The following is a 529,205-nucleotide window of genomic DNA, read 5'->3' as shown; positions in this document are numbered from 1 at the left end:
ATGTATTTGCAGGTAGTCATAACATTAAGAAAATGTTTTCATATGTGTGTAAACACATACTAACTTTTGACCTTGAGAGCTGAATTCCTTCAAGAAAAATAATGCATAAAATAATGTGTATAAGATTAAATAAAGAACTTTATTTACATACCACATAAAGTACCAAACTGTTGAATGAGTTTTAAGATAACTTTTATTTTTTGTGCATGTGGTTTTAGCTTTTAGAAAGAAATGAGTTATAGAAATAAGTAATAGCAAGAAAATTGATGTATATTTTAATGATACATTATAATTCCCTTTAAATCTTAATAGTAGTTAATTCTCCTTACTGTTGTAACACACATTTGGTTTAACAGATCAGCATAACATGTTCTAATTTAGCTGATCAAGTTGTACTATATTTAAATCATTAACAGTGTATCTTGAATATGTTTAATGAAGTCAGTTTACAACACAAAAAGTTACATAGAACTTTAATCTTAATTTTCTTCATCAATTCAGATGCAATGTATAAGAAGTTTATTTTATTATTGTGAAAAAATTAAATGTAAAGGAAATCACCTTCTTCCATGCAGGTGTATAATCTTGAAAAGGAAAATGCTTCCATGTTGAAGCCAGATTTTCTGTAGTAAAACTTTTAAAACGTTATTTTAAAAGAAATATGTGTATATATATATATATAAATATATATATATATATATATATATATATATATATATATTCTTTGCAGTGATACTGAAGTCTCTGGTCTAGGACCGTACCTTTTATAAGGTGTGAGAGACCATGGCAGTGTCTAAGAATGGAATAAATGATGATGCCTTTGATTTAAAGTGACCCACATAATTAACTGTAGATGCTCTATCCTTTTGAATGCTCCATCTCTCCAATATATTTCTATAATGTGTTGAAAATAAGCTAACATTTGTATGATTTTTATACATCTGCCGAATATACTTAGATGACTTATCTTTGTATCTTGCAAAAGAGTCAGGCACAACTGTAGCAGGCATGTGAAGTCCATGGGAGGTGTGTATCTTTGAACCCTGTCATTATTATTGTAATCTAACTCGAGGAAATGATAATTGGGAGGGTGCTAAGGCCACTGCATTAATTTTGTGTGTTTAGAATCCTTTTGTCAAAAGAAAGCTAATGAATAAATTAATATGTCATTCTGGAACTTAAAAGTTTTAAAATTAGTATAAAACATACATAGGTTGTTAATCCTCGCTAACTTGACTTTGAGCTTAACGCAAACATAAAGATTTTAGAAATCCTTTGTATTGATGTCATTTGCTAGACCTGGTTTTTTAGTTCTTTCTGATTATATTTTTACACACAGACTCAAATTTTAACAGGATAGCCAGTTGAATAAATCTAATAAATCATTTAACTCATTTGATAAAGCTATATTTTAAACATTGTTTTTTTCCCTGATTCACTCTTGATTCTTATAATTCTGGCATATGCATTTGTCACTTGTGAAGTCATTGTAACTATAAGTAAACTTGACTTGGCAACATTAATATGTTTAATAACTCATTACCGAGAAGCATGGCAGTTACATTCTTTGACTTGGGGATGGCATAAAATAAACATTTTCTGAATCTGTGTAATAAAGTTTGGAAGCAGGAAGGGAAAATCTTATTTCGCTTCCTTTTCTATGCTTGTCTGTAGGGACTGGTTCAGGGTTTTTTGCTTTTTTGTTTTAAATGTAAATCGATAGTCTTTTATAAGAAATAGAAGCATTATTGGGTGCCTTTGTTTGTAAACCAAAAAGTAATAAATGAATCCCTATATTTCCATTATAGTATTTATTGTTTTTTTACAATAATTGTCCTGAAAGTTACTCATGAGGTAATGTGGTTAGAATTATAGGAAACAGTTCTCACTTTTTACCTTTCTTAAGGTGTATTTGTTATTTTTTTGTATCCTAATTTTATTGAATTCTAAGTCTCTTACACAGCATTTTAGAGGAAGCACATAGGCAGGATGAATACTTTTTGTTAAAATATTATTTTTATTTATTAGCTGGAATGAGGTGGTTTTTCTGAAAACAGTGCCAGGGTGTCACTTAGGTTCTAGGTACTCTCCTCCCCATTGAATGATATCATACTAATTTATAAATATATTTGTTGTAACTTGTCTGTTGAGTAAGTATAAAGAACCATTCATTAGTAATAGAGTGTAACCATAAAAAAGGAGAGAGCTGATATCAGGCCAGGGTACAGGTGAATATAAATGGCCTTCCGAGTCAAGCTCTTCTAGGCTTGACTCTAAGTCATGACTTGAAACTGTTGGCACTGACTTGTTCTATTTGAGAAAAACTCCCTATTCTTTTGCATGAGCAACTAGAGAAAAAGGAATGTATACTGCATAACTTAATATAGAAATGAGTTAATTAAATCTATAGTCTCTGTGATAAAGAAATATGAAATATTTTCTTATTGAATTAATATTTTTATCTTGAGGTATTTTCTACTCATAGAATGAACATCTTTTTTTTTTTTTTAATGGTGATACTCTTAGCATACATCTTTATCATTAAGATTCCTAAACAAATCATCTTTGTCATTTGAGCATATTTGTTAAATAATTCCTTTGATTTTTCTTTATTAAAACAAATTTGATTAACATTAAGTTTGACATGCTCTTTTACAAGTTGATGGCTATAAACTATATTTATATAGATAAATGTTAAGTGATAAGCATGAGTTTAGTATCTTTATGGTTGGCTAATAAGCCTATAATTGTCTTTTTCTTTCTTTCTCCCTTCCTTTTCCTTCTTCCCTCCCCACTCCCTCTCTCCTTCCTTCCCTTTCTTCCTTCATCACAGATCACATGTATGATCTGTGATGAAGGAATACCTGTATTTTTATACAAGATGAAGAGACAGTGGAGATTTTTCTGAATTCATTAAAAAATAATAAGCATTCCTAATATTCTCTTCAAAATATTTACCTTAAGATTCTCTTCAAAATATTTACCTTAAGATTCTCTCCTAGACATCTGACTTAGTTGTATGTTACAGCTTTATGGGGTTGAATTAGGGATCCTCCAGAGGTGCTTTGGAAGCAGAATTCCTTTATTTTCTGCTGTTATACAGAATATCTAATTCTCTTTCTTCTCTTTCTTTCTTTCTCTCTCACTTTTTCCACATTTATCTGTGAAGAGCTTATCTTCAGTTTTTGAGAGCAAAGTATAACTAGAAAGTTTAGGCTGAAACACGAATTATTAATGCCAATACTTGATGGTCTTTGAACTACAAAGATAATCTCATATGACTCAACCTAGTATTAGAGTGGCTTTCTTTATTTTTTAACAAACACACCTGAACGTAAACATACAGATGAATGCAATTATATTTAAAATAGTCATCCCAGGAGAATGTGTATTTATTTCATTAGTCCTTAATTTTTTGACATCTAATACCTACTTTTCTGTTTTATGTTACATCTTTCACAATTTTCTGTCATTTTCCCCAACTAGGTGGTTTTTCTTGAGAAGAAAACCAGCTTGAACCTTTTGCAGTGTAGAAATAACACTAGTGAACACTTGTTGAGCAAGTGTACAAGGCACAACCCTAGGCACCCATTTTTGCCTAGCAGCCCTTTGAGGAGGGCACCTCTGTTTACCCATGTTTTCATAGGTGTGATAACTAAGGTGTGTGACGTTAGTAATTTATCCACATTACACTGCTAGTGGCAGAGCCAAGGTTTGAACTCAGGTAGTTTAGCATCAAAGCCTGCTACACATGTCCAGTATGCTATACTGTCTTTTATTATAGGAAAACATGTACATGTGTTAGGCACTATGTTTTATCTGTTGCAATTATCTGTTTATCTGTATCACTAAGCACACTGTAAACTTGCCAGTGGTTTGAATTGGAATATGACACACTACCTACCATGTAGGATCATGTGACTTAATTAACATAGGTAGGTAAACATAGTTTTAATTAACATATAAAGAACAAAATACTAAAAGCACAAAGGAGTGATGTACTGCTTAGTATTTTCAGGGAAGAGCTCATACAAATTGTGGTTTTAAGTCTGACTGGAAGAATGCTGGGAAAGGGAAGCATTCCAGGTACAGAGAAGGGCATCTGTAAAGGGAAGTGTGGGGAGCCATGAGTAAATATTTTGGTGCTAGAGTCAAGGATGACTAATGGAAGATGAGGTTGGGGGGACATTTGGGGGCCAATGAGGGCCTCTGTGTTCTCAGAATTCACTATGGAATGTGGAATGGCTATGGTCAAAACCACTTAGAAGGTTCTCCTAGTCAAAGCACACCCAGTTCCTATTAAATATGAATACATTTTGGACTTTCAATGAACTGACCTATTACACTCATTTTCTAAATGAAATCAATTTAAGAGAAAAAAAATTCTACTCAAATAGTGTCACTAAGTGTTAATGGTGCCAGTGGTGAAACAACTTGTCTCTGTGTTTTTCAGTTTTCTGTGATTCTTGAAGTGTGACCCTAAACCAGCAGCGTGAGTGAGCATCTGGCATTAGCTGAGAACTCAGTAGAAATGTGGCTCTCAGGTCCCACCCATACTTAATCAGAAACTGGGGTGGGCCAGCAGCCTCTTCTGACACGCCCTCTAAGTGATTGTGAAGCACGCTAAGGAGAACTGCTGTTGTGGATAGTTAGTCATCGTGAGATACCACCAAGGTCCTAAGGACCTGGGAGAACGTCTTAAAGCTAAAGATCAACACATAAAACATGATACAAAACATGTAGTGATACATAGGAAAAGATCTGACCTCCTGGGAATAAAGTCACAATGTTCAAGAAGTTAGCTTTATGTGATAACTATGGGTTATCTAGCTTTTTGTCCCTTATTCTTTAACTTTTCCCCCGTTTTCTGCAAGGGGCCTAAGTTTGTTATAAACAAAAGCAAAAGTTTTATTTTAAAGTATCTTACAGATAAGGGTGCAAGGACGCTGAGGGGGAAAAAAGCTTTAAAAAAAAAAAAAAAAAAGGTCCATTCATTCTGGACCTAAAAAAGGTCTGTTTTGAAACTCCAGATCTTGAGATGGTGTTTTTGTCTCATGATTAGAGAGCAACAACTTACTATGTTGTGATCGCCCTTGAAATTGTCCAAGTCTTTGTTATGTTTTTGATGAACTTGGTAATTATATTCATCTCTATGCGTACTAGTTTCTTACTTTGTTTTTATGTGGTACCAACCATGAGTGTATGTCCTTTCTGTGCATCCAGGTAACCACAGTCCTCTAACTAGCTTAATTCCCTGTTGTAATTCCCATTACAATGCTCACATTACACATCAGTGAAGTGTGAGTTTATGGAGAGGCAACTCCCACAGAGAATTCTCAACTCTTAGATAGATGGAGAAGGTGTTTCTGTCCTTAAAGGTGAGTTCTAGAGCCTGTGCCATGGGAACCTCTCATAATTACCATAGCATGCAGGTAGTTGAAAGTATTGCTAATTTTAGAATGTTTTACTGGAGAAAATCTGAAATGATTCAGGAGTTTGCCTTAAGGTGTATGAAAACAGAACCTACCCCCATTAGATTGAAAATATCTGTTTACTGTGTTTCCTTCATACGATTGTGAGCTCTCCTATAGGGCATGGCCCGTTTTTTAAGCAACCTGGCACATGGAAGTTACTCAATAAATGTCTCAACTTAACTCAGAACATGAAGTTTGTCTTTCCTTCTATCAGCCCCAGAATTGTTAAGCTTCCTTTTAATATACAAAATTTTGTAATCAAGAAGAACTTGCCAAAAAGAATATGAAAGCTGACACCAGTAACCTCTTTTTTCTCCCCTCACCTAGAGATGCTTACAGAAGATGATACAAATGCCCCAAGTTAGAAGCTTCACAAATGACAAATATTACTTTTACCCAATAAACATTGATTGGCTGCTTGTTATCCACTGATGTAAAGTCATGCTAAACACAATCTTCTGAATTCTTAGTAGATCTTAAAGTACTAGTTCTGATGCCTGTAATACTTCTAGAGTTTTTCTTTATGAAGACATTTATCCAAAGAAATCTATTACAGTTGTCTAGATTGAAGGGCAACTTGACTCCTGGTGTGTGCTGGTTCAAGTGGTGTGTTCTTTAGATAACAGAAACTCCTGATAAGCTTTATGAATCTGCTCAGCTCAGTGGTGCTGAAACCACTGGGAAGGTGGACTGTGCATGTAACATCTGGCAGCACAGCAGAATGGCCTAATGCACATTTTGACCTGACTATATCATCTATCTGCCTTCTTTCCCAGTATACCAGAATGATCTTGTAGGCCTAGGCCAAGTTTTGAACTTTTCCCCTCTGACAAGAGGTAACGAACGGTCAATACACTGTATGGAATGCCTGCCCTGCTGTGACATTCACTTCAGCCCTCAGTTTCCTCATTGTATAATTTCAGTGTTGTTGTAACTTACACCATGTTAGGAGCACCCTCCTATCTCTCGTATTGTCTGGTGCATCTTACCTGCAAGCATATTGTATATATCCATACTCTGCTTAACAGACAATAAAATTCTAGGTCATCACAGAACATAAGAACAGATTCTTCAGGAATTGTCAGTACTAAGGTCCTGGTGTATCCGGACATCCTCCTTATTACTGGGCACATGTATTAGTGTAATCTTAATACAGAAAATTTTTAAAAATAATAAATGCAAGGGGAAAATGTTTTTCCCCAAGAAAAAATTCTCATGTGGAATGTTCTTTGCCCCTGTAGACACACTCTATTCTCCATGCAGTTCTTTGCCACATCAAGCTGACCTTTGTGGATGACACATTTGGGTTCCTTTGCCTTCTGGCTTCCAGTTGGATTGAGCCCATGAGGCACCAGCAAGAGTAAATGACAGGAGAGAAAGCATGGGGCAGTTTGTTCCTCAGCCACTCCCTCTGGGCTGTGGTTTGGCAGTTGTTGCACTTCTTTACCAAATGCTGCTTGGTCCCTCCTACAGCTCCACATTTCTCAGAATTCTAGTCACCACCTCCTCCCCTTGGCTGCAACTTCACTGTCACTCATTGTTGCTTTAACCTTGCTCATACTTTTGGAGGCCCCTCCTTGACCTCTGTAACTTGTCTTAGTGTGCCGTCTCCTGTCTGGCTTGGAAACACAGTCATCTACATTATGCAGTGCTGATCCCTTCTGCTAACACAGTTCAGAACACTAATGTGGTGGAATAACACCTACTGATTGATCCTGAAAAAATGTTTACAACCTTTCTCAATTTTTCAAGTTGGCTACCACTTTGTCAGTACCTGATATGGGCACATCATCATCACATGGAACTCATCCTTGCTCATCCATATAAATCACTATGGAACTGGTTGCTTATTCACAGATTTGGTCAGCCCACCAACATACAGAAGGTAAATTCTTTGCCTGAGGGGGAAAAAAAAATAGTTTCACCCTTTTAACCTAGTCTTGTCTTCCCTTATATATACATCCCATTTCCAACACACACGTGTACACACACACACACCCTCTTCTATTATATGTCAGACAATGGAGTTAAAGTTGTAATACTTCAATACAGAGCCTTTCATCCATTCCTTAAGATGAATTCAACTCTGGAAGAGACTGTTCAGGGCTGTCCAAAAATAGATTTCAGGATCTCTGAAATTTCTCCCTGTTCCCCAAATTTCCCTCCTCTGTCCCATCTGATGGACCCCATCAGCTACCCAGGTAAACTAGAAATGGGAATCATTCTTGGCTCTTCCCTCTCTTTAGACTAATTTTTACACCAATCACCAGATCTTTGCCATTCTATTCCCTTAACATTGGGGGTATATTAACTACCTTCTATCTTCATTGCTACCAGTGTGGTCTTGAGACCACATTTTTCTTACCTGTATCCTGATGACATTTTTTAAACTGATTGCCATGCCTCTGGTCTGGTTCCTCTCCAAAGCATGCTGTCTTCAGCTACTGAATGATCTTTCTAAATCACAATTCTGATACGTTAGTTTTCATACTTCAGACCCTTAAAACCCCTAAGTGACTTCCCATTTATACACTGCCCCTAGGATCAAGTTCACATAACACAATTTCTAAAACTCCTTTCTGGACATTCTCATCACATTTTTTCCTATTCCTCTTTCCCCAACCACTTGCTTGTCACCAAAGTTCTCATCTGTCTTGTCTTGATCATGATGTGCCCCTCTGCAAAATTTTGTCTGTTCTTACCCATCTTTCAGATTTAAGTTTAGGCTTCAACTCTGTATCAAGAGTGCTTTCAATGAAAAATATCCAAAAATAGATTGCTACTAAGCAATAAGGAATTTTTCTCATACAAAATATCTGGAGGTAGGCAGTTGATAGCATTGATTCATTACTTGTCATCATAATCATTACTGTTATTATAATAGTATTAGTCTTCTAACCTATTGTTCCTAAGTGGTCTCAGAGTTCTGATGAAATTCCATTCCACATTCTCGTTCTGATCCAAACCAGGGATCATAAACAGGCTCTAGGTATTATTGCCATTCATTTAATAACTGATACCTGTATTGGAGAAAAAGTTTGAGACCCAAGAGAGGCTTAGCAGAAGAGAATGTGAGGCATGATCATTTATTGATACCTGCCATCTTTTGTCAACCATAAGCATCTCTAAGTGGCCTGGTTAAAAGTTTCACAGAAGTTTCGTAGTTAGCTTGTCAGGATAGAAAAGGAAAAACAATAAGATTATTTGTTTTTTTCTCCTTTAATTTGCAAACAGAGTATTACCCCACTTTAAATGATAAAACCACCTCACTTTTCTAAGATTAAACCCAATTTAGTTCTGGTATAGTGTCTTTTGTATACATTACAGAATTCAGCTTGCTCATATTTATTTCTGCTTAACACTGTTTACTTGGAATTCATGTTATACCACTTAACACATAAGAACCTAACAACAGAATATTTCCATTTACCCCTTCCCATTCTTCATGATAAAGTTGTTAAGCTTTTTTCTTGTTTTGCTTTTCTAAATGTTATAAGCTGTAATAAATTGTTAATGTCTTTGCTTTGAATAGTCAACTGTTTTTCTTCTAATAAAAACAAGACTTTGTATTGTCTTAAAATACTTTTAAGAATAGGTATTTAACATTTCTGGAGTTCTTCATTTCTTCATGTAGATTCGTATTTCCAGCTGGTGCCATTTCCCTTTGAAGTAGCTCAGATAGTAAAGAATCTGCCTGCAGTGTGGGAGACTCGGGTTTGATCCCTGGATCAGGAAGATCCCCTGGAGAAGGAAATGGCAACTCACTCCAGAATTCTTGCCTGGAGAATTCCATGGACAGAGGAGCCTGCTGGGCTACAGTCCACGGGTTGCAAAGAATCAGACACAACCGAGCACACATTAATACACACATTGAAAGCATTAACATATCTTGTAGTGTAGGTCTGCTGGTAATAAATTCTTTAGACTTTGTTTATCTGGAAAGTCTATATTTTATCTTCATTTTATAGGATATTTTCTCTGGAAAAAATTCTAGGTTGACTTTTTTTTTTTAACATTTTTAATATGTCATTCTATGGTCTTTTGATCTCTAGCTTCTCATGAGATGTCAGTGATTATTATCATTGGTCCCTATAGGTAATGTGCCTTTTTTCCTCTGGCTGCCTTATTTTGTTGTAGCAGTTTGGATATGATGGATGTTTAGGTATTGTTGGGTTTTTTTTCCCATGTTTATATTGCTAGTGTTTTATTGAACTTCTTCTGGGTTCTGTGGGTTTATAGGTTTTATCAAATTTAGAATATGTTGGCCATATTCAGAATCATTTCTGTGCCAGTTTTTCTCTTTTCCTCTGAGACCCCAAATATAAATATATTAAGCTGCTTAATATTATCTCATAAATCACCAAGGCTATGTTTAAATTTTCAGTCCTTTTTCTTTCTGTTTTTCAGTTTGGATAGCTTCTATTGACCTGTTCTCAAACATACTGAATTTTTTTTTTTTTTTTGGTATTGTCCAATTTGCTGTTAAGCCCATCCAGTAAAATTTCATTTTAAATATTATAATTTTTAGTTCTAGAATTTTCATTGTGTTCTCTTTTTTCATTATAGTTTCCATTTCTTTGATGAGATTCCTTATATCTGTCTTTTTCTTTAAATCTTGCATATATTTTTTTAAAGATTTTTTTTTTCTTAATGTGGACCATTTTTAAAAGCAGTTATTGAATTTGTCACAGTATTTCTCCTGTTTATATTTTTTTATTTTGGGGGCATGAAGCATGTGGGATTTTATCTCTGCAACCAGGGACCAAACCTACACCTCCTTCATTGGAAGGCACAGTCTTAACCACTGGACCGCCAGGGAAGTCCCTTTTGGATGTATTTATAATAGCTGTTTTAAAGTCCTTGGCTATTAATGCCAGTGTCTGTGTCCTCTCAAAATCTGTTTCTTTGGACTGTTTTGTTTTTGTTATTGCTACTCCTGGTTATGGGTCATATTCCCCTGGTCCTTTCCATGTCTGGTTATTGTTATTGCTTGCGGAACATGTGGGTGAATATTACATTATTGGAGAGTCTGGATTTTGTTTTCTTCCTCAAAGAGTGTTGTTTTTATTCTTTTAGGCAGTTTAATGTATTGACTCATTGGTGTGATCCAACTGGGACTCACTTTTAGGCTTTATTAGGGTGGGACTAGAGTAGCCCTTATTCTAAGGCTAGAGCAGACTTAAACTTCTAAGATGGCCCTTCTGAGCTCTCCACCGAATGCCTGAGGTGTCACTTTATTCTGGCTAGTCAGAACACCAGAACTGTTCAACCTTCAGAATCTTCACTTAGCTTACACAAAACCCCATGGGTAATTCTTTTCTGACAGATCTGTGGTATCTTGCTCTATGTATCTACAGACGAGTACATGGCCAAAGAGCCAAGGGGGTTCTCATAGAGGTTTCAGGAGCTCCTTCTCTGCACAGCTTCCTCCTCTCTGATATCTTAAATTTCCAGGCACCTCAGCAGCTCCAGACTCTGCTTTCTGTTTCCTCCACCTAGCAAGATCACCCTCAATCCTGAGCTCCTCAAGGCTCTGATAGTCCCTCCTAAGAGAGGAGGAGGTGATGGTGGCACTGTTTCTGGCCATCTGATTAGGGAGGTGCCTGATATCCAGGGAGAAATCTGCAGCTCCCTTTCTCCCCCTACATCCATTTGGGCCACCCAACTCCCTGTCTCTGATGTACCCCTTGCTAAATTTCTCTGTAACCACAAGGCTTCCAAATCCAAGAACTCTACCAGGTATCAGTGGGGTGGAAACGGAGGGCTGGAGAGGCTTTAGCCATCATCTAACTCCCCCAAGTCACCTATTGGTATTCCTCAGTAGGGATGACTGTTCTCAAATGTATGAAAAGCTTGAATTACAAGAATTTTAGAAAATACTGATACTTGTGTTTATCTTTAAATTTTTTTTAAATGTGGCAGTTTGGGTTTTGGAGAACAGACTGAAGGTTGGGGTTTTGGGATCAAGCTGTTGGGGTCAAGCTGTTTGTTAGGGATTAATATCTGTGATATTAATAGTCTTGCCTTACTCAATGAAACTATGAGCCATACCGTGTAGGACCACCCAAGACAGATGGGTCATGGTGGAGAGCTCTAACAAAATGTGGTCCACTGGAGAAGACAGAAGGGAATGGCAAGCCACTTCAGTGTTCTTGCCTTGAGAACCCTATGAACAGTATGAAAAGGCAAAAAGATATGACACTGAAAGATGAACTCCTCAGGTTGATGGGTGCCTAATATGTTACTGGAGAAGAGCGGAGAAATAGCTCCAGAAATAATGAAGAGGCTGAGCCAAAGTGAAAACAAGGCCCGGTTGTGGATGTGATTGTTGATGGCAGTCAAGTCTGAATAGAACTGTAGAGGACAATACTGCATTGGAACCTGGAATGTTAGATCCATGAATCAAGGTAAATTGGAAGTGGTCAAACAGGAGCTGGCAAGAATGAACATCACACTTTAAGAATCAGTGAACTAAAATGGACTGGAATGGGCGAATTTAATTCAGATGATCATTATATCTACTACTGTGGGCAAGAGTTCCTTACAACAAATAGAGTAGCTCTCATATTCAATGGGAAAGTCCGAAATGCAGTCCTTGGGTGCAATCTCAAAAACAATAAATGATACCTGTTTGTTTCCAAGGTAAACCATTCAGTATCACAGTAATCCAAGCCTATGCCCCAGCCACTAAGGCCGAAGAAGATGAACGGTTCTATGAAGACCTACAAGACCTTCTAGAACTAACACCCAAAAAAGATGTCCTTTTTATCATAGGGGACTGGATTGCAAAAGTAGGAAGTCAAGAGATACCTGGCGTGACAGACCAGTTTGACCTTGGAGTACATAATGAAGCAGGGCAAAGTTTTGTCAAGAGAGCACACTGGTCATAGCAAACACCCTTTTTCAACAACACAAAAGACAACTTTACACATGGACATCACCAAAATCATCAATCAGACTGATGATGTTCTTTGCAGCCAAAGATGGAGAAACACTATACAGTCAGCAAAAACAAGACCAGGAGCTGACTGTGGTTCAGATCATGAACTCCTTATTGCCAAATTCAGACGTAAATTGAAGAAAGTATGGAAAATTATGACCTAAATCAAATCCCTTAACGATTATACAGTAGAAGTGACAAATAGATTCAAGGGATTAGATCTGATAGAGTGCCTGAAGAACTATGGACGGAGGTTCATGACATTGTATAGGAGGTGGTGATCAAAATCATCCCCAAGAAGAAGAAATGCAAGAGGCAAAATGGTTGTCTGAGGAGACCTTACAAAGAGCTGAGAAAAGAAGAGAAGCAAAAGGCAAAGGAGAAAAGGAAAAATATACCCATCTGAATGCAGAGTTCCAAAGAATAGCAAGGAGAGAGAAGAAAGCCTTCCTCAGCGATCAATGCAAAGCAATAGAGGAAAACAATAGAATGGGAAAGACTAGAGATTTCTTTAAGAAAATCAGAGATACCAAGGGAACATATATGCAAAGATGGGCACAATAAAGGAAAGAAATGGTATGGACGAACAGAAGCAAAATATATTAAAAAGAGGTGGCAAGAATACACAGAAGAACTGTACAAAAAAAATCTTCATGACCCAGATAACCACAATGGTATGATCCCTCACCTAGAGCCAGACATCCTGGAGTGTGAAGTCAAGTGGGCCTTAGGAAGTATCATTATGAACAAAGCTAATTGAGGTGATGGAATTCCAGCTGAGCTTTTTCAGATCCTAAAAGATGATGCTGTGAAAGTGCTGCACTCCATATGCCAGGAAATTTGGAAACCTCAGCAGTGGCCACAGAACTGGAAAAATTCAGTTTTCATTCCAGTTCCAAAGGAAGGCAATGCCAAAGAATGTTCAAACTACCGCACAATTGCACTCATCTCACACACTAGCAAACAAAATTCTCCAAGCAAGGCTTCAACAGTACATGAACTGAGAACTTTCAGATGTTCAGTCTGAATTTAGAAAAGACAGAGGAACCAGAGTTAAAATTGCCAACATCTGTTGGATCATAGAAAAAGCAAGAGAGTTACAGAAAAACATCGTATTCCACTTCTTGACTATGCTAAAGCCTTTGATGTGGATCACAACAAGTTGTGGAAATTCTTAAAGAGATGGGATACCAGACCACCTTACCTGCCTCCTGAAAAATCTTAATGCAGGTCAAGAAGCAACAATTAGAACTGGACATGGAACAATGGTCTGGTTCCAAATTGATAAAGGCATATGTCAAGACTGTATATTGTGACCGTGCTTATTTAACTTATTTGCAGAGTACATCATGCAAAATGCCAGGCTGGATGAAGCACATCCTGGAATCAAGGTTGCAGGGAGAAATATCAGTAACCTCAGATATGCAGATGATACCACCCTTATGCCAGAAAGTGAAGAGGAAATAAAGAACCTCTTTATGCAACTGAAAGAGGAGAGTGAAAAAGCTGGCCTAAAATTAAATGAATGATCATGGCATCTGGTCCTATCACTTCATGGCAAATAGATGGGGAAACAATGGAAACAGTGACAGACTTTATTTTCTTGGGCTCCAAAATCAACTGCAGATGGTGACTGCAGCTACGAAATTAAAAGACGCTTGCTCCATGGAAGAAAAGCTATGACAAACCTAGACAGGGTATTAAAAAACAGAGACATTACTTTATGACACAGGTCCGTATAGTCAGAGTTACGGTTTTTCCAGTAGTTGTGTATGAATGTGAGAGTTGGACCTCAAAGAAAGCTGAGTGCCAAAGAATTGATGCTTTTGAACTGTGGTGTTGGAGAAGGCTCTTGATAATCCTTTGGACAGCAAGGAGATCAAACCAGGCAATCCTAAAGGATATTAGTCCTGAACATTCATTGGAAGGACTGATGCTGAAGCTCAAGCTACAATACTTTGGCTACCTGATGCGAAGAACTAACTCATTAGAAAAGACTCTGATGCTGGGAAAGATTGAAGGCAGAAGGAGAAGGGGATGACAGAGGATGAGATGGTTGGATGGCATCACCGACTCAATGAACATGAGTTTGTGATGGACAGGGAAGCCTGGCATGCTGCATTCCATGGAGTCGCAAAGAGTCAGACATGACTGAGTAACTGAACTCTGAATACCTGTGTAAAGGAGTGGAGGCAGGATTGGCAGAGGTAGAAGTCAAACTGTGTTGGAGGCTGCTATGGGGTCACACAGAGTTGGACATGACTGAAGTGATTTAGCATAGCATAGCATGGCATAGAGCCTCAACCCATGGGCAGGGAGCCCAGGAGTCAGCATTGCCTGTCAGATGTCTCCTATCAAGCCAAAATGGCAGGGCCTAGATACCCTACCTCCCTCAATCACCAGGTAGGGCCCACCCTGGTGAGGGCATGATTTCGGACATGCAGCTCTTCAGCTGAGGCAGCCCTTGCAGGAACTGGCACCAAAGGCTGTCTGCTGACCACACTCCCTGCAGCTGAGTGGTAAGTCCGCCCTCTAAGGAGAATGCGGTGGTAAACTTGTCTACCACACAAGAAAAGTGCCTGCTAAGAAAATGCAACTGTAGGACCAGTCCCCTTGTCAATCTTCCCAGCCTGATTGCTACTCCTTAGCTCCTTCTAAATAGAAAATTCTGGAACTAACTGGACTCATCATTTGAAATACCAGGAAGCAGAACTGCCATGGAGCCCCACTGGGATGAAGTTACAGTAATTGTGGCTATGACACCTTGTCTGTCCTCAAGGAACTTAGAGTCAGTGTGATGTCACAGAGCACGGAAGGCCTCAGTGTGACCCCGGGTGGATGACTGGATCCACAACAGGAGGGCCTCAGCTAGTCAGCCTTTCCCCTACTTCTTGGCCCAGAAGCCAGTGTCAAGCAAGTGGGAGGCACTGAGAAGTCAGCCCATGGGGGAAAGTACCAGCCATGAGGCCATGGCAGGGCTGGGTTGGCAATAGCTGCCAAAAAAAGTCAGGCCTGGGCCTGTGGTGCCTGGGGGAGCATGAGAGAGCTAGGTCCTAGACTGCAGGAGTCCATTTGAGCCAGAGCCCTGAGGTGTCTGGGCACAGAATACATCTGACCTTTGAGTGACTGAAGAAAGTATAGTGGATCCAGAAATGAGAGGTGAGGAAACAGATTGGAGTGAGTGCCGAGGTCCAGCCCCGGCTGATCCAGGGTATTCGAAGGGGAGACGGAGTAGGCGACCTATTTATTTATTTATTCAGAGATATAAAGAATAATAGAATGAGGATAGCTCAGTAGGAAAATTCAGTGGAGAAAAGAAGCTGAGTAGCTTGGTTTACGCGGAAAATCAATATAACCCGTGACACCAGGTTAGCTCTGACCACGGAGGCCGCAGGCGCCCTCTCGAATAGCGGAAGGTGCCCCACCTTAGACACCTTCTCGAGTGGGTCTTAGAAGCCCAGGCAAATAAATGGTCGCAGAGGATATCCACGCTCCAGATGGATACTCAGCTGGAGGTTGAGGGGAAGAATGACATGGGGAGACCAAGCGTTGGTGAGCAAGGCCCATAGCTTTATTTTCAACAGGGGCTTTTATACCCTAAGTTACACATAGAGGATAATAGGGGATGCAAAGTCAGCAGTCTTTGATGCTTATCAAAAACCAGGGTTTCTTTCCTGCAAATTTATCGTATACAAATGGTTTAGGTGATTTACATCATCTTCTGGCCAGAAAGCCTATTAACATTTTATGACTCTTGACAAGGACTTACCAACAAAGACTTATTTTCTTTAAGAGTAATTATTTTAAGGTTTGGCAAGGACTTACCAACAAAGACTTATTTTCTTTAAGAGTAATTATTTTAAGGTTTGGCGCCATCTTTTGAAGATAAAATTACATTCCTATAGGGCGGATGTGTAATGGGTTTACAAAGGAAAGAATTTATTACCTTAAGGGTCTAAAGTTACTAACACCAAGGCCACTACTTATTTTTTGTACATACCAACTATTAATTAATACATATTCAAGGACACAATTCAGGGGATGTGGAAACTTGGCAACAAACATTGGCTCATCAATGAAATCTTTTACTAGTTTTATTCTGACAGTTTCTAACTCTCTGAGAGGCTCTAAGCTATTTGAATATCTTAAGCTTCCTGTGCCTCTTGAGGCTGGGAGACTGTAAACAATCGTATGCATAGCTGTAGGTGTCCGGGTAAACTTGTCAGGCGCATTAGCCATCTGAGGGGTTTGGATTTAAACACTCCTAATTGCCCAGGAACTTTATTAATTGAAGCTGTAAGTTAACTCTTTGACAGAGAGAGCGAGATGGTGGTGGGGGACAGCCCCCAGTAAAGTCAGAGGTGAGAGCACAAGGCAATAAAGTAGGCAGACTCTGGTTTTTTGGGAGTAGATGCTCGAGAATATCTGGGGGCACTCCCGAGGCCCGCCTTTGCGAATGCCGAGCCTCCTTCCTCATGACCTTTGTCACGAGTGGAATGTCTCTCGCCGGCTCCCGGCAAGTGAGCTGAAGGGCACTAACAGCGACTGTGACAGGAGGGAGGGCCACAGAGTCAGACAGTGGAGACAGAAGGTCAAATACCTCCTGGGGTTGAGGGTCCTGTTTCTCACATGGGCTTACTTGGCAGTTCCTTACTCCTTTATGCTTCTGCTGCCTTCTCCCTGACCCAGGGCTGACTTAGGAGGAGCCTGGCTTAAGGGGTTGACTGGAGCCTCGCCCATCAGGATCTTCAAAGAGAAAGTCACAGCGAATGAGAAAGAGAAATACATGAGCAACATGGAATGAGGGTTTAGTTTCACTAAGTTGGTGTACCCCATCTGGAAGTGAATTCAATTTGGCAGGTGTTTTTTAATTGCCTATTTGTATCTGCACTTAGTCCAGAGTTTCAAAGGGAGAATGGCATCATTCTGGGGCCAGCAACAGGATGACTGGGAATATGAGCGAGAGCCATGGGGGACAGGGTGAGCCTGGGGAGCACACCTGAGAACCATGTGAGCACATCGACCACATCACCTCCCCACAGAGCTCTTCGGGGATGTCTACTGGCTTTTAGAAATGGTGGGAACCATTCCCTGTAGCCGAGAAGGAATTCAATGGCTCTGTGTAACCTGCAAGAAGGCCAAAGCCCAGCACCTAGCCTTTACTATTTGGCCCTAATCTCTCTCTCCATGCTTATATCTAACATTGAAGTTTTCCTTCCCCACCCAGACTCTCAGTTTCTCAATGGGGCTGCTGCTGCCATTTCAGGCAGGATGTGTCCTCATAATACAGAACTATCCTGCACCTTTGGGGACATTCAACCTCACTGGCCACCGCTCAGTAAATGCCCATAGCTCCTCCTGCTGCTGCTGCTGCTGCTAACTCGCTTCAGTCATGTCCGACTCTGTGCGACCCCATAGATGGCAGCCCACCAGGCTCCCCCATCCCTGGGATTCTCCAGGCAAGAACACTGAAGTGGGTTGCCATTTCCTTCTCCAATGCATGGAAAGTGAAAAGTGAAAGTGAAGTCGCTCAGTCGTGTCTGCCTCCTAGCGACCCCATGGACTGCAGCCTTCCAGGCTCCTCCGTCCATGGGATTTTCCAGGCAAGAGTACTGGAGTGGGGTGCCATTGCCTTCTCCGAAATGCCCATAGCACCCACCCCTTTACCGATACTTTCCAAATGCCCTCCCCCTTTTCCAAATACACCAGATTCTCTTGCACTTGCTTAGTCCTTTGCCTAGAACGTCCCTCTCAACCCTCCACTTCTCCACCGAAAGAAGCCCCCCTTCGTGAGAACCCAGCTCAAAAGTCACACCTCTTGAAGCTCCTCCCCCCGCCCCCTCCCACGCAGGTCAAGCCACAACTGCAGTCAGCTCCTCCCTCTCTGACCCTGCTGGGACCTCCATTATTGGACGGGTCGTTTAGGGATCGATTTATTTCTTTTGTTAACCAGCAGTTCCTAAAAGCTGGACCACATCTTAGAAGCTTTTTTTGGGTAAATCAAAGTGCCTAGCATCAAGCCCGAGATGCAAAAGGTGCTTGACGCTGGGTGCCTCGGAGGAGAAGCGCAGCGTCTTACCCCGCAGGGCGGGGCTGCTCCCGGGTCCCCGCGGGACAGCAGCGGGGCTTCCACTGCCACCTGGCGGCGACCCAGAGGTCGCTTTGATGCAATGGAAAGAGCGGCTGGGCTCGCGGCCAGCCCGCAGCAGCCTGGGCTCCTGAGGCCTAGTTACCGAGGCGCTCCTGGCATAAGCCAGGATATTACAGCAGCCATCAGGATTATTATCACTGTGGCAACCACTGTTTATGCAGATGTTTACAGCCTGAAGAGCTTTTATTTCATACCTATTTCACGCAAACCATATTGTAACCGTGTGAAGTAGGCAGAGCTTAAATTATTATTTTACAGATGAGTAAAGGGTGATAAATATTAATAACATCAACTACAACTACTAAAATAACATTTCTTCCACCTCCATTCTCTTCCCTTCCCTAATAACTGAACACTGAGTATGTGCCAGGCAACTGTCCAAGAGATTTGCAAACATGTAACAGCCTCTTAAATGGGACTTTTCCTGTCTTGGCGTTTGGGCTAGGCCCTAAAGGCGTGTGTCCAGTGCATTTCATTTTTATTCGTTTATTTTTAATTAAAAAATTTTTGACCGTGCCCTGAGGCATGCGGGATCTTAGTTCCTGACCAGGGATTGAACCGTGCCCCCTACACTGGGAATACGGAGTCTTAATCACTGGACTGCCAGGGAAGTCCCCATGCATTTAAATTAGCACTATTCAATGAATATAAACTGTGTGCTGTGTACCTCACTCAAGACTAGACACGTCATGTATATTTAATTTTCCCTGTAACCCTCAGCTGGATTTCTTCTATTTGCCCCTCCAGATCTGCTCTCCACCCTTCTCTGGTCTGCTCTGTGCCCAGGAGGCTGACTTCTCTGGACTACATCAATGGTCCCCCTGTCCTCTGGTTGGATTTCCAGTTGGGGTTGGCCAGTGGAGACAAGAATGTGAAGTAAAAGAGAAGGATGTGTTGGGTTATTTATTCAGGTCCCTTATTTCAAGATTACTTGAGCTGGCCAGGTCATGTGGCTTTGCAGACAGTCACTCTGCTCCAGGCTTACCCTCTCACCCTCACTCCTTCAGGCTCGGGTGGTTACATCCCCACTGTCCTAGCCCAGGGTACTGTGCTATTCCTTGTGGTCTTCCTATATCTGCTCATCTTTGTGTATAGTCTCTTTATAAGACTCTCTTTTAAAGCCATTGTAATATGAGGACACAATTACCTGCCAAAACCTGGACTGACATAAAATCTGTCTTCAAAGGAAATGAAAATTAGTTGGTTGTGATTGTCTTTAAACCACATTGACTCTTTATGGTCTCTGCTTTTTTTTCTAAGTGCTCACAGATCATTCTGTCTCTCTTTAAATATTTATTTATTTATTTGACTGTGCTGGGTCTTAGTTGCAACATGTGGGATCTAGTTCTCTAACCAGGGATTGAATCCAGGCCCCTTGTCTTGGGAGTGTGGAGTCTTAGCCATTGGGCCACCAGGGAAATCCCCCCACAGACCCTTCTCTTTACACTACTTAATCCTTCCAGACTTGTAGAGAGTTAACATCAAGCTTTGTAGCCTGTAGTTTGGCGTGCATACATGCTAAATCGCTTCAGTAGTGTTTGACTCTGTGCGACCCTATGGACTGCAGCCTGCCAGGCTCCTCTGTCCATGGGATTTTCCAGGCAAGAACACTGGAGTGGATTGCTGTGCCCTCCTCCAGGGGATTTTCCCAACCCAGGGATCAAACCTGTCTAAGTCTACCTGCATGGACAGTCTTCTTTACCACTAGCGCCACCTGGGAAGGGAACTCTTAAAAAAAAAAAACCACTGCATTTGAAAGTCTCAGTTCTTTAATGTTCTTCTCTATGCTATAAAGTGCAGTGGTCCCCAAACTTTTTGGCACCGGAGACTGGTTTCTTGGAAGGCAATTTTTCCACGGACTGGGGCAGGTGAAAGGGATGTTTTTGGAGGTGATTCAAACGCATTACACTTATTCTGCACTTCTATTATTATTATATTAGCTCCACCTGAGATCATGAGTCATTAGATCCCAGAGGATGGGGACCCCTGCTCTAGAAGTTAGACTATTTTGTCTCTTTGCTGTTTCAGTCAGAATAACCAAAATTATGCTGTGGTAACAAACAGCCTCCAACATTTGATGACTTCAAACAAAAACATTTATTTCTCATTCCTGCAACATGTTCATCACAGGTGGGCAGGGGGTTCTGTTCATGACAGACAGGAACCCACAGTAATGGAGTTGCTGTAACACAAATGGTGGCTGGTTATTGTACCAGAGGAAAAGAGAATTCTGAAAGTCTTACAAGGACAATTAAGTGTTTGGCTCAAAAGTGACACTAAACTTGTCACAAGATCCCATCCCTGCACAAAATAATCCTACTGAGTGTCCCAACTCTAAAGTGTCTGTCACTTTTGAAGACGTGTAGCTACTTCAGGTGGAGAAGGCAATGGCACCTCACTCCAGTACTCTTGCCTGGAAAATGCCATGGACGGAGGAGCCTGGAAAGCTGCAGCCCATGGGGTAGCTGAGGGTCAGGCATGACTGAGTGACTTCACTTTCACTTTTCACTTTCATGCATTGGAGAAGGAAATGGCAACCCACTTCAGTGTTCTTGCCTGGAGAATCCCAGGGATGGGGGAGCCTGGTGGGCTGCCATCTATGGGGTCGCACAGAGTTGGACACGACTGAAGTAACTTAGCAGCAGCAGCAGCTACTTGAGGTGTATCTCTTATCTTTCCAACTAGGGTATAAGCTCTCTTGGGACAGAATTATTTTTGCAATGCTTCTTTTCTGCTTATGTCTGGACCCAGGTCATTTTCAGTAATTACTCACTGGAGGGACAGCTTGTCCAACCATGATTTTAAGAGTGAATGACATTTGAAAGCAGAAGATTGTGCTGGGTGTTATGATGTTTAGCCAGACGTTGTTAAGGCTTTGGTGTGGTGTGTGTGTGTGTGTGTGTGTGCATGTATTAATGTCAGTAACAAGTACTAGTTCTCCCAGTAGTAAAATCACAGAAGGAAAAATGCATCTTCTGGATGTATCAGTTCTACTATTAGGTTTGTTTTTAAATAAATGGTTTTCCCTGTTGGCTCAGATGGTAAAAAAAATTTGCCTGCAAAGCAGGAGACCTGGGTTTGATCCTTGGGTTGGGAAGATCCCCTGGGGAAAGGAATGGCTACCTACTCCAGTATTCTTGCCTGGAATTCCATGGACAGAGGAGACTGGTGGGCTATAGTTCATGGGGTCACAAAGAGTTGGACATGACTGAGTGATTAACACATACAACACATACAATTTGGTTTGGAACCAATACAGTGCCTGGCACATATTAGACTAAATATTTGTTGAATGAGTGAATGAGTATCATCATCTTTGCTTATTCACTTAGCCTCATATATCAGCCTTTTCTCATGTTGCCAGGCAACGGAGAACATATGTTTACTTTATACACAGTATGGAATGGAAGAGCTGGACTACAATAACAATATGGTAAAATGATAAGGGTTCTGACCGAAACACAAAAACAACAGAATTTGGGCTAGAGGGGCTTTTATTGTCAAGGGGTGGATGGGGGACCACAGAGGCCATACCTAGTATTTGCTGGCCACTGATAACATTACCCATGTAACCTTAAATCCCCCTGGCTTACCTGCCTGAGAGTGTAAAATACACTGAATTAATGTAGAATCTCACATCTTGATTGTTGTGAGTCCCATCTGCTCACAAAGGAGTTCCACATGGTCCCAAATTACAACCCACCCCTCCCTGCAACCTCCATTTTTCTGCATACCTGTGCTTGGGCTGAGTCCATTCATGTTTTTCTACTCCTTGATGTGAGTTGATGCCTGCAAACCGTGCTGCCCCTGCTAGGGGTGCTGATAATTTAATATATAGTTCTGTCAACTGTCTCCTCTGGCCAAGTCTTTCTAATGTAAATGAAGAAGCATTTTGAAGGGATATAAGTGTCTCCTTCGACTGTGTAGTTTAGGATTAGTTTGTAGATTAGCCAGGACTGCACACAGAACAAAGACAAGTGTGAGAGTGAAATATGGCACCGGGTGGTGAAAGAGTCCTGGAAAGAGTTGACTTACAAATGATGAAAGAAGTAAGAGGAGAGTAGAGTGGAATACAGTTGTAATTGCTCAGAGACCACAGGAAAGAGACCGTAGATTGGAGACAAAGTTTATATGGTGAAAATGAATCCACTGGAGTTATTTAAGTGTTAGAAACATCACAGCCCAGAACAAATAGCTTTTGGCTTAGTCCTTTATCTGCCAGAATGAATGAGAAAAGTGAAGTCTGTCATTGCCTATGTGTGTGCACACATGTGCATGCCTAGGTGCACATGTTTCCTGCCCAGTGATGCAAGACCCCTGAGGGTTTATGTATAAGTATCCCCCAAAGAAGGCTCTTTGCAGGTGGGTACACTCTTGGTTCTCCTGGCTTATGTTCTATTGGATCCATTCAGAAGCAGCGGATTCTGGGCACATTAAAACAAGCTTAGGCACAGAGGTCTTTGCCAAGATTCCTACCTAAGCCTTGGTTCCTTCTGCCCAGTGTTTAGAGCCTCTAGTAGTTTCTTGTTGGTCAGCATCTGTACCTGACTTCTTCCAGTTATAGTACCCAGTTCTCACAGTTTCAGGGAAGAGGCATGTGACTGGCCAATTAGAGTATTATGTCCTATGGTTTTAGTGATTAGCTCAGTAATTGACATATATTTAGACTTCCCTGGTGGTTCAGATGGTAAAGAATCTGCCTGCAATGCAGGAGACTTGGGTTCGATCACTGGTCAGGAAGATACCCGGGGAAGGAAATGGTTACCCACTCCAGTATTCTTGCCTGCAGAATTCCATGGACAGAGGAGCCTGGTGGACTCTAGTCCATAAGGTCGTAAAGTCAGACACGACTGGGCGACTAATACAAAACACACATGTTGAGAAGCCAGGGTGAGTGTTTGTGTTTGTTTGAGATAGCTGCTGGGGGAACATTACATGAATTCTGACAATGAAGTCAATGGAGAGAGGGAAATGCAATGTTGAGAGATGAACAGAAACAGTCCTCATGATATATTTTAGATCCCTGGATCAACCCATACCTGAAGTTAGTTACCCATGCATTTTTTAGTAATAAACAAGTTACCCAACCTCATCATTTTTCTCCTCTTTAGGTGTGTTTGGCTGTGTCTTCTGTCATTTGCAATAAAAAGAATCCTAGCAGTTACTGAGTCTGTCTCCTCCTAGGGATATTAAGTGAGGTGAAGGTCATGGTCATTTATGAACCCAGGTTCTCCCTTCTAGGCTGAGCCTCAGAGAATGTAATTCTCTTTTGGTTTGGGGGTTTTCCCTCTCTTCAGTCCTTGGGATACTTCCTCTCTGGAACAATCCAGCTCTAGGTTCTAGGTGGCTAGGTCCTAGAAAATAATACCCTGTTACTTCTCTCACAAGGCGAAGATCACTTAGGACACAAATGCTTGTCTGTGCTTCCAGAGATAGGAGGGAAATTTACCTTTTCATTTGCCTTCAGCTTGGTGGGGTGGGGCGTAAACTAGAATAAATACCTCAGTCAGTTGCCTGCTAGTTCACTTTATAGGCACAGCTGAGACAGCAGTCCTGGTACTGGAGCGCCTGACCACTGACTCAGGTTCAGCTGTGTCTGGGACACTGTGAGGACAGGACGGCCAAGAAAAACAGCACCTGAGCCAGGCCTTCCTGACTAGAGAGCTCTCGCCAACTGCCCCCGAACTTGTCCCTCCTTTGGGAACTGCTCCCTCTCTAAGTACACGTGGTTTGGCTGGCGCTGACTCAACCCCTGCATCCAGGGGTCAGCCCTTCATCTGACCTGGCCAGTCAGAGGCTTCATTCTCTGGTCATCCCTGGTGGACTAGGGCAAGGCTGGGGAGCACTGCGTCAAGCCACGTCTGTGAGACCCTTTCTGTTTGTTTGCTGCTGCTATTTTGCAAAAATTATCAGGAAAGATATTTCTCTTTCCTCTGGTGGTGTTAGCTAGGAGGATTATGGATCTGAAAAATCCAGGTGCCATCAGTGGAAGAGGGCCTAGAAAAGAACAACACTATCACCAAGGGAAGTAGAAGATGGGTAGAGTGAAGGTGAGAAAGAGAGACAGGGACCAGATTTGAGCACCTGACTCCAGCTGAGCCTGAGGCCATATCTACACCTGGATTTTGGATTAGGTTAGCAAAGCATTATCCTTTTCTTCAGATAGTTTGAGTCTAGATTCCCTCACTAGTAAACAAAGTAAAATTGTCGACTATATACTGTATTGCTAACTACCTGTTAGCACCTCAGACATAATTGAAGCCTCGGAGCCCAGAACTTTGATGGCACCCCCATAGCAGGAGGTGAGGACATCTGCGAATCCAACATTGAGTCTATAGGGAGAGAGCCAGAGGAGGAAGCGGGGCTGACAGGTCCATCCTTTCAGCAGGGGTTATTGTCAGATGTGTGCCAGGGAGGCAGCCCACATTCAGTCTGTTTTGTTGTAACACTTGTGTGTTTGTGAGTGATTTTAACAGAAATTAGTTCAAATATGGTTGATAAATGGAACGATGGCAGTGAAATGCGGAAATTTGTGCTGGTTCATAGGTGATATTTGCAGCCTGTCAGAAGATGATAGCAAAGTTTAGGACCATGGCTGGTGGCAGTAAACTGAGAAGGGAGGTGGGTGTGGTGCATTGTTTTCCCTGCCTCCTGGGCGCCTTCACTAAATCCTCATCTAGGAATTCTTCCCGCTCAGTGCCACTCCCACCCCACCCCCCATCCTGCATTTCCTTACTTCCAAGACTCGGAAGACCACAGCTTCTCTCATACTGCCTGCTATCAAAGCCTGCTATCAAATTGCTTTCTCTCTCTTTTTTTTTTCTTTTTAAGGCAAAGTCTTTTGTTTCCTGCAAAATATTTTATTTATTAGGCACTGAGCATTCTTTTGAAACTGCTGATATTCTAAAATAATGATTGTTACTGCTTTTGTTAGTGCTCTAGTTGCAAAATTGTGTAAGTTTTAAACTGTCTGCCTCAATCCTCTTTTCCCCATAAGTCTTATTATTTTTAGTTTGCAATTTTGCAGAAACTGTCTTTTTTTTTTTCTCTTCTCTCCAAAGAACACATATATCTCATTATTGCAGAAACACTTGTATTTTTTAAAAGAGCAAAATGATAGATAGCTGTGGATGTGCTGACCCTGGACCACATTGCTTCTGTTCTCATTGATTTTCCTTGCTTTTACACAGTGTCATCAAATTTCAACCTGTCTCCTTATCATTTTTTTTTTTTTGAGTCTAGTATTGAAATATAAAGAGAATTGAATCTGATTCCTGGGTCCTTATAGGCTGAACCCAGAAAATTTCCTGAATCCAATATTCAAACTTAGGAAACCTAGCTCATGCTCTGCCTCTCAGCATCCAGGAGGGGCCTTTAAGCAAAACTATATACACTAACGACGCAGCTTAAGCAGATGCTACACCCGGTAAAAGACTCCGGATTCAGGCAGCTGGAAAATTGTGCTACAAAAATAAACGCCCGGTTTCTGCAAATTGGGCACTTCTCATTAGCCTGGGGAAGCTCATTTTCATGGTTAAGTAGTTAAGCTGCTGATTAAAGGCACAAGACCATCTAGGCACCTGCTTATTTTTTCACTTTCTTTTTATTTTAAACTTTGGCCAGGCGATGGCGCTCTTGAATGTAATTTGTCAGAGGACCACTCAGTTGGCGTTCCAAGAACAAATTCAGCAGCTGCAAATACTCTTTCTTAAACTGAGAAAATAACTTGGATTTTCCAAGGTTGTGTGTGTGCTTAGTTACTCAGTCGTGTTCAACTCTTGGCAACACCATGGACTGTATAGTCTAGCAGGCTCCTCTGCCCATGGGATTCTCCAGGCAAGAATACTAGAGTGGGTAACCATTTCCTTCCCCAGGGTATCTTCCTGACCCAGGGGTCAAACCCGTGTCTACTGTGTCTCCGGCATTGGCAGGTGGATTCTTTACCACTAGTGCCACCTGGGAAGGCCAGTGAGTATCATAATTATCTATAACTTGGTAAGCCTGAAAATAGAACTAAGGGACATATAGGGACTTAATGCTGCTTGTGTCTGGCAGTCCAGGATGTTACTGGCCAAGGCATTGTCTCCCATAAACTGTGCCTGGATAAAGTGTCAGTTTGCTGGAACTGCTGTAACAAAGTATCATACCCTGGGTGGCTTAGACAAAGTATCATACCCTGGGTGACTTAGACAACAAAAATGTATTCTTTCACAGTTCTGGAATCTAGAAGTCTGAAAAGGCAGTGTTGACAGGGTTGATTCCTTCAGAGGGTGTGAGAAAGAATCCTGTTTTAGACCTCTTCTTCAATGTTCCCTGGCTTGTAGATGCAACACTCCAATAACTGTCTTCATCTTCACATGGTGCTCTTTTCATGCTGCTGCTGCTAAGTCACTTCAGTCATGTCCGACTCTGTGCGACCCCATAGACGGCAGCCCACCAGGCTCCCCCGTCCCTGGGATTCTCCAAGCAAGAACACTGGAGTGGGTTGCCATTTCCTTCTCCAATGCATGAAAGTGAAAAGTGAAAGTGAAGTCGCTCAGTCGTGTCCGACTCTTAGCAACCCCATGGACTGCAGCCCACCAGGCTCCTCCGTCCATGGGATTTTCCAGGCAAGAGTACTGGAGTGGGGTGCCATTGCTTTCTCCGGCTCTTTTCATGAGGATGCCACTAATGCTGGGTCAAGGGATCTGCTCTACCCCAGTATGACCTCATCTTTTTAAAAAATTATTTATTTTTAACTGGAGGATAATTGCTTCACAATGTTGTGTTGGTTTCTGCCATACATCAACATGAATCAGCCATTGGTATACATATGTTCCCTCCCTTTTGAACTTCCCTTCCACCCCATCCTATCCCTCTAGGTTGTCAGAGAGCCCTGGTTTGTGCTCCCTGTGAGTATGATTTCATCTTAACTAATTACATCTACAATGACTCTATTTCCAAGATTGTTTTCTGAGGTCTTGGGGATAGGATTTCAATGTATCTTTTTGTTAATTGGGGAACATTATTCAACCTATAGTTTCTGCTGTAGTTGGCTTCTGTGGTTCTCCCTGTTCTAAGCTTACCTCTAGCTGATCATTGCCCTGTGAGCAATGTTTACTTGCTTTAGATCAGAATTTCCAAAGTTATTGGCACCATTGACATTTTGGACCAGATAACTCTTTGTTGCTGGGTGGCCGTCCTGAGCCTTGTCACTACATGCTAATAGCACTCTACCCACCCTGAGTTGTGACAATAAAAAATGTCTCCAGGAATTGCCAAATGTTGGGGAACAAATTCATTCCCTTAGAGCAGTGATCCCCAACTTTTTGGCACCAGGGACCAGTTTCCTTAAAGACAGTTTTTCCACAGACAGGGAGTGGGGTAGGAGTAGGGGTGGGGATGGGAGGGAATGGCTCAGGTGGTAATGCCAGCTATGGGGAGTGATGAGGAGCAGCAGGTGAAGTTTCGCTGCCCGCCACTCACTTCCTGCTGTGCAGCCCGGTTCCTAACAGACTGCAGACTATACTGGTCCACAGACTGGGTGGTTGGGGACTGCTGCCTTAGAGCACTGCAGTGTTCTTGCCTGGAGAATCCCAGGGATGGGGGAGCCTGGTGGGCTGCCATCTGTGGGGTCGCACAGAGTCGGACATGACTGAAGTGACTTAGCAGCAGCAGCAGCTGTAGGTATGACGATACCCTGCAATGAGTTCCAGGTGAGCCTTGAGGTCAGGGACTCACCCTGTTCCTCAAGACTGCATCTCTTTGCTCTCATACTGGGTACCCTCTATTTAAGTTTCATTCCCTGAGGGTGACCTCACACCCCTTGCTCTTTATTTTCTGGGGGAGGTATGCCCCTCCCAGGAGCTCCTAGGCCTCACGCACCCTGTGCCCCACAAATGCTGATGTTCTCACGACTGTCTGAACTCGCCTTGCATCTGGAAAGACTGTGGCCAAGCTGAGAGCAGAAGCTGCACCTGATTCACTCTGCATCACCGATCACCCAGCACCGCACTGGCACCCTAGCACTTCTTGCCCAATGCAGGCATTCCCAGCTGATTGCTTCCTTCTGTTTGTTAACCAGAGTGTCTTTTTTTTTTTTTTTAATGTTGATTGAAGTATAATTCACATACCATACGATTCACCCATTTAAGATATGTAATTCAGTGGTTTTTTAGTATATCCACAGAGCTATGCAATCATCACTACAATTAATTTGAGAACATTTTTATCTCCCCCAGAGGAAACACTGTACAATTCTCAGTCACTCTCCATTTCCTCCAACTGTCTCTAACTTTAGCAATCACTATTCTCCTTTCTGTCTTTATGGATTTGCCTCTTATGGATATGGATGTAAATGGAATAATACAATACGTGTAATAAAATTTCATCCTTCTTGTAGCATATATCAGTACTTCCTTTCTTTTTATTGCCAAATAATATTCTATTCTATTTTATCCAATATTTGATGGGCATTTTCACTGTTTTCACCTTTTGGCTACATAAATACTAGCATATGAATAGGAATGTTTATATGTTATGAATATTCACGTACAAGTTTTTGTGTATCCAAAAACTTGATCAGGTGGTAACTCTGTTTAACCTTTTGAGAAATTGTCAAACTGTTTTTCTAAAGCAGCTGCACCATTTTTCAACTAATAGTGTATAAGGGCTCTGTTTTTTCCACATCCTCACCATCACTTGTTATCTGTCATTTTTTAGGTTCTCATTAGTTATTTATTTTATACATGGTACCATATATATGCCAATCCCAATCTCCCAATTTATCCCACTCCTTTTTCCCCCCTTGGTGTTCATATGTTTGTTCTTTATATCTGTGTCTATTTCTCTTTGCATATGGGTTCATCTGTATCATTTTTCTAGATTCCACATATTTGTGTTAATATATGATATTTGTTTTTCTCTTCCTGACTTACTTCATTCTGTATGACAATCCCTAAGTCCATCTGCTGCTGCCAAGTCGCTTCAGTCATGTCCGACTCTGTGCGACCCCATAGATGGCAGCTCACCAGGCTCTCCCGTCCCTGGGATTCTCCAGGCAAGAACACTGGAGTGGGTTGCCATTTCCTTCACCAATGCATGAAAGTGAAAGTAAAGTCGCTCAGTCGTGTCCGACTCTTCAAGACCCCATGGACTGCAGCCCACCAGACTCCTCCATCCATGGGATTCTCCAGGCAAGAGTACTGGAGTGGGGTGCCATTGCCTTCTCCATCTACCTCTCTACAAATGACCCAGTGTCATTCCTTTTTTATAACTGAGCAATATTCCATTGAATATATGTACCACAACTTCTTCATCCATTCCTCTGTTGATGGACATTTATGTTGCTTCCATGTCCTGGCTATTGTAAATAATTCAGTGAACATTGGGGTGCATGTATCTTTTTAAATTATTATTTTCTCTGTGTAAATGCTCAGAAGTGGGGTCACAGGGTCATATGATATTCCATTTTTAGGTTTTTTTTAAAGAACTTCTATAGTCTTCTCCATAGTGGCTATATCAATTTACATTTCCATCAATGTATAAGAGGGTTCCCTTTTTTCCACAGCCTCTCCAGCATTTATTGTTTGTAGATTTTTTTGATGATGGCCCTTCTGACCAGTGTGAGGTTATTGTAGCCATCCTAGTAGGTATGAAGTTGTATTTCATTGCAGTTTTGATTTACACTTTCTTGATGGGTAGTGATGCTGAGCATCATTTCATGTACTTATTCAGCCATTCCCTTTAGTGAGATGTCTATTAAGTTCCTTTGCTCACTTTTTGATTGGGTTATTTGTCTTTTTATCCTTTGATATATCACTTTTAACATTAACTTATTTGAATTCTTTCTATAAAATCATCTATATATTCTAGATATGTTACAGATATATAATTTGCAAAAATATTTTCTCATTCTGTGGATTGTTTTTAACTTTCTTGATGGTGTCCTTTGAAGCACAAAAGTTTTAATTTTGATGAAGTCCAGTTGGTTGCTTTTTTTCTTTTGTTACTTGTGCATTTGGTGTCACCTGCGTATCTTGAACAGCATATGACAATAGCTCTTACCAGAGAATATTGAAATATTATTGCTTTCACTCTTCGGGACTTTGAGCTCCTTGACAGGGCGCAGGGAGAATGGGGAACAATCATGTTTTAGTACATTTGAATCCTTAATAGTTCCAAGTGGTTGTTCTCATTCTGGCAAAATGGTTAAGCACATGGACTCTCCAGCTGGGTGCCTGGATTCAAATCCTCTCTCTACCACTATCACTATGACCTTGAGCAAATGACATAGACTCACCAGGCTTCAGGGACTTCAACTGTAAAATGGGAAAATGGCAACTGATCAGCATTATCCTGAGGATTAACTGAGTAATGCATTTAAGTCAGTTGCTACAGGGCCTTGCACTTAATAAACATGTTAGCTAGGCCATTTTTGTCTCAGTACTTGGCAGAGAGTAGACATCCAGTAAGTACATGTTGAGTCAATGACTGATAAAAAGAGTCGTTTAGGAGAGCAACCCAGTCTCTACATAGAATCACAGTCCTGGTGCCCAGAGGGGAAAAACAGGAACTTCTACTCTCTTGAAGAGAAATGTCTAAACCAGCCCAGACCCACTAGGAGTGGGGGCCCATTTGGCATAAATTCCCCAGGCATTTTTCCCACCTTAAAATCTGTTTTTACACAGCTCACCCTTTGAGGGTCCTGGGGAAAGCATCTTCCTCTGTTCTTGCTTAATTGTCTCCTAAACATACAAAGAAAGTAGATAATTGTTCCAGGAGGAAATACTGCTGGGCTTTGACTCCTAAACTGGCATTACAGAATGTCAGCATTTCTTACAAAGTCCCCAAGCACACGCTTTGCACAAGTGCTCTATCCCTTGGGTCATTATTTTGTGACATTTGTTAAGAAATGTGCTTTCTTTTTCACAGTCAGAAGCGCCTTATCCTAAGTGTTTCTTTCTTTGGTCTTGGTGGGATTGAAGCTGAGTTCACTGGCTGCTGAGCTCAAGTCAGTTTTTAATTAATTGCTGTTCCTGAGTGGAGGCAAATTCCAGTCATGGGGATGCTACCCATGGGAAAGAGTAAACCATTTGAAAATCTAAGATGAGTTAAAGGATCACCACAAGTACAAATATAAGTGAACTTAGTTATTTTACCCAAAAAGTTGATTGAGATTATTTTTTCTTTGACCATGGCAGGCAGCATGCAGGATCTTAGTTCTCTGACCAGGTTATCGAACCTGGGCCCTTAGCAGTAGGAGTGAGGAGTCCTAATTACTGGATCATGTAGGGAATTTCATAGATTACTTTAAATTCAGTTTTTCTTATTCTTTGGGAAGTTCAAAAGTTATTATCCATCATTACCATAATGAGCAAAATAGGATGGCTGTTTATTGTTTGGAACTGAGCTTATTGGGTTCATCACAAGCCAGATCTTTTCAATGAAGCAGGTCCCTTCAGACTTGTGCTGGGAAATGCATTCAGCTTTATTATAGTTGGTGACTGATGTTTGCTCAGTCTTTCTTTGATTTTACCTGAATTGCGTGTGTGTGTGTTTGTAGAACTGGGATGGGGAAGGATGAGAATACAGGTGAGTAGAGGTTAGAGGAGGCTTCAGGCCCTTCACCCATGGGAAGGATGGTGTCCCTCTTGGTGTGTAGAAGGATAGTCCCTGTCCCCACCTCTTCACTCCCCAATACCAATTCTGTGAGCACAAAACATCTCCATTCTCCTCTCAAAGGTCTTCTTAAAACAAGTTGACTGTTCCATCCCTCAACCCCCAAGTCTGCTTCAGTATCAGAGACAGAAAACATGCCGTAATAGAAGAACAAGAACTAGGAGTCAGAAGTCGTGGGTTTAAATTCAGCTCTGCCACTCATCTCTGGGAAGTTGCTTAATTAAACCTGGGTCTCACTGACTTTAACACCAGAGCCCAAAAGAAAGGCTTAGCCTCTTTCATGAGGCGCCTTGAATGATGTGCTAAGATGTTTAGATGCTATTTGTGGGCATATCAACATCCATTGCAATATGAGGGTGAGCCAGGGTTCCCAGGCCACTATGGAGGGGAGCTGAAACTGGCACAAGGACAATAATCACAAATCACCTGCAGTAGCCACGAGAGCCCTCTTGCTACTTGTACACTCACAAGCCCTGTGCTGGTGATGCAGGTGCCTTGCTGCTCAGTATGCCGTGGGAGGGCATGTAGGGTATTGCAGTTTTTATTTCTCTTACATTACAGCTCCTTTGCCTTAGGATTCAGCATGAGTCTGCTAGTAGTAGTGAAAGTTGCTCAGCCGTGTCTGTTTGTGATCCTATGGATTGTAGCCTGCCAAGTTCCTCTGTCCATGGAATTCTCCAGGCAAGAATACTGGAGTTAGCCATTCCCTTCTCCAGGGGATCTTCCCAACCCAGGGATCAAACCCAGGTCTCCCACATTGCAGGCAGATTCTTTACTGACTGAGCCACCAGGGAACCCATAAGTCCTTGGGTTAAAGAGCAGTCTATAGACAGACTCCACACTGGGCTCAGGTCTCTGCTCACCTCCCCCACTGGCTCGCTGTCTCTAAACCAAACTTGTGTTCCTTCCCAGAAGACTCTCGGCCTCCTCATGCAGATGGGTTCTCAGTAGACAGTTCCCTCCAAGGCTAGTCATGTGTAGTTCCTGGGGTAACTACAGCTTGGCCTCAAACCAGGCCTTCGGCTATGTTTGCCTTTTTATGTCCAGGTATGCCTTCTGCAAATAGGTTCACGTCTCACATTGAATGCATTTTCTATCAGATTTATTGTGAAGACCAATTAGATGCTTCAATGTATGAATCTTCTTAAGGTCATTCATTCTCGACAGGGGCAATTATCACCCTAAGGGAAATTAGTTCTTGTTTATATTCTTTGTGTATAAAGCACAGACATATATCTAAGCAGTATATATACTCTATGTATGTATGTGTGTGTGTATATATATACACACAGTATATTGGTGGCATTAAAATTTCACTGGGGATATTAGGGAGAAAGATGTCTACCAGGCTCCTTAGGGGCAATAATAAAAATGGTTGAGAAACTCTCTTAAGATCCTAAGATAAAAGGAATATTTATATAAGTTGTAATACAAATATATTTTCTATGTGATTATCTTTTTGTCCATGCTTATTATTAGAAGATTTCCATGCAACAGAAATACTAGTAAAAACAAAATGAATGTTGAAGACTCCTGTTTCAGCATATGTCTAAAGATGTTAAACATTTCAAAGAAATCTCTTATATAGGCTGTATTTGGAGTACTTCATACATTTGGAATTCTGTGGGCTTTTTTTTTTTTTAATGAAAACATAGAAATTCCCCAAATGGTTTTATTGGCATTGGTTACCATCCTTGAATTTGAAAGGCAAGACTTTACACATCTGTGATCAATTAGTTTTTGATTATTGGTTAATTATACATACATATTTAAAATATATCCAAGAGACAGATATTATGGTTAATACAATAATCAAATTGATGCAATGATTGAAAATATCTTGATCTTTTATTAATCCAGGGCACTCATGGAAGGAATATTTATTATTTTATTTTAATGCACAGGTTACAAAGAGCTTTCAAATAAATTCCATTTGCTAATTGTATAGCTCATTCCACCCTCATGAGTCCTGTAAAGTAAGAATAACCATTAGTTTACCATTTTCATTTTAGAGATAAGGGAGCTGAGACTCAGTCAGCTTAAACAATTGGTTCAAGAGACCTGGCTGCAAAAAATGTGTATTAGTCACCTCAGGCTGCCATAACAACATATCAGAGACTGCGTGGTAAGGGGAAAGATAATTCTCTTTTGAACAACCCTCTTAACTTCTGTGCCTGAGGACTGATTGACTTGGGCTGGCAAAAGACAGATTAACAAGAGAAAAGCAGAAATTTATTCACTAGAGTGTCACATTTACATATGGGAGAACTCAGAGATCAGTAACTCAAAGGATTGGTTAGAATTTAGGCTTAAACAGCATTTTAGCAAAGGAACAATACATTTTTAGAGCTATCACAAGACAAAGGAAAATAGCTTTGAGTCTTTAGGAGCAACAAACTGTGGGAAGGCAAATATATAGGAAAACAGTGGCTTCCCAGGTGACTCAGCGGTGAAGAATCTGCCTGGAATTCAGGAGCCATAGGAGACATGGGTTTGATCCTGGGTAGGGAAGATCCCCTAGAGGAGATAATGGCAACCCACTCCAGTATTCTTGCCTGGAGAATCCCATCAGAGGAGCCTGGCAGGCTACAGTCCATAGCATTGCAAAGACTCAGACATGACTGAAGCAACTTGGCATGCACACAATTGTAGATAAAGGCTAGTTAGTGAAGTTTGTAGATTCCTCTGTTTAAGGGGTTAAAGTTGTCTCCAGGTTGATAAAGGGTTAAAATTGTCTTTGTCCTTCCTGGTAGAATATGGAGAAATTTTATATCCTCAGTTCAGTTCAGTCACTCAGTCGTGTCCGACTCTTTGCGACCCCATGAATCGCAGCACGCCAAGCCTCCCTGTCCATCACCAACTCCCGGAGTTTACCCAAACTCATGACCATCGAGTCATGATGGTGATGCCATCCAGCCATCTCATCCTCCATCATCCCCTTCTCCTCCTGCCTCCAATCCCTCCCAGCACCAGGGTCTTTTCCAATGAGTCAACTCTTCGCATGAGGTGGCTAAAGTACTGGAGTTTCAGCTTTAGCATCAGTCCTTCCAATGAACACCCAGGACTGATCTCTTTTAGGATGGACTGGTTGGGTCTCCTTGCAGTCCAAGGGACTCTCAAGAGTCTTCTCCAACACCACAGTTCAAAAGCATCAATTCTTCGGCGCTCAGCTTTCTTCACAGTCCAACTCTCACATCCATACATGACCACTGGAAAAGCAATAGCCTTGACTAGATGGACCTTTGTTGGCAAAGTAATGTCTCTGCTTTTGAATATGCTATCTAGGTTGGTCATAACTTTCCTTCCAAGGAGTAAGCATCTTTTAATTTCATAGCTGCAATTGCCATCTGCAGTGATTTTGGAGCCCCAAAAAATAAAGTCTGACACTGTTTCCACTGTTTTCCCATGAAGTGATGGGACCAGATGCCATGATCTTAGTTTTCTGAATGTTGAGCTTTAAGCCAACTTTTTCACTCTCCTCTTTCACTTTCATCAAGAGGCTTTTGAGTTCCTCTTCACTTTCTGCCATAAAGGTGGTGTCATCTGCATACCTGAGGTTATTGATATTTCTCCTGGCAATCTTGATTCCAGCTTGTGCTTCTTCCAGCCCAGCGTTTCTCATGATGTGCTCTGCATATAAGTTAAATAAGCAGGGTGACAATATACAACCTTGACGTACTCCTTTTCCTATTTGGAAGCAGTCTGTTGTTCCATGTCCAGTTCTAACTGTTGCTTCCTGACCTGCATTTTACACAAATAGATCTTTTCATTCCTTTAAAAAATAATTTTATTTATTTATTTATTTATTCTTGACTGTGCTGGGTCTTCACTGCTGCATGAGGGCTTTCTCTAGTTGCAGTGAGTGGGGTCTACTCTCTAGTTGCAGTGCACCAGCTTCTTGTTGTGGTGACTTCTTTCGTTGTGGAGCATAAGCTCTAGGGTGCGGGTACTTTGGTAGTTGCGGTTCCCAGGCTCTCTGAGCACAAGCTCACTAGTGGTAGTGCTCCTGCTTAGTTGCTCCAAGGCATGTGGGATCTTCCTGGACCAGGGATTGAACCCATGTCTCCTGCATTGGCAGGCAGATTCTTTACCACTGAGCCATCAGGGAAGCCCCAGATCTTTTCTTGTATCTGCTTATTTTCAATGGCCTTCAGCGCAAAATAATCCTTATGCCTGAGTACAAGACTCCCAGAGTGCTCCATATGCTCATTCCTGTGGTAACAAAGAGTAACATAACTGAACCTTCTTTCTGGGACTCTCTTCTATAATCACCTCTACGTTTTATATCCTGATTTTATTTCAATTGCTGTCACACCATGAAAATCTCCCCCCTCCCTTTTTTTAACAGTATCTTCACAACTTTTAAAACTTAATACTTCCTCAAGTGAATATAAATACATTTAAAATTATTCCTTTTTAATTTATTAATTACATAATATTAAGTTTTACTCATACATAACACTTAAACGAATATCTTCACAAAAACAGATTTTTTAAAATTCTCTTGACTAGCCTCCTTAGGATTAATTTTTGGTGATGGATAACTGGGTCACAGGAGTTGAATATCACTATGACTCTTTCTAGCTATTATTATCTGGTCTTACATGCGTGGCACCAACAAGATCACTCACACCGAGGGCTATGACTTCCCATTTATCTTTTCTAATTAAGTGGACACAAAATACTATTTTAAGTTTCAGTCCAAGTTCTGTATGTCATGGCCAGCACCTTCAAAGTACTTCTTATTAAGGCATGGTCAACTCAGACTTTTTCAGCATCTCTAACTTAACTCAGACTTTTTTCAAGTACCATTATCTAAACTGCCATTTCCAAGTTGTTTTGAATCCCTTTCATCTCAACTTTGGTTCAAGACGTTTCACTACTAGACATGTGACAGCCTGCACCTGGTTCACGGGACTCTTCCCTGTCTCCACCACCTCCTCCCTGTCCTTGTCTACACTGGTGTCTACACAGGTGGCATCTCTCTAGATTGTGCATCGGCTCTGCCATGGGAGCTATGTCTAACTCTACATTTCTTTCCCTAGAGACATGTTTTGACTCTTTGTTCCAAATGCTCTGGATTATTCCAAGAGGGCTGTCAGAGCCTAAAATAGCTTGGAAAAATTTCTTTGGAAATATTTTCAAAAGCCATAGGCATATCCTTTTGCGTCTTTTTATTGGTGGTAAAACCTGGTATTTAGAGGATAGATTTCATTTTAGTTTTTTTGGAAGGAAGCTAATATCATTTACATATTTTTCATATCGGATAGGACCCTGTCAGAAGCCAGAAACCATGCCATCATTTCAGTGGGGAGGATTTAATATGAAGAGAACTGCTTCCCAGATGCAAGACAACTAAGCAGGCAAGAAGGGAAACTGAGGTATCATAAAGGTCACAGCCACAGGAGGCAGCTGCCACCCCTAAGGATGGGGGAAGAAAGGGAAGGTGTTGGGGATTACTAAATCTTAGAAGTTTGCAGAAGGGGCATGCAGATCTGGGACTCAGGTCTTCAGGGAATGGTTATTCTCTAGTGGAACTGGGGCTCTGAACTTGGAGCCCAGAGAAGAGGCTCCTCAGCGCTGGGACTCTGACTTCGGAGCAGGAGCACCGGTGGCTGGTGCTGTCTTTCCGAGCAGATGCAATGAGGTTGGTTCTAACAAATGAAGAAGGGCAGCAAACTAGAACAACCTGCGCTGCTGAGACCAGTGGCTGCTGGGAAGGGAAGAGTGTTGCTGGGGCAACGCTGTACAAACAGGAAGCAAACAAAAGAGAAAGTCTCCATTCTGTCTTCCCACCCTCAAGTTCCCTGTGACATCCCTGATAGGCAGAGCCTAACCAGGAGCCAGCTGACAAAAGAGAAATGTCATTTGCAGAGGTTCAGCCCCAGTATCAGAAAGTAGAGTGAGGAGAAGGGGGAACTGGACCCAAGAAACCATGGCTTAATAACCAGCAACCTACCATATACTCGATAAGTACCTTGAAATATGAGATCTTTGGTTCTTGTGCACCCCTGTGATTGAGAAATTTTTGCATTGTTTCGTGGATGAGAAATGGAGACCCAGAGAGCGTAAATAATATTAGTGGTACTGGAATCAGAACACACATCTCACTTCATGTTTCACTGCATCTGGTGAAATGAAGCTTCCTTCTGGATGACAAGGGAAGGAATTTTCTTATTTCTGAGGGGCGTTGTCATGAGAGAAGGTAAGAAAAAAGAAAGAGCGAGGGAGTTGACATAAGTTTCTGCCATATGTAATAATGATTCTTCCTTGTGACCTGCTCTCCAAATCTTCAGAAAATTCTACCCAACTCATGAAGGCTTCCCAGGTGGCTCAGTGGTAAAGAATCTACCTGCAAGTTCAGGAGATGCAGGAGACGTGGATTCGATCCCTGGGCCAGGAAGATACCCTGGAGTAGGAAATGGCAACCCACTCCAGTATTCTTGCCTGAAGAATCCCAGGGACAGAGGAGTCTGGCGGGCTACAGCCCATGGGGTCGCAAAGAGATGGACAAAACTGAGCGACTGAACACACACATCCAACTCAGGAAACACCTTGAATAAACAGATTTATTGTGGAAATTGTTAAAAGGTCTGAACTTCACACCAGAAAAGACTTGGAGAGGAATAAGAACAGCATCTGGAAATGTAGCCCAAGAGTCAGAGAGGGTCAACTGTTTGGTGGCAGAAATCTTGGGAAGTTTTATGACCTGTCTAGGCTGTGTAATTGGTCTCTATCTTGACTTGGGTGGCTATAGATGATATTTAAATTATATGCATTTTACAGGTGAAAAATTTGAGGTTCAGAAAGGGTTTAGGTAACATAACCAAGATCACATGGTTATTAAGTTGTAAAACTTGTATTTCAATTCAGTTAAATATACTTCCTCTCCAAACTGGAATGCACAGGAGAAGCCACAATAGTACAATTACCTACCATGTATTCAACACAGATTGCATGCCTGGAAAAATGCTAACTGCTTCCTTAGTCTAAGCTTCATAATTTCATAAGGTAGATACTAGTGTTCCTATTTTGTAGATGAAAAACTGAGGCTAATACAGTGTAAATAATATGCACTACTTACGGCCAGCTGTTAAGTCGAACTAGAATTCCCACCTAAGTTCATTGGACTCTCAAATCTTGTGTTTCCAATCAGTCCTTCATAAACTCTAATGTGCCTGAGAATCGCCTGGGGATCCTGGCGATCTGTTAAAAGCAGATTTCTATTCAGTGGATCTGGGATGAGGCTTGACATGCTGTATTTCTAGTAAGCTTCCCAGTGATGCTGGCTCCTGAATCTCACTTTGAGTAGCAAGGCTCCTGTGATGATATTCTTATCCTGCCAAACCCACCTTACCATCTCTAAGTCAGCTCACCACTGAGACCCCAGGAGGACTCTTGGTCAAGCTGTGTTGTGATACGACACTCAGAGCTCATCCTTTTTTCTCTTTCCTCCCTCTGAAAATGTTCATAATAAAATAACCAAACAAATCCATCACCTGACAGGTCATTAAGGAAAACATGATTTTGCCCCCATGTGACTTCATTCAATTAATGAAGCTGTCATTAAAGCTCATGATGATTTCAAGAAAATTAGTTTCAGGTGTTGGGTTGTTTTGGTTTCAGATTCATTCCTATCTTTTTAATGAGGAATATTTGAAATATTATCACCCTTATTCCCCATCAGGGGCTTAAAGCTCAGGATGCTGAAGAAGTCTGACATATTGGGGGTCAGTGGGATGTTTACAGGAAGCAATTAACAACAGCCTTGTTTTTCTCTTTCTATTAACACAAAGGTGCCCATTGAGAATGTTTCCAGAGCCATAGTCCTCCTTGGGAGAAAGAGAAGCAAATGTAGCTTATGAAAAGTGCTGACAACTTCATAAAGGGACTCAGGGGGTGCTAACTAGGGATCTCCCACTCATATTGTCTGCCCATAGAATGGAAAGCCTTAAGGAAGATTAATTTTCCCTCTCTAACATAGAACATTTATTTTGTAAACTCTGGTTAAAAGAAACATTCTATTTCAAGAACTGTATAGTGTGGGTTAATATTTTAAAACAATAACCGACATGTCTTTTCCACTGCAGTCCCACCTCCTTTTATTTCCAAACTTATCTCAAGCTAAACCTCACAGTCCCAGATCTGACTGTTGTAGCAGAAATGCAAAGATAATCAAAATAAAACTTTTTTTTTGCTTAGGAGCTTTAGAGCTGTGTTTGGACTTCAACAATAAGTTTGGGGGGAAATGCTTATTAGAGTAAGTTTGCTTCCCCTTCACACAGGGGAACTAAAAGTGTCTAGGCTGCAGCACTGCAGAAGCAATTCAGGAAGGAGGCGAAGTTCATTGCTGGTGGGGGTGTCAGAGAAGGCCCTTGTTTTGCACCCTAATCCATGGGTTGACTCCCTAGGACTGGAAAGGAAATGACAGAAACTGAGATAATGGTCCTGCTTGGCATTCAGTGTCTTCCCTCCTATGAGAAGCCATTTAGTGTCTTCCTCCCTTTATATGTTTTTTCAGATATCACTTTCTACTCACCGTGTTTTGTGTGTGAGTAGTTTGGTCATTTTTGTTGTATAGTGTATGCTAAGTCGCTCAAATATGTCCAACTCTTTGTGACCCTATGGACCATAGCCCACCAGGCTCCTCTGTCCATGGGATCTCCCAGGCAAGAATTCTGGTGTGCTTTGTCATTTCCTCCTCCAGGGGATCTTCCTGATCGAGGGATCGAACCCACGTGTCCTACATTGGCAGGAGGGTTCTTTACCACTAGTGCCACCTGGGAAGCCCCATTGTTATATAACATGCTCTCAAATGAATATGTCATAATTTGTTTATCCATTCACTTGTTGATGGACCTTTGGGCTGCTTCCAGTTTATGCTATTATGAATAAAGCCTATGTCAATGTTCATGTATTTCTCTATTTTAAATAAACTTTTAAATTTTAGAATAGTTTCAGATATACAGAAAAACTGCACAGGTAATACAGAGAGTTTTAAAATATCACACAAACAGTTTCTCATATTAGGGTCATGCATTAGTCACAGTTAATGAACCAATATTGACACACTGTCACCTAAAACCCATTCTGTATTCAGATTCCCTTCATTTTTGCCCAGTGTCCTTATACTGTGCCAGCATCCCAGCAGAATACCATACTCTGTGACAGTTTCTTGGAGTTGCCTTGTTTTTTTATGAGTTGGACAGTTTTGAGGAGTGCTGGTTGGATATTTTGTGGAATGTACTGGGTTGGGTAAAAAATTCATTTGAGTTTTTCATAGCATCTAATGGAAAAATGGGAACAAAACTTTTGCCCAACCCAATACCTCAGTTGGAATGTGTTTGATGTTTCTCTAGTGATTAGGGTTATGGATTTTGGAGAGGAATAAGAGACGTAAATGCTACTCTCATCACGTCATATCAAATATACATACTGCCAACATATGTTGGATTTTTTTCAATATTTTTAATGCATCTTTTGAAATTTCTCCCATACATTCTATTACTGTTGTGGGTAATATTAATTGATTTTCTTTTTTTAAATTTATTTTTAGTTGGAGGATAATTGCTTTACAATGTTGTGTTGGGTTCTGCCATAGGACAGCATGAATCAGCTTCACTTTTGAGCCTTCCCACCCCCATCCCACCCTTCTAGGTCACCACCAGGCTGGGCTCCCTGTGTTATATAGCAGCTTCCCACTAGCTAGCTATTTTACAACCTTGAATTCTTGGGATAAACTTTACTTAGTCATAATGTTTTATCCTTTTTATGTATTCCTCAGTGTAATTTGCTAAAATTTAGTTGAGGACTTTGTTTCTATATTTATGAATTATATTGTTCTTTTATTTTCTTACAATATCTTTGTTGATTGTGTTAGGAGAGCAATGCTATCCTCATAAAGTGAGTTGAGGAGTGTTCTCTTCTATTTTCTGGAAGAATTTTTTAGATTGATTATTGTATCTTCCTTAAACGTTTGGCAAGCTTCACCGGTTAAGATGTTGGGCTTGGGATCGTCTATGTTAAAAGATTTTTAAGGAAAATCTATTTCCTTAATAGATACATGGCTATTCAAATTTTTTATCTCTTCTTGAGTCAGTTTAAGCATGTTGTTTGCAAATAATTTGTCCATTTCATCTAAGCTGTCAAGTTTATTGCTGTAAATGTGTTCATATTTCCTTATTAAATTTTGAGTGTCTATAGAATATCTCCTGACTTTCATTTTTTTAATATTGGCAATTTGAATTTTCTTTCTCTTTCCATTCTTTCCTACCAGAGATTTATCAATTTTAATAATATTTCAAAGAATTGACTTTGACTTTTTAATTTCTCCTAATGTTTGTCTGTTTTCTATTTCATTTATTTCTACTTCTATCTTTATTTTTATTTCCCTCCTCTTCCTTTGGTTTTACTTTAACTTCTTAGGTGAAATTCTGATTTTTTTACTTGAAGCCTCTTTTCGTTTTCTACTTTAATTTTTAAATTTATAATTTCACACTAAGCACTGTTTTTGTAGCATTCCACAACTGTAATACTTTGGTTACCTAATGCAAAGAACTGACTCTTTGGAAAAGACCCTGATGCTGGGAAAGATTGAAGGAGGGAGGAGGAGGGGACAACAGAGGATGAGATAGTTGGATGGCATCACTGACTCAATGGACATGAGTTTGAGTAAACTCCGGGAGTTGGTGATGGACAAGGAGTCCTGGTGTGCTGCAGTCTATGGGGTTGCAAAGAGTTGGACACAACTGAGCAATGTTGGACACAACGTATTTTAATATGTTGTGTTTTCATCACCTTTCATTTAAAACATTTCCTAGTTTCTCTTGTGGTTTCTTCAGTGACCAATGGATTATTTAGAAGTATGATATTTAATTTCAAAATATTTGGGGGAATTTTCTAGATATTTCACTGTTACTGATTTCTATTCAGTTTTTGTTGTCGGTTGTGGCTAGAGACTATATCTGTAAGCTTTTAATCTTTTGAAATTTATTTTTGGCCTTGCCATGTGGCTTTGCCATTTCTTTTGCAAGAGAGGTAGAATATATATTCCCACTTTTGACTTTCAAGTTCTTATGTGACTTGGCCCATAGAAGGAGATGGAAGAGGTAGCATGCTAACTTCGAGCCTAGCATGCCTAGAGGCCGTGCATATTTCCAATAGCTTTCTGGAGCTTTTGTCAACCCTGCGATAAAAACATGCCAGAGCTACCTTGCTGGCTCAGGAGGATGGTGTGAAACATAAGGAGTAGAGCCTACACTCAATCAGCCAATGTCTAGCCAATGTCCAGATCTGTGATCAAAAATGAATCAGTTCAGTTCAGTTGCTCAGTTGTGTCTGACTCTTTGCGACCCCATGAATTGCAGCATGCCAGGCCTCCCTGTCCATCACCAACTCCTGGAGTTTACCCAAACTCATGTCCATCGAGTCAGTGATGCCATCCAGGCATCTCATCCTCTGTCGTCCGCTTCTCCTCCTTCTCCCAATCCCTCCCAGCATCAGAGTCTTTTCCAATGAGTCAACTCTTCACATGAGGTGGCCAAAGTACTGGAGTTTCAGCTTTAGAATCAGTCCTTCCAAAGAACACCCAGGGCTGATCTCCTTCAGAATGGACTGGTTGGATCTCCTTGCAGTCCAAGGGACTCTCAAGAGTCTTCTCCACCACCACAGTTCAAAAGCATCAATTTTTCGGTGCTCAGCTTTCTTCACAATCCAACTCTCACATCCATACATGACCACTGGAAAAACTATAGCCTTGACTAGACGGACCTTTGTTGGCAAAGTAATGTCTCTGTTTTTGAATATGCTATCTAGGTTGGTCATAACTTTCCTTCCAAGGAGTAAGTGTCTTTTAATTTCATGATTGCAATCACCATCTGCAGTGATTTTAAGCCACTGAGAATTTTGAATGATTTGTTGTACAAGAGCTGATACAGCCACTCTCCATGATTGAGTAGATGCCTAAGGCATAGCCAGCTGATCTGTACACATTTCAGTAGGCACTCCTACTCTTTTGGGTTGAAGCACTACCTGGCCTTTGTCTTCATCCTTCCATTACTTTTCTTCCCTTGGAACAGTGACAGTGGACATCAATTAGGGTGTCAGCCTGATGAATGTGCTCCTGGAGTTGTCCTGACACAATCCCTATGCAAAAAGCTCAGGCTTCCTGGCTACCGCATCTGGACAGAAAGTACACATGTGTTGGGGGAGGGACATAATAATCAGAACCATGGGGCAGAACCTGATCAGTCTCAGTTTGTGGCAAGGATGACCCAGGGCAGTATTGAATAGAGTGTGCATGTAGCCACTTTATATTGGCCCCTAACATTCACTCATAAATTTAGACTCCATTAGCTTCAGGATGTCACTGCCTTCATGTAGTAAAACTTGATAACTTCCAATCTGCCAGGGGTGAGAATTTTGGGCCTGCCTCTGCATTTGGTTATTCCCCCTATATCTGTCCTGGCATTTCCAGGTTAGTAGGGAGGAAGAAGGGAGACAGCAGCACTTTATAATGTTCTATCTAGTCTGAACCTGGAAGTTTCAACTTCTCCATGTCTCTGTTGATGTGTGTGTGTCTGTGTGAATGCAATGTGTAAAGGTTTGTGAATCTATTAGACAAGTATACATACACATTCTCACTGTGTGTCTCAAAAAAAAAATAGATGAATACACATACATATATATGTATGTGCTAGTGTGTGCTAAGTCACTTCAGTCATGTCCGACTCTGAGAACCCATGGACTGTAGTCCTCCAGGCTCCTCTGTCCATGGGCTTCTCCAGACAAGGATACTGGAGGGGGTTGCCATTTCCTTCTCCAGGAATATATATGTGTGCGTGTATATATATACACACACACACACACACACACACATATAGATATCTAAGCACATATGTGCCAAATATATATATCCACTTACATTTATTCATCTGCTATTGTTTTTCTCCTGTGCCAAATCTAGAAGAGGTGGACTGGTTCACTCTTAACTTTGTGGGGCCAGGGAAAGAGGAAAATTGAAGCCTTACTTACTATATAAATAAGTATTGAAAGGCAACAAATCAAGCTAATAAATGGCTAAGCAAAATATGTCCTCTCCTCCTACTTTGACAATTATATTTTCATGATAACCTGGAAGGCCAGGTTTAAATTTAGAACACTTGTATCCCTCAGAATTCTTTTTTTCTTTACCATTGGTGGGTTCATTATTTTGGTTTTTTTTTTAAACTTTTTATTTTGTATTGGGGTATACCCAATTAAGGGCTTCCCTTGTAGCTCAGTCAGTAAAGAGTCTACCTGCGATGCGGGAGACCTGGGTTCAATTCCTGGGTTGGGAAGATCCACTGGAGATGCAGTGATTTTTGTCTCCAGGGGATGAAATGGCAACCCACTTCAGTGTTCTTGCCTGGAGAATCCCATGGACAGAGGAGCCTGGCAGGTTACAGTCTATGGGGTCACGAGAGTCAGACACAACTGAGCGACTAAGCACCCAGCATACCCAATTAACAAACAATGTTGTGATAGTTTCAGAGGAACAGTGAAGGGACTCAGACATGCATATAAAGACTTAGAGAGCAAATTTATGGTTGCCAAGGGGAAGGATGGGGGGTGAAATACCTAGGGAGTTTGGGATGGACATGTACACACTGCTATATTTAAAATGGATAACCAACAAGGACCTACTGTATAGAACATAGAACCCTGCTCAATGTTATGTGGCAGCCTGGATGGGAGGGGAATCTGGGGAGAATGGGTACATGTATATGTATCTCTCAGAGTTCTGTGTCAGAAGTGGTGATATGGGAAAAGCTAGCCCTTGGCCCATGGCCTGCTCCTCTTTTTCCACCTAACTGATAAGCACACTAGCTCATGAATTCAAGCATCACTTATACTTTCTTCAAAGAGCCACCCTTGGTCACACTTTGGGCTTCGGCATGCCCAATTCTTTAGAATTTTTGTAAATATATTCATAAGCATGACTGGTTTATTTTCTTTTGATGCTATTTAATTAGACTTTGGTATTAAGCTTATGTTAGATTTATAAGATGATTTGGGAAACTTTCCACTTATATATTATGGAACAATTTGAATAATTTATGTAGAATATATATTCCTTGATGGTTAGGTAAGTTAAATCTTGTCTATAAAGCAACCAGGGTCTAATATTCTTTATTATTTTTACTTTTTAAAGTGGTGGGTCTATGAAAAATCTTCCTAGTGTTTTGTGTGGTTGTTAATGTATTCAGATAGTCTACCTTTTCTTGAATTAATTTTGGTAATTTATATTGTGCTGGAAAATCATTTCATCTAGAGTTGACAATATATTGACAACATTTTATAAGATATTTTATAATTATTTTTACTGCTTTTCCACAACTATGCTTTTATCTTTTTTTCCTCATTCCTGATATCTGTATTTGTCCTGCATTTTTTCTTAGTCAAACTTCATAGAGTTTTGGGGTTAGCTATAGATTTTTGCTGGCATTTTGTTTGTGATTCAGTATTTTTAGCATTTTATCTTTTATTAGTTCCATCACATTTCTTTTACTTTGTTTTGTTCTAATCTTTTAATTTGAATATTTAGCTCATTATGTTCTAATTTTCAAATGTGAATACCACCAAAAGAGCAGATGTAGGACATAAATAGGAAGTGAAGCCAAGGATCAGGAGAATGGGACATGAGGTGAAGGAGAGAGATTGGGAACCACATGCAGAAGGACTTGGAGTGTTATTACAAGAAGAATAGAATGTGTGAGGTTTGGTTGTCAGGGTGACATGTTAGAAAACATGGCCATCAGGATGCCCTGCCTCTGCAGGCTATGTATCCAAATCCTGTCTCCATTTTGGCCATGAACACTACACGAAGAGCTTGCCAAATACCCAACAGAAATCCAGACCCACAATGTCTACTATGTTTTTAATCCAAGACTTTTAGTTTCATAGCCCAGTAAAATACTAAAAATCAACAGGGACAGATATAGGGTTGCTGATTTTATTTTGTCAAGTATGGATATTAAATATATACACTCACAGCTACTTATTAGCACAACAATTATATCAGAGTTTAACAGGCATAAGTGATAAGATAAAAAAATCACAGAATAACTGTTTTATTCAATTTGCAATGTGGTTTGCAGAATTTTAGCCCTCACATCACAAAGCAGAGTACACAAGGGTGGATTTGAAGCTGAATAACAGAACCTTTCAATATCAATCAAAAGCATTCACTATCACAGTATTCCAAGTCTATGCCCCGACCAGTAATGCTGAAGAAGGTGAAGTTGAGTGGTTCTAAGAAGACCTACAAAACCTTCTGGAACTAACACCCAAAGAAGATGTCCTTTTCATTATAGGGGACTGTGATGCAAAAGAAGGAAGTCAAGAGCTACCTGGAGTAACAGCAAATTTGGCCTTGGAGTACAAATCTAAGCAGGTCAAGGCTAACAGAATTTTGCCAAGAGAACGCACTGGTCATAGCAAACAGCCTCTTCCAACAATACAAGAGAAGACTGGACACATGAACATCACCAGATGGTCAACACTGAAATTAGATTGATTATATTCTTTGCACCAAAGATGGAGAAGCTCTACATAGTGAGCAGAAACAAGACTGGGAGCTGACTGTGGCTCAGATCATGAACTCCTTATTGCCAAATTCAGACTTAAATTGAAAAAAGTAGAATCCCATGGACAGGGAAGCCTGACAGTTTATAGTCTATGGGGTCGCAATAGAATGGGACATGACTGAGTACAAACACACACACACACACACACACACACATCATCATCATCATCAATAAGAAAAAGACAAACAACCCAGTAGAGAGAGAGTTTAACAAGCACCTCACAAGAGCTTATCCCAAATGACCAAAAAAAAGAAAAGAAAAAGTATATAATCCCAGTAGTAATCAGGAAAATACAAAATAGAGGTACAGTTGGATGCCACTATCCACTATCTATCTGTTGTTTGGGAACAGCACTCTGGTTCCAAATCAGGAAAGGAGTACGTCAAAGCTGTATATTGTCACCCTGCTTATTTAACTTTTATGCAAAGTACATCATGAGAAATGCTGGGCTGGAGGAAGCACAAGCTGGAATCAAGATTGCCGGGAGAAATATCAGTAACCTCAGATATGCAGATGACACCACCCTTATGGCAGAAAGTGAAAAAGAACTAAAGAGCCTCTTGATGAAAGTGAAAGAAGAGAGTGAACAAGTTGGGTTAAAACTCAACATTCAGAAAACGAAGATCATGGCATCTGGTCCCATCACTTCATGGCAAATAGATGGTGAAACATTGGAAACAGTGGCTGACTTTATTTTTCTGGGCTCCAAAATCACTGCAGATGGTGACTGCAGCCATGAAATTAAAGATGCTTGCTCCTTGGAAGATAAGTTATGACCAACCAAGACAGCATATTAAAAAGCAGAGACATTACTTTGCCAACAAAGGTCCATCTAGTCAAAGCTGTGATTTTTCCAGTAGTCATGTATGGATGTGAGAGTTGAACTACAAAGAAAGCTGAGCACCAAAGAATTGATGCGTTTTTACTGTGGTGTTGGAGAAGACTCTTGAAGTCTCTTGGACTACAAGGAGATCCAACCAGTCAATCCTAAAAGAAATCAGTCCTGAGTATTCATTGGAAGGACTTATGCTGAAGCTAAAACTGCAATACTTTTGGCCACCTGATGCGAAGAACTCATTTGAAAAGACCCTGATGCTGGAAAAGATTGAAGGCAGGAGGAGAATGGGACGACAGAGGATGAGATGGCTGGATGGCATCACCAACTCGATGGACAGGAATTTGAGTAAATTCCGGGAGTTGGTGATGGACAGGGAGGCCTGGCATGCTGCAGTCTATGGGGTCACAGAGAGTTGGACATGACTGAGCAACTGAACTGAACTGAATCTATCCACCATAATGGCTAAAATTAAAAAGATGGATAATATTAAGTTTTGCCAAAGATGTGGAACAATAAAATTTTTATAAACTGTGTGTGGGAGTAGAAACTGATAAAGCCATTCAGAGAAGCTGTTTGGCATTATCTATTAAATCCAAAGATATGCACACCTTATAGGCCAGTAATTTCCCTTGTATTCATTTCTTAGCTCTGCCATTGATCGAGTTGCAAAAACGAGGCAACTTAAAACCAGAAATGTATTCTCTCACAGTTCTGGAGGCTGGATGTCAGAAATGAAGGTCTTGGCAGGGTCATGCTTTCTCTGGAGCCTCTAGGGGAGGATCCTTCCTTGCTTTTTCCAGGGTCTGGTAGCCCCAGGCATTGCTGAACTTTCAGCAGCAGGACTTCCATTCCTGTCTCCACATTTATGTGGCCATCTTCTCTCTCTCTCTCTCTGTGTCTGTGTTCAACTTTCCCTCTTCTTATAACAACACATGTATTATATTGGATCCAGAGCCCACACTAATACCATTATGCCTCATTTTAACTAACTGTATCTGCAAAGATCTTTTATCCAAATAAGGTCACATTCACAGGTACCAGGGGTTAGCTTTTGACATATTTTGTTGGGCATCATATTCAACCCACAGCAATCAATAGCCAACAGAAATGTGTGTACATGTGTACCTAGACACATGCATAAGAATATACACAACAACGGTATTAAGTCATATTCCCAAGCCAGAATTATCTCTTGTATTATCAAGAAATTATACTGGTAGAGTCATACAATAAAATACATAATATACAATAGTTAAAATAAATAAATTTTAGCTGTATACAACAGCATGTATCTCACAAACACAAAGAGTTGGAAAAGCTAGACACAGAAGAAGATATACAGTGTAAATTCATTCACTAATAGTTTAAAACAACAGGCACAACTATAGTTAACTTTGAGGATACATATGTAGATGGTTAAACCAAAAAGATATTCAAGAAAATAATTATTACCAACGTCAGGACACTGGTTACCTTTGGAGGAAAGGAAGAGATTACAATTGGGAAGGGGCATGGAGAGGGCTCCTGGGTTTTGGCAGTGTTCTCTTTCTTAACCTGGATGCTGGTAACAACCTGTTTACTTTATGTTAAATTATTTAATCGTACAATAGTCCCTCCTATCTCCAGGGGACATAATTTCATCACACTTGTGTATCAGTACATTGTTTGTCTCCATTTTTATCAGTCATTGTATCCCCAGTGGATGATGCCTGAAACTGCAGATAGTACCAAACCCAATATAGACTGTTTTTTCTAGCCATGTATGATAACATCTAATTTATAAATTAGATACAGTAAGAGATTAACAACAATAACTAATGATAAAATGAAACAGTTATAACAATGTACTAAAATAGGGAGTTTGTGATAGACATGTACACAATGTTATATTTATTTTTTTCTTTTTTAAAGCCCCAAACCTTAAACTTTTTATTTTGTATGGGTTCTAGCTAATTAACAGTGTTGTGGTAGTTTCAGGTGAATAGCAAAAGGACTCAGCCATATATATACATGTATCCATTCTCCCTACACTTCTATATTTAAAATGGATAACCAACAAGGACCTGCTGTATGTCACGTAGAACTCTCTCAATGTTATGTGGCAGCCTGGATGGGAGGAGAGTTTGGGCGATAATGGATACATGTATATGTATGGCTAACTTCCTTTGCTGTTCACCTGAAATTATCACAACACTGTTTGTTAATCCAATGCAAAATAAAAAGTTTTTTTAAAAAAGTTATGTGGTTTCTCTCTCTCTTCCTCTTTCTCAAGACATCTTATTGTACTGGACTCACGAGTATATGAGTGATGACATGAGCTGAGGTCCACATGATGAGATGAAGTAAGGAGAATGATATAGAGATTGTGACGTAGTGTTAGGTTACCACTGACTTTCTGATGGTACATTAGAACGAGGATCACCTGTTTTGGGTGATCCTGGATCATCCAGCCAAGATGATGTCTGTGTTCATAGCCAAAGAGTAAACGACACTGATGGTTGGGAATCCCAGGCTGGGTGCCGTAGGAGAGTGAGGCGTGTTATCACACATCTCAGAATGCTTTGCAACTTAAAACTTATGAATTATTTATTTCTGGAAGTTTCCATTTAGTGTTGTCAGACCACAGTTGACTGACTGCAGGTAACTGAAATCATGGAAAGCAAAGTTGAGGATAAGGGAGGACCACTACCCGTATTTAATTTACTTTTCTGTATGCCTGTTTTGGGGCTTCCCTGGTGGCTCAAACGGTAAAGCGTCTGCCTGCAGTGTGGGAGACCCAGGTTCAATCCCTGGGTTGGGAAGATCCCCTGGAGAAGGAAATGGCAACCCACTCCAGTACTCTTGCCTGGAAAATTCCATAGCCTGAGGAGCCTGGTAAGCTTCAGTCCATGGGGTCGCAGAGAGTCGGACACGACTGAGCGACTTCACTTTCATGCCTGTTTTACTTCTCATACATGTGTACATACATACATTTTTTTTTAAAGAAAAAGAAAAGTAAAGTGACTCCAGAAGGTTAGTGGATTTGAGGTTATGTTTACATTACAATGCAATCGAATGAGCCAAACCAAAGCAAGTGTAATTAAGTTTAGTCAAAACAACATACTGTTCTCAATTCTACTTACCAACCTGGACAGGTGTGGCCCTGTCTGCAATACCTCCTGAACACAGTTTTGAAAATGTTTATTTATTCAATAATTTGTTTTTGAGAACCCACAGTGTGCTGGACACTGTGATATACTTTTCCTCTGAATTGTATTTTTATGAGGTTCAGAGGAAATACAGACAATTTTGGTTTGAATAGCCACTAATTTCAAATTTCTGCACAGTGAGAATCTTTCCCTCACACCATCCCTATCTTTGCCCACACTCTAGCTGGGATGATTAAAACTTGCAAAATATATATTAAAAGATGTGTTGTTGTTCTCCAGTCGCTAAGTCATATCCAACTCTTTGTGACCCCATGGACCACAGTATGCTAGGCCCCTCTGTCCTTCACTATCTTTCAAGTTTGCTCAAATTCATGCCCATTAAAAGAGGTACATATTAAAAAATATGACCATCTGAGATCAGGGTGAGAAAGGCTGAGTGAGATCAGGGTGAGATCAGGCTGTTGAAACTCTGTGGCAGCCTGAGTTGAAAAGTTGATGTGCTTGTTCTCTGAATATTTCAGTTTAGATGAAGATTCTAAATCTGATTGCTTGAAAGCTATCCAAAAACCCCAAGTGCCAGCCCAACTGGTCTCTCCCCGCTTTAGGAATGTAGATGTCAGCAAATCTCAATAATGAAAGCTATTAACATAGCACTTGAGACTAAAAAGAAACTTAGGACATTTATTGTTTCTTAAACTTTTATTATCTTCCACACCTATCTGGCAATTCATTGCATATACTGTTGCTGTCTTATTAATTGTATATTTGGGACTAATGTAGCTATAGTATATGCCAAATATAAATTTCCAGGAGTCTGGCTTGCTCAGTTTTAAGTAAATCCATGTTCAGGCAGTGATGTGCCAAGATGCCTATCAACTTGTCATCATAGCCTTTCTCTTTTTTGAGAGGACATGAGCTTCAGAGGTTGGAGATCATATACTCAGTACCTAGACAGTGTTAGATGTGGAATAAAAACTAACTACTTGTCAATCTGCTGACTGAGAAAAGGAATGAGCAAATTCTTGATAAAACTTGTTTTCCTAGAATGAGCAAGGATATTTCAGAATGGCTCCATTTAAGTTGGATCTAACTACCCCACCAGCACCAAAATGCCTAGACTTTTGGTTTTTCATTCACTCTATTTACTAATTTTCATTCAACACCTATGTAGACCTTAGAGATATATAGTACTTTTGATGATGAGAGTTAGGGGAAAACAAAAAAAAGTGGAGGAAGTGCTCAATTGCTGTCATGTCTGACTCTTTGCAACCACATGGACTGTAGCCCACCAGGATCCTCTCTTGATGGAATTTCCTAGGCAAGAATACTGGAGTGGGTTGCCATTTCCTTCTCCAGGGGATCTTCCAAACCCAGGGATCTAACTCATGTTTCCTGGATCTTTCCTGTGTCTCCAGCATTGGCAGGTGGATTCTTTATCACTGAGTCAGGAGGTGAAGGAGTGAGAGGTGAAGTCAGAGGAGGGTAGGAGGTGATGGAGTTTGCCGTGGATCTGTCTGACTAGCCTTTTAGGCAAAGATGTGCTATGGCCCTAATGCAGAGAATCCTGGGAGAATACAAGGAAAAGGAGCCCATTGTAGCCGGAGCAAAGTGAAAAGGGGAGAACAAGAGGTGAGGTCAGACAAGTAACTGCTCCAGACTGTGTAAGGTCTTATAAGCTACTGGCTTTTGTTTTGTTTTGTTTTACCAATAGTGAGGTATGAATCTATTAGATGATTTTGAGCAAAGGATTGACATTGTCGGACTTGATTTTTAATAGGATCACTTTGATGGCTTTATTAAAAATAGACATAAGAATCAAAAGCAGAAGCAGATGCAATCAGAGCTAGGCTATGGGAAATCCTAATCATCAGATATATACAATCATAAACAGAGCATTCAGTTTTCACAGAAGCCAAATCGAAATAGTAGTTTTATCCTTTCAGGAAAATGTTTGATGATAGAGAAGATATGACTATAATTACACCATAGATATTTTCTTCTATTGATGAAAATATGTATTTGGTAATTTATGAATATGCTACTGTAACTGCAATTTGGAAAGATATCTTAGAATGTTTAAATGAAATGAATGAGAAATTATAGACTGCTGCTTTGAAATATTTTTAAAGGCTGTCATTTGTCATCTTTGAGTATATTTTGTAAAGAACAGAAAGAAGATTTAAATAAAAATCAATGGAATGTGAGGCTAAAAAAATAAAGATTAACAATGTAATCAATAGAAATTATTTTAATACTGAGAAATGAATTGTGACAAAATTTCCCAGATTATACTAAAAGTAGTTATTCATTAAGACAAAGAGAAAAATTTAATTCAGTAAATTTGATAATCCACTTAATGAAAAGACATGATTAACTAAATCCACTGTTAATTTGGCAAAAACATCAATGTTAATGAAGATAATATAAAACTCAAAACATACCAACACAGTAAGATATCAACAAAACTAAGTAAAGAGTGTTGTCAATTCAAAAGTATTTATGTTCAAATATGAAAAGAAAAGCTTGAAATGTACTGAAATCTTACAGCTCCTATAGAGGATTTCCCAAATTTTAAAACAAACCTAAGAACTTATACATTACCATTAACAAATGTGAAACTGAAATAAACTTTCCTAAAATATCAATATTAAAACTCTGTTTTTCACCAACCATGTGGAAAGAAAGACCCAACTGTATTTTTCTTTTTCATGTAGAAAATGAAGAGGTGATCAAGTAATATGTACCCTAGAATGGTAGGATAAAGTATTACAATGTAAAGATGTGTCAGGCACTTAATTCATCCGAACATTATATAATGTTTTGGATTTTTTGATGTTCATGGGTTTTGAATTAGCCACCTTATGAGGTCACCCAGCATTGCCCAGGTCTCTCCTTGCAATGGCAGCTGGGAACAAGTCCCTGGGATGTGGTCACTGCCCTGGGAGGGGCATTGAGTGGCTATGGTTTCTGGTTCCAGCTTGTTCCAGGACACAGCCCTGCAGCAGCTTCTAGAAGAATTCATATTCTGCTTCCCAGACCCCTTAAGGCCTCATTCCTAAAGTAACAGATTGAAGGGACCTTACAGCATGTTTAGTCTATTTCCCTATCTGATGCAGAGGCCCTATAGAAAATGACATTCTATTAATACTTCAAAGTGACAGGACATTTACCACCCCAGTGGCGCCCTATTCCATTTTGGTCCTTTTCAATGAATAGAATGTTCAGGCTCGTTGAACTGAAATTCCCTTAGCTTCTTTAGCAATATTTCTGCCAAGATATTGTAATTAGTTTAATAAGATCGGTGGCTGCCAGTTATGGGCCATGGGATGTCTCTCTGGTGACCAGAATTCTCTCGTATGCGATTCTCTCTCCTATGTCGTATTGTCTTTCGTATGGAAACAGTTGTGGCTTTCCTGGTGGCTCAGTGGTAAAAAAAATTTGTCTGCAATGCAGGAGACCCGGGTTCAATCCCTGGCTTGGAAAGATCCCCTGGAGAAGGAAATGGCAAGACACTCCAGTATTCTTGCCTGGAGAATTCCGTGGATGAGGAGCCTGGCAGGCTACAGTGCATGGGAATGCAAAGAGTCAGACATGACTGAGCAGCTAACATACACACACATGGAAACAGTTGATTCAACCCTGGTGCAGTCTTACTAATTAATTTTTTTCTATATGCATTATGTATAAATGTCCTTCTATTACATTATTCATTCATTCTTTCTTAGATCCAATCCAATAAAGCATTATAAAAATTTTAGAATACCTACTATGTGTGGGGCTTAGGGGTTTTAGTTACATTGATAAAAAGGAGTCAGATAATGTACCACTCTATAGGACTTTATTGGCTAGAAGGAGATAGAGCCAGGGAAACAGCCTACAATTCCAAAGCAAGTCAAGCACTGCATTATGGGAGTTATGAGAGTTCATTATAGTTTATAGATGGGCCACCTTATCTCATTTGAATAATAATACCAGAAATCAAGTTACTCTATTTTTTAGGTACCTGCCAGACCTTTGATAAATTTGGGTGGGTTTCATGTTTTTATTAGTTATTCATTTACAGACCATCCCCAGAGGTGGAACAGATGGGTAGGGCAAACCCAGTGTTCAGCAGTCATGGAGGGGATTAGTGACTGGTGGGAGTGGAGGGATAGGAAGGTGAGCCTTGGCCTTGGGTACATTTTATGGTTGTCAAATTTCAGACTCACTGGTCTTTCCCAGGGGGGAAATAGTTACTTCTCAGAGTGAAGTAACTCAGACATAAGTTCCTCTGCTGATAAAACAGAAACAATGCTTATTGATCATTGATTATTCGATGGAAGAGCAAATTCAGAAACATTAAACACAAATATTTCCAAAAAAATATACATAAGAATTAATCAGTTTCCCTCTTTTGTGTGTATTTGTGCACAGATCCAGTAATCCTTGGTGAAAATAGAAGCAATCAGGAAGAAGATGTGTTCTTAGGACACTGATATATTAAGACAAAAGTGATTACTAAGTAGATTTCCCAGATGTCAAACCACATAAGAGACTCATTTCACTCATTTCTAGCCTCAGGCCACTTTCATAATTTTTACATTTTCTTTAATTTAATGAAATGTGCCCTGATTAAAAAAACAAGATCTCTGTAATTATGCTCTTCAGTTCAGTTCAGTCACTCAGTTGTGTCTGACTCTTTATGACCCCATGGATTGCAGCACACTAGGCTTCCCTGTCTATCACCAACTCCCGGAGCTTGCTCAAACTCATGTCCATCGAGTTGGTTTTGCCATCCAACCATCTCATCCTCTGTCGTCCCATTCTCCTCCTGCCTTTAATCTTTCCCAGCATCAGGGTCTTTTCCAATGAGTCAGTTCTTCGCATCATCAGGTGACCAAAGTATTGGAGTTTCAGCTTCAGCATCAGTCCTTCCAGTGAATATTCAGGACTGATTTCTTTTAGGATTGACTAGTTTGATCTCCTTGCAGTCCAAGGGACTCTCAAGAGTCTTCTCCAACACCACAGTTCAAAAGCATCAATTCTTTGGTGCTCAGCTTTCTTTTTTGTCAACTCTCACATCCGTACATGACTACTGGAAAAACCATAGCTTTGACTAGATGGACCTTTGTTGCCAAAGTAATGTCTCTGCTTTTTAATATTCTGTCTAGGTTGGTCGTAGCTTTTCTTCCAAGGAGCAAGTGTTTTTTAATTTCATGGCTACAGTCACCATCTGCAGTGATTTTGGAGCCCAAGAAAATAACAGTCTGTCACTGTTTCCATTGTTTCCCCATCTACTTGCAATGAAGTGATGGGACCAGATGCCATGATCTTCATTTTCTGAATGTGTAGCTTTAAGCCAACTTTTTCACTGTCCTCTTCTACTTTCATTAAGAGGCTCTTTAGTTCTTCTTCACTTTCTGCCATAAGGGTGATGTCATCTGCATATCTGAGGTTATTGATATTTCTCTATGGCTGAAGGAAGATGAGGTAACTAAACATAGGCATTTCCCATGTGGAAGGATGTGGACTAGGCTTTAATCCCAATTCTTCACTGTCTTGTCTGTGATCCAGCAAGTTCCTGCTGTATTACATGAATGGGGATGAAAAGAGGACTCATGTCATGGTGTGAGTATCAGCTAACCATTCATTCACTTAGCAAATATTTACTGAGCATCTACTCTGAGGTTCCAAACCCTCAGAACTGTTCTAGGTTCTTGGTATACATCAGTGAAGAAGACACAGAAAGATTCCTGCTTTTGTGAAATGTACATGGTGTAAGGGGGTGATGGCAAACAATAAGCATAATTAATAAATTATATAGAAGATAATAAGTGCCAGAAAAAATGAAAATGCAACAGGGCTAAAGGATGTGGGAGTGCAGCATGAGGCTGTTCAGGCATAGGTAGCCTTCCGGAGGAAACCATAATAAAGGCTCTTGCACACAGTTCCCCTTCCCCCTGCCCCCCGTCTCCTGACCAAAATGGGTATTTCCCTGTGTGGTCCCTGCGTGGCATGGCATGCTCTTTCTCTTGGGAACTGACAGAGTATTTTTTCAGTGGCAATTGAAACTGATCTTTTGACCTTGTTATACCTCAACTTTTCTGTTAATACTGCATTTTAAACCAGGGGCAGGATCCATGGAACTTCCCACCTTCAAGGGACCATGTGGATACAGACAAGGGGTATATCAACTGTGACCGAATCATCCTTTTTTCAGTGTTCTGGACTATGTAAGACACTAAGGGAAAGTAGGGGACAGAGACTAGCTAGTGGAGGTGGAGTCAGATTTAATATAATTTTAAGAAAATATTAAGAAAAGATAACATGATGCTTCTTTACCTGAGTGCATGGATTACAAATTCATGTCTGCTATATATAAATGTTGGGTTATTTTGAACAATCTGTGATAATCTTTTTTTTTAATATGTGATAATCTTGATAAGCAGTTATTACTATTCATTTGTTGGTTTTAATTTTCAAAGTAATTTGCAAAGATTTATTTTTAAAAATCTCCAGCCCCTACCATCTCCCCCAGTTGACCTCATGACACATTTAAACACTGAGATGTGTGAAAGCATTTGGTAACAATTTATGTTACACAGATGGTGCATGCCGCACCTCATCTACAAAATTTGCCAAGTATTTTGAGTCTTATTATTTCAAAAATATTGTGCAATTATTTTTGTAAATGTAATCATGAATTCACTTCATTGGGCATTTTAATTTGACCCTTCTGCCAACCTCATTCCATAGTTCATCAGGCACTCTATCTATCAGATCTAGGCCCTTAAATCTATTTCTCATTTCCACTGTATAATCATAAGGGATTTGATTTAGGTCATACCTGAATGGTCTAGTAGTTTTCCCTACTTTCTTCAATTTAAGTCTGAATTTGGCAATAAGGAGTTCATGGTCTGAGCCACAGTCAGCTCCCGGTCTTGTTTTTGCTGACTGCATAGAGCTTCTCCATCTTTGGCTGCAAAGAATATAATCAATCTGATTTCAGTGTTGACCATCTGGTGATGTCCATGTATAGAGTCTTCTCTTGTGTTGTTGGAAGAGGGTGTTTGTTATGACCAGTGCATTTTCTTGGCAAAACTCTATTAGTCTTTGCCCTGCTTCATTCCGTATTCCAAGGCCAAATTTGCCTGTTACTCCAGGTGTTTCTTGACTTCCTACTTTTGCATTCCAGTCCCCTATAATGAAAAGGACATCTTTTTTGGGTGTTAGTTCTAAAAGGTCTTGTAGATCTTTATAGAACTGTTCAACTTCAGCTTCTTCAGTGTTACTGGTTGGGGCATAGACTTGGATTACTGTGATATTGAATGGTTTGCCTTGGAAATGAACAGAGATCATTCTGTCATTTTTGAGACTGCATCCAAGCACTGCATTTCGGACTCTTTTGTTGACCATGAGGGCTACTCCATTTCTTCTGAGGGATTCCTGCCTGCAGTAGTAGATATAATGGTCATCTGAGTTAAATTCACCCATTCCAGTCCATTTCAGTTCGAGGATTCCTAGAATGTCGACATTCACTCTTGCCATCTCTTGTTTGACCACTTCCCATTTGCCTTGATTCATGGACCTGACATTCCAGGTTCCTATACAATATTGCTCTTTACAGCATTGGACCTTGCTTCTATCACCAGTCACATCCACAGCTGGGTATTGTTTTTGCTTTGGCTCCATCCCTTCATTCTTTCTGGAGTTATTTCTTCACTGATCTCCAGTAGCATATTGGGCACCTACTGACCTGGGGAGTTTCTCTTTCAGTATCCTATCATTTTGCCTTTTCATGCTTACTCCTTGGAAGGAAAGTTATGACCAACCTAGATAGCATATTCAAAAGCAGAGACATTACTTTGCCAACAAAGGTTTGTCTAGTCAAGGCTATGGTTTTTCCTGTGGTCATGTATGGATGTGAGAGTTGGACTGTGAAGAAGGCTGAGCGCCAAAGAATTGATGCTTTTGAACTGTGGTGTTGGAGAAGACTCTTGAGAGTCCCTTGGACTTCAAGGAGATCCAACCAGTCCTTTCTGAAGGAGATCAGCCCTGGGATTTCTTTGGAAGGAATGATGCTAAAGCTGAAACTCCAGTACTTTGGCCACCTCATGCAAAGAGTTGACTCATTGGAAAAGACTCTGATGCTGGGAGGGATTGGGGGCAGGAGGAGAAGGGGACGACAGAGGATGAGATGGCTGGATGGCATCAGTGACTCCATGGACGTGAGTGTGAGTGAACTCCAGGAGTTGGTGATGGACAGGGAGGCCTGGCGTGCTACGATTCATGGGGTTGCAAAGAGTCGGACACGACTGAGCGACTGATCTGATCTGATCTGATCTGCCGACCTACTGATTTTCCTCAAATCTGAATCTTAACCATCTCTGTCTAGTAGGTGAAAGGCTTTCATTTGTTTATTTGGATCTATCTATTTCTTCCTAGATAGGAAAGTGATTCTCCCTCTTAGAAGCTGCTTTCAACAAGCTTTGCCCAAGACAGATATTCCCAGAAACATTTTCCCCTTTGTAGTTAACCCTGTGTGTGGAAGGCTGATGGTAGTCAGTCTTCCTTACAGTGTCTGTCTCATGCCCTTTCTCTATCTGATGGCTTATCATCAATCTGTCCCATCATTGTCCTCAATAAATGATTGTACATTCTTCATCACTGATGAAATGGAAGCTGACTGAGATGCGAGAGTTCCCTCACTCACACTCACATTCCAAATTCTCTGTATCTCTGTGTTAAATTCTTTCATATTGTTAGAAATGTCAGAGGAAAGTGTTGTAGGAAGGTATTCTTCTCCTAAGCTAAATCATTCCTTTTGGCTTCTTGAGAAAAGGGACTCCTATATTTGTCATCTCTCTTGCACCCATCCATCTAGTTAGTTTATTGGCTAAAATGAATTATTGAGCATCTGCTAAATCAGAAATGCTTAAGATACTGACCTTGTCATTAAGAACTTGAAAAGATTAACCATTGGCAAAACAACAATTATAAAAGTGCATACAAAAATACCTAGATACAGAGGTAATGATGACTTGATGTGATACAGGCTAGTGTTTCAGTTTTCTATTGCTACAATTCAGTTCAGTTCAGTCACTCATTCGAGTCCAATTCTTTGCGACCCCATGGACTGTAGCACACCAGGCTTCCCTGTCCATCACCAACACCCAGAGCTTGCTCAAACTCATGTCCATTGAGTTGGTGATGCCATCCCACTATCTCATCCTCTGTCATCCCCTGCTCCTCTTGCCTTCAATCTTTCCCAGCATCAGGGTCTTTTCCAATGAGTTAGTTCTTCGCATCAGGTGGCCAGAGTATTGGAGTTTCAGCTTCAGCATCAGTCCTTCCAATGACTATTCAGGACTGATTTCTTTTAGGATTGACTAGTTTGATCTCCTTGCAATCCAAGGAACTCTCAAGGGTCTTTTCCAATACCGCAGTTCAAAAGCATCAATTCTTCGGCACTCAGCTTTCTTTATGGTCCAACTCTCACATCCATATATGAATACTGGAAAAACTATAGCTTTGGCTAGATGGACCTTTGTCGGTTAAGTAATGTCTCTGCTTTTTAATATGCTGTCTAGGTTTGTCACAGCTTTTCTTCCAAGGAGCAAGTGTCTTTTCATTTCATGGCTGCAGTCACCATCTGCAATGTTTTTGGAGCCCAAGAAAATGAAGTCTGTCACTGTTTCCATCGCTTTCCCATCTATTTGTCATGAAAGAGATGGGACTGGATGCCATGATCTTAGTTTTTTGAATGTTGAGTTTTAAGCCAGCTTTTTCACTCTCCTCTTTCACTTTCATGAAGAGACTCCTTAGTTCTTCTTTGCTTTCTGCCATAAGGGTGGTGTTGTCTGTGTATCTGAAGTTATTGATATTTCTCCCGGCAATCTTGATTCCAGCTTGTGCTTCACCCAGTCTGGCATTTTGCATGATGTACTCTGCATATAAGGTAAATAAGCAGCTTGTGCTTCACCCAGTCTGGCATTTTGCATGATGTACTCTGCATATAAGGCAAATAAGCAGGGTGACAATATACAGCCTTGACGCACTCCTTTCCCAATTTGGAACCAGTCTGTTGTTCCATGTCTGATTCCAACTGTTGCTTCTTGACCTGCTTACAGATTTCTCAGGAGGCAGGTAAGGTGGTCTGGTATTCCCATCTCTTTAAGAATTTTCCACAGTTCTATTAGTACAAGCCACCCCAAAATTTAATGGCCTAAGACAATAATATATGATTTCTCATGATTCTATAATCTAAGCTTGGCTTACCTGGAAAACTGTCCTGCTTTTTGTGTTGTCTGCTAGGGCAGAAAGTCCATGATAGCTTCTTCATTAGCATGTCTACTTATTCATCTGGGTTGACTGAGTGCTAGTCAGATATCTCTCACCCTCCACACCGCATCTCTGTCTGGCTTGTTTGGACTTCCTCATAGCATGGCTCTCTCAGGGTAGTCAGCCTTTTTTTAGCAGATAACTTCTAAGAGGGAGGACAAGAAAGCTGCTAGTTCTCATAAGACCTGGGTTTGAAAGCCCTAGAATGTCACTTTCACTGTATTCTATTATCAAAACAGGCCATATGTTCAGATCACATTCAGTGAGAGAAGACAAAGTTCATTTCTTAATGAGTGAAGTGCCTTGTGTATGTACATGGAGGGAAGACATTTACAGCAGCCATCTTTGGAGATTCCCAAGGAGGAAAGCATTGTAAATAAGTGAATGGATTGACCAAGGAAAAATTGTCTAAGTGTAAACCCACTTATTCTTTTGATTCCTATGAATTAGGACTTCCTATCTCCACCAACTCCTACCACTCCCCACCCCACTGCCCCTAGAATCAAGCATGACTCACATCTATATAAAGATAAGCCCTGGAGATTAGCATTTGAAATGTGATAAAGAGTCTATCATCCCTTCTTTTGATTAGCTTGATCCACAATTTTTCTCTCCCATGTTCCTGGCATTTCTTTCTTCCCCCTTGTGATATACCGTTGTTGTTGTTGTTCAGTTGCTAAGTTGTGTCTGACTCTTTGTGACCCCATGGACTTCAGCACACCAGGCTTCCCTGTCCTTCACTTTCTCTTGGAGTTTGCTCAAACTTATGTCCATTGAGTCAATGATAGCATCCAACCACCTCATCCTCTGTTCCCTTCTCCTGCCTTCAGTCTTTCCCAGCATCAGGGTCTTTTCCAATGAGTCATCTCTTTGCATCAGGTGGCCAAAGTATTGGAGTTTCACCTTCAACATCAGTCCTTCCAATGAATATCAGGGTTGACTTCCTTTAGGATTGACTAGTTTGATCTCCTTACTGTCTAAGGGACTCTCAAGAGTTTTTTCCAGCACAACAGTTCAAAAGCATTGATTCTTTGGCAATCAGCCTTCTTTATGGTCCAACTCTCACATCCATACATGACTACTGGAAAAAACAAAGCCTGGACTATATGGACCTTTGTGAGCAAAGTAATGTCTCTGCTTTTTAAAACACTGTCTTAGGACTTCCCTGGTGGCTCAGAGGATAAAAGCATCTGCCTACAATGCAGGAGACTTGGGTTCAATCCCTGGGTCGGGAAGATCCTCTGGAGAAGGAAATGGCAACCCACTCCAGAACTCTTGCCTGAAAAATCCCATGGAGGAGATGCCTGGTAGGCTACAGTCCATGGGGTTGCAAAGAGTCGGACACGACTGAGCAACTTTAGGTTTGTCATAGCTTTTCTTCCAAGGAGCAAATGTCTTTTGATATACCCTAGTCAATACCAGTGGAGAAGGCAATGGCACCCCAGTCCAGTACTCTTTCCTGGAAAATCCCATGGATGGAGGAGCCTGGAAGGCTGCAGTCCATGGGTTCGCTGAGGGTCGGACACAACTGAGCGACTTCACTTTCACTTTTCACTTTCATGCATTGGAGTAGGAAATGGCAACCCACTCCAGTGTTCTTGCCTGGAGAATCCCAGTGATGGGGGGAGCCTGGTGGGCTGCCGTCTGTCGGGCCGCACAGAGTCGAACACGACTGAAGTGACTTAGCAGTCAATACCAGACTTGTCAATAGCCTAGAGACGAGGTATGTTTCATTGACAGGAAAATAATGGTGAGAGAAGTGTTCCTGTGGGCTCAGGGAGAATGATGAAAACGTGGCCTCTTTTGGTCCCACCTGAAGAGGAAATGAGAGAATACAGGGCATATATACAGGAACCCAGTTTATATGAGGGACAACAAAATGGTGTTGTTGAAGGAGCCAGGCTGCAAGTTGGGCGGGAAGTGATGTGGTCATGGCTGGTGAGGTCTGCCAGGTCTCTGGGGCCAGGAATTCCCTGCTGCCTTTGTTGACATGTGGACTCTGGAAACCTGGCTGTGTCTGTTCCTATGGGACTAGCAGTTCATTTCTGTAGCCTCAAAAATTCTGGAAATCATGTTATTCTAGGTAGTTTGCATTTGGGGAGTTCTTTACTGTTCTCTCTCTGAATTTAGTGACCTTTCCTTGGCATGTCCATCTTTCTCAGCTGTGCTAAATGAAGCTATGGATACCAATTTAAGCCCATAGTTGGGCCAGAACCATAAAGCTGGTACTTCACCCCTCTGCCCAACTCTCACAGTCTATATGGTGGCAGTGGCAGGAAAAGCCAGGGGAGTGCTTTCAAATGGGAGATCAGAGACTTTGGTGGGGGCTCTTTGGCCAACTACCTTTACTTGCCAGAGTCTCCTCCTCCTCCCCACAAAATACGAGGTTCTGTGTTTTATTTCTTTGTAAGAGACTGTTGCTAAAGTCCAGGTAGAGATGGAGGGTCTGAATTAAGCTAGTGTGTGGGAGAAGTAGCCAGGCATCTCTGCTCATGCCTACTCTCCATCACACACACACACACACACACACACACTTCTACCTAGCCAATGCAGCTCAGTTTCTGCTTTGTGTGCACAGCAGCTTGTTTCCCATCCTGTTGGATCTCTGTGCTTTTTTTTTTACAGTACAACTCTGCCTTCTTTCATTATCACCATCTACAACAGTCACTCAGGTGAGATGAGGCCATGTCTGGGAACATGCTACCACTTCAGAATCCAAATGCCAGCCTATCTAGTCCTAAAGATGAATAGGATGAGTTTGTTGCCTTTCATGAAACAGAGGTTAACTTAGAAATGAACAATATGAACTCTGAGCCCCACAGGACCCCTCCCTGTCAGGGGGTCCGCTCAGGGCAGGACATCACATAGCTCTTGGAATAAAGGTTTTTCAGAGATGAGACAAGATCAAGCTGACTCTCCATATCTAGGGAGTCCAAATGTTTTTCATTTTTGTGTTTGTTTTTTCCCCAGACGTGTTTTGGAAACTAAACATTTCTGAGAAATTTTGATATCAATCCCAGGGGGAAAATGGGAGGAAAAAGGAATCACCAAAATCTTAAGAGGTTGAAATTACCATCATGCCTATTTTACAGAGGCACTGGGTGATGCAGACACTGGTCCATGTCGATACAGCCAACAGAGGCAGAGATTCGAATCCCAAGCTCTTTGGTGATGGACGGCCTCCCTTCCCTGATTGGAAAGATGAACTACCAGGAGCTTCAGGCCGGGACTTTCTGCTGCTCTGTGCCAGGATGCTTTCTCAGGCCTGGTCCAGCTCCCCACTTTCTCCTCTTTCTCTGACAGCAAACCTCAAAGTCCTGGCCGCATTTCCCTCTTCAGGAGCTTCCATCACTGCCTCCTCCTGGTCTTCTCTTCCCAGTCTCAGATGCACAGTGGGCTGCAGTGTATCCAGTTCCCTGCTTCCTCCCTGCTCTTAAAGACAAACATTTGCACCTTTTGTGTTCAAAGTAATTTCAGGCAAGTTCAACAGGGAGGCAGAGTGGGAGTGGCAGAAATAAGAAATCTGTAACATTTTTGCCATCCTGGTCTCTAGTCCAGAGTCCCTGTCTCCCTCATGATATGGGTAAGGAAAGCTTTGGTGAGTTTTTGTTGTTGTTATCATTCAGTTGCTAAGTCATGCCCGTCTCTTTGCAGCCCCATGGACTGCAGCACCCCAGGCTCTCCTGTTCTTCACTGAGTCCCAGAGTTTTCTCAAATGGTGGCCTTTAAACATCCATTTTTATTTCAGAAAGTGGAGCTCCCTCACATCCCTCTCTTTCTACTGTCCCCCCAGTTTAAGGATGAATGTGATGCTTCTTGCTTTTAGGAAATGTCTACCCAATTAAAAGACTACAGCCAGGCTGGGCATTGGACATTTCTTGCCTCACCTGGGCAATTTGCCTCTCTGGAGCCTTCTAAACTGTGAATCACTCAATTTCCTGGCTTCTGACATTTCCAACTTGTCCTCCTGGGGACGCTGTCTCATTATGTCTTGGCTCTAATCCTTTGAGGGCAGGAAGACCCTGGCTAAGTGAATGGGGAGCTACCCCTGATTATTAGGACACTGTTCTCAGAAGCAACTCAGGACACTGAAGACTGAAGAACTAGGGCCCATCACTCACCAAGAGACCACACATTTTCTCCAAATTTAAAGTATTCAATTTCTTATTGCCTAAGAAAAATCTCATAAGGGAATCTGAGCCACGAACAAAGAGGGGGGCAACTGTAGATTTATGTTCCTTTTTCGTTCTTTTTCTTTTTTCAGTTGAAAGATAATACAATTAGGTTGGTATAGAATAGGTGATTGTCTCACCAGGTGATTCTTAGGGGAAAGCAGAGATGGTGCAACTTGAAAATAATCTAGTATCAGCCGCAGCTGTGGAGAGGGAGGGACAGTCGGCATTCTCAGTGGGCAGTGAAAGTCGATTATTCGTTACCACCAAAGATTTGACAGTACACTGAACACACGACATTATATTTATGCTACATAAAATAATGTGATACAATTTTTATGACCCAATTTAATCCAGCAGAGGGTATCCGTTTAATAAAGACAAGGACACTAGAATTAAAATTATCTATAGATCTACATAACAAAAGGCTTGTAAAAAGGAGCATGCTAATTTGACAGGAAATAGATAGCATTGTCATAAAGTTTGGAAAATGGAGAGAAAGTGCCTCACTCTGAATTTGTGTGAGTTCAGCTGACAGGTGCTGAGATTTGTAAGAGGAAACAAGGGAGAAGCACACAGCCGTCTTTTCTGAATTCCTGGGCCAAGCACACATTCTGTTCATGTATTCATTCCTCTGACAGCAAAACGGAGTATCTGCCGTGCAAAACTTTACCGTTTTAACAACTATCCAACAAACAAGCAAACTTTCCCACAAGCGTGTAAGATTGTTCAAAGTTGAATTTCACTCTGTGTGGGTACCTGGCTTACCTTCTGGATATCCATGGCAACTGGCTGGAAATGGCTAATATAAATATAGAAAAATCAGCACTAGCTGCTCTCCAGACCCGTGGAGAGCTGTGTGCTCAGAGCTCCGTGTGATTTCACTGAAAAAGAAAAATAAGTGTGACGTGTGGGTGGATTTCAATTTTATGTCCACCCGTCAAGTGTTTATGAAACTTCCCTTGAGAATCCCTGGTCCCTGCCCTCAAAGGACTCACAGCCCATTGGGGATGTAAGTTACTCTGATGTGTGGGCTTTTTTTTAAAATCGGAGTATAGTTGATTTACAATGTTGTGTTAGTTTCAGGTGTACAATGAAGTGAATTAGTTAATACATATATCCACTCTATTTTAGGTTCTTTCCCTAGGTCATTACAGAGTAGAGTGGACTTGCCTGTGCAAGTCCTGGGTCCTTATTATGTTATCTATTTTGTATATAGTAGTTTGTATTTGTCAATCCCAATCTCTCAATTTATCCCTCCCCACCCCTTATCCCCTGGTAACTTATGGTTTTTTACATCTGTGACTATATTTCTGTTTTGTGTGGGCTTTCTCTTAAGAGTTTGAAGTTGAGAATAAATCCTCAAGTTTTTCCTTACCCATGTTCTTGGTTCAACTTTGTTTTGGAGTCAGCTTCTCAAGTCTCTCTCTATTTTATCCACCAGTCAACTCCCTTGAACTTGAGTCAACTCCCTAAGCCAACTCACCTTTCCTTCCGGCCAAAGCCCCACTAAGGATTAATCCACGCTGTGGCTTCCTTTACTGCTTAGGTTTAGAGAGGTGGGGATTTGAGGATATCAAGCATCCAACCCCTGTCAGCCAATGGTCAAGTCCTGAGCTCTTTTCCCTCAAGGATAACATCAATCTCTGCCCCTCAGGACTCCAGGACTCCCCTGAGATGCTTCAGGGAATACTGCAGAAAGGGAGGAGAAAGAAGAGAGGCTTGCTCAGGCCCTCTCCCCTGCTACAATCAGGGTAGTTCCACTTGCATCTCTTTTATGTTTCAACTCTACATAAACACTATCAAATTCGTATGAGCCTCATCAAGGATGGAGACTGAGAAGCAACTATTGGATTTGACCTTTAGGGAATCCTTAGTGGTTTGTGTCGTTAATTTTATGGATCAACTTGACTGGGCTACAAAGTGCCTGGATATTCAGTTAAATGTTATTCTGGATGTATCTGTAAGGGTGTTTCTGGATGAAATTAGCTCCTGAATTGGTAGACCTAGTAAAGCTAATTGCCCTCCCAATGTGGGTGGGCGTCACCCAGCCTGTTGAAAGCCGGAATAGAAGGAAGAAAAGATGAGGAGGGAGGAGCTCAGTGTCTGCTTGTGTGTTAAGCTGGATCGTCAGTCTTCTACTGCCCCAGGATGGGGACTTTCTCCCCCGCCCCCCTGGTTCCCAGGCCTCAGACTGGAGCTGCATACCTGGCTTTCCAGGTCTCCAACTTGAAGAATTGATGCTTTAGAACTGTGGTGCTGGAGAACACTTTTGAGAGTCCCTTGGACAGCAAGAGGATCAAACCAGTCAATCCTAAAGGAAATCAACCTCGAATATTCATTGGAAGGACTGATGCGGAAGCTGAAACTCCAATACTTTGGCCACCTGATATGGAGAGCCAACTCATTGGAAAAGACCCTGATGCTGAGAAAGATTGAGGGCAGGAGGAGAAGGGGGTGACAGAGGATGAGATGGTTGGATGGCATCACCAACTCAATGGACATGAGTTTGAGCAAACTCTGGGAGATAGTGAAGGACAGGGAAGCCTGGTGTAGTGCAGTCCATGGGGTCACAAAGAGTCGGACACAACTGAGTGATTGAACAGCACAACTTGCAGATCATGGGAACTCAGCCTCCAAAATCATGTTGTGAGTCAAGTCCTTGTAACAAATTTCTTTCTATCCATGTATAGCCTGTTGATTTTATTGCCTTGGAGAAGTTGATTAATCAGAGGAGTGGTAGGGACAGAAGCCAGGCTGAAATGAGTTGCTGGGAGGTGAGCAAGTGAATGTGGTAAATATGAGTACATTTTTTCTATAATGAATGTAAGGATGTAACTTGAGTAGGGATGGAGGTACAAGATTTAGGGAGCACTTCCTTTGAAAATTCATGAGCTTGAGAACAGAGAGGAAGCTGCCAGCAAGTTGGGAAGGGGTCACCGAAAGTATGTGTAGGGAGGGCAACTGGGGGCACATGGTGAATGGGTGGGAAAGGAGCTAAGAGAACTAACTGCCTGGTTGTGTGAATTCAGATGAGTTACTTGCCCTCTTGAAGCTCTGTGCTTTTGTTTATAAACTGGACATCACAAGCCTTATTGGCTTGTGAAGATTAAAGGAGACAGAGTGTGTGAAAGCAGGTTCATAGGGTCTGGCACACAGCAGGTAGTCCCTCCTTCCTTCTCTTCTTTTCCCTCAGCTTCCTGACATCACTGTCCACCATCTCCTGGTTTCTATATTTCTGTCTGCATCTGTGATTGGCATTGGCAGGTCAGGGTTGAAACCATGGCTGTACTGTGTACTGACTTTAGGTGAATTAACCAACCTACCCAAGCCTCGGTATTGACATCTATAAACTGGGGACACTATTTCTACTTTAGGGTTATGTGAAGGTTAAACGAGTCAATATATATGAAGCCCCTAATGAAGCGCCTCACTTACACAAGAGACGGTCAAGGAAGAAAATAGCTTAAGTGACTCAGCAGACTGAAAGCTTTACTCAGCTGACATGCATCAGTGAACTCCTGAGACCAGGTGACTCAGAGTTGAAGAAGGATTGTTAGTTTTATGGGGTGGAGAGAAGAGCGGTATGTGCCCTTGTGGTTTGGCTCACGTAGTCATTTTCATCACTAACGGCTGTGAAACTTGTGCTTGGAACTGTGCCTCTTGTTCAGGATCACTGATGCCACCCTGGAACAGATCTTTCGAGAAAGTTTTTTTTAAAAAAAAAAAAACAACACTGCAGCTTCTCTATTAGTCAAGGACTGGGGAGGAGGAGGTAGCAGGGATACAGAGGAAAGAGGGAAAAAGAGGGAAAGACGACAAGGGTCAAGGCAAGGAGAGCTGGGGAGCTTCTATCATGTCTGTCTTCATTCTCTTTATAATATTAAGTAAATGTGCTGAATGAATGAATATATAAATGCATGTCTGGCCTAAGTACTATCTTAATATATTCTACTGAGATAGTTAACCAAATGAAAATTATCTAAATGTAAAACAAGACTATATATATATATACACACTTATCTATATTTAAATATATATATTTGAATTTAAATATTCATATTTGTTAAATATTTAATTTTTCAGGTTTCCTCAAGTTCTCTATCCTACAGAATCATCTTTTCTTTAAATATTAAACCAAAATGATTCAAGATTCTCTCCTTGGTTATTTCAGGAATTACGGCCTTTCATGAGGTTTCTCTCAAGAAATATTTTTGAGATTTCCTCAAGAACCTTTGTCTGATCTCTGGTCACCCTCTGCCCTGGTACTAGAAGCAGTCCCCTGGGTCACTGACTCTTGTAAGAACAAGATGAGTCTCTAAGTTCGTAGAGAGACACCAAGTGGCTTCAACTGGAATAAGTGTGTGTGATGTGAAGGTGGAAGCCAGGCAGATTCATCCTACACCCGTGTTTGATATCTTCTCAACTCTGGACTTTTAAACTTTAATTTCTTCTCACTCTCATCTCACCTGAGCAATTTATCTAGGTCCACTTGCTATAGGACTAATCCAAGCATGTTATTTTGGCTAAACTCTCCATGACTCCTATTCCCAACACAAATAGAAACTTCTCACCCTGCATTCAAAGCCTAACCTCTACTCTTTCTTGCAAGTTTATCTGGATCAACAAGTTTAACTAGATAACAAGTTTCACATGTTTTCATCACTTATTTTGTCCTTTGCTGCCATCATGTCTTTGATTTGGCTGTTTCCTTATTCTTGAAGGCCTTTCCCATTTTCACTCCTGGAAAAGTCAGCTTGGTGCAGTAGGGAAAGACATTTCTGGGATTTGGCTTTGGTTCTATCCTCAAATAGTTGTGGATTGAAGTCTCACTTTACCCATTAGTTAAATGGGGATAGCAATATCTATTTGGTAGGGCTGTTGGGGGGATTAGCTATAAAGTTGCATGCTTGTGTCTGGCATGTAGTTGATGATCAAAACTGTTGCTATCTCATTCTTCAAATCCATCTCAGTTGACATTTTCTTCAGGCATCCTCAACCTCTACAGATACTTACTGGTATCTTACTTAGCTCTCTATGGCGTTTGTGTTTTCTGCATCTTATTGAATGTCCATGCACTTGCTCCATCTCCCTCTTTAGGTTTTAAGCTCTTAAGGACAAACCTGGAGTTGTCTTTATCTTAGCCTCTGCAGAAAGTGCCATGCAACTGGAGCAGTGACTTGCAGCTGTGCTCAAAGTATTTAATAAACATTTGTTGAATTTAGTTGAAATGCGTGAAACAACCCAATCCCATTATTATTCTGAGAAATGTCAGTCTTAAGAGCCACAGTCATGCCAGGCCATAATGCATTATTCATGCAAAATTACCCTCAGTGCCCTGGTTTCTTGGTCCACCATCAGAGTAGGCAGGACAGTGCTGTGGGCTGGGAAAATTTACATTTCAGAAGATCTGACCTCTCTCCCCATCAGCACGTACAGTGAGGTTAACATGGCATTGCCAATTACCGAACCAAAGTTCTTGTAGTTCTCTCTCACAGAAGTTCTGGCAGGAATACTGGGCTTTCCATGCAAGTCCAGCTCAAATTTATTAATTTTTTTCTTTTCAGATTTTTAGTATTTCAAAAAAAGCAAAACTCAAGTACTAAGTGCAGACCCAGAGGAGAGAAATTGTTTAGTGAAAGAATTTCATTTGGCATTAGAAGAAAATATTTGGGGAGAGGAGGTACGGAAAATCTGGACATGGAAGTGGCTGGATCCTCCATGAGAAGCTGCATGCAGCATCTCCCTTTCTTTTCATTTCCTAACTTGCTAAAAAGTTTGAGGTTTTATGCTGTCCCAGAGTGGATAAGCCTATGATATGTATGTGGCTGATTTCATATACTCTGACAGCTCCATCACAGTTCTGACAGCTAAAAATCCATCTTCTGCCTCTTATCATACTGAGATGTTGATGTTATGTTGGTGTGTTTTTGAAGTATCCTGAAGCCATGCTTAGAGAACTCAGGATTTGCTGTCGTTTTAGAATTTAAAGCATACTTATTTTGAATTGATTTACTTACAAAATGACATCTTTCTGGAAGGAATGAACAATCAAGTAGAGATCATTTCGAGCTGAATTATACAAAAATCCACAGTCTCTTTCTTCATGCATATTATTCTTGCCAATTCCCTCCCTAGCCAAGCCATGGTATCTTTGTAGACGCTGTTCCCTCTGCTTAGAATGCTCCCCACCCGTGTCCTTATGTGGGACCAGGTCATCTTCAGCTAGCATCAAATGCCATCCTTTTCAACTCCAGGGAGAGTGAATTGCTCCCTCTTTCTCCCTCTTTTTGTTCCCATACATATCTCTCTAGTGTTGCCTTTTTTGTTGTTGTTGTTAACTGCTGTAGTCATTTGTATGACTTTTTCCAGTTTCTCTTTGTTTTCTATGACCTGCATAAAAAGTAAAATACAATCCTCAAGTCAATCTCAAGGAATTGGCAGTAGTGAAAAGAAACAGAGCAGCTTAGAATTCTGCTCTACAATGGTAACAATCATGGAAAACTGTTAAAAGATAAAATGGCGACTCTAGGAGATGATAATGGTAAAACACGAGGCAGAGATGATCCAAATACACACAGTCCCCAAAACAGCGTGTACAAAGAGATGGTGAGGATGTTTCCTGTTTCTCACCACTGAATGCTGTAAATAAGAAACAGATGTTTACTGTGAAGTCACTCCTTTATTATTTACTCTTGGTTGTATTAGAAATCACCTTTCCCCACTTAGGTTATTTTTCCTAACTTTCCAAATGGTGTTCAAAATAGTAGTTATATTTTATATGGAATAACTGGGTTCACTGTTCATTATTTATGCATTTTTATAGCAAACGTTTCTCCACTTAACACATTATTCTAGAGGGTCTTATCTAACTCTCTGATAATTTCAACAGAATAACTATTTGAGTTGTATAATTTCTGAAAATTTTTCAGGTCCTATGTCTTTCATGAAAAAATAGTAAATTGAATGGACATATCCATCTTATATCAATCTTTTTCTTTAAAAATTCTGAAAACAATTCATTGTCTTCAGACATTTTAAGTTGAGGTAGAGGAATGTGAAAGTATCTTAATATGGGTTCACTGGAAATTTTTATAGGTAGTATATCTTGAAGAGATAAATGCAAAGCTGAGAGATGGTAGATAGATATTGTAGATAAAATATCTATATTCCCTCAACCCTGTTCCCATCCACCTAGTTCCCACCCGCATCTCACCACAAGTAAGATGATTTCTGTATCTAGTCAATAGATAGAACCACTGAAAGAGGTTTCTTATGCACAAACAAAAAACATAAATATATATTCTTATCCCTCCCCACACACTTTACAAAAAAAATAGAAAAGGAGAGGAAATACTTATTTTACTTTGGTTGGAATGAAAGCAGGCAGTAGAAGACATGAAAAGAGGTATATTAACTCTCAGATTGAGCTGATAACTAGTGAAAAAGCATGAAGGAAGAAAATCCTCAAAGGATAGAGCTCCTTATTCACCAAAAAAGAAATTCTGAAGTTATGCTGGAATAGATAGATATAAATTGATGGTTATAGCACATGGGATATTTGTGGAAGGTCTGAAGTTAATGATGAGTAATGTTAAAACAGAGTATTTACCTTCTAAATCATACTAGAATAAAAAAAGAAACTAATGTTGCTCCTACATCAAAAATTCATAATAGAAAAGAGCCCTCAAGGAAAATTAATGTTTAAAAGCATAAACTAGGATGACAGACCTAGTATTGCAACGATCATCCTGCTATACACTTTGAAATAGTGGCTTGATAAATTGTAGTTTATTAGCCCTTGCAAGGTGGTGAAGATAAAGGAAATAATCTTTGTAAGTACTGAAGGGTGATCTCAGAAAAAGCATTTAAAACATGAAGTTAAGTGAAAAGCTGATATGTGCCTTGGGATTGCAGCTATGAAATAAATGTGGACAGGTGGAAGGCCATGTAGCAGGGTAGAGTGTTGAAATTACGGGATTTATTTTTGCTTCTCTTAATTCGTATTTCCTTATGTTCTGTATCTTTTCCTTTACCAAATTAAAAATGACAGTATCGATGATTATAATCTATGAAACCACCTTAAATTATATTTTTAGAAGGTTAAAAATCTCTTCCCACTGCCCGCCATTCTAATCCTCTTGAGAGATTATCAACATTAACAACATGTTTTATTATCTTTCTGTATTTCTTTTATGCTTAACACAAACACACATAGTTAAAACTTTTTGGTTGGTGCTGGTGTTTGCAATTTGCAAATTGTGTTTCTCATTTAACAATACATCATGGAAAGTGAGGGATAGCTCTATTTCAATTTTTTTATTTTTGGAGTGTGGTTGATTTACAGTGTTTTAAGTATGTAGCAATATCCCTAATTCCTCACCTAATTCTTCCCAGATTTTTGCTTCTCTAAGCCATGATAAGATAAATATCATGTACATGTATTCTTATGTACTAGAGCTTTTATTCTGTTAGATAAATTTTCCCAAGTAAGATTTGTGGACAGTTGGTTGTATTGTCTATTAAGACATTATTGACTGAAGACATATTAATGCTACTGGTATTAGTTTCTGCAAAAATCCTTTGGTCAATAATGTCTTTAAAAAGAAAGAACTTGGAGGAAAAAGGGAGTTTTTTTTATAAATTCATGCATATTTACTTTGGCCGTAGCTCTTTGAGATGATCATTTTTTCCCTTAGTCGTTCACTCTGTGCTTCTTTATTCACAGCCTCATGTACACATGAGGTATAAAAAGCTGCACATATTTACTGAACATATAGTTCAGTAAATTTTGACATATGTATATACATAGAAAAGCATCAACCTAATTAAGATAAAAAACATACTCATTGCCTCCAGTAGTTTCTGCATGCCTGTTGGTTATCCATATCTGCCTCCCATCTCCCAGGGAACCACTAATTTAAAGAAGGAAAAGCAAGCCAGTGCTGGGTAGGGGTTTCCAGATCCTGACCCTCCCCTCGCAGGCCCCGCCCCTTTCACTCTCCTAGGTTGGTCTTCTAGGATCAGGGGTCAGAGACACCAGGGTGCAAATCCTCACTTCTGCTGCTTTACTGTGTGGCTGGTATGAGTCACCTTTGCCTTTTATTAAATGTGTTAGGGACTATTCCAGGCACTGGGAATGCTGCAGTGAAGAAAACCTACAAAAAGTCTGCTCACTTGGGCTTACTCTAGTGTGGGAGAATGATCACATCACCGGTCTATTGGATCTGGACCTACCTCCCTCCCTCCAGTTGCTACTATATCTCTCTCGTACCCTTTAATAAATTTTTTGTTGAAGTATGGTTGCTTTACAGTGCTGTGTCAGTTTTTGTTGAACAGCAAAGTGAATCAGCCATACATATACGTGTATCCCCTTTTTTTGGATTTCCTTCCTAAATAGGTCCCCACAGAGCACTAAGTAGAGTTTCATGTCCTTTACAGTAGGTTCTCACTAGTTATCTATTTCATACATGATAGTGTCCTTATGAGATGGTCATTTTTGTAGGATCATTTTTCTAGGTTCTTTTTTGGTCCATTCTGAATTAAATTTTAGGTCAGATAATGGAGGACACAGATTTTGAGAGAGAAAAGAAGGGTAATAGAAGGAGTAACAGAAGAGGTGATTAGGGCCAAAGAAGAAGAGAATTTAAAGAAGAGAATTGCTCCACAGAGTTAGATGCTGGGGACAGGCAGAGGACAGGCGTTTCTTCTATTGATGGGGCGGGGAGGCTGTGCATGAAATGTCTTATGTATCTCTCCTGGGCACAAGGTGGGATGGTACTTCTTCCATTCCCTTGATGTTAGGAAGGTCCCTGTGACTTGTTCTTGAGTGAAATGAATGCAGAAGTGACATGTGTTGCTATGAGAAGACTTTAAGAGCTGGTGTTCAGTTTTCCATGTCTCTTTCTCCCTATCAGAGTGACAGGTGACCTTCCAGCTATGGAGATTCCATAAACCAGAGCCCCTGAGTGAGGATGGCATATGGCAGAGTGCCCCACCCCCTTACCTCCCAACCACCGTGGGATATACACATGTAGGATGAATGGGATATAAACCTTATTATTAGACGCCATTAATATTTCATGGTTGTTTGTTTCTTTAGCATAACTCAGCACATCCTGACTGATACAATCACCTAGAAAAGAGGTTCAGTTGAGAAATCCTGAACTCTGATGTCAAGGTGGTTAAAAAGTAATTAGATTGTAGCTCAGGAGGTTAAAGAGTAGGGTGTGTAGTGAGGAAGTATAAGTAGCAAGTGTTAAATTTCTTTCAAGGTTGCTTAGGGGCTATCAGAACCCGGTTCTGCCAATTTGTTAAAAAATGCTCTTTGGGGAAATCCAGGAATAATTCTAGAACACATTAAAAATAAACTTAGAAACATTAACTGCATAAATAATGACAAAACCAAGGCATATACTGTAGAACTCTTTATATATAGAATAAGATTCTACCAGCTTTTTGTGCATCTCGGCGTGTACTGAAGATATAAGAATATCACACAATTCCTCTGTGTTCTAGGAAATATTTTATTTCTCCAGATGAAATATGTTTTCTTTTAGTGGTTAATGAGAATTATGTCAACAACTCTACAAAACCAATGTGCCCTGTTTTTTTCTTGTTTAAGTTGCCAGGGAGTTAAAAGATTATCTTTTGCTTGGATGGCTTCGTACAACTCACTTCCCTTAGGGCCTAGCTTGTGGAGTAGAGCATGAGGCATGGGGTCATGTGGGAAGATCTGGGGGATGTAGACCACCCAGGGTGGCTGAAAGCAGCAAAGGCTCTGCTCCTGATTGTTGGCCAAGACAACTTGGAATATTCTATAACTTGCAAAGACCCACCAGACACACTATGGGAGCAACAGAATGGAGGAAAGGTGTGCATGTATATGTGTGTATTGTTTGCATTTTACTGCAGATGCCCCTTAAACCAGTAGTCACATAACTAGTAAGGTCCAGCAACATCTTGAGAATCATTCAGTTATAGTGGGACAGTCTGAAGAAAGAAAACAATGCTGATAAGGACCTACTTCCAAGCAGATAAAACCAGGACTGTCTAGTTTTCAAGATCAGAATTCTTGAAACTGCAAATCAAATGCTCTTAGAGGCCTGTGAAATTAATTTAGAGCATCTCAAGTTTTTAAAAAATAAAATGGAATAGAAAATGTTAAGCATGCATCCCATGCAGTAAAGGTAAGGGTTCTTTTTTCTTTCTAAATGAAACTTCTGTTGAAGTGTATATGTGTGTGTGTGTGTTTATCCTGGGTTGTAATTAAGAATGCATTTCTTACTGGGATTCTGGTCAAAACCATTTGAAAGCCACTGGTCTAGAGATATACAGAACCTAAATCTATTCCATGAGGAAAGGGGCAGGCCAGAAACACTGAGAGACTAAAATTTAGTGATACCAAAAGACAGGTGAAGACTGGACATTAGGAAGCTGACACCCATGTTAGTACCACTGACTAATGAGGGATCTGGGCCTTACCAAGCGTGCAAAGAAGAGGAGCGCTTTCAATGAGTGTGCAGCTTTGGCCTGGCTGAACATAGTTTGTTAGAGTCAATAAGTGTTTAAATTGGCATACCATGTCAGTAGCGATTTGTATTAAATCTCTCTCCTTGATCTTGGATCAATTTCCTCCTGCATAATAAGCCAGAGGGATAACCTGAGAGAGAGACTGAAGGTCAAAGAAAAGGAGTGGTGCTGAGCAGAGGGCCCTGGGGTGGGGCCAGAGCAATGTGTACAGGGGTGCAGGGGAGGGAAAGTCCGAAGCCCAGAGCATCAGGACCAGTTCAGGGCTGGGGCTTCAGAGCAAAGACCTTGGAGGTATTGAACACCTGATTTTAGGTGGCTCTCTTGCCCAGTGTGAGGGCAAACCTGAGAGGTTCGAGTTTGCATGATGGACCAAATATCCTTCCTTTAATTACGTGGTTATTTTTGGTGGTGTTATTTTATTTTAGGATGCTAAGGCCTTTGAATCTTTCATTAAAAGTTATTTCAATTCTTTTGCTAAACCAGCAGCCTGAGAATGATAAATAACTAAATGGAGATTGGTAAGACTGTAGCTCATTTATTTTATGTCTTAGCCTCTTGTTTCTACTACCCTATTGAGAGTTTATAGGCTGTAGCTCTTTCCCTATCGATGAAGTTTTAGAGAGCAGCCAACATACCCAAAGTAATGCCTGTTCTTGGGACTCACAGACACTTTAAGCTGCCACCAAAGTTTTCTCTTAAAACATTACCTTCTGTCTTTTCAATTTTATTGCAGCATAATTTTCCAACCTCTGAAGACTGTTCCAACCACGGAACCAGACTTACCACTGAATTGAGATTTTTTTACCCCCTTTTTTTCAACACTCTGGCTTTGCCTGGCATGCTGCAAAGATCTTATAGTCATCCAGTCTAAAACTGTAATTCTGACCACGCACAGTGTCACCACAGGGAAATTGGTATCAAAGAATTCTGTTTAGGTTATTGTTCACGATAGAGGGTACAATATGTGCTTGTTAGAATATTTATCTTTCTTTGTTGTTAGGAAGATTGTAAAAACAAAAAGAACCTCCATTTAGGATAGTAGCATATTTTATTTAACTGAACACTGTTTAATAAATGGGAACACATGTAAGGCAAAATACAATCTAGAGCAGTATTTGTTTTTTAAAAAATTGAATATAAATCTTTACTAAAAAAATTAACCTTTGTCACAATGCTAATTGCATTTGGCTAGTACCTTACTCATTTGCTTCTATTTATCTCACTTTTGTTTATTTACACCTTGCAGAGAAAATTGGTCTGTAAAGACTTACCCTTTGGCCCATTACTGCCTCTAACAATCACTTCAGGAGCTGGTCTGCATCCTGATCATTTGACCTTGTGTGTTCTTAGCTCTAATTAATTCTAAAAGTCAAATTTTTCTTGCTCTACTCAGTAACTAATTTCTTAAAGGAGTCAGGCTCTCAATTGCCTTATGAACATTTAAAACCTATAGGAGAAATCAAAACTAAATAAATTTAAAAACCCAAACATTTTTTTTCACAAGCTTCAGTACTGCTTTTCCATTTTTACAACCATTCAAATATATATTTTTATAAAAACACACAAAACATCTACAGAAAAGACCCAAATGCTCCTCCTTATCTATTTTTGTCCCTACCTACTCCCTGCAAAGAGCCAACAAAAATTTTCTTAAAGGGAATTTGGTTTGCGTTGAGAAACAGCAGAAGTGAACTTTAAAGATAACATGGTTTACGTGTGTGCTGGGATTTCTAATCACCCCTTCTTTGGCTGGCTTGAAAAATTAAGAGTGCCGTGTCCTATGTGTAACCAGATATGCATGGCTCCTCATTGCTTTGAACAGTTCCAGATCCTTAGTAATTTGAGTTTATCTCAAAAATTACTGAACTGCACGGCAAGAAATTAAACTAAAAATTACGTCCATCCATCACCTTTTATGAGCCATGAAAAACTACATGGGGAATAAATCTTTGCAAGCAAGACAGTTTCTGTTATAAGTGGTTCTTCTCACTTCAGATGTATTAATATTCAAAACCATAACCTGCCACATGCTCAGCTTTGTGTGAGAAGGAGAACAAATCAATCCCCTCCTTCTGTTTACCTTGTTGATTAACAATGTTCTTGTCTGTGCCTGGGGTATGGAAAGTGTTGCTGCTTCTCCCTTAAAGGGCAGGTGCTCAGGAAACCCCCCACAAAGAGGAAGGGAATCAGTACTTATTATGAGCCTGTTAAGGCGACACCATGTGCTGTGCTGTGCTTAGTCGCTCAGTCATGCCTGACTCTTTGCAACCCCATGGACTGTAGTCTGCCAGTCTCTTCTGTCCATGGGAATTACCCTAGCCTCCCAATAATTCCAAGATGATTTTGTTATCCCCACTTTCCAGGGGAAGAAAATAAAGCTTAGTGAGCCTGTGGAACTTGGGCCAGCTTGAGCCACTTACCCAGGAGGTAAGTAAGCCAGGTCTGAACTCACCTCAGTGGAACTCCGAGCATTTCTTGGAATTCCCTCATGATGCTGCTCAAGAGAGGCATCAAAGGAAGTCAAAAAATGATGCCTCAAGCAACTGGAGCCCTTCGAGTACCTACAGAATGGAGGATGGAGGATTCTGCCTGTCACTAGTTTAAAGTCAGCTCCTTCACTCTGCCCACAGTTTGCCCAGAAATCGCAGTGAGTTCTTGACTCTCTGTGTGATTGTCTGAGTTGTGAGTGGGAAGGTCATGAGTGACTCATGCCCTGTCCCCCTACACAGCCCCGCGCCCCGCTCCCCGCCCCTCCCCTCCCCCCCCTGCCGCCAGGAAGGTATGGGAAGCTTCCACCTCCACAAGTTCTAAAGCAGCTCATTCCTGCCTGGATGGCATCATTGATCCCTAGGTGACTGCCTGATCCACCCTCTGCCACCTCTGAAGGGTTATCAAAGTCTGAATAAATGTCTTTCAAGCAGAAACCCATTCTCTCTTCCCTTTGTAGAAAGCCAAGGTGTCATCTCCTTGGTTGGCGACCTAACACAGGGCACTGTGGTCTTGCAGCTCTTCCTGGCTCTCTGCTTAAACCCTGAGCACTGGCTAAGTCTTATGGGAAGAAACCAGGGAGAGTACCTCCCCTAAGCTGTCCCAAGTTCAAGGCTATTTAAGCAGCTGCCCCAGTGGATATTTCATGGCAGAGAAAAATCTTGAGCCTTTTCCACAATCAAGATGCCCTCTTGGTAAACAACCAACTGTTTTTCTGGCCCATTTCAGAGGGGCTAGCATGCCCAGTTATCCACTCCCTTCATAGTCCAGCAGGTCCCCACCATGGGATACCCTGTGACAGCTTCTGGACAAAGTGTAATATTGTGAATAACACGTTTCTCTCTCTCCCCAGTCCAGCATCCCCTGTTGTTCATTCTATAAGTTACATCATCGAGGTCCTCAGCCCCTTATGTGTCCATTGCACCCAACTTGCCAATCAGCTTCCCTGCCTCGCCCATCAGCAGCTAAACCTTGGTGGAGAAAATTCACACAACTAGGCCAAATAGTACTACAATTCAGTCATATTTCAAGCTTTAGCAGAGCTATTCAACATAGCTTACCAATAAACCATCACCTGGGTGATCCCCCTTCATGTTCACACACTCAGGGACAGACCTGAAATTCTTCCACTGTCCCTGGGATCAGCCATCACTCCTACCCCTCCCCCACCCACTCCAAGTCTTGCAACACACTTCTAAGTGAATAATTCTGAGCTGCTTGAAGGTAGGGATCACATCTCATTTGCATTTGTGGAAATAATACATTGAATAAGTAACTGAAATGAGAAAACAGACTAAAACTGTTTAACCTGGGATCCCACAAACTCATTCCTCTCTCACATGAATCCTAATCAAGGAGAAGGCAGAGGTACAGGGAGACTAATTTAAATTGAGCCCTGGACCGTTTTCTAAGCCCCATGGTCAGCACTTTCACATACATGATTTCATGTAATTCTTGCCCAAGCCTGTGAAGTAGATACCACGATTTCCATTTTGCATGGATAGAAAAGCAAGTGGTCCATATGCATCTAATCCCACAGCTCATGCATTTTCCATGCTTTTATCTAACTTCCCACCTGCCCTTCCATCTTTATCTCTTCAAATTCTCTAATAGCCAAAGGAGTTTATGAACAGTTGGTACTGGCAGAAATGTGTTAGGAAAAGGCAGCATTTGGGTTGAACTCTGCAGATAGCAAGGGGGGAGGTATCCCAAACTTTGAAACTCTCTGATGATACTTAGAAAAGGAGGCAGGAAGGGCCTGGGTCTGTGTATTAGTTCGAATGCATTTGATTTTGACTGTAAGTGGTAGACACCCAGCTTAAAATAATGAAAAAAATAAAAATAAAATTGTTGTGTCAAATACCTAGGAAATCTGAGCATATTAGTGGCTTGTTTAGATACAAAGCTCAAACAGTGTCATCAGCTCCTTGCTCTGTCCAAGTTTAGTGACCCTGAGTGTTAGCTGATCATAACACAAGGTGATCTCTTGGCTACCCTATCCTCCTGATAACACTTTGTCCCCCTCATTCCATCTCTAGGCTACCCTATCCTCCTGATAACACTTTATCCTCCTCATTCCAACCCCAAACTCCCATTGTTACCAAAAGGTGTAAAGTCTGGCTGTTTACCGCCCCAAAGCTAATAAATAGGCCAGCATGGTGGAAAGAAAAATTTGTTTCCTTTCAGATGCCAGCAACTGGCAAGGAGAGCAGACATCTGTCCAAAGGCTGACTCCCGACCCACTGGCAACCAGTGGGGCAAGAACTTTTATAGACAGAAGGAGGGGGCTACATGCAGAAATGGCACAGTCTTCTCTGACAGTCATCTTCAAATTGGTCACTGGTGGTCTGACCAATGTCATTTTGGTTGTTTTAGGTATAATTAATCTTCAGTCCAGGGTTGTTTTGTTTCCATTTCTTTGAGGCCAGTTCTCAGAACTTATGTCATGGCAGCTACAGTCTGGTCATCATGTAGTTTACTTCTCTGCCGCATGGGCCTTTCAGTATCTATTAATACAGCTCACAGGATATAGCCCAGAATATTGTCTATAACCTTTGAGAAAGAACTAAAGGTCTTTGAAAACACTGAATGGCTGCATTATTATTATTTGGTCTCCTTTGACTGTTTTCCTTTGTTTTTATATGTTCTCACTTCTCCGGTTAAACTTATTCTCTGACTAAAGTTTCCCACAGGCAAAAGGCAGGCAGAGGGCGTGGGAGGTGGGTGGCAAGGACCATTGGGTCCTGCTCGGTTTCACCATCTGTTGAGCTCCTTGAGAGCAAAGTCAGCTGCATTTGCAGGGCTTGGCCCAGTGAAAAACTCACTGAAAAGGTGAAGGAATACAACCTGCTGTTCCTCTTCAAGTCCAGACTGGCCAAGTTCACTTTTGGGAGTGTGGGGAGTGGGGAATGCAGACAGTCAGTACAGACCTAGGATGAAGTTTCTCTGTGTATCTTTCTGCTTTGGTTTTGATTCTAGCACTGCTTGCCTTTGTTCTCTAGTGATTTTTGACAGACCTTTTCTCTCCTTTACTCCCAGTCAAGAGTTGGGGGATTCCATATATAAGTGATATTGTCCAATATTTGTTTTTATCTGTCTGACTCACTTCACTCAGTAGGACAATCTCTAGGTCCATCTAGGTTGCTGCAAATAGCATTCTTTGGTTCTTTTTTCTAATGAATGAGTAATATTAGATAATTAATAAGGACCTACTGTATGGTACAGAACTCTACTCCATACTCTTTAGAGACCTATATGGGAAAGGACTCTAAAAAAGAGTGTATATGTATATATGTATAACTGATTGACTTTGGTGTATAGCAGAAACTAACACAATATTGTAAGTCAACTATACTCTAATAAAAATTTTAAAAAAGAGTTGGGTGGGGGAGGGGGAAATGGGCAGGGATTGCTAATGGATGCAGTGCTTCATTCAGAGAAGAAAGTGCTCTAAAGTTAGACTGTGGTGATGACTGTGCAACTCTGAATGTACTAAAAAGCAGTAAATTGTGTACTTTAAATGGATGAATTGCATGGAATGTGAATTATGTGTCAAGAAAGTGTTTTTTTCTAAAAAGAATTAGAATAAGAAAATCCAGAAAAGGGTAATATTATAACATAGAATAAACAGAAAGTCCAGTGTATATTGCCTCTCCCTACATTTATCCTAACTGTAGTTACTATGTTACTATGACAGAATATCTGTACAGTTACCATATATTGCAGAGAGACACCCCCCCCCACCACCCAGGATGCATTGCGCTGGTACAAACCAAGGGGATCTATGACAACTTTCTCCATTCCATTGGAAAGATGAGAAGGAAGCTGTTTTCCATATGTTCCCAGGCAATGTGAATTAATTAAGCTGCCACCACTGCCACTGCTTTTCCTAAGAGATTCAGAGAGGTGAGATTAAGAGGTGGGACTAAGGATGGCACCAGAATGCCGTGGGACACAAGATACCACAGGCATTTCTGGAGAAGCTTGAGGACCATATCTTGAGAAAGGAGGCCAGGAGATCAAACATATCTGCCTTGCATCTGGCTGCTTAAATACAGATGACGCACCGTCTACCACACTTTAGCTGGCAAGTCACATGCACTTGTTCTAAGCAACTGTCCTAAACCACAGCCAGATACTCAAACCTGGCATTCTCACATTTGTTTTCAGACCTCAGGGCCACAGTTTTTGGCTTCTTGCTTCTTTAGTTTACATGGTTTGGATTCCCCTTTGGCTCATGAGGACTTGGTTTCCCAGTGAGAACTTGGACCCATTTTTTCTTTGGATTATGGTGTCTTCTCCAACGAGAGATAAGAAAGCCTTCCTCAGTGATCAATGCAAAGAAATAGAGGAAAACAATAGAATGGGAAAGACTAGAGATCTCTTCAAGAAAATTAGAGATACCAAGGGAACATTTCATGCAAAGATGGGCTCAATAAAGGACAGAAATGGTATGGACCTAATAGAAGCAGAAGATATTAAGAAGAGGTGACAGGAATACACAGAAGAACTGTACAAAAAAGATCTTCACGACCCAGTTATTCACGATGGTGTGATCACTCTCCTAGAGCCAGACATCCTAGAATGTGAAATCAAGTGGGCCTTAGGAAGCATCACTACAAACAAAGCTAGTGGAGGTGATGGAATTCCAGTTGAGCTATTGAAAATCCTAAAAGATGATGCTGTGAAAGTGCTGCACTCAATATGCCAGCAAATTTGGAAAACTCAGCAGTGGCCACAGGACTGGAAAAGGTCAGTTTTCATTACAATCCCAAAGAAAGGCAATGCCAAAGAATGCTCAAACTACCACACAATTGCACTCATCTCACACGCTAGTAAAGTAATGCTCAAAATTCTCCAAGCAATTCGTGAACCGTGAACTTCCAGATGTTCAAGCTGGTTTTAGAAAAGGCAGAGGAACCAGAGATCAAATTGCCAACAATCCACTGGATTGCTGAAAAAGCAAGAGAGTTCCAGAAAAACATCTACTTCTGCTTTATTGACTATGCCAAAGCCTTTGACTGTGTGGATCACAATAAACTGTGGAAAATTCTGAAAGAGATGGAAATACCAGACCACCTGACCTGCCTCTTGAGAAACGTGTATGCAGGTCAGGAAGCAACAGTTAGAACTGGACATGGAACAACAGACTAGTTCCAAATAAGAAAAGGGGTACATCAAAGCTGTATATTGTCACCCTGCTTATTTAATTTATATGCAGAGTACATCATGAGAAATGCTGGGCTGGAAGAAGCACAAGCTGGAATCAAGATTGCCGGGAGAAATATCAATAACCAATATCAATATGCAGATGACACCACCCTTATGGCAGAAAGTGAAGAAGAACTAAAGAGCCTCTTGATGAAAGTTAAAGAGGAGAGTGAAAAAAATTGGCTTAAAGCTCAACATTCAGAAAACTAAGATCATGGCATCTGGTCCCATCACTTCATGGGAAATAGATGGGGAAACAGTGGAAACAGTGGCTGACTTTATTTTTCTGGGCTCCAAAATCACTGCAGATTGTGATTGCAGCCATGAAATTAAAAGATGCTTACTCCTTGGAAGGAAAGTTATGACCAACCTAGACAGCATATTAGAAAGCAGAGACATTACTTTGCCAACAAAGGTCTGTCTACTCAAGGCTATGGTTTTTCCAGTGGTCATGTATGGATGTGAGAGTTGGACTCGAAAGAAAGGTGAGCGCCGAAGAATTGATGCTTTTTTACTGTGGTGTTGGAGAAGACTCTTGAGAGTCTCTTGGACAGCAAGGAGATCCAACCAGTCCATCCTAAAGGAGATTAGTGCTGAGTGTTCATTGGAAGGACTGATGTTGAAGCTGAAACTCCAATACTTTGGCCACCTGATGTGAAGAGCTGACTCATTTGAAAAGACCCTGATGCTGGGAAAGATTGAGGGCAGGAGGACAAGGGGACAACAGAGGATGAGATGGTTGGATGGCATCACTGACTCAATGGACATAAGTTTGGGTAAACTCCGGGAGTTGGTGATGTCTAGGACTGAAGGGATGGAGACCTGGTATGCTGTGGTTCATGGGGTTGCATAGAGTCGGACACGACTGAGAGACTGAACTGATACTGTCTCCTCTAAAACCACTTTGGTGCTGGAGAAGACTCTTGAGAGTTCCTTGGACTAAAAGGAGATTGAACCAGTCAGTCCTAAAAGAAATTCAACCCTGAATATTCATTGGAAAGACTGATGATGAAGCTCTAATATTTAGACCACATGATGCCAAGAGCTGACTCATTGGAAAAGACCCTGATGCTGGGAAAGATTGAGGCAGGAGGAGAAAGACATGACAGAGGATGAGATGGTTGGATGCCATCACTGACTCAATGCACATGAGTTTGAGCAAGCTCCAGGAAGTAGTGAAGGACAGGGAAGCCTGGTGTGTTGCAGTCCATGGAGTTGCAAAGAATCAGACACAACTGAGTGACTGAACAACAACAACTAAAGCCTCATCTAGGAAAAGGGAAACCATCCTAGTAAGCCCAGCTTTAAAATAGAAATTCTTGATTTCCAGAAAACTCTTCAATCCTAGACAAACCAAGTAGTCAGTCACTAGTTAGGAGATTCTCAGAAAACCCAGATGGCCAGGCTATGCCCCCACCCCCACGTGCAGCTGAGGAAATCTGCATAATCCACTGATGCGGCATCCCACCCCAAGACAAGAGGCAACACTAGCTTATGTCACGGGGTGGTTTTGAGACTTCAGTGAGACAGAACATGCCATGTACTTCCTGCCATGTAGTAAGTTGTCAGTACATATTTACCATGGCATTATTCCTTTAGTACTATTATTAATATTTAGACATGCATGCTAGAAATGGACTCCCCAGGTGGTCCTAGTGCTAAAGAACCTGCTGGCCAGTGCAGGAGACATCAGAGAGGCAGGTTCAACCCCTGGGTTGGGAAAATCCCCTGGAGGAGGGCATGGCAACTCACTCCAGTATTCTTGCCTGGAGAATCCTCATGGACAGAGGAGCCTGGCAGGCTACAGTCCATAGGGTGGCACAGAGTCAGACACGACTGAAGCGATTTAGCATACATGCATCCTAGAAGAGGCAAACTGGTATAAACCTGAAGGAGAGTTTAGGAAATGGTGCTGAAGAATCAATGAAAACTAACATTCCACTAGAAAAAATGAACAAAATCAGAACTTGGAAGCTCTGGTGATGCCCACTTTCTATAGCAGTAACCAAACTGAGATAGATTATTCGCTGTGAATTAAACATTGTTAACATACCTTTTGGAAAGAGCACCTATATCATATTTAAGATCTTCCTTAGGAGTGCTAGAGAAAGGGGACTGATGCCAACCCAGTACTGTTTCATGAAGTAAACCACCTGAAGACATGAAGAATGCACTATTTAAATTTTGCCATTGGCAACTAACATCTCTTGAACACCAGCTGATTCAGAATCTCTGAGGGTGAATCCCAGAAACCCACTCCATTAACATGTTCCTCAGATGATTCTTAGATGCACTGAAGTTTGAGAAGCCCACCCTAGACCTTGACTCCTGGGGATGGGCATGCCCCCTCTTTCCACACCAGACAAAGACCTATGTCTAACAGGTGCTTCCAGAGTGTACTTTTTTCAAATCATCGTTTTGTTCCTTCTTTTTTTTTTTTTTTAAGATTTTTAAATGTGGGCCATTTTAAAAGTTTTTATTGAATTTGTTACAATGTTGCTTCTGTTTTTTGTTTGTTTGTTTGATTCGGTTTTGGTTTCATGGCCTCAAGGCATGTGGGATCTTAGCTCCCAGAGCAGGGGTCGAACCTGCACCCCCTGCCTTGGAAGGCAGTGTCTTAACCACTGGACCACCAGGGAAGTCCCCATCTGTTTGTTTCTGGTGTTAGCCTGCAAAGTGTTCTTTCTCTGGGGTGAGACACCAACACATGTTCTAGTCACTGAGGCCTTTATTCAAACTAGTTTTTCACTGTGGTGGTGATGATTAGGGCTGAAAAAGCTTTGAAAATGAACAAATTTCACAAGGAAAGGAACAAATTAAATTTTTGCAGGAAAGAGGCTTCGATTAGATGGAAATAGTATTTTAAAAATGATCACCTGGTGTGCTAAGGAAGGTTTACTTGCACCTCTCAAATTAATGCCATCTGGTTACCCATGGTGACACAAATACCCCTCCCAAGGAACACCAGGCACCCGGATGAGGACAAGTAATCTAATTCTCCATGACACTTCCATCTCCATTTTAATATGGAAAATCTCGATGAAATGGATTCTGCAAGAACAGATTTTCATATTGAAAGCCATGTCAGAATAAATTAGCATGAAGAAGGAGCAGGAAAACACTAGATTGGATTATTCAGAACAATTTGATTATCCACCGATTGGCAAATTTGTTTCTTATGCATTGAGTAGGTGTTAGCAACTCTAAGCATTGTTCTTTCTGCCAGTGAAAAAGATGAATTATCAGTCTTGTCTGGGTAGTTAATTTGAACACTTTGCCTGCTATTTCCATGTCATTTGGTTATTTTGCCTTTGGGATCAGTTGTGATTGTAGCAGAGCAGTTGTTGGAAGGAGGATCTATATAATATTTGTTGGTTCAGCTCAGCCTCAAAACCACCACACCTGAGCCTACACCAAGCAGAAATCTACCTGGAGAATACTATCAAAGGAGAGGGAAGGGATCCCTCAAAAGGGATTCAGATTGGCATAGTTGGGCGGCTGTAGGCAAGACCTGCTCCTTTTGTGGGTGAACCAGGGGGATGGCCCCAGAGACCTGAACTGCTGGGGTCTTGGGGAGAGAATGAGGCGTGATGGGGATTGCTCACAAGCTGACGTCAGGGTGGCTCCATCTTAGATAAGAACAGGGATCCATAGCCTTCCCCCCAAAGCAACATGTGCTGGTCTCTGCTCCTTTTCTCCCCCTCCCCGCTAACTTCCATGCCACCCTCAGGCTGCCCTCATCAGATTCAGGTTTATCTACTATTTCTCCAGTGCTTACTCTATCCCAGGCTCAGTGTTAGTCTTCTTTACTGTCATTATTATTCACTTTATGGTCTTTGTTTTACGACTTTCAGTCTTTGTACCCAAATTGCTAGCTAGAGGGCAGAGACTGTGTCTTGTTCATCCAGCTGTGCTCTGAGAGCTTGACACTTGGCAGGTGCATAATCAATTGGCAATGAATGGATAAATTAGTGGGCAGTAACCCTGTGGCGTTGGTCTTCTTGTTCCCATTTATAGATGAAGGGACTGAAACTCAGGGTTTAAATGATGTGCCTGTGGGTCTCACAGCTGAGGTGTGGACTGCAGAGCCTAGCACAGTGTTGTCTTTTGGCTGAGTACTGTGACGGGTGGGTTGAGGACCTAGACTTCATGTCCTCTTCTGTATTACATGTACATGGATCTTGTTACTCTCTTCCAGGGGGCACTGCTCAGGGAAATACCTAGTTTCCTCTATCCTTCACCCAAAAGTTCAGCTTAGCCCCATCCATACCTGACTGATGGCTTTTCTCAAATGACAGGACCGGGTCTTTTCATTGCCCAGTTAACTCTTCTCTTCTGATGTCCTTTCTGGTCTGAAGGCTTTGCTGGGTCTGGTTGAACATGGCTCACCTTGTATTATTGCCTTGGGCCACCCTTCGCACCCCACCCCTGCCCCCAGCACCTGCTCCCCCAGAGGATCTGAGCTCCAGGCACTGGGCTTCCAGCATCTGCAGTGTGCCAGGGGGGCTTCTGCCCTGGTCTCTGAAGGAGTAGATCTCCAAGGGTCTCTAATTTGGATTTCCTGTCTGCCCAAAACTGTGTTTAGAGACCCACGATGGGTATATAAAGCTAGAAGTGGGAGTAGCATGGAAAGCAATGCTGGACAACCTATAGGACCATATCATGAAAAATTCTGTGTACTGTGTAATGTTATTCTACTGTCTCAGAAGGCAACTAATTCATTGGGTATCACCCCAAAATCTCCTAACTCACAATCTATGTGATGGGATAAAACTTCTCCAAATAGAATTGGTCTCTATGGCAACTAATCAATCATAGGAACTTCTTCCCAGAGTCTAGACAGAGGAGTGAAATTCTTCTTTATAGAGTCTTCCAGGCAGCCACTACCAATCTGTTGGCTTGGCACATGAGGTAAAATCTATTTGCCATCCTGACCCTAGGCTTGTCTGCCATTTCTGTAAGTAGAGAGAGGAAGATCCTGTCACCCAGGTAGCCCCAATCAACTCCCCCGACCCTCCTTCCTTGCTCTGGGTATCTCTATACAAATAATCTTCCAAGGTTAATCATGCATTCACCCTCTCCCATTTCCCAGTCTTTCCCCAGAGAACAAACCCTCTCCCACATAAGAACAATAGCATCTGTGGCTTTCTCAGAGGTCCTTGTTGTTGTTATTTGCTCAGTCGTGTCCAACTCTTTGCAACCCCATGGACTGTGGCCCACCTGTCCATGGGATTTCCCAGGCAAGAATACTGGAGTGGGTTGTCATTCCCTTTTCCTGGGCCATGGTAATCTCCTGGGCTTGAGTTGGGTTTTCCAGCTAAGCTGTCTCAGACTTTCACTTATCAAGGGTCTAATTTTGTCCCTTCCATCAATATCAAATGGTAGAGCCCATTTGCCAAAGAGGGATAAGGCAGCATGAAGTCAGTGGGCATAGTGTGGCCATTAACCAGCACACACAGTGCTTCATTAAATGAGAGCTTCTGATTCTGCCCAGAAATTCCATCTGTGTGCCCTGGTAGTTCTGATTCCTTTATTAGGAGACAGGAGTGAGGGCTCAGGGTTTGGAGCTTCTCCCAGGGTGACTTGGAGGCCAACAGCTGGAGCTTTAACAGCTCCAAAAGGTGACGTGGGGACCCATGGCTGCCTCTTTCTGAGGCCCTGGGCTGCAGGCTCTGTTAAAAATCAGAGCAAATGCAGACGGTTGTCACCCATGAACAGAGGGCTGATGTGTGAGGAATTGTAAAGTGGAGTTTATTCAGCCCCAATTAAATCCCATTTTATAAATTCCACCCGACTCCTCCACAGGAGAAAGCTCATTAAATCTTTTCATACCAAGCCAACCTAGGTGGCAGTGCCGGGATGTGTTGGCAGGGCTCAGCTCTCGAGGAAGGCTGTCAGAGCCGAGTTCTGTGGTTTCTTAGAAATGGCCACAGGGTTTATGTGGGATAAATAAGTACCTGAAAGACAAGGTTATTTCTAAGCAGATATCAAAAAATAAAATGACGGGCATGAAATGGGAAACACAACCTTTGAAGAGAAGCACTCGTGCAACCCAGGGGCTCATAAATCAAGAGCAAAGATTCTTTTTTCATTGTCTTGGCTTCTTTAGTAAAGGCCGATTCTCTCCAGTCAGGTATACCCAGTGAGCATTATGGGCTTTATCATGGCTTGTGATTAAAGCAATTTTAAAAGGAGCATCACAGACAAAGCCTCCGGAGTTGGCTTTGAGCTACCGAATGGGTCACCTAAGGATTAGTTCATTATTCACTCAACACCTGGCCAGGAACTGGGGATCATTTAAATATCCTAATGTTAGGATGTCCTCTCCTCCAGTCACCTTTTCCTCTCCTACATACTCAGGAAGTGCAGTGTAAGGGGCACTGAACCAAATTCTCACTCCTTACTCCTGACAGTGGAGTCAGTCTCCAATGCACTCCCAGTACCATCCTGTTTTTCCACCTCTGTAAGCAGGGCTATCCTGCAAGGCCCCCTTGCACCCCCAAACCAAGCAGCCAGCTCCCGCCCCTCCTTCTCAGGCCTGGCTGGACTTCCATCAGCCCTCCAGAACCAGAGAGACCTCCCATGCACAAGGCTTCCTCAGACTCAAGTCTGTCTATTTGCGGTACATCGTAAAGGGGCAGAAGGAGGGAGAATCAAAAGGGAAGGAAATAGCATCCCCACGTCCTCACTCTGAACCTGAGGCTTGTCTAGGACAGGCTCCAGGGGTCACAGAGGAAGAGCACAGGGGCTGGAGGGGGTGTAGGATAGAAAAGCATGGACTACCTGCTCTCTCCCTCCCTCCCTTTCTTCCTTTTCCCTTTACCTCCTTCTGCTTACTTTTAAAAGTCTAATTAGGTGAGAGGAAAATAAATGAAAGAGCTGAGGCTTCCACCCCATTTCAGAAGCCAACTTTGCTTTGATTAGTCATTCAGTTCCCATAGATTTACTATTGGCGAAAGGACACATTAATTACGAAGAAAGGAAATAGAAAAGCTGTCTTTTCTGCCACGTTTCCTTTTGGAAGCAACAAGGCCCCGTGTGGAGCTCTGGGAGAGTTAAATGAGAACAGAGTGTAGCAGGCTTTCATCCTTATGCAGATGTAAAGAACAGGGGGATGAAAAGTATATCTCTTAGAAGAACGCTGAACACCCGTCTTCTCTACTTTTGTTTGTGGTCCTCAAACAGGAGATCTGGGGTTCTCTCGGATTTCCCAGAGCCCTTCCAGCCCAGGTCCTTGAATACAAAGTATTCTATATTCAAGTCAACAGAACTTGAGACAATAAGACTCAGTCTGAGGCAAAGTCTTGGATGGTTGGAAGTCAAGAACTTGCCCACTTGAAGCAAGCAGGGTCAAGGCTTGCCAGGCCAATGTCAGAAGGAAACTCTCCAAGCAAAAGAATGAAAGTCAGGGAGCTGTTGGAAAGGGAGTGGATGGTGGTGGGCACTGGAGGCCTGCAGGGCAAGTTCTTACAGTGCCTATGAAGGTCCAGCTGGGGAGCAAAGTGAGGCCAGAGGAAGGGCGTGAGACTATAGGGAGTGGCGAAGACTGTCAAACTGGAAGCTCAGTGCCTCTGCCTGAAGGACCTCAACTCTCCTCAGGTCCAGTAGATTGTGACCGTGAAGGAATATTAACCCAGTATCACCAGATCTCCCCATTTTTTAAAAATAGCATGGAATCTTGATTTCAAATTCCCAGGTTAAAAATCCTGGGCAAGTCAACAAAATACAGGTGGGTTTGGGTAACAAGACAGCACTCTATGACCTGTAAAAAAAAATGTCAAAGCAAAATGAGAGAAGCATGCACAAAGCTGAAGACAGCACAGAGGGGAAAAGTTAGGGCTCCAGGAAGAGGTAAAGCTGTGGGGGGAAGGCCCAGATTTAGGGGAGGCAGTCAGAGCATGGCCACCACCTCTTTCAACACAACCTTTCTGTACTGTCCTGGGGGCTTTACACTGCTAGCCCCCTCTCTGCTTCTAAAGGACAAAGGAGCAGCCTGGGTACCAGCATGAAGGCAAGGTAGTTACAACAACCTAAGAACCTCTATGGGATTTGCACTCCTAGACTCTTCATATTTCTTCGTGCCTGCCCTTCTTTCCCTGGCTCCAGGCACACGGGCCCCTTTGTGTTCCTTGAATGTACCAGGCACACTCCTGTAAGGCCTCACACTGGCTCTTCCTTCTGCTTAGAACACTCTTCCCCCAGATACCCACAAAGCCAGCTCCCTGCTCCTTCAAGTCTCTGCTCCATGACATCTTTTGATCTGCTTAAAATTTCAACCTGCAACTGTACCTGGCTGGCTTTCCCAGTCCCTGTTTTCTTTTTCCAAATCACTTGTCACCTTCAAAATACGTGTGTTAGTTGCTCATTCGTGTCCGACTCTTTATAATTTCATGGACTATAGCCCACCAGGCTCCTCTGTCCGTGGAGTTCTCCAGGCAAGAATACTGGAGTGGGTCAACATTCCCTTCTCCAGGGAATCTTCTTGACCCAGGGTTCAAACCTGGGTCTCCCACATGGCAGGCAGATTCTTTACCATCTGAGCCACCAGGGAAGCCCTCAAAATACTATGCAATTTATTTCATTATTTGTTGTCTGTCTCATGTAACTAAAAGGAAAGCTCCTCCAAGGGTGAAAATTCTCGTTTGTTTTGTTCAGTGATGTATTGCTGGAACAATGTTTTCACATGAGGGTGTTCAAAAAACACTTTCTGAAAGAAAGTATGAATTCCCATTTCTTCCTTCTGCCCTGTGGCTCTATAGCTGTGATTCCGAGGAGCTTCTTTCTCCCTTGTATATTTCATCCCTCCTCAGTCTTTCCCAGAACTTAATCCCAGCCAGCAAATGTTAATTGAGCCATCATGCTCTGCCAAGTCTCAGACTGAGATGTGAAGCTTTCAAAGGATGCCGTGGGGACCTCCCTAGTGGTCCAGTGGTTAAAACTACACATTTCCAATGCAGGGAATGTGGGCTTGATCCCTGGTCAGGAAGCTTAAGATCCCACATGCTGCACAGCACAGCCAAAAAAGAAAAAAAAAAAAAAAAGAAATGAAAAGGATGCCATGGATATTTAGGGAATAGCAGTAGGGAGGGTAGAAGTAAATCAATGGGAATAGTGCTGTGAACTTAATTTTGTGGAGTATTTTAAACTAGAGAATAGTATAAAAACTAGTATTATAGGACACTGACTTATGCCTTTATGACAATATGCCCATTTATATTTTGATGCTTTCCATGAATTTGTAATCAAAGTATGCAAATTAAATATTTCAAAGACCGTTCTTTGCTCTTTCTCTCCTTCTTCTGACTTGAGAACTTTTCCAGCAATGTAGACCTCTGACCCCAGGCTGGTAATAGTTTCTTGGACTTGAACTGTAAGGCATGTACTTTATCTTATATTCTGATTGTCAACATAATTTCCCACTTAGAAGTTTTATGGAAACAGGGAAGCAAGTGATGTGAACAAAGCACAACTTCTAAGTTACCTGGATGATGTTAGCTTTTCTAAAATGAAATAAACTCTTAGATATGCAATTATCAGCACCTCCTCCTTTTGCCAAAGTTATCAGACATTCTCACATCTGCTTCAAAACCCTAAAGGTCTTTTTACCCCCCACAACTGATTTGATTATTCAACAAGCACCCTCAGGCCTATTCAATGGAATGTGTGAGTTTGCCTTTCTGTAGTTTCCTAGGTGGTTTTTCCTACATGACGGGAATGAAAAATTAAGCTCTCGTGTCGAATTGGGATGCTTCTGGAAGTAGAAAGAACCTCTGACTTTTTAATCTTTCCAACTCCCCATATAAAAGGAAATGGTTATTCCCTTGACTTCTGAAGCAGAGTGAAGCATGTTCCCTCACAAGAGATATTTTAAATGTTCTAAATGTGACTTGAACCAGTGTGAGAATAGTACTTCTCAGGAACAACTTGAGCTCCTTCACTGGCACCTTTAAAAAAGTTTCTTTTTATAAATTCAGACTCATGTTGTATATAGCCTTTTAACCAAAAAACTTAAATATTTGGAAATAAATTAGTTTTTGTTTTTCAGACACAATAGGCAAATATTTGCTGAGTATCTCATTATACAGACATTCTATCAGGAGCTGAAGATGCAGAATGAAGACGATAGAGCTCTTTTCAAAACACACATTCAGTTCATAAGTCAGGTACCACAGATTCAAATACAATGCACATTTCTGTATACACTGTATATATAAAATAAACAGTTGCATTATAAATACAAAGAAAATCATGTGTATCTAGATGAAAGCACAAGTCTTAAGAACAGTCTAATTAAAAACAATTAAAACAAAATTTTATATAAACAAAGAACTTCTGAGAAAAACATCTGAAGCAAACCATATTTTTGCTTCTTTGTGGGAAAATATGAAGAATTTTTAACCCTAGACTCTACAGAGAGACATTTGAAAGCAGGATATAGAAAGTAAATTTAAACAAAAATGGGGCTTATAAGTAATGTGGAGAAGCTCAGCCTAGTTATAATTAACACAGAAATTGTCATTTTCCCTCCTCAATCCAATACTGAAGGCAATAGCTACTACAAGGGGAAATCACATGTATAGTAGGTCATTTTATGTATTCACATGGTAAACATAGATGAGTTAAATAGCCGAGTGTTAGTTGCTCAGTCGTGTCTGACTCTGCGACCCTAAGAACTGCAGCTCGCCAGGCTCCTCTCTCTATGGAATTCTCCAGGCTAGAACACTGAAGTGGGTAGCCATTCCCTTCTCCAGGGAATCTTCCCAACCCAGGGAAATAGCCAAGAGATACCTCAAAAGCTAGAAGTAAAATGTAGTTGGTGGCAACTTTATTCTTTGAAGACTGAAATGTGTGCAACTGCAGAGAGACAAAGGGAGAAGTAGACTGATTTTAATACAAGAGTGTGGTAGGGTCATGTGAATAGGTGTGGTCAGTGTGGGGTCAGTGAATATAACAGAAGGTGGGAATGCCAAAGGGGATCCGGATCTAAATCAGATAATATCAGATTTCCTAAATTTTAAGACACCTTCAGTTATAACCTACCATTAATTTAGAAATAGCTCAGGAAAAATAAACATTACTTTACAGAATGCAATTTACTCATCTTTATCTGTATAATTATACAGTACTTTCTTTTTTAAAGAAATATAATCAAATCTTAAGTCTAAGATTTTCCCAAACAATGAATTCAGGTTTTTTTCTGAGTTATTTTTGGGAAATAATAGCAATGCTTACCATTGCATGTATGCTGATTTTTCACAAATAACACTTTTGACTTCTTTGGTGTCTCTATTACCTTTAGGATTGGCAATATAATTTTGAGTCATATAAAAGAAAACCTCATCTGCATTTCCTGTTTAGCTACTATAGCCTACCCCTACCCTCACCACTGAATTATTAGATATTAAACTGGTATTGTTGAGTAAAAGTGAAAGTGTTAGTTCCTCAGTGGTGTCTGATTCTTTGTGATCCTGTGGACTGTAGCCTGCCAGGTTCTTCTGTCCAGGGAATTCTCCAGGCAAGAATACTGGAGTGGGTTGTGTTTCCTTCTTCAGGGAATCTTCCCAATCCAGGGCCTGAACCCGGGTCTCCCACATTTTTACCGTCTGAGCCACCAGGGAAGTAGAGGGACTTAAACCAGGTACACCAAAGGTTTTTTTTTTTCCTGGTACCCAAGATGTATAGCATAAATCAACACCTTGATGGTTGGGTATGTATGTGTGTGTGAAAGTCACTCAGTTGTGTCTGACTCTTTGCAACCCCATGGACTATGCAGTCCATGGAATTCTCCAGGCCAGAATACTGGAGTGGGTAGCTGTTCCCTTCACCAGGGGATCTTGCCAACACAGGGATCGAACCCAGGTCTCCCACATTGCAGGCAGATTCTTTACCAACTGAGCTATCACATGGCGGGTAGTAACTGAAAAACTCTTTTCTGTGTGTGTATGTGATATGCCACCAAGAAATATTTCACATATGCATTTCTTTTTATTTAATATAAAGTAAGATCTTAAACGGAGAAGGCAGTGGCACCCCACTCCAGTACTCTTGCCTGGAAAATCCCATGGATGGAGGAGCCTGGTAGGCTGCAGTCCATGGGGTCGCTAAGAGTCGGGCACGACTGAGCGACTTCGCTTTCACTTTTCACTTTCCTGCATTGGAGAAGGAAATGGCAACCCACTCCATTGTTCTTGCCTTGAGAATCCCAGGGAAGGGGGAGCCTGGTGGACTGCCGTCTATGGGGTCGCACAGAGTCAGACACGACTGGAGCAACTTAGCAGTAGCAAGATCTTAAAACTTAATTTCTATGGGCCCTGTGTTCTTTCTTCTAGAGTAGAAGGGAACTATTGTATAGCTATGATGTGCCAGGCATTGGGCTGGCAGCTTCTAACCACCAATTTCATTTATTTTTCACAATGACTCTGAAAGGTGTTATTATACTCTTTCTGTAATTGGAAAAATGGAAAGTCGAGAAGTTCTATAATTTGGCTGAAGTTATATAGACAGTAAGAGTTCAAACATAGATATGACTGGTTTTCAAGTCTCTGAAGTCAAATTAGTCTTCCATTACGCTTGCCTTCCTCTGCAGTCAAATGAAAAGTGGGTCCTGGGAACTCATAAAACCGTGTCATTGACAACCTTCTGTACTCTGCTGTCCAGTCTACCCAGTCTGTCTTGATCAATTCACTGCATCTGTTGTCCTGACACTGGAACCATCTGACCCTATGCCTCTTTCCTACATCTTTCTTTGACCCTAGAGGTGGATATCCAGACATTAATGCCCTTGAGATCTTTATCCATTGCTCCCTTCCCCCAATCACCTACTATTTCTTTTTTTTTTTTTTTATAACTGTATACATTTTTTAAAATCCTTTCTACAGCACTTATATTCTATCTTGCATTATATAATTACCTTATTTTCTCCCCAGAGTTTATTAGGAGACCATGAGACCAGCATTCTATGAGATCAGTACCCATGGTTTTGTAGACCAGTTAAAGAGGGTCTGTCTGATGTACCCACAGCACACTTAGTCTTTCTTCCCAGACACAGCAACATTCAAGTCCCATGAGCAACTAACTGGCGGCCTGGTCCACCCACACCTCCTGCCCGAGCTGCAGTGAGCTGCCCCCCACCACTGCAGCCACTATTCAGAAGAACCATGGCCACGCAAGAGGACTTTTAGGAAATCCTCTGGTGTAACAGAAAACAGTGAAGATATACTCTACATATACACTGCGTTTATAGACGTAACTTATAGTTGTAACTATGTTTTGTAACCCTGAGTTGGTGCTCAACCCTGCCTCCCTGAACATCTTGGTTCTAGAATTACCTGAAGGGAAAGAGCAATGATCTTTTCTACCCTAACTTATGCTAATCAAAGGAAAGCAGTAATATGCCTCAAACCAAAATAGAATGCAAAAAATGACTCCTTAGATAAGGAAATGCTTCTGTCAGAAATGGCTTTCAGCCAAACAAATTAAAGGGAGTGGAGGAAGACTTAAAAGCCTCTGTGAGGTAGGTTGGTTTAGCCAGCATGAAGTCAGCTTAAAATCCCAACATTTTCCACATTTCCCTCTCAAGTATTACAGCCTCTGCCCTTCAAGGTAAAATGTCAAAGCTATGTCTTTGCTTTTCACCTTCCCTCTTTGATATATATTGACCCCTCTCTTATCGCTTCTACAACCCACTACTCAGTCCTGACACTCCAATATGTCAAAGCCAAGTTTATCACCAAAGAATCATACAATTACCACTGATACCATGACCCATGTTTGTAGCTGTTTCTTGGGAAGTTTTGAGGCCAAAAAGAATGGATACGCTGGATCACCTCAAAGCCTAGGAACATCGTCAAATGCATGGATCGGCAGTAAATAAGCCTGTTTAAATTAGTCTTAATACCTACATGACCAGATTTATTTTGACAGGATCTCACCCTCTACCACAGCCAACCAGCTTTTGTTGCTCTTGCTTTAGCAAAGAGAATTAGCCTTCTTTAGAACACAATTTAGGAAACATTAATGTCCCCTTCTGGTTCATAGCTACAGCCCTTCTCACATTCCCAATTTTTCTGGCAAGACTTACTCAGGAGATCTCACCCCAGTCTCCTCCCCTAAAGAGTTCTATTTTAAGAAATACAGTTTGACAATAAAAATACAGGACAGGAACTCGAACAGTCCCTGCCAGTGCAGTCATCTCATTAGGCCTCAGTAGTGCCTCAGACGGTGGCACTCTAAAACTCTCATATAAAATTAAAGCCAAAACTAGTTTAGGTAAGAGTAGGTGGCTTTTTGTTTTGTGTGACAGTTCCTTATGGAACTCAAATAGTTGTTGTCTGAGAAGCTACCTCATCAGCAAACTTTGGTCTTTTGGAGATGTTATATGATATTCAGAATAATTTACATCAGAGCGAAATGTCTTATTTGAAGAACCCTGAGTGGCTTCTTCCTTCAAAATATGTCATCCTGTCTAACCCTATCAAAGGAATCTGAGCACAGCTCTATCCAGAGCCTGTAGAAGAGGTGAAATTTTAAATTTTCATTATTCAGTCAGTTAGTTAGTGGGTAAACATTTATGGAGCACCTATTTTGTGCCAGATTCCATTCCTAATGCTGGAAATAACAGGTGAACAAAGACAGAAAAGATCCATGAGTGCTTGACTCCTATGCTCCAGCAGAAAGGAGCAGTAAGTAAATGAAAGCATCTCAGAGTAATGAACACTCCGGGAGGAAATAAAGCAGGGTCACGGGAAGACGGCTTTCAGTTACAGGAGAAGAGAGGTCTCTCTGAGGAAGTGATATTAAACTGAAATCAGAATGAGCTGATGGAGAAGGCCTGTGGTAAGGGAAGACGACTGCACAGAAGGGGCACCAATTGCAAAAGGCCTGAGGTGGGAGCAAGCTTGGGTTTTCCAGGTACAGAAAGAATGTTTGTGTGCCTGTATGTGTAACAAGGGAGGGAGATCTTGGGTATGCATTTAGAGGGGTGCTCAGGGACCAGACCAGGTAGGGTCCTGAAGGCTAAGACAAGGCACTACATGTATGTCAGGATAATGCAAAACCATCAGAGGGCTGCATCATCTGAGTGGAGTGATATCACCTAAATTATACATCACCAGTATGCAGCATGCTGCAGTCCATGGGGTCACAAAGAGTCGGACATGACTGAGTGACTGAACTGAACTGACTCTGTACCAGAACTGAAAGAGCTCTTTTATTTTTATCATTATTATTATTTTTTTTATCATTGGCTGCACTGGGTCTTCGTTGCTGCAAATGGGCTTTCTCTAGTTGTGGCGGGTGAGGGCTACTCTCCTGGTGCGGTGCATGGGCTTCTCACTGCAGTGGCTTCTCTTGTTGCAGAGCACAGACTCCAGGCAGGTAGACTTGAGTAATTGTGGTGCGGGATGGTCCACAAGGCTTAGTTGCTCCACGGAATGTGGAATTTTCCCTGATCAGGGATCAAACTCATGTCCTCTTCATTGGCAGGTGGAATCTTAACCACAAAGGAAGTCCTCATTTAGGTCTTATCATCACCAGTAGCTACACCTCCTCTTAAAATCTCAATTCCATGTCTCTCATGACCTTCTGCCAACCTTCTTGGAACACACTATAATAATTCTTCTTCATTTAGACCTTCAGTCTATAGAGTCTACCATTTTGTACTCTTAAGTATGCTTTCAGGTCTTATCTCCCCTCTACCCCCCTTAAAGTCCATCATTATCATTGGCCCCTTTGAGTTTAGATTATGTTTCAGGCAAGTGCTAAGTGCTGGGTATAAATCAGGGAAGAACAGACAACTTGGTTCTGCTCTCCCAGAATTTATAGTCTAGTGGGGAAATAGATATTAAATACATGAAGAAACATACAGATGCATGATTAAACTGTTTGAGAAGAGCTTGGAAAGGAAAGTATAGTGGGTGATGACTTTGCATACCAGGATCATCTAATCCAGTCTCTGGAGACAGGGAAGGCTTTCCTGAAGAATATTAAAAAGAAATTTTTTTAAAGGGGGAAAGTATTTCTGTACTTTAAATGTTAATTTTTAATTATATAAAAAATCCACTCAACTCTTAGCAAGAAAAAGCATCTACAGTTGCCTTTTAATGGATCCTAGTACTTCCAATCTTTCCCCACACCTTTCTGGGCATATCACCCTTCCTAGGCATCTCCTTGGAGAAGGCAAGGGCACCCCACCCCACTGTTGTCTGGAAAATCCCATGGATGGAGGAGCCTGGTAGGCTGCAGTTCATGGGGTCGCTAAGAGTCGGACACGACTGAGCGACTTCACTTTCACTTTTCACTTTCATGCATTGGAGAAGGAAATGGCAACCCACTCCAGTGTTCTTGCCTGGAGAATCCCAGGGACGGGGGAGCCTGGTGGGGTGCCATCTCTGGGGTCGCACAGAGTTGGACACGACTGAAGCGACTTAGCAGCAGCAGCAGGAGGCATCTCCTTGGTGTCCACATTTTCTTTCTCTCCTCTTGCTTTAGAATGCTTCTGGAGAGGTCAGTAAAAATGATCAAAACAGATCATAAGTCCTCTGGAAACCCTGGAAGTGACTGTAACCTTTAGTGCCATGTGCAGTGCTCAGGTACAACGTCCCATGTTTGCTAATTAAAAATCAACACTTTAGATGTTGAAATTTTAAGTGGTATATTGGCTCCCTGGCTCTCCTAACAAGGCTCTCTGGAACCTGTCTTATTTATCCTTCACCAGTAGGTGGCGCAAGTCTTCCCCAGAATCCGGGAACATGGCCCTCTGCAAGGGTTATCTTCATTTGGACCTTCCAGCTATACTCTGACAGCTTAAAGTCTCAGTCACTGGGCAAGGTTAATGCCCTTTCTCCTGGGCAGGACCATCTGTTGCATTTATTACAAAATGCTGTGCTCCTCTTCCATGCCTATGAAGCCCATCATACTTTTCCAGGGAAGAAATCGTCCCTGTGTAGCTGGTTGAAACAAACTACAAGTGGTTTCTACTACTGAGGGCTCTAAGGAAAGAATCTCCTGAGCCTTACAAGCTTCCCACTCATTGGCCAGTGTCCTCCATATTTCGCCTTGTCTTCCTCTGGGCACCTGACTCTTCTGGAGACGGGAGCAAATGACCAGAAGATATAGTCAGGCTACTGGAAGAGCAAGAGGAATGTATTTGCTCTCATAGACATCAGAGCTTGAAGAATAATGATTTTTGAACAGGTTACTATACATGCTTGAACAAGGTGCTTTGGAAGGCATTTAGGAGGCAAAAAGGAGGAAAATGGAGAAAGGGTGGGAAGGGATAGATGAGAGAGAGAAAGAGAGAGCAAGCAGTGAACAGTACAGGGAGCGAGGAACCCAGAGAACTACCATTAATTTTAGACACTGGGAGTCCAAGGAGCCTGGAGCAATCTCAGATAGCTCTTTCACCATTTAAAGAGTCTTTCCTCTCTTTTTTCAAGTCTTATAGCCTTTAATTTTTGACATAAGCTTTCATAGCATCCCTCTTGTGATGGTTGTGGGTGATGAATCAAATGGGAAGAAGTCCATGTCAGACAGATCTATTGGAAGGATCCTGTACTTATCAAGGTGAGAGGTGAGCTAAGACAAAAGCTATGTGGATTGAGAAGGGAGGAAGAGGGATTAAATATATCTTGAGAAAGTAGAACTGGAAGGATTTGTAAATCACCCATATCTGAAGGAAAATGAAAGAAGGGCAGTTCATGTCAAGATCTAGCTTTTTGGCTTGGTCTATGAAGTGCATTTTTACTGGTGGGAAAAGAGGTGGATGAAGGTGGACAGTTGTCAGCCCTGGGAGGGGTTGGGAGGGGAGGGAAGGGGGAGACCCTGACAGCCATCCAGATACATGTGGAAAGGGGGCTAGGGCAGGAATGGCAGAGAAGGGTGGGCATTCTGACAACACTTCACAATTGAACTTTGCGGCAGGTACTACTCATCAGTTGTCCCACTCTTTCCCACAGAGCTTGCAGCCAGCATCAGAACAATTTGTAATATAAAGGCTCCTAGAAGTCATTATTAGTTAATTAAACTTAGTTCTGAAGATGAAAGTTGTTTGCTTCCTCCTACATCCCCAGAGGTTTAGGAGCCCAGCTTGTGGGTAAGAAAGCAGCACCACCCTGCTCACTGCATATTTAGCAAACTCACTGCCACCCAGGCCAGCTTTCTCACTCCCGCCTCCGATTCTGCCTTTTCTCAACAACTCTGAGGGCTCCGGGCAACAAGTGTCAGCAGGCAGGATCTAAAGGTGAGCATTTCATCACCCTGGCCTGGGTTCTCTCCAGTTGATTTATAGTGTTTCAGGTGTACAGCAAAATGATTTGGTTATACAAATACACATTTATTCTTTTTCAGATTCTTTTCCATTATAAGTTATTACAATATACCGAATATGTCAATAGTTCTCTGTGCTAAACAGTAGGCCCTTATTGCTTACCTATTTTAAATGCAGTAGTGTGTATCTGTTAATCCAACCTTCTAATTTGTCCCTCCTCACTTTCTCCTTTGAGAAAGTTTGCTTTCTCCGCCTGTGGGTCTATTTTTCTGTTTTGTATATAAGTTCCTTTATATCTTTTTTTTTTTAGATTCCATAAGTAAGTGATATCATATGTTTGTGTTTTCCTGTCCATAGTCTTCATATAAGTCATGCTGCTGTTTCTAACCAAAGTAAACTATGTCCCTTTACCCCTTAACTCCCACCTTACAGAACAGCATGGACAGCAGCCCTGGCCCATCCGGAAGCCTAGAGCCCGAATCTTGGGGGGCTGAGGCACAAGTGTGCCCACTGGGGAGACAATAGCCGTTCTGCCAGCAGGCGGCCTGTCCTCCTGCTCCGAGGACAGCTTGCAGACAGGCTTCCCCTCCCACAATTGCTGGCTGTTTCCCATGTTCCGTAAGAGAAGGGGCACACATTCCAGACAAGGGGACTATTTATTTTCCCACCAGAGGTGACACGTGGCATCTGGAGGTCAAGCCAGGCCAAGGCTGTGTTTGCTGGGCTAAGCCTTGCCTTTTCCCAGAGGCCTGGGTTGTTCTGACAGCCATCCCAGCTGTGTCTTCTGGGCTGGGAATGTTTCCTCAACTGCTCTAAACAAACACCCATACTGGCTACTCAGTCTCCCGGATTTGTTTATCCACCAAAGTCAAGGAATGAGCACCCGGTCCAGAGGGTAGGCTCCAAATGGCTCTGCCACAAACAGGACCCCCCAGGCTGCACTTTTGCCATGCAATCTGAGCAAGAAAAGCAGAATTTAGACCATAAAAAGGCCTTCAAACCACAATTTGACCCCTTCCAAAGAAACTCTGCATGGCTGTGTGCCTCCTTGCCTTTGCCAATGGTGTGAAAATTCTTCAGTAGCCTTTCAAATAATCAGATTTTTTTGAGAAGCAATAATGATAATGATAATGCATTTTATTTGAGACACACTCAACATTTTATGAGACACTTAAATATTATTTCATGAGATTCTCAGTACAACCTGGAGAGATCAGGCTGAATAATACCACGTGTGTATAGCATGCCTTGGGGCAGGCACAGTGCTGGGTCAGAGTGCAAGGGAGACATGAAAGTGAGTGAGAGTCTTGACCTGTGGGGACCCACTGTTGGGAATGTGTATCGGGATGGGACTTTTGAGTTTTTCCTCACTTAAGGGCCTCTCAGGTTTTAGCTGCTCTTTGGGGAAAAATTTATGCAAGGGAGTAGAGGACACCCTCACACAAACATTGTTCCTATCCCAAATCCACCAGTCCCAGGTTGTAGCCAGATCTGAATCGGCTGCCTCAAAGGCCACCTACATCTCGATGTGCTTACTGCTGCTGCTGCTGCTGCTGCTGCTGCTGCATCGCTTCAGTCGTGTCCAACTCTGTGCGACCCCAGAGACGGCAGCCCACCAGGCTCTGCCGTCCCTGGGATTCTCCTGGCAAGAACACTGGAGTGGGTTGCCATTTCCTTCTCCAGTGCATGAAAGTGAAAAGTGAAAGTGAAGTCGCTCAGTCGTGTCTGACTCTTAGCGACCCCATGGACTGCAGCCCACCAGACTTCTCCATCCATGGGATTTTCCAGGCAAGAGTACTGGAGTGGGGTGCTATTGCCTCCTCCGCAATGTGCTTACAGTCTTATGCAAAGACACCAGCCAGGTTCGTCTTGAATGATCATTCTGTCGGGAATCTTGGCTCTTTACTAGCTGTATTTGGTCAAGGTGCTCAAGTAAGTGGGCAAGCGAATGCGAGTTTCTTCATCATTAAAATGAACTTACCATTTCTGTTTACTTGCTGGTAGCGAGCATCAAATGAATTAGCATTCACAAAGTGCTTTGAATTGAACTTGTCATGCATGTAATACATGATTAATACCTGCTAGCTGTTGTTATTTCAGTGACTACCTGGATGGTGAATTGGATGAAAATAAGGTTAGAAGCAGCAATACTAGTTTAGACATTAATGAAAAAATCCAGAGAAGAGTTAGGGGAGCCTAGCTAAAGCCTTTTCTTCTTTCATGCTTTTCTCCCTTCTCCCACCCTCCCTCCTACTCACGCTTATTCCTTCCTTCTTTCTCTGTTTTAATGGGATGAGTGTGACCAGGAGATGGGAAGAGTGATGGCAGGTTAGGTGGCCTTTGGTTGGACCTAGGGCAGGGTGAGATCCAAAGCTTTGGGAAAAAACAAAGGACCCATCCAAGCCCACAGCCATAAGGGAATGTCCACAAGTCAAATACTGGAAACCAAACACACAATCCATGTGCAAGGGTGAGGCAGGATTGGAATCAGAAGGCTGAATATAGAGACTAGTGAATACATTTGGAGAATAGAGTCATGGTTACAGCAGGGTGGGAACACTCAGGTCAAAAGGAATTGCCACTAATAGGCCTGGGAGGTTTGGGTGGCTACACTGGATGATTGTAAAAGGTCAGAGGAAAAGGCTACTCCATGTTCAAGGTCAGGAGAGGAGGCAGTGAGGAGATACCCCTCGTCCAAGGTAAGGAGCAGCGGCTGTGCTTTGCTGGAGCAGCTGTGAAGAGATACCCCATGTCCAAGGTAAGAGAAACCCAAGTAAGACAGTAGGTGTTGCGAGAGGGCATCAGAGGGCAGACACACTGAAACCATAATCAGAGAAAACTAGTCAATCTAATCATATGGACCACAGCCTTGTCTAACTAAATGAAACCAAGCCATGCCTGTGGGGCCACCCAAGAAGGGCAGGCATGGTGGAGAGGTCTGACATAATGTGGTCCACTGGAGAAGGGAATGGCAAGCCACTTCAGTATTCTTGCCTTGAGAACCCCATGAACAGTATGAAAAGGCAAAATGATAGGATACTGATAGAGGAACTCCCCAGGTCGGTAGGTCCCCAATATGTTACTGGAGATGAGTGGAGAAATAACTCCAGAAAGAATGAAGGGATGGAGCCAAAGCAAAAACGATACCCAGTTATGGATGTGACTGGTGATAGAAGCAAGGTCCAATGCTGTAAAGAGCAAAATTGCATAGGAACCTGGAATGTTAGGTCCATAAATCAAGGCAAATTGGAAGCGGTCAAACAGGCGATGGCAAGAGTAAACGTCGACATTCTAGGAATCAGCGAACTACAATGGACTGGAATGGGTGAATTTAACTCAGATGACCGTAATATCTACTACCACGGGCAGGAATCCCTTAGAAGAAATGGAGTAGCCATCATGGTCAACAAAAGAGTCCAAAATGCAGTACTTGGATGCAATCTCAAAAACAACAGAATGATCTCTGTTTGTTTCCAAGGCAAACCATTCAATATCACAGTAATCCAAGTCTATGCCCCAACCAGTAATGCTGAAGAAGCTGAAGTTGAATGGTTCTATGAAGACCTACAAGACCTTTTAGAACTAACACCCCAAAAAGATGTCCTTTTCATTGTAGGGGACTGGAATGCAAAAGTAGGAAGTCAAGAAACACCTGGAGTAACAGGCAAATTTGGCCTTGGAGTACGGAATGAAGCAGGGCAAAGGCTAATAGAGTTTGGCCAAGAGAATGCACTGGTCATAGCAAACACCCTCTTCCAACAACACAAGAGAAGACTCTACACATGGACATCACCAGATAGTTGACAATGAAATCAGATTGATTATATTCCTTGAAGCCAAGATGGAGAAGCTCTATACAGTCAGCAAAAACAAGACCAGGAGCTGACTGTGGCTCAGATCATGAACTCCTTATTGCCAAATTCAGACTTAAATTGAAGAAAGTAGGGAAAACCACCAGACCATTCAGGTATCAGATCAGACCAGATCAGTCACTCGGTCATGTCCAACTCTTTGCGACCCCATGAATCGCAGGATGCCAGGCCTCCCCGTTCATCACCAACTCCCGGAGTTCACTGAGACTCACGTCCATCGAGTCAGTGATGCCATCCAGCCATCTCATCCTCTGTCGTCCCCTTCTCCTCCTGCTCCCAATCCCTCCCAGCATCAGAGTCTTTTCCAATGACTCAACTCTTTGCACGAGGTGGCCAAAGTACTGGAGTTTCAGCTTTAGCATCATTCCTTCCAAAGAAATCCCAGGACTGAGCTCCTTCAGAATGGACTGGTTGGATCTCCTTGCAGTCCAAGGGACTCTCAAGAGTCTTCTCCACCACCACAGTTCAAAAGCATCAATTCTTCGGTGCTCAGCCTTCTTCACAGTCCAACTCTCACATCCATACATGACCACAGGAAAAACCATAGCCTTGACTAGACGAACCTTTGTTGGCAAAGTAATGTCTCTGCTTTTAAATATGCTGTCTAGGTTCGTCATAACTTTCCTTCCAAGGAGTAAGCGTCTTTTAATTTCATGGCTGCAGTCACCATCTGCAGTGATTTTGGAGCCCAAAAATATAAAGTCTGACACTGTTTCCACTGTTTCCCCATCTATTTGCCATGAAGTGATGGGACCAGATGCCATGATCTTCGTTTTCTGAATGTTGAGCTTTAAGCCAACTTTTTCACTCTCCACTTTCACTTTCATCAAGAGGCTTTTTAGTTCCTCTTCACTTTCTGCCATAAGGGTGGTGTCATCTGCATATCTGAGGTTATTGATATTTCTCCCAGCAATCTTGATTCCAGCTTGTGTTTCTTCCAGTCCAGCATTTCTCATGATGTACTCTGCATATAAGTTAAATAAGCAGGGTGACAATATATATCCTTGACATACTCCTTTTCCTATTTGGAACCAGTCTGTTGTTCCATGTCCAGTTCTAACTGTTGCTTCCTGACCTGCATACAAATTTCTCAAGAGGCAGATCAGGTGGTCTGGTATTCCCATCTCTTTCAGAATTTTCCACAGTTTATTGTGATCCACACAGTCAAAGGCTTTGGCATAGTCAATAAAGCAGAAATAGATGTTTTTCTGGAACTCTCTTGCTTTTTCCATGATCCAGCGGATGTTGGCAAATTGATCTCTGGTTTCTCTGCCTTTTCTAAAACCAGCTTGAACATCAGGAAGTTCAGGTATGACCTAAATCAAATCCCTTATGATTTTACAGTGGAAGTGAGAAATAGATTTAAGGGACTAGATCTGATAGATAGAGTGCCTGATGAACTATGGACTGAGGTTCATGACATTGTACAGGAGACAGGGATCAAGACCATCCCCATGGAAACGAAATGCAAAAAAGCAAAATGGCTGTCTGAGGAGGCCTTACAAATAGCTGTGAAAAGAAGAGAAGCAAAAAGCAAAGGAGAAAAGGAAAGATATACGCATCTGAATGCAGAGTTCCAAAGAATAACAAGAAGAGATAAGAAAGCCATCCTCAGCAATCAATGCAAAGAAATTGAGGAAAACAACAGAATGGGAAAGACTAGAGATCTCTTCAAGAAAATTAGAGATACCAAGGGAACATTTCATGCAAAGATGGGCTCGATAAAGGACAGAAATGGTATGGACCTAACAGAAGCAGAAGATATTGAGAAGAGGTGGCAAGAATACACAGAAGAACTGTACAAAAAAGATCTTCACGACCCAGATAACCACGATGGTGTGATCACTGACCTAGAGCCAGACATCCTGAAATGTGAAGTCAAGTGGGCCTTAGAAAGCATAACTATGAACAAAGCTAGTGGAGGTGATGGAATTCCAGTTGAGCTATTTCAAATCCTGAAAGATGATGCTGTGAAAGTGCTGCACTCAATATGCCAGCAAATTTGGAAAACTCAGCAGTGGCCACAGGATTGGAAAAGGCCAGTTTTCATTTCAACCCCAAAGAAAGGCAATGCCAAAGAATGTTCAAACTACCACACAATTGCACTCATCTCACATGCTAGTAAATTAATGCTCAAAATTCTCCAAGCTAGGCTTCAGCAATATGTGAACCGTGAACTTCCAGATGTTCAAGCTGGTTTTAGAAAAGGCAGAGGAACCAGAGATCAAATTGCCAACATCCGCTGGATCATGGAAAAAGCAAGAGAGTTCCAGAAAAACATCTATTTCTGCTTTATTGACTATGCCAAAGCCTTTGACTGTGTGGATCACAAGAAACTGTGGAAAATTCTGAAAGAGATGGGAATACCAGACCACCTGACCTGCCTCTTGAGAAACCTATATGCAGGTCAGGAGGCAACAGTTAGAACTGGACATGGAACAACAGACTGGTTCCAAATAGGAAAAGGAGTACGTCAAGGCTGTATATTGTCACCCTGTTTATTTAACTTATATGCAGAGTACATCATGAGAAATGCTGGGCTGGAAGAAGCACATGCTGGAATCAAGATTGCTGGGAGAAATATCAATAACCTCAGATATGCAGATGACACCACCCTTATGGCAGAAAGTGAAGAGGAACTAAAAAGCCTCTTGATGAAAGTGAAAGTGGAGAGTGAAAAAGTTGGCTTAAAGCTCAACATTCAGAAAACGAAGATCATGGCATCTGGTCCCATCACTTCATGGCAAATAGATGGGGAAACAGTGGAAACAGTGTCAGACTTTATATTTTTGGGCTCCAAAATCACTGCAGATGGTGACTGCAGCCATGAAATTAAAAGACGCTTACTCCTTGGAAGGAAAGTTATGACGAACCTAGACAGCATATTTAAAAGCAGAGACATTACTTTGCCAACAAAGGTTCGTCTAGTCAAGGCTATGGTTTTTCCTGTGGTCATGTATGGATGTGAGAGTTGGACTGTGAAGAAGGCTGAGCACCGAAGAATTGATGCTTTTGAACTGTGGTGGTGGAGAAGACTCTTGAGAGTCCCTTGGACTGCAAGGAGATCCAACCAGTCCATTCTGAAGGAGCTCAGTCCTGGGATTTCTTTGGAAGGAATGATGCTAAAGCTGAAACTCCAGTACTTTGGCCACCTCGTGCAAAGAGTTGAGTCATTGGAAAAGACTCTGATGCTGGGAGGGATTGGGAGCAGGAGGAGAAGGGGACGACAGAGGATGAGATGGCTGGATGGCATCACTGACTCGATGGACGTGAGTCTCAGTGAACTCCGGGAGTTGGTGATGAACGGGGAGGCCTGGCATCCTGCGATTCATGGGGTTGCAAAGAGTTGGACATGACTGAGCGACTGAACTGAACTGAACTGAACTGAAAAGGTCAGGGACAGGTAGAGACTTGTATCAATCACACCACCCCCAGCCCCATCACTACCAATAGCCACCATCTATTTAGCACTTACTGTGATGATAGTGTGGTAACCACTTTACGTGCATTTCTTGTACAGCATTCAGTGCGGACTCTCATTCTCTTCATTTTGAAATCTGAGATTCAGAAAGGTGAGCTTCTTGCCCAAGATCACAGAGCTGGATGTGGTTCAGTAGACTCAGACCCAGGACTATTTGTCTATAGAGCCCATACTCTGTACTCTGCTGTTGCCCTTTGCTCAGAAATATCACCTGAATGTCCTTTGTGCCCATCTCTGGGTAAGGCATTTTGAAAGTGACACAGATGAACTTGATTTGGTCCCTGCTCTTCCAGCTATGAGTGCAGCAGTGGAGGCAGATATAAAATTGAAGAGCAATTTGTTAAGGGTCAAAATACATTTCAGTTATTTTAAATTTAAATAACAAATTTGTCAAGGATCATAATACATTTTCTGGTAGAAAGTGATCAGTGTTTTCCATAAGTGACACCAGAAATATGAAAGAAACTTGATCTAACAGATTCTGAATTAAGGGAGGGGACCAAAAGAGGCAGCTGGCTAACAAGGCTTTGTGTAAGAGAGACTGGAGAGAAGAAAGATAAGCAACTGGCCAGACGCACCTGGCCCAGATGAAAGGCAACCCAGGAGAGTAGGGGCTTTGTAAACAGAGAGAATGGCTGGGGAACTTACTTGGTGGTCCCATGGTTGAGACTTTGCCTTCTAATGCAGGGGGTGCAGGTTTGATCCTTGGTTGGGGAACTAAGGATTCTGCATGCCTCCTGGCCAAAAAGCCAAAACATAAAGCAGAAGCAATATTGTAACAAATTCAATAAAGACTTTAAAAATAGTTCACATAAAAAAAAATTACAAGCATATAAGCAAAGAGAATGGCTGCTCTCTAGCTCTGGGCTTGAACAAGTTTCTTAACTTCTATAAAGGTGGGGATGAGGAGGATTTGAGATAAGAGCCTAATACAGTGCCTGAGTGCCTGATGTTGTAGCAAATGTGAATAAATAATGATCTGATGCGGGAAGAAGAGCGGCAGGAAGAGAGGAAGATGATGGAGAAAAGAAGGCAAAAAGAAGGTCGGCTTCTCAGCAGCCCCTGGAAGGCACAGCTTCCACCTTAGAGACAGCTACGCCATCCACTGTGGTGGAGCTGGCTGGCTCTCTGGTTTCCATCCATGCATAGCTGTAGGGTCAGGTAATAGCACTGTGAGGTCTCAGCAACACACAGTAAAGCTCCCTGGTTCTCCCATGTTGGAATGTTAACTCGTATATTTAAATATGGGGCTTCCCTGGCAACTCAGCTGATAAAGAATCTGCCTGTAATGCATCCAGAAGATCCCCTGGAGAAGCAAATGGCAACCCACTCCAGTATTCTTGCCTGGAGCATTCCATGAACAGAGGAATCTGGTGGGCTATAGTCCATGGGGTTGCAAAGAGTTGGACACGACTGAGCGACTAACACTTGTGTGAAACTGTAAGAGACTTGCTCTTTTAAGGAAAGGGAACTACCCTAGAAGTTAGAAAATGTCTGTGTGTGTGTGTGTGTGTGTGTGTGTGTGTGTGTGTAGCGGGATATCGAGTACAAGAGCTTGGCTCCTGACCTGATAAACATTTATGGAGTGCCAGTGGCATGTGCCCAACTCTTGGAGGGAAGCCTGAGACCTAAGCAGAGTAAAGACAGTGTATCAGGCCCCGTGACAACAGGTCCTGGAGGAGCAGGCGTAGGAAGGAGTGTTCAGAGGAAAATGAGGAGGCAGATGAGCTGTTTAGGAAGTATGATTTGCAGGTGGAAGTGGCAGACTGGGGCTGGGGCATTTGGATACCTAGGTTTCCACTAGCAGTCATTCTGCCAGGAACTGGGCTTTGTCAATGGGCCTGAGAGTTCCAGGGATACAGAACACAGGCAGAGTTCACTGGGGGTTCCATCATCTGGAGGGTGGCAAAGTAAAATCCATGTTTGCTCAACCCCAAGAACGGATGCAGAGAAGCTGGTTGAACTTTCTCACTACATCCCTCTCCAACCCTCCTACCCGTCACCTCAAGCACATTCATCCCTCTTTGGACCCTATTTATCCCACTTTCTTAATCCAGCCACAGAGCATCACAGGGCTTGCTCAGTTCTCTGGAGGGGTTGCTAGGAATCTGCTTTCTTCTCTATTTTGCCTGAGGCCTGTGTTGGTCACTGCCAATAACTCCTGTAGCCACAGACACCTAATTTTTAAAAATCTCCTTCGGGCTTAAATCTAGTGCTCTTGGCTTCAATTCTTCTTCTTCTGGCCAGTAATTTAATGCAGATGTTAGGTAGCTGGGTGTCCCCAGTCCTCTAAGCTGCTGAACCATCTTCATCCTTTAATGGGTGCAAATGACCCCAGCCTCATCCCATTTATGAAGAGAAACACAGCATCCGGCTTCTCTCTCCAGGTTCCTACCTATTTGGGATTGTTGATCTCTACTCCGTAGCTTACGTCCTCTGACATCTCTTTTCTCCATTTCATGCGTCACCCCAATTTTCTCCATTTCTCTCCAGGTTACTATCAACACATGACCTTTTACAGGGTAGGCTTTCCTGGACGGTTTGGGGGTGCCAGGCAGATTTGAGCACCCCACATTAGAGATCACAGCCTCCAATCATGTCTTACTTGTCAGCATCTAGATCACCCAGGTCTCTGTCTTGGGAAATCTCCTGCTGGCCAATTTCTTTCCAGGTCTTGCTCTCATCTTCTTTGCTCTCAGTCTTGAGAACCTTCTCCTCCCCTCCCATACTGCCAGGTCCCTGCCCAAACCACAAATTTCCTACTAATTTATCACTGAGAACACTTAGGCTATTCACTGTCTACCCACAAACCTTGGACTCCCTCTGTACATCCCTTTGCACATTCCAGATTCATTAAGGGGCTCTGCTGAATTTTGCCATCTTTTCATGAACCTCATCCAAAGATATCCAAAGAAGCTCTGAAATAAGCTTTCCTTTTAACATGCCAGATTCATTAGAAAGAGCTCTCTCCTTTGTCAGAGGAACTCCTCCCGCCCCCACACCCTCTTCACTCCCCAGGGTGGGTTGGACGACTTCTGTTTGTTTTTCCTCCTCCATCTGCTTCCCTTCTTCCCTCTCCCTACCTGAGCTGGATCCTCGACTCCACTTAACCCTGGGCTGACCATTAGGCTGCCTAGATTTGATTTCACTGTCTCGCCTGACTGTCCTTGATCACACACACTGCAGCCCAGGCCAGGAACACACTCCAGCAGGGCTCTGTCACACACTTGTTCTCTGGAGGGGGTTGGAGACACTTCTTTGGAAGGTTCCAGGCAACAAGGCCGTTTGTTCAGCAAAGGACAAATGTCGTCATGTTCCTGGGGGCTAGAGACAAGGAACCTGGGGCCACACATTAAAGTTAAAATGTCTGCATCGAGGGGACATGGCAGGGGACAGGAAATCCATACAATGGAGGATAGAATCTAGGCAACTCATGGCTTAGGGACTGGCTGCCTGAAGGTGACGTTAATGGGAACACAAGCAAAGCAGATTTGAGGAGGAAAGTGCCCTTGCAGGCATATTAAGGCTGATGGGCCAACGGAGAAACCAAGGGTGAAAGGCCTTAAGGCAGGCAGCTAGGAAAACAGGTCTGCAGCCCTTGGAGAAAAACGGGGAAAAAAGGAAGGCACGGGAGAGTCAAGGGCAAGAAAGTACTATTATCCCCAGAAAAACCGCCTGCTGGATGGCTCTGGTCTTCCTAAGCTCCTGGGGGACCAGTCCAGCCTCAAGATCCAAGATTTCTGCCTATGAAGGGCCCTGCCGCACCCCCTGAACCACAGCCCAGCAGCCCGTGCACTTAGCCGGCGCAGGCAGGCAGATAATGCGCTTGTGTTCAAGGACAATCAGACCCAGCAAAGCGTGAAATCAGTTTTTTCCAACTAACTCATTCTGGGAGGGAAGAACAGTTTCTATCTTGAGAGTGAGGAGTAACCTGTCATTCCCTGAAGCAATTTACCTGTTTCAGTGGAAGCAGACATTCTTTTAAAGATCAAGGGGCATCCACGCCAAACTAGGATCTGCCCACACACCAGGAAAGGCCACTTTCCTCGGAACCAACCCTGGAAGCCACTAGCCACTCTTCTCTGCCTCTAGTCCAAGGGCTTGGAATGCTTGTGGCCATGTCAGAGAAGTAGATGTTACACATCAGCAGCCCAGGACCACTGGGGAACCAAGAAATAGGGTTCATTCATTTGCTGATTTCATTTTACATTTATTAAGCACTTTCTATTGGCCCTGGGTCCGATTGATTTATTAAAGAGACAGAAAAATAGAGGATATTGTTGGGTATGTAGACTCCGGAGTCAGGCCTCTTGGTTGAAGTCTGGTTCCATCATTTACAAGCTGTTGACCTTGATAAACTTGCTTTCCTTCTTTGTGCCCCAATTGTCTTATTTGTAAGATGGGAATATAAAGATTATACCTACTTCCTGAGATTATTGTGAAGACTGAGTGTTCTGATATATGCAAAAGCTCTTTCAGCATCATCCTGGCACACTGCAATGCTCCCTAAATGTTAGTCTGAATGTTGTGTGGTCCCTCCGAATTTGTATGCTGAAAACATAATGCCCAAGGGGATGAGAGATGGGGCCTTTGGGAAGTGATTAGGTCATAAGGGCAGAATGGGAGTAGTGCCCTTGTAAAAGAGCCCCCAGAAAGCTCTCTTTTGCGCCTTCTGCCATGTGAAGTCGCAGCAAAAGACCAGCCACCTGTGGGGAAGCCTGCCCTTACCAGACACTGAGCCTGTCAGCACCTTGATCTGGGACTTCTCAGCCTTCAGAACTATGAGAAATAAATGTTTGTTGGTATAAGACATCCAGTTTATGATAGTTTTGCTATAGCAACCTAAATGGACTGACAGCATAGAGAAGCAAAACTATTTCATTAATGTGATGCCTGCATTGTTGGGGGAATGACGCACTCGATCCCAGGAGAGCACTGAAGAAGGGTCTGGAAGATCTTGTGGACAGGACGGTGGCTGTACTGAGTCTTGAAGAATGATCAGGGAAGTGGACCCTGGAATGTGGCTAATCGCTGCTGGAGCCAAGGTTCCTACAAGGAAGAGGCAGGTAATAAGAGAGGAAAGGTTGACAGAGACAGACCAAAGGGGCGTGTCATCATGACATGATGACTATCATGCCAAGACATCTGGTCTTAGGTAACACACTGTTAAGATGACTCTGGAATCATTTCTGGGGAGTAAAATGTCACACCATTATTCATTTGCCTTGGAAATGAATGTTCTCTCATCAGGAAGGTAGAATTACAGTTTGTTTATTTTTAACAAAATTGATTTTTTTCAAACCTCCCATCTCTTTGCCAATAGACTCTTGTGGCACTGATGCTCTTCATAAGCCAGGGCCTGTGCTAGCTGGAGTGTGATAATTATTTTTCCTCATGGACTGTCTAAAGCATTGGTCTGTGAGGCAGAAGTTCAGGTTCAAATTAAATAGCATTTGTTCTTATTTAGGTCCACCTGTTCTGAATATTTACAAAGTTGGGGGGAAAAAAGTGAACAAGAGGACAATCTGTGATGGCATTAGGTTGGGGGACAGATCCTCTGATAACGGAGGTGCACATCTGCAGATGCACCCCTCCCAGGAGTCTTTCCAGGCCTAGAGGTGTCTCGAAGGAACATTTCCAAGTGTTCTTATCAGGATCCTTCCCATTTTCACCTGCAGTGATCTTCCCTTTTTGCCCACGGGGCATGTTCCAAAAACAACATCATCTGGGGACTTCCCAGGTAGTCCATTAATAAGGAATCCACCTTGCAATGCAGGAAACACCGGTTTGATCCCTAGTCAGGGAAATAAGATCCCACATGTCCCGGAACAACTAAGCCCTTGTAAAGCAACTACTGACCTCACGTGCCACACCTAGGGAGTCTGCACACTATAATGAAAGATCCCGCATGCCGCAACTAAGACCCAAGGCAGCCAAATAAATAAGGTAAATAAATATTTTGAAAAAGCAACGTCATATGGAGCATCCCATGCAGCACCTTAGACACTACTAGGCCTTAGTAACAAAAGACCTGAGCCTGGTAACCCTGAGTCCTGTGTCTGCTTTCATGAAACAAGCAGCGTGACGCTGTTCATCTCACAGGGGCTGAGAGCGTTAGGTGAGGTCGTGCGTGAAGGCTCTGAGAACAGTTGTCACCGCTCAGTGTGGACAACTGGTATTGTTGTTCACTCTGACCCCCGCCTCTGCATCTGCCACTCCCTTCAAGTGTACCCACAGAGCTGCACTTACAGAATTCACATTCGCACAGAAAAATAGCACAGCACCGGGGTGTACTCCACGTTAGGAACACAGGGCCATGCTGCCTATTGTAGTCAAAAGCTCAGATTTGGGACTGAAGCCGACCTTGAGCAGTGTGGAGGGGGACGGTGCCTCCTGCAGGTTCTGGTGAAGATTAAACAAAGCGATGCACGTCAAGTGGTTTTCTCGGACATCGGCCAATGAATGGCAGGGCTTAGCATGGTGGGAGAGGTATTTGAGTGGGGAGTCCAGTGGTGTCAAGAGCTAATCAAGAAGTGGCAGGGTTGAGCTTAAGAGAAGGCTGATGACACAGCCCAGGGAGAGAAAAAGAGGGACATGTACAGTATAGAAATGCAGAGAAGATGGGAGGCAAGGAGAGAGTGAAGGAAAGAGACAGACGGGCCTGAACAAAGGGTTGGTAGCTGTCCTATAACATGGGGGCAGTGGCAAGATGGACGGGGCAGTCACTGCCAACAAGGTGTGTCAGTTCCTGGGCTCTGGTTTCCTTATGGGTGAAGTGGTAGAGAAGCACGGTAGGGCGAGAGACCTGGGTGCAACGCTTTATGAAGCAGGTTTCAGAACCTGATGGTTTCAGACAACATGGGCTCATGTCCAGGTGCCGTATCTGGCATACAGGAGGCCATATCGTATCATATCCTTCACGCTGGGTCACTTGTGAGAATAAAAGGGGAGCTGCTGCTGCTGCTGCTGCTGCTAAGTCGCTTCAGTCTTGTCCAACTCTGTGCGACCCCATAGACGGCAGCCCACCAGACTCCCCCATCCCTGGGATTCTCCAGGCAAGAACACTGGAGTGGGTTGCCATTTCCTTCTCCAATGCATGAAAGTAAAAAGTGAAAGTGAAGTCACTCAGTTGTGTCCAACTCTTTGTGACCCCATGGACTGCAGCCTACCAGGCTCCTCCATCCATGGGATTTTCCAGGCAGGAGTACTGGAGTGGGGTGCCATTGCCTTCTCCAGAAAGGGGAGCTACCACCTGTTATTTAATTACCGCAGGATGCAGGGCAAATCAGGATTCTCCAGGACAGGTTGCTTTGTGTGGTCCACACACAAGACAATGTCCAAATTTTCTCCTATCCCTAAGGACTCATTAATGGGAATCACATAGTTAGAAAAGGTATTATACTTATCTAATTCCTTTTTCTTCTGCAAAAAAAAAAAAAAAAAAAGTGAGTTTGGAGAGATAAATGCCTGATACCTATCAACAGAATGTGTTGATTGATAGCCAGGATGTAGAGTTGCCAGAAAAAATATAGGAAGTTCAGTTAAATTTGGTTTTCAGATAAGCAACAAATAATTTTTAGTGGAAATATGTACTGTAAAAATTATTTGTTTGTAGAAATTCAAACTTAGCTGGGAATCCTGTATTGTTATTTGATAAATATGACAATCCTACCAAGATGGAACATGTACTTGTATGGATTTTAACTATTAAATAAAAAACTATATGGTGAATATTTTCTATCTATCAGGAAATGTGCTGGATGCCAGGGTGGCAGCCCAAGGGAACAAGACACAGTTTCTGCTACCAGCTCAGCAGCCAGGGAGGGAGCTGGGGGAAAGGAATTAAGTTCACGTTTATTACTTTTAGGACTTGGGCACTGTCATCAGTGTTTCCTATATTATCTTCATAAATCTGCACAATCAGCATTCTTCCAATTTCACAGACGAGAGGATTAAGACCTAAAGAAAAGTCATATGCCCAAGTTTTCAGAGTTTGTAAAGTGATGCTGCTGCTAAGTTGCCTCAGTCATGTCCGACTCTGTGCGACCCCATAGACGGCAGCCCACCAGGCTCCCCCGTCCCTGGGACTCTCCAGGCAAGAACACTGGAGTGGGTTGCCATTTCCTTCTCCAATGCATGAAAGTGAAAAGTGAAAAGGAAGTCGCTCAGTCGTGTCTGACTCTGAGCGACGCCATGGACTGCAGCCTACCAAGCTCCTCCATCCATGAGATTTTCCAGGCAAGAGTACTGGAGTGGGGATTCAAGGTTAAAATCCAGGACTGTCTGACTTCAGAGACACATTCTTTCCAATGAAAGTACATTTTCCATAAGCACATTTAAAAAACTGCAACATCAAAAGGCTGTGAGAAGACTTAGAGAACAAACTTATGGTTGCCTAGGGGAAGGAAGTAGGGAAGGGATAGTTAGGGAGTTTGGGATGGACATGTACACACTGCTATATTTAAAATGGATAACCAACAAGATCCTACTGTACAGCACAGGGAACTCTGCTCAGTGTTATGTGGCAGCCTGGATGGGAGGGGAGTTTGGGGGAGAATGGATACATGTGTATGTTTGGCTGAGTCCCTTCGCTGCTTACCTGAAACTATCACAGCATTGTTAATCAGCTAAATCCAAATACAAAATAAAAGTTTAAAAACATTTTTTAATTAAAAAAAAAAGGCTGTGAGAGCACACAGGAGAGAGAGCTGAGCTCACTGTGTAACGTGCTAAGTTGTTCTCACCAACTTCCTTTAGTTGCAGGTCAAATTACTTCATCATAAAAGGAGGCAGTTACTAACCGCCATCCTCTCTCCTTGGAAACCCAGGAACCGCGACTGTGAATGGAAAATTGTGGGCAGTTGAGGCTCCTCTATGGTGCTGTCTCCATCTCTCCTGGAGTCTTGTGGCCTCTCTCTTAGCATCTCCCCTTCTCACTTCTGGCTGCCTTCCTTTAGTCAGGATTCTGTTTCATCAGAACTCTTTCTGGCCTATGCACAGTCAGGATGGTTCCTTAGCACCCAAATCTGCTTCCAGGCTTTCAGTCTCAATTCTCACTAGCAGATGCTTCAGTATTTCAGTTTCTATTTAATTTTTTGATTTATTATTTTTGGCTGCACTGGGTCCGTGTTGCAGAGGACTTTCTCTAGCTGCAGTGAGCAGGGCTACTCTCTGGTGGTGGTGCTTGAATTTCTCATTGTGGTATCTTCTCTTGTTGCAGAGCTTGGGCTCTAGAACATGTAGTTATGGCCCACAGGCCTAGTTGCTCTCCAGCATGTGGAATCTTCCCAGACCAGGGATTGAACCCACGTTCCCTGCATTGGCAGGCAGATTCTTAACCACTGGACCATCAGGGAGGTCTTCTATTTAATTTTTTTAAAATAGCTTTATTGAGGTATAATTCACATGCCAAAGAGTCACCCATTTCCTAATTTAAATTTTGCAACAGATTGTAGGAGAGCTTATGAGCGGGTCTCCCTTGGTTGAGTACTCAGCCTGATAACATGTACCCACCCCGTCCCAACAGCTGTGACTAGAGGACAGGTCATATGACTGGCCTTTGAGTGGGTGCTAAAGGTTGAGCAGTTTCACTTAGGATTGTGGACCTGTATCCTATACTCTTATGTCTAGCATAAGAGGATTTTAAGAGGAAAAGACACCTTGAAGGATGACAGGTTAAAAGCCAAAAAAAAAAAAAAAAAAAAAGGAAGAAAGATATTCTAGCTAAGAAACACCATGTGCAAAAGCAGAGGTACACAAAACAGGAATGAGCAGGGGAGAATGAGTGGTTTGGACAGCCTGGGGCACAAGGTCCTGGATGGAAATGCAGGTGCTGTAAGCTGAATGTAGACTTCCAGGTTTCTAGTTTGGCTGCTTGGGTGGGTACACAAAGGAAGTACAATGAGACTGCATCTGTGAACAATATAAGTTTGGGTGTGAAAGAGGGATGCAGTTGGTTTGGGCATGCTGGGTTTGGGGGACCTACAGAGCACCTATAGTGATCTTTACCCCAAACATATTAATCTAGGCTTTAGAAGTCCTTCATACTGAGCTGTAAGACAGTGCAGTAGGAAAACAAAGCTGTTCCTCCTAAGATACATGCTCAAGTCATATTCTGAGGGTGGGCCATACGGAATTCTACATTGTTGATTCAGCCCCAGTTCAACCATCTGTGTACCTTATGAGGAAGTAGAGAGCAGCAGAAATCTGACATGCTTTATGTGAAATTGCTGCTTAGCCAGCATGTTTAGATATTAAACATTGAAAAGAAAAACTAAGACCTGCCATAAATTCTCATTACACACATTATTGCCTTAATAGTACAAATATAGATAGGCCCCTAAAGAATTTTCTGATTTGTTGTCAGTATTTAATTTTAACTTTTGATTTATTGATTTTTTTCTTTTTTTCATGTGTGCTTATGGTAAGCATTTTAGAAAACGGAGAATTTTTTTGAAATGAAGAAAAGTCATCATAAATCCCATCACCCAAAGAGAAACCATTTTTAGCAGTTTTAAGTATGTGCTTCAAGTTTTCTTTCTTTGTTAAAATTAAATCTTAATTTCTAAGGAATGCATACAGATAGTTACACATCAAATGGTACAGAAAAGTTTAGGATAAAAAGCAACTTGGCTCCATCTCAACCTCTTCATACTGTGCCACTTCCCAGAAAGAACGTATTTTGGTGGATTCTGCTTCCTGTGTTGGTTACCTCCATGACTCATGTTCTGTGATGTCCAGCATGTGTGTTTGTGTGTGCGCACGCACATGTGCTCAGTCATGTCTGACTTTGCAACCCTGTGGACTATAGCCTGCCAGGCTCCTCTGTCCATGGGGTTTTCTGGCAAGAATACTGGAGTGGGTTGCCATTTCCTTCTCCAGGGAATCTTCCTGACCCAGGAATTGAACCCAAGTCTCGCGTCTCCTGAATTGGCAGGCGGGTTCTTTACCACTAGTGCCAAAGCTGTCCAGTATGCTGACTACTAATCACATATAACTCCTTTAATTAAAATTAATTAAAACTACATAAATATAAAAATTTAGGTTCTTAATTTTACTAGCTGTTTTCAAATACTCAGTAGTCACAGGTACTCATGCTGGACAGAGCAGAAATAGAACATTTCCATTTTCATAGAAACTTGTACTGGACAGTGCTGCTAAAGACAAAAGTACACTTTTACCTTCGTCTCTTGACTTGTCAGTTTTCACTTCAGTTCAGTTGCTCAGTTGTGTCCGACTCTTTGCGACCCCATGAACTACAGCATGCCAGGCCTCCCTGTCCATCAATGGCAGTTGCCTTAATTGTGTTTCTACTTAGATATATTTTTAATAAACTTTTAGAAAAATTAAAGTATGACATATATACAGAAAACATATCTGTCATAAACATAAATCTTAATGAGTTATCACAGAATGAATAATCCAGGTAAGTGCCCCCCAGAGCAATAAATAGAATATTACAAGGAACCCAAACTCCCTCTCATGCACACCCCAATTACTGACTACTCTCTCAATATCCCAACTTTTATGGCCATGAGTTGGTTTAGCCTGTTTTTAATCTTTAGTATCTGGCTTCTTTTATTCAAATTATGAATGTGGAAATCATTGTGTGAAACAGAATTCATTCATTGGAATAGTATTGTTGTGTAGTTTGCATTGTATGAATATTCTACAGTTTCTTTATTCTAATATTTAGGGACATTTGAGTTGTTTCCACTTTGAGGCTATTATGAATAATGTAACTGTGAACACCCTTGTGAGTATCTTTCTGACGTGCATGCATAAGCATCTCTCTTAGGTGGAAACCTAGGAGTGGAATTTCTGGGTCATAGGTATGAATATGCTCAACTTTATTAGATCTTTCTAAGGGGTTTGTACCATTTATTGCTCAGCAGAGTTTGAGAGTATCAGCAGTTATTCCAGATCACCAGTTAGGGATGAACTCTTGATGTTCTACATCATTATCTTTTAAATTTGCATTTCCCTGATGGATAATAAAGTTTAACATCTTTTCATTTTATTAAAAATTTTTTTCTCTTAATCTTTTGTCAGTGCCACATGGCATGTGGGATTTTAGTTCCCTGACCAGGGATCAAACCTGAGGCCCCTGCACTGGGGACATAGTGTCTTAACCAATGGACCACTGGAAAACATCTTTTTAGATATTGATTGACTATTTGGATATTCTCTTTTTGTCAAGTGCCTGTGTCTCTTGCCTATTTTACTGCTGGGTTGATTTTCTTTCTATTTTTAAGAAAATTGATTTGTAGTTATTTTTTAATAGTTTATGAATATAAACTCCCTTTCACTTACATGTAGCTTTCCAACACCTTTTGATGAAGGAAAAGTTCATGATTTTAATATAGCCCTGTATACTAGTCTTTTTTCATTTCCTTTATGGTTAATGCTTTTTGTGTCTTATCTAAGAAAACTTTTTCTACCATAAGGTCATGAATATATTCTCCTATATTATTTTCTGGAAGCTTTATCATTTGATTTTTCACATTCATGTCTATAATTGAGATGGAATTTATATATTATGTGAGGTAAGAATCAAATTTCAGTTTTTCAATAGGAGAGCCAAGTGGATGTATATAATTTATTTCAAAAAAACTATCCTTTCCCATTGCATCTCAGTCCCAGCTTTGTCACAATGACAGGAACACACACAGCTCTATTTCTGAATTCTCTGACAAGAGATAGATAAGCTCAGACCAGCTGCCTCTTTTTGTAAATGAAGTTCTGTTGCAATGTAGCCATAACCCGTGTACTGGCTACTTTCAGGCTACAACAGCAGGTTTGGGTTGTTGCGAGAGGTCATGTGACTTGCAAAGTCTAAATAGTTTTTACTATCTTGTGCTTTCACAGAAAGTATATGACCTCTGTTCTGTTTTTTATTTTTTGTATTTATTTATTTAAAATTTATTTATTTTAATCACATTTGACATATATATCCTTTTACTACATTTTCTTCTTGTTCCACTTTAAATAATTAAAACACTTCAGGAGTTTTGTTCTGCAAATGACTTACTAAGTAATAGTTTTTGAAATGAACATTGCTGTAGAAAAAATTATATTTGATTTTCTGAAATATGTGCATTTTTGATATTTACCATCAGGAGTAGAAACGAAATCTAAATATTCTTAAAATTTGAGATTTGTTTTTCAGGTTTACCTTTAGCATAATTTCTCAAAAGTGTGTTTTTATAACATACATCCCTACTTGGTTAAAATCAGAACAATTATTTTATCACATTTATGTTTGAATGATCAAACTAAACTTATGCTTGAATGATCAAAAAACTTATGTTCTGTTTTAAAAAAAAACAATTCTTTCATCAATTCTATGCCACCTTAAGAACAGTGGCTTTACCATAAGTCTTCATTTTTGGTAGTGTGAACCTTCCAATTTTGTTCTTCAAGATTGTCTTGTCTGTTCTTGAGAACTGGTTGCTGTTGTTCACTCAGTCGTGTCCAATTCTTTGCAACCCCAAGGCTGGCAGCATGCCAGGCTTCCCTGTCCTTCGCCATCACCCGGTGATGCCATCCAGCCATCTCATCCTCTGTCATTCCTTCTCCTCCTGCCTTCAATCTTTCCCAGCATCAGGGTCTTTTCTAATGAGTCTTCTCTTTGTGTATTGGAGCTTCAGCTTCGGCTTCAGCATCAGTCCTTTCCATGAGTATTCAGGACTGATTTCCTTTAGGATTTACTGGTTTGATCTCCTTGCAGTCCAGGAGACTCCCAAGAGTTTTCTTCAACACCACAGTTCAAGAGCATCAAGTTCTTCAGTGCTCAGCCTTCTTTGTGCTCTAACTCTCACATCCATACATGACTAGTCATAGGTTTGACTAAACAGACCTTTGTTGGCAAAGTAATGTCTGTTTTTTAATACGCTGCTAGGTCATAGCTTTTCTTCCAGGAGCAAGCGTCTTTTAATTTCATGGCTGCAGTCACCATCTGCAGTGATTTTGGAGCCTAAGAAAATAAAGTCTGTCACTGTTTCCATCGTTTCCCCAGCTTTTTAACTCTCTTATTTCACCTTCATCAAGAGGCTCTTTAGTTCCTCTTCACTTTCTGCCATAAGGGTGGTGTCATCTGCATATCTGTGGTTATTGATATGTCCCCCAACAGTCTTGATTCCTGCTTGTGCTTCATCCAGCCCAGTATTTTGCATGATGTACTCTGCATATAAGTTAAATAAGCAGGGTGACAATAAACAGCTATGACATACTCCTTTCCTAATTTGGAACAAGTCCATTGTTCCATGTCCAGTTCTAACTGTTGCTTCTTGACCTGCATGCAGGTTTCTCAGGAGGCAGGTAAGGTGGGCTGGTATTCCCATGTCTTTAAGAATTTTTCACAGTTTGTTGTGATCCACACAGTCAAAGGCTTTACTGTAGTCAGTGAAGCAGAAGTAGATGTTTTTCTGGAATTCTCTTGCTTTCTCTATGATCAGCGAATGTTGGCAATTTGATCTCTGGTTCTGCTGCCTTTTCTAAATCCAGCTTGAACATCAGGAAGTTCTCAGTTTACATACTCTTGAAGTCTAGCTTGAAGAATTTTGAGCATTACTTTGGTAGTGTCTGAAATGAATGCAATTGTGTGGTGGTTTGAACATTCTTTGGCATTGCCTTCCTTTGGGATTGGAATGAAAACTGACCTTTTCCAGTCCTGTGGCCACTGCTGAGTTTTCCAAATTTGCTGGCGTAGTGAGTGCAACACTTTCACAGCATCATCTTTTACAATTTGAAATAGCTCAACTGGAATTCCATCACCTCCACTAGCTTTGTTCATAGTGATGCTTCCTAAGGCCCACTTAACTTTGCACTCTAAGATGTCTGGCTCTAGGTGAGTGATCACACCATCGTGGTCATCTGGGTCATGAAGATCTTTTTTGTATAGTTCTAGTTCTTCTATGTATTCTTGCCACCTCTTCTTAATATCTTCTGCTTTTGTTAGGTCCATACTATTCCTGTCCTTTATTGTGCCCATCTTTGCATGAAATGTTCCCTTGGTATCTCGAATTTTCTTGAAGAGATCTCTAGTCTTTCCCATTCTATTGTTTTCCTCTATTTCTTTGCACTGATTACTTAGGAAGGCTTTCTTATCTCTCCTTGCTAGTCTTTGTAACTCTGCATTTAGATGGATATATCTTTCCTTTTCTCTTTTGCCTTTCACTTATCTTCTTTTCTCAGTTATTTTTAAGGCCTCCTCAGAGAACCATTTTTTCTTCTTACATTTCTTCTTCTTGGGGATGGTTTTGATCACCACCTCCTGTACAATGTTATGAACCTCCATCTATAGTTCTTCCTAGGAGAAGAAATGGCAACCCACTCCAGTGTTCTTGCCTGGAGAATCCCAGGGACAGAGGAGCTTGGTGGGCTGCCGTCTATGGGGTTGCACAGAGTTGGACATGACTGAAGCGACTTAGCAGCAGCAGCAGCAGCTATAGTTCTTCAGGCATTCTGTCTATCAGATCTAATCCCTTTAATCTATTTGTCACTTCCACTGTATAATCATAAGGGATTTGATTTAGGTCATATCTGAATGGTTTAGAGTTTTTCCCTACTTTCATTTTAATTCTGAATTTGTCAATAATGTGTTTATGATCTGAGCCACAGTCAGCTCCTGGTCTTATTTTTGTTGACTGTATAGAACTTCTCTATGTTTGGCTGCAGAGAATAAAATCAATCTGATTTCGGTATTGACCATCTGGTGATGTCCATGTGTAGAGTCGTCTCTTTTCTGGTTGGAAGAGGGTGTTTGCTATGACTAACATGTTCTCTTGGCAAGACTTGGCCCTGCTTCATTTTGTATTCCAAGGCCAAACTTGCCTGTTACTCCAGGCATCTCTTGATTTGCTACTTTTTCATTCCAGTCCCCTATGATGAAAAAGACATCTTTTTTTAGTGTTAGTTCTATAAGGTCTTGTAGGTCTTCATAGAACAGTTCAACTTCAGCTTTTTGGCATTAGTGGTTGGGGTGTAGACTTGGATTACTGTGATACTGAATGATTTTCCTAGAAATGAACAGAAACCATTCTGTCATTTTTGAGATTGTATCCAAGTACTGCACTTCAGACTCTTTTGTTGACTATGAGGGCTACTCCATTTGTTCTAAATGGAGGGCTACTCCATCTGTACAAATGGAGGGCCACTCCATTTGTACTATGGATTCTTGCCAATCAGATCAGATCAGATCAGTCGCTCAGTTGTGTCCGACTCTTTGCGACCCCATGAATTGCAGCACGCCAGGCCTCCCTGTCCATCACCAACTCCCGGAGTTCACTCAGACTCATGTCCATCGAGTCAGTGATGCCATCCAGCCATCTCATCCTCCATTGTCCCCTTCTCCTCCTGCCCTCAATCCCTCCCAGCATCAGAGTCTTTTCCAATGAGTCAACTCTTCGCATGAGGTGGCCAAAGTACTGGAGTTTCAGCTTTAGCATCATTTCTTCCAAAGAAATCCCAGGGCTGATCTCCTTCAGAATGGACTGGTTGGATCTCCTTGCAGTCCAAGGGACTCTCAAGAGTCTTCTCCAACACCACAGTTCAAAAGCATCAATTCCTTGCCCATAGTAGTAGATATAATGGTCATCTGAATTAAATTCACCCATTCTGGTGCATTTTAGTGGGCTGATTCCTTAAATGTCGATGTTTACTCTTGCCATCTCCTGTTTGACCAGTTCCAATTTACCTTGATTCATGGATCTAACGTTCCAGTGTCCTATGCAATATTATTCTTTACAGCATCAGACTTTACTTTCACCACCAGACACACCCACAACTGGGTATTGTTTCCACTTTGGCTCACCCTGTTCATTCCTTCTGGAGCTATTTCTCCACCCTTCTCCAGTAGCATATTAGGTAACTACCGATCTGGGGAGTTCTTTTCAGTGTCATATCTTTTTACCTTTTGATACTGTTCAGGGGTTCTCAAGGCAAGAACTGCTGAAGTGGTATTCTTGTGCCTTGGTATTCTCATATAAATTCTATTCAGATATATTTTTATTATTAAAATGTTCTCATACAAATTACATAGAAAGTTCTGTAATTTGTTTTCCAAATTGCTATATAGTGGAAACTTTGCCATGATATTAAATGTTCTTCCGCAACATAATTTTTAATGATTTCATCATATTTAATTATATAGACAAACTACCATTTATTTAACCAAATGCATTGCTTGGCTATATGTTTTTCTTATTTTCCTTTCATTAAATTATAAATTGCTTCTTTAGCTTTTTTTTTACTTCTTTTACTAAGTAATTCCACTTACAGGAATTGAACCAAAGTAAATTATCTTAAATGAAAAAAAAATTGCATGAAGATGTTGAACATAGCATTATTTATCATGAAAAATTGGAAATGACCAATTTACTGACACTTGGTAAATGGCTAATTATGATATGTCCACTTATCAGAATATTATGCAAGTGTTTAAAATAAGGATGTTTAAAATGCTCAAGGAGACAGAAGACTATGTTTTATGAAATAGGCTATATATGTATGTATACTCTTTAATTGGTAATATGAAACTATAGCTGTAGGAAAAAGTTTAGAAAGATATACACCAAGTTAAAGTTATCAATACCAGGGAGTAGCATTTGCTAGGAAAGGGAGGGAGTAAGTACTAAATTCTTTTAGTACTTGCTAAGTACTTTTGCTTGAATATTTGATAGAATTTATGTTATAGAAAAAATTTTGAAAATCATTTTTCAAAATAGATTGTGTGATGCATTGAATATAAAATGCAATGCCCTAAGGAAAAAATAAGCCTTCTGTAAAAAGCAACACTAAAGAATTGTTTAGTTATAAGCAAGTGCATGAACAGAGTCTAGTATTTAAAAGGAGACTGAGACCTCTCAGCTTGGTCAATGAATATAGCACAGGAGCATGAAACCCAGTTAAACCAGAATTAAACTGGACACCCTAATCACTAGCTCCTAGTGGACACAGACTGGAGACTGGGGGGCCTTAGAGGCTGATGGATACACCCAGAGTCATGTGCATGTGGTTCTCATTTAGAGTGTGGGCTCAAGGAGATCCTGGAAGAGACTGAATGTGACAATGGAAAATGCATTCCATGGGGCTTGTGAGTATCTTGTGGGACCATAAAAATAGGCCAGAATAAGGTGGACTGGGTGGGATTTTTCTCCGAAGAGGTAAATATCCATGTCAGTTCAGTTCAGTTCAGTCACTCAGTTGTGTCCGACTCTTTGCGACCCCATGAATCGCAGCACGCCAGGCCTCCCTGTCCATCACCAACTCCCGGAGTCCACCCGAACCTATGTCCATTGAGTCGGTGATGCCATCCAACCATCTCATCCTCTGTCATCCCCTTCTCCACCTGCCTTCAATCTTTCCCAGCATCACAGTCTTTTCATGAGTCAACTCTTCGCATGAGGTGCCAAAGTATTGGAGTTTCAGCTTCAACATCAGTCCTTCCAAAAACACCCAGAACTGATCTCCTTTAGGATGGACTGGTTGGATCTCCTTGCAATCCAAGGGACTCTCAAGAGTCTTCTCCAACACCACTGTAAAAAAGCATCAATTATTCGGCACTCAGCTTTCTTTGTAGTCCAACTCTCACATCCATACATGACCACTGGGAAAACCAAAGCCTTGACTAGACAGAACTTTGTTGGCAAAGTAATATCTCTGCTTTTTAATACGCTGCCTAGGTTGGTCATAACTTTCCTTCCAAGGAGTAAGCGTCTTTTAATTTCATTGCTGCAATTGCCATCTGCAGTGATTTTGGAGCCCAGAATCTGCAGTGATTTTGGAGCCCAGAAAAATAAAGTCAGCCACTGTTTCCACTGTTTCCCCATCTATTTGCCATGCATGAAGTGATGGGACCAGATGCCATGATCTTCGTTTTCTGAATGTTGAGCTTTAAGCCAATTTTTTCACTCTCCTCTTTCACTTTCATCAAGAGGCTCTTTAGTTCTTCTTCACTTTCTGCCATAAGGATGGTGTCATCTGCATATCTGAGGTTATTGATGTTTCTCCCAGCAACCTTGGTTCCAGCTTGTGCTTCTTCCAGCCCACGATTTCTCATGATGTACTCTGCATATAAGTTAAATAAGCAGGGTGACAATATATATCCTTGACATACTCCTTTTCCTATTTGGAAACAGTCTGTTCTTCCATGTCCAGTTCTAACTGTTGTTCCTGACCTGCATACAGATTTCTCAAGAGGCAGGTCAGGTGGTCTGGTATTCCCATCTCTTTCAGAATTTTCCACAGTTTATTGTGATCCACACAGTCAAAGGCTTTGGCATAGTCAATAAAGCAGAAATAGATGTTTTTTCCTGGAACTCTTTTGCTGTTTCCATGATCCAGTGGATGTTGGCAATTTGATCTCTGGTTCCTCTGCCTTTTCTAAAACCAGCTTGAACATCTGGAAGTTCACGGTTCACGTATTGCTTAAGCCTGGCTTGGAGAATTTTGAGCATTACTTTGCTAGCGTGTGAGATGAGTGCAATTGTGTGGTAGTTTGAGCATTCTTTGGCATTGCCTTTCTTTGGGATTGGAATGAAAACTGGCCTTTTCTAGTCCTATGGCCACTGCTGAGTTTTCCAAATTTTCCAAATTTCCAAGTTTTCCAAATTTGCACTCCATATTGAGTGCAGCACTTTCACAGCATTATCTTTCAGGATTTGAAATAGCTCAACTAGAATTCCATCACCTCCACTAGCTTTGGTCATAGTGATGCTTTCTAAGGCCCACTTGACTTCACATTCCAGGATGTCTGGCTCTAGGTCAGGGATCACACCATCGTGGTTATCTGGGTTGTGAAGATCTTTTTTGTACAGTTCTGTGTATTCTTGCCACCTCTTCTTAATATCTTCTGCTTCTGTTAGGTTCCTACAATCTCTGTCCTTTATTGAGCCCATCTTTGCATGAAATGTTCCCTTGGTATCTCTGATTTTCTTGAAGAGCTCTCTAGTTTTTCCCATTCTATTGTTTTCCTCTATTTCTTTGCATTGATCACTGAGGAAGGCTTTCTTATCTCTCCTTGCTATTCTTTGGAACTCTGCATTCAAATGGGTATATCTTTCCTTTACTCCTTTACTTTTCACTTCCCTTCTTTTCACAGCTATTTGTAAGGCCTCCTCAGATAGCCATTTTGCTTTTTTGCATTTCTTTTTCTTGGGGATGGTCTTGATTCCTGTCTCTTGTACAATGTCATGAACCTTCATCCATAGTTCATCAGGACTCTGTCTATCAGATCTAATCCCTTAAATCTATTTCTCGCTTCCACTGTATAGTCATAAGGGATTTGATTTAGGTCATACCTGAATGGTCTAGTGGTTTTCTCCACTTTCTTCAATTTCAGTCTGAATTTGGTAATAAGGAGTTCGTGATCCGAGCCACAATCAGCTCCCGGTCTTGTTTTTGCTGACTGTATAGAGCTTCTCCATCTTTGGCTTCAAGGAATATAATCAATCTGATTTCACTGTCGACCATCTGTGATGTCCATGTGTAGAGTCTTTTCTTGTGTTGTTGGAAGAGGGTGTTTGCTATGACCAGTGGGTTCTCTTGGCACAACTTTATTAGCCTTTGCCCTGATTCATTTCATACTCCAAGGTCAAATTTGCCTGTTACTCCAGGTGTTTCTTGACTTCCTACTTTTGCCTTCCAGTCCCCTATAATGAAAAGGACATCTTTTTTGGGTGTTAATTCTAGAAGGTCTTGTAGGTCTTATAGCCAATTATTTTTTATTTACCTAGACAGTATATTGAAAACCAGAGACATTACTTTGCTAACAATAGTCCATCTAGTCAAAGCTATGGTTTTTCCAGTAGTCATGTATGGATGTGAGAGTTGGGCCATAAAGAAAGCTGAGCGCCGAAGAACTGATGCTTTTGAACTGTGGTGTTGGAGAAGACTCTTGAGAGTCCCTTGGACAGCAAAGAGATCAAACCAGTCAATCCTAAAGGAAATCAGTCCTGAATATTCATTGGAAGGACTGATGCTGAAGCTGAAACTCCAATTCGTTGGTTCCCTAATGCAAAGAGCGCACTCATTAGAAAAGACCCTAATTCTGAGAAAGATTGAAAGCAGGAGGAGGAGATGACAGAGGATGAGATGGTTGGTTGGTATCACCAACTCGACAGACATGAGTTTGAGCAAGCTCCAGGAGTTGGTGATGGACAGGGAAGCTTTGTGTGCTGCAGTCCATGGGGTTGCAAAGAGTTGGACACAAGTGAGCAATTGAACTGATCTGAGCCAGTTATTTTGGAAAATGTTCATGAAATGGTCTTTTGACTATGAACAGAAGAACCTCTCCTTTCCCTCCCACAACTGAACCAGCCAGGTACAGGCAAGCCTAGATATGAGGGAAGTCTGCAGAAATTCTTGTGGTGGATGTGACCAATCTCTGGCCATCAAGAGGCTGGTAGGGTGGACCAGTGTTCATTGCAGCACTGTTTACTGTGACCAAGACTCGAAAGCAACCTGTCCAAAGCAAGTGTCCATTGACAGAAGAATAGATAAAGAAGATATGGTACATATATAGAATGGAGTATTACTCAAGCATTAAAATGAATGAAATAATGCCATTTGTAGCAACCTGGATGGACCTAGAGATTGTCATATTGAGTGAAGTAAATCAGACAGAGAAGGAGAAATATTTTATGACATCCCTTATATGTGGAATCTAAAAAGAAATACAAATGAACTTACAAAACAGACACTCACAGACTTAGAGAACAAACTTACGGTTGATGAGGGGAAGGATGGGAGAAAGGGATAGTTAGGGAGTTGGGGACGGACATGTATACACTGCTATGTTTAAAATGGATAGCTAACAAGGATTTAGTGTATAGGACAAGGAACTCGGCTCAGTGTTATGCCCAGCCTGAAAGGGAGTGGGGTTTGAGGAAGAATGGATACGTGTATATGTATGGCTGAGTCCCTTTGCTCTTCACCTAAAACTGACATAACATTATTTGTTATGTTAGGCTATACCCTAATATGAAATAAAAAGTTTTTCTAAAAAGAGGCAGGAGGGTTGGAGCAGCAACATGGTCTAGTTAGTGGCAGCAGCAGCAGCAGTCATAGAACAGAGGGGCTGATGCTGAAGCAGCTGACATTCTCATCTGGAGGCTGTGTCTGCAAAACCAGACCTCTGACCTCAGAGGGTTCACGTCTAGGATCAATACTTCCCCGCACCCTTGGGTGCTAGGCTCGCATCATTCCATCTAATTTGAATTGTGCTGCCCCGCAGAGTAATGGTAGGTAAGGGTTTCACTCATCAATAACAAGCCACAGAGCCTACAAAATGACTCCATTAGCCCTGGCAAGTGGCCAGCTCTTCTCTTCCCTCTTTGCCAGAAAATTAATGAGACCATTTATTGGAAGGTAGACAACCAACCACTGCATTTGGTAGTGTTGTAGGTCAAACTGCTCACATTCTGCTACACTTATGCTTCCATCAGGAAGAAGCAGAGAAGAAAGACCCTGGTCATGTGCCAGGTATTCTTTCCAAATGTTATTTCTCTTAATCATCACAACTGCTTTCTCTCCCCCTGAGAGCAAGTATTATTATTAGTTCCTTTTCACAGAGAAGGAAACTGAGATACAAAATGAAAATTGACCGAATTACACAGGCGAGCGAAGTGGCAGAGTGGGGATTTGAGCCAATTTATCCAACTTCACAGTTTCTCTCTTGTCTTTCTCTTCATGATAACATCCTCCCTCCTTGTTTATTGTTGGACTTAAAGCACTTAAAGGAATGTCTGGCAAATAGCAAGAGTTCTATAAATATTAGCGACTCCTCTTGGGATTTTGCTGAGGTCAGGGCTGGTCAGGATGATTCCTGAGCCTGAATTGCAGTAATTCAACTTTGTTGGAGGAAAATATAGAAGCCTAGAAGATGTCAGTGGGTGAAGGAAATTTCTATGCCTATGGATGAAATCCTTAATCTGAAAGTGTAGCATCCTGTCAGATCCATTTATTTAAGATAAAAGATTGAGATCCAACTTTACTAAAACAGAATGTGTATGGTGGATTAAGTGCTTTAAAAATGCAAAGCAGGTTCTAGAACTTATTGAACTCTTTTCTTAATTAAGCAAATCTTTTATCCAACAAAGGACAGGAATGTTCTTCAGTTTCAGATGATCTCAGTGATTTCTATTATTGGTGGCTCAGGAAGCAAGAGGGATTGGTTCTTGGCAGGCAGGTGGATTCCTCTGAGGTTCTGGAAAGGGCAGAAACAGCAGCGGGGAGCAAGTCTGAAACTGGGCAGGACATGACAAGTCTGCCCGAGAGCCATCTCAAGATGGGCCACTTGTTGAAACAAAGAGTAGGGTAGGGCAGCGAGGGTCTCTGGTGAGTGAATGCCCCTCCCCTCACTCCTAGATTCTCTCTCCTTTAGAGGGGCTCCCACTTGGCTCACGCTGTTGCCACTGTCTAATCTTCTGGGGTTGCCACCACCAGCTTTCAAGATGGGCCTTGCAGAAATGGAAATATCTTTTAAGACAATCTGAATCCCTCCAAAAACTTTACTAAGTAATAAGAACAAAAAGGAAAGATTATAGAAAGTGCATGCAGCATAAAGATAGACTTAGAAAATGCTGTTTTACAGTTGTTGCTTTTATTCTAACTTCCATGGCTTCTGGCACTGAAGGTTTGCTTACATGTCTTCCCTCCTGCGCATGTGCTGGGCTGTTTCCACCACACCCAAGCCTGCCTCTCGGACATCCTTGAGCCTCCAGGGAAAATAACTTATGACCTACTTCTCCACCAGCACTCCCTTTATTCTTGTTTCTGAGTGCTTGGTCTTGCTCTCTTCTCAGCTGATGAGCAAGCCTCTGGTGGGTGATGCAAATACAAAGAAACACTCTACAGGATGAGTACCCTATTTCCTACTTACAAAGGTAAATTTTATCCATTTAGAGTCCAAAGGAATAACATCTCAAACACTAAACAATACCCTCTCTATCAGATACACTGTAGCAGAAATATAATTTTTTACATAGAAGCATTATAATCATAGTAAGGATTTTTTTTCCTGATTCAACTCCTGGTGGTGCATAATCACACTCTCATTTCCTATGAAGCATCTTCTAATAATAAGGCCCCATTGCTAATGGGTTTTTCTTTTTAACATTATAGAGTGTCAAGCTTTAGCCAGGCAGTGATGGGTCCTTTATTTGTGATTTATTTTTTTTATTTCTGCATTACTCAGAAGATACAGGTCTTCTGGAATTTTGTTCAAGAATTCCAAATTGTCATCAATGCAAATTGCAAAAGCAAGTATCACAGACACAGCTTGAGCACGGTGTATGTTTGTACTGTTAGTGTGTTTTTATGTGCACCATAAGCAGATAGCAAAGGGCCAGTCATTAAAGGTGATGAGAGAGCATCCCCGTCTGTGTCATGCAGGATAGATGTCTGCTGGAAGGAAAAGAGCCCTGGCTTCTGTGAAACAGCAGCATACAGTGACAGTAGAAGATAGTCTGTGATTAAAATACAGCTGGAGCAGGTGTAAACAAAGATGACTGGGATAAAAATGAATTACAAAGAAATTAAAAATGTAGGAGTAGAGGACTGACAAGCAGAAGCAGCAGCACTGCAGAAAATCAGATCAGTGATGTGGAGAGCAAATTTCAGAGGGTCTCCCAGGATTCGGAGGGAAAAGAATGAAGAGATGAAAACAATAAAGGATGATATGATGGCCATGAAAAGTGGAAAAATGAGATCCAATCTAAGAATAATAAAAATTCTTGATTAAGAAAACAATTAAAATAGAAACAATAATCAATGACACATTGAAGAAAACTTTCCTGAGCTAAAAAACATATAGGTCTTTATACATTTTATAACATATTATTTTGAATAATTTTAGATTTATAGAAAAGTTGTAAACACAGAGTTCCCATATACCCTTTAACCAGTTCTCCCTAATACAGAAGGTGTTAAACCTTCTGTACCCGTGATACCTTTGCCAAAACTAAGAAATTAGCATTGGCACATGAAAGTTAACTAAACTACAGACTGTGCAGTTTTCACCAGGTTTTTCACTGGTATTCTTTTACTGTTCCAAGAGTCAATCCAGGATACCACACTGCATTTAGCCTTTATATTTCTATAAAAATCGAATTGCTGTGAGAGACCAAAATATTTGAGCTTTTCAAAAGAGGTCACTTCATACTTCACGCAGTCTCCTTCCTGACCTCCCCCACTTCTGATTTTTCAGTTCCTTCTGGCTTTTCTCCATGTCCCTGATGCACACTATGACCTTAGATCTTCTATCAGTAATGACTTTATTCTCCATTCGCACTGAACTGCCTCGGGGGCCCCATGTCAAGTCGCTCTCCATCCCTTGCTCTAGCCCCAGCACCCTCTCACCCACGGCCCCTCCTCAGGAGCACTGTCGCCTCAGCCTCCCCTGAATTTCTCTGCTACTATGTATTCTAGCTGGAAAGACAATTTAGGTCTGGAGAAGGCAAAGAAAAAATGAAAAACCAAAACCATTTCTATTTGTACATAACTCCTTCTTCCCGTTGATAAATGTTAGACCCTTTGAAAATACCATTATTTCTTTTTCACAGAAGGAAAAAACTCTCCATGGCTGGGTTTGTGGGGCTGCTTCTCTCCTGGGTATTGTCCTGTGAGTTCACCAGAGGACATTCCAGAGGCTTGGGAAACGCCCACCCATGCTAACAAACTCTCTAAGAAGTGGGAGTAAAATCAGAACACCGATTCACTAATTTATATGAGCAATGCTCATGATGGACGAACCCATCATTGTGTGGACCTGACTGGCCAGCTCCATATGAGCCAAATTACTGGATGACTGCTTGTGAGCATGGGAACAGGACAAGGTAGCTATGGAATTTAGAATTTTAATGGCATCAGGGCCTAAAAAACTGATGCTCCTATTTCCCCAGGGAGGACAGCCCCGTCCAGTGGCTTAGGCGTTACCTGGTCAAGCTAGGGACTGTTTCCTCTGGGCACCGTTTGGAGAGCACCTCTCTTTGTGCTTAAACAGCTGCTTTCTTTAAATGTGACCATACTTTCCTTAAATTCTTATCTGGATCCAGGAGTTATACTGGCTCATTAAGCTGATGCTTGTTGTCGTTGTTCAGTCACTAAGTTACATCTGACTCTTTGCAACCCCAAGATCTGCAGCACGCCAGGGTTCCCTGTCCTTCACCATTTCCTGGAGTCTCCTCAAACTCATGTCCATTGAGTTGGTGATGCTATCCAACCATCTCATCCTCTTTCATCCCCTTCTTTTCTTGCCTTCAGTCTTTCCCAACATCAGTCTTTTCTAATGAGTCGGCTCTTCAAATCAGGTGGCAAAAGTATTGGAGCTTCAACATCAGTCCTTCCAGTATAAGCTGATGATGGTTCTAATCAGTTGTACAAGAATCTGAATTTTAACCCTCAAAGGCTCACTTCCAAGTTCTTGTGTATGTACCTATGTGTGTGTGTATGTATGTGTGTGTGAGTGCATACATGTCTGTTACTGTCATCATATGTTCTCTGTGTTCCCTTGAATGCCACTCTCCCTCCCCAGCAAAGTGGGGAGGACCATAAATAGAACAGCAGGAACCTCCACGTGCCAGGCCCGCGTCAGGAAGGAGATAGAGCAACACCTGAACAGTCCCAGTCCCTGCCCTCGTGGAGCTTGTGGACTGGTAGGGATACTGCCATTAATAAAATAACCACACGTATGACAGAAACTTCAGTGAACTGTGAAGGACAAGGGCAGGCAGGCATGGGCCACCTAAGGGCAGAGACTTGCTGTAGCTATGGAGGCCAGGTAGGGTTTTCTTGAGAGATTCACACTGGAGCTGGTGTTTAAAGCTTGAGCAGAAGTTAACTAGAGGAATGGGGGAGACAGAGGGCTCGTTGTCTTCCAGACCCAGTCTTCATCCTCCTCCTTCCTGCTTTGTGCCCCTAGGGGCTGACCACCTGGGAGTCTACCACTTTTCCCCCACACCCTGCCTCCTGTCCCACTCTCAGGGAAGCCCTAGCTCCTCAGGGAATCAAAGGGAGAGAGGAGCATGAGGTCAGGCTTCAGGGCTCCCAGACCCTGTCTTCATCCCTGTGGCATTGCCTCGGGGATGGGGGACGGGTTGGGTCCTGTGTTCCCTCTCCAGCAGTGCTGCCCTTTGACCCTCAAGAGAGGCCCCTGCCATGGACACCATGCTTTAGTGTTCCGGTCCTCCTCCAGCTGCCCCACTGCCCAGGGTCCGTGAGGCCCTGCCCCTCTATTTTGTGTGCTGGCATCTCATCATTCCTCTAGAGTGTGGACCACACCAGCAGCGTTCTGAGCCTGAGGCTCAGTGCTTGGCTAGAGGCTGTGTGGTGCATGTGTGTGGGTCACAGGCACAGCATGGCCGGGAAGGCTGGGGTGTCCACTGTATACATGAGGTCACCCATGGTTATAGGCAGTGGCAAGGATGAGGAGAGAAGAGGGTGGGCTATGGGGGGCTCAGGCCCAGATGTTCCCCTTCTGCCATGTTGTCCCTGCACAGAACTCTGGGTGGTGGGGAGCTTCTAAATTCAAACCCCAGTCTCCCAGGTTGCTCTAAAGGTTTATTTGCCAAAGTCAACAGAATATATTTCATTTAGCAGTTTTTTAGTTTGAGTTATGACTTTCAAATATTTAGACATGTGGTTTGGGAGGCCTCCAAGTGTTCTTATCATGCTCCCACAAATGTGTGGGGTGAACTGCTTCCAGGAACCCCTCCCTCCTTCATTGTTGGTCTCTTTGGGCCTAAGGGTAGGGTGCCCTAGGCACAAATCCCCTGTACTTCCCCTGCATCCACACCTTTGAAAAGGCCCCCTGCAAGTAGACCCTCCTTGAATTATACTATTTTGAGTTGGCCATCTGTCTCCTGTTGGGACCCTGATTGGTTCAGCAGGTGTTACAGGCAGAAGCAACAGCATGCAAAACACACACACACATATTAGCTCAACAGCCACAATAACCCTTAGCCCTCCCGCCTCCTTTAGCATTCTCTCTCCACCTTGCTTCCTACAACTAACGGCTTGCAGGAAAAAATGAAAGATATAAGCAGAAGTGGGTATGTGTGTGTGTGTGCGTGTACATGGGGAGAGGGATGGCATATTTCAGATGGTACCATCCTCTCACGTGGTACTTTCTCCCCCAGCCTTGCAATAAGCATGGGTGCTCCAAGGCCCTTGTTGGAGATCCTGCCTGGCATGAGCTAACCCCTGGTATCTTCTGATGCTTCCCAGGCCAGTTCCCATTGCCAGAGCAGGCAGAAGGCAGTGCCAGCCCTCAATCTCTGAAGCTCCTCCCTGCAGGACAATTGGATTCTGGCCCTTCTTGCCCCTCTCCCCAGGGTGCTACTTCCCCAGTTTTGCTCATTTGGCCTCCCTCACTTCCCAAGTTCCCTAGGAAATATGCAAATATCCTTCCCCCTACGCAAGTACTGGAAGCCAGCTCAGATGTAACTGGGATGCTAGACAAGCCCCACTGGTGGTGTAATCAAAACACAATTTTCTTTTTTGTCTCCCACACCATTTTGCAATTTATTTAGTGGGAATAAATCTCCCTCTGCCTGGGATGAAATCTAGAGCAAGCACACAATTACTCTGCTCACTCTCAGATAATAGTTATTCCTAGGTCACTTTAAATTGCAAACACAGTCTAATTTAGTAGTTAGAATGTTCAGTCCCAAACTCTAATGGTAATTTAACTTGGTGTCTTCTCCTTCTCTTCCCCCTAGCTGGGGCTAACTTTAGGGTGGGAGACTGTAACCGGAAAGAGGATGGTGGTGTGGCTGCGTCCCTGCTTCTCTGCCCAGGGCTTCTCGCTATCCACTCTCCTCAGGTGGAGGGAGGTGAAGTTGGTGGAAAAGTCTTACTTAAAGTGTATGGTCTTTGATATCAGGCTCTTTGGGCCTGGTAATGTTTGAACTAACCTATTCCCTTCTGGAGAGAAGCTCAGCATGGCTCAAATGGCAAAGAATCTGCCTGCAATGCAAGAGATACAGGAGATGCAGGTTTGATCCCTGAGTCAGGAAGATCCCATGGAGAAGGAAATGGCAACTCACTTCAGTATTCTTGCCTGGAAAATCCCATGGATAGAGAAGCCTGGCAGGCTACCATCCATGGGGTTGCAAAGAGTCGGACACGACTGAGACTGCAAACTGATTCCCTTCTGGGGTGTTCTCTCAGGCTTTCTGGGGTTTGCTGTTAGACTCCTCTTGTTCAAATTTATCTTCCCCCCAAGGGACATGTATCCTTTTTTCTGGGTGGTAAACTCCAGTTTACCACTGGAGGGCAAGTGGAGGGTAAACTTGTTTAGGATGTTAGGACCCTGGGCTACTCTTCTTGAGTTTAGCCTACATGTGTCCTGTGGGAAAATACTTATCCTTGCCAGAAAATCTCTGCTGCCACTGCTGCATCGCTTTAGTCGTGTCCAACTCTGTATGACCCCATAGATAGCAGCCCACCAGGCTTCCCATCCCTGGGATTCTCCAGGCAAGAACACTGGAGTGGGTTGCCATTTGCTTCTCCAATGCATGAAAGTGAAGTTGCTCAGTTGTGTCCGACTCTAGTGACCCCATGGACTGCAGCCTACCAGGCTCCTCCGTCCATGGGATTCTCTAGGCAAAAGTACTGGAGTGGATCTCTAGAAGGGCAATCAATCTGTGCTAAAGGCAGCAACCTCTCCTGGGTCCACCAGGAAAGCAGGAGGTCAGCCTCCTGGTCTTCCCAGCCTCTAGATCTTCAAGGTACTGCAAGCATGCATGTAAGATTATCCCTGGAAACTTGGTTCAGTTCTCATGTGTCCATCTTTTTCTTTGACTGTTAGAAAATTCAGAAGTAAATTGGCAGCTTCCCTTTATAATCAGGTGCAGTTCTGCAGCCCAAACATCGTGCTTTAATTTTTCTGCTGAATCATGAATCATGAGTGTTGCAGACCAGTTTTCCTGGGGAAGCGCACTCTGAGATGGAGATCTCTGTTCAGGAAATGTATTGGGATGTCCTCTTGTTAGTAAGACCTGTGGGGACTGGGGTGAGTTGGGGGAAGAAGCAGGACTGTCATATCAGAGGGGAAACTGCAATACAATCACACAAAACGAGTCAGCCAGTTCTTGGAGGGCCCTGTGTCTCAGATGGTGTTTCAGAGTTGTCTTGAATTGGAGTGAGGGGCTGGGCCTTTGTCCTCCCGCTTGCACTGATCATTGGATGGATGGCTTAACGTCTGTGAGGCATATGTGAGATCTGGGTAGCGCACTTCAGCATCTACCGCAGTGAGAAACACACCTTCTGGCAAGGCACTTACACCTCAGATTCACACCCTGAGCTTGAATGCTAGCTGAATGACTTTTTTTTTTTAACTAGCCCTGTAATTTCCTCATCTACACAATAGATATTGATTTTATCTACCTCATAAGTGTTTTGCAAGGATTCACTGAGTAATCCATGTAAAGGATAGCAGACTGTTAGCACTCAATAAATGTGAGCTATTAATATTATGTAGTCCCTATATTTTCTGGTCTAAACTTTAAATTCATTATTTATGTGGCTGTATTATATATAATGTTTCGGTGTCTTCAAAACCTCTGTGCATTGGTGGGGGGTGGGGGTTGATTCTCAGTCCTGGATCTGATCATCAGTCAACACAAAATGAAGATTAGCCCAGGTACTCAACAGTTATAACCCTACTTCCTTTGAGGCCTATCATGTGGGGACTGTGCTGGGACGTGGGGTGGGGCAGAGTCTGAAGGAGGAGAAGAAATAAGACAAAGCTGACATAGACTGTTTGACGAACAACATTAAGATACTTACAAATCCTGCCTCCAAAATGTGGTTTCTGAACAAGGCCAAAGATATTATATTATCTATCATAAGGAGATTTTCCATTTCCCATGTAGAACCCTGCCAGGCAGTTAAATGACACAGAAAACATGATGACAGCTTGCTATGCTCCCGACCCCATTATGCAGCCGGTGCATGAAATATGTCTCCTTTGAAAATAAACAGTTATTCATCAAGTTGTCTCTTGCTAGCATGCTGTAATTATCTTCCCAAAGTTATGAATGAAATGATAGGTTCCCGACAAAAAGAGCATGATATAAAGATGGGTTTCAGCGGCATTAGTTTGTTTCCAAGGGAAGGCTGGGCCTGCCTCCCCCTGGGCTTCTTTTGCTACTGAACACATGTCTCAAGGTGGCCAACTTCATGCTGTGAATGGACGAGGGAGGGACCCCTGGGGGAGCATCAGAGCTTTCAGGTACCCAACAGGAATCATGGCCACATTTTTATGTTGGTCCGCTTCAAGGCTGAATGAGTCCAACATTATGTCCCCAGCTTTCTGGAGGCTGAAAGGGGCCCAAGGAATATGAGGCCAGATGGGAGACCGAAACTGATCCAAGGATGCGGGCATTGTCCACAGAGTTGGCTGGATGCATTTGTGAGGGGCCTGGGCATGAACCGTGAGTGCAGGAGTGGTGGCTGCCTGGCCTTGTAATATGTTACTGAAAACCAGATACTCCTTCCTTTGGTCTATGTGATTACTCCTTGTTCATGGCTATAGAAGCAAAACCTATCAGCCATATTCAGTAATTTATCCTTAGAATGTATTAGTGTCCGAGAGTTTGATCTAACACAGAAGCACCCCTCACTCATAGCAGGTGAGAAAACCTCCTTATTCCCTGAGACATGAAGCCACTAAGCTCAACACTCGGAGTCTCCCATCTGTGAGGCCACAGCGTGCCTGTGCTCATCCTTTCTTCTCAGACCCCTGGCGCAGAGGAAGGGGTGTCCTTACTCTTGTCCAGGGAAAATGCATTTCATCTGGCTCTTTTCTTTTGACTTGTATCTTTTATCTCCTTAGCACTCTTGCCTCATCAAGTATTCCATCACTGTGCAAATAAAATGCTTTGCATAGTGCCTGACACATAAGAATTTAACTCATGTTGGGCATGACTACTGTTTCCATCACCAAGAAGACGCCAGTCAACTTTTCACATGGGGGTCAGTCCGTGTCTTCCACTTAGAACAGTGTGTTCACTGAGTAAATGCTATTCTGGTGTTAGCTATTGTTATCCTCCCCCTCCTCCTTCTTAACCTCATCATCATTATTATTTTTATTATCACTATTATTATCCACCAGGGTAAAATTTCTACAAAGAGTTCTTTAAGGTGACTGACTACTAGAGTGACATACATTGGATGAGTGAGTTAGATCTAATTATGAAGTATTTAAAGCAAAAAGCAAAGTCACTTCAGAAGCCATTGTAAGCTCTGATGATAGATAATTTCTGAGGTAAGTTATCTATTTTATATATACACACTACTGTATACAAAACAGATAACTAATAAGGACCTACTGTATGGCAGAGGGAACTCTATTCAGTGCTCTATGGTGACCTATATGGGAATAGAATCTAAAAAGAGTATACATATGTATATGTATAATGAATTCACTTTGCTGTACAGCAGAAACTAACACATTATTGTAAATCAACTATACTCTAATAAAAATTAACTGAAAAAAATAAAAATAAACCCCTGAAGCTGTATATCTTAGACTCTATATTCATAGTTTCTCTTTTCAGTCTAATGGCTCCTGCCCCCACTGTTCAACCAAACTGCCGAAGATCACAAATGCCTCCCACTTTTAGGAGCTTTTAGGATTCTTCTCCCACTCCTCTGACTTTCCCTTTGCTGTTTCCCTTCTGGCCCTTCCTCTTCTATCCAGGTTTCAAATTTCAGTTCTTTCTCCAATAGGCTGGCCAGATTTAGCAAGTAAATATTTTACCTGGCAACTCTAGTAAGCTCTCTTCTTGCCCGTCTATGTTCTCCCTAGGAAAGCTTTTCCTTGGCTTCCCTATTCTTCTGCAGACATGTCTCCAGGTCTTGATCACCAGCTCCGCTTCCTGAGACCCCAGCTGAGAGGTCCAGTCACCTCCTAGTTGTTCCAGACACCTCAAGCTACATATACAGTCTGCCACCTCAAAACATGCTCTTTCCCCAGTGTTCCAACCCTGGGGTACAGTTTCCTTTAAAGGAAGGAATACAGAGCTCCTCTCTCCTTTTTCCAAGCTCTTCCTTGCTTCTCCCAGAGAGGAGAAATTGATATGCATGGGTTAGATTTTAAAATCTAATCAGGCCCTATTTATTTGGGAGACATCACTATAACTCAAGAACAGGGACTGGTGAACTTTTTCTATAAAGGGCCAGATAATAATTAAGTTAGGTTTTGTGGGCTATGATCCTCTCTGTTGAAGCTAAAAATAATCATTGACAATAGGTAATCGAATGGGCATGGCTGTGTTCCAATAACATTTTATGTACAGACATTAAAGTTCAAATTTTATATAATTTTCACTTGCCATGAAATATTATTCTTCTTTTATTTTTTTACAGTCATTAAAGAATATAAAAATCATTCTTAGCTTGTGAGTCATATGAAAACAAGCAATGGGCCCTATTTGAACCACACTTTGCCAACCTCTACTTAAAAAGGTATGGGTGGAACGTTCTCTATTGTTTTGCTTTCTCTGTAGGGCAAAACTTGTTTGCTGACCCAAGGCTTTCTCCACCTAAGCAGATCTGACTATTCGTCTCTTATCTGTTTCTTCCTTCTACACGTCTAAAGTGGTAAGGGCCAGCAACCAGCCTAGCTATCTTGTACTCAGTCTCTTTCTGGCTTCTTTCCACCATGTAATCAAAGCAGCAAGAGTTGAAACCTGAGTCTGGGCTTTGAGGGAGGAAGGAGCAGGAAAACTGGGCAGAATCCTTTACCTGCTCTATTTTGTTATTTCATTTGTTCTGTGTGTGTTTGTGTGTGTGTGTGTGTGTCTTCTCTCTTGGTAACTTTAAAATAGGTGGCTATGGTTTGAAAAAGGATTGTGGTAGACCCTGGTTTTCTGGCTAAATACTAAATAATAGTACCCCAATTCCCAGTACTATTTCTAACAAATAATATCATCCTTCCAGGATGCCAGCTCAAAAATATAAATCATCTTTGACTGTTTCCTGACCTGTTATCTCCATACCCAACCAATCTCAAACTGCTGTAGGCTCTGTTGCTATATTGTGTCTTAATGTTGAGCCCCTCCTACCCTCTACTCTTGATGCTTTTGTAACATGCCTTTGAATGGGCGTGAGATAATGTTTAAAACTGCAGTGGGAGTAGGGTAAAATTTTATGGTGATTATATGATATCAGAATTAACCAGAGATTTAAATTTGTGTAGAGCAATGGGAAATAAAAAATGATTATGGAGGGATTTCCCTGGCAATCCAATGGTTAAGACTTTGCCTTCCAATGCAGGGGGTGTGGGTTCAATTCCCTGGTCAGGGACTTAAGATTCCACATGCCTTGCAGACAAAAAAAGCAAAACGTAAAACAGTAGCAGTATTGTAACAAACTCAATAAAGACTTTTAAAAAATATTGCATATAAAAAAATTTTTTTTTAAGTGATTATGGAGGAAAACCAGGTGGTGGCTATGAGCAGACACGTAACAGTGGCCATGGCTTCAGAAGGAGAGGCTGGCCCCACAGAGGGACCGAGGGGCCGTATTGTTTGGAATGCTGTACATTCTCGGAATATATTCAGTCAGTGCAGTTCAGTCACTCAGTTGTGTCTGACTCTTTGTGACCCCATGAATCGCAGCACGCCAGGCCTCCCTGTCCATCACCAACTCCTGGAGTTCACTCAGACTCACGTCCATTGAGTCAGTGATGCCATCCAGCCATCTCATCCTCTGTCGTCCCCTTCTCCTCCTGCCCCCAATCCCTCCCAGCATCAGAGTCTTTTCCAATGAGTCAACTCTTCGCATGAGGTGGCCAAAGTACTGGAGTTTCAGCTTTAGCATCATTCCTTCCAATGAACACCCAGGACTGGTCTCCTTTAGGATGGACTGGTTGGATCTCCTTGCAGTCCAAGGAACTCGCAAGAGTCTATATTAGAAACTGTCAAAGAAATTAATAACACAGCCATCTGTTGGAAAAAGTGGCAGTTCTGAAGAGAGCAGTGGAGAGGCTCGTGGGATCAGAAGAGTGCTCTTTTCCTCCCTTTTCTTTTCTCAGACTTTGGATTTATGAATATACTCACCCCTCCCCATCCCATTTAGGCAGACTTGTTAGCCTTGATTAGAAGAATTAATATCTACGGTATTTTTTCTATGTTAATTAACTTTCTCTCTATGACCCTGCATTTAAAATATCTACAAAGAACATGGAGGACACAACCCTATTTCTTAAATATGGCAAATACCCCTGGAGAAAGAAATGGCAGCCCACTCCAGTGTTCTTGCCTGGAGAATCCCATGGACAGAGGAGCCTAGCAGGCTACAGTCCATAGGGTCACAAAGAGTCAGACACGACTGAAGCGACTTAGCACGGCACACGTGGCAAACATGTTCCCAGATCTGTTGGGAGCAGAAGCACCACTCCAGACAAACTTCCCTTGAGGAGGGGGCCTTGAAGATTTGTGGAGAGACGTGCTCACCTGTGTACACTGCCATCCCGTCTCTAGTCTGGCTGTCCAGTCTCTGCCTACGCCCAAACCCTCCTCAGCAGAGTCATCTTTTTAAAAGGACACATCTGAGCAAGCGAGTCTCCTCAGAAACTCTCAGTGGTCGAGTTCCCCTGCTGCCAACAGATAAAGCAAACTCCTGAACACGGTGTTGGAGCTCTTCCTTTGAGCTGCCTTCCACAAGCTTCCAGCCCCACCTCTGACTGTGCCCTGTCTGGCCGCCCTGACGGTTCAGGCACTGAACCTCCGTGATACAGACTGTTCATTCGATTTCTCTACACTGAACAAATCACATACTCTTTTGTACCTGTGCTATTGCACAGCTCCCTTTATTTGAAATGTTCTCGTTCCTAGTCTCTGCCTATTAAAAGCCAACTCAACTTTCAAGGTCAAATCCTGTCTTCCCCATGAAAGTTTCCCACAAGCTCTCAGTCTGTTTCCCACAGCACATTGCCATTCCTTTGTTAAACATTTGTTCATTCTGACTTTTGTTATGTTTTAGTTTGATCACACATTTGTTCATTCCAGAAATATTTACAAATGACCTCCTGTGTGTCAGGCACTGTCAGGCACAGGAGATAAACTGGGAGCAAGATTGAAATCTAGCCACTCTTCCTGACTGCACGGGGTGATGGGGCCCACCAGTCCTGGCTCCCTACGAGCATCATCAGGTGAACTGAGATGTTCCTGGGCAGCATGAATTAGAGAAGAAAAGCAGTCCGATTTCCTGGCTCACATGGGTTTTACTGAATGGGGTGTACAAACCTGATGGGAAAACTGAATTGCTTAGGGCAATAGAGGGAATTTTCAGTGCCTTGACAAAAGAAGACTTCTCAGAAAGTAGTTCTTCCTCTAAAGAGAAGAGGCTACACACACAAAAAAATTAAAATATCCAAGAAAAAACTGGCTTATATGTTGCTATATTGTATGGAAGGAAATGAAATCATTCATGGGAAGTAGTCAGCACCATGCTTAAAACATACTAAGAATCAGTACCATTTAGTTGTTATTATTCGGAGAAGGCAATGGCACCCCACTCCAGTACTCTTGCCTGGAAAATCCCATGTACAGGAGGAGCCTGGTGGGCTGTAGTCCATGGGGTCGCTAAGAGTCCGAGACGACTGAGTGACTTCACTTTCACTTTTCACTTTCATGCATTGGAGAAGGAAATGGCAACCCACTCCAGTGTTCTTGCCTGGAGAATCCCAGGGACGGGGGAGCCTGGTGGGCTGCCGTCTATGGGGTCACACAGAGTCGGACACGACTGAAGCGACTACGCAGCAGCAGCAGCAGCAGTTGTTGTTATTATTTTGCCCCTTCCTTTGGGTCTCCATGAGATCTTCATTAACATTTTTTGTCAATCCTTTGGAGCTGGTCTATTTTGGGGGAAGGGAAGATAGGAGTTGGGGGCAAACTACCAAGTCTGGCCTTGTGGTGGGCTTAAGGGGCAAACCAAAGGCTGTTCAAAGAGAAGCGGTCACGTTTGAGCATCATATATACCATCTGTTGAGTGCTTCCCTTGTGCCAGGAACTGAGCTAAGAGCTTGATGTACATTATTTTATTTAATCCTCATAACACCCTATGATTTAAATGCTATTATCATCCCACATTTTATAGATGAGGAAGCTGAAACACCAAGAACACAAATAATTTGCTCAAAATTATAGTTAATAAGTGGGTGGAGCTGGTGCTTAAATCCTAAATTTCCGAAGCTCACGCACCCTACCATTTTTCTCCTACAGTCCCTCCACTAACCATAACCTCTCTGAGGGTGGGAAAAGATAGTCTTGAAGGAGGTATGGCCTGGGACACTCTCCTCGTTTTATAAACAAGAGAAGTGACAGTATGGAAAGTCAAGTAACAGAGTGAGTATCTTTTGAAATCACAGCTTCAGTCCCTGCCTTCTGACCCCTATCTTCTGACTCAGGTGCTCTTTCCATTATAGGAGGTTGATTTTAGGTGCAAACATAAAATTCCCATGTTATGCATGATTGCTATCTTCACTCTTGGGTTGATAGGAACACTAAGCCCCAGCCAGGATTAGAGTCTTCTTTGATTTATGGTCTTATTCTTATTCTTTCCTGGGTTGTTCAAAGGTCAGTTGAGCTAATGGATGAGGGCTGCTTTGCCGTCTACGTTCAATTTAAAATGCATGATGCCTGTCAGACTTATTTTTAAAAGGGAGCTCTCATTGAGGTAAGGATGCTATTTTAGAGATGATTCTATGATTGGTTTTAGAGAATAGATCAGATACAATTCAGAAAGATAGTGTTGAAATTCATGACATGTGAAGAAAAAGGGACCTAAATTCTCAAATGAACTCCTGATAAGAACAGAAAGAATTGCTGAAATATTTCACCAAAGTCTTTTGAGGCCATTAAGAAAGTGCCCAGTCAGGGCTGAAAAGTGCCTTAATGGTTATTTCTTTATGGCAATTGAATTATAGCAGCAATCTCCGCCTAACTTGAATCACATTGAAGCAGCTTATTTTAAAAATTAGATACAAGTGTTCTGGTTTAAAAGGTGGTTGGCTAGTAACCCTTGACATAACCTCTTCCAACCTCCCAATAAAAGTCCATGAAACAGAGAAAATGTCAAAAATGCATTTAAACAACTGCAGACTAGGACTGACAAACTGCTGCTGGAATCTGGAACTAATTAACACTAACTTCAATGCCAATGAAATTGGCTTGAGAATATCGATCCTGTCCTACCCTGCTCTGTTATTAGAAACAGAGCAAGCCTGCTAGACTGGAAACAATAATAATAATAGTATTTAACATTGTTGAAAGATAAACTGAGACATATTAAAAATTTAAGAGTTTCTTTGAGCAAAAGTTGATTGGAATGGGGCAATGCCAAACCAGAAGTGGTTAGTAATCCACTGACAGGAGCCAGGGGCAAGAACTTTATAGAGAAGATGCAAAACCAAACAGGGAAACTGGTTGGTTGGCCATAGCTTCAGCAGTTGTATTGTTTGGGAAAGACTCTTTCACTTTTGTGATTGATTATTTTTCTTATCCTTGAGGAACTGATTCTGACATAGGTTTTGGTTTTCTTTTGAAGGCTAACAAGGCATTAGAGCCAAGTCAGGCTAATGGCCTCCTTGTTTGATTACTTGAATGACACTTATTGAATGCTGACCTTGTGAAAGGTACTGTCCAAGCATTTCACATGAAATTAAATCATTTAACCCTGTCAACAGCTCTGTGAAGTAGGAAATATTATTTCTTCCATTCTGCAGATGAGGAAACTGAGGCATAGAGAGACTATGATTACAAACATAAGAAGAAATTGATAGTTGCATAATTTGGGGGTGACTTCTGCAGGAGACTTGGGTTCGTTCCCTGGGTTGGGAACATCCCCTGGAGGAGGGCATGGCAACCCACTCCAGTATTCTTGCCTGGAGAATCCCATGAACAGAGGAGCCTGGTGGGCTACAGTCTATGGGGTTGCAGAGTCAGACACAACCGTGCAACTAATACTTTTTCTGCAGACAAATTAGGACCAAAAATACTCTCACAAAATTGGGGTTATGCAGGAGTGGGAGGGAGGCTCAAGAGGGAGGGGATACATGCATAGTTATAGCTGATTCATGTTGTCGTAAAGCAGAAACCAACACAATATTGTAAAACAATTATTTTCCAATTAAAAATTCAAAAACTGAGATTATAGAGAATTTGAATACATACATATTATAATATATACTATAAACAAAAATCTACCATTTAATAAAATGTTTGAGAAAAATTTAAACCACAAAGAAAAGTTCAATACATCTCAAAAAATAGAAATTCTAATAATAACTACCTTCTCTGCCTAAAATGCAATAAATCTAGAAATCAAGAAAAAAAGTTTAAAGATAAAGCTCTCAACCTTATGGAAGTGAAACTCACTCTTCTAAACAAACAAACAAGCAAAAACTGTCATTAAGAAAGGAAATCAATGGTACAATTACAGGCTATTTAGAAAACTGCAATGAGAGCTCATTAAATCAAAACCCATGGTGTGCTGTCAAAGCTATCCTCATAGGAAAATTCATAGCATAAAAGGAATCGTTGTTTAACAACAACAACATAAAATAAATAAACCTTCTTCTTTGGCTCAACTTAGAAAACAGCAAGATAAATGATAAAGACTCAGAAACAAACATCATGATGTTGATATATGTAGTGGAGACAGTAGGGTGATTTTTCCCAACTTTATTTTCTCTTGCCTTCTTCTGTAGAAGCTAGGGAGTGAATTAAGTAACTTCTTAGGACTCTTTGTAGGTAGAAGAGGCCATGAAAAATCTTATCACTGAGGTTATCAGTGGAAGACAGTTGAGGGAGCTTCTTGGAGCGCTCTTGCTTTAATGATACAAAGGGGTACTGACAGGGCTGATTCAATGCTTTCTCTTTTCCCTTTCCCTGACCACATTTTCTGCCTTGAATGTATCTCTGATGTCTGACATAATAGTCATCTTGTAACCAGGAAGTCACAAACACAAGGAGGGAAGTCAATGGCTAGGGACAGTGAATTGAAAAAACAGAGTGAGTCTGGATGCCTGACAGTACTGTTGAGTAGCTAAATAATGCTAGCAACCATCTACCTCTGAGCTCATTGTTATGTTAGAAAAATCAGTGCCTATTTGTTGAAGTTACTGTTAGTTGCATTTTCTGATGCAGGCAGCTAAATACATATTTCTAAAGATATAAAAATCAAAGAACAGATTCTGAAAATAGAAATAAAACCTCTGGCAAATTTAATTTTTAAAAAGAATTTTTTAAGCAAATAAATAAAAATAATAGTCCAATGTATCATAAATACAGAAAGAATGTCCTGCTAATAAAATTGACAACCTCAGAATGAATCTTTTGGTTAGAAAAAATAAATGAAAAATAATTATTGTGCATTCAGGTTTTTAAATTTCCATCTAATTATTGTATTAGGCATTGGTTAGGAAGAAGTACTCTGGGTATTTTAGAGAGAACATGATTTAGGACAGGGGATGTATGCTTGAAAAACTATGGGGTAACACACACATACAAACACACACACCTCTTTGGAAGAAGCAGAGAAGCAAAAGCCAGGGAAGATGACTGGCAGCACTCGGGTTCTGGATAGCTTTCAGGAAATCCACAATTGCAGAAACCAATCCCTGCCAATGGTCACAGTTGCATGGAGCACATCAAGATGTCTGACACTGACCTATGAGTGTATGAGGGTATGGGTCCCACTTCACTTCCCCTTCCCAGTCTCACATGATTGTCTCTTGTGGTCCAGCTAACCCAGAAGTATGCACAGAAGGGAATTCTGGAAACAGTCCTAGCTAAACTAAGCTGATACAGTACAAATCCACCACAGAGTTGCAAAAGGAAGCTCAGTTCAGTTCAGTCACTCAGTTGTGTCCAACTCTTTGTGACCCCACGGACTGCAGCACACCAGGCCTCCCTGTCCATCACTGACTCCCGGAGCTTGCTCAAACTCACGTCCATTGAGTCGGTGATGCCATCCAACCATCTCATCCTCTGTCATCCCCTTCTCTTCCTGCCTTCAATCTTTCCCAGCATCAGGGTCTTTTCCAATGAGTCAGTTCTTAGCATCAGGTGGCCAAAGTATTGGAGTTTCAGCTTCAGCATCAGTCCTTCCAATGAATACTCAGGACTGATTTCCTTTAGGATGGACTGGTTGGATCTTCTTGCTGTCTAGGTTGACTCTCAAGAGTCTTCTCCAACACCACAGTTCAAAAGCATCAATTTTTTGGTGCTCAGCTTTCTTTAAGTCCAACTCTCATATGCATATGTGACTACTGGAAAAACCAAAGCTTTGACTAGATGGACCTTTGTTGGCAAAGTAATATCTCTGCTTTTTAATAAGCTGTCTATGTTGGTCATAGCTTTTCTTCCAAGGACTAAGCATCTTTTAATTTCATGGCTGCAGTCACCATCTGCAGTGATTTTGGAGCCCAGAAAAATAGTCTGTCACTGTTTCCACTGTTTCCCCATCTATTTGCCATGAAGTAATGGGACAAGATGCCATGATCTTTGTTTTCTGAATGTTGAGTTTTAAGCCAACTTTTTCACTCTCCTCTTTCACTTTCATCAAGTCCCTCTTTCATTCTAGTTCTTGTTCGCTTTCTGCCGTAAGGGTGGCCACTGCTGCTGCTAAGTCGCTTCAATCATGTCCGACTCTGTGCAACCCCATAGACGACAGCCCACCAGGCTCCCCCATCCCTGGGATTCTCCAGGCAAGAACACTGGAGTGGGCTGCCATTTCCTTCTCCAATGCATGAAAGTGAAAAGTGAAAGTGAAGTCACTCAGTCATATCTGACTCCTAGCGACCTCATGGACTGCAGCCTACCAGGCTCCTCCGTCCATTGCCTTCTCCCCCATAAGGGTGGTGTCTTCTGCCTATCTGAGGGTATTGATATTTCTCTCAGCAATCTTGATTCCAGCTTGTGCAAAAGGAAAAATATATATAATTGCAAAATGAAGTACTAAGAGAATTATTTGCCATAACTATACCAGCTTTATTCCAGGAAGCAAAGATAGATTCACACTGGAAAAATGTATTAATGTAATGGCATCAGTTCAACAATCTCAGTAAGAAAAACTCTATGATAGACTGAATAGACAACAAAAATTAGTTCAGATGAACTCCACAGTCATGCTTGATTAAAAAAAATCCATCCTCATAGAAATCTAGGAATAGGAAGATACTCTTTAATCTATAGTATCTCATATTGACAGCCTGTATCATCCTTAATGTTGAAATCAGAAACATTCTCATTAAAACCAGGAAGAAGCAGAAATGCTGGATATCTATATTATTATGTGGCACTATTGAAGAAATTTTATCTGGTGCTATAAGACATCAGATGGAAATAAAAGGTAAAATTATTGGAAAGGAAGAGTCAAAATTACTGTTATTTGCAGACAATAAGATTATATATCTTTAAAAAATGCAGAGAAATTAACTGAAAGCTCTTAACATTAATTCATAAGTAAAATGGTAGCATACAAGAAAAATATGCAAATCCAGTAGCTTTCCTCTGTGCTAGCAATACTCCTACAAAATATAGGGGGTGGGGGGCTCAGAGTTAAACAACAATAGAAATGAAAAAACATTAACTCCCATGACACTGGCATTTTTGATGAATACAGATCATTTCTTGTGTTGAATGCCTCCTAGTTTTGGTTTATCTGATGTTTTTTCATGATTTGGTTTAGGTTATACGTTTTGATTTTATTTTCTTGAGCTCTGAAATCACTGTGGATGGTGACTGCAGCCATGAAATTAGAAGACATTTGCTCCTTGGAAGGAAAGCTATGATAAACTTAGACAGTGTATTAAAAAGCAAAGATATTACTTTGCCAACAAAGGTCCAGATAGTCAAAGCTATGGTTTTTCCAGTAGTCATGTAAGGATGTGAGAGTTGGACCATAAAGAAGGCTGAACCCTGAAGAATTGATACCTTCAAATTGTGGTGCAGAAGAAGACTTTTGATAGTCCCTTGGGCAACAAGGAGATCAAAACAGTCAATCCAAAGGAAACCAACCCTGAATATTTGGAAGGACTGATGCTGAAGCGCCAATACTTTGGTCACCTGATGTGACGAGCCAACTCATTGGAAAAGACCCTGATGCAGGGAGAGATGGAGGGCAGGACAAGAAGGGGATGACAGAGGATGAGATAGTTGAATGGCATCACTGGCTCGATGGACATGAGTTTGAGCAAATTCCAGAAATTAGCGAAGGACAGGAAAGCCTGACGTGCTGCAGTTCATGGGGTCACAAAGAATTGGACACGACTTAATGACTGAACAGCAATGCATTTTGGGCGGGAATATCTCAGAAATGACGTGTCCTTTTTCTTGCATCCTCTTGTGAGGACCATGATGCCAGTTGTACCATAATTTTTTAAAAATATATTTACTTATAGATAAGTAAATATATTACTGGGTCTGCACTGGGTCTTAGTTTCAGCATGTGAGATCTTTTTAGCTGTAACATGTGCGATCTAGTTCCATGATCAGGGGTCAAATCTGGGTCCCTGTATTGGGAGCTCAGAGTCTTAGCCACTGGACCACCAGGAAAGTCCTTGTCCCATCATTGATGAAGCTAAGTTGTATCTCTGTTAATGTGGTATCTGCAAGTTTCCTCTTCTGTAAAGTTGTTATTTTTCTTTTATAGTTATTAAGCATCTTGTGGGAATTTATTTTGAGGTCATCCAAATATCCTATTTCTCATCAACTTTTCACCCACTGTCAACTATTTTATATGATAATGCTGACAAGGATGTGGTGAGATGTATGTTTATACACAGTGCCAGTACAAGTATAAATAGATCACAGTCTCTGAAAAGCAATTGAGTGATCCTTATGAGGAATTTTTAAAACTGTCATAATCTTTGATCTAATAATCCAACTTCTAGGAATCTATTCTAGGAAGGATGAAAACCAGAAGTGTGGTCAAAGAAGCAGTGCTTTGATGTCAGAAATATTTATAAAAGTGAAAATTTGGTAACAAGATAAATGTGGAAACATAAATGGATGGATAAATAAATTAGCTCTATTATAAAGAAATAATATACCATCAATTATAGTATTCTTTGGAGACTAATGGAAAAAAAGTCACTAAATAATATTGTTTGAAGATTGAATTTTAAACTGCATGTACAGTGTATGGGCTTCCCAGATGGCAAAAGTGGTAAAGAACCTGCCTGCCAACGCAGGAGACATAAGAGATTTGGGTTCGATCCCTGGGTCAGGAAGATCCCCTGGAGGAGGGCATGGCAACCCACTCCAGTATTCTTGCCTGGAGAATCCCGTGGACAGAGGAACCTGGTGTGCTATATATAGGTCATAGGGTCGCCAAGAGTCAGACATGGCTGAGCGACTGAGCACGCGCAGTGTATACTTACAGGATAGCAATCTTTCAGGAAAAAAATACACTAATATTTTAATTGAATTTTTCCAAAGGTAGTTTTGTAGGTAATTTTTATTGCTTCTTTTATATTTTTCTGCATTTCCCCCAGTGTCCTATAGTAATATATTTATGCATCCTTTTTATAACTGAAAACATTTTAATAAAAAACACTGTGCACAAATTAATTTTCCTACATACTTTTCTTGTATAAATTTGTGATCCATAAGTTACCTCCTCTGGAGTCAGCAACAAAGAAACAATGGAACAGCTGACAAAGCAGGTAAAATCACTTTGATTATCATCAAAATGTGACCTGTAATACTCTATGATTATATCCATCTTGTCAGACCATTTTATTTATTAAGAGAATATTTTATAATTTATAATAAACTTTCATATACATTATCTTATGTATTAATTGCTGAGCTATTTTAGGTCCTTTTATTTATTTATTTACTTTTAACTTTTTATTTTGTATTGGGATATAGCCAATTAACAATGTTGTGAAAGTTTCAAGTGAACTGCAAAGGGACTCGGTCATACATATATATGTGTCCATTCTCACCCCCCAATCCCCCCTCATCCAGGCTGCCACATACACTGATGGAACACAATAGGTTTCTTTATGTCATTTTAATCTGACTGTGGAGAAAACCTTAACAATTTCACTGAAAACTGAAGTCAGCTTTTTCAACCTCTCTTTCCTTGCTGTAAGCACCCTGTGCTAGAAAGGGCTGAGGCCTGAGACTCCAAAGGCTAGGGTCTGATTGCCTTTCTGCTCCCTATCAGCAGTGTGCAGTCACAGCCTGTGAGTACTTCATTTTCCTGGTCTTCAAAACAAAGGATTCCTAAGGTTTCGTTGATCTGTGTTAGGCTGTGATTCTGAGATGATATGTCAGTCCCTCCGTGTCCCATATGCTGCAATATCAGTAAACATCAGTGCCCTTGCAGTGTGTCTGTGAACATCACCCCACACATGTACCTTTGTAAGCTCACATTAGAAGAGGACTGCATTTTATTTTGCCTTGATTATCATAAGCACTGGGCAAAACTGCCTTTTCATTTCATTTCTCTGGAAACATCGACCTCTCTCTTGCATGGCCCAGTTCTTCCATGTTGACTCCCTTCTCACTCTAAACCTCTTGAAAGACTTTTAGCCACACAGAAGCTGAAGGAACTTTATACATAAATGCACAGCTATTAGGCATTATGCAAGGGGGTGAGCCATGGTACTCCAAGCTCAATAAACAATGTCTCAAATAAACACTTCCCAGCCAGTTGGGGAAAATAAGGGGCAAGGGAAGTTCATGCTCCCAGTTCCTCAAGGAGACCATGCCTTGAGCAACTATTTACAAGAATAGACTTTTCAGTTGACCCTTACAATAAACCCTGTTCCTCCCAGTAAGAGCTGTAGCACTTTTACAAAAATAAGCTCCTTATACAACATAGTTTAATTCCTGAGTTTCTTCATCTGAGGCCTGTTTTAGATAAGGCCTTCTAGCTTTGCCAAGGTTTTATGGCTTCCAGTAGTCTTTGTGAAACCAAGATTTGAGAACTGAATATTTATTGAGGGCCAACCCACAGTATGGCTAAAGCCATTTATAGCAATTAACCCACAACAATCTTGTGAGCTATCTTATCTTCATGTCACCAAATGAGAAAAGTGTCTCAAGATTGAATTAATCACCCTAGGTCATAGAGCTAGAAAGATTTGCCTGACAGAATCTGATCTTTCTACTGCACCATGATTATCCAGATCTGGGGAATTCTGGATGAGGTTTTATCCATCTTCATTATGTTGCTACAAGATCATTTATTCATTCAGCAAACATTGACTGAGTGCCCCCTTTTGTGTTGATATCTTTGTTCTGGCTGCCATAAAATAATATCACAAATCTAATGCCTTATAAACAACAGAAATTTATTTGTCACAGTTTTGGAGGCTAGAAGTCTGAGCTCAGGGTGCCAGCATAGTCAGATCTGGTGCGGGTGCCCTTCTAGGTGGCAGACTGCCAACATAGTCACATGGCAAAGAACAGAGAAAGCAAGCTCTCTTCTGACTCTTACAAGGGCACTGATCCCATTTGTGAGGACTCCACCAATATGACCTCATTTCATCTTAATTAGAGTTTGGAAAACTCAGCAGTGGCCACAGGACTGGAAAAAGTCAGTTTTCATTCCAATCCCAAAGAAAGGCATTGTCAAAGAATGTTCAAACTACCACACAATTGCACTCATCTCACATGCTAGCAAAGTAATGCTCAAAATTCTCCAAGCCAGAGTATGTGAACATGAAATTCCATATTTTCAAGCTGGATTTAGAAAAGGCAAAGGAACCAGAGATCAAATTGCCAACATCTGTTGGATCATCAAAAAAGCAAGAGAATACCAGAAAAACACTTACTTCTGCTTTGTTGACTACACCAAAATCTTTGACTGTGTGGATCACAAGAAACTGTGGAAAATTCTTAAAGAGATGGGAATGCCAGACCACCTTACCTGCCTCCTGACAAATTTGTATGCAAGTCAAGAAGCAACAGTTGGAACCGGACATGGAACAACAGACTGGTTCCAAATTGGGAAAGGAGAACATCAAGGCTGTATACTGTCACCCTGCTTATTTAACTTCTATGCAGAGTACACCATGCAAAATGCTGGGCTGGATGAAGCACAAGTTGGAATCAAGATTGCTGGAAGAAATATCAATAACCTCAGATACGCAGATGACACCACCCTTATGGCAGAAAGTGAAGAAGAATTGAAGAGCCTCTTGATGAAAGTGAAAGAAGAGAGTGAAAAAGTTGGCTTAAAACTCAGCATTCAGAAACTAAGATCATGGCATCTGGTCCCATCACTTCATGGCAAATAGATGGGGAAAAAATGGAAAGAGTGAAAGACTTTATTGTTTTGGGCTCCAAAATCACTGCAGATGGTGACTACAGCCATGAAATTAAAAGATACTTGTGCTCCTTGGCAGAAAAACTATGACCAACCTCAGTTCAGTTCAGTTCATTTCAGTCGCTCAATCGTGTCCAACTCTTTGCGACCCCATGAATCGCAGCACAACAGGCCTCCCTGTCCATCACCAACTCCCAGAGTTCACTCAGACTCACATCCATCGAGTTGGTGATGCCATCCAGCCATCTCACCCTCTGTTGTCCCCTTCTCCTCCTGCCCCCAATCCCTCCCAGCATCAGAGTCTTTTCCAATGAGTCAATTCTTTGCATGAGGTGGCCAAAGTACTGGAGTTTCAGCTTGAGCATCATTCCTTCCAAAGAAATCCCAGGGCTGATCTCCTTTAGAATGGACTGGTTGGATCTCCCTGCAGTCCAAGGGACTCTCAAGAGTCTTCTCCAACACCACAGTTCAAAAGCATCAATTCTTTGGTGCTCAGCTTTCTTCACAGTCCAACTCTCACATCCATACATGAGCACTGGAAAAACCATAGCCTTGACTAGATGGACCTTTGTTGGCAAAGGAATGTCTCTGCTTTTTAATATGCTGAAGGGGTTGGTCATAACTTTTCTTCCAAGGAGTAAGCATCTTTTAATTTCATGGCTGCAGTCACCATCTGCAGTGATTTTGGAGCCCAGAAAAATAAAGTCTGACACTGTTTTCACTGTTTCCCCATCTATCTGCCATGAAGTGATGGGACCATATGCCATGATCTTAGTTTTCTGAATGTTGAGCTTTAAGCCAACTTTTTCACTCTCTACTTTCACTTTCATCAAGAGGCTTTTTAGTTCCTCGTCATTTTCTGCCATAACAGTGGTGTCATCTGCATACCTGAGGTTATTGATATTTCTCCTGGCAATCTTGATTCCAGCTTGTGCTTCTTCCAGCTCAGCGTTTCTCATAATGTACTCTGCATATAAGTTAAATAAGCAGGGTGACAATATACAGCCTTGACGTACTCCTTTTCCTACTTGGAACCAGTCTGTTGTTCCATGTCCAGTTCTAACTGTTGCTTCCTGACCTGCATATAGGTTTCTCAAGAGGCAGGTCAAGTGGTCTGGTATTCCCATCTCTTTAAGAATTTTCCACAGTTTATTGTGATCCACACAGTCAAAGGCTTTGGCATAGTCAATAAAGCAGAAATAGATGTTTTTCTGGAACTGTCTTGCTTTTTTGATGATCCAGCGGATGTTGGCAATTTGATCTCTGGTTCCTCTGCCTTTTCTAAAACCAACCTAGACACCATTAAAAAGCAAAGACATTATTTTCTGACAAAGGTCCATCTAGTCATAGCTGTGATTTTTCCAGTAGTCATGTATGGATGTGAGAGTTGGACTATAAAGAAAGCTGAGTGCTGAAGAATTGATGTTTTTGAACTGTGGTATTGGAGAAGACTCCTGAGAGTCCCTTGGACTGCAAAGAGATCAAACCAGTCAATCCTAAAGGAAATCAGTCCTGAATATTCATTGGAAGGACTGATGCTGAAGTTGAAACTCCAATACTTTGGCCACCTGATTTGAAGAACTGACTCATTTGGAAAGACCCTGATGCTGTAAAAGATTGAAGGCGGGAGGAGAAGGGGACAACAGAGCATCAGATGGTTGGATGGCATCACCAACTCGATGGACATGAGTTTGAGCAAGCTCTGGGAGTTGGTGATGAACAGGGAAGCCTGGTGTGCTGCAGTCCATGGGGTTGAAAAGAGCGACTGAAATAAATGAAAGAATCCTAGTTACCTCCCAAAGATCTTTCCTTCTAAAAACATTGCAGTGGTAGGGGTGGATTAGAGCTCAACATATGAACTTGGAGGGGATGGATATAGACATTTAGTCCATAATAGTTAGGAACATACTAAGCTCTGCTTGCATGCTAAGTCACTTCAGTTGTGTCTAACTTTGTGACCCTGTGGACTGTAGCCTGCCAGGTTCCTCTGTCCATGGGATTCTCCAGGCAAGAATACTTGAGTGGGTTGCCATGCCCTTCTCCAGGGAATCTTCCCAACCCAGGGATTGAATCCGAGTCTCTTGTGTCTCCTGCTTTGGCACATGGGTTCTTTACCACTAGTGCCACCTGGGAAGCCCGTACCAGGCTCTGGGAATTTATTATTGAACAAAAAAGAAAAAATTGCTCCATCTATTGGACCTTACCTTCCAATGGTAAGATATATAATAAGCAGAATAAGTAGCTTAATAACAACTCCCAGTCTTGACCCTGTTGCAAAGTCTGAGTACAAAGACCTGGAGGTAAAAGAAATGATGTGTGTGGGGGGAACTAAAAGATGCTCGGTATGGCTGGAATGGGATGTAAGGGAGGTGGATAAAGAACAGACTGTGGAGTGACCAGAGAAAAAATGGATCATAAGGAGATTAGACTAGAGGAGAAAATGAAAGTGGTTAAAGGAGAGAAGGTGAGTGTTTTAGAGGCAGAACTCTGGCTGCCATGAAGACTGAACAAAAAGGCAAGACTGAGGGTGGGAGGCCCAGCCAGAATCTGTTGCAGGAACTTGGGAGAGAGAGATGGGCAGCCTTAACCAAGGCAGTGTGAAAAAATGGAGGAAAGTAAGTGGGGTGGGGTCCAGTTAGGTTTGGAAATAAACAGAGGGCTAGGGTGGGAAGGGAACTGGGATGCCCAGCTCCCTTTCTGGCCTGGGCACCTGGGTAGATGGCAGGGCACTTACCAATATGGAGGTTCAGGAAGGGAAACTGGTTTGCAAAAGCCAAAAGTGAGTTTAGTTTTTGTGTATTGTGTTCAAGGTAACAGCTGTGTGGATCTGAAAGTCATGCATGAAATCAGAAATATATTTAGAACACATACACACACACACACACACACCCCCAGGGCTAGTGTAGAGCATGCAGAGTGAAGGGCCCTGAACCCTAAGGAACTCTGCATTTGTCCACATGCACTATTTAGTTTACGTATTTAACAACCCTGGGAATTGGGTTTTATCTTGTCAGTTTTCTCCAGAATCCATTGATTAGACAACCAGAGGCATTTCCCAGCTCTCACCTTGTGATCCTATGTCAAGTCTGCTTACATGTGAGTTGCACACTTATTCCATGAGGAGCACCTGTTGTACAAAACATGTGAGAAAGTCTGAATGCTGCCATGAAGTCTTTTTTTTTTTTTTTTTAACTGCTAGATCATGCAATATCTTAAACACGGGTTGAAATGAAAAACTCCCCATTTTTAAGACTTCTGAGGCAAAGATATTTGGGCTGCTGCTGCAGCTCAGATTGAGAACCAGGAAAGTTATCAACATGGTAAAAGTCAAGCTATGAAACCACAGAGATCAGCTAGTACATGGAGGTTTTAATACATGAAAATGGTCTTTTGATCAATTAAGGCGACAAAAAGTAACACATCCAGTGTTCCTTCCAGTAAAGTAATTAATTTGTCAGGAGAAAAGGTGGTCAGACAAAGAATCATTCCACAAAGAGAAATCACAAAATGTTATTTTGTTATTACTTTTTAGCTTTCTTGTAGGAGTACACAGGAGGAAAGGGAAAATATTTCTATAGACTCTTAAGAGAACCTTTCCATGTGGGCTGATCCCAAATACATAAAACAAAATAGAGGCTTTTGAAACGAACTTTTAAAAATAACGGGTAAGTGGTTTTTTTCCTCTTGAAAAATTGTTATACTCTGTGATTTTAAAATACCTTAAATCCCCAAACAGAAATCCACTGAAATGCAGTAATTTCATTGTAGGGTACACTGAAAATAATATTTAACCCAGTGACTGTGCATCAAAGTCGGAAAGATTATATGCTACAGTGGCACGTGGAGCCTGTTCTGTGGTCTGCATAACTGCCTGCTGCAGAGCACCTTAGGAGAAAGCTTCATGCTTTCCATGCCATTGTATAATTATTCGTATTCAGCTTAGCCAATGAGATATGACTCTTAACATTTATATAAAGGAGAAAAGAAAGTCATTTTCTAAGTTTGTTTCCACAGCAACAACATTCCATATTTTCTTCTGTGTCTAAACATGAGCAAGCTTCAACTAGAGGGAATGTAATAGGTAAGAATCCTTGTATTCTATTTCTAGTTAATCACTAAATTTTGTTGTCACTAAGTTGTGTCCAACTCTTTCACAGTCCTATGGGCTGTAACCCTCCAGGTTCCTCTGTCCATGGGATTTTTCAGGTGAGAATATTGGTGTGGGTTGCCATTTCCTTCTCCAGGGGATCTTCCTGACCCAGGAAATGAACCCCCATCTCCTACATTGGCAGACAGATTCTTTACCACTGAGCCACCAGAAATCCTAAAGGGATGTTACCTATACACTTAAATTATGCATAATAGCCTGTAGCTCTGGGAGGCCTGCCTCACAGGTAATGAACATTAAGTTAAAATAAACTTGTTAAGCTCACAAGAATCTTCCTGACCAGGCCCACCTGTGAATGATTGCAGGCAAGAAGAAATTAACACATCCCTTTCCGGAGTCTGGCCGGAACCAGAACTTTAGCCCCTCCTCTTTCAGTGTAAAAGAAGCCTGATTCCTAACTCCGGAAACGTGGTTCTTTGGGACACTAGAGCGTCATCTTCTGGGTCTGCTGGCTTTCCAAATCAAGTTGCAATTCCTTGTCCCAACAACTCATCTCTTGATTTATTGGTCCATTGTGCAGTGACCAGTATCAGATCAGACCAGTATAAGCTTGGACTCAGTAAAAAATTTTGGTAGAGCCAGCCAGGAGACTAACTGCTCGTGGACAGCCAACCCTGGTTAGGGAATTCTCCAGTAAGGCCCTACCAGCTGCTGGGACCACTTGTCTTGAGGATCTGCCCTTCAGAATTTCCTAAAGCAGCATTGGCTGCCCCAGTACAAGGCAATTGGAATAAGGGATCAGCATTTGGTAGTTGACGGGCTCAATGCAGTGGGGTAAGTCACTCCAGTGTGTACAACTGGAAAGTGTGTTTTCTCTCCGGGGCTTTTTCTCTGGAATAAGCTAATTTGTTTTGCATTGTGAACTGGTTTGTTTGTTTCTTTGGATGCTAGCATTTATTTGAATAATTTGTTTTGTCTTTAAAAATTGAAGGAAGTTTCAACTATCCCTAAAATCCTTGAGCCACAATTTAGTTAAGTGTTCTGATTACAGCTATGAACCCATAACTAAGGAGAAGATAAAGGGTCTGTGGCCACAGTACCTGTTCAGATCTCCACTAGGGGGCTAGTCAGGTTTATCCTGGGACTCTGCGCGCCATGTTGCCACCCATGCTGTGTTAATTACATTGATTGTGTTCTCCGGTGTCGTTGGTATATTTAAAATCCCAAAACCACACTTGAGGGTTTATTTAGGGTTTTCTGTTTGTTCTTTGAGTTTTTTGGTCCATTTTGCCTTGGTGCCTTTTCACCATTTACAGCCAAATCAGTTTTGTGATATTTAAAGCCTTTACTGATGTTAAATGGAGGAACAAGAGGAAAAAACCACCTGTTTGCTCTTGTCTGAGAGTTGGGCATTCCCAGGGAGAAGCGAAAGGCCCCACTTGGTTCCACCAAAAGCACCAGCCCAGAATCCAGTCCTGTTGGTTGATGCTGAAGCAAAATGATTAGAGAAAATCAGTTGCTATTTATGGTTTCACAATAAAATCCTGAGGGATGGCGGCCTTTGAGTGGCTCTATACAATCCTGCAATTAGACTTAATCTGTGAAAAAGTAGGGAAGAATGCCAAAATCCTCTGTGTGCAAGCATTTGTGCTATTATTATACATCAGGGAAGTGAGAAAAGGAAGGGAATGGGCAAGGGAGTTTGTTGCCTTAAACCTTAACTTCTTCAGCTGAGCTAGCTGTCCCTCTGCTCTGCTATACCAGTATATCCACCACTCTGACCTCTTGCCATTCCTATCCAGCCCCAGTTCCTGACACGGGGGCTCAGGAAGGAAAGAAAATACAGCAATGAAATCTTAAAAACCAGGATTGGAGTGTGAAGACATGCCAAAGGGAGTTCATTATAGGGACCAGTTAGACAATCCAGTGTCAGTCCCTGGAACACGGGGACCAGCCTGGAGTGTCCAAGAGCTGTCAGGGCACCTGATCTGGACCATAAGCCACTCCTGGGGCAGGGCCATTTCTCTTATGTGGCTATCTCATAGGGGGCCTAAAGGCACATGGCCAGCCTGCTAGGTTTCTCAGACTTGTTTAATTGGAAAGATGGTGACCCTTCTTATAGGGAGGAGTCTCTCCAAAAGCTTAATAGAAGTGGTGCTCCCTACCACCCTTCATGGGCAGGCATACACATTCTTCTCAATATAATGCTTACAAGAGATGAAAGGAGAATGGTCATTGATAAGACCAGGGAAGAAACATGCCAGCTCCACCTAACAGACCCAAATGGTGCACCTGAAGCCCACTTGGCATTACCCACATCTGAACCAAATTGGGACCTCAAGTAAGATGCCTTAATTGCATTCCCACAAGTGCATCTTGGTAAGGCTTTGAAAAGGGGAGCCAAAGCAAAAGAGTTTGAATAAAATTCAAGAAATTCAGCAAAAACCAAATGAGTATCCGTTTGAACTTTTGGAAAAGATTTATCAGGCCTACAGGCATCATACTGATGCAGATTCTGCAGTCCCTGAGGATACTAGGATGGTAATTTGACCTTTTGGGGGCAAAGCATCTCAGATATCAAAAGAAATTTGCAAAAATTAGATGGTGCATTTGCAATGAACCCTTCTCAATGGGGGGGGGGGGCAGGTTGGCAACTGTATTATGCCATTTTATACAAGGGACTTGAGCATCTCTGAATTTTGGTATCTGCAGGGGGTCCTGGAACCAATGCCCCCCATGGATACAGAGGTGGACTGTATGTACTATAATATAGGTACATTTGGATTTATAAGAGGGATCAAGTAATGCCTGGATGAATTCATGAACATTTGATCTAGATCTTAAATAACTGATGGAATTTTGCCAAAAGAGAGAGAACAATTAAAGCAAAGAGAATTATATATGTAAAAACATACAAATGGAGATATGAGAACAATGCCATTGGGGTGGCTGGAAGAGGGGCAGGGCAGAGGGGGTGGGGATCATAATACGAGGCTAGGAGAACACTGGTGAGGGAGGTGATTATTGGGGAAGGACCGTACTGCCTAACTCAAGGGTGAGGATTTACTTTTGTAGATAATGAGGATCCACCAAGCCTAAAGCAGAGGCACGATCAGATCTATGTTACTAGAATATTCCTCTGAGCTGCCAAGATAACAATGAGAATAATTGGAAGAGCTGAGGGAACAGAGGAAGAGAGATGAAGCTAGGATCTCAGAATGTATCTGAAGAGTTGAGAATTTACCAAGATCTTAAGACATACAGGCTTTGGCTCCTAATTAGATTACTCCGCAAATGTTAATTCACTTTCTTTTGTCTCTTCTCCCTACCCCCCTCAATCTTGTTTAAGCCAGAGTCAGCAGTTGAGTTGGAGCTAATCATTGACCAGGATTTTGCAGGTGAGGAATTCAGGTGATACAAGAAATATGATGAGCCCTAAGGTTCGTCTAGAAGGTTAGAACTAGAAGGTTCTAATATTAGTAAGTGGCAAGATTAGAATTTGAACCCAGGCATTCAGACTCCATAAGCTGGATGTGTCACCTCTAACTGCAAGGGAAATTTGTTGTAAGGATTAAATGAGAGGATATATGTCTCATGCTGAGATGATGATTTAAGTATCCCTTTGATTCCTTATTCCTCTTCCGGTATCTGTCCTCCTGGTCTGTGACCTTAACCTGGTAACGTCCCATTTTCAAAGTCTCACATGGGGCCGGGCAGTTCTGTTTTTATCCTCAATCTAAGGCTAGAATTGGTCTATACAGTCTTTAGATTTTCTGATCCCAGACCTCAGGAAATATGCCTCCCATCGGTGTTTTATGAAATACATGAATCTCCATAATAGCCATTCCTACTCTTTCCCCTTTAAGTAAGTCCCCAAGGTGGGGTGCCACAGGGCTCCTCTTGACCAGAGATCTTGCTGATTACAGAGGCATTGATCAACCTTGCTGAGATACCAGTCTGCTTAAAACTGTCTCACTCAAAGACTGGAGCCAGTTGGCCCAGAAGGGTTCAGTCCATCAGCTGGCCAGTGACCAGCTCAATTCTCTTCTTCCCTCTCACTTGATCTTAAGAGACTCAGACTGAGATGCTGGAACTTGGAGGTCAGGTGGCGTGGTGTTTGGGGCTCTGTTTATGAGACCGTCCGAGTTGGACTATGCAGGCAAGAGTTGAGGGGCTGTATAGCCCTTAACTTTGGGTCCTGACCTTCATTTACACTGACCCTCTGGCTATACTTTTTGCCCATGGAATCTGAGAGGGATACCCTATCTGCTTCCAATAAGTTCTCCTTTGGTTTTGTGTAATGTTGGATAGGTTTCAGTTTCTTACAATCACATATTCCTTCACTGCTGTATAACCATGGTTGGTGTTCTTCTGTATGAGTGTTATGTATGCTCAACTAAAAACCCTATCAGAGCCAGATTTTTTTAAAATGAATTTTCTCCCATTCTGAGGGGTGTCATTTCACCTTGTTTATAGTTTCAATTGCTATACAAACGCTTTTAAGTTTAATTAGGTCTCATTTGTTTTTTAGTTTTTATTCCCATTACTCTAGGAGGTGGGTCATAGAGGATCTTGCTGTGATTTATTTCATAGAGTATTCTGCTTAAGTTTTCCTCTAAGAGTTTTATAGTTTCTGGTCTTACATTTAGGTATTTAACTGTGATAACCTAGAGTGGTAGGATATGCTAGGGGGGAGGTTCAAGAGGGAGGGGACATATGTATACCTATGGCTGATTCATATTGATGTATGGCAGAAACCAGCACAATATTGCAAAACAATTATCTTTTGATTAAAAATAAATAAATTAAAAAAGATGTAAGGGGGTGTGATTCAAACTCATGCTAAATCTCAGCACTAAAAGTGAATTTCTCTGCTCATAGCCTGTAACGATGTAAAACAGGCTGTTTCTGTTGCCCCCCCCCCCCCCTCTTTTCTTAACCTCTGGATGGTTCATGCCAAAGATCTCTACAAAGCATTTCTCCACTTCCAGCTAGCTTAAAATATTTGGCCAGCCTTAGTCTAACCATTTTGAGAAGTAATTATAATGACTGATTTTTATAAGTCCTAAGAATAATGGTACTGGAGAACATGCATGTAGAGGCCAATTAATTTTAGGGCTCAGATACTGAGTCTGTAACTGTCATTAGCATACCTGTCATTAGCGTGCGCACACGCATGCACACCGGGATTTTACCATACAAAAGACAGCATCTGACTTTTGAAAAATGTCCTATTTAATTTTGACAGTGAGCTATGCCAGGTGGTCAATCTGAATGACCATTAATCAGGGCAGTGGGGTGTCCAAAAAGTCAGGAATCATTAGGAAAGTATTGTCTTTGGAAGGTTTTGCAGTTTTCCAAGTCTATTTTTATCTGAAGAGACTCATGAGGCTCCAAAGTGACATATGTGTCCCATTTACTCCACCAGAGCCAGGGTGGCCTGGCACAGATGCACTGATGAGGGATGAACTAAAAGCAGCTACAGGTGGCTGCGTCATGAGGGATCAAGGGCAGGCTGCAGCAACGGGCCAACACAAGGACGTCATCTCACCAAGGGCTGCGTTTGAGGTGCTATGCTATGCTAAGTCACTTCAGTCGTGTCCGACTCTGTGTGACCCCATAGACGGCAGCCTACCAGGCTCCCCTGTCCCTGGGATTCTCCAGGCAAGAACACTGGAGTGGGTTGCCATTTCCTTCTCCAATGCATGAAAGTGAAAAGTGAAAGTGAAGTCGCTCAGTCGTGTCCGACTCTTAGCGACCCCATGGACTACAGCCTACCAGGCTCCTCCGTCCATGGGATTTTCCAGGCAAGAGTACTGGAGTGGGGTGCCATTGCCTTCTCCGGCGTTTGAGGTAGGGGTACTCAAATTAGGTGAAAGCCCTAAGAATTGCCTGGTCTCTGGAGCAGCGTCAGCAAGGGACAGCTTCGTGCTGGGCAGGCTGACCAGATGCTGGAAAGGTACAAGGCTTGGCAGTGAGGTGTGTTTGCATCCTCTACAAGCAAATGCTTTCTATCAGAGAAAAAAACCCAGTTTTAAAGGGACACAGCTTAGCTAGTCACCCTTAGATATCTGAACATTGCTATTAAACTGTAAAGCTGTCATAAAAGGAAGCAAGAAGATTAATATACAATATTCTTTAGCACTTTAATTTTGTAGAATTCAAAATATAAGAAAACGAATGTCCTGGCCTCTTGCCAAAGCAGATATAAATAAGTAGTTATTGAGGCTCTAATTTCCTGAGAATTTTAATAAAGAGAAATATTTATAGTTTGAAATTACTTCCAAAATTATGCAGCAAAGAATAGATAGTTTATGACTTTGGAGAACAACAACAAAAAAATCCTTGCAAATACTTGATGTTGGCAGATCAATTAAGTGGTAATACATGCTACATTATAATTTTAATCACCATGAAATTAAAATATGGTAATGAGTGTTAACATGACTTTATCCTTTCAAACTATGATTTAATTTATGGAACATTTCTTGACTACTTCTTATTTCCTTGGTTATTTTTCTTACTTGTGCTGTTTTAGATTATACACTTTCCAGTGCATATTATTCAAGACAGTCACCAATTAAATGAGTTCTTCATCCTTTATCAATTAAGGATCTTGTAGGCTATTCTTGCTCATTTTAATCTAGTTCTTTCTGCCTTACTGCATAAAATATAAGCAGAATTAGAATAACTTTTTTCCAAAAGATCTCATTTTGGTTTTCACATTTTTTATATTTTCTCTAGTAACACAAAGGCAACACAAGTGTCAGCTTGCCATTCTCAAGCTCAGCCTTCCTCTAATGTATTTGGGGAAAGGGGAGGAGCTTGTTCTTGGCCTCTTTGTGACAGCTATTTAGACCTGGTGCACATTTCCTGCCTCTCCCATCTCTGGTTCTCTGGTCCTTTCTCACCTTCATGCCACCTTCCCATCCTGGCATCAGTGGATGAATCATGTTGCAAAGACTGCCTTTCTTTTTACTGCTCAAACCCCTAATTCCTAAGACCTCACTTTCAAAGCTCCATGTTGGGATGTCCAAAAGTTATCTCAATAAAGGAGAGGAAAATGTTTACTAGTATACCAAAAATGACTCAGATGATCTATGGGAAAAGAACAAAAAGTTAAACTATTCCCAAAGGATCCCATTATGTCTCCCCAAGGTACCAGTTTACTCCCTTCCTCTTGAGGTCAGCACTCCTCCCACTGCCCATGGAAACTGTACATCATCCACAGTGCAGGAAGCCTTACTCTCTGTCCATAGCTGTTGGTCTAATTCTACAGCCCATTTGTTTCATGAAATCAGGCCATGTCAGGGTCACAATGATCCCATTTCCCAAATGCATTTGTAAAAAAAAGTCAGACTTATTCACCCAAAAATATCATGAAGATGGTGGGTTGGGTTGGGAGTTGGGTGCTGAAGCAAGACAGCATTGAGTAGGTTTCTGTACTGAAACCAACCCAACTTCCTGTTCCTATGTTAAACAACTCTCGGATCAGGCACACTTTCCTGTGCCTATGATCAACCATCCCGAGACCAAGCAAGCATAAGTTAGTTGGCTGCTCCACAAAATACCAACTCCTGCAAGGTGAAGCTGTGAATCAGCAGTTAAATCATTAAAACTAAGAGTGTGCTCAAATCTCACTTCAAAATCCCCACCTCACTGCAGGCACCAATTTAAAGCGCTTGTGCCATGAACTCTATGCAATCCTAACTAGTTCCTTGACCTGTGAGACTGACTTTTAACATCACCCTGCCCAGGTCTTTATTACATGCTTCGATGGTGTTCTGTCAGCTATAGGATAAAGTACAAACTTTTACTTAAAAAGCAGTCCTTGTTTATCTGTCCAGTTTCATCCCCTTCACTCTCAACATTTTACTTCATTCCAGAACCCTGAAGAATTTGTAACCACTCCCAATATGCACCAAGTAGTCTCACATCCCTCAGTCTTCACCCATTATTCTCATTGCTTTAAATACACTGCACCTCTCCCCCTCATAAGTTCTCCTCCATTTTCATCAGTCCGAGGACACCCTTCAGGAAACTTTCCATGAACCTCAGGCTGCGATGTGTACATCCTCTTTCCCCAGAGTTCCTTGTGCTCTTACAACAGTGCACACGGGCGTGGTCCATCGGTACATCCTTCTCTCAGCAGAACCCCGTAAGCACCAACGCTGTAACTGAGCTCTGAAGCGCCCTGCAGCTGACAGCTCCAGTTACACAGGAACAAACAGTTGGTGTGTGTGAACTGGACAGGAGTTGATCTGCCATCATAGTTGTGGTGAATATTTTTCTGTTTACAGTTTGCCTTTCATGTAGGTTTTGTGAGTTTTGATATAGACTAGTTTTTAATTTTTATGGAGTCAAATCTATTGATCTTTGTGTGATTTCCTCTATTGATTTTGAGCTTAAAAAGTGACAGACTGGTTTTTAAGAGACTGTTCACGACTTGGCTGAGAAATTCTGCAATCTCACGCTCCTCACTGAGAATAGGAAATGGAGAGACAGGAAAACAAAGGAGACACCTAACCCATTTCTTCTCAGGAATTCATGGCTCTTTTTCCTCTCAGTGAGGGATGGTATCTGGGTCAAAGGCACATGTTATATCTTGTATCTTGGCTTCTATAATTTTCATCAGTGTGTGAAGACAGCTATTTTCAAGCTAAGCAATTTCATTTGTTTTTAGGTCCCCAAAGACAGTCTACACCTAAATGATTTCAGGGGAAAGGAAAGCAACATTTGCTGTTTCACTCTTTTCTTACTTTATTTTCTAAATAAGTATAATACACCACAGCAATTTACTCAGCAGGTTGTGCTCGCTGGGATCTGAGGTTTGTTCTTGGCTTTTCTTAATCTGAAATGCCAGCCCGTCCTCCAAGGGCCAGATAAAATGTTGTAACTTTGGTAAGTCCCTTCTCTGAGCTCCTTACCCTTCTACATCCCTCTCCTTCCTTGTAGGTATGCACTTGTGTGTGACTCTGCCAAAAACGTAAGCAGTACAAGGGCACGGCCGATGTTTCATCCTTTCCTTTATTCATTTGCTGTTCAATATGAACACAGCAAATTCTCTGACGATCACAAAAGAAACAGTAGTGAGCAAGCCAGACACCCACTCTGCCTTCAGGGAACTTGCCTTCTAGCTGGGAAAACACATCTGCTTATAAACTTGGAAAATGTTACAAAGGAAAAGTGTAAGAGAGAAGTGAATATATAACAGAGGAGTGAGTCAAGGGGAAGTAAAAAAGAGCTTGTTTGAGAAGTGATGTTTTAAGCTGGCCCCTGACAAGTGGAGCAGGTGACGCAGAGGAAGGGGAGGGCAGGGCGTGTGGGCCAGGAGAATAACATGGGTGAGTCCTGGAGGCATATCTCACCTTGAGGCTAGCTAAGGACACCGCCTTGCACCCAGAAGTTACCAATACCCATGTATTAAGTAAGGAAAATGGTAACACATAGGAAAAAAAAAAAATGATATTGCACACAATATTTCTTTCCAATGTTCTCACATGTTCAGCTTTTCAGAGTAGAAGCATCAAGAGTAAAATTAAGGACTGTTTATTGGATAGACAGAATAAATTATTATAAACATGGCTCTAGAGTCCAACAGGGTTTAAATCTCAGCTCTATCATTTATGCTAGGTGCACAATCCAGGACAGGCTACTTCTCTCTGTCTGGCTTTATCTGGAAAATATAATTTAATAATAGTCATAATAAAGGTAATAATAGTACTGGTCTCATTAGGGTAGCTGAATGGATTAAATGAACTGAAACTTGTGAGTAGCTGAGGACACTCAACAAAAGTCAATACTCCTTATTTAGTGAAAGCAACATTTCATCTGTAAATCTCAATACTACTACCTGAATAAATATTTATTTGAGTTTGAATTAACAGTAACAAAAGTTCTCAGGAAAAGGGAAAATGTAATTTTTCTTTTTTGCCTTCTGCCTAAGGCTTCTCCCTTATGAGTATATCTATATAGAGCATCACTGGTGAAAAGTAGAGCAAAGAACAAGATCTCCAAGTGATAAAATTACATTTCAGTCTCAGTTGTAATTACAGACCTTCCTAGTGACGCTCATGAATTCCAAACATCATTTCTCCTCTGTTTATGCTTTTACATACCTATAGGTTTGCAATCCTGTTGGCAATTTTCTACAACTTTTTAAACTGGGACAGCTTAATTAGAATCCTGACTTCTCTCTTCTCCATCAGCAATTTGCTCAAGTTTTGAAAAACATCATTAAAACAAAGGATGCAGTGAGTATGCCAGACCACTGGGTTTTTGTTTGTTTCTCAGACAAAATCGTGGAGGGAAGTGGCTTGCAAATGATTAATAGACTTGATATTTAGACTTTCTACCCTTGATTTCTGGCTTTGGAGCTTGCATTTAATTTGGGAAGATCAGGCTGCAGCTTCATTTGACACCTTGTACTTCTGCATTGGTTTGGCCAGGTTACCAGTTTTTCATCCTGCCCAACAGAGCTGTACAGGAGACAAAATTAAAAAGAAGCATCTGAGGGGCAGCTGGACCAGAATATAAAAATAATTGTTAATTTTTCCCATTTCACCTTAAATAATGACAGGCATTTGGTCTTTTCTTATCCCCTTGGTCTTCCTTGTGTTAGTCACTCAGTCATGTCCAACTCTTTACAACCCTACAGATTGTAGCCCTCCAGGTTCTTATGTCCATGAAATTCTCCAGGCCAGAATACTGGAGTGGGTAGCCATTCCCCTCTCCAGGGGATCTTCCTAACCCAGGTCTCCTGCATTGCAGGCAGATTCTTTACCATCTGAGCCACCAGAGAAGTCTTCCTTGGTGAGGATATACATCGTGCAGGTATATTGTATATTGTGGGGTATGTGTATATGGTGCAGGCTGAGGCTGCCTGAATCCACGCATGGGCAGAACAGGAAACTTAGTTAAGACTGAGGAACTCAGTGGTGTTGAGTTTCTGATGTGGAGACATCAATTGATTGATTTTTCTTTGGTAACAGCTTTATCTATTGAAATAGAATTCACATACAATTCACCCATTTAAAGTGTAGTATTCAATAGTTTTTCATATATTCACAGAGTTGTGACACCATCACCACCGTCGGTTTTAGAACATTTTAATTTCACCCCCTCCAAAGAAACCCCGTACCCTTCAGTTACACTCTCACCCAAACCCTCATCCTCCTAGTCCCAAGTAATGGTTAATCTAGTTTCTGTCTCTGTAGATTTGCCTTTCCTAGACATGTCACATAAATGGGAGTTTATAAGATGTGGTCTGTAATGATTGGTTCTTTGATTCAGCATAATGTTTTCAAGGTGCATGCATGTTGTAGCACTTAAGGGCCCGTCATTCCTGTTTCTGCCTGAGTTTGATATTCCATTGTATGGCTGTACCACATTTTGTTTATCCATTCAATCTTTGATATGAACAGTTGGGTTATTTTCCCCTTTCCAACCGTCGTAACACTGCTATATACAATCACATACAAGTTTTTGTGTGGACATGTGCTTTCATTTCTCTTGAGTACATACCTAGGAGTATAATTGTTGGGTCAAACTTTCTTGCTGTTTTAACTCAGAGATCTTATACCAAATTAAACTAAATGACAGCATTTTATAATAATAAGACAGTCATAAAAACAATGCTTAATTATAGCCCTTTTCTATAACGCTTAATCTCTTAAAAATTTATTCCAGTAATATTGAATCCAGTTCTATTATGTACTTGGCACTATGCTTTAGATTCAAAGAGGACTGAGATTAAGCCCTTAACTTGGAGGGACTTACTGTTTATAAAAATAACTAACAGGTATTGAATCCTTATTCTGTGCCAAAAAGTAAAAGTGTTAGTCCTTCAGTTGTGTCAGATTCTTTGTGACCCCATGGACTGTAGCCTACCAGGATTCTCTGTCCATGAAATTCTCCAGACAAGAATACTGGAGTGGGTTGCCATTCACTTCTCCAGGGGATCTTCCTGAGCCAGGGATCAAACCCACGTCTCCTGCATTGCAGGCAGATTCTTTACCAGCTGAGACACCGGGGAAGCCCCTGTGCCAAGGATGGTGCTAAATATTTTATGTATATTAAACCCTCGACTATTACTACTACAATATGAGGTAGATATTATTATCATCACCATTTTATAGAGGATTTAATTAAGCTGCTCAAGGCCATGCAGGTGGTAAGTGGCAGAGCTGGGTGGTCCTGATCACCATATCACGCTCCTAGGCTGCTTCTCTCGGAGAAGGCAATGGCACCCCACTCCATTACTCTTGCCTGGACAATCCCATGGACAGATGAGCCTGGTAGGCTGCAGTCCATGGGGTCACTAAGAGTCAGACACGACTGAGCAACTTCACTTTCACTTTCCTTTCATGCATTGGAGAAGGAAATGGCAACCCGCTCCAGTGTTCTTGCCTGGAGAATCCCAGGGACGAGGGAGCCTGGTGGGCTGCCATCTATGGGTTCGTACAGAGTTGGACACGACTGAAGTGACTTAGCAGCAGCAGCAGCAGGCTGCTTCTCTAACATCAATATCATGCAAGAGTTGAGTGTGTCATCTGAAGGTAGACATCCTGGGTTTGAATGCTGCCTCCCCAACTGTGACTTGGACAAAAAGAATCACACTTTTTAAACCTCAGATGCCTAATCTGCAAAGGGGCTAATCCAAGTGCTTACATCATAGCATTAAATGAAACAAACATACATCAGGTACTTGACTTGTAGTTCAGTTCAGTTGCTCAGTTGTGTCCAACTCCTTGAAACCTCATGGACTGCAGCATGCCAGGCTTCCCTGATCATCACCAACTCCTGGAGCTTGCTCAAACTCATGTCCATTGAGTCAGTGATGGTCTTTCAACCATCTCATCCTCTGTTGCCCCCTTCTCCTCCTGCCTTCAATCTTTCCCAGTATCAGGGTCTTTTCCAATGAGTCAGTTGTTGGCATCAAGTGGCCAAAGTATTGGAGCTTCAGCTTCAGTCCTTCCAATGAAATTCAAGACCGATTTCCTTTAGAACTGAGCAGCTGGCTCTCCTTGAAGTCTAAGGGACTCTCAAGAGGTCTTCTCCAACATCACAATTCAAAAGCATCATTTCTTCAGCACTCAGCTTTCTTTATTGTCCAACTCTTACACCCATACATGACTACCAGAAAAACCATAGCTTTGACTATACATACCTTGGTTGGCAAAGTAATGTCTCTGCTTTTTAATATGTTATCTAGTTTGGTCATAGCTTTTCTTCCAAGGAGCAAGCATCTTTTAGTTTTATGGCTGCAGTAACCATCTACAGTGATTTTGGAGCCCAAGAAAATAAAGTCTGTCCCTGTTTCCATTGTTTCCCCATCTGTTTGCCATGAAGTGATGGGATCAGATGCCATGATCTTCATTTTTTGAATGTTGAGTTTTAAGCCAGCTTTTTCACTCTCCTCTTTCACTTTCATCAAGAGGCTCTTTAGTTCTTGCTTTCTGCCATGAAGTTGGTGTCATCTGCATATCTGAGGTTATTGATATGTCTCCCAGCAGTCTTGATTCCAGCTTGTGCTTCATCCAGCCTGGCATTTTGCATGATGTACTCTGCATATAAGTTAAATAAACAGAGTGAAAATGTACAGTCTTGATGTACTTCTTTCCCAGTTTGGAACCAGTCTGTTGTACCATGTCTGGTTCTAACTCTTGCTTCTTGACTTGCATATAGGTTTCTCAGGAGGCAGGTAAGGTGGTCTGGTGTTCCCATCTCTTAAAGAATTTCCCACAGTTTGTTGTGATCCACACAGTTGAAGGCTTTGGCGTAGTCAATGAAGCAGAAGTAGATGTCTCTCTGAAATTCTCTTGCTTTTTCTATGATCCAACAGATATTGGCAATTTGATCTCTGGTTCCTCTGCCTTTTCTAAATCCAGCTCGAACATCTGAAAGTTCATGGTTCATGTTCTGTTGAAGCCTTGCTTGGAGAATTTTGAGTATTAATTTGCTAGCATGTGAGATGAGTGCAATTGTGTGCTAGTTTGAACATTCTTTGGCATTACCTTTCTTTAGGATTGGGATGAAAATTCCAGTCCTGGACTTTTTTCAGTCCTGTGGCCACTGCTGGTTTCCAAATTTGCTGGCATATTGAGTACAGCACTTTCATGGCATCATCTTTTAGGATTTGAAATAGCTCAGCTGGAATTCCATCACCTTCACTAGCTTTTTTTGTAGTAATGCTTTCTAAGACCCAGTTGACTTTGCACTCCAGGATGTCTGGCTTGAAGTGAGTTATCACATGATGGTGTTTATCTGGGAAATGAGGTCTTTTTTTTTGTATAGTTCTGTGTATTCTTGCCACCTCTTCTTAGTATCTTCTGCTTCTGTTAGGTCCAAACCCTTTCTGTCCTTTATTGTGCCCATCTTTGCATGAAATGTTCCCTTGGTATCTCTCATTTTCTTGAAGAGATCTCTAGTCTTTCCCATGATATTGTTTTCCTCTATTTCATTGCATCGATCACTTAGGATGGCTTTCCTATTTCTCCTTGCTATTGTTTAGAACTGTGCATTCAGATGGATATATCTTTCCTCTTCTCTTTTGCCTTTTATTTCTCTTCTTTCCTCAGCTATTTGTAAGCCCTCCTCATAAGTTATTGTATTATCCTTAATAAACTCTGTAAGCAAACCATTACAAGGGCATGTGATATATAAAGGCTGCCAACTGTTGCAATTTGAAACAGTCAGGCTAAACTGCAGAGAGCTAAGCTTGTTTGCCTCCTTTTATGTGAATTCTATCTATTGATATTAACAACCAAAGTCTTAAAAGCTGGCCTTTGCTTATGTCTTCTCCCTCCATCTCCAGAGCTGCTGGGAAGCCTAATGCAGCACAGTGATTTATATTCTTTAAGTGTCTCTTGTCTCATCAAGAAAGGGGCCCATCTAGGCTGATATTGGGGTGAGTTTGGAACCTGACACCCAGGAGATAGGGGTAGCAACAAAGGAACCAACCCAGGCATCCATAGAGGTATTAGCCTAGGAAGATCCATGCCTCTGCAGGTTCCTGCAAGAAGCGGAGAAGGCAATAACATTATGCAAGAGAAGAGCTCATAGAAATGTGTGATGCATTTCAACATAATTGTGTTCTGTCCTCCATAACTTGGGAGTTGCTGGTGCATTAGGGTCAGCTTGACATGGGATTGGGGAGGCTAGGGTGCAGTGTGACTTGTCACACTAAGTACACTTGTCTCCCACGGCAACGGGTTACTGGGCAGCAAGAGACAACAGGGCTGGGAAAAGCATTCAGGGGAATGGTCAACAGGGAGACTTTCTCTGCATATTTATCTGGCCCCAGATTTGGCTGATGGTTTCTGAATGTGTTAAGTGGTCATCAGCATTCCCTGCTGTTCTTGGGGATGCGGTTGCTCCGGAGGGAAGAAGAATCAAAATTGGCTTCTCTGTACTTGTTGCAGGAAAGTCAGACATTCAGGGAACCCAGCCACAGAGAAGGCAAAGTCCAAAATGAGAAACCCACATACAAACACACCACAGTGATTTTCTGGATGGTCCCTCACACTCAAATAGTCAATGCTTCATAAATATTGATTCCCTTCTGTCTCTGAAGAACTGCTCTTAGAGATCTATCTGCATCATAACTTTTTGCTTACCTCGGTCTCTGTTCACCAGCTTGTGGATTTTAGCTGGTAGGATGGGGGGGGTGGAGGACAGGGACTATGCATCATTCTCTTAGAATTCCCAGGGACTAGTACAGAATCCAGACCACAGTACGTGTTGGAAAAAATTAACCAAATAAAATTTTAGGGATATTTATAACCTTCTGGCTAGAATTCTATTTAATTTAATTATCACATCAAACCTGCATGGTTGGTTTTATTATTTCTATTTTAACAGATGAGGAAACTGAGGTTCAGAAAGGTTAAACAACCTGCCCAAGGTCATATGGTTGGTGGAAATGGAATTGAATTTCAAGTTAGACATCTGACGAGTAATTAAGACTCACATAAAAATCAGCCAACCTATTATCACATTAAGACACCAGCTAGGATGGCTGAAAGAAAACGCCTGAAGCTTCCAGGAAGTTCATATCATCAAAGAGCTTGTATTAATTGTCTTCAGGCTCATGGCACTGAGTGAAGTGCTAGAAAGGTAATCCAGGCAGATGGTATGGGTCTCCAGGGGATTTTTTAAAATAAAAACCTATAAGTAAAATATAATTATGTATAAGACAACTAGCACCACAGTGAACTTGAACCAATCTGAATTTGGACCAGGTGAATGAGAGCCACCCAAGAACAAGGACTAGGTGTTTTTAATCACTGTCATTCGAGTGGCCTACACACACAGGGCACGAAGCTGGCACCCCAATAAGTGCTGCTGAGATAGATTTCATTTTAAGTGTAAAGGCTATGTAGCCATTAAGTCTGAGATATAAAATGTCAATCAATAGGATTAGAGTCAGTTGAATGCATCCTTCCTAGTTGGCTTCCCTAGTACTTGTAGGATGTTCACTTCACTGGGCTTGAGATGAAAGCTGTTGAAAAATCCTCTTAACTGGCACATCCTTGGGGTTGGCATTGTAACCCTGGCCACAGGCACTAGCCCAAGCGCCAGCAAGGTGAATGAGAATGCCCCACAGCGTTAAGGCCGTCTCTTCTCCTCTACCATGGAAGTGGGCTGGGGACACGCAGAAAGCACCAGGCAGGCGAGCAGAAGATAGGATAGAGGCAGAAGCTGTTAGCAGAGCCAGAGTGAGGGGGCACCTCAGTCTGCAGGGCAGCAGTGAGGGGGTGAGGCTGAGCCCTAGAACATGGGGCTACAACTGGGCCAGGTGTTGCTGCAGGTGGAACGGTTGTGGGTGCAAGCTGGGAGCAGAGTGTGCAGAAAGGGAGTGCGGGACCCAGGCTGTGTGGAGAAGGACTGGTATGGAAGCGGGATGGTAGGCTAGGAAGACTGTGCACATTCAACAAGATAGACCGTGTGCTTGGGGGTGGGCACTGCGCTAGGGACTATGGGAGAGGACTATGGGAATAGAGACAAGAGAAGATTCCAGGGGTTCATGATCTAGAGAGGAAGACAGACATAGCCAACAGTGATTCTATGTGACAAGTGGGAAAACCAAAGATGGAATATTGCAATAGTAAGAATTACAATAATTTTTAAAAGTGCTTATGAAGGAGGTTACCGAAAATATGTGGAGACAGTGGAAGAGTTTGAGGTTCAAATTCTAACTCTTGTCACTTGTAAGGTATGTGACCTAGCACAAGTCATGTAGTTCTATTTAAGCTTTGGTTAGCGCATCTGTTGAGTTGGCAATAAGGTTTACTTGGTTTTCCAGTAGGCTAGTACTTAAAAACCTGAACACACTTTTTGGCCAACCCAATACAAAGTGGATATAACACCTACTTCACAATGTTTCATAATTATTAAAATAAGATACACGCAGGTTTTTAAACACACTGTCTGGCACAACAACACTTTCTGAATATTAGTTGCAATTCCAACTACTACAACTTCAACTCATACTTGCCAGGCACTGTGCTGAGGGCTCTTGCCTATGCTACTTAATTTTTACATACATTCTGCTAGCCAGTTATTTTTATTCTAACTTAATAAATGAGAAAATGGAATCTTTAAGTGTTTAGATAGTAAGTATTTAGCAGATTCAAGACTCATTTCCAGGTGTGTCCAGTTTCAAATACTCCACTCGTTGTCTTGCTGCTTTATTATTATATCTTAGGCACCTGTGCAAACTGCCTAGGTTAGTGCTTGGATAATAATTATATTAATAGCAAAACAAATGTATTTAAAAATTATATATTTATATGTATAGCAATTATGTATTTATAATAATTATTATAGTAATTGTTAGGCTGAGGTATTTTTTTATTGTTAACTGAGGTACTTTTCATACATTAATTTATTTAATCTTTATAATCTTATGAATCAAGAACTATTATCTATTTTATGGGTAAAATTTAAGTGATTTGCCCAAGGTCACATACGTATAAAGTGGTAGAGTTGCAGTTGAAATGGGAAACGGGGGGGAGTGACTCCAGATTCTGTGTGTTTCGTCCTACTCCAACTTTAGTCTAAGGAGCTTTCTCTTTCTCCAATCTTTCCTTTATCCTTTCTTACCCTTCTTCTCTTCTCGCTGGTGTCTCAAGGGAACTTCTCTCCCCCATTTTCATAATCAGGTTAGAGAGTCTCTCAAAAAGGAACACAAATCTGGGAAAATAGCATTTAGCCTCACTAATAAGCAAAGAAATGCAAATTAAAATGAGAATGGTATTAACTCAGGCAAAATTGTTTAAAAGAAGAATATCCAAGTCTATAGGGAAGCAGGTCCCATTTCCTGTGACAATGTAAGCTGGCACAGCCCTTTGGCAGGAAATTTGCACTAAACAGTAAGAGTCACAAAAGGGCAATTCCACTTAGCAGTCACTTATTCATTTAGCACACAGCAATAGAGCTGCCTGGGAATTCATCATGATGCCATGATGGAAATGACTTTCTTCTCTTGGGAGTTCTGCTTAAGAAGGGGTTGTAGGCTACTCTTTACTCTCCTCCCAGCCATCTGCCAGTTTGCCATCTCTCCCCTGGGGCTGGCTCAACTTCAGGGTTGCACTCAACACCCCGGGCACTAGGATGCTGTGTCTACAGAGGGGATCCGGGTGGGGCGGGGGCTCATTTGTCCACCAAGGATGCTACTTAAAGTAGAAAGTTGTCCCATCCTGATGTGGACAGCCAGCATGGAGAAACTGTCGGCCTTCCAGTAGACCACTCGGCTCTCTAAAGAGTGTCAGCCTAGCTTTGTCACCTGTCATGGCTTCTTGCTGACCAGCCATCCCATCACTCCTGCCTCAAAGGATACTGCTGTCTCTCTTACATCCTCAGTCTATTACTTCTGGAAGGAGGGGCCAACCATTTTGTTCCAAAGACTCTTTCTTCATCATCCCAGGCACAAGCTCAAGTCCCTTCTCAGCAGCCTGGAAGTCCTGAGCAAATAAATCTGTGGTCATGACCTTTCCCTGTAGTCTCTGTAGAGCTGGTCAGCTCCATTCTTGATGCCCTGCAGGTCTTGGGCAGCACGCTTTTAAACCTGAGTGCTGTTAGCTCTGACTGCAGCGGGGGCAGGGGACAGTGAAGGAGAGCGGGGGCAGAGGCAGGAAGCATTCTCCTGCCCCCTGCATTGCCTGCTATTGATTTTCTCCTGCTCTCGCTCTTCCACTGCCCCGTAAAGAAGCCAAAGCAGTAAAGCTGTCAGGGCATTTTCTAAAAGATGTGCTGAATGGAAATGTCGTTAGTACTTCTTTAACAAAGAGGGACAGGCTGGCCATTGCTGAGGGCTGTGAGTGGAGGATGGGTTTGGAGAGACATCGCATGGGCAAGGGTGTGGCTGTTGATGGTCCTAGAGATGAGGGGGACATTGGAGCCCCGGAGGGTTAATTATCTCCCCCACTAAGAAGCACAACTCACAGAGGGGATGCTGTGCTACTTCCATTTCCCAGGGCTGAACTCAGACGTCAGGGAGTCTCACACATTGATGCATGACAACGCAACCATACATCAGAGTTTCCATCCCTCCTTGGTTTGCATACCCAGCCCAGAAAAGAGAGACAGCTCAGAGACCTGGAGGTATTTATAACTTACGGAATCTGTGCACCGTGAGAACACTGTCATCTACCTACGTTGGTTGCAAGATGTTGGAAAGATGTTTTGTTTGCTCTGACAATCTCAGATCAAGGTCTGTCTCTGCCATTGACTGGCTCTGTGGCTTCAGTCAAGGTACATGAGCATTCTGAGCTCTACATTCCTTGTCCTTCAAAACAAGGATACTAATACCTACTTGTGGGGCTATTATAATATAATGTGCTGCGTGCTAAGTAGCTTCAGTTGTGTCTGACTCTTTGTGACCCCATGGAATGTAGCCTGCCAGGCTCCTCTGTCCATGTGGATTCTCCAGGCAAGAATACTAGAGTAGGTTACCATTTCTTCCTCCAGGGGATCTTCCCAACCCAGGGATGGAACCTGAGTTTCTTAGGTCTCCTGCATTGGCCTAAAGAGATGCATTAGCAGGAGGGTTCTGCATTGACAGGAGGGTTCTCTGCAACTAGCACCACCTGGGAAGCCCATGATAAAATAATAGTTGAATCCTGTAAAAGAATCTGGTCTAATGCCTTGAACATACGTACTCAGTAAATGCTTCCTTTGTCTCTTTTTTTATAGTTTTTATTGGAGTATAGTTGCTTAACAATGTTGTGTTAGTTTCTGCTGTGCAGCAAAGTGAATCAGCTCTATGTATTCTTATATCCCCTCTTTTTTTTTTTTTAAATTTTCTTCCCATTTAGGTGACCACAGAGCATTGAATAGAGTTCCCTGTGTTAGAGTAGGTTCTCATTAGTTATCTGTTTTATATACAGTAGTCTATACCTTTGCCTCTTCTTCAGTCATTCGCCAGAGTAATTAACCCAATCTTGACATGGCCCTTGATGTTTTAACATAAGGCCCTTTGGGTCTTATGGGCCAAAGAAGGACCATACAGACCAAAATAAAACTCCATTCCCTCAATTCCAGTACCTTCTTCCGAGTAAAGAAAGCTAGTGCTCAGGAGTAATGGAGAATTCTGGGCTTGAACAGTAGATGAGGGACAGGTGAGAAAGCCAGGCCAAGCTTACCTCTGACTAAAAAGAGTCCCTGAGTGTGGAAGCTAGGAGGGAAAGGATAAGTGCGTGAACATGATGGATCTCTGAAGAAGGGGCTTTTGTTTATCCTTCAGTCAGACTGAGCTCAGGGTAGGGTATATGCTCCAGAAAACTGGAGGAAATGAAGATGGAACCCCCCGCACCGTCTTGTTTCCTGGCTGGAACCCAAAAGATCTCAGAAAGGAAACAGCTGTCTAGTATGTTGGAGAGGGCCTCAAACAGTCGCCACCTGACTCCCACAGCCCAGTGGGAGTGGCAGTGGTGGAATAATTACGTGAGCCACAAAGGGACAGAAGAGTAGCTGCTGGTGGCCAGACCGCAAGGTGGCTGCATGGATCTTTCATTGAAGAGCCAGAACAGCCCACAAATGCCATCATGGAGAGGTGACAACCTGGAGCAGATAATGCCTCCCCAACTCTGGAACTTGGGTGGAACTTTCAGGAAGTGGGGAAGGGAGGCAACTAAAGATTAAATTTAAATTTCCATCATCCAGGAAGAAGGGGTGGGGGAGGTTCTACAAAGTGATGCTGAGTTCAGCCAAACTGTTTTGTAACTGAGGTTTACATCTGTCGAACAACTAGTGTACTTCTGGGAGATTTGGTGAGAAGCAGAGGATGTCCAGGAAGAAGGGCACTGGCAGAGCGTGACAGGAATGGCTCCAGGGAACTAGGCTTCTCCCACCCCCGCTGACTCCCTGTGACTTCCTCACATCTACAGACCTTAGCAACTGTGAGGAAAACTGAAGCTTGGGCTTGCACATTGGTGCTTGCCTTCTCTCTCGCTGCTTTTGGAACCCATCTACCAAACAAAGCCCAGGCTAGCCTTCTGGAGGCTAGCCCAGTCAACAGCCAGCACCAACATGAGGGAAGCCCTCTCAGACCATCCCATTTACAGAACGTTGCCACCACAGGAATGCAGCTGCATGGAGTGACCCCCAGGCAAAACCAACATGGAACCACCCACCTGCGCCTAGCCTAATTCACTGACCCATAGAATCATGGGTAATTAAAATGGTGGACTGCTGTATTATGTGGTGGTTTGTTAATACAGCAAGCCACTTTTATATCTTTTGATATAAAAGATCACTAACATAGGGGCACACCAGGAAAATATCTCAATGAGTTGTGTGATACTGAGCCCCAATCAGGAAACCTCGATACAAATGAATTTGCCAAGAAACCTATATAACTTCATATTTTGAACCTAGAAACTTATGTTTCATTTGATTTCCTACCCTGACCCTGTGAAGTGAGGCTTATTATAGGTGAGATAATTCAAGCCCAAAGAATTGCATCAAAAGCTCCTGGTTTTCCATTGAGTACAATTTTTGTTGTAAGAATGTGCCCCCAAATCATAGTAAAAGCAGCAGCACTCTGTTGCATTTACCACAAGGGTCGAATCACACACTTTGATGGGACCCAGCATGCATAATCATTATGTCCCCTTTCCTTTCTTGTTAGAACATTCGAAGACCCAGTCCCAAACCTGCAGCCTACCTACCAAAGGCCCCTCCTCTTTCCAAATCAAACACAAGAGTCAGAGGGAAGAAAGGGAGGGAGAGAGCCTTTGTAACACCCGTGGGTGAGAGCAGAAAATCACCATGGTGCTCAGCGGCCTTGTCAGGGACAAAAGCATTCAGCTCCCCTCTGTTTGGACAGCTGAGGCTGGGCCCCTTCTCTCTCTCCAGCACATTTGCCAGGAGAGACCCAGGCTGAATCCTAATCCCAGGCAGTCAGAGGGGGCCTCTCAGGGAAGATTTTCAACAGCAAATAGGTGAACATTCTCTAATGGCTGAAAACTGTCTTCCAGGAAAACTTCAGAAAAATTTTGGTTCTATTTTTCCATCACTCCTGGTTTGCACCCCCTCCGCCCCCCCCAATCAGACAGAGAAAGCAGAATGATGTAAAAGCTGAGTATGTGCTAAGGAGGGAGGAGGAAGAAACATCTCTAAAGAAATAGTTTAAGTCACAGAGTTTCAGATGGGGAGATTCTCCTGGATCTTGGAAGACATTAAAAAGACAGATTTCTGGCAAGGGAGATTGCTTCTCCAGAGGGGTTCTGACCCAGCCTTTTGGCCCCTGGAAGAGGCTGTAGGCTATAAGGAAGCAGAGGGCAGGGGTCAGCACGTGTAGCTCTCTGTAGCTGTGCTGAAAATGCTGCATCTCCTGCCCCACCCTAAACTCACAGAAGAGATTTCAAGCGCAGAATGATATGGAGAATTCTAGCTCTCTGACTTATGGGGGGATCACCTTGGGTGTCATCGATAAAATACACACGGAAATTCATGCCTTGCCATGGAGTTGTGAGAATGACATAGAATTAACTGTGTAAGTGTCTGGTGTGGCTTCTGTATATCTTAGCTGCTCCCACATTGGCATTCACAGTAGGTGATCAGTGAACATCAGTTCTTCCTAATCTTTCCACCTGTGTAGTTAACTGAACTGGTGAATGGCAGTCAGGTTACAATTTTTATTTTGTCCAAAAAGGCAGGAACTCTTTATTTTGTTTATAGAAGGGAGGAACTCCTTGCTTTGCTTCTTTAAAGAAAAAAGTCTTTCCAAAGACTGCTGGGGTCCTCTGCTAAAGTAGAAAAATCCAGTCCATCCCTCTGGTGTGGACTCAGCTCATTGCCTACCTGACATCCATTTCTCCCCGTTTCTCTGCCTCCTTTTTACTCTCTCCTGCCTTATAGAGCCTATCTTCATACAGATTTTCTGCTCCTCCATGGCCATAGGTTTTAAGAAAAGTAGCTCCCACCCCAGCTCCAAGAGAAGAATCTGTTCTAAACCAGAGTTTCTCAACGACAACACTATTGGTATTTTGTTTTAATTGGAGGATAAATTGCTTTCTGAGGTTGTGTTGGTTTCTGCCATCCCAACAACATGCATCCGTCATCCATAAATCTCCTCTCTCTCGAGTCTCCCTCCACCCCTCTAGGATATCATAGAGCACTGGGTCCCCTGTGTTATGGAGCAGCTTCCCATTAGCTCTCTTATTTTACACATGGTGGTGTGCATACTAATATGTCAGTGCTACGCTCTCAATACATCCCACCCTCTCCTTCTCTGTCTGTGTCTACAAGTCTGTTCTCTACATCTGTGTCACTAATGATATTTTAAATTGGATACTTTTTTCTTGTGGTAGAGGCTGACTTATGCATTGTAGGATGGTTTAGCAGCATCCCTGGCTTCTACTTACTAGATGCCAGCAACCCTCTCCCCACTCATGACAATCATATATGTCTTAAAACATTGCCAATGTCCCCTGGTGGGCAGGGGAAGGAGGCACAAAATTACTCACAGAACTAGGGGTCTAAGTTGATCAGAGAGGTCCCATTACCCCTGCCAGTGTTTAATTTAGACACTGGTATGTGATACGTTTCTGGTTGATAGAACGGAGAGGAAGTTTGCTGAGGCTTCTGAAAAAGGTTTTTTTGCTCACTCTTAAAAGAGACTCATGGAATAGATAACTTCTCATTCTGCTGGGTGTTTTGGGATCTGGTTATAATGACCAGAATGGTAGTGGCCATCTTGCAATCATGAAAAACTAGCCTGAAACCAAAGACTACTCACCAAAAAAATAGACTTTTGAATTTGAGTCCTTGATGATGGCAGTGAACTTCTGGGTTAAACAAACCTGGAGTTCACTTCCTGTTATGAGAGATCATTCATTTGCTCATTCAACACATTTCCTGGATGCCTACTATGTATGCAACTGCTATTGTCCTAGGAACTGGGGCCACGGCAGTGAACAAGATGGACAGATTTCCTGCACTTAGGAAACTTGCATTCTAGTGAACTCCAGTGTTCTTGCCTGGAGAATCCCAGGGATGAGGGAGCCTGGTGGGCTGCCGTCTGTGGGGTCACACAGAGTCGGACACGACTGAAGTGACTTAGCAGCAGCAGCAGTGAACTTAGTGCTTAAACTGATTTGAGATTCTTTATCACTTGTTTCCAAAGGCAACCAAATTAATACATCTACTAGATGCTAAAACTCAGCATTATTTCAGCCTTCAATGATATGCAGGAGGTTTTTTGTTCTTCTGTCTGATTCCTATCTCCTTCTCTACACAGACCATTCCAAACCTTCTACAGTTTCCTCAGACCTCTGACCACCAATGGCATCAACATGGCTATTGAGCTCCTAACTTCCTGTTGTGCCCCATAATGCCTTGTGCAAACCAATTTTGTTCCATGTGTTCCACAAAGTTGGATTGTCTGTTGATTTATCTTTGGAGGCTCTGAATGCAGAAGAGTAGCTGGCTGGACTTAAGAGAAGGAGTCAAAGTTCTGAGCAATGCAGAGAAGCCTCAAGGAGAGACCCTCTGATATAATGTAAACTGAAGTCCTGACAGCTTTCTACTTTCGTTTTCCAGTTCCCTTGACTTCTTGCTACAGCTTAATAGAAGGAAACCCTTTTCTTGAACCAGCCTTAAAACTATCTCTGTTTCAGGGATCAGCAAACTATGATCTGAGAGTCAAATCCAATCTTCTGCTTCAGAAGCTAAGAATGGTTTTGGCATCCTTAAATGGTTGAAAAAAGTCAAAAGAAGAGCTGTTTCATGTGCTATGAAAATTACATGAAATTCAAGTTTCAGTGTCCAACAAAGCTTTATTGGGACACAACCACACTCACTAGCTTATTTGTTGTCTATTGCTGCTTTCATGCTAATGATGGCAGAGTTGAGTTGTGATGGAGACCATACAACCAAAGCTGGAAATACTCGTTACCTGAAAAAGTTCGTCATTCCCTGCTCTATTTCACACAACAAAAAGAGACCTGCTTAATACATGTATTTTCTGAAATTAGAGATTATGAGGACCTGTAATATACAGAATGCTAGTAAGTCATTTTAGTGTATTTCTGATTGGGTTTGAGGGAACCATCCTCTGCTCCTAGAAAACTAGTTAGAAGGCAAAAGCAGAGAAGGAATTTGGATTCAGCCTGGCAGAGAGATGGCTCACCTAGGAAATAATAAATTCAGGCAATTACTTCTGTTGTCAATTGTTTTCCAAATACATCCTGCTACGGCTCCCCAGTGTTTCTGAATGGTGAATGTGACTACACAAACGTGGTCGAGAGGTGCAGTCAGTCCACTCTGTACACACAGCACAAACAAAACCCCAAGCCGCGCCTGCGCTCGGAATGACTGAGAACTCCCTGTTGTATTTCCATGGTTGATTGAATTCATTAGTTTGTTCATATCTTAGATGCTTTCATTCCATCTGCAAACATATATTGGGAATTGTGTAAGAACGTTTGGAGACCAAACTGAGCAGAGACATGCAAGAAATGTCAAGATTAACAAAACAGACTTTTTCTTCTTTCTAGAAGGATAATGAGGACAGGGCTCAGTGTTTGTGGCCGAAGGAGGAGTGGGGAGGCAAGTGGACGACAGAGAGAAAATGGAGCTTGGCTTTCGTCTCTGTCTATGAGTATGCTGTTTGGGCTGGAGAGGGTGAAACCAATATTGGCATAGGAGATCTGAAGTCCAAAAAATGTATTGGAAAACAACTGCTCCGAATGAGGCCAGGGTTCCTGGACCAAATAAATTACGTACCTGGGCATGAAGACAAGTTGCCAACAAAATCACTGGCATGTTGATGGTGGAATTGTGCGGAATTCAGTGGTGCTGGAAATCAGAAAATTGTCAGAGAGCATCTTGATTCTGCATCTTGGAAGAAGATGGAATCTTCAAGCTCTCGAGTGGTGGTGTGCATTTGGTCAGAATCCCAAGATAGACAAATGTGCTTCCTAGTGATACATCTGTTAGAATCAAAACCCTTAAAGGCTAGCTTAACCAATTTAGAAACCTAGTTTTCTCATTCCATGAGCAGTCCTGAGGCAGGCATCAGCTTAGCTGCTCAAGGATATCAGTACTTACTCTCTGAGATTCACTTGGCCTTTCCCTCACTGTCCCCTCATGGTCCCAAGACGGCTGTTCCATGACTAGCGTAAGTTTCTGTGTACCAGGCAGAAAGAAGGGGAAGATGAGCAAGTCGATGCTGCCATCTCTTCCAGCCCAACCCTTTAAGGGGCTTTCCCTCAAAGCTCTACCCAGCAATTTGCACCTATATCTCATGGGTCTCAATGTGTCAGATGGCCCACTAGTATCTGAAACAAGTGGAGAATGTAGTTTTTTTTAGTTGGGTACATTACTCCCTTCCTCTCAAAAGACCAGGGATTGGTCAATAGAGAGAAGGGTACTGGTTACAGTAGTAGTTTCTCCAACAAGGATTTTCTAAGAAACAAGTTTAAACATGAAAAAAAAAAAGTTGATTCCTAGGTACTACCATGAGTGTGCAAAGAAATTTCCAAGCATATAACTTTTCTCTAATGAGTTTGTTAGTAAGCTGATAGAAAAAGGAAAGATGAGACATGTAGCAAATGCGTTCATCATCAGCAAGGCATTTAATGAAGTCACTTGTAATGTCCTTATAGATAATAAGGAGAAATATGGATGGTGTGACAGCAGAGTAGGGTAGATTTACAACCAGTTGAAAGACTCAAAAGACTACTAATGAATAGTTCATGTCAGCTCTCTAAGCAATAGCTTGTAGGATTGTGTTGTATTATTCCAATTAGTATCAGACTTATTAATACTAACAGTATTTATAACTGACAGAAGATTCAGTCCTTGTCCCAGTCATGCTTCACATTAATTTCTGGGATGAGGATCTAGCAGACATATACATAGTCTACAGACTTGATGATGTAAATCTGGATGATAGAGTAAGAATCCAAAATTATACATGTGGGCTGGAATGGTGGACTAAATAAGGTGGTTGTTGTTTAGTCACTAAGTCATGTCCAACTCTCTTGCGACCTTATGGACTATAGCCTGCCAGGTTCCTCTGTCCATGGGATTTCCCAGGGAAGAATGCTGGAGTGGGTTGCCATTTCCTCCTCCAGGGGATCTTCCTGACTCAGGGATCGAACCCAGGTCTTCTGTGTCAGCAGGCAGATTCTTTATCACTGAGCCACCTGGGAAGATACAGAGCCACCAGGGAAGCCCCTAAATAATCTTAGCTATCATTTATTAAATATCTTCTGCCTGCCAAATAGGACACTAAATGTTTTCCATAGATACTCTCACCCTGTGAAGAGTTCTGCAAAGTAGGTCTTCTTATCCTTTTCATTTTACAGATGAAAAAAACCAAGACTCCAAGAAGTTGAGTCACTTGCCTAATGCCACAGAGCTGGAAGTGAAAGAATTAGTCTTATCCTGGCATACTTACCTTCAAAACCTACTGTATTTTCCCTGTGTAACTCTGTTTTTCTATGCAAGTAAATGTAAACAGAACTGTATTTCAGGACCAAGCACGAGATAGGTAAGAAATAGGATGGGGGGGAAGCAAGTAAGAAAGGATTTGGAGATTTTATTTGGCAGAAAGGTGTATGTGGATGTTTTTAACTTACTTGGAAATGCATTAAACAAATAAAAAGCACTGATGGACTGGTAGGGTGATAGATGGGATTCCGTGGTGGCTCAGGTGGTAAAGAATCTGCCTGCAATGCAGGAGATCCCGGTTCAGTTCCTGGGTTGGGAAGATCCCCTGGAGAAGGGAACAGCTACCCACTCCAGTATTCTGGCCTAGAGAATTCCATGGACTGTATAGATGGATTTGTGCTAAAGCAAGTGTAGTAAAATGTTCAGTGTGGAATCTAGTCGTGGATATATGGATGTTAATTGTAAAATTCTTTCAACATTTTTGTATGTTTGAAAATTTTCCTAATGAAATGAAGGGGGAAGTCTATGTAAATTAATAGCATGATGTGGGCACATTTAGATGGGGAGGATAGATTCCCTTCTTGGATAGCACAGCCAGACCTTAAATTCTGTATTTTGTTTGAGTGCCAGCCTTTCTGTGTTTGTGACAAGCTGTAATATGCTCCTGAGAAAAAGAAGAGGGGGATTATGGGGTTCAGAAACCGTGTCTAACCTGGAAAAGAGAAGAAAAGAGTACAACATGGTAATTCTCAGAATATGCTTTAAAAACTATGTATTAGTTATCTATTGATTTGTAACAAACTAAATCAAAACTCAGTGGCTTAAAACAACATGTATTATTTTATGGTTTCTCTAGGTTGGAATTCAGAAGTGGCTCTATCTTGGGATCTCTAATGAGGTTACAAGCAGAATGTCAGTAGGGGCTGTAGTCATCTGAAAGCTTGACTGGGGTTGGAAGATTCACTTCCAAGACAGCTCATTCACAGAGCAGAAGGTTTCTGTTCCTGTTTTGTACGTCTCTCCATAGGATCACATGAGTGCCTTCATGCAGTGGCAACTAACATCACCCAGAATGATCTATCAAGAGAGCAAGGACAAGTCCTTTCAGGACCTCATCTCTGAAACCACACTCCATAAGTTCTGTATTAGTCTAGTCATTAGGAGTGAGTCTTCTCACCATGGACAGAGACGGGTGGGCTACAGTCCATGGGATCACAAAGAGTCAGACACGACTGTCAGACTGTCACTTCTAACACTTAGAAGTGAGTCACAGGGTCCAGCTCACCCTTAAAGGGAGGGAAATTAAACCCTCCCCTGTGAAGAAAGAAGTATCAAAAAATGTGTGGACATATTTAAAAATCACCATAGTCTGCTTCTTGGAAGAGACTTAAGCTTGTTCTATAAGAATCCTAGGGAAGTATTTCTTATTTAAATAGAAAGAAAATTTTCCTAATAGAGTTGTCTAAAAGAATGGGAAGGAGTTTTTCTTCACTTGAGAGATCCAAAAAGAATCTGAGCAGTTAACTGGAGCTGTGACATTCATTCTTTTATTCATCAAGTATCCCTAGAACATTTACTTAGAGTCGCATTATGTGGAAGAACTGTTGATACAATAGTGGGCAGAACAGGTGGGCTGCCTGCAGTCATGAAGTTTACACCATCCTAAGAGAATGAACAATTGGAGAAGGAAATGGCAACCCACTCCAGTGTTCTTGCCTGGAGAATCCAAGGGACAGTGGAGCCTGGTGGGCTGCCATCTATGGGGTCGCACAGAGTCAGACACAACTGAAGTGACTTAGCAAAGAGAATGAACAAGCACATCAAATAATTACAGTTTGTGATGAGTGTTATGAAGGCAAAAAATAACTAGGCTACTGTAATCTCAACTAAGGTTGTAGGGAGATAATTGACTTACAGAGTTCATAAAAGAAAGAAATGCTTGAACAAGATCATCCTATAGATTCCTTCCAATTATGATGGTGGCCACTCATCCATTCCTTCATCTATTTTTCTTTATTCATTCAACAGACACTGAGTGTATACTCTGTTCGGGGCACCGGGCAAGGTAAAAGCGGTACAAGGTAAACAGTGGTGCCTTTTAAGGACCTTGGGGTCTTGTGAGAGATAAGATGCGTATACAGATAGTGGTCCCGTGGGATAAAGCGCTGCAAGCTTTATGCACACAGAGCTTGCTGCACACAGGAGCAATAACCCTGCCTGGGGTGTTGGTGAAGCCTTCTCAGAGATGCCATTTGAGCTGTGTTTTTCAGGACAAGGAAGAGGACTGACAATTAGCATAAGAACATTTCTAAAAGGTCAGCATCCCACATACCAGGACTTATTAAGAAGAATGAAGGAATAGAGACAAAACTGAAATGTAAGTTTAATGAGTTAATGGAGCTTGATGAATGAGTGCACTCTGTATTCTGGCTCTCATATCACTGCATTAAATGCACTGGGTTGACAAAGAAAATCCATTTCACATTTGAATCTTCTCAAGAGAAACTCCAACACTGCAGGCTCAGCGCAGCTCTGCTCCTCTCACAGCAACTTCCCTCGTGGCTCCCTGCTACAGACCTTCTGCCCCAGGCCAGATAGCCCCCTCACCACTGTGCCACTGCTCCGAGCTCCTATAGTCAGTGCTACTCAGGGTGCCTTTCTCCCTCATCCCTCTAAATCCAACCCCCTCCATCAAGTCTCACTGTTTGCCCACGGATTTCTCCCCCTGTGCAAGGAACACAGAGATCATTTGTCTTAATTGGCCCTGAAATGTGTCTTGCAGATCTTTGTGGGCTCTCAAATAGATTGTGACCGTGGATGAGCCAATCACCTAACTTCTCTATGCCTCAGTTTACTCATCTGCAAAATGGAGGTAATAAATTCACCCAGATTGTTACAAGGATTACATGAGTCCATACATGTGGAGCATTTAGATCACCACTGCCTGGCTCATTGTAAGCACGTTACGACGGTCCACTGTGATTATTACAGGACAGGTGTGCCCTCCTGTCCTTCAGGGATCTGAGAAAGGGCTGAAATTTGTCAATGTCACCACGGTCTGATGAATAAATAAAATGTGTTCTATTCTTACTCCCTCTTACTGCTCAGACCAACAGACATGGTTCCAATTTTCTAAGAGAAATAATTTGGAGCTGAATTATGTTCTGGGGACTTTTTTCCTAGGTCCTAGCTCTTTGTGCTCTGCATACAAAGTAACAGTTGGATGCAGCTTATTTAGAACCACAACCCCATCCATAAACCTGACACTTCAGCAAATATATTTTCCAGATTGGGAGAGGTGCAAAACTTGGGCCACGGCTAATTGGAAGACAAAGAAAGCCTTTTTTTTTTTTTTTTCATTTGTAGCACATGGAAACTTCATTATGGTGGGAGGAGGAGGGGAGCATCTTTCTTCTGCCCTGTTTTGGTTACTCCTATGTATTCCCTTATGCATTACATACCCTTTCTGGCCACTTCTGTCATCTTCTCTCATGCTCTGTTGTCTTTTACTGTGTCTTCTCCTTCTTCCTTCTCCTTCTCTCTTGTCTTCCTCATGTCTACAGGCTATAAGGATGTGAATCCATTTTATCCTCTACTTTTTTCTCTCAATGACTTTCTCCAGTCTAGTCTTACATGTGAGCAGAGGAGCTGCCAATCTGCAAGCCCTGGAAACTCCCCAAGACCACAGGTACCTGCTAGGTTATAGAGTCTAGAATCCACTTCCTTGGTTCATCCTAGGACACCATTGTGAATATCCACACATGTCATTTGATGAGCCTCATAGAGGACACAAGAAGATTATTCTTTCCATTAGCATGCTAGCAAGGGTATCAAATTGATCTGTTGGTTTGGAAATCAGAGCACAAAACAGAGAGAGAGCAACACAGGACAGCTAAGTTTTGAGAATCTTTCACATGGAACTGTGGACACAGAACCCTAACAACACCCAGGCCCCCAGCTCCCATCAGTCATCTGGGCTGGAGACCTATTGCCTCTGATAGTCTGCTGGACATCCCCCACTGAAAGGCCTCTTGTTATTGTTGTTCAGTCACTAAGTCATGTCCCACTCTGAGACTCCATGGACTGCAGGATGCCAGGCTTCCCTGTCTGCCGGGGTCCAGCCCCGGCTGATCCAGGGTATTCGAAGGAGAGACGGCATAGGTGAGGGTCAGGAAACAACTGCTTAATTACACGTTAATTAAGGATACAAAGAGTAATAGAATGAGGATAGCTCAGTAGGAAAATTCAGTGGAGAAAAGAGGCTGAGGAGCTTGGTTTACGCGGGAGACCAATAAAACTTCAAGACAAGAAGTTTGCACCACTTACGTAGGCCGCAGGCATCCTTCCGTTCTCCCGAAGGAGAGGAGACACTGAGGCCTCCCCGGTCGGATCTTAGAAGCCCAGGCATAATTAGCAAGCATGGTGGGTTCCACGCTCCAGATGGAGACTCAGCCAGAATTTGGGAGAGAGAGTGACATGGGGAGACCAAGTTTTGGTGAACAAGGCCCGCACTTTATTTTCCAAAGTAGTTTTTATACCTTAAGTTATGCATAGAGGATAATGGGGGAAGGGGTGGAGTCATGCAAGGACAGCAGTTCCTGGTTCTAATCTAAGCCAGGCTTTCAAACTTATCATATGCAAAAGTTCAGGTGATTGACATCATCTTCTGGCCCGGAGGCCTGTTAACATTTTAAGAAACTTATTTTTCTCTAAAGGTGATTATTCCAAAGTCAGGCACCAGCCTCCAAAAAAGCATTGGACAAAGCTGCATTTTACATTTCTATACACCCATTATATCAATCAATACACTGCCAAGGACACAGTAGGTAAGGAGTATGGAGACTTAGCAGCAAACATTGGCCCAACAAGTGAAAAACCCTTCACCAATACAATTTCTAATCAATCTTTTAACTACTCAAAGGAATCTGTGTTTAGGCAGTTTAGAACATCTCCTGCCTCTCACAGTTGGGAGGCTCTGAACAATCACATGTGGCCGGAAAAACCTATTCAGGCAGGCTAGAGGATTTCCAAAGGAGTTTTTAGGTTGAAACACTGTCACACCCAGGAATTATTAACTGGGGCTGTAAGCTAACTCTTTTTTCAGAGAGAGGTAGTGGGGGACAGCCCCCCGTAAAGTCAGAGGTGTAGGTGAAAGCACAAAGCAGAAAGTAGGCATACTCTGGTTTGGGGGGTAGATGCTCGAGAATTTCCAGGGGGACTCCTGAGGCTCCATCCTGCCTTTGCGTATGCCGAGCCTCCTTCCTCATGACCTTTGTCACGGGCGGAGTTCCTCACGCTGGCTCCCGGCAGTGATAGAATTCCAGTTGAGCAATTACAGATCCTCACTCAATATGCAATATGCCGGCTCCCGGCACCTGTCCTTCACTCTCTCCTGGAGTTTGCTCAGACTTGTGTCCATCGAGTCGGTGATGCCATCCAGCCATCTCATCCTCTGCCGTCCCTTTCTCCTCCTTCTCTCCATCTTTCCCAGCATCAGAGTCTTTTCCAGTGAGTCGGCTCTTCGCATCAGGTGGCAAAGTATTAGAGCTTCAGCTTTAGCATCAGTCCTTCCAATGAATATTCAGGGTTGTTTCCTTTAGGATGTACTGGTTTGCTCTCCTTGGTGTCCAAGGGACTCTCAAGAGTCTTCCCCAGCACCACAGTTTGAAAACATCAATTCTTTGGTGCTCAGCCTTCTTTATGGTCCAACTCTCATATCCATACGTGACTACTGGAAAAATCATTGCTTTGACTAGATGGACCTTTGTCAACAGAGTGATGTCTCTGCTTTTTAATACGCTGTCTAGGTTTGTCATATCTTTTCTTCCAAGGAGCAAGCATCTTTTAATTTCATGGCTGCAGTCACTGTCTGCAGTGATTGGGAGCCCAAGAAAATAGTCTGTCACTATTTCCACATTGTACCCATCTGTTTGCCATGAAGTGATGGGACTGGACATTAATTTTTTGAATGTTGAGTTTCAAGTCAGTTTTTTTTTTTTTTGAGTTTATATCAATCATCTCATACCATCCACTATCCCTACCAGCCCATGGTTTCCCTTCTTGAATTCATTATCTCAGGAAATTATACTACCACTGACATCCGTCACATGGCCCGTGTGAGAGCCCTCATAGTCATCCCTGACTCCCTTCTCCCCTCTGCACATCACCATGTACCTAGTCCTGTTCACCCTACCTCCTCAACAACACTTCGTGTCATTCCTTCCTGTCCAGCTTTAGCCATGGCCCTCCTCTGGACTGATGCCATACGTCCCTGCCCCCAAACTCTCACCAACCATCCATCTTTATCTGGTGCCACTGAAAAGGTCATTCTGTCACCCCAAGGACACAGCCTGCCTTTTCACACCTCTCTGTCTTTGTACTAGCTGTTCCCTCTGCTAAAATGCCTATTCCCCTTGTCCAACTGGCAAGTCCTTATCTATCTTTCAAGGAGGTGTTGAGTGGCTTTTCAAATGTTACCTTTTCCTGGGCTCTCACCCCAAGCAGAATTAGTCACTCTGCTCCGTGCTTTCAATAATACTATCTGGTTTTTCATCTTAGAAATATCTGCTTTATCTGTCTCTGCAGCTTTTTGAAGGCAGGAATTTTGTGTTGTCTCTGTATCGCTTTCCTCCCAGTTAATCAATAAATGTTTGTTGAATGAAAAGGTTGAATTTCATAAAAATTCATTAAACACATAGTTCATGCAGACACATTATTCTAAACACAGTGGAAGGATGTTGGACTCATTATTCAGTGACTTTCTCAAAGAGCAAACAATCTAGTCTACCACAGACCCAAGGAGGTGACCTTATGAGTGCCTGACTGACTACTGCTGCACGTTCAGCTTACTGTCACCAGGTGGCAGTAGTGTGCCGCGGTCATGTGGTCCAAATTCTGGTTTCAGAACTTCGAAAAGGTGGCTGCACTTGGTCCGGGTTGCTAGATTTATAGCAAGCAAGCCACAGGGGAAATGTGGTCTGTGTCCACGTTCTGGACATGACTGAATTTGCAAGAGTTTGTTCTTGGGAGCTGCCCACACCTGTACCTGGCATAGATGGTACTGCATTCATACATGATACCCTCTCTAATTAGAAAGCCAAAGCAGGGAGACTGAGACATCTCCAGACTGGGACCAGGTCTACATCTTAGAAGAGCCCCCCCCACTGCCCCACCCCATACACACACATACTGTGTGCTTCTCTTTAACTTCTTCCAGTGATGAACTTCCATTCAGCTGTACAATGACAGGGACCTTACTGATGGCTTTTGTCTACTTCAGTTCACACAAAGGCTATGATGAGGAGGTCCTATGTGACCTCTGTTGGAACAGTTTCAAAAAGACTTGTGAGCTGTTGCCAAAGTTCTCTGCAAGGAAAAATGAATGGAAACAGAGAGCAGAGACAGCAAGGAAGAACAACTCTTTTGAAAGTCTGGTTCTGGGGCATACTGAGAGAATAGCTGGAGAGGGCAAGGAGGGCAGTGAAAGGTCCAGTGTCATGCCCAGTGCCACCTCAACCCGGCCCTCTGCTCCTACCCCCATCCCAGATCGGGGAGATTCACCCAGGTCTGCAAGCTGAGAATGCGGACAGAAAGGGAAACTGAACTATGGGCAAGCCAGACAGGGGATCATAACCAGATAAGTGTTCAGCAGAAGGCAGGAGAGAATGAAGACAGGAACACAAGCAGGGGGTGAGTCTTGGAAGAATGGAAGAGTGAAATCCCTTCTTTTAAGGCAAGAAGTGCACTTGGGTTTCACCAGAGTTTGGTTTGATGATAGAGGAGACAGCAGTTTGAGGACATTCATGCCTAATATCCTTTCTTTGAGGGTGGAATAAGAGACTAGGTTATCCCTCAAAGAGTGAGAATAGCAAGGGTGATACAACAGGCCTAAAACAGCAAGGACTAGAAGGAAGAGAGAAAGCACTATGAAGGATAGGAAAGGAAATTAAGAACTTTGGTTGAGAGTAGAATTCATGAGTTTGTAGAACAGCAATTGGAAGAGTTACCATGTTTTTTTGCAGCAGAATTCAGAAGTCGGGGATAGTTCCATTGTTCTTAGTTGATCTTGAAAAATAAAAAAGGCGGCCTAATGAAGTGTGTTGGTGAGGATATGGTGAAAATGGTTAAGCATGATGTCCAAATTGGATGGGGAAGGAACTGCCAACAAGATGGGCTGGGAAAATCAGAACTGATTAAGCAATTGGAGGTCTCAGTGACGGAGGGGTCAAGCAAGGGAGTGATGCAATGGGACCGCTGAGAGTGGAATGAAGGAGGACCATTGGGAGCCACTATTTCCAAGGCTGAGGATATTTCTGCAGGGGAGGGCTGCTGATATGGAAGGACCCCAGCTCTCTTGAATAGAGGGGGTTAGAGGGGTAGCTAAGTATCATTAAAGACTTTCCAGTTTCTAAAAACGATAGCATGGGTGAGGATGGGCTGGAAGCCAGTGAGCCACTTGCAGAGTTCTTTGTGGCTGCAGGAAGTGACCTGAGACTGTAGCTGACGGAGGTGGGATGACGGAGGATGAAGGAGTGTAAACTCAATATTGTGAGCTTTCAAATGAGAGGGACTTTTGAAGGCTCTTCTAGGATGCTGGTCTGGATGAAGCAGTGAAAAATAGGTAAGGTAAAACTGAATGGAGACCAAAGAACTGGAGAGATCAGGTGACTGGAATAACTCATACCTTGGGTGGAATTGTAGGATGGAGCCAGTGAACTTCAAAATTCCAAAGGTAGCATAATTATATACAATTTGACTAATGCTTGGAACATAACAGGTGCTGGATAAATCTCTCTTCAGTTTGTATGTTTTGCTTTTAGAATTTTAAAAAGTTGTATTTTTATATTCACTGTCCATAACTTGGACTCAGAACCTACTGGCTTCCTGTGGACAGCTTCTGGACTTTTCTTCATGGCAGATCACAGATAGGTTGTTCAGTACAATTCTGCTTTCTTTGTTCATTGTCCATTTACTTTCTTTTTCTAAAAACACCTTTCCATAAAATTTCTGAGTATACCTCTATGAGTTATAGGAACAAAGACATAACATTTCTGGATTCTTGTTCTATATTAATAACAATACTAATTTTTTGTGTGAATCACTTTCAAGTTTATAAATTGTTATCTCAGTTACTTGTTTGTTTCTCAAAACCCCAGGCAGTAGGCAGGGTAGCTATTACTTTTTCCCAGTTTGTACATAAGCAATTTAGACAGGAACCGTGAGCTTCCAAGACCACTCAACTTCACAGCCAGAACGTGGGAAAGCCAGAAGGAAGCCTTGCACCTCAAGTCTGAATTATAAGCTGCGGTTCCCTAAACAGCAGTTTAAATTTGTTCAAAGTGCAGATTCAATAGGTCTGGGATGGGGTTTTGGAATTTGCATTTGAGAGCAAACATTTGATGCTTGTGTTTCAATGACCATACTCAGAAAAACAATAATCTAGAAACTTCTTTTTCCCTTCTTAGAAAAAAAGAGAGGCTGATCTCACCTCTTACCAATCAAAGGAGGTTTTTCTCTTTTTTTTCTCTCTTAGAGAAGTGGAGCCCCCAGCTCTTCTCTTCTGTGACCTACCCACACACACTGATAAAGTTAATTATCTGCCCTGGCTAAATGACTTTCCCTAGCAACACCCTAGCAACTAACATCAGCTCTGCCTTAGGCTACAAAACTGGAAAGAGATTTCTTGAAGTCCAGTGTATTTTACAACAGAACGAAACATCTGAACAGGAAATTAAACAGAAAGTAAACTGGATTCATTGCTAGGAGATGAGACATAGACATACAAGACAGTTTACAACAATCTACTGAACACAATAGTCAAAATAAGAAACTTTCTTCTCACAAGTTATACTGAAGTCTGGAGGAGAGACTGCAAGACTTCATTCCATGGAGGAGAAGAGAATTTCAATGGGCAGAAGAAGGGAAGACATCCTAGGTGATGGGAAAGCTATAAACAAAGTTTGCCAATTCTGAAAAAAAAAACAAAAACAAAGTTTGCCAATTCTGAAAGTGGGGAGTACAGGGGATCCAGCTGGGGAGCACTGACAGCTCAGTCTGGAATCTATGACCAGATCATGGAGGGCTTTGAAGTTCACTTGAAGAACCTGGACTGCATCAGAGGGTCCTGGGAGGCTGTTATTCACAGAACAAATACTTATGGAGCCAGGCACCATGATGTGCATGGAGGACACAGTGGTGAGCCCCAGAGACAGGCCCAGCCCTCATGGATACTGTAATCTAGTGATGGAGACAGACAGTGAACAAACACCAAATGTAAAAGTCAAACATAAAAGTGACCATATGATTATAACTCAACACTTCCCTGGTGGCTGGTAAAGAATCTGCCTGCAATGTGGGAGACCTAGGTTCGATCCCTGGGTTGGGAAGATCCCCTGGAGAAGGAAAGATAATTATAAATCTTGAGAATATTAAGAGGAAGATATCAAGTTCCAGGAGAGCATATAAAGAGGGGCAGGACCTATTCACGGAAATCTGGAAGGACTTCTCTGGGGAAGCAGTTTTGCGCTGAGATCTGAAGGATGCGTAGAAGTTGGTTGGGGGAGGATGGTGGGTGGGGGAGACAAAAGCACTGGATTCTAGGCAGAGAGAACCACACAGACAAAAGTTCATAAAACTGAAAAGCCATGGTGGCCAGGGATCATGAGAGAAGGGGCGCATGGCCCTGAGAGGCAGATCAAGCAGGGCCTCAGAGGCCACATTAAAGATTCTTTGTTTTGAGAGCCCCGAAAAGCCAGTGGAAAAGGATTTTAACTGAGGGATTGACATTCTAGTCTGCATTTTAAAAAGGGTCACTCAGACTTCAGTTCAGAAGATGCACTGGAGGAGAGAAAGAGTAGACATGGGCAGCCCAGTTAGGAGGCTGAGAGATGATGACAGCTCGGACTGGTGTGGTGCCAGAGGAGATGGCCAAAAATGGGCACATCTTAGAGGGAACTGGAAACTAGTGACTTGCTGATGGACTCATTCTGTGGAGAGAGCACGGTGGTCTGACCGGACAGTAGAGCCGGGTTAGAGAAGTTTAACTTCAGTAGAGGAACTGCAGCTCCATGGGCTGCTTGGAGCCTGCTGCAGTACCCCCAGTGCTGGGGTCACCACTGCGTAGAGGAAAGAACCCTATTTTGTTGTTGGTGAGGCCTGTTTTGAATCCTGGTTCTTTTCTTCCTTATTAGCTTTGGTACCCAGACAGTAAGGGGCTTCCCTGATAGCTCAGTTGGTAAAGAATCTGCCTGCAATGCTGGAGGCCCCGGTTCAATTCCTGGGTTAGGAAGATCTGCTGGTGAATGGATAGGCTACCCACTCCAGTATTCTTGGGCTTCCCTGTGGCTCAGCTGGTAAAGAATCCACCTGCAATGCAGGAGACCTGGGTTCGATCCCTGGGTTGGGAAGATTCCCTGGAGAATGGAATGGCTACCCACTCCAACAGTCCATGGGGTCGAGAAGAGTTGGACACAACTGAGCGACTTTCACTTTCACCCAGACAGTAAATTCTGTAGGAAAATAGGGGCTTCCTTGGTGGCTCAGCGGTAAAGAATCTACCTGCCAATACAGGGGAAGCAGATTCAATCCCTGGGTCAGGAAGATCCCCTGGAGCAGGCAATGGCAACCCACTCCAGTATGTTTGCCAGGGAAATCCCATGGACAGAGGAGTCTGGTAGCTACAGTCCAAGGGGTTGCAAAAGAGTAAGACACCACCTAGCGACTAAACAACAACAATCTGAAAAATAGCAGAGGGGATGGGGCCTCCTACCTCAAGCGGTTTTCCTGTCAATGTTGAATGAGAAGTTAAACTATTCTCTCCTTCCCTGCTCCATTTCCGCCCACCTCCCTGTAGATTTGAATATGCTGATTTAGATGAAAAGGCTTTCAAGAACACATAATTGAGCTCTGGGATGTAAAATAAGCTCCATGAAGACAGGAGCCACATTTTCTTTATTTTGGTAGTTTGCTATCCTCTGAGATAAGATCAGCTACACTCTCCTGAACAACTTAGTTTGTAGTGTGTATCTCACCATTGTAATTGGAAAAGATTCCTGTAACTATGTATTTAAAATATCTGCCTCTCCCCTAGATTGTAAAATCCACAAAGGCAAGTAATTTGTCATGTGTCCCGTAGAGAGCACGTGGAGCACATTGGACATGGATAAATGAATGAATTTTTGTTCCCTCTGGAATCCACTACTCAGCACAGAGTTGGCCCCGAATCTGAACTCAAGGACAGCTTGCTGGGTGCACGGGACTGTGCAACGTGGAGTCTACATGAAACCTGAGCCAGTCCAGCCACGATGGAGATAATTCACTCAGGACACAGAAGTGAATTTGAATGGCAACTCCGTAAAGGAAGGCTGCTAGCTGGAGCAGGTGCTGCTAAGGGTCAAGGAGAGTCAGGCTGAGGAAAGAGCATAATTGGCTTCTGCCAAGGGGCACTGCCAGAGGACCTCTGAGAGAAGGTGCCCTCTTAATCGTGGCAGGGAGACCCCAGCACGTGGATTGGGGGCAGGCGAGGAGGAATGGAGGCCTCCAATGCAGATGGCTCCTCTGGGCTGTTTGTGATGTCAAAGAGAAAAACTTGACCTGGAAAGCAAAGAAGATTGCTTTTTAAATGTAGGCTCTTGAGGTGTGTTGACAGCCCAGGAGAAGGAGAGGGTGCTTAACCAAAGCTTCTGAGAGTGCTTAGGATGCTTGAGCACACTGAGGGCAGGCAGAGGCATTACCAGCATCCCCAGGACAGACCTGATCTCCATTCGTGTGATACCCAGGGCCAGGCCCAACTGTTGAGCCTGGGGGTGGAGGTCAGGCCCAGTATTTTGTATGCCTCATTTCTTTTAACTCTCAGTTCAGTTCAGTTCAGTCGCTCAGTCATATTTGACTCTGCGACCCCATGGACTGCAGCATGCCAGGCTTCCCTGTCCATCACCAACTCCCAGAGCTTGCTCAAACTCATGTCCATTGAGTCGGTGATGCCATCCAACCATCTCATCCTCTGTTGTCCCCTTCTCCTCCTGTCTTGGGACTGGATGCCATGATCTTTGTTTTCTGAATGATAAGAATGTTAAATGTCATTTAACTCTAGCACCCTCTAGAAAAAGGCTATATTAGCCCACAGGTGTACATGCACCCTTTCTGAGCAGGAATCTGAAGCTTGGAGAGATTAAATAACTTGCTCAAGTCTCACAGTGGGTGAGTGGCAGGACTAATTTTTTGTTTGTTTGCTTTTTAATAGGAAGATGATTGCTTTACAACATTGTATTGGTTTCTGCCATACATCAACATGAATCAGCCATAGGTATATATATGTCCCCTCCCTCTTGAACCTCCTTCCCACCTCCCACCCCATTCCATTCCTCTAGGCTGTCACAGCACCAGGTTGAACTCCCTGTGTAATACAGCAGACTCCCACTGGCTGTCTATTTTACATATGGTAATGTATAGGTTTCAGCGTTACTCTCTCAATTCATCCCACTCTCTCCTTCCCCCAATGTGTCCACAAGTCTGCTGTCTATGTCTGCGTTTCCATTGCTGTCCTGAAAATAGGTTCATCAGTACCATCTTTCTAGATTCCTTATGTATTTGTTAATATATTTGTTTTCTCCATCTGACTTACTTCACTCTGTATAATAGGCTCTAGGACTAATGTTTGATTCAGGTCTGTGCCCAAGGAAACACTGGAGGAGATTCTTGCACCTGGCTTTCTCTGTCTGGCTTTGGGGTTGGTGCCTGAGGCTCTGGCCAGTGAGCACTCAGGCTCAGCTCCTCTCCAAACATCTGTCACTGGGGACTGGGAACCTAAACTAAAGTCTAAGCCAAGAAAACACAAGCTTTTCTTTGAAACTTTCAAAATCTCTCTCCAGGCTCTATGAGGACTTCCCTGGGCTATAGGCATTTTTGTCTTTGTGGGCTTCTTCCTTCATAAAACAACAGTAAACATTATATTTTATGACTGTGTAAATCGAAATATAAATAAATTAGTACTATATAGTAAAATATTTTATTAGATCTAAATATTTTTTTTTTCTTTTGATTTTAAAGAGACCATTTTCAGGAATCGCCAAAAGTATTACAAGCCATAGCACTGTACCTACAGGGGCCAATGGATGAATCATTCTTGCTCCTTTCCATCCATCAGTCTGACCTGTTCCAACACGCTATGAGAAGGGCAATAAAGTCAGATAGCCATGGCATCTGACCCTGACTTAACTGGTCAAAAGCCTCAGTTTGCTCCTCTGTAAAATGAATGAAAGTAATGTCACATTTATTCTAGGCAATGAGAGTGGAGAAGGTGAGCAGATGTAAGTAAACCTCCCAGAATATGGCCATGCACAGAGGTGAATGATAGTCGCTAGTTGGGGCTGACCCTTTGCAACCCCAAGGACTGTAGTCTGCCAGGCTCCTCTGTCAGTGGAATTCTCCCAGCAAGAATATAGCAGTGGATTGCCATTTCCTTTTACAGGAGATCTTCCCAATCCAGGGGTTGAACACAGGTCTCCTGCGTTGCAGGCAGATTCTTTACCATCTGAGCCACCAGGGAAGCCTACTATTAAGAGACATTTCTTGACTTAAAGACAGGTCAACTTAAAAAGTATCAGCAGATACAGGCTTGACTTTATCTTATAAGCTATAGACAGTACATTAGAATATGGCACAGAGTAGGTGTGCAACAAAAGTTAGTTCTCAGTCTATCCCTCCTTGGAGCACCCGCCTCCATAGGGTCCGCGGGTTGGGGTGGCAGCCTCGTGGTGGCACAGAGCCCGCAGTGTCCCTGGACCCTATGATTTCCTCGCCAGACCCTGGGAATTCAGCGTCGCAAAATAAACACCACCGCGCCGCTAATCGCCAGCTCAGAAACAAAACAGCGCTGCGCTGGGGATCTGGGCAAAATCAGCCCTCCCTCCTCCTCCTCCTTCGCCGCCGCCCTCCCTTCCTCGCGCTGCTCGGCTTGCTCGGCTCTGCTCAGCGCAGCGCAGCTCGGCAGCCGCCAAGCCCAGGCAGCACGGTCTCCCGGTCGCCAGCACCGGCTCGGAGCTCCGCTCCCCGCCTGGGCTCTGCCAGGTCTCGTTTCCGCGGGGACCCCTTCGGGCAGGAGTCGTGCGGCGAGAGCCAGCGGCCAGGGCACAAAGTTGGGGGCCCGCGAGGATGAGGCTGTCCCCGGTGCTCCTGAGGCTGAGCCGGGGTTCAGTGCTGCTGGCCCTGGCGCTGCCCCTGGCGGTGGCGCTGGCCTTCTCCGACGAGACCCTGGACAAAGTGCCCAAGTCAGAGGGCTACTGCAGCCGCATCCTGCGCGTCCAGGGCACGCGGCGTGAGGGCTACACCGAGTTCAGCCTCCGCGTGGAGGGCGACCCCGACTTCTATAAGCCGGGAACCAGCTACCGCGGTAAGTGGCCCACCGTGGTGTTGGGGGCGCGGGACCTGGCCCCCGGAGGGCGCCGACCGCGCAGTGCCGGAGGAGGGCGCACGGTTCCCAGGCGCACCGTGCCAGCGCAGCCCGCCGAGGGCCCTTCTGTCCTGGATGCCCTATCCTTTTAGCTCCGAGCCAGTGTCCGGCGCCGTCGCGGGGCCGCTGCCAGGAGATGCAGCCCCCAAGTCCGAAGCGCGGTTCCCGGGTGTGGGTCGGAGCTGAGCGACACGTCACTCTGGCCTGGCTTCTATTCCGGCCGGTTCCAGGAGAGCGGTGGAGACTCGCCTTTCTCCAGATCCGTCTCTGGGGTCGAGGGGACCCTGGCTTCTTTTAGTCGGGTCCTAGGCTGGGTGGTGATTCCAGTTTTCCCCACTCCCATCCCTGAAGAAGTGGAAACCAGCTTTTCACATACTGGCCCCCAGCGGGACGGTCATTCCAGCTTCCCTGGACGGATCCCTACAAGAGAAAGGACTTGGGCTTCTCCCCTAACTGGTCCTAGGGCGAGGGGAGGAGAGGAGAAGAGCCCAAAGCTTTTCGGAAGGTTGCCTGGAAAGAACTCCAAATTATTCTTTGACGGTCCCAGGCGAGGGAGAAGACCCTGGATTTCTAGGACAGGCTCCCAGTGGACTAGGAGCTCTAGGTAGTTTCGAACAGGGGAGGGGAATCCAATCAAGACGGAAAGGGAAGCCCAGATTCTTGAGGCCTGCTCCCTGGAGGCCAGAGCTGCTCCCGCAACCCCGAGTCTCAGTACCCACAGAAAAGCGGTCTCTATGCTCCTCAGCTGACAGCCGGCTTTCGAGAGCGCAGAGAGGGGAGGTCCAAAGCAAGTGAGCGCCTCCCGGGCCTGACAGGCAGCTCGACCAGCACAGACCTGAAGACCCCTGACGCCATGCCCAGAGCCCAGAGCCCCTTTCTTAAGCCGGGTCAGGTCCCCATCCATCTCTTCCCTGCCGTTCTCCAGTCAGGAGCCAGGACACCAGGCAGGGAAGGAAGCCTGCCTAGCCTCACGGGGGCTCCGCGGGCGGGGAGTGACAGGGCACGTGTCCCTTCACCCCGGGCCCTTCGTAGGTCAATTCTGGGGCTAAGCAAGGAAGAGAGGGGCTTTGGGGCACTCGTGGGGCAAACGGGCCCACAGCCACCGCCCTTCCATCCCCACTTTCCCGTTCCTAAGCGTCGCGAGAGGAAGCTATGGGGGCGACATTGGATAAAGTTCGGGGTAGTGCCAGCTGGAGCCCGGGTCACACAGGCGACCAGAACCAGGGACCACCTTTCCCAGAATGCTTCTCCCATTTTCCTGGGTTTGTGTTCCCGATTCTCTCCGCCTGGAGCTACTCAGAGCGTAGTCCGCTTGTGGACGCGCTCTATGCCTGGCGGGTAGCCCTTGCAAGCCCGCACGGCTAGGCGGGGTGGGGGTTACCCTGCGCGGAAGGGTGGGGGTGGGGTGGAGAACACCGAGCCCGGCCCCCAGGGAGGGTTGGCCTCCAGCCGGGTTGGCCCGGCTGCCCAGCAAGCCGAACCTACATGCGGTCGCAGCCTCTTCCCCCCAGCTGGGAAACAGCCAGTCCTCTCCGTGGACTGGAGGGAAGTGGGCGTAACCCCACTGGCCTCTTCAGCCCTCCCCCAAACCGAGGACCTGAGTTCCCTGAGAAAACTGCCTCAGCTCCACGTGGCAGCGAAAGAGGTGGCTCCACAGTCAGTCCCGGGTTTAGTAGCTGTGTGACCTTGTGCAAGTCCTTTCATTTCTCGGATCCTGTTTCCCAGTTATTGAAAACAGATGTTTGTCCAGCTACCCTGGGCGGTCTTAGGGAGTAAATAAGCGCATAAAGATGAGCGTGCCTGAGCTACAGTGGGTTCCCAGTATATATTAGTTTGAGTTGTCTATGAGGCCCAAATGGTTTAATAATGGAGGGATGTGCACGGTCAGGTTCATTTTGTTTCTGCCACGTGTGTGTGTGTTTAAAAGTAGGTTTTTTCTGCACTCCTTCAAGCCAGTCTACCAGTGGATGCCAGTTACCTGGTGCTCATGAAATAATTGAATGAGTGAGTGCATGAATGATTTCTCCATATTAGGAGGCTTGCTTAAGACTATTACTAGTTTAGGATCAGGAGAATTTCTTTTGGGGATAATCCAGGCTAGCCTGCAGCCCAAGAGTCCTACTGGGTCTCTATTCCCACATGAATCTTCCCAGTTTGGCTGAGCACTGGCAGTGAGGGATCCCAGCACTGAGATAGAGATGCATCTGGGATTCACATGAACAGAGGGGTTCCATGACGGCCTAAGTATCCATGGACAGCAGGTGAAAACTGGGACTAGACTTTCACCTTATAGGTTATGCCAGCCTACAATGTTAGTCTTCAACTGTGATGCCTGACTCAGGCTGTTGGTGGGCAATCATCTTACCTCTTTTCTGGTGGCTGAGAGATCTTGCAAGAAAGATCTTGCAGGAACCAGGCTAATACCTTCTGAGTCAATACTTCGGATTAGCAAACCTGATTCCACCACTCAAAGTTAGGAAGAAAAGGGCACTGGCCTGGTTTGTGACATTTTCTGTTGGCTTATACTTTCTTAGAATAGTTACGTTAGAAGTAAATCTAATACATTCTGCTCCGGGTATTGACTTAGGGCTGTGGAAATTAACATTCCCCTGGTGTTCTGTTTGCCTTTTTATTTTTTACTGAATTAGGGCCCCTCACAATCTTTGGAATCAATGGCCTGTTTTCCTGCCTCAAACCTTTGTCCTCGGGATTCTAGTTTATCCCCACAGAGCTTCCACTCTCCATGCCCCCACTCCCACCCTCCCATCTCAGCATATCCTTTAGATTTTCTAGACTGGAGTAAAATGGTCACTATTGAAAAAAAAAATTTGAAACATGGGGTTTCTTCTCAACAGTCAGGATCCAACTGAGATGATGATTCAGCCTTTTCCCAAGTTGTTAGCACTATATTGACTGCCTCCTCTCTCCCACATCTCTACCCTCCCTCCCTCTTCCCCTCAATACCACTCCCTCTGCAATAATTGTGCTTTAGAAAGCTCTGAAAGGCTTGCTCTGTTTCTGACCATGGCCTCCTTTGAAAAAGAGATTACAGTGATTAAAAATAACAAGTTGAGGATCCTCAAGGGGCTTCCCTTATAGGAGGACAATTTGCAGGACCAGTCATTCCCAGATCACAATTTCAAGCCAAATAGAAGAAAATCAGCTGAAATGTTCAAGAATTGATTGAAAATAAGAGACTCTCTTGTCTGTCCAAAGGTCTGTTTATTAGGAAAATAAAGCCAGACCCTGGCTAATGAGAGTGGCTTTTCCTAGATGCTCTTTAAAGGGGAATTTCAAGGAACTTGATGGGGAAAGAATGTCCAGGCGAGATTTCAAAAGCTTGTCCAGCTTCAAGCATAATTAAGGGATTTATTCTAAATGGGGAGGTTTGGAGACCTCCAAAGCTGCTTTGCCTTCTCTTTCTTTCTCTCACTCTGGGGCACACACTGCCATAAGAATGTGTGTCCCAGAGTGTCCCATCTCCACCTGGTAGAAAGAACACAGGCTTTGATGTTGGCTGGGTCTGTTTCCACTCTGGCTCAGTCACACATCCACTGTGTGACCACAGACAGGCCACTTTACCTTTCTGAGCCACAGTTTCTCCACCTGTAAAATGAGACAGCTTTTCCCCCCGTCCTAGTGTAGCTGTGAGAATTAGAAATAATCCATGTCAAAAGAAACTGTCATACAGTAGGATATATTATATATATATATATACACACACACACACACACACACACACACACACACACACACACATATATAATGCTGTGAGATCATTATTTATTTTGGAAATAGAAAAATACTTGGCAGCTAACACTGGATGAGACATTGTGTTAAGTGCTTCCTACTCATCTCACATATTCCTTCCTGTACTTTGGAGCAATTTACTATTTTTATTTTACAGATGAGGACACTAAGCCTCAATAATCAGTGGAGTAAGGATACAAACTAAGGGATGTCTAACTGCTAAATCTGTACTCTTAACTAGTTTTCTATACTGACTCAATAAAACGAATTAGTGGAATGAATTCACCCAGCTACCCTCAGTCTTCTGGGTGGTGTGTCTTTGTTGAAGGAAAACGGCAACAACAAATCAAGATAATAACTGACATATCTTGGGACACTAAGTCTGAAGTGATGGGTCCTTATTTACATTTGCTTTTTTTCTTCTTGTAGATTTCAGTATTGCATTTGCCCATAAGCCAAAGGATTAATTTAGAAACATGAAGAAACTTGCCAGACTTTGGCCAATTCCTTTTGTTTGTGGGGACAGAAACAAATTGAAAAGAGAAAAACCTTAATTTGACTCTTGTTTTATTTTTACATGCAGATATTATATTACCATGTCGGTAAAATTATATGTTTGAAAAGTATATACATAGAATATGAAAAACTTAAGCTGGATGAGATCTTTTAAATAAACTTTGCATGTAGTGGTTTTTTTAGAATTAAGCACTGCTGATGATATTGTAATTATTTATAAGTGACTCTCATTTCCTTTTTTCTTTTTATTATATAACTTTAATTTTTAACTTTTGCTCTCTTTTTATAAGTATTTAGTTCAAATCAATAATGAAAATTAAAAAGATGTATACATATATAAATGCTTAATGGTTGTGGGGCTTGTTCCTTTGAGTTTGATGATACACAAAAGTCAGAGCATACAAAAAATGAAAACATACAAATTGAAATTTTTAAAGGTTTAAAACTTGAGTACTTACCTATACAAGTTAAGTTGTCCCTCTCCAGCTGTCTGACTGAACTGGAACAAGAGATTATAATTGTTGATATGTTCACAAACATGCTGTTTGCTTATTATACATAGAATGACAGATGTAGATCAATACCAATTTCTGTAGAGGAAAAAACTTTAGCCATCTTGTATTAATCAGGATACAGGCTAAGTTCATTACAAAAAGACCAGAAAATACAATATTTTAAATGAGAAGTGATGCTGGGAAAGATTGAGGGCAGGAGGAGAAGGGGATGACAGAGGATGAGATGGTTGGATGGCATCACTGACTCGATGGACGTGGGTTTGGGTGGACTTTGGGAGTTGGTGATGGACAGGGAGGCCTGGCATGCTGCGGTTCATGGGGTCTCAAAGAGTCGGACACGACTGAGTGACTGAAATGAAATGGAAAGTCCACGATGATGGGCAGTTTGCTCCACGTGTCCACCCAGGAACCCAGGTTCCTTCTGTCTTGTTGCTCTGCCTCTTCTAGTACTCTGCAGCCCAGAAGTAGCCACAAGTCACAATACCTGAAACATGGCTAGTCCACATTAAGCTGTGCTATACACGTAAGACACACACTGGTTGTTGAATAATTAGTATTAGAAAAATAATAAACTTCTCGTTAACAATATTTTGTATTGATAACATGTTGAAATGATAATTGTTGTTGTTTAGTTGCTAAGTCATGTCCAACTCAACCGCATGGACTGTAGGCCACCTGACTCCTTTGTTCATGGGATTTTCTGGGCAAGAACACTGGAGTGGGTTGCCATTTCCTTCTCCAGGGAATCTTCCTGACCCAGGGATTGAACCTGCATCTCCTGCTTGGCAGGCAGAATCTTTGTTCCACTGAGCCACCAGGGAAGCCCCAATAGTTGTATATGCAAGCTAAATAAAATATAGTTAAAATTAATTTTACTTGTTTTTCATTTGTTTCTGCTGCTGCTGCTGCTAAGTCGCTTCAGTCGTGTCCGACTCTGTGCGACCCCATAGACGGCAGCCCACTAGGCTCCCCCGTCCGTGGGATTCTCTAGGCAAGAACACTGGAGTGGATTGCCATTCCCTTCTCCAATGCATGAAAGTGAAAAGTGAAAGTGAAGTCACTCAGTCGTGCCTGACCCCTAGTGACCCCATGGACTGCAGCCCACCAGGCTCCTCCATCCATGCAATTTTCCAGGCAAGAGTACTGGAGTGGGGTACCATTGCCTTCTCCGTCATTTGTTTCTACTGGACACTTATTAACAAGTAAAATGAATTTCCCCTGGAAAAATAATGTCTCACATTCTCTTACTCAGTGACAGGTCATCTAGGTGACTTGTCTGTTTCTCAATGGCGTGTGAATCAGTAGAGGGAAGGAGTGTTGGTGTGTGTGTGTTTGCATGTGATGTGCTGATAGGGTTCATACCAAGAAGAAAAAAGGGGCCAATATGTCAGAGTAGCTTGTCTGTCTCACCCTCTTCCTCAGTAAAGGAGGAAGCAGCAAGGAAAGAAAGGAAGAGAAGGAAGTTGGTAAAGCAAGAAAATGCAAGAGAGGGAGAGGAAAAAAGAGAAGAGGGGGAAGAAGAAGAAATAGAGGAAGGGGAAAGGAGGAAAGAAAAACTTCACTGGGATATACATTTTTTTTAAATTTTATTTTATTTTTAAACTTGACATAATTGTATTAGTTTTGCCAAATATCAAAATGAATCCGCCACAGGTATACATGTGTTCCCCATCCTGAACCCTCCTCCCTCCTCCCTCCCCATACCATCCCTCTGGGTTGTCCCAGTGCACCAGCCCCAAGCATCCAGTATCGTGCATCGAACCTGGACTGGTATGAAAAAGAACGAATTTACATTTTTTTAGAGTTTAAAAGTCTTAATGAAGAATATCATTTTCATCCTCTTAATGGATAATTTCCCTCAAATCAGACCCCATTCATCTGGTATTGTTTTATTAAGATTAATTTTAAAATAAGTGCTCTTAATTTGCTATGGAATTTACTAAATTTTCTGATGTCAAAGTTTTTTAATTGATATAGTTGATTTACAATGTTGTTTCAGGTGTACAACATAATGAGTCTATATATACATATATTCTACATATATTCTATATATACATACATGTGTTTTTTTCAAGAGAAGAGTCCTATCTTACTTGAGGGTTAGATTCAAGAGTCATTATGGAAAGTAAAAATCACATAAGTGAAAATTACTCCTTATAAATCCTTTGCAGTTGTACATAAACGATCACATGGATACTAGATTCAAACTAGCCTTATTTATGTGCCCCTGCAGATAGTTTTGTTAGTGGGGAATAGAAACATACTGATATTTCTCAGGAAGTCCAACATCTACTTTTCCCTCCAACATTGGAAGAGACCAGTGTTTCCTCGGTTGAATACTGTACAAAACCATTGGTTTGCTCGTCCTTAGACACTGACATGACAAGTATGAAATACTCACCATCTGATGAACTGAGAGAACCAAGAGCCCCAGCTCATGCTCACTCAGGCACGTGAATACATGTATGTGCATGAGTGAGCATGAAGTGGCAAGTAGCCCAAATGATCTCAAGTATTATTTCCTCTCTCTGGTTGTAATCTGATGGTGTGCAATTGTGTCTGATTCCAGTCACATGCACTTCTCTGGAGCACCTGTGTCAGCTCACCGTGTCACCTAAAGCTTTCTCTGTGGCTGGCTAGCTCTTGCTGATTTAAAGTTTCCCATTTTTACGGGGTGTCTTAGCAGGGTTGGAGTTGAGGCTAGGATAGGAAGAGTAAGCAGTTAGGTAACACCCCAAGAAGGCCTTTTTGAGCTCTACATAGACAAGGCTTCTAACTTTCAGAGTACCCAAAACTGCCATGAAAAGTTCAGGGAAACTTTAAACAGGGGCCTGCTCACATCCACTGATTTCCTGGGGTCCAGGAGACCCATAGGAAATAACCTGGATCCTGTCTACTGTTGTAGTTCCGATATTTGAAAACACAGACCAGGTGGCGGGGGGAAGGACAGGGAAGGCCCACAAAACACTGTGTGGGGGCATGGGGGTGTGGGAGGATGGGCGGATGCAGCAGTGGGAAGACCTGAATTCTCGGCACTACAGGAAGCTCTTCTGAGGCTCCTCCTCTTCTGCTCTTCTTTCTTTTCCCCCTCTCCTTCTCTCTCTCCATTTTCTTTTCCTCCTCTTCTTTCTCCACCTCCTCCTCACAGCAGCAACCCTGCCCTTTGAATTTCCCAAATACACCAAGCTCATTCCCATCCCAGGGCCTTTGTATATGCTCTTCTCTATGCCTAGAATGTCCTCCCCCTGATCTTTCTATGGCTCACTCTGTCTTTTATGTCTCAGCTCAGATGTCATCTCTTTAAAGAGGCTTCTCTGACCACCAATTTATGGTCCCCATTACTTTTGCCTGGTTTTATTTTCTTCATAGCCCTGAACCACTCTCTGAAATGATCTTGTTTATCACCTGCTTCCTCAAGCTAGAATACAAGCTTTATGAGAGCAAAGACTTGTCCTTTCTTATTGGCTACTTTATCGCCAGCACCCAGAACATTCTGTGGCACTCACAGGCACTAAATCATTATTTATAGAAAAATGAAAGTATTGTTAAAATCCCAAGAACCCTTCTAAGAGAGAGATGTGAAATCTCCCTCTAAGAGCTGGATAGAAGGAAGGGACAGCATTTTTCCCTCTGCCAGACAGAGGTGAGGCCAAGGGATGGGGACAGATGGCAAGGACCTCCAGGCAGTGGCAGCAGAGAGAGAGGATGCTCAGTGCCCTGGGGGTATTGGCTGGAGCCTGAGGGCCGGCAGATGGTCTGGGTCCAGGGTGGAGGCTGTTGGAAGGGAAGGACTGGCAGTCCTGTGCACGGTGGAAAGCGGGATTGTTGATGGCTCAGAGGTGAGGAGCACACAGACAGCAGGCAAGAGAGCAAAGGGGAGCAGCTGCCGGCCTCAGATGCTGACTCTGACTGCCTGGAGAAGAGGGCACAGGGGACTGTTGAGCCCTCAAACCTAGACACCAGTTATTAAAGTGACTTTCCCTGAAATCAGCACTTTGTGGAGTCATTTGTGTGGTTTCTAAACCTAGCTATGCATCAGAATCACTTGAAAAGCTAAATACACACACACACACACACACACACACACACACACATATATATATATATATATATATAATCTTCACTGGCCCCACCCTAACGAAAGGTTGGATTCCAGAAATCTATATCCTTTCTATCTTTTTTTAAAGCAAGATGATGAGACACAAAGAGAAGGTGGCGACTTCCCTGTGATTGTGCTTCCCCATCCCCATGTCTCCAAGCCCTACCCCCAGCCTCCTAGTCCCTCACACTTTAGCACCAGGTCACTTCACTGCCCTGTGCTGTTACTGTCAACACAGTGGCCAGTGGCATGTCCTCAAAACCGACGACACAGTGGTGGCGTTGCCCTGCCTTGGCTGTGAAGTGGTGGGAGGGAAGAGCTGTGAGCTTCCTCGAGGCGACCACTCACAGATGAGCGGTGCCTGAGCCAGGATGGACTGCATTGTATTGTACATCTTGGCAACCAGAGACTGCCTCACGTGTAACTTCTACTCATCGCTTGGCGCCTGTCTTTTGGAGTCCAGCAACGTAAGGTCTCCCCTTGGCCATATGGCAGACCTCGAGGTGTTTGTGGAGAAACAGCTGTCATAAGTTCTGATTAAATTGCTTGTTTCTTCAGCCATTCTTTGTAGGACCCTGTTTCTTATGCCCTGCACCTTAGACTCCAGGTGTGCTCTGATAGGGAGGGAACATGGTGGAAGGATTGTCTCCCCTGTTCTGGACACTGTGTTTGTGCTAAGCTTGCCAGGTCTCGTGTTCGCTGTTTTGGCAGCTGTGTCATACTCTGGAATCCCACGGAGCTTGCAGCCAGCAAAAAATTCCTGAGATTTGATGGGAAGGCTGGCTGCCCTCCTTTCCCTGTACTAGTGCAGCTAGTCCTTGAATATCAGCTTGGCATGATTCCCCATTAGACTTAATCCAGCATGTTTGAGCCCATCCTGCTAGCTGTCAACCATTCATGAATCTGGATTCTGTCATTGAGTGACCTATTCACATAATCTAATTTTGGATCATCCACAATTTTGACAAGCAAGCCTTAGAAGTCTTTATCTAAGAAATTGGTAAGCAAGATGAGCAGGTCAGGGCTTAGGACAGAGCATTCTGACCTGCCTTAAAATCTTTCTCTAAAAAGCTGACATCCAATTAAAATAGCTTGAAAGTCAACCAATTTTCTGTTACCTCAATGGCATTTAAATATTAACTGTCACCCTGCTGGTCAACCACCTCAGTTTAGTTACAGATACTGTTTCTTTAGCTTGTTAATGAATCTTACAGTCTAGGTCGAATTATTTTCTTTCTTTGCTCCCAAATTAGTTCAGAGTCTTTCCACTGCAAGTAACAGGAACAAAGTCTAACTAAAGCAAAAATAGAATTATTGAGCCCTATATTTGGAAAGTCCAGGGGTGGATCTGGCTTCAGGTTTAAATGGATCTAGGGACTTAAACAAAGTTCTCTCTCTTTCTCTTTTTCTCTCCGTTTTCCTTTCCTGTCCATTGTTCCCAGTCCCTTTTTTTTTGCCTTCTCTCTCCTTCCATCCTTTATCTCTTGGCTGCATTTTTGTGTGTTGACACAGTTTTTCTTACTGCAGATAAACTTTCTCTAGGGAATGCCAGGGAAGGTAACTGTTAGCAACCTTCAGCGAAAAGTCTTTCAATCAGTTCTCTAAGTGAAAGAAAAGTGCTTTTCCCTTTAATTCCAAACTGAAAAATTCCAGGGAAGGGTTCTGATAGGTCACATACCCAGGGGAATGGGAAACATTACAATATAGAGGTAAATTGCTTCTGTGTTACTTCTGTGACTTGATATTTCAGGAGGGAGAAGGGGGACAGTGGCAGCCCCAAAGATTACATGGTCAGAGGAAAGGGAGATGCGGGTGTCTTTGACAGCATGTGTTCCTTAGAATTTCCTTCCCTAGTCCGAATCTCCAGCTGCATTCTCTTGGCTGATATATCTCTGATTCCTCAGGCACATCCTTCCCATCCATTCCTCTTCCCATCTACATATTGGTCAGCTCAGGACCCATTCACCTGCCTCCCAGCTATTCCACAGTGAGGGAGCATATGGGGGAAAGAATGAACTTCTGTTGAGTTGTTGCAATGTACTTTGTATACCTTATCTCCTTTAGTCTTTATGACAAATGCATGAAATGATAGTGATGATCCCTCTTTTAGACAGAGGAAACTCATTTATCTTTAAATATATTTTATTAGCAAAATGTATAAATACTTAATATTATAAACATTCATTAATTAGTTGTCATAATAACAATATAAATACTATTAGTGCCATTTTACAGGAGATTGTCAGCTGAGATAATGAGAAGTTAAATTATCAGCCCAAGGTAACACATAGAAAGCAGAGGGCATGGCAACCCACTACAGTGTTCTTGCCTGGAGAATTCTCATGGACAGAGGAGCCTGGTGAGCTACAATCCATGGGGTCGCAAAGAGTCAGATACAACTAAGTGACTAAGCACAGCACAGCAACATATAGAAAACAGGAATTTTAACCCTGATCTGTTAGCTACATCCATTATACATCCATACCTACAGCCCTTAAAACCTTAAATGTGCATGATCTTTAGTTTTGAATGGGAGGGAGTTCATCTCTCCCAGGGAATGTTGGGAGCATTCATTGAGGAAGATCACCCAAGAGAACAGAATAAGCCAACCCCACCCCATGACTTGCTTACCCTTGCTCACCCAGGATTTGTAATCCTGCCATCGTATTTGCCAACCTGTCAGCAGCATCTTCTCCTGCCTACTCCGGGCTAGGTGGGCTGAACTGCCAGTTTCTAAGTGAGGCATGTGAGTCACAGCTGTCCAGAGCTCCGCAAGTTGTGCAGAATCAGGACGGGCCCACTATAGCTAATGCAATACTCCAGCAGTCCTTACAGCCAACCCCACATTACAAGTTAAGGCGGCAGCTCAAGTTCATTGTTGCTGATATGTGGGGCATGAAGACTGGGCATCTCAGTAACACAGAGCAGGTGGATGGCAGTGGCTGGCCTTGCAATGGAACTGGAATCTGGTTCAAGATCTTCTCATTGACGTTGGGACTGGAAGGGTCGGAAGCCCAGAGGTAGGGTGGGGAGAGTGGCCTAGACAAGATCCAGTAATGACAATGGGCATAGCAGATGCACTGAAGTTTATATTAGAGGGTTGACAAACCAACATTTGAAAGGCCAGAAGGTTCTTTGGGAGTTAGGTGGGACTGGAGTTTTCATATACTTAGGAGGGGAGAACTCCACCTTAGGTGGAGATCTGAGGCCAGGCCCCAGTGTGCAACATCACATATAAACAAGTACTCATCTAAACAAGGCAGCCAGAGAGGCCCTTGCCACTGAGCTGGTTTTTAGGGAAAGGTTGTAATCCATCTTCCAGCCTGGTTTTCCTAAAACATAAATTAATATGACATTCCCCAACTCAAACCCTCCATTGTGTTCTTGTCACTTCCAGAGTGGTATCCACACTTGTTAGCAAGACTTTAAAGATGTTTCAAAGATGCTTCTCCTCTTCCTCCCCAGCCTCTTATAATATCTTCCCTCCCAGCTCGCAACAAACAAAATACAGAATTACTTCTGGTTTCAAAGCCAAAGCTGGCCCACAATACCTTTCCCTCTCTCTGAGATGCTGTTGTTCCTCTTGTCCACTGGACAAACTCATATACATCATTTAGTTTGTAGCTCAAATGGCCTTCCTCCATGGTGCTGCTACTGCTAAGTCGCTTCAGTCGTGTCCGACTCTGTGTGACCCCATGACTCGCCTTTAACTCCCCCCATAGACTCAGATGTTCCCTCCTCTGGGATCCCAAAGCACTTCATTCATACATCCATAACACCCATCATATAAAAATACCTGCCAATGCAGCCTTTTCTCCCAGCTCTTAGACTGTGTGCTCCTAGAAGGCAGAGGCTAGGTCTTTTCTTGGTGTGTCTCTAGAGACATAGTTCAAGACAAAATGGGTCTGTGTTCTCAGAAAGTTTACAAGTTACTAGAGGAGACCAGCATTTAACAAAGAACTCACAAATATTTAATTGAGATTGGGTGAGAAGTATTCAAGGGGGGAAAAAAGTGTGTTGAAAGGCTATATTGTGTGGGGTTAGGAGGGGCTGAGTGGCCATAATGAGGCTCACTCTCTAGGGTGTGAGGAGCTGCAAAAAGACTCAGTTAATTATAAAGACTTATCCAAACCTGTGCAGAACCTGACCTGTGACTATCAGCCCCAAAGACAATGATCTCCACCTCAGTCCTCTCAGTGGTCCTCCATTGTCACCTACTAGTTTTTCTCTGGAGACTCAGCCTCTGGAGATTGACCCTGAGGACCAGCTTTTTAAAACTCATTGTTGGTTAATCAGCTTGCTGAGTGTCATGATCTTTATGATCATCATCATCATTTTGATCATCATCTTCATTCCCAACATCACCAAGATCACCCTCATCATCCTTTACAATTTTGAATCCTTTATATATCTGCCAGGCACTGTGGTAAATGTTTATTTAGTCATCTTTACATTCCTAAAGAAAGGTAATATCGTTAACCCCATTTTTAAAAAATGAGTATCCGGGAGGTTAAATAAGATCATATACTTATTAAGTGGTAGCTCTGGGACTCTAATCTGAAATCTTTGCTTTTAACCAGTTCCCTGTATATGCTCACAGAGTGGCTCCAAATGGACTTTAAAATTTTTTTTATTTTAATCCTTCATAAGCTTTTTTCTTTAATTTCCTGGGTCTCTTAATGACCTCTCTTGGGAAGCACTTGGGAGGAGTCATTAGAAGATGCTATTATTTATTGCCAAGCAGTTGTCTTCAGTCAATACTGCGACTCAGAACACACTGTGCATTTGTTCCTTTGAGGAGTCATATAATGGGGCTCACTAGAGGGACGGGGATCTCCTCTCTTCCTTCAAATTACAGTGTGTAACACAGTCATCACCACGGATAATTATGGCTTGAAACACCAACTTCAGCCTCCAGAGCCTCCATCTTCTGGATTGTATTCAATAAGGTAAAGTAAAACCTTAGTTTTCTAGAACCTACAGGAATGCATCATTCTGGAAAGCTGTTTATGGGTAGCCCTTTAAGTGCTCTGCACAAATATACAAAAAGATCCATACTTACCATTCAGAAACATTGTTTAATAATATTCTTGTCAAAACAAAATTTTAATACAGAAAAGTTCACAAATCTTGCATCTTGGTGAATTATCACTTGTTGAATACACTTATGCAGCTGGCACCCAGATCAAGAACTAGAAGGACCTGCACTTCAGAAGCACTCCTGTGTCCCCGCCCTAGATCAGCCCTGCCTCCCCTTCCCACATTTGAACGCACTGGCCTGACCTCTAGGATCATAGATTATTACTTTTCTTGGTTTGGGACTTCATATAAATGTCATTGTACTTTATGTATTCTTTTGTGTCTGTCTACTTTCGCTTAAGATTGTGAGATAATCTCTGTTGTTGTAGGTAGTAGTAATTTGTTTATTTTTAACTGAAAGGTTCTACTACAAATGATGCTACTGTGACTATCTGGTAGGTGTCATTTGGTGCACACATGTCTGCATTTCTGTTGATTTAGGAGAGGCAGTCCTGGGTCATAGGGAATGTATAAGCTCAGCTTCAGTAAATACTGCTCAAGTATTTCTTCTCCAACACCACAGTTCAAAAGTTTTCCAGGGAAGATTGCTCATTTTCAGTTCATCAACTGAGTGTGAGAGTTCCAGTTAAGAACATTCGATAATGTTAATCTTTTGAAGGTTATTCAGTCTGGTGGACATGCAGTGGTACTTTACTGTGAATTTAATTTGTATTTCCCCATTGACAAATGAGGTTGAGTGCCTTTTCATATGTTTATTGGCCATTTGGGCACCTTCTTTTGTGAACTTTCTGGAGAAGGAAATGGCAACCCATTCCAGTATTCTTGTCTGGAGAATTCCATGAACAGAAGAGTCTGGTGGGCTCCAGTCTATGCAGTCGTAAAGAGTTGGACATGACTGAGTGACTAACACTTTTTGTGAAGTACTAGTTCATGTGAATTGCTTATTTTCTTACTTTGGGCTGTCTATCTTTTTCTTATTGATCTTTGAGAGTTCTTTATATATTTTGGATAAAAGTTTCTGGTTAAATGTATTGCCAATACCTCCTTTCACACCATAACTTATATTTTCTTATCAAAATTTTGTTTATCAACAGACATTGTTATCATTCCATTTACACATCTTCTTTATCATCAGTGTTTTTAAATGTTCTATTAAAAAAAAAAAACTTTCCCATGCCAAGATCATTCATGTTTCATCTTATGCTACTTTCTAAAACCTTATTGTTTCACTTTTCACATTTAGCTCTACAATCTATGTGAAATTTTGAGTATGATGTGAGGTAAAGACCAAGATCCACCTTTTTTTGTATCTTTTAAAAGTTGTGTTAGTTGCTCCCTCATGTCTGACTGTTTCCTAATTGTCACTGAATATATCTTCTTTCCCCCACTGCTCTGCAGTACACCCTTAATCATAAATCAAGTTTATATGTATTTGTGTAACTTTATCTGGACCTCAAACTATTCAATCGGCCTATTTTTATTTCCTTGCTATAGTACATAGGCTTAATTTCTATAGCTACATTGTCTCAATAGCTGGTAGTATAAGTCATCCAACTTCGCCTTTCTTTCTCCAGGTTGCCTTATATATTCTTGGCCCTCTGCACATATAAATTTTAGAATCAGCTTGTCAATATCACAAAATCATGCTGTGATTTTAATGTAAGTTGCCCTAAATTTATAAATCAATTTGAGAAGAATTGACATCTTTACAACACTGAATCTACCAGTCTATGAATATGATTCAGTAAATACAATTACATACCAACTCTGCTATCCACTGTGCTGGGCTAAGATGTGATTCTTACCTTTGAAGGACTTACAAATAGGTAAACAAATACTTGCACACAAAATATTTAATGTGATCATTTCATCGCTGATAATAATAAGAGCTAATATTTATTGTATCTGTTATCTGCCAACAATGGTTTTAAGGACTTTCATGCATTACTTATGCTTCACATTGATATGTTGAGGTAAATACTGTTATTAGGCCCACTGTATCAGCCAGTTCAGTAGCTCAGTTATATCTGACTCTTTGCGAACCCATGAACTGCAGCACACCAGGCTTCCCTGTCCATCACCAACTCCCGGAGCCTGCTCAAACTCATGTCCATTGAGTCAATGATGCCATCTAATCATCTCATCCTCTGTTATCCCCTTATCCTCCTGCCTTCAATCTTTCCCAGCATCAGGGTCTTTTCCAATGAGTCAGTTCTTCGCATCCGGTGGCCAAAGTATTGAAGCTTCAGCATCAGTCCTTCCAATGAATATTCAGGACTGATTTCCTTTAGGATTGACTGGTTGGATCTCCTTGCAGTCCAAGGGACTCTCAAGAATATTCTCCAACACCACAGTTCAAAAGCATCAATTCTTTAGCGCTCAGCTTTCTTTATGGTCCAACTCTCACATCCATATATGACAACTGGAAAAACCATAGTTTTGACTCTTGGACCTTTGTCAGTAAAGTAATGTCTCTGCTTTTTAATATGCTGTCTAGGTTGGTTATAGCTTTTCTTCCAAGGAACAAGTGTTTTTTAATTTCATGGCTTCAGTCACCATCTGCAGTGATTTTGGAGCCCAGAGAAATGAAGTCTGTCACTGTTTCCACTGTTTCCCCATCTATTTGCCATGAAGTGATGGGACCAGATGCCATGATCTTAGCTTTCTTAGCTTACTCCTTTCCCAATTGGAATTTTAACAAGATCCAAGGGAAAAGAGCACCCAGGTCTTGATGGGGCAGTCAAAGGAAACATTACAGAAAAGATGAAAATTTAGCTGATTTCTAAAGAAGTTTTCCAGGAATGGAGGAGGTGGAACATTCCAGGTGTATGAATAGCCAAGTGGGAAAAAAAAATACTGTAGGATGAAATGATGGCTTTTCAGGAAACTGCCAGTGAGAGAGTCCCAGGACTGAAATGTGGTGTAGCAGGGAATGGAAATATGGTTGGTGGAGCTTCCCAGAGAGACAGAGTCTGTGGGCCCATCAGTCTATGGAGTTTGAGCTGCAGCCTGAAGTCACTGACTGTGCGGCAGAGACTGCGTGTCTAGCTTAGGTTGGGTTCCTCAGAAGCAGGTATTATTCATTTCTTAGGGTTCCCATGTATAGTACCATAAACCCGTGGCTTAAAACAACAGAAATATATTTGCTCACAGTTCTCAAGGCGAAAAGTCTGAACTCAAGGTGCTGTCAGAGCTGTTTCCTTTTGGAGGCTCCAGGGAGTTTCTTCGTGCCTCTCCTAGCCTCTGGCGGCCATCCTTGCCATTTACTGGCTTGGGGGCGCCTCACTCCCATCTCTGCTTCTGTCATCACTTGTCATTCTTCCCTGTGTGTCTCTGTGTCTCTTTGTCTAAGGACATTGGCCATAGGCACTTGGACCAATGCACTTGGACTTATGGTCACCTTAATCCAGTATTATGATCTCATCTTAACTAATTACATCTGCAAAGACCCTATTTCCAAAAAAGGTCACATTTCCAGGAACCTGGGGTTAGGGTTTTAACATACATTTTAGAAGGACACAATTTAACCCAGAACAAACCCTCAGGGGATGATTGGGGTGCAAGTGACTCTTAAAGGAAGTACTCCCAGGGGAAGCCAATAAGGGGTTAGGGACGTGGGACAGGAGAGGAAGAAACCTCACCTGGCCGTGACCCCAGGTGAGCTCTGATCCTGCAGGGCCATTTAGAGATGTCAGGTCCTCAGAATCGTCACCTGGTGCAAGGGAGCTGGGCCTTTCGTGTTAGGCAGAGAGACTCCAGTGACCTGAGGCTGGTCCTTCAGGAATGAGCCATGGGTGCCAGCCTCTGGAAGCAAAGGCTTATCAGTGCCAGGGCCACGTACCAGGGCCTTTGTACTATGGCACAAAGGAATTTGAGGTGATCTGGGCACAGTCCCTTTACTGTCTGCCTCTTACTCTCTGTTCCCCTTCCTCCAGAAGTGTGTAGGTTGGCTTTGAAGGCCCTCCACCCCAACCTAGATAACCTCAGACTGCTGTGGGGCTATCTGTCTATCCCTCAGAGATCTCAGTTCTTTCTCTTGACATTAAAGTCATCAATTTCTGTGTGTCATTGCTTAGCACCCCACATTTTTTGCTCTTCTCTACTTCATTATGTCTTTTTTTTTTCCCTCAACCTTTCTTCCTTACTTTCTATCTGACCTTTTATAGACATTAGTAGCCAATCTTTGTGGTTATTCAGAAACCTAGGTTCCTCCCATCTTGTGGCTCCAATCCTTCTCCTGGGGTATCAGGGTCCTCTGCTGGATTCCCCTGCATGCAGCAGGCAGAGTTGGGAAAGGAAGGATGGAGAATCATGTAGAAAATTTGGAGGGGCCAGGCAGGAAGTGGCATTCATCCTGTCTGTCCATGTTTTCCGCCAGCAGGACTGGGACCCAAGCAGGACAAACTGCAAGGGAGGCTGGGAATATGTTCCAGCTAAGTGCCCACAAGAAATAGATGTGTTTTGCCACATCCTCAGTTTTCATTCCAATCCCAAAGAAAGGCAATGCCAAAGAATGTTCAAACTACCACACAATTGCACTCATCTCACACACTAGTAAAGTAATTCTCTAAATTCTCCAAGCCAGGCTTCAACAATACATGAACTGTGACTTCCAGATGTTCAAACTGGATTTAGAAAGGGCAGAGGAACCAGAGATCAAATTGCCAACATCTGTTGGATCATTGAAAAAGCAAGAGAGTTCCAGAAAAACATCTACTTCTGCTTTATTGACTATGCCAAAGCCTTTGACTGTGTGTGGATTGCTACAAACTGTGGCAAATTCTTAAAGAGATGGGAATACCAGACCACCTGACCTGCCTTTTGAGAAATCTGTATGCAGTTCAGGAAGCAACAGTTAGAACTGGACATGGAACAACAGATTGGAAAGGAGTACGTCAAGACTGTATATTGTCACCCTGCTTATTTAACTTATATGCAGAGTACATCCGGAGAAGGCAATGGCACCCCACTCCAGTACTCTTGCCTGGAAAATCCCATGGACGGAGGAGCCTGGAAGGCTGCAGTCCATGGGGTCGCTAAGAGTCGGACTCAACTGAGCGACTTCACTTTCACTTTTTACTTTCATGCACTGGAGAAGGAAATGGCAACCCACTCCAGTGTTCTTGCCTGAAGAATCCCAGGGATAGGGGAGCCTGGTGGGCTGCTGTCTATGGGGTTGCACAGAGTCGGACACAACTGAAGCGATGCAGAAGCAGCAGCAGCAGCAGAAGCAGAGTACATCATAAGAAATGCTGGGCTGGATGAAGCACAAGCTGGAATCAAGATTGCCAGGAGAAATATCAATAACCTCAGATATGCAGATGATATCACCCTTATGGCAGAAAGCAAAAAAAACTAAAGAGCCTCTTGATGAAAGTGAAAGAGGAGAGTGAAAAAGTTGGCTTAAAGCTCAACATTCAGAAAGCTAAGATCGTGGCATCTGGTCCCATCACTTCATGGCAAATAGATGGGGAAACAGTGACAGACTTCATTTCTTTGTGCTTCAAAATCACTGCAAATGGTGACTAAAGCCATGAAATTAAAAGACGCTTGCTCCTTGGAAGAAAAGCTATGACCAACCTAGACAGCATATTAAAAAACAGAGACATTACTTTGCTGACAAAGGTCCACATAGTCAAAGCTATGTTTTTTCCAATAGTTATGTATGGATGTGAGAGTTGGACTATCAAGAAAGCTGAGCTCCAAAGAATTTTGAACTGTGGTATTAACTTTTGCTTTTGAACTGTGGTGTTGGAGAAGACTCTTGAGAGAACCTTGGACTGCAAGGGGATCCAACCAGTCCATCCTAAAGGAGATCAGTCCTGAATATTCATTGGAAGGAATGATGCTGAAGCTGAAACTCCAATATTTTGGCCACCTGATGCGAAGAACTGACTCATTGGAAAAGACCCTGATGCTGGGAAAGATTGAAGGTGGGAGGAGAAGGGGACGACAGAATATGAGGTAGTTGGATGGCATCACTGACTCGATGGACATGATTTTGAGTATACTCTAGGAGTTGGTGATGGACAGCGAGGCCTGGTGTGCTGCAGTTCATGGGGTCGCAAAGAGTCAGACAGGACTGAGTGACTAAACTGAACTGATAAGGAGTTTATGCTGCAAGCACCTGAGTCTCTCTCGGGCCAATCTATGGAAGTATATAACATTAGATAACTGTCAAGACGAGTTGCTGACCATGTACTATTTTTATCGAATTGTCATTACTAAGAGCGTTCATCTCAGGCTTGGTTGATTCAACAATTCCCAAGTGAGATCACAGTTCAGGTGTTTCAGCAGGTTCTGAAATGTGAGAGGGGGCTGGGTGGCGAGGGTGAAAGTTCATCACTCTACAAAATGAGCCTTTCCCGCCATCACCTGCCCTTGCAGCCCACAGGTCTGGGATGCTGATGAGGGCTCACATTGATCCATTTGACAAATGGAAGACAGCTGATTCTTGTGCTTATCATCTGCTTTCTTCTTATCTTGCAGTGACGCTTTCAGCTGCCCCTCCCTCCTATTTCAGAGGATTCACCTTAATCGCCCTCAAAGAGAACAGAGAGGGTGATAAAGAGGAAGACCATGCTGGGACCTTCCAGGTAAGAACGCTTCTGGGCTTACCCAGGGTCCTCCATCGCTGTAGTAGGTAGAGGCCAGCTGCAAGGTGAGTGTGCTGTGGAGGCTGATGGAAAGGAGTGGGACAGGTATCTGAGCAGGCTTCTTGTGCAATTCCCTTGACCATTGGCCAGGTGGGCCAGGGCCATGGAAAGACCCATAATAGGGTGCGCAGCAGACGCCTCAAGTCTCCCTTAAGGCCATGGGGCTTGGCCTCCAGGCAGGGCTCTTCTGGGGCTCATGGTGCCTTGGGCAGCAGACAGTCCAGTGTGCTGAGAACTTCCAGAACCCTGGCGAGGATCCGGCTGTTTTTCCTGTGCAGCCGCTTCTTGACTGGCAATTCTCAAGTGTAAACGGAACAAGAGCTTAGGATGACCAGACTGGAGGGAGTTCAAAGCACAGGAGAAGGACTATTAAGGGAACGAAGAGATTGATTTATGAGGGAAGATTAAAAGAATTAAACATGCTTTGCTTGGCTAAATGAACAAGGCCGAGTTGAAGAGGTGGTAATGGTCTTTAAATGTCAGTCCTCACAGAGCAGCCTCCTCCAGAGGAGGCCTCATTTGACTTTGTACAAAAGGGCGCAGCAAGACGAAAGTGGGTCAGGAGAAGAAAGGGAATCTCAAAGGCAAGGGCCCTGACAGTGAGTCATATTTCACCGTGCAACATTCTTCCAAGGGAAGTGGCGGGAACATCACCCCCTTTTCAGAGGCTTAGAAAGAGGCCAACGAGTTGTCAGAACACGTCCCAGAAGGACTGGGGCCATCCTAGGAGGAGGCCTGGCCAAATCTGCTGTAACCATTTCTCATCTCAAATTTCCAATTGTTCTGGGATCCATTTTTATCTGGCATTTGCAAACTCAGAGGGGAAAAAAAAACAACAACTGAGGAAGAATACTTACACCCATAGCTGGCTGCTGGGGATTCTGGTACAATTTGTGGGTTCCATGGAGCACCCAAAATATCTTCCTTGTCCAAAGATATCTTTAACCCGTTATGGGCAGGTTGTAATTTTGAATCCTGTGATTTAAAAAAAAAAGACAATGTCCGGTGTTGAGGAATCTGGGCTTGTGGCTGAGTGGGACCATTAATTCCATGCTCATTGTAATGTCCTTCTGTAGATATAGATGGCAGGAACTGTTTTGGAATGTATCTGAAGGAATTACTCAGATACAGTCTGTATTTGTTGGGTACTTACCATATGCCAGGCAGTTGGTTAAGTGCTTTACCTTATCTCAGTTTATCTTACTTTACCTTATCTTAGTTTAATTCTCACAGCAACCAAGTAGATCCAAACTATTATACCTATTTCATAGATCAGGAAATTGAAATTTGAGAAATTAAATCCCTTGCCTAAATGGCTAGTAAGTAGTAAGGTCAGGCTTCTCTATCACATGTCTGATTCCAGTGACTAAATGTCTTCCCTATAGTCCTGGACATGCTCCTGGCATAGGTGTGTTTGGACAGTGCATCAGCAAGGTTGTCATTATAGAGAAAGGAAGATTCATGCAAGCATTCAGCCCATAAGAGCATTAAGATGTATCCCCCTTGTTCTTGGAGGTGTGAATGATTTATCAGATTGGGGCAGCTGAGAGATCTAGGCACCTGAGTGTCAGGAGGGATCAAGTTCTAAGAAGGGAAAAGGAGGGGGGTGGTGGTGGGAGATGGGAAACGTGATCTTAATATTTACTCAAACAAAATTTATCTGCTTTAAAATGAAGCTTAGAAATATATTCCCCAAAAGAGTTGAAAGCAGGGACTTGAACAGCTATGTGTACACTCATGTTCATAGCAGCAATATTAATGACAGCCAAAAGGCAGAAACAATCTAAATATCCATTGGTGGATGAATGGGTAAATAAAATGTGGTGTATACATACAGTGAAATATTATTCACCTTTAAAAAAGGACATTCTGACATATGCTATAATATGGATGACCCTTGACATTATGCTAAATGAAATAAGTAGGCACAAAATGACAGATACTGTCTGATGTCACTTATATGAGCTTCATCATCAAGTTTATAGAAACAGAAAGTAGAATGGTGGTTGCCAGGAGATGTGAGAGAAAGGGAAATAGGGAATTATTGATGAAAATGTGTGGAGTTTCAATTAGGGAAGATGAAAAACGTTCTGGAGATAGATGGTGTTGATGCTAGTATAACATATGAATGTACTTAATGCCATGAACTGTATACTTAAAGATGGTCAAAATGGTAAATTTTGTGTGCATTCTGATACACATACACACACTAAATAATGCCAGAGTTAGGCCAGTGGGGACATGGTTTCTTTCTTTGATGTTGTTTTAATTCAGCAAATTGACAGTCTTCTCCAACTCACTGTTGTTTCTGCTTGGCTTAATCTTGGTCCTGGAAACCAGTTGGTGAATGCAGGGCCCTGCTTACATTGGGCAGTAAGTAAATGTCTGTTGAATGAATAAAGGAACAAATTATTCTTTCTACTAGTGCCCATAACTCATTCCAATTGGGGATTGTTTCAGAACTCTCTCTCTATGTATTCATCTTTCCTTCTTCTCTTAGAGCTTCTGATATCCTTTCTTTATATCACAGTGGTTCTCAGAGTGTGGTCTTTGGACCACCAGCATCAGCATCATCTGGGAACTTGTTAGAAATAAAAAAAAGTCTCAAGCCCCACTCAGACTTTCTGAATTAGAAGCTCTGAGGGTAGGGCCCCACAGCTTGTGTTTCAGCAAGCCTTCAGGGTGAATCCAGTGCAAACTTGAGTTTGAGAACTAATGTTGAAATGAGACGAGGATTCAACCTGTCCAGCAAGAACTCCATCATCACATCAACAAATCTGTTGTTTGAGCCTTAACAACATCAAAGTTGGAAACATATAGGAAAAACGCCTCACATAAAATAATAATGCTTGCGTGCCAGATACTGTTCTAAGTGGTTTACATGTTTTAACTGATTTAATCCTCAGAGTAACACCACAAGATAAGCATTATTATCCTGTTTTTCACAGATGAGGAAATTGTGGCGACAGAGGGATTCCAGTAACTTTCTTAAGACCATTCAGCTCTAAGCAATAAAGCTGGAATTCAAACCTTGGTAAATGAGAGTCATAACAACTTTTTAATGGCAGTAGGCTCTATGTCAAGAGCTTTATATTCCTTATCCTACTTAGCTCTCATAGCAACCCTGTGAAGTCAGGATTGTTGTACCCATTTTCTAGATGATGAAAGGGACTCCAAGGGACTAAGCAAATTGACCAAAGGAATATAACATCTTAAGGGGGTGGGGAAGGGATCCTGTTTTAGAGGTTTTCTCTCATTCATCTCCCCACCCCTACCCTGCGCTTGTGCATTAAACGCACGTTCACTTGGGTGCCCAGTATCTTGGAGGTTAAAGAGGGAGAAATCATAGCTCATCATCAAGTCCGATCTTGCCTCTCCTGCTTCAGACGTTGTGGTCTCTGTACTTGCCCCCTTCCACTCTAGCATGAAAGTATTTTCTCTCTGTATCAAAGCTGTCATCTTAAAAGTCATTCATTTATTCATCAGCATTTATTGAGTGTCTCCTCTGTGCCAGGCACTAAGGTAGGCACTGGAGATACAGCAGTGAGAAAAACAGACATCATCCTGCCCTAATGGAGCTTATAGCATCCTCCTTGTCACTGTGCTTTATATCAACAGGCATGACAGGAAGTCAGCAAGTCATCAGTGGGAACATGAGTAGATGATCAGAAACTACAAATGCTGATATAATTATATATATACACATAGCAATTAACAAATATTTAGAAGTACTTGTTAACACCCTCACTCCAAATATGACAGCTTTAAGGACTTAATATCAATGATGAAATCCTAATATCCTTAAAATCTGGTGGAAATTACATTCTTAGTTCTAAAAGTGACTCTAAGAGGTGGTGATTTTGCTTCTCAATGAGAGCCCTTACTCAGAGCACAGATTCACGAGGTACAAAAGAAACTTTAAAGCAAACATTAATGCCCCTTTTGACTTAGCAGGGAGAGAATGGGGCTGTTGGGAGAGGAAGACTAAGGGTTACAGCGCCCCCACCGCCACGCCGGAGGCCGAGGAGAAGGGGGCGGGGCTGCTCCTCTGCTTCCAGCGGCGGCTGGTCCAGCGTGGCAGTTTTGGCACCGCCGAGGGTATCTGTCCCTGGCTGCCAGAAGGGAGAGACATGGGAACCTTTTTGATGAGCTAGCTGGGTGTACTCACGGTTAATTGAAAGTGACAAGGAATGCGGCAGCTGGACTGCCTGTACAGAAGTCAAACCCCAATCCTTTAAAATCGTATTGCTCAAAGCAAGTTGCTTCCTGGAATGTTCATGGCCCAGCCAACTGCCCAGCACTTTCTCCCTCCTCCTTCAGGGCTCTCTGCTCAGACGGCCCTTTCCCGGGAGGGAGAGGGGGGTGCGCCATCACTCTCTTTGAAACTTCACTCCCCCTTCTATCCCTGGCTGAATCCCCTATCCCTCTCCACTCCACTGCCTTGCTTGCCACCTGATGTACCATCTATTTTACTTGTTGACTTGAGTATCACCTGCCCCCTCCCACTAAGCTGCAAGCCCCAGTAGGCAGGGATTTTTGCCTGTCTTGTTTGCTACTGTACCCCAGCACCTCATCCTGAGCCCCTCACAGATTGGGCACTTCAACTAGACAGAATTTTAAGTGCTATATTTTTACTAGAATTCAAGCTGCTAATTTGTAATGCCATTGCTTTAGTTTAAAGTCCTGTAAGAAGGCAATGGCACCCCACTCTAGTACTTGTGCCTAGAAAATCCCATGGAGGGAGGAGCCTGATAGGCTGCAGTCCATGGGGTCGCTTGAGTCGGACACGACTGAGCAACTTCACTTTCACTTTTCACTTTCATGCATTGGAGAAGGAAATGGCAACCCACTCCCGTGTTCTTGCCTGGAGAATCCCAGGGACCGGGGATCCTGGTGGGCTCCTGTCTATGGGGTCGCACAGAGTCGGACACGACTGAAGCGACTTAGCAGCAACAGCAGCAGCAGCAGGCATCAACTAGTTGATGGAATAGGCTGCCAGCCGAAGGAAGAAAGCCTCATTTTTAAAAAGGAATGTTTGCCCCAAATTCTTTATCAACACCATACAAACAAGTATTTTCTGATAACTAATTATGTCATATTCTTAATCACCTGTGTATAAAATGTTTTCATCATCTCTTTATTAACAATAAATATTTATTAGTGCCTGATGAGTTCTGAGCCAAGTAAGAAGCTCAATGAGTATTCAACACACTTTTCTGAAAATAAAATGCTATTGCAAGCCTGTTTTTAGGAATTCTGTCTTAGTTTATAAGAAAATGTCCTCTTGTTACACTCAGGAGGACACAATTACTACACAATTACTAAGCTTAATTGTGACCCTTAAAAGATTAGAATTTTTAAATCACTATTCACTGCTATAAATAATGGAGAAAAATTATTTTCCTGAATAAAACTTTTTTTCCTTATTTGATATTGGTTTACTAGAAGAGATTCCCAGAAGTGCAAAGAATATGGACATCTTTATGTTTTTGATGTATATTTCAAAGGTGATTTCTGCCTCTCAGCCTCACCCAAATTTTCACTCAACATTCTCTTCAACAACCTGAATTTGAACATTGCATCAGAGTAGCCATAGCCACTGATGTGAAGAGAAACATCAGGATTGGGCATGACAGTATTTGGGCAGGTCAAACTGAGAGACTAAATCTAGCAAGATGAAAAGCTAATGGAGGAACACAGCAAGTTACCTACTTAGATCCAAATAACCTATTGTAGCTGTATGAGAAGAGTGATTTGGGTTTATGATAGCACATTAAACAAACAACATATGTATCTTAGGGTTTTTAGTTGCCCATAAGTTCAGAATGAGTCATTCATGAGATAGGATCTCAGGCTATTATCACAGGAGCATGAACAGGGGAGTTAGATTGTTTTACGGGATTCTTAATCTGTCCTCAGAGAGCCCACAATATTCTTTCTTTTCCTGTAGAGTACACCTTTCTGGTGAATGAATATTACCATATAAAATGTGCAATGCTTTTCTTCATTTGTTTATTCAAATATTTCCATAGCATGCATAGCACTCTACTTTTCCTTCACAGTGGTTATTACAGCTTATGTATTTGTAAGATAATTTGTTTAATATTGCTCTGTCCCACCAAATTGTAGGGATGACCATATCTATTTTGTTCACTAGTGTATTTCTTTTACTAGCACTGTGCCTGGCACATGGTGGACGTTCAATAAATATTAGGTGAGATGAGCTAATAAAAGCATTGATTACCAGCTATGTAAACAGCAACTTACTAGGCCCTGAGCATATTGAGATGAATAATTAAGGCCTAGTACATAGTGTTAGTTAGGAGGTCAGGATCTCCAGTAGAACTTCTCAACCTTGGTAGGCTAGGTACACTGTTAGAGCACAAACAGTGAGAGCCTAGATATTTATTTCCTTGGATATAGGGGTGATCTCTGGAGAAGGCAATGGCACCCCACTCCAGTACTCTTGCCTGAAAAATCCCATGGATGGAGGAGCCTGGTAGGCTGCAGTCCTTGGTGTTGCTAAGAGTCGGGGACTTGGAACTGAGTGACTTCATTTTCACTTTTCACTTTCATGCATTGGAGAAGGAAATGGTGACCCACTCCAGTATTCTTGCCTGGAGAGTCCCAGGGACAGAGGAGCCTAGTGGGCTGCTGTCTATGGGGTCGCACAGAGTTGGACACGACTGAAGTGACTTAGCAGTAGCAGGGGTGATCTCATCTGTCTACTCTAGGGAAATGCTATCATTTCTTCCCTGTAACATAAAGAGACTTGTACAGAAAGAACTATATTGCACGTACTATTATAATTGCTGCGTGTGTGCAAATAAGAAAGCAATCATTTGTAGGAAGCAAGGAGTGAGTGCTAATTTGGGAGAAGAGAAAGGATATTTATAGAGATGGAAACTTTTTTTAATTGAAATACAGTTGATTTATTATGTGTTAGTTTCAGGTGTACAGCAGCGTGATTCAGGTATATATATTCTTTTTCAGATTCTTCTCCATTGTAGGTTATTACAAGATATCAAATATAGTTCCCTGTGCTATAGCTATATTTTATATATAGTAGTGTGTATCTATTAATCCCAAACTCCTAGCTTATCCCTCCCCCTTTTTTCCTTTGGTAACCAGAAGGTTTTTTCTATGTCTATTAGTCTGTTTCTGTTTTGTAAATAAGTTCATTTGCATCATTTATTTTGATTCCACATGTAAGTGACATCATATTGATATTTGTCTTTGTCTGAGTTACCTAACTTAGGATGGTAATCTCTAGGTAATCTCTAGGCCCATCCATTGCTGCAAATGCCATTATTTCATTTTTTTTTATGGCTGAATAATATTCATGTGTCTGTGTGTGCATACCACATCTTCCTTTTTTCTTCATTCATCTGTTGATGGACACTTAGGTTGCTTCCATGTCATGGCTATTATAAATAGTGCTGCTATGAATATTGAGGTGCATTTTTTTTTTAAATTAGAGTTTCCATCCTTTTCAGATATATGCCCAGGAGTGGGATTGCAGGATCATATGTTAACTCAATCTTTAGTTTTTTAGGGAACCTCCCTACTGTTCTCCATAGTGACTGCACCAATTTACTTTCCCACCAATAGTGTAGAATTGTTCTCTTTTCCCCACATCCTCTCCAGGATTTGTTATTTGTAGACGTTTTGATGATGGCCATTCTGACTGGTGCGAGGTGATACCTCATTGCAGTTTTGATTTGCATTTCTCTAATAATTAGTGATGCTGAGCATCTTTTCATGTGCCTCTTGGCCATGTCTGTGTCTTCTGTCTTCTTGAGACAGTAACTTTTGAGTTGTCTCTTTGGGTGGTTGAAATTTGCAGGTGGACAAGGGGTGAATGTAAGGGGTTTGTGTGAAAACCACTCTACTTTTTCCTCTATTTTTTTTTGAAGTTTAGACCATGTTTCATGTTTATTACTTTCCAACACTAAATTTTGTTTTAGAAAATTCATATGAAGAAACAATAAGTGCTAGACATTTGTTACATTTAAAATACTTAATTTTTGGTTGTAGTGAACAATATTTCATTCCTGCCCTCAACTAGTTTAAAGTAGAAAAGCACCTAACCAAATGTAGAACTCAGTACATACTTAGAACTTATAATTTAGTATAAGGGAATTAGAGACAATATACAACATAAATACTTATGTGTTAGGTAAAAAGTGTAATGGGGAAAACTATTGGAATGGATAGATTCCATTTAAAATGGTGGCTCGGGTGAGATACTAAGAAGAAGTGCATTTGGGTAAAGACCTAATTGTTGACAGAGCACTCTTTCCTCTGTTTTAAAACTTGCTCTAGTCGTTCCCTGTAGCTACTTTGACAAGTGTATAGAGCCCAGTGAAGGCACAGTAAATGTTTTTTCAAATGAATGAATGAATGAACCAGAGGATGGACGACATGGTATACTGGCCCCTTCCCTTCAGGAACTCACTGGGTGTAAGATGCCTCTGTGAGCTGTGATCCTAAAAAAAAAACATCAAAAGGACATATTTAAAAAACAGTGTCATGACCTCTTCTTCAACACTTGGTTTTTCTTTTTTCAATTCTATTTAAAATCATTTGTAAAAAAGATGAGAAGCAGTGTGGCATGTGAGTGCCTGGGCCAGATATTGGTCCTCAGGCTGCCATAGCCCTGGTCCCTGATCCCTGATACCAGAAAGGACAAAAGGTAATTTCCTTCTAAATGGGCAAGTCCTGAGTCTGGGAACCTGACCAGATGCCTGATCAGAACTTGAACATCATTCCTTTCAACAGAGCACACCCTTGTTTTGTGATGGAAAATATAGAAATGATAAATACAGAGCATGCTGCTGCCGCCGCTAAGTCGCTTCAGTCGTGTCCGACTCTGTGCGACCCCACAGATGGCAGGCCACCAGGCTCCCCTGTCCCTGGGATTCTCCAGGCAAGAACACTGGAGTGGGTTGCCATTTCCTTCTCCAATGCATGAAAGTGAAAACTGAGAGTGAAGTCGCTCAGTCATGCCCGACTCTTAGCGACCCCATGGACTGCAGCCTTCCAGGCTCCTCCGTCCATGGGATTTTCCAGGCAAGGGTACTGGAGTGGGGTGCCATTGCCTTCTCCAAATACAGAGCATAAAGAAGCTAAATAAGATAAAATAAGTCATTTATAAAATAAAGATAAACTATTTTATCTTATTTATATGATAAAATAGGTCATTTTATAATCTAGAGATAACCATTATTAGCATTTGGGTATATTTCCTTCCAGATTTTAAGTGTGCACACACACCCATATATGTATCAGCTCTTCTCTTTCTACAGGTGGCCATTTAGAATTTCACAGTATCAGAGGTGGGCACACAGTTTATTAATGACAGTAAGAAGCATCGCTATTTTTAGGCTCATCTTCCTCCTCCAAAAGGACCGCATATCTCATTATTCTTCCAATTCTAGCTTCGCTTTTCTATTTAGAATGTACAGTGGGTGTCTGCAAAGATCATGAGTTTGGAAGTTTGCAGACCCGGGCTCAAATTCTGCCTCTACCAGCTTTGTAAAGAAGTCAACTTAATTTCCCTGAACCTTAGTTCTTCTTAGGGCTTCCCCTGTGGCTCAGATGATGAAGAATCTGCCTGTAATGCAGGGAACCTGGATTCGATCCCTGGGTTGGGAAGATCCCCTGGAGAAAGGAATGGCAACCCACTCTAGTATTCTTGCCTGGAGAAGTCCATGAACAGAGGTGCCCAGTGAACTACAGTCCATGGGGTCACAAAGCGTCAGATACGACCAGGTGACTAGCACTTTCACTTTTTTCGCTTAGTTCCTCTGTCTTTAAAATAGGCCTGATAAAGATTGTTTTGAGTATCAGATGAGGTGAATTATGTGTAAAATGCCCAACACAGTGCCTGGACTTAATCAGTGTCTCTTCCTTCTGAGCCTGCGGCCTAGAGCCCTTTCTATGTTTCTGTGTCTAGTGAATCACAGACTATCCCGCTGTAGATGTGGCAGACGTCTCATCCTAGGTATAACTCACCAGCTGTCTGTGAGCCTCTACCAAATAAGGGGAGAGACAGCCTTCTTTAATTCTGTCTTCACTGTGATATGATTGACTATAATGGAAAATGGAAAATTTCAGTGGGCACGTAATACTCAGTAAATAAAAGCAAAATTCTGTTCCATGTGGCTGCTAGCAGTTTGGCTGGACTCAATTACTGGCCTAGTGACCTCCTCCCACACAACAGCTTCACTGAAAAGGGGGTTCAAACTGTACCTTGACAAATGCTCTACACCTCCGGGAATGAGCAGATGGAAAAACCACGACTGTCACCTCCGGGTACTAACAGGTCTGGTGCTTCATTTACTTCCATTCTCTCCCTCCAGGCTGTAAGTTTCATAAGAACAGGGACTGTCTGTTTCACAACTGCATCACCAGTGTTGGGTGCAGCGTCTGCCACACAGCCGGTGCCCAGTAAATATTTGTCACAAAAATAAGTAACTGTATTAATTTCCTGTCAGTCCCAGACCCATCCCCTGAGGTAGGCACTATTATCATCCCCATGTTACAGGCAAGGGAACACTGAGCGAATTAGAAATGTGACAAAAGGCACGGAGCCAGTAGATGGCTATGAGCAAGGATCAAAACACCTGTGGTTCGTGCCATTTTCTCTATTCAGCATCTCTTGTAGCTCCAGGGCAGAAGTGTATGAGAGACAGACATACGTTGACTACTTGGTTCCCTAAAATCCCTTCTGGGTCATTCCAGGGATCACACCAGGTTTATTGGCTCACAGATCCTCAACCTCCAGGTTTCAGCCCTGCACATGCCATTGCCTCTGTTTCCTGATACTCATGTCTTACTTCCATCCCATCTAGATTCTGTGTCCCCTACCCCATCTCTGAGCTCTCGGATACTTGGTATATCTCCCTTTAAAAAAAAAAAAAAGTGTAATTTTTTTTATAATGTTGTGTTAGTTTCTACTGTACAACATGAATCAGCCATATGTATACATACATACCCTCCCTCCTGAAGCTCCCATCACCCCCCCAGTCCCACCCCTCTAGGTCATCACAGCACTGAGCTGAGCTTCCTGTGCTGCACAGCAGGTTCCCACCAGCTAGCTGCTTTACACACAGTGATGCATACTTGTCAACGCTACTCCCTCAGTTCGCCTCGCCCTCTCCTTCCCCCGCTGTGTCTGCATGTCTGCGTCTCTATTCCTGCCCTGCAAGTATTCTCCAGGCGAACTTCCCGACCCAGGGATCGAACCTGGGTCTCCCGCATTGCAGGCAGACGCTTTACCGTCTGAGCCACAAGGGAAGCCTCTATGTATATACACATTAACATACAATATTTGTTTTTTTTTAACTCTAGTTCTTTTCACTCTTTATAGCCCTTATGTGTTAAATCCCTGTTCCCCTGCAAGATTCTGCAAAGAGGCTGGAAGCTGGGCTGCAGCTATCTCTGTATTCCCACGGCCTCACCAAGGCTTGGCACACTGGCCAGCTGATAAATGTTTTCCAAATTGATGGATGACTGCTGCTAGAATTTCTGGCCCCACCTCTTGTTTGCTGGCATTAGTTGGTCTCATGCTTTCTTGCATGGGAACTAGCATTGTTTCCACATCTATTTTTCTGAAGCTCTGGAAATCATTTGCAAATACATGACAGAATTGTTTCGCAGACAATAGGTAATGTTTATCGCCCCAAAGCACTTTTATCATGTATGTATTAAGTAGCTTAAAAATGTCAGTAAGTCACTGTGTGGCCTTGCAATCCTCTCATCTTTTTGAATGAGAATGATGTCTCTTCATTGCAGATCTAACTACTTTATAGAATAGATCTTAATTCTGGTTTTACAAACCTGTAAAACCATGTTTGCTTTTCAAAATGGTTACATCCAAAGAGCAGATGGATCATAATTTATTTATACAATAGCCTACTGTAGCATGCTTAGGTAAATTTTTAAAACATTATTAATAATTTTTATGAAGAAAACCTTTTCATTTACTTATTTGCAACAAATATTCACTAAGCCTATTATGTTCAAGGCATTTTCTGGGCCGTGCGAATACAGCTGTGACATAACAGACAAAACTCCCTCCTCTTATGGACATTGTGTTTCTAGGTTTCCCGTCATTTCCTTGGGATAGAGTCCCAAGTTTCTGTATCAGATAGATTTTTGGCTCTCGATATATATTAGAATATCACTTTTTATCACAGCTGATCATGTGGGAACTTGAAGAGAAGCCTAGCTCAGAGCTTCCTTTTAGAGAGAATATGTTACCTTCGCCAAGTTACTTTGTCTGGTTTTTCCCCTTGAACACAAAACAGTCCCTCCAGTTGACTCCCAGCTGATACCTAATGTCCCCTAGTCCCTCCTTCATTTGGAGGAGGCCATGGTGTTGACAAAACCCCCATCTGTATCCCATGTGGTCTCTATACCCCAACTTGCACATCCCCTTCTTGTGCAATTCTGTGCATGTGCTCACACGTGCACTCAGTCATATCCAACTCTTTGTGACTCCATGGACTGTAGCCCGCCAGGCTCCTCTGTCCATGGAATTTTCCGGAATTCTGGAAATACTGGAGTGGGTTGCCATTCCCTTCTCCAAGGGATCTTCCCAACCCAGTGTTCAAACCCACATCTCTTGCCTCTCCTGCGTTAGCAGGCGGATTCTTTACCACTGTGCCACCTGGGAAGCCCTCTTGTGCAATTACCTTCTTATGATCAAGGCCAAGACCTTAGAGTTTTGTCTTGATAAATTGATTATTCAACATGTTCCATCTCTTCAGTATTTCAAGATCCTTCAAATTTGGCATCTTTTATCCAATGTGGTTCATCACTGTCTCTGCAGATTAAATGAGTCTGTACTCTCAGGTAAGCCAACCATGCACACTTGAGGGGCTGTGTATTTCGTCTTCCCTCCTGCCCAGGATACTCTTCCCCCAGGTAGCCATTCCTACCACCTCGCTTCTTTCAGTTTCCTGCTGAAAGGTCCTTTTGGTCAGAGTCCAGTTCCAACCATATTTTATTAAAACAATACTCTCATCACTCTTAATCCCATTTACCCAGTTTGGTTTTCTTCTTTTGACTAATCACCACATGACATGGTTGGTATGGGCTTGCTGGTGTGTTAGCCAGTTTCCCTACTGCAACGTCAAATTCACAAGAGTAGGAACGTTGCTTTGTTCAGCATGTGTCTGTTCGCCTCTATCACAGTGTCTGGCATGTAGAAGGCAATGAATACTGTCCATTTCCTAAGTGTGCTTTTTTGTGAGGGGCTGCCCTGGGTCTTTGCTGCTGTGTGCAGGCTTTCTCTAGTTGCAGTAAGCAGGGGTACTCTCTAGTTCTGGTGTGTGGGCTTCTCATTGTGGTGGCTTCTCTTGTTGCAGAGCACAGGCTCTGGCACTCCCAGGCTTCAATAGCTGTGGCGCATGGGCTTAGTTGCCCCGCAGCGTGTGGAATCTTCCAGGACCAGGGATTGAACCCATGTCGTCTGCATTGGTAGGTAGATTCTTAACCACTGGACCGCTAGGGAAGCCCAGGTGTGCCTTTTAGAATTCAGCTCTAAAGCCATTTGCTCTTTTTGACAATGAAATGACACTGACTCCATGTAAGGACAAGTTTTCTGGCCCCCACTCAATTCTTTTCCTTCCTAAAGTCAGCTTCAAAGACGTTCCGGGCTTATTCACGTGCACTCGTATGAAGATTCATGCTCATGCCCATCTCCTGGCCTTTTTCCTAAGCAACCTGTACTTGTGCAACTGTCTTTCTGGATCCTAAAAGAGGACTTTGTCTGAATCCCAGTTTAATTTTATCATTTTACTGGCAACATAACCACTCCATCTCTCACTGAACCGCGTAAGCTTGGGTCACTTAATTTACCCTTGACTGTTAGTTTGGAATAATACTAATTCAAAGACTTACAATAATTACATAAGGATTTCCAGTTTCTGCTGTGACATGTGAAGAGCTTAGAAGTCACTGCTCCTGTACTCACATACACACACACAAAAACTGAAAACAACTCTAATTAGATCCATCAGTGATTTGAGGCCACAAAGCAAACTGCCCTTCCTCACCAGCAAACTGGAGAGATGAGAAACACTGAGAATCACAGCTTAATGGGAACAGAATCTGCTGGAGACCGTAACTGATCAGAATACTCACACAGTAACCTATGAGTAGCTACAGGCTGAACGCTGGGTGTGGATAAACCTAGTAGACTCCGAGGAGCTCAGTGCTGGGGGGCACCACACATGCGTGAGTTTTACCTCCAGGAGTCTCACCAGGTTCTCACAGTGAAGATCAGAAAAATCCTCTCCAGTTTCATGCAGAGGGAGGGGGGAAGTAACCATTTCATAAAATATCCAGAGCATTCGTCTTAACAAAGATCTTTCTTCTGAGCCTTACCTGACCTGAGGGAAGGGCAGTTAGCCAACTCCAGCCCCTCTAGCCTTCTTGTCTCACATAAAGGGAATTAAAAAAAGGTCAAGAAACTCTTCTAAAGATCACATCCCAGAGACTGTGGTTGAATACAAAACCTGAGATTTAATCATAAGATTCTAGACTACTTCCCCTTCCCAACCCTTTACCATCAACACCAACAGGACTTTGGTGTAATAACAGTGGATTATAACCAAGAGAGGGCCAAGGCACAAACTCTATTTAAGGAATTTCTAGAAAAAACCAAAGATAATAGGGGAGACAAAAATCAAGTCACTGGAGGAGATTGAAGCCTCTGACATCCACACCACAGCAAACATTAAGCACACAGCCTAACTCATATGTGGCCAGATAAACATAAATCCTCACCACTAAAGGCCTATTTGCCTCAGTTCTTATTACCCTATGGATCATGTCTGGCTTTCAACGAAAAAATTACAAGGCATGCTAAAAGCCAAGAAAAAAAAAAAACACAGCCTGAAGAGACAAAAACAAGCATTAGAGCCAGACTTGGATATGACAGATTTTGAAATTACCAGACTAGATTTAAAATAACTATGATTAATGTGCCAAGGACTCTAATAAAAAGTGGGCAACATGCAAGAATAAATGGTAATATAAGCAAAGAGTTCGAAATTCTAAGAAAGAATCCAAAGGAAATGCTAGAAATAAAAAACATTGTAACAGATATGAATAATGCCTTTGATGAGCTCACCAGCAGATTGGACATGGCCAAGGAAAGCATCAGTGAGCTTGAAGATTTCTCAGTAGAGACTTGCACACTAAAATGTAAAGAGAAACTGAAAGAATGAAAAATCAGAACAGAATATCTAATTACTGTGGGACAATGCTCAAAGGTGTAACATACATATGATAGTAATACCAGACAAAGAGAAAGAAGCAGAAGAAACATTGGAAGATCAGATGAAATAATAAAAAAGACATCAAAGTTAGTAGCTGGCTCATACTGAATGATCAATAAATGATAGGCACCTGCAGCTACCCCGTCATCATTGTCATCGTATAATCCATTGATAGATCAAAATACCAGAGGAGAAAGGAACAGTTTGGATCAAAGGCAACTTTTTGAAGAGGACATAGTTTAATCAGGGATAGGAGGGATATTTCTTCATTTGAAACAGGACAAAGGCAAGAGAAACTGGTGAAAATACAGAACAGTTTGAGTATGAACAAGAAATGAAAGTAAGAGTTCACACAGGATGCTGTCCATATAATTGACTTTAACAGAAATATTGCGAAAATGAAATGATGTACAATGGTGGTTTTCAAATTGTAGTGAACATAAGAATTTCCCAGGTTCTTGTTTATAATGCATCTCTCTGGGGCCCCACCGGAGAATCTGCTTCTATGCGTCTAAGTGAATGAGGAGTTGGAGCAGAGGACCTAAGTAAATTTGAAAGAGGTATTCCACAGACCACCTTTTAATAAATATATAAGCATATTGATTGCAGCCTGGCCTGAAATGTGCTCAACAGATGTTTAGTAGGCAGAGGCAAGCTCACCTGCAAAGGGGCCAAGACAAGATTGAGGACTGAGAAGATTACCTCGCAACAGGGAGACCCCATTTAGAAAGCACACATTTCTAGGAAGAACGTTCAGACTAGATTTGTAACTCTCTCCATCAACTCTTGAGAGTCTGGTTACAGGATTCAGTGAACAGATGGTGTGATCTCCCCAAGGGTGCCAACCCTAGGGTTACAATGGAAGGTGGGAACAGGCACCCAGCCATGAGGAGAGGCAACCAGGGTACCACTGAAAAGCCTGCTCAAGGCCCAGGCTGGGGAGGCGGCAGTGCCTCCAGCAACTCCACGCCCCATAACTCTCCCAACACTTCCTCATTTCTCTGCCCCCTCTTTGGAACCAACGATCTCAAGAGAGTTGTGCCTACACATGTTTTCCCCATGTCTTCACTGTCCATTCACTTCTCAGCCTCCACCAGGACACATTTAGCTATATTAAGCCACCATAATGGCTCTTGCCAGTCCTTCAGTGATCTCCACTTGTCAGTAGACGCTTCTCCTCCATCACTTCCTTACACATCCTTCTCCATCGGACAGGGCTCACCACTCATTTCCTAAAGCACTCTCCTTTCATCTCTTTCTGGTTTTATGTCTTTTCCTTTCTGACTGTGGTTGTGCCTTTATTTGCTTCTCCCTTCTATCTGACCTCTGGATCTCTGATTCTCAAACTTGGCGCTATTGACATTGGGGTCAGATAATTCCTTGTTTTGGACAGCTGTGCTGTGCACTGAAGAGCATTTAGCAGCATCCCTGGCTTTTAGCCACCAGAGGCCTGTGGCAACCCCTCCCAAAACAAACTGTAACAATCAAAAATGTTACCAGACATTCTCAAATGTTCCCTGTGTATGTGTGTGTGTGTGTGTGTTAGTAGCTCAGTTATGTCCGACTCTTTGTGACCTCATGGACTGTAGCACACCAGACTCCTCTGTTCATGGAATTCTCCAGGCAAGCATATTGGAATGGGTAGCCATTCCCTTCTCCAAGGGGTCTTCCTGGCCCAGGGACTGAACCCAGGTCTCCTGCACTGCAGGCAGATTCTTTATGGTCTGAGCCACCAGGGAAGCCCTAGGGGATAAAATCACCCTTTATGAGACTCACTGCCCAGATGTTGCACAGTTCATACTCAGTCCTATGACCCTTTTTGTCCATTCTCTACACCCAGACTCATCTATTGCCATGGCTCTAAGTGCCATCTCATGATAATGATGCTCATGTATGCTTCATTTAAACATCTGTTGTTCACATCCATGTTCTAAACCTTAGGCTACAGATAGCAGATAAATTCAGACTATGGCTTTTTAAATTAACATGGATTTCAATCCCTGTTCTACTCTTGCTACCTGTGTGATTTTAGCCCTCTAAGCTTCCATTTCTTTGTCTGAAATAATGAAGAGCTCAAACCTGTAAAGGCAATCAGAGTCCTTGGTGCATAGTCCATTCTTTAGCCTTAGTTATCATAACTTTCATAGTCATTACCACTGCACCTTGAGATTATGGACAGTGGGCTTCTGAAGTGCAAAGGAAGGTCCTGTTGGCCTTGTTAAGTAATACAGTGTTGAGAGTTCAGTTCTAGAGCCTAAGAGACCCAAGTTTGAATCCTGATACCACATCTCCACTCTGTGGCCCCTCTAAACCTGTTTTTCTCCTCCTTGTAAAATGAAAGAATAATAGTACCTACTTCATTGGGTAAGTCAAATAAGGTAATTCTAGGGAAAGGTTGTAACATGATGTCTAATACATGGGGACTTAATATTAGCAGTTATTAGCAATTATTATTGGGGCCTTCCCTGGTGGCTTAGTCAGTAAAGAATCTACCTGCAATGCAGGAGACCTGGGTTTGATCCCTGGCTCGGGAAGATCCCCTGGAGAATGAATGGCAACCCACTCCAGTATTCTTGCCTGGGGAATTCCATGGACAGAGGAGCCTGGCAGGCTACAGTCCATGGGGTCTCAAAGAGTTGGACATGACTGAGTGACTGATAGACACACACACACACACACACACACAGCAATTATTATTAGGTTAGCATAGGAGAAGCTAATCTTTAAATGAATCTCAGAGCCTGAGGAAAGGATGGCCCAGGCAGAGGGGAGAGCATGATCAAAGGATTGGAGGCATGGAAAAGAGTGCTGTGATCTGGGAATGGCAAGGAATTCCGGGATGCTGGAGCATAGGGTGGGGCACGAGATGAAAATGATGAAAGGCAGAATCAAAATCCCCTTCCATTCCAGTTTAGGATTACAGACCTATCCTTGTACCAAACATGAACAGAAATATGTCTGTTGGCAAGGAAGAAGGATACTGAAGTTTTAGACCAGGGAATCAAATCTTAGTTAAATTTGCATTGCAAACTCTTGTCAATCTAGAAGAGTTTGGAGAAGGTAAAATCAGGTATAGGAAAGCTGGTTAGGAGATTGTGGCTAGAACCCCAGTGAGAGATTGAGGCCCACCCATCAAGAGATGAATGTCACAGACATTATAGAGAAGGGTGGCCAGGGTTCTTGACCACTTGAATTCAGGAACAAATGAAGGGCTGAATAGGATTCTGAGGCTTTATGCTTGGCCCCAGGTGGTAGATGGCCAGTGTGTTGAGCCCTTCACTCTCCATCTAATGCCCTCTCCTCGCTTCTCTCTCTTGTTACTGAACCGAACTTGCATCTGCTCACCTGATATACAGCAGTCAATCTAATTTCACTGGGTATTGAGATACCAGGGTAGTATTGAGATAACAGGGTGATGTTTCAGGAATCTTAATCATCAATCTGTGGTTCCAACCAATCTGGGGTCTATGTACTGATGGTCAACATCTTCTACCTGGGTCTTAGTTTCTGCAAAACAACTCAAAGATACGTATCAGATTGTTATGTATGTTCTTGAAGGAGGAACTGGAAGTCCTATGATTCTGCTTTATTGCTGAACTATAGTTTTTTTTTTATATACATTTTTAAGTTGAACTATAGTTGATTAGAGAAGACTCTATACATGGACATCACCAAATGGTCAACACTGAAATCAGATTGATTATACTCTTTGCAGCCAAAGATGGAGAAGCTCTATACAGTCAGCAAAAACAAGACCATGAGCTGACTGTGGCTCAGACCATGAACTCCTTATTGCCAAATTCAGACTTAAATTGAAGAAAGTAGGGAAAACCACTAGACCATTCAGGTATGACCTAAATCAAATCCCTTATGATTATACAGTGGAAGTGAGAAATAGATTTAAGGGCCTAGATCTGATAGATAGAGTGCCTGATGAACTATGGAATAAGGTTCGTGACATTGTACAGGAGACAGGGATCAAGACCATCCCCATGGAAAAGAAATGCAAAAAAGCAAAATGGCTGTCTGGGGAGGCCTTACAAATAGCTGTGAAAAGAAGAGAAGCGAAAAGCAAAGGAGAAAAGGAAAGATATAAGCATCTGAATGCAGAGTTCCAAAGACTAGCAAGAAGAGATAAAAAAGCCTTCCTCAGCAATCAATGCAAAGAAATAGAGGAAAACAGCAGAATGGGAAAGACTAGGGATCTCTTCAAGAAAATCAGAGATACCAAGGGAACATTTCATGCAAAGATGGGCTCGATAAAGGACAGAAATGGTATGGACCTAACAGAAGCAGAAGATATTGAGAAGAGATGGCAAGAATACACAGAAGAACTGTACAAAAAAGATCTTCATGACCCAGATAACCACAATGGTGTGATCACTCACCTAGAGCCAGACATCCTGGAATGTGAAGTCAAGTGGGCCTTAGAAAGCATCACTATGAACAAAGCTAGTGGAGGTGATGGAATTCCAGTGGAGCTATTTCAAATCCTGAAAGATGATGCTGTGAAAGTGCTGCACTCAATATGCCAGCAAATTTGGAAAACTCAGCAGTGGCCACAGGACTGGAAAAGGCCAGTTTTCATTCCAATCCCAAAGAAAGGCAATGCCAAAGAATACTCAAACTACCGCACAATTGCACTCATCTCACACACTAGTAAAGTAATGCTCAAATTCTCCAAGCCAGGCTTCAGCAATATGTGAACCGTGAACTTCCTGATGTTCAAGCTGGTTTTAGAAAAGGCAGAGGAACCAGAGATCAACTTGCCAACATCCGCTGGATCATGGAAAAAGCAAGAGAGTTCCAGAAAAACATCTATTTCTGCTTTATTGACTATGCCAAAGCCTTTGACTGTGTGGATCACAAGAAACTGTGGAAAATTCTGAAAGAGATGGGAATATCAGACCACCTGATTTTCCTCTTGAGAAATTTGTATGCAGGTCAGGAAGCAACAGTTAGAACTGGACATGGAACAACAGACTGGTTCCAAATAGGAAAAGGAGTACGTCAAGGCTGTATATTGTCACCCTGTTTATTTAACTTCTGTGCAGAGTACATCATGAGAAACGCTGGACTGGGAGAAACACAAGCTGGAATCAAGATTGCTGGGAGAAATATCAATAACCTCAGATATGCAGATGACACTACCTTTATGGCAGAAAGTGAAGAGGAACTCAAAAGCCTCTTGATGAAAGTGAAAGTGGAGAGTGAAAAAGTGGGCTTAAAGCTCAACATTCAGAAAACGAAGATCATGGCATCCGGTCCCATCACTTCATGGGAAATAGATGGGGAAACAGTGGAAACAGTGTCAGACTTTATTTTTCTGGGCTCCAAAATCACTACAGATGGTGACTGCAGCCATGAAATTAAAAGACGCTTACTTCTTGGAAGGAAATTATGACCAACCTAGATAGCATATTGAAAAGCAGAGACATTACTTTGCCAATAAAGGTTCATCTAGTCAAGGCTATGGTTTTTCCAGTGGTCATGTATGGATGTGAGAGTTGGACTGTGAAGAAGGCTGAGAGCCGAAGAATTGATGCTTTTGAACTGTGGTGTTGGAGAAGACTCTTGAGAGTCCCTTGGACTGCAAGGAGATCCAACCAGTCCATTCTGAAGGAGATCAGCCTTGGGATTTCTTTGGAAGGAATGATGCTAAAGCTGAAACTCCAGTACTTTGGCCACCTCATGCGAAGAGTTAACTCATTGGAAAAGACTCTGATGCTGGGAGGGATTGGGGGCAAGAGGAGAAGGGGACGACAGAGGATGAGATGGCTGGATGGCATCACTGACTCAATGGACGTGAGTCTCAGTGAACTCCAGGATTTGGTGATGGACAGGGAGGCCTGGCGTGCTGTGATTCATGGGGTCGCAAAGAGTCGGACACGACTGAGCGACTGATCTGATCTGATCTGATAGTTGATTTTACCATGTTAGATTAGTTTCAGGTGTACAGCAAAGTGATTCAAATATATATACACATAATGGAAAAGAATCTAAAAAAAATATACGTATATATTCTCATGTATCTTTATGCCTATATATATTTGTATATATTCCTTTCGAGATTCTTTTCTGTTATATACTATTACAAAATATTGAATATAGTTCTCTGTGCTATAAAGTACTCCTTGTTGTTTATCTATTATACATATATTAATGTGCCAAGTTGCTTCAGTTGTGTCTGATTCTTTGTGACCCCATGGACTGTAGCCTGCCAGGTTCCTCTGTCCATGGAATTTTCCAAGCAAGAATAGTGGTTGGGTTGCCATGCCCTCCTCCAGGGGATATTCCTGGCTCAGGTATTGAAGCCATGTCTTTTATGTCTCCTGCATTGGCAGGCAGGTTCTTTACCACTAGCACCCCCTGGGTGTGTATGTTAATCCCAAACTCCTAATTTATCCTTCTCCCTGCTTCCCCTTTGGGTAACTATAGTTTTTCGGTTTCTTTTTTAAAACCTATTTTTGTGAGTCTGTTTCTGTTTAATAAGTTCATTTGTACCTTTTTTTTTTAGATTCCACATATAAGTAAAATGATATGATACTTGTCTTTTTCTGGCTTATTTCGCTTAGTATGATAATCTCTAGGTCCATCCGTGTTGCTGTGAATGACATTTCATTCTTTTTATGACTGAGTAACAGTCCATTGTATATATGTACCGCATCTTCTTTATCCATTCCTCTATCAATGGACATTTAGGTTGCTTCCATGTCCTGGTTACTGTAAACAGTGTTACAATGAACATTTGGGTGCCTGTATCTTCTTGGATTATGGTTTTCTCTGCTCAGGAATGGGATTTCTGGATCATATCATGCAGTAGTTATATTTTTAGTTTTTTAAGGAGCTTCCAGATGGTTCTCCATAGTGGCTGTACCAATTCACATTCCCACTAACAATGTAGAAGTGTTCCTTTTGCTCCACACTCTCTCCAGCGTTTATAATTTGTAGATTTTTGATGCTGAGCATCTTTTCATGTGCCTATTGGCCATCTGTATGTCTTTTTTGGATAAATGTCTGTTTAGGTCTTCTGCTTATTTTTTAATTGGGCTGTTCAGTTTTTTGACTTTGAACTGTATGAGTTGTTTGTATATTTTGAAAATTAAGCCCTTATGGGTTGCATTGTTTGTAAATATTTTCTTCCATTTTATAGGTTGTCTTTCATTTTGTTTATGGTTTCTGTTGCTGTGCAGAAGCTTTTGAGTTTAATTAGGTCCCATTTGTTTCCTTTTGCTTTCATTTCCATTACTCTAGGAGATGGGTCCAAAAAAATATTGCTGTGATTTATGTCAAAGAGTGTTCTGCCTATGTTTGCTCTAGGAGTTTTATAGTATCCAGTCTTACATTTAGGCCTTTAATCCATTTTGACTTTATTTTTGTATATGGTGTTAGAAAATGTTCTAATTTTATTCTTTTACATAGAGCTGTCCAGTTTTTCCTGTACCACTTATTGAAAAGACTGTTTTTTCTTCATTGTATTCAATATGTTCTTGCCTCCTTTGTTACAAATTAACTGATCATAAGTGCACAGGTTTATTTCCATACTTTCTGTCCTATTTCATTGATCTCTGTGTCTGTTTTTGTGCCAGTACCCTACTGTTTTAATTACCGTAGCTTTGTATTATACTGTGAAGTCAGGATGTGTGATTCCTTCAGCTCTATTCTTCCTTCTCAAGATTGTTTTGGCTATTTGATGTCTTTTGTGTTCCCATACAAATTTTAAAATAATTTGTTCTAGTTCTGAGGAAAAATGACATTGATAATTTGATAGGGATTGCATTGAATGTATAGATTGCCTTGGGTAGTATGGTCATTTTAACAATATTGATTTGTCTAACTAATCCAAGAACATAGTATATCTTGCCATCTATTTGTGTTGTCTTCAGTTTCTTCCATCAGTGTCTTACAGTTTTTGGAATACAGGTCTTTTGCCTCCTTGGGTAGGTTTATCCCTATGTATTTTATTCTTTTTGATGTGATGGTGAATGGGACTGACTCCTCAATTTAGCTTTCTGATATTTTATTGTTAGTGTATAAAAATGCAGTGGATTTCTGCATATTGATTTTTTATCTTGCAATGTTACCAAGTCTGTTGGTAAGCTCTAGTAGTTTTCTGGTGGTATCTTTAAGATTTTCTGTGTGTAGTGTCAGGAGAAGGCAATGGCACCCCACTCCAGTACTCTTGCCTGGAAAACCCCATGGATGGAGGAGCCTGGTGGGCTGCAGTCCATGAGGTTGCTAAGAGTTGGACACGACTGAGCAACTTCATTTTCACTTTTCACTTTCATGCACTGGAGAAGGAAATGGCAACCCACTCCAGTGTTCTTGCCTGGAGAATCCCAGGGACGGGGGAGCCTGGTGGGCTGCCGTCTATGGGGTCGCACAGAGTCAGACACGACTGAAGCGACTTAGCATAGCATAGCATATGTGTAGTGTCACGTCATTTGCACACAGTGACAGTTTCACTTCTTCCTTTCCCATTTTGATTCCTTTTGTTTGTTTTTCTTCTCTGATTGCCATGGCTAAGACTTCCAAAGTTATATTGAATAAAAGTGGCAAGGGTGGGCATCCTTGTCTTGTTCCTGATCTTAGAGGAAATGCCTTCAGCTTTTTACTGTTGAGTATGATGTTAGTGATGAGTTTGTCATATGCAGCCTTTATTATGTTGAGCTATGTTCCCTCCATGCCCACTTTTTGGAGAGTTTTTATCCTAAATGGTTGTTGAATTTTATCATAAGTTTTTTCTGCACCTATTGAGATGATCATATGGTTTTTATTCTTAAATTTGTTAATGTGGTATATCACATTGATTGAATTGTGGATATTAAAAATTCTTGCATCCCTGGTATAAATCCCACCTGATCATAATGTATGTTCCTTTTAATGTATTGTTAGACTTTATGTGCTAATATTTTGTTAAGGATTTTTGCATTTCTGTTCATCAGTGATACTAGCCTAAAATTTTCTTTGTGTGTGTATGATATCTGGTTTTGGTATCAGAGTGATGCTGGTCTCATAGAATGAGCTTGAGAGTGTTCCTTCCTGTGCAATTTTTTGGAACAGTTTCAGAAGGATAGGTGTTAACTCTTCTCTAAATATTTGGTAGAATTCACCTGTGAAGCCATCAGGTGCTGGACTTTTGTTTGTTGGGAATTTTAAGATTACTGATTCAATTTCATTACTAGTAATTGGTCTGTTTGCATTTTCTATTTCTTCCTGGTTCAGCCTTAGGAGATTATAGTGTTCTAATTTGTCCATTTCTTCTGGGTTGTCCATTTTATTGACACGTAGTTGCTCAGAGTAGTCTCTTATAAACTAGTTTCTTGACAGCTTTTCCTTTGTTTCAGCATTCCTTCACTTCTCCAGTTAGCAACTGCTTGAGTCTGCTATTTGAAACTCAGGAAAGCCTAGGAGACTAAAGTCTTTGCCCACAAATAAGAAATAGGAGAAATGGAATAGCTTTTGTATCTGGGAAGGTCCCACAAGGTCCTGCTCAGTTTCACTCCTCATCTAAACTCATCATCTCAGTAACACCCCTGCCATAGCCCAGAATTTCCTTATCATTTATCTTTACATGCAACTGGCAAAGCTCCAACCTGAATGAACACATCTCTTCCCCTTCTTTGTGCTTGCACTTGAGCCCTGTATGCAGAGAAAGTCACACTGTAGTACAGGTTGGGAGACTGACATGGTATTAGTTTCCTAGGACAAAAGTAGCAAATTGCCACAAACTTGGTGGCTTAAAATAGCAGAAATCCATCCTTCCACAGTTCTGGAATCCAAAATTCCAAAATCAGTTTTATTAGGCCCAAATGAAGGTGTCAGCTTGACTACACTCCCTTTGGGGGCTCCTGGGGAGAACCTGTTCCTCGTCTCTTCCAGGTTTGGGTGGCTACCCGCAGTCTTGTCTTGTGGCCACATCACTCCAGCCTCTGCCTCTGCCTCCACGTTGCCTTCTCATCTGTGTCTCTCTGTCAATACTTGCTCTGCTTTTCTCTGTTAAGGACCCATGTGATTGCATTTAGGGTCCACTCAGATAACCAGGATAAACTCCTCTTCAAGATCCTTGAGTTAATCACATATTTTGCCATACAAATTTATATCCACAGGTTTTGGAGATTAGGAATTGAATATATTTTGGAGGAGGGGTAGAATTTATTTTTCTACCTACCATATACAGCCACGCAGGAATGCTGATCTTGGAGGCTCTCAACCTGCCTGGCAACCTGACTAAATTACACTCAGAAGTTCTCGGTCCCAGATCCCGAACACGGATTTCCCACATCCCTAATTCTAATTTTTCACCTTTCGCTACCTCTTTCCACATCATTTTTTTTTTTTTAATCATGGACCTTGTTTCTTGTTCTATAGGGAATAAAAAGCAAATCCCTGGACCAGAACTCCATTAACTTTGCAATGCCAAGTTAATAAATCTATCAGCATCTTTCCTCACTATCCCTCCTACTAAAATAATGTGATGTCTCCTTCCTCCTAAAACAAATTCTCTCCTTTGGCTCTGGGTACCACTCTTGCCTACCTTCCCAGGAGCCTTAAATGGCTAATAACTTTTTCTCCCTTTTGCAGAGTCAACTGTTTCCTCTTGATTAGATCCTTCCCTTCAGCTCAAGTTTTATGACTTTACCTTCCTGAATCTCCCTTCTTAAAACAATAAGAACAACAGCAACAAAATACCATAATAAACAGAAACTCAATGCCCAACCAATTCATCACTAAGTCCTGTTGATTACACCTCCTAAGTATCTTTCTAATTTACCAGCTTCTTTCCTTCTCAGCCTAGTCTTAGTCCAGCTGGTCATCATCTTCCCCTGGACAACCACCCTTCACTCAGTTTTGCCATCTCACAGTGGTTCTGCTGAGCACCCTTCAGGGGCCTGTGTGACCAGTATGACAGCTCCATGAGGTCAGGACTTTGTTTCATTATCTGCTGTATTCCCTGTGTCACCAGTATCTAGAAAAGTGCCTAATACATAGTAGGTGCTCAATAAATATTGAAGGTAGTCAGTTTATAATGGGCTTCCCTGGTGGCTCAGACAGTAAAGAATCTGCCTGCAATGCAGAAGATCTGGGTTCAATTCCTGAGTTGGGACGATTGCTTGGAGAAGGGAATGGCAACCCACTCCAGTATTCTTGCCTGGAAAATTCCATAGACAGAAGAGCTTGGCAAACTACAGTCAACTTATTACTAATTTCAGGAAGACAAATTTCCTAACAGCCTATATGACCCAGCAAGGCCTGGTCCCAACTTGTCTCTCCTCATACCATCTCTTCCTTGCTCCCTGGGATCCAGACATACTTGTCTACTATAAATACTCCAAGTTTTCTTCTGCCCCAGGGGCTTTGTAAGTAAATATTTTTCACTGTTTGGAACACTCAACCCATATTCTCCTACCTACTGCCTACTCAGTTGTCAGATCTCAGTGTTGATGTTGCAAGTTGTGTTTTGGAAAAGCTTTCCTTAGCACCCTTATGTGCTCTTACATTCTCATCAACTTACATCTTTCCTTTGTAGGAAATTCTGCAGCTGTAATTGTGCTCATTGGACTGTCTGATTCATGTCCATCCTTCCCATCATATGAGGATGAGGGCTGTTATATTCCTACTACTTTTCACGTTGTCTGACACACAGACACTCAATAAGCAAGTATTGCAGGAATAAGTGAAGAAAGGTATAAGGTTGGGGCTGAGATCAGATACAGGAAGAGGAGACAGTTCAGTGGAAAGGTCATGTGTTGGAATGTGTTGCAGATGTTGGAGGGCCCTGCATATGATGTAGTTGGAGAGGTTCACTGTCAGTTGGGAATTTGGATTGGAAGCTCAAGACAGAGTTCAGGTTGGCTATTAAGATGTAGGCATTTGATGAAACCATGGTAGACAGGGAAGACAGGAGATGTAAGAGGATTAGTGTGCGGAGATGACAGGGGGATGAGATTAAGAGCATTAGTGGGGCTCGTTTTAGAAAGGAAGAGACACAGATGTGATAGATGGATTTGGACAGATAAGTGTGGAAATGGAAGAAGAGGAAGTGAGTAAAAAGGACCTGAAACTGAGGGTGAGGACAGGTGCAGATGAAGGAGAGCTAGAGGGAGGGTGGGGGCTCAGGGAGAAAGGAGAACATTTAGATTTTCTGAAAAGGAAAGCTCCTGTTGACATAGGCCAAGCAGGTAACTTACATGAGCAGGGGTGTGTGCATGTATGTGAGCACACGTGTGGGGAAACATGATCACACTATTCTCAACTCGATCCTGTTTCTCAATAGATTATCTTGCATCAGTTCACAGCTATCCAAACTCACGGAAGCAGGTGAGCCAGGTGTGATGATCTCTATTTTCTAGATGCAATATTAAGTTGGAGTCATATTCTACACCGCTAAGTGTGCTCTTTCCACTAAACCACAACCATCTCTCTAGTCTACCTGTCTGGGGCTTGTCATCTTCCAGCATTTCAGTCTATCACAAGTGAAACCAGCCCCTAGCCAGAGGAAAATAGGATGGCTTTGGTGGATGGTATTCTAAGAGGATCTTGGCTTTAATTTAAAGTCCTGATGCCCCTTGTAACAAACCATTTCTTTCTTTAATGGGGAGCCCTTAAGACCAGTTACATACTCCTAATTAATGTGGGTGATCAAGACAGACCAGGACCAAGATATTAGGCACAGAATGTGACTCCAGTCTAGGGTAGCTGGATGTAAGGAGCGCAGAAGCCCCAGAGCAGATCTTGGCCTGCTCTGTGCCTCCCTGTGGGTTTGAATTCAGCTCAAGAAGCTCAAGAATGAGCGCTGGACTCTCTGAGGATGTGAAGAATGAGACAGAAGGGCATGCTGTCTAAAGAGTGCTTACGAGAGTCTGGTCATAAACAGTAAACAAATCTAGGACGGAAGGGGCACCGACTCCCTAAGGCAATGGAGGGTCAGATCATAAAGACCTTAGAAGGCACAGGCAGAGATTTGCTGTTGCTCTTCCCCTTCCTCACCAGCCGGAGCTTGCTGGTCAACCTTCTGGAGTCCAACATTCAGTACTCCCAACCCCTGCACCTGGAAACTCCTTGCTACAAAGCCTCCTGGCACCAACAGTTACTGCAGCCTGGGAATACCAGTCCAGCTGGCTGGTGCCATCACCCACCCTGGCATTTCACCTGGGGCTACTCAACCCAGATGGAAGCTGATGCTGTGCCATAGCATGTTTCCTGTGACCCCATAGTGGGGCAGCTTTTGACCCTGGAGGGGTATATCTAAGAACCAGATGAACACCTGATCCTTACTGAACAACTTATTTGTGCCCAGTCTGATCTCACTGTGGAGACATGCAGATTACATTTACCCTGTGTGCTCAGGAAAGAGGCTTTTCTCCATAAGGGCATCCTTCTCAAGCTGCAGCCTTCTAAGTAGGAACAAGCATTAACCAATCTGTATGTTGCCTAGTGAACACTCACTCTTCTTTTGAGACTGGGCCCAAGGTCACTTCCTCTGTGAAGCCACTGCTGTTCTGAGTCCTCAACCCCAGACCCCAGTGGAAGCCAAGCCCCCGAAGGCCTCTACTGTCCTTGGTTCAGGTGAATTTCCCTTTTGCTTACATCTCTTGGCCTTAATCTTCTAAACTGCAAGCCCCTTAAGGGCAAAGCGTATTTTAATCATCTTGGAATCCCTAGGGCCCAGCTCAGAAATTAGTTCTTGGTAGTTAATAAATGCTTGTTGAATAAAAGGGTGACCAAATTGTATGTCCTCTTCTCTAGTTATTAAATATTAAATATGTCTATTTATATAACCTACCTTATTGGAGAGGTGTTGTTTGTCCCAGCAAAAAGTGGTCCCCCATGACTGTATCTGATATTTCCTACATCTTTTCCCTGTAGGTATGTTTCTCACAGCAACCCCATCCTCCAAATGTAATTTCACACATGTTACTAAATCAGTTTGCTCCAGCTTGAATCTAGGTTCTTGCTTCTCCTTCAGCAGAAGTTTTAGGCTGAGAATACGGATCCAGGCAGCCCCAGAGGCCCATTCTTACAACTTCTGCTAATTCTTAGGCTGATTATGCAGGTTTTCAAATAGATAGTTCTTCTACTTCTTGTTCTTTCAACTCTCTCTGTAGCCTTGTCTGTTTTATCAGTAAGGCCCCAGGGGCTCTGGATGTGGGCTCAGAGACGGAGAAAATCAAGCCCACCACACTCTACTTCCATTTGGCCAGCTTTTCTCCTAGAATGAGATTCTGGAATAAAAAAAATCTGACTCTATTAGTAAAAGCATGATAATTAGTCATTTTAGAACTACTCTCTTAATAAGACTTACAAATTAATCCTATTTTGCCTTTCTTTTCTGGGGGTGGGGGAAAGAGAGGAATTAAGGGACTTAGTAACAATTGTTTCCCCTCTGTTTCCTCTCTGACTCACTGATGGCTTTGCAGCTGCCAAACTGGAAATTCACTGTGTTTCTGGATGGTGAGTAGGCTCTTGCTAGGGCATATGTGGCTTGAATATAGTTCTGGAAGCTGTGTCAGTTTTGTCCAGACCTTATTGCTGCTATTTAATACACCTGCCCCTTGAGGAACCAGCTCACCCAACTGGAGGAAATCTACCTCACCTCACTACATTTTTTACGCTCATCCCAGTGCACTTATTCCCAGGAAAGGTAAACTGTAAGAAACAATCCTGAATATCTGGACATGTGAACAGTTTTAAAAGTTATTTGTTTACATATTTAGGCTCCATTCAGGTCACAGTCTGTGGGGTCGCACAGAGTCGGACACGACTGAAGCGACTTAGCAGCAGCAGCAGCAGCAGGTCAAGCACCCCCCCACCCCCCAGAGGATATGTTAGTTTCTCTGTTTCCTACTGTGTTCTTTGTTGTGTGTGCGTGATCAGTCACTAAGTTGTGTCCAACCCTTTGTGAACCTGTGGACTGTAGCCTACCAGGCTCCTCTGTCTATGGGATTTCCCAGGCAAGAATACTGGAGTGGGTTGCCATTTCTTCCTCCAGGGGATCTTCTCGACCCAGGAATCAGACCCACATCTCTTGCGTCTCTTGCATTGGCAGGCGGATTCTTTATCACTGATCCACCAGGGAAGCCATGTTTATCATTATTCTACTCTTAATGGCCAGTAGTTATTGAGCACTCCTTGTATGCCAGGCTCTACACTGGATACCCTCTTTGTTATATTTTAAACTTCACAAGCCATCTCTGAGAAAAGTCTTATAAATATTATAAAGATGAGGAAACAGATTCAGAGAGGTTGTTTGTTTGCGCTGGAGGGGTGTTTTCTTCCTTGGGTGTTTTGTAGTGAGCAGAAAAAGAGTAAAGCTTGTTTGCAGATGCTGTGGGCTTAAGAGAAAGGGGAGCATTAAGACTAGAAATCTAGGAAAGCTGTTTCTTTTGAAGCTTTTGACTGTAACCCAATTAGAAGTTACTTCTGGGGAGAAGCTGTGTATGAGATCCAGGTCCCGCTGCCCACCTCCCAGCCCAAGCTGCCTCTGCTCCCTGCCACCCCGAATTTGTCAGCAACTTCCAGATCCTCTTGTTCTTCCAGCTGAGTGGACGAGTGGGCCCAGCCCCAGACTCACATCTGTGCTGTCACTTCTTGACAATAGGTAAGATGGCAGCAAGCCAAAAGTGCCATGAGCGAGAAAAGAAAAGAAGGGCCGCCTTGGACCAGGGAAGGCAACAGCAGCATCCCACAACTCCTAAAAAAAACTTCCATTTTAAATCTGGTAGTCAGAACATAACTTAGAGCTGATGTGCATGTGAAATGGAAGATTTCTTCTCCCCAGATGTCATCAATGCCTCTTATACTCAATGGCATCTTAGATGTGAGGAACTATGGCAGGTTTTAGTCTTGTGTATCAGTTCTGATCAGTTGGTAGAGATTCTCTGGGGTTTGTGAGAAGGGTCTGGTGCTGTGGCCTATCGCATGGGGAAGGAATGATCATCTGAGGCTTCCAAGTGCATGGAAGGAGGCATGAACTCTCAGTGCCTGGCATTTGCACTCCATGACTTCAGCCTTTGGGATTAAATGGAGGAACACCTGCCTTGTCTTTAATTGTAAACTAAGGGGAACATACACAGGCAACAGTTCCCAGAGAATAGGTGTATGGGAGAACTCCACTGACTCCATTTTGTCGGCTCCATCTCAGGCCCCCAGTCCTACCCCCCCACCCCCACCCCCTCTATGTGACTGAGCCTACTCACAAGGGATGCGCCTAAGCCAGATAAATTCCTTATCAACTTTTACCCTTGCTTTCATCTGACATGAAAACTGGAAGAACGAATCCCTTTTGCTGACCCAGATGGTGGGTCCTGAGACCTCCAGGGAGGGGGAGGGGAGGAAGCCTTTTCCTCTCCCCAGTTCCCATTGGCGTGGGCATGCCTCTCTGTAGTAGTCAGATTCTGATTTTGACTTTGGCTTTTCAGAGTGCAGCTGCAAATGTCTCTGGCTGCTGCCTGTGTGTAAGTTACCCAAGGTAAACTTTGTTATTGCACTTTATGGAGTTGCCCCCTTCATTTTTCAGTCTCAAAGTTCCTTCTCAGTTTGGAGGATATCATTCAATATCCCCACCTCCCAACACCAGATCTGCCTCCTGGTACACAGATTTATTACTTTGGTCTTTTTAAATAGCTTCTTCGACTATAAGTTTAATTATAAAAATTAGTACATGCTTGTTGTAAAAGAAAGGTATATATAGAAGTATGTGAAATTTAAAAATTTCATTTTATAATTGTTACTATTAATGGCCATGTAAATTGTTTTTACTTTCTTTTCTGGGATTCCCTGGTAGCTCAGAGGGTGAAGAGTCTGCCTGCAATGTGGGCCATCTGAGTTCAATCCCCAGATCAGGAAGAGCCCCTGGAGAAGAAAATGGCAACCCACTCCAGTATTCTTGCCTGGAAAATCCCATGGACGGAGGAGCCTGGAGGGCTACAGTCCATGGGGTAGCAAAGAGTCAGACATGACTGAGCGACTTCACTTTCCCTTTCTTTTCTAGTACCAACCAACATGCATGTTTATATGTGTGTGTTCATGCATACACACATACTCACTTCTCTATCTATAGAATAAATTCTAGAAACAGAATTCTGGACAGGCATAATTTTTAATATGCACAGAATGATACACCTACCCTTTACTCATCAAGGTACAGCGTGATGATTATTTCTTGTTTTTTACTTAGTATAGTCCATGGGGTCGCAGAGAGTCAGACAGGACTGAGTGACTGAACTGAACTGATAAATTCTCAAAATAAAATTTGACCAGAAAAGTCTTATGTTTTAGATTAGTTCATTAAAATGGTTTCCCAGAACTAGAATTGGGATATTAAGGGTTATGAACATGCTTAAAGTTTTTGATAATTTGTAAATGGCTGTTCCAGAGACTTGGTTAATTGACACTTGTGACTATGGGTAAGCTTAAGCTCAAGAGTAAAATCTTTGTGTTTCCATTGCCAAAGAACAAGGGAATATTGGAAATGTCTCTGAGTGCATCCATGTTGGCTGGTTAGCAACAGCTCTTGCTAGGAGGGGAGTAAGCCATGCTATTCTTGCGCAGTGCATCAGAGGTTTGTGGTCTTAAGGATGCCTCTTGGGAAATGTGAAGGCTGTGGATCACCTTTGGCTTTACTTGTGTTGGCTGAATTGCTCAAGCAAGCTGGAGAAATGTCCACCCTGCCAGGACTCTAGGAGAGATCTCCAAAGTGTCAGGTCCCTGCCTTTCATTCTCATGGGTAAAGTACAGATGTCCCCAGAGGGCTGAGCTGTGGATGACTTACCCCATGGGGTCATCCAATCTTGGGACTGATTGCCTCTTCTATTCCTTTGCTGCGAAGGGGAAGGGAGGGGAGGTTGTTCTAACATCAGCTTCAGATACTACTGTTGTGGATACCCTACTACTAACAGTGCCTCAGGAATGTTTTCTCTGTGGGTGTAATAGCAATGTCTGCTCTTCACAGGAACACTTACAATGTTGTAAGCACTTTTCACACATTATCTCATTTAATACAATTCATATAACTGAACCACCAAGAGGCTAAGTAGTTTAGGAAACTAGTGAGGAGATCCTGTGATCTATGCACTTTCTACCTGCACTAACCTATGAGAGGGTTTGACTGCTGAGACAGATCTGCCAGACAGAGTCAATTGTACAAGCTACACATTCAGCAAGAAGGCACAACTATATGTATCCAGGTAGACATAACTATAAAAATAGCAGCCAACTTATTCATTCATTTATTTGGAAAAAGAGTCATGTGACTAGAGCATCGGTTATGTTTTCTCTCAATCTAATTAGCTGTCAACTGAACATATCATCCGTTTACTGCTAACAGAAGCTTTAAAGCAAGTTCTCAGTGTAGTTTTTTTTTCTTTTATATTTTTATACTTACATTAAAAAAGAAATATTAAAAAAGAAATATTCTTGTTCAAAAAGAATCTAAGATGGCTCATATCTGGTTTAATCTAAAATTAATGCTTTTAAAATAGAATTTTTAAAATGATCATTTTAGTCGTGCTTTAGGGACTTAAATTAGAAAAGAAAGGAAGCTTGGTGTTGACTCACACAGAAGGTAATATGCCATTTTATTTTTTTCATTTCAACTCAGGCAACATTTCTGGATCACTTAGGAAGTGCCAGGGGCTGCCTTTGGCCAGCATGATCTCTGTACATTGTGCAACAGCTGACAGCAAATCAACAGACTTTCACTTCTGAAACAGGCATAGGGCACTGCAGCTTAGCAAGGCAGCTTTTCCACCCCCTTTGCAGGTGCCCATGGATTGCTGGTGTTGAGGGAGATTTTAGTACATTTCAGTGCTGGTGTCAGGCCCATTTTCATTGGCAGTGGCCCTTCTAGCACATGTTACATTTTCCTATGTTCAGATGAGAAATTTAATTTTACTCTCCAGGAGTACTAATTATAAAGGAAAATATTACAACCCACTTTTCAAGTTGAGACTGAACAAATGGCCAAGTGTAACTGGATTCAGGGCCCCAAAATAATGATGTTTCTTTAAAACATTTTCATTGAGTTGTAAGCCAATGAGGTCACAAATAAAAACAGTTAGACTCATTTTTTAAAATTCTCAACCCTTTAGTTAATAGGGGGAACCAATAATGAAGTAAAATGAAACATACCAATTTAAAAAATCAGCATCAGTGTGTTTCTTTTAAAAAATTATTATAATTGTTTCTAAACTAAGCATTAACTGGAGGATTTTAAAATTAGCTTACTTATCTCTATTTTTGTTTAGTGATCTGTGAACAAAGCTTTTCTTCTCTTTTGCCTGGCTTGACTATGTTCTGACCCTTTTGCAAAATGTATCTTAGATAACTTGCTGCCACTAAGTCGCTTCAGTCGTGTCCGACTCTGTGCAACCCCATATTCAGCAGCCCACCAGGCTCCGCCATCCCTGGGATTCTCCAGGCAAGAACACTGGAGTGGGTTGCCATTTCTGTCTCCAATGCATGAAAGTGAAAAGTGAAAGTGAAGTTGCTCAGTCGTGTCCGACCCTCAGCGACCCCATGGACTGCAGCCTTCCAGGCTCCTCCATCCATGGGATTTTCCAGGCAAGAGTACTGGAGTGGGGTGCCATTGCCTTCTCCATTAGATAACTTAGTAGTGTTTAAATCATGTTCATATTCATCCTCTCATTTGAGTTCCATAATAGCCAATCCCAAAGAAAGGCAATGCCAAAGAATGCTCAAACTACCACACAGTTGCACTCATCTCACACGCTAGTAAAGTAATGCTTAAAATTCTCCAAGCCAGGCTTCAGCAATACGTGAACCGTGAACTTCCAGACGTTCAAGCTGGTTTTAGAAAAGGCAGAGGAACCAGAGATCAACTTGCCAACATCTGCTGGATCATGGAAAAAGCAAGAGAGTTCCAGAAAAACATCTATTTCTGCTTTATTGACTATGCCAAAGCCTTTGACTGTGTGCATCACAATAAACTGTGGAAAATTCTAAAAGAGATGGGAATACCAGACCACCTAACCTGCCTCTTGAGAAACCTATATGCAGGTCAGGAAGCAACAGTTAGAACTGGACATGGAACAACAGACGGGTTCCAAATAGGAAAAGGAGTACATCAAGGTTGTATAATGTCATCCTGCTTATTTAACTTATATGCAGAGTATATCATAAGAAATGCCAGGCTGGAGGAAGCACGAGCTGGAATCAAGATTTCCGGGAGAAATATCAATAACCTCAGGTATGCAGATGACACCACCCTTATGGCAGAAAGTAAAGAACTAAAGAGCCTTTTGATAAAAGTGAAAGAGGAGAGTGAAAAAGCTGGCTTAAAGCTCAACATTCAGAAAACTAAGATCATGGCATCTGGTCCCATCACTTCATGGCAAATAGATGGGGAAACAGTGGCTGACTTTATTTTTCTGGGCTCCAAAATGACTGCAGATGGTGATTGCAGCCATGAAATTAAAAGACGCTTACTTCTTGGAAGGAAAGTTATGACCAACCCCTTCAGCATATTAAAAAGCAGAGACATTACTTTGCCAACAAAGTTCGTCTAGTCAAGGCTATGGTTTTTCCACTGGTCATGTATGGATGTGACAGTTGGACTATAAGGAAAGCTGAGCGCAGAAGAATTGATGCTTTTGAACTGTGGTGTTGGAGAAGACACTTGAAAGTCCCTTGGACTGCAAGGAGATCCAACCAGTCCATCCTAAAGGAGATCAGTCCTGGGTGTTAATTGAAAGGACTGATGTTGAAGCTGAAACTCCAATACTTTGGCCACCTGATGCGAAGAGCTGACTCATTTGAAAAGGCCCTGGTGCTGGGAAAGATTGAGGGCGGGAGGAGAAGGGAACAACAGAGGATGAGATGGTTGGATGGCATCACTGACTCAATGGACATGGGTTTGGGTGGACTCCAGGAGTTGGTGATGGACAGGGAGGCCTGGCATGCTGCAATTCATGGGATCACAAAGAGTCAGACATGACTGAGCGACTGAACTGAACTGAACTAAATAGCCCTGTGATGGAGACAGAACTGGCTTCTCATCCAGTTTTACAGATGAAGAATCAGAGGGTGAGTGATTTGCCTAAAGTGTCTAAACCAGGAAGTGGCAAGGTCAGGCATGTTTTATGTAGCCATCAAATATTTACAAAATGGACCTTCAAATGAAAGACTTTCACCAAAACTCTGCCTGCTATTCAACATATTGCAAATGTTAATGGTTAGATTAGCCAGAACTAGCTAAGTATCTTGGAAAATATGTTCATTCTGATAATGAATACAACAAAGTATTTTTAGGCCCCTTGTTTTTTATACTTGTTACATCTTTGAAATGTATTGATCAGACTCCTGAATCACACACTATTTAGAATAAGCAGCTCACTATTATTGAATTCTGTGTTTGGTCTTATATTTTGATTGCTTGCCTGATTGATTAACCTGTCTTTGGTTTTTAAGAAGGCTTTACCAGAGCTACTGAACAAATCTTTAACTCACCTTTTCTTATGAAACAACCCTGGGGCAAGGTACTGGTTAGAGTAGTTGAGTCTTGATGCTAATTTGTAGATAGAAAGAGGTAAAATGTGACAACGCAAGGCTATATTCAATCTACAAATAGGCAGAGGGCCTTTTTCCAAATCTGAACCACCTTTCAGACAACTGGCTTCACCTTTCAGCTATAGGAAACCTTTGTGTGAGTCCCTCAGTTGTGTCTGACTCTCTGCAACCCCATGGATGGTAGCCCACCAGGCTCCTCTGTCCATGGGATTCTCCAGGAAAGAATACTGGAGTGGGTTGCCATTTCCTTCTCCAGGGAATCTTCCTGACTCAGTGACTGAACCTCGGTCTCCAGCATTGCATGTGGATTCTTTACTGTCTGAGCCACCAGGGAAACCCTAGGTAACCTTAGGTAACCTTTACTAGGTCCCTAATGGAAAAGAAATCAGCTTTGCCAAAGTCATTAAGACTAAGATCTTAAACCATACAGTTAGTTGCTTGGGAAGAAAGAGAAGATAGACTCAAACAACATTTTAGATGGGGAAGTTTGCTGTGGGGTTTAAAGATGGTATAGAAGTTTCTAGTTTAATGATACCAGGAATTGAGATAGAGAACAAAAGAAGGGCAGGGAGTGGGAAGAAGGAGGAACTGAGTTTGAGATACAGAATCCTACTCCTGAGAGCTTATAACCTGGTATGGGAATGTGGGGTTGACAAGGGAGGGAGTCAGATAAGTAAACCAATCATTAAACTGCCATGGGATAGGAGTAGCGATGAAGAACTGCTGGGCATTCCTGGGAATCAGTTCCTGGAAGCGGGGGAATGAGAAGGCCTCCTTGTGTTCAGGACACTTGGGTTAAATTATAAAAGAATTAGGGAGTATAATGCAGGGCATGCAGAGCAGGGGGACAATATAGTCAAAGGCCCAAAGTCAAAGAATGGCCAGTGGATCAGGCGAGGTCCGTGGGCTAGAGGGTTTTGGATGGTGAAAAACAGGATGGCATGAGCAGCCCTATCAAGAAGAGGCTGGGGACAGCAGCCAGCAGTTATTACTCATTTACTGAAAGCCAGGCACCAAGAGTATGTTCAGAAGATAGCTCTGTCAGTGGGTGGTAACTGACTGGACCTGGGGGAGAAAAAAATCCAGGGAGACTTGAGGTTTTTCCTCTGACCCAAAGGAGGCATTTGAAGGAGGAAGCCATTAATGAGGGAGGAGGAGCATGAGCTCCATGTGTAATACGTTAAATTCAGGGTCCCTTGTGCCATCCAGGTAGCTGAGAGGATGTGTGATATTGTGAGCATATGGACCCTAAATCTATACTGCCCTGATTTGAATCATAACATGGCTTCTTAAGAGATTTATGACTATGGGCAAGTTACTTAATCTCTTTGTACCTTAGTTTTCTCATTAATAAAATGGGAATAATAATAATAGCACCTTTACTTTATAGAGTTGTAATGATGTTTAAATGTATAATTTAGAACAGTTCTTAGCTCATGGCAGGTACTTAATGAATACTGATTTTTATTATTAAATATAGTTCTGAGGCTCAAGAGTGGGGCCTGGGATTAGCACATCAGGGTAAGTTAACTGTTAAGTATTTATCTGGTAGGAGATATTTGGCTGTAAGATACAGAGAATACAATCGAGGCTGTTCTCATAGATTCATTTCATTATTTACCAAGGAGTTTGGAAAATAGGTGGCTTCAGCATTCTTTAAGAAGTTCAGTGATGTCAGGTCACTGTGATTCACTTGGTCTTTCTTTCCTTGTCTATAAAATGGCTGTTCTAGCTCAAAGCATCTCATCCTTACTTCCCATGTTCTAAATAGGGAAAGAAAGTGAAAGTCGCTGAGTCAGGTCTGACTCTTTGAGACCCCATGGACTGTAGCCTGTCAGGCTCCTCTGTCCATGGAATTCTCCAGGCCAGAATACTAGAGTGGGTAGCCTATCCTTTCTCCAGCGGATCTTCCCAACCCAGGAATCGAACCGGGGTCTCCAGCATTACAGGCAGATTCTTTACCAGCTGAGTTATCAGAGAAGCTTCAAATAGGAGGGAATGTGGTCTGAAAACTCATTTTGTGGGGAAACTGCTCTCCTCACAGGCCTCTATCGTTTGATCAGAAAGAAAAATCCCAGAATTCCCCAGGCGATTCCCCTTGTGTCTCATTGGCCAGAACCAGGTCACATGGCCACCTGGAGCTCAAGGAACAGGAAGAGGAGAGCCATGATTGACTTAGACTGTTCATGACCCATCCTTTGGGGATAGACACTTTAAGCCTTGAACAAAATGGGGGTCCTTTTAATGAGGAAGAAGGGAATGGCTGGTGGGCTTGCAGTTAAAAAAGTCTGCCTCATTAGGGAAGGAGAGCACTTAGAACAGGAAGAGGACCAGTGGAGAACCCAGGACTCCAGTCATGCATGACACTCAGACAGGAAAGAGATTTCAATTGCCAAAGACATAGAAGGAGAGGAGAGCCAGGGAGGAGCCCAGAGAGAAGCCCAGGAAGAATTTTCGGGAGGGCATGTCTGCAGGGATTCACATAGCAGAGCCTGGGGCAGGATGAGGCTGTAAAGAGCTGTCTGATTTGGCAGCAAGAAGGCCACAGAGGCCACTGCCAGAGCAGATTCAGTGGCGCCAAGGGTTGAGAAGAGAATGAGAATTTCTCCCATATGCAGTTGGTGGGAGTGCAAATTAATTCAACATTTCCTTCAGTTTGGCAATGTGTACCAAAATGTAAAATGCTCATACCCTTTAACTCTGAAATTCTACTTTTAGAAATTAATCCAACAGGCAGAATTAAACCAGAGCAGGCTGATGTCGGTACAAAAATGTTGATTGCAGCCTTGTTTATTATAGAAAATAAAAGAGAGATAATTGACCTAAATGTCCATCATACAGGATTAATTAAAACAAGTGATGGTACATTTTGGCATTGAAATACTAGGCACAGTGGCTAACAGCTGAAGTCCTGGAATTTGACAGTCAGGGTTTGAATTCTGGCTTTGCCATTCACCATCTGTGTGACCTCAGGTCTCTGGAAAACTCTCTGGGACTCTCAGTTTTCCTGACTGGAAAATGGGATAATTATAGTACTAACTCAGAAAGCTATGGTAAGAATTAAGGAAGTTTATGCAAATGAAATATGTAGAATATGTCTGGCACATATTATTATGCAGGCACTTAAAATGTATGGTAGATCTGCTGCTGCTGCTGCTAAGTCGCTTCAGTCGTGTCTGACTCTGTGTGACCCCATAGACGGCAGCCCACCAGGCTCCCCCGTCCCTGGGGTTCTCCAGGCAAGAACACTGGAGTGGGTTGCCATTTCCTTCTCCAATGCATGAAAGTGAAAAGTGAAAGTGAAGTCGCTCAGTCATGTCCGACTCTTTGCAACCCCATGGACTGCAGCCTACCAGGCTCCTCCGTCCTTGGGATTTTCCAGGCAAGAGTACTGGAGTGGGGTGCCATTGCCTTCTCCGTATGGTAGATCTATCTATATAGAAATAGAAAGCTGTTTATAAGATATTAAGAGAAAAAAATGAAGTTACAGAATAGCAAGTTATTATGACCCCAAGGTTAAACAGTGCTTTTTTTCCTGGGAGGTGGAATCATTGGCACAATTCACTTTTTACTTTACCCATTTCTGTATTTCTTTAAAGCAGAAGTATTGTACAGAAACAGAATTTGACACCTGAAAATGTCTCTCTGGTATGCAGATTATTTTGAGCTCGACATAATCAAGTCACAAAAGACTCAGAAAGAAACCTTGACCTTCGCCCTAATCACCTAAAATAATTTACATAGAGAGCTATTACCAGAGATATCCACAAAGAATATGGGCTGGGGTTGTGATGGGGATTCCTGGCAGGGCTCAAAGATCAGAGTCCATTCTATGTCCCATTGTTTCTTCATGATCTGTTTATTTGTTAAACATTTGCTTTTCCATCTCTATTGCCTTCCTCCCCTTTGAAGTCCCAAACCGCTACCTCCACCATCCTCTTGTTTTTAGCTGAAGATGGTATTTCAGCTGAAGGCTTTGGCCATTTTGGTGAGATACTCGTTCTCCTGGTGGCTCCCATGTATACATATTTTTACACCTAGTTTGATTTTTTCCTGTTAAAGTTTGATTTTCTCATGTTAATTTAATTCTTAGACCAGCCAGAAGAATCTAGAAGGGCAGAAGAAAATTCCTTCTTCCCCAACAGTATTTCATGTCTGGCTGACTATAAGCCACACAAAGGCAGGTACCATATTTATTTTGTTCACCACTGGATATTATTGTATCTGGGGCACATGGCAAGCAGGTGATAAATATTTATTAACTGAATGGATGCAAGACAGGAAGTTGTATTTAGGAGGAAGTTGCATAGACCAAGATTTCAAAGATGTAGCAGTCCTATGCTGACAAAGCCCAGGGTAGACCTCAGGCAAGAGTGACAAAATAGAAGCAGAGTTGAGGCCTGAGGGCTACCTGTCAGTCATCAGCATGGATGCTAGTCCCAGGACATGGACAGCATGAGCAGAAAACAGGTCCAAGGGCAATGGAGTCCAGTCTCTGGCTCTTTCTGTTGAGTGCTTCCAAAACAGGCTGAGTCTGAGAGCAGAACCATAGTTTAGGACTGCAGAGGATATCGGTGCCATTGAGACATTTTTACATGGGAAAACAGAGACCCAGAAAGGTTAAGTGAGTTCCTCTGGGGTGTGTGTCTCCCGGTTCTTGCTCTGGTGCTGTCTCCTTCCTCCTAGGACCCAACTGTGTGGATATTTCGGATATAAATGAAATTGTTGAGAGAGGACATTTATTGGATTCCTAAGAAACCCATTTCTCTTATGCAGCGTGACTTGCTTTTCTAAAGCTTACTGATCACCCCTGCCCTTTATTTGTAAAGAGCAAAATGACTAGAAACATAATTAACTCACCCACATCTTCCATTGTCCTCCACATCTTTTGTGCAAGCATTGATTGTTGTTCCTATTGTTGAAAGCAGGATTGTTCTCTTGGCAACACACATCCAGAGAGCCCAGTGGGGGGCTCAGCAGGTGATACTGTTGAAGTTTGACCTTCTGGTTCCAAAAAGAGAAAAGAAGAAAGGCAAAAAACACTAATTGACCGCTGGGTGATTTTGAATTGGTTACCAGTCTAAACTACAGAATGCTTCGGGACAAAAGACATTTGGTATTTTTTTTTTTTAAGTATGTTTAGGAATTCAGAATATCAGCCAGCTGAGTTCTCAAGTACAGGGCCCTAGGGGGTCCAATTAAATGACTATTTACAAACAACTTGTTGTTGAGATGTTACAACTAGCACAGGTAAATGGAACTTTCAAATGTGTTCTTGGAAAACAGCCTTTTCTCACTTTTATATCTTAATCATCACTTACCCATACATACATTGTTGTATACATATATTGTTGTTTTCTCTGGGACTGTTTTTGCTGGGAAGAAAGGATGTGCCTAGTAAAGGAAGATGATGCGACAGAGGAGATTTGGGATCAGTTACAGCTGAGAGAATATTGTTTCTCTCCATGAGAAAGCTGTGTATTCCTCAGGAAATTGCTTGACTGCAGAATCTCAGTTTCCTCCTCTGTAACATAAGATTATAATACCTACTTCACGGGGTTGTTCTATGGATGCAACAAAATCAGGTTTAAAAATCCTGTCACATAGCTGTTCCCTGACTATCTAGATAATCAATTTATAAATTACTGAAATCCTTCAATAGGTGAAGAGAAATGGTGCATTTAGTTCTTGACCACATTTCACATGTGCACTTGGCTTTATCCGTAGAACGCCTTAACTTGGTTGTCTCCCTTTCCTGCAGCACTCTGAGAAACAAAGGTGAGGAGTGAAGTTAAAAGCATATTTGTCTTGGTTCACCTGGAAAACCAGCTGCCATGGAAGTTTCAAATCTGAATCTCTTCCTTACTCTTTTTTCCTTACTAATTCTTTAAGATCTCTGGGTGGGATCATGCAGAATGGAGGCAACCACAGGGAAACATCAAAAACTCTCCAGTGAAGCTTGTTTAAAAGACACGTGGTGAAGGAGACTAAGAGGACCAGGGCATGATGTCCAAGAAGCTGGCTGGGCCAGGTTATATCTGAGTCTATGTATGTTCCTCTCATACAAGACGTTGGAGTCAAAGCCTTGAAAAAATAACCATTGTTTCCAATTTATCCTGTTATAAGGAGAACAGATTCTTACTGAACTTATGCAGATGAATATGCAAATATTTCCATGAAAATAAGAATAGTCACTAAGAGTTTCCAAATTTCAGACGGATTGGGTAGGGAGAAAAAAGATAAATATTTCATCTTTATTTATGAAGATGGTTATTATTGTTTAGTTGCTAAGTTGTGTCCAACTCTTTTGTGAGTCCATGGACTCTAGTTTGCCAGGCTCATCTATCCATGGGATTTCCCAGGCAATAATACTGGAGCGGGTTGCCATTTCCATTTACGAAGGCATATTTTGTGAAACTGCCGCAAGTCACAGATAGGTTGAGAGAGAAGATTTCCTTAAATCTGGAAAAGAAAAAAAAAAAACAAACACCTGCAATGGTTAAAATAAAAAGTCATTAAAATTATAATCAACCTCATCCATCCCTTGGAATTAACTTTTGATCTTATTAGCAATTTTATGAAACCATCAATTTCTTCATTAGAGTTCAATAATTCTTATCCAGTTCAATGGTATCATTTGAAAGTTCATCAGAAGCCTGTATTCTAGGGTTAATGTCAGAGTCCCTGAAATGAATCTCTCTGAAGATGAAGCATATTTGTAAAAGCACCAGAATAAAACAGTAACTGTCTATAAGTGACAAAAGACTTAAAAATGCCCATTATTAAAGATCTAAGAGTTTGTTATAATAGAACTAACACGGAAATTTGGTTATTTCTGTGACACAAAGCAATTTAAGATAATAACTGGAATTATGATTGATAATATTATATCAGGACATATCAGATTTCCAGAATTTCACATAGTTTCTAAAACATATGTAAAATATAGCTACATAGACACAACATAAATAAAGCTAGTATTATTTCTCATTTACAGTGCTTACTATGTTGTTTCACATATCAAATAATCTAATCCATCTCCCTTTTTATAAGGAGAGAGAACACATCTTTGAGATATCTCACAGGCCCTCTGAAACATCTTATACTTAAAAATTAGTTCTAAGTCAAAAGACTTCATATGGAATTAGATTTTGTGAAGTTTATCAAAAATACCAAACGTTTAAAAAAACAGTTGGTCAAATAGGATCATAGGTCACTGTGAAACAATGCTTAGCTATCCATTTAACCAAAATAACAATTAAAAATTTTATGGGTAAATATTAAATAGTTGTTAAAGCCTTAGCTACAAAATACAGAATCTTTGTTATTCTAGACAGATTACATTAAAGGTGAACAAAACTTTTGGGTGCAATTCCTCATTAAGACTACCCTAATAACCTAATAAGATTTTGTCCTATTAACAGAAAGAAAAAACTAAGTTTAATTGTGCATCAGCTTGCTTTTGATATTAAAAGTCAATTACTTAATTAAATTCATTGTAATTTTAGCATGTTCTAACACACACAAAATTACTTTCTAAAGACTGGATTTCCCCCCCTACAAACATTTTACAATTTTCTATATCCATTTTAGTTTGCCCCTTGTCTTCTTTCCCACTTAGAAGTTCTATTAATTTTGGTAGGAATTGCATTTACTAATTAGAATGTCTAGAATCATGTACTTGCTCATAGAAAATTTCTTTGTATGGCACCAAACATACTTATTACTCGTTTCAAATATCTTTAGTTTCTCTCTAAAAGAAAACTTACGTTCAGTGATTAATGTTTCAGCAACTTATTTTAATTGGGAATGAACTAGATATTCAATAAATTTCCATAATTTAACTTAATTTAGCAAGATTCTAAAGTTTCTAGTTACCAAAAAGATTTGGGGAAACCATTTTTAAGTAGATATACCATAAAATATAATTATTCTTAAAGAATTTATGTTAAAACTCTTATCTTATTTACATTTAATTTCCTTATAGAAATATTATCATACCAAGTTATATTTCTTGCTGTTAAATTTTAAAGCAAAGTTTGACTTTTAGGTTTGCTACCTAAAAAGTACCATAAATATATTATGCTGATAACTTTAAAGACATATCTATATTAATTAAACCAAGAAACTTAGACAAGCTGTAATACCAAATATTAATACTGAAAATTTCCCAGATCACATGAACCTGAAATTAATTTGTGTTAGCTTTTATTATATTTCTGATAATTTATATACTATTTAACTTCTTTTAAACAGAACTCTTTTGCAAATTAATTTTGTCACTACCATCCAGAGCTAGAAACATACCATAATGTATATACATAGATGTACATACATCCAGATATACACAGAATTTTCATTTAAAAATTTTAATCATGAAATTAGGTACAATACAAAGCTCACTAGTTCATTTTTTTAAATTTATTAAAACATGTATAATATCATATAAGAAACGAAATGCCAGTCCAGGTTCAATGCAGGATGCAGGAAGCTTGGGGCTGGTGCACTGGGATGACCCAGAGGGATGGTATGGGGATGGAGGTGAGAGGGGGTTTCAGGATGGGGAACACGTATACACCCGTGGCAGATGCATGTTGATGTATGGTAAAACCAATACAATATTGTAAAGTAAAAAATAATAATAATAATAATTAAAAAATAAAATAAAATAAACTTTATTTTATTGAAATATAGTTGATTTACAATGCGTTAATTTCTGTGAACAGCAAACTGATTCAGTTATACATAGATATATATTATTTTCTATTATTGTTTATCAGAGAATATTGAATACAGTTTCCTGTTCTAAAAGTAAGATCTTGTTGTTTATCCATTCTGTATATAGTACTTTGCATCTGCTAAACCCAAACTCTCAATCCATCCCTCCCCCTCTTCCCTTCCCATATTGTTGTTGTTGTTGTTCAGTCCCTAAGTCATATCTGACTCTTTGCAATCCCATGGACTGCAGCATGCCAGGCTTCTCTGTCCTTCATCATCTCCCAGAGCTTGCTTAAACTCATGTCCATTCAGTTGGTGATGCTATGCAACCATCTCATCCTCTGTCACCCCCTTCTCTTCCTGTCCTCAATCTTTCCCAGCATCAGAGTCTTTTCCAATGAGTCAGCTTTTCTCATCAGGTGACCAAGTGTTGAAGCTTCAACTTCAGTATCTGACCTTCCTATCAATATTCAGGACCGATTTCCTTTAGGATCTACTGGTTTGATTTCCTTGCTGTCCAAGGGACTCTCAAGAGTCTCCTCCAGCACCACAACTTGAAAGCATCAGTTCTTTGGTGCTCAGTCTTCTTTACAGTCCATTTCTCACATCCATACATAACTACTGGAAAAACCAGAGCTTTGACTAGATGGACATTTGTTGGCAAAGTGATGTCTCTACTTTTTAATATGCTGTGTAGGTTGGTCATAGCTTTTCTTCCAAGGAACAAAAGTCTTTGAATTTCATGGCTGCAGTCACCATCCACAGTGATTTTGGAGCCCAAGAAAAGAAAATCTGTTGCTGTTTGGTTTCCCCATCTATTTGCCATGAAGTGATGGGACTGAATACCATGATCTTTGCTTTTTGAATGTTGAGTTTTAAGCCAGCTTTTTCACTCTCTTCTTTCACCTTCACCAATAGGCTCTTTAGTTCCTTTTTGCTTTCTACCATTAGAGTGATATCTGCATAGCTGAGGTTGTTGATATTTCTCCCAGAAATCTTGATTCCAGCTTATGGTTCATCCAGCTTGGCATTTTGCATGATGTTCTCTGTATATAAACTAAATAAGAAGCATGACAATATATATCCTTGACATACTCCTTTCTCAATTTTGAGCCAGTCTGTTGTTCTATGTAAGGTTCTAACTGTTGCTTCTTGAACTGCCTACTCGTTTCTCAGGAGACAGGTAAGGTGGTCTAGTGGTCCCATCTCTTTAAGAATTTTCCAGTTTGTTGTGATCCACATAGTCAAAGGCGTTTGCCCTTCTTTGGGACTGGAATGAAAACTGATTTTTTCCAGTACTGTGCCCTTTCCCATGGGCAGCCACAAATCTGTTCTCTAATATGTAAATCTATATCTGTTTCATAGATAATTTCATTTGTGTCTATTTTAGATTCCACATACAAGTGATATATAATATTTGTCTGGCTTACTTCACTTAATATAGTAATCTCTAGGTCTAGCCATGTTGCTGCAAATGGCATTATTGCATTCTTTTTTATGACTGAGTAGTATGCCATTGTATATATGCACCACATATTCTTCATCCATTCATTCGTCAGTGGATATTTAGGTTGTTTCTATGTCTTGGCTATTGTAAATAGCACTTCTATATGAATATTGGGGTGGATGTGTCTTTTTAAATTATAGTTTTTCTGGATGTATGTCCAGGAATGGGATTGCTGGATCATATGGTAACTCTAGTTTTAGTTTTATGAGGAACTTCCATACTGTTTTCCATAGTGGTTTCACCAGTTTACATTCCTACCAACAGTGTAAGAGGATTCCCTTTTCTCCATACCCTCTCCAGCATGCTTTATTTGTAGATATAAAATAATGGTCAATCTTACTTTTTGATGCTGGCCATTCTGACTTGACTGAAAGGGCTTCCCTGGTGGCTCAGTAGTAAAGAGTCCATTTGCAATGCAGGAGACACAGGAGATGCAGGTTCCATCTCTAGGTTATGTTGATCCCATCGAAGAGGAAATGGCAACCCACTCCAGTATTCTTGCCTGGAAAATCTCATGGACAGAGGAACCTGGTGGGCTACAGTTAGTCCATGGGATTGCAAAGAGTCAGACATGACTGAGTGACTATCACTTTCTTTCTTTCTTTCTTTCTTTCTATTCTGACTGGTGTGAGGTGGTACCTCATTGTAGTTTTGATTTGCTTTTTTCTAAGAATTAGTGATATTGAGCATCTTTTCATGTGCCTCTTGGCCATCTGTATGTATTCTTTGGATAAATGTATATTTAGATCTTCTGCCCATTTTCCAACTGGGTTGCAAAACTCACTAGTTTATAAATAACAGTTGGGATAATAAATCGTCTATTCAGGTTGCTAAAGTGTTTTATAATTTTGGAGAAGCCCAGGTGGAACATTTACATCTCAAAGTCACAGGGAGAGAAATGCAAGCTCCTATGGAAGGACTTCTGTTCCCTAAGTTCAGAATTTTGGGGGAAAAAAGTTTGTGTTTTTTTTTTTTTTTTTCAAAATGACCATAATAACCATAGAGATTTTCAATAGACCTTTAGAATCATTGTTGCCTTCTGCAGGTGCTCAATCTTGGTGTTATAAAGAGGAAGTTCATAGACAGATAGCAAGGAGGAGAGTGTTGTAGTGGACATTCAGAGAAAATGGGGATGGGAGAGAGGTGTCTGAAGCCTCAGAGGTTTTTCCAATTTAGAAATCCTTTGGGTTAATTGTGAGTTTCTCTAAGGAAAGCAGTGGTGAATTCTTTGTTATGTTTTTGTTTTTGTTTTCAGTAATTTAAAAACAATTATTGAATTTACAATGTTTTAAATTTCTGCTGTATAGCAAAGTGACTCAATTATACATATGTATATATTTATATTCTTTTTCATTATGGAATACCAGACCACCTCATCTGCCTCTTGAGAAATCTGTATGCAGGTCAGGAAGCAACAGTTAGAACTGGACATGGAGCAACAGACTGGTTCCAAATAGGAAAAGGAGTTCATCAAGGCTGTATATTGTCACCCCATTTAACTTACATGCAGAGTACATCATGAGAAACGCTGGATTGGAAGAAACACAAGCTGGAATCAAGATTGCCAGGAGAAATATCAATAACCTCAGATATGCAGATGACACCACCCTTATGGCAGAAAGTGAAGAGGAACTAAAAAGCCTCTTGATGAAAGTGAAGGTGGAGAGTGAAAAAGTTGGCTTAAAGCTCAACATTCAGAAAACGAAGGTCATGGCATCCGGTCCCATCACTTCATGGGAAATAGATGGGAAAACAGTGGAAACAGTGTCAGACTTTATTTTTCTGGGCTCCAAAATCACTGCAGATAGTGACTGCAGCCATGAAATTAAAAGACGCTTACTCCTTGGAAGGAAAGTTATGACCAACCTAGATAGCATATTGAAAAGCAGAGACATTACTTTGCCAACAAAGGTCCATCTAGTCAAGGCTATGGTTTTTCCAGTGGCCATGTATGGATGTGAGAGTTGGACTGTGAAGAAAGCTGAGCGCCGAAGAATTGATGCTTTTGAACTGTGGTGTTGGAGAAGACTCTTGAGAGTCCCTTGGACTGCAAGGAGAACCAACCAGTCCATTCTGAAGGAGCTCAGTCCTGGGATTTCTTTGGAAGGAATGATGCTAAAGCTGAAACTCCAGTACTTTGGCCACCTCATGCGAAGAGTTGACTCATTGGAAAAGACTCTGATGCTGGGAGGGATTAGGGGCAAGAGGAGAAGGGGATGACAGAGGATGAGATGGCTGGATTGTATCACTGACTCGATGGACGTGAGTCTGAGTGAACTCTGGGAGTTGGTGATGGACAGGGAGGCCTGGTGTTCTATGATTCATGGGGTCGCAAAGAGTTGGACACGACTGAGCGACTGATCTGATCTGATGGATTATCACAAGATATTGAATATAGTTCCCTGTGATATACAGTAGAATCTTTCAACATCAGTAATTATTAAAGAAATGCAAATTAAAACTACAATGCACTGTTACCAGTCAGAATGGCCATTGTCAAAAACCTACAAATAATAAATGCTGGAGAGATTGTGGAGAAAAAAGAACCCTCCTTCTTTTTACATTCCCATATTGGTGGGAATGTAAATTGGTATAGTCACTCTGGAGAACAGTATGGAGGTTCCTTAAAAAACTAGAGCTACCACATAATGGTGGGTCACTGAAGTAGGGTAGAGTGGCCCTGGAAACTTCCAGGATCTAGGTCTGCAGGGGTGAGTCTGAATCCTGGATCTATGACAAAGTCAAACACTCATATCACTTTTCCCCACAAGAGAGCTTCTGAGTGGAAGGAACTTTATTACTTTTCTGAGGCTCAAAATACCAGTTAAAATATGCTTTAATTCTTTTTTTTTTTTAACTTTACAATATTGTATTGGTTTTGCCATATATCAACATGAATCTGCCACAGGTATACACGTGTTCCCCATCCTGAACCCTCCTCCCTCCTCCCTCCCCGTACCATCCCTCTGGGTCATCCCAGTGCACCAGCCCCAAGCGTCCAGTATCGTGCATCGAACCTGGACTGGCGACTTGTTTCATATATGATATTATACATGTTTCAATGCCATTCTCCCAAATCATCCCACCCTCTCCCTCTCCCACAGAGTCCAAAAGACTGTTCTGTAGATCAGTGTCTCTTTTGCTGTCTCGTATACAGGGTTATTGTTACCATCTTTCTAAATTCCATATATATGAGTTAATATACTGTATTGGTGTTTTTCTTTCTGGCTTACTTCACTCTGTATAATAGGCTCCAGTTTCATCCACCTCATTAGAACTGATTCAAATGTATTCTTTTTAATGGCTGAGTAATACTCCTTTGTGTATATGTACCACAGCTTTCTTATCCATTCATCTGCTGATGGACATCTAGGTTGCTTCCATGTCCTGGCTATTATAAACAGTGCTGCGATGAACATTGGGGTACACGTGTCTCTTTCAATTCTGGTTTCCTCAGTGTGTATGCCCAAGCAGTGGGATTGCTGGGTCATAAGGCAGTTCTATTTCCAGTTTTTTAAGGAATCTCCAGACTGTTCTCCATAGTGGCTGTACTAGTTTGCATTCCCACCAACAGTGTAAGAGGGTTCCCTTTTCTCCACACCCTCTCCAGCATTTATTGCTTGTAGACTTTTGGATCACAGCCATTCTGACTGGCGTGAAATGGTACCTCATAGTGGTTTTGATTTGCATTTCTCTGATAATGAGTGATGTTGAGCATCTTTTCATGTGTTTGTTAGCCATCTGTATGTTTTCTTTGGAGAAATGTCTGTTTAGTTCTTTGGCCCATTTTTTGATTGGGTCATTTGTTTTTCTGTAATTGAGCTGTAGGAGTTGCTTGTATATTTTTGAGATTAGTTGTTTGTCAGTTGCTTCATTTGCTATTATCTTCTCCCATTCTGAAGGCTGTCTTTTAACCTTGCTTATAGTTTCCTTTGTTGTGCAGAAGCTTTTAATTTTAATTAGGTCCCATTTGTTTATTTTTGCTTTTATTTCCAATATTCTGGGAGGTGGGTCATAGAGGATCCTGCTGTGATGTATGTCAGAGAGTGTTTTGCCTATATTCTCCTCTAGGAGATTTATAGTTTCTGGTCTTACATTTAGATCTTTAATCCATTTTGAGTTTATTTTTGTGTATGGTGTGTTAGAAAGTGTTCTAGTTTCATTCTTTTACAAGTGGTTGACCAGTTTTCCCAGCACCACTTGTTAAAGAGATTGTCTAATCCATTGTATATTCTTCCCTCCTTTGTCAAAGATAAGGTATCCATAGGGATTTATCTCTGTGTTTTCTATTTTGTTCCATTGATCTATATTTCTGTCTTTGTGCCAGTACCATACTGTCTTGATGACTGTGGCTTTGTAGTAGAGCCTGAAGTCAGGCAGGTTGATTCCTCCAGTTCCATTCTTCTTTCTCAAGATAGCTTTGGCTATTCGAGATTTTTTTGTATTTCCATACAAATTTTGAAATTATTTGTTCTAGCTCTGTGAAGAATACTGTTGGTAGCTTGATAGGGATTGCATTGAATCTATAAATTGCCTTGGGTAGTATACTCATTTTCACTATATTGATTCTTCCAATCCATGAACATGGTATATTTCTCTATCTATTAGTGTCCTCTTTCATTTCTTTCATCAGTATTTTATAGTTTTCCATATATAGGTCTTTAGTTTCTTTAGGTAGATTTCTTCTTCTTGTCTTATGTTTTTTTTTCCAAACTAACTGTGCAGATAAACTAATGTAGGACTAATGTAGGCTTAAAACTCAACATTCAGAAAACTAAGATCATGGCATCCGGTCTCATCACTTTATGGCAAATAGATGGGGAAACAATGGAAACAGTGACAGATTTTATTTTGGGGGGGGTGGCTTCAAAATCACTGCAGATGGTGACTGCAGCCATGAAATTCAAAGATGCTTGCTCCTTCGAAGAAAAGCTTTGACCAACCCAGACAGCATATTAAAAAGCAGAAACATTACTTTGCCAACAAACGTCCGTCTAATCAAAGCTATGATTTTTCCAGTAGTTATGTTTGGATGTGAGAGTTGGACTCTTCAGAAAGCTGAGTGCTGAAGAAATTGATGCTTTTGAACTGTGGTGTTGGAGAAGACTCTTGAGAGTCCCTTGGACTGCCAGGAGATCCAACCAGTCCATCCTAAAGGAGATCAGTCCTGAATATGCATTGGAAGGACTGATGCTGAAGCTGAAGTGCCAATACTTTGGCCACCTGATGCGAAGAATTGACTCATTGGAAAAGACCCTGATGCTGGGAAAGATTGAAGGTGGGATGAGAAGGGGATGACAGAGGATGAGATGATTGGATGGCATCACCAACTCGATGGACATGAGTTTGAGTAAGCCCCAGGAGTTGGTGATGGACAGGGAGACCTGGCGTGCTGCAGTCCATGGGGTCGCAAAGAGTCAGATACAACTGAGCAACTGAACTGAACTGAACAGAGGTTGTCAGGAAGGTTTTCCCAGAGGGAGTGACATATAGAGTGAGACCACCAAGTAGAAGCTAGTTTAGCAATGAGAGGAAGAACAGTGTCTGAGAAAGCCAGGGGCCGTCAGAGAATCACTGTGAAGGTCAAAGTGATAAACTGACACACTAACACAGTCTGTGGCCAGGACTCAGTCCAGGGTTCCTTTGCTTCTTTCAGTCTCTCCCTTTGTTCTTCCCAGCCCTACTTTCTTCCCATTAATGTTCTTTATCCTACAATACACTGTGTTGAAGGACAACAGTCAATTCTTCAGCTTTTAATAATTATCTGGAAGAACTCCTTCCTGTCACCCATCAGCTAGTGAACTCTTCAAATCTCCTCTTCTCAGGCTAGTACTAGCCAGCCTCTTGCTCCCTTCCTGCATTGCCTCATTACAGCGGCAGTGGAGGGGGGATGTCTTGCACCCTTGTCTGCATGATTTGATCAGTGTATTCTCCACAATCCTCCACCTTCCGGAACACAAAGACAAAATGCATCCTCCTCAGACACTTCATTTGTTTTGAGAAAGCTCAGTACTCCCCCAACTGAGAACCACAATGGATGTGTTTGATAAATAACCACTTAGAGTTACCATAAATCCTCTTCTTTGAGAGAGACTGTTAGTGTTAAGATAGAGTTTAAAGTCTGACATTTCCCTGAGGTCTGGAGAAGGTCACAGACATGTACCATATTCAGTAAGATTTAAGTTCATGCACCATTTCTGCCACTTTCCTGCTAAAAGGGGAGGAAAGTTTGACATGCTTCTATATCCTTGAAATTGAAAATGTTCAAGAATCTGTTAAATCCTCTTCTGAAATAACCCTCAGTGGAACCTTACCTCATCCTCAAGGTGGGGGAGTGGGGAGGGGAGTATAGCTTGGATCCTGTGCTCTGCTGACTTAAGCAGGGGACAGCTAAGCATCAGGGTTTCTCAGGTGATGCTAGTGGTAAAGAACCCGCCTGCCAATACAGGAGATGTAAGAGATGCAGTCTCCATCCCTCGGTCAGGAAGATTCTCTGGAGGAGGGCATGGCAACCCACTCCAGTATTCTTGCCTGGAGAATCCCATAGACAGAGGAGCCTGTCAGACTACAGTCCACAGGGTCGCAAAGAGTCAGACATGACTGAAGTAACTTATCATGAACACACACAGGGAAGAGACTGGGGCACTGTGGAGAAAACTCAGTCGTCTGCCAGAAAAGCCATTGTCCTATGCTAGGGTTGGGCAGAATTGGAGAGTCCTCTTTTTCTATTTAAAGCCTTCTAAATGCAACATTAAAAAAAAATCGTATTATTATTTTCCTGCTTGCTAGATAGCCCCATCCTTTCATTCCTTCCTTCTTCCCCATTTTAGCTCATTTGGAGCCACTTTGACATATGGGTGAGACCAGAAACAAAGGTTCCTGTCTCATCCAGCCAGCCATCTGTCCACATTCACCAGTGAACTGTGCTTGCCAAGAATTCCCACTCTGTGGGCTCTCAGGAAATGTAGGCTGATAAGCTTGTGCCTCTGATAAAGCCCCCAGTCTTGGATGATCCGAGCAGGGTGGGGAGGCTGAGTCCATGGGAAACGCTGGCCCTGATGGAGACTGGTCTGGATCCCTGTCTGCCTGGAGGTGCTGACATTGTGAGGATCATGGAACGAGGAGGGGGAGGGGTGAGAGTGGAGGATCAACTCAGATGTTTAAGGAGCCAGAGCTGCATATAAAATCAGACTGGGCTAAGTGTTTTTTTTTTTTTTTTTCCTTCTGCATTTGATGTTACTAGAATTCTCTTTCAAACACTAAGCCTTCTCTGGGCACACAGGGCCTTCCTGGAGGCTGGTGGTATAGTGGAAAGGCCACTGGCTTGCTGCCAGACTGCCTGGTATGAGTTCACTATGAATCTGGCAAACCTGATTAAGTGACACCATTTCCCTGAGCCTCGGTTTCTTCTGTGAGCTGGAAAACATAGTCCCCTCTCAGGTCTGTTACAGATTTGCAATGAGCCAGCGTGGTTAATACATATAAACCCCAGCACAGTGACTGGAACACGGAGGGGCCTCAGGAAACAATTTTCACTCCTAACTTTGTCCTTTGCTAAATGAAGTCAAACCATTGAAAGCCCCATTAGTGTTCAGAAGATATTCTGTCCATCCCGGAAGTTCTCAGCACAATAGGCCTAGCTGCCAAGAGAGCCAAGCAGCATAGAGAGCTGCCGAGCTGATCATAAATCTGAATGAAATAATTATGTAAAGTAACGAAGAGCAATTCAGTGAGAAGATGCCTCATCTGCCTTGATGGGTTTTTCAATTACTCATCTTTAGTACTGCATTATACCATTCTCTGGCAATAATTATTAAACATTTCAATGGTATTGCGATATAAAACTTAAAAGGCTGATTTATTTCCTAGACATTAGACTGCCTAGTATAATGTTCCCCAACTATATGGTTCTATGGGTTTAAACCTATTTCTCAGAGTGATTTTCTAGCATCAAATTGAAACTGACACCATCTCCCCAAGTGGAAGTGAGGGAAGTGAGTTAGGTCCAATGGTTATAGGGACTATAGGTTTAGGGTCAGGGGGGACATGAGCCCAAGCTCCTGCTTCCTAGTCCCAGTTTCTGAATTTGTAAAATGGGGATAATTCATACTTTACAAGATTATTGGGATGATTATGTGAAATAATGGATAAGAAGTGTTAGCAAGAACATGCAGTATGGACTGGAGACTGGGTAAATAGATATTATTGCCATGACTGTGCATTCTGGGATGCCCTGGATTTTATTAATACATTCTGGAGATGACAATATTCTAAGTTATTCGCACATGTGCATCACCCACCTGCTAGGCTGTGGACACTGAGAGTGCTTTCAGGGTTCATTTTCTGGATGTCACTTTAAGAACTCAGAAGTCACAGTTATGGGGCCCCTGACTGTTCTAGGTGGCTTCCCTGGCGGCTCAGATGGTAAAGAACCTGCCTGCCAGTGCAGGAGACACGGGTTTGATCTCTGGGTTGGGAAGATCTGGAGAAGGAAATGGCAACACACTCTCTCCAGTATTCTTGCCTGGGAAATCCTGTGGACAGAGGAGTCTTGTGGGCTATAATTCATGAGGTCACAAAGAGTCAGACACAACTTAGCAACTAAATAACAATAAACTGTTCCAGGCACCCTGCTAGGTAGTATATAGAGAGTATCTTCCTTCATCAGCATGATATACCCATTTCACAGACAAGGACGCTGAGGCACAGAAAGGTTGGTTACTTTGTTCAGGGTCATTCAGTGACTAAGGCAGAAATCCGATCCAGGTCTGCACGGCTCCAGAGCCCACACATCATACTCCTCCACTACCCCACGGTTTCTCTCAGGATCCCTTGAGACATAATTCACCTGTTTTAAAGGAGAATTCTTCTCTTCCTGGATTTTCTAAAGGACATATATGTTTTCTTACTGAGGATTATCTACACCCAGTTGATGACCAGAAAGGTTAAGTCCATCTTAACCTTTCTCAGCATCTCCCAATCCTCACATGGAAGATGAGACTCTTTTTCAACCAAGGGATACGCTGTGTGGAGTAAGTGGGCAATGACCCCTATACACACACACACACACACCAGTTCCACTGAAGCCTGTCCATTGAACTCTAGGCTCCCAAGCCAAGTTGGATTTAGGTGCCAGCCAGCTGGGCTGGTGCCAGGATACCAGTTTGTAAGAAGCACTAAAATGTCACTGGAAATGTAATGAGATAGCAAAAATGGTCTTTATGAGAATTATTGAGAACAAGCATGAAATGAGAATGATGATAATAATGATTTTATTATTATAAATAATACTCTGTGATTATAATAAACAGCGATAGCTTTGTGCCAGGAACTTCTCTAACTGCTTTATATGTTATAATTCATTTAAACCCTTCCAGCCCATTGAGGAAGGTATTGTTATTATTCCCCACTTCACAGATGAGAAGACCCCTTAAGAAAGGTTAAGGAATTTGCCAGAGTCACACCCCTAGTAGATAGGCTGTCTGGCTTTCCCAGGCCATTCACCATTGCCTCGTGATGGGGGCAAAACTCCCAGGCGCTCTAAAGTGGCAAAGGGTGGTGTCTCGGCTGCCTTCCAGGCCTCTTAGCTGCTGGGTAAGGTGTGTTCAGGGCTGGGAGCCGAGCTGCGAGTGGGTGGATGCTGAACCAGCATTCTTCCGTGTCCTCTCCCACTACAGAGCACCCAGCCTCTCCCCTGGATGAATGTTGGCCAGATATTTAGAGAATATTGTTTGGAGGGGGCCAGGTTATTAGCCTGCTCAGGTTGCCCATGTGCCCTGGTCCAGCCCTGCTCCCAAGCTTGGCCTGCTGTGTTCATTCTCAGAATGTGAAACCACCCAGGTAGCATGCAGAATTAATCTGTTTTTCATGGGGAGCAAACATCCATCAGCTCTTGGAACTTGACCTCTGTGGATTGAAGGCTGTGTACCCAGAGCAATGTCAGAGAGGCCCCCTGTGATGCTCATGGCCACCTCCCCTCTGCTCCTTACTCAGCTTCTCGTGCTTCTCTGGTCTGGGAGGTGGGGGACATGCCCTGGGAAAGAAAAAATAAAGCTGAAAGGGTAAAAAAAAAAAAAAAAAAAAGTGAATACAATGAAAAATAATCTGCTGGAAGAGATGCTAGAGCAGAAAGGGATTCTAACAACTGGGAGGAACTGGGAGGTGACAGTCTTTGTAAGGAAGAAAGACAGATTTGGTCCTAAATCTTTACAGCCTAGAAGGGGGGGGCCACTGTCAAAAGCTACACAGGGGAATACAGCCAACACTGATGTTCAAATGATGTTTCTGATGAACTGATAAAACCCTGGAAAAATGTGAAGGCTTCCAGGACAAACAGGAAAAATAAGATAACATTATACACAAATTATGAATACAACTGTGTATAAATTTCAAAGTATAAACAGAGGACGCTCTAGAAGGAAACAAACCAAAATTATTGAGCCAGAAGGGGATTTTTTTCCCCTTTACTTTTTTATTTTTGTACACTTTTCTATAATGAACTCTATAGAGCCATAAAGGTAAAATCATTGTTTAATTTTTAAAAATCTGTCTTGAAAGCTCTTCCATAAAAGACAAAGCAACTATATCTTTCATTCCATGACTTTCAGCTGGAGAAAATATACATGGGAAACTGGAAAGGGGTGATTTAATGACTGGGGTAATTTTCTTTGGGTGCTCTCTCAGATCTTACTGAAGTGTTTCAAAGTCCCTTCCTGGGCAGATCCAATAACAATAATGGGCATTAATTTCAGAAAATTAAAGATGTGAAACTTAGCTGTAAGAGATAATTGCAATAACCCCAAATTGTAAACTATAAAATGTTCAACACTCTGAAGTTTGTTAGGTGAACTGTGTGCTGTCCATACTACGGGTCCTTCTGCAGCCATAGAGGACTGTGTTGAGTTACAGACTGAGTAGAAAGGAGAGACGTTCACGACGTGTTGTTGAGTGAAAAAGACAGTGTCGTGTACTTCTGTTTTTTTAGGATTTCATGTATGTTTGTGTGTATATGTATATTCGGAAAAGATAAACATCAAATAGTAATAACTATCTTGGGGGTAGTTGAATTGTGAATATTGTTTATTTCATAATTTTTGCTTCTTTGCATTTTCTGATTGTCCTATAGTAAACAAGTATAGTCATACCTCATTTTACCACACTTTGCATTACTGTACTTAGCAGGCATTGTATATTTTACAAATTGAAGTTTTGTGGCAACCCTGGGTCAAGCCAGTCTATCAGCACCATTTCTATAGCAATATATGCTCACTTCATGTCTCTATGTCACATTTTGGTAATTCTTGAAATATTTCAAATTTTTCATTATTATTGTATTTGTTGTAGTGATCTGTGATCATTGATCTTTGATGTTACTATGGCAAAAAGATTATGACTTGCTAAAGACTCAGATGATGGTTAAGGGTTTTTAAGACTTTTTATTTTGTATTGGGGTAGAGCCGATTACAAATGTTGTAATAGTTTCAGGTAAACAGTGAAGGGATTCAGCCATATGTATACATGTATCCATTCCCCACCAAACTCCCCTCCCATCCAGGCTGCCATACAACATTGAGCAGAATTCCATGTGCTCTACAGTAAGTCCTTGTTGGCTATTCATTTTAAATATAGCAGTGTGCACATGGTTAGAATTTTTTAGCAATAAAGTATAATTAATAAATATGAATAGATTTTGGGTTTTTACATGATGCTGTTGCACACTTAATAGATTATAGTATACTGTAAACATAATTTTTTCTTCTTTAAATTTTAACCTTTAAATTTTTTTTAATTTAATTTAATTTTTTATTGAAGTATATTTGATTTACAATGTTACGTTAGTTTCAGGTGTACAGCAAAGTGATTCAGTTATATACACATCTGTTCTTCAGATTCTTTTCCCTTATAGATTATTACATGATATTGTATAACATGTGCTATATGGTAGGTCACTGTTGGTTACCTATTTTATTATAGTATCCTGTATATGTTAGCCCCAAGTTCCTAACTTATCCCTCCCTCCCCTCCCCTTTGGTAACCAGAAGTTTGTTTCCTAAGTCTTTGAGTCTATTTCTGTTTTGTAAATAAGCTCATTTGTATTATTTTTTTAGATTCCACATAAAAGTAATATCATATGGTATTTGTCTTTCTTTGTCTGACTTACTTCACTTAGTACGATGATCTCTAGGTCCGTCCATGTTGCTGCAAATGGCATTACTTCATTCTTTTTATGACTGAATACATTCCAGGGTATGTGTGTGTGTTTCATCTTCTTTATCCATTCATCTATTGATGGACATTTAGGTTGCCTCCATGCCTTGGCTTTTGTAAATAATGCTCCTATGAACAATGGGGTGTGGTATCTTTTTGAAGTAAGAGTTTTTGTCTTTTCTGGGTATATTCCCAAAAGTAAGATTGCTGGATTATATGGTTTCTCTATTTGTAGTTTTTTAAGGAAACTTCATACTGTTCTCCATACTGGCTGCCCCAGTTTACATTCCCAAACAATGCAGTAGGGTTCTCTTTTCTCCACACCCTCTCTAGCATTTATTATTTGTACATTTTTTGATGATGTCCATTCTAATTGGTGTGAGGTGGTACCTCACTGTAGTTTTGATTTGCGTTTTTCTAATAATCAGTGATGAGCATTTTTCATTGTAAATACAATTTTTATTTGTTGTTCAGTCACTCAGTAATGTCTGATTCTTTGCGACCCCATGGACTGCAGTATGCCAAGCTTTCTTGTCCTTCACCATCTTCCAGAGTTTGCTCAAACTCATGGCCATTGAGTCGGTGATGCCATCCAACCATCTTATCCTCTGTTTTCCCCTTCTCCTCCTGCCTTCAGTCTTTCCCAGCATTGGAGTCTTTTCCAGTGAGTTGGCTTTTTGCATCAGGTGGCCAAAGTATTGGAGCTTCAGCTTCAGCATCAGACCTTCCAAGGAATATTCAGGGTTTATTCCCTTTAGGATTGACTGACTTGGTCTCCTTGCTGTCCAAGGGACTCTCACGAGTCTTCTCCAACACTACAATTCGAATGCATCAATTCCTAAGTACTCAGCCATTTTTATTGTCCTGCTCTCACAACTGTACATGACTACTGGAAAAACCAGAGCTTTGACTAGATGGACCTTTGTTGGCTAAGTAATGTCTCTGCTTTTTAATATGCTGTCTAGGTTTGTTATAGTTTTTCTTGCAAGGAGCAAATGTCTTTTAATTTCATGGCTGCAGTTACCATCTGCAGTGATTTTGGAGCCCAAGAAAATAAAGCCTGTCACTGTTTCCATTGTTCCCCCATCTATTTGCCATGAAGTGATGGGACTGGATGCCATGATCTTAGTTTTTTAAATGTTGAGTTTTAAGCCAGCTTTTTCACTCTCCTCTTTCAGCTTCCTCAAGAGGCTCTTTAGTTTCTCTTCACTTTCTGCATATCTGAGGTTATTGATATTTCTCCCGGCAATCTTGATTCCAGCTTGTGTCTCATCCAGCTCAGCATTTCACACGATGTACTCTGCATATAAGTTAAATAAGCAGGGTGATGATATACAGCCTTCATGTACCAAACCAAAATATTCATGTGACTCACTTTATTGCAATGTTCACTTTATTAGAGAGATCTGACCCTAAGCCCACAGTATCTCCAAGGTATGCCTATATTCTTGCTTCTCCTCTTCAGAGTGTCTTTCTCCTGTGTTAATACAATCAGGCTAAGGTGTTAGGGAAACACCTAGCTATATACTGAGAACCCGCTACTTCTCACAAACCTCTAGAGAAGAAATATGAATGAGATGATGCAATAGGACGTATATTCTCTCATTCTCTAACCTGGTCCCTAACCGTCAATTTCCCTTACCCTCTCTGACTTAACAATTTGTGTTTACTTGCCCTTTCCTTCAGACTCAGACCACCTACTCCCTAGATCAATAAGGACTTGAGGACAGCTGCTTAAGCAACCACTTTCCTCATCTCAATCCTTGATAGGTATCCTTGGTCATGGTGCCCTGCATTGACCACTGGGCTCTTGCGTTATTTTCTTACATTTTATATCAACTCCAACCCCACCAGGCAGAAATTCCTTCTTATCCCAATGTGAAAATGTAACCTCTCCTGCCAACTCCTCTCCAAGCCATGCTCATGGAACCACTTTCCTGCCATGGATGTCATTCCAGGTTCCTGTTCCAATTATCTGACTTATCTATGATTCTCATGTGGGAACTGAACACCTGATCCTGACCACTAGCTCTGATCTCTTTGACTAGGGCTCTGCTTTTGGAAGACAAACGTCGAAGATGCCAACTACAGGGACTTCTGAATAGTATTCTCCTGGATGTTCCGCTGCCATGGTCCACCCACTTTTTAGAAAGCTTGTGACTTTATCCAGGACCTTGATAGTATACGGGTTGGTCTCCTGACAATTACATCCGTCAGACCAGAAAGGGTGAGACAACATGTCAGGAGAGAGAATCCAGGTCAGAGTTGAGAGGGGAGCCAAAATTAGACTTAGCAAAGAAGTATTGTGCATATGAGTCTGAAAAGAAAGTGAGGCCATAAATAGGATGAGGGTAAAGGTACACATGATATAGGTTTCAAAATGGTTATGGTAGGTGATTCAGGATTGTAATTGGAAAGTTTTGGAAGCCTTAAAAAGTCATGCTAATGAGATAGCATGAAAAGTTCCTAATATTTGAAAAGGCCTATTCATGACAAAATACCCAATCATTTTTCCTTAATGATAGGTTGCCCAATATTCTGGATATTAAACCTTGTTCACTTGGCTAAATTTGGGTCTACCTTACCTGGCTACCTCACCTAATTGGGTGAGGACCAGTTGCCAGTCTCCCAATTTCTCTCTCTCCTTACAGGGAGTCAAGCAACCTACCTTACTTACAAATCTCTCCCCAGTCACTTTAAACTTTAACTTTACCGGGGAAGATTTATTTTAGCTTACATTTTTTTTTAAAAAAGGAAACTTTACCCATTGAATGTTGTAATGAAGTCCCTTTAAAATTAGACACCTCTTCATTTAAAGCAATACATCACCATTTTAGAAAATGTAGAAACCACAAAAAGCATAGAAAGGAAGCAAGAATCACCCATACTACTACTATCAGACACAGCCACCCATTATAATATGTTTTAATTTTCTAGCCCCAAGTACTCAGAAAGGAAGACACAGATCAGAACAAGTGTTGAATCCTTTTAAAGTGACTTTCTTTTATTTGGTGGCTAACAAAGTGGGTCTTCTCTAGACCAAGACAAATGAGGAGATGTTTGGAAAGTGGGAAAAGGGATAAGAATAAGTTTCTATAGACCCAACGTTTGTTGGATAAAGCTGATATTTTCTGAAAAACAAACAACTTTGGGAGCATCCTCTGAATTGAAGGAAATAACCCCTTCTGTTCAATCTCAATAATCTCAACTACTATCTGGCAACTGAAGCTGTAGATAAACCATCGTATTTGCCTAAGGTGGCTTCCATGGCTTGGCAAACATTCTTCTTTGTTTCAGTGCTGGGCCAAGGACCTGAGTCTTATCCCCCACTGGGATCTTTTCAGAGGCAAAGGCTTTACTTTCAGACATCCCTGAGTCAGAATCCAGACCAGATCACTCTGACTTTTATTTTCTTATCTATGTGAATAGTTATTCCCATCAAGGATTCAAAGATGTGACCATGTTAAGTACCTGGCACAGAGTAGGTGCTAATTAAATTTTAGTTCCCTCTGGCTTTCCCAGTATAGTCACCCAGAACCCTCTCAAGAAGTTTAAAGATTTAAGGTTAAAGGTACCTGGAAAATTTTTCTGTAACCACCAGTAGAGGGGGTCTCAGGGAGACCAAGTGTGCAATTCCAAGACAATCTCAATGTGGGAAATCTACACTTATACCAACAAAGCTGCAGAAGGGAATCTAAATGCCCTTTAAGAAAATAAGAAGCAGAATTACATTTACCAAGTACTTATGTGTATGTGTTGGAGTGGGGTGTTTAGTTGTTGTGGGCTGGTCCAGTATTGGTGGTTCTACAAGACTCAACTTGGCTCGAGAGAAATCCTTACTTAACATGACACTATTAGGAAGAACCTAACAGTGGTGTAGTGAAAAGAGCAAGGGCTTTAGAGCAGATGTGGCTGAGGGCAAACCCTGGCTCCACCACTGTGGGATTTGAACAGATTATTTAATCCATATGCATGACAGTAGTTTCCTCAAGAATAGGCTTCAGTCAGTCCAGTCGCTTAGTCGTGTCCAACTCTTTACAACCCCATGGACTGCATCACGCCAGTCTTCCCTGTCCATCACCAACTCCTGAAGCTTGCTCAGACTCATGTCTATCAAGTCAGGGGATGCCATCCAACCATCTCATCCTCTGTTGCCCCCTTCTCCTCCTGCCTTCAATCTTTCCCAGCATCAGAGTCTTTTCTAATGAGTCAGTTCTTTGCATCAGGTGGCCAAAGCTTCAGCTTCAGCATCAGTACTTCCAATGAATATTCAGAACAGACTTCCCTTAGGATTGACTGGTTTGATCTCCTTGCAGTCCAAGGAACTCTCAGGAGTCTTCTCCAACACCACAGTTCAAAAGCATCAATTCTTCAGTGCTCAGTTTTCTTTATGGTCCAACTCTCACATCCATACATGACTACTGGAAAACCATAGCTTTGACTAGACAGACTTTTGTTGGCAAAGTAATGTCTCTGCTTTTTAATACACTGTCTAGGTTGGTCATAACTTTTCTTCCAAGGAGCAAGCATCTTTTAATTTCATGGCTGCAATCACCATCTGCGGTGATTCTGGAGCCCGAGAAAATCAAGTGTCATTGTTTCCCCATCTATTTGCCATGAAGTGATGGGACCAGATGCCATGATCTTCATTTTTTGAATGTTGAGTTTCAAGCCAGCTTTTTCACTCTCCTCTTTCACTTCCATCAAGAGACTCTCTAGTTCCTCTTCACTTTCTACCATAAGAGTAATGTCATTTGCATATCTGAGGTTATTGGTATTTCTCCCAGAAATCTTGATTAATAGTGCTTAATTATTGGAAGACAATGGAAATCATATATGTAAAGTCCTTAGGTAATATAAAGTGGTCAAAAATGAAAACTATTAACATTATCAAGGCTATTAGTAATCATCTAGAAAAACAAAATCTAAAGTCAGAAGGATATCCAGGGAGTTGTCTGAATAGGGAGTAAAGGCAGATACTGCAGCCAGGATGTAGAGCTATCCCACAATTAAAGGGAAGAGGCAGAATACCTAGTTCTTCAGTGCACACCTCTTATGCATCAGGCATGGTGCTAAGTGCTGAGGAAACAGGCAAAAATAAAAAGCAAGAGACAGAATGCCTTCCCTCATGTAGCTTACAGATTATTAGAGAAGTAGATGTTAGTTAAGAACTCAAACAAATGCTATCAAAATTAGAAGTGCTGAAATGTCTGAAGGGAGAGGGATGATATATGAGAACACATAAGAGGAGAAATTGCCACAACGAAAGAGGACAGGGAAGATTTTTCATTGAGATGGATGCGTGAGCTGAGATAAAGGGAGGAAGGGAAGGAAGAAGAAAGGAAAGAAGGGAAAAGTAATTGACCAGGCTTTTGCAAGAGAAATCACAAGATGAGAATAGCCAAGTGCAGAAAGCGAGCAGGGAGATGGCATGAGGCTGGAGAGGTGGGAAGGTGGGGACTTGACTCTTAAGGATTTCAGTCTTGATTCTGGAAACAATGAAAAGCTGTTGAATTGTTCTAAGGAGGAAGATAATATACTTGTGCTTTTAAAAGATCACTCTGGCTTATAGTACAGAGAACAAATTGAAGAAAGGCAAGAGAAGATGTATGGAGACCAGTTAGGATAATTTTCTATTAGTTCAGGTTAAAAACGATGTACCTTAGTCTGAAGTAGTAAGGATAGTAGTCTATGGTAGTAATGGGGATGGTAGTAGGAGTTCAAGAGACATTTGGAAGGTAACATGGACAGCATTTGGATATGAAGGGTGAGACAGAGGGAAGAGCCAAGGGTGACACCCTGCATTTCTGACTTGCACGCTTGGAGCAGGACCAGGTTAGAGGGAAGATAAATTAGTTGTTGCCAAGGTGGATTTGAGGTATGTTTTAACCAAGAGGTAGTACAAGTAACAGAAGTTTGGAGATTTTTAACCAAGAGGTAGTACAAGTAGCAGATAGAAGTTTGGAGATATATACTCGAGCTCAGAGAAGTGGCTAAGACTGGAAATGTAAACATGTGAATCATCCACACTTAGGTAGCAATGCTATGAGTTGAATGAGGCCACCTACAGAGAAGGGCTAAAGTCGAAATAGGAGAGTTAGGGCTGAGCTTTGAGTAATTTCAAGTTTAAAGGTCAGTAGAGGAGGATGAGCAGCCAAAGAAAGTAGAGACAGTGAATAGGAAAGTGGAGGTGGGGAGAGGGCAAGGGGGAGCTGACAGAGAAACCGTGGGAGGAGAAGGTCTATGTAGATCTAGTTGGTGAAGCACTGTAGAAACCACTGATGGCCTTAGCTAGAGCTGTGTTAGTAGTATGAGGTACCCCCCAAGCACCCCAGACTAGGATGAGAATGAATAGGAAGTGAAGACTGGCAGTATGGCCAATTCATTCAATTTACTTATTGTGATGGAGAGAAGAGAAAATACCATATCTGGAGGCAGAGGAAAAGTTAAGTGAAGGTGTCTTGATTTTTCAACAGGAAAGACTCAAATGTGCTTACAAAATTAATGGGAATGATTCGGCTGGGGCGAAAGTTGAATCTGGAGGAGAGAAATGGGGTGATTGTTAGACTTAGGAAGATGGATGAGAGCAGAGATGAAAGTGAAGTGAGGTTCCTCTGTTACAACAAGACTGAAAAAGGACAGGGTGGATACAGAAGGGAAAGTGAAGGACTTTAAATCTTATAACTTCTGTTTTTCTATCAAGTAAGAGGCAAGGTAATACAGTAAGAGTGAAAGAAGAGATTTGGAGAGAGTAGAGATTTGAAATCATTGTTGTTGACAGTGGAAAGGTAATGGTTTACCAGATATATACAGCAGGATCCAGGGCAGACCTGAGGCTAGGAGTCAGATTAATATAGGAGACAATTGGCGTCTTTACATGACTTTGTCCAGGAGCACTGAACTGCACAGGCATGAGTGGCTGGGGTTTTATCACACCAGGAAGATAAAATGACAGAGAAGCAAAGGAGTTTTTAGTGTATTTATGCCATTTATGAAGAAATAAAGATGCACAAAGAGATTACACAGTGTTGATAATGAAGAACAAGGAATGAGGATGTTAAAATATATTACAATGCTTTGGGGAAGAGGAACCAGAGTAGACTGCTCAATAATAATGTCAGTATTTGGGAACCTGGTATATTATTAAGTTGAACATATGCCCCATTTGCCTGGGAAAGTTCCAGTTTTGGCAGTTGTCACAGCATAATTATCAATAACAAACTTGTTCATCTTTGTTTGGACAATAAATTTCATGGTCACTCTTTATATGACAAAAGTGGCATCACAAAGTGGAGGAAAGATGGATTAAGTGGTGTTAAAAGTAGATTACAGTATGGACTTTCAGCTTCTAGGCCCACATGTAAGGAGTTTAGAAGTCACTGGAGAAGGCAATGGCAACCCACTCCAGTACTCTTGCCTGGAAAATCCCATGGACGGAGGAGCCTGGTAGGCTGCAGTCCATGGGGTCGCTAAGAGTTGGACACGACTGAGCAACTTCACTTTCACTTTTCACTTTCATGCATTGGAGAAGGAAATGGCAACCCACTCCATTGTTCTTGCCTGGAGAATCCTAGGGACAGGGAAGCCTGGTGGGCTGCCATCTATGGGGTTGCAGAGTTGGACACGACTGAAGCGACTTAGCAGCAGCAGCTCCATCCTAACAAATAAAATGCTGATTAAACAGAAAAATCAAAAATTCTTTATATATCCATGAGAGAAGTGTGGTCACAGGGAAAACTGCTGCCCTCGAACTGGAGAGGTAGATGGAGGATGTGGAGAATCACAACCTCCCAGAGCAGAAACCTGCACCTGTCAAAGTAGGAAAGCCTGAACCATAATGGATGAATTGCTTGAGGCTCAATATAGACAGGTCTGAGAGTTAGAAACTCCAGAGATCCCTAGTCATTGGTGGGGAGGGGGAATAACTTTTATGGGTTTCCCCTACAGGAGCTCTAATAAGTGCATAAAGTGAATATCAGAGAAAAGTCTCTTCATGCTTCTGGCAAGGGGAGCAGAAAAGGAACTATTTTTAAAGACACCAGAGCATTCTGTTCTTCTTAACAAGTCCTTGCTCTCAGAAGATATTTTACCAGAGCCTATCTGGGGGAAGGGAAATATACAACTCCAGCCATCCAGTCCCACCTAAGCAGTGGGGGGAAGCTGACAAGCACATGTTAAATTCACAGTCCAGGGGTACAAGTCACCAAAAGAGTGAGACCTAATCATGAGACCATAGAACACTTCCTCTCCCTGACACCTTAATACAAGCATCCTTCAGAGATATTATTGGTTCAGTTCCAGACCACTGCAATAAAGTAGAGATTGCAATAAATCTAATCACATGAAATTTTTGGTTTCTTAGGGCATATAAAAGTTATGTTTATATTATACTATAGTCTATTAAGTGTGCAATAGCATTATGTCTAAAAAAGACTTGCCTTTAATTTTAAAGTACTTCTAAAAAATGATAACCATCATCTGACAATGCAGTGTTGCCACAAACCCTCAACTTATACAAAATGCAGTGTCTGTGAAATGCAATAAAGTAGAGCCACAATAAAGCAAGGTTTATCTTATGGTGAGGGGAGGGCCAAGAGGGAAGGGATATATATATAATTATGACTGATTTACACTGATGTGTGGCAGAGTCTACCACACTATTGTAAAGCAATTATCCTCCAATTTTTAAAAAACACAAGGTGTGTCTACGTGTTGTAAAAAGCCTACTCACTTCAGTTCCTTTTACCCAGCACATCGTGTGCACCTTGCAATAAAATATTAAAAGGCAAACCAAAGGCAAAAAAAACACTTTTGAAGAGATAGAGAATGCATCAGAAACGGACACAGCAGGGATGTTGGAATTATCAGACTGGGAATTTGAAACAACAATGATTAATATGCTGAGGGCGCTAATGGATAAAGTGGACAGCATGCAGAAACAGACAGGTGATGTAAGCAGAGATGGAAATCCTAAGGAAAACCGAAAAGAAATGCTAGACATCAAAAATTTTGTAACAGAAATGAAAAATGCCTTTGATGGACTTACTAGGAGACTGGACACAGCTGAGGAATCTGTGAGCTTGAGAATATAGCAACAAAAAGTACTAAAATTGAAAAAAAAGAGAACAAAGATTGAAAAAAACAGAACAGAATATATTAGGCTGGCCAAAAAGTTAACTCAGCCTTTTCTGTAAGGTGAGCTGGAAAAGGGCAAACAAACCCAATACAAATACTATGAGAAAACTACAAGAGGCATAGCATATGCATAATAGGAATACCAGGAGAAGAAAGGACAGAAAAAATATTTGAGACAATAATGACTGAGAATTTCCTCAAATTAGTATCAGACACAAAACCAGAGATCCAGGAAGCTCAGAGAATACCAAGAACAATAAATGCCAAAAAAAAACAAAAAAACAAAAAAACTATATCCAAGCATATCATTTTCAAACTATAGAAAATTAAAGATAAAAAAGTATTGAAAGAAACCAGAAGGAAAAAACACCTTACCTACAGAGGAACAGAGATAACAATTATGTCCTACTTCTCAGAAACCATGCAAATAAGAAAAGAGTGGGGTGAAATATTTAATGTGTTGAGAAAAAAGCCACCAATTCAGAACTCAATACCCTATGAAATTGTTCTTTAAAATTGAAAAAGATAAAAATTCTTCTTCAGACCAAAAAAAAAAAACAACAAAAAACGGGAATTTGTCACCAGTAGCCCCATCTTGCAAGAAAGTTTAAAATTCTTTAGAGAGAAGAAAAATAACATAGGTCAGGGACTCAGATCTTTATAAAGAAGGAATAAATTAAGGTAAAATAAATTTTTTAATTTTTCTTAATTGATCTAACATAATTTATTCAAAATAATAGCAATGATGTATTTAATTATATATGTTTATGTCTATATGTGCTTATATATGTTTATGTGTAAGTGAAATGATTGGAAGCAATGATATAAGTGAAAGAAGGAAGGAATTAGGAGTATTTTGTTATTACAAGGTACTTGTAATATCTTTGAAGCAGTATGGTGCTGCTGCTGCTGCTAAGTCGCTTCAATCGTGTCCGACTCTGTGCAACCCCATAGATGGCAGCCCACCAGGCTCCCCCATCTCTGGGATTCTCCAGGCAAGAACACTGGAGTGGGTTGCCATTGCCTTCTCCAATGCATGAAAGTGAAAAGTGAAAGTGAAGTCGCTCAGTCGTGTCCGACTCTTAGCGACCCCATGGACTGCAGCCTACCTGGCTCCTCTGCCCATGGGATTTTCCAGGTAAGAGTACTGGAGTGGGTTGCCATTGCCTTCTCTGTTGAAGCAGTATAGTGATATTTGAAAGTAAACTTGGATTAGTTGTAAACATCTACTGAAAACTCCAGAACAACTATTTTTAAAAGAAAAAAAAAGAAATATGATTGATATGCTAAGAAAGAAAAGATAGAATTATATAAAATTCTCAGTTAAAACCATAAGTATAGAAAAGGTGTGGAAGACAAACAGGAACAGAAAACAAAGCAACAAATATGGTAAATTTTAATCTGCCTATATCAATAGTCACCTGAATCATTAGTGGTCTGAATATACAAATTAAAAGATTGTCAGTGGATCAAAATCAAGACTGTTATGACTCCAGTTAATAGTACTGTGTTGCATATTCAAAAGTTGTTAAGAGCGTAAATCTTAAAATTTCTTATCACAAGAAAAAATTTTATAACTGTGGATGGTGACTGATGTTAACTAGACTCATGTGGTGATTTTTTTTTCCATATATACCAATGTCAAATCATTGTACATGTGAAACTAATATGTCAGTTGTATTTAAATTAAAAAATAAAATTAAAAACTATTAAAAAACCAAGACCATTGTATATTGTATGTAAGAAACCCACTTATGTCTTAAAGACTTATAGATTAAAAGCAGAATGATAAGACAGATACACAGTGCTAACACTAATCAAAAGAAAGCAGGAATAGCTATATTAATTTCAAGTGGAGTGGACTTCAGAGCAAGGAAAGTTATCAGAAATAAAGAGAGGCATTACATAATGGTAAAGAGGTCAGTACTCCAAGAAGATGTAATAATCCTTAATATGTTTGTACCTAATGACAGTGTGTCAAAATACGTGAGCTAAAAACTGATAGAACTGCAAATATTATAGAAATAGATAAATTCACTGTCACAGTTGTAGATGTTGATCCCCCTCTATCTGAAATGGACAGATGTAGCAGACAGAAAATCAGTAAGGACATAGTTCAGCTAAACAGTGCCATCAATCAACTGGATCTAATTGACATCTATAGACTACTTTATTCAACAACAGCAGAATACATATTGTTCTCAAGCTCACATGGAACATTCAACAAGATAGATCACATTTTGGGTCATAAGACACACGTTAGCAAATTTTAAAAGGATAGAAATCATACCATATCTGCTCTCAAACCACAGTAGAATTAACTAGACATCAATAACAGAAAGATAACTGTAAAATCCTCAAATACTTGGAGATTAAACCACACATTTTTAACCGACACATGGGTCAAAGAAGAAATTTCAGAAGAAATTTTAAAATATTGTGAACTAAATGAAAATGAAAATACAACTTAAAATCTGCACAATGCAATAAAGCAGCACGTAAGAGAAATTTGTATCATTGAATGTACATATTATAAAAGCAGCTGTGCTGCTAAGTCACTTCAGTCGTGTCCGACTCTGTGCGACCCCATAGACGTCAGCCCACCAGGCTCCCCCACCCCTGGGATTCTCCAGGCAAGAACACTGGAGTGGGTTGCCATTTCCTTCTCCAATGCACGAAAGTGATAAGTGAAAGTGAAGTCGCTTAGTCGTGTCTGACTCTTAGCAGCCCCATGGACTGCAGCCTACCAGGTTCCTCCATCCGTGGGATCTTCCAGGCAAGAGTACTGGAGTGGGGGGCCATTGCCTTCTCCATGGAAAAGCAGAAAAACTTTAAATCAATAATCCAAGCTTCCACTTTAGGAAACTAAAGAAAGAAAAGAAAAATATATAAAATAAGGAGGAAAAGATAATTTAAAAAATTAAAGCATAAATCAATGAAATTGAAAAAAATATCAGAGAAAATCAACAAAACCAAAAAGCTGGCTCTTGAAAATATCAGTAAGATTGATAAGCCCTTAGACAGGCTAACTGAACAAAAACCAGAGAAGACACAAATTACTAATATTAGAAATGAAAGAAGGGACATCACTACAGATCCCATGGCCACTAAAAGAATAATAAAGGTGTGTTATGAATGTTCACAATTTTGATGACCTAGATGAAATGGACCAATTCCTTGAAAGACACAATTTGCCAAAACTCACAAAATAACAAATAGAAAAATATAGAAAATAGAAAAAAATGTTTTAAGAAATTGAATCAATAATAAAATCCTTCCAAAACAGAAAGCACTAGACTGAGACAGGTTCACTGATGAAGTCCACAAACATTTAAGGAAGAAATTATATCAATTTTCTACTTCCTAACTCATTCTCTGAGGCCAGTGTCACCCTAATACCAAAAGTAGACAGAGACATTGCAGAAAAAGGAAAACTGCAAACCTATATCTCTCATGGACAAAGATGCAAAATTCCTCAATAAAATATTAGGAAATCAAATGCAACAGGATGTGAAAAGAATAGACACCATAACCAAGTGGGATTTATCCCTTGTAAGGCTGGTTCAACACTTGAAAAATCAAGTAATATAATCTATCACATCAGCAGGCAAAAGAAGAAAAATCACATGATCACATCAATAGATGCAGGAAAAACATTGAACAAAATCTAACACCCATTCATGATAAAAACTCTCAGCAAACTATGACTAGAAATAAAGGTCCTTAATGTGATAAAGAGCATACAAATAACATATACCTAATATCACACTTGGAGAAGGCAATGGCAACCCACTCCAGTACTCTTGCCTGGAAAATCCCATGGATTTTCCGGGGGAGGCTGCAGTCCATGGGGTCTCTGAGGGTCGGACACAACTGAGCAACTTCACTTTCACTTTTCACTTTCATGCATTGGAGAAGGCAATGGCAACCCACTCCAGTGTTCTTGCCTGAAGAATCCCAGGGACGGGGGAGCCTGGTGGGCTGCCATCTATGGCGTCGCACAGAGTCGGACACGACTGAAGTGACTTAGCAAAGCAAATATCATACTTATTGGTAAGAAACTTGAGACTTTCCTGCAAGGGTCAAGAACAAGGCAAGGATGTATCCCCTCACCATTACTTTTCAACATCATACTGGATATCCTAGGTAATGTAACAAATAAGGAAATGAAAGATACAGATTTGAAAGGAAGAAATAAAACTGTGTTTGTTTGCAGATAACATGATTGTCTACAAAGAAAATCTGAAAGATCAACAAAAAACCTCCTGAAACTAATAAAAATTACAACAAAAGTTTAATAATTGCCAGGGATTGGGGAAAGGAAGGGATGAACAGGCAGAGCACAGAGGACTTTTAAGGCAGTGAAGTTAATCAATACAATACGACAATGGTGGATATATATTATTATACATTTGTCAAAACCCATAGAATATACAAAACCAAGAGTGAACACTAATGTAAACTATGGACTTTGAGTGATGATATATCAGTGTAGATTTCTGTAGGCTTATCAGTTGTAACAAATGTGCCACTCTGGTGCCTGATGTTGATAATGGGGAAGGTTAGGCATGTATGGGAATGGGATATACGGGAACTCCCTGTACTTTTGCTGTGAACTTAAAACTACTCTAAAAAATTAATTAACTTTTTAAAAAGTAGCTCACAGTAAGGAGAAAATAGATTTGGATCTCTACACCATGATATTAAAAAGCAAATTCTAGATGGATTGAAGACCTGTGTGAAAATGAAGATATAAAGCTTATGAAAGAAAATACTAGAGAATGTCTTTCTGATCTCAGTTTTTTAGGCAAGACCAAAAAAGTGCAAGCCATAGGAAAAGAATTGATAAATTTGACTAGATAAAAGTTATTAAAGAATTCCAAGTATAAGATAAACATCTGGGTGACACAAAGATGTTTGTCAACGATGAGCAATTCATATTGAGAAAGTCCTACAAACCAACAAAAAGAGAAAAATCCATTGGTAAAGATTCTGAGCTGGCAATTCCCAGAAGAACCCTGATAAATTTATAAAGCAATGCTCAAACTGGCTAGTGTTAAATGAAAACATGCTACTATTTTATTTCGGATTGGAAACAATTGGAAAGTCCAGTAATCACAAGTACTAGTGAGGATAGGGGGAAATGGGAACAGGTGTGCATAGCTTGTAGAATAAAAATAGGTATACCCATTTTGCAGAACAATCTGGTACCACTTGTAAAATTAATATGGCTAGACCCACAACCTCACAACCAACAGTTCCACTACATGGTTTATATTACTGAGAAACTCTCATGTAGGTTCAAAAGAGGAGCAACTGGAGGATTTGCATTACAGTAATGTTTGTGGAGGAAAAGAGCTGGAAGTCAGCTCAGTGCCCCTCAGTGGGATAATGGTAAGTAAAATGTGGTCTATGCTTTCAGTGGAGTACTAGGCAGCAGGCAGTATCAGTGTTACATTCACATGTAGTAAAACTGACATAATAAGATTAAGTGAACTATATGGCACGTGGAACTCTGCTCGATGTTATGTGGCAGCCTGGATGGGAGTGGAGTTTGGGGGGAAATGGATATCTGTTTATGTGTGGTTGAGTCCCTTCTTCCCTTCGCTGTTCACCTGAAACTATCACAACATTGCTTGTTAATTGGCTGTAACAATACAAAATAAAACATTTAGGGGAAAAAAGATTATGTGACAGAAATATTAAAATACAAAACAACTCTATGTAATTTCAAGTAAATTATATATACACAACTTATATGCAGAGTACATCATGAGAAACACTGGGCTGGAAGAAGCACAAGCTGGAATCAAGATTGCTAGGAGAAATATCAATAACCTCAGATATGCAGATGACACCACCCTTATGGCAGAAAGTGAAGAGGAACTAAAAAGCCTCTTGATGAAAGTGAAAGAGGAGAGTGAAAAAGTGGGCTTAAAGCTCAACATTCAGAAAACTAAGATCATGGCATCTGGTCACATCAGTTCATGGGAAATAGATGGGGAAACAGTGGAAACAGTGTCAGACTTTATTTTTGGGGGCCCCAAAATCACTGCAGATGGTGACTGCAGCCATGAAATTAAAAGATGCTTACTCCTTGGAAGGAAAGTTATGACCAACCTAGATAGCATATTCAAAAGCAGAGACATTACTTTGCCAACAAAGGTTCGTCTAGTCAAGGCTATGGTTTTTCCTGTGGTCATGTATGGATGTGAGAGTTGGACTGGGAAGAAAGCTGAGCGCCGAAGAATTGATGCTTTTGAACTGTGGTGTTGGAGAAGACTCTTGAGAGTCCCTTGGACTGCAAGGAGATCCAACCAGTCCATTCTGAAGGAGCTCAGCCCTGGGATTTTTTTGGAAGGAATGATGCTAAAGCTGAAACTCCAGTACTTTGGCCACCTCATGCGAAGAGTTGACTCATTGGAAAAGACTCTGATGCTGGGAGGGATTGGGGGCAGGAGGAGAAGGGGACGACAGAGGATGAGATGGCTGGATGGCATCACTGACTCAATGGACGTGAGTTTCAGTGAACTCCCGGAGTTGGTGATCGACAGGGAGGCCTGGCATGCTGCGATTCATGGGGTCGCAAGGAGTCGGACACTACTGAGCACTGAACTGAACTGAATATGTATATATATATATATTCAAAAGAACATATATAAAATTGTTATGAGTGAGTAGTAAATAAGGAAGAGAGATGAGAGAAGAATAAAGAATACTGAGATAAATAAAATGTCTTTGTTTCATCACTGGATAACAGTGATGAAAATATATAATATGACAATTTTTTAACTGCTTTCCTAAAGAAGAGGAATTTTTTTAAATGTTAAGTAAAATAAATACAATATGGATATAGTCTCACTAAATTGTATTTGAAAATTTAATGAATAATTCATATAAAGTACTCAGCTTAGTGCCTGCTGCTGCTGCTGCTGCTAAGTCGCCTCAGTCGTGTAGTCGTGTCCGACTCTGTGTGACCCCATAGATGGCAGCCCACCAGGCTCCCCTGTCCCTTGGATTCTCCAGGCAAGAACACTGGAGTGGGTTGCCATTTCCTTCTCCAATGCATGAAAGTGAAAAGTGAAAGGGAAGTCGCTCAGTCGTGTCCGACTCTTAGCGACCCCATGGACTACAGCCTACCAGGCTCCTCCATCCATGGGATTTTCCAGGCAAGAGTACTGGAGTGGGGTGCCATTGCCTTCTCCGCAGCTTAGTGCCTAGCCTATACTAAACACTCAGTAAATGTTATCTCTTAATATTAACACTACTCATGATACAGCCTGCTGCTGCTGCTGCTAAGTCGCTTCAGTCATGTCCAACTCTGTGCGACCCCAGAGATGGCAGCCCACCAGACTCCCCCGTCCCTGGGATTCTCCAGGCCACTACCAATCAATTGGGGTTGGCGCTTAAGACCCATTGGACTTAGATGATTTTCCCCAAAAGACCCTTCCAGGTCAAATTGTCTGTGGTTTTATGAGAGGGATAGGCAAGTCCTGGCAGCAGACCCAGAAGCAAGCAGAAGAAATGGTGAAAACAGCTTTGAGGGATGGGGATGACTACCAGCTTTTCTGCAATGTCATGGAAAACCTTGATGGCTAACTTGAGAGAACACAAATAAAGAAAGGAAATGCTGCAGAAGTGCATAAAACTGGGTGACTTTCTGTACTTTGGGATACTTCCTCCAAAATGAGGGAGTTTCTTTTAACATTTTAATTTCAAGTTATAAGATTGAATCATGAAGTCTAGGTATATAGTGTTTGCTTTGGATTCTCTCTTCCCCATCCTCCACCTTCCCTGAACAGGAAGCCAGGTTATTGTAATCAATGAGCAAGATCATCACCTAGTGGCCTGTCCCTCAAAGTGCTGACCTAAGATCCTGGTCCCAGAGAGAAGAGAACCTGAGCTATACTCTTGTCTTTATGTTAAATGAACAAACATTGAATGGGACTCTGTGCCGGGCAGTATTCTGGTGTCCTGGGGATATAGAACTGCTAACAGAAAATGACAGATTTAAAACTAAAATTAAGGAATTGTCAACACTACAACTTCCCAAAGTGACATTGCCTTTTAACATGTTTATTTTCCACCGGTTCTCCACAGATCATAGATGAAGAAGAAACACAGTTTATGAGTAATTGCCCCGTTGCGGTCACAGAAAGCACCCCACGGAGGCGGACGCGGATCCAGGTGTTCTGGATAGCGCCACCTGCAGGAACTGGCTGCGTAATTCTAAAGTAAGTGAACGTGGAATCCTCAGAACTCTTCATTCCCCTTCCCTTTGTGGCTCATGGTGTAGTTGCAGAAGGAAAAGTGGCTTTCCTGGGGTCTCAGACAAGTTGCATCATCTCTCTGCCCTCCATTATCTTGACTCTAAAACGGGACCATCTTTGCTAAAGTGCTATAAAAATATCAGTGCTTCTCCCATACAGTGATCTTCTGATCACTATCTTCCTGGAGATAATGATCCAACGGCTGGTTAAGAAAAATTACAACCCTGCTGAGGATAATTTTTGGCTTCCTCCATCTTGAATTTAATGCTCTATATCCTTAAACTGTGCTAAGCGGACTGAGACCTGAATATAACCTCCATTGGCCCCAGGCTCAGCTTCATAATCCTGTCATCTTCCTTCTCCCATCAAAAATACCCTCTTGCACCACTTCTCTGGGGCCCTTGATCCTCCTTTAGGCGAGTCACAATAGGTGATGAGAAGTATTAGCCAGTCAATGGTTTTCCTCTGAAAGGCAGCATTATCTCAAACCTGTGTTTCCAAAGTTGTATGTCATAGAATGATGTTCAGGGAGATGTAAACAAGTGGGCAGGAAATCAATTTCTATGGTTAAATAAGTTTGGAGAATTCTGTATGCTATATATCCCCTTCTTGCCGATTCACAACATATATTAACATATTGAAGGTTTTGCAAAGTCCTGCCAAAAAGAGATCTGTTTAACTTGGTTTCACCCAACATTTCCCAAACTTGACTGCAAAGTTCCTTTTTTGCCAAGACATTTATTAACATTCAGCAGTTTGAGAAATGCAGTTATCACCTATTTTAAATACCATATTTTAAATATATTTAAAGGCTATATCGAGTGATACTGGGGAGTTTAGGATTTCAGAAGGCCAATCGTCATGGGTAGATGGGCAAGGCTCCAATGCCAGCATCTAAGAAACACTTTTTCCTGGAGTTAGGAGCTGGGAACTTCCCAACCATCTTCCACTTTTACAGATCCCCCAAGGCATTATGTATGTATTTGGTTCACTTGTTTGAAACTCTGGCAGGAGAACATTTCTTAAGACTTACAAGTCCAGCCTGGTCCTGAGAAGAAACTGATAAGGAGGCATTTTTCTTAGGCTCTCTAGTCATTGATGTTTCTTGATCCAACTGTGCCTAGATTATGGAGGGAAAAAAAAAAAAAAAACCACACACAGAGATATATCTGGAGCCACTGTGCATTGTCCAGACTCAGCCCTGGATTTGGCCTGGCTTTGCTACTATCTGTATGGATATCATTGTTTTCTTTAGTTTAATGCAAGCTGAGCATCTTTTCTCACATTCCTTGAGAAATTTGACTTTTGGCATTAATCTACATTGGTGATTTTTTAAATTTAGCAGTAGAATTTATATATAACTATAAACTCCATATATAACATGTATCTAGTATCTAGCTGCAATGTGGGAGAAGGCCTTGTAGAAATAAATGAAGACCACTGAAATGAGAACAGAAACTATTTATTCAGAGGTTGCTCTATAGCAAGGGAAGTCAGCTGCCATCACTAGAATTTGGCAGAGACTCAAAGACAAGTGAGGAGTGGGAAAGCTTTATAGTGAAAAAAAAAAAAAAAAGATTTAGGTAGTTTCTGACTGGAGATATTTGGTGTGGGGAAGTCGAGAGCGGGCTAACTAGAAATGAAGCATCTGACGTGGTTGGTTTGGAGAACATATTTGGCTTTCTCTGACTGGTCCTGAGCTGGAAATAGAGGAGGCAGTGGGGGCAAGAATTCGAGAGTTGGTATCACTGACCAAGTCCTAACCATGCTGGGCTAATGGCTGCAGAGGTTGTGGTTTGGCTTCCTAGACCATTTGCTGCAGAGGCTGGGGGTCAGAGTTTTTTGTCATTGTTATATACAGCCTGGCCTTTGTCCATTAGTGTATTCATTCAGCCTCTTAGGCTGGAGACCGGGTTCTCAACCTGGCCTTCCGTACCCATGCCCCTGTCCATGGCAGCCCTATGACTCCACAGAGCCTGGGGCCCTCCAACATTAGATCTACCTGATGAATCTTCTTGCTCAAAGGGCTTCCCTGGTAGCTTTGCTGGTAAAGAATCTGCCTGCAATGAGGGAGACCTGGGTCTGATTTCTGGGTTGGGAAGATCCACTGGAAAAGGAATAGGCTACCCACTCCAGTATTCTTGGGCTTCCCCGGTGGCTCAGCTGGTAAAGAATCTGCCTGCAATGTGGGAGACCTGAGTTCAATCCCTGGGTTGGGAAGATCCTCTAGAGAAGGGAAAGGCTACCCACTCCGGTATTATGGGCTGGTGAATTCCATGCATGGACTGTATAGTCCATGGAATTGCAAAGAGTCGGACATGACTGAGCAACTTTCACTTTCACTTTCTCTAAAACTCTATCCCTTTGGCATAGATGTCTGGTTTTCTTTGATTTACTGTTCTCACAAGCCAGACGTGTTTGATCTTCCTGTTGGAAGCCAGAAAGGCATCTCCTTGTTTACATTAAAAATGAACATATGTGAACATATGCCTGTAAATTAACATTGAACAAATGTGGCTTGTTCAGTCACTCGCTCTTTCAGTAAATGTAACTGAACTTCTGTTTGCACAGGTGTCAGTATTACACAGGCAGCTGAGATTAAGGTCTTGGCCCTCAAGGTTCTCAGAGGCCAATGGAGGAGAGAGAAAGGGGCAACCAATACTTTCTGTCTGCCGTGAACTCCGCTACACATCTAGCAGTTTTTGTCTAACTTAATCTTCACAATAGGCTTCCCCTTTTCATGCAGGAGGTCACAAGTCCCAGTGAATTAGGCAGTTTCTTGAAGGTGCATGTCCATTTAATGCTAAAGCCCCATGTTCTTCCTTTCATCTTTTTCTGAAGGAATTAAATATAACCTACAACCACTAAAGAAATAATGATTTTATAGGTGAGATGTAAATATATTCACATTGAAAAATGTCACACAGTATAGAAAATAGTGAAATATGGAAAAATAGAGAATACAGAAAAAGTGAAAAATCCCTGACATTTCTCCCGATAAATCCCACAGTCTTCTACCCAAAAGTAGCAATAGATATCAATTTGGTGTGTATTTGTTAGACTTTAATGTGTGCATTTATATGTATTAATATATAAATAAACATATAAGTACCCTTTATATAAATGGTATCATGGTCTGCATGATGTCCTGAACTTGAATGGATTTTAACTAAATAAAATGTATTAAGGATATTTCCAGGTCAGAACATATGGGTTTATCTCTCTTTTTAAACTGTTGCATATAATCTACTGTGAAAATGTGTTAATTATTCCATGGTAGATGGACATTTAGATTGTTTCCAGTCTTTTACAATTACAAATAATGCTATAATAAACATTCTTATATATGCCTGCTTGAGCAAATATGCAAGTTTTTGTCCGTGGTAGCTGCCAAGAAGTAGGATCATAAGGGATACACATTTATAATTTTAATAGACACTGCCAGATTTTCTTCTAAAAAGCTTGCCAACTTAAACACTCTCCCTGCCTGTGAACAAGAGAATTTGTTTCCTTATTTGCTTAACAACTCTTGATGTTTATCATTCTTTAAAGTTCTGCCAATCTGATAGTTAAAAGTAACATTTTCTGGTAATTTTTTATTTTCCCAATTACTAGTAATATTAGAATCTTTTCAAATATTTATTCCATTTCTCTTTTCTGCAAATGGCCATTCACATCCTTGTCCACTTTTCTGATAGTTCCTTTTTAAAATTGATGTTTATATATATATCTGGTGACTCAGTCGGTAAAGAATCACCTGCAATGTGACAGACCTGGGTTTGATCCCTGGGTTGGGAAGATCCCCTGGAGGAGGGCATGCCAACTGACTCCAATATTCTTGCCTGGAGAATCCCCAAGGACAGAGGAGCCTGGCAGGCTGCAGTACATGGATTTGCAAAGAGTCGGACATGACTGAGCAACTAAGCACACAGCACATATATTTCTGTATATTTATATATAAAATATATTTGTATATTATGTATAAAATATATTTTATATTACATATTTTATATAAAATGTATATAAATGTTATATGTAAATGTCTATAAATATATAATTTTATACATTTATGCTTAAAATTGATCCTTATACAGTACAGATAATAACAATTTGTTATAAATTTCAGGTATTTCTACCTTTCTTTGCTTTCATCATCATAATTAACTTTGCTTTCATCATCCAGAAATTTGAAATTTTGATTTTAATCAAATGTATCTATTCTTTCACTTATGAATTTTGATTTGTATCCTGTCTAAAAATAATCTTCCTACACAGCCAAGGTTATAAATATATCCCCATATTATTAATATTTTTATAGGTTTAAAAATAAATTTAGGTCTTTAATCTTCTTGGAATTTACTTTTGTGAATAATATGGTATCAGTAGGCCTCAACAGAAGATAAAAGGCACACTCAGCAGAAGTGCCAGAAGGTCAGTTGAATCAGGGGTCCATTTATGATGAAAGTGTTAGTTGTTCAGTCATGTCCAAATCTTTCTGACCGCATGGACTGTAGCCTGCCAAGCTCCTCTGTCCATGGAATTCTCCAGACAAGAATACTGGAGTGGGTTGCCATTACCTTTTCCAGGGGATCTCCTGACCCAGGGATCAAACCCGGGTCTCCTGTTGCAGGCAGATTCTTTACCATCTGAGCCACCTGGGAAGCCAATGGTGTGGCCAAAAGAGAAGTGGGAAGAGCCTTTAGCGCCCAGGCCTAAAGGGATAAGGGGAGGACACAGAGGATAAACAGAAAAGACCACCACCTCCCAGGAGCTGAAACCTTTGAATAAGGGAAGCTACTAGCCTGAGGTGACCCCACAGGGACCCCAACCTTGATTCCCTATCAGTTTTCCCTTTTGACCTTGGCTTCAACTATGAGGACAACAGAGCCCATTGCTAGAGTCCACGCAGATTCTCCTCTCCAGCAAAGATCAGGGTGTGGAAGGATGCAGAAGGTGGCTGGAGGGGCAGACCAGAGCTGGCCAGCACAGATGAGAAATCAAAGTCTGCTTATTTCTCTCAAAATGGCTTGGTCATTGTTGCACATTTGTTTGTCGAATAGTTTGTCCTTTCCTCAATTGTTTGAAGTGCTACTTTATCAAATATGAAATTTTTATACAGATCCATTCTGTTCTGTTGATCTTTTTATCTATTCCTGCACAAAACCCATACCATTTCATAGCACAGTTTTATTTGATGTTTTGATAGCAAGTCATTGCTCATTAATCTCCTGGTTCAAAATGTTCATGGCTATTCAAGCAGATTCATAATTCCAGACAAATTGTAAAATGAGTTTATTGTGTTTAATAGAAACTTATATTGGGATTTTGAATGGTATTGCAAACCCTACAATATGTTCCCATATATAGCATCCTTATGATGTTTTCCCCATTAGAAATATGGAATATCTCCTATTCAGGTCTTTTATGTCCTTCAGGAAACTAATGTAATTTTTCTTCATTTAGATTGCACATTCTTATGAGGCTTCCTCCCCCCAGGCATAGATATTTTATAGTTTTATTGCTTTTGCGAATGGGCTCTTTTTTCCTATTAAACTTTCTAATCATTGATTGCTTATGTTTAGGAAAGCTATTGATTCTTGTACCTTGAGTCTGAGTTTAGGCAGTGCTGAACTCTCTTGATAGTTCTAATGGCTTCTTTTTTCGTTCTTTTGGGAAGTAATAAATATACCTTTGTTCCTTTTTCATGTTTTAGTTGATTATCTGTCACCTCTAGTACAATATTAAATGGTGGAATTCATGCTTATTCCTGATTTTAAGGGGAATACTATTATAGTTCCTTTTTAGTATAATAGGAAGTACAGGATTCAAACTGATGCCTTGACTCAAGTTGAGAAACACTCAAGTTGTCTAGCTGAGAAAGTTTCCTTCTTTTTCATGTGGAAGGTGGTGTTGGGAAAACCAGTCACCCAATCAGTATCCAGTGTACATATACTAGGTACCCCGAGTTGACCAGCGCTGAGAAAGTCTCAGAGTATAAACAAGGCTCCTGACTTCCAAGACACTAGGCTGAAATCTAGTTGTGGTATAAATAAAAATGTGTATGCAAAAGTTAATGAATCTAAAACAGACATGAACTGGGGACAAATTAAACATGGTTAGTCAGAAAGTAGATGCATGAAGAATGTAATAATGGGAGCACCAGAAGTCCTTAGAAAGGTTAGTTGATATGTTGAAGAAAGTAGTAGGGTTTGGGTAAATGGACAGAAGGGAAGAGGTCATTCCAAGTGAAGGGGGTGGACAGGGAGAAAACTGCTGTGAGGAGTGGGAGGGGAGAGTAAATATGGTAGATCTGGGGGACAGTAAACAGACAGACTTGGTGAAATTCGAAGGTCTTTGGGGGCCAAGATCCATTGCTGAATCATAGAAGTTCTTCAGTATCAAGATGAAGAGGTTGATCTTGATTCAAGAGGAGTAAGGGAGCCATTAGTGAGTATTAAACTCTGGACTGACATGCTGGGAGGAAAGTTCACTAAAAAAGTTAGTAAGGATGCTTCAATCTGGCAGCAATATTCAGGAAATATGAAAGAGGAGATGCTAACTTTGTTGCAGAGCCCTCACTTGGAAAAACGGGCGTTTGCCTTACTCTGTTTGGGTAATATTCCCAGGAGAAGGTGGCTGGCTCATAGTGTAAGCGGCACAGTCTGCTCAGTTTCTGCAGATGACAGTTCTGAAGCCCACTTAGCTGATTATGTTCCGTTGCCCAGGAGGGCTGGGAAGGGAAGCACGGAGCAATTATGACTTTCCTTTTGGCACAAACCTGACGCCGTTTCTTTTCTATTTGGATGCAAAGATTTGAACATTTCTAAATTACAGGCTTTCCAGGCATTCTTACTAGCTTTCTCCCTGCAAATGAATGACCCGGCACTTAGTTTCCCTGGCATGCTACAGTGCTGCAAACTATTATAGCAAAGTAGTGACTGACTGAAAGAAAAAGCCTCTGTGAATAGATGTTTACAGGCCCCATCAGAGGGAAGTCCTATGCCCTTAAGTCTGATATAAATTTTGTCCCTTGAAGTGATCCTCTCTTTCCATAGCTTTATTACTAGATTTATGACACTCACTTGTCACCTCCTGGGAGGGTCTGAGATGTGGGTTGCCTTACTCTGAAGGAGACAGTCACTTGGTAAACCATTTGGGGAGTTCAACTTCATAAAACAAGGATTGGTGGTAGGCAGTAATAACAGCCCAGCACCAAGCCCTGCTCTTGGGTACATTACAAATACTTATTTAATCCTCAGAGCAACCCCATGAACGGGATACTGAGGAGGACTCCAAGGTACCAAGAGGTTAAGTAACTTGCTCAAGGTCACAGGGTAAGTGACAGAGCTGGAATTTAAACAGAAGCATCTGCAATCTGAGTACTGCACTCTACCATCTCAGATGGGCCAAGTTCAACTGCAGCTACCTCTCCAACATCATCATCATCTGCGAGGTCTGTCTCTTCTTTCCTTCACTAGCTTTATATTTGCTGCCTTATTCGCGGACACTTCTTGTCTCACTGTTGCAGGAACCTTGTACTGTTCCCCTAGCTCCTCCCTGTGATCTTCCTCACACTGGCATAAGAATTGCTGTCCTCATACACAGCTGAGCAACACCACTTACACATCAAACTTGAAGGGGGCCCTCCATCACCTTCCAGATCAAGTCCAGAATCCTGATCAGAGCACTAAAGTCTCCCTCTGTCCCTTACCAGAGTCACTGACCAGCCTCTTCTTCCCCTGAATCCCTCCATGAACGCTGTTCTGCCATTCTTGTCTGCTCACTCTCTAACATTTATTGAGCACCTCCTGCAAGCACAGAGGCTATCTCTGAGGGTGTCACAGTCAGGGGTGAAACACATATCAAGTCCCTAGTCCTTCATCTGCATTTCTGAAATCCAAAAAGTTCTAAAATAGGAAGATGTTTTCCTAACTCTTCTAGGGCCCAAGCCTGCCTTGAGCTGACTTCAAGTTACTTATAGCTTTTCAGTGTGAATATTAATGTATTTGCTGCTGCCCCAGACCCTGATGAGGATGTTACAAAATATATGAAAAATATTATCTTTCTGAAATCCAAAAATATTCTGAATTCTGAGACGTGTCTGGTCTCAAAGGTATGAGATAAGGGAACTTAGCTGTCTGATGGGAAGTTTGCTCATGGAAGTATCACTTAGGGTGCTGGAAGAGCAGAGAAGGCAGCCCTCTGGCAGGACAGGGTTTCACAGAAATGTTAAAAACAAGCACTTCGTTGCTTGTCAGTGAAATAACCTGTTCCCAGATGCAGCTGCTATAAGATCTGAGACCACCTTCAGTGTTCCTATCACCAAAGTATAAAGCCAAAATTCCTTAGCATGGGGTCCAAGGTGCCTAGTGACATTTCTAGACACCTTTGCAGTCCATTTCTAGGTGTTCCTCCTCTCACCCAAGGCTGTGAGCTTCACAGAGGAGGGGGTCAATTGTACTCATCTTCGTGGTCCTAATACAGGAGTTGGCAGACCACAATCTGTGGGCCATATCTGGCCCACTGCCTGTTTTTATAAAGGAAGTCTTATTGGAGCACAACCAGGTTCATTCATTTATGTATTGTTTAGGGCCGCTTTCATCCTACAGCAGCTATATCAAGAAGTTGCAATAGAGAACTAATAGCCTACAAAGGCTAAAATAATTTTTAAATGGAGCCTTCTAGAAAACAGTGTACTGACCCCTGCTCTAATGTATCCTCAGTGCTAGGAATGCAAGCAATTCCTGGCCTGGACTCTCCTAAAAGCCCAGCTGGGACAAAGTCTTGTGTTCAGGCAGTTTATTTGGGAAGTGATTCTGGGGAAGAGGAGGGGCAGAGGGTTGTGGGTTTATTTGATCAAATGTTGTTAACCTGTCCTAGATGATACTTGATCCTCTAGGACTTTTTGAAAAGCCTTATGACATGTATCTCAGAACTGTGTGCCCTGGAATGAAGGGGAAAGTCATTATTCTCCACTCATCAAGGGTAGCCCCACAAGCATTAATGCCCTGCAGTTCTGGGCTGCACTTAGGTGAATGTTCATCAGATTCTGAACATGCACTGCAGCATCAGAGAAGCTCTGGGACGGGAAGCAAGAGGTACGCTACACGGACAAGGTGTGTACCATTCCAATGACATGGACAGCTGCTCACTGCAACAGAGGATGGAGTCAGAGTTGGGATGAGAGGATGCGAAGAGGTGTATAGCGATGCTCAGTCCATCACTTAGTGTGAATAATAGTGTAAGTAGCTTACATTTATGCCAAGAACTATGCTAGGTGCATTGCATGCCTTATCTTACTTAATCTTCATAAAAGCCCCGTGGGGGTCTTCATAATACTATTTCCATTTTCTTGATGGGAAAACTAAGGTTTAGAGAGTTTGTATTCAGGGTAATAAAGCAGTTAAGTGATGGGACTGGGTTTTTAACCCACTTCCATCAACTCCAAAGTCCTTATTGTTAACTAATCACCACCAAGCTACATTGACCCCCACACCCCTGCCTTCTGCCTCAGTTGGCCTGTGAAGCCTGGAGGGGCAGAGTCTCTCCTGTAAACCAGGGGCTGAGGACTGCCTGTCCAGTTGAAGGGTGGTGTGCGGATACTGTTTCCAAAGTGAAGAAACTAAATGTCATTTATAAAATGGAAAACAAACCCAGGGACCTGGCAAGACAGAATCTTGTTAGTGGGAAAGAAGGATGAGTATTAGGAGGAAATAGCCAGAGCTCATCATACTTTGTAACTTCATGTAACTTCAGCTTCACCAACTCTTTTTATCTTGGAAGGAAATATCACAAAACCCACATGTGATGACTCTGTGTATGATTTACAGGCAGCTGGCAGGGTTAGAAGAACCTGATGTGGCTGAAGTGCAGCTTACCCTACAGTTTTTTTTGGCATTAGGTATTGAGAAGAACTATGGGCTCTTTTGTCATAAAAGAGTGACTCTCCCTTGAGGCTGACTAGGAAGGACCTCAGCAATGCTAACTAGGGGTGGAAGCAAAGAATCAACAGAAAAGGGGGTGGGAAACCCCAGACCCGTGGAAGTGTTGGTTCTTGGGAGAACAGTTAGAGACCAAAGCTATGGTTAAAAGGCAGTATGTGCTTGGTTCAGGAAAACCTAGATACTCCAAGACTACCACCCAACAGGTGGAATCCAGATGCCAGGGCTTGCTGGGAGGCTGGTGGTGGCATGGTTGCAGGGGAGCAGTCCAATGGTGGCAGAATTTTATTCAGCAGCTGGAGTCCCGAGTGTAGGATCCAGCTCCCAGGGAGGAAACTGGGAAGAATTAAACAGGAAGTATATGCTGAAGAGCCACTCTAGGCACAGCAGGAAACTGAGGCTCAGATGGAACACTGAAACCCACACTGCAGGGGGTGGTGGTGTGACCGCGATTCGGGGCGGGGAGGTGGGGGGGATGCACAAGTACACGTGGACCAGGGCCCAGAGCCCTGGCAGCAAGGACAGTCCCACTCCTCTCTCACTGATGGAGCAGGGCTCGCCAAGGTACTTTGGACCCTGATCACAGTGAGATCAAAACATGACGTTTAGACCTTGTGGACATTTTAAAAAATTGGAATTAAATTCATGTCGCAAAATTAACCATTTTGAAGTCATCAATTTGGTGGCATGTGGTACATGCCCAGTGTTGGGCAACCACCACCTCTATCTAGCTCCAAAATATTTCCGGTTCTCCACAGTAAAACCCTTTATCCATAAGCAGTGAACTTCATTCTCCTCTCCTCAGCCCCTGGCAACCACCAATCTGCATGCTGTCTCTATGGATTTGCCTATCTCAGTAAATTCCACTCATATAAATGGAATCATGCAGTACGTGATCTTTTGCCTCTGATTTTTTTCATTTACATAATGTTTTTGAGGCTCATGTATATTATAACATGTGTTGGTACTTCATTCCTTTATATATCTGTATAACATTCCATTACATGTATATGCCACAATTTGTTTGTCCCTGTGAACATGTTTGACATGAAAAGGCCACAAAATAAAGATGGAAACATTTATGCAACAGTGAAAAATCACCAGATGTTATAAGACCGACATTAACCTTTCAATCCACATATATATTTTTTTAACCAGGGAATATACAATAGACGTGTTGCTCCACTCCTGAGCCCCACCCCCTGCCTGGGAAGGACAGTGATGACTCTGGGACAAGGGTAGAAGAGGACAAAGAGATGGTTTCAAACCTACTTTGTCTCTTGGGGTCATAAAGTAAGTGTATTGGCCTGCTGGTGGGCAGGACGGGAGCCCAGACCTCCCAGGGCAAAGTCTGGCCTGCTATAGGCTGGGTCCACAGACTCCACTGCGGGACTGTGGTTTTCTGGTGTCTGCCACTTGGTGGATGAGGCTAGTCTAGAGGCTAATGCAAGCTTCCTGAGGGCAGGGCCAGGGACCAGAGGTTTCCGGGACCGGTTCCTCCGGTGGCTGGAGCTAGGTCCTGGGCCTTCTGTAGGGCTGTGCTGTGTTCAGTAACAGCTGTGTGCTCAGGAGATCTTCAGGCAGCCTGTCGGCTGATGGGTGGGGCTGTGTCTCTCCTTTCCCCCAGTTAATTGCTTGGCTTGAGGCATCTCAGCACCTGTAGGCTATTGGGCTAATGAACTGGAGGTAGATTTCAAAAAGGCACCACCAGCATCAACCCGGAGAAGGCAATGGCACCCCACTCCAGTACTCTTGCCTGGAAAATCCCATGGATGGAGGAGCTTGGTAGGCTGCCGTCCCTGGGGTCACTAAGAGTCGGACAGTACTGAGCGACTTCACTTTCACTTTTCCCTTTCATGCATTGGAGAAGGAAATGGCAACCCACTCCGGTGTTCTTGCCTGGAGAATCCCAGGGACGGGGGAGCCTGTTGGGCTGCCATCTCTGGGGTCGCACAGAGTCAGACACGACTGAAGCGACTTAGCAGCAGCAGCATCAACCAGCACCCGAACCAGCACCCACATCCACATGATAGAAGTAGCTCCCAAGAATAGCTGCTGCCAGTGTCTCTGTCCCTAAGGTGAGCCGCAGTTCCCTCCAACCCTTCTAGGGGACGCTCCAAAACCAGCAGGTAGGTCTGACCCAGGCTCCTATCAAATTACTTGCTTTTGCCCTGGGACCTGGAGCTTGTGGGATTTTGTGTGCTCACTTAAGAACTGGAGTCTCTGTTTCACCCAGTCCCTGGGGCTCCTGAAATCAAGCCCCACTGTCTTTCAGGGCCAAATGCTCTGGGGGCTCGTCTTCTCAATGCAGGGACCCTGGGGTGGGGAGCATGTTGTGGGGCTCAGAACTCTCATGAGACCGTGGAGGTGGAAATGGTGGGAGAACCTCTGCATTGTCAATGTTCTCCAGTATAATTATCTGCCTATCTGGGGGTACGGGGCTTTGTCATGAGTTTGCCCCTCCTACCCATCTGCTTGTGGTTCCTTCTTCATGTCTTTAACTGTAGGAGTTCTTTTCTGGTATGTTCTGGTCTTTTTCACTGATAGTTGTTCTGAAAATAGTTGTGATTTTGGTGTGCCCATGTGAGAAGGTGAGCTCAGGCTCTTTCTACTCTGCCGTCTTGGTAGATCTCATGAAGTAAGTGTAAAACAGGTTGGCATATTTTATCCTGTCACCAAAATGGCTTGATTAGATCTTTTAGACCCAGCATGTAACCACAGGGTAACAAAGTCATATACCTAGTCATATGTTACTTCATCTGGAAGAAGCGTGGGCTGAAGTCCACTGAAGACACAAACAGCTCTAGAAAAATGGGCAGAGGGTCCTCTGTGCTGTAGAAGATGACATTTCTCCATAGATCAGCACCATTCATTTGCAACCACTAACCAAAGAATTCTCCTTGAACTGTTTGCCTTCCTGCAAGCCTGATTGCTACAAAGAACACCCAAACTAAAGCCAGTGAAGAAATGAGATTAAGTAAGAAGAAAGAAGGGCTTTCCTGGTGGCTCAGTGGTAAAGAATTTGCTTGCAAGGCAGGAGACGTGGATTCAATCACTGGGTCAAGATGATACCCTGGAGAGGATATGGCAACCCACTCCAATATTCTTGCCTAGGAAATCCCATGAACAGAGAAGCCTGGTGGGCTACAGTCTGTGGGGAGTCAGAAGAGTCTGCAGAAGAGTCAGACATGACTTAGCAACTAAACAACAAGAAGAACACCCCCTCTCCTTCCATGATTAATTATTGTAGGCTGATTTCAACTACATTTTTCTTTGGGTATCTCCCTAACATTTTGCATTTAACAGCCTCTGGAAGCCAGGAAAATAGAGGAGGAAAAGCTCTATAATATCTTAGTTCTGTGCTGTTCGTAAATGAGAATCATTGTTAATTTAGGGTTTGCCAGCTTCCTGGTCATTGTAAGTCCAGGGCAGCTGTCATCAGCACTTGGCTTATTTTTCAAACAGATGTTTAATTTGACTTTAGTGTTATTGCCAATTTTTGAGGAGAAAGAGAAGGGAAAGCAGAAACAGAAATAATCATTTTATTCATCATTTGGTTTCTTTTCAAAACATAAATCGATATGATTACCGATGACATCAGAATTGCTCTAATTGCAGTTTGGGGTGCAGGACTGGTTAACTGTCATCTTATATGGTCCAGAGTCCTTTTTTTTTTTTTTTCCCCTTTCCTAAAGTCAGAGGCTGTCTTGCGGGAATTACACCTAGACTCTGAAAAACAGTCCCAGCTACCCAGAAAAGCCTTCCAGAGTGCAAGAGAAAATCGAGGAGTGGTGGTGATCCGTCACTGGGCTGTAACCCCAGATGAAAGGTGCGAGGCTGAGGCCTGTCTTGTGGCCGTGGAACCAGGAAGCTGGCAAGAGCGGAGCCCCTGGAATGACAGCCAGGGTCTCCCACTCACTCTCCCATCTCTACCATGCTTGGGGCTCAGGCAGCTGGATTCGTGCATCCTCACAGTGTGCAAATCGGTCTCAGTGTATAAAATTAAATACATCTGTGGCTCCACGTAGAAATCTGATGAGTCAGAACGTCCTTGAAAAGGCCCCACTGTTCTGGTCCACATCGCTGGGAAGAATCTTCCTTCACACCAGCTGTGTCACTATGCAAACCCACTTCCCGGACCTGATTCCTCTACCCTCACTTTTTTTGAGTTTGGGTCCTACTCTGTATCATCTATCATGTGCCCCCGGTCCCTAACCAACAAGGCCTCTGTTGCTGGGACTCAGATGCAATCACACACTCACTGCATTTCTTCGTATGTGGAGAGGAAAGGCTCACCTTGCCTGCTTCCTCAGTCAACAGTTGTGATGTGTCCTATACAAGTGGAGCCCACCCCAACGATAAAGTTGGCAGGTATCCTGGATTCCAGCTCTTAAGTCATGGTTGGATAGAAAATGATCCACAGCCTAACCCAGTACTGCTCGAAATAACAGGATGCTCTCAACAGAACCAGAGATGTGCTCCCTGAGGGCCAAGTCTGACTCCTCAAAGGGTGACCCCCATTTCTTTAATTGGAAAATATTGTTTGCAGATTCTTAATCAGGAACTAATCCCTGGTGGCTCAGATGGTAAAGAATCTGCCTGCAATGCAGGAGACCCAGGTTCAATCTCTGGTCAGGAAGATCCGCTGGAGAAGGGAATGGCAACTCACTCCCATATTCTTCCCTGGAGAATCCCATGGGCAGAGGAGCCTTGTGGGCTAAAGTCCATGGGGTCACAAAGAGTCAGACACGACTCAGTGACTAACACACACGCACACACACAGAAATATTAAGTTTCTGCCAGGTTGACCACCCAAGAATTTGAGGGAATCAGGAAATCCAACCAATCCATTCTAAAGGAGATCAGTCCTGGGTGTTCTTTGGAAGGAATGATGCTAAAGCTGAAACTCCAGTACTTTGGCCACCTCATGTAAAGAGTTGACTCATTGGAAAAGACTCTGATGCTGGGAGGGATTGGGGGCAGGAGGATAAGGGGACGACAGAGAATGAGATGGCTGGATGGCATCACTGATTCAATGGATGTGAGTTTGAGTGAACTCCGAGAGTTGGTGATGGACAGGGAGGCCTGGCATGCTGCAATTCATGGGGTCGCAAAGAGTCAGATATGACTGAGCAACTGAACTGAACTAGAACAATTATTGGGCTCCCCTAATAGCTCAGTTGGTAGAGAATCCACCTGCAATGCAGGAGACCTCCCTTCGATTCCTAGGTCAGGGAGATCCGCTGGAGAAGAGATAGGCTACCCACTCTAGTATTCTTGAGCTTCCCTTGTGGCTCAGCTGGTAAAGAATCCACCTGCAATGAGGGAGACCTGGGCTCGATTCCTGGGTTGGGAAGATCCCCTGGAGAAGGGAAGGCTACCCACGCCAATATTCTGGCCTGGAGAATTCCATGGACTGTATAGTCCATGGGGTTGCAAAGAGTCAGGCACAACTAAGCGACTTTCACTTTCTTTAGGACAATTATTATGGTATCAAAGGCTCTGACCTGTTGCTTGCCACTTGGTTACCTGAGTTTAGACTCTTCCAGCCACTGCTTCCTTGCCTTTCCTCCACTCATGGAGCCCATCCCTCAATACCTCACATCCCAGCTAAGACTAAGCAACAGTGGTAGTAAGATGTTGTTAAAAGCTTGGGGAGTCAGAGAAGAGAATCATAACACAGAGGCCCTATGTCACTGGCTTATAGATTTAGCTATTCTCAGGGCCCAGAAGCCCAAGATCATCCTTGGGGTTTCACTGCTCTAACACTTGGTGGGCATCAGGCTCTCTTCCCAACATCAAGAGCCAATTTAGTTCCCCCTCAAGAGAGTGCCCCATACGAGTCCCACTTGACCCAAATCCAGACCCAATTTCCCTCTGGTTTAGTTTGTTTGACATTGTAGTTATGAAGATGGTTTCAGGTCAGACAGTCTGAAACTGAGTTCTGACTCCACCTCTCAGAAATGACATCAGGCAAGTCGTTAAACTCTGCATACTTCAGATGCCTCTCCTGTCCAGTGGGGATAATGATAGTACCTACCTTATAGGGTTGCTTGAGGGTTAGATAACTTAATATATATGAAGTGTTTAGAACAGTGTCTGGCCCAGAAGCAACTCTGTACAAGGCTATATTACTATCATTGAGAAAGCATTATTATTGCTTTACATTTGTAATACAATGAAGATTATCACAAAAATGTCTCTAAGACAAAAGAAGTGGTTCACCCCTAGAAGTGAATTCCAGTTTCTGGCATTTAGGACAAAAATTATAAATGGTTTTTTGAACTTAAAAACTGTTAAGTTTCAGTCTCACTGAATCTCGTTTCCCTTTGCTTGCTTGCTTCTTGCCAATTTCCATAAAGACTAAGAAGCAGTGTTAAGAAAAACGTAAAACAAAATAGTCATGTTAAAGTTTTAAAAAAATCAAGGTCTGGGAAAATTAAAATGAAAATATAACATTGAGACAAGAGGAAGACCAAGCACAAATACACAGTAGCCTCATTCCCATAGAGTTGTGGAAGTAACAGCTTACAACCCATTAAATAAAATGAGAAATTAGAGATCAAGTGAGATAAATACATACCTGTGCTAGTTAAATAAATGAATGTATAATTGGAAAGTTTGATAAAGAACAGGATGTTTATATAATCTCAAAATACCTGCCCTCAAAATATTAACTTACAAAGAGAAAGCCAGGAGTGTTAGAATGGAGAAGTTCAGCAGACACCTGTAATGGGACAAATCTGAATTTAAATTTCATGCCCCCGACAGGATGCAGTGAGAAGAACACAGCGTCATTTCTGTGATATTCCTGCTCCAGGTGCATAACCTTTACCGACATGTAATCTTCAGAACTTTCAAAGTCAAAGAAGTCAAGGAAACCCTGAGGAATTGCTCCAGATTGAAGAAGGCATAGTAAATATAATCTAAGGGCAATGCTGTGATTCTAAATAAGACCTTCTGGGCATAAAAGAACAATTGTCAAAACTTGAATAGGGTTTGAGGATTAGGTGTATTAATGTTAACTTCCTGAGTCTTACTGTTTCATTGTGGTTACATAAGAGAATATCTTTGTTTGCAGGGAAAACAAGAAAGTACTCAAGGTGATTAGATATCATGTCAACCACTTACTTTCAAATGCTTCAGGGGAAGAAAGTTCTTTGTACTGTTCTGGAATTTTTTTTTTAAGGTTGAAATAGTTTCAAATTAAACAGACTCAGCTCAAAGGCAGGAGGGGTTAAAGGAAAGAGAAGAACTGCCTTTGTAGTTCTTTCTTCTTTTTCCTTCTCTTCTTTCTTCTTTTTCCGTTTTCTTCCTGGTTTCTTCCTCCCAGAAGGTTAGACTAAGGTGAGGATGAGAAGATGTTGTTGTTGTTCAGCCGCTCAATTGTGTCCAACTCTTTGTGACCTCGTGGGCTGCAGCACGCCAGGCTTCCCTGTTCCTTCACTGTCTCCCAGAGTTTGCTCAAACTTATGTCCATTGAGCCGATGATGCCATCCAACCATCTCACCCTCTGTCGCTGGATGTCATGATCTTAGTTTTTTGAATGTTGAGTTTTAAGCCAGCTTTTTTCACTGTCCTTTTTCACTTTTTATCAAGAGGCTCTTTAGTTCTTTTTCGCTTTCTGCCATTAGGCATGTCTGAGAAGACATTGATTGGGCTCAATCAAGAAGACAGGCCAGGACTTGTTAGGTCTGAGAGGCTGGGGTGTCCTTTTATTCCTTGACTTCTTCACAGCAGCACCACAGATTCCTCGGAGGAACCATGCCAGGCACCAAGGATGCAGAGCGCAGCTTTGCTTGTGGTGGCAGGGGTCATGGGGAAAGGATGGATCAGTCATTGGGCAGCACACATGGGAAGAGCACAGGGCTGAAAGGGGGAGAACCCAGCCTAGTCTGAGGTGGTGCAGAAGGTCCAAAGAGATCAACTTGTGAGCTGACAGAAGACCACAGCAGAGGAAACTTGTGTGGGAGTGTCCTGAGGCCAGATAAAGCAAGGGGCATTTGAGAACCTGAATGTGGTCCTGATGGCAGAGTAGGAAGAAGTGTGCCTGGGTCAGAGGTGGCTGGCACTCAAGAAATGTGATTGTTTTTCTTTGCTTTTCTTCTTTTCTTTATCCTGCTTGTCTTTCTTTCTTTCACTCCTTCCTTCCTTTCTTTTTCCCAAAACATCCCTCCTTTGAGCATTCAGCTGAGTGTTGCTCTAATTTTTTTAATGAGAGTAATAATAATAGCCAAAATGTATGCCAGAAACTCTATACACAAAGCAAATACCATTCTCCCATTTTATGGTGAGGAAGCTAAGGCTCAACTTGCCCAACATCATAAGTAATGACACTGGCATTTGAATCCCAGACAGTCTAACTCTGCAGCCCAAGCTTTTATTTTCCTTTTTAAAATTTTTAATTTATTTTTTAATTGGTGGAAATCTGCTTAGAATTTTGTGTTGTTTTCCTCTGTAGAACAACACAAATCAGTCATAATTATATATAAATATATATATATATCCCTTCCCTCCTACATCTCCCACCTCTCCCCAACTCCTCTAGGTCATCAGAGTGCCAGGCTGAGATCCCTGGGTTATTTAGCAACTTCCCACTATGTTTTACATATGATAGTGTATTATGTCAGTGCTACTTTTTCAGTTCATCCCACCCTCACCTTCCCCTGCTGTGTCTACAGTCCATTCTCTACTAGGCTCATCAGTACCATTTTTCTAGATTCTCTATATATGTGTTAATATCCGATGCTTGTTTTCTCTTTCTGACTTACTTCACTCTGTATCAGAGGCTCTAGGTTTATCCACCTCACTACAACTGACTCAAATTTGTTCATTTTATGGCTGAATAATAGTCCATTGTATAAACGTACCAAACTTCTTTATTTATGGGCATCAAGTTGCTTTCATGTCCTGGCTATGGCAAATATTACTGCAGTGAACACTGGGGTACATGTGTCTTTTACAATTGTGGTTTTCTCAGGGTATATGCCAAGCAGTAGGATGGCTGGGTCACATGATAGATTTTTTCCCAGATTTCTTTTTCTAAGGAATCTCCATACTGTTTTCCAGTTTATTAATACATTATATATATTACATATAATATAATATATAATATATATAATATATAAATATGTATATATATATAATGTTATATATTATATATATTATATATGTGTATATATAATGTATATACATTATATATAATATACACATATATACATATATATGTATATACATTATATATATATGCATACTGAATATATGTATATATTCGGTTCAGTCACTCAGTCGTGTCTGACTCTTTGCAACCCCATGAATTGTAGCACGCCAGGCCTCCCTGTCCATCACCAACTCCCAGAGTTCACTCAGACTCATGTCCATCGTGTCGGTGATGCCATCCAGCCATCTCATCCTCTGTCGTCCCCTTCTCCTCCTGCCCCCAATCCCTCCCAGCATCAGAGTCTTTTCCAATGAGTCAACTCTTCGCATGAGGTGGCCAAAGTACTAGAGTTTCAGCTTTAGCATCGTTCCTTCCAAAGAACACCCAGGACCGATCTCCTTTAGAATGGACTGGTTGGATCTCCTTGCAGTCCAAGGGACTCTCAAGAGTCTTCTCCAACACCACAATTCAAAAGCATCAGTTCTTCGGCACTCAGCTTTCTTCACAGTCCAACTCTCACATCCATACATGACCACTGGAGAAACCATAGCCTTGACTAGACGGACCTTTGTTGGCAATGTCTCTGCTTTTCAATATGCTTTCTAGGTTGGTCATAACTTTCCTTCCAAGGAGTAAGCGTCTTTTAATTTCATGGCTGCAGTCACCATCTGCAGTGATTTTGGAGCCCCCAAAAATAAAGTCTGACACTGTTTCCCCATCTATTTCCCATGAACTGATGTGACCAGATGCCATGATCTTAGTTTTCTGAATGTTGAGCTTTAAGCCCACTTTTTCACTCTCCTCTTTCACTTTCATCAAGAGGCTTTTTAGTTCCTCTTCACTTTCTGCCATAAGGGTGGTGTCATCTGCATATCTGAGGTTATTGATATATATATGGCTATATCAGTTTGTTAATACATTCCCACCAACAGTGCAGGAGGGTTTCCTTTTCTCCATGTTCTCTCCACCGTTTATTATTTGTAGATTTTTTGATGATGACCATTCTGACTAGCATGAGGTAATATCTCTTAGTAGTTTTGATTTGTATTTCTCTAATAACAAGTGACGTTGAGCATCTTTTCATGTGTTTATTGTCATTTATAGGTCTTCTTTGGAGAAATGTATGTTTCGGTCTTCTGCCCATTTTTTGATTGGGTGGTTTGTTTTTCTGATATTGAGCTGTATGAACTGCTTATATATTTTGAAGATTAACCCTTTTCAGTTGCTTCATTTGCAATTATTTTCTCCTATTCCAAGGGTTGTCTTTTCATCTTGTTTATAATTTCTTTTGCTGTGCACAAGCTAGGTCCCATTTGTTTATTTTTGTTTTTATTTCCATTAATCTAGGTGGTGAGTCAGACAGAATCTTGCTGTGATTTATATCAAACAGTATACTGCCTATGTTTTCCTGTAAGAGCTTTATAGTTTCTGGCCTCACATTTAAGTCTCTGCCACAGTGTGTGAGTAGCTCTTTACTGAGGCTGAATTCTTGTGAGGACTGTCTTTTATAAAGGGGGCTTGTGAGCCTTATTAGTTTTCTAACTGGGGAGGGTGAGCAGGGGACAGGCTTATGAACTCTGGTCTGTGGATGCATCTTACCCACTCAGGTCTGCTCCCCTCTCACCCTACTTGCTGCCTTCCCACGCCTGTATGGTCAGCAGCCTTGTGAGACCTACCATGGGGCCAGGTAAACCTGGGCCCTGGGCTGGACCAGCTGATGGTTGTACCCTACATGGCAGCAGAGCCAGAGCAGCTCATAGTAGAGGAGGGCAGGAGGGGTCAAATTAAAAAAAAAAGGAGGGGGGCTGATGAGGATGAGGCCCAAAGGTCCCCACTGGAAAAGGAAGTCACAAGGGAAGAAACAAGACAAAGATGAGTCAAGATGAGTGGTTTAGGATGGAAACAATGACTGGGTGAGACAAAGGTATAAAAGGCCCGTTTGTATGTGATGCTGTAGGTGGCACTTGGCCTCAGAGGGAAGGAGGGTCAGAGTATCTTTCATTGCCCTCTGCCTCCCACTACTGCCCCCCGCCCAGGGATCAACCATTCAATGGACAAACATTTCATGAGCACCTACTATGTGCTGGGCTTGTGCCAGGTATGGGGGAGGGAAGAAGAGAGACAAACGCTGAGGGACTGGCTTGAGGATTTTACCTGAAACCCTTCAATGCCAGGCTGTCTTTGGAACACGCTGCATTTCTATGTTCACTTGAGCCCCGGAACACAGCCAAGAGTTACTGGCTGGGGCTGGTGAGGTGAGGGAGTTAGTGTGGGAGGGGAGAACTCACCCCCCAGTAGCCACTACCATGGCCATCTCAAAACTAGCTCTTTATGGAAAAGCCTAACTTTCACACACCTCCACAATCCCCACAGATTCTGTTGCTAATAACATTTTTCAAGCTGGTTCTCAACTGATTACATTATATTAGGCAGTTTGCCTGTTGCAGAGGGGCTCTGGGGTCAGACAGGTCAAGGTTGGAGTCTTGGCTCTACCCAATCTGAACCTGGTGTCTTTCCTATAAAATGAGGGTAAGGAGCTAGGGGGTGGGAAGTATCTCTTTTCAATTTTAAAATAGTTTAGGGTGGCTCAGATGATAAAGCATCTGCCTACAATGCGGGAGACCCAGGTTCGATCCCTGGGTTGGGAAGATCATCAGAGCACCTTCTCAGTAGGAGGTTAAGGCTCACAGAGGTAATGTGATTTGAAATGGGTCACAGACACTCTGAGTGTAAAAGTCAAGATAGGAACCTGTTCTCCACTTTTGAAATAGAAAAGATTTTCTGTGTTTACATCCATTTTTAACCCATTCTGATGATCAGAATCACCGTATAACACTTAGGACGCTTATGTATTCTATCTTTGCCCCATAGTTTTAGCTTGAGATTTCCTTGTAAACAGGAGTTGGGAGAGAGCTATGGGTTGTGGAGTCAACCTCACTGGGTTCCTAATCCTGACTCCACTGCTTAAGAGTTGTATAAACATGTGCAAGTACTTGGTCCCTCTCTACCTTGGCTTTTTACTGCAAAGGAGATAATAATAGTGCCTACCTCATAGGAGGGAGAATTAAACCAGATAATGTATCAGTGATTCTCAACCCTGGCTGCAAAATGGAGTCATCATCTGAGCAGCTTTGTAAAATCCCCTGTGTTCTGCACCCTCCCTCCCCTCTGGAAATCTGATCTCCTTGGACTAGGATGGAATCAGGGTGTCAACACTTTTTAAAAGCTCCCCCAAATGACTTTAAAGAGTAGCCAGGGCTGAGAACACTTGAAGTCTATAAAATGCTTACCGTGGAGTACGTGGCACACAGTCAGCTCTCAGTAGATGTTAGTCATTGTTATACAAGCTGATAAAAATCTAGGCTTGTGCGCTAACATTGGAGAATAGGTACCAACATCCAGTGGGCCCTAGTCACTATGCAGTGCCCTGTGGGTAGTTTCAGGGATGAGCAAGAAAAGGTCTCTACTTAATAAGGATTTCATTAACTCTCTAGTTGGGTAGAAAAGGAACAAGTACATGAGAAGTTAAATAGTTACATAAGGTTTAAAGTAGAAGAAAGGAAGACCATATTTTTCAAGCTTTTACTTCATGCCAGAAACTTTCCATACTGGTTGAACTCATTAATTCTCACAAGGGTAGATATTAACCCTAATTTGTAGGGCAGAAAATTGGATCTCAGGGCTGTAATTCACCTAGGTCACAGTAAAAAGATAGATCCAGAAAAAAACCTGACCTGTTTGACTACAAAGGTCTTTCTGTTATACTGTGTTTTTATCATGCTGATTATAATGAAAATAAATGAATAAGTGGGATTAGGATTTAGAAGGTTTAAACCCAGTTCCTTATGTGTGGGTGTGTCTGTTATTCTGTCTCTATCCCTCTATTCTATCCATTTAGTCTTCCTTCTCTCCTTCCATCATCCATCAATCTATCCTTCCATCTATCCATCCTATCCTCTTACCTAAAATGGCTATGAAACAAGACTTTCAGTTCAAGCAAATATCTTATTCAACAGGCCAACTTTTGGGGTAAGATTTAATTAATTCTTAATTTTTCCTCATGAAGTTAAAAATTAGCATTAAGCTAAACAACATATCACTTCTAGTAAATCATACAAGATTAGGATAGCTGAGGTTATGCTTTAAAGCATGCTAATGGTATTAGAATTTTTAATGTACATTAAATAAGAGGCCTAAACAGTAATACAAATAGAGGAAAACAAAATTAACATGATTAAATACATTCAGAGACTGTTTATTCTGTTAATTGTTAAAATTTAGGCAATAGTTGGATTGCAAAAAGACTTGCAGCTGTAGCTCCAAAAATAGCTGGTCCTCCCTTCAGCTGTTGCTAATTAATGCAATTTTCCTAATAACAGTTTTCTGATAGAGGAGAGACAGTAGCAAATCAAAACAACTTCATGTTTATGCTGATGAGCCCTGACAACAACCAAAAGAACCCTACGGGATCCAAATGGAAACGTTGCTAACTGTAGGTTTCTATGTAGTATTCCTCAGGTGTAGCCGACCTTTAGTTTATCACAAAAATGCAGGGGTGTGGGGGAATAGCATGGCAAGTCAGGTCATCATATCGGCCACAGCCCTGCTGGGTCACCATGAGATTATGCCACAGGCTCCAGAGAGGAGCAGAAAAATGCTCCGAACAATTGTCCATTGCTCTGTACCGAGACCTGTGAAAGTGACCCATCATCTCTTAATTTGTCTGACTGGTTTTTTTTTGAAAGACAATTCAAAGAGACCAGTTTGCATTATTTTATATACATATTGAATATGCATATTGAACTACTTGGCAGAATTAGCAGGAGAGCAACTCAGAAGCAGCCAGCATCCTTCATGTCCAGTGCATCTATGTTTGCCTTTGACCCTTGTGTTGATCCCCAGTTCAATCAGTTGCAGTTTGTTGGTTTCAGAAAAATACGTTGCACAAATCATAACAGTTTATGGATCATAGGACTGATTTGGCCTTCCTAAGGGTGGTACCAGACACATGGAAGGCCAGGATTTATTAGCTTTTTCCAATACAGTTGACATTGACAATACAGTACAATATCATCCTAAATTGGGCCAGTCAGTGACCTTAGACCTTAGGCCACAAGGGACTCCTGGTCATCTCTAGGGCAGCTTGAACAGAGAAGAATCCAAGTCAGGAGCAAGTTGAATTACATATTTTCAAGACTAGCTATGTCAATCAAAAGAAACACTGTGCATATTGATACATTTGGATGCAGATGGTGGGTGGTGGGAGGGTAATAAATACAGTCCAAACCATCATTTCCAAAAGATCATTGCCAAATATCCTCCTAGGAGAAGGATTCTAATTTCCTTGATGTGTATCTTCATTATCAGAAGCATCCTTGACACGGGGCCATCCAGAAAGGTAGGAAAGTGTACATTCCAATCCGGTGGCACAAACTCACCTAACCCTAACCCTAACCCTAACCCTCTTCTGCAAACTTACCAGTGACCGTCTGGTTTTACTCTTGTTCCTTTAAGAGATGAAGAAATGGAAGTTTCCCTCCACCTCCCTCTCTTTCCACTCCATATCCACTGTGACTTCTCTCCCTAATTTGTGAAGGTCTAAGCGTTTACTTTGGCCACCTCATGCGAAGAGTTGACTCATTGGAAAAGACTCTGATGCTGGGAGGGATTGGGGGCAGGAGGAGAAGGGGACGAGAGAGGATGAGATGGCTGGATGGCATCACCGACAAGATGGACGTGAGTCTGAGTGAACTCCAGGAGTTGGTGATGGACAGGGAGGCCTGGCGTGCTGCGATTCACGAGGTCACAAAGAGTCGGACACAACTGAGCGACTGAACTGAACTGAAGCGTTTACTAGGAACACAAGCTCTCGAGTGCAACTTCCTCATCTCTGCAAGACGTGCAACACATAAATGTGACTGCCCTATCACCTTTGTTCTTTAGTTGTTCACCTTTAGGATAGATATTTTTATCAACTTGTTGGGTCTTAATGTACTCCTTGCCTGCTTGAAGGAAAAAAGGTTTTCAGTACTTTGTTTAACATGGACTAAGATGCTCCATGATCACTTCTAAGTCTCCCACATCAAGCGTTGGTAGAATTTTGTTTTGTGTGTGCCATGTGGCATGTGGTATCTTAGTTCCCCAACTAGATATTAAACCCGTGCCCCTGCCTTGGAAGTGTGGAGTGTTAACCACTGGATTTCCAGGGAAGTTTCAATAGAATTTTTTTTTTCCCACCATGTTGAAAAAAACAAAACAAAACTTGGTCACTCGTATTCTGCTCTGCATTAAAATGAGGTGCCATAACTTCTCTTTCACATTTTTTTTTACTCAAAAAGTTAAAACTCTTGTGTCTTTCTTCCTTTCTTTCTGTCACTTCCTCCCTCCCTCCCTTTCTTCCTTTAACTTATCTCTGAACATATTTTCCATGAGAAAGGCTAGGAAACAGGACAAATCGAGCCCAGATTCTGTGGCTTCCTGTGGTCTCATGTTGTTCCTCTCAAGCTCTGTGGGGGTCCAGATGATCATGGTTTACCTCTGATGAACTCATGTGACATAAGAATGAGGTCAGATGCTACAACAGGGGTGCAGATGTTGAAAAGAAATAAAGTGGGACAAATCTGGAGTAAGTCAAAATATAAGTCCTATGGGTGACTTTCTTTTAAAGAGTCAACTCACAGGATGAGCAAAGAGCAGTGCATCATGTAATCAGCAACTGTCTTTTCCATAAAGAAAGTGCTGTCCCGGGCTTAACCTCCTGGCAGACATACCATCTTCCTGTTGATTCCCAGCCTTGTGAAGGGATTTTGAATTCAACCCAAATGGTTCTGAGAACAGCAGTTGCTATCAGCCGAGCTTGAATAAAGTAAAGCAGACTTAACTGGTCTTTATGCGATGGGAAATATTTCATGACTCAGACCAGTCATTGCTGCTCACCCCGAACACTGGGTGGTTCTGCTAGTACAGAGGAGTTTGTGCTTCTTGCCAGATTGTGGCCATAGGGTATTAAATTACAGGTCAAGTCAGTCCATGAAAACATATCAGAACAGCACATCTTCAGTGTGTCCTGCATGAAAGGCCCCTCGAGCTCGAGGGGCCTCGAGGCTGCAGCAAGACCCTTTCCCTGAAAAAGCTCAGAATTTAGTCAGAAGTCCAAAATGTAAACTCACAATAAGTTAAATGGCAATGCAAGTTATTAAAGTTCAAGCAAACATCAAGAGTACCCAGTGCCTGAACACCAAGTGGATGGCAAAGATCAGTGGTGTTCAAGGAACCCAGAGGAGGTCACTCTGAAAGTTCTGGCCAATGAGGCTCTTGGGAGGCCATGAGATGGTGTGATTGGGCAGAGCAGAGGCAGAAGGACATTACTGGTTTGAGTAGCATGGCCAGAAGCTGGGAGGGGTTGTGTGACAAACAGTGAAAAGGCAAGGCCGAGTTCATGTGGTTGGCAAAAGTGTTGGGGGAGGGGTGGGGGGTGTCAGACTTAGAAGGCAGCCTGCGTCCTGGTGTTCAGGATTGTGGGTGTTTAGTCAAGAGCTCAGACTGTGATCTATAAGTGAGAGGGGAACCTTTGTTTAGAGAGGATCTGCTCTGTGTCAGACCCTGTGCTGGCGTGGGGTGGGGTGGGGCTGATATGGAGATGGGGTAATTAGGACTATGGTGCCACTACTGCCTAGTAATGTGCTGGAGATGGTGGTTCACCTTCTAGCTGAGTGCAGGTAAATTGGGTGGGTTGGCAAGAAGAGGAAACTTGTTAGATGGTTTCTATAGTAACTGTACAGGGAATCCTTCCTTTGTTCTTCCATGCGTGTCCTTCCAATGGGGGCAGCAGGGGCACCTGGAAGTGAACTAACAGGCATGAAGGTCCTGAGTGCTAGCTTAGAGCAGTGGCTCTTACACCATCTCTCCCCCCAAGCAATGCACATGCTTACAATTTACATATACTTTTTCCTAGGGGTTCAAGAATCCTTTGCAACCCCTTCATGAACCACGAATCCCTAGCTGAGAATCATAACCACCCTCCACACCCTCCCTAACCCTGTCAAGAGGAGGGAGCATCTCCCAACCCACAGGTCCGCTCCACACCCTCCCTAACCCTGTCAAGAGGAGGGAGCATCTCCCAACCCACAGGTCCACTACTGTCCTAGAAGCTCCCAGCTTCACAACAGAAAACCTAGGTGACAGGGAGGCTCCCTAAAGAACAGAAAGGAGGTCAGGTAGCCTGTACTTAAGCTCTCTGCTGTGTCACCTGGATTGTTTCCTTACATCTGAGAAACCACGCTGTCCACCCTAGCTTAAAGGCACCCACAGAAAGGGGAGGCGGCTGTGGCCGTGGCAGAGTGGGACCAACTTCAGAGAATACTGACTTATGTGAACTAGCCAGGAGGAAGCTTTTGGTGAGGCAGCACTTCCTCTTCCTCAGGCTGGAGTGATTATTTGATTAAATCAGTCCTGAATATTCATTGGAAGGACTGATGCTGAAGCTGAAGCTCCAATACTTTGGCCACCTGATGCAAAGAACTGACTCATTAGAAAGGAGCCTGATGCTGGGAAAGATTGAAGGCAGGAGGAGATGAGGATGACAGAGGATGAGATGGTTGGATGGCATCACCAACTCGATGGACATGAGTTTGAGCAAGCTCCGAGAGTTGGTGATGGACAGGGAAGCCTGGCGTGCTGCAGTCCATGGGGTCACAAAGAGTCAGACTTGACTGAGCAACTGAACTGAACAGATGCCCTACACAGAGCATCCAGGCTCTGCAAGGAACACTTGAGGAGCCCAGGAGCAATGCTTCACTTTCTATTTCTTGTTTTTTAGCCAAGACAGATTCTATTTCAGAAAATAACAGTCTGGAGAGAAAGTAGTTGAAACCTTGGGTGCTTGGGATGAAAATTTAACCCTCATCTTTAGGAAAAAAAAAAAAAGCCTATATCTTAGTTGGAGATTAAATGAAATGGAATGACAATTATGCCATTTCACATATCTACTATCATTCATTGCAGACCTAATAGTGGTTCTTAAAGGTTTCAAGGTCAGGAACCCCTTTGAGAAGCAGATGAAAGCTATGAACTCTCAACCAGAAAGATGCACTTGTGCATATCACAAAAAATTTCATCATCCTGAATCTGGTCTGCAAACCCCAGATTAAGAAACCCAGGTGTAAGCCTTGGCCAGATCCTCTGTTAGATTCCAGGTATATGATGATGAATAAGACACAGTCCAGGGGCCAGAGGGGCTCATAGTCTGGTGAGAGCTTACAGACATGGAGAAATTGGAGGGGAAAGTGAGACAAACACTGATTCGCAGTTTAAACGTCTGAGACATTATACAATAGAATCGTGGATCCAACAATGTTACAGAAATGGTGAACTGTCAGTTGTCCCTTGGCTAGTAATACCCTGGGTACCCGTAATAATATTATAAAATGCTGGAAAACATGCTAAGACTTATTAGGGGGGGAAAAGTAATTTTTCAGGAACATCAAACTCTGTTTTTGTACCCTTGAGTGCATGCGTGCATGCTCAGTTGCTTCAGTCATGTCCAACTCTTTGCAACCCTATGGACTGTACCCCACCAGGCTCCTCTGTACATGGGATTCTCCAGGCAAGAATACTGGAGTGGACTGTGATTTCCACCTCCAGGGCATCTTCCCAACCCAGGGATTGAACCCAAGTCTCCTGTGTCTCCTGCACTGCAGGTGGATTTCTTTACCACTGAGCTACCAGAGAAGCCCTTTTGTACCCTTAGGAGAAAACAAATTTGGGGCCTAAAGGTGTGTTGTGAGAGATTATCTTTCCCCAGCCTCAAGGTTTAGATCTAGATCTCTTTGAAAGGTTAAGAAAGATACTGAGTATCAAAAGATGTGGAAAAAAATTGATAGTTTGATATCAAAAAATTAAAGGATGAAAAATGGTCCTGATCATTAACCAGAATGGCCTGAAAGAGCTTCCACGACTGGGACTACATCCTGCAGTCTATTTGGCCTATGTGAGTTTTTTTAAGATTTTTCCAACAGATGACAAATTTCTAGCCACTGATCCAGCAGGTACCCCTAAAGGTTTCTACTGTTGCCTCAGCCACAGCTTATAGGTGTAGGAACACTCCGTCCAGAGAAAAAGGAATATTTCCCTTGCCTGTGTTTTCCTGTCGAACTCCCACCCATGCTGCCTATCCCCCCAACTCCTCCCATTTGAAGCCACATCTCTTCAGACTGGAGTGTCCTGCAAGCCTCCTGCTTTCTTCCTAGTCATTGCGTGGTGTCTGTCCTCTGCACCCCATAGAAAGTTCTAGCAGAGGGAGCATAACTTCTGACCCACCAAATTCAAGCCCTCTTTTAAGGCCTTATCTGGAGTGTTCTTCTCCCAGATTCTGACCAAAACATCCCTGGCCCCAATCCTACCTAATCTCTTCCGTGGTTCCCCAGTGCAGTCTCCAGGGTCTCTGAATTTTCTTGGTCTTTTCCTATTGGTCACAAAATGGCTGTCTTGTTTCATGCATTGTTTGTGATCAACACTGGACAAAGAAAGGACAGTGGCTCATTAATTTCTTTTATGCAAATTTAAACAAAACTTTCTCCGAAGTTGTCCTCCCACCCCCTCCAATCCTGTGCTGATAACCCTCTCTTATGTTACTGAGGCTACATGTGAATCAAAATGAGGGTTCTGCAAGGATGGCAGATGAAAGGAGCAGATATTGGGTAGAGTCTACCGCTTGCTATGCAGTGTTTCCCGATTCACATCTCTCAGGCTGTCCACTATTTGGTGTCATCTGTACTATGTCTGGTTCATTTTTGTACCTCCAGTTCCTAACACAGCTTCATGGCCTCCACTCTGTCAAATAAAAATGGGAATCGATGAATGCCTGTCTGGTTTTAATGACTCTCACATCTAAATTAGTTTCTCTAAAAACATAATTAGTTTTATTCTTTTTACGTCTCTCTTATGGTATGAAAGTCAATTCCTCATTATTACTTTTCCATTGGATTTTTAGGGGTAAAATTTAAAGTGCTAGAGTAATAATATTGACAAGATACATGATAAAGATGAGGTCTAAAACTGGACAATAATAAGAGAAAATGGAATCATAATAAGTTTGTTATCCTCTGGGTCATTCTAAGAAGAACTAAACTGAGTGCTAACACTAGTTTTCCCCTGATTTTTGTTGAAATCAGAACCAGGATTTTGTAGATGCAACTTTGTCCAGTACTGTGCATCAAGAAACTCTAGAAATCCAATGGCTATACAAGGTTGGGAATGGATTAGAGTCTTGTTAAGAACCTAACTGACGTCTTAACCAAATTCGGGTCATGACCTAAGCTTCAGGTGTACATGCAGCATGGTGTGGAGCGGACTCCCCTGACTCAGGTGAAGAAGTCTGCCCAGGGCAGATAGCAGCATTGCTTCAAAACACATGGGTGGTGGACCTGCTGAGGAACTCGTTTAGGTGTGCAGCTCTAACGTCTGCCAAGAACTCATCCCTGGTTATAGAATGAGCCTCTGGGACTTCAAGGCCAGTTCTAGTGCTATCTTTCCAAGTTATTCCTGCAAATAATTCCCCCAACTCCACCTCTACCATCAGCTTGTCCCAGCCAGGAATGGCCCCCTGCCTGGTCGCCAGAGCACCTGTAGATGATTCTCCAATTAGGGTTCTAACATACAATGTGTCCTGAGAGTCATTTGGGAATATTCTGTTTTAGCGTGTTCCAGTTTTCCATAGGTGTAGTTTCTTTAGAATGGCATGATCTGGTCCTCATCTAATCCTGTGGCACCAATTTTATGTCCAGTCTCAAACCTGGTCAATATCCTAGTTGTAATATTATACTGAAGTTTTGCTAAATAGTACCATCAGGGACACCTAGGCAAAGTGTGTAACCTCTCTATTATTTCTTATGGTTGCATGTAAAGCTACAATTAGCTTAATAGAAATTCCAAAAATTAAAAGAACAAAATTCTTCCTTGCCCTTTCTGTCTTTTGTTTCAGTCACTGGCATCACTAATCCTCCATCAAGTCATTGGGGTTTGTCTACGGGGAGTCAGTTAACTTACCTTCCTCTGTCTCTGTTTTCTCTTCTGTAAAATAGGGATAATATTAGTGCCTACTTCATGGAGTTTGGGGGAGTGTTATATGAATTTATACTTATGAAGCACTTGGAAGCATGTTTAACTGTTAAATAAAGAAAAAATAAATAAAACATCTTGTACTCAACCTTCTCTTTCTATCCCAGATCCAATAAGTTACTTAGTGCTTATAAATTTTTCTATGATGAGTCTCTCAGATTCTCTGTTTTCACTGTCCCTCTGACAATTCAGACCTTCAGAGTCATTGACTCCTCTTACAGCTTTGCCAAGGTAAAGTTAGTTACAGCTCTTCTGCATGCTGTGGCTTCTCCTTTATTGTGCTCAACACTAATTTCCTGTTTCCTTTTTCTATCTCTTTTTCCCTACTGGACTAGAAGATCCATACTGGAAGACACCATCTCTTCTTTTTCTTTGAAATTTCAGCTCCTAGAAAAATTCCTGATACAAAATAAATGCTCAGTGAGTGAGGAATGACTGCTAATTATGCAGGAATAAAACTGGAAAATTCTGAAAGAGATGGGAATACCAGACCACCTGACCTGCCTCTTGAGAAACCTGTATGCAGGTCAGGAAGCAACAGTTAGAACTGGACATGGAACAACAGATTGGTCCCAAATAGGAAAAGGAGTATGTCAAGGCTGTATATTGTCACCCTGCTTATTTAACTTATATGCAGAGTACATCATGAGAAACGCTGGACCTGAAGAAGCACAAGCTGGAATCAAGATTGCTGGGAGAAATATCAATAACCTCAGATATGCAGATGACACCACCCTTATGGCAGAAAATGAAGAAGAACTAAAGAGCCTCTTGATGAGAGTGAAAGAGGAGAGCGAAAAAGTTGGCTTAAAGCTCAACATTCAGAAAACTAAGATCATGGCATCTGGTCCCATCATTCATAGGAAATAGATGGGGAAACAGTGAAAACAGTGGCTGACTTTATTTTGGGGAGCTCCAAAATCACTGCAGATGGTGATTATAAGCCATGAAATTAAAAGACGCTTACTCCTTGGAAGGAAAGTTATGACTAACCTAGATAGCATATTGAAAAGCAGAGACATTACTTTGCCAACAAAGGTCCATCTAGTCAAGGCTATGGTTTTTCATGTGGTCATGTATGGATGTGAGAGTTGGACTATAAAGAAAGCTGAGCACAGAAGAATTGATGCTTTTGAACTGTGGTGTTGGAGAAGACTCTTGAGAGTCTCTTGGACTGCAAGGAGATCCAACCAGGTCCATCCTAAAGGAGATCAGTCCTGGGTGTTCATTGGAAGAACTGATGTTGAAGCTGAAACTCCAATACTTTGGCCACCTCATGCAAAGAGATGACTCATTTGAAAAGACCCTGATGCTGGGAAAGATTGAAAGCAGGAGGAGAAGGGGACGACGAGGATGAGATGGTTGGATGGCATCACCAACTCAATGGACATGAGTTTGGGTAGGCTCCGGGAGTTGATGATGAACAGGGAGGCCTGGCGTGCTGCGGTTCATGGGATTGCAAAGAGTCGGACACGACTGAGCAACTGAACTGAAACTGAATCTCCTGGCAGCTAGCTCTTTCTATAATTTACTAGATTTGGTCATTTTCAGTCATGGTAGACAATTATAACAGTCTCCAAATCTATAGCTTTGTGACCTTAGTGTTGGACAACCATGGAGTCCTTGTTTGTGCCATAGATAAAGCCCTACAGATAAGCTTTCACTTTTCTTCTCCCATGAGCACATTGCCATGAGCTGCCAGGAAGTCTGTTAACTCCTGGACACAGCTCCATTCCCCGCGAGCCACATAAAGCATAGAAAAGTTTGGTAAGAGTCTGGATCATGGAATGCACCCAGCTTCTGTAAATATTTGCTGAGTAACATGAGACCATGATCAGATTAGCACTTGGCATCCTTGCAAAGTAAAATAAGACTGTTACCCTCAGTTCCTGATGATGTTACCAATGCTATGCTTCAATATTTTATTCCTACATCCTCCCACAGAGTTGTTCAGTCATTGGTAAAAGGAAGTAGATGTTGTGTGTTATAAGCTGGATCACTTCTATGGAAAATATCCCTGAGATCAGAGGCAAGTTTTGTAAAGTATTCCAAGAAATGTTCAGTAACAGGGATTTTACTGGAACTGGGAAGAGGGTTGGCAAATGTTGCGGTCTGGAGACTGCAAACCTGAACTTCCTTGGAGTCATTCATTATCTCTGCCTGAAGCTGTTGAGCAAGATAACACTCTCCCTCTTCTCTGCATAAGCAAAGGAGATGGGCCTGACATCAATCATCATAATAGCTTCTGTTTATTAAGTACTTTTATGTGTCAGGCACTTTGTTAGGGGCTGGTGATTTAGCAGCAACAGTGATAACAGCTACCACTACTGAATATTTACCTTGTGCAATGTGCATGTCGTAAGGACCTTACATAAATTACACCTACATGGCAGTGACCCAGCCACTGAGGGTTCATGTGTATTTTTCATTCATTTTGTGGCCTGAACTCACCCACATTCTTCAGTTTTTGAGGTCTCCCTGTCCTTTTCAGTGAGAACAAGGACCCCAAGCCTTTTCAGTACTAGGCAGAAAACCTCCAACTTAGCCAATTCCAACTTCACTCCAGCAGGCCAGTTCCCCAACAGCAAATGAAGAAGCTCTTCAGACAGAAAAAGAACCGAGCACCGAGCATTCAGGATGGCATTTCTGGAAAGGTTCCACTTTAGGTTTAAAGTAAAACTTTGGAAATGATTAGTAAGTTATTTGGAACCTCAATATTTTAAAGTTTGAGACGCTAACATACTGAGAAATTTAATTTAGATTTCCTTAACATGCTCTTTCATGATAAGAGAGCATTCAGTATATCAGTATATAAATGCTATGCAACAGGACTGCCAAATTGCAACACAGAATGGGAGAAGTTTGTCATTTTGAAATGCTAAGGGAATTCTTACCAACGGCATTCTCATCTTGTGAAGCTATTATTTTTCTGAACTATAATATGATTTATAAATCTCTGCTGAGTTTTATACTTCTGATGGGAACAGGCTTGAAATGAAATGTATTTTCTCAGAATATAAAACTCTCCCAGGAGTTGACCAAATGAGGAATAAAAAGAAACATCTCCTGCAACCAAGTTTTCCAATGTCTTGGTCTCTGCTGGCATATCTGTGGGTGAATGTTGGCCTTCAGAATTCTGAACTCAGCTAGACTCTCTTCTCACTCCCCACACTTTCTTCCTGGGTGACGTCAGCCACTCTAAAAGCTTTGACCCTGACTTCTGCCCCAGTGATTCCCATATCCATCCTCCTCACCCTCCTCATATCTTTCCTGAGTTACACGTCCCTGTGTCTACCCACTGAGACCTTCATCATGCCCTCCAGACAGTTCAACCTCAAGTTCTTTCCTTTCCAAACATCCTTCCTTCTATTTGAATCCCAGGGCTGCAACAGTACTAGCATCTATAGAGATAAGTAAGATACAGTTCCTGCTCCTGGGAAGCTTATACTAGCACAGGAGATAGAAAAGTGAACAGGCAATTATAACAGGTCAGTAAGTGCTGGGGTAGGATTAGCCCAAGGGGTTTTAGCTCTCATAGGAAGAGCTTGCAGACCAGACATCATTCTAAGTTACATCTTGGTTGAGTATGTTAGGTAATTGAGGGGTGTGTGTGTGTGGTTTATATTGAAGAATTGTGAGGATGGACAGAGGAGTCTCATGGACAGGGGACCAGAATGTGAGATCATGAAGACAGATTTGGGATATGGTTTGGGTAGGGTGCTCAGGAGGCACTGGACAGAGATAAGGCTAGACTACCAGGGCCTGATCAGAACAAGCCTTGTATCCCTCGTTGGATCTGCACAGAGTTTGAAATCCAAAGTGCATGGTCCAGAGGGTTGGCTCAGTTTGGGAATAGGGATGTATGCTTGCATTTTTATGGAGAGCTTCATGTTATCATGACCCAGGCTCCATGGAGACCCACCGAAGTCTCAGATCTCCACTGTGTGCGCCATGAGATCCTAAAATACATCCCCCCCAAATCAATCTGAGGTTACGTTTTATAAGAGTACTTTCCTCAGAGTGCAGTTATACTCTTTATTCGTAATCATCTTTAATCCTTATAAGCACTCTGAGTCTCAGACAGACCGTGGGCTTTGGCAGTAGATGAAAGACTTCAAAACCTTGAGCATGTTACCTAACCTCCCTGCATCTCAGTCATCCTCACCCATAAGATTAGGATGAAAGTAGCACAAACCCTCATCTTAATCCCTCTTAAAATAAGAGCATTTTGATAAGTTTGCTGAACTTGACCTAAACTGATATGAAACTGTTTATAGATTTTATTTACTCTCTTAGAATGAATACTCAAATATTTTGCTGCAGAAGATGGATGTGTTTGGTCATGGGGTTGTTAACGGTCTACTGCCATCTTCACTTTCTAATAGCTGAAAAACTCTGAACTCAGGAACACATCTAGCCCAAGTGTTTTGATAAAGAATTTGAGGACCTGTAATGCATTGGAGAAGGAAATGGCAACCCACTCCAGTGTTCTTGCCTGGAGAATCCCAGGGACAGGGGAGCCTTGCGGGCTTCCGTCTATGGGGTCGCACAGAGTCAGACATGACTGAAGCGACTTGGCAGCAGCAGCAGCAGCAGCAGTATATGTAAAGCATAAGATAATGCACATGAAGGACTTCCCTAGCACAATGAATGGCACAAAACAAGGGCTCAGAAGTTACAGCTGTTATCAAAAAGAGGGCCACCTTGACTTTATAAAACAAGGCTTGAAAGAAACAGAAATAGCTTAAAGAAAATATATTTTTCTATTTCTGGCCCCTCAAATATTTATAATGATAGTTTTGAAAAACCTGTGAGTGATGTAATTTTTCTAAGCATCATTTTTTCTGACATTAAATCATGTTGTTGTTGTTGCTCAGTCATCTCCAGCTCTTTTGTGATCCCGTGGTCTGTAGCCTGCCAGGCTCCTCTGTCCATGGGATTTCCCAGGCAAGAACACTAGAATGGATTGCCATTTCTGTCTCCAGGGGTTCTTCCTGACTAAGGAATCGAACCTGTGTCTCCTGCATTGCAGGTGGATTCTTTACCACTGAGCCACCAGGGAAACCTCACCTTTAAATCATAGGGAGGAAGACAATTCAGAGTGTCTGTTACAGACTCTCGCAGAGACAGGTGATGGGAGATTCTGGGAGAGGAAATAGCACAGATAAGGGAGTGTGGAGTGAAAGAAATGTTCAGAGAAGGAGGGATAAACTTGTCACAGTCTGGCACCCAGGGAGCGTGGCACAAAATGCCAACAAATAAAGCTAGGAGGTGTTTGGGGGAAGTTTTTTATGAAAAGCCTTGAATACCATGGTAGGTTAATATTTTATCCTGTAGATCAGGTGTTTTCAAATCATTTTATCAAGAGAATTTTATTGAAACGAAATTTTATTTGCATGGGAGCTCTGTATACTGCAACCCCACACAAATCCGTTTTTACTTTTTGACTCAAATGCTCTTTTAAAAGGGCAAACCGGATCATCTCACTCCTCAGGGCAAATTCCTCAAAGACTTCTCATCAAGCTTGGAGTAAAATGCCATCTCCCTGCACGGCTCTGGGTGATTTGGCCCTGCCCACCTTCCCAGCTCATCTCACACCTCCCTGGCTCACCAACGAGCCACAGCCCTCCCCACATCAAGGATCTTATAAAGGATGCCCTCATCTTTGCTCCTCCATCCCACTTGTCTAATTAGTTTATACTCATTGAAATCTAAGCGCAGCCACCTTTTCTGGGAGGAGCCTGTCCTGGCTTGGTCAGGATCCCCCGTGTTACACTCTCTCATACCCTGTGGACGTCTCCATTCATTACGTGAGGATTTGTTTGTTTGATACTTTCTTGCCACTATTCTGCCAACTCTGAGAATGGGAAGTGGCCCCATATGTCTTGTTTATGACAGTGTCCCTGTCCAGTGCCTGTTTGCTAAGCACACCTCCAGAAATTATCTGCTATATGCTGGCCAAAAGCAAGTCATTTTTCAACCTCAAAATATTCTTTCCAAATTCTAACTGTTGAAAATACACCAGCAGATACAACAGGAAGACAAATGGGAGAGGAGGCAGCTTTGGGTTGAAATGAGTTAGGTTAAGTTGAAATGGTTGCAGCAGGAATGTGGGGCCTGGGATATTTCCCACTAGGCCTACTCCTTGCCCGCCACAGGGCTCCCTGAGGCCTTCTCAATGTGGTAGGATGCTCCAGCTAACAGAAGCCTTTTTTTTTTTTTTTTTTTGTACTTTGGGGTGAATGTTCTCCAGAATGTTCTCTTGGCCTGAAGAAACTTTCTGCTTGATGGTCAACAGAATGGATAAATATTCACAGTAGCTTTCTGTCAACAGGAAGTATATTTCATTCATTTATTTCAACATCTCTTCTCTCTTGGGGTGGGACAGACTGTAAAAGACATCAGTAGGCTGGCCTCAATTTTATTCTTTTGTGTAAGACTGGGGATAGAGTAGATATTTCTTTGGAAAGCCATTTGGCATAGGCCCAGACCATTGAGAAAACTGACTCTGTGCTCAGCAGATCCATGCATACATGGGCCCTTCCTGGGTTTGAAATCATGTGACATGAGGCAGCTTGTGTGACTTTCCCTGGTTCAGTGTGGTCAGCTGTGATGGAGTCAAGAGCTCCCTTTATCTGTTAAATAGGGCAAATCAAAGTGAAAATTGCCTTTTGATTGAGTAGCATGGCTGAAGAAAATCAATAGAAATGGCCCGAGATCCACGGGCACTGTCTCAGTGTTGTGCTGTAGACTTTTCAAATTGCTGGAATGCTGGGTTTCAGGGCTCTTCAAGGGCAGCTGAAAATCAACAGTTGAGTGGGTAAAAGGAGACATAGTATGTCTGTGCGATCCTAGATTAAAGAGAAAATATATGCTGGCCAAATCAAGTCATTTTTCAACCTCAGAATATCTTTCCAAATTCTAAGATACTGTGTTTGAGTTTGACATGTTTAAGAGAGATGTAACAGCTGAAGTTGTCTTTGTTCAGAATGTAAGAGACAGTTTCGTCTAGACTTTCAGGAAAGATATAGAATGACATTTTCAGAACAAATCAAAATATATTTTTAAGGTTTTTTCCCCCTTCAGGAAGAGAATTTGACATGCTTCCCTGATTTGAATTTGGTTGATCTATAAATGGCCTCAATAGTTTTATATAAAACTAGAGTAAATGAACCATTGAGAAAAGTTACTGAAAATGCTGTTAGTTCACTTTCCTACCTTAACAATAATATGAGTACCAACAACATCACCACAATAACTAATATTTATTGAGTGGTTTCTAAGTGTATGCTGAACTCTTGACATAAGAGCTCTTACCTTAGTTCGCATAGCAATCCTAGGAGGTAGCTATTATTATTAATACCAGTTTTCCATTGCAGAAACCAAGCCACATGGAGTTGAGGGCATGCCCCCAAAGCCGCACGGCTGTAGGTGGACCAGCGGAAATCTGACGTCCCCCAGACTTGCCCTCCTCACCATGTGTGTGTCTTTTTTCCCCACAGGGCTAGCATCGTACAGAAACGCATCATTTATTTTCAAGATGAAGGCTCTCTGACCAAGAAACTTTGTGAACAAGGTAAGAAGGTCTGGATGTGTGGACTGGAGAGGACCAGATAAATGGAAGTTGGCTCAATCAGTCTAAGCATTCAGCCGCAAGAATTAAGGCAGTTGGGTTTTCTGAGTTCTTCTGGGTTCTGCTTCCTCACGTAGTTCCAATTTTTAACCTAGCTGTGTGCTGTGGATAATTGGATCTGCCTTAAACTCGAATTACTCAGCTTGATTCTCTGGGTAGGAGATAATATACCTTATATTGGTGTCATCGTCTCGTTATTTTTGTGAAACAGTGATTATTCTGAAGAGATTCCTTGGAATAATTCACAGGACTTAATTAAGGAACACACAATTGTGTACCTCTAAAAAGTCTGTAATGGTTTTCTGGAATAATCACTAGCAGGAACTTGTGGGGCACCCAGGCAGGATGAGCGGATTTTCTCTAGGAACAGGAATGCCAAGGGGGCTTTGATTTTGACCCTCACCTCATCTAGGGATCTGGTCCTTGGATGTGCAGGCATCCTTAGCACACAGGCATGCACGCAATCAGTGGTGACCTTCAGTCCTCCATGACACTGGAATGTATAGTACCTACCATGCCTCCTAGTACATAGTAAATATACATATATGTACATGTGTATATATATACATGTACATACACATATATATGCTCATACATACACATGCATACAATTATTTATTATATATGTGTGTATGTTAGCTATTGTTATCAACATCCCAGGGCTTATTTATTAATCTACCACAAAAAATTAAGATTTTAAACATCTAAATGTGTTAGAAGTCATTAAAGAACTAAATAAAAGTGGAAAATGTGCTGAAATTGTACATCTTCATGCTCTCTTTTCTATTAATTTGTGCAGACTTTTTATTTACCTTTAGAGCAATTCACGGTTTGAGAAGAAATCAGTCTATCATGGTTTGAGAAGAAATCATTGTATTTCTAGCAAATCATAAGCTACTAAGAAAAAGAGAAATTGGTAAATGTCCTCTAGGAAAATAATAATAGCGAATTTACTTGTGCTTGTTGTATGCCAGGCACCATTCTAAGTACTTCACATGCCTTAATCCTGTCGTCAGCACAACAATCCTATGTGGATTCCATCATCCCTATTTTACAGATGAGAAGCCTGAGCCATGAAAAGTTTAAATAGCTCACTCAGCATCAGACAGCTCATGAGGAGGTCACAGTTTGAACCTAGAAGCCAGTGCCCTAACCATTGCATTTCTATCAAAGTGCTATCTCCCAGTTCAGTAGCTTGGGTTGTTGCTTTGGGTAGATCAAAACCTAGGTCTCCCTATGGGTGAGCTGGGGCAGAAAATAGGTCGTATGTGGAGGACTGCTTGGAGAGCATGGAAGGAGCTAAAGGGGAAGAGTTGGCTGCCCTGTATCAGGTCATGCCTGTCAAAGGGGCGAGAGAGCTGAACCTGTGGGCCAGTGCCCCGGGCAGCTTCCAGGTGGGCATCACTATGCATGGATATTGGGGTTTTTCTTCCCTGTGTTTCATAGTCCACAGATTTGCTTAACCTTCACCCAAACCCAGAACATCTCAGCTCTTGAGGCTCTTGGTTTCTAATGGACAATCCAGTCCCTGCCCGGCTTGCATGTGATGACATCCAGGTCCCAGCACATAGAGCTGTGGCTATTCTAGCTCACCTCTTGGTTGGCTAATCATGGCCACTGTGGTGCAGTTTTGTTAGTTTGACTTTCACAGGACAGCCTTATTTCCCAGATTTGAGGATTCCTAGAATACACTGCATTGTCAGCCTCGTGTATTGATAGCAACTAACAGCTGAAGTGCGCTTTCCAAAGCCTCAGTCCTGATGTTGTGAAAGCCTTGTCTAAACTATGAATATGCTAACATTGGGCAGATAAGCATCAATGAAAAGGCACTGCAAATCTCTACTGGTTACCACTTCTGAAGCAGAGAGCCTACCAAAATGACTACGCATAAGTCTGTATAAAAAGACCTCTTTTCCACAGCAACTTTGTGGACAAAAAATGACCCAGGAAGACCTGGGCTGTAGGATCGTGAGTTGCAGTTGCAGATGATTCCTGGAGACAGCAGACTCATGAGGAAGTCCATCAGTTAGCAAAGCAGATCCCACATAGAAAGTCTCTAAGATACAACCATAGAGCAAAGGGATTCTCTCTAACTCTTTCATTAAAGTATTCACACTTTTGTTGAGTCAAATCAAATCTATCAAGGAAAGAGAGAAACTAGTGTCTGTTTTTTTCCCCCCAGTTAAAGCTATTAATCCATAGTTAAAGCTATTAATCCATTTTTTAATTTAAAAAAATTAATCCATTTTTTTTAATTGTAAGTAACTTAATGTTTCATGCCTCTTTTGAAAAATAACTACCATTGCTTTTAATCTGTGCAATTCTTAGATTAATCCATAGGGGAAATCTAAGAATTGCACAGATTAAAAACAATGGTAGTTATTTTTCAAAAGAGGCATGAAACATTAAGTTACTTACAATTAAAAGCAGAAACATAAAATATTCCAAAAGGTGACCTATAATAAACAAATGCACACATATGCTCACTTTAAGACCATGTCACAGACAAGGGAGAAAGAGGAAAAGGTGAAGGGAAAAGCAGAGATGAGAAAAAATGTAGATAGAGAAGGGATAATCAGCAAAGGAAGAGAAACAAAAATAAGACCAGAGAGACTTGCCTGGTGGTCCAGTTAAGACTGCATGCTGCCAGTGCTAGAGGTTCCCAGGTTCCCTCCCTGGTCAGGGGACAAGATCCTATGTGCCTCAAACAAGACCCAGTGCAGCCCTCCCCAAACCCCTCTCGCCCCCACCAAAAAAAGAATAAGATAAGAGTAGAAAAGGAAGCTGGTATTAAGAGTAGAAATGAGGGGGGCAATATAGCTTGAAAGATGCTACAGGGTTTCAAGTTACCAACTTCAAGTTACCAAGGGTATTAGGCAGGCCCTCGGAGAAGGCAATGGCACCCCACTCCAGTACTCTTGCCTGGAAAATCCCTTGGACAGAGGAGTCTGGTAGACTACAGTCCATGGGGTCGCTAAGAGTCAGACACGACTGAGCAACTTCACTTTCACTTTTCACTTTCATGCATTGGAGAAGGCAATGGCAACCCACTCCAGTGTTCTTGCCTGGAGAATCCCAGGGACAGCAGAGCCTGGGGGGCTGCCATCTCTGGGGTCACACAGAGTCGGACACGACTGAAATGACTTAGCATAGCATAGCATGAGGTTAGGAGAAGAGGGGTAAGTTAACGCTTGCTATCACTGCCCTTTGAAAACCTGATTCATTTTCAGTGGGCTTTTCCTCAGTAGGAAACAGCATGTCTGTTTTTATTTTCAAACTTAAAAATTTATTTTTTCAATGGAAGCTTCTTTTTCTTTGGAATTCCAAAGTGTTTATTGTAAGTGCTTTCCCTTGAACCCCTGGATGTATCTTTAAGTTCACTGCTTATATCAGAAAGCCCTTTCGATAAGGTGGAGCTACCAGTTTGCGTTATTTTGGTTCTTTGAGAGATTATTGCTGCTTCATTTAACAGTGCCTAGTAGTTACAACTGAAACCCCAGCATGTATCTCTTAGCTCTGAATCCCTTTTTCAAAACTAATTTAGTCTTTTTAAAACATAGGTGATCATAATGGAAATGTGAAAAGGAAAAACCTTTAGGAGTTACTCATTTATGCCAACTTTTCTGAAATATAGTCAATAGCGCTTGTCCCTTAAGTATCAAAGTGGCTCACATAGCAATCAGACCTGGACTTGGTGTACAAAGGGAAGTGGGAAGCTTGCTTCTAACACACACAGTGCTCTTGCCTCTTCCTAGTGTACAAAAAGTAGCCAAACAGTGATTTCTATTTGGGGTGGTTTCAGATCTCTTCTTTAGGGCTATTTAGAGATCATGGAGCTCTGCAGATAAGTATTTTTTTTAATGCACCAGTCTTTGTTTGCAAAAGCTAAATGAGAAACACACAGATTTCTCCCACTGGTGTTTATGCAAACCTATCCAGCAGAAGGTCTTTCCTGCAGTGATACGGTATACAGGTTCAGAGTGAGCATGGGCTGTAGATTCAAAAAAGACCTGGGTTCCAGTTCTGCCTGCACCACCCATCAACTCAGTGACTTTGGGCTGGTTAACTAATGTGCGTTAGTTTTATGATCTATAAAATGGGCTTAACCAAAGTCCTGATGTCCTAGGATTGCCGGGATTAAATGAGACAGTATATGGAAAGGAATCAACACATACGAGGACGCTCTGCGATGCGGTGATTATTACAGTATCCCATACTTTTGTCTCCATCCTCGAACCCAGAATTCTCTTCTTTCACCTATTGCTGATTTTGCGTATTCACACCAAAAGAACTCAGTGAATTCCATAAGGAAGACTTGTAAAATGCTCTTCCTAACTCTCAAAAAGATTTTTAAACTCTCTTTTGCTGCTCTTTATATAATAGTTAAGATTAAATGTCCAACTTGCAAAAAAAGAGGGAGGGAGAACATTCATGTTAATATCTCCTGAGGAACCAAAGGCAAAGCAGCTGAAGCAAGTTGCATCTGTAGACATTGTTTTCGTCTTGCAGGAAGCAGAACAGACTAAAAGCAACAATGCGCAGTGAGGGATGTGGGCCTGACAATCAGAAATACTGAATTTATTCATGTAATCTCTTTTTTTCCACTTATCAGCTATTCACAGCTAAAAGTGGGGGCGGAGAGGGAATCTCAAGTTTTTCCCAGCTGTTTCTATGCTCAGAAGTAAACCTGAACTTATGAACATATTTCCAAATGCCCAACCCTCCCAGTGAAGTCTCTGAAAGCTTGATAAGAAGTGATATGACTACATATGCATAATTTTTTAGAAATAATTTTCAGCATTCCTTATGTCTCTCTGCTTGTTCTCATTGCTCTCCTTCAAAGCTTTTCCTTCTTGTCCTGGCAGTTTGGCCCCAGAGAATATTCCTTAGGAAACACACACACACATGCATATTCCTCTTGAAATCTGGTGGAGAAATCCTATTGTGGGAGGGATGGGAAAGGAGATTTGGATCCAGAAAGGATAACAATAAACTTTACCAAGATAGCCTCCATCCCAAATATTCTATGTTATTGGTCCCATAGGTCTCCTCACATTATTAGAGCAAAAGTTCTGATTTATTTTTAATTTGGAAAATATAGTGATCATCCTTAGAGTTAAATAAAATCTGTTATAGCTGGACCTGATTCTGAATTATTAATCAGTAAAAACTGCACTTTGATTCCCAGGTGAATCAGTGTTAAAGCATCTGCCTGCCAATGCAGGAGATGCACGTTCAATCCCTGGTTCAGGAAGATCCTCTAGAGAAGGAACTAGCAACCCACTCCTGTATTCTTGCTGGGAAAATCCCATGGACAGAGAAGCCTGGCGGACTACAGTTCATGGGGTCACAGAGTTGGATATGACCGAGTAGTGACTGAGCACACACACACACAAACTGCATTTCACATTCTTTTCCCAAGCATTAAGGACAGGATGAGACCAAGATGTCACTGCCTTATAAATGACTCACAGTTGCTTCCTAATTTTGTGACTTTCTGGACTCTTTCAGATTCCACATTTGATGGGGTGACTGACAAACCAATCTTAGACTGCTGCGCCTGTGGAACTGCTAAGTACAGGCTCACATTTTATGGGAACTGGTCTGAGAAGACACACCCAAAGGATTACCCTCGTGAGTAGAACAGCTATTTTATGGGCTGGGGGAGAGGGTCTTACAAAGTTCTGTCTTATTGTGGGGTACACAAGCTGATGCTGCTTACTCATTCATGAAACACATTCCAAATAAGTGAATTCATTGAGACAGGCAGATATCACAGTGGTAGGCATTCAGCTTCTTTGCATAGCAGTATTCTAAGTGTTTTCTTATCTGTGATTTAAAAAAATCCTGAGGTCATGCTGCTTATCTTCAGGCCAGATACTTGATCACCTCAGTTCTCTTAAAGTGACTGTATTCATACAACTGGCCTATTTGTGCTGGAAGAGCTGGCGAAACAAACCTTGACTTCATAAACCAAGGTCAACAAATATTCAACATCCTCAACCAGAGTGTGCATCAGGTGATATATCAGATACCACCGTAGAATCCTTATGGCACCATGCTCCAGGTAGCCAATACCAATCCATGAGAGTTGTCAGGCAACCCCAAACATGTTGTTTTAGAGTAGACACTTAACCAGGACCCTACCAACTCCCTTTTATCAAACAATTGTCTCATCAAATGCCTAACATGTGTCAACTACTGTGCTAAACTTTAGATATATTTATAATAGTGAATAAAACAAGACACAACCCTTCTTTAATGGGGAGAGAGACATTAATTAACCACACAAATGATATGAAAATTATAACCATGAATAATGAACTTATTATGTGGTGAGCATTCTCATGTATGTGTCATTTCATCATCAAAATAACTTGCTTTTGTGGATGAATTTACTGGAGATCACAGAGACATCATGATTTACTCCTAGTCCATGTAAGTACAATCATCCCTCGGTATTCAAGAGAGACTGGTTCCAAGAACCCCATGGATATAAAAATCCATGAATGCTCGGTCCCTTCAATAAAATGACATGTGCAGATCCTCCCATATACTTTAAATCATCTCTAGATTACTTACAATACCTGATACAATGTAAACAGTTGTAAATACATTGTAAATGCTGAGTCAATAGCTATTGTGTGGCAAGTTCAAGTTTTGTTTTTTTAAGACTTTCTGGAATTTTTTTCCCAAATGTTTATGACCCATGGTTGGTTGAATCAGCAGTTGTAGAATCCTCAGAAAAAATGGTTAATGGTAGTGGATCCAAGATGCAGAAGAGTTTTGTCAGGCTCCTTGTCCTGCCTTCTGTTTGGATAGCCTTTGAGACGCAGTGTCCCCCATTCTCTCTGTGGGTGGCAGGATGTCCGTGTGTGGTACTGAGCATGCTTTTTCTGCTCATTGTGTGTTTTGTTCTTGTTCACTTCACTCTGGGGTTGCCACAGCTGGGAAAGAACAGGGACGCTGCAGAAAGGGACTAAAAAGGGGGATTTAGGTCAGCCTCAAAGGAAGGGGCGGAGGCAAAGGGTACATGATTAGGACTTAAGAAGACCGAGTCCAGACCAGAACCTCCACGGTCCCCAAACAGCCCACCCAGAGGGGACTCCAACATTTCTTGGCAGATCAAGAGCCTTATTGTTTAATTTTACCCACATGTAATCAAGGCTTGCGATCTTAGAAGCTTCATACTAGTTCATTCTTCTGACTCTTGATCTGATTCAGCTGGTGTGAGAGACCTGTGTGAACAATCCTGGACTCTGCCTGAGGGGAAAAAAACCACTCAACAAGTATGATGGAAAAAATTTTCTCTAGTGTCTCCCATCCACTAACCCAGAGGAAATAAAATGTTAGAGGCTCATTACCCATCTTTTGTAATCCTATGGCACTTCTTGCCCTTTTCTATTCTGACACTGCTTATTTCCCAGAATTTTTTTAAAAGGGTACAAACCATTGTTTCTGGGTCTTTGGGCCAAATCAAGTACAAATCTACACAGAATTTCTGTGGAGTTTTGTTGGGAGTTTCTTAATACATGTATAAGCAGACATGTGTTCCAGATCCCTGAGGATACTTCCATAGTCAGAGGTCAGAGTGTGTCCTCATTTTTGATTGGAAGAAAATGTGGTCACTATGTTCAGAAAAGCATTTATCACATCATACCATAATTTTTTCTTCAGGAGCTTTTCTCCTCCACCACACTGAGAAGTCCTCCAGGACAAGAGCCACAGCACGCCCATCTTTCATTCTTAGTGCCTGCAAGCGCCTTTGGCCTTCCCAGTCCTGGGTACTGTAGGTGGACTCAGAGTGGCATGCACCATGACCCGGGAGGCAGATTTGTAGCCCACATTAGTCATGGTGGTCAGTACTGAGCAGGGAAAGAGCCAGACCTTCCCTGGAGGGAAAGGCGTGAACTTGGACACTTAGGGCACTGGAGCAAATTAGAGAGGTGCCCTTGAGAATAACTGGGTCTAACTGGGAACTTGAGACTTCAATATGCACAGAAGTGATTTCTGCCAGTCTTAAGTCATAGATGACTTTCATTTTACCCCTCCAGGGACGATTCTGTCTTCATAACTAACCCTGGCTGTTAAGCCCAATTGAGTCATGACACTTTTCAGCAATATTGCAAACTGATACATGACAAGTTCTCCTCTTTTCATTAATTACTCATCCCAAATTCCACTTTCTCTGCAAGCATCTCAAAGCAGCAGTTCTCAAGCTTTTTAATTTCAGGGTGTCTTATGCAGGCTTAAAAATTATTGAGAACTTCAACGTGCTTTTGTTTAGATGGATTGTGTCTCAATATTCACAACCTCAAAAATTAAAACAGATATTTTAAAATATCACTTATTAGTTAATTTTAAAAAGTAACATATAATGAATTAACAATGATTAGCTTATTACATGTCAACATATTTTATGAAAATAGCTGTATTGTCCAAACAAAAGAAATTTAGTGAAAAAGATGTTATTGTTTTACCTTTTTTCAAGTCTCTTTAATACCTGGTTTAATGGAAGACACCTGGATCCTCATATTGGCCTCTGCATTTAACCTGTTGTGTCATATCTTTTTTTTTTTTTTTTTGGCTTAAGTATATGAAGAAAATTCTGTCTCACATAGATATGTAATTGGAAATGAGAAGCATATTTAAATAACCTTTTCAGATAATTACATATAATCTTATTTGATGCTACACTCAAACTCTGCAAATGGTAGTTTCTTAAAGGAGAATTACAATGTGGAATGAGAAACCACATCAGTGAACTTGTACTCTGTTACATTAAAATGTGTTGCTTTCCCTTGTACTTTCAATGAATCTTTCACAAATGAATGATTTTGTAACATCATCTATTGGTCATTTGAAAAATATTGGTTTACTGAGTTTTGCAGATAATCCAGATACTGAAACATTTCTTTATGCCACATCAAAAATCACATTTGTTAAGATCATTTCCAATCTCATCAGTAAAGTGTTAATGTATTGGAAAGCTATCAAATTCATGGCTGTGGATACAAGCTTCCCAAGATCCCAAGCTTTGCTTGAAACCTCAGATTTTATCATTGGCAACGAATACTGTCAGGTCTTTCTTGAAGTGACAGGCTCATTTCATTTTTTAAGAAAATGTATGCCAAATTCTCAAGTCTGAATAACCATAATTCGTCATTCATTCTTTCAAGTAAAAATGATGTTTTATGACAATGAAAATGTCCAACTTGCACCTCAAGCAATTGTACAAGTGCTTTTATTTAATATATAGCAAAAGGCTTCATGTGTTTTTCCCAATTAGTCATGCAGAATAATAAAAACATGTGTACTTAAAGGTAGAGAGTTAATAACATTAATAATGTATATTGTTTCACTAAGGCTATTCCTTAGTGAAACTGACTTTTGGGGTTGTTGTTTAGGGCTAGTCCCTGGAGGTAAGGAATACATTTATGATTAATATAGTTCAAGGCCACTGCCTTCACCCTCACTGACTGCCAGGAGTTTTACTTGCAATTGCTTTTGCCACATCAGTGTTAATGTTGACACACGGCAAAAAGAAAATTTTGTTTAAGTATTATTATGAAAGTAGTTTTCACCTCGTAGATCCCTCTGAAAGGGCTGGAGGTCGGGGGTGGTCTCAGGGGTCTGTAATCGTGCTTGAGAATGTCTGCAATAGGATTAGATAGCAGCCTAAGAGGGCTGTCCTTCAGTTGTCCTTGGGAACTTGTCCACTGTGGCTTTCAGCCATCTGTTGTGGTGGGCCGCATCTGCAGGTAGCTCTTCTCAATCATTATTCAAAATGGTTTGTTCCAAATGCTGTTTCTGGGGGTTCCCTCTCTTGGAGGACAGAGTATTCTCTGTATCTATGATGCCTCTGTCTCATAGAGGAACTAAGCCTGAGATGAGGAAGGCAGGAAGATGGTATAAATGATCTCTGGCATTCCCTCCGATTGCAATGCCATAGATCACTGCTGGCCATCTGGAAATAGTAAAATCCTTTTTTTTTAATTCATTCAATCATTAGTTAATTTATTTGGCTGACTGAAATCTTTTTAAAATACTCCTAAGTGGGTAGTTTGTAGAAATCCATTTGAAACCTGGATCATGCAAGTTTTACCTTCTAATTTTATTAGTGGGGAAAAAAATCCAAACACACACACACACAAAATTAAGGGCTCAGATCACATAGCCAGAGAGAGAGTTCAGAACTGAAATCAAAGCTCAGATCTTCTGATTCTCTTTTGCCTTCCTCTGGGGCTATCACAAGGCGGTCTTCTCTCCTCTGCAGTAAAATTACATATCTCATTCACAAAGCATCTTTTAATAAGGCCCTGCTATACCACCATGGTCTCAACTGCTACCAAATAACCGAATTCTGAACAGCTTGGTCCCACCGTACAAAGACCTGGGGCGCAGAGATCCTAGTTTAGAAGTCAGAGCTCTGGATTCAGTGTTAGGAAAAGGGCATACCCCCAGTGTCTGTCCTCGGTACTGCCAGTCTGCAGTGCTCCAGGAGCATTTGTTCTTTACAGGAACCTGGTGAATAGGCAGCATTACCGTGTACGGATGTCTCAGGGGCTGGAGATATGCCCACTCTTCACCAGGGAATTGGGAGTTGCCTAACAGGTGCTGAGTCTCTTTGTTTTCTTGCTCTGAGCACAGTATCTGGGTTTTTGACAAATGCTTCTACCCCACAGAGACTCTGTAATTTCCCTTGATAATGTCAACAGTATAACTTCCCTCACTTTTGATGTAACATTGATTTTAATACTGTTTGACAAATATATGTTGACAAAAGGAACATTTTTTCCAAGAGCCAATTTTTTTTCATATGGCAACAGATTGTCTAGAATATAAACATGGCCACTGGAATACTCTATGGAATCAAAGTTAATTTCAGCATGAAACTCAGCCATCTTTTCCATTGGTCACTTAATTTTTACAAATTATTAATTCTTACATCCAGTCACATGAATCACCACCACTCTTAAACTTGGCAACTTCTTTCATTTCTTCTTATAGTCACCTGTATGCAGATTTCTACATCACATTTGAACACATCATGTCCTACTCTTCGCATTTGATTTGGTTTCCATAGTCATAATTTATAACAGCTTGTTCTAAGTCACTTATCCAACTGTTCTTTTATTGAACATTTTAAGTGATGTTAGGTCTTTTGCTAATATAGAAAGTTCTACAATAAAATACTTTCTTCTTCAACTCTTCCTTCATTCTTCCACCTTTCTTTGAATTATTTCCTTGAAATAATTTCCAAAGAGTAAGACTGCTGGATTAAAGGATATAGACATTTTTTGGCTCTTCAAACTTTTTGCCAGATGCCTCTCCAAAACATTTGTATCAATTCACTATGTTAACAGTAATGAATAAATATATCTGTTTCTCCCAGCCTCTTCAGCATCCAGTATCACTTTCTCCACTGGGTTTGGCCAATTAATGATTATAAAAGATTAATCTTATTTTAAACTGGCATTGATTTAATTACACATTTGAATTTTTTCATATTTATTATCCTTTGTCTTTAAAGTCAGCCACTGGTGACTGGGGTGTTGGCAGAAATCAAGCCTGATTTTGCTTATTACCTTCCCAGGGCCGTGGTCATTATCTGGTACATTGAAAGCCTCTCGATAAATAGTGCTGATGAATGGATGAATGATGAGTAGCAGTTATGAAATGAGCAAGGAAGAAAGGGGAGGGAGATGAAAAATGAAAAATCACTGATGAGGTTGTGGCAGGAGAGAGGAGGGGTACTTTATATTGTTGCTGAGGGGTGAGCACATTGAAAGGGGCAGGAGGTGTAAGGGAAGACGGGTAAGGAAGATACTGCAAGGATGACGGTAGCTTGGGGTAAGGCAGTGGATGTGGTGATGGAGAGAATGAATAGGTTTGAGTTCCCTTTTAGAAGGAGACTCTGCCATGGATTAGATATGGAGAAGTGGGAGGGAGAAGCATCAGAACTCACAAGCCAGTCTCTTGCTTGGAGATGGAGGTAACTCTTTCATCTTAAAATATTCCTCAATATTGTCTTTCCATTTTTATAAATGATTGTGAAATCATTTTTATCAAGTTCTGTAAAGGATCCTGTCAGAATTTTAAGTGGGATTGTATTAAATCATCAAATTACTTTGGGAAGAATTGTCAGCTTTATGACATTTAGCTTGCAGAGTTCCTTCCCATTTAAAAATAAGACCATTTGTGGATTTCCTTAGCCCAGTGCCTGTAACAACAATGAGCCCAATGTGGACCACAGCCCCCTTCTCTTTATCTAACTTCAGAAATAATTCAACATTCAATAAACAATAATTCTACTTCCCATCATCACTGGGAAATCTCTTTCTGAGCTGAGTAACAGTGCCCATCAGAGCTTCCCAGCTGGGCCACCACCAGGCTGAGTCACGAACGGAGTATGTCACCAGGAAATAGAATTCGGTACCAAGCACATGTGTCATGATATGCTGTTTCAGTAAAGAAGGAGCAGAGAGAATAGATTAAATAGCTTTTTTTCTCTCTTCTCCTCCCTTTCCTCCATCTCTTTGGGGAGTCTTACAGCAACAACTCACTGGAGTATGCTTTGAGAGAAGAGAAGAAAAAACAATCTCATCTTCCCATAAACAAGCAGGTTGAATGCACATATTAATCTTTGATCTTTCCTCAAATTCCATAAAAATAACACTAGGTGAATATATATGTGTCCAAAAAGATAAGAGGGCCACACCATGCAAAAAATATCACTAAAATCTGGGAAAATAAAAGACCATAGACAAATGGCAACTGCCAAGCAGAACAGGGAAAGATGAATCCTAAGTATTGAGTTGGCCAAAACATTCATTCCGGTTTTTCCATAGCATCTTAACAGAAAAACTCAAATGAATGTTTTGGCCAACCCAGTACCTGCACAGCAGATAGTGCAGAAGGCCCAAGCCCATTCATAGTACGGAACACAGGAGCAGAACCACATGTTCAGCACAATGAATGAAAAAGTGCTCAACACAACATCATGAAAGCTTAGAATAATTGGGATAGCAACAACCCTGAAGAGCAATGGGCATTCAGAGAAATGGGTAACAAAAGATCAGACCTCTTTAGAGCAACTCAAGAACTACACAGCAATAGAACACCATCAAACTGCAAGCTCGTGGTTATAAATTCTCAGGGGAAGAACTTTTGTTCAGCCCAGAGTCCTGGTTGGGATAGAGATCCCCTCTTGTCATCTCCATGTCCTAGTTGAGTTTCTTTCTGGATCACCTTTTTGTTGAAAGTTTTTTTTTTGTTTTGATAAGAGAGTATGTAATAGGTAATCTCTACTTTTCTATATTTACAGAGTTTTGTATTTTTTTAGTAACCTCATATATGTTTACTCTAGAAAGCTTTATTTTAGCTTAGTCCATCCCAGGTCCCAAGGGATATGTTCATTTATGGCACATGAGCATCTCTGGTCCATGCGAGGTCCCTCTGGCTTTATTTTGTTTCATCGCATCTATCCCACAGTTATTGTGATTACAGTCACATTAAAATTTTTTCTGCCATCTTATATTTTCTGAAATGACTTCTTTCTGCTCCCTGAGTCAAGTCTTTTGCTGATGGCTTAAAAGTTATTTGACTCATTTTTTGGTTCGTATGGTGGTTGCCTTTCATTTAAAACACATGCTTATGTCTATTTACCTCTATTGATTTCATAAACATTTTTATCTTTATATCTTCCCTGAACAAAAACAAGAACATTAGCATGCTTTCATTCCTTTGGTCTCTATGATCCCTGTACCCAAATACACACTTCAAACTCATTATTTTCTAGAAGTTTATTTCTGAATTATTACAGATATTTTCTTTTTTTACTGAAGTGAGTTGATTTACAATGTTATGTTACTTTCTGCTGTACAACCAAGTGTTTCAGTTATTCATATGTACATTCTGTTTTTACATTCTTTTCCATTAGAATTTATCACAGGCTTTTGAATATAGTTCTCCATGCTATGTAGTAAGACCTTGTTGTTTATCTGTTTCGTATACAAAAGCTTACATCTGCCAATCCATCCCTCCCTCAACTCCAGTCTGTTCTGTGATTCTTTTTCTTTTTCATAGACAGGTTCATTTGTGTCATACTTTAAATTCCACATATAAGTAATATCATATGGATTTTTTCTTTAGTCATTGCTTTTTTATACAAACATAAACTTCACTAAAGTTTTGATCGCTGTGGCTTTTTAGTATTTTTCATATTGAGTATTTCTTACAAGTTTTTCCATAGCAGGTCTTTGCAAGGCAAACCCCCTAAAGTTTTTGATGTACCTGAGAATATTTTTATCATGCTCTCACATTTAAATAGCATATGGCTCAATCTGTGACCTAAGTTCAAAAACCTTTTCTTTCATACTGTAAAATACTGGATTCTTATATTCCATTGTTAAGTCCAATGTCAACCTGATTTTTTATTTATCCACGTGATCTACTCTTTGTGCATTTCAATTTTTTTAAATGTAGCTTTGATAATCTTAATACTAAATTCCTTAATTTTCACTATGAACATGACTAAGTGTGGATTTTTTTTTCTTTTTGAAAAATGTTTTACCATTCTATGAGTTCTTTACATATGACATCTTTCCTCTTCCTTTAATTCTGGGAGATTTATTTTTCTCCAAATATTGCCTCTCCTATTTTCTCACTTTCTGAGCCTCCAGTGACCAAGATGTTGTTACTTTGACTCATCCCCATGTCACCTAGGTTATACTTTAAATTTCTCTCTCTTCATACTTTCTGCCACCTCGTGGGAGCATGTTTCTCACTCTCCTTCCCCACATCTCTTTCTTCAGTGCTAACCACCCTGCTTTTTATCCCTGTTACTGCTCTGCTTATTTTAATCATCATGTGGGAGTGGTTTTTGTAGACTTTTATTTTGAAGTAATTTCAAATTGATATAAAAGTTGCCAAGATGGTACACAGAACCCCTTATCTTTCACTCAGATTCTGTAATTGCCAACATTTTACATTTGCTTTATCATTCTCTCTCCATAAATATGTATACATTTTATGTCTTTCTAAACTTCTGAGAATAAGCGGCAGACAGCATGCTTGCCCCTTTATCTCTAAATACTTCTGTGTGTATTTCTTAAGAATAAGGACATTCTCTTACGAAATTAACAGTACATTTATCTTTAATATTGATAAAAATACTATTTTCTATTCTTCATATCTTGTTCAAAGTACACTAATTGTACTTCTAATGTTCTTTATGGCAGTACTATATGATATCAATATTATGCAAGACATAAAAATGAGCTAGAAATGTAATTTAAATGTTCTAGTATCTACATTAAAAAGTAAAAAGCAAGTGAAATTAATCTTAATAATAAATTGTATTTGTCAGTATAGCCAAAATAATATCATTCCGACATGTAATTAATATAAAAATTATTATCGAGATAGTTTACATTCTTCTTTCATACTAAAAACCAGTGTGTATTTTTTAATTATAGCACTTCTCAACTCAGACTAGCCTCATTTCAATTATTCAGTAGCTGCATGTGGCCAGTGGCGCCCACAGTGGACAGTACTGCTCTGTAGCAAAGGAAAAATATTAATACAACGTCTGGTCCTGGATTCGAGCCAGGATCACACATTGCATTTACCTGTCAGGTGTCTTTAGCCTCCTTTAATCTGGAACAGTTCCTTAGTCCTTTTAATTTTATGACAGTGACATTTTTTGAGTACCAGACAGTTCTTTTATAGACTCTCTCCATTTGGGGTTGTCTGATGTTTCCTCACAATTAGGTTCAGGTCATGCATCTTTGGCAGGGACACCAACAAATATTTGTTACAAATATCTGTTTAGCACCCAATTTACATTTGGTTCTTTTTCTTTACTTCTTGAATTTGCGTTCTATTACAATATTCCCACTATGCTTTTGAGGGTAGGTATTATGCTTATGTTCAATTTTTGGTCCAGCTGTTGCAGTTAGCTGCTTGGTGTTCATGTTGCTTTCACTTTTCCTAGTTGTACCCTTTGATATGTAGTTTTTCTTGGCAGATGGTCTTATGTTTCTCTGGTGATTTAATCATTAGGCCTATTAGTATTTGATGGGAAAGGGCCAAATTCTAGGTGGTATCTCTTCAGATGTGTTTAAGGGAAAGAAAAAAAAATGAGACCAGGGAAGAAGGATTAAGTCCCACATCACTGCTATCAGTTCCTCCATTTGCTTGCATTCCACTAGGTAAGTTAGTAAGTAGTGAAGTCGCTCAGTTGTGTCTGACTCTTTGCGACCCCATGGACTGTAGCCTGCCAGGCTCCTCTGTCCGTGGGATTCTCCAGGCAAGAATACTGGGGTGGGTTGCCATTTCCTCCTCCAGGGGACCTTCCCAACCAGGGATTGAACCCGGGTCTCCCGCTTTGCAGGCAGACTCTACCACAGATCTTCATCTGGACACTCAACGAAAAGCAGAAATAGAAAGACAGGATCTCTTTATGTTCTAATTCCCAGCTCTGTGAATCTGGAGAGGGAGGGGATGGAGAAGCCTCCCTTCACCTCTTCTTCCCTTAAGAAGAGCTTTCTGCTGCCCTCAGAGTATTGTGACTGGGGACAGGAAGAGAGCTGGCATGGTGCTGCAAACATCTGGATTGCAAGACAAGTAACGGCCCTCTCTTGGCAATGTCAGAAGGGGTGGAATAAGAGAACTCCAACAGCACCCCCCCCTGCCCCGCCAATCCATCCCCCCACCAAGTCAGAGGAAGGAAGAGGACTCCTGGGTCAGGTCACCTCCCATGCCATTCCCACCTTCTGTCAGGACAGCCTTTGCTCTCTCCTTTGTTTCAGTGCTCTGTTAGTTCCCTGAATCTGTGCTTCCCTCTGTTTCTGAAGTTTCCCGGGGTTGAATTAAGAGGAAACCAGAAGGGAAAGAGACACGTGTACCCCAGTGTTCATCGCAGCACTGTTTATAATAGCCAGGACATGGAAGCAACCTAGATGTCCATCAGCAGATGAATGGATAAGAAAGCTGTGGTACATATACACAATGGAGTATTACTCAGCCATTAAAAAGAATACATTTGAATCAGTTCTAATGAGGTGGATGAAACTGGAGCCTATTATACAGAGTGAAGTAAGCCAGAAAGAAAAACACCAATACAGTATACTAACGCATATATATGGAATTTAGAAAGATGGTAACAATAACCCTGTGTACGAGACAGCAAAAGAGACACTGATGTATAGAACAGTCTTATGGACTCTGTGGGAGAGGGAGAGGGTGGGAAGATTTGGGAGAATGGCATTGAAACATGTAAAATATCATGTATGAAATGAGTTGCCAGTCCAGGTTTGATGCACGATACTGGATGCTTGGGGCTGGTGCACTGGGACGACCCAGAGGGATGGTATGGGGAGGGAGGAGGGAGGAGGGTTCAGGATGGGGAACACATGTATACCTGTGGCGGATTCATTTTGATATTTGGCAAAACTAATACAATTATGTAAAGTTTAAAAATAAAATAAAATTAAAATTAAAAAAAAAAAGAGGAATGAAGAGTATGTTTGCTAATCTGCCGTCTCATCAGGAACTAGTGATAAACTTCCAGACTCCGTTGTTGTTTTGTCGTTCATTTTAATTCTTGGCAACATCTATTCTTACTGCGATACTGTGGTAGATTTACCTATGTTTTTCAGATTCTTTATTCTATTACCTTATCATTTTCTTCTCCATTTTTTATATTCTGGTAATGGGGTATTGATACCTTGATTTTCAATTGTGTACTTATAATTTCTCTTTGAATTTAACAGTCTTTGTTTTCTGTTTGTTGCTATCTTCTTTGGGCCCTACAAACATAATATCGTGACATCATAGGTCTCATTATTAACTCTGACTTCCACCGTCACATAGTTAACATAATTAGATTCCCTGAATAACCTTTGCCTTAAACCGTATCTGACATCCCACCTGCTTTTCCTTCACTTTAATTTATCTTTTTAGTGTCTTTTTAATTTATTTTTTTTTTACTTTTAGCCTTCCTAAATCTTTTTAAAAGTTTCCTGGTAAATCATTGCATTAATCCAATTGGAAGTGTTTTGTTGTTTAGGCCAAGAGAGGTGTTTGCTTCTTTGTTGGTTTGCTTCCCATATGATTGTTTAAATTTACAATTATTTTAGTCTTATTCAGTTTATGTTCTGCCATTCTAACTTTCTACCTCTCAGTTTTTTTATTTTATTTTTTAATTGAAAGATAATTGCTTTACAGAATTTTGTTGTTTTCTGCCAAATATCAACATGAATCAGCCATAGGCATACATATGTCCCCTCCCTCTTGAACCTCCCTCCCATCTCTCTCCCCATCCCACCCCTCTAGGTTGATACAGAGCCCCTGTTTGAGTTCCCTGAGTCATACAACAAATTCCCGTTGGCTGTCTATTTTACATATGGTAATGTAAGTTTCCATGTTATTCTCTCCATACATCTTGCCCTCAATTTTTACAAATAAATTTTTTTTAGATTTCTTTGGTGTTATATAGACAATGCATGTCCTTGGTTTTACTTTTGTTTATTTTTATTCCCTCTGGCAACAATCTTCTTTTCTATTCAATTAACTATCAACTTAATATAAACAACAAGATATGCTGTTTTATCACTACATCCATTTCTTAATAGAATAGTATATTTTTGATTCATTTTTATGGGAAACCTTTGCAGTTTTTTGTTTTTTTCAACTCCTTTCTCACTTGCATTTTCCATTTATTTAACTTCAGTTCAGTTCAGTTCAGTCGCTCAGTCGTGTCCGACTCTTTGCGACCCCGTGAATCGCAGCGCACCAGGCCTCCCTGTCCATCACCAACTCCCGGAGTTCACTCAGACTCACGTCCATTGAGTCAGTGATGCCATCCAGCCATCTCATTCTCTGTCGTCCCCTTCTCCTCCTGCCCCCAATCCCTCCCAGCATCAGAGTCTTTTCCAATGAGTCAGCTCTTCGCATGAGGTGGCCAAAGTACTGGAGTTTTGGCTTTAGCATCATTCCTTCCAAAGAAATTTAACTTACTACTCATTTAACTTATTTATTTTAATTTATATTTATTTAAACAATTCTCCTAATTCCCAAATCCTATCACGAATATTTCTTCCTAATTATTGTTCTTATTTACTTATCTCTTCAATAGGTACTTACTAATTCAGGATTTCTTATATTTTTAACAGCATCATTTTTTTTTTCATGTCTGTCTTCTAAGATCAGATATCTTTTGGAAGTAACTTTTAAAGCCAAAATTCTTCATTTGTTGGTGCTTAAACTCCTTAAGACTCAAAAGCCTATGGAGTCTTTGCCTTTGGACAACAACTTACTTGGATAAAAACCCAAAGTATACTGTTTTTTAAAGCTGTGGTTTACACATGGTTTTTCATTACAATGAATGAAACATACTTCATATTCACTTATGAATTCTATTCCTTTACATGAAATCTGTAATCCAGCTCCTTACAGAGTGTTTTCTTTTTTTCTTAGAGATAAAATATTTAATGATGCATGCTGATCTCATTTTTAAAGTGAGATCTGAAATAGGGCTGTATTTATACCTTCAACTATTTTATTTGTGGTAATATTTTTCTTCTAGCAGATTTTTTTTTAATCTTTGATTTTCTGTGGTTGTTATTGTTTTTTGTTGTTTGCTCATTCATTCCACAAATCTGTTCAGAGCATCTGTGGTATGTAGGCATAGCCTCAGTTTACTCCTATTTATTTCTTACCTTTCTCTAGGAACTCCTGTCTTTCCCAGAGTGCTCTGTTCTCTAAGTCCATCCTCCTCATCTTTTCGTATCCTTCACGCTCTGCATATTTTCTCCTAGTTCATTTTCTGTTTAGTTTGCAATAGCATTCAGTTCCACCTTTACCTATATATTATTGTTGACTTCTTCTCTCCTCTCCCTCCCATAATGAGCTTTCCTGAAATAAGTGTAATGTTCTCCCACATTTAAAAAATAGATTGCAACTGTTCTCTAAATCCTGTTTTGATTTTCATTTCATTTCATGGTTTACTGATTCCACAGCCCCTAATCCCACTTCCCCCTACATCCAGGTTCTTAATTCACATATCTCCTTTCATACTACTAAATATTCTTAATAGTTCAAAATCACTCCCCCCCCACCTTTTGCTCATTTTTCCTTATGTTTCTTGTGTTTATTATGACTCTATCTGTGCTCAAATGTATCTGACTCTGTGAGACCCTTTGGACTGTGGCCCGCCAGGCTCCTTTGTCCATGGGATTTTCCAAGTAAGAATACTGGAGTGGGTTGCCATGTCCTCCTCCAGGGGATCTTCCTGACCCAGGGATCAAACCTGCATCTCTTATGTCTCCTGCATTGGCAGGTGGGTTCTTTACCACTAGCGCCACCTGGATGGACTTAAAATCAGAAGGTTCACAGCCTCTCATTCTGCCTCTTCCTGAAAGTTCACAAACTATATTTCTTGGGCATATCCTTTTGTAAATAAGACACACCTATATTGGGTTGACCATTCAAAATTATGTATTATATAAAGTATTGCTTTCTTTTTATCTGTCAAGGTAAAGTCCCATTACCACTGAAAGGATAAGTTAATTTATTGATAACTTGCTTGCTATTTATGCCTGCTGGATGGTGGTTTTTAAAGCACATGACTCCTGCATCTCATTCATGTAGCTTACATAGTCACCTGTTTTGAACTGATTTGAGCAGGAAGAGAGATTGGATTCATTGGCAAGTCATGGATCAATTATTATGTAAGCTCTAATGCTACCAGTTTCCCTGGCAAAATGGATGTGATTAACATTTAAGCTTGACACGAACCCATGCATTTTTCATTTAATATTTCCTTCAAACCTGTTTGCCAGTTCCTGTGTCATGATTCTAAGAAAAGCATACTTTGATAATAAAGATTTAATTTTCCCTTTGCATGAAAATATTCTGAACTCCATAAAGGTTTATGAAATTGTGGGAGAGTGGATAGACAAAGTTCATTAAACAACAGCATTATGTATGGTTACCCAGGAATTTGCACACAAAACCCTGCTAAAGCTAATGGCCTTTATGTACTTAAGTTTTCCGAACAACAAGAGTTGAAAAATATACCCACAAGAATTGTTTATGCCAAGAAAGGCCAACTATTTATAATCACAAGTGAAGTTTCTGCAAAGGTCTGTGCCAGGCACTACAGTCCTGGCACACATCCCTCCCAATTTGCAAGAAATCTACTGTTCGGGGCTAGAAGTAAAGCATGAATACAAAGAAATACTTGCAGCTTTTCCCTAGCCTCAGTTAAATTCAGAGTGAAAGCACAAACATATGAGGACAAAGGGTGTAGGACATCACACTGCCTTATTCGAGTGAAAAGGATTAGTATGGGTGGCCTGGCAGTAAAGCCAGTCATCTGTGATCAGGGTGGAGGATAGTTATAATCCCTTTACTGTACCACCGAGTTGATTGATTAAATAAGTTATGAGTCAAATGCTCCCAGAACCTCTTGGAAACTTCCAGAGTCTGTGCATAATCATAGGGTCCTAATGACCTTCTGCTGGAAGGAGAACGTGTGTGGTACCTGCAGAGAACACTTAAAGAAAGGCCTGGGAGGAAGCTAACCTTTTTCACAACCACCAGCAAGAGTTTAATTAAACTCTCTCTAACATAATAAGCTTGGTTCAATTTAAGAGCAAAATGTGCCATGTGTTCCCTGCACATGGCGCTTCCCAGGGTCCTGCAGCTCAAGTGGAAAGAACAATGGCAAGCAGAAGGCTTTCTCTTCACATCTGGCTCCTTGAAATGGGGCTAAGGGGCTTTCTGGAGGGTGTTGCTGCCTGGGACCCTTAGTGTTTACAGATGTGAGTGGCTTTCAGTCATTGAATGCAAATTGCATTTGCTTTGTTGCACTTACCCTGGGAAAACCAAGAGGAAGAGGAGGAATAATGTTCCTTTAACCGCCCACCCACATTGAGATGCAGGGCACAGTCTTTGCGGGTTATTGGGTCCCTAAGCAACCTTTGAAGAGAGCTGTACATCTGTCCGGCTGTCTCTGCTACGGCTGACATGGATTCATTTGGCTCTGCTTTTTAAGTCTCTGCTTCCATCTTTGCTCCATTGACTGAATTTTTTAGATAAAGGTTTCTCGCCTGCAGACCTGAGTGGCTACCTAGCTCCTGGACTAATTCTGCCTCCCTCTTAAACTTTTGTCTGTATCCTGAAGGTGAGTTCAGTAGATAAAAAATGAAAGATGGTCAGCTTTTAAAGTGGAATCTAAAAGCCAGAAAAATATGCTAAAGCGAGGAAGGTGGGGGAAATGGGTTCTTACTGGAATACCAAATCTCAACACCAAATATCAGAGCAATTTGAGAGTGGGGAAAGAGAGCATTTCTGAGGTGAGAGAAACATGATACTCCAGGTTCTCTTGCCCCAAGAAAAAAAAACAGTGACCAGTGGTGAGCACTCTACAGAAAGGTAAAACCTACATGTACAGTCTGAATGATCGTGGCCTTGGAAGTTAGATCCAACTTGAAGTATGGAATCTGAGCCTTGTTATAGGACCTTAGAAAACTTGCTTAGCCTCTGCACCTCAGTATCCTTACCTGAAAACCTGAGATAATCAAAGCATCTACCTAGTGAAGCTGCTTTGAAGATGGCCTGGGTTCAAAGCTAAGCTCCTTCATACAGTAGTCGTAAGACCTTGGGAAAGACACCAACTGACCTCTAAGCTCTGATTTTGCATTGTTGCTGTTGTTCAGCTGCTGACTTGTGTCCAACTCTTTGTGATCCCGTAGACGTCCCTGTCCTTCACTATCCCCCAGAATTTGCTCAAACTCATGTCCATTAAGTTGGTGATGCCATCCAACCATCACATAGTAAAACCATTAATCTCCATGTCTGAGTTATTATAGGGTTAGATGAATTAGTATTCTTACAGTTCTTGAAACAGGCTTGGCATATAGTGAGGGCTCACAAAGTGTTAGTCATTTTTTTCTCTACAATGAGATTTTAAAGGGCCCTAGCTCAATATCAGACCCACAGCAAATGTTGTGTTAGCTGTGACTATAATGCGCTTATTTCTAGACTTGTTGTCACACCCACACAAATTCTCAGTCTTTAAGGATTTAGCTCTGATCTTGGGTTGACATCTTAGATGAGTCCTCTCATTGGATTGGCTTCCATAATGCAGTGAGAATTTGCTGAAGTTCTGACCTAGCACCTGAATTTCCTTCTTGTCCCAAATGGATGGAAGGCTGATTTTCAGGTATGTTGCTATTTTATCATTTCTAACTTTACAAACACCACTGAAGATGCATGGCCCTAATTTTAAAATTAAAAGACATTTTACAAAAGATGTCATTCTATGGACAGCCTCACCAGCAATGAGGAATTAGAGTTTGCCTTTGTGACATTTCCCCTTCTGAAAGGAATTTAATAACAAATGCAACACACATTTCACAATCAGCCAGGCAAGCACATGGAACTAGTCAGCTAATTTTAATGACAGGTTAGTATTTACTGACTTGTATTTTTGTAAATCAACTAAGGGAAGTAAACAGACTTTGAGATTTATGTGCTCTGTGATTTCTGTTGGCTAAGACCAGTTTTTCTTGGTTTCTCTACTGTTTCTCTCTCCCCTTCCTGCCTCCCCAGATATGCATAAGCAATTCTTAGGTAGACTCTGCCTCAAATTATACTAGGGCCTGAGCAACAAGCAGAAGCAAAGTTGGGATGAGATAAGGAAATCAGCTGAATTGTTGAGCTGAGTCCTGTTCGCTTCTCTCTTTGCCAAGCCAGGTCTTACTCAGCCTTCTTACTTCAGCCTAGACCATCACTTCTTCAAGGAGGTCTTTCCTGATAACCCACACCAGACTGGATCTGGTTCTCAAAGGCCCTGTACAATGCTTTATACCCTTCTAATTATTTATTGTTTAGTGGGACTGCTACAGGTTCCCCTAGAGTTATGTTCTTCTAGATAGTCATATAATTTAAAGTTCTACAGAATTCAAAATGCATCCTCACAAAGGATTAAGACTGCTTTTTAAATCCAGCTCTGCAGTGGTACAGCTGTGCACCAGTCACAGAAACACAGTTTAAAACTCAGTCAGTCACCAACTCTGAAATTATGATTCTTGATATTCTTTTGTTTTGGTTTGGTTTATTGTTTTGCATTGTTTTTTGGGAGACCTAGAGATTTATTCTAATGTTGGGCATTCTCTTAACTTTCTTTAATAGGAGGATAATTGCTTTACAATGTTATTAGTTTCTGCTGTACAATAACATTCAGTTCAGTTCAGTCTCTCAGTCGTGTCTGACTCTTTGCGACCCCATGAATCACAGCACGCCAGGCCTCCCTGTCCGTCACCAACTCCTGGAGTTCATTCAGACTCACGTCCATCAAGTCAATGATGCTATCCAGCCATCTCATCCTCTGTCGTCCCCTTCTCCTCCTGCCCCCAATCCCTCCCAGCATCAGAGTCTTTTCCAATGAGTCAACTCATCGCATGAGGTGGCCAAAGTCCTGGAATTTCAGCTTTAGCATCATTCCTTCCAAAGAAATCCCAGGGCTGATCTCCTTCAGAATGGACTGCTTGGATCTCCTTGCAGTCCAAGGGACTCTCAAGAGTCTTCTCCAACACCACAGTTCAAAAGCATCAATTCTTCAGCACTCAGCCTTCTTCACAGTCCAACTCTCACATCCATACATGACCACAGGAAAAACCATAGCCTTGACTAGACGGACCTTTGTTGGCAAAGTAATGTCTCTGCTTTTGAATATGCTATCTAGGTGCATCATAACTTTTCTTCCAAGGAGTAAGCGTCTTTTAATTTCATGGCTGCAGTCACCATCTGCAGTGATTTTGGAGCCCCCAAAAATAAAGTCTGACACTGTTTCCACTGTTTCCCCATCTATTTCCCATGAAGTGATGGGACCAGATTCCATGATCTTCGTTTTCTGAATGTTGAGCTTTAAGCCAACTTTTTCACTCTCCTCTTTCACTTTCATCAAGAGGCTTTTAGTCAGGTGTAAATATACATCTGTCCTGTCCCTCGTGAGCCTCCGTCCCACCCCTCTAGGGTATCACAGAGCACCGAGCTGAGTTCCCTGTGCTGTGCAGCAGCTTCCCACTAACTATCTATTCCCACTAGCTATTCACACATGGTAGGTAGTATATAAAAGTCAATGCTACTCTCTCAATTTGTCCCACCCTCTCCTTCCTCCACTGTGTCCACAAGTCCCTTCTCTGCATCTGCATCTCTATTCCTGCCCTGAAAACAGGTTCATCAGTACTATTTTTCTAGATTCCGTGTATAAGCATTAATACAGGATATTTGCCTTTCTCTTTCTGAATTATATCACTCTGTATAATAGGCTCTAGGTTCATCTACCTCACTACAACTGACTCAAATTCATTCATTTTTGTGGCTGAGTAATATTCCAGGCAATTCTTTTTAATTGTGGAGAGGGGGAATTTGCATGAACAATTTATGTATAAGGGATTTTATTCCTATTTTTATATGTTTTTATTAATATGTATTTGTATTTCTATGCCCTGTGATTCATATAACATGAGGCTGCTCTGTAATTATTTGTTTAATTAAATTTGCTTTCTTTCCTTCTAAAGGATAGCTTATAGGAACCGTCACTACCCATTGCTCATCACCGTACATCCAGTGCCCAGCAAAATGCCTGGCACATGGTAGACAGTCAAAAAAAAACCTGAGAGGGGCTGAGGAGGGTAGAAACTGACCTCCTCTGAGCATCTGAAAATAGGAATAATTTTCTTTTTTTCTGTGGGCAGGAAAGACAGTCATGTCTTTCATCTCAAAGACAGAGGAAAGAATTATCTCTTCCTCTGGGCTCCAACAGCATTCTGTCCACTCCTATATCAGGAAGAAGATCCTAACTGGCAAAAATTATTTATCACTCTGTCTCCTGTACTAGACTCTCAGTTCCCTGAGGGCAAGGATCATGTCTTGCTCAGAACTATGCTATGATCTCCCAGCCTATACAAAATAGAGTGGACTTTTATCAGTATCAGATGGATGAACTGGACTCCTGGGGTCCGCCCCCTCCCTTGTAATGAATGTCACACAGGACAGAGTCTAAACCCTCTCTAAAATCTAAGTTAAATGCATTCTGCTTCCTTTATAAGATCTGGGAAAATATCTCTCATTATCTTCAACCATGGGGCATACAATTCGCATCTTTGAGATACTATGAATAATAGAAATAACATTGGACAAATTTCCTATATGATTCTTTTCCTTATCTTCTATTTCCTGTGTCCTCCTTGCTTTTTCCTCATCTTTTATAAGGGTTTTACGATAGACTTTGGAGAAACACATTAGAATAAATTGGGACCATCACTGTATCCCTAGCTTCAGCATGGTATCTGATATGTGATTAGTGCTCAAGACACATTGTCAGTGGGCTTGCTGCACAAAGTCCCCATTTTTAAGAAAACTTTCTAACTACTTAGAACAATCATAGGAAAAGGAAATGTCTATGTTCTAAAAAAATCTTTATAAATTTACCAGAATTGTGCACATGAAACTCCACTGAAGCTAATAGCATTTACATGCTTAAGTTTTCCAAACAAAGAGTTGAAAATATACCCTGAAGAATTGTTTATGCCAAATGAGGCTAACTATTCATGATCATGACTGGGATTGCTGTGTGTGTTGTGCCAGCCACTGCATTCCTGCCAAACATCCTCCCAAACAATTTGCAAGGATTCTTGGGTTTCATGTTGGAAATGAAGCAATAAAATGCCTCTTCAACCCAACTTCTGAGGATCTTCTTCTTCATTACTACTTACTGAGGCTACACGGATTAGAGCAACGTCTCAACTTTGTCTTGAAATGCTTGTTTTGGCTGATAAAGCGACATGGATTTTCAACCAAAGGACGTGGAAACTAGTTAATAGTATTGTGATATCAGTTTGAGTTCTGAACACACATCCCTGGGAAAATGGCTCACACTCCTTCTATGCCAGAGGCACAAACTGAGAGATTGTCAGTCAGATATTTCTATCAGCCAAAGTGAGAAATCAGTTCCCTATCCTGCCAGCTGTTGGGCCAAAACTTGCAGAAGAAAGCAAAAAGCTGGCAGGCCAAGGTCTTAGATTTGCTAGAAATTATATGCTTGGAGAATAATTCACCAAAAAATAAAGCTTACAGACCAAAAGTGCTCCTGAAAATTGAGCTTACTGAGGACCTTTAAGACTCAGTCCAACCCCTGGGTTCTGGTACCAGAGATTTTCCCTGTTGGGAGAATTTTAGAAGTGCGTAGCACCCCTTCATTGTCCTAGTTCTAACAAAGCCATCACATCTAATGGCAAGTGTGTGGACACTGGAGCCATACTGAATCTTGCACTTAATTAATCTCTCTGTGTCTCACTTTTCTCATCTGTAAAGTGGGAATGATAACAAGGCCAGCGTCTCAGGACTTGTGAGGATGAAATGAATTAATATATGTAAAGAACTTAGAAGAGTGCCTGGTGCAAACTGTGTTATATAATTGTTAGCTGTTGTTATAATTCATTTCTTGTGATCCAGCTCTTGCCTTGCCACAGGTCTCATAGTTGAGTCTCAGTCATCAGGAATTCATTGATTCCATAGGTATCTAAGGACTGACTACTATCCAGTTGACCTTGCCCTTAATGTTGCCCTGCTCCCCAGTGAGACCTTATCTTTGCTCCTCCAACCCTTGCTTCTACCAATCCTTCCAAACCCTGGAATTCAGTGTCTTAGACCTGCCAGACCTGCCCAATGCCCAGTGTCCCTGGTCTCTCCTATTACCAGGAGATCCTTGGTCTGCTGGCTCACCTCCACTAACAGTCTCTCTGTCTTATATTTAAGCTCATCTGCCTGCTCTGGTTTTGATTCTGACAGTACCCTTGAAATTTGTTCAAGCAATGAATACGTTGTTCAGCCCTTATTCCCTCCAAGGGAGAACTAGTAAGACAGACCTTATCAAGTCAAAGAATTCCTGCTACCCCTTACCGCAATAATTTAATCTCTAATAAGTTTAAAAAAAGAAAAAAGCACCACCACCACTAAGGAAATATCCCTCTAATCATAAACTATCCCTCTTCATCAAGAGAAAACAGACTCCTGTTTAGAACTGCACAAACAGAATTCTTCCATTTCGCCAGCACGCCAGGGAATAATAGGCCCCCAGCTGCCACCTTGGGCTGCAGGTTTCAAGAACTTGGAAAGGGGAATTTTCCATCCTGATTGTTGCCTTTGCAGTGTCCTCAGCCACCAGGACATGGTGGTGGGCATGAGTCTGAGCCAGCTTTTGCGTTTCTAAATGATAAATCTTAAGATGCTATCCTCCTTCACTACAGGGCCCTGGACACTTGTCAGTCAACCAACTGTCCTGCACATACCTACTATGTGCAGGCCTTTAAAACTGAAAAGAAAGTCACTTCTTTATGTATTTTTAAAAAGCATTGGTGGGAAAGCTGGCGCTCAAGACAGAACTAACAAAAGTCTTATACCGGTGAAACAGAAGGGACTTGCCCAGGGTCACAGGTCCCAGCTAGGCTAAAGCCAGGATTTAATTACATCACACTGGGCTAAAATACAGATTCTTCAATAGGACTCCATTCACTGGGACCATACCAATCTCATCTCCTGCCCCTCTGAAATTTATTCTCGGCTCCACGTCCATCTTATGTTTCCAGATAGCACCCTGCTCAGTGTGATCGCCATACCTTCTTTGCACAGGCTTCTTTTTGGGGGGACTTGCAGCACTCTATTTGCCTACACCCCATTCACCTGGCTGAATACTGGCCACCCTTTTGTTCTCAGCATAAACCCTCATTTCCTCAAAAAGCCTTCTTCAAGTCCCCAAACTAGATTAGCAGCTCTCCTCCTTTCTGCTCCCACCTTCAGTTATCCCGACATGACACTCCTGTGCTGCCCTGTAACTGCCTGTTTACATGTTCCATCCCCCTAATATGCTGAGACAGGGCAGGGCCCTTGTCTGGTTTGGCTCAGAATCACCAGGACCTTGTATAGGGTTTAGAGCATACACAAACCAGTGAGTATTTGTTGAATTAAGGTGAACCAAACTCTCTATCAAGCTTCCTCCCTGACAGGTCAAATCCTAAAGTAAAGATATGAACTTTGTATAGGTATGAGCTAATGGATCCATGTAGGCTGAGCTCCTGGTCCAGAGCACATGACCTCTGACCTTTAAAATGTGCTGGGTCACACCCACACCTCTAACAAACTCAGCTCATCTCTGTAATTTCCCTTTCACCATCCCTGTTACATGAGCATTAAACTTTTGATTTCTATACAATGCAGTCAAGCCCCGGGTAGTCCACAATGAGCCTTGAGAGACAAGAATAGAAAGGTTAACACAGCTTCTATCTTCACATTTTCTTTTTTTAAAGTAAACTTTTAATCAAAACATACATACAAAAAAGTGGGTAAATCTAAAGTGTATAGATCACAGGTTCCCATTTATTTGAACACGTTTATGTTAACAGCACAAAAAAACAAAATTACTAGGATTCCTGAAGCATCTGTTTTGTCCCCTTCCAGTCACTACTCCACCAAGCAAGGGCAACCACCATCTTGACTTATAGATTAATTTTTCCTGTTTTTAAACTTTTTATAATTAGAATTTTGCAGTGTGTAATCTTTTGTGTCTGGCTTCTTTTGTTCAGCTTTATATTGATAGTTGTAAGATTCATCCACATGGTGGTATATAATTTTGGTTTGTTCCTTTTTGCAGCTGTATAATATTCCATTGTATGAATATACTGCATTTTACTTATGCATCCTGTTATGGATGAGCATTAGGGGAGTTTCAAGTTTGGGGCTATTATGAATAGTGCTATATATGCAGTCTAATGCATGTCTTCTAGTAAATGTACGTATTTCTGTTGGTTATATTCTAGGAGTGGAATTACTGGGTCATAAGATATGTAGCCTAGCTTTAGCAGATATTGTTAAGTAACTTTTCACAACTAGAGGGGTCTGATGAACCTATATCTTTGCCAACATCCAATATTGTTGGCCTTTTTTTCATTTTAGCTACCTAGTATATGTATTGTTATCACTTTGCAATTTTAATTTGAATTCTTTGATTTTGACTACTATGTTATTATTGGTCATTTGGATAATCTGAAGTGCCTATTCAGGCCTTTTGACCATTTTTTTTTCTATTGAGTTGTCTGCCTTTTTCTTATTGCTATGTAAGGATTTTATACACACACACATATACATACACACACACATGTACATACACACATATATGTATGTGTATATATATAATAGATATAAGTCCTTTGTGCATGTAATACATTCTGTGGCTTGATTTCTTTGCTAATTTTTTGACCAACAGAGGTTTTAATTTTAATGTAATCAAACTGATCTTTTTTTTATTCATGGTTAACAATTTTTGTGTCTCATTTAAGAAATCTTTGCCTGCTTCAAAGTCATGAAGACTTTGTTCATGTTCTCTTCTAAAAGCTTTATTGTTTTTACTTTTCATGTCTAGATGTTGAATTGATCTGTAATTGCATTTGTGTATGGTATAAGGTAGGAGTCAGGATTCTTTTCTTTTTTCTCCCAAAGTCATTTACTGGATGCCCATCCTTCCCTTACTGCATTAGTGTTACCTTGTCGTACATTAAGGGACTGTGTATCTGTGAATCTGTTTTTGGACTCTAGTCATTGATATGTTCATCTGTCTTTCAGATCTGGAAGTGTTATTTCTCCAGCTTTGTTCTTCTCCAAGATTATTCTGGCTGTTGTTGGTCTTTTGCTAAATTTTAGAGTCATGAATGACCTCAATTTTCATTTTGTAAAAACCTGCTAGTATTTTTATTGCATTCATATTGAATGAATGGGCACATTGAGGCAGATATGACAACTTTGCAGTATTGACTCTTCTAATCACCAAATATGTTAAAGCACTCTACTTAGCTTTACTCTAAGTTCACTCAATAGTGTTTTATACCTCCCTATAAAAAAGAGATCTTACTTTTCACTATTTTTTTAGATTTTATTATTTTATAAATAATAGGTTTTAAAACTTTTATTTTTTATTTGTCACTGGTATATAGACATTAAGTCGATTCTCTGTATTGAGTTAGTAGCTGGAGACCTTGCTAAATGTACCTATTATTTCTATTTGTTTATAGATAGGTTATTGTGAAATTTTTATATACACAGTTGTATCTTCTCCCAACAATTCCTTTCCAATTCTTATGCTTTCTTTTTGTCCTTCTTGCCTTATTGTACTGGCTAGAACCTCCAGTACAATGTTGGGTAGAAATGGTGAGAGTGGGCATTCTTGTTTTGTTCCCAGTTTTGTAGAAAAAGCTTTTACTATCTCATTATTAAGTATTATTTTGTCATATCTTTTTTTTTTGCTGTTGTTTATTTTTTATTAGGTAAAGACAGTTCCCTTCTAAGTTCCTTGAGATTTTTATTTATCATGGATGCTATTGAATATAATCAGATATTTATATCATTTCAGTTCAGTCACTTAGTCACGTCCGACTCTTTGTAACCCCATGAACTGCGGCACGCCAGGGCTCACTGTCCATCACCAACACCCGGAGCCTACCCAAACTCATGTCCATTGAGTCGGTGATGCCATCCAACCATCTCATCCTCTGTTGTCCCCTTCCCCTCCTCCCCTCAATCTTTCCCAACAAAAGGATCTTTTCAAATGAGTCAGCTCTTCGCAACAGGTGGCCAAAATATTGGAGTTTCAGCTTCAACATCAGACCTTCCAATGAACACCCAGGACCAATCTCCTTTAGGATGGACTGGTTGGATCTCCTTGCAGTCCAAGTTACTCTCAAGAGTCTTCTCCAACACCACAGTTCAAAATCATCAATTCTTCAGCACTCAGCTTTCTTTACAGTCCAACATTCACATCCATACATGACTACTGGAAAAACCATAGCCTTGACTAGACGGATCTTTGTTGGCAAAGTAATGTCTCTGCTTTTTAATATGCTTTCTAGGTTGGTCATAACTTCCTTCCAAGGAGTAAGGGTCTTTTAATTTCATGGCTGCAATCACCATCTGCAGTAATTTTGGAGCCCCAAAAATAAAAGCAGCCACTGTTTCCACTGTTTCCCCATCTATTTGCCATGAAGTGATGGGACCAGATGCCATGATCTTAGTTTTCTGAATGTTGAGCTTTAAGCTAACTTTTTCACTCTCCTCTTTCACTTTCATCAAAAGGCTCTTTAGTTCTTCTTCACTTTCTGCCATAAGGGTGGTGTCATCTGCATATCTGAGGTTATTGATATTTCTCCGGGCAATCTTGATTCCAGCCTGTGCTTCTTCCAGCCCAGCGTTTCTCATGATGTACTCTGCATATAAGTTGAATAAGCAGGGTGACAATATACAGCCTTGACGTACTCCTTTTCCTATTTGGAACCAGTCTGTTGTTCCACGTCCAGTTCTAACTCTTGCTTCCTGACCTGCATACAGGTTTCTCAAGAGGTAGGTCAGGTGGTCTGGTATTCCCATCTCTTGAAGAATTTTCCACAGTTTATTATGATCCACACAGTCAAAGGCTTTGGCATAGTCAATAAAGCAGAAATAGATGTCTTTCTGGAACTCTATTGCTTTTTCGATCATCCAGCAGATGTTGGCAATTTGATCTCTGGTTCCTCTGCCTTTTCTAAAACCAGCTTGAACATCTGGAAGTTCATGGTTCACATATTGCTGAATCCTGGCTTGGAGAATTTTGAGCATTACTTTACTAGCAAGTGAAATGAGTGCAATTGTGCAGTAGTTTGAGCATTCTTTGGCATTGCCTTTCTTTGGGATTGGAATGAAAACTGACCTTTTCCAGTCCTGTGGCCACTGCTGAGTTTTCCAAATTTGCTGGCATATTGAGTGCAGCACTTTCACAGCATCATCTTTCAGGATTTGAAATAGCTCAACAGGATTTGAAATGGTGATGGAGAAATTCCATCACCTCCACTAGCTTTGTTTGTAGTGATGCTTCCTAAGGCCCACTTGACTTCACATTCCAAGATGTCAGGCTCTAGGTGAGTGATCACACCATCATAATTAACTGGGTCATGAAGATCTTTTTTGTACAGTTCTTCTGTGTATTCTTGCCACCTCTTCTTAATATCTTCTGCTTTTGTCAGGTCCATACCATTTCTGTCCTTTATTGAGCCCATCTTTGCATGAAATATTCCCTTGGTATCTCTAATTTTCTTGAAGAGATCTCTAGTCTTTCCCATTCTATTGTTTTCCTCTATTTCTTTGCATTGATCGCTGAGAAAGGCTTTCTTATCTCTCCTTGCTATTCTTTGGAACTCTGCATTCAAATGGGTATATTTTTCCTTTTATCCTTTGCTTTTCGCTTCTCTTCTTTCCAAAGCTATTTGTAAGGCCTCCTCAGACAGCCATTTTGCTCCATATAAAATATTTCTATATCTATGTAAATATTCATAAATTTTTTCTGTTAATGTGGTGAATTTTTGAATGTTAAACTATACTGCTATTCATGGAATAAACCCTACATTGTGATATGGTATCCTTTTCTAAATACTTGGATATAGAGTTTGCTAATATTTTTGTTTGAGGTATTGCATCTATGGTCATGAAAGAACTGGACTCTTATCTTCACTTTTACCTTCAGTTTTGAGGTAGAATTTTTTTTTACCCATCCTGACTCCTCTATCTTCCTATATATAAACTGGGTCAATAGATTTTGCTTCTATTATTAACTTAACAAACATTCCCAAGAGCTTCCAAGCTCTCTGTCATTGGCAGAAGAAAAACTCTTCCCAAAGACAAAGCAATACAACCCAAATCCTGCTTAACCACTCATAGGTAATATATCCATTGACAAGTTAAAGATCCTCACCAAGCCTGTTTCCTCATCAATGAAATGGAACTGAAAAGCAAATTAGATGATACATGTGAAAGTACCTGATACAAGAGTATGCTCAATAATTCCTCTTTCTCACTATCTCTTCTCTGTGCTGCCTAAAAACTTTTCAAATCCAGAAGAACTTTGGGTTACTTGCTTACAGGGTTTATCTGACAGTTGAGACTTAAATCTGAAAGATGAGCTAATGGATATAGAAGAACTCCATTTTTTGATTACACTCTGAAAAACAAAGCAGAGTTATTTACTGCTCCAGTTGGGCTTTTACATACAAGCTCCTGCTGCTGCTGCTAAGTCGCTTCAGTTGTGTCCGACTCTGTGCAACCCCATAGAAGGCAGCCCACCAGGCTCCCCCGTCCCTGGGATTCTCCAGGCAAGAACACTGCAGTGGGTTGCCATTTCCTTCTCCAATGCATGAAAATGAAAAGTGAAAGTGAAGTCGCTCAGTCGTGTCTGACTCTTAGTGACCCCATGGACTGCAGCCTACCAGGCTCCCCCATTCATGGGATTTTCCAGGCAAGAGTACTGGAGTGGGTTGCCATTGCCTTCTCTGATACAAGCTCCTAGATTTTTAAAATTAGGTAAACATGACTGGAATTTATCATCCAAAGTGCTATAATTCCTTCTGCAGGGCTTCAAACTCAGGTGTAAATGGTGTATTAAACATTTGGAAGTTGTCCAGGAATACAGCCTCTCTCCCATATATAACAATGTTTATGTAAAAAAGACAGCTTGGGAGGACACTTTTAAATAAAGTTCTTCTTTCTAGGAATTTAACCCCAGTGCTATTTGTCAATGCACAATAAACCTTTAACTAGCCTTTAGAATAGCAATGGGGATGGGAGTTTGCAGGTGCCCTGAGGTTATGTTATTTACCTCTGAGATGAAAATCAGGTGATTGGCTAGGCTTTGTTGTTGTTGTTCAGTCGCTAAGTCATGTCTGACTCTTTGTGACTCCATGAACCACAGTACGCCAGACTTTCTTGTCCTTCGCTAAGTCCCAAAGTTTGCTCAAACTCACGTTCGTCAAGTCGGTAATGCCATCCTATAGTTTCGTCTTCTGTCAGCCCCTTCCCTTTTTGCCCTCAATCTTTCTCAGCTTCAGGGTCTTTTCCAATGAATCGACTCTTCACATCAGGTGGCCAAAGTATTGGAAGGACGTCAGTCCTTCCAATGGATATTCAGGGTTGATTTCCTTTACAATTGATGGTTTGCTCTCCTTGCAGTCCAAGGGACTCTCATGAGTCTTCTCCAACACCACAGTTTGAAAGCATCACTTCTTTAGCACTCAGCTTTCTTTATGATCCACCTCTCACATCCATACATGACTACTGAAAGAACCATAGCACTGACTATACAGACCTTTGTTGGCAAAGTGATGACTCTGTTTTTTAATACACTGCCTAGGTTGGTTGTAGCTTTTCTTCCAAGAAGCATCTTTTAATTTTGTGGGTCCAGTCACTATCCTCAGTGACTGTGGGGCCCAAGAAAATAAAATCTGTCACTAAATAAGTCAAGAATCAGAAGTTCAGAAAAATGGGTGGGAAAGGCTGAGTTTAAAGAAGGCTAAAATTTATGAACTTCAAGAGCCGATAAACCCCAGTGTTGTCAGAGCCACTGGATAGGCACCACCTTATTTGTTCCCATGGTGACAGGCATGGGTGACACTAGAGTGACCCCTTAAATAACTCTGGACTTGGCTCGGGCTTTGGATGCCCAGTGGAGTAGAAAGGGTGTAGCCTTGGTAGACCAGGTGATAGGCTTAGCTCTGCTGCTTACCAGCAGCTCAGTTCCCTCATCCATAACATGGAGGTGGTAATGGACCTCCCTAGTACGAGCACTGTGAGAATAGAAGGATGTTAGCTAATGCCTATGAAGTACATGAGGCAGGGAGTGTGCTCAATAAATAGTAAAGGTTTTAATGATAATGGTATCAATGGCAACAATGATGATGACAATGGAAACAACATCTGTAGCTTTGGGTGGAGGGGTGATGAAAGATCATCTATAAAACTACTCAGCTTACGGAAACAAGAGGAGCAGCCCTAGCTAGCTCTTGTCTAATCTCCAGACTTGAATGAATCTCCAGGCCCAGACACACGATCTTAGTTGAGAGAGCCATGTATCAACTTCCTCCGAAGCAGAGCCTGAGGCACGGACTTTGGTGCAGATGGTTTACAAAAATGATGCTGCTGAAAGCAAGAGTGAAGGAGTTGAGGGATAATGGTAGGGCAGGAGAAGGAAATCTACCTAGGAGTGCATTTTGAGGTCACTAGCATCAGTGCATCTCTGAAAAGTATACAGAATGCCTTCCAGAATTATCCACCTTCCAGAATTGTCCACAAGCTCCCATGACTCTGTAGGCTGAGTTTTGTCTCTAGGAGCACTAACTTCCCTGGTCTTCCAGACACTTGATTGCTGCCCAAACAGGCACTCAGTGCTTCAGAGAAGGTATAAGGCAGTAAATGGAAAGAGGCACAGTACACTTGAGGTGGACATTCACTGAAAGCGTGAGTGTGTACTCACATCTGCCGACCATTGTGGCTGAAGTCGGAGGTAGATGGAGAGTATGTGATATGGAGCATCAGATGGGACTGCTGCAGGCCAAATCTTAGTTCAAGGACAGGTTCTGCCTGCCACATGTGATTCACGGCTGTGAGAGTTGCCAGTAAGGCCTGTCCTCTCATCTCCACTTCTGAGAGTGGCTACTTGTACAGATGGTCCTTATTCTTAGCAGATCTATCCAACACCACCAGACCTATCCAAGATTCTCCAGCTGTGCTGTCTAATGTGATAGCCACTAGATACACGTAGCTATTTTAGTGGATTAAAATTATATAAAATTTCAAGCGTTCAATATGCACTCTGGCAAGGGGCTACCATGTTGGACAGCAGACTATGGAATAATTCCATCTTCACAGAAAAATTCACTTAGAGCATCTGTAGAGTGAGCCTGCCTGGGTCCAAATCCTGGTTCTACCACTTAACCAGCTGGATAACTCTGAGCAAGTCATTTAATGTTTCTATGCTTTAAGTTCCTAGTCTGTAAAATGGGCTTGTCTCAAAGATTAAATAAATAACAATATACAAAGCACATAGTAAAGTCTCACTAAATATTGACGATCAGTACAATTTCCCTGTTCCTAAGGCAATTCCTACATGAGGCAGGCAGTTGCTAAAGATCCTTCACTCCCAATCCAGACCCCAAGTTTCTCGGGGCTCATCTCTGGGCTCTTAAATTGTCTTCACACTCAAGATGTCCCTGCCATATGCCCCTGAGGCTCAGAACAGAGAGGCATCTTTGGTCACTGCTTCTCTCTCAGCACCTTTAAGTCTCCCACTCGGACTGCAAAAGGTGGAACCTGAACCCTGACTGCAAACTAATGTCAGGGACTTTACTGGCTGCTCCTGAGAACTTCTGTCTGTATATCTGACTCAGTCTGTTGCCATTTTCCCACCATTTACTCCACCCACCTGTTGAGCATCTATACCCTGCCAGTGCTGACTGCCACTTGAACAACAACTAAGCTGCCTACAGCCAGTTAGAAAATCCAGCTATCTTCCAGGACCTTGATGATCTCTAGGTATCATCAACTGATTGTGATGTACCTAGGTGTAATTTTCTTTGCTTCAACTGTGTTTTGAGTTTATTGAGCTTCTTGGATCTGTAGGTTGATATTTTTCATCAAATTTGTGAAATTTTCAGGCATTTAAAAAAATATTTTATAACTCAATTTCGCTATCATCTCCTTCTGAGACTCCAGATACCTTTATGATAAACTAGTTGTTGTTCTAAAGGTCGCTGAGACTCCACTTTATTTTTTTCAAACTTTTTTTCTCTGCGCTTCATTTTAAATTGTTTCTATTACCCTATTTTTTAGTCTGCATATCTTTTCCTTTGCCATGTCATATATACAGGTGTATTTTTCAGTTCTAGAATTTCCATTGGGTTTTTCAAAATAGCTTCTCTTTCTCTGCTGAGGGCCTCCATTTGTCTACTTATTAAGTCTATCTTTTCTTAAAATTCTTGAACATATTGATAAAAGATGTTTTAAAGTCCTCGTATGATAATCCCAATGTATCTATCATCTCAGGAACTTTTTTTTTCCATTGTTTTTTTTCATGGTTATAATCATATTTTCCTGCTCCTGAACAACTTTTGATTGTATGATAGACATTGTAGGTGATATGCTGTTGAGTGTCTGGATTTGTTGTCTTTCTTAAGAGAGATGGAGTTTTGATTTGACAGTTTTAGTGGTAGGCCTGTTTAATTCTCTTTCAAGGCTTGTTTTCTAAGTCTTGTTAGGGTTAGTCTAGTCCTTGATCTGGGTATAACGTCATTTTACTCCTAATATGTGGCTTTTCTCGAGTCTCACTTGAACATCCTGAATGGTTAGCAAAGTCTCTTTAATATGGGTGATTGGAATTCCTACACCTCTAGCATTGTGTGATCTCTGGAATCTCCATCCAGCTCTTAGCTTGTCAGTAGCTGTTCTCTCCTAGGCCTTTAAGTTCCCCCCTGTACACGTGCAGCTTCGTGTTTGGTGACAGAGTTAAGTGGACTTTTATGGATATTTCTGAACTTCTCTGTGCAGCTCCCTCCCTTACTGGTATTTTTACCAGTAAATCCTATCTATCTCAGCAGCCTCAGCTTCCTGTCAATTTAGCCAGATTGCCATTTGGGTTGTTGTGCTCTACTTTCCTGCATCACGGACTAGAAAGTGTCTAGGTCACACCTGAGACTCATCTCTTGTGTTTCCCTTTTCTCAGGGATCAGAGTCCTTTTCTGAAAACTGGTGCTTCATATATTTTGCCCATCAGGTTCCTCTGTCCTTGGGGATTCTCCAGGCAAGAATACTGGAGTGGGTTGCCATGCCCTCCTCCAGAGGATCTTCCCAAACTAGGGATCAAACTCAGGTCTCCAGCATTGCAGGTGGATTCTTTACCATCTGAGCCACCAGAGAAGCCCAAGAATACTGAAGTGGGTAGCCTATCCTTTCGCCAGGAGTTCCTGACCCAGGAATTGAACCAGGGCCTTCTGTATTGCAGGCAGATTCTTTACCATCTGAGCTATCAGGAAAGCCCATATTTTGTCCAGTTTTATAGTTACTTATGTCCAGAGGGCTAGTCCAGTGCTATTTACTACATCAGAGTCAGAAGCATAAGTTGCATGAGCATATATAGATTTGGGAGTTATCTAGAATTTGGGAGTAGACAGGAATATCTTATTCTCTTCTTCACATTGCTTTCAGGATAAAATAAAAACTTACTATGAAGATATTCATATCTCTTCAAGGTCTGCCTAGCTGATGGGCTTCATTACTCATAAGCCCTTTCTTACAAACACTCACAGAGACACACATACAGAATGCCTTGACCTACTTTTGGTTTTTGTTGTGTCTCTGGCTTCACTTTGGAACATACTGATCCCTCTGCAAAAAATACCCTCCCTTTTACCCACTAATTGCCTTTCTTAACTCCTACTTATCCTTCAGAATGGAGCTCAATTGCCATCTCCTCCAGGAAGCCTTCTCTGGTACAGTCTGGGTTTAAGTCCCTTTATTTGTGCTTTTATAACACTCTGATTTTGCCTTTATCAAAGCTATATTGCCCACATTTTATTGTAATTGCCTATTATGACCTGTCCTTTGTGCCCTCAACCTTACCCTCCACACCGAACATTTCAAAGATGGGATCAAATCTGATTCTTTTCAGAGTCACCATGGCCTAGCACACATTTTAGGAAACTTTTGGACTGTAGCTTGCCAAGCTCCACTGTCCATGAAATTCTCCAGGCAAGAGTACTGGGGTGGGTAGCCTTTGGCTTCTGCAGGGGACCTTCCCGACCCAGGGATGGAACCCAGATCTCCCACATTGCCTGCAGATTATTCACCATCTGAGTCACCAGGGATGCCCAATGAAGGACCAGATAATAACTGTTCTAGGGTTTGCAGGCCAGATGGTCTCTGTTGTAACCTCTTGACTAAAACTATTATATCATGAAAGCAGCCATAAACAATACATAAATAATACATGAAATATAGACCTTTATTGGGACAAAAATAGGCAGTGAGTTGCAGCTTACTGATTGCTGACTTAGTACATAGTATTTGCCTAGTAAATGTTCATTTGATTAGTTAATAGAATAGAATATTATTACTGGAGGCCCTAGGGGAAATACAAAAGAATGTAATCAATTGCCTACATGTTTTCCTGGAATGGAAAAATGACACTATCTTAAGAGCTTAAGGAAGGAAAAAACACTAGCTAAGTAAAGAAGGCAGAATGATAGAACGTTGACGAATTTCTGTCGTAAATGACAGATCTCCCCATGCAGGGTTTTTTCTGGGCGGCTCTACTGAGATGGGATCATAAAAACCAGAACAGCCTGATCAAAGTGAGTTCATGAAGCACCCAAGAGCAAGAAGAGCCAGAGGGCAAGTACAGGCTATGTCCTAGGCAGCACCCAGCAGCAAATCTAGAGGAGCCATGTTCTATGGCCAAATCCAAAGGGTCAGAAACCAGGCAGAGTCTGGAACTGAGCTCAGGGTGAGAAGAGCCAGGGCAAGAGGGAAGTGAGTGCCAAGACAAGGTTTATGAGCAGGGTTGGCAGGGCCACAGTGCTTTTCTATTGATCACTGGCCAGGTGGCACCTGGGTAAGTCTGGGTGGGTTGATGATGGTCTTCTCAGGAAAGTTAAGTGACAGAGCCATCTATTAAGAGTAGATGGGGAGAGGAGGCTAGTACTTAGAAAGCAGAGGAACCGTGCTGTAGCTACAATAACAAATTCTGTATGAGTCTAACCAGTTCCCAAAGATTTGCTAAGATATGATGGGTGAGACTGAGAGTGGATAACAGGAGGTTGTAGCAAACTAGTCCTCAAGGTTGCAAAACATTCTCCAGTGAAGCTATGAATGAGTGTCAAGAAAATGAGTGGTTGGCTTCTGCAGGATTGAGATTGGCAAGGAAATGCAGCCACTGGCAAAGCAGTCTAGGAAATCTGGGCTGTCATTGAATAGCTACCATATGCAGAACACCTCAAAGAATCCATCTACTGTGCAACATGCCTCCTCCTACACCAGACAAAAGGCCAGACATGGTTCTTCTTTCATCAGCACTAGGCTTCTAGGCATCATTGTGAATCCTGTAATTTATCATCTAGTGCTGACAGCAGAAAAGATGTCAGAAGTGAGATGAGTGCACCTATGTCCCCCTGGAGTGGCTTTTCAGGCTGATGCACACACCTGGCTAGCTAGCAATATCTCAGACTCACATGTCTAATCATTTCCTCCCAGCTTTCCACCTGCCTCTGTCACATCTATGCCCCATCCAAGCTACTGGGAGTAACCATCTAGGTCCAGCTGCTGGAGCCAGAGAGAGGCTGGCTAAACCAAGGAGCTGTGGCCTTACTTGAGAGTCAAAGAGTTGCTGATAGTGTCTGTTTTCCTGCCTTTACCCTGAGGATGAAGCCCAAGTGTTAACTAGGAACCCCAGTGGTGGTCCCACTGAGTGTTCCTTTAAGAAAGTCATGAGCATTTACTTTGTCCCCTTCTCCCCAGAACTCCTGATACCTGGAGCCTCTCTCCCTCTCATCCCTTATTTCCTGAAGAATGGGGGCTAAACTTGTCTGTGTCCCAACTAACTGGAGTCTGCTTAGCACCTCATGCTGCCAGCCCCAGACAACTGTGTCCTATTTAGATGACTCCCTACCATTTTTTTCAGACTCAGTTTCCTGCATCTAACATTCCTGTCGTCTCTTCCCACCAGTTCTACTTCAAACTGCTAGTTCAGTTCAGTTGCTCAGTTGTGTCTGACTTTTTGCAACCCCGTGAATTGCAGCATGCCAGGCCTCCCTGTCCATCACCTACTCCCAGAGTTCACCCAAACCCATGACCATCGAGTCGGTGATGCCATCCAGCCATCTCATCCTCTGTCGTCCCCTTCTCCTCCTGCCCCCAATCCCTCCCAGCATCAGAGTCTTTTCCAATGAGTCAACTCTTCACATGAGGTGGCCAAAGTATTGGAGTTTCAGCTTTAGCATCAGTCCTTCCAATGAACACCCAGGACTGATCTCCTTTAGAATGGACTGGTTGGATCTCCTTGCAGTCCAAGGGACTCTCAAGAGTCTTCTCCAACACCACAATTCAAAAGCATCAATTCTTCTGCGCTCAGCTTTCTTCACAGTCCAACTCTCACATCCATACATGACCACTGGAAAAACCATAGCCTTGACTAGTCGGACCTTTGTTGGCAAAGTAATGTCTCTGCTTTTTAATATACTGTCAGAGTTGGTCATAACATTCCTTCCAAGGAGTAAGCGTCTTTTAATTTCGTGGCTGCAGTCACCATCTGCAGTCATTTTGGAGCCCCCAAAAATAAAGTCTGGCACTGTTTCCATTGTTTCCCCATGTATTTCCCATGAAGTGATGGGACCAGATGCCATGATCTTAGTTTTTTGAATGTTGAGCTTTAAGCCCACTTTTTCGATCTCCTCTTTCATTTTCATCAAGAGGCTTTTTAGTTCCTCTTCACTTTCTGCCATAAGGGTGGTGTCATCTGCATATCTGAGGTTATTGATATTTCTCCCGGCAATCTTGATTCCAGCTTGTGTTTCTTCCAGTCCAGCATTTCTCGTGATGTACTCTGCATATATGTTAAATAAGCAGGGTGACAATATACAGCCTTGACGTACTCCTTTTCCTATTTGGAACCAGTCTGTTGTTCCATGTCCAGTTCTAACTGTTGCTTCCTGACCTGCATATAGGTTTCTCAAGAGGCAGGTCAGGTGGTCTGGTATTCCCATCTCTTTCAGAATTTTCCACAGTTTCTTGTGATCCACACAGTCAAAGGCTTTGGCATAGTCAATAAAGCAGAAATAGATGTTTTTCTGGAACTCTCTTGCTTTTTCGATGATCCAGCGGATGTTGGCAAGTTGATCTCTGGTTCCTCTGCCTTTTCTAAAACCAGCTTGAACATCTGGAAGTTCATGGTTCACGTATTGATGAAGCCTGGCTTGGAGAATTTTGAGCATTACTTTTCTAGCGTGTGAGATGAGTGCAATTGTGTGGTAGTTTGAGCATTCTTTGGCAGTGCCTTTCTTTGGGATTGGAATGAAAACTGACGTTTTTCCAGTCCTGTGGCCACTGCTGAGTTTTCCAAATTTGCTGGCATATTGAGTGCAGCACTTTCACAGCATCATCTTTCAGGATTTGAAATAGCTCAACTGGAATTCCATCACCTCCACTAGCTTTGTTCGTAGTGATGCTTTCTAAGGTCAAACTGCTAATCTATCTCCAAATCCGATTCCCTTTGGTCCCATGGCTTCCAGAAGCTTTTCTGGCTTTGACCCACCACATTCAGATTTAATTTGACTAGCTGGTATCTTTTGAGCCCATTTTATGTGTTGCTGCTGCTGCTAAGTCGCTTCAGTCATGTTCAAATCTATGCGACCCCACAGACGGCAGCCCACCAGGCTCCCGCATCTCTGGGATTCTCCAGGCAAGAACACTGGAGTGGGTTGCCCGTTTCCTTCTCCAATGCATGAAGGTGAAAAGTGAAAGTGAAGTCGCTCGATTGTGTCTGACTCTTCGCAACCCCATGGACTGCAGCCTACCAGGCTCTTCCGTCCATGGGATTCTCCAGGCAAGAGTACCAGAGTGGGATGTCATTGCCTTCTTCTTTTCATGTGTTAACTGTCTTTAATTCATGGACATCAGCCTCAGAAAGGCACTAGGAGGCTGGTCATGTCAATATCCCTACTTTACAGATGAGGAGACTGAGTTGAGAGTGACTGACTAACTTATTCAGTCTAGAAAGTTTCAGATTGGAGACTGGAATACACACGTTTTATCCAAAAACTGGAGCTTTTTACTTCACCAAGCTGACCCCTGTAGACTGTCCAGTCCTCCCTGATTTTACTGGCTCACACATCTGGTCCCATGTTCCCATTTCCTCTCCTAAGCCAGGCCATACACAACTCAGCCAGGGATGGTGATGGATCTCCTGTTTGGTCTCTTCACCCTTGGGCCCTCTCTCCTCCCTATGGCTGGAATGTGCTTCCAAAGATGTGAAGTAGTGGGTGGGGGAGAGGTGGGGTCTGGCACTAGATAGACCCAACTTTGAATCCCAGCATCTTCAATCATCTGCTCTGGTGATCTGGGGTTAACTCATTTCATCTCTTTAAGTTTCCTCATGTGAAAAGTGGAAATTGAGATAGCACTTATATCCAAAAAAAAAAGAAAGAAATTTCTTTTTTGATTAATTTAAAAGCATATGCTACATATAAGAATTTCCTAGGAATTCCCTGGTGGTCCAGTGGCTAAGACTCTGAGCTCCCAATGCAGGGGGCCCTGGGTTCAATCCCTGGTCAGGAAGCTAGATTCCACATGCCACAATTAAGACCCAGTGCAGCCAAATAAATTAAAAAAAAAATTTCCTAATGTCTGAATATGTCATAAAAGTTCTTTTAAATAAATATTTGCTATGAAGGGAGTTGAATTTTCCCTGGTAGTTCAGTTGGTAAAGAATCCGCCTGCAATGCAGGAGACCCTGGTTCGATTCCTGGGTTGGGAAGATCTGCTGGAGAAGGGGTCAGCTACCCACTCCAGTATTCTTGAGCTTCCCTTGGGCTCAGCTGGTAAAGAATTCACCTGCAATGCAGGAGACCTTGGTCTGATCCCTGGGTTGGGAAGATCCTCTGAAGAAGGGATATGCTACGCACTCCAGTAGTCTGGCCTGGAGAATTCCATGGATTGTATAGTCCATGGGGTCGCAAAGAATCAGACACGACTGAGAGACTTTACACTTTCACTTTCATGAAGGGAGTTCTTTGTTAAATTTATTTCATTGTTTGAATTTCAGAAAGCATTTTTTCCCATTGACATAATGTTATAACAGATTATAAAGCAAGCTCACAATTATGTCTCTCCATTATATATTTGAGCTACTAAACAATTCTATTAGGTTTGAAAAAAAGACTTTTCTTTCTTGAGTATTTCATGTGACAATATCGGTCAAGTCCTTGGCACAGTTCCTGTCATGTAGTAATGACTCCATACGTGTAAACTATTGTTGTTATGTTATTCTTGCCAGAAGAAAATTTCCATTATATTTCTCTCTCTTCTGATGCCAGTTACCACAATGGGCACACATCACTCTCCACAACCTGGCCCTGCCTTTGTTTTTCATCTTATCTCTTTGTCTTCTAACTCTCTATTCCACTAAACAGTCTCCATTTCCTGACTTCTCAGGAAAAGAGCATGTGTTTTAGGGCCGGTGAACTTGGATTTGAACCCCAACTTGGCCCTCTTGCTAGCTCCTCTGTGAGCTTAGGTAGGTCCCTTAACATCTCTTCATCTGTAGGAGGACAGTGAAGTTGTAACGAGGGTTACACCTAGGAAAGCGTTGTGTGTAACACCTGTGTGTTAGTCACTCAGTCGTGTCCAACTCTTTGCAATTCCATGGACGATAGCCCGCCAGACTCCTCTATTCATGGAATTCTCCAGGCAAGAATACTGGAGTGGGTTGCCATTTCCTACTCCAGGAGATCTTCCTGACCCTAAAAATAGATCTTATCTATTTTTAATAGAATTCCTGCTCCTCCTGTCCTGCCAGTTTTCCCACGGGAGTCTCCTTCCAAGGGGGGAGTGTCCTTGCTCCTCTGCCTTCTCGTGGATGCTCCTGTGCTTTCTGTCTATATAAATACAGAGACTTTGTTTTGTCCAGTTCTTTAAAGTTTTTATAGTTCTCTCGCAGGCCAGCCCTATTAATTTGCACAACTCTGAGAAACAGTCCAGTCTAGTAATTATTATCTCTATTTTTAAAAGGTGAATTGAGGCTCTGAGAGATGGAATAACTGATTCATGGTCATGAATGGAGGCCTGGAGCCTTGGTCTTCTGCACTGTGGCCCTCCCCCCAAGCCATCCTGCCCATATGTGACTGCTACTCACGTGAATTCCTTGTTATTTCTAACAGTGCACATTGTCCCGTGAGTACCTGCCTTGTATCCCCAGGAAGGATGTAGTCTGCCCCCTTACCCTAGCCTAGTGCCTTGCAAAATATCTATTATGTGGTTAATGTCATTCAAGGTCCTAAAATTTAAATAAATGTGGTATGTTGCAAGACCATTGCAGAAAACCAACAACTGTGTTGACTAGAAGGCTGAACTGATACTCTGACATTTTAGTCAAGAGTAAGACATCTCATTCTTGAGGTACTTGTTTCTCTGTAAATGTGCATTTAGACGCTGAATCCCTGAATTTGGAGTTAGCTACTCCATCTCCTGTGTTCCGTGTTCTTGTGTCTAGAACTCTGACCATGCTTGATTGTAGGTAATCTGCTGATCCATCCACTTCCCCTCCCCCAGGCTGTGAGTCCCTCCAGGACAAGCACCACGTCCAAGTCCTGTCAGCGCCTGGGCCTGCCGCAGTGCTTGGCACGTAGTAAATGGAAGTCCAATGAATAAATCAGAAAGAGCCATCTGGCCCATCCCCTCATCCCCCTGCCATTGTGCTTGTTCCTATCCTCTTACCTTAGTTCGCACTATGTATTTCTTATCTCTTATATTGAATCAAAGGCAGGTTCATATTTTACTCATTTTTGTACCCTCCCAAACAACCAGGGAAGGAAGAAACCATCTTTACTGAGAGTCTATTGTGTGCCAGTGATTGCACATATATTATGTCATTATGTTAAAAATTGCATTTAATTCTTATAACAGGTTGATAAGGTAGGCATTATCATCCCTGACGAATCAGGGAAATAAAGTAATTGGAATTTGGCCAAGTTTCCACAGGTAGTAAGTGTCAGTGCCGGAATCTGAATCCCTGTCTGCCGGCTCTGAGAACCAGGCCTTTCTTTTTTGTTGTTGTTCCGTGTTTATTTTTTAACAGCCTGCAGAAGAGCTGAGCGCTTTAGCCCAGTAGGAGTTGGGAAGTCTGCTGAACTGAGACTTGAATTTAATCACATTGAATCAAATCTGTGCAAGCCTGCTGCCCAATGCTTCTAGCACATATACTGCCACCTTTGTATTTGATTATTTGGATGAAATGCTTCAGGGAATAAGAGCTAAGCATCCACAGTGCATCAGGCTCAGGGCTGGGTACCTGGGCATACAGTGCTGAAGACAGACTTCCTCAGGTAGCCTACAATCTAGTGGGAGAACACACATGGAGTGGGGATCGTAAATACGATCTGTGCTGATAGAACAAACTGGTAGTGGGGAAAGGAAAGGGGAGGGGTAAGATAGGGATTAAGATACCCAAAATAGGTAAGCAAGAAGTGTCTATTGTACAGCACAGAAAAACATAGCCATTATTTTTTAATAACTATGAAAATGTTGAATCAGTGTGTTGTATACCTGAAGCTAATATAATATTGTAAATCAACTATACTTCCAGTTTTTAAACTGTGATCTGGCTAAGGGGAGACAAAAGACAAAGGTTTAAATCATTCTAGGGAGGTCTTGGGAGGCTTCTGGGTAAATCAGGAAAGAGGAATGAGTGGCCGAGACAGGAGGAAAGCACAGAGGGAACAGCATGTGCTAAGCCACTGAGGTATGAAATTACACGTAGAATGGGTCTGGAACAAGGGGATATTTTGGTGAAACAGAACAGGGGGATAAGTGAGATACTGGAACTGGTCTCCCTGTGTTCATACCATGAACCAAACGTCATGACTGATTCTGACCCTTGCCCCTACACAAGCAGTGCTCTTAGCCTAGACGATAACCAGAGCATGCTTCCCAATCAGGAAGTAAATTAGAGAAATGGCTGGCAACACCTCCATCTGTCTTCTCTAGGGATGCGATGGACAAACACAGTGTTAGCATTTCCCTGATGTATGGGAAACAATGAGCCAGAAGCTGGGCAAACTCACATGGTGATGTTGTCTGCCTGGATCATGTCATCTCTCAGCAGACCAGGCAGGTAGCTTTGGGCCCATGCTCTTGATGTGCCCCTGGACCAGAGGGCCCTGGAGTAGCAGGTGGGAGATGTGAACAAGATCTGGGCATGTTCAGAATCACTTTCTTAAGTAGTGGGGGGTAGAGTGGAAAGGTCTGCCCACCCTGAGCCAGAGGGTTGGAAGCAGCAAACATCAGTTGGATCCAACCAGTTCAAGTTTCCCTCTTTGCTGTGCCCAAAAATATTCCTTAACTGGAGATTTTTAAAACTCAGCCAAAGAACAGCAGACAACTGAGCCAACATTATAACGAATTGTATGTAACAGTAATCAGTATGCATGTGTGCGTACGTGCATGCTAAGTCACTTCAGTCATGTCCGACTTTGTGACCCCATGGACTGTAGCCTGCCAGGCTCCTCTGTCCATGGAATTTGCCAGGCAAGAAGAACACTGGAGCAGGTTGCCATTTCGTCCTCCAGGGGATCTTCCCGACCCACAGATTTAACCTGGGTCTCTGATGTCTCCTGCATTGGCAGACAGGTTCTTTACCAGTAGTGCCACCCGGGAAGCCCAGTAATCAATATATATGTATTTATATTCATCATGTGCAAAAACAAATCTGGTGTGGTGTTGGTGTTGACTTTTCTCTCCTCTCTTTTCTCCCCCTTGAAACTTTGAAAAATCCTCAGGCCAAGTTCTGCCTTGGTTCTGCCCAGACATTATTCTGTTCTCCCTCTGTGTCATAATCTGCAGGATAATGACTGCAGTCATTATCCTGGGTGATCCTCAGCAAACCACTGTGGACTAGTCATGTCCTTGTATCCAAACCACCTCGCCCATCCTTTCACATGGCTAGCCTGTCTGCCCCTCACCTTGGAAGGTACATAAAAGCCAGCAAAAACCAGCAGTGCTTATTCCCAGGAATGATTAAGCCTAATTTCCTACTCATTCCCTTTACCTTTTGCTCGGTGCCCACCTCCCCAGCTCCACACTCCAGTTTTGCCCACACTGATGCATCCTTCACACTGCTATCTGGATGATTTATCTGAAATTCAAATGTGATCATGTCATTCCCCTGCTCAGAACCCTTCAATGGTTTCAGACCCTTTAAAATGACATCTGAACTCCTGAAGCATTTAGAACAAGGTTCTCCATGGGCAGGCTCCTTCCTACTTCCCTGGCCTCATTTCCCAACTCTCCCCTTGACACTCTGTGACACAGCAATGCTAAATTACTTATGGCTCCCCAAACACACAATGTGACTTAATGTTCCTGAGTTTGCCAGAAATAGTCGTTCCTCTCTGTTCTGTCTTACAAATCTGCTCAGCATATAAACCTTCTCTCAACTTTCTTCTTCTCTGAGATTCTTCCAGACAGGCGTCATCATTCTGGGCCAGCTCCGTGTCTTATTTAGACATCTACCCATTGCCCTGTCTGCATATGCCCAAGACTTACTTGCTTACAGGGACTGTCTTACTCATCCCAGAATAGCACAGGACCTAACACAGAGTAGGTGCTTAGCCAACCCAGGTTGGATCATTGTCCAATTACACCTCCCCATCCTTGAAGAGACTTGTGTTTTAGCCACAGCCACACTGATACCTGCATCTAATTGGCTTTTCCAGGTCGGGCTAATCACTGGTCTGCAATCATCGGCGGATCCCACTCTAAGAATTACGTGCTGTGGGAGTATGGAGGATATGCGAGCGAAGGCGTCAAACAGGTTGCAGAATTGGGCTCTCCAGTGAAAATGGAGGAGGAAATTCGACAACAGGTAAGAAAAATAATCCCAGAATGACTAAAACCCAGACATGCCCTCAAGCATCCTTTAGCTTTCTTTCACAGGGGCTCAAAACTTATAGGACAATGTGCTGGAAAATTGGTACTGTAGGAAGTGAAATCTATTTGCTGAGTTTCAGAGTGCTTATGTTCAGTTGAAGACAGAGGCACAAATGTTCATCTTGTTGTCTCACAACTTCCCTGACTGCATTTGTTGTTTCTTGAGCTTGTGCTAAAAGCTATTGCTATGGCTGCATTGTTGGAATATCACATCTTTGTTCTCCTGAGGTTCAGTGTGGTGGGTTGCTTTGATTTGTGAGAGGGTTGGGGGGGTGACATTTACACGAAGCTAAAATCACCATTTCCAAAAAGAAACATTTGTTTATTGACAGATGGTTTTTGCCCCTATGTCCTGAGGTGTTTGATAAACTAGTCAGTAATTAATCAAAATCATTATAAGCTGAAGCATCTTTAATGTATTGATACAGTGTACCATCTCATGCGGGCCCAGGAGTCAGGTATTATCTTGGACCCCTTTCACAAAAATGAGGGATAAGGGAGAAATAGTCTACCATTCTTTTCTATTCATTGGGAAGTACCATCATCTATCATCAAAAGCACTAGAAAGAGGTTGATGAGGGATCTTGAAAGAAGAGCTGTGGTTTGTTGAAGGCCATTCACAGGCTGAACTGTGGGGAGGAGACAGTCCAGCTTTGGCCATCACTACCCACAAAAGCCCTCTGGGCCTCAGAGAGCTGGGTAGTGAGCCACATCTCACTGCTCATAAGTATACAGGGGGAAGGAAGGAAAGAGCCAACCATGCTGGGAATGTGGTCATTTCCAGCACAGGCCACTGTGAGGCTGCTGCCCTGCCTGGGCTCCTGCCCCACGTCTCCTGAGCCCATGCAGGGGGCCCTGTGTCTCATGGTGTGTGTGTGTGCATCAGGGCATGCAGAGCTGAGGCCCCTAGTCCTTCCCCCTGATGTCTACCATCTGGACTCCAAGCTCCTACAGACCCTAAACTGAATGCAGCAAAGGCCACCTGATTCCTGCTATAATCCCCTGAGGAATTCTTTTGGCCCAGCATCCAAAAACACCCAGGAATTAGCTTATGTTTCTCATTAATTTGATTTAAAGCCTTTCTCTATTTTCAGAAAAAATTGTTTAACCCAGCATTTCAAGATAGTGTGCTATTCATCACGAGTTTATCTTACCAATGACTTAGTGTTTCTCTGACTCTGGCCGCCATGCCTTGTCACTGGTATTGCTCATTTAGGCTACAGCACAGCCACATTCATCTGCAAAGTCATGAAGGGCTCCATACTGGTCCTCATCTGTCCAGGCTGTCATGGAGGGGAAATGCCTTGTCTGGGGTCCTGATTCTCAAGCATGGAATTGTGATATATGGCCTGCCAAGTTCTGTTGTGTCATATGTTGAAAACCATTTGTTATAAATAGTAGCTGAAACTAAAGTTTGCATATTAATTAGATCAAGATCAAGGGCATCTTCATAATAATGCCCGTGTCACTCGTTGGCTATCTTGAGGGACTTCTGGAGAGAAAGGAAGCATGCAGGTTTTCTGAGAAACTGAGACCACACTGTGCTGGAGAACATGATCAGTCATGTGTCATAGCGGTAAGAAGGCTGACAATGGATGAATGGACCTCCTGCCTTCTGTCTCCTCTTAGGAAAATGTTCTTTGCTTGGTGTGCTCCTGACCAGCACACCTGGGATTAGCTTTTGTACACGCAGACAATGTCTGGTTCTCCCAGCTGGCTAGTGTTCCTGACATTAAGTCATAATAATATTTAATTATGGGTACTGCACATGAAAGTTAAAAATCCCACTGAGTACGTCCTAAGGTCTGTCAGGTTCCCTGGATGCTAACCATGGACTTTTAGCTCTCACCTCTAGTTGGAGAAGACAATATTAATTCCCCAGTTTTTCTAATAAGGATAACGGAGGCACAGTCAATAGTTAGAGAATTCCAGAACTTGAACCCAAGTCCACCTGGCTCCAAAGCCTACATTAGTACCAAATAAATCATTTGCAGGGCATAGTGAAAATGGGAGGTCCTTTGTTCAAAACTTAAGAATTTCAAGATGGTGGCACTTGAATTTCACAGCACAGGGCCCTAACAATCTGCACAGGTCACACACTCGTGAGACGGGCCCTCTCTACCCACCTTCCTCACCCCACCGAGAAACTCCCCTCTCCAGCCTCTGAAATAAGCCTGTTTCCATAGCTCTGCTCAGCAGTGCATCCAGCAGCCCAGCTCCTAGAAAAGTCAGACAGATAAAGTGATTTCAGGGTCCCTTTGCTTTCAAGCAACTCATGGTTCTAAATATTGTTCCCTGAAAGCACACAATTTATTTTTCTGTAAGCCAGGTAAGAAACAACATAAAAAAGGAACAAGAATATGAATCCTCCTAGAATATGAAAGTGTCCCCTGAATAACCGGGAACTTGTTTGAACACATCTACAAACTAACACAGTGTTCTCAGCCTTTAATACCTTATATCCTACCAACTGCTATATCAAAGAACCCGAGTCCAACCAGGATGAAAATAAAAAGGCCTCTTTTCCCAAGAAAGACATTTATATGCTTCCTAGCATCTCTCTTATTATAGACTTATCACTCGCTGCAAGTTTCAAGGGCATTAAAAATCACAGCAGATATTGTTGGAGGTAAATCTCATGCTAATGGCTTTCAAACACAAATGAACAAAAATAATAATCCCATTAGTAGTGGGAAACTATAATATTATTGAGCATAAATTTCAATGTCCCTATAGCTACAAAACACCAAGAAAATTAATGAAAAGTTGCAGCAGCATTATTGGCATCCATGGCACTTGTGGCCAGAGATAGTAGGGGAAGGGCACAAGACACACTTCTTAGCAGGAGACAGAAGCAAATGGGTCCTGGTGGGGACAGTGGATTAGGAATACCAAGAGCAGCCTGGTCTGGCAGGTCGCAGATGAGTAACCTCAAGACAGATGGAGGCAGTAGGGAATGGTAGATCACACCTGCAGGCAGACCCAGGCCTCGAAAGTGAACTGATGAATATTCATAATTATGAAAATGTTACACTAAGACCATTTTTATTTCATCAAGTATACATCTATGGCATGTGTACAAGGTGTATGTGGCCCAAAGATGGTGCCCCCTTCACCATGTTATTCATGCTAGAAACTTAGGCATCACCCTTGATTCTGCCCCCATCCCAACTTCTTCTGCCTTCTCTCCTAAATGCCTCCAGGTCACTTCCTCGGTACCATGCCTCCATTTAAAACATCCTCAGCTCTTGCCTGAGTTATTACGCTAGCCATCTGACCTCCCTGCCTCCAGCCCTCTTCCTGTTATTCACATTGCCCCACAGCCATTTTATAAAATATCCATTGGATTATGCCACTCTCCCAATTAGGATGTTTAATGGCTCCTAATTGACCCCAGAAAAAAGTCCAAACTCTTTATCATAGCTTAAAAACCCTCCATGATCTGGCCCCATCTTATTGCTTGCTGCAGCTCTAAGCTGAACCAGTGCAAAACCTCTTTCATATTCTCCAAAAGCCATACCTCTCTTACATCTGGGCCTTCTGCCAGTCTAGAATATCTTCCAGCTCCCTTTCAACTGGTGAACTCTTGTTTATACTTCAGAACTCAGCTTAAATGTTGCTCTTCCTGGAAGCCTTCCCAAATTCTATGCAAATCTGTCCCCTGGCCTGATGCTCCCACAACACCGGGTACCTCCCCCGTCATTACCATCATCACATTTACTGCAAGTTCTTGTTTGATATCTCTCCTTCACTAAACTGCAAAGTTCAGAAATCCATGTTCTCCATCTCTGTATCCTCTGAGTGGGTATAGTGTTAATTGTTTCATAATTGTTTCCTGCATAGATTAATTCATTTGATAATTTTACTGAACACCTACTAAATAAATGCCAGGCATTGGATATCCAGCAGCGATGAGATCATTCCCTGCCTTCAGGGAGTCTACATTCTAATGGAGGAAACAAGGAGGGGGGGGGGGAATGGTTAAATAATTATAAATTAAAGTAAGAAAATAAACCAACAAAGAGTGGCATAAAAATAAATAAATAAATAAAAAACATTAGTAGGAAGGGACCTTGTTAGTAAGGTGGTCAGGGAAGGTCTCTGTGAGGGGTACCCATTAAGCTGAGACCCAAAAGAAAAGCATCAGGAAAACATCACTGTTGATGGTGACGACAGCATGTGCAAAGACACAGAAGTACAAGAGAGCTTATTATCCTGGAAGAACTGAGAGAAGACTTGTGTGGCAAGAGAAGAATGAGTGAGGGGGAGTGTGGCTCCATGTGCATGAAGGACACATTGTCTCCATGCTGGAGAGATTCAAAGATCGGGAGGGAGAGGTACATATATAAATTACTATTTCCTTAAAATGTACTTAGATTCTTTAGGAGAATCTCTGCAACAGCTGAGGAAATGTAGACATTAGACTGTGCAGCTGTTGAATGTGCCGTTCTCTGGGTCCACTTTCCCTGCAGACGTGTTAGACACGTGTTTCCCGGCCCCTCCCTCTGGGCAGGGTGTGTCTGGCGCCCCTTCCTGGAGCAACTGCAGCTCCCTGTGCGGTCCTTCTGCTACACCCTGCTTCATTCCTTCTCCATCTCCCAAGCATGTTCTGTGTCCCTGGAAGGTGGGCACTTGTTGATTTTCCTCTCTGCTCTGTTCTTACTCATTCTGCTGCTTCATTATGGTTTCTTTTAATCTCTTCCATTTTAAACATGTCTAATTGTCTTACTGGGATTATTCTGTTACCTCAGGGTCTTAGGCACGAATGTTCCTTTGAATTGAACTTGCCCACTTTCCCCATCACTAGTGTCCTTGATTGACTTTAGATTGTTTGCTCATCTTCAGTGGGTATTTTTCTTTGTCTCCTGTGAGAGTCCTCTATGTTCAAGTTGTGTTCTCTGCTCAAGGGGAGATTGTATTTTTTGTCTTTCCACGCCAGTTTTGATGTCATTTCTAAGCTTCAGGTTGCCCACTGCCAGGCCAGTGGCCTGCACTTACACATGGGAGAGGCTGGGGCTTCTATTTAGTGAAGATGAATTTTCATTCAAGGACCTGGATGAGAGCAACCTTCCTTGCCACCCCTCCCCCCCAAATGACTGACAGAGGATTTTCTTATTGCCATTCACAAAAAGGAGAGTCCTTCAGAATATCCTGCTTGAGGCAGGGGTGTCTTCCTCCATGTCACCTAACACTAGCTTAAGACCTCCTCTTCTTGCCCTGCATGATTTTAAAACCTCTAGCTCCTGGGACCATACCCTGGGCCCAGTCCCAGGCATCAGCTCCTCTCACAGTTTTGGGTTAGACTTTTCTCCTCCTTTCTGGCATCCAGGGAATTTTTCTAGACTCCCTTTTGTATTTTTGAAACTTCCACCTGCTATATTTGTCTAACATGTCTATGTGTTTGTAGTAGGAAGGAGACTTTTTGCATCAATTCAGTCTTTCCTGCCTCCTTATGTCCACCAAGTATCTCTAGCACTTCATACACTGTCTCACACACAGTAGGTGCTCAGCCAGTGTCTGAATTGGTGAACTGACACACAAGCCATAAATGTCTTACTAAGTCATTGTTGTTGTGTTTAGTTGCTAAGTGGTGTCCAATTCTTTGCAACCCCAGGACAGCCAAGCTTCCCTGTCCATGCAATTCTCCAAGCAGGAATACTCGAGTGGATTTCCGTCTCCTTCTCCAAGGGATCTTCCTGACCCAGGGATCAAACCCATGTCTCCTGTATTGCAGGCAGATTCTTCTACAGCTGATCCATAAAGGGAAGCCCTATTAAGTCATTTAGTTCAGTTGCTCAGTCATGTCCAACTCTTTGCGACCCCTTGGACTGTTGCATGCCAGGCTTCCCTGTCCATCACCAATTCCTGGAGCTTTCTCAAATTCATGTCCATCAAGTTGATGATACCGTCTAACCATATCATCCTCTGTCATCCCCTTCTCATCATGCCTTCAATCTTTCTCAGCATCAGGGTCTTTTCCAATGAGTCAGTTCTTTGCATAAGGTAGCCAAAGTATTGGAGTTTCAGCTTCAGCATCAGTTCTTCCAATGAATATTCAGGATTGATTTCCTTTAGGATTGACTGGTTTGATCTCCTTGCAGTCCAAAGGATTCTCAAGAGGCTTCTCCAACACCACAGTTCAAAAGCATCAATTCTTCAGCACTCTGCCTTCTTTATAGTCCAACTCTCACATCTATACATGACTACTGGAAAAACCATAGTTTGACTAGATAGACCTTTGTTGGCAAAGTAATGTCTCTGCTTTTTAATATGCTGTCTAGGTTTGTCCTAGCTTTTCTTCCAAGGAGCAAACATCTTTTAATTTCATGGCTGCAGTCACCATCTACAGTGATTTTGGAGCCCAAAAAAATAAAGTCTCTCACGGCTTCCATTGTTTCCCCATCTATTTGCCATGAAATGATGTAGTGGGTACCATTATCTTCATTTTTTGAATGTTGAGTTTTAAGCCAGCTTTTTCACTCTCCTCTTTCACATTCATCAAGAGGCCCTTTAGTTCCTCTTTGCTTTCTGTCATAAGGGTTGTGTCACCTGCATATCTGAGGTTATTGATGTTTCTCCTGGCAATCTTGATTCCAGCTTGTGCTTCATCCAACCCGGCATTTCGCATGATGTACTCTGCATATAAGTTAAATAAGCAGAGTGACAATATATAGCCTTGATGTACTCCTTTCCCAGTTTTGAACCAGTCTGTTGTTCCATGTCCAGTTCTAACTGTTGCTTTTTGACCCCCATACAGGTTTCTCATGAGGCAGGTAAGGTGGTCTGGTATTCCCATCTTTTTAATTATTTTCCATAGTTTGTTGTGATCCACACAGTCAAAGGCTTTGGTGTAGTCAATAAAGCAGAAGTAGAAATTTTTCTGGAACTCTCTTGCTTTTTCAATGATTCAACGGATGTTGGCAATTTGATCTCTGGTTCCTCTGCCTTTTCTAAATCCAGCTTGAACATTTGGAAGTTCACTGTTCACGTACTGTTGAAGCCTGGCTTGGAGAACTTTGAGCATTACTTTACTAGCGTGTGAGATGAGTGCAATAGTGCGGTAGTTTGAACATTCTTTGGCAGTCATTAACAAATGACAAATTAAGTCATATGGACTTCAGTGCCCTGGTTTGGCGCTAGTGCTCTGCCTTGGCAAGGAGGGCTCGTTTTCCACTCTGGTTGTTCTGGTTCGAGTAAGCTGAGAGCCACACAGCACAAGCTTTATTCAGGGGCTAGAGAATGGAGAATTGGGAGCTAAGGTTGACAAGTTAACTTCTCACACACCTGGCCAGGGGGATTTAATTTTAAAAAGTAAGACAAAGGGGGGAGGAGCAAGGCTAATGAAGGGGAGGTATATGCATTAATCCATTGGAGAAAGTGCAGGACTCTTTCCAGGGATTGGGGTGCCATCCCCTTTTATCCTTTTTGGTCCTTGATGTCAAGTCATGGCTGCCAGTTGTGTTATTTAATATGCAAATATAGTAAAATCAGCTGGTAATGAGACCCGGGCTCTGTTGGAGGTCTGATTCACTGCCATCTTAGTCCAGCTGGGTTTGTTTGTTTGTAGCTTCCTTTCTTATCTCAGCCCTTTAACTTAAAGATTTATGTTCACTTCTGCTAAAGGTGAGGGTTGACAGGTTTTGAGCAGAGACCTGGAGCATCCCTGGCAACAGCCTCTTGCATAAAACTGTGCACTGGGCACTCACTCATGAAAAAAAAATGCTAGAAAAAAAACACTCCAACTTTCATATTTCTCTAAATTTGAAACTTTCCTGACTGTAAGAGGTCGGATAATGGTGGACCCTCACATAGACATTGATTATTTCACCTTCAGGAGGCCTCACTTTGGCGGATTCCTTAAACCTGCCACCAGGATTACCACACCACCTATGGCACAAGAATCAATAAACAAGCTGACGTCCTTTTTCTTTAAAGTTGAAACAATTTATAAGGCTCTGGAAACTGGTAGAAAGAGTCTGAGAATTTTCTTTTCTCATCTTCTTTAAATCATTAGAGACAAAAGATGCCTACCAAACTTTTATTTTTCCTGATTTTTGATTTTCTAAACTTGTGGTCACTTCCTCTAATTAAAATTGAAGCCATTGCCTGATTCCTGATATTTTCCATGAATTATGACGTTACCTTGTCTGACTGAAAAAGTCACACACACACATTACCACCTTTTATTTATAATAGTTGAGTTCCAATGATTTTTAGTGCTTGTGAGAAATAGCACCATATAGTAGCTAAAAGCATTAGCTCTGAATCAAGATTCCTGGGTACAAATGCTAGTTCCAGGTGTTGCATAATGTGTGCTGTTGCACAGGTTTCTCAGCCTCTGTGCCTTGGGTTCCCCTTCCATGAGATGAGCGTGATAATATGCCAACCTCACTGAGTTGCAGTGAGGACTAATGGAGCTGATGTGCATACAGTGCTTGGAGCAGACCCTGCCCTGTAGAAAGCACTTACTAAACGTTACCTGTCGTTATCATGTCTTCATTCTTGGTCTCCAATTCCTCACCAGGAAAGGGAAGAGCCCCTGTAGGAGCTACAAAAGGTAATGATTCTAAAGGTTCGCTTTCATCAGGTCAGTCCCCAGCCTGAAAGGAGGATATCACTTCTTTGCCATCCCCTGCCCCCACCTGCCCCTCCCACCCCTGCTTAACAATGTCACCTCCTGATAGCCCTAGCTCTCCATCCCAAAGTTGACCCTGTACTATTTGAGGACAATAATCACACCCTCATATAAAACAGGAGCCACAACAAACTCCAAGCTCATTCCAACTCTACTCCTGTGCACATGTTCTTCTTTTTCCTTGGAACAGCTTTATCTGGATGCCCATAATAGCTAGTTCAAGGCCACCTCCAGAACAAGGCCTCGAGGCAGCCCAGAACAGGAGCTCTTCCCATTTGCTATGCGATACCTGCTGGGGGTTAGAAATGCAGACAAAGCTCCCAACCCAAGAAAGGAGGTGGCCTAGTGAAGTCTCTGTTTTTATATATACAATTTTAAAGGTTACTTTCCATTTACTATTACAAAACATTGGCAATATTCCCCATGTTATTCAATACCTCCTTGAGCCTATCTTATATACAATGGTTTGTCCCTCCCATTCCCCACCCCTTTGCCCCACCACCACTGCCCACTGGTAACCACTACTTTGTTCTCCGTATCTGTGAGTTTGGTGAAGTCTCTTAATTGTAAGTAACAGAAACCTATTAAAACTAACTCAAGAACAAAGGAAAGTTTACTGTAGGGAGTAAATAGAACTCAGGAGAACACAAGTTAGTACAGAGTGCAAAAAAGCCTCGTGAGAGCTGTAACCAGAAGACATCAGGCTGAGAGAACCACTGACGCCCTCCCCTCCCCACCCCGCTCCACCACCTAGAGTCACATGGTCTTTTCTATGCTCTTCTATGTGAATTTCTTCTACTACCCTTTCTCAATAGATCTGCTATCTCCTCTTACTTATACTGCACATGGCCACAAATGGTGGCTGTATGACTTTCTTCCTTGGCTTTTCATAGCCAGACTGGTGTTGGGTAACTCTTAGTTGAAATACCAGAAATACAGATCGATCCTTGGAGAGTCTGTGCATGGGTGCCCCCTGCATCAGATATCTATCTACTCTAATCAGCAGTTGTCCCCCATGTAAAGAATCACAGAGTATAATTCCATACAGGAGTGGTTGGTAGGGCAGTTTTTACTAAAAAAGGAATTGGCAGTAGAAGGTAAATTGATTAACATTTCAGGGCAGCAGGAGTAGATTGGCAAGAAGTAGACTAAGTCATCGAAACCCAGACAAGAACCAAAATTCGGGGAAGGATATCATGGAGGAGCACTAAAGAGAACAGTGGCTCAGCACAAAGAACAGAGATCAATAGAACCTTAGGACACAGAGCTAAGCCAATTGGATGAGAAATACTGGATCTAGAGATTGGTTCAGCCATTGAGGATGGACCTGGGGATATCCCTAGACCTAAACATAAGGATTTGGAAAGATAGAGATCAGAGAAAGGTTACAGTGGTGAAGGTCACAGTCAAGATCATGTACTCCTACATTGCATTGCATTTACCTGCTTAAGAGCCATGAAAACAGTACAGGGCAAGTAGATATGCTCCCTAAGTCTTTGACCTTGAGTAGATCACCTGACCTCAATGAGCCTTAGATTTTTCATTTCCAAAATGGTAATCATGGACATGAACTTAAGCAAACTCCAGGAGACAGTAGAGGACAGGGAAGCCTGGTGTGCTGCAGCCCATGGGGTCGCTAAGAGTTGGTCACAACTTAATGACTGAACAACAGCAGCAATCTTGAGGATATGAACTCCATATATTGGTTATGGAATAATACACATGCAGTGCCTGAAGTATGACCCAATTGTACTCTTAGTATTAGGACCCCAAAAAAATTAAATTTGGAGGATTTGTAATCCACTTGTCCTCCCATCTTCTAAGAAGATGCTTTGGTTTCATTGGGTGGGAATGCAACTGACAGGAGAGGTAAACTGCTAATAAAAGCTGCTAGAGAGAGTAGACCAGGGAAAAAGAAGTGAGGGGGGAAGTAAGGCCAGTAAGCTGGGCCAGAATTAGAATGTTAAAGTGTGAGAAGAGACATATATGAGCAGCTGCCATTTGGATTGGAAATATAGATTAAAAAGAAAGGTCCAAAGAAGACTTTTAGTAAATTTGATTTCTCAAAGAAGAGACATCTAAAGAGAATTTTTAGCAGTGCACTTTGCAGAAGATTGTGTGATGTAATTAACCCTCTGTTGGCTCCTCAAGATACATTTAGTAAAGACCTGCAGTGCTTTTCAAGCCTTCTTGGAATCAGATTGGGTAGAAACTTTAGGTTGTTACTCTGCTGCACACAGTCCCCAGGTGCCTAATTTTGGGGGGGTTACATTAATACTGTTATCCATACCTCTTTTGTCCTTCACAACCTCATTCAAGGCTTAACTCCATGGAGTGTGTAAGTGGGCACTTGTGGTTGATAGGAATAAAGTGGTACTAGGGGTGGGTGGGAAAGAAGTTAAATAAAGATTCCCAGTCACAGACACTTGATACAGAAATTAGAACATCATTTGAAAGGCGGAACTTCAGTCATATGAAACCTCTTGTTTTCTTTCAGTTGAGTCTTCAAACAAATCTAAATCACAGTAGGACAAGCAGCCAAAGTGATTCAGTGATCCCTGTTCTTTAATAAATCCGGAACAGGCTGCCTTTGCTAGAAGGAGGCAGAGTCCTGCTCTTAGCAGCATTTCCTGACTTCCACCGCTTCACATCAGAGCATCATCAATCCCTGGAAATTTTTCTGAGAATCTCTCTATGGAAAAAATGGGGGATGGTTTTATTCAGAACTTATAGATTATTTAGCTTCCTGAAAATCCATTTTTATAGCAACTGAGCCAAAATATTGCAAACAGAAGGCAAAATTTAAATGGGGAAATAATAAACTGTCAAGATTTAGAGACAATTTGGCAATAGCTATCAAAAATTGTACATTTTCTTTCTTATCATGACCAAAAAAGCCCACATAACACAATACTATGTTAACCATTTTTAAGTGTATAGTTCTGTAGTGATGAGTGCATTTACACTATTGTGTGTACATTTTCTTTATACCCTGACATAGTAATTCTGTATCTAGGAATTTGTCCTTCAGAAATATTCTCACACAAGGTATGTGAGGAAGAATACCACAACATTGTTTATGAAAATAAGAGATGGAAAGAAGCTATTTTTTCATCAATAGGTGGCATATTGAAAATTCTGGCTGCTTCTATGTAGTCAAATACCATGCAGCTCCTAAGGAGCAAGGCAGATCTATATGTACTGGTATAGAGGGATCCCTGGTATATTTACCAGGTGGGGAAAAACAGAAGAGTGTCTCTAGCTAGCTGCCATCTGGGGAAGACACAGGTGGGTTTGAGCCAAATGATTATTTGCACAAATAGAATTTTATATGCATAGAATATCTCTATGTATACATGTCAGAAACTCAATGTCTCTAGAGCAAACTGGGAGAGTAGGGGTCAGATCTGAAAGGGGTATTCACATTTCACTAAATGCCCTTTTGTACTGTCTGTACACATGCATGTTACCTGTTAGAGATGTTATCTAAATTAGCAAAGAAAACTTTAATAAGTGAATATTGCAAAAAGATCAGTATTCCAAACTTAGCCTATATATTTAATGTGCTTCCCCCAAAACATAATTTTTAAAATTAAACAGGCTGATTCTATGGAAATGAAAAACTAAATAGTCAAGAGTAACCAGAAAATGTCTGAAAGACAATGATAGGGGTGGGGGAGAGGCAGTAAGTAGAGAAGACTAGCCAAACCAGATATTAAAAGCTAAATTATAAAACTACATTAAATAAAACTGTGTGACACTAATATATGGATAAATAGATCAATAAAATATAATAGGAAGTCAAAAAAGACACAAATTTATTTTAAATTAAGTGTAAGAAAAAGATATAATTTTCTGTCTCTTGGAAAAAGATGAATTATTTTATAAATGGTATTGTCACAACTGAAAGTCATGGAAAAATGCAATTTGCTCCATACTTCAATCCTTAAACCAAAATAAAGTCCAAATTTATCAAAGATTTAAATATTTTAAACGGAAGATTTAAAAACATTAGAAGAAACATGATGAAATCATTTTATAATCTAGAGCAAAATCCCTTCCAAGCATGTCACAAAGCTCAGAGGGCATAAAAGAACAGATTGATAAACTACAAGCATGTTTTTTATTGTGGAAAATATTTAAGCATTTTAAAGGTGAAAGACAAAGTGTGGGAAATGTTTGTAGTCCATACAATAAACAAAGGGCTAATTTCTTTAATGTGTAAAGAGCTCGTATGGTTCAATTTTTAAAGAACAATAAACCAGTTTTTAAAAATGATCAAAACGCATAAGTTTTAAGATATTTTAAAAGATGTTTAATCTCATTTATGATTATGGAAATGCATATTTATTCCACAGAGCTATAATTTTTGATCTATTGGACTTTTGATAATCATATGTTGACAGAAGTGTGAAAAAACAGACACAGTGATACGCTAATTGTGGCGATGCTGATGGCACGCTTCTGTGGGTGCACACTCCTCTGACTCGTACTTCCTATCCAGAAGCTGATATACACAGATACACTCACATGTGGGCGCATGCTACCTACTGAACACTGTGTATCACAGAAAAAGTAGAAAAACTTAAATATCTATTAATAGGGGACCTGTTTTAAAAAAATGAGAAGTTGAGATTAAACATGATCAAGGCAAATCATTTGGTTAAAAAAGAGATTGCAGCAGAGTATTTCTAGTGTATTTCACTTGTGGTATCACAAGATATACCCTTACATCTTTTGAAGGGCATGTAAGACTATAAATAGTGGTTGCCTCTGGGGTAGGGACCTGAGAGCATGGAGATGGGAAGGATAGATTGGATGAGAATTTTGTACTGTGTCTTTGGGTACATGGTACGAAATATCTGTTCAAGAAAGTGATTATTTTGGATTTGAAATAATAAATAAGCCAAACAGTGAAGCTTAGGAATATTTAAAAGACACCACATAAGAAAGTACATTGTGTGTTCTTGGTGGATTATTCTTGTCCTGGCGATAAGAGCTCGTCTAGACTCTATTCACAGTGTCAGGCCCACGTGGTACCAGTATGCCCCCAAATCCCACTGAAGACGCGGTCCCAAGGACTGTGCTGGGCAGAGGTAAAGATTTTTAATCCTGGTGGCCAAAAGTAGTTGACTCAGAGAAAAAGTGTGAATCACAGCCAAGGAAGAAAGCAAAGGTCAGAGTTGATGCTTAGCCTTAGGTCTAAGGGATGAGGCCACAAACTGAAAGATCCAGGAAGCCCAGACAGTGAGGGAAGGACTGCAAAGTGCCTGAAGCCTCATCTGGTGTGTTGGCAGCCACAAGGCCTAGGAGGGCCTCATATCTTCAGGATCAGAGAGGACTGGCCAGAACTTTCTCCAGAAAGACTCCAGAAGTGATCTCAGATCTCTGCCCCCTTCACCTCCAAAACTACAAGATAGTGGTCCTATGCGCTGTAAGTGTTTAATGCCCTGAAAAGAAGGGCCCTTGTCTGAGGCTTGTCCCCACTCACAGGCCTGAGTCCTGCAGAGGCTGGTGTGAGCCTCCCTCCTGAGTGTGTGCCCACGGACAAGGGCCGTTGTCTGAGACTTGTCCCCACTCACAGGCCTGAGTCCTGCAGAGGCTGGTGTGAGCCCCCCTCCTGAGTGTGTGCCCGCGGACAAGGGCCCTTGTCTGAGGCTTGTCTCCATTCACAGGCCTGAGTCCTGCAGAGGCTGTGTGAGCCTCCCTCTGAGTGTGTGCCTGCGGACAAGGGCCTGCTCACAGGACATTTGCAGTCAGTTTGCGATGTGCTACATCCAGGAGTTAAGAATCTGTGCTCAGTTGCTCAGTCATGTCCAACTCTTTGCAACCCCATGGACTGTAGCCTGCCAGGCTCCACTGCCCATGGAATTTTCCAGGCAAGAATACTGAAGTGGGTTGCCATTTCCTACTCCAAGGGATCTTCCTGACCCAAGGATCAAACTCATATCTTTTGTGTCTTCTGCATTGGCAGGTGGGTTCTTTACCACTGTACCACCTGGGAAGCCCCAAAGTTTAAGAATAAACATTTAGAAATAGCAATTTAACAACATCCAATGACTCTAATAATTAAAAAATCAGAATGTGGGTACAGTCTGCAACAGATTTGACATTTTTAAAATGAAAACAAACTGGTCTTTTACTAGAGTTGAGAAGCATTGTCCTAGAGGCAAGGAGTATTTTTGAATCATCTTTACCTCCAGTACTGGTGTCAGGGTCTAAAATATCACAGATGCTAATAAATGTTTATCTGAAGTTACCAGAGTCCACAGAGTTTTTAAAATAATAAAACTGAGGCTTGGGAAATATATGTGACTTGCCCAAATGCCAATGATAACACAGAGTCTTGCCCCAGGACACCTGGCTTCCATTCTAGAACTTTCTCCTCTCTCTGCTACAAGAGAGGAGGCATAGACAGCCCTGAAAACTTCATCCTGTTGTATGTACTGAAAAACTTAGCTAGTTTTCACCAAACTGTGGCTGAGTCAGTTTAGAGTAAATTGTCCAATGAGTATTTGCCATCTAGTGGTAAAAAGGTGTATGTACCTTGTATAGACTTCATTCATTCATTCAATGTCAAACACTATGTTTGAGAAAATACTTGTCCTTAAGCAGCTCATGGTCTCTTGATTGACATAGACATAGCTGACTACAACACAGTGCAACTTGGACCAGAAAAGTCAAGTCCAAGGCACATGGGGAACACAGAGCAGAGCCTTCCCTGGCTTCAGAGAGCTGAGATTTCATGAGCAGCATTAAACTCAGTAAGTCTTGATGCTCAAAAAGTATTAGCTCCTTTCTTGTCTTGCTGGACCATCAGCACCAGGATAGCAATTTTTATTGTTGCCTTGTTTGTGTGAGGATGGACTCAAGAGCTGAGCATGTTAGGAATGCAGCCAGTTCATGCCCTTTGGCTGAATTGGGTAACTGTCCTGAGAACTGTATCCCCAGCCACCTCTACTTCTGATCTTTGGGTCTGTTTTGAGAAAGTGTTGTTCACTTCCCACTCCTGGTCAGAGCATCTGTGGGCTGTCCCTCCCATCCATTCAGTTCTTCGGCTCTCTCATCATGAAGGTATTCCCCATACAAACAAGTTCTCCTAGTCCATCAAAGATGCCCTCTGCTGAGCCAAGAGCCACCTCCCAGGTGTCCAGCTTGCCTGCAGTGAGTGATGTATGATATAAGGGAGTAGGAAACAGGCCTGTAAAGGGAGGTTGGGGTCGCCTCATGAGCAAACTTGAGTACCAGGCTGCCACTGCTGAGGTTACAAACAGACCAGTAGGAATAGGGCGGCCATTGAGGATTTCTGAGCAGGGAAGTGACCAGGCACGAGGGTATTCGTTCATTCAACAAATAATTATTGACATCTATTGTGTGCGAGGCACTGAGGGAAGACCCCATGCCGGGCTCTAGAAGCACAGATGTGGAATAGAAGACCAAGTGTGGAAGACACATCACGTCATCCCCCTGTATTGTAACATGCTGTCTACCCCATGCAAAACTTAAAATCCTTATTTCAGAGAAGTAAAGGAATCAAATGGTCCCTGAAACTCCATAGTATACACACTAAGCTATGGAAATTGTTAAGTCATATGTCACGCTTCCAGCTGTTCTGTAACTATGTAAACATATCAATTTTTCCTTAGGATAGACACAGATAAGCAAACAAAAGAAGGCACAGGAGCCCCATCTCATGGAAGAGATTCTGCTGGCTTCTCAGTTTCTGCCTCCACATTATCCCATTACGTCCCCTTGACACCACATAGCCAGTGAGATTTACAAGAGGAAAGAGCGAGCAATTACAAGCTGACAAGCTGCATGTTATGGTAGAGTTGTGTACTAAGTGGTACTAAGGAGGAAGTATCCGTTCTGTCCAATTCCATCCTGAATGAAGGACCTCACCAATCATGAGCTGAATTTTAAGGGATGAAGAGAGTTTGCTGGGTAGAGAAAAGGGAAGGGCACACCAGGCTGTGCAGAGGTGTGTAATACCTTCAGGAAACTGTAAGTGATGGGAGAGGGTTAGGAGATGGAGCAGAATGGACATGTTCATCCACTCGTTTTCTCCACGAAGGTTTCCTGTGCACCTATTATGGGCTGTGCCCTGAGGGAATCAGGAAGACAGACACAAGTGCAAAAGACATAGAGCTCACCCTGAAAGGGCTCAAGGACTCAGTTCATTTAGGCAGAAAACCCCAAAAGCAGAGCTTTATCTCAGAAGAGGAAGGCTTGAAGAAGGAAGGCAGATGATTCTTTCAGTCTTTGTTATTTTTCATTCTCTTGTGGCTTATAGTCTCCATTTACTGAGTGTCTACCCTGTGCCAGGTGGCATGATAGATTCCTGACAGATTAAACTATTTCAGTGAAACTTCACACCAACTCTATAGGGGTAGTTATTATTGATTTCATGTTCCAGATGAGAAAAGCAAAGCCCAGAAAAGTTAGGTCACACAGCTAGTCCAAGGTCACACAGCTAAAAATCAAGAATACTGAAATTTTGAGTTCTTTCCTTTTTGCTGTTGTTTTTGCTTTTCCTCGCATTATTTCTCCATCTTTTTAAGACTTTCGTTCCCCATCTGTATCTGTCAGAATTCCACCCAGCCTCACATAGCCCTCTCCACTTTGACGCCTTTCCTAGTTCCAAGCACATGTTGTCTCTGCCTCCTCTGATCTTCCAGACCCCTGCATAACACTTTGGCCCCTCCCCTGCCTCATATCATGGGGGCGGGCAGGCGGGGGCACCTCTGGAAGAACTAGCACAGCACAGGCTTCCAGCTGAGCCAGGCTCTGCATTGGACACCCCCCCTTCCTCTCCCCAGTAGGGCTTCACATACAGCTCATAATACCTTAGTAAGTGTCTATTGAATTAAGCAGAACACTTTAGCCCTAGGTTCCCTGACAGAAAGGCTGCTATAAGCAAAGCCAGCCTTCCCACCTCTTTGTCTCCACAGCTACCACCAGTTCTCCAAACTACAACCCATTCCCAGTCGGCTTCAGTTATAGTAGTTCTTAATTATCTTCCTATTCAATGGCAAAATAACAGCTTCATTAATCAATGGGTAAAGAAAATCAAATGTCTATTAACTAGCAAGCCAATGCTGTCCCAAAGGACATTGATCCTTGTATGTTGGAGCAGCCTGTTCATTGGGAACCACAGCTCTTGAAAGCAGCATTCTGGGGGAGTGATGGGGGAACTGGAATCTTTTTCAAAATAGCCATACAGAGTAACACATCAGGTTCTTATTGAGATTTTTTGTTAGGGGAAGGGGAGGATAGGGAAGAGGAGATTATTTACTTGGTGTACTAAGTATTCCATAGGTTTCATAAATGCATACATTTAACCAATAAGCACTGACAGGTATGTATGTGTTATCTGGTGCAAGATTATTCTTTAAAATGTAATGAACTGTGCTGAATATACTCAAGAGTCAATGCCAATATAAAAGGTGTGCTCATCTGGCTGATGATCTGGGATCATGAGTGCAAGCATGATTGGGGATTTCAAAATGAAGTTTTCCTCTATACCGATGTCCAAAGGGTTTTCTTTTTCAAATCGGTTTGCTGTTCATCTAAAACTCATCCCTTCCAATTATAGTGACCCCAAACTTGAGCAAATATACATGCATAGTACATTGTACATAGAATGTACAATCCTAACCGCAAAGAAGTGGGACTAAGGTGAACTCCAAAGCCTCCAAAATGGGGCCTAAGACAGCAGCAGTGTCTGTTGCAGGGTGGGTGTATGGCCTGCACCAGACGTTTATTTTATTATCCAGCCCCTAAGGAGTTTGGCATTCTTTACAACGTGCATCCTGACTCACTGGAGTCTAGTATGTTAGCATCTAATATACTTTTGCTACTTCCAGGACAATGCAAGGACCTTAGACTACTTGAATTCTTCTTACTCCAGTGACACTTTAAGTATTATTGTTGCCAAATAATGAATTTTACACATATTTAATACTGCAAAGCTAAATTCATATTGTTTTGTACAGTCAAGATTCACTGAGCATCACCCCCATATTAACTCTTTCTGCTGCTCTTCATTTCTTTTTACATTTCCATTTTCCTTCAGGGACCATTTCTTTACATCTTTAGCATTGGTGTTTTTTGTTTTGTTTTGTTTTGTTTTTTTTGGACAAGACAACATTATTTATTGTGATGCATGATCTCTGACTCTGACCACACCCCCTTCCCAGATCTACCCTCCACCCGGCTCCTCCCTGCTCTGTATTCCAGGAGGCCCACCTCTTTAGACTCCATCAGCAGCCTCCCTTGTTCTGTGGCTTTTGGATGAGATCTTCCAAAGGACACACCAGCAGGAGATCAGGGAGCAGGATAACAGTGGGGTCAGGGTCCTCAGTTTTCCCATCTAGCTATGATTAGCAGTGGTGTGTTCTTCTACCTAAGACACAAATCTTGTGAGACGCTTTCCTCTCCTGCCTTTTTTTTTTTAATTTAAATTTATTTATTTTAATTGGAGGCTACTTACTTTACAATATTGTATTGGTTTTGCCATACATCAACATGAATTCACCACGGGTGTACACGTGTTCCCCATCCTGAACACCCCCTCCCTCCTCCCTCCCCGTACCATCCCTCTGGGTCATCCCAGTGCACAAGCCCCAAGCATCCTGTACCAAACCTGGACTGGCGATTCATTTCACATATGATATTATACATGTTTCAGTGCCATTCTCCCTAATCATCCCACCCTCTCCCTCTCCCACAGAGTCCAAAAGACTGTTCTATACATCTGTGTCTCTTTTGCTGTCTTGCGTACAGGGTTATCATTACCATCTTTCTAAATTCCATATATATGCGTTAGTATACTGTATTGGTGTTTTTCTTTCTGGCTTACTTTACTCTGTATAATAGGCTCCAGTTTCATCCACCTCATTAGAACTGATTCAAATGTATTCTTTTTAATGGCTGAGTAATACTCCTTTGTGTATATGTACCACAGCTTTCTTATCCATTCATCTGCTGATGGACATCTAGGTTGCTTCCATGTCCTGGCTATTATAAACAGTGCTGCGATGAACATTGGGGTACACGTGTCTCTTTCAATTCTGGTTTCCTCAGTGTGTATGCCCAGCAGTGGGATTGCTGGGTCATATGGCAGTTCTATTTCCAGTTTTTTAAGGAATCTCCACACTGTACTTCATAGTGGCTGTACTAGTTTGCATTCCCACCAACAGTGTAAGAGGGTTCCCTTTCCTCCACACCCTCTCCAGCATTTATTGCTTGTAGACTTTTGGATCGCAGCCATTCTGACTGGCGTGAAATGGTACCTCATAGTGGTTTTTGATTTGCATTTCTCTGATGAGTGATGTTGAGCATCTTTTCATGTGTTTGTTAGGCATCTGTATGTCTTCTTTGGAGAAATGTCTGTTTAGTTCTTTGGCCCATTTTTTGATTGGGTCGTTTATTTTTCTGGAATTGAGCTGCAGGAGTTGCTTGTATATTTTTGAGATTAATTGTTTGTCAGTTGCTTTGTTTGCTACTATTTTCTTCCATTCTGAAGGCTGTCTTTTCACCTTGCTTATAGTTTCCTTTGTTGTGCAGAAGCTTTTAATTTTAATTAGGTCCCATTTGTTTATTCAATCCAAGAAGAAGATATAACAATTATAAATATATATGCACCCAACATAGGAGCACCGCAATATGTAAGACAAATGCTGACAAGTATGAAAGGGGAAATTAACAATAACACAATAATAGTGGGAGACTTTAATACCCCACTCGCACCTATGGATAGATCAATTAAACAGAAAATTTACAAGGAAACACAAACTTTAAATGATACAATAGACCAGTTAGACCTAATTGATATCTATAGGACATTTCACCCCAAAACAATGAATTTCACCTTTTTCTCAAGCGCACATGGAAACTTCTCCAGGATAGATCACATCCTGGATCATAAATCTAGCCTTGGTAAATTTAAAAAAAATTGAAATCATTCCAAGCATCTTTTCTGACCACAATGCAGTAAGATTAAACCACAATTACAGGAGAAAAACTATTAAAAATTAGCATTGCTTTTAAAGAGAATTTGTAAGCAAAAATTCCCTCAGTTTGTGTTTGTCTGGAAATGTCTTTCTTTTGCCTTTGTGTTTTTTTTTTTTTTTTAATAGGAGGCTAATTACTTTACAATATTGTAGTGGTTTTTGCCATACGTTGACCTGAATCTGCCATGGGGGTACATGTGTTCCCCATCCTGAACCCCCTCCCACCTCCTTCCCCATCTCATCCCTCTGGGTTGTCCCAGTGCATCAGCCCTGAGCACCCTGTCTCATGCATCAAACCTGGACTGGCGATCTGTTTCACATGTGATAATATGTGAATATTATCTGAGAGAATAGCATTGAAACATGTATATTATCATATGTGAAACAGATCGCCAGTCCAGGTTCAATGCCTTTGTTTTTAAAGGTTCTTTTTTAAAAACTAAGTTGGTGGCTATTTTTCTTTTGGTATTTAAAAACGTGATTCCTCGGTCACTGACTTTCATTGAGAAGTCAGATGTCAGTCTCACTTTGCTCCTGTGAAGTTAATATGTCTTTTTCTATGGCTATATTTAAGATTTTATCTTTGTCTCTGGTTTTAAGTACTTATACTATATGCTGAGATGTCATTTTGTTTGTATATATTTAATTTGTTCTTTGGGGGTTTTGTAACACTTTTTGAATCCATGGTTTCATATCTTTTGTCAGTTTGGGAAAATTCTGACAAGTATTTCTTCAAAGATTGATTCTACCCAAACTTTCTCTCTCCCCTTTATCTGGGACTCCAATTACATACATGTTAAATTTTGCCATCATTTCTTATATGTTTCTTAGGCTTTTTTCCTTATAAGCTCCATCTCTTTTCCTTCCAGACTTTAGTCTGTATATCCCCTAATCCTTTCTTCTTCTGGCCTAAGCTAACCCTTAAACCTGTTAGTTCTTAATTCCAGTTATCATATTTGTCAGTTCTAGAATTTTCACTCAATTCCTTTCTACAAATTTCAGTTTGTTGTTAACATTTTCTATTACAATTTCTGCTTCTGAAACATATGAATCACTGTTTTTGTTAAAATCTAGCTTTGAGAACTATAATATCTGGATCTTATTCTGTTGTCTTTTTTCTTTGATCATTTCCTTATACATCTGATAATCTTTTTACTGAATGTCAGACATTGTGTATGAACAATTGCACAGACTCTGGATGACATTGCCTTCCTTCACAGGTCTACTTCTACTTGGAGCGGGCAATTAGAGTAGGGCAGATCACTTTAATCGTCTTGAGTTGGACGGTTGTGAAGTTGAATGTCAGCCTTTGTGAGAGCTGCTTTAGTTATGGTTCACCCCAGCTCTGAGAGTGTAGCTCTTCTGAGGCCCTAACTGAAAGCCTGGGGACCTTCATGCCTTCTGGTTGAATCTTCTTGCAATATGAGGCTGCTGAAAGCTCTGTTCAACCTCCTGGCTCCTCCCTTCTACTCAGATTTGCAAGCTTTCTATACTGTGACCTTTACAAATCAGCAACTACCACAGAAGGAAGGCAGCACCGACCGGGGGGCTCCCTTCTCTCTCCCACCTTTCCCTCCAGGATGTTCGCTTATTTTTCGTCTGCAGTCCTGTGAGATTGCCAGAAGTTCTGCTCAGCTTCTCAGCCTCTCAGCTTTGTATGACTGAGGAAACACCCAGTGCCTGGAGGGGGAAAGCAGCTCGGAATATCTGACTCACTTCTGTGCATTTTCCTTCTCTCCCTGACCTCAGCCTCCAAGTCCTGGCTGCACTGAGAGCTCTCCAGCACTTTAAACCAAGTTGTTTCGTTGTGTCTTATCTGACTTCTCTAGTTGTTCTTCGCAGGTTGTTGGTCTGATACAAGTATTGTTGGAGGTGAACCTAGAATCTCTTGAAGCATTTGGGTTTGTCTCGCTAGTGTAAGCTGTGTCTCTGACATCATTCTGATCCTTTGTCTGCAACCAAGCCTCACTTTCTGGCGTCAAGACTAGTGTGCTGAAGTGGGGAACTCTATGTCTTTTCACCTGCAGTTGTTCAACATGCCCTTTTCAGTTATATTTGCTGCATAAATTATATTTGCTATTTGTTTCCATTCCTTAGTTATATTGGAAAATACAGTATTACACCAGGTGTGACTTCCTTCAACATGAGTGTCTTGGCAAAATTCTGTGGTGTGAAAGGGGTTTATAATGCTCTGGTACTTTGATTGGCAGACTTTACTCTGAGTTGATGTCTGTCTCCTGCGAATCAAAGCACCCTTTTTCTGTGTCCGGCGTCTTACTCACATAAAGGAACCACCTGGCTCCTGAATTTGAACTCAGTCTAGTTGCCTTGGAGTTTTGCTTCCTGATTTATTGGTGCCCAGTATACTGATGCCCTGTGCTCCAGGAGATAGTGAAGGACAGGGAAGCCTGGTGTGATGCAACTCATGGAGTCGCAAAAAGTCAGACACAACTGAGTGACTGAACAACAAGTGCATGTGAGGGACAGATTTGCCAAGTATGTCATTATAACTGAGAAGAGAATTTTTTTTTTTTTTTACTTACTATTGGCTGCGCTTGGTCTTCCTCGCTGCTTGCAGACTTTCTCTCATTGCAGTGAGCGGGGGCTACTCTCTACTTGCACTGCGCAGGCTTCTCTTGTCACAGAGCACAGGCCCTGGGGCACTTGGGCTTCAGTAGTTGTGGTGCATGGGTTTAGTTGCCCCAAGGCATGTGGGATCTCTCTAGACCAGAAATCAAACCCGTATCCACTGCTTTAGCAGGTGGCTTCTTAACCACTGGACCACCAGGGAAGTCTGAAAATTGCATTTTGGTTTTTCCAAATATTTAAACGCTTACAATAATTTTAAAACCTCTATGGATTTAAAATAAATAATATTTTATAGTAGTCAACTAGTATGACACTGATTTATTCTTACTTCTAAGAAGTTGTGAAATTGTGTCACTTTCCTCAATGTTTGTGACATGAGATATAAATCAGGAATTTTTAAAGATTTTCTTGATGCCTTTGAAAAGAAATTATATTAAAATAAGAAATATTTTGCTGAATATATAGAATGAGCTATGTTGACTATATATTGATCATCAGCTAATGCATAGATAGAAATGTCTAGTGTGGTAAATGCCCTCTGATTCAGCTCAGTTAGGAGTAAAAGTTGATTACTGTCACCTAAAACAGATTGTGTTAAAGCAGAGACTATAAAAATTAAAAATGAGTATGAGAGAGAGCTTAACTTAAATCATGTCATCTAAATCTTCAGTTGCAAAGATAAATCACTCCAAAAACTCAGCCTTGATTTCCAGTTTAGACTTTATGAAAGTGACTCTATAATTTAAAGATACTTGCAAAGCAATCTGAGTGCAGAATCCCTAGTTTTTACAACCTTTCCCAATATTTAGCAGTTATCTTGCCTTCACCTAATTATACAGTATTTTTAGCAACTTGCCTTTCAAAACAGTCATAAAATAACATCTGCCTTTTCTCACTCATTTCTTATCAATTTCAAAAAATATATATAAGAATAAGTGACATGAGGTTTGGGAACCAACTCAACTTCCTCTCAGTCAACATGCAGCTCTACTGCAAGAGCATTGAGTGTGTGCTGCCGCAAGCGTAGCATGCAGCTGCAGCATCAGCATGCCGTGGGCTGTCAGCACTGCAGGGGAATGGCAGGCATTGCTGAGTCCTGCAAGGAGCTTGAGTGGCAGATTGTTAAGAAAGTTTCTCCAGTACTGCTAATGAGTACAACCCATTTTGTTCAGGCTTAGGTTGAATCTGTGTCTCTTTGAACTCACCTTCCTTGCCACCACCCCTCACATGCATTGGCACAATTTCAGAATGATTGAAAATGGCTTTTTCAGCAACCTGTAATACCGCCTAAGTTTAATAATGACAGTGAACTTTATGTGTGTTACCAAGGGCCAGATTCTCATAACTTTATGTGGATCATTTCATTGAATCTTCACAACCCTATTAAGTGGTACTATTATCCTTGTTTCATACTTGAGGTAAATGAGACTCAAAGGAATGAAATGACTTGCCCAAAGGGTTATAGATAGTAACGATAGATGCAGACTTCAAGTTCAGGTCATCAGAACCCACACTGTTACGTACACTGACTGCATCCCTTGTCCCAGAACTTGGGAGTTGGTGATGAATTCAGGAGTTGATGCTTTCCTTTTCTCTAGTCCTCTTAATTCTCTCTCCTACCAGAACCTGGCAAAGTGCAGGGTTCCGTCATCCTAAGCTTCTTCTTTATTCATTGATCCTGAAGACATCCTTGTGAGCTCTTTGTGACTGGAGGATTTTACTGTGATCACTATGGTAACATAGGGTAAGAGAAAAACTCACAAAGAAAGAAAAACGACAGAGGTTCCAGAAACAACACATTTGAATTCTGGTTCCTGAGCTACCATTCTTCATGCCCTTGCTGTGATGAGAGCCAAAATTTCCTTGAGCTGTTACCCTCCATATTTAATCCTGAAAATGGGACCCCCAGTTGCCTCTGCCCCCTTAGCAACAGCCCACATCCACAAAGGCTCCTTTTCCCAGCACAGATGCCCCCTTGTTAATGGGAGTGGTGGGGAGCTTATACTCTAAAGCCCTTCACATTGGGAGGAAGCTATTTCCTGAGAACTCTGCCCCCTACACAGAACAGCCGTAACCAGCTCTTTGCGCCTAACCTGATGATCACTCTTTAGGGCTAAATAGCATGACTTTTGGAAAAGCTTTGTTAAAATGTCAGCATTTTACTGGCACCCGTGGGATTGAGTGGACAGCGCAGGAGAATCACAGCTGCAGCCACTGCTAACCATTAACTCTGGAAACAGATCTGTTCATTGGAGTAACTGTTACCCAGGAAGGACTTGCTGTACTGAAATGCCAAAAACTCAGGCAAAGCTCATGGATAAACTTAAGCCACCACACAGAAACAGAAACCAAGTAAGCTAATGTGTCACCCATTGTCTATCATCCCTCACCTTTTAGTATCAGAATACCAATTGTTAGCTGGATACATGGCCACCCAGAATAAAGATTACACTTCCCAGCTTCCCTTGTATCAGCCAGGGCCTTGAAACTAAATTTTAACCAATGAGATGAACAGGAAAAAAAGTGTGTGCAATTTCCTGAAAGAGTATTTAAAAGGAGAGAGCTGGTCCCTTTTTGTCCCTCAGACTCTCCACCTACAAACTTATTTTACGTAAGAGAAAAATTAACTTTTATTCTTGTTTTAAGCTATGATATTTGAGGCCTCTAAGTTATAGCATGCGTGTGTGCAAAGTTGCTTCAGATGAAGCCTGGCAGGCTACAGTCTATAGGGTTAGCCTGCCAGGCTTCATCTCTCCATGGGATTCTCCAGGCAAGAATACTTAAGTGGGTTGCCATGCCCTTCTCCCGGGGATCTTTCTGACCCAGGGATCGAACCTGTGTTCTTAAATCTTCTACATTGGCAGGCAGGTTTTTTACCACTAGCACCACCTGGGAAGCCCAAGTTATATGCAGTCAGACCTATTCCTGACATAGGTAAGAATTCCAAAAGTGTTTCAGAGGTTGAGATACTTGTTTCTTATTCCCTTTCAAGATAACTGTCATGTGAAGTATATTTACAAGGAAAAGTCTCTGACTTTTTCTTGACTACATTGTGTTAAAACACACACTTTGGTCTCAAGCAATTGGGGAAGAGTACTTTGTTCTCATAGATTACTGTCTTCTGTATACAAATTTTTTTATTAAATGCGGGTTTAGAAGTCAAAACAAAACCCTACACAAACTTGGTCTCATCCTATAAGCAATCCTCATATCCACCCCACAGGTGGAAAACATGAAATAAGCCTGTTTATTTTGTTGCTTGGGTTCAACTGTTAGATACTCTGCAAGGAAATTTGTTGTTGCTGTTCATTCAGTTGTGTCCAACTCTTTGCAACCCCATGGACTGAAGCACGTCAGTCTTCAATATCTCCCAGAGTTTGCTCAAACTCTATGTTCATAGAGTTGGTGATGCCATCCAGCCCTCTCATCCTCTGTCACCCTCTTCTCCTCCTGCCTAGTATCAGGGCCTTTTCCAATGAGTTGGCTTTTTGCATCAGGTGGCCAAAATATTGGAGCTTCAGCATCAGTCTAATGTTCCAATGAACAACCCTTCAGGGTTGACATCCTTTGGGACTGACTGGTTTGATTTCCTTGCAGTCCAAAGGACTCTCAAGGGTCTTCTCCAGCACCACAGTTCAAAAGCATCAGTTCTTTGGTGCTCAGCCTTCTTCATGGTCCAACTCTCACATCCATACATGACTACTGGGAAAACCACAGCTTTGACTAGACAGACCTTTGTCTGCAAAGTGTTGTCTCTGCTTTTCAGTTCACTGTCTAGGTTTGTCATAGTTTTTCTTCCAAGGAGCAGCATCTTTTAATTTCATGGCTGCAGTCACCATCCGTAGTGATTTTGGAGCCTGAGAAAATAAAGTTCTGTCACTGTTTCCATTTTTTCCCCATCTATTTGCCATGAAGTGATGGGACCAGATGCCATGATCTTAGTTTTTGAAAGTTGAGTTTTAAGCCAACTTCTTCACTCTCCTCTTTCACCTTCATCAAGAGGCTCTTTAGTTCCTCTTTGCTTTTTGCCATTAGAGTGGTGTCATCTGCATATGTGAGGTTATTGATCTTTCTATTGACTGAACCATCATCTGCAAGAAGTCGGTAATATATATAAAATAAATGCCTAAATAAGTCACAGCAGGAGCTGATAAAGTAATTTTTCACCATCAGATGGTTCTCGTAGAAAAGCACTGAAGTATCAATCTGCATGAAGCCCCAGCCTCATTTCAAGTTATCTGTTAATTACATACCCCTCTTTTTCCAGTGCCTCTGTGATTGTGGCAATTGTCTGGTTCATTTTATCCCATTGCTCTACAGATTTTAATTGCAGCTGCTGCAGCAGACACCTTGAGGTGCTTTTCCTATAGAGACCGTGGCAGCCTGCTGCTGCTGCTGCTGCTGCTAAGTCGCTTCAGTCGTGTCCGACTCTGTGCAACCCCATAGACGGCAGCCCACCAGGCTCCACCGTCCCTAGGATTCTCCAGGCAAGAACACTGGAGTGGGTTGCCATTGCCTTCTCCAATGCATGAAAGTGAAAAGTCAAAGTGAAGTCGCTCAGTCGTGTCCGACTCTTAGCGACCCCGTGGACTGTAGCCTACCAGGCTCCTCTGTCCATGGGATTTTCCAGGCAAGAGTACTGGAGTGGGGTGCCATTGCCTTCTCCTGGCAGCCTGCTAGACTGGCCCAATGATGATTAATTTCAATGACTTGAATCGCTGAGGAAGAGGGAAGCTGTTTCCATTTTAATTATGTCTACAGGAGTACAGCACTTTCACTCCAGTTCATTGTCCTGAAACAAAAGACTTCCTGAAAGGAAGATTAAAAAACCCAAAGTGTGGTGGTCTTTACTTACAAAGATCGTTTTTCAGTCCATTATGCCACAACTTAGCTCTATATTGGGAACTCTTGGCAAGCCATTGGGGTTTGCAAGCAGATCAGAAGATAGAAAGGAAGCATCATTCAGTTTATTTTACTTGGGCAATTAAAATGCATTGAGCTGGTCCAGATATGAGATAGCATCTCGCCATAGTATGTGTTCTGCATAAAAGGAACTCTGACATGCATAGTGTTTTTTTATTGTCCCATAGAGACAGAGCCAAAGACAGCCCAAGCAGTTTTCTTCTCTCTCCTTTTCTATTTGGATAAATAGCCTCTTCCAGCAAAGCTCAGCTCAGTTGCCACTTCCTCTGCCTTGCCCTGCTCTGCAGTGGAATTGGTGGTTGGTGGTGAGGAGGTAGGGATTGAAAGAGCAGAGACTTTAGATTAGACATGTCTCCCTGGGAATGCCAGTGCTGTGTGACTTTGAGGAAGGTACTTGGGCTCTCTGAGTCCCAGTTTCCTCATCTGTACCCTGGAGGAGAATTAACATTCTCCTAGGTAATACTTGTTATGCATTTAAATGAAATACTTTATTTAAAGCACTCAGGATGTTGCCTAGTCATAGAAGGAGCATCATGGATATAATTTACTTTTCTTTGCATATTCAGTAACATTTTTTAAAAAATCTCCTGATGCTAATCGATCAACTAGTAAGAGAATAGCAATTCAAATTAGACTCTGTTCTTTCCTCCTCCCCCTGCCCAAATGAAAATGTGATTAAATTTCGTTGTCTCTACTTCCTGTTTCAGATTCATTCCCTCCTTTTGGTCCTTACTGCTAACTGTCTTGATCCACACATGGTTTCTTCATGAACGAAATTAATGCAACCTTACCCCCTCCCATCTTACCCCCTTCATTGCACCTCCATGAGGATTCCGTGGTGATCTTTCTTGTCCTTCTCCTATAGGTGATCAACCATCCTAGTTTGCCCAAGACTGAAGAGGTTCCTAGGATGTGGATCTTTGAGTTTTAAACTCAGGACAGTCCTGGGCAAACCAGAACAAACTGATCATCCTAAATCTTTTACTTAAAATTTCTCCCCAGTTCTTCAAAGTTTTAAAGATGAACTGAAATTAATCAGTGTGATACACATAACTCTTTGTAATCAGCCCTGTCTTCCTCTCTACCTTCATCCTCACCACCAAGCCCATACTCGTCACACAGACACACACGCTCTGCTTTGGCAATACTAGGCTTCTGGAGTGTCTTTCAAAGATATTTCATGTTCTGCCCCAGCCCCTTTCTTATCTTTGCCTTTGCAGTTCCTTTGGACTGCAAGGAGATCCAACCAGTCCATTCTGAAGGAGATCAGCCCTGGGATTTCTTTGGAAGGAATGATGCTAAAACTGAAACTCCAGTACTTTGGCCACCTCATTCGAAGAGTTGACTCACTGGAAAAGACTCTGATGTTGGGAGGGATTGGGGGCAGGAGGAAAAGGGGACAACAGAGGAAGAGATGGCTGGATGGCATCACTGACTCGATGGACATGAGTCTGAGTGAACTCCGGGAGTTGGTGATGGACAGGGAGGCCTGGCGTGCTGCGATTCATGGGGTCGCAAAGAGTCGGACATGACTGAGCAACTGAACTGAACTGAACTACCTGGAGTGTGCATTCCCCTACTCCTTTCATCTGGCCAACTCCTTCAAACCCTAATATATCACCTTCTCTAAGAAGTCTCCTCTTAGCACCTGCTTAACATAGATACTCCTCCCCCAAGCTCCCATAGCATCCTGATTTTGCCTCTAAACTGATGCCTACTACCCTTCACTATGTCTACCCTAACAGACTGAGAGACCCTGAGGGCAGGGGCTGTGTCTTTATCTTTGTAACTCCAGGAGCTGACACACAGTAAGTGTTCACTGAATGAATGAACAAATGAGAGGCACTCATGTGCCTCCCCACCCCCACCACTGTGTGAACTCCTCAGAAGCAGAAAGAACATGTGTCTTGATTTTCTTTGATTTCTTTATTCCCTGTCCCCCTCCCCAGCACTTGGTGCACATCAGGCCTTCGTTCATATTTTGAAGCAATGAATAAATAAATGTACAAACAAGTCCATCTTTATTTAGGTTTGAGCCAGGCAATGAACGTTCATGAGGAAATAAACTTCCCTTCAGTTCAAGCCCCCCCCCAGCCATGTGCCCTGGACAAGGCACCAGTTGTCAGAAGTAAACCTGGCCCTGTGCTGTCCCCAGGTAGCTATCAGCTGGAAATCACTGGGGTCATGACCTCTCCTGTAAACACGAACTCCAGAAGAAAAATGGTTTCTGTCCAAAGGCTGATTTCAGATCTAAGAAAATTCTCCACTAGATTCCCTACACAATTGAGTATAAAGGCCACTAGCACATGGGAAGAGAGCTACACCAGATGGTTTCTCCACTACAAAGAGATGGAGTACGTGTCATTTCTACTTCTGTAGTGGGTTAGTCTTTTTGGAGCTCAGCGTTAAACAGCTGGGAGCCCTTTTTGACAATGCAGCTTCCACTGCCTGATGGCAGGAAGTCAGCAGGCAGGGTCCATCCATTTCCTCCAACCACCTTTCCAGCCAGAAAGCTGTAACTTTCTCCCCTATAAAAGTTTTATGGCAAGTTGAGTAGAAAGCCTAGCAGGGAATAAGACCTCAGGGGGTTGGCAGGATGGAGAAAATGAGAACAGATTAGAACATGAGTGATTGTCCCTGGAAATAAGTGTGGAATGGAAGATGTCCAAGGGCCTGTGGTCACACAGACCTGGGATCAAAACCTAGCTCTTCCATGTATGAGCTGAGTGACCCCAGTTAACTGGCTTCAGTTTTCTAACCTCTGCAATGAGAATAATTAAATCTTGCTTGGCACTGGGTGAGTTCAGTACATGATAACTCTCTTCCCCTCTCTTGATTGCAGTGCGTTTGCTAAAATGATACTTCTTGTCTAACAAAGGATTTTCCTCCTCATTTCTATATCTTTATAACACTCATAAGATTGTTTTAAATGAAATCAAATTTAGATTTATTCATTTGCAAAAGTACTTAATTTTATGTTTTCCCCTTGTTTATGTATTTTATTGAAGTATAAGTTGCTGTGCAATGTTATGTTACAGGTGTACAATACAGTGGTTCACAATGTTTAAAGGTTATGCTCCATGTATAGTTATAAAATGTTGTCTATATTCCCCATGTGGTACAGGGTATCCTTGTAGCTTATTTTATATCTGATAGTTGGTTCCTGTTAGTCTCCTGCTACTATATTACCCCTCCCACTTTCCTCTTCCCACTGGTAACCACTAGTCTGTTCCCTATATCTGAGCATCTGCTTCTTTTTAGTTATAGTCACCAGTTTGTTGTAGTCTTTAGATTCCATATATAAATGACATCATACAGTATTTGTCTTTCTGTCTGACTTATTTCACGTAGCATTATACATGCATATGTTCATCTTCTTTACATACATACATCTTCTTTGCCCATTCACCTGTTGATGAACAGTTGTTTCCATATCATGGCTATTGTAAATAATGCTGCTGTAAACATGTGTGCCTAGTGGCTCAGTCGTGTCCAACTCTCTGCAATCCCATGAACTGTAGCCTGCCAGGCTCCTAGGTCCATGGAAGTTTCCAGGCAGGAATACTGGAGTGGGTTGCCAATTCCTACTCCAAGGGATCTTCCTGACCCAGGATCGAACCCATTTCTCTTGTGTCTCCTGCATTGGTAGGCGGATTCTTTACCACTGAGCCATCTGGGAAGCCCAACATAAACATTGGAGTACATATATCTTTTCAAATTACTGTTTTTGTATTTTTTTGGATATATACCCAGAAGTAGAATTGCTGAATCATGTAGTAGTTCTATATTTAGTTTTTTGGACAAACCTCTATACTCTTTTCCACAGTGGCTATACCAATTTACATTCCCACCAACAGCGTAAAAATGTTCCCTTTTCTCCTCATCCTCACCAACGTTCATTATTTCTGGTCTTTTTGATGAGAGGCATTCTGACAGATGTAGGGTGGCATCTCTTGGTGGTTTTGATTGGCATTTCCCTCATGACTAGCGATGTTAAGCGTCTTTCCATGTGTCTGTTGGCTATGTGCTTGTCCTTTTTGGGAAAATGTATATTCAGTTCTTCTGCCCGTTTTTAAATCAGGTTACCTGGTTTTTGATGTTGAGTTATATAAGCTGTTTACATATGTTGGATATTAGCCCCCGATAGGTTATTATCATTTGCAAATATTTTCTTCCACTCAGTAGGTTATCTTTTCATTTTGTGGATGGTTTCCTTTGCTGAGCAAAACCTTTTAAGTTTAATTAGGTCCTATTTGTTTATTTTTGCTTTTATTCCCTTTGCTTTAGGAGATGGATCCAAAAAATACTGCTGTGATTTTTGTCAAAGAGTGCCCTGCCTGTGTTTTCCTCTAGCAGGTTTCTCATATCTGGTCTTATATTTAGGTCTTTAATCCACAAAATTGCTTGCTTTCAAACAGAAGGGCAATGGTGTGTTGAACAGGATAAAATTAGAACTTTCAAGAGACATCTGGGAAATGGAGTGCTTCTATCCATGAGCCGACAATGAACGCTAAAAAATAGTGCTTTGTTAGTTGCTGTGGGTCTCTGAAAGTGTCTAGAAACATCTGTGTTCTGCTTTGACTCCCATACTTGCTCTCCTGTCTCCCTTTTCTATTCCCCTTGTTGTCTGTCCCTTATTTCCATACACTGTTGTTTGCGATAGTTATTCATTCACATTCCAAGTTCACTAATCCTTTAAAATCACATTTAAGTAGGCATGTGTGAGGGGAAGCTTACTCACTTTCAAGCCAAAAATCTTCCCACAGGGAAATGTAGAAGACAGCTCAGCAAGACTAAATCAGAAAGGACTTCAGAATGCGAGGCCCAAATTCTAATCCCCGCCTCTTCATCCTTATACATGATCAACGCTAATCAGACATTAGGTATAACCTCTAAACACTGGTCACTCAGTCCAAGTGTTCATTCAGTGCTAGAAACCACTGCTTTGCATTCTTAGTAGTCAGTCACCGACTTCTGCTTGGAAGCCTCCAGTGTCAAGGGCCTCGTTTTTCTGCTCTGACATGCGCAGTTGTGCAGTGTGTGCGCTGTGCACAAGCACCCAACTGAGGGTAGAAATGGGGGCTAAAATCCAGTCTCCTCTCTGCTTGTCAAGCTGAGTGTCCCCAAAGGGCTTCCTTTTTCTAATTTGACCACCCATAGGGAACTTCTTTCCTACTTTTCACAAAGGTGTCATCTAGACTATCAGTGACCCACCAGGTCAACACACTCCAGGGCTCTTAGAAGAGGTACCGCTCACTAAAGAGTAGAAAGGGCTTCATCTTGAAGGTGTCATTTCAGATGCCAAGTGGGGAGTAAAACTTTGTGTCCTTTGGCTCCTCTTGGCAAGGGCCAAGTCCACAAACAAGTCCAAGAGGGGAGAGACCAGCAATTAGTCATCATCCAAACTAACATTTCAGCACAGGAAGATCATGACAAAATAAACAAGGACCTATGGCAGCAAGGTATGCTTGATATCATTTATCAAATTGCAAACTCTAATCCATGACTGTGAAATGGCTTAATGGTTAGGAAAATGTACTAATAATTTTATTAGGCAGCAATTAAACTTAAATTCCTTTTAACTATATTTGATGTCATCCTTTTTCTGGGCCCATTAGAGTAACATTAAGGTGTTTGTGCAGATAGCTCAGTCATTTCAAATTACTTTCCTGTCTAATGTGGGAGCCTTTAATAGCATACTCTTAGGTTGAATTCAATTTTGGAGACACCAGGCATGCTAATTAGATCGTCTCAGTATTCCTTGCAGAAGGAGCCGAAGAAGAGCTATTTTTCCCCTCTCCTGCTTAGCAATGTTCGTGGAACACAGCTTTCTGTGCAATTACAGGTATAGACCCTTTACTGCACAAAAAAATCTCACTTGAACTGTTAAGTATTGCTAGCAGACACAATGTCTGGTTAATATGACACCATCGTTGAAATGTTTTTAAGATCTAATTAGAGCCAGTAAGTTTTCTCTCTTATTATCCTGAGTATCATAGTTAGTGGTTGCTCTGTCCCAGTCCTCTAACTTTAGAGTTAAAAGAAGGGTAGTGAGAAGGAATGAACATTTATTAGACTATTGAATGACTATTGAATGAATTTATTAGACATCTACTAAGTTCTGGGTAAGGCATTAATCCCTATAACAGTCCTGTGAGCAGTGGTTTATTATCTCCCCTACAGATGGGAAAACTGGCTCAGAGAGGGTAAGTAAAGCACCCAAGGTCACCCAGTTGCCAAGTTGTGGAGTTGGGATTTCAACTGTTAGCCTCTTTTCGCCACTTACTGGTTTGGGGAACTTGAACACTCTGATTCTCAGAGTCCTCAACTATACACAGGGATCATAATAATATTTACCTGCTCACAGTTCATTGTGTGGATCAAACACAGTAATGAATGTAATTGATGCTTACAGAAGATGACACGCTCTACAAATGGGATAGGCAATGTCCTTGATTTTGCCACATGAGGTCTTGGGTGGAATCTGTGTAACTTTTGTGGCTCTGAAACCACGTATCTGCTGCCCTCAGAAGGTCAGAGAGAGTGTACTTAAGCCTTAACTCAAGACAAATTAGATCCAACAGAAGACAATACCATGAAAAGGAGTTGTTTACAGTTCCAAAGGCGATTCAGTGGCTCTGCAGCTCTTGAGGTGATTCCATTTCCGCCTCTGTAAACAGGGAGTATGCAGGCTCATTGGTGAATTAGATGAGATGGTGTTGCGTGAAGCATTAAGTCCATTGCCCAGAACTGAAACACTCGACAAAATAATGATTTCATTTCCCAGTCGGGTCAACCCATCTTAATCCCTGGCAATCTTCCACCTATGTCACCCCTACTCACTTACAGATTCCCTCTTCCAAGCCTCTTTCCTCACTGATCTATCAACATAAATTCTTTCTCCAAATAGTCATTGAACTTGCATCGATCTCCCAATGTACAGCTATGACAGTCATGATTGCAATTACCGTTTGTCCGGGCTCCTTTGATACTATCATTGTTTTCTCTGTTCATGATAAAGGTTGCTAATAACCCCTGCCTCAGATCCTTTGTGGAATGAGGCAAGAGATTAGTTTATTAATTGATAGATTAATGACTCATAACTGTTCCAATCATCATTAATTGCTATTACCTTGGAAGCATCAAATGGTTGAGTGATTGAGAGCTAGGCCCAGGGATTGCTTCTTCCTCTCATGAGAAATGTGAGGGTTGTCACCAGCCAGGTAGGGTGACATCATCTTGTGAGTACAGGTGTGTTAAGGCTGTCATGGTGCAAACCACAGCTGCACCGGCCCATTCCTTTGTGTTCCCAGGCTCTGAGCGGGCTTTCCCCAAAACTACTATGATTCTCTCAGAGTTACACACCAGCCCTGCTCTGCTGGCACCTCTCTCACCCCAAGACCGCTCTCTACCCAGGACATCCTGAGAGCCAGCCAGGCAAGATAAGAAAACAATGGGCCTGTTTGTCCTGCCATCCTCTGGGGTCTCTGCAAGCTCTGGTCCATGCAGCACGTGGCTGCAATCTTGTCACTCATCTTTGAGAGGGCCACCCATCCTCCAGCACTCAAGGCCCATGGAAGACAAGAGTTCCAGATGCTCAAATCGGCAGAAGGGCACACCAGGGAGAGCCCAGACCCTCCACCAGCCCCCTCCATCCCACCCCCATTCACAGCCAACTCTCATATGTGAGAAAGGGAATCCTTGAAGGGTCACACAAATCTCCCACAATTCTCTTAGCCCTGAGGCATTTCCACTTCGACATAAGAGTAATGCCAATGCAGAGTACACACTTTGACTGAATTATTCCCATCAAGCAAACATAGTATCACACACTCTCTTTGTCACAGGGTCTACCTGGAACCCCCACTTGGTCACTGATCATTTTCTCTTAGATACTGTTGCCATTGTTCCTTGCTATTGATTGCAGAGTTAAGCTGTCAGTTTTGCTCATGGAATATCAGCCTTTATCATCCAGCATCTGTATGAACTGTTTTTGCTCCCTTGGCTCTCAGTTGGGCAAGTTCTGTGCCACCACCTCTTTCTCTTAAAGAGTATTTCTCAGGCAGACTTGGCTGATCTCATAATTTACCTATGGAATCTTACAACCATCATACAGCAGATCAGGGGCTTGTTCAGAGTTCAATTCTGGGTTTGAATCTAGCCTTCTGCTGCTTCTGATTTAACTGTCTGCAGTGCTTAGAGCTTTGGTTTTCATGAATCCCGTTCATTCTTCCTTGGGTGATATTTCACTGGTGATGGTGTCATGGTAGTCATGCTAATGGATACTGCCTTCCTAGAACAATGCCTGTGGAAGCGTGTGTGTGTTTCGGCGGTGGGCGCTACAAACAGGAGCATGTTCTGTACAGGCTCATCTGTAAAGAGATGTGTTTTGTGACCTGCCCATCACAGACATCAGGATTCTGACCAATCAGTGAGGAATTTAACAGCCCTTACAACAGAGAGGGTAACAACAGCAATGGTATTGGCAAAACCTGAAACTATAAGGCAGAATGAATTATATTCAGTTTACCAAAGAGATTAAAATGTATACAGTCACCACAAACAGCATACAGTAATCACTACAAAAAGAAGTTGGATTAAATGTCAGTCTCTCCAAAACAGGGCACTGGGCAAGCCCTTGGCCGAGGCCAGCCAGGAAGAGCCATCCTGGGCCTCTCTCAACCCATACCTCTGTTTTTGTAGTGGTTCTGTGGTCTCTTCTGATCCACATTTGGACTTGGACTGACCAACGCCCTTTCTTATCAAACCACTTCCTTAGTTAGGAGCTAAGGTTCACATGGCAAAGCATTCTTATTTTTTTATACCAGTCCAATTGATCTGACATGACAGCAGGAAGACCGGGGAGTTTTCAGTGCCAGATGTTGCACTTGATCTGATAGTCAACAAAGATTATTAAGCTGGGGAATAAATCCTAATAAGAATATGTACCTCTCCAGGTTGTATGAGGATCAAATGAAATAATACATGAAAAATGAGTTTGAAAAGTGTATTCTTTCTCTCTGATTGTTATTACTTCTTTCTTCAAGGAGCTCTCCCCTATTTAGTGATTTCTGGCTTGTTCTTTGGACTCCCCTTCAGAAAGGCAAGCCAGACACATGTGACAAGTTAAACAGGCATAGAAGATATTTTTATCTGTTTAAGCCAACAACAGTAAGCACATCACAAGACAGTATGTGATTAATTGCCAAGTGAATTGTGAAAAGAATCCTTGCCAGAAGAATATGAACCAGGGAGGGTTGGGCTCTAGCTGGTGGGGGAAGGGTAGAATGAGGCTTTAGCAAGGCTGTGGAGAATACTAGAGTTTTCTTCTAGGTCTTGGAGGACAGATGGGATTGGTCTGGTAGATTGGGGGATGGAGGGAGACATTCCAGGAATGATAAGTTATATAACAATGGATGGACAGATAGGCAATGGGGTATTCAGGGAAAGTTGGGGGTGGGGGCCGGTAGGAAGAGCAGAGCATAGATGTAGTGAGAAGTTGTGAATGATATTTGTTCTGACCCTATGCCTTTAAACAAGCCCTACATACCTATGCCACATGCTCTAACCGAAAAACAAGCTCCAATCCTGGCCATGTCTTTTGCCCATCACCCTCTCCCTCTCACTGCCTCCCTGCCCTTTGCCATCCCAACTCAGCTAGACTCCTAACCTTGCTTCCATTTCCACCCCTACTCAGACCCTGAGAACTTGATTCTAATGTTTGACCTCAGAGGTTCATTTCTCAATTCCAACTCAAGCCTATAGAATCCAAGCTAACACTCATGTGGGCCTTTGTGGGCATATGGGTGCTAAACATGAGAAGGTCCAGCGTTGCATCGCTCATAAATGGTAGAGTCAGAATTTGAATCCCAAGCTGTCTGACCCCGGAGCCTGATCCCTAACCACTAGGTAGACAATACAGCCCCTTATTGTCTAACCCACCCCATTGGTTCTTTCCTCTTCGGTTACCCTTGGATAGGGTGTTTTACTCTAGTCAACCCTTAGAAGCTTAGACACTGTCACACACTCCATCCTGCAGCAAACCTGGGCCACCAGGGATGTGACTCAGGGATTATTGGTGGGGCAGTCAGGTTAGATCCAGAAGACTTCAGCAGCCACATTTCTTATATTTGACCCTATTGACAAAGGGAGCCAGTGAAGGTTTCAAGATGATTATAATCATGAGGAACAATACGATCAAAGGGCTTCCCAGGTGGCTCAATGGTAAAGAATCAACCTGTCATGCAGGAGACGTGGGTTCAATCCCTGGGTCAGGAAGATCCTCTGGAGGAGGAAATGGTAACCCAGTCCAGTATTCTTGCCTGGAGAATCCCCTGGACAGAGGAGCCTGGAGGGCTACAGTCCATGGGGTCGCAAAGAATCAGCACGACTTAGCGATTAAACAACAACAATATGATCAAAACCCACATTTTTGGAAGGTGAATTTTGGCATACAGTTCAAGACAATCTTCCCGTTTCCATCTTGGATGGTGGAGAAGTTGCAGGTAAAGGGTACACTTTGCAGCTAATTTTGTGGTTCAGGGCAAGGCAACAAGGGTCTGAATTAAGGTAACTGTGATGGAAATAGAATATGATCATAAGGAACTCTTTATCTGTGAGTTCACTGTGAAAATAAACTCATTTCACTGTGAAATAAAATACATTTCTTCTGAAATAAATATTGTCAACAAGAGTATTATCTATCTGTAAAGAATCTGTTTATGGCTTCATAGATCTTCGGGGCCCAGAATACATCAGGTGCTTCATTGTTCTTGGATTGTGTTCTTGAAACCAGTGGAGGCAGCATGATTTGGAGGGAAGCTTCAGGCACTAAGCTTCTGGGCTCTGCCCAGAAGTCAGACAGGCCTGTGTTCAAACAGTGGCTCTGTCACCAAAGTTAACCACATGGTCTTGGAAGAGTATTCAGTCTCTCTGAACCTGTCTCCTCATCTGCCAAATAGGGATAATAATGTCTGCCTCTCAGGGTTATTGTGAAGATTAAAGAAGACAGTGGATAGAAAGGCTATGATTAGCACAGAATAAATGTCAGTTTTTGTACCATCATTTCTTATCCAAACATCTCATTAAAAGCCCTGCATAATCACCCATAAAATCTTGTTTGAAATAAAAGTGATTGAGTTCAATCAACCCTTTGGAAAGCAATTTGGCTTCCCAGATGCTTTCCACTGTGTATTAAGACACATAAAAATGTTCAGATCCTTTGACCCAGTTGTCCCAGTTCTCAGAATCTATTCTTAGGAAATTGTCCTCGATAAAGGAAGAGCATCATCGTGCACAAAAATTCACCACATGGGTAGTTAATAGTGAAAAACTAGAAGCAAACGGGACATCCAGAAGTGGATGATTTTGCAGTCAGCTCATGCCTTAGATATGCTTTATTACATCAGTATTCAATGCAGAGCTCAGAACAGTGTTTTTAAAAAGAGTCAAGTCCATCCAGGATCAAACATATTCCTCTCTTCATTTCATTAGCCAAGCCCTCTCCTCTACAGGGCTTCCCTCCAGCCCACAGACCAACAATTCTCTCACCTCTTCTCTTAGAGTCTGCCATCTGGGCACATGGGGGCTTCATGCCAGAGCCCACCACACAGCCTTAAGTGTCTCACCCAGCTGCCTCAGCCTCTCAGCTCTTTTCCTCAGAAACACAGAAGTTCTCTCCACGGCAGACTGGTATCCTTGGGCTCAGCTCTCTTTGCATGGCCCATGGCTGCCTTAAAAATGTGTCTTCCTTTTCCCTGCCCCCGCCTCACATCCCTACTGTGGTCCCACTTCCAACTTGCCCCTATTATTTCCAACACAGTTTGTCGTGTCCTTCTAAGCTAAAGTATTTTCTCAGGCGTTCAAATTTGTTCATCCAAATAAACTTAACGATGGCCAGGAGGAGACAAGGACTTAGATGTTAAAGGTTGTTTAAAAACCCACAAACACTTGAATCTGAGTCTCAGAGCCTCATTGCTTGGTGAAATCCTTCAAGAGAGGACTGGAATTGTATGAGACCACATCATTTCTAAGTTAGCATCCATGAAGTTAGAAACACAGACATTTCACTGGTTAAAAAGGAAAAAAGTTTAGTACAATCTCTTGTTCTACCTCATCTTGTGAGCTGGAACATCATTTGATAACGACTAGGAGGGAGAGCATTTGGTTTCTCTTCAGTTTGTAGTTATGTGCGTTTTGCAATTTCTTAACTTTTTGGCAGACACCAGGGAGCTTTTGGCTTCAGGGCTTTCAACTCTGAGGATAATTTCACAGCTGGGCTTTTCTTGATAGCTCCCACATCTGGACTCTGAGCAGCCCCCATCCAACATATGGTGAGACCCCCCGTGAACCTCCTAGCAGAGCACAGAACAAGCTGTGCCCAGTCCTGTCCTGGCCTCACTCCCGGCAGCCTTGAGCGCAGGCCTCTTTCCTTTGCGGCACGAATTATGGGCATTTTTTTTTAAGTAAATAGGGTAATAACCTCTTTTTAATGTTGTTTTCCTGCTTGAATCAATATTTCAACTCCATACTTACTCAGCATCTACTGTGTCGGAATACTGTCCTGAGCTCTAGAGATAGGAAGACAGCTTATGCTAGTCTGTCTGGCCTGTCATTCTCCTCCTCCTTTCCTTCCTTGGGTGTTGTTTAATTAATGGTGAAAAACAAAAAGGAAAGAAACGCAATCCCACCACTTTGTATATATTTAAAAAAAAAAAGAAAAGAACTTCTCTTCTTTCCCATCCTACCTTCTAAATCCCAGAAGTGGTAACGAACCTTAATGGATTAGTGTATTATATCCTTCCCAGCTTTTCCTTAAACGTAATGCAAATGCAGCTGTCTATCCATCTGTATACCCAGACATTTCTTGGAGAAACAGAAACTTATTAGTCCTCACAATTTTCTTATTTTACTTAATAGATTATTATTAAGTAAACCTACCTCATTATTTTTAATAGCTGATTAGTATTCCATTCAATGGAAGGTCCATACTTTATTCAAACATTCCCTGATTGTTTTTTGCTTGTTTTCAGTTTTTGTGCTGTTGTTATAAACAATTATGTGCTAAACATCGACAAGTATATGATATATACATACACACACACACACACACACACACACACACACACACACACAAGTAAGCCTACATAGCTGTGTTATCATTTATTTATAATAGATTCCCAAAAGCAGTACTAGTGAGTCAGTGTGTGTATCTTCTTCAATTGTAATAGGCATTAGCAAGTTGCTTCCCACATATTACACACATTCATACACCAGCCAACCACAGGTGATGCCCTTCTCCCTTCTTCCTCACCACTGCTCTAAGTTCCTGTCTTTTATTTACTGTTGCTGGTCTTGTAGACAAAGCTATTACTGTTTTAATTCACATCCCCCTGACTCATCAAAATGTTGAGTATCTCACACTTCTGTATGTTTATTGGCCATTAGCACTTATTTTTTAATTACTCCTCCACGGGCTTTGTTATTATCAGCACTGTTACTACTGACTCATTGCAGGCCAGTTAAGAAGCCAGCACCATGCTAGACCCCTGACATGCATTGTTGTGTTTAATCCAATAACCCGGGCACGAGGGGAGCGCCCTGCACAGTATGTGAACAGGCAGGCACATTGTGCTCTTCGTGAACGTCCAGGACGGAGCGCACACATTGTGAAATAATAAATGGAATGGAAGAGATGGCAAGGGCTGAATAACTTTTTGGCTCCAGGAATGTCTTCCAGGGTCAGTTAGCATCCAATTCACTCTTTCAAATAGTCCTGAGCCAAGAGATGCCAAATCAAAGCAAAACTCTATCAAGAGAATTCTGATTTAAAACTTAAGGAAACAGCCTCTACATATTTTTAGAACAGCGCAGAAAAGGATACATCTGTGACTCGAAACAGCTGGAAATCTTTTTTGCCAAAAATCGTGCCGATTATGAAAGCCATAATGGTCAGACAAGAGGCAGTCAAGATGCAAGCTGTCCTGTATTTTTCGTACATTCAGCTTTTGAATAACCTTCACTTTGGTACATTAAATACTGACCCCTCTAAACTGCCTTTTGAACATCAAATGCCAGCCAGCTACACAGTTTGTACAGCAGTGTTTGTACCATTATTTGAGGATTTCATTGTATCTTGCCCTTATTGGCTTAATAAAAACTGGGAAACCAAAAGAACAAAAATACTAAGCAGTAAGGGTCTTATAAGCACATGTTATACTTGAGAAAATAGAAGACTTTATGAGGCATGCTGAAAGCAGAGTAACATGAGTATCAGAAGTCATTGGACGTAAGCCAGGAAACCATGTGTTTAGTTGTGAAGATGAACAACAAAATTAAAAAACATGCATTGAAAATGTTAGTAGCAAACTGTGGGTAAAAGACAAGGTATCATGAGGGAGTTATACATTTCTTTTAGTTAATTGGAAATGGAGCCTTCTCCTACTTGGGACCTGGTAGGTAGCGATACGGATAAAATGTTAGTAGCAAGCTGAGGGTATTTTTACAATGTGTCATTAGGAAGTTGAAATATTATTATTTGGCCAGAAGTGGGAGGGGTGGGTAGTTGCTGAAGATGGAATCCTCTCTCACTGGGGCTCTGCTAGGGCAGGGTCTCTCACATTCACTATCCTGTCCCAGTGCCTTCCTTGCCCATAGTAGATGGCTCATAGGATGTCAGTTGCAGGGTCAACATTTTAAGGACCTCCTTGTGTACAGGAAGAAGGTATGTCTTCTGTTCCCTACGTAGAAAGGGAAGCAAGAAAGAAAGGACCCCGAGGCTGCTCTGTTGCTCTGCCTTATGATGGACCAGCAGCTCAAGGTGGCACAGAGGACTCGAGCAGAAAGGGTGACAGCAAAGGCCTTTCATCAGACCATTGTCCAGGCATTCTCCGGCACTGCATCCCTCCTCCAAATCACACAGGCAGCTGATGAAAGTCAGGCAAACAAGACCCTGCCAGGACAGGTGTCCTAAGGACAAAGACAGGACCTGGGAGACAGGTGCTTCTTAGCAGAGGAGGCAGTGTTTGGATAGTGGGTGGGACTGGATGCCCCAAAGGAAGGAGACCCAGCATCAAGATCAAGGCCAGAAACCCAAGTCAAAGGATAAAATGAAAATTCATAGTCGAGGCAAAGAATCAAACCAGAGATGCTGGTGATGAAGAATATTCAAATAGATGAACCTTAAGGAATTCACAAAGTAGACTAAAGGCATCCAAATCGATGCCCACGGGCTCCCTACGGGCATTTGAAGAAACTGAAGTGGAATGCCTATAGCTACTAAACAAAACCCAGATAAATGACAACATGGAAAACAAAGTCTAAACTTGTGCCCCAGCAGAGTAAGTCTCTGGACTGTTGGCTGCAAAAAGAAAAGAGTAGTGAAGCCAAATTCTGGACACAGTCGAGGTCAGACACTGGAGAAGAATTTCAACGGTGCCAGGGCTACAAGCACTAAGAGTCCCCTGGACTGCAAGGAGGTCCAACCAGTCCATCCTAAAGGAAAGCAGTCCTGAATATTCATTGGAAGGACTGATGCTGAAGCTGAAACGCCAATGCTTTGGCCACCTCATGGAAGAACCGACTCTTTGGAAAAGACCCTGATGCTAGGAAAGATTGAAGGCGGGAGGAGAAGGGGACAACAGAGGATGAGATGGTTGGATGGCATCACCAACACGAATGGACATGAGTTTGAGTGAGCTCTAGGAATTGGTGATGGACAGGGAAGCTTGGCATGTTGCAGTCCATGGGGTCACAAGGAGTCGGACATGACTGAGCAGCTGAACTGAACTGAGTGCTACAAGCATAGAGGAAAAGTAGCGTCAACAGTATGTGAAGTCACAAGCAAGGCAAGAGCAGGGGGACCCTGAAATTCCAAGATTGGAGACAGAAGGGCTGGCAACAAGGCCTAGGAAATGATCAGGATGGTTCCACAAGGATGGGGTCTACTTAGAAGGGCTTAGCGTCACTGCCATTGCCACACCACCCCAACCTTAAAGACATCACTCTGAACTTCATCACCAATAGCTTGTGAACACGTTCAAGGCCCAGGAGGCATTGGGGTAAGAATATATACTTGCATGCCTACATACATACATGTCATCCTGTTCCAGGACTTTTGAGCCTAGTGGTGGTATTGTTTAGTCACTAAGTCATGTCTGACTCGCAACCCATGGACTGTAGCCCGCCAGGCTCCTCTGTCCTTGGGATTTCCTAGGCAAGAATACTGAAGTGGGTTGCCATTTCTTTCTCCAGGGGATCTTCCCAGTCTAGGGATCGAACCTGCATCTCCTGGATTGGCAGGCAGATTCTTCACCACTGAGCCACTGGGGAAACCCTGCCAATGTCTTCCACATTGCTTACTTATTTAGCTCAGTCCATGGTCCTAGTTTTATACCTAACTGTGGAGAGCAGTGAAAACCATTGTAGGTGTGAAGGGAAGAAATGAGCTCTCAGTTCTGCTTCCTGAAAGCACATTTCTTTTTCTCAATCAACCCCACTGGGTGAGCAGTACAGAGTGAAGGCTTTTACAATAAGGCCTTTTCACTGCACAAGACTAGGCCCTGCTTGTCTCAGAAATAGAAGGCATGGCGATTTATTTCACTTTACGTGACCTTAATGCTTACTCTAAGTGAACTGACATTTGGTGTGTCTTGTCCCTAAAAGGCTGCTGCTTGAGATGCTTGGGAAGGAGGGTGCTCTCCCACCCTCCGCTACCCCCTGCTGCTCTTTGTCAGGCAAGCAGAGCCAGACACTGTCTCCAAAGCATGGGGAGGGATGGTGTCTGGAAGCCCCAAGGGAGTGTTGGTTAGGGATCTGCTCTCAGATTTTTCTCGTAAGAATAAGCTGTGTGTTATCTCAAACCCTAGAAGAAGAGACAGAGGATACTGGTCTGTCTGTATGCTGTGTACTGTGCTAAATTGCTTCAGTCATGTCCAACTCTTTGCGATCCTAAGGACTACAGCCCGCCAGGCTACTCTGTCCCTGGGAGTCTCCAGACAAGAATACTTGAGTGGGTGGCCGTGCTCTCTTCCAGGGGATCTTCCCGACCCAGGGATCTAGCCCTCATCTCTTTCATCTCTTGCATTAACAGGCGGATTCTTTACCACTAGCGCCACCTGGGAGGCCCCCATCTATATGAGAAGGTGGTAAATAGGGGAAATGCATGTCCAGAATCTCACTGCTACTCAGGCAATGTCCTCAAATAAGAATCTACTGGGTAAAATTATTTCAGCTGGGTGAAATAATTCAAGGTATCTGTCCTAAACTGGGTACCACTGGGGTTTCCTACCGCATCCCTGTCCTGATGGAAAACTGTTCCTTTCTCTTCCTGGTGAGGAGATTCTAAAATATCCCATTGATCTGTCCCATCCTCTCTGATACTCGAGGAGACCCACAGCAGGGCGGCCCAGACAGTGAGGTCTTGTTCATCACAGGATCTCCGCAGAGGATTTCCACACAAAGTTTTTGACAGCAGTGGCCATTAGTGGCTTTCCAAATTTCCTGCTTACCTGAGTGGTGCTCTGGTGGCTATAAGACTCAAAGCAGTGCTTCCAAAAGACAGCAGTTTACAAAAGGAACCCTGTTGAGCTTCTATTGAAGCTGAGTTACTGCAGAGCCTGCCCAAGGAATCTCCTTGAGAAAGTTCTTCAGGCCTATTGAGATCGCTCAAGAAGAACGAGTTACTACATGCAGCCCCTTCTGAGCCCCCTCATCCCGCTGCCCAGCACAGGTCAGTGGTTCTAGCCCTTTGGGTTAAGGATGAATGTGACCTGTCTCCAGTGTCTCCCCACCCACCCCTCACTGCTTCTGCTGCTGCTAAGTCATTTCAGTCATGTCTGACGCTGTGATCCTATGGACCATCACCAGCCAGGCTCCTCTGACCAGATTCTCCAGGCGAGAATACTGGAGTAGGTTGCCATGCCCTCCTCCAGGGGATCTTCCCAACCCAGGGATCAAACCCACATCTCTTATGTCTCCTGCTTTGACAGGTGAGTTCTTCACCATTAGTGCCGCCTGGGAAGCCTTAAGCCCACCCCTCACTGGTGAGGCAGAAAATGCCTAGGAAACCTTCCCATAGGTAGCTGAACTCGAGGGTATTTAGCAAAAGCTCTAGATCCCTCTTCATGTGGGTACTGATGAATTGTATACCATTGGGCTTTAACAGTAATCTGACAGTCCTCAGTATCCTTCAGCTAAAGTGGTAAATGCCAATTAAACTTCAATGGCAAATGTCAGCCACTAAAGGTTAAAGTTTAGGGCCAGCTCAAAGCTTCAGGATAGATTTTCAAGGGGAAACACCCACAGCCAACCTTGTAGAAAACTGCTAAAAAGCAGTGGGAAAGGAGGAGAATCCAGGTCTAACCCACAGACACAGGGACTGCTTTGGCCAGCACAATAAATGTATGCAATTTACTCACTCACTTCGTTCGTTACAAAATACCAATTGCAAAGATATCTATTTTGTCTTCTTTTCTCCTTTGGTAAGCTAATTACATCATAATTAAATTAGCTTCCAAGTGAGTTAGTTGTTATCAAACTGAAAGTAAAGGCATTCTTCTAAAAATTATTTAGGGTGAAACATTGGCTCCAGTGATAATTCCAGATTGATAACTGTTTTTTTTTTTCTTTTATTAATGTATGTGTTATTTTAGAGGGAAATCCTGTGTTTAAAGATACTCCTAAAATAAATATTTATTCTCCCTTTAATGAATGACAAAAGACAGGAAAGCATGTTTGAATCCTTGAAAACATTAGAGGGGGCAGTCTACGTGAAATGTTTACATGATAGCCCTTGTCAGCCAAGTCACTGAGGTATTGAAATGTCTTCCATGGTGAACAAGAGGGGTGGAAATTAATGATGCTTGCTGTACGTGTCGTCATTTGACTTAGCTGCTTCGCCACATGCTGCTGCTAAGTAGCTAGAAAAAATGCTTTTCTCTAAAGTATGTACTCTGCCCTCTTTAAAATGACGAAAATATAAAAATTTATATTCAAGTGCTAAATTACGCTTCTAATAGATGCCGTACAAAGTTCAAAAACTGGCTGTTTCTGATCAATCAGCCTGGCAGAGCACTTAATGAAGTCATTTCTATTTGATCACAAATAAGTCTGAAGATACCTTGTGATAAAAATGTCAGACTTTCAGCTCTCTAATGAGATGAAAGTTATTTATGAGTTAAAAGACTGTGGGCTATTAATAGTGAAGACAAAAGTGAGTGGAAAAAGCCTGGAGTCAAAGGACAAAAGCTGGAATCATTAAAGATAATACAGCCAAAGCCCACAATCAAACATACTGTGATACCATGGGTTTCTTCATGGTGCAGGTCAATCAGTTCATGATTATAACGCTTTGTGGTTAAGGGTGAAACCTCAGGCCCACACTTGGGCCCCAGAACAAGAGCACAGATTACAAGATCAGAGAACAGTCTAGGGCATAAAAATAACTTGCAGGTTTTAGTGGGCTGTGAAGTCAGAGTCAATGGTGTACAGAGGCAGTAGAAAGGCCAGTGTGAGTGTGGCCAGCATTGAAGCATGTTATGCAGAATAAGGATTTAAGGATCTGGGTTGATTTTTTGGTTGGTTGGTTTGGTTTTGGCTGCAACATCCATGTAGGACGCAGGATCTTAGTTCCCTGACCAGGGATCAAACTGGTGCCCCGTACATTGAGAGCTCAGTCCCCCTTTGTGGGGATAGGTGATGTTTTCTCCAAACTAACATCACAAGGCTCCTAGCCTTCCAATTCTGCTTAAAAATGGAGTTTAAGCCAATTGTTTAATTAACTTCCCATGCCACCCTGCAGAAAACTAGAATGATGACAGGAGCATCCCTGCATGGGTGAAGGTCAGGCTCTAAAATTGGTGCATAAAGTAAAAAATCACACATAGTCATAATTATCCTTAAAGTCCCTGAAATCACCTATTAAGTACAGAATATGTGGTTTTATGTGTATGACCTTGAGTTCTTGAGCACATTCAAGTTTGAAAATCACTGAGCTGAGTGGAAGGAAGGAAAGAACAAATGCAGATGACTGGGTTTAAAAACCTCTTGGCTTTAGACAGACAGCTCTCACTTTGAAGCTGGAACCAAAGGTGGGTGCTTACCTAATGTGTGTACTCCATCCGATTTTATTCTATTTTTATTGAAGTATAGTTTATTTATAGGGTTTCAACTATCAGCAAATTGATTCCATTTGTGTGTGTGTATATATATATATGCTTTTTCAGGGTCTTTTCCATTATAAGTTATTACAAGATACTGAATAAGTTCTCTGTGCTATATAGTAGGTCCTTGTTGTTTATTTTATATATAATAGTGTGTATCTGTTAATCCCAAACTCATAATTTATGCCTTCCCTCTCCTCTTTGTTAACCATAAATTTATTTTCTATGTCTGTGGGTCTATTTCTAGCTTGTAAATAAGTTCATTTGTATCATTGTTTTAGAGTCTATGTGTAAGTGATATCATATGATATTTGCTTTTCTCTGTCTGGATTACTTGACTTAATATTGTTAGAGGGAAGGGGACCCCTTCCAGGGCCCAAGTGTGGGCTCTTGTCCAACACTTGGAAATGAATCGTCTGGGGAGACACACGTGCTGAGAAAGCAAGAGACTCTATTGGGAAGGGGTGCCTTGGTGGAGAGCAGGGAGTAAGGGAACTCAGAACTACTCTGCCATGTGGCTCACAGTCTCAGGTTCTGATGATGGAATTAGTTTCCAGCTTGTCTCTGGCCAATCATCTTTCTTGGCCCATAGTCTGCCTCAGGGTCCTTCCTGATGGTGCATGGATCTCTTAGCCAACGTGGATTTCAGCAAGAAGGACTCTGGAAGGTTGGGCATCTCCCTCTCTTGGCCTCTCCCAAATTCTCCTGCTTGGTTTTTGGTGGCAGCACCATGTTCCTTACTGGGACCTCCTGTTGTGAGGGACCTGCCCAGGGGTAGGTGGTTTTGGTCAACAGCTTCCCAATAGTATGGTAATCTCTAGGGCCATCCATGTTGCTGCAAATTGCATTATTTCTTTCTTTTTATGGCTGAGCAATATTTTATTGTACAATATTCCATTGTACTTTATACTATTGTAGTACTGAGGCTTTATAAGTTGGATAAATGTTAACAGATTTGTTTTAAAGATGATATGTATGAAAGCTAATAGACCAGGATCTAGCATGATAGGTTTGCCCAAGTTTATGTCCATTGAATTGGTGATGCCATCCAACCATCTCATCCTCTGTTGCCCTCTTCTCCTCCTGCCTTCAATCTTTCCCAGCATCAGGGTCTTTTCCAATGACCAGCTGTTCAAACAAGGTGGCCAAAGTATTGGAGCTTCAGCTTCAGCTTCAGTCCTTCCAATGAGTATTCAGGGTTGATTTCCTATAAGATTGAGTGGTTTGATCTCCTTGCAGTCCAAGGGATTCTCAAGAGTCTTCTCCAGCACCACAGTTCAAAAGCATCAATTCTTTAGCACTCTGCCTTCTCTATGGTCCAACTCTCACTTGGCAAATTCCGGGAGATAGGGACAGGGAGGCCTGGCATACTGCAGTCCATGGGGTCACAATGAGTCAGACACGACTTAGCAGCTGAACAACAACAAGCGTGATAGGTGCTTAGTGGATGTCTGCTGGACTGAAATCGAGTCTTGCCTAATCAAGTCCCCATACACATGGCTTTCCGTAAAGGTGGTATCTTCCATGCTGGTGCTCCTGGAAGGGGCCCCAGCACACTCCTGGGCACGGCTTCACAAGGTGGGCATGCTACAGCTCCAGCACTCCTAGGTACCAAGGCAGTAATGTCAAGTCTCCATCTAAAGGCATTAGTGTTTTAAAACTACTTTATGTAACTTTGTGTACACAGAGCCTGTTTTGAAATGAAATTATTTATTTGGTAATTTGCTTTTTTTCACTTCATTTGAAAGCTGAAACTTAAAGGAGAAAAGATGCTCTGTTTTATTTGTAAAACTGTCACAAGCAAGGCAATCAAGAGATTTCCAAAAGGCAACCAGGAATCCAGCTAAAATTGGTCTCAGGACTTCAGTGAATTTTGTTTCAGTTTTCACACTTAATCAAATATCTCACTGATATCAGTAATGACTCTTCCAGCATAAAAACTCATAACAAAATCTACTACTTTTTTGGGGTGGCGGAGGAGGGAAGGAAGGGTTCCTTTCATACAAATTTACTATGAACCTAAGTGTCAGCCCAGGGCTGGGCGTGTGTGATCCAGAAATAAATAGTGCATAAGCTTGATCTGAAGGTAACAATTAGGTGAAAATATTCAGTCCATTTAGATACGTTGCTGCTGCTGCTGCTGCTGCTAAGTCACATCAGTCGTGTCCGACTCTGTGCGACCCCATAGACGGCAGCCCAACAGGCTCCTCTGTCCCTGGGATTCTCCAGGCAAGAACACTGGAGTGGGTTGCCATTTTCTTCTCCAATGCATGAAAGTGAAAAGTGAAAGTGAAGTCTCTCAGTCGTGTCCGACTCTTAGCGACCCCATGGACTGTAGCCTACCAGGCTCCTCCATCCATGGGATTCTCCAGGCAAGAGTAAAGGAGTGGGTTGCCATTGCCTTCTCCTTAGATACGTTAGGGAGGCATATAGGTGCTAGCTTTCCATATACCTCTTAGGGCAGGCAGGATAACTTTGTTCCCCCAATGTCTTCACAGTTACTCTGCTCTATACAAAAATTTCCTTCATAATAGCACTGCCCCACCCAGGTGTTCAATCCAGATATCAAGTGGTCAATTCAAACCCCCTCCTCTCCTTCACACCCACAATAGCTGACAACCTTAGGACAGTAGCTCCAAATCCTGAACTATTTCTTGGATCCATCTCTTCCTCTCTTCTGCCTCTTCCCTGATTAGGGCCTCATCACACCTCTTGCCTGGACTACTGCAATAACCTTGCAGCTTCTCCCCTTCCTCCATCCTCACTTCCTGCCTCTTCTCATGCTCCCCTTGCCCCACTCTGCCCCCTCGTAAGTCATGTTCCATACTTCTGCTAGAAAGACATTTTTTTTTGAAATTTTTTAATGTGGACCATTTTTAAAGTCTTCATTGACTTTTTTATAATATTGCTTCTGTTTTGTTTTTTGGCTGCCAGGCATGTGAGATCTTAGCTCCCCAACCAAGGATTGAACTTTCACCCCTTGCTTTGGAAAGTGAAATCTTAACCACTGGTCCACCAGGGAAGCCCTAAAAAGGGCTCTCTAAACTCTTGCCTGGAAAATCCCATGGACGGAGGGAGCCTGGTGGGCTGCAGTCCATGGGGTCGCAAAAAATCGGACATGATTGAGCGACTTCACTTTCACTTTTCACTTTCATGCATTGGAGAAGGAAATGGCAACCCACTCCAGTGTCCTTGCCTGGAGAATCCCAGGGACGGGGGAGCCTGGTGGGCTGCCGTCTATGGGGTCGCACAGAGTCGGACACGACTGAAGCGACTTAGCAGCAGCAAACACAATTTTGATCGTGTCACTCTTTTGCTTAAATTCACCGCTGCTTTCCCATAATTCTCAGCAGTGATTGTTCACCTTTTTGTCCTGCTGGTGCGCTTGCTCACATGCATGCAGGATTTTGAGCTCCATTTACTCAGCTAGGTTCTGGGTGAGTCTCATCATGTCCATGGTAAGCTGGTTCCCCTACCTTCGATGCTGCTAACCTCATCACTCTGGACTGTTTGAGTTCCCTGTGGAGAATCTCTGGCTTACAGCATAAAACCTAAGGTCCCTGAACTTGCTTACATGTCTCTCCCTAGTCTGTCCTGTCCACATCTCAAGCCTCATTCCCTCCCAGTCACCACATGTGCCCCGTGCACCAGCCTCCAAGCTGCTTACAGCTCATCCTGCAACAGCTTGCCGCCCCTGTGCCTTTGCACACACTGCTGTCTTTTCCTTGAATGCTTTCCCCCACCTCTCATTATACAGTTAGCGTCTTCAAGAGACAGCTCAAGAACCATCACTTTCAGGAAGTCATCCATGCTCCAGCCACATCCCTAGTCTCTATCTTACATAGAGATAGAGACTAAGTTCCTCCCCTAAGCTCATTTATGGCTCCATGCTTATTTCAAATTAATAGCACACTCCAGGGTATAACTTGCCTTGTGCACTAGAATATTATCTCTTTGAGACCTGAGACTTTGCATTATTAATTTTTAAGACCTCAGTGCCTTGCATAGTGTTTTGCATCTTGGGAATTTGCCAGTATTTGATGTTTGTGAAAGGAAGAGAATAAGGAAGAAAAGGTGTAAAATTGGAGCTATAGTCATTTCCTTTCCATCAAAGCCATAGAAAAGAAAACATTTTTAGCATCCATTTAATAACTTCTATGAGGTTTTACTCTTGACTTCATGTATTTGAAAAGTCTTTATGAAAAAGATCTTTTGGCTGATTTTTTATTCTCACTTCTGGTGATTTGCTTTAAAGTTATATGAAGGATTCATGGAAATCTGTAGTGTTCCCAGATTCTAAAACAGGGTACTCCACAGGATGGTGGCTGAGAGTGTGAGCTCTGAAATGAAACAAATCTGTGTTTGAATCCCTCGTGGCCACTTACTATCTGGCTTTGGCACCTCTGAGAAGTTACCCAACTTTTTGAAGCCTCAATTTCCTCATCTATCAAATGGGGATCATAAAACTACCAACTCCATACCATTAGTATGAATTTTAAATGATATATTTACAACTGAGTAAATACACATAAGGATCTAAGAAATGATTATTATTATTATAAGGACAAAATCTAATATACCCAATAGTAAGTTATGGCTTCATTAGTAGGTGACTATCACGTAGATAATCACGATGGTGTGATCACTGACCTAGAGCCAGACATCCTGGAATGTGAAGTCAAGTGGGCCTTAGAAAGCATCACTACGAACAAAGCTAGTGGAAGTGATGGAATTCCAGTTGAGCTATTCCAAATCCTGAAAGATGATGCTGTGAAAGTGCTGCACTAAATATGCCAGCACATTTGGAAAACTCAGCAGTGGCCACAGGACTGGAAAAGGTCCGTTTTCATTCCAATCCCAAAGAAAGGCAATGCCAAAGAACGCTCAAACTACCGCACAATTGTACTCATCTCACACGCTAGTAAAGTAATGCTCAAAATTCTCCAAGCCAGGCTTCAGCAATATGTGAACCGTGAACTTCCAGATGTTCAAGCTGGTTTTAGAAAAGGCAGAGGAACCAGAGATCAAATTGCCAACATCTGCTGGATCATAGAAAAAGCAAGAGAGTTCCAGAAAAACATCTATTTCTGCTTTATTGACTATGCCAAAGTCTTTGACTGTGTGGATCACAATAAACTGTGGAAAATTCTTCAAGAGATGGGAATACCAGACCACCTGATCTGCCTCTTGAGAAATTTGTATGCAGGTCAGGAAGCAACAGTTAGAACTGGACATGGAACAACAGACTGGTTCCAAATAGGAAAAGGAGTTCGTCAAGGCTGTATATTGTCACCCTGTTTATTTAACTTATATGCAGAGTACATCATGAGAAACACTGGACTGGAAGAAACACAAGCTGGAATCACGATTGCCGGGAGAAATATCAATAACTTCAGATATGCAGATGACACCACCCTTATGGCAGAAAGTGAAGAGGAACTCAAAAGCCTCTTGATGAAAGTGGAGAGTGAAAAAGTGGGCTTAAAGCTCAACATTCAGAAATCGAAGATCATGGCATCTGGTCCCACCACTTCATGGGAAATAGATGGGGAAACAGTGGAAACAGTGTCAGACTTTATTTTTCTGGGCTCCAAAATCACTACAGATGGTGACTGCAGCCATGAAATTAAAAGATGCTTACTCCTTGGAAGGAAAGTTATGACCAACCTAGATAGCATATTCAAAAGCAGAGACATTACTTTGCCAACAAAGGTTCATCTAGTCAAGGCTATGGTTTTTCCTGTGGTCATGTATGGATGTGAGAGTTGGACTGTGAAGAACGCTGAGCGCCGAAGAATTGATGCTTTTGAACTGTGGTGTTGGAGAAGACTCTTGAGAGTCCCTTGGACTGCAAGGAGGTCCAACCAGTCCATTCTGAAGGAGATCAACCCTGGGATTTCTTTGGAAGGAATGATGCTGAAGCTGAAACTCCAGTACTTTGGCCACCTCCTGCGAAGAGTTGACTCATTGGAAAAGACTCTGATGCTGGGAGGGATTGGGGGCAGGAGGAGAAGGGGACGACAGAGGATGAGACGGCTGGATGGCATCACTGACTTGATGGATGTGAGTCTCAGTGAACTCCGGGAGCTGGTGATAGACAGGGAGGCCTGGCATGCTACGATTCATGGGGTCGCAAAGAGTCGGACACGACTGAGCGACTGATCTGATCTGATCATGTAGTGAATTCTAATAAAGGAGAAACAACAAATTTACTGAGAACTTAAATAATGAGATAATAGAGAAACTATTTTTTCTAATATATTTAGCTCATTTTCTTACAATTAAGCTACAAGATTATTCCTTCACCTACAAAATTCTTCATCAGATTGACTTGTTCAAAAAGATAGCTTAAATGGAATGAATTTCCCTTAAATGTGATTTTCCCGCAAGATTAGATTCTAATATTGAATAATCCTAAATTGAGAGCTCTAATTGAACAGTGCAGGAATCAAGCGTGAGGCAAAGATATCATCCATTTACAAATGTCAATCAATGAAGAGACACCCATTGGTGGAAACATTTCTATCAGAATTTTCTAATTTATCTCATTGAAAACTATACATGTTTTAAATTAACAAATTAAGTACTATTTAACCAATAAACAAACATCATTTATATAAATCAATATAAACACTTAAATATATATAAGATAAAGTAAAATCATATATAGTTTAACTTATTAATAAAATAAAATGTTTTATGAAATTAAAAAAAAAAAAGAGACACCCATTGGGGCATCGGAGGGCTCTCAGAACATCATGCAATGGGAATGATCATAAATGACATTGAGTGTCTGCTGTGTGTCAGGCAGCCCAGCCTCCTCGAAGCCTCATGTCTGCACCAGATGTAGATTTTCCATTCACAGTGAGGGAATTCTCTAGCCAGCAAGCCAGCACTCCCATCTGCTCTCCGGAGCATCCTTTTCTCAGGATGTGAGGACCTGCACAGCAGCCTCTGTCATCAGCGTGCATCCCAGCAAAGGGAGGGAGGGAGTCTCCAAGCCTCCGTCATTCAGACAGGGTGAGGCTGGGGAAGCTATTTGCCTCGCATCCTTTCTGCAGAAAGTCCTTCTCTCCCTTTCCCCAGGCACCCTTTAGATTTTCTTCTGAGTACATATTGCTCTCTGAAATGATCTTGTACCTTGGTTTATTGTTTTGTGCAGCTTCCATGAACACAAGGACTTTTCTGTCCTATTCCTCACACCCCTCTCATGCCTAGGACAGTATGTGGGCCAGAGCTGTGCTCAAAGCCTCTGTGGTGAATGAAAATAAGGAAGAAGGGTGGGAAAGGAGGGGGATGACATCGTCTAGTGGTGAGGATTCTCACGCCCCCAGAGCCGGGTGCATGCTTGCCCAGGCTGGAGCACACTGTACTGAGGTCCGTCTCCAGGACTGTTTGTCAAGTTGATGCAGCAGCCCCCGCCCCCACAACTTCCCCACGGCCCTGGGCTAATCTATTCTTCCTTTTGAGCCAAACTCACTGATTAGCCTTCAGTTTCTTTCACTTTCAATCATGCAGGATCCTGTTCTTCCTGCTTAACCCTTAGGGAAACATCCATCTTTCACCATGATTTCTGCAGGTGGCTAATATCATTGATTATTTGACTCATTCAGCTCTCAGAGGATAATTTTTCCTTTAATGCAGGTTTCAAGGCCATCTCACTGTGGGCTCCGCCATATCACTGATTACACCGGGCAGAGTCAAGCAGAGGTGTTGGCACTGCTCTCTACTGGCTCATCTGGACGCTGCGGTGCCGTCACTCTCCGCTGTGTTCATGCCAAGTGTCTGTAATCAGCCTCGATCTACCCTTCAGCACAGCAAAAAGATAAATGCCAGACTACAGGAGACAAACTAAAGGCAGCTCTCAAGGCCCGGAAACTCTCCTCATTCACTCCACCAGGGCCCAAGAACTCCTGATCAGGAGGTTGTTCTCTCCTCTAACTCCTTAGAATATATCCAAAATCAGAAGCCAGTGGTTATATTTCTCTGCAAGAGAAGACCAAAAAATGTTTTTGTTTGACACAGCAGCAATAGAAACAAGACCATGCTTCTCTTTTATGAAACCTCTAAGAGTAATTCATTGAGAGCTTGACATTTAATATCACCTAATCACCTCTCCAGCAAGATATTTGCTTTGGCTCTATCATCCCCACACACAGGCACATAGCTGCTGGCACTTGCTGGGTCTTGCAGTTAGTTGGGCTGCTTTTAATACCCAAGGCAGGATTTGGCAAGAAGCAGCAGCACCTGCTTTATTGAAAGGCATCGTCATATTTTATCCTCTGAAAGAGAAACATGTGATGTAAATGTCCTTAAGAGAGGATGACCATACATCAAGATGTCCAGTCCAAAAAGCACGTGCCAGACACCCAGTCACTCACAGTCACCCATAATGGAGGCAGCAGATGGAGAATTTGAGCTTTTAAAGAAAACAAATTTGTAAACTCCTAAGCCTGCTCCCAGCCAACATAAACCCAGGTCATTTTAGAGTGCCCGCTGGCTCAAAGAGGAGATTCACACCTCAGAGAGGGCTGGGGAAGAAGGTGACGTTCGGGTCCCTTGTTGCCCAGATTCTATGAATGAATATGAAATTCACTACCTCAGCCCAGAGATTTTTATAAAAAAGAAAAGATTGGCCAGAATGTGCAATGTCCAGCAACACATTACTTTTGAGTCCCTGGCATCAAGGAGGCATTAATATAGAGGACTTTTCCTCTCCACTTTTCAAAAATTGGAGCAGTCATTCCAGCAGGATAGCAAGGAAGCCCAAAATCCATAATACTTAGCAGCTCAGGTACAAAGACAATGAAATAAGAAATCCAAGGTTGTTACTGCCAAGGGCTTATCTTCAGTATGATGCTAAGCTGCTACTGCTGCTAAGTCACTTCAGTCGTGTCCAACTCTGTGCGACCCCATAGATAGCAGCTCACCAGGCTCCCCCGTCCCTGGGATTCTCCAGGCAAGAACACGGAGTGGGTTGCCATTTCCTTCTCCAATGCATGAAAATGAAGAAAGAAAGTGAAGTCGCTCAGTCGTGTTCGACTCTTCGCGACCCCATAGACTGCAGCCTACCAGGCTCCTCTGTCCATGGGATTTTCCAGGCAAGAGTACTGGAGTGGGGTGCCATTGCCTTCTCCATAGCAGTCTTTTAAATTTCTCATAGCTCAACCCTGCCCAATCTGACTGAGTCATTCCCTGTCTGAAATTCTTGTGTGACTCCTATGGTCTACAGCTGTGATTTTATAATTGCTTTGTAGGGCATCAAGTTAAGGCTTGGGGGTCTGCAGGGCAGGGGTGTGGTTCTCAGTCCCAAGCCTTCTGCTGTATCAGAGTTCTTTCATCTGTTCTGCAAGGTGGACTTTGCTTCCAAGTAGGACTTTCAACAGAGAGTCTTGTGAATTAGAAACAAGTTTAAAAAGCCTAGAACCTGCCTGCAATGCAGGAGACCCAGGTTCAATCCCTGGATCAGGAAGATCCCTGGGGAGGGAAATGGCAACCTGTTCCAGTATTCTTGCCTGGGGAATCCCATGGATTTCCCAAAGGAGCCTGGCAGGCCACAGTTTGTGGGGTCACAGAGAGTCAGACACAACTGAGCGGCTAACACTTTAGAGGATAAAATCTAGGCAAATCCTCAGTGTTCTGTATCCTATCTACCTCTTAGACATCCCCCCAGGGCACACTTATAGTCCAGTCACTTCTGGCAAGGTTCCTTTCTCTTCCTTTGTCAAGACTCGCTTCTGTGACCTCTGCCTGGCTTTTTCTCCCTTCTCTCCTCTCTGCCAGGTAGGTCTGTACTCTTGTTTAAAGATTCGGTTCAAATTTTGCCTTTTGAGTGCTACTCTTCCTGCATTCTCAGCAATCAGCCCTATTCTCACAGTTGTTTGCATATGTGCTGATTGATGCAAATGGAATTATGATGTGTGTCTGAATCTTGGACCAGTCTGTACACTCGTGGAAAACAGAGTCCGGGTCTGATTTCTTTCTTCCTCTCTCTTCCTCTGGGGCTTGGCATACAGTGGGAGCTCGATAAATATTTGATGGATGGAGGCGTACCTATGTAACTCACCACTAGATAGCACCTTGGCATTTTCCCAAACAGCTCTATTCAGAAGGAATTCAAAGATACAGAGCCAGAGCCACAATCTATAACCAATTCAAGGAACTCTGTGTTAACAAAGATGTTCTTCTTTAAGTGCTTCTGTTTGGATCTGAATTTCTTTTCTGTAAAGATAATGATCACAAGAACATCAACAGAAATTTTGTACAGTCGTCCTGAGCTGAAGGCTCACAGACAATAATGGTCTCTTAAATATGCATAGTGTGACCCTCCTAATCTGTCGGAGTCACTTTCCCACTCAATATCCTTCTGTAGCTTCCTGTTGCCCAGGGCTTTCAAACTCCTCCATGAGCACCTCTGAGGGAGAGGTCTCCATGGAGTCTGGCTGGAAGAGCTGTGGCCCTGGGCCCCACACCCTTTGCTGCAATCAAAGAGGTTCCTTAAAATCTAAGTGTCTACGTGTTTTGTGTTTCAGTTTTGGTTGCTTTTTTTTCCCTGAATGCCTTTGACTGAGCCTCTCTTCAGTTCACTTAGTATTTTGTCTATTATCCCCATCTGCCTTATCCCTGTTGTCATTTGAGTTTACAGCTCAAAACTCACCCCCAAACCAGTCCTGTAACAGCTGTGTTCATTTTTAGGAACTCCTTTCCAGGCCTGGAGCGCGCTCATCCTTGTTTTTACGCAGTTGCAGTCATGTTGCACACACCATTTTCTACTTCCTCTCTTCACTTAACACCAGCCCATAAGTATTTTTCCACCATGCAAGACATATCTTTTATAGTTACCGTTTTAAGTGAAAAATTTTTAAGTTGATTGATTCTCATTTACTCAAGTCTTCCATGACTTCAAACAACTTTTTGCTTTATACTCTTAGAAATAATGCTGCATTGACTATCCTCCTACCCAGGACTTTTCTGGAAATAAATATGCTCATGTTGATTTTAACAAGTTCCTTATATGTTTTTGATTGTACTATTTTGAGGCAAATATTTTCTCAATATATTCTTTTTCTTTCATACCTTGTATCTTTATGATTAAAATATGTTAAACATTAATCAGTTGAATCTTTTGATCTCTCCCACTGTTATTTCTCCTGTTGCTTCAAGCCTTTGAAAGGCCTTCATAGTTCATTTTTTATAGTTCCCAAGAGCTGTTGCAACCTTGGGTCTTCTTTCATTTGGTTGTTTTATGGATTAAAAAATAGGTATTGACTCTTACTCATTTGAGCATATTTGGTATATGTTTAGATATAAATGATATTTCAATAACTTCTGCCTTAATTCATCATATATCAAATTGTCAGAGATACATAGATTTTTTTCCCCTTTGTAATATATATAGAATTTATAGTGCTAGTCATCTCCAATCAGAGGTCTTCTTTCTCAAAATATCCTCTCACATTCTTTCCATTTTATTTGCCTAAAAAGTGGTAAAATCATTTTGCCAAAGTCTGAGAAAAGTAGTGATTTTGATTTAAATTGCATTGTCTTTGTACTTAAGTCATTGCATGCATTCTTAGCATTTTATGTTCTATATCATTGTACATATATGATTTCTGGCTTTTTACTGCTTGTGTATAATAATGCAGTGTACAGAGTATATAGTAATATATTGCATATAGTAATGCTACTGATTTTTTATTTGAAAACCAAATCTGTCCCCTTTCTAAACTTGATTTAGTTCCAAGTCTACAGCAAAATCTTTATAAATATTTTTCTCTTCTTTTCCAGCAGTTATTGTTCTTTATAATTTTTGCAATTGGTCTAATTACTTTTGATGGTGGTAGTATTCTTGATTTGGGCCTATCTTTGAAAGAAAAGCTTTTAGTATCATTCCATTACTGGTTCATGATTTTAAATAGGTATGCTTATCAAGTTAAGGTAGTGATTTTATTTTACTTAAAATAAAGATTTTGTCAATCTCTCTTTGGATATAAATTGAGATGAGTTGTATTATCTAATGTTAATAGATTTTTTTCTATTGATTTTTTCCCTGCATCCCTAGAGTAACCTTAAGATTAAATTAGTCAAGTAGAATATTAGGTCAAGTCCAGACTTATCAGTGTTTTGATACAGTTAGCACAGTTTGTAAATCATCTGTTCTTTAGGAGTTTAAAAGAATTCATTAAGTCTGGTTGCCATGCTTTTGGGGGGTATTATGAAATTTTTTTGAAATTTCCTTCTCTGTTACTGATTTAATAGAGTTTCCTACCTCATTATTTCACTTGTGGTATTTCATACTTGTGTTATAAAATATCACCAAAATATTGAGGCTTGTGGGCTTCCCAGGTGGCTCAGATGATAAAGACTGTGCCTGCAATGCAGGAGACCTGGGTTCAATCCCTGGGTTGGGAAGATCCCCTGCAGAAGGGAATGGCAACCCACTCCAGTATTCTTTCCTGGAGATTCCATGGACAGAGGAGCCTGGTGAGCTACAGTCCATGGGTCGCAAAGAGTCAGCCATCACTGAGCGACTAACACATACACACACACACACACATACCGAGTCTTTTAGTCAATTAGCTTGTAGAAGGCTGAGCACCAAAGAATTGATGCTTTTGAACTGTGGTGTTGGAGAAGACTCTTGAGAGTCCCTTGGACTGCAAGGAGATCCAACCAGTCCATTCTGAAGGAGATCGGCCCTGGGATTTCTTTGGAAGGAATGATGCTAAAGCTGAAACTCCAGTACTTTGTCCACCACATGCAAAGAGTTGACTCATTGGAAAAGACTCTGATGCTGGGAGGGATTGGGGGCAGGAGGAGAAGGGGACGAGAGAGGATGAGATGGCTGGATGGCATCACTGACTCGATGGACGTGAGTCTCAGTGAACTCCGGGAGTTGGTGTTGGACAGGGAGGCCTGGCGTGCTGTGATTCATGGGGTCGCAAAGAGTCGGACACAACTGAGTGACTGATCTGATCTGATCTGATCTGATTCCCATGTAAGTAGTTTGATCTTTTTGTATTTCACATGTAAGATCAGACCTGAACTCTCATCAGCTTTCACCACTAATTTAGCTCTGTGTTTGTCCCACTAACTTAACTTCTGACGTCATTTTCCCTGTAAGTAGGTGTCAGGTTACTTGCCTCTCAGGTTGCTCTTAGGATTACAGATAATATATGTAAAGTTCATAGCACAGTGCCTGTCCCTAATAATTAGAAGATATAACATGTTCTCTTTTCTAATATTGTCTCCTTTCTCTTTTGTTCCAAATTATATTTGCATGGGCTATTTTTCAGAGTCTCTTCAATATTTTCAGAAGCAACCCATAAGCACTGAAAGTTTTGAGGAAAAAAAAAAGCACCAGCTCTGGTCCCTGGGTATCTGAGCTGGGGTTTAAGGCCAGCTCAGTAGAAGAAGGGCCAGTGCTGTGGGAAATGACATAGTTGATAAGGGGCCAGCTGGACCCTGCGTGCTCAGTGGATGTGGAGGTGCAGGCCTTATATTCAGAGTCAGTGAACACGGCTCCAAAGCTGAGGAGAGGCCCTTTCAAGGGCTCTGGGGAGTAGGAAATTGACCAATGGAGCCCCAATTGTCCTGCTGCAGCATCCAACCCCTCAGCGCCTGGAAACAGACGCTGACAAACACTGTGACCCAGACTAAACCCAGCTTCTGAATAGGACCACAAAACAGGCTTTGTTCATCCTTCTGAAATGAAGCCCAATTATGTTTGATTAATAAATGAAACTCTGTGTCCAAATAAGAGAGACACTGTAGGGAAATGATCAGAAACCACTTTGTGCAAAAAGGCCCATAAAGTTTTCAGAGGGCATTCATTTGCCTGAAGCTGTTTTCTAAGACAGAGAAATTTTCAGCCTCCAAATCCCTCTCTTGTTTCCTATCCTCTTTTTTCTTAAATATGTTTAACTCTTCTGCTTAAGATTTATCTTGGCGCCTTTGTGATGAATTTCTCTGTTTATTCTGTCATTTAGAAAAAATGTACTACTAAAAAAACATTGCTAATCTGTTTATATATGTCAATACAAAAAAAAAAAAAATAAGCCAAAAGGTTGACAATAGTAATTAAAAGAAATTTATTAATCACTTTCTAAGTACAAACCACTGTGACATAGGCTATGAGGGAAGAATTAAGGAATAATCCCTGCCTTCAGAAGTCCTTCCATCCAGTTGAGGAAATGGCCAAATAATTGACTGGCTATAATGCAATGAAATTGGTGTAAATGCTATCATTAGGTTATAAGCCACACCCTGGAAGAGCGCAGACCCATTGGATGGATCTGCAAGGACTTCATGATCAGGTTGCATTTAGATTGGATTTTGGAGCATAAATAGGCTTCCTAGGAGCATGTATTACCTCAGATACTTTTAGGAGAGCCTCCCAGTGCACCCATGCCCCAGATGTCAGCAAACACAAGCAGCTATCCTCAGCTATTCTGCTGGCCACATGTGTGCACACAAGCACACAAACACGTGTCTGATTCACCTGTGTTGGCTTGCCTATCCCTCATTGCACTTTCCAGTCCCATGTCCTCTCTCCTAGATGGCCTCTGGCCCTTCTCAATATGACGAATTCCAAAGTTTGGCTTAAAGCTAATCTTATTGACGTTTTGGTTCTGTGCTCCTCCTTGAGTTTTAGCTTTGTCTTCCATGTTGTCTTGAGGGAAGAAATGTCAACTCCAATCCCCTCCCCTTAGAGCCCCAGTCCCTAGCCAGACCAACCTTACACTGAGGAAGGTGCTGGAAGAACTCCCTTCATTACCCATCCAGGAGTCATGGGGGTAGAGTCCAGCTTCTCCTTCACTCTCTGGCCCCAGGTGAGATGAAGGGAGAGGAAGGGGAAGCAGGTGAGATGGTGTGCCATGGAATTCCATCTTCTCTGCCAATCACCAGGCTGGAATAACTGGAGGTTGTACATTAAGTTCTAAGAGAACCTCAGAAGACTACCTCAGGATAAATCAGTCATGCTGGTTGAACCCTTGCATCATTCCCAACTGGCAATTTTATTAAAGAAGTCAGAGTATAGTTTCAAGCCTAGCCAAATCCTCTTGTCCCTATAACAAACTCCTTCTCAGAGTTAGGATGTGGGGGGGATATGTTTTTTAGAATGCCATCACCAGTAAGTAACAAAACTTGAAGTGGCTTAAACAATATGGATCTATAGCGTCTCACTAAGTGAGGGGGCTTCCCAGGTGGCACTAGTGGTAAGGAATCTGCCTACCAAGCAGGAGACGCAAGAGACTCGGGTTTGATCCCTGGGGCGGGAAGATCCCCTGGAATAGGAAATGGTACCCCACTCCAGTATTTTTGCTCAGAAAATTCCATGGGCAGAGGAGCCTGGTGGGCTACAGTCCATGGGGCTTCAAAGAGTCGGACACGACCGAGCGCACACACACACAGCCTACTAAGTGAGAAATCTGGAGACAGGTAGTAAAACAGGGGTTCATCGATATCATCAGAGACTAGGACACTTACATCTTTCCACTCTGCCATTTTTTAAATTGCAGTATAGTTAGTTTATAATATTATATAAGTTTCAGGTGTACAACATAGTGATTCACAATTTTTAAAGCCAGTACCCTACTTATAGTTATTATAAAATTTTGACTATATTCCCTGTACTGTACAATATATCCTTGTAGTACAACAGAGTAGTTTGTACCTCATAATCCCCTACCCCTCTATTTCCCCTCCCCTTTCCCTCTGTCCACTGGTAACCACTAGTTTGCTGTCTATATTTGTGAACCTGTTTCTGTTTTATTACATTCACTAGTTTGTTTTATTTTTTAGATTCTCCATATAAGTGATGACATATAGTGTTTGTCTTTCTCTAACATTTCACTAAGCATAATACCCTCCAAGTCCACCCATGTTATTGAAAATGGCAAAACTTCATATATATATATATATATATATATATATGTATGTATGTATGTATATGTGAAAGTGTTAGTCGCTCAGTCATGTCCAAGTCTTTGCATGGACACGAGTACTATGCACTCGTACTTGGGTGCATAGACTGTAGCCCACCAGGCACCTCTGTCCATGGAACCCTATAGGCAAGAATACTGGAGTGGGTAGCCATTCTCTTCTCCAGGAGATCTTCCCAACCCAAGGTCTCTAACATTGCAGGCAGATTCTTTCAAATATAGTGGTATATATGTAGTATGTATATATATATATATATATATATATATATATATATATATATAGTCTATTCATATATATATACACTTACCACATCCAATTTACCTTGATTCATGGACCTAACATGAATGTGGTGGATGTGGTCAAGCAGGAGATGGTGAGAATAAACATCGACATCTTAGGAACCAGTGAACTAAAATGGACTGGAATGGGTGAATTTAATTCAAATGACCATTATATCTACTACTGTCGGCAAGAATCCCATAGAAGAAATGGAGTAGCCCTCACAATCAACAGGAGTCAGAAATGCAGTACTTGGGTGCAACCTCAAAAATGACAGAATGATCTCGGTTCATTTCCAAGGCAAGCCATTCTACATCACACTAATCCAAGTCTATGCCCCTACCACCAGTGCTGAAGAAGCTGATCAGCTCTCTGAAGACCTAGAAAACCTCCTAGAACTGACACTGGGAAAAAAAAAAAAAAAAAAATTCTATTCATCATTGGGGATTGGAATGCAAAAGTAGGAAATCAAGAAATACCTGGAGAAACAGGCAAATTTGGTCTTGGAGAACAAAATGAAGCAGGGCAAAGGCTAACTGAATTCTGCCAAGAGAATGCACTGGTCATAGCAAATACCCTTTTTGAACAACACAAGAGATGACTTTACACATGGACTTCACCAAACGGCCAATACTGAAATCAAATTGATTACATTCTTTGTAGCTGGAGATGGAGAAGCTGTATACAGTCAGCAAAAAAAAAAAAAAAAAAAAAAAAAAGACCTGAACCTGACTATGGCTCAGATCATCAGCTTTTCACAGCAAAATTCAGGTTTAAACTAAAGAAAGCAGGGAAAACCACTGTGCCAGCCAGGTACGACTTAAATCAAACCCCCTATGAACATGCAGTGGAAGTAATGAATAGATTCAAGGGATTAGAACTTGTAAATAGTATGCCTGAAGAACTATGGATGGAGGCCCGTAATGTGTACAGGAGGCAGCGAACAAAACCATCCCAAAGAAAAAGAAAAGCAAGAAGGCAAAATGGTTATCTGAGGAGGCCTTACAAATAGCAAAAGAAAGAAGAGAAGCAAAAAGCAAGGGAGAAAGGGAAAGATATATCCAACTAAATGCAGATTTCCAAAGAACAGCATGGAGAGACAAGAAGTCCTTCCTCAACGAACAGTGTATAAAACTAGAAGAAAACAACACAAGGGGAAAGACTAGAGATCTTTTCTGGAAAATTGGAGATATCAAGGGAACATTTTGCCTAAAATAGGCACAATAAAGACAAAAACAGTAGGGACCAAGTAGATGCTGAAGAGATCAACAAGAGATGGAAAGTATACATGGAAGAACTGTACAAAAAAGATCTAAATGAACCAGATTACTACGATGGTGTGGTCAGCCACCCAGAGCCAGATATTCTGGAGAGTGAAGTCAAACAGGCCTTAGAAAGCACAGCTGTTAATAAAGCTAGTGGATGCGACAAAATTCCAGTAGAACTATTCAAAACCCTAAAGGATGATGCCATCAAGGTGCTGCATTCAGTATGTCAGCAAATCTGGAAGACCCAGCAGTGGCCACAGGACTGGAAAAGGTCAATCTTCACCCTAATTCCCAAGAAGGATAGTACTAAAGAATGTGCTAGCATCGGACAATCACACTCATCTCCCATGCTAGTAAGGTCATGCTTAAAATCTTGCATGCTAGGCTTCAGCATGATGCAAACCAAGAACTTCCATATGTCTAAGCTGGGTTTAGAAAAGGAAGAGGAACCAGCAATCAAATTGCCAAGATTCGCTGGATCATAGAGAAAGCTAGGGAATTCCAGAAAAACATCTACCTCTGTTTCATCTACTAGGCCAAAATCTTTGAATGTAGGTATCATAATAAATTGTGGCAAGCTCTTAAAGAGATAGGAATACCAGACCATCTTACCTGTCTCCTGAGAAAACTGTATGTGGGTCAAGAAGCAATAGTTAGAACCCTGTGTGAACAACTGATTGGTGCAAGATTGAGAAAGGAGTACAGCAGGGCTGTCTGCTGTCACTCTGTTTAGTCTATACGCTGAGCACATCATGAGAAATGGTAGGCTGGATAAGTTACGTGCTGGAATCAAGATAGGTGGGAGAAATATCAACAACCTCAGATACACAGATGAACCCACTCTAATGGCAGAAAGTGAAGAGAAACTAAAGAGCCTCTTGAGGCTGTTGGAGGAGAGTGAAAGAGCCAGCTTAAAACTAAATATTAAAAAAGAAAACTAAGATTATGACATCTAGCCCCATTACTTCATGGCAAATAGAGGGGGGAAATGTGGAAGTAGTGACAGATATCCTCTTCTTGGGCTCTAAACTCACTGCAGATGGTGACTGCAACCATGAAATCAGATGATATTTGCTTCTTGGCAGGAAAGCTATGACAAACCTAGATAGTGTGTTGAAAAGCAGAGACATTACTCTGCTCACAAAGGCCCGTATAGTCAAGGCTGTGGTCTTCCCAGTGGTCACATGGTTTTGAGACCTGGACCATAAAGAAGCCGGAACACCAAAGAATTGATACCTTCAAACTGTGGTCCTGGAGAAGACTCCTGAGAGTCCCTTGGACTTGCAATCCAAGGAGATCAGACCAGTCAATCTGAAGGAAAATCAACCCTGAATACTCATGGGAAGTACTGATGCTGAAGCTGAAACTCCAATATTTTGCTCTCTGATGCAAACACCTGACTCTTTGGAAAAGTCACTGATGCTGGGAAAGATCGAGAGCAGAAGGAGAAGAGGATGTCAGGATGAGATGGCTGGATGGCATCACCAGTGCAATGGACATGAACTTGGGCAAACTTTGGGAGATGGTGAGGGACAGAGAGGTCAGGTGTGCTGCCGTCCATGGGGTCACAAAGAGTCGGACACAACTGGGCAACTGAACAACAACCACACCATGTCCATTCATCTGTTGATGGACACTTAGATTGCTTCCATATCTTGGTTATTATAAATAATTCCATTTTTAACGTGTCACCAATGGCTCTCTTCATAGCCACAAGGTCAGTATAGCAGTTCCACACATTGTCTTCCTCATGACAACCTGGCTAATTTCTTCTGCTCAGAGTACTCTTGATCAGGTTATTCATGATTTTCATTCAACAAATAGGCTGGTCTAAAGAGTCCAAGATGGTACCCTGCATATGTCTGGGACCTTGGAGAGGTTTCTGGAAGCCTGAGACTGTCAACTACAGTGCCTGCACATGGCCTCCGGAGTGGTGGTCTCAGGGAGTCAAACCTCTTATATGATTAGTTCAGGGTTTCCAAAAGAGTTTCCAAAAGACAGAAAGTATAAGCTGCCTGTTTCTTAAGGCATGGGCTCTGAAATTGGCCAAAGACATCACAAATATCCCTGCATTCAAGAGGAGGGGAGCAGGCCCCCACATCTTATGTAATGGGAACAGTGGAGAACTTGGTCATCTTGGGTCCACACATAAGATAAAACCTAAGCTGTTGTAATAAAGAAACCAAAGATATGGAGATTTAAATCAGATAGAAGTTTCCTTCCCTCACACATAACAGGAGTAACACAACGTTGGTGGTCTGTTTCCACCAAGCTCTGCACATGGCTCCCACATCTGGGTCCAAGACAGATGCTCTAGTTACTTCTTCCCAAGCAGCAGGAAATGAAGAGGGGAATGAAAACAGAGGGCAAACAGCTTATTTAAAAAGATGATCCAGTTGGGTTTGTGGCCAATTACCTGTGTCTAGTACTCCTGGGTTACCTTGTTGAATTTCTCCCCTCCAGGGCTCTGATTAGATATCTTCTAGGAAGCTTATTTTAGAAGAGAATTCAGTCCTGTTCTATCTATTCCTGATAGAAAGGTGTAGCCTGGGATTCCTGTGAACTCACAGTCATATACATAGCCAATTAGAGGTAACTCGTGCCAATCTAACATTAATGTGAGCTCAATGAGTCAAGACATCTGTATTCTACTGGTTTGACCATTTAGCAGCTATTTTTTGTCTTCATTGGGATTGGAGGATGAATTGGCCATAGTGAAGCCTTAACAACTTTCACTCAATAAGTTTCAAATGATAGTAACCAAGCTATTAGTTTACTGAACTCTGAGATCTCTACGATGAGAAAAGCAGTGCTACAAACCACATGGCCCTTGGCATCCTTGCAGCATCTCAGGGAGGTACCTCTTCCATAATTCAAACTGAATGCTGTGTTTTCATACCTGATGAATCCTTTAATGTAACACACATGGTGAACCATATGAGAAATCAGATTTCCGCCTTAAGTGACCCATTCCCTAGTCTTTATGGTCTTTTTAAAAAACTGGTTTGGTGTGGGAGGCTCACAGCTGAAATATTGACTTATAATTCCACTAATGTTATTAGCTATATTGTCTGTAGTTTACCTGTTTTACAAGATTATTGTCTCTTTTACTACCAAGTGTATGACTGAGTCTCCAATAGAAACAATGATAACTAGACTTGAGCTGTTGATCAAATGTATAGCTCGATACGTGATCAATGATTATAATAGTGTGACTCCAGATATGGGAAGATGCAATGAGAGTGGACGGAGGAGCCTGGAAGGCTGCAGTCCATGGGGTCGCTGAGGGTCGGACACGACTGAGCGACTTCACTTTCACTTTTCACTTTGATGCATTGGAGAAGGAAGTGGCAACCCGCTCCAGTGTTATTGCCTGGAGAATCCCAGGGACAGGAGAGCCTGGCGGGCTGCCATCTATGGGGTCGCACAGAGTCAGACACGACTGAAGTGACTTAGCAGCAGCAATGAGAGTGAATATTTTCCTGGACCATAACTAGAAGACAGGTATCCAGAGATCTTTGAGTATGAAGACCTAGTCCATTAATAGCACATTGAATGGCCTATCAGCAGAACCCTTCTTCAGAACTGGGAATGAGCCTTCCTAGCAACTCGGGACAAAATGACCATGAAATGCCTCCCCAAGTATGGTAGAATTTATGACCACAAGGGGGCCCTGTCAACTACAAATTGGCACTTAGAGACATTGCCAATGACTGAACAAGGGCATTTGCCATCCGCCTCTGTGGAGATTGAACCTTGTGCTGCTGCAGCTGCTGGTCCTCAACACCCCTTGAGGGAGCTCAGGGTGGAGACAGGCACTCTGTGCTCCAGGGAATCTGGTGGGACAGGTATTTAGATAGTTGGATATATTCAGAAACAGATTTTATGATCCCTACAGGGGAGCCTGACAGGCTACAGTCCATGGGGCAGCAAAGAGTTGGACACAACTGAGCAACTAACACTTTCATTTTCAATCCTTGCATCTCCTAATATCTAGAAACGTACTAAATCCCTTCATGATGACATCAATTCTTCATGGCTACCAGAAAACCTCTTGTAAAGTAAGCGTTTGATTTCATTGAATTCCCCTTCACCAAAATCTTATATATATTGACCTTACCCCACTGCCTTTTTGGAGCAGTTTCTCAGAGCCATCTGAGGTGCTGCCCCATGGGCTGCAGTCCTCATTTTGCCCCAGATAAAGCTTAACCCACACAAAAAAAAAGTGATCCAAAAGTGATCAAAAAAAAGTGATCTAAATGTTAGCCACATGGCCACACCTGACTGCAAGTTATTACCATATGGAAGATGGAGGGCATGAGTATTGGTTGGTTCTTGGTATCTCTTGATGTCTCAAGTAGAAATAGGTGATGGTGGATGAGATTCTGATCTAAATAATAAAGTTAATATCTGGAGGTGGTTTATGAATCAGTCCTATAAGTACAGCATGGTGTTTGGTTGCTCAGTCATGTCCAACTCTTTGCGACCCCATGGACTGTAACCCACCAGGCTTCTCCGTTCATGGGATTTCTGAGGCAAGAATACTGGTGTGGGTTGCCCTTTCCTTTTCCAGAAGATCTTCCCAACCCAGGGATTGAACCCAAGTCTCCTGAATCTCCTGCATTGGCAGGTGGATTCTTTACTGCTGAGCCACCAAGGAAGTCCGTATGTGCAGAGGGTCTTCTTATCGAACCTGGGTAGTAAGTCATAGGAAACTCTGAACACACTGTAAGAACTGAGCCAGTCATCCAAGCAGAAGCAAATAAATGTGCAGAGACTACCCTTATGAGGAGTGGCTGCTTACATGAATCTCTCACTGCCTAGAAATGGTAATTTTCAGTTGGGCTTGCTTGCTTTGTGGTGAGCCCTGTTCTTTAGACATATCTGATGTGGTATCCTACTCAACTTCACAGAGACTACAGAAGAATCAGTTGACAAGAAATGAACTAAATAGTTCACTAAATAGTTTATCAACCATAAATATGAAGCAGATCTAACTAGTGCTAAAATCATTCCTATGGGGCAGGCCTCTCCACAACCCCATCTAACCAACCAACCCCACCTCCCTAGAGTATTGGTAAAGCACTTCCTAGGAGAAGGGGACATGTGTCCAGGGTGGTCACTGGGGTTGCTTCTGCCTTCTTCCTGCTTCTGAGCAACTCACATATCCACTTTTGCATCCTACTACAAAGCAGGTGGATGATTCTCTTGTTTGTATCAGAGCTGATGCTTCTGTGGGAAGAGATCTCAGTTTCTGCCCACAGTGCTCAAGTGCTCATTTCTGCCAGCACCACCATCTATTTCATAAGACTGAAAGTTTCTGTCTGCTTATATATTGTGCTTCTGAATATACTTTTATTTAACAAAATGTGTTCCATTGCTTTTAAAAGAGGATTGATGGCTGCTGGCTTAGGAGGCTCCTTGGGCTCAGGGCACTGCCAGCTCCCACTCTCTCAAATATTTTCACAACGATTTTCAAGAAATAAATGGTCTTGTCACTGTCTCTTGTGGTACAATCACAATAATATATTTGGGGATGTATTTGAAATGGAATAAGGGTATTATGACTCTAGAATTCACTTATTTATAGTCAAATCTCTTTAGTTTCTATATATTAAAAAAAAGGAAGAAAAAATGTTTCTCTAGTTAAGAGGGAGAATAAACTGACAGAAAAACATGGGTTCTCCACTCAAAAATGCTGAGGTTTAAATCTCATCCCTGCCACTTATTAGTTCTGTAACCCTAAGCAAATATTGAGATCTATGAGTCTCCATTTTCTCATGTATAACAGAATGATATAGTATAATTTCTGCAATATAGTGCTATTATGAGGGTTAAATTAGCTGGTATATTAAAGTGCTAAGCACAGTGCCTAATGCCATTCATAACTTCCATTTAATCTTCTGTGACAGGAACTATCTAGGTCAGTGGTTGGCCCTTGGGCACTTGTTAGAAATGCAGATTCTCCCCAGACCCCACCCCAAACCCACTGAGTCAGAAATTTGGGGGACAGCTGTCCAGCAGTCTGTTTTAACAAGCCCCCTGGTGACTCTAACACACACCACAGCTTGCACACCCCTAGCCTAGATGTTCAAGAAATGGAAAATGTGATATTTCTCATCCACATTGCACTACAACTAGTAATTTGTGCTGTGCGCACACAGACGGGCCCTCTTCTGTTTTGTTTGATGAGAGCCCCAGAGTCTTCCTGACTTAGTCCCATCTGTGACATGTATGGCTCTCAGAACCGTTCCTTACAAGGAGATGGAAGGTAATACTTGGGAAAGCCAATTATTTGACACCCTCCTCCCTCCCGGGTTCTCTCTTCTTCCCCCAGAGGGTCTGCTTCCTGTCTCTGTCAAGCAGTGTGTGAAATAGCTGGTGGGAACTCAGCCACTTCAGAAACAATGAATACTTCCTTCTTACTGCGCCGTAGCCTCAGGGGTTCATATCTCTCTGGCTTGTCATCATGTGTGCTGTCTGTCCCCCTGATAAAATACGAGCTCCTTGAGGTCAGGAACCACAGTGTCTTAATCATCTCTGTGTTCCCAGCACCTGGTCCACATAGTAGACACCTAATAAATGGGTGGGGAATAAGTGAGGCGTCAGTCCTGGATCAGACTGACATTTGTTCCAGGAGCATTCGGGTGCTAGGCATGGCCTGGCAGCCAATATATTCCTGGCCCTGGTGACAAGTGGGCAACAGGATTGCCTAGGGACCTGTGAAATGTGACCCAAGCCATGCCTCCTCCATCCATCGGCTCGGTTCAGTGCCACGAGCAAGGCTGTGTGATGGTCTCAGGACAGATTAGGAACAGCCCAGCAAAGCAAACTGCAAACATCCATTTCTTTTCTCTATCGTAATTTGTTTTCCCAGTTGCAGGCGAGGTGGAAATGAGCTCTGTCTGTTGACAATTTGGATAGAATAACTTTGCTGTTTCTCAACAGCGGAAGGCTGAATTCTGCTCTGGGCTGTGGGAAATGAACGAAGCACCAGGTAGGAAGAGTGGCAACTGAGCCCCATCTCAGCTGAGGAGGAAGCTGCCCTCCCCTGGGGCTTTCCCTGAATCGTTCCCACCTCCTAGGGCTGTTCCTGCTGTGTGGGTGCAGAAAGTTACCCTGCTCCCAAGCCTGTCCCCAGCTCACTGCCATCTGTGCTGTATGCCATTTTGAAGAACACAAATAAATACAGATTTCCTCTTCGACACATCAATTTATGGCACCTTCCTATTTCTTTCTCTCTGCCACGTGCCTACCTTTTATCGTCGTGTTCAACTTTATTGAAAAACAGCAGGAAAATTCATCCTTTGCTAGAAAACTTTAACAGTTAAATTCAGACTGTGAAGGTGAAGCTATCCAAGTCCTAGCCTCTCTGCCTAACTGAAAGGATGGACAGTATGTATCAGGCAAGCCGAGGGACCACTGTCTGAGAGCAGGCAGGCACCCCATAAGAGCTGAAGGAGTTCAGAACCAGCACAGAAGGACCCCTGAGATTTACTTGTGAGCGAGTGATGTCCAAATTCCAATCATCACAACTGGGATGTGTCCTCTAAAGTCAAATATATATTGTAGAGGTGCCACCTATTTGTATGGCATTTTAGCCTGGCTGAAGGAAGATGTAGGTAAGAGGGAGTTTCTAGCATGGCCTCTAGAAAGGGGGTAGTTAAAGAGAAGGAATTTGTGAAGGTCTTCTTGCCTCAAAAGAGTAGCCAGCTGACACGATGGCTACTACAAAGCAAGTCTGTCCTTCTAATGGAGGTGAATACATTTGACTAAAAGAGCTCCATGACTCCGTCCATTAAAACCATTTGGCTATACCCCCTTGCTTCAACTACATGCTTCTCAGGCAAAATTCTGTTAAGATATGTTGTTGTTGTTCAGTCGCTCAGTCGCGTCTGATTCTTTGTGAGACCATGGACTGCAGCATGCCAGGCTTCCCTGTCCTTCACCGTCTCCTGGAGCTTGCTCAAACTCATGTGCATGGACTTGGTGATGCCATCCAACCATCTCGTCCTCTGTCGTCCCCTTCTCCTCCTGCCTTCAATCTTTCCCAGCATCATGGTCTTTTCCAATGAGTCAGTTCTTCACATCAGGTGGCCAAAGTATTGGAGCTTCAGCATCAGTCATTCCAATGCATATTCAGGACTGATTTCCTTTAGGATTGACTGGTTGGATCTCCTTGCGGTCCAAGGGACTCTCAAGGGTCTTCTCCAACACCACAGTTTAAAAGCATCAGTTCTTCAGTGCTCAGCTCTTTAAGAATTTTCCCCATCTCTTTCAGAATTTTCCACAGTTTGTTGTGATCTACCCGGTCAAAGGCTTTAGCGTAGTCAATGAAGCAGAAGTAGATGTCTTTCTGGAATTCTCTTGTTTTCTCTGATTCAACAGATGTTGGCAATTTGATCTCTGTTCCTCTGCCTTTTGTAAATCCAGGTTGAACATCTGGAATTTCTCAGTTCACATACTGTTGAAGCCTGGCTTGGAGAAATTTGAGCATTACTTTGCTTATTGCCTAGTGGTTTTCCCTACTTTCTTCAATTTAAGTCTGAATTTTGCAATAAGGACATCATGACCTGAGCCATAGTCAGCTCTTGGTCTTGTTTTTGCTGACTGTATAGAACTTCTCCATCTTTGGCTGCAAAGAATATAATCAATCTGATTTCAGTGTTGACCATCTGGTGGTGTCCATGTGTAGAATCTTCTCTTGTGTTGTTGGAAGAGGGTGTTTGCTATGACCAGTGCATTCTCTTGGCAAAACTCTGTTCACCTTTGCCCTGCTTCATTCTGTACTCTAAGGTCAAACTTGTCTGTTACTCCTGGTATCTCTTGACTTCCTACTTTTGCATTCCAGTCCCCTATGATAAAAAGGACATCTTTTGGGGGTGTTCATTCTAGAAGGTTTTATAGGTCTTCATACAGCCATTCAACTTCAGCTTCTTTGGTATTAGTGTCTGGGGTATAGACTTGGATTACTGTGATATTGAATGGTTTGCCTTGGAAATGAACAGAGATCATTCTGTCATTTTTGAGATTGCATCCAAGTACTGCATTTCAGACTCTTCTGTTGACTATGAGGGCTACTCCATTTGTTCTAAGGGATTCTTGCCCACAGTAGTAGATATAATGATCATATGGATTAAATTCCCCCTTTCCAGTCCATTTTAGTTCACTGATTCCTAAAATGTTGATGCTCACTCTTGCCATCTCCTGTTTGAACACTTCCAATTTACCTTGATTCATGGACCTAACATTCCAAGTTCCTATGCAATATTGTGCTTTACAGCATCAGACTTTACTTTCACCACCAGACACATCCACAACTGGACATTGTTTCCACTTTGGCTCTGCCTTTTCATTCCTTCTGGAGCTATTTCTCCACTCTTCTCCAGTAGTATATTGGGCACCTACTGACCTCAGTAATCAGATATGCAGATGACACCACCCTAATGGCAGAAAGCAAAGAGAAACTAGAGAGCCTCTTGATGAAAGTGAAATTAGAGAGCGAAAAAGCTAGCTTAAAACTCAACATTCAGAAAATGAAGATCATGGCATCTCTGATCCCATAAGTTCAGTTCAGTTCAGTTGCTCAGTCATGTCCGACTTTTTTTGACCCCATGAATTGCAGCATGCCAGGCCTCCCTATCCATCACCAACTCCCGGAGTTCACTCAAACTCACGTCCATCAAGTCGATGATGCCATCCAGCCATCCTCTGTCATCCCCTTCTCCTCCTGCCCCCAATCCCTCCCAGCATCAGAGTCTTTTCCAATGAGTCAACTCTTCACATGAGGTGGCCAAAGTACTGGAGTTTCAGCTTTAGCATCATTCCTTCCAAAGAACACCCAGGACTGATCTCCTTTAGAATGGACTGGTTGGATCTCCTTGCGGTCCAAGGGATTCTCAAGAGTCTTCTCCAACACCACAGTTCAAAAGCATCAATTCTTCGGCGCTCAGCTTTCTTCACAGTCCAACTCTCACATCCATACATGACCACTGGAAAAACCATAGCCTTGACTAGACAGACCTTTGTTGGCAAAGCAATGTCTCTGCTTTTGAATATGCTATCTAGGTTGGTCATTAACTTTCCTTCCAAGGAGTAAGCGTCTTTTAATTTCATGGCTGCAGTCACCATCTGCAGTGATTTTGGAGCCCCCCAAAATAAAGTCTGACATTGTTTCCACTGTTTCCCCATCTAATTCCCATGAAGTGATGGGACCAGAAGCCATGATCTTCATTTTCTGAATGTTGAGCTTTAAGCCAACTTTTTCACTCTCCTCTTTCATTTTCATCAAGAGGCTTTTGAGTTCCTCTTCACTTTCTGCCATAAGGGTGGTGTCATCTGCATATCTGAGGTTATTGATATTTCTCCTGGCAATCTTGATTCCAGCTTGTGCTTCTTCCAGCCCAGCGTTTCTCATGATGTACTCTGCATATAAGTTAAATAAGCAGGGTGACAGTATACAGCCCTGACGTACTCCTTTTCCTATTTGGAACCAGTCTGTTGTTCCATGTCCAGTTCTAACTGTTGCTTCCTGACCGCATATAGGTTTCTCAAGAGGCAGGTAAGGTGGTCTGGTATTCCCATCTCTTGAAGAATTTTCCACAGTTTATTGTGATCCACACAGTCAAAGGCTTTGGCATAGTCAATAAAGCAGAAATAGATGTTTTTCTGGAACTCTCTTGCTTTTTCCACGATCCAGCAGATGTTGGCAATTTGATCTCTGGTTCCTCTGCCTTTTCTAAAACCAGCTTGAACATCTGGAAGTTCACGGTTCATGTATTGCTGAAGCCTGGCTTGGAGAATTTTGAGCATTACTTTACTAGCGTGTGAGATGAGCGCAATTGTGCGGTAGTTTGAGCACTCTTTGGCATTGCCTTTCTTTGGGATTGCAATGAAAACTGATCTTTTCCAGTCCTGTGGCCACTGCAGGGTTTTTCAAATTTGCTGGCATATTGAGTGCAGGACTTTCACAGTATCATCTTTCAGGTTTGAAACAGCTCAACTGGAATTCTGTCACCTCCATTAGCATCACTTCATGGCAAATAGATGGGGAAACAATGGAAACAGTGAGAAACTTTATTTTCTTGAGCTCCAAAATCACTGCAGATGGTGATAAGCCATGAAATTAAAAGACACTCCTTATAAGAAAAGCTATGACCAACCTAGACAGCATGTTAAAAAGCAGGGACATTACTTTGCCAACAAAGATCCATCTAGTCTAAACTATGGTTTTTCCAGTAGTCATGCATGGATGTGAGATATGGACCATAAAGAAAGCTGAGCACCAAAGAACTGATGCTTTTGAACTGTGGTGTTGGAGAAGACTTTTGAGAATCCCTTGAACCACAAGGAGATTAAACCAGTCAATCCTAAAGGAAATCAGTCCTGAATATTCATTGGAAGGACTGATGCTGAAGTTGAAACTCCAATACTTGGCCACCTGATGCAAAGAACTGGTTCACTGAAAAAGACCCTGATGCTGGGAAAATTGAAGGCAGGAAGAGAAGAGGACAGAGGATGAGATGGTTGGATGGCATCACCAACTCTATGGACATGAGTGTGAGCAAGCTCCAGGAGTTGTTGATGGACAGGGAATCCTGGCTGCAGTCCATGGGGTCTCAAAGAGTTGAACACAACTGATCAACTGAACTGAACTGACCTGGGAAGTTCATCTTTCAGTGTCATATCTTTTTTCCTTTTCATATTCTGTTAAGATTATGGCTTCTCAAAAAGACATGACAACATATGGATGTGGTGCTACCAAAGCACTCATATATCTGTGTGTATGCAAATAGTGTCCAATTCTTTGCAGCCCCATGGACTGTAGCCAGCCAGACTCCTCTGTCCTTGGTATCCTCCAGACAAGAATACTGGAGAGGGTTGCCATTCTCTTCTCCAGGGGATCTTCCCGACCCAGGGCTGGTGGCTCAGACCCAAGCCCTCATAGATACATAAAGTCCATTTGACTGTCCTATTTCTCACTGTTGAGTATTTCTTCTACGTCTTGACAATTTGGGTAGTAGGAATCATTTCCTCTGGTTTATCCCCTCTGCACATACCACCAAAATCAAGGTGCTGGGCCAGGAAAGGAGAGGTATACTCTGGACATGGTCCAGCCAACATCCTAGGTGACAAAGCTCTTGAATTCCGCTATGGGAAGGTGACTGTTCTTCCGCATCTCTGTCTTCAGAAGGCACTATTAAAGTTAAGTAACAGTGATAGTCCTTTTTATTATTGCCTTCACAGAGGTGACACTGTTAGGTTGTTTTAAGCACTTCTTTGAAGTGATTTTGCTCCCCAAATTTTCTAATTTTTGTTCATTATATATATGAAAAGGATTTTAAATTGCCTGGGATAGACAATGAAAACATGACAAGCTATACACTCTGACCTTAAAAACATCTATAATATAACATCATAAAATATAATTAGAATTACATTTCAATATCACATTACAGATCTATGACTTAAAGGTAATTTCTGTCATCTGAATATGATGGTGAGCTGATGGCTGAATTAGATTTTCAAGATAAAAGCAATTCATCCTGCATTAGGAGTTATTACTTTAATTGAATAATATCTGGACCATGCCAGTGGTGGTAATGTTAATGTTATTACCCATTATCTTGGTGATGTTCACCCTACTGTTTCCAGAGAAAATATAGCCCATTAAATGGAGAGAAGGATTAAAATAGACAAAAAAAAAAAGCTACAAGCTTTTCATGGCTCATTATGCCAAGGTCAGGACAAAGGAATGGCCCTGACCTCAAAACAGGACAGAGGATCTGGCCTGGGCTAAATACTTGAATTGCAAGAGAAGTTCTTTCCGCCATGGATGAGTCCTTTCAACTTTCAATGTTTGCAATAACCTATCTTTCTTAAAATTAGCATTAATTAATTCATTCATTTATTCACTTACCCATTCATTCCTTTAACCAGCTCATAATCTACCAATATATTTTGTGCACCTTCATGAAACCATGAATGGTGTCAGGCCATGAAGAACCAAAGATGATTTAGTCAAGGAGGAAGGGCTAAGTATTATTGGAGCCTATTATATCTCAGACAATACAGTGGAATCTTCCAGACAATATCTGATTTATTCTCCATTGCAACTCAAAAGTAGATAGAGTCACTGTACTCATTTTATATATGAATAGACTGAGGATCAGATGGGCGAAATGACTTGCCAAAAACTTCACAGCTAGAAAAAAAGAATTGGAATTCAAACCTAGGCCTGTCACATTTCAAGACTTAGGCTGTTTTCACTGCACCTGGAATTTGGACATAGAACATAAACCCAGTTTTTAAAAATTACAATGCAGTGTGATAAATGATCCAACTGATATACAATATATGGCAGGACAACCATGGTAGGGAAATCCAGATCCCACTCTGGGGAGACCTCCTGACACTTTCAAGCAGTGGGAAATACCTGGAGGGTCCTAATGTGTCCTCCAGAGCTCCTTTACATCCATAACCTCATCACACAACTCTCCCTCCATCTCCCCCTAATAAAAAACCTGGTCTCTATGTGAGCCTTCCCAACTTCCCAAGGGAAGGGCATTTGTCCCCCTGCATCTTACATAACTCAAAGCAGAATGACGGGTCAGGCTTTACCTCCTCACAACCCACCTTATGGAAAAAAACATGCTCCTTTAAGGCTCCTCACACCCAGCCTCTGTCCCCCTGGTCTCTGCTACCTACCAACCTTCTGGTCACTGCCAGCCCTCATTGAAGATTTTGGCCTTGAGATAACTGTCTTCTCCAACCCAAGTCAGCAGTTTTTGCTGGAACTAAGATTACTTTCAGCTGCAATGGAAACTGGAGTTGTATCGGCCTCATAAGATATTTTATTACCCTGTGAAGTTCATCAGGAACTCAGTAGCAGGTGATATAATGGACTAAACTCAAGAGGAATACGTCTGGCAAAGCTTTATGTAAGCACTCAAAAAAAAAAAAAAAATCTTTTCAAAGCACACTTTCCTCATAACATTCCAGTCTCTTCCTTGTTCGGGCCCTGTATCATTCTCTGTCACCATCATAACCCAGATCCCATCGAACTATGAGAGGTGACACAGGCCTTATCTGAAGAGACAGGAGACCTGTTTAGGAAATCTGTGTCCTCAGAAATTGCACCTTATCATCTTCTTGCGGTGCCTTAGTGTCTTGAGACACACAGCAAAGATCCCCATATGCCATTTCATTGACCATAATCATTTTGAGAACATTTAGAAACTTTCTGTGCCCCACCCAGAGATTTGAATTCAGTAGCTCTGAGGTCGGACTTGAACATCAGTAGACTGGGAAAGTCTTCAGCGAATTCTGAAGCACAACCAGTTCAGGGAGCACTGACATAGAGCCCTTGCCCATGGATCTATATCTTGATACCCAGTGAGTGCTTGAGTTCTTCCTCCCTCGTATTCATCATCATTAGGTCAGAAAAATACCACTGGCCTCCAGCTTAAGGCTGCCCGCTGCCACCAAGGATGGGCTAGTAAATGATTAGCAGTTGGTTCTTTGGAGAAAGAGAAAACCCTGGTTTGTAGTGTTTGCCGATTTCCATGGTATAAATACTCCCAATGCAGCCAATATCAAGCTACTTGTGTGATGTTGCTGAACACAGAGTTGGAAAGAGATGTATATAATCAACTCCCATGAGTCAGATAAATCTGATCCATTATTGTACCACCAGTCTTTACTTATCCCTCAAAATCAAACAAACTACTGCCCAAGATGTAGAGGTCTCACTCAGATCCTCCAACACAGCCAGGGCCACTCAAAAGTCATTACTTCCATTTTTTATAAAAGCTCTTGGTATATTAGAAAGTGGAGAAGATGCTATAACAGGACTGACAAAATTGGAGTATTGCTTTAATACAAAACTTTCATGCAATGGAACTGTGTTAATCTCAAGATAATTTACAAGAGTTATAAAAATATTCATTAGTACTTCACCATCGATGGGGTCAGTCAGTAGTGGGAAATTTTAAAAGTTTTAAGAAGAGCTTCATTTAGTTCTATTGGTGTGTCTCTGTGACTCTGGAGATCATGCCAGACTCTCTAATCTGAGGCTTTTGTGAATGTGAAAATTAAGTGAGAGTTCCCTCGGTCCTGTCTCCACTTTCACCTCCAGTCCCCTAGCCTGCCAACTCCCCATCCCAATCTGTATAGATGCTGGACACAGTTTTATCCCTTCTGCTTTCTGTTCTTTGCTTCTCAAGAATTTTCAAAGCCAGCCAAGAATTTCCTCCCCTCTGCAAAGGAGGAAAAATAGTTTTCCCTCTACCTTTCTAGGTTCTTGGCTGAGACTCCCCCTTTACATAATAAAAGACAGATTAGCGGGGGAAGGGGAACAATTTTAATCACATACATGGGTATACGTGTACTTACATAACGGGGGCCCCAGAAAGATTTGAGACTCAAAAGGCAGCCAGGTAATTGAGGCTTATATATTTGTTATCCTGAGTCAAGGAAAAGGATAAGAGTCTGGGGCCTTCAAAGGGGAGAGAGACAGCTCACAGGAAGATGAGAAGAGGAGAGGTACGGTAAACAGAATCTGTGCTGCCATGCACATCAGTCCTCAGGTGGAAAAGTGATCTCTAGTAATAGCGCTCTTCCTTTTCTAATGTAAATTTCTCTTACAAAAGGGTAACCTCTACTCTGTTTTCAAAGCTTCTCCTGTGTCTGTGGTTTCTCAAAATAATGAGCTCAAAATAATCCCTATGCCAGAGAGGCATATTTCAGGGTGGCATATTCTGTTTCATTTCATCTGCCACTTGACCTTATCTGGATCACAAAAGAGCTAGGTGACAAGGATTAAACGTAACAAAAAAAGATCGGGAAGACCAGCTCCCTTCTGCAGACTGAGGATCCGCAGTTGGTTACAAATGATGGGCTCTGTTTTCTGGCTCCAGTCCAGCAAGAGATCTGGCAGAGAAGAGCTTTTTTCTGGGTGTCATTTGCCTTATTTTTCTGAGCCGCTTGTGGCGGGAATACTATAAGCAAATCAAGTTTTGATCAGTTGAAGCCTATCTAAAGGCTCTAGAAGCTGCTGCTTATTCATTCATTTATTAAACAAACATTTATTATCTTCCATGTGCCAAATCTTGGGCTAGAGAAGCAGGTAGAGGGATATACCAATGAATGACAATCCTGAATATTCACTGGAAGGATTGATGCTGATGCTGAAGCTCCAGTACTTTGGCCACCTGATGTGAAGAGCCAACTCTTTGGAAAATTCCCTGATGCCAGAAAAGATTGAGGGCAAGAAGAGAAGGGGGTGACAGAGGATGAGATGGTTGGATGGCATGACGGACTCAGTGGATGTGAGTTTGAGTAAACTCAGGGAGATGGTGAAGAGCGGGGAAGCCTGGCGTGCTGCAGTTCATGGAGTCACAAAGAGTCAGACACGACTGAGCGACTAGACAACAAGACACAGCTGCACCCCCTTGAGGCATTGGAAGTGGGAGGAAGGAATGCTTGATATGGACAAGAGTAACTGCGGACTCGACTGAAGCAACTTAGCACACACGCAGGCCCGCAAATGCAGTTCAGTGAGGTAGGTCCCACGACTGAGGTCAACATAGGATACCCTGGAAGCACAGAGAAGGAACAGTTACACCAAAATGAAGCCTTGAGCTCCATTCTAATGGACAAGGAGGCATTATCTAGGTGAGAAAGGGCTAAAGACACCTCAGGGAGATGGTTGTTTATGCAAAGGTATGAAAGCTTGAAATAAAGCATATCTAGCTTAGAAACTATAAGCAATTCAGTAGAAACTATAAGCAACACCTATCCTGATCACGAACCTGGAATGAGGTTCATGACATTGTACAGGAGACAGGGATCAAGACCATTCCCATAGAAAAGAAATGCAAAAAAGCAAAATGGCTGCCTGGGGAGGCCTTACAAATAGCTGTGAAAAGAAGAGAAGTGAAAAGCAAAGGAGAAAAGGAAAGGTATAAACATCTGAATGCAGAGTTCCAAAGAATAGCAAGAAGAGATAAGAAAGCCTTCCTCAGCAATCAATGCAAAGAAATAGAGGAAAACAACAGAATGGGAAAGACTAGGGATCTCTTCAAGAAAATCAGATATACCAAAGGAACATTTCATGCAAATATGAGCTCAATAAAGGACAGAAATGGTATGGACCTAACAGAAGCAGAAGATATTAAGAAGAGATGGCAAGAATACACAGAAGAACTATACAAAAAAGATCTTCACGACCCAGATAATCATGATGGTGTGATCACTGACCTAGAGCCAGACATCCTGGAATGTGAAGTCAAGTGGGCCTTAGAAAGCAACACTATGAACAAAGCTAGTGGAGGTGATGGAATTCCAGTGGAGCTATTCCAAATCCTGAAAGATGATGCTGTGAAAGTGCTGCACTAAATATGCCAGCAAATCTGGAAAACCCAGCAGTGGCCACAGGACTGGAAAAGGTCAGTTTTCATTCCAAACCCAAGGAAAGGCAATGCCAAAGAATGCTCAAACTACTGCACAATTGCACTCATCTCACACACTAGTAAAGTAATGCTCAAAATTCTCCAAGCCAGGCTTCAGCAATATGTGAACCATGAACTTTCAGATGTTCAAGCTGGTTTTAGAAAAGGCAGAGGAACCAGAGATCAAATTGCCAACATCCGCTGGATCATGGAAAAAGCAAGAGAGTTCCAGAAAAACATCTATTTCTGCTTTATTGACTATGCCAAAGCCTTTGACTGTGTGGATCACAATACACTGTGGAAAATTCTGAACGAGATGGGAATACCAGACCACCTGATCTGCCTCTTGAGAAATTTGTATGCAGGTCAGGAAGCAACAGTTAGAACTGGACATGGAACAACAGACTGGTTCCAAATAAGAAAAGGAGTACGTCAAGGCTGTATATTGTCACCCTGTTTATTTAACTTATATGCAGAGTACATAATGAGAAACGCTGGACTGGAAGAAACACAAACTGGAATCAAGATTGCCAGGAGAAACATCAATAACCTCAGACATGCAGATGACACCACCCTTGTGGCAGAAAGTGAAAAGGAACTCAAAAGCCTCTTGATGAAAGTGAAAGTGGAGAGTGAAAAAGTTGGCTTAAAGCTCAACATTCAGAAAACGAAGATCATGGCATCTGGTCCCATCACTTCATGGGAAATCGATGGGGAAACAGTGGAAACAGGTTCAGACTTTATTTTGGGGGGCTCCAAAATCACTGCAGATGATGACTGCAGCCATGAAATTAAAAGACGCTTACTCCTTGGAAGGAAAATTATGACCAACCTAGAAAGCATATTCAAAAGCAGAGACATTACTTTGCCAACAAAGGTTCATCTAGTCAAGGCTATGGTTTTTCCTGTGGTCATGTACGGACGTGAGAGTTGGACTGTGAAGAAGGCTGAGCGCCGAAGAATTGATGCTTTTGAACTGTGGTGTTGGAGAAGACTCTTGAGAGTCCCTTGGACTGCAAGGAGATCCAACCAGTCCATTCTGAAGGAGCTCAGCCCTGGGATTTCTTTGGAAGGAATGATGCTAAAGCTGAAACTCCAGTACTTTGGCCACCTCCTGCGAAGAGTTGACTCATTGGAAAAGACTCTGATGCTGGGAGGGATTGGGGGCAGGAGGAGAAGGGGACGAGAGAGGATGAGATGGCTGGATGGCATCACTGATTCGATGGACGTGAGTCTGAGTGAACTCCGGGAGTTGGTGATGGACAGGGAGGCCTGGCGTGCTGCGGTTCATGGGGTCACAAAGAGTCGGACACAACTGAGCGACTGATCTGATCTGATCTGATCCTGATCACTTCAGTTCAGTTCAGTCGCTCAGTCGTGTCCAACTCTTTGCAACCCCATGAACCGCAGCACACCAGGCCTCCCTGTCCATCACCAACTCCCGGGGTCCATACAAACCCATGTCCATTGAGTCGATGATGCCATCCAACCATCTCATCCTCCGTTGTCCCCTTCTCCTCCCGCCCTCAATCTTTCCCAGCATCAGGGTCCTTTCCAATGAGTCAGCTCTTCGCATCAGGTGGCCAAAGTATTGGAGCTTCAGCTTCAACATCAGTCCTTCCAATGAACACCCAGGACTGATCTCCTTTAGGATGGACTGGTTGGATCTCCTTGCAGTCCAAGGGACTCTCAAGAGTCTTCTCCAACACCACAGTTCAAAAGCATCAATTCTTCAGTACTCAGCTTTCTTTATAGTCCAACTCTCACATCCATACATGACCACTGGAAAAACCATAGCCTTGACTAGACAGACTTTTGTTGGCAAAGTAATGTCTCTGCTTTTTAATATGCTTTCTAGGTTGGTCATAACTTTCCTTCCAAGGAGTAACTGTCTTTTAATTTCATGGCTGCAGTCACCATCTGCAGTGATTTTGGAGCCCCCAAAAATAAAGTCTGAACCTGTTTCCACTTTTTCCCGATCTATCTGCCATGAAGTGATGGGACCAGATGCCATGATCTTCGTTTTCTGAATGTTGAGCTTTAAGACCACTTTTTCACTCTCCTCTTTCACTTTCATCAAGAAGCTCTTTAATTCTTCTTCACTTTCTGCCATAAGGGTGGTGTCATCTGCATGTCTGAGATCATTGATATTTCTCCCGGCAATCTTGATTCCAGGTTGTGCTTCCTCCAGCCCATCGTTTCTCATGATGTACTCTGCATATAAGTTAAATAAGCAGGGTGACAATATTCAACCTTGACGTACTCCTTTTCCTATTTGGAACCAGTCTGTTGTTCCATGTCCAGTTCTAACTGTTGCTTCCTGACCTGCATACAGGTTTCTCAAAAGGCAGGTAAGGTGGTCTGGTATTCCCATCTCTTGAAGAATTTTCTACAGTTTATTGTGATGCACACAGTCAAAGGCTTTGGCATAGTCAATAAAGCAGAAATAGATGTTTTTCTGGAACTCTTTTGCTTTTTCAATGATCCATTGGATATTGGCAATTTGATCTCTGGTTCCTCTGCCTTTTCTAAAACCATCCTGATACTTAGGCATCAGATACAAAGTATCAGGCACCTGATACTTTGACATCAGAAGACCCCGGGCTCAGATTCTGGCTCTTCTGATTATTAGCTGTGTGCACAGGAGAGAATTGCTGGGTTCTCTGAGCCTCCGTTTTCTCATCCATCAAGCCCATCTTATTGGACTGTTGGCATAGAGATGAGATAATGTATGTAATATATCCAATGTGGTACCTATCCACCCAGAACCTGATGGCTGGTTTGGTGAGGAGGATAAAGTTGAGGATGAAGGATGGATGGGAGGCTGGAGGAATGAGCAGTGACAAAGTATGACGCTTTGTGTTCCATGCTAAAAAAAATTTGGACTTTATTGCTAGAGGCAGAGGAAGAATTTCAAAAAGTAGAGTAGCCTGGTCAAATGAATGCTTTAGAAAGGGCCCCATGATGGATTGGAGGAGGGAGTGGGAAAATAAAATGGAAGTTAGAAGGCTCTTACACTAATATAAAGGCTTGGAGGGGGACCCTTTCTGTAGTGCAGCTGATGGAAGCGGTTCCCTATGATTTCTGAACACAGGCTGTGAGTTTTATTAGGCCAGGTCTACTCACTCACAGCATGGCCCAACTACATGGAAGAAGATAGAATCCAGGCTCCTATTATCATTGGAACTAAGCTGCTTTGGTGATTCCATAAATGTCACACTCCAGCACACTGAAGTGGATTTTTTCCGCTTAAAATGGAAAAAGTAGCAGTCGTTATCAGTGGGTGGTGGGATTACTGGTTGTTTTTATATTATTCTTTCCCTCTTTCTGCATTTTCTAAATGATCTACAATGAACACACTTTTGTAATAAGGAAAACCCATTATAAAAGTTTTTCATATGAAAACTACACATAGTTTCTGTCAAAACAGCAATTCTTTCCTTACTACCTGAGTAAAGAAATGCTCAACTGAATTACAAATGGTTAAAAAAAAAAAAAATCGTTGACAGGATCCAGCTTCAAACTTCTCAGCTATTTATTTTCTCCCTTCTGCTTTGGAAAATTGTGCTATGCTCATGAGGATGGACTGGAGACGTGTGAGTGGTCTTGAGTTTGAAAAATAATAGTTGTTTTTATTGTTATGGCTTCAAGCTGAACATGGAAATGAATTATTTCCATGATTTATCCTTCAGGAAACAAGAAGTACAGAAAAATTGCCCAATAGTTAGAGATGATTGGATTATCTATATTTTCTTTTTAAAGAAAATAAAACATCACATCAGAGAGACACGTAAGTGGCAATATCTCCACACTCAGCCTGGCTTGTAAAAGTAAGGAGTTGCAGGTGGGCCAAATGGTGAAATTCAGCAGGAAGTACAGACAGAGGTCTAAGAACTGAGATATTCCAGCACTGTGCTCCAAAGCCATGGCCTAAATCCAATGTACATCCTTAGAGGTACCTTTTACACTGCATTAGGCCATCTTCCAAAGAGGTGGCATCTTGATTACAATCTTCATTTTGGATTTTTCTAAAACAATAATAATGAAAATTGTACACTTAAATTTATGGTTCATAAATATTTAGTCTTCACAATGTGAGTTAACATTAGTCCCATTTTAGAAATGAGGGAAGTGAGGCTCAGAAAAGCTGACTGATGGGCTTGAGGTCACACAGCCAAAATATGGACAGACAGGATTCAGATCAGCTGTTTAGAACCTAACTGTGCCCCTTCCAGTCCTCCCTTCTACTGACTGGTCTTAGTTATTTCATTTTCATTAGACTCACTAATTTAAAGGGCAAAGTAGGGCCCATAGGAATTATATTAGTTCTGATTGTTGTGGTAGTAAATTACCATAAATTTAGTGGCTTAAGATAACACAAGTTTATTCTCTTACAGTTCTGGAGGTCAGAAGTTCAAAATGAGTCTCAATATCAGGGTGTTGGCCACCTTAACTTCTTTATGAGGCTCCGGGAGGCTTTTCATCCTTTTTCGGATACCAGGGGCTGCTGGCATCCCTTGGCTCATGGCCACATCACTCCAGTCTCTGCTTCTGTTCTCACATGGCCATCTCATCTTCTGTAATCAAACTCTCTGTGTGTCCCTCTCCTAAGGACATGTAGATTTAGGGCCCACTCTGTAAATCCAGAATAATCTCCCCGTCTCATGGTCATTAATCACATCTGCAAAGTCCTTTTGGACATAAAAAGCAGCATGTAAAGTTTCCCAGGATTAGAAACTGGGTATTTTGGGGGGCCATTAATTAGCCTACCACAGGAATATTTATTTCATTGAATGAGTGGTCCTTGAATGTAAAATTCTCTGAATTTAAATCTAGGCCATAGCTCTTCTTAGCTTTGCTTTATTGTTTTTTTTATTTTAGGGAATATTTTTATGTTTTTCAGAAAATACCTTTTTACTGCATATTGGAGGGTAGTTGACTAACCATGTTATGTTCATTTCAGGTATAAAGCAAGGTGATTCAGTTATACGTATACATGTATCTTTTGTTTTTTGCAAATTCTTTTCACATTTAAGTTGTTACATAATGTTGAGCAGAGTTCCCTGCACTGTACAGTAGGTCCTTGTTGGTTATCTATTTAAAATACAGCAGTGTGCACATGTCAGTCCCAAACCCCCTAACTGTCCCTTACTCCCCCCTCCCCCCTGGTAACTGTAAGTTGGCTGTAAGTCTGTGAATCTGTTTTGTAAATAAGTTCATTTGTATCATTTTTTTTAGATTCCATATAGAAGTGATGTCATACCATATTTCGTCTTCTCAGTCTGACTTACTTCCCTCAGTATGACAATCTCTAGGTTCATCCATGTTGTTGCAAATGACATTTCATTCTTTTTTATAGCTAATATTGCATTGTATTCCTCACGTCCTTTGGCCATTCCTCTGTCAGTGGACGTTTGGGTTGCTTCCGTGTCTTGGTTATTGTGAACAGTGCTGCTATGATCATTAGGGTGCAGGTATCCTTTCAAACCGTGCTTTTTATTTTTGATCTTTCACTTGAGGCCATTGGGCTTTACTGCTTGCTGGCTGGCTAGCTTTTAAACAAATTTAACTCTGACTCTCTGTTGGAGGTCACTTTCCTAAAACTGGATCTTCTTGCTGTCTTCCAGGGATGGAGGCAGACAGCAGAGTTTCTCCAGTTTGGAAAGGGCATGGGAAGAAGTGCTTTCTTTACTGTTAGGCCACTCCTGCCTGTTGCCATTTATTAAGCACTTACTGAGTATCAGGAATTGTGCAAGCATTCTATATTCAATGATAGCTCATTTATATCTTGCAAGCAGCCTATAAAGTAGATCTCACTAGCCCATTTTAGAGATAAGAAAATCAAGGCCCACATAATAATATATCCAAGGTTGCACAGTTAAACCTCAGAGCCTCCAAAATCGAAAAGTTCTTCATATCATGCTGTTGCAAAACTGGAGAATTTCCAAACTGGAGTAATGTATGGACCTCTTTTAAAGAGCACATATAAGCTCATAAACCCTTAGGGTTAAATTATAATTATTTTCATTATATTATTATTTAAGTATGGGCAAAGATAACTAGATATTAACTCCCTATGCTTATAGCTCTCCCGTGACTATAAAAGCAAAATAACAATAATAATAATACATACAAAGCTACAAACCTTTTTAAATGCTAATTAGGAATATTGCTTTAGTGCAGTGGGTGATGCCGTTTGCTGAAATTAAATGACTGTTCACAATCTAGATGTGATGCTGACTACCCTGCCATGGGCATTTGGGATTTGGTGAACCTGTTCACTAGCTCTGGTCCTCTGGCCTCACTCACTGCTCCCACTGCTCTCCATCTGCTGACATTACACACGTCATTTGGGCTTTACCTGGTGAGAATGTCATTGACTTGTTAACTCTGTCTATCTTTTTAGCCACTGACTATAGCAGCTGGGTTCTCTGGGCAACAGACTGAGTAAAGATTAGCTGAAGTTGTCAGGGAATGCTCTTGGGAACCACTCCTGTGGAATGGAACAGAACGAAGCAGAAACAGGCAGAGGGAGAAGTTGAGTTGTAGGCCCACGGAAGGCCTCTGCCAGCATCACATGAAGCAGTTTTATCCAAGCAGCACAATCTCTCCAAAAGAACTGACAGCTAAGGGCTACCTTTTAGCATCTTTTCCAGCAGCTGAAGAGGGACCTGGGCAGAGAAAGACAGTCCACTACACTAGCCCACAGTCAAGTTGGAGGGAGCAGCAATAGACGTAAACTCAAATGCAGCCTGGCTACTGAAATTGCCAGCCAGTGCTTCATTATAAGATCTTCAAGATCATCTATAATATTCTTTTTTTTTTTAATTTTTTTAAATGTGGGCCACTGTTTTAAAAAGTCTTTATTGAATTTGTTACAATATCGCTTCTGTTTTATGTTTTTGTTTTTTGGCCTTGAGACATGTGGGATCTTAACTCCCCAACCAGGGATGGAATCCACAACCCCCTGCATTGAAAAGCAAAATCTTAACCACAAGACCATCAGGAAAGTCCCTGTAATATTCTTGAATTGATTTTTTAAATTATCATAAAAATAAAACATGTTTACATTCCCATAGAGAACTAAGAGACCCCAAAAACATCTTCACAGATCTGTAGGGCTGCTCAGACCTCACTCTGAGAAAGAAGAATGTCGAGAAGCATCCAGTTACTATACTGCTGTGAATTAATACATAAACCTGTAACAGGTCCATGGCATGAAAATCTCAAAGTTCTATGACTGCTTCTAGGTGGCAGTAATAATTTCTAGATCTTCTCGTATTTCACATGTAGCATTTGGGAATAAATACTTTCATTTGTTAAACATTCACTCAGTATATCTGATCAAGCATCTACTGTGAGATGGGTGCTTTACTAGACACCTTCCGGAGGGAAAGACACATAAGTAAGCACGTGAAGTGAGCAGATAATCACATGATTAAAGTCATGGAAAAGGATGATCTGAGAATCTGCGGCCATCAAAAAGGCGTTGCCAGAGGCAAGGGGGTAGAGAAATGGGGAGATGCTGGTTCAAAGACACAGAGTTGCAGCTGGATATCTCAACATGTAGGGTGAATTAATCTCGAGATATAATGTACGACATGGTAATTGTCATCAACAGTACTATTTTATATGCTGGAAATTTGCTTAGAGTAGATTTCAGCTGCTCTCATGACTAAAAAAGAAAGACACCTATGTGAGGAGATGAATATGTTAATCAGCTTGACTGCAATGATCATTTACTATGTCTATCATGTTTTACTATGTGCAAACATTATGTTGTACACCCTAAAGAGGTAAATTTCTACTCAAAAAAGTAAGGAAGACTTTTTCCATGGAGGAGTTGCTCGAGGGGGCCAAGACAAGGACATGCCAGGCAAAGGGACTCACAAGTCTTGAAAAGAAGCTGGGCATGGCAGGTAACTAGGAGATTAGGCTGAAAGGTGGATTAGGCAGAAGTGGGAGATTCCACGGAAAGAAGCGGGGGTGGAGACATTCAAATATAACTAAGTAATCATGACTTCTCTTTTCCTTTCCATTCACCTTGCCCTTTACTTACATTTATCTCACTCAGTCCTCACAGGTTACTATTAACCCACTAGAGGACACACCCCACAAGAGTTGGGTCTGTGTTGCTGTGCCCACTGCCCTATGCCCCAGGCACAGCGTCAACCTCAAAAACAAGAAATTGACTCAAGAGGCAAAGCATTTATTTAGGATCAGAGAATTACAATTTGGGATATACAGATTCAGGTAGAAACCCAAATAGTGTCCTAATTATAAGAGAGAGAATCAGGGTTTTTGTTGGAAAAAAAGAAGAAAGTTACTTTTAAGGAGAGTTCATTGGTGCTGACAAGCAAAGCTAGATTCCTAGCTCAGGTGAAGTAGTCACTAGGTAACTGTGAACCCAGTCCTTTCAACATTCTTCCTAACTGCTTGGAATATTGGTGGTTTGGTCCAGTTCAGAGGTTGAGACACACGATTCGCAGGGCAGCTCCCCTGAAATGGCTGTACTTGACTTCATTTAAAAATTCTTGGTCCTAGCTCCCTGACCATGATCTCACGTGGGCTCAGCCTGCATCAGCTTGAAATAGCATTTGGGTTCCTGGCCAGAGACTGAGGTCAGGCCACAGCAGTGAGAGCACCACATCCTCCCACTAGACCACCAGGGGCCAGTGACAAGGCCCTGGCCCATCAGCTGTGTAGAAATGAATTACCACAAAACAATGAAAAACAGTGAAGCAAATAAAGTGTTTATTAGGAGGAAAATGAGTAGGCATGGCTAGACATAATGGCAGGCTCAGAGAGCACGTCACACCCTCATGGTAGTTTGAGTCACTTTTATGGGGCCTTTCTTCCTAGTTTCCTTTGACCAATCATCTTGCTTTGCCTGGTCCTGAGTCCTGTTGGGTTTATCTCAAAGTCCTCCCATGTGTGCCTCCACATCTCTTAGCCAGGATGGATTCTAGCAAAGAGGCCTGTGGGCAGCTTGACATCACTTACTGTGATGTGACGCCCCCCTCTCTTTTGACCTCCAAGGAGCCTTTCTGCACATGTGTGGTCAGGAAGCTCTCCTTAACTTCACAAATGGGAAATATGTGGTCTTTTATCTGATGGAAGAGGCCCAGCCTCTTCCATCATCTTGCTTTTATGGAGTTCCTGCTATTATGGTGTTTCTTCTACAGGGAAGACAGTTCAGCCTGGGGCCCATCTATCTCCTGCCTCAACCAGGGATCAGACTCACGCCCTCGGCAGTGAAAACCACTGGACTGCCACGGAAGTTCCTGGGATGGCTGTATTTTAAATGGCTGCCCTCCCATCATCATCTTCACCCACTAGTGGGCACACCTCACAAGAGCAGGACTGTGTCACCTGTCCACTGGCCCCATGCGCCTTGCCCAGTGCAGTTTCTGACTATAGAAGGAACCCAATAAATACATGTTTTACACACTGAGATATCTGCTCAGAAAGGATGAGCAACTTCCCCAAACTAACACAGCACATAAATGGCAGAGCCAAGGTATGGACTTGGGTCTGCCTTGTTCCACCACACCACCCTTTAGCCCCTGCTCCGTGATGTTACAGTAATAACTAGAAGGGGAGTTTCACTGTCAGGGAAACTTCTGTTACCAGGGGAAGTCTGGCAGAGCCCAGCTGTGTGTGTGTGACCCTAATTTCCTGGTAGGGACACGCCTTCCATGTCCACTAGACACGCAATTTCTCTTCCGTCCCCAGTGTCTCCCCAAACCTCTGTGAGTATTTGGGGGGCTCAGGAATGAAAAGAGTTAAGCTTTACAGCTGATGAAGCTGTTCCTTTGCATTTAAATAGCACCGTTTAAGAGATCGACACTTCTGGAAACTGATTTGATGCTAACGTGCTGAGCACCTTGAGGCAGCTGGCTTCTCCGTCCTCCAGGTCATTTAGAGCTTCATTACTTAATAATTTGAAAGCTTTTTATGGAAATCAGTAGATGGAGGGAGATGATGAAGCAAAATGTTATTATATGTAAGGACCCAGCAAAACCGGCTGACAGTCTCTGAGGGGAGAGAGGGGAGGGAGATGCTGGTGTGCAAATCAATTCTTGTTTCTTTTTGAAACAGCTTTTATTTTAAAAATAAGAAGGTTTAACAACCCATTCCAGTATTCTTGCCTGGGAAATCCCATGGACAGAGGAGCCTGGTGGGATACAGTCCATGGGTCTCAAAAGAGTCAGACACAACTTGGTAACTACACAACAATGACAAAGTGTAACAAAATCCAAGAGGCTTTAAAACAGTCAAGTAAGGAACCCATCAGATGTCTTATCAATTCCGTCCCTCTGCGGGCACTTCTGTCCCCTCTCCCCACCTTCTCGACCGCTGCCCTGGCTCCCAGTCCACCACCTCTAGATGTCCTTCCCACCACGTTTGCCCTCCGTGCTTCTCTCACAAATGCTCCCTCCAAAGCCTTCGTGGGTATTTCTCCTGATGAGAAAACCACAGCGAGCAGCCTTGGAGTAGCTTTCCCTCCTGACTTTTTTTAATGGCAATATATTTGGATGGTTCAAAATTCAAAAGCAGAGCACGGTTAATCTGTGAAAAGTTGTTCTTGCTCCCTGGTTGCCCAGTTCCTCTTCCCTGAGGTACCTTGTCTTTGTGAAGCTCTTATGTTCCTTCCAGAGATAATTTAGGTGAATGGAAATAAAAGCATGCACGCACATGCACACACACACACACACACACACACATGCACACACGTAAGCATATGCACATATATTTTCTTTATCTCTACCATTTCTTTGTAACTAGATTATTATACAAATAGATAAAGAGCCCAAAATACTATATAGCAGTGTAAAAAAAAAAAAGATACCAAAAGTATATACATGTTTATTTTTATATTTGTATGTGGTCTTTGAGCTCTTCATTAAAAGAGTTATACTGGTGGTGAGATTATCTCTAAAATATCCTATATTAAAAAGCAAGGCACAGAATGACTTGTACAGCAATCTATTTGTTTAGTAGTCTGGCTCCCATGATACAAGGAAATGGCAAGGATAAAGAAAATGTGTGTGTGAGCTATGATTTCAGCTATGTGACAAAGACACAAATACAGAAACGAATATACTCATTGATGATAGCTGCTAAATTAGGATGGAGGGATTATATGTTTGTTTGTTTTATTTTTGCTTCTCTCTCTCTAAATTTCTATGATATTGTTATGTTAATTTTTTTATTTTGAAGACCTTCAGTTCAGTTCAGTTGCTCAGTCATGTCTGACTCTTTGCAACCCCTTGAATCGCAGCACGCCAGGCCTCCCTGTCCATCACCAGCTCCCGGAGTTTATTCAGACTCAAGTCCATCGACTCAGTGATGCCATCCAGCCATCTCATGCTCTGTCATCCCCTTCTCCTCCTTCCCCCAATCCCCCCAGCATCAGGGTGTTTTCCAATGAATCAACTCTTCACATGAGGTGGCCAAAGTACTGGAGTTTCAGCTTTAGCATCAGTCCTTCCAATGAACACCTAGGACTGATCTTTAGAATGGACTGGTTGAATCTCCTTGCAGTCCAAGGGATTCTCAAGAGTCTTCTCCAACACCACAGTTCAAAAGTATCAATTCTTTGGCACTCAGCTTTCTTCACAGTCCAATTCTCGCATCCATACATGACCACTGGAAAAACCATAGCCTTGACTAGATGGACCTTTGTTGACAAAGTAATGCCTCTGCTTTTGAACATGCTATCTAGGTTGGTCATAACTTTCCTTCCAAGGAGTAAGCATCTTTTAATTTCATGGCTACAGTCACCATCTGCAGTGATTTTGGAGCCCCCAAAAATAAAGTCTGAACCTGTTTCCACTGTTTCCCCATCTATTTCCCATGAAGTGATGGGACCGGATGCCATGATCTTTGTTTTCTGAATGTTGAGCTTTAACCAACTTTTTCACTCTCCTCTTTCACCTTCATCAAGAGGCTTTTTAGTTCCTCTTCACTTTCTGCCATAAGGCTGGTGTCATCTGCATATCTGAAGTTATTGATATTTCTCCTGGCAATCTTGATTCCAGCTTGTGCTTCTTCCAGCCTAGTGTTTCTTATGATGTACTCTGCATATAAGTTAAATAAGCAGGGTGACAATATACAGCCTTGATGAACTCCTTTTGCTATTTGGAACCAGTCTGTTGTTCCATGTCCAGTTCTAACTGTTGCTTCCTGACCTGCATATAGATTTCTCAAGAGGCAGGTGATCTGGTATTCCCATCTCTTTCAGAATTTTCCACAGTTTATTGTGATCCACACAGTCAAAGGCTTTGGCATAGTCAATAAAGCAGAAATAGATGTTTTTCTGGAACTCTCTTGCTTTTTCCATGATCCAGCAGATGTTGGTAATTTGATCTCTGGTTCCTCTGCCTTTTCTAAAACCAGCTTGAACATCTGGAAGTTCATGGTTCACATATTGCTGAAGCCTGGCTTGGAGAATTTTGAGCATTACTTTACTAGCATGTGAGATGAGTGCAATTGTGCGGTAGTTTGAGCATTCTTTGGCATTGCCTTTCTTTGGGATTGGAATGAAAACTGACCTTTTCCAGTCCTGTGGCCACTGCTGAGTTTTCCAGATTTGCTGGCATATTGAGTGCAGCACTTTCACAGCATCATCTTTCAGGATTTGAATAGCTCAACTGGAATTCCATCACCTCCACTAGCTTTGTTCATAGTGATGCTTTCGAAGGCCCACTTGACTTCACATTCCAGGATGTCTGGCTCTAGGTGAGTGATAACACCATCATGATTATCTGGGTCGTGAATATCTTTTTTTGTACAGTTCTCTGTGTATTCTTGCCACCTCCTCTTAATATCTTCTGCTTCTTTTAGGTCCATACCATTTCTGTCCTTTATCGAGCCCATCTTTGCATGAAATGTTCCCTTGGTATCTCTAATTTTCTTGAAGAGATCTCTAGTCTTTCCCATTCTGTTGTCTTCCTCTATTTCTTTGCATTGATTGCTGAGGAAGGCTTTCTTATCTCTTCTTGCTATTCTTTGGAACTCTGCACTCAGATGCTTATATCTTTCCTTTTCTCCTTTGCTTTTGGCTTCTCTTCTTTCCACAGCTATTTGTAAGGCCTCCCCAGACAGCCATTTTGCTTTTTTGCATTTCTTTTTCTTGGGGATTGTCTTGATCCCTGTCTCCTATACAATGTCATGAACTTCATTCCATAGTTCATCAGGCACGCTATCTATCAGATCTAGGCCCTTAAATCTGTTTCTCACTTCCACTGTATAATCATAGGGATTTGATTTAGGTCATACCTGAATGGTCTAGTGGTTTTCCCTACTTTCTTCAATTTCAGTCTGAATTTGGCAATAAGGAGTTCATGATCTGAGCCACAGTCAGCTCCTGGTCTTGTTTTTGCTGACTGTATAGAGCTTCTCCATCTTTGGCTGCAAAGAATATAATCAATCTGATTTCAGTGTTGACCATCTGGTGATATCCATGTGTAGAGTATTCTCTTGTGTTGTTGGAAGAGGGTGTTTGCTATGACCAGTGCGTTCTCTTGGCAAAACTCTATTAGCCTTTGCCCTGCTTCATTCCGTACTCCAAGGCCAAATTTGCCTGTTATTCCAGGTGTTTCTTGACTTCCTACTTTTGCATTCCAGTCCTCTATAATGAAAAGGACCTTACTTTATGGAAAAGAATCTGCCTGCAATGCAGGAGACCCAGCTTCAAACCCTGGGTTGAGAAGATCCCCTGGAGAAGGAAATGACAAGCCACTCCAGTATTCTTGCTTGGAGAATTCCCTGGACAGAGCAGCCTGGTGTGCTACAGTCCATGGGGTCACAAAGTATCATATACAACTGAGCAACTAAAACTTTCATCCTTATACTTTATAATGTAAGGCATATTTTCATCTTGTTAGAGTTCTTTCCTGGTTCTTTACATAGACACTAGCACCTATATCTCTACTGAAAATTGCCACATCCCTCCCCATCCAAGTCTGGCCTCCCTCTCATTCCTCCACCCCCACCCCACACTTTTTTCCTCCAGGGAGACTTGCCACTCAAGTCTCATACAATCTGTCACTGTTCTTTGTTTGGGACCGCCTCCTGCCCTAGGCGGAAAGCTCCATGAGGGCAGGGATTGAATTGGTGTCTCGTTTGTTCAGGGCTCTGTCTCTGGCACCCAGAGCTGAACCTGGCCCAGAGTAGGGGCTCAGTAGTTATTTGCTGGATGAGTGAATCCTCATGTTGGCCCCCAGCACTGCCTGTAATTGAGCATCAGTAATTGTTGTCCACTGCCTTCGTCCTCCATCTTTCTGAGATGGCTGGAAGGCCACCTCCCCCTCCATCTTGGGTCCGGATCTCAGCTCTTCCAATCTTTTTTTTTTTTTAAATGTTTTTAGTACTTTTATTTATTTTTTAATTAATTAATTAGTTTTAATTGGAGGCTAACTACTTTACAATGTTGTAGTGGTTTTTGCCATACATTGACATAAATCAGCCATGGGTGTGCATGTGTTCCCCATCCTGAATCCCCCTCCTACCTCCCTCCCCATCCCATCCCTCAGGGTTGTCCCACTACACCGGCTTTGAATGCCCTGTCTCATGCATCGAACTTGGACTGGCAATCTATTTCACATATGGTAATATACATGTTTCAATGCTATTCTCTCAAATCATCCTACCCTCGCCTTCACTCACAGAGTCCAAAAGTCTGTTCTTTATATCTGTGTCTCTTTTTCTGTCTCGCATATAGGGTCATCGTTATTTTTAAGGACCTCAAGCCTACAAGTGCCCCTCCCTCTCTCTCCTGTAACAACAGTTTCTCTTGTTGTATGGGATGATATCCTCCTCCATGCAGACTTGCCCTAATGTCACTCATCTTCTAAGGAATAGTCACATGTCTTTCCTGCTACTACTATTTTACTTGATTTCTCCCTTCCAGCCGACTGTCTTTCTGAAAAGGGCTGTCTGGGCTTGCTGGCTCCACTGTCTTTCCTAAAGTGAAGTGAAAGTCACTCAGTCATGTCCAGCTCTTTGTGACTCCCTGGACTATACAGTCCATGAAATTCTTCAGGCCAGAATACTGGAGTGGATAGCCTATCTCTTCTCCAAGGGATCTTCTTGACCCAGGAATTGAACCATGGTCTCCTGCATTGCAGGTGGATTCTTTACCAACTGAGTTATCAAGGAAGCCCTTTCTTCAGTTGAATTTCCAGAAGTGACCAGAGGGGCAGTGGTGGCAGAGTGAGTGGGTACCAGGTCTGGCTGCAGTGTGGGACTCTACAAGTACCTGGGGGCAGTGAGTGGGGGCAGTGGAGGCAGCACAAGGGCTCGGAAGAGGCCCTGGGGGCAGGTTCTAGTATCCTCCTGTCTCTCTGGCTGTTCCCTCTCTGGCTCTTCCCACCCTCTTGTCTATCTACACTCAATGCCCAGGTTCTCTGCCTCTTGACTTGGACAAGCACCCATACACTCAGTTCAGTTCAGTTCAGTTGTGTCTGAATCTCTGCAACCCCATGGACTGCAGCACACCAGGCTTCCCTGTCCATCACCAATTCCCAGAGCTTACTCAAACTCATGTCCATTGAGTCGGTGATGCCATCCAACCATCTCATTCTCTGTCATCCCCTTCTCCTCCTGCCTTCAATCTTTCCCAGCATCAGGGTCTTTTCTAGTGAGTCAGTTCTTCGAATCAGGTGGCCAAAGTATTGGAGATTCAGCTTCAGCATCAGTCCTTCCAGTGAATATTCAGGACTGACTTCCTTTAGGATTGACTGGTTGGATCTTCTTGCAGTCCAAGAGACTCTCAAAAGTCTTCTCCAGCACCACAGTTCAAAAGCATCAATTCTTCAGCATTCAGTTTTCTTTATAGTCCAACTCTCACATCCATACATGACTACTGGAAAAACCACAGCTTTGACTAGATGGACGTTTGTTGGCAAAGTAATGTCTTGTTTTTTTAGTACGTTGTCTAGGTTGGTCATAGCTTTTCTTCTGAGGAGCAAGCATCTTTTAACTTCATGGCTGCAGTCACCAATTGCAGTGATTTTGGAGCCCAGAAAAATAAAGTCAGCCACTGTTTCGACTGTTTCCCCATCTATTTGCCATGAAGTGATGGGACCAGATACCATGATCTTAGTTTTCTGAATGTTGAGTTTTAAGCCAACTTTTTCACTCTCCTCTTTCACTGTCATCAAGAGGCTCTTCAGTTCTTCTTCGCTTTCTGCCATAATGATGGTGTCATCTGAATATCTGAGGTTATTGATATTTCTCCCGGCAATCTTGATTCCAGCGTGTGCTACATCCAGCCTGGCATTTCACATGATGTACTCTGCATACAAGTTAAATCAGAAGAGTGACAGTATACAGCCTTGATGTACTTCTTTCCCGATTTGGAACCAGTCTGTTGTTCCATGTCCAGTTCTAACGTGTCCAGTTGCTTCTTGACCTGCATACACATTTCTCAGGTGGCAGGTCAGGTGGTCAGGTATTCCCATCTCTTTAAGAATTTTCCACAGTTTCTTGTGATCCACACAGTCAAAGGCTTTGGCGTAGTCAATAAAGCAAAAGTAGATGTTTTTCTGAAACTCTCTTGCTTTTTCAGTGATCCAATGGATGTTGGCAATTTGATCTCTGGTTCCTCTGCCTTTTCTAAAACCATCTTGAACATCTGGAAGTTCACGGTTCACATATTGCTGAAGCCTGGCTTGGAGAATTTTGAGCATTACTTTGCTAGCGTGTGAGATGAGTGCAATTGTGCGGTAGTTTGAGCATTCTTTGGCATTGCCTTTCTTTGGGATTAGAATGAAAAAATTTCCAGTACTGTGGCCACTGCTGAGTTTTTCAAATTTGCTGGCATATTGAATGCAGCACTTTCACAGCATCATCTTTTAGGATTTGAAATAGCTCAACTGGAATTCCATCACCTCCACTAGCTTTGTTCATACTGATGCTTCCTAAGGCCCACTTGGCTTCACATTCCAAGATATCTGGCTCGAGGTGAGTGATCACACCATTGTGGTTATCTGGGTCATGAAGGGTTTTTTTTGTATAGTTCTTCTGTGTATTCTTGCCACCTCTTCTTAATATCTTCTGCTTCTGTTAGGTCCATACCATTTCTGTCCTTTATTGTGCCCATCTTTGCATGAAATGTTCCCTTGGTATCTCTAATTTTCTTGAAGCGATCTCTAGTCTTTCCCACTCTGTTGTTTTCCTGTATTTCTTTGCACTGATTACTTAGGAAGGCTTTCTTATCTCTCCTTGCTATTCTTCAGAACTCTGCATTCAGGTGGGTATATTTATCCTTTTCTTCTTTGCCTTTAGCTTCTCTTCTTTTCTCAGCTATTTATAAGGCCTCATCAGAGGCCTTTTGCAATTCTTTTTCTTGGGTATGGTCTTGATCCCTGCCTACTGTACAATGTCACAAACCTCCACCCATAGATCTTCAGGCACTCTATCAGATCTAATCCCTTGAATATATTTGTCACTTCTACTGTATAATCATAAAGGATTTGATTTATGTCATACCTGAATGGCCTGGTGTTTTCCAACTTTCTTTAATTTAAGTCTGAGTTTGGAAATAAGTAGTTCATGATCTGAGCCACAGTTAGCTCCCGGTCTTATTTTTGCTGACTGTATAGAGCTTCCCCATCTTTGGCTGCAAAGAATATAATCCATCTGATTTCAGTATTGACATCTGGTGATGTCCACGTGTTGTCTTCTCTTGGTGTTGTTGGAAGAGGGTGTTTGCTATGACCAGTGGGTTCTCTTGACAAAACCTTGTTAGACTTTGCCCTGCTTTGTTTTGTACTCCAAGGCCCAATTTTCCTGTTACTCCAGGTATCTCTTGACTTCCTACTTTTGCATTCCAGTCTCTGGAGGAGGTGTGGGTCTGCAGTGGCCTGCTGCAGGGTCTGGGGCACTGACTGGGGAAGTGAGTGCACCCGACCATTTGTAGGAGGTCGCCATTAACTTCATTACCTCCACCATAGTTTGGCTTCAGGTCAAACAACAGAGAGGGAATACAGCCCCACCCAACAACAGAAAATTGGATTAAAGAGTTACTGAGTATGGCCCTGCCCATCAGAAAAAGACCCAGTGTCCCACTCAGTCTCTCCCATCAAGAAGCTTCCATAAGCCTCTTATCCTTATCCATCAGAGGGCAGACAGAATGAAAACCACAGTCACAGAAAACTAATCAAACTGATCACATGGACCACAGCCTTATCTAACTCAATGAAACTATGAGTCATGCCGTGTAGGGCCACCCAGGATGGACGGGTCTTGGTGGAGAGTTCTGACAAAATGTGGTCCACTGGAGAAGGGAATGGCAAACCTCTTCAGTATTCTTGCCTTGAGAACCCCATGAACAGTATAAAAAGGCAAAAAGAAAGGACACTGAAAGATGAACTCCCCAGGTCGGTGGGTGCCCAATATGCTACTGGAGAAGTGTGGAGAAATAACTCCAGAAAGAATGAAGAGACAGAATCAAAGCAAAAACAATACCCAGTTGTGGATGTGACCAGTGATGGAAGTAAAGTCTGATGCTGTAAAGTACAATATTGCATACAAACCTGGAATGTTAGGTCCATGAATCAAGGCAAATTGGAAGTGGTCAAACAGGAGATGGCAGGAGTGAACATCGACATTTTAGGAATCAATGAACTGGATGGACTGGAATCCATTCAATGGACTGGAATGGGTGGATTTAACTCAGATGACCATTATATCTATGACTGTGGGCAAGAATCCCTTAGAAGAAATTGAGTAGCCCTCATAGTCAGCGAAAGAGTCTGAAATGCAGTCCTTGGATGCAATCTCAAAAACAACAGAATGATCTCTGTTCATTTCCAAGGCAAACCATTCAGTATCACAGTAATCCAAGTCTATGCCCCAACCAGTAATGCTGAAGAAGCTGAAGTTGAACAGTTCTATGATGACCTACAAGACCTTCTAGAACTAACACCTATACACTAATGACTTTCAAATTCACCTCCTGCCTGGACTACTCCATTGAACCCCAGCCTCATGTATCCAACTGCCTACATGACACCTCCACCCAGAGTCATCCTTGACCCCTCTGTTTTACACCCCACGTCCAATCCACCAGCAGATCCTGTTGCTTCTCCTTTTAAAATAATGTCTTGCATCTGACATCTTCCCACCCCTGCCATTGCTCTCTCATGATCCCGTGTCACCTGACCGGCCTCCCTGGGTCCTGCCTGCCCTCCTACAGAGTACTCCCCCACCATAGTCAGCAGAATCCTCACTGTCTACTCAGAAGCCCTGCGGCAGCATCCAAATTCATAGCACTTGCAAGGGTGCCCCTAAGAACCCCTGAGAGGGCAGTGAAGACCAGAGGCTTCCTCTAGCTTGTCATTAATTAATTGTTTAATTAACTAATCCATTATTCATTCTTAATTATCTCCTGTATCACTCCCCAGACCAGCCAGTGCTGGGGACACAGAGGGGAACACAGTCCAGCCCCTGCCCTCATAATGGCTCCCAGGACTAGATGGGAACTGTCTTCAGAGGAATGTGGGGAGGGGGAGACAGGGAAGAGGAGCAAGCGATGTCAAATGCTGCACCTTTAAGACACACCCCCGGCCCCAAGATGCTCCCAGGGCCAGGGTTAGGGTTAAGGCCCTTACAGGTTGCCTTACAGGTGCTGGCTTGGCTCTTCCCCCTTCCCTGGCTCCAGCCTGACTTCCTTGGAGCCCCCACCTGTTGGGAGGAGACAGCCCAGCTCAGCCTGCTCTCCCCTGGCTGATGTCAGAATCTTTCCTGGCCCAGCCCCTTTCTTACTTCTCTGCTCCGACCCCAGCACTAATGTTTTTCTAAGTGCTGGAGATAGGGCAGAAGGTGGGGAAGAGGGGCTGGGATGGGAAGCACAGACAGGCCCCATCTACCCCTTCAGCTCCCTGTTGAATCGGAGGAGAGGCAGACTTTTATAATCCTAATGGATACATGAAAGTCCAAAAGGGAGGTTAAGCCCAGGATTGGCACTTTGGTCACCAAAGAGCAAGCTGAATTGATGCCTGTGGTAACAGAGGCACACAGAAGGCTGACCTCTCCCTCAGGTCATGGGGTGATGCCTGTCCTCAGAGTGCCAGAGACAGGTGTGGGTGCAAGGGCAGTGGGCAGGCCCAGGCGGCTCTCTCTGATGGGCCCTTCCTCTCCTGTATCAGAAATACCAAGCTGCTTTCACAAAACCATCTTGCGGGAAAATTATTATCTACAGGCATTATGCAATTTTCCTATCAGAATTACAGACTGTGTTTGAAAAGAAATAAAAAGAAATTGAATTTGAAATGCTTCTGTGAAACCACATCACCTTCTTACAGGTCTGTTAATGGGCTTCAGATACCTTCTCTGGCTTTTAAATAGCTGATCAGACAGTAGCTTACGATGGCAGCAGCCTCCGGCGTGCAAGATGGGCTCTCGGCACTTATCAACAGTCAGCCTAGGTCACTGGGGCGTGCATCTGAGGCAGACTCAGAGCCTTGCAGCTGACTGTGGGTCCTAAGGAGGCCCTATCCCTTCCTCTTCCTTTTATTAGCGCCAGGTCTCTGGTCGGCACTCGCCACAGCTCACCCAGTGCCCACTAGCTCAGTGCCCATGTCTGTTGATGTCACTTTACTCAGCTCTGGCTCCACACTGTGCCATAGAGTCCTGGGACTCAAAAAGACACCAGACGCTTCCTCATCACAGCCTCTCATTCAAACAGCAAAGACTGGGACCTCTCTAGTGGTCCAGAGGTTAAGACATCTCTCCCAATGCAGGGGATGTGGGTTCGATCCCTGGTTGGGGAACTAAGATCGCATTTGTCTTGTGCCCCAAAAAAACCAAAACAAAACAGAAACAATATTGTAACAAACTCAGTGAAGACTTTAAAAGTCGTCCACATCAAAAAAAAAAAAAAAAAAAAAAACTTAAAAAAAAAAAGCAAAGATTGATTGAGCATACTCTAAACACTGATAGTACAGCAGTGAGTGAGCAGAATAGACAAAGCCTTTGCCCATAGAAAATGCCTATTCTAGTAAAAGTAGAAAAGATAAAAAGTAAGAAAGCAAAATGCATAGGATACTGTGTGCGTTAAGTCGCTTCAGTCATGTCAAACTCTTCACAACCCTATGGACTGTAGCTCGCCAGGCTCCTCTGTCCATGGGGATTCTCCAGGCAAGAATACTGGAGTGGGCTGCCATGCCCTCCTCCAGGGGATCTTAGTATTCCAGATGGTGACAAATGTTACGGAGAAAAGACAATCAGATAAAGTGAGAGCAGGGTGCCAGGTTGAGGAAGGGGCAGGGAATTGCTATTTTTGAATCGTGTGGTCAGCAGAGGCCTCACTGAGAAGGTGACATTTGAGCAAAGACCTAGAGGAGGCAGAGGAATGAGTGCTCTGGTATCTAAGAGGACATCTCCCCAGGCTCAGGGACCTGCAAATGCTAAGTGTGTCTAGCATATCTGAGGAGATGTCTAGGTGGCTGGAGCAAAGTGAGCAAAAGGGGGAGTAATAAAAGAGGAAGCTGGTGAGGTAACAGGGAGGCAGAGCAGATCATGAGGGGCCATGGGGGCCATGGCCAAGGTCCCCATTTCCTGTGCAACGTGACGCCAGTAGAGGATTTTGACCAGAAAAACGGCATGATGCGGCTACTGCGTGAAGAAGAGCCTGGAAGAAGGTGAGGGAAGAGGCAGAGAGACCAGCCAGGAAGCAGTTGCAACACATTTAATCCCAGCTAATGATGATGCCACGTGGCTTGGACCAAGATGCTGCCAGGGACACAGGGAGGTGCAGTCCAGCCCCTGCTCCAACAATGGTGATACACAGTTGTTGGCTCAAAAATGCGTTTTAGAAGTGCAGTTGACAGATGTGCTGAAGGGTCTGATGTGGAGTGAGAGAAGCATCAAGGTTGATAAACTAGAAGGATGGCTTTGCCATTTAATGCGATGTGTACAATGAGAGAAGCCAGATTTGGAGAGGAGGGCATCTTCCCTGGTGGCTCAGACAGTAAAGAATCTGCCTGCAATGCAGGAGACCTGGGTTCGCTGCCTGGGTGGAGAAGATCTCCTGGAGAAGAGAATGGCTACCCACTCCAGTATTCTTGCCTAGAGAAGCCCATGGACAGAGGAGCCTGGTGAGCTATTGTCCACAGGGTCACAAAAGAATTGGACACAACTGAGTGACTGAGCACACACACAGGTTTGAGGAGGGGAAGATCAGGAACTTGGTTTCAGACACACTGAATTTGAGATACCAGTTCAACATCCAGATGAAAGTGTTAGGCAGCTGGTATACAAGCTGGAGTTCAGAGGCGGGGATGAGGTGAAGATGACAGTTTAGGAGTCTTCAGTATATACATAACTCATATTTCAAGGCATGGGACAAGAGAGATCGCTAAGGCAGTGTGGCTAGAAAAGAGAAGAGCATGGAGAGCTTGAGGCCAGGGACACTTCAGTGTTTGCAGAAAGATGAAGAGGGTCAGCACAGGAGGCTGAGAAGGAACGAGGTGAGGAGAAAATGAAGAGGCAGCAGGAGCTAGGCCAGAAGGTGTTTCAAGGCAGAGGGAGTGAGCAGCTGTGTCAGACGGTCATGGAAGCTACAAGCTGGGCACTGACCTTTGGCAGGGAGAGAGGCGAGTCTCACTCACTTCCTGTGAGAAAGGGGGACCACTTGCCTGCCTTCCTCAGAGGACTATGGTACAGCCCACAGGAGACCATGGGCAAACTGTAGAGCTCCCTGAATGTGAGCTGTCTGTTTTTATTTATGACCCACTAAACCCAGAACCTGTTGAAATGATGGGAGGACGTGTTAGGCACAATTGATTTTAAAGATGCTCTGGCTCCATTATCACCTCATAAAAAGGCTCATTTCCTGCTGCTCCTCACGAGGACATTCATGCAAGGATGAAAAAGTCCCCCTCAGAAGTGGAAGCCATCAGGACTGATATTTTTTATGGGTGGTTAGTGGAAACTCTGGGAAAGGGTAGAAGCAAATAATGGAGCCAAACATGGCTCACTGGGTCTTTACGCAAGACGACAGGCGCTGCCCTTCCAGAGGGAATCGAGTGACGCTGTGCCTCACAGCAAGGGCTCCGTGGAGAAAACTATCAACCAGGGGCAGCCATGGTCTCACTGAAAAACAAGCAAAATGGGGGGGGTAGGGGGCAGTGGTGAGAGGGAGCTGGAGAGGAGGAATCGTGAGGGAAAGTGGAAAGAGCTTGAGCTTTGGAGTCAGGCACGTCTGTATAGGAACCATGATTACTGGATGGTCTTTACAAGTCACTTGACCTCCCTGGCCCTCAGTTTCCTCATCTGCAGAAGGAAATGGTAGCAATTCCCAAAGGTTTTCCTAAGAAGCGAGCTGATACATGGGGAAACGCATTTAGGGTCATCGGCTTCCCTTCCCTTTAGTAGCAGTGGTGTCTCTCCAACTCAAGGACCCTGTCCTCCCCCTTCTTTGGCAGAAGCAGTTCTCAGGACAGCATTAACATGAACAGCATTGTGAAACTGTATGAGAATGCTTCCTCCTCCTCCTCCACCCCCACCCATGAGGCTGCAATTTTCAGAACTCAGGGTAGGTTAGGACATGCCCTGAAGGACAGCAGAAGCCCGGTGGGGGTGAGGAGGGGGGGAATGTGGGGGGCAAGAAGCAGGTGTGGGGCCTTATCCAAGAGAGCCTCACCCTCCTGCCCCCTCCACCTGCATTCACAGGCTGACAAATGTGGTCTCCAGAGTCAGGCTGAGGTTTGAACTCTAGACCTGCCATTGACTAACCTGTACCTAATTTGGCCAAAGAAATGTGTTTCTGAGGATTAGAAAGTATATACCTTCCTTGAGGATGCGTCCTAAGAATTTAATGAGATACTGCATGCTAAGTTGCTTCAGTCATGTCTGACTCTTTGCGACACCATAGACAGACAGTAGCCCGCCGGGCTCCTCTGTCCATGGGGTTCTCCAGGTATGAATACTGGACTGGGTTGCCATTTCCTTCTCCAGGGAACAAGATACTAGATATCAGGTAATTCGCAAGGTGCCTAGCACCTAGAAACTAGATTCCTGTGGCCATTGTTTGTTTCTACTTGTTTCCGTTCCTTCTGCTCTGTCATGTGGATTGCATCCCATTTCTCTTCTTGCTGATCTAGGGGCAGGACCTGCGATGGTGAGGAAGCTTAGCCTCGGTGCTGCCCAGAGCATAGAGGGCCTTAGAATGAGGAAGCAGGTTGTAGTTCAAGACTGTGAGACAAAGGCAAAAGATAGGAGCCGGGAAGGTATAGGAACAAAGAGGAGGTGAAGAGTGAGGCAGGGTGGAGGGGACAGCCTCACGTGTTACTGTGAGCGTGGATGAGATGACCGAGCTTTCCTGCTTCTGGAGCTGGTTCTGGAGGGCATGGAGGGCCAGTGTGGGGTAAGGCTTGTTCAGAGAAACCTCCCTGGCCCCCCCAGAGCCACATTCTGCCTCTCTGCTCTACTCAGACTTGACATCTCTTGATATCCATGTGATTTCTGCCTCTGACCTGTCCCAGACCTGTTTCCACAAACCCCCCTTTCTCCAAACCTGACCTCAGCCCCTGGCCTGATTTAGGCTGTGTGATTCCCATTTGGTTCGTGCAGATGGAAGTGTGAGTACAGCTGTAAGACCATTACAATATGTTTACAAAAGCAAAATGAGAGAACGCATCCCTGTGAAGGTGGACATGAGTACCCTGTCCTTTCTTGGAGGACTTTTATTTTAATTGGCATAGTTCTAAGAAAGTGCTAACATCATGCAGATGAGATGTGAACTGTGAGTGCCCTGAAATACTTTGTTTGAAAACACTCCTGTGGGAGATGGATAAGGGCTATAAGGATTCTTGAAAGATCCTTTCTGGGCCTTAGAGACTTGTTAAAGGAGTTTTTCATTTAAGTCTGAAGTTTGGGTTGCTTGCTCTGAATTTAGGTCCTTCAGTCTTCAGAATGTAAAATACCTGGTCCCCCAGTGCCCCATCCAAGGCTCTCCCAGCTACACGAACCTTTAAATAAGGGGACGTTCTCCTGAGGCTTCACGGCTTTGCAGCTGTCCCTGGGTACTCCATTCTCTGTACTCAGGCGGTACAAATCGGTTCTAATACCAGCGTGGCCTAAATGTGAATAAGAATAGGGACTTTTCTTGTGGTCCAGTGGCTAAGACTCTCACTACCAGGTTTGATCCCTGATAGGGGAACTAGATCCTCCATGTTGCAACTAAGACCCAGTGCAGCCAAATAAATAAAAATCAATAATTTTTTATCTAAATAAAAAAAGAATAAGAATAGTAACTAGTATTGATGCTAATACAGGCACAGGATTAGCACATTACTTGAATTATGTCATTTTGTCCCCCTAATAACACTATGCGGTAGACACACTTTTTAACTCAACATTTCAGAGATGAGAAAGCTAAAGGAAGTCAGAGTCTCACTAAAAGACACAGAGCTAGTCATGGTGCAGTCAGGGTTTGAATTCAGGTATAATAACTAGGGCTTATGTCTGCAACCATGCTACTTTCCTGCCTGCTGGATTAGTAAAGATGAAAAAGATTGATAGTATACAGTGTGACCAAAGTTGTAAAAACATTGGCACACATATGTACTTGAAGAAGTATCAGTTGGTACAGACATTTGGAGGACAGTTTGGTAGGTGCCACCAAAATTGTCAATTTGCTTCATTGTTTGATCATTCTTGGAAATTTATGACATAGGAACTTATAAAGAAGTACATTCACAAGTGTTCAGTAGAGCATCATGTATAGAAACAAATATCCACCAATAATACCAGCTAAATAAGAGAACATCCATGCTATAGAATTCTACACATACATTAAAAAAAAAAAAAAATGGTGTGGCTTTGCTTTTCCACCAATTTACTAAGTATCCACAGCACTTGGATTTGGCTGTGGCCAGATTCTCTCCAATCCTGAAAAGCTTTGGTTCTACTTTAAGAAAATATTTAAGGACTTCCCTGGTGGCCCAGTGGCTAAGACTCTGTACTCCTGATGCAGGGAGCCCAGGTTCGAGCCCTGGTCAGGGAAATAGATCTCATATGCCACAACTAAGACCAGGTGCAGCAAAATAAATAAATGAATGAAACATTTTTTCTGAAAAAGAAAGAAAAATGTTTAGTTTCTCAAATACATTTTTCCAAATGGTTCCTGTGCTCTTATTTCATTGGATAACACAATCATGCAGATGGCATGTAACCATAAGATCAAACAGTGGGCAGGAAGTAGCTGTTCTAAGGCCTGCACACGTGGACAACCATCCTTGGAGCCTCCATGGCTCTAAAAGATACAGATGGAATGCCAGTACCATAAATAAACACTAATGGCGAGCCTCAACAATTTCTGAGTTATATACTACAAAGGCAAAATCAATGTCATTAGTTGCAACTTGACAACCAAGTTTTCGTTGTAATACAAGGTATGTCTGCAGGGCCAGCCAGCTAACCTAGTGGCCCCGTAACTACACCCACATTGACTTTTTTTTATTTATTTGGTTGCACTGGGTCTTCCTTACTGCATGTGGGCTTTCTCTAGTTGTGGGGAGCGAGGGCTGCTCATCTTGGCAGTGCTCAGGCTTCTCACTGTGGCTTCTTGTTGCAGAGCACAGGCTATAGGAGTGAGAGCTTCAGCTGTGGTAGCTTGTGGGCCCTAGAACACACAGGTTTAGCAGTTGTAGAGCATGGGCTTAGTTGCTCTGCAGCATGTGGGATCTTCCCAGATCAGGGATCAAACCCAAGTCCCCTGCACTGGCAGGCAGATTCTTATCCACTGCACCACCAGGAAAGTCCCTACTTTTTTTAGCAAAGTATTTCTTCAAGGGCAAAAGGACTGTCATCAGACAGTATCTCATAGCTTGGATCTCATGCTTGGATTTCTTTTTTCTTATTCTTGACCTGGCTTACCCTAATTTGAGAATCTCAAACACTTTCAAAATCAACAAAAGGAAAGCTCTGATGCCATAGGTACCGACAAGATAAGTTTTTCATGATATGATAGTAAGGGGAAAATGTAAAAATCATGGTGCAGAATGAGATTTCAATATGATGCAGTTTTTGTGGGAAAGGTTGTATCTAATGTTCATGCACACACACACGCGTGTTGTACCTAAGTATAGTAAAAGATCTGGGATGATATGTACCACACTGTAACATGCTGGAGAGGGAGGTGGCAGAAGGCAGGATAGATGCTAGAGTGGAGAGCTCAGCATTTACACTGTGCGTCTGTGATGCTAAATTTTCCCACAAAAAGCATGTATTATTCTGAAATTAAAAATCAAAGGAAAAATCTAGATGATGCAGGCCATGTAGGCGAAACTTGGGAATTAAGAAATCACTGTGGTTTCGGCAGCAGGCAGAGGACATGGTCAGGATGGCCATGGTTGCTGGGTTGGTGCGGAGATTCCTTGAGCAGGTCTCTGGTCTGCTAAGGAGGGGTTCCTCCAGACCACCCTGGCCACACTGCAGGTGAGAGTTCATGAGGCTATAAATCAAGGTATGGAGGAAGAGATGGAAAGAGCTGGGAAGGTATTTCTACCTGGGGAAGAAGTTGCCCTGTACGATAGTGTTAGTCGAGGCCTGTGGAAAGAATATGGAGATAAGAGGATCATGGATACTCCCGTATCTGAGTCGGGTTTTGCTGGAATTGCTGTAGGTGCAGTTCTGGCTGGGTTAAGGCCCATTTGTGAATTTATGCCCTTCAGTTTCCCTATGCAAGCCATTTACTAGGTTATAAACTCAGCTACCAAGACCTGTTACACGTCAGGAGGCCTTCAGCCGGTGCCCTTAGTCTTCAGGGCGCCCAGTGGCGCCCCCGCAGGCGTAGCTGCCCAACACTCCCAGTGCTTTGCTGCCTGGTATGAGCACCTCCCAGGCTTAAAGGCGGTCAGTCCCTGGAATTCAGAGGATGCAAAAGGACTTATTAAATCTGCCATTCAGGGTAAGTCCAGTGGTGGTGCTGGAGGTGAACTGATGTATAAAGTTCCTTTTGTACTTCCCCAGGAGCTCAGTCAAAAGATTATCTGATCCCTATAGGAAAAGCCAAACTAGAAAGGCAGGGTACACATGCAACCATAGCTTCTCATGCAAGACCTGTCAGCCACTGCTTAGAAGCTCAGCAGTGCTATCTAAAGAGGGACTTGAATATGAGCTGATACATTTGCAGACCATCAGACCGATGGACATTGAAACAATAGAAACCAATGTCGTGCAGACCAGTCACCTTGTTATTGTGGAAGGAGGCTGGTCACAGTTGGCAGTAGGAGCTGCAATCTGTGCCGGGGTGATGGAGGGCCCTGTGTTCAATTTCCTGGATGCTCCTACAGCTCGTGTCACTGCCACTGAGGTCCCTGTGCCTCATACAGATTCTAGAAGACAACTCTGTACCTCAGGTTAAAGACTTCATATCTGCAATAAAGAAAACACTAAATATCTAGTCTGGACTTGAATTTCAGGTCATTGGGATTTACTTAAAATACTTGCTGACACTTCAGCTGGACTATCCTGTAAGACCTTCTGATTTGTAAAATTATCTCTAAAAGCAACAGCGGATGTTTTTGTACTGGGAAGAAGCTTAAATATGTTTGTGGAAAAGCTCTCCACTCTCCTGCCTAAGTTCCATGTTCTTTTAGTCTGCTACAAGCAGCCAAGTTCTCTGAATAAGATTCATATACAATTTTACCCTCTCACTAGAAGGACAAGGTTTAAATGCAGCAGAGTCCTGATGAAAGATATATCCTAAAAAGGATAACTTAAATGTAAAAATAAAAGCACACAACCTACATTTACTGTTAGACTGTTGTGATGAGGAATAAAGGAATTCGTACTTTTAAAAGAAAAAGGAAGTCAGCATGGAAGTTATGGGGAGCTGTTGCAGGGTTTAGGCAGGCAGTGAATGTGGTCAGTTTTGCACCAATGTGGAGGGTGGTCTGGGGAAAAGTAAGATGCTGGAGCCAGGGCAACCAGTGAGGAGACCATGGAAGGACTTAAGAGATGCTAAGACTGTGAACACAGTGGATCTTGGAGCCTGGCAGCTGTGAGGGGGTGAGAGGTGGAGAGATGCAGGCAGCTTGGGGATGTGCTCAGTGGGGCTGCTGGAGAAACAGCCGTATTCTGGGGGCAGCTAAAGAATTCAGTGTGGGACACGTATGAGCTGAGCACAGGAAACCTCGATCACAGCTTGGGCCTTCAGGAGACAGGTCACGTCTCACACGTGACTTCACGTCAGGCAGTTTCCCTTGGTCACTCAGCATATGTGTCTAGGAGTGAGTGAGGGATACAGTGTCAACAAATAAAACAATCTCCCAGGAGAAGTGTCAAACGCTCAGTTGGAACTTGGAAATGCTCTCCCTGCAGACCTGTGAGTGTGGGGATGTTTATGTATCCACAGAGTGTTTCTTCTGACCAAAAGCGGGGACCCGCCCCCAACCAGGGAAGCTTGAGCTTGGAGTAGGCTTCGAGCTTCTGGGGAGAGGGGGTACCCTGGGGGCCTCACCCACCCAGTGGATGCCCAAGCCAAGCTGAGTTACTGTCCCCTCTAAGGCATCTCCCACCCTCCCATCCTTCCCTGGCTATAGACTAGGTGCTCCAAACCAGAGGCTCTTTATAATCTTTGGGCCTGAGCCTGGAGGCACCTCTGACCTCCTCATTGTATATGGTTTCCTCGGGGCTGTGGGATTTTCTGGGCAAGGTACCCACCAACTAAGGAGAAGTTCACCAATTCATCCCAAATATGTGCTAGGTACCCACTGCCAGGAACAACTCCAAGGACTGAGGCAGAGCCGTGGGCCAGTGCAGCTAGTCTCTGCCCTCCTGAAATTCAGAGACCGTTCAGTCGGCATCAAAGCTCTTCCTGCCCCTGCTGGTGACATCCTGGGCTTTTCTGTGGAGCACGGACGGTGCTGTCTGAGCGCTTCTGGGCCCAGGCCGGGGGAAGGCAGGCTCTGGGATCAGCTGAATCTGCTCTGGGGAAACCCCCACCAGAGCTGAATTTGGGCACCTGTGGATGCTTACTCTTTGAAAAGCATATGGAAACCCTCAGCCCCAATGTGTTATTGAGAATAAAAACCCAAACCAACCTCGAAGTGAAGCTAAGCAAGATTAACAACATTCTGATTTTTCTCCCTCATGTTGGTGATTAAGGCTCTCCTTCCCAATGTTAATTATCAGATTCTTCTTCAAAAAATTCTCCTAGGTTCTCAAGCTTTAAGAGTGCCCTACACACTGCCCAAAGCAAAATAGAGCAGGATAACATGAATGGCCCAGGAGCGTGGGGCTCAGGCTTCTCTTCGCCCTCCTTGTCCAAGGGAGTCTGATCCAGTGTGTGTAGTCTTGATGGCAGGGGATGCCATGGGGGTGACGCTCCTCGAGGTTAGGTGTGGCTGGAGCAGACCCGTCAGTGCCTGGACGCGGAGAGCATGAGTTGCCCTCCAGCCTGGACACAGTCTGGCCATCCCCACCGGAGGGCAGGTCAGAGCCTGGCTCCCAAGGGGAAGGGTCTGAGATGGAAACCTCAGGTATGGCTCAGTGGGCCCGTTGGTGTTCAGCACACACCAGGCACCCTGGACACAGCCCCACCTCACAGGACTGCCGAGACTCCAGGGTGCCCCCACCCTGGAGCAGGCTGTCTCCACACCTGGGTAGGTAGAGCCTCTGCAGCAGGTAAGGGTGTAGGGTGGACAACGTCACCATGTCAAAGCCATCTTGTTCCCTGAGCCCAGCTCTCCTCACTAAATACCTGTGGTCCTTTTTTACAGAGCGACGAGGTCCTCACTGTCATCAAAGCCAAAGCTCAGTGGCCAGCCTGGCAGCCTCTCAACGTGTAAGTAGCAACGCCCCGTCCAGCCCCGGTCCTAGCCTTGTACTTGGAGCTGCCCACCTACTGGCCACCACATGCCAGTCATGTCATACAAGTCGGTACTGCCTCTTAGGTGAGGTGCACTGCCCACTGTCCATGGGTAGCGTATCAAGTATTTCCACTCCTCGGGGAATGCGGGTTTGGTATCTGTGTCCCCCATGGCTCGAACACCACAGAGTACCCAGACATTGGAGGTGTTAACACAGTTAACTATAAGACATCAGGGGGAGAATTCTGCACTGATATATAAAATTGAGGGTCACCAAGGCGTGGGAAACAACCAACAACAAGGACGTGGATGACAGAGCCGGAGAATGAGAGTCCAGGGCCTGGAATGGAGTCCCAAGGGAGCTCTAATATTGAATGCTGAGGAGGACTTGCCTGCAAAGGAAGCAAAAACAGAGTAGCAAGGAGATTAGGGAAGGAAGCTTGGTATCAGGAAAACCAAGGAAAGAAAGCATTCAAGGAGAGAGCGTGGAATTCCCTGATGGTCCAGTGGTTAGGACTCTACGTTTTCACTGCCAAGGGCGAGAGTTCATCCTCTGGTTGGGGAACTAAGATCCTGCAAGCCTTGCAGTGTGGCCAAGCAAAAAAAAAAAAAAAGAGAGAGAGAGAGTGACCAGCTGTGTCCAGGGTAACTAAGAGATTAAGGAAGGTTGGAGCTGCACAATGCCTATTGGATTTATCAACATCATCAGTGACCTTACTGGGAATCCTTTCTGCTGAGTAATGGGGAGAGGGGACACAGCCTGGAACAGGGTGAAATGTGACCAGAAGGTGAGGTTATGCAATCAGTGAGTGCAGACAGCTCTTCTGTGAAGTTTGCTGTGAAAGAAGAGAGACTGGGCAGGAGGTCCAGGAGGATGAAAGAATCGATGGAGCTTTTTTTTTTTTTTTAAGATAGAGGAGACTTACTGAAAACTTGAACAAAATATTTGGGGGCACCTTTTCACCCTTCACCCAGCCCTCAGACTTCCTGGGACCCTAGTGAAACAGGATTGATCCATGGCAAACACTGATTCCCCAAACTCCCAAAGCCTCTGCCCTCATGCTACCAGCTTGTTAAGGGAAAGGAATTTTCCTTTGGTTTTCCCATACCCCAGTCTCCCCTTTCCTCTTCCAAATCTCATTAGGAAGTCAAATTAGGAAGCCTACATGCAGCCAAGTTTTGCTTTGCAGAAACAGCCCTGCCCCTCCTTGTGAGCCTGCTCGATTGAGGTTAATGGGATTCCAGCCTCCCTCGGGCCAGTGGAAAGCCAGGGTGACCTACTTTGTGAGGTCCTGCCCGGCAAAACTGACTTGTTTTTCAATGATCTTCATCTTTATCCCCAGGACCACTTCTCAAAGGACAGCCACAAATGAACAAATTAGCTGCTGACTTGTTTAGCTCAATAAATCAAGCTGCAGCTCCAACAGCCCAGAGCACAGGTAGAGACCAGAAAGACAAATTCTGAGCAAAACGCACATCCTTCATGAGTTCTCCAGTACCTGAGTAGAAAATGCCCAGCTTTCCTCAAATCAGTGCTGAATTTTCACCACCCAGTTCCTCCAGTTTAATCTGTTAGGAATTACTGAATCTTTTAAAAATAATTTTATTCCCTTTCTTATAATGTATCCTGTAAATCATCCCCTTAATTATTCCCAGCCATTCTGTTTAATTAACATGTGTTTAGTCAGGTCTGTTTGCGAGAAAAATGAGAGGTTAAATAGAGACATGGTCCTCACCCTTTCCAAAAATCATGCCTCTGGAGGGTCTGTGCTCCCTTACTCTTTTCAGTCATGGTTCCCAGGGGGCCAGACGCATCTTTCTCTCAAATCAGGACTGGAAGTTTCAGAGCCCTCCAGTCTCCTGGAGAACCTGTCCAAGTCCACTAATTTCCTCAGGATTGTAAAAAAAAAAAGACTGGCTTTGAACCTGAGAAGCAAATAGTAGATCTAAATGGGCCAGATGGACCTGGAGCCCTAGATGCCTCCAGGTTATATACAGTTTTCCAAGGTAGAAACCTCACGGAAACATTTCTCCACCCACACAGAACTTCAACTTAGTGAATGACTCTGGCGCCACCTAGTGTCAAGATTGAGTTTCTGCAACTTTGAAAGCTTTGTATTGGAGATCATTTGAAATGAACAAAAGGGACAAAATGCGACTTGAGTCTCACTGATGGTTGTTGTTCAGTTGCTAAGTCTGGTCAGACTCTTTGCGACCCCATGGACTCCAGGATCCTCTGTCCTTCAGTGTCTCCTGGAGTTTGTGCAAATTCATGTCCATTGAGTTGGTGATGCTATCTATCGCATGGTCTGCCGCTCAGTTCTCCTTTTGCCTTCAATCTTTCCTAGCATCATGGTCTTTTCCAATAACTTAACTCTTTGCATCAGGTGGCCAAGTATCAAAGCTTCAGCAACAATCCTTCCAATGAGTATTCAAGGTTGATTTCCTTTAGGATTGACTGGTTTGATCTCCTTGCAACCCAAGGGACTCTCAAGAGTCTTCTCCAGCACCACAGTTCAAAAGCATCAATTCTTCAGTGAGAGTCTAACTGATACAGATTTGTAACTTAGATTGATATAGTAAGTCTAGATTGGTATAGAAAGACCATAACAATCCTTAATTGCCTCTTTTCTTTCGTCTTGTTTTGAAAGTTTTGTTTAGAAAAGCTGAATGAGAAGGAAATCTGCATTTACAAAGTCATAGTATAATGCCCGGAGAAGGCAGTGGCACCCCACTCCAGTACTCTTGCCTGGAAAATCCATGGATGGAGGAGCCTGGTAGGCTGCAGTTCATGGGGTCGCTAAGAGTCGGACGCGCCCGAGCGACTTCACTTTCACTTTTCACTTTCATGCATTGGAGAAGGAAATGGCAACCCACTCCAGTGTTCTTGCCTGGAGAATCCCAGGACAGCGGAGCCTGGTGGGCTGCCATCTCTGGGGTCGCACAGAGTCGGACACGACTGAGGCGACTTAGCAGCAGCAGCAGCAGTATAATGCCAGTCATGATGATAAGCAGTTTCCTCAGTCATGATGATAAGCAGTTTCCTCACTAAAAGCCCCGGGGTGGGTCTGAGGATGCTCCCATTTTGCAGATTAGTAACTACAAAGGGAGGTGAAGTCAAAGCTGCTGCCACATCCAGCGGTTTCTTCCAGTCCCCTTTCCCCCCGCCCCCACACCACGCTGCCTCTCTGAATGTAAAAAGACAAAACATATCTCCATGCCTTCATTGTATTTTCATTTTTCTGGTATGAATTATCCGTTTATAACTTTCTTACCTATTAGAATCGTCAGGTTTTGTTTTTACAGATTTAGATTAGCTCTGTAGGTACTATGCTCAGGCTTAGTGGCTCAGTCCTGTCTGACTATTTGCGACCTCATAGACTGTAGCCCACCAGGCTCCTCTGTCCCTGGAATTCTCCAGGCAAGAATATGGAGTGGGTTGCCATTCCCCTCTCCAGGGGACCTTCCCGACCCAGGGATCAAACCCACATCTCCTGCATTGGCAGGCAGATTCTTTACCACTACACCACCTGGGAAGTCTGTTTGTACTATAGATATTAATATTCATCAGTCACACTAGAGGGAGACATGTTTTGGCCCGCACATCATTCTTCCGTTCTATTTCAACATTGTTGTTTCCATTATGCAGATGTTTTTGGTTGGTATATTATTCAATTAGTTACTTTTGTGATTGCTTTTATAGTTTCAAAGCTGAAAAAATTAATGTTTCTCTAACAGATCAGAACACTTGACTTCTTTCCTATGATCTGGTTGTTTTCTACTTAACTCTGAGGTTTTGCTGTTTGAGGGAATTTGATGTGTGTGATATAAGATGTGACTCCTATATATTTTTAAACTGCAGTTAAGTTATCCCAACCCCACTTGCTGCATGATCTTTCCTCTCCCTCAGTTGTTGATGAGCCCTTATCTAAAGTTTCTGGACTCTTCACTCTGGGCCACTGATTTATATTTCTGTTTTTCTATTTTATATTTAGATTTCATTTATTTATTTTGGGCTGCACTGTGTCTTTGTCGCTGCATGCAGGCTTTCTCTGTGTGCAGTGTGCAGGCTTCTCACCATGGTGGCTTCTCTTGTTATGGAGAACAGGCTCTCGGGTCCGCGGGCTCTGTAGTTGTGGCACACAGGCATGAGGAATCTTCCCGGACCAGAGATCGAACTTGCGCCCCTTACACTGGCAGGCAGATTCTTAACCACTGGACCACCAGGGAAGTCTATCTTATCCTGAGTATTACACCATTTTAATTATCATGCTTTATAATATATTCTGATACATAGTATGGCCAGGACAACTCCTTTTCCCAGAAAAGTGATAAAAATGTAAATCCCAGATAGAAAAAATAAGATCAAATTAACAAAACACTATGTATGGGAAGACATGGAATATAAGAAAAGATGAATAAGAATTTTTATTATGAATTAAAGAATTCCAATCATATCTAGCATTTCCTAAAGAAAACTCATATATTTTTATCATTTCCTTATTTTAAACAGCATTTTTAATTATAAAAGTAATAAATACTTTGAGGTAATTTTAAAATTAGATCTGAAGGCCAAAGCAAGTGCAAGAGCTCTATATTCATTTCCTAGATTAACTCATTTATTTCAAAAAGCATTTGAGGAGAACCTACTGCATGCCGAGTTCTAGACCAGGCCCTGGGGTACAGCTGTGAACAGGACAAAAATGGCCCTTCCTCTTTTGGAACCTAACAGAACAGAGAGAAAGAAGAAACTCCAAGGAAAGAGTTCAACCAAGGAAAGAGTGGCACCCCACTCCAGTACTCTTGCCTGGAAAATCCATGGATGGAGGAGCCTGGTAGGCTGCAGTTCATGGGGTCGCTAAGAGTCGGACGCGCCCGAGCGACTTCACTTTCACTTTTCACTTTCATGCATTGGAGAAGGAAATGGCAACCCACTCCAGTGTTCTTGCCTGGAGAATCCCAGGACAGCGGAGCCTGGTGGGCTGCCATCTCTGGGGTCGCACAGAGTCGGACACGACTGAGGCGACTTAGCAGCAGCAGCAGCAGTATAATGCCAGTCATGATGATAAGCAGTTTCATCATGCTCTGGGAAAGTGCACCTAAGCAATTTGAGGGGGAGACAGGAAACATTTCCTCCAGAGTATGTCACGTAAGCAAGATGCAACTGAAGGTATTAGAAAACCATCCCCAGACTTTTAGACATTCAAATTTACCATATTACTCAATTACCACATGACCGGGTGTTTCGTGCAGGGATTGGTTGCCCCAGAACTTCCTATCCCTTGAAACTTACCAAGGTCTGGAGGATACCTCACTCAGGTTACAGATCTGGCCCAAATGCACTAGCAGAAAATGATTTGTATACACCTTGTATAACACAGAAGGTTCTCAGATGGTTACAGCCTTCAGCTGGGTAGAGTTATCAGGGTGGTGGGTCAGGTGAGGTTTGGTTTATGTTGGTTTGGTTTCTCCAGCTCTGGATTTCTGGGCAGAGCCGTTTTGGTCCTCTTGGGCTGTCATGATGTAGCGTCATCCACGGGGTACAGGATAGGAAAGACTCACCTGAGCCACAGTCACATGCTCAGGGAGATGGGAAGGTAACAGGTGTAGTGGTTGGTCACTATGAAAATGGAAGAGGAGCCTTCCTCTGAGGCACTGCTGGACTCCTGAGGGGTCGAGATCCAAGCAGTCCCACTCTGCCCACATGCCCATGCTCTCTGCCAGGCAGACCCCAGACCGCGTCCTGTTAATCCCTAAGTGAGCAATACCACAGCTCCCCAGGCTGCAATTCTTGTAGATACCAAGTCTTTAAAGAAGCTGCTCAAAGCAATGACCTACATACCAGAAAATGCACGCATGGGAAAAGGAAACGAGGTCCCACAATTTGTGCCTAACTGAATAGCAGACTACGTAAGTGGGGCCTTCAGCAGTCTTTAAAGGCTTCCTGACATAGCATCTCTTTTGAGGTGGCAGGTGGGTGATGTCACATGAGGAAACCAAGGCTGGAAGAGTGAGTGAGCTAACCTAATAAGTAGCAGAGCTCGTCATCACATGTCCACCTGTTCAGCTGGCCCACTGGACACCTGGCACTGGGATTCCTGCCCGCAGGGGCTCCTAGTCTAGTGGGGGTGAGCAAACAGTGAGGACAGGATCACAACCAAAGGGCACAGCTGAGACCTACACAGAGAGCGTGGAAATACAGACCAAGGGCACCGGCCTCAGTGCAGGGGATCAGAACAGCTCCCGGAAGAGGTGACTCAGAACCTGAGGCTTGGAAGATGAGCAGACCGGTGAGTCTCAAATTCGAGGCATATTAGAATCATTGAGAGGATTATTAAAACAAAATGCTGGGTCCTACCCTCCGCCCTCCCCAGAGTCTCTAAGTAAATCTGGGGTGAGGCCCAGTTATTTGCATTTCCAACAACTTCCAACACAGACGCTGCTGGTCCCAGACCACACTCTGAGGAGGAGGTCTACCTCCTCAGAGGTCCTCCTCCTCAGAGCTCCACTGAAGAGGAGCTTTCCCAGCAGAGATGAGGGCACGTGGGACCTGATGCCAAAGCCAGGCTCAGACCAGGCTCTTCCTCCACTCGGGTGCCTCCCCTCAACCTAGACTGACATCAGGCTAAAATGTGAGATGCATCCAGGAAGGCCTCCCTCGCCTGGCCTCTATTTTCTGATCTCCATCTGACCCTTCGATGCTGCTTCACTCAGTAACATTTTGCCAGGTGCCAGGCACTGGGCTAAGGATCGGATGTGAGTTCTCATTAAACACTCACAATAACCCTTTGGGGTGGATGTTAGAGGGAATCCCCATTCTACAGATTGGGACACTGAGGCACAGAAAGGTTTGGTCATTTCAAGGATGCACAGCTCTAAGAGGTGGCGTGGGGCGTGCACCCAGGATTCCCGTCTGCTCTGCTCATGGTCTGATCCCATCCGGCCTGCCCAAGGGACCCAGTTCCACCAAGCCCAGCCAGGCCTGGAGTCATCGCTTTCAGGGGCCAGGTGAGAGCAGCCAGAAACAGCTGGTCCCAAACAGAGCAGCAGAGGGATGCCCCAAACAGCTGCCAGCCAGACCGAATAGACGAGCTGGTCCCCAGCCAAGGATTCCCCACAATCAGCAGCCTGGAAGGCGAGGGAGAGTCAAGCGAGCTGCCTTCACACCGCGGCCTCACCAGCTGCGTCTCTGAGCTCATTAACTTCTGCGTGCTTTCTTTTCTACAAAATTAGATAATAAATTCCAACCCCACAGGAGTGTCATGAGGGGCAAATAGTGTAGCTGTGCCACCAAGTGTGTGCTGAGTGAGCACAGCCCTCCCACCACGCTTCTTGGTCTCATCCAGCTCTGGCCACTCCTAGGACCCCTTCTTGGGAACGTGAAGGGATGGTGGTTGAAGAACTGCCTCTCATAGCTTGGGGGTCGTCAGCCAAAGGTCTTTGGCTCTATAACTGGGTCCTTGCTCACCCACTGGAGGAAACGGCCTGGGGACCAGCTGTGAGGTGATGGGTGAGCTCTGGTGCCAGGGCAGCACCCTGCTCTAAGCAGCCTCTGGAGGGCAATGAGGCAGCAGGCTGGGGAGATGTCCCCGATGGCACAATGTAGCTCTAAAGAGTTAAAGTGGGGGAACTTAGAAATTGATGATGAAAAGAATATGGACCTCGAACTGAGATTGACTTAGGTCTCCGTTCTACCACTTTGCGACTTTGGACAGGTCACATAACAAAACCCTCTGAGCCTCAGCTTTCCCAACCAAAGGTTGGAGTCAACAGTCCTTACCCCAGGTCTGCTCTGAGGCATCACTGAGAATGTACAAGGAAAGGCTTGGGGCACCACATGCAGTTTTTATCTGTCACATTCATCTCACATCCAGTGCAGCTGGGTGCACACCCAGCTTACAGAATTTGTTCATTCGTTTATTCAGTAACATTGGTTGAGCATCTACACTGTGCCAGGCACTGGAAATAAAGCCAGAAAGACAGAATCCCTGCTATCCCAGAGCTTATACTCCAAAAAGGAATGACAGTCAATAAGCAGTTAAGTAAGAAAATAAAACAGTAGTTAAGTGCTGAAAACACATTAAAACTGGATAGGGCAGTAGCATATGGCTCCCTCCAAGCATGGCCAATGATGGGCTCGGAGAGAGAAACCAGCCATGGCCAAAGATGGAGACCAAGAATCCCCCTTCTCTCTCTCCCTCTCATCCTTTAGCCATTGTCTGCCCAGATGTCCCTCAGAGCGTGCACCCCCAGGGCCCCAAAAGTGATGGTCTCCATATTTGTTTCCAGGAGAGCAGCACCCTCGGCTGAATTTTCAGTGGACAGGATGCGCCACTTGATGTCCTTCCTGACCATGATGGGCCCCAGCCCCGACTGGAACGTGGGCCTATCCGCAGAGGATCTGTGCACCAAAGAGTGCGGCTGGGTCCAGAAGGTGGTGCAGGACCTGATTCCCTGGGATGCGGGCACCGACAGCGGGGTGACCTATGAGGTGTGTGCGTGCCTGGAGTGGCGAGTGACAGACCTCCCTGCCCGGGCCTGTTCTGGGGACCCTGGCCTCGGGGGTGAGGCTGGCTCAGGCTCTGAGCCAGATGAACTCACAGTCCAGCAGGGGAGCCCTGCAGGGTCCCATCGTCATGTACTCACAAGCTGTGTGACTCGGGCTCTGGGAAGTGCCTGTCCAGATGGTCAGGAGAGCACAGGGAGGGGGTCTGCTAAAGAGAGGTTCAGAGATAAGCGAAGGAACGGCGGGCAAAAGGCACAGAGGCTGAGAGAGAGAGAGAAGGGGAACAGAAGGAAGATGCTGTTCATTAAGCCGGACCAGATTCCCAAGGCTTCCAGACGGCCAGCCTAAGGAGTTTGGATTCTCCCGTGATTGTCAATATTTTTCAGATACGGCCAGCACACCAACTGCATCAAAATCTGGAGCCATCAGAAAACTAGGGGTAGAACAATCTAGAACAGATGTTGGTAAACTGTGGTTTGGAACCAAACCTGGAGCTTTGGAATCCGGCCTCACACATTTTGATCCCATGTTGTCTGGGGCTGCTTTCTCACTACAGATTTGACTCATTGCAACAGACACAGCATGGGCCATGAAGCCTAAAATATTTACCACCTGACCCTCTGCAGACAAACATTCACCAATGCCTGGTCTAGTAGAAGAACCCTGGATTCAGGCCAACCTGGTTCAGCTATATCCTAGCTGGAAATGGCTCTCTGAAACTTGGCATCTTCATCTGGGATTAGTCCTACTGTGTACACAGGAGAATTTGAAAGTATAGATCCACAAATGTCCATGCATAACACTTGGCATGAACCAAATTCTATAAATATAAATATCAGTTGTACTTGTTAAGTTCCTGTCAAGGTTTTTGTTCTGATCATATATCAAATTGTTAATTTCCCACTCTATCTGTGTATTTTTTCCATTGCAGTCACCCAACAAGCCCACAATTCCCCAGGAGAAAATCCGACCCCTGACCAGTCTGGACCATCCTCAGAGTCCTTTTTATGATCCAGAGGGTGGATCCATCACTCAAGTAGCCAGAGTTGTCATCGAGAGAATCGCCCGGAAGGTACTGGGTTATAGCTCACCCTGGCACAGACCCCTCCCATCAGGAGACTGGAACCCTTTCTGCTCTAGAATCATGGGGTCCCTGGTATATTTAGGATGTGGTATTCCAGGGCCTCTCAGAGTTTCTAGATGCAAATTATCCCCACAATATAAATAAGCAAAATGAACATGGAGGAATGATGTGATGCTCAACCAAATGATTTTCTCCAGGTAACTAGGCTTCATGGTAAGTGCCATAATCAATTACTAATGTCTGCCATGGGCTTCCCTGGTGGCTCAGTCAGTAAAGAATCTGCCTGCAATGCGGGAGGCGTGGGTTCAATCCTTGGTTTGAGAAGATTCCCCTGGAGGAGGGCATGGCAACCCATTCCAGTGTTTTTTGCTTGGAGAATCCCCGTGGACAGGGGAGCCTGGCGGGCTATAGTTCAAAGGGTCGCAGAGTCAGACACAACTGAGCGACTAAGCACAGCACATAGCCATGGGTCAGGAGTGGGAAGTTGTGGCTTTACTGCCACTTCTTCTTTCAGTCAGATTGTAAAAGTTGGCCCACAACTCTGCCACGGCCTAGGGTTTGTGCACAGGGTGGGCGTTCAATTTTATATCCTCCCTCATCTTTCTCCCATACAGTCCACTCTCTACTGAGGGCCCTCCAACTAAAATTCCTTTTGCAGGGGGAACAGTGCAATATTGTGCCTGACAATGTCGACGATATTGTAGCGGACCTGGCTCCAGAAGAGAAAGATGAAGGTAAGCTGCCTTCCTTTATTGCGGGTGGCAACATACATTGGGAATAAAAGATAAACTATCTTTGGGGAAAGCAATTTGCTAACATGTTTAAAAAGCCACAGAAAAATCCTTTGACTTGATGATCCCTGTTTTAGGAAAGATTTTTGCTTGGGAGATAATCGAAGTAAGGCCAAGGCTAGGCACAAAGTATCAGGGAAATGGTGAAGGCTTGACACTGGAATATGTATTCAACATTATCAGGCCTTTAAAGTGTCATGTAAATGGCATCCGCATCGGCTTCATGGGACTCAGATGACTCTCCACTATGATTCTCACACTAGCCTGTGAGGCAGGAGTGGGTCCAATCACTTCTGCAGCAAGGGAAGTCAGCCAGACCCTAGAGTCAGGAGGCAGTGGCAGAGCCCTGGCTTCAGCTCAGGGTATCTCACAGCATCTGGAGCTGAACGAGCTGGGCTCTCCTCGCTGGGCCCTGGGCGAGAAGCCCACCTCGCTGCATTTCCTCAACTGTAAGATGGGGATAATAACAGAGCCTGCCTCCTAGGGAGCTGTGGTCCTTACCACAACTGATGGGGCAGATAAAGTTCTTAGAATGATGCTGGCCAACAGTAAGTGCTCAGTGAACACTTACCACCTTAATCGCATCATTACACTGTGTGTGGGGTCCTGGGAAGGTGAGCAACAACACAGAAAAAGCCTACGCTTCCCCAAATTGCCCCATGATATGCCTGCACCCGTGTGGAAACGCTGTCTGCCGAAGTGAGGGCTGGTGTTCTGGTGTTGAGGAGAAGGGACAGTAGGAGAATCTTTCCTTACTATGAGGTTACTTCGATTTGTATTAGTGGGATGCCAAAGTACCATTTTTGAAGGGACGTGAATGGCTGCTTGCGTCACAGGAGTACCCCGCCTCCCTAAGGCTGGTCAGCCAGCAGGGATTTTCTTGTCCCCACGTGAACTTGTCCAGGGGGAGGGCCAGTCACAGCTCCCATAGGCTCCCAGGGAAAACATCTCACATACTCTTCCCAGATGACACCCCTGAAACCTGCATCTACTCCAACTGGTCCCCGTGGTCCGCCTGCAGCTCCTCCACCTGCGACAAAGGCAAGAGGATGCGGCAGCGCATGCTGAAGGCACAGCTGGACCTCAGCGTCCCCTGCCCCGACACCCAGGACTTCCAGCCCTGCATGGGCCCCGGCTGCAGCGACGAAGGTGAGGAGGCACCCCCACCAGCAGCTGGCTGACAGCAGTCCGGGGGGGGGGGGGGTCCTACCTGGCCATGCCGCCTCTCCCACCTGGTCTGGCAGTGCCCGCTATGGGCACTATGACCCTGACTAGACTGTCAGTGGGGACTGCCTGCCTAGGGCGACCCTCATCTCCAACGGTGTCTTGAGGGCTGTGAACACAGATGTCTCATGACATCAAAAGAATTCTTGAGATTGACTGACCACCCCCAGCCATGCAAGAAAACAGACACACGTTATCGAAGAGCTAGTAAACATGACAAATTACAGGGAGCAAGCTGCCTATTTCTGGGCCTTACCTCCAGTTTCTTTTTAAGAAGCAGGTGAACAGGTTGGCCAAGACTGAACCTAGATCCTTGCCCTAATTCTGTTATCCATGCACGGCCTGCCTCAGCCCAGGTCAGAGCCCTCACTTCCTTGCATCACAGCCTTTGGACTGATCGCAGCAGTTCTTTCCTTGTAACTGGTCAAAGGTCAGGCTTTAAAAAATCAGGCTTGAACTACACACGTGCACCACCCATGTCATTCTGGCTGAAGCTACAACATGTGCTGATTGCTGTGCAAAGGCCAGCTGCCCACCGTCCAAGGCACAATCCTCTCTCTGCCTGAACAGATCTGTACTCTGTGCTCTGATCTTAACTGTCTCAGAGGCGCAACAAGGCAGTAAGAAGGGATGGGTAGGCTGGGCTGGTTTATAGAAGGAAGAAAACCACTTCCAAGCTGAGGATAACTGAAGAGACCTTACTGCCCCCTGGCGGGTCATTCACTTTCTGGCTCTTCCTAGGGCACGGTCTTAAACAACCGCTCCTGGATACAGTGCACAGTGACTTACGGCTGTCTGTGCCCAGGAGTGAACGCTGCGTGCACAGGCAGGGTGCAAGTTGTGACAGCCCTAGCAATGCTGGAGGCACTTTCTCGTTCTTGGGGTTGAGGATGGCGGGGATGGGTGTACAGTCTGAGGCGGACACTGGGAGCTGAGGTCTTTAACCATCGCCTCCAGAGGGGAGGAATTCCAGTGGCTCCCAGGTGGTAACAATAGTTCTGAAAACGGCTGGGCTATGCCGTTGTTATTTGGTGGTCTACAGCAGCAAATTTACCAACGATTTTTAATTGTACAGTTGAGTGGTGTTACATATACACACACACACATAATTATGCAAACATCACCACCCTCCATCTCCAGAACTCTTTCCATCTCACAAAACAAACTCTAGACCTATTAAACACTAACTCTCCAGTCCCCTGACCCCCAGCCCCACGGCAACCATCATTCTGCTTTTAAAGAACTGAAAATTCTAGGTATCTCATCTAAGTGGAATCATACAGTATTTGTCTTTTTTTTGACTGGTTTATTTCATTCAGCATAATGTCCTTAGGTTCATCCTTGTTGAAGGACATGTCAGAATTTCCCTGGGTCTAACATGGGCTCCAGCTGTCTTCCACCAGCACTGTCCAGCAACACTGTCCATAGGTTCGGTAACAACACATAGCCTTCATCCTGTGTACATGTGACTGTGGATGTGTGCAAGCTGGCCTCATGCTGAGATTTCCATCCTTCTTTCTAGCCTCATCTCCCAGTGCCACACACAACACACTCCAGACAGGCTGTTGCAAGAGCCAGTCCCTTCACCTTAAATACCGATATTCTCCACCCAACCCAAGTGCCCTCCTGTGTGAGATCCACCCCAGAACTCCAAGGAGCTTCTCCCCTCCAATTCCCTGGGCTTACATCTGCTGTCATATTTTCAGTACCTAGAATTAGTGCCAGTTTATGTGCCCATCTCTCTTTCTGGAGAAGATTAAAATCCATACTATACACATCTTTTTAACCTCAGTCACCACATGCCACTAAGCAGCCAGTAAATTTTGACATGAGTAAATGGATGGAAATGGATGACTTCATATCCCTCATCCTTTTTTAGAACTAAACAGGCATATATCACTCTCTTAGCCATCCAAACATCTTTCAAATATATTGTCCAGTGAAGGAGTAATCCCCAGTGCTCCATGCACCTGGAGAAAGAAATTTCCTTTAAAGAACAATTCCTGGTTTAAAAATTTGTGCCCTTTACGTTGGCTTCCATCCTCAGTTGCCCAAATCTCCCTGCATGCCAGCTGACCGTGTAGATTTCTGCCCTTGGGGGAGCTCGCTCTGAGTGGCTCGAGTCCCGGCAGCGTGCCGCCGCGGCTGCAGTGTCCGCTCCGTGTTGCAGACGGCTCCACGTGCACCATGTCCGAGTGGATCACCTGGTCGCCCTGCAGCATCTCCTGCGGCACCGGCATGCGGTCCCGGGAGAGATACGTGAAGCAGTTCCCAGAGGACGGCTCCGTGTGCACGCTGCCCACCGAGGAGACCGAGAAGTGCACGGTCAACGAAGAGTGCTGTGAGTGGGGCGCCGGGGTGGGACGGGTGCGGGGTCTCAGAGGCTGAGGCTGCCGACACGCCGCCGCCAACACCACCGGACTCCCCAGCTCCCAGCAGCTGCCTGACGACCGAGTGGGGCGAGTGGGACGAGTGCAGCGCCACCTGCGGAATGGGCATGAAGAAGCGGCATCGCATGGTCAAGATGAGCCCCGCGGACGGCTCCATGTGCAAGGCTGAGACATCTCAGGCAGAGAAGTGCATGATGCCCGAGTGCCGTGAGTGGGCATAGGGGGTGGGGGCGGGTGCGCTGGGTCAGAGGATGGAGGCCCTCAGCACTGGGTATCACCGTCGAGGCTGCGCAGGTGCAGGGGCAAATACAGGCCCCCTTCCTGGCGGGGCACTTCCCCTGTAAGATGAAAGCTATGGGTGTGTGGACATCATCCAAACCCACAGAGAGTGATCTCCTTTGAAGGAGCAATGCTGAGGTGGCAAGCTGGTGGGCTCTAGATAGCATTCACCTGTATCTGTGTTTTTATAGGACCCCAGAGTATCTTTTCCAGGGGGTATACATGTAGGCAGGTTGTACATTCCCCTTCTTCTTGTTCTGTTGGACTTGCCTGTAGCCCCATAAAGCAATACCTCTGCTCTACACACAAATGTCATAGGCCCACACATCACTACAGAGATACACACATGCACCCAAATTCATTCTAGGGATTTCAGTGCCCAAGTGTCCAAAACCACATCATTGAGCCTATCTTTTAGCGCATGGTTCTTGGGGCATGTGGAATGTTTCTGTCTCTAGTAAAGACCCTATTCAGATCCTTGGAGTGTTTCAAGTGGGGAAGTGTGTATTCGTATAGCGGAGCCACATTATGAGCTCCAGCTGGGCCAGGGGAGATGCAGGAGAATGACAAGAACAGTTAGTGGTTTGCTGAGCCACTCCTGGCTCCATAAAGGTCACTTGGGTTATCTAAACCCACTGGTCAATTTCACTTTACTCAAGGGGCCTGAGTGGGGGACAAAGGGTGGTGGGGGGGGGGGGCACCAAATCAAAGAAAGCAAAGGGAGCCTGTTCTCAGTGGCAAACCTGGCTCTTGGTCTAGACACCATCCCATGCTTGCTATCCCTGTGGTCCGAGTGGAGTGACTGCAGCGTGACCTGCGGGAAGGGCATGCGGACCCGCCAGCGGATGCTCAAGTCTCTAGCCGAACTCGGGGACTGTAATGAGGAGCTGGAGCAGGTGGAGAAGTGCATGCTGCCTGAATGCCGTAAGTCCTGGAGCTCCTGGGAGCCACCTCTCCTCCTCTTAACCAGGCCTGCATGCTGCTCATATTGCTAGGTCCTGCAGTATGACTGCTGGCTGGAGAATCCCACTACTGTCTATGAGACACCCAAACTGCTGTTAAGTCTAAACAGGAGACTTAGATGGAAAACAGCATAGGTTCAATAAAACTTAATTTTGTAGTTCCCCACTCACCCCCCCCCCCCAATTTAGAGGCTAGTCTGACCCATGGGTTTTCCAATTGTTTAATTCTATTCCTCCCCACCTGTGACTGTTTTATTTACCCATGACCAGAAGGTGGACATTAAACCAGTGGTCCCCTGCTATGAAGACAGGCCAGCAAGTAGAGCCCTCAAAAGCCCCATACCCACCCTCATCCACTCTCAAATCTCTATGACCAGCTGAATTTATTATCTAAGAAGAGAGCCCATTTTTCTGGTTAGTCTTCCCGGAGAACTTCTCTTCAGGTGGTGGAAAGTCAGACTCGTTTGCTAGGATCTGTTTTTCTGGCTTCCTCTGAAATGCACCTGCAGCCTCTGTGCTTCCTCTCCCTTGCAATTACTCAGGCTGCCTGCCCAGGGGCAGATCCCAGCTCTGTCCCTTACTGGCTGTATAAATCTCAGCACATTATTTAGCAACCCTCTCCCTCATCTGCTCTGAGAATTAAACCATATAACTAGTACAAAGTGCTGAGCCCACCAAGGAAGTGTGAGCCTCCACAGCTCATCGGAGCTGGGGCTCTGGAATCTTGTGAGACGCTGTTACCAACTTAAACAAAACTCCATATCCACAGGGCCCAGTGAATGGAGGGAGAAGAAAAAGAACATTTATGGAACACTCACTGTGGGCCAGGAACTGGGCTGAGAGTATTATTACTTCACTCAATCCTCACAACCTAATAAAAATACTGTTATCCCTATGTTGTAGATGGGAAAGCTACCGGAGCTCCCACAGGGAGAGAAGGGCAGACCATGAACAAAATGAGTTCTTCCTAGATCCAGCCAGCCTGGCCCCCACTTTGCAGAGACAGTGCAATTTGGAATCATCTGCCTCCCTAGAAGACATCCTGAGAATCACTCAGAGGTGTTTTAGCTTTCCTCCACGTGTGTGAGATGCTGGCTTAATGAGAATTGGCTAGATCTGTTATCATGATAAGCCATGACACCACTTGCTCCTTCCCTACTGAATTTTCTGTCTCTAAGACCTAGGATGATGTGAGAACAAGAGACGCTGTCTAGCTCTTACTGCAAAAGTCACAGTGTCCTTAGGATTTAGTCCACAGGGGTAAATGGCACCAGTGAGCTGTGCCTTCCCTCAGGGAATCAGGGTCCTTGGCTGTGGAAAGCTGGTCTGTGCCACTTAAGGCTAATTTGACAACACTCTAGAAGCTTAGAGAGAGTAAAAGGCTCTGAGCTAATCTTTAAAGTCCCTCCAAAAGCCTTTTCAAATCATAAAGGGGGCACAGTATGTGGGTTTCAATTGGGGCACCAATTCTGCATCCACTGCTTACCAACCATGTGGACTGGACAGTCAGTCTGTCCCCTGGAGCCTCAGTTTCTTCTTCCATAAAAATGGTGTAACAGTCTGCTTTGCATTTTCCAGAGGCTTGTGTTGAGATGTTAAAGAACAGTTAAGCATACAGATCTTGTTTCAGATGTGAGATACACTCATGCCCATCTGTGTCTTGCCAGCCATTGACTGTGAGCTCACGGAGTGGTCCCAGTGGTCGGAATGTAACAAGTCATGTGGGAAAGGACACATGATTCGAACCCGCATGATCCAAATGGAGCCTCAGTTTGGAGGCGCACCCTGCCCAGAGACTGTACAGCGGAAAAAGTGCCGCATCCGGAAATGCCTCCGAAATCCATCCATCCAGAACCTGCGCTGGAGGGAGGCCCGAGAGAGCCGGAGGAGTGAACAGCTGAGGGAGGAGTCGGACGGGGACCAGTTTCCAGGTACTGCCCCCAAGTATGGGCTGGCGTTCAGGGAGATGTCAAAGCAGTATGGGTCTTGTAGGAGTCTGCTAGTAAAAGAAGGGTGTTTCTAGGGAGCAGGCATTGTTATTGCAAAGGCATGGAGATACCCAAGAACAAGATACGTTCAAGTGGTAAGTGGGCTCTAGAAGAACACACAGTATAGGGGGAGGCAGGAAACCAGGCCGCAGACAGAGGACAGGGACCAGAACAGGAAAGGTCTACTGGCTGCTGAGGACTTGATCCTGCAGGTGAAGGTTTCAAGTAACAGACTGACTTTAACAGGCCTGTGTTGAGTGGTCTGGAGGTGGCAAAAACGGAAGCACAAAGACTGGTTTAAATTTTCTCTGTAGACAAGGAGAAAGCTTATGTGTCCCCCTCCTTCAGTATAACTTAAGGAGTTCCAAAACTAAAAAAAAAAAATCCCACTTAGGGCTTCACTGCTGAATAAGCTGGTCCCAGCCAAGAGCACAATATCAGCAAAACAATGAAACAATAGCTGGGAATAGCTTTTTGTCTAATATCATTTCCATAGTCTAATATAAATATAAAATCAATAGCAAGTAATAAGTCATTAGCAAAACAAAAAAGTTGAGAAATATGCATTAAAATGACATATGACATAACATCTATTTAGAATGCATTCCAGTATCAAATGACAAACTTCAACAATGCAAAAACCACAATCATCTTCACACCAACCTAATATACATAGTGCCTTTTTTTTTTTTTTTTTTAATTAAGATCTAACCTAATCTTGGGGTCAGGGAAGTTTTCTTTGAGAAAGGCAAGTCTATTTACATGGGGAAAATAATCAATCAAAGCATTAAAGGAAGTGGTTACTTGCTCCTTGGCTGGTTGCTGCATTAATGAGCCACTACAAAACAAATGAAATCAGGCTTCTGTAGGGCAGTTACTTGGATTGACTTAGCTGGATGACTCCTGCGGGGTTTAGCTTAGGCTTATTTGAGTGGCTGCTGTCAGGTGGTGGCTCGGGTAGGGCTGGCAAGTCTAGAATGGTCTCGCCTGTGTTTCTGGGGCCTCTCTCCACATGGTCTCCCTAGCAGATAGCCACACTTGCTTACACAGTGGTGGAAAAGGTTCCCAAGGGCTTTTTTTCAAGCCATGCTTGCTCTTGTCCCATTGGCCAAAAGCAAGTCATACAGCCAAACCCAGATTCTAGGGGTGGAGGAGGAGACTCTGCTCCTTGATGGGGAAGAGCTGCAAAGTATTAATGGACCATTTTAATAGTCAATCACCTATGAGCTAACATATGTGATAAGAACTCTAATAACTTAATGAGAACTCAACAAAGTATTACATACAAGAGCAGAGAAGTCCAGACAACTACCTAGGTTTGACAGTTGTTTACTAGAGTTCAGTCTCCTTGTTCTTCCCGCCGTGTCTGCTGGCCTAATCAGGCCTTTTCATGCTTTCAGGCTGCAGGATGCGCCCTTGGACAGCCTGGTCAGAATGCACCAAACTGTGCGGAGGAGGGATCCAGGAACGCTACATGACTGTGAAGAAGAGGTTCAAAAGCTCCCAGTTTACCAGCTGCAAAGACAAGAAGGAGATCAGAGCGTGCAACGTCCATCCGTGTTAACCAGGGTACACGTGTCCCAGGGCTGCACTCTAGACCCCCAGAGGCACCAATGGCTGGATCGTTCGTTTGCTTGTTTAAGGCAGTTTAAATTGTGTACACTAGTTTTCATTTCTGCAGGGTGGTCCGCCCAGTAGTCCTGTGGATGCTAGGGCCACCCTTCTGTACACTTCTTGGTGGGCACAGACTGGGGATGGGGCTGGGGGGGTGGGGGCGTGGGGCTCCCTCGTCCTTAGCCGGCCCTCCTCCAGCAGGAGTAGTGCCAGCCACCTGTGCTGAACAGAACGTGTCCCTCTCAAGCATCCACCTGGGCGGCAGGACAGAGACCCTGGCCTCCCCAACATGGAGAGGCAGCTGTGCCCGCAGCTGACCTTGTGCGTCGGTGCGAGGGCGCAGCAGCAGGGAGACTTTCCTGATTGGGTGGGAATGAGAGCAGAGTCCCCTCATTCTTGCCTGTGGCTTGCTTGCTCTTGCAGCAAACTACTGTTTGCTTGTCTCTTCTCATTTAGTGGAACTTTAGGGTCCCTTGTTGAGTCTCCTCAGTCATCAACAGTTCTTGGGGAAACAGCTGGCAAACATGAAGAGAAGCACTGATGTTGGGTGGCTTTTCTTCTTTCACTGAGAAATTCTGAATCCAGTATCTCAACCCCTAATACTGGTTCCTGATACTCCAAAGGAAAGAAATGATGGCTGCTTTTTAAAAAAAAATATAACCAGTTCTTACACCTGAGGTAAAACATACTGAGTCTAGAAATTATTATTCCCTTCTTTTGGGTTTTTTTTGGATATAATTCTCTTAGGAAGCCAGCCTTAGGAACCCTAACCCTAGATCCTTACTAGAACCACAGCAGCAAAACTGGCCTCTAGAGCAGTCCCAGGCTTGAGTTTTTTTAAACCTTCCAACACAGACTCTTAAATCAGCAAACCAGTTTCTAACAAGAAAACCTTTTTTTCAGTTATGCAAACATTCTGCCGAGTTTGTCTGCAGCCCACCAAGCCATTCCTTCAACAAAAATACTATCTTAGAACTTGAAAGGGTTTTTATAGTCATAAAATTTTATATGTAGAGAGAAAAAGTGTTTCAGAGACCAAGACAAATCCAGGGAGAAAGGAATGTCACAGAATCAAGTTAGCAGAAAAATCTGGTGGGAAGTCAAACTAACATACATCAGCCCTCCACACCAAGGGTCTGGTCCTCTGACACAACCATAAGGAGGGTCATGGTTTTCTGTCCCCTTCCAAACACAAGCACACCAAATTCAGGGAGACTGACTACCAAGGATTAGTGTAAAAGGACATTTTACCAACTTGAGTCCATCAGCAGTTTCTACTCACTCATTTACTGTTAAAATTACTGTTCTGCTCTTGTTGCAGGCCTTCTTTATCATGCTTAATCCAAATATGTACCATGGATGAGATGCATACAATGCTTTGAATACACTACTTTAAGAATTTGCATTGAATACTTCAGGATATTCCAAACACAACATTATATATATATATATATATATGCTACAGCCTTGAATCTGTACTGTTTTAACTACGAGAGAGACTATTCAATAAAAAACTCATTGGGTCTGTCTTTTGTGTTTTAAACTAATTCAGTGTTCAGAAGGTTGGGTCTTTTTTTTTTTTTTTTTAAACAATTGTTATCCATTTCAGTCATAGTAAGAGATATGCCTTTTGCACCCTCATTCTGGAGGGACCACTATTCCATTCCTGAGCTTTCTGGGGGTCTGAATTGTTTTTCCAACATTATTTTTTTAATCCTTCAAGTGAACTGCTTTCTCCTCCCTTGTACAAAGCAGTACAAAATATAAATAAATAAGAAGTTTAATTTCTATTTGCACAAAAGAAAAAGCCCTGATATAGAATCTGCTTGCTTTTCCAACATTACTCTCAGCTATCTAAATGCATCCTTCCTCCCAACCCATGAAAATCAAAGTTCCACAGAGTAGCAATTTCTAAGTAACTAAGGACAAGCTACCCTAGTATCTCATGTTCTTGTTTGGTCCCTATTTGGGTAAATTTTAATCCAAATTTTGGAGACTTAAAACCAGGCAACTGGTTAATGAATAAGAATGGGTAACATGTTTCTTGTTACATAAGTGTTAACTCTTTTTTGTTTGCAAGGGGAAATTTATACAAAACGTCAAATCTCTTTTTTACCAAAGTCTTGTGTTAGGTGGTTTACAGTTTTTCTGGTTAACCAATCTTTTGGAAATAAAGACTTTTTACTACAAAATAAAATTTGTTTGGACTTCCACTTGAGATAATAAACATATCATAAGACACCCAGTAAAAACTGCCATACAAAGAACAACTATAATTGTGTGTATTTTTATCAAGGCCAAACCACTCAGACTTCAATTTACATCCACATTTTAAAATGAAAATAAGATCAGAGATATATTCCCCAATCAGACATGGGGTCACTCACCTGTCACCTTGCTGATGCATTATTTGAAGATACTCTGTTGTAACAAAAATAAATAAATCCTGGGCTTCTTCAGACCCAGAACTGAAAAAAAATTAAATGATGTTGTGCTGTTTTTAATTTGGACTTTATATATTAAACATGTTTTAGACATAGTCAAGGTCTCTGTACTTATTCCAGGAAGTAAGGATATACTATACATTCTCACATGACCACAATTCTCCAATCCAGGTTAAGTCCACAGCTAAAATGTCAAGACACAAAAATCTGCAATGTCAAATTACTTCTGTGACCTAACAAACAGCCCACATGTTTCAGTTTAAAGGAGTTAAATATTAAACTGTACTAGGACTGTGCAGTTGGCCCCCTTTCCCCTCAGAGTTAAATATTTATGTCCTTAAGAAAGGGGACAGTATAGTCCAAATAAGATTATAAACATAAATGTGCCATCTCCAATTGCAACACAGCATCAAGGAAGGCAGACATTCTACTCTTTGGTGCTATTAATTTTCATAACTGAATTATTCAGTTTTTCCTCTTACTCAAAATAGGGAGACTGAATGAAAATAAAATAGTCCTTTCTGAAAAAGAGATGCTGTAACAAACTATAAATAGCAGCTGAATGCTAACAAGCATGAAGATAATTTTTCAATTTAAATCCTTTGAAATCTGTGAGCAAAAGATCTGTCCTAAAATGTCAAATTTAAATAATGGCATCCTCACTTTAGACACACTATTAAGTGTGCTCTGTTGGGCAGAGAAAGCAGCCTGGGTTCAAACCACTGTGTTATTTTACCTTGTCTGGCCTCAGGCTTGGTAACAAGCTTTCTTACACTAAAGGATTTCTCTGCCCACCTCCAAAATTTGCCAGTTTCCATCCTGAGAGCGAGTCCTGATAGTATCCTGGCAGAAGAGTCACTGAACGCCAGTTTTACCCACCAGTCCCTCGCTCCCTTGTACAACAAGAAATGCCTGCCTTGTGTTGAAGCTGGCTTGAGCTGTATTTCTATCACTTAGGACTGAAAATGCCCTGGAAAAAAAAAATACAGATGCAAAACTTTCACCCAGCTATCATCAGAGAAAAATGCAGTCCCAGACTTATCACTCCACGTAATGTCCTAACAGGAGATAGCATTCATTATCACTTTCTCATATTGCCGTAAATTCTTCATAAATCTCAGAATATGTCCTTACCTTCTTCCTGGCTTTACAACTTACTGCTAACAGTTCTCATATTTTAATGGTACTCCTATTTAAGGTAATCATTTTCATAGTTTAAAAGTGTTCTGTGTTTAGACAGTTTACTTTAAATATTAAGAATTTTAAGTATTAGAAGGGACAGGGACCAACATCTTATTCAAGACTACTGATTACAACACTGAGAGTTTATAAGAGTCTCTTTTGGCTAGTGTAAGCATGTAACTCCTACAGGGTGATCTTAACCTGGAAGTTACCAACCCATGTAAAAACTCAGATGGGCCACTTGTGAAAAATCCCTGGATCTCCTGCTCCTCACACACTGCATTAGTGCCACTCCAAGAGAGACTGCAGCCTGAAAACATCCACAAACTGACCATTACCATCCTACAACAAAAGAAATTAAAAGCATTCAGAAACTTTTAATTTGACATTGCCACAATAGCCCAAAGGATGATTATTTTTCTAACAGTTCATATTTTGTATTCTATTTAGTACACTGTATCCAGGACAGTGGAGATTTTTTTTTTTTTTAATTGTTTTTAAACTGGCCCTTCACCTCAGTCTGAGAAGCACTGCCCTACGCCATTTTCACTCTTCAGTCAGAAAGGAATGTCGCCCGCAAACCAGAAGCTTCTCAATCTCGCAAGGTTTACGCATGCAAATGGGAATATCTACTTCTAAGACATGTACACCTACATGTCTATGACTGAGTGCCCTGCACTGGCTCATTTTCTTATTCCTCCAACATCCTACCCTGTCAAGCAAGACAGCTGCCCCACCACCCTCTGATTCTGCCACAAAATTTCTCCGAATGGTAACTTCAGCTTCCTTCCTCCACTTCCTTTTCCTCCAATCACACTACAACCAGATGACCAAAATGAATCTCAGACTCACCAGCAATCTCTAAACACGCAGGGCTGCTCCTCATTCCCCAATCCATGCACAGCACCCAAAGCTCTTTACTATACCCTCAACTTCCCTGACAACAGTCTCCTGAGTCTTTCCAATTATGGGCTGCTTCTCTTGGCTTTCTTCTGCCTTTTAATTTCCTAAATGTTCATTTC

At 42.4% G+C, this 529,205-nt stretch overlaps 1 protein-coding gene, 2 long non-coding RNA genes, 1 other non-coding gene and 1 pseudogene across 22 annotated transcripts; 3 read left to right on the top strand and 2 right to left on the bottom strand.

Moving 5' to 3' along the window:
* Nucleotides 1-65,452: 65,452 nt before the first annotated feature.
* LOC129628924 (uncharacterized) lies at nucleotides 65,453-67,954 on the bottom strand. Its single transcript, XR_008702996.1, has 3 exons — nucleotides 67,816-67,954; nucleotides 67,098-67,213; nucleotides 65,453-65,589 (listed from the first exon to the last, which is right to left on the bottom strand). It is a non-coding gene; the product is annotated as an uncharacterized LOC129628924 (long non-coding RNA).
* Nucleotides 67,955-162,951: 94,997 nt separating this feature from the next.
* On the top strand, nucleotides 162,952-524,696 carry SPON1 (spondin 1). 19 transcript variants are annotated; one of them, XM_055548544.1, is made up of 20 exons: nucleotides 162,953-163,417; nucleotides 172,708-172,836; nucleotides 173,354-173,416; nucleotides 192,757-192,863; nucleotides 193,269-193,358; nucleotides 226,344-226,450; nucleotides 302,999-303,132; nucleotides 341,889-341,962; nucleotides 347,531-347,653; nucleotides 391,414-391,562; nucleotides 505,630-505,694; nucleotides 514,009-514,210; nucleotides 515,157-515,297; nucleotides 515,968-516,043; nucleotides 517,067-517,249; nucleotides 519,495-519,665; nucleotides 519,754-519,921; nucleotides 520,753-520,917; nucleotides 522,623-522,886; nucleotides 524,344-524,696. In XM_055548544.1, the coding sequence occupies exons 5-20, from the start codon at nucleotides 193,304-193,306 to the stop codon at nucleotides 524,505-524,507; spliced, it is 2,241 nt and encodes a 746-aa protein (XP_055404519.1). In that variant the 5' UTR covers nucleotides 162,953-163,417; nucleotides 172,708-172,836; nucleotides 173,354-173,416; nucleotides 192,757-192,863; nucleotides 193,269-193,303; the 3' UTR covers nucleotides 524,508-524,696. The 19 variants fall into 19 exon arrangements, 10 of the variants coding, with proteins under 10 accessions (XP_055404521.1, XP_055404526.1, XP_055404527.1 ...); XM_055548545.1 differs by lacking the exon at nucleotides 173,354-173,416; XM_055548546.1 differs by lacking the exons at nucleotides 172,708-172,836; nucleotides 173,354-173,416 and having other exon boundaries at nucleotides 162,952-163,417.
* On the top strand, nucleotides 500,837-500,909 carry TRNAR-CCU (transfer RNA arginine (anticodon CCU)). The gene has a single exon. It is a non-coding gene; the product is annotated as a tRNA-Arg (tRNA).
* On the top strand, nucleotides 502,248-503,310 carry LOC129628920 (pyruvate dehydrogenase E1 component subunit beta, mitochondrial-like; annotated as a pseudogene).
* On the bottom strand, nucleotides 503,915-504,872 carry LOC129628922 (uncharacterized). Its single transcript, XR_008702995.1, has 2 exons — nucleotides 504,572-504,872; nucleotides 503,915-504,132 (listed from the first exon to the last, which is right to left on the bottom strand). It is a non-coding gene; the product is annotated as an uncharacterized LOC129628922 (long non-coding RNA).
* Nucleotides 524,697-529,205: the final 4,509 nt, after the last annotated feature.

This window comes from Bubalus kerabau, chromosome 15 (assembly GCF_029407905.1).
Source record: "Bubalus kerabau isolate K-KA32 ecotype Philippines breed swamp buffalo chromosome 15, PCC_UOA_SB_1v2, whole genome shotgun sequence".
Classification (NCBI taxonomy): Eukaryota; Metazoa; Chordata; class Mammalia; order Artiodactyla; family Bovidae; genus Bubalus; species Bubalus kerabau.
This window is presented reverse-complemented; position numbering and strand designations above follow the sequence as displayed.

Coding starts and splice junctions, on each gene's coding strand:
- SPON1 (XM_055548543.1), top strand. CDS start 205,637: ATGAGGCTGTCCCCGGTGCTCCTGAGGCTGAGCCGGGGTTCAGTGCTG. Junction 516,044..517,066: donor TCCAGAAGAGAAAGATGAAG/GTAAGCTGCCTT, acceptor TACTCTTCCCAG/ATGACACCCCTGAAACCTGC. Junction 517,250..519,494: donor CCCCGGCTGCAGCGACGAAG/GTGAGGAGGCAC, acceptor TCCGTGTTGCAG/ACGGCTCCACGTGCACCATG.